General features: G+C 51.9%; 4 protein-coding genes, 2 long non-coding RNA genes and 1 pseudogene across 11 annotated transcripts; 3 read left to right on the forward strand and 4 right to left on the reverse strand.

Moving 5' to 3' along the window:
- The first annotated feature begins 33,593 nt into the window (after positions 1 to 33,593).
- Positions 33,594 to 104,247, forward strand: Mpped1 (metallophosphoesterase domain containing 1). 4 transcript variants are annotated; one of them, XM_047551295.1, is made up of 8 exons: positions 33,596 to 33,812; positions 34,109 to 34,278; positions 45,738 to 46,045; positions 53,079 to 53,260; positions 81,643 to 81,868; positions 98,040 to 98,155; positions 100,370 to 100,483; positions 101,874 to 104,247. In XM_047551295.1, the coding sequence occupies exons 3-8, from the start codon at positions 45,822 to 45,824 to the stop codon at positions 101,990 to 101,992; spliced, it is 981 nt and encodes a 326-aa protein (XP_047407251.1). In that variant the 5' UTR covers positions 33,596 to 33,812; positions 34,109 to 34,278; positions 45,738 to 45,821; the 3' UTR covers positions 101,993 to 104,247. The 4 variants fall into 4 exon arrangements, with proteins under 4 accessions (XP_047407253.1, XP_047407251.1, XP_047407250.1 ...); XM_047551297.1 differs by lacking the exon at positions 34,109 to 34,278 and having other exon boundaries at positions 33,594 to 33,812; positions 98,044 to 98,155; XM_047551294.1 differs by lacking the exon at positions 34,109 to 34,278.
- A 7,356-nt stretch (positions 104,248 to 111,603) lies between these two features.
- Positions 111,604 to 330,440, reverse strand: Efcab6 (EF-hand calcium binding domain 6). Of its 3 annotated transcripts, XM_047549258.1 has the most exons (33): positions 330,285 to 330,440; positions 328,978 to 329,168; positions 322,784 to 322,890; positions 305,873 to 306,021; positions 303,129 to 303,340; positions 295,412 to 295,500; positions 285,603 to 285,669; positions 267,770 to 267,906; positions 264,336 to 264,448; positions 258,031 to 258,155; positions 252,477 to 252,625; positions 218,085 to 218,195; positions 216,271 to 216,379; positions 212,655 to 212,819; positions 209,049 to 209,108; positions 208,804 to 208,964; positions 206,559 to 206,726; positions 205,081 to 205,249; positions 190,275 to 190,389; positions 188,089 to 188,222; positions 182,005 to 182,237; positions 174,289 to 174,385; positions 162,883 to 163,001; positions 155,211 to 155,405; positions 151,347 to 151,502; positions 146,603 to 146,798; positions 144,487 to 144,678; positions 127,856 to 128,074; positions 119,423 to 119,650; positions 117,833 to 118,001; positions 115,991 to 116,175; positions 113,467 to 113,616; positions 111,604 to 111,933 (listed from the first exon to the last, which is right to left on the reverse strand). In XM_047549258.1, the coding sequence occupies exons 3-33, from the start codon at positions 322,852 to 322,854 to the stop codon at positions 111,811 to 111,813; spliced, it is 4,566 nt and encodes a 1,521-aa protein (XP_047405214.1). In that variant the 5' UTR covers positions 322,855 to 322,890; positions 328,978 to 329,168; positions 330,285 to 330,440; the 3' UTR covers positions 111,604 to 111,810. The 3 variants fall into 3 exon arrangements, with proteins under 3 accessions (XP_047405214.1, XP_047405213.1, XP_047405215.1); XM_047549257.1 differs by lacking the exon at positions 111,604 to 111,933 and having other exon boundaries at positions 112,636 to 113,616; XM_047549259.1 differs by lacking the exons at positions 111,604 to 111,933; positions 303,129 to 303,340; positions 328,978 to 329,168; positions 330,285 to 330,440 and having other exon boundaries at positions 112,636 to 113,616; positions 322,784 to 322,888.
- Positions 246,263 to 247,355, reverse strand: LOC124982503 (la-related protein 1B-like; annotated as a pseudogene).
- Positions 330,441 to 330,537: 97 nt separating the features above from the next.
- LOC124982504 (uncharacterized) lies at positions 330,538 to 340,589 on the forward strand. The gene is made up of 3 exons (XR_007108301.1): positions 330,538 to 330,602; positions 331,136 to 331,271; positions 338,772 to 340,589. It is a non-coding gene; the product is annotated as an uncharacterized LOC124982504 (long non-coding RNA).
- A 4,148-nt stretch (positions 340,590 to 344,737) lies between these two features.
- Sult4a1 (sulfotransferase family 4A member 1) lies at positions 344,738 to 368,766 on the reverse strand. The gene is made up of 7 exons (XM_047547968.1): positions 368,540 to 368,766; positions 359,402 to 359,532; positions 357,664 to 357,744; positions 357,157 to 357,283; positions 354,337 to 354,431; positions 348,866 to 349,004; positions 344,738 to 346,099 (listed from the first exon to the last, which is right to left on the reverse strand). The coding sequence occupies exons 1-7, from the start codon at positions 368,706 to 368,708 to the stop codon at positions 345,987 to 345,989; spliced, it is 855 nt and encodes a 284-aa protein (XP_047403924.1). The 5' UTR covers positions 368,709 to 368,766; the 3' UTR covers positions 344,738 to 345,986.
- Positions 368,767 to 374,947: 6,181 nt separating this feature from the next.
- Positions 374,948 to 385,818, reverse strand: Pnpla5 (patatin like phospholipase domain containing 5). Its single transcript, XM_047550980.1, has 9 exons — positions 385,486 to 385,818; positions 384,829 to 385,061; positions 383,141 to 383,206; positions 382,692 to 382,901; positions 381,263 to 381,323; positions 380,305 to 380,466; positions 378,558 to 378,690; positions 376,408 to 376,524; positions 374,948 to 375,956 (listed from the first exon to the last, which is right to left on the reverse strand). Exons 1-9 carry the CDS (start codon positions 385,721 to 385,723, stop codon positions 375,857 to 375,859), a joined length of 1,320 nt encoding a protein of 439 aa, XP_047406936.1. The 5' UTR covers positions 385,724 to 385,818; the 3' UTR covers positions 374,948 to 375,856.
- A 6,400-nt stretch (positions 385,819 to 392,218) lies between these two features.
- LOC124983709 (uncharacterized) lies at positions 392,219 to 402,516 on the forward strand. Its single transcript, XR_007108486.1, has 3 exons — positions 392,219 to 392,303; positions 398,627 to 398,775; positions 401,898 to 402,516. It is a non-coding gene; the product is annotated as an uncharacterized LOC124983709 (long non-coding RNA).
- The last annotated feature ends 56,643 nt before the right edge of the window (positions 402,517 to 459,159 follow it).

Genomic DNA, 459,159 nt, shown 5'->3' on the forward strand with positions numbered 1-459,159 from the left:
ATTCGAAAACGGCCCGATCATGTCCCTTCCCCTCTCAGGTTCAATCCCTTCTCCATCATCACATGACCTGCTAGGGGTGCTGGGCTCATCTGTTCAGCAAAGAATTGAAGAACAGGACACAGAGATAGCAAGCAGGCGGCAGGTTCATTGCAAAAGAGAGAAACACAGAGACACTTCTCTGAAGAGAGTGGGCCCCGGAGCTGGGAATCCCGTGGGGAGTTAGGGTTTGTTCTTTTTATGGCCTCAGGAATTTCCTCCTTTCCTTATCTCCTCTGCTGTTCGTGTGCTCCTCACTGTTACAGATGGGCGCCCCCTCTGTCCGCCCGTCTGTTTTAGTTTTTGTATTGGATCCGCTGCGTAGGAGCACCAGTACGGAAGCGTCTGTCTGATGGGTCCTTGCTCGTGTCCACAAGCACTTTTGTCGAGGAAGCTGACCTCATCAGAAGACCCTCTCCATGCTCCTTTGTTCTGGTCCTGTTCACTTGCCGCCTTGCCCTGGTGGCCTAAGGTCTTATATCTACCACAATCACATCACTGCCACCACCATCTTCATCACCATCACCATTATGATCATCACCATGAGCATCACCATCACATCATCATCACCATCACCACCATCATCATCACCATCACCATCACATCATCACCATCACCACCATCAGCATCACCATCACATCATCACCATCAGCATCACCATCACATCATCACCATCATCACCACCATCATCATCACCATCATCACCACCATCATCACCATCATCACCACAATCATCATCACCATCACCACCATCAGCATCACCATCACATCATCACCATCAGCATCACATCACATCATCACCATCATCACCACCATCATCATCACCATCATCACCACCATCATCATCACCATCATCACCACCATCATCACCATCATCACCACCATCATCATCACCATCACCACCATCAGCATCACCATCACATCATCACCATCATCACCACCATCATCATCACCATCATCACCACCATCATCACCACCATCATCATCACCATCACCACCATCACCATTATCATCATCACCACCATCATCATCACCATCATCATCACCATCACCATCACCATCATCATCACCATCACCATCATCATCACCATCATCACCATCATTACCATAACCATCATCACCAGCATCTCACCACCACCATCATCACCACCACCACCCTCATTACCATAATCACCATCACCATCACCATCATCACCATCATCATCGCCATCACCATCATCATCACCATCATCACCATCATCATCATAACCATCATCACCAGCATCTCACCACCATCATCATCATGTCACGAGAGTCAACATCCCAATAAAAACGTGGCAGTGCCATGATGAGCACTCAGGGGGCTCTGGAAACCTGCTAGTCACTGTGGTGCCGCATGATCACACCTGTGCCTCTGGGTGGTTGGGCCGACCTGGGGGAGGCAGGTTTGTCGTCGTCGTCGGCCGTTTGCAGTTCAGAGAATGGAGGCCAGGTTGGGTGACTTGCCCAAACCGTTCTCAGACTCTGACCTACCTTTCTCCTCTGGGCTTTGCTGTCACCAGAGCCCCCGGGCCTGCTGACCCCAGTGTTTTGTGACTCCTCCTGTGCTCTCAAGGGGGCGTGAGGGCCTCACTGCCTGAGTCACAAGAGTCTTTCTTCTCCTTTTCAACTGATTTTGCACAAGTGCTTTTAGGTGTTTTTGTAAGTGAAAATACACTTTCCCAGGGTGGCGGCTCAGACGTAGGCTTCCAGCCACTGCTTGGCTTGGCACGGTTCCAAACGTCTCCCAGCCACGGTTGCTCTAGATTTCTTTTTGCCAGAACCAAGATCAGAAATAACTCAGCTGTGAAAAAAACTCACAAGCTCGCTGGCAGCCCTCGGGGAGGGCGAACTGCCGCTGGGTTACTCTCCCCTCTGAGACGGAAGCGCCAGGTTAGGAGGGAGAGGCACCAAGGTTTTCAAAGACCCACGACGATGTAGGGACCAGGGTTGGTTCCGTTTTAAGAAAGGTGAGGACTGGGGTGTCCATGCCCCATTCACAGTCCGGGGTTTCTCTGCCGGGCTCTGGATGTCAATTGGGTTGGTACTTCTGGTTGGGGCTGCTAAGATCCCTGGGCCCCAAATATGGTTGGTGTGATTCCAACCGAAAAGAAGTCTTTTCATTAAAATATTTTTTACAAGTCATTTTTGAAGCTTCCTGTGACCATATCCTGGTTGAATGTGGTCCCTGTGGACGGGAAGCCGTGATTAACAGCAATGAAGGGTCAACACTCCGCCCACGCCGTCTGCTCTCCCGGCTGCTGGGAGACACTGTAAGGCAGGCCTGGGGTGCTGACTGGACTTGAAGTTCTTCTTTTTTTCTTTTTCTTTTTTTGGTCCTGGGGATTAAACCGGGGTCACTCTATCACTGAGCTACACCCCTATCCTTCATTAATTTTATTTTGAGACAGGGTCTTCGCTAAGTTGTCCAGGTTGGCCCTGAACTTGTGAGCCTCCTGCCCCAGCCTCCTGATTGCTCGGACTGCAGGATTATAGGCGTGTGCTCCTGCACCCAGCTCTGTACTTAAAGTCCCCAGTGGTGCACAAGGAGAGGGCTGGGTGTGAGCGTGAGACTCACTCCGCATGCTGTTCACTGATCCCCACACCTTTCTCTTGTGCCTGCATGATTCCCGGCCACACCAGGATGGAGATCACCGAATTTCCCCTCCCCCAGCCCCTGAGAAGCCCTCCTGGAGGGAAAGACAAGAACAAGAGCCCAGAGATGAGTACGGCGTGTGTTAAAGGCAATAGGCTAAAGGCCAACACAAGTTCTGGAAAGTTCCCAGGGAGACCGGCTGTCTCCAGCACTCTGCCAGATTAGATACCTTTAACAACTCCCCTGACTATAACAAATGCTGGATAAAACTTTTTTTTTTTTTTTTTTTTTTTATACTGGGGATTGAACTCAGGGTCACTAAACCACTGAGCCACATCCTCGGTCCTTTTTTGTATTTTATTTAGAGACAGGTCTTGCCGAGCTGCTCAGGGCCTCACTAATCTGCTGAGGCTGGCTTTGAACTTGAAATCCTCCTGCCTCAGCCTCCTGAGTCACTGGGATTACAGGCGCACACCACTGAGCCTGGCCAAAAAAACATTTTTAAATCTTTTTTTTTCCCCCCCACACATTGTTGAGTTGGCCTGAAAGAAAGAAAACGACAGTGCTCTGAGGTGAAGGCAGGAAACCTGAGAGGCGGCGAGTGGCCGTTGGAGGTGTAAGGAACAGGAGGACATCAGATCTGGGTTTTGCCTAAGGGGGATGCAATAGGAAACCCCTCAAAGCTGGAGTCCGAAAGGCCTATGTGCAGAGTTGGAAAGAATAAAAAATAAATCTCACTCTGCAGAAGAGAGGAGAGAGGCAACCTGCTTGTCTCTGGGTTAAAAGAAGAAATATCTCCTCAGAGACTCTGTCACCACAAGCTGGCCCTCATGTGATTCCCCATTTGAATTCAGTCTACTCGTGTGGTTTCAAAAACTCAGGTAGAGAATTTTATTATTATTATTATTATTATTATTTTTGCAGTGCTGGGGATTGAACCCAGGACTTTGTGCTTGACAGGCAAGCACTCTACAAACTGAGCTATATCCCCAGCCCTGAGAATTTAATTTAAAGTGGCCCCTGCCTGCTAGCACCCCAGTGCTGGCAGAAGCAAACCCTAAACCTTCCCTGAGGAGCTCAGAACTACAATGTCAGCCTGGAGTCACGTTCCAAGGAAAGCCAGTGAGCAGCTCACAGTGCAGAAACTTACCTCACACAGAAGAGAAAGAGAACCAGCAGAAACAAGAGACAGTGGAAGTAGACCCTGGCAGCTTTCAGATGTGAGACGATCATTTGCAGACCAAAAACAAATTGAACAATTTTCACTTTTAAAAAGATAAAAGAGAAGTTTGGGGGAAAGGAGCACAAAAATAAGAGACCTGACAAAAGAACCTACTGAAACTTTCCATGAGGACAGGTTGAACCACACAAGACTCAGAGAGAGGGTTAGTAAACTAGAAAAGCTGACAGAATTGCCCAGAAGCAGAGAGTGAGAGGGCCTAATGTACCTCTGTTCAGCATTCTAGAAGGTGACAGAATGGGGGTACAGGTAGCATGTGAAGAGGGAGCGACTGGTGATTTTGTGGAATTGTTATAGATCCTGAACCTCACACCCAAGCAGCCTAAGCAAGGTGGAGAGAAAGAAGCTGACTTCTAGACAACATCATAGTAAAACTGTGGAATGTAAAATAAAAAGAGAATGTGTTAAAAACATCAAAGAAAAAGACTCTCCCCAAAGGACAGATAAATTAGACTTCCAGCTGATTTCGTCAACAGAGGCCGGAGCATATGGAATCATATCTCTAATGCATGGAGACCCGGTCACTGCCAACTTAGAGCTCCGTCCTTCCAGATAGAGGGCAAAGGAAAGGCAGATTCTGGCAGGTGACAACTGAGATTTTTACCAACAAAATGTCTCACTAGGCCCTGGAGTTTCAAGATGGCAGAATAGAGAAGGTCGCTTTCCTGGCTGCTCCATGGCGTGGAACCAAGAAAGCAGAGAGGCCAGGACCAGAAACCTTCAGGGACATCACAAGTCCACGGTTGAACCTCTACTGCCTCAGATCCACACTGTCAGACGGGTGGACACACAAACAACATGACAAAGCAACACACTGCCCAAACAAACCAAGACACTTTGATAACAGAGTCCATCAACATCACAGTGGAAGAAATGTCAGAGAAGGAGTTTAGAATGTTCATAGTTCAACTGATCTGCCAGGTGAAGGACGAAGGATGTAAAGCGTGTCATCGGAGAGAAAACACAGGAAGTGAAAGGATCACTTTGATAAAGAGTTAGAAATTCTGAAATGTCTTCACCAAAGGAAACTTAAACGTAACGTACATCAGGCAGAATAAAAATTATTGCAGAGAGAAGGCCAGCTATGTAAGAAGGGACAGTGGTGGGCAAAGACCTCCGCAAATATTTGGGGGAAAATAAATGTAAACCACATGACGCCTCAATAAGAAGGTCCATTTGTGGTGGCAGGAAGCAGGCCAGGTCTGAGATGTTGGTTGGTACCGTGTAATTTGGGAGAGGATGTTCAAAATTAAAGCTTTCAAATTCTTTCAATTATTTGGGAGGAAGGCAAATATATTGACTAAGTTTAGACTTGGTTAGTTGAGTGCTCCAAGTGAGAACATTTGGGGTCAGCACTAACGACGGGTCAGAGTGTACACCTCCTAAATAAGTAAAAAGCACAATCAAGATAAGAAAAATATGAAAAAAAAAAAACAAAACCCTCAAATGATTCCACTGATGCCAAGAAACCAGGCTATGGGCAAGGAAAGTAGAGTAGAACGTGGATTGTAAGATCTTAACAAATCCATCTAAGCAAGTGAGCTATCAGTACTACATTGTAAAAGGACTGAACTCTGGTTTAAAGACCACTCTCTGGCTGAATTTTACAAACATCTAGATTATGGTCTGTTTATAAGAGCTGTGTCTCAAATACGAGGACCCAGAACTGTTCAAAGTCCAAATATAGACAAATGAGAGCAGAGGAGGCCGGGAGTGTAGCTCAGTGGTAGAGTTGACGCTCAGCCTGCTCAAGGGCCTGGGTTCAATCCCAGCACCCACCCCCACACCCTCCCCCAGGAAAAGAAAAAAGAAAACATTATAGTAGGCAATTACTGTCTAAAAGAAAGTTGCTGCAGCTGTGGTAATGTTAGATAAAAGTGGGCGTAAGAGAGAAAAGCGTTTAAGGGATCCGCTGGTCCCTGGATAACAATGGGTGCTTCAATTCACCAGGAAGCTCTAGTTCTGAATTAACATACCATCTCTCTCCAAATCCACCTGAGACTGGTTCCAGGACTCCTGGTGCACACCAAATCTGCAGACACTCAGGTCCTTCAGATAAATGGCGTCGGATCTGCATATGACCCCCTTACAGCTCCATCTACTTTCAATAATCTCCAGATTATCTACAATACCTAATAAAATGCAAATGCTATGGAAATAGTTGGTGTACTGTGATGTTTAGGGGATAATGAGAAGGGAGAAAGGTTTACGTGTTCAGTACAGAAGAAAACATTTTTTCAAATACTGTCCATCTGCGGCTGATTGAAGGTACAGATACAGAACCTGCAGACATGCAGGGCCCGCAGTGCGACTATCATGGCTGAGGAAGGTAGGAAGAGCAAGGAGAACGGACAGAGCGTCTTCCTGGTGGGATATTTTTAGGCCGCCTCAGTGGCGATGCAGAAGATTTGAGGAACACGTCACATCACCCACATGGAGCATATGGGACCCTCCAGGTGGCTCCTTCCCAGCAGGCACGGGGCATTCAGAAAGCCTGCAGATACGAAGCTAACCTCACCGGTTCAACCTAGGTTGCAGGCTGGGTCTCCTGGGAGCCTGACTAGAGATGGAGATGGGGTGCAGGAATCTCCTGAGGGACACTGCTGGGGTCAGTGAGGTGGGCACAGAGGAGAGCGGAGCAGCGAAGCAGTACCAGAGGAAGAGGAGTCCCACGCTGACCAGCCATTGCACCCAGGCTACCCATTCAAGGAGTAGCCTTGCTTGGGGCCAGGCAGTTTCTTGGGCCCAGGCAAACTCCAGGAGAGCGGGCGGCGAGGGCCGGCTTCCAGCAGCTCCCCCAGCAGCTGGAGGTGCCGAGTCCTTCGTTTTAGAAGAGGAAGTCAGGCCATCCACACAGCATGCGGGGTCATTTGTACACACCTGTCTTCTCTGATCATAATGCAAACAGGTTAGTCCCCGATAGCTAAAAAAAAAAAAAAAAAAAACTGCACATATAAACAACTCACAAGCCAGAAAAGGAATCACAATCCCAATTAGAAAATACTGAGTGTTAACGAAATATTTTGTATTAAGACTTGTGAGATCCAACCAAAGTGCTATTTAGAAGAGGATTTATCATTTCAAATGCTTGTATTAGCAAATAAGAAGTGCTCTGAATGAACAAGAACAGTAGAATAAACCTCAAGATTAGAAAAAGGAATCAAATTTAAGACAGGAACAGAAATTTATGAAAGAGAAACAAACATAAAAGTCAAAAGATTGTTCTTAGAGAAAACTAAGACCATCAGACAAATCTCTCACAAGATAAAAGGGAACATGAGTGATATTAAGGAGGGAAGGACCACTAGTCTAGAGGCTATGTAGATTAAGCCAAGTTTTGCCAAGACATTAGAGGGGATTGAACCCAGGGGCTCTACCACTGAGCCACATCCCCAGTCCTTTTTACTTTTTATTTGGGGACAGGGTCTTGCTAAATTTCTGAGGCTGCTCTTGAGCTTGTGATCCTCTTGCCTCAGCCTCCTATGTAACTGGGATTACAGAATACATTGGAAGTCTTAAACAAAATCGCCAAATTTCTAAAAAAAATGTATATAATTTATCCAACTGACTCAAGAAAAAAATAGAAAACCTGAATGGCCTAAATAAATTAACTGAATGGCCCCATAATTATTAAATAAATTACCAGAATGGCCCTATAATTATTAAATAAATTCCCTGAATGGCCCCATAATTATTAAATAAATTACAGGCTTTAAGTCTTCCTGCAAATGGAACATCCTTTCCAGATGGCATTTCCGGATATGTGGCTTCTCTCAAGCACACCTACCAGCCTCTGCTATGGAGCGCAGACGTACGGTAGGCACCATCCAGCATCTTCTATCAGGTCAGGTCAGCACAGCTTGGTGGATCGAGGAAGAGAGGCAATGAAGAAACTTCAACCAATTCTACTTGTGAACATAGATTCCAAAAACCATTTTAGGTGATTAGCACCATGAATTTGGCAATAATAATAATAATTGAAAAACATAGTACATTATAGTTAAGTTGTGTTCACTTGACAAATGCAATCTTGGCTTGTTATTAGGAAGTTAATGTGACTCATCATATTAACAGGTTAAAGGAAAAACATAATCCTTTCCATAGATGAAAAAAATTATGCAATCAAATTTACCATTCGTTCATGACAAAAATTCTCTACATCCTTAACAAAGAATGGAATGAAAGTTTGTTTCCCGTTAAGTAAGGGAAGTGAAGATATGTGTGTGTGTAAACACATGTGACCAGACACAGATGATGGCTGACGGAACCATGGACTGCTGGCCATGTGTGTTTAAGGTCAGCAGCCAACTGCTGATGTCGGCAATACCCCGTGCTTCCCAGCACTGTGACCTGGGTTCTAGCCTGCGTGGGAACACAAGAAAAATAAATTCAAGGCATAAAGATCAAAAGGAAGAAATAAAACCGAATGCTGCTAACAGATGGTATGATCACTGAAACAGGAGATCCAAAAGAATTCCCCAATAAATGATCAGAATGAAGAGTCTGGTAATTTTGTGCAGCACATAAACACACACTCATAAAAGCCATTGCACGTTTACACACCATCAACATTCAGCCAGAAAGAGTAATTTAAAAAAGATGTCATTTCAGATGAAAAGAGTTCTGGAGGTGGGTGGTGACCTTGGCCGTGGGTCCTGCTAGACTTAATCCGACTGCACCGTGTGGTTTGCAATTGGTCAGGAGGTCCGTTCTGTGCTCTGTGTGTTTTACCACGTGCAAAGAACTCGGAGTTGAAAAAAAACCAGGCAAGACCATCACAAGGAGTAAATCTTTCAATAAAAGCAAAGAAATGTTTAACGTAAAACTCCCGAGACAGCAACACTCTTTCTTTCTTTTTTTAAATCTGGATCATGAGCACATTGAGGGGCATGTCCTTCTACTATTCTTTAACAGATGTGTAATATATACTCTTTTGTGTGTTTAACACAATCACAATTTTACATGTTAAAAAATAATAAACACATATGCAGGACCAGCCTCGTTTCTTTCAGGATAAAAACTCAAAGGAAGGAGTACAGAGGAGACTCCTCTATCAGGGCTGGATCAGATATGAGCTGTGAATATTAGTGATAAGGTGGGCGTGGAGCCCAGGGATTCGACCTAGTTGAATCCTCCACCTCCAAGGGTAACAAGAGAAATGGTGTTAAAGGCAATTCTGATCTTTGTGATTCTGGAAGTTTCCCTAGCAGAGGAGCGGGGAATACACATTGTTCTGTGTTGCTTTCTCTGTGCAACAAAGGGGGTGGGAGATTGGACATTGGATCCTGGGTCCAGACACTTTCTTCCTCCAGAAATGGTTTTGAGTATATGGTTTATTCCCTTTGAAACTGACACTGAAATCTAACCACCATTGTGGTGGTCTTGGGAGGCAGGGCCTTTAAAGGGTGCTGAGGTGTTTAAGAGGGACCGATGCCTTTCTCTTGGGACTGGGCTAGTTCTTGTGGTGGGAGTCCTTGCCCCTGGGGCCTAAGATCCATCACCACTAGGGCCGGTTGTTATCAAGCAAGGCCTGCACCTCATGTTTTGCCTCTTCTGCCCACACCTACTCTCCCTCCTGACTTACACCACGTTATGAGGCAGCACAACCTCCTTGCTAGATACAGCTGCCTGATCCTGAACTTCCCAGCCTTCAGAATGTGAGCCTAGATTGACTTCTTCCCTTCACAAACTATCCAGTCTCGGGTATTCTGTTATAGCAACGGAAAATGGACAAGGTGATGAGTTTAGATCAAATATGTACCCTTGTGGGGTGCTGACTTCAATGGCAGGAACAGCCAGCTGTGTTGGTGGGATGGACACCCAAACTAAGCAGACCTGGGGTTGTGTCCATAAAGAAACCTCTGCTGTCCCTGCAGGTGCTACTGGCTGTCCCAGGACCTGGGCAGTGCTAGATAGCACCGTGTGCCTGGCTGGAGCTTGGGAGGCAGCTCACGCTGATCATCTGCACTGAGGGCAGGGGACAGTGGAGGGCCTCGGCTGTGGAAAGGTGGTGGGGACGGTGGAGGGGATGCTGGAAGTGGTGATGACCATGAGCCCGATGGGGTAGCACCACGTACCCAAATGGGTGGTGCTGCACACCTGAGCGTGGCTCTTTACAACCATCTTTTCTGCCATGAAGAAAGTGGACTCCAATTGTTCCTTCCTCACTCAGGCCGTCTTCTCTGCCCACTTCCTTTCCCACACACTCGATGGGCCAAGAGGTGTTTCTGTCCACCGTCCGGGGCACGTGTGCAGCCCAGCACCAGACAGCCGCTGACGCTGGGCCCAGGGTCAGGATGCGGTCGGCCGTGGCAAGGCCCCGACCAAGGGGACACTTGGATGTGGTCCAGGGAGACTTTTATCACCTCAAAGATGGGCCTGGGAGACTCCGCAGGGCTTGGCGGTGGGTTGGATGTGGGAAGTGGGGCTGAGGGGCTGAGGGGCCTCCGGGAGGTTGAGGATGACGCTGGGTTTCCGGCTCAGGGGCCGAGTGTGCCGCACTGCTGAGGGCCAGCGGGGGAGGGGGGACAGCAGTGTGACTTTGGAAGGGCCGAGTCGTGGCTGGTTCAGGGATGTGCCAGAGGCCGTCAGTGGCAGGTCAGCCTCCAGCCAGTCCCAGTGCTGCTGGAGCTACAGACCAGACGGCCTCAGGCCTCGACCCTGAGCCTAGAGCCTCGACCCTGAGCCTAGAGCCTCGAATCACAGTGACCATGGAGTCTCTGTCGTGGAGGCAGTGATCCCAGCAGGCCTCCACTTCTTCCCCCAGAAGGAGGCTGTGGACGGCAGTGATTCAAGGACACTTTAATTGCTCTCCCCTGACCCAGCAGAATGGTCAGGCTGACGCAGAACCGGGCTGCCCCAGAACCGGGCTGCCCCACAGGGGACACAGAGACTGACTTTGAGGACCCTCCCATGTCCTACTGCTGGACTCAGAGCTCATCTTGGGGGCCATCCAGGGACCAGAGGGCTAGAAGGTCCCTGATGTCCTTGCACTCTGCTCTCGCAGAGTCTGTTTACCCAGCACCTGGTCCTGGTGGGGAGGAAGGTCCCACACATGCTCTGGTGGGGAGAGCCGCGAGTGAGGGCGCGTTTGTAAGTTATCCGTCCGGGCTGGGCCCCGTGATGGTCCACACACACACACACACACGCACACACAGCTGACGGATCTCTCGGGCTAGATCCTTTTGAGAGGAGAAAAAGTGAAGCCAGAGGGAAAACCCAGCCTGTTGCCATTGGTGCCTGAGACTGAGCCTTCCCTTCCACGGGGCACGGGCTTCCTGGTGGACTTCCTGAGGGCAGGGAGGTGAGGAGCAGGGGTAGGGGCTGGCTGGTGGCCCCGGGGGGCTGGTTTTCCAGAACTTGCTTACTGGGGGGATGCTGGCTTTGCTTTGTTCCTGGTTCCTGCTTCTGGATGCTGGCAGAGGCTGGAGGGGGAGGCTGTGTCAACCTCCTGCCTACTGGGTCACTCTGGAGGAGAGGCAGCCAGCCAGTTAAAATTTCTGAACAACCCTGGGTGGATTGGACACAAATTTCAGGCTGTCAGCTTGTAATTCTCTGACTAGAAGCAGCATCCACACTTTACAGGGGAAAGGTACAGAGAGGGGCAGGGGACTTGGCCAGATCACTCGGCACGAGACACAGAGCTGGTACCCAGTCTTCCACCAGCCCTGCCTCTTTCTTTGGTATTGGCACCGGGACAGTGTAGGCAGGACCTGGGACCTGAGAGGTCATTCTCCCTCTGCTTGTGCACAGATGGAGGAGCCGCTCTGCCCGGGCTGCCCATGGCTGGGACGCTGCTGCCCCCGTGTGGCCAAAGTGGGGAGGTGCTGGCTGTGCTGTGGCTAGGAGGCTCCGCGATTTTCCACCAGGTCCAGGGTCCAGGCTGTTTCCTGGAGGAGGGAAGCTGACCTTCCCTGGAGACCAGGCAACACCTAGTTTGAATCCAGCACTGCTCTGCTGATGTAGTGGGAACGTCCTTCTGCTTCTCTGGGCCTGATTCCCCAGTTGGAAAACAAGAATGGAAATAGGGTTTTTGTCAGGGTAACAGTGAGTGCCACCTGTTGGCAAAGTGACTGGTGCACACAGTGACCTTTACATGTCCCCTCTTCATCCACACCCAGGGAGGCCGACAGGCTGGCCTGGTGACCCCACTGGGGCTGACTGAGTGCTAGCCACACCCAGGTGCTCTGCTCCCTGCCGGGCAGGGCCCTCTCGTCTGATCCTACGCCATGTAGAGGGAGGTGCCACCATCCCCCTCTGTGGCAAATGAGTCAGGATGAGTTAGGTAACATGCCCCTGGGCACCTGGCCATAGGCACGGCAGGGTCTGGACTTGCCCGTTGTACCACCACATTTAGAGAGAAAGGCACTAGACACCCACAGGGCATCGGACTCCAGCTCAGGGTCTGCCAGAGAAGGAGGGTACACTTCCAGTCCTTGCAGCAGTCCACGTGTTGTCACTGAGAAAGGCAGGGCCTTCCTGCTGGCTGCATCCTGACCGGTCAGAGGGTTCTGTTTGCCTCTGCAGCTGCCAAACCATCTTGGCTTTGGTTTCCCAAAGCTGGGTCAGTCTGGGGACACTGAAGCTGCCCAGCACCACAGAGGAGTCTGTGCATCTCTGCATTTCTGACCAAGTGGGGGCACGGTTCAGATGAACCGTGACCTTTAGATGGTCCTGTCTGGGCTCGCATGAGGCAGGAAGGGGAGCTGAGGCCCGGGAGATGCAGTTCCTGCCTGTCCCAGGAACTGCCTCACCTCACTGCAGGCCCCCTTTCCTCATGAAGGCTGGTGGGCTTGCTTGATGGAAAGGAGGTGAGGATGCAGGGGAGACGGGTGTCCCTGGGATCTGAGGACTCAGAGTTCTGTCCCCTAGTCGCTTCAGAGGGAATCCGAGTGCAGCTCTGGTAGGCGCCTGGCCTAACCCTAGCAGTGACTGGAAGCTTCTGAAACCTGCTGAAACCAACCTTTGGAGAAATGGGAGTTGGTTAGAGAGAACCGGAGGCTGTTTGCAACCTGGTGGTGGGCCTGCCAGGGGCACTGGCAGACTTGGGGCCTGGTGGATTAGGGTCCCTGTCTGGGCCCTATCTCCCTCTTGCGGTGTGACATCAGGAGAGTTGCTCTCCTTTTCTGAGCCTCATCTGTAAAATAGCCATTGTCCTACCTTGCAGAACTGGTAAGAGATCAGTTGAAACTGTGTTCCCCTCTCCTCCATTAAGCACGATTATGGTTGTAACTGAACGCTTCCTTGTGTAAGGAGTGTTGAATCTTGGCCTCCAGCTCTTAGAACCAGAGGGACCGCGAAGACTGCTTTGTCACCATGTCAATAGTGCCTAGCAGACAGCTGGCTCTCGGTTCACATTTTGGGGAGTAAATAAAGATCTATAGAGAGTCAGATACGTAAAGGTGTCACATCTGTGAAAACACGGGAAGCAGCGGCCAGGAGGATCCCCTGGGGAGGAGGATGCTGGCCACCGTGGGGAGCCCAGGACACATCCCAGAGGGACGCCGCCAAGAACGGCACCAGCGGCACTTCTCACCTGCGCCCAGCAGGTGGCGCCCGCCCCTCCCGCGGCCCCGGGCGGTTGTCAGAGGCGCCTGGACCCAGGGCATGCGTTTGGGGCCCTGAATGCTCAGACCTCTCCGCCCGGAGCCGGGAGCGAAGACTTTTGCTCTTCCTTCGGGACGAGCTGGCGGCACCTCCAGGGGAAGTGATGTCCGCTCCTGCGAGCCCGACGGGGCAGGTGCTCAGATGCTGTGGCCAGAGGAAGCAACAAGGGAGAGAGGGGAGTCGGGGGGATCCCCGCCAAGGCAGGAGTGCGGGCTGCGCATACTTCGCCTGTTGAAAATGGACGAGTGTATAAGTGTTTGAAATCGTGCTTCCCAGTAGGTGATGGGCACGTGCCTCAGGGAAGGAGGATGGAAGGAGGGAAGGGGAGGCGATCTCAGCAGCACCAAAGGCACCAAGGAAGAACTGGGTCTCTCTGTCGCTGACCCCCCACCAGCTCTCATCCCAGAGCCCCTCCGCCCCCACCGCATGGTCTGGCTTCTGGAGCGCGCTTCTTCCAGAGCCGTCCATCCCTGTGGGTGCGGGTGTATGTGAAGGGGGACCGTGTGCACAGAGTGGGAAGAAAAAATAACCATCTTGAGAAAACCCTGAGCCAGGTTTGGGTCCCTCTAGAGAAAGACCTCCTTGAGCACTTGCACGGATAGAGGACAGGGTGGGAGCCGGGCCCTCCCCGTGCCACCACCCCTCCCAGGGGACAGCTTCCCAGCCTGCAGGGTCGGCCTTTTTAGTTTACGCTGCACACAGGGTTTTGTCCTCTCAACAGCTCAGGCTGGGGAGTTTCCCCCTTGCACAGATGGGGACCAGGACCAGCAAGGTTAAGGGACAGCCGTAGGCCACCCAGAGCACAGATCAGGACATCCTGACCGCCTCCCCACACGGGTGATCTTCCAGATGGTCAGAGAAAGGCCAGAGGACTGGGGGCCTGGGTGGGAAGTGGGTGCCGAGCAGCTGGGGTCCCTTGGTAACTTGGAGGCCAGCTTCACAACATTCTTCTGTTCTTCCTCCTCCTCCCTCTCCCTCCTCCCTCTTTCCCTTGTCAGGAATCTGTAAGAAGAGTGGAGAGCGAGTTATAATTGCCCCCCGCGGAACTCACCTGCCGTGAAAGGGTGTTAAATAACACGCAATTTACATGTCTTCCCTGTAGGAAATTATAGAATCAGAGCTTTCAAATTAGCAACAGATTTTTTCTAATTGAATCTATTTCCCGTACGGCAGGTGAACAGAGGAACGATCAGGTAGTTCAGTTTCCCCTGCAAACGGACCGCCCGACAATTGAAGGAATTAAATGCTTATTAAAAGTGCAGGTTAAATTGATATTATGTTTCTGGGAAATCTGGCTGCAGGAAGATATCACATGTACACTGTGTCCACGCGATTGCTTTTGTGACAAGACAGAGGGTGTCTGCTCTCAGAGAGGACAAAGGCATGGACAGTTTGCATTAGGGAGGAAAATGGGGACTGAGATGGCTTCCCTGGCCACCGGCCCCCCCCAGCCAGTTCTTAGCTCAGAGCCAGGCTCTGGTGCACCCCAGTGCCTTAAACGCGTCTGGGCCTCAGTTTCCCCACTGGTAAATGGTAGCCATGCGTCGGTTAGGGTTAATGTGAACAATAGATAAGACAATGCATGGGAAGCGCTTAGAATGGGGCCTTGCACAGAGTAGGTGTGCATATCTTTATATATTTATTTTATGCCAGGGATTGAACTCAAGGGCACTTAACCACTGAGTCACATCTCCAGTCCTTTTTTTAAAAATTTTATTTTTTATTTTGAGTCGGGGTCTCACAGGTTACTTACAGCCTCAGTAATTTGCTGAGGTTGGCTTTGAACCTGTGATCCTCCTGCCTCAGCCTCCCAGGCTGCTGGGATTAGAGACCTGAGCCACCATGCCTGTCTAGAAACATATCTTTATATTATTGTTATTAATTATTGTCATGTATTTGCCTGGTGGATTAGTTGTCTATACTGCAGAATAAATCAACACAATACTTAGAGGTTTAAAACATATATACTACCAGGCGTGGTGACACATGCCTGTAATCCCAGTGGCTGGGGAGGCTGAGGCAGGAGGATTGAAAGTTCAAAGCCAGCCTCAGCAATTTAGCAAGGCCCTAAGCAATTAAGTGAGACTCTGTCGGAGAATAGAAAATAAATAGGAACGGGGATGTGACTCAGTGGTTGAGCACCCCTGGATTCTATCAGAAAGAGGAGGAGGAGGAGGAGGAGGAGAAGGAGAAAAGATGAAGAAGGAGGGGAGGAGGAAGGCCACATGTTCACAGGGCCACACATGTACTATTGCACAGCCTCTGTGGTCAGGACCCTGGATGCTGTTCACCTGGGCATTTGCTTAGGGGTCCCCACTGAGGCCACACTGGGCATTGGGACAGGGTCTGCCATCACCTAAGAACTCGGCTGGGGAAGATCTGCTTCTGAGTCCTTGTGAACGCCGGCAGGATTAGCCCCTGCTGGCTCCTTCCATGTGGCCTTTCCAACTGGGCAGCTCAAACCAGGTGGCCGTGAATCTGGCAGCCCTGGAGTGAGTCTGCAGGCCAGACAGGAGTCGGAAGTCTCCCGACTCAGCGCACAGTGACTTATTCAGCGGGATTCTCCCGGCCTTATTCCCTTGGTTAGAATCAAGTCACAGCCCGGCCCACACTTGAGGGAGGGACCTGAATACCTGGGGGCTGAAGCTGCCCACAGGGTGACAGGTGGGGCAGAGGGCCTTAGCTGCTGTGGTTCCTTGCCTGTGGGGCCACCCGGGCCCTCCTTCCTAAAGGGTCTGGGCCCTCGGGATCCTCCCTGGGTTCTTAGGGTTCCTGCTGACTTTCTCCCTGTCCTGATCAAGCTGCTGAGGACACAGGCCTTGAGACTCAAGGGCACTTTGCCCCAAGGGTATCTGGACCTTCCCCTGGGTCAGCATAGACTCTCCCACCCCGGCACCTCCCGACTCAGAGGCTGCCGGGAAGACCCAGCCTTTCTGACAAGTTCAGCGCTTGTAGCAGCCGTCTGGAAAACACCGACCTGGGCAGAAAAGTCTAGCCTCCAAGAAAACCCACAGGATCAGCAAGCAGCGAGGGGGTCAAAACGGGGCCCGGGTGAACACTGATTGTGAGAGACAAAAATTTTAGTGAAAATGTACTATGGGTAAATATTGATCCCAAAGAAAATAAGTTCAGTAAGAAGAAAAGAGAAACAAAAATATTTAAACTTATTTATTGCCATGTCCAGAATCAAATCCAGGGCCTCATGCACGCTAGGCAAGCACTTTACCACTAGGCTGTACCCAGCCCGGAAATAAAAAACATAGCTAGAAATGATCACAGCACCCTTTACAGAAGAAGGGCCAAGGGACAAAATTAATGTAAGGAGCTTCATTCTGGAAAAGACTTGCTTTGAAAGTGATGTACTGCCGGCAAAATTCTGTTGGAGACGCTTGGTGTTCACATCCGGGCACTTGGAGCCGGCCAGCACGGTCCTCCCCATCATACCACCAGGTCCGGCTCTGTCTCTGCAGCCCTGGGGCTGGCTGGGTTCTGCACCAGCTGTGGCCTCTACCTATCAGCTGCCCTTCCCGAGGAGAGGGACCTGGTGGCAAAGAGTAAAGTCAGGGCTCCCCAGGTCCTGGAGGCGGACGCCCCATCCTCCGGGGCCCTCGAGGCTGGAGAATAACCAGGGCACAGAGATCTGGTGGCCTGCCCTAGGCTCTGTGGGAGGGCGCAGGGCCTCGCGGGCCCCCTGCCCTGGGCTCAGGAGCCCAGAGCCAGTGGCAGCAAGCTGGGGCTAGGCTGGGCTGGGGTGGTTGGCAGGAGGAGGTCCTGCCGAGCCCTGGGCAGTAGCATCTGGGAGGCTGAGGAGGCGAGGTCTGAGAGGAGGAGGGGAGGGAGCCAGAGTCGGCCACAGGAAAGGGCTGTCAGGAAACCCCACTGTGTGCTCCGTGCCCGCTGTCCCTGGTTTGCCACAACCCCTTGACGGTGACAGTCCCAGGTACATGTCATGAGGACACAGGTTCAGGGCAAGGCCCCGCAGGTTCTGGGTCCAGGTCCCCTGTCTGCCTCTGCTCTCCAGCGTCCCCCTCAAGCGCGTGGCCTCCGGTCCCAGACTTCCCTGGGATCCTTTCTTAAGAATTAATCCCCCTCCCCCAATTATTCCTCGAATGGAATGAAAAGCCTCTTGTCTTACCGCAGACTCTCTGGGAAGGGCTCCCCACTCAGGCCCTTTGTCCCGGGCCACAGCCTCCAGGCCTTTCCCAACCTGGGCAGGCCGTCCCCACCCTCCAGGCCCCATCCCCGTCCCCTCCTGGGCCCCATCTCAGGAGGCCCTGGTGAGGTCATCTCTGTGTCAGCTCTGTGTCAGCAGGGCCGCACAATAGGGCGGGGGCTGCCTTTCTGCTGAAGAGAGAGCTGGGGGTGGGGGAGGAAGAGGCAGGAGGCGCAATTACAGGTTGCACAATGGCCCTGCGAGGGGGCCTGGACAAGGGGGCCTCAGCCAATTAGAGCTGCTGCTGGGTGCCAGCGGGGGAGGGGCGGCCAGCTGGGCCGGGCTGGGGGGTGGGCCAGGTGGGTCCGTGTTTGTTCATTCATTCATCCATGCTAGGATTGCCTGAGCACCTATTATGTGCTGGACTCTGCTGAACACCAGGGACACAGCAGTGACCAGGAGGACAGAGCAAACACTGTGGCAGATGACAGAGGCGGTGAACAAATCAAGGAGGTGGCCTCTGAGCTGGTCTGGAAAGCAAGACATGGTAGGAGGGGGCTACAGACCAAGGCGCAGGGTCAGCGCAAAGACCTAGGCGGGGCAAATAGAAGCAAGGCCCCAGCAGGTGGAGGACGAGAGGGGCGGTGGAGGAAAGCACAGGAGGCTCAGCTGTTCCAGCACTGCCCGCCCTGGGAAGGCATTTACACCCCGGCAATGGGCAACGCGAAGGCAGCAGGGCGGGGTCTCAGGGAGGGGAGGGAGAAGGCCTGAGCATGCAAATGACCATCTTTTACCTTCTATTCATAAATTCAAGGGCTGAAGACTGGCATTAATTAGGCTCCTACTGTGTGCCCAGGCTCCTTCTTGACCTCTTTGTGAATCCTTTCCCACTTAGTCCTTGCTCAGTGGCTCAGAGCTGCTAAGTGACTTGCCAAAGTCACCTAACTCTTAGGTGACAAAGTAGCACTCAGGTTCACACATATCTAGCCTTTGTTGGGCTCTTCCCACTTTTTAAGGCCTTCGTACCCCCACATCACCTTTCCTCCTGACCCTATAACACTGCATGACTACTATACTCTCCAAAGTCTTTTTTTCTTTTCTTTTCTTTCTTTTTTTCCTTTCCTTTCTTTTCTTTTCTTTTGGTATCAGGGATCGAACCACTGAACCACATTCTCTGCCCTTTTCATTTTTATTTAGAGACAGGGTCTCACTGAGTTGCTTAGTTCCTGGCTGAGTTGCTGAGGCTGGCTTCAAACTTGCGATTCTTCTGCCTCAGCCTCCTGAGCTGCTGGGATTACAGGCGCGTGCCAGCGAATCTTCTTGGCATCAGAGCTGGGCTGTGCGGAGTGATAGAGTTAATTCTGCTGAGCACAGACCTGGTGCCTGCTGCCACCTGACATGTCTCAGGTCTTCTCATTGTCCTGAGGTCATCAGCCTGTTTTATGGATGCGGGGACGGAGGCTCAGGGATGAGAGGCACCCCCGCCTGCTCTGGGTACCTGGCTCTCAGGGCCCTGGGGGCTGGTCCAGCTGCTCCTGGGAGGCAGGGCAGACAGCCCTCCTGTGCTGCTTCCTCCTCTCTTCCTGTTCAGAAACGTCACCCTGCAGGGGCCAGGCCTCAAGGGCACTAAGCCAGAGACCACGGGAGCCAGCTCAGAGGGGAGGGTCCTTGCGGCCATGTCCGTGCTCAAGGACTCTTGAGGAGGGGAAGGCGGGCCGGCACTTGATGGCGGGAGGGATGGCTGCCTGGCCTGCCTGAGATGTGGCTACAGGACTGCCAGTCTCCTGAGGGACACAGACACTGGGGTTGGCCCAGGCAGGACCCACCTGCTGTGAAGTGTGGCACTGTGTGCAGTCCCCTCCTTCTGTCTGGTCTTCTCACCTGGGTGTGGTGGGTGGTCTCCAGGCTCATGGTCTGGTGCCTCTTCTGTGGTCTGACGACAGTCATCTCCTAGGGTTTTGTGAGGTTGGAGGTAACCCAGGTAAAGTGCTGTCCCCTTTCCAGATCCATGGTGCTCACAGCCTCCTTGGTCCCTGAGCTGGCAGGCTGGGCCGGGCATGGCGAGCACCTTGCCCAGCGTTGCTTACAGATCCTCAGGACTGTAAATGCCAGCGGGAAGTGCAGCTCACGCAGGGACCCACCCAGACCCCCGGTGTCAGTGTCCTGGGCTGCAGGCGGCTGCGGCTGTGCTCCTGGCCTCGCCTGCAGCTTGCTTTGCCTCCTTCACCTTCACCCATGGGCGCAGGGCCTGGCACCAGGGCTGCTTATCAAAGGCAAAGGGCTGGAGTCTGTGCCAGGGGCCAGGCTACACGGTCAGCAGGCACCCAGCAGGGGAAGCAGTGCCAAGTGAGCTGGTGCAGGCTGCTGCCCTAAGGACCTTAGAGTGCACAGGGCAGGCGCTGGAGACAAATGGAGCTGATGGCTGCTCAGGCTGCAGACGGAGGGCCCCTCGGGACTGGGGCCCATGCAGGGCCCGGACCTGAGCATCTGCTCCCTGGAGCTGAGTCCCCAGCCATCGCCCCCCTCCCCCTCTGTTTGCAATATAAACACCCTCTTTCCTGTGGGAGGCTGCCTGGTCCTGCCCGCCCTCCTGCGGTGCCAGGCACAAGCGGTGGGGGGTCCCCTTGGCTTCCTCAGCCTCCTGAGCCCTGGGTGGCTGGTTGTTTTGAACATGAGCTTTGGATGGGCCGACTGTGTGGCACCAGGGACTGCCGCCAAGGAGAGAAAGGCTGGGACATTGTGGCGCGTCAAGACACGTCAGCTCAGAGGACATGGAGCAGGCCAAGGGTCAAGAGCCTCCCAGGTGGATAGGATGTGGGGCCTCCAAGCAGAGGGTGCAGCATGGGCCAGGCAGGGAGGCTGGAAGAGCTGCTGCCTCCTCAGGGGAGCCACAGGTCCTGGAGGTCCCACGGGGCTGTGTCTCATGCTGTGACGGAGCGCATGTGCTCCCGTTTGTCCTCTCCTGTCACTGCATGAGGCCAGATCCTAAACTGGATTCATACTTTTAAAAATTTATTTTTGAGACAGAGTCTCACTGTGTTGTCCAGGCTGGCCTTGAGCTCCTGGCCTCCAGCAATCCTCCTGCCTCAGCCTCCCAAGAAGCTGGGACTATAGGCACCTGCCACCACGCCCAGCTTGAATTCCTCTTTGTCTCCCCGGCAGGTGCAAATTCAATACCTGAGAGTCCCCGGCTCATCCCAGGCAGCTCACTCCATGCCTGTGGCCGTTCTGGGCATGGGCATGTAGTACTTTCCACTTTACAGGTGAGGAAGTTGGTGTTTTGACATGGGTCCAAGACTTGCTGAGGTCACTCAGCAGGTGGCAGAGCCAGGATGTGAACCTGGGCCCACAAGCCTCCAAAGCCAGTGTGGACTCCAGGGAGCCGTGATATTCCTGGACTCACCCCCATCTGGGAGCAGTCTGTACACGCCTCCTTCCAGGGGTCACCAATGTGTGCAGTGACGTCTCTCCAGAGTCCAGATGCTCATGCTAACCGGAGTGGACACCCATCCAGGATGTCTCAGGCCTTACAGGGGCCGACTCCCACCTGAAACCTTCCACTGAGGGGACACCTGCTGGCCAGGGCTCTCCTGGCCCCAACAGACTGACCTAAAGCAGACATCACCGCTGAGCAGGGGGTCAGTTCAGCCTCCTGGGCGGAAGGGCCAAGGCCTGGGAGATCAAGTCTGACCAGAGTCCCTCTCCCTGCAGTCGCCATGACATCTGTGGGTAGCAACACGTGGGGTATGGTCAAGGGCTAGAGGAGAGGGTGCTGGACACCTGGGGCCCCGATCCTGGCCCCAGCTCTGCCACTGACGTGCCGTGCCCCTCATATGAGGTGTGTCCCCTCATATTCCCACCTGCAAAATGGGGATAATGTCAGTCTTGGGGGAGACACCATGTAGCTAGTTACAAGAGTTTCAGACACTGACCCTTCAAGCCAAAGGAACCTCTTCCCCAAGTGGACCTTGGGGTCACTGATCTCAGCATAATGGAGGATCACTCTGGAGGGTTGGGAAGTTGCAGGAGCAGAGAGGTAGGGGTCCCATTCTGGGGTATTTCTCTTCTCGCTTCCACCATCCCAGCCCCCTTGGGACCCCTTCCTAAAGGTCCCCAGCGACCCTGTGGTCAAGTCTCAGTTCTCCAGTTTTGTTTTTATTTATTTTTTAATAGAGGGGGTCTCACTGTTGCCTAGGCTGGCTGAACTCTTGGGCTTGGGTGATCCTCCTGCCTCAGGCTCCCGAGTGGCTTCTGTGCTCTCTCTGGGGCCCTCTTGCTCTCCATGCCTGGGCCTGTCTCACCTCTTCCATTCTCCTACTTCTTTGGCTTCTCTCCCCTCTTCTCTGTACCTTTCTCTTGAATGCTGGGTTCCCAGCGCTCAGCCCTGGACCCCCTTCTCTTCCAGGCATTTCCCAGGGGATTCTGGCTACCACTTTGGTCTCCTGGATCACCTTTGCCATGCCAGTCACCTCCAATTCCCTGATGGCAACTCAGGCTTCTCTTCCCTGTGGCCACTGCCCTCTGGCATCTCTCCATGTGCCCCGACAAACCTCACCCCGGGAATCTTTCAGTCCGAGCTCTTTGTCCTCCCGGGTGGCTTCCTTCCCTCAACCCCAAATCACTCTCAAGTGCCACAGCCTCCCCTCTGATGCCTGGGGGCCAGCTGTTTACCCTCGAGTCCCTGCCCTGCCTCCCCAAGGGGCCCTATCCCTTCTACCCCCTCCCAGTCACCAGGACACGCCCTGTGACAGCGAGGCAGGTCCCCTCCCGCAGGGCTTTGCCTGGGTTGGCAGCAAGCCGGGGCACACTACCCAGGGACACTGTCAAACTCCCACCTGTAAAATGGGAAGCCACGGGGCAGTGACTGCTCCGCCCACAGACCCTATCTTCTTCGGGATTGGCCAGACTTCTGGGCTGTGGCCCCGCCTCCTCCATAACGATTGGTCCAGACTGGACACCTGACCCAGGCATGGCCCAATGAGATTCTCTCCGGTCCTTCCTGAGGCTGGAGCCCTGGAGCCTGAGGTCAGCGTCTGCCAGGGCCCGGAGCTACGCGGGTCTTTCCCTTCCACATACTTCTTTGTCCCCAAATTCTTCAACACATTGTCCTTCCAGACAGCCACCGTTTTCCTAGGCTCGTCCCATGTGGTTCCCGCCGCTGCCGAAAGAGCTCCCAGCTCGGCGCTCCGTTCCCTGGTTGCTGGGTGAGGAGGAGGCCAGCCCTGGACCTCTCCAGCAGGTGCCGCGTGGCTGCCGTCTAGCGCTGCCGGTCCTGGAACTTCCTACCCTGGCACTGCCTGTGTTCCTCCATGGCGCCTCGGAGGGGCAGACACTGAGGGACCTTGCCAGATGCTCACGAGACTCCAGACAGGGCAGGTGGGCTGCCCGCCTCCCTCAGGGTCCTGCTTGGTGCAAGCTTTCTCAATGGACAGGAGCAGCAGGAGGCCGGGAAGAGCGCCTTTCCTCACCCTTGACCCTGTGCCAAGGCTGGTCTCTGTCTGTGTGACCCCAGGCACTCTGGTCTTCAACTCATTGCCAAGGCCATGGGGCAGAGTTTCTCGAGGCTGCTGGCAACTCCATGGGTCAAATATCCTGCCTGGCCCTCAGCTGTCTCTGGGGACTGAGAGTGGGGACACCAGGAAGCAAACACAACCATTATGAAGAGTCAGCCAGGTGTCCAAGTTCTAGAGAAGCAGCTCTGGCAACTGGGCAGTTGTGGAGCCCTGGGAAATCCCATTCCCTGCCCTGAACTTCTGTCGTAGTCAAGTGCCCATCCAGGGCTGACCATTGCCTGAGCCTTGGGTGGGTACGCAGCACCTCTGAAGAGCCTTTTTTTTTGGTACTGGGAATTGAGTCCAGGGGCACTTTACCACGGAGTCACATGCCTAACCCTTTTTTTGTTTTTATTTCGAGACAGGTCTTGCTAAGTTGCTTGGTTACTGAGTCTGACCTCGAACTTGTGATCCTCCTACCTCTGCCTCCCTAGCCACTAGGATCCCATGCCTGCGCAGTGGGGAGCCTGGCCCTGGGAGGCCAGTGCTCCTGCAGAGGGAGCTGTCTTCCCCAGACTTCTGATCAGCCCCCTGAGGGCTTGATTTTACTAAGTTAACCCATTTCCTCACCAGTCTCAGTTTCCTGATTTGTAACCGGAAGGGCTGGATCCCTGCCTGCCTCTTCCTAAGCCACGAGCCCGGGGTTGGGTGTTGCCCTGCTGACCCTGTGGTTGTGGAATGGCTAGAGGTGGGCATGTGCTAAGCCTGCTTGCTGCTCTTGCTCCTGCTGGATGCATTGGGCGATGACAGGAGCTGTCGGCTTGGCAGTGGCTTTGAGGGAGGCAGCAGTCAGGCTGGCGGCTGGGTGGTGGGGATGGAGGGAGGGGTTCCCAGGGAGGAGAACAAAGCACTGAAGCTCTTGAGCTCCCAAGGTGACTGAGAGGGTAGGGGGCAGGCAGTGGCAGAGTTCTGGAGTGGGCGCCCACAGGGAGGCCATAGAGTAAAGGGCTCTGAGCCCAGGAAGGTCACTTAGCCTGTCTCCACACCTGTACCAGCGGAACAGTGATCCCTTCTCACAGTTGGCTGCTGTATCACAGTGCTTTATGCAGTATGTGGCACACAGTAGGTGTTCAATAAATGTTTTTGGAGCCAATAAATAATCAGAGTTGCTAGAGGCTGGACTGGCTCAATCACTCAGCATGATGCTTGGCCTACTGTTCTAGCAGAGCTAGTGCCTGCTGTCATCATTGCCAAGAGTGCAGGGGACTGGACCAGCATGAAGTCCCAGAGCTCATGAGGGGAGATGTTAGCATCTCTGCCCAGAGGCTCGGTGTGGTGGGTCGTGGGATGCAGCTGGGTTCTCATGAGCATGGAGGCTTGAGCATCATGGCCAGGAGGCTGGACTCTGTTCGAGCAGAGGGAGAGGCCCTTATGGTCAGAAGAGAGCAGATGAGGTCTGACACCAAAGGTGTTGGTGACCCTGGCCTGGCCTGAGGAGGCAGCAGAAAGGGCACCTGTGCTTGACTGTTTTAAGAAACTTGGCTGAGGAGGTGGAGGAGGTGGAGGAGGTGGAAGAGAAGCTGCAGGTGATGTGTGAGGGACATGGCTTGTTTGTTAGGTGTGAACGGGTACAGATGCTGGTGAAGAGGGGCTGGTGCACAGGGTGTCCTGGAGATGTGTGCAGGGAGGTGCTGGTAGAGGCTCCTTGGGGGAGCAGAGGATGGAGGGGTAGGAAAGAGGGCTTCTGGAAGGGCTGCAGCTTTGGGTTTAGGATGGTGAGGGTTTCTGTGGCTCAGTGGATACAAAGCATAGTCATCTTCAGCAAGGAACTGGAGACCCTAGAGAGATGTGAGCAGGCTGCTGGGGAGAGAGGGCAGCAGAACCCAGCTGGACCACCATGAGGCCCTGGGCAACTCCAGATGCCTCCTGCAGGGAAGTGACAGCCTCCGTCACCTGTAGCTGAACTGAGCTGCCTGGAGAAGCTCTGCGGGCAATCAGCAGCTCATGGGTCTCTCAGGGAGATGCCAGCTTCTGTGGTGAGCTTTTAATGGCCTTCAGATAATCAAGCCCCAAGCACCTTTATGCCTGTGGACAAGTCTCTAGGGGCATGAAGTTCCTGGAGCACCTGCTGGCAGGCCTCAGAGTCCTGCTGCATTTGGGGGAGTTGTGTGGTGGGTACTAGAGTGGGATTGGGGAGTAGGAACTCCGGGCCTAGCCTAGGGACAGTTCGCTGTGCATCTGGGGCAGGTCACCTCTTTCTCCACCCGTGTGCCCAGAGGTTGTCAAAGGGTCCTTCTCGCCTAATGCTCTGAGTCTGCCCCGCTGAACAAGAGCAGAGGGCAGGCGTGGAGCCTGAAGACTGCATGAACCGGAACCAGGAGTGGCTTGTGGACCTTGTTTCTAAGGTCAGTCCTTCACAGTGGCTGCCCAGGGCCCTGTGCAAGGATTCCGATGCTGTATCCTGGTTCAAAAAGAGAGAGTGCGGGGGTTGATTGGTGCTGTCTGCTGTGGGCACCCAGGGAGGTGCAGAGCTTGCACTGTTTCTTTTTGTTTGTTCCTTCAGTGCTGGGGAGAGACGCCAAACCCGCGTGCATGCAAGGCAAGTGCACTACCACCAGGCTGCACCCAGCCCGGCTCCCTTCCCTGCCTGGGCACACTCCAACCTTACCAGGGCGAGGCCGTCCTGCAGCCCCTGCCACCTGGAGATAACGACGCTGCTTCCGTGAGGGTTACGAGGATTAAGGCTGGCACACGTGAGCAAGGCCAGCGCAGGGGGCACTCAGCAGGGTAGTGTTTCTCTCTGTGGCGGCTTCACTGGCAGGCCGTGCAGGGGAGTGTGGGATGGGGGGCAGGAGGGAGGCCAAGTGAGTGACGTCCCCTTGGGGCACTGGCCCGGGGACCACACCTGCACGTACAACCGCTTCTCCTCCTCAGACACCTGCAGTGGTATCAGGGAGGGGGCCACACATCACTCCATGGCCGGCCTCACCTTCCCCATCTGTACAGGGGGGACATCCAGATGCTAGAGCAGCAAGGGTCATCAGTGACCTCTGGGGCTGTTGGTGACTAGGCGTCGAGAATCCTGGGCAGAGAAAACATGGAAGTCTCTCGGCCCTGACCCCATGCCTTCCTGTTTAGAAAACATTTATCCTCCCTCTGATCTGGAGGCAAAGTATTCAGTCTCCTACTTTTGTTCCTCAACCTGGGCCTCGGTTTCCCTGTTTGTGCAGTGGGAGAGGCTGGGGCTGGAGGAAGAGCCCCGAGGTCCCTCCCCGCTCTAACTTTGATGATTGGACTCAACCTTGCTGTTAGGAAGGGGCTGGAAAATTTTGAACTAGGGTGTGGATGACTGCTCCAGCCCTGGCCAGATGGAGCTGTGTTCTCCTGACCCCACGGCCACCTAAGAGCTGCACGTGGTCTCAGTCGGTCTGGCTGCCACACTCAAGGAGAGAGGCACCCTGGGGCTCATCTGGAGAGAGAAGGAAGATGGGCAAGGGCATGTGGTCAGGGCAGAGGGGGACAGCTGCAGGCGGGCTGTGGCCTGGAGCTCCTCAGGGCTGTCCTGGAGGGACGCGAGGGTGCTGTGCAGCCCTGCAGGGGGGACAGGGAGCAGCTACCAGCTCAAGAGAAGGACAACCGTCGAATAGGCAGACACCCCAAGACAGAGCAGGTCTCTGGAGAAGCCAGGAGGAAGAGGGCGTGGGAAGCACGCAGGGCCTGCAGGGGTGCGGGAGGGACTCCTTTCCTAAGGAGGGACACACGGGGAGGCTGTGTGGCCTCCTTTCAGCTGCACCTTCCAGGACTCATGGTCCCTCCCCTAATTCTACCCCCAACACCACTGTCCCCCGACCTCGGACCTCGGATCCCTGCCCCAGCTCTGCCGTCCCTCCCCAGGCTGTTCTGCCTCCCCTCTCTGGATATTGGCTCTCGTCCTGGGATTATGACTTCCCAGTGGGTACTTCAGACATCCATGGACGTGGGAATTCCTGTGTCTGCCCCATCCTGGCGAGGGCCTGCAGGGGGTGGGGATGCAACCGGGGGTCCGGCAGGGACCAGCTGGCTGCCGCGGTGGCCTGGGAGGGCGAGGGGCAGGCCCTGTGGCTCTCCCGGGGACCTGGCTGCTTGGCGCTTGCTGGGAGTTCTTGAGCCACGGAGTCAGCACAGCTGTGAGCTGGGGTCTTTGTCCTCATTCTGCAGGTGAAGCCACGGCTGAGAACCTTGCTCAGGACACCTCAGGCTGTGCTGTCCCCAGCTGGCTGCCCAGGCGCGGGGTGTTGGGGTGGGTTCTGGATGGCGCAGGAGCGGGTTCCAGGAAGGACCTGAGCCCAGGAAGCTCTGGCGCACACATCGCTGGACCCCGGCCTGTCTAGCTGCCCCCTGGGCTCCAGATCCCACCCAGCATTCAGAGGCTCCGACTCCACTGCCAGCCACAGGCCAAGGTCGAGGAAAGAGTGACTCCTGTCCCCCGAGCGCCAGGAGGGGTAGGCGACCTCTGTAAGCGGTCAGTCCTTCAAACAGCATGCAGGATTGAGGGGGGATGCGGCGCGGAGGATCCCAGGCAGGGGAAGGTGCAGCTGAAAGGAGGCCATGGGGGGCGAGCAGGTGGACAGGGAGCGCAGGAGGGACTGGTTCAGAGGTGGGCTTTGCCAGGTGCAGGGACGTGGAGCCGGAGCGCGGGACCAACCCTCGCTGCTGTTGGAGGGGCCACCCTGACCGGGGCGCAGCGCCTGCGTCCTGTGCCTGGCTTCTCAGGGTCTGTGCCCACCCGCAGGTCCTGCCCTCTGCTGAGGCCCAGCCCGGGTCCTGCACTCCTCTCATCTGGCCTCTCACAAGCCTCTCCAGTATGTGGTGGGGCAGCGTCTGCACTCGGGGTCGCTGCGGGGCCTGGGCCAGGACTCTTTCTCAGCCCTTCTCCTGCACCCCAGGGGCCGCCCTGTTCCGATCCACTTTCCACACTCCACTCCGGCACCGCCCTGGCCTGGCTCTGGGCTCACACAGCTGCCTTGAACCCAGGGCTTCTGCAACAGGCACCTAGGCCTTCTGTGTGGGGGTGGGCAGTGGCAGTGGATGATCAGGAGGGGTGGTTCCTGAGACTGTCCTGAGCTGCCCCAGAGAGCTCAGAGGAGCAAAATGTCCGCGACGACAGAGGGCGTCCCGCTTGTGGCCCACGAGGCGGGAAGTGCTGCCACCTGTGTTCTGGAAGGGGACGCCGCGCTCTGGTGCAGGACTTGCTGGCAGCCTGTGGACCCTGTGGTGTCCCAGCTCCCGCCACGACTGCCCACTGTCCCCCACCGAGCCGGGGGCAGGCGAGGAGTGGACGAGCAGATACAGGGCGGGCTGCGCAGGGGGCAGGTGGGCACCTTGTCCTCACCACTCTCCTGGAAGTCACGGAGCCCTAGCCTTGCTACCTCCTGGGGCCCCATGGTGCCCGGGTGCCTCGCTTTCTCCGAATCTGTGTCTTCAGTTTGTGCTGGGCCTTCACCCCTCAGCCTCCACCACTGCCCAGGGGACCTTCCCACCCGGCCTGGCCCAGCCACCTTCCCAGGGCTCTGCTGTAGTTATGGGCTGAGCCAGGGGCGGGGGTGCTGGTACCACCCCTGCCTGCTAGTCCCTCCCCACCCAGTGTCCCCATTGGCTCTTGCCTGGAGGCCTTTGCCTTGTCCCCTCTTCCCAGAAGGCACTTCTCTGCCCTTGTCACCAAACTTTCCAACCCCCGCCCTTGCCCCCAGGGGAGATGAGAAGCCCCCTGTGCTCCCCAGCCTGGGTCCCTCTGCTCAGCAACACGTGGTCATGGTTAGTGTCCAGGCCCCACACCTTCCTGGTCCCTTACTCAAAGCCTCTGGCTTTGCCTAGTCCAGAGGAGGTGGTCCGAGACATCTAGGATGCTGGGTGACTACAAGTCACCTCTTGGATGCCCCTTGTTGTGGTCACTTTTTAGGGCAGGCAGCTGAGGCCCTAGTGCTGAAGTGTGGCATGGAGGGCGACGGGCACACGCAGCCTGGGCACAGGAGCCCTGAGTAGGCTCCCTCGCCCTGCTTCCTTTCTTTGCTATCCAGGAGGGGGTGAGATGGCAGCCAGAGAGATCAGGAAGGAGTGGGGGCAGGGCTGGGCCCGGCAGGACCCTGGACAGCTCAAGAACCCGCCCCGGAGCCTAGGGTGCAGGGAGGACACAGGTGTGTTGGGGCTTTCCTAGGTGGGAAGGAGCAGGCTGGAGCCGGGAAGGGAAGCATGGCGGGGTGGAGGATAGCAGGTGTCCTGGAGTCTGAAGATCAGCTCTGGACAGGTCCTGAAGCCTCTGGAGTGTCCATCTTGTCTCCATCCCTGGGGCCTCTGGTCTCCCTGACCCTAGCTGAGGTCCCAGCCAGGCTGCCGTAACAGGTGCATCTCTGCAAGGCACCCGGAAGTGCTCACAGGCACAGGCTGGGGGCTGGGAGCATGGGCCACCAGGTCGCGCACAGGAGGACCCGGGGAGCGGTGGCTGGAGGGCAGGGGTGGCCAGGAGCCGAGTCCTCCCGGGGAGCTGTCACTTGCAGCTCCTGCAGATGGCTAGCCCCCATTTGGCTCCTCCTGGTTCTCTAAGTGACTGGCCTGGGTCTTATGGGGCAGTGCAATGGCTTCCAGGGCTCATTTGGACACCAGCTTGACCGGAATTCAGCTCCAGGCAGGACTAGGGCCCTCCCCAGGTTTCCCTCATCTTGCCATCTCAGTGAGGAGCAGTCTGGGAACAGCTACTGCCTCCCTTCCTCCTGGAAATGAGAAACACGAGGCTCAGAGAAACATCAGAATGTCCCAAGGTCCCGAGCAAGTCAGTGACAGAACCATCTGATCCAGATGTCCAGACTTGGTATCTGTAACTGTGGTAGTGTTAACGGCCGCCACTTGCTAAATGCTGAATGCACACTCTCCACCCTAGATGCACTGCCCTTGAGGTAGAGATAATGGTATCAGCTTTATGGAAGAAGAGACTGAGGTTCAGAGTCATAAGCCTTTTGTAGCAGAGGCAGGATCTGAAGTTGTGGTTAGGACATGGTTCTGGAGTCCGGGTCGTCCTTGTAGGCCGTACGTGGCCGTACGTGAGACTGCTGGAAGTGGGAAGGCCTGGGGTCCCTGAAGTGGCATGGCTTTTCCACCTTGGGCTTCCTACTTCTAGAGGAAATTCTGGAATGAGGCTCAGGCCAGATAGCTGGGCTGAGGGTAACTTCTCTTTCCTGTGTTTGGATCCAGACTGACATGGGGGAGAGCTCCATCTCTTACAGCCCCAGTTTGGGTCGTTGTCTCCTGGGAGCCTCTCCCAAAGCCCCAGCCCATGCAGACTCCTGTCCTGACCTCCTCTGGCCTTCTCTGCCACGGTGATTCCTGGGTCTAACCCAGTGCATGCAAGTATTTGTTGAGTAATAACCCCGCTGTTACGCTGGCAGTGAGCTGGTCACCCTGGAGGACCCAAGGCATGAAAACACAGGCCCCTGTTGACAAGGCCCTGGAAGCCTCCATGCGTGGCCTGGGCCTTCCCCACACCTCCGCCTCATCCCAGCCCCTGCCCTCCCTGCACCCTCTACTCCGCTCACACCTCTCCCTTAGGGCCCCACTTTCCCCATCCTTCACGATATCCGGATTACAGAAAAGTTGGAGACAAAAAATCCCATCAATAAAGTAAAAATAATCATCGCCAGGATTGACCTTTTGCGGTACTTACTTCCTGTCTTCTTTTCTCCATTCTTCCCCGTTTTGCATTTTTCAAGACACAGAATCAGACCCACTCTTGTAAAATCTGCTTCACTTGTTCATGGGTCACATGCTGCGCATGAACGTCATTTTCTGGTCACCTTCATATCTCAGCAACATGACTTGGTTACCTGGACCCACCATAATTCAGAAAACCAATCCCTTCTGGCTGGGCATTCAGGTTGCTTCTAATTTGGGGCCATCATCAATATCCTGCAGTTACTGCCCTGTGACACCTGCCTGCACATCTCTGTGACATCTCGACCCGGGGGTCACACACGCTCCTTGGAGGCTCCCAGCCTTCGGGGGCAGGCCGGTCCCTCTGCTGGGCTGCCTGTCCTGTTTATCCTCACGGGACGTCATACTCCTCTGGAGTGCACACCCTCTGAAGCATCGGCGCTGCCTCTGCGGGCTTCTCCCTGCCCTCTGCTGTCCACTTCTCCAGGCCTCCATGAGCCTCTGCTGCCTTCCCGCCTTCCTAGGGCAGAAGGCCTGCTTCTCCTCCTTAGCCTCCAGCACATAGTAGGTGCCTGAGACATGCTTCCCAGCAGAACAAGCCTTCCCCCGGCTGGTTGAGCAGTGTGGGGCTGTGTGGTGTTTCTATCCATCTCCATGAACAAGTGCCACTGTGTTATTAAATTTTTCCGAAAGCAGAATGTCTGCTGTGTTTGCCAGATTGGTTGCTCTTTTAGGAGTGGGTCTATCCTGCCCATCCACACTCCTCATTCCCTGTCGTTTACAGCCACTCAGAGGGCACCTCCTGAGCTCCAGGCCCCAGGATCCTGAGCACTGTGCTCGGGGGGAGCCTGATCTTGGGTGCAGTCTGAACTGGGGGTGGGGTGGGGTTACACAAGACAGCGTGGGTCAAGCTGAGAGCTCTGCCTGGGACTGAGTGGCAGAGGTGACACAGGCCCTTTGATAGGGAGCTCACACTTTGCTCCAAAGGAAGTGCTGGGTGCCGAGCATACAGTAGGTGCTCAATAAGTGCATATCCAGGGTAGATAAGAGATGGTATTCTGGGAGCTGAGGGGAGTCTGGTAGAAAGGTGGGGAGAAAGCTAGCCTTGGGGGGACAAGAGGTCCAGGAACTTCTCTGCTCTTATCCCAGGGAAGAGCAAGACAGACTCTGGTCTCCCCAGACCTCCTGAGGCCATGGCCAAGTTGTGTCTTTGTCCCTGACGGGCCGCGGGTGGTCTGCTGAGATACTGTGCCCAAGCTCTGTCTCCCCGGAAGGAGGAACGGTGTTCTCGTTTTCTCCACTCACTCCTTCCCAGGCAGCATCTCGGGAAGCCTGCAGCCTCTGGAGGAAAGGGAGCCTCTGGGTTGAGCGGGGCTCAGGAAGCAGGAGGTGCCTCTGCATCCTGCCACAGTCCCGGCCTCCCCTCTCCAGGTCCCCTGCATCAGGGACGCCAGAGCAAGCTCTCAACAGATCCAGCGCCTGCTCAAAACCCATGGCTCCCCACTGCCCCAATAAAGTCCACCCCAGCAGAGCATCCAAGGCCCTGCCTGGTCGGCCTCCCCCCTTCTCCCACGGCCTCACCTTCCTGCTCCCCACCTTCCCTTTTCTCTTACCCACTGAACCCACCATCCCAAACCCACCAAGGCCTTTTCAGCCCCATCCTCTCTCACTGGAATGCCTTTCCATCCCTTCCGTCCTTGGCACACAGTAGGGGTCTGTGTCACCACCTCCAGGAAGCCATACCAGGTCTCTATCCCTCCTTCTCTCCTGCACCTGTGTCCTCCTCCACCTCCCCCACCGGACTGTGCTCTCCTCAAGGTCAGCCCAGGCCCCAAGGGCCCATCTGAGTGTCCTTGGGGACTGTATTTGATGATGATGGAGGTGGTGGTGCCTCCAGGCCTGAGTGGGCTGGGGCAGGGACGCCCTCACGCATTTGGGCTTTCATGGGCCCCTGAGGGGCACAGCCCCTTCTGACCTCCCTCTCAGTCTGGGAGGCCCAGGCCAGAGTGCCCTATTCCCTGGCCACACAAGGACAGGGTCACCTCTCCCTGTCCCGGGCAGGGGGGCCTGAGGTCCTCAAGGTCTCTCAAGCTCCCCAGAGTGGATGCACCCCAGCTCAGGCCCCCACGCGGGGAGAAGGGCAGTTGGGTCTTGCTCTTCCCTCTCCGGCCTAAGGCCAGGCCTTCCTCAAGTCAGTGCTGGGTTCTGCGAGGTCCTGACTGGCTTCCCAGCCCCGTTCTGTTCCCGTGAGGCCACCGCCGGCCACCGTCTGCTGGGGGCTTGGGAACCTGAGGCACCCGAGGGACCAGGAGGGGTGCACAGCGGGAGGACCCCGGCCTGTGCACACCAGGAGGGGATCTGCCTGTATGCGGAAGGGTGGGCATGGCAGTCCCAGGCGGGGCGCGCGGGGCGGCGGTGCCCGGGTGGCCCCGGAGGGGTCGGGGCCGCGGGGGGCGCGGCGCGCGGGAAGGCGCGGCCTGGGCTCTGCCCGCGGGGCCGCGGCGGCTCGGGAGGCGAGCGCGCCCCGCCTGCTACCCGGTCCGCGCGGCCGGCGGGGCGGGTGGCGGCGCGGGAGGGCGCGGGCCGCGGCGGGCGGCGGGCGGCCGCTTCCCTTTTCCGCAGCGCGGGCCGCGCTCCTCCTCCTCGCCCTGCGCGGCGGGATGCGGGCGGCGGGCGCGGGCGCGGCGGGCGGGGGCCGGGGCCCCGGGCGGGGGCGGCGGGGCGCGCGGGCGGGAGGGGCGCGGCGGCGGCGGCGGGGCCCGGGCGCTGGCGGCCTCGCGGCGGGCGGGCGAGGGAGGGTGCGCGGCGCCCCCCGCCCCCCGAAGGAGGAGTCTGGCTCCCACTTGCAGCCTCGGACGCGCGGCGAGGCGGCCGCCGCCGGAGGAGCCCCCGCCCCCGCGCGCCTCCCTCCCGGGAGCCGGGCCGCTGCCTCCCTCCGTGCGCGCTGCTGCTCGCGGCCGCCGCGGCCGCCGAAGAGGAGCCCGGGGCCAGGTAGGGCCGGCGGGCGGGCGGGGCGCGGGCCGGGGCGCGGCGGGCCCCGGGCGCGGGCCGGGAGGGGGCGCGGACGAGACCCCCTCCCGGCGCCGGGTGACGCCCGCGGCGCTGTGCAGGGCGCCCGCAAAGTTACTTTGGCCGCCTGTGCCGGGCGCCGGCGGCCGGGCCGAGCACCCCGCTGCCCTGCCTGCCCAGCGGGTGCGGGCGGGAGGGGCCGGGCCGGGGCGCAGGACTCCGGCTGGGGCCGCGGGGTCAGCGAAACTTTTCCCCGGCTCGCCGGTCGCCGCCGGCAGTTGGCAGAGTAGCTGGTGGAAAAAGCGGGCTGGTGGGGTGCAAGTGATGACGACGGTGACAACAATAGCAGCCCCGGGTCGCGGAGAGCCTACTGTGCGCACGGAGCCCCCGGCGCTGCTTGCGGGGAGGAGACAGGGACTGAAGCAGATCGAATGGACACTTTTACTAGGTATCACGGGAAACTTCATCCCTTTCTAGCCTTCCATCATCCATCAGCCATCCTCCCTCTCTCCCTCCATCCATCCCTCCATCCCTCCATCCCTCCATCCATCCATCCATCCATCCATCCATCTCTCCATCCCTCCATCCATCCCTTCCTCCCTCCCTCCCTCCTTCCACTCACCCATTGGACACCGTTTACTGCTGCCTGCAGTGTGCCTGGCATGGGATTCAGTGACTAACCAGACGGGTCCCAGTCCCCAAAGCAGCATTTCCTCACTGCCCATGCTGTGGAGCAGTTCAGCCTCTTGTGTGTTGATTCTGGGACTTGGTATAGGAGAGAGGATTCTTGCAGTCTCCCTGGGCCTGGGAGGGACAGAGCAGAGATGCTGTGTCTGGGAGTCTGCAGGCCAGACTGGAGTTTGGGACCCATCCTCCTCTCCATCCCCTCCCAACCTCCAGGCTCAGGCTGGGTGGCCCAGAGGCTCCACTCTGCCACCAGCCCTCCCTGCTGTCCAACTGGCCTTCTGGGATGCTCTCCCAGCACCCCTAGGAGCTTAGCTGCCTCCCTTCCCGTTTCCACGGCTCCACTGAATGGCCCAGAGGTAAAGCCTGTTAAGTGGCAATGATTATGAAATTAAACTGGGGAAGGAAAGCGGGGCCCCCTGACTGGATAGGAGTCGAACCAGGGTGGGGAGTTGTTAACAGGGGATCTGCTGCACTGGGGGTGGGACGCGAGGCCATTCGGACACTAACGCCCTCCATACCCTGACTGGCCTTGGCCAAAGTGAACAAATTAAACCAACTTCATGAGTAACCTGTCACATGGCTTAAAACGCTTTGGGGGATGCCAGAGAGGCCACTGGCTGACCGCTACATCCCAGCTGAGGCAGGGCCTTGGCTCAGGGAGACCATTCATGGAGGGGGATCGGCTTCTGCCTGGATTGAGGCAGGGGAGCATGGTGGAGCCGCTGGTGACAGGGAGGCATCTGGAGCCAGGCGCAGACTACAGGGGACCGCTGTGTGGGGGCCATGCGTAATAAACTGTGCTTCAAGACGCCGGGCTCCCAGCATATTGGCTTTCCAAGTGGCAGCCCCTCAACACTTGTAAAATCTTTTTTTCTCAAGATGGATTTCTGTGAAATGGTTACATCTATTCGAGTGCTTGCTCATTGGAGGTCCATTAATTGGCTGATGGCTAGTCAAAGGCATAATCCCGGCACGGCGGTTTAATCGTGTGTCGGAAGTGGCGCAACGTGGGCTGCTTTCTGGTTTACCCCTCACCCCAGGAATTTTGGAAGAGGTGGATTGACTTAGATCTTTACAATTCTGATGCAGTAGACTCAGGGCACCCACATGTGGGATGAAGCACCTCAGATGTAGGTACTGTGCGAGGTTGTGGAATGGCCACACCCACCCCAGCCAGGACCCCGGGGGCTGCACTTGCGGACCAATAGGCAGGTCTAGATTAGGTAACAGATGGGAATTTTGGGGCGTTTCTCCTGGTGCCCAACTGCATCAGAAATCTACAGACCAATGTATGGAGTAATCGTTCAAGAAAAGCTGCTTTTCAAAATGTCGGCGTCCAGCCGTGGGACTCTGAGATCTTGCTCCCATGAGAGTGATCGAGTTCCGTTGCTCTGCCTTGAACTTGCTACCTACCTCCGAGGCAGCTCAGCCCCTCCTGTGCCCACCTCATGCAAGACACATCTCTCTCCCCTCGTCTGAGGAATTAAGGGTGGGTGCTGGATTTCAGCAAAGGGGAGTCTTCAAGGAGAAAAATCAGCATTCTGCTTGTGGGAGCTGGACTTCTGGAAAAATAAAACCCTCCCCAAAGTGCAGTCATTTTTCAATCTATCCAAATGCCTTCGTTTTTCCAATTTCAGGCCCGGGAACTGATCAAGAATCGTGGGGCAGAGGAGATTAATCGGTCAGGCAAAGACTTTTAACAAGTAAATATTATGCACAGAAAACACGCAATTAGTGGAGGTTAGTTAACGCCTTTCAAGTCGAGGGAGCTGCAGTTTAGGGTGGAATTTCTGCCTTATCCCAGTCGTCTGTCAAAATCTTTAAAGTGACAATGTGACATGTCTCCCCATTGCCCCTCCCTTACTGGGAACAAAAAGGGTCTTTGCACAAATTCCCCTTTCCATTTTCTTCTCCTGAGATCTCTCTGTTCAGCAGTAGGTACCTTTGTCTGCCTGCACCTGTGGAGTGAAGGACTGGAGCCAGGGTTCCCCAGGACAGAGCCTGAGAATAGGACCTCGGGCTCGCTCTGCACCCGCAGGTCAAGCTGCTGCTCCTCGGACAGAGACAGGCCCGCGGGGTGTTCTTCAGTGCGAGACGTACCCTGCACTCAGGCTGGAGGAGAACTGGGAAGGGCAGTTCCCCGCACCCCTGGTTCCTGGTGTGTGTGTCCCCATAGTGACATGGCCAGCACATACCAGCTCACACCTGCTCCAGACGGTCACTGAAATTGGCTTGGATCTGAAGAGGCGACTAAAATGTGTAAAGCAGAATCAATCCCAGGGAAAGGAGAAACAGACAAGGAAATAAAAAGGGGCCCCTCTTTGGGGTTGGTGCTGGGTGGAAGGTACAGACAGTTTCTTGATTAGGGTGATTCTCCGTGGTGCTCGCTGTGGCCCCACCAGTCTGTGGCCAACACAAATATTTTACTTTATTCTCTTTTCCCCCCATAATGAGATAAGACTTAGTTATGCTCTATTTCCATTTAAACTATCTATGGCTGACAAGACAGCCCAATTTAACGAATCAAACAAAAAAATTTAGCAAGTTGAGATTGCATACATTGATTTTAAAGTCGTACAGTGATTTGAGGTGTCCCTGGGTCTTTCTATGTCTTTCTGCAAAGTATTCTTCAGGGGATTTTCTTGGACGTGAGCTTGACCAGCTTGATGTCAGAACCTGGTCATTCATCATAAATAGGAGCAGCTGCAGTTATGAAAGAAGGAAGGAAGGATGAAAGGAAGGAAGGAAGGGAAGAAGGAAAGAAGGAAGAAAGGAAGGAAGGGAGGGAGGGAGGGCAGGAAAAGAAAGGAAAGGAAAGGAAGAGGGAGAGGGAGGAGGAAAGGAGGGAGGTAGGGAGGGGGAAATCTCCCTCTGGTTGATTGTGATCTGCATCCAGTTCAGAGCCAGGCACAAACAGATTCCCTTTCACCCCCACCTACAACCGAAGGTTGATTTCTGCCATGTAACTTGTCCGTTGCTCATCTGCACATTTCGCCCCCTTCTTCTGGGGCTTTGAGGCTCAGTGTTGATGCACATGAAGCCTTTGGCGTCTCCCATGCTCATGTCATCACTTTCAGGAGAAAAGGATGCCTCCCTCCAACTTCCAGGGAGCTCCACTGTTCCCCTCCATTGCATTCTTGGGCGTTTTCTGCACATTCTGCAGCCTGCAAGACTGCAGAGCGAATTGCACTGGCTACCTGAGAAATGCCAGCCTTCCCCACACCCCCTTTCCCTCCTCACAACGAAGCACAACCACCTCCCTTCTCCCTCAGCTTCAGCCCGCCCTGGACTCTCTGCACAGTGCAGAGCCATGGGGAACCCTAGGTTGGCTGGGGGAGTTTGTCACTCAGGCATGTCAGTTAATTGATCATACTTTGGAGGCTGAATCCTCAATTGCAAATTCCCACATGACCACAAAAAATACACTTGAACTGATCATAAAAATGGCCAAGCCCCAACTGTGGACCGAAGTGTGGAATTACCGTAGGGCCGACTTGATCGTGCTTCGGTGACATCTGCTTAATAGATTTCCATGAAAACTGTAAATCCACGTTGACTTTCTTTGCAAATTGTATTTGAATACCGAGAGCCAGACCCTCTTGCCTCTCCCCATCCCTAGCAATGTGTGTCCCAGGCCCCCATTGCCATTGAGTGTGAGCGGATGGATCTGTGGGGAGGGTACGCAGGATGCCGACTTTTCCGCATGCACTTGATTCCCTTTTGTGTGCTGCATGTCTCTGTGTGTGTTTGAACTGGTTCTGAGCTGCTTCCCATTGCAACTCCACAGATACGTGAATCTCCAAGAGCTTTATTTTGAAAACTAGGACATAGCACTTTGCAGACGAAAAATCAGTCCACTCACTATTATTTATGTGATTGCTGATCTGCTAGATGGATATAGAAAGCACCAAGAATTATAATAATTTATGGAGTGGAGCCCGGGTTTTCAAGCAGATTTCTCTGCCCGAGCTTTGTGGGCTTCTTTTGCATCTCGGGCCTCATTCTGTGCACTGGGATCAGGGAATATTCAGAATCTGAAGATGAGCCCAGTGAACCGACTGCATTCATAGCTAAAATTAAGGGGATAAGTGAGCAGCTATTTGTGGCAGACAGGACATGATCCAGTAAGTAGCACTCTTCATCATTCTGAAATAAAAGTACATAATTGGGAAATGGAGACGCAGCGACGGCGGGCGGGAGGGGTGGCAAGGAATTAGAAAGTGTAATTTAAAATCATGTAGTCATAATTCAAAATGGGCCCAGCTAAAAGGTTTTTAAGTGGCAAATGCTTTAAAGTCACTTGTGGTTGATCCTTTCTCAAAGAATATGGTCTGATTCTCGGTATATTTGTGGATTCCTTCATCTACTTAGCTCATCAGCTTATTCAGCTGAGCCACGAGTCCCAGACGCTGGCCAGTATTTTCTTTTCCGTGGAAAGCCCTAGCGGAGCTGCAGGAGGAGAAACAGAAGGCTGGATCGTTTGGGGCATCGAGGGCCTGGGTCTGATTTTTTCCCCCATTAGCTCTTTGCTCCCTTTCCTTTCCTTTGAATTCATCTGTTTATTTTTTTACCCCTTATGACATTTTCAACTATCAACTGATAGTTGCATATATCCAGGCACAAGCAAAACAAGGGAAGAAAATATAATTTAAAAGTGATTTTTCATGCTTGCGGGGAAAGCTGGCTTGTGGAAAGATTCTCCGCAAACCTCCACACTTTGGTACTTCTCTATTAAATGTCGTCTCCTGCATTTTGCCGGGGGGTGGGGGACGTGTTTTTTTTTTTTTTTTTTAATGTCATTTTACCACACTGCAACAAAAGCCTCAGTCGGCAGAGCCTTCCCTGGGCTGGCTTTCTTTGGCTGAAGACAATCAACTGCGCTTGGGGCTGGCGGGCACAGCCTGGTGCTGCTGGCCGTCCCTGCTCACTGCTGAACTCCCGGAGCAAGCATCCTCAGTGCTGGGCTCTGGGAAGCCACCGCAGCGGGAGGACTCTGGTGGCTTCCGTGTTGAGTCAGACTGTCGTCCCTGCGCGGACGCGGATCTGCTTAAGTTCTGGGCTCAGGACAGCACGCTTTTGCCCTCACCTCAGTTATTGTTGGAGAGATGCCGGCAAGTGGAAGAGAAACCAGTGCCTTCTGAGGTGGTTGCTTGAATGTCTCACTTCGACTTTGGTGAGAGTGACCTTCACCTTCCAAATCAGAACACTTCTGAGAGTCAGAGAGGGTGCTGATAACTACGTGCCCGGGCGACAGACTCGGGCAGCCCCGTCCTGGACCCAGGCTGACTTCGAGGGTTGTGTGGGTGGATGGGGCTCCCCACAGCCACTCTGCAGGGCGAGTCTGTCCTTGTCCGCTGGTCAGCAACACCTGGGCGGTGCAGGGTCCCCTAGCGCAGCTCAGACAGGCTGTTGGCATGAACTAGGCATCTCCTGCAAAAATCCACTCTGAGCAGTGCCACGGGAATCAGGGCTCTTCGAAGCCCCTTCCCCTTTCTGGGCCTTTGACACACACAGCCTTGGAGTTGGGTGGGGGTCTTCTCGAGGGCCCACGCACGCTTACCCCTGTACTTCTTTACAAGGAGCCCCAGAGGCCTGTGGATCTGCTTGGTTGCTCCTCTGGGGCCTGAACCGCCGAGGGCTGGTCTCGTGTCTGGGTCACTGGGCTCCCGGAGCAGCCTCTGGTCCAGAGGAGGAGCAGTGGGTGTTGAGGGGCTAGCCGGTGCCCGAGGTGCTTGGAGAATGAGCGGAAGGCAGGTCCTGCCAGGTGTGCCCTGCCGCAACACCTGGGAGGGAGAGTGACTGGAGACTCCGGCTCGGGAAGCCGGGCGTTTTGGCCGGGGAGTGGGTGTTGCCTGATTGTCTGGAAACCTCTGCTGGATTCTCAAGAGTCTCCTGCAAGGCTCCTGGATTTCATCAGAACTTTCTAAGCAGAGTGGAAGAGACATTTAGTAAGTACCTACTGTGTGCTGGGCCCTTAGCTGTGTGCTTTTGTATCCAGGTCCCTTAATCTCCTGGCAGGGAGTCAGGGAGGAAAAATTTAGCATCTGCAAATTTGCAGATGAAAAACCCAGATAGGGAGGTTCAAGCCGCTTTTAAAATCTGAGCTGTCAGACTCACTCACTCACTCACCCACGCACTCACTCATTCATTCATTCACTCACCCACACGCTCACTCATTCATTCATTCACTCACCCACACGCTCACTCATTCATTCATTCACTTATTCACCCACGCACTCACTCATTCACTCATTCACCCACTCACTCACTCGTTCACCCACTCACTCACTCATTCATTCATTCACCCACTCACACACATGCTCATTCATTCATTCACTCACTCACTCACTCACTCACTCACTTATTCATTGACTCACCCACGCACTCACCCACATACTCACTCATTCACTCAATTCATTTACTCATTCACTCGTTCATTCTTATTTCCCTTCGTTTACTCATCCACTCACTAACTCATTCTTTCTTATTTCCCTTTGTTCTTTGGCTTCTTATTTAGCTCAGACATAAAAACAAGCCCTGTGCTGGGAGCTTTGATAAGGGAAGCCCTGGGGGGCTTCGCGGAGGCTTGGATCCCACCTGGGGAGGGCAGGGGAGATGTCTCCAAGGCCCTGGGCTGCCCTGGGTCTGAGTGGGCATGAGCTGGGAAACCAGAGGGCGACCAGAGGGGCAGGAGAGCTCTGAGGAGGAGGAACACGCCTGTGGAGGTTCTGAATAGGACAGCTGGCATGTCAGGGAGCCCCGTGTGGTCCTGCTGGGGCTGGCCACTGGCCCGAGTGCCTGGCTTTCTGCAGGCCACAGTGCTCTGAGGATTGGGGTGCCTGAGGAGTGGCCTGCTCTGAATGAGTTCCAGGACACTCCTGGAGGCTGGTGTGGGTGGCTGGGGCAATGGAGAGGGGAGAGCAGCAGAGGCCAGGGAAGGCTGGGGGAGTGTGGTCAGAGAGGAGGCCACGGCCCGGACCTCTTTCCTAGACGCCCTTCTGCACAGTCGGCGCCTGACACCTGCTTGTGCCTCAGTCTCCTGGCTAACACCCAGGCTCCTGTTTGAGTGCCCTGGCCCCGCTGGACTCCTGGCACCTCAGGACTAACAAATAGAAGCCTTTGAGAGGAAAACAACTTGCAAAAAGATAAGACTTTTGAAAATCCGGCCCTGAAGAATGAATGGAATTTTTAACAAGTGCTGGGATGGAGTGCCTGGGAGCCTCCTGATCTGGGTTCTCTGGGCCTTCATGGAGGCTCAGGTACAAGGCTCATTCTGTAACCCTGAAGCCAATGAGGACGCACACACAGAGAGGTCTAGTGGCTGGCCCAACGCACCCCAGCACATGGCTGCTGAGACTGATTTAGAGCCCAGTGTCTTCTGACCTCAGAGTCCAGGCTCTTCTCATTACCAGAGCATGCTGGGGACAGCAGGGTCCTGATAAAGCAAGACACTCACTGGTGACTGGCAGGACCTTTGCTGGTGCTGTCCCCTGCTGTGGCTCTCTCCTCAGGTCTGGCTGCCCTCTCACCATTTGTGTGTGAGGGAACGGCACCTCCTTTGGCAGGCTTTCTAGATCAGCCAGTCACGCCCTGGTCACTCAGTACCCTGTCGCCCTGCTGTCTTCTTTCAGGTGCACACTGTTACTTGCAAGTGCTTTTTATGTGTATTTATGGATTCATGTGTTTTTTTTTTTTTTTTTTTTTTGTACTGGGGATCGAACCTAGGGGCACTCAACCACTGAGCCACATCCCCAGCCCTTTTTGGTTTTATTTAGAGACAGGGTCTCACTGAGTCGCTTAGCGCCTGCTTTCGCTGAGGCTGACTTTGAACTCGCGGTCCTCCTGCCTCAGCCTCCGGAGCTGCTGGGATGACAGGTGTGCGCTTGCTTTGTTGTCCCCTTCAGATTCCTCCAGGCAGGACCCTTCCTTTTTCACACCCCATGGCAGGGCAGCAGAGCAGGGCGCTGGTGGTGATCTGTGGAACAGGAGCGCCTGGATTCTTGCTCCGATGCCCTCCGTCCTCCATCCCTCCCCACCGTGCTTAGGAGCCACCTGCCGCCCAGCAGGGCGCGTGACTTGCTCAAGGTCACTCCGCGGGGGTGCGGGGCAGGGAGGAAGCCCGGCGGGGACCCCAGCGTGTCGCGCGCGGACCAGGTGTGGCGGCGTCCCTGCGGCCGGCCGGCAGGGAGCTGCGCTCTGCACGCGGCCGGCGGCTGCGGCTCCATAAATATTCAGTGGTATTGAAGGAAGGCTCGCTCCTGTTTCCGGCCTTCTCTGAGCGGCCGGGCGCGAACCCCCTTTATGGGAAACGCAGCGTTTCACGGTGGAGCCGCCTGCGGGCTGAGGCCCCTGGGGCGGAGCCGCCACCGCGCTGTCCCCGGCCCGACCCGCCTCTCCTGAGGGCTGCGCCCAGCCTGGCCGCCGTGCCGGGGTAGGTGGGGCGCAGGGGCCCAGGGCTCCCGGGGTTTCCACGGCTCCCTGTCCGGCCTTCCATGGAGCGGGAGGCTCTGAGCCGAGGCTCCGAGCAGACACTCTTCATGCATCTGTTCCTCTTCCTCTTCCTTCATCCCTCCGTCCACCGTCCACCCTCCATCCAGACACTCACGGGTTCCACGTGCTTGATGGGCTCTGGGGCCACACTGGGTAAGAGCGACAGCTGATGTGTACTGAGCACTTACTTCACGCCAGCCTCTGTGACAGGCTGGTTACCGGCACCTCATTTAACCTTCTTGACCCTCCGAGGGTGGTGTTCTCTTCATTTTGTAGTTGAGGAAGCACTTCTGGGGGTTAAGCCACTTGCTTGGGGTCACAGAGCTGGTGACATACAGGGATGGTAAGGGAGACCCAGTCCTACCCTCCCGGGAGATCCTGGCTCTGCACAGGCCCCTGGAGTGAGGGCCCTGGTCCTGGCGGTGCCTTGCTGGGAGGTGAAGGGCATGTTGGCTTTAACCGGCTGAGAGGGGGGCGGAATGGCCCAGGTGGAAGGAGACCGGTCCCCAGCGCCAGGCAGTCCAGGCTGGGTCCTGGTCCTGCCACCTGCTGATGGGCAGTGCAGGGCCAGAGCCTTCTCATTTGTAAACCGGGGGAGACGGGGATACCCGCTAATGGGTGGCAGTCCTCACCGAGGCTCACAGAGGAATTGGGGGGCTTAGAACAAGAGCCCAGCACCCTCTGCTAAGACCTCGGGGGGCAGCAGCATGCTGGGTACTGGCCTGGGTGGCCAGGTGTGGGTGGGCCAGGCCACCGGGGCTGTGTAGTCAAGGGTCCTTACCAGAGAAGCTTGGCAAGCGTGTCGAGCAGGCATTTGAGGAGGATTCGCCCTGACAGGTGCTTTCTGTAACTGAGCTGGCCCTGGGCTCACACTCCACAGCCCTCTGCCGGGTGCCCCGGCACCTGGGCAGCACTGGCTGGCAGCAGGCCTCCAGCCCAGGGACCAAATTAAACCGAGTAGTGATTATAATAGTGCCAGCAAATATCAGCTGGGTATTGGTACTGCTGGGCTCTGTGCTCAAGATTCCTGGATGGTGGCATCAGTATTATCAAATCCATTTTCTAGAAGAGGCAGCTTAGGCTCAGAGAAGTCAGCAAGTTGACCCAAGTTCACACAGCAAACCAGCACAATGCTGGGGCTCAAATCCTCATCACATCCAGGTGGGACTGGCTCAGAGCAGGGAGAGCCCTGGATTCTGGCATTTCGGGCCTCTCCCAGGGCTTCTTGGTGCCTGGCAGCATTTCCAGACAGGACTGGCACAGGCTGTCTGTGAGCAGCATGGCCAGGAGACCAGCTCCCCTGCCTTCAGGGCCTGTCATGCAGCCTCCTCAGGGAAGCGCTTCCACTTAGGGACGATTAGCAGTGACGAAGAACAGGGGCAAGTGGGAGACGCATTCCTCCTCCTCCTGGTCTTCCTGAGTGGGAAGGGGGTGGTGTCGAGTTAGGGTGGGTCTTGAGGGCTGTGCTGGGGAGGGGAGGGCATCGTGGTTTTATTTTACCTTGTCTGGGGATGGCCGAGATTTTTAAAAAAATTAATAACCCATCTCTCTTTTGCGCATGATTAAAATGTTCTCCAGTCTCTAATTTTTGTCGTTTTCCTGATCTAATTTGTTTTCCGAGTGTGTCGATTTTTCTACTAGGCACAAAGCAAGAGGGGGATTTTTCTTTCTTCAGTGTGGTTGGGATCCGACTGTCCAGGACTAGTTTAAATTACCTTGTTTTCTCCTTGGTTAAATACAGTGTAAATGGAATTGTTGGAGGGCCTTAATGACCCAAACCTGAAAAACAACAGTGGCAAAAATCTTCAAGGCATCTCCTACTTCCACAGTTAAAAAAAAAAAAAAAAAATTAGTGATCGACGGCGTGAGGGCCCAGGAATTGGCAGGGCAGAGCGTTAGGTGCGGCCGGGAGGACGGGTCTCACCGGCTGCCTTCCCGAGGTCCACCTGCCCAGGGTGGAATCTGCCAGACGGTGTTTGAGCCCAGTACATATAAATGCAAACTGCATTTTCCAATGAGAGAAAAAAATAAAATAAAAATCCCAGCATCGCCAGTGCGATCTCTGCAGATGGCGGGATTGACGGAACCCCGGGACTCCTGAGGTCTGCCGGGCAGAGGGCGGTGAGGCCTGGGGCTGGGGAGGGAAGGATTATTTTCAAGGGATCCCCCTGGCCCCACCGCCACCGGCAGCCCCTGAGCTGAGGTGAGTGACACTAGTCCCTGGGAAAGTCCCTTGGCCGCCTGGCCTGCCGAGCTGCGCAGAGATCTCTGGGGGCAGAACTGAGTGGAGGAAGGAATTTTCTCCAGCGCCCCACCTGCCCAGGCTTGCCGGCCGCGGTGCGGGCGGGCGGGGGCTGGGCTCCTGGGGAGGGGTGTGGCTGGAGGGGACTCCTTCCTGTCCCCCATTCTGAAAAGTAGAACTTCACTTCCCTGTTTACAAAATACCAGCCATTGTCCCGCGCCCGCCCGAGGGTCCTGCTGAAGTGTGTGGGCATGTCGGCCCAGCGGCCGCCCCCGGGTGTTTGTTTTTCCTCCCTTCCCTTTGCTTTTTACCAAAGTATATTCATCAAACTGCTGAGTTGGAAAGATTTGTAATGAGTTTTCGAGCCCTACGACTGTGTTTTTTCCCACTCCCCCCGCCCTCTCCCTCTTTCTAAATCTTCATCTGACATTAAATAAAGCAAATCCCAAACAGATTAACTGTCGCACGGTTCTGCTCCGTCTCCTCAGTCTGTCTGCAGGTCTGGTGGGGGGCCGGGCGGCGGCGGCGGCGGCGGTGGCAGCGGGAGATGCCCAGGCGGCCCGCGGAGGTCCATGTGGCGCTCTAGGTGGGATGCCGGCGTCCTGAAGGCCGAGGCGCTGGCCCTCCTGCCCTGCGGCCTGGGCATGGCCTTCTCCCAGTCGCACGTGATGGCCGCCCGGCGGCACCAGCACGGCCGGCTCATCATCGAGGTGGACGAGTACAGCTCCAACCCCACCCAGGCCTTCACCTTCTACAACATCAACCAGGGCCGCTTCCAGCCGCCGCACGTGCAGATGTAAGTGGGCCGGCCGGGCGGGCGGGCGCCAGGGCTCGGTGGGTGGCTCGGGGCCAGTGCTGGTCGATTGGACCAGGACACGTTGCACAGATGTTTAAACACAAGACAGTCGATCACAGAAATCCTGACTTCCGCTTTGCCTGGCGAAAGCCCCGGCAGCTCCCGACCACAGTCCTGGGATGGCATCGGGTTGGGGGGAGAGCAGAGATGCCCTGCCCGAAGGACCAGTGGGTTCTGCCAGTCCCCTGGGGCTCAGATGGGGGACACCAGAGTCCCCAGCCCCCAGCACCAAGCACTGTCCTTGGGGCTGCCCCTCCCGTCTTCTCAGGACCTGGACGGGGTGGACGGACTCCTGGGCCTGCTCTGGACTCCTCCCCGTGTTTCTTTCTCCTGTCGCCCCTCCCATCAGCCCTGCACGCAGGCCTCCCTGGCGAGGAACCAGGGGCCCAGGTGAGAGGACACGCCCAGCCCAGCGGGTACAGGCTGCCTTGAACCAGGGCTGCCTGACTCCGGGCAGCCTCCCCGGGCTCAACCAGTAGCAGGCACCAGCGTGGTGTCTGCAGAGGCACCTCCCACCAGAGAGGCCACCCTGTGTGCTCAGCACGTGGATCCCCGTCCCTGTGCTGGGTCTGGGCCCAGCTGCCCTCGTGGAGAGCACAGGGGGCTCAGGGCTGTGGGGCCCCGTGCAAGCCCTCCTGCCCACCTCTGCATCAGATGGCCCCTGGGGACACAGGCCCCAAGTCTCCTCTAGGGGTGGGGCACCATTTCTGGGAACTGTGTTCATGTGGGGTCCCAGCTGCCGTCCCTCCAGGAGACTGGACAGCCAGCACAGGAACCTCTTGAGAGGGTCCCCCACCCGGGCCTGGTGTGGTGGGTGCTGCTGTTCCTTCCCACCTGGGTTCCCCTGGGCCCTGGCCTTGGTTAAAGGGTGGGCATGGCAGGTCGTTGACTGGGGGAGGCAGAGGTGCTGGGCCTGGGTGGCTTCCAGCACCAGGAGCACCGTCTTCCCCACGGCGCTGGCTCTGGGTGATGTCGGTTCCGTGGGGGATGTGGAGCCATGTGGTTGGAAGCCGCCTACTGTGTTTTTTGGTAGATTTGTCTTTGGGCAACTGTCTCTGATTTTCCTTTTGGGGCCAGGCTGGTGGATTTGGGCAGGATGGGACTGGGGTCTGAGGCTCACTGCTCCTGAGACCTGGCCAGGCTGCTGCCAGGTGTCCGCCCCAGGGTCCTCCAGCCAGGCTGGAGGCGACTATGCCCGAGGTCCCCTGCAGCTTTGCCCGTCGGACGTGGGAGCGGCAGGTCCGGGGACAGAGCAGGTGATGCTGGTGTGCCTGCACCTGCGTGCACCCTCTCTGAGGCCCCTGGCCCAGAGAGGTCATCGCGCAGAGATGTCAGGACAGCACCTGTCTTGGCTCGGCAGACACCCAGGAGACCCTGATCTGAGAGTGAGGCCAGGGGAACAGGAGGACAGGAGAGGAGGGCCCAGGAGGCTCCCGCCAGTCCGGGAAGGAGCCTCAACAACTCGTAGGCTGAGGCCGAGGGGAGAGGGAGGAGCGGGTCTCGAACGGGCTGGAGGAGACGGGCGGGCAGAGGAACCGCTGGGCGGAGGGGTGTCTGAGCCCTGAGGATGTCATGGAGTGAGTGACCCGAGGAGAGACGGCCGACGTCCCTCTCTTCATCAGTGTCCGGCGGAGGGTCCTTTGTCCACCCGTTGGTGGGTTCCTGCCTGCTGCCTCAGCTTCCCCGACCATAAAGCGCTGCTCACGGCAGTCGGGGGGTGGGTAGCTCTTCATAGGGTGCCCGGGTGGGCAGCAGGTGCCCAGTGAGGTTGGGACACTGCCGTGCTTGGAACGAAGGCCTGCCTGCCCTGGGCTTGCATTCTGCTGGGTGGCAGACAGCGGCAGTGTCACCGAACATGCCATCGGTGCCATGTGACACTGGTAGCCATAAGTGCTTAGTGGCTCTCTTGTGGTCCAGGTGACTTCCTCGGGGCCGTATCTCTCCCCTCCTGCCTGTGCGTGTGACATCTCCCCAGGTAGTGAGGGCCCCTGGTCTCCATTGCCCTGGGGGTCTGGGCAGGGTCCTGGGAGGGCCCTGAGCTCTGGGGTTGAAGTGCAGCCTGGCACGAGCCGGGTGAAGCCAGGGTGGGCGCGGGGACTCGGGCCACTGCCTTCAGGCTGCCCTGGGCTGGGGGAGGCACGCAGGCTGGGGAGGTGCCGAGGGGTTTCCTGGCCAGTCGGCCACTCTGTCTCGGGCGGGGCAGGGAGGATGCCCCACTTCCTGATGTGACTTATTGTCCCCTGGGCTTGTCTCCAGGGTGAGGGAGCAAGGGGGCCTTATTTAATAAATCCACAATTTATATTTAATAACAACAGTGACAGTCCAAACGCGGCCTCTGATTGAACCGTGTGATTTATGCAGTTGGCCCAGGGACCCTGCTGTATCGGGGCTGCTGAATCTTGCAGCTGGGCCTCTGGGCGAGGGTCCTGAGGCTGGAGACCCCACACCCTGGGGCTGAAAAACCCTGCGGAGCTGGGAGGCCCTTCCTGGCGCCAGGTCTCCCCTTGGGTGGGCAGGGAGGAGACGGGTGGAGGACGGGTCACTTGCAGGCATGCCACCTAGGTGCATGGGGTGGACACCAGTTCTGGTTCCGAAGGCACTGGTTCTCCTCTGGCCTTCGGAAGGAGTCAGGGAGGAGATGCGGTTATCTCCTGAAAGAGCCTCCGAGCCCCTCAGGCTGTGCTGGGTCCTGAGGAACAGGGATGGGGCCAGAGAGCCAGCTCTGCAGGGTGGGTACGGGATGCCCTGGCTACAGAGGAGCCGCAGGTCTCGGGCAGCGTGGGGAGCCGGCTGCTGCTCTCCCCTGGCTCCCCATCGGCCTGCTGAGAGGCTGAGCTTACAGCCTGAGTGGGGCTGGTAGGGCACAGCACGGGGGGACTCCAGCAGGCCCATCCTGCTTTTGGGCCTTGTCCTGCGTCCCTCCCCCCTGGGCAGCAGAGGCAGTAGCTGCTTCCCTTCCTGAACATTCCCCTCCTCCTGAGCGCTCCGCACCTGCTGTTCCCTCTGCTTCTCCAGCGCTGTGCCCTGCTGGTTCTGCAGAGCTCACTCAGGGTCACTCCCATGGGAAGCCTCCCAGGCCCCAGCTCTAGGTGCTCAGAGCCCCCTCTGGCAAGCGTCCATCTGCTTACACATTAGCTGGTGGACGGTTTCCTACGGCCCTGCCAGCAGGTCCCTGGAGTCTGGCTCAGTGAGAGGGAAGAGGTGGGACAGGGACAAGGCCAGGAGGGTGGGGATCAGGGAGGCCCCCGGGCTTGGAGGCCTAGCGGCATGTTGACGTGAGTGGAGCTGGCCATCTAGGCAGAGGGACCAGCTGGAGCAGGGACTGGAGCGGGGCAGCAGCTCAGGCCCAGGGTGCAGGAGGCAGCACTGCTGGGCCCCCGAGCCAGTGCTCTGGGGAAGAGCTCTGCAGGGGGTTGGCCAGTCATCTGCTCTCCCTGGGCCTGTGCCGCCCTGTTTGTGAGGTTCTAGAGCAATGTGGCTGATGTCCCGTGGTGGGGTGGAGGCAGGGCTGGGACCTCAGGCCTTCTCCGTGCCAGGAGTGGGTGGCACAGGGTCACAGCGCTGCTGTGGTGCCTGTGTGGGCATTCCATGCCGGAACCACGCTGCCTGGGAGCCGAGGGCTTACCGGGGAGAGTGAGAGAGCCGAGGCAGGGCAGGTGGCAGGGCTTTGGCATTGGGCTCTGCGCGGTGAGGGTCATGGGCTCCCATGGCATCCCAAGGCAAATGGCTCCCCCAAGCTCTGTCCACCCTGCAGAGCTGGACCAGCGTTTGGGAGGGCCAGGGGCATAGTGGTCCCTGGGCTGGGGCGCCTGGGTTCAGTCCTCTAGTCTGCTCTGCTCCTGCCACCCTTGTTCCCCGGGAGGACTGACTGTCAGGCAGGGGAGAGTTGGTGGTGGGCATCTGAACCACCTCAGTAGGCAGAAGCCTCAGGGCTCCTGGAAAGAAGATCATGTGCTTCTCTACCTCATGTTTGGTCCCTGTGAAATGTCTCTGGGAAATAACCATTTTGCTTGCAAGAAGGTGTTGCAGTTGGATACCCAAATTCCTGTTGCAAGACCCAGGTTCAAATTCTACTCTTTATCTTATTAGGTGGGACCTTGAGCATGGAATTTATTTTTCCTGGCCTCAGTTGCTTAGTCCATGGGGCTGTTGTGACTCAAGTGTAGCTGGGGTTTTGTCACTGCAAGTGTCAGAAACACATCTGACATGGTAAGGGTGAAATGAGTCTACTGGCTCGTGTCATTAGCTAGGAAGTTCAGGTTTGGGTTTAGCTTCAGGCATGGCTGGATCCAGGAGTCCAGTGATGCCCTCTCAGATTTTTTCCATGTCTCACCTGCCTTTTCCCTCACTTGTAAACACAATTATAGTTTCTGGGAACTCCCTGCTAGTGGCCCTTGTGGGTGTACTCTATGCAGGTGCATCAATCACACCCAGCAGGTGTCTGGCATTTAGGAGTTCCTTTGTATGATTTGCTCGTGGATTGATTGAAAGAAATGAAGCAGGTCCTGGAAGTAGTCCAGTCTGCTGTGGGTTCAGGACCAAAAACCAGCTCCGTGATGGAGGTTGTGGGTAAACCAGGTTTTCTGAGCCTCCATTTCCTCACCTGTACGGCCGGGACGGCAGAGTTTGCTGCTTAGATGGTCACGGGAGGGAGAAGAGAGCAGGGCAGGTAACAGGCTCCGTGCATAATGAGCTCTTTTCTTCCGTTTCCAGCATGAGCTCTCGATGCGTGGGAATCATTGATATCAGTACCGTTATTATTTTAAGGTTTAGCGTTTGCTACAATCCAAATAGCCGAAGGACTGAGCGGGAAATGAGGGCCTTTATTTTCTTCTCTGGGGATTGCTAGGTTTGCATCTTCGCTGTGCTCAGAAGCCTCGGGGTGTAGGGAACTAAGGCAGAGTTAATTAAAGAGCTCAGGCTCCAACGCAGGCCCAGGCCTGGCGGCTGTGGGAGCTGAGGCCCACTCGGGGCTCCTCGGCTCACAGAGACTGAAGCAGGAGGGCAGCCCCGGGCTGCTCTGCAGAGTGCGCTGCTCCCAGTCGCTCCCCTCTGGTCTCTCTTTTCCTCTTTGACTTCGTGTTTGTCACTTTGTATCCCCTCCAAAAGCAGAGAAAGAGAGAATGCAAATGATCTGATTGGCTCCTGAGTTCTGGTGACCAGCCTACAGCCCAGTTGCGATTGGCTGCCCTCCGTCCAGTTAGTGTGCCCGCATGGGCGGTGCGTGTGGCGGAGCTGCAGCCAGCTGCCTGCAGGACTGCCGTGCGGGGAGGGGTGTCGGGGTGCCGGGGAATCTCTTCCAGCTCCCTGGGTCAACTTCCAGACCATCCGCCGGAAGCTTCCAGCAGCCCCAGACCGGTTAGGGCTTTCTCTGGCCGCACCCCTGCCGCTGCTGTCCAAGTGGTGGCTGTGTGGTCAGTCTAGCCAAGTCTGTGTCTGCCACCCACTAGTGGGCCTGGTGGGTTGTGACCAAGCCTGGGTCATGCCCGTGGCTCCCCCTTGGCTCAGGCTGGCGCACAGTAGGTGTTCAGGAGGTTTTATGTTGAATAAAGGGTGAATGGATGACGGGAGCAGAGAAGCCCGCCCTGCTTGGCGGGCCATCAGTGGCTCGGGGGGACGCTTCTGTGCTCGCCAGTGTGGCCAGGGCCATCCTGCTGGGATTCTGCTTGGCTTGATGACCTGGGATAGGGGCCACAGGCGCTCCCTCCCGTGGTGACATCGTGACACTGTGGTGCAAGAGGCTGGTGTGGCGCCTTCACCTGCGGCGGATCCGCGTGCCAGGGCTGCCCGCCCATTAGCATGCTGTTCCCGCGTCTCTCCTAAGGTGTTAATTAAATTTCTTCGAATATATTGTCTGAAAAAAAGGATAATTAGAAAGATGTCTTTAAAAGTATTTATGTAACTGATATGGTACCGCTTTTGGTTTGCCGCATAATTAGATTTAAACAACTCCTGGAGCGGCTTTCTCATTTGGAGAGATCTGCTCGTTGAAATGTCATTGCGTTGTTTTTAAGTGTTGGGAACCTGGCAGAGCATCCAGCTGGGGAGGTAGTGTGCGGCAGAAGAGCCCCGGGCTGGGAGCGGGGCGTGGGACCCCCAGCCCTGTCCACGCTTATGCCCCGGGGAGCTCAGGGCCCTGCTCTGCCTGTTGGATCTGAGTCCCCACGTGTGAGACTGGAGAGCCACCAGGGCTCCCCAGGAACCCTGGGGAGGTAGCTCCGTTTTACAGAGGCACAAACCCGGCCGCGAGTTTTGCTTATGGTCAGGTCTAAGGGGCGAGCGGCAGGCGGGGCTGGAAGCCTGGTCTGTGTGAGGCAGCACCCCGAAGGCTCGCGGCCGAGTGAGCAGACTCGCCAGCTGCCTCCGAGCCCCTGTCGCAGTAGCCCCTGCGTCCCTCCCTCCTTCCCTGCACGGCTGTCCTCGGAGGCCGAGTGTGCTCTGCTCAGTGCTGGGGTCAGTCTGACGGGACCGGGGACTTGAGTCCACGCCTGCTTGGCAGGGGCAGCAGCATTCTCCAGGCGCGAAAACGGGCTTTTGGAGGGTGAAAAAGTCTGACCCCTTTCCCTCACATGTCCAGGGTGCCGACGACGCACAGGACTTAGCGACACAGCTTCTCTGTGGTTCAGAGCGTGTGGTGGGCGCCATGGACACAGGTCGGGGAGAGCTGCTGAGGTCCAGCCACTCGAGGTGTGACCACCGGCACCCACTCGGTATCTCTGCAGCCCTCTCCTCGGCCTCCGAGGTTCCCAGGGGATGGGGGAAACTGAGGCTCAGGGGACAAAAATGTCTTGTCACTAGTGAGCGAGAGTCCAGTTCTGACCTGGACCCTCGGAAGGCTGGGCTCTGTCTGCATTCGCGGGATCTGGTCTGCGCCGAGGGGAATGTGCTCGCAGCCTCGGCCGCGACCTGGCACAGCGCCGTCAGGCTCCCGGCTCTGTGGCCCCGTGACCCTTGGTGTCTCTTCTCCCCACAGGGTGGACCCGGTGCCTCATGATGCCCCCAAGCCACCTGGCTACACACGCTTCGTCTGCGTCTCTGACACCCACTCGAGGACAGACCCCATCCAGATGCCCTACGGTGACGTGCTGATCCACGCGGGGGACTTCACGGAGCTGGGGCTCCCAAGCGAGGTGAAGAAGTTCAACGAGTGGCTGGGTAGGTGTGCCCCTCCCCAGGCTGCCCCTCCACCTGGCGGCCATTCCTGCCTGCTCCGCCCAGCACCTCCACCTGCCAGAGGGCCGCCCGGACCTCGGTGAGGGCGCGTTTCTCTCCCGTCCCACCTAGGACCTCCCCTGCCAGCACCTGCCTCCGCTGTCCTTCTGTTTGTTTTTGAGGTTTGGGGCCTGGGCGACCTCCTCTCCAAGGAACTTTGCTCATGGGTGTTTGGTCCTCCCCTGTGCCCAGCCCCCGGTGCCTGGCACATGATTGACAAATGAACCCAGCGGGACTCGCTGGGAACAGTGACGCCAGGGCAGGTACCAGCTGCAGCCTCCACGGTCCCTGGTGGGGCCCAGGGGACCAGATATGGGCTCCCCCACGGGCAGCAGTTGGCATAGCAGTGGGCGAGGGTGGGCGGTGATCCACAAGCGCATCCCCAGAGTTCTGTCTTTGTCTTTGTGCTTTTTTCCTAAATAAGAAGGTTTGAAATCTGGTGTGCCCCCGGGAGAATCCACTTGCCTGGGAATCCAGGGACACCTCACAGTGAGGTTTCTGTGTCCACCCAGGGGACAGATGGATGGCCCCCGGGCGGCCTGGCCCACGGGCCTGCGGTGGAGACGGGGGTGCAGGCCTGACCACCTCCCTATGCAGCTCCTTTGGCCGCCAGACAGTCGCTTCCGCCTCCCTGGGGCGTCGCACTGCGGTTGGCTGGGCCCTGTGCGGCGGAGGCCACAGCCAGGCGGGCGGGCGGGGAGAGGCCCAGCTTTGCCAGTGGGGAGAAATATTTACAAGCAAGGCCGTCTCCCACTTGGCAGGCTCAGTGCCTTAAATATTGATTTTTCAAGCCAGAAATTCTAATCCAGGGCCCCACGTGGACTGGAACCTGGGCAGGCGGGTGGGCCAGGGCCCCCACCCGGCTCCTGCCCCAGGCCTGCTCCAGGCTGCTCAGCTGGCCACACGACCTCCAGCTCTGGGCAGCCACCCGGCAGGGGACCCTTTGCCCTGTGGCTCTGGCGAGGCTGCACTGGGCTGGGTCACAGGTCTATTTCCAGGGCAGACCTCCAGAGTCGCCCTGGCCCAGACGCCTACTCGTGCCAGGCACAGCCTGGCAGGCCCTTTCCCGCTCTGCCCGCTGCACTTGGCGACAGCTGTTCCAGGTGGTACTGTCGGCGTCCGCCTTTGGCAGGAACGTGGAGGTTCTCAAGGGTCTGCCTGGCGCCATGCGCCCTCCTCAGTGTGGCGCCCGCGGGGGAGCGGCGGTGGGGGCCCAGGGCTGTGGCACTGCCGCCCGCGGGCCGAGAGGGAAGTCGGCTGGGAGCAGGGCCTTGGCAGGGCACTGGGAGCTGGCTCCGGGAAGGAGGAGTTTCAGATGAGGGGACAAGGGGAGGGGACGAGGACACGGCTCAGGGCAGGGTGAACCCGGACACTTGCCTGGAGGACGCTATGGTGAGGAGGGGCTTGACCGAGAGGGACCAGGGCAGGGCTGCTGCCGGGAAGCCACACCCTGAGACGGCGCTCAGCGGAGGCGGGAGAGGCCGCAGGGCGTTGGGGGGCCTCCTCACATCTGTGCTTGAATTTGGTGGAGCCTTCGTTCGTCCGGGATTGTGGGGGTGGGAAGTGGGGACTTACGCGGGGTCTTGCTTCTACGAGGTCCCTCTGACTTCCGGGGTACTTTGCTCCAGCCCGGCCAGCTGGTGCCCACATTTTGCCCAGCTGCAAGCTTCCCCTGCGGGGGCCCGGGCTGGGGTGATAGCCGCCCTCTGAGCAGACTCTCCTTCTCCTTGGCTATTAGTATCCCAAATACAGTCATGAAATTGAAACACCAGCTTGATTTGTGACTGTCCCCCATAAGCAGCTGAAAAAGGGCCAAGACGTGTTCTCTAGCCAGCGTGACAGAAGCAAGGCTCGCTAAAGATGGCAGAGGACGTGCTGGGTGTCCCCGGCTCCTCCACCACGGGTGACCAGGTGCTCGATGGGCTTGGGGGAGCCCGAGGCAGCTGGGTTGGGTCAGAACCACGAGCCTCTGCAGAGGCGGCAGGGATAGTCTGTGGCTTCCTGCTGGACTTCCAGCAGGTGGAGGTGGGGTTGAGGCCTCCCCAGGACAGCCAGTGCTGGTCCCCAGAGACCCTGAACAGAGGAAAGGGTGCCAGCAAGTGTCACACCAGTGCCCAGGACATGCAGCCCTGGACCCTGCAGAGTGTCCTTGCGGCAGGGTGTGACTGCATGCCCGTGGTGGACAGCAATGGGTGGGGGTCTCCGCGGTGTGGGACTGTGAGGCAGACCCCTGTGTATCCCCGCGAGTGTGGGCTGAGCTGAGGCCTCAAGGACGCGGCTAGGCACTGAAGCCGGCGGGTGGTCTGGACCTCAGCAAGGAGGCCAGGTTCTGGGTGGATGTGTGGACTCTCCCTGGAGGCCAGGGGTGCCGAGGGCTTGAGGAGCACTCGAGGACCCTGTGGACCCACTGTGGGGGCAGTGCCTGACCCCAGGCCCAACACCATCCCTGCTTCTCCGAGGCAAGAACGCCAGCCCCAGTTCTGGGCTGTCTGAGCGACAGCCACGCCCACCGGAACTGCCGGCTCACAAGCTGGGATTTGAGAGATGCCAGGAAGCTCACCACCTGTCCGTGCCAGGCGGGTGCCAGGCTGGCCTCCCCAGCCCAGGCCAGGGGAGCCTGCAGCTGGCACAGCCCTCTTTCCTAGTCCTCAGCCTGGCATGCCCCGGAGGCCACCGGAGGCCTGGTCCTTGCCCTCCCTCTGCCTGTGCTCGGTGGCTCCTGGTGGACACTGCCCCATCTGTGTGGTTCTCCTCCCTGGCTTCCGGGCCACCCTCTGAGGGTTCTTCTTCATCTCCTCCCTTCCTGCCCCTTCCCACTGAAGGGAGCATCTCCCTGGGCCCACCCTAGGACCTGTCAATCATCTCAGATGATGACCACTCAGACCTCAAGCTCAGGTTCCTCTCGGGCCAGAGAAGTTCCACTTCTCTCAGTGGGCTATTGAGGGCTCCCATGAGCCACCTCCTCCTGGGTGTCCTCCAGGTTTCAGGCTCATTCTGTCCCAAACTGACCCCCAGACTTCTGACATGTCCGCACAGTAAGGTGCAGCTCCTCAGGGTGGCTTTTGGGACCCTCCAGTCAGAGCACCCCACCCCCCGGCCCTGGAGGCTGTTGTTATTTTGACTTGCTGTTGACCGTGCTGCTGGCCCCTCTGCTCACTGTGCCACCTGCCATGCTGCCTTGGGCACCTGCCGGTCAGCCCGCCAGCTCCCCTTCTCCTGGGGGCCTGTGAGTCCTCGAGGGCAGGGACCACACCCGGGGCAGTGCAGGTCCCCAGAGTCCAGCCCAGCCCAGCGCCAAGGGGTGTTGGCCATTGCTGGCTGAGCAGGGCAAGGTGTGCGGGGCACACGCTGGACCAGTTAATTAAGTGGCACTAGCCTCAGCAGAGTCAGGCGGGGGGAGGACGGGCCTTAATGGAGTGTTTAGAAGTTATAATTAACTTTTTCCTGGCGCCCTCGCATAAAACGATATATAAGACAATATAAAAGGGGTCCAAGGATTTAGTTAAATAGAGCTGGGTCTTTGCAAGTAAACCCTTAATTAAAATCCGTGGGGGAGGAAGGGAGAGACAGGAAATGGATTCTTTTCCAGGCAGCTTCTTTGGTTGGCCCCACTTGCCACCGTGTGGAGGGCCTGGGGGCGCAGGGGTGACTGGAGATGGGCCCCGCCGTGTTGCCTCGGCAGCTGACACCCCGGGGGGCTGCAGTGGGCAGGGCCAGGAAGGAGCAGGTGGGCCTCGCCCCAGCAGGAGGCAGCCTGCAGGCACAGAAATTAGCAGTTTATGGGGAAAAAATTTAGGACGCAGTTAGAGGTTGGCCATCCGGAGTCACTGTCCCCACCCCAGATGCGACTGTCCCTTTTGGGCTGCTTTCCTGCGCCCTCTCTCCTGAGTGGAGGCCAGGCTGGGCGTGGACGGGAGGGGCCGGCAGTTCCTGGCGCTCCGCCCCCAGCAGCTGGATCAGACGCTCTGCTTTTGTCTCCTTGCTCTATTTCATTTTGTTACTTCTTGCCTCCGTCCTCCCGCTCCTCACCTGCCAGGACGCACGCGGGTGTGTCCCCTTGTCTCCAGTGCCCCTCTCTCTGGCTGTCTGGAAGCCAAGGCAGTGACCTCTCCTCTCGCTGTGATCTCCAGGCGGTCACTCCTGCTGGCACTGTGGCTGTAGTGAGTCCCATGAGTCCTCTGACTTGCCGGGGGGCACACCCTTGGAGGGATCCCTGGGGCCAGCAGGGGTCCTCGGTGGCAGGACCCTTGCACTTTCCTGCCCCGTGCAGGGTTGGTGTGTGGGACGGAAGGTTTGCTGGGAGTGGCCACGGTGCTGGGGTATCAGCAGCTGCGGGCTGGGTGGCAGGTGCGTCTGACAGCCTTAATGGCAGCCTAGGCAGGGTCTGACCTGGATCCTGGCTGGCTGGGCTCAGCCATGCACCCGTGATGGCAAAGGAAGAAGGGAGCTTCTTCGTCTCTTCCCCAGATCTAGGCCGTTTCCCAGCTGGGCTGCTGGACCTCAGCCTCACATGACCCGTGGGATGCTTGAAGTCAGCCCCCCGATCCCTTCTGGCTCTGGCCCTCACCAGGCAGGTGCCCTCGCTCCTTGTCCTGGATCACATGAGACCCCCTGGGGACCCCGTGTCAGCTCAGCCCCTCCTGGCTTCTCTCGCTGCCTCGGAGCCTCGAGCTGGGTCAGTGGGTGGCCGCCTCTCCAGCGGGCTACAGAGACAGGGCGTGGTCTGCAGTCAGATGGGTCAACCCGTGTCTTGGGGGGATTGTTGGGCCTACTGGGGTGGTTTTGGAGGTTCAGTGACCATGGCACAGAAGTGTCCCTGGCTTCGTGGGCCCAAGGATGGAGCAGAGATAGGTGGTCAGCAGTCACCAAGCCAATCATTTAGGTGGTTCATTAGGGAATCAGATCAAGGACCAGGTGAGGTGCTAGTGACTGGGGTGGAGGTTGGGGACACCAGGGGGCTGGGAAAGGCCCCCTCTGAGAGGGCCCTGGACTGAGAGGGGCCTCACTATGAATCGCCTGGTGTGCAGAGGAGGCTGAGCCAGCAAGCTGGAGAGAGAAGGCCCAGGCCTGTGCCGGGCGGGGCCTGGGGTGCTGGGGTGGGGGCAGGGCCGCCTGACTCAGGACTCAGAATCTGAGTGCAGCGGGCAGGAGAGGCCACCGGGCCACCAGGGGAGGTGGCCACAGCTGTTGGTGAGAGGCCAGGGTGCCTGACTGATTTGGGGGTGGCCGAGGGACAGGGAGCACTGGGGTTGGCCATGATCTGGAGGTAAAAGCCACAAGGTCCACCTGGGTTGTGACCTGGTACCCCCAGGGCCCAGCAGCCTGGCACAGGCCATGCCACCAATATTTGTTAAGGTAATGAGAAGAGACAGATTTTCTCATGTGGTCACTTCAATTAAAAAACATATCCAACCAACATTGTTTTTTTTTTTTTTTTTGAGAGCTAACAGTAATTCTCACTGAATGTATGCAGGAGACTTAAAATGGATTCTGGCTCATTTACTCAGCTGTTGGATACAGTGGCCCCATTCAGACGTTTTAGGAAACTCAGTGCTGTTCTTGCAAAGACTCAAGATTGCATACTTAAATTTTCTTTTCTGACACGGGGAACTCATGTCACTTCTGGCCCCTTGGCCCAGGAGCTGGCTGGTGTGGGCAGAGTTTGGTCCCGGGTCCTCTTCATGGTCCATGTGCCTGACACCTGAGGGGCCACCTAGAGAGCTCAGAGGTCAGCTGAGAAATGGACGGACGGTTCGGCAGAGGCTTAGCATTCATCAAAAAGATGATTCTCTAGATTCTTCATAAAAAAAAAAATTCCTCACAAAGCCAAACTGTATTTTAGGGGCTAAAAGGGAGAAAATTAACTTCTAATAAAGATAAAAAATCTGGAATCCTAAGTTGTAGTCAAGTGATTTTGGCCAGCCATAATTACAGTATTTTCATGTTAATGCATCAACCCCTTGAAAGGTGTGCTTAAGTGCTAATTATCTATTTACAACAGAATGGCTTTGGAAATGAAATGAGACTCTCTGGTGTGTGTGTGTGTGTGTGTGTGTGTGTGTGTGTGTGTGTGTTTCAAACATGGTCTGCAGTGGTGGTTTTTTTTTTTTTTTTTCCTTTTACACCATCATCCACAATACATATGCCTTATATAAAAAAAAAAAAAATCCAAATGTTCAAACAAGGTAGAGAAGCTCTTTTCTGAAAGGCCCCCCTCTCTGCAAGCTCTTGCATGGGTTTGCGTATGCCATTACTCGTTTGGGTTTTTTGCTTTCTTATTTATATCCCATCTTGTGTTAAAGGTTTGAGATGGTTTATAAAACAGTAAAAAATTAAATTGGAATTTTCTTTTTTTTCTTTTGGTATCAGGGATTGAAAGGGATTGAATCTAGAGACACTGAACCACTGAACCACATCCCCAGCCCTTTTAAAATATTCTACCTAGAGACAGGGTCTCACTAAGTTGCTTGGTACCTTGCCTAGGCTGACTTTGAACTCATGATCCTCCTGCCTCAGCCTCCTGCACTGCTGGGATTACAGGTGTGCCACTGTGTCTGGCTGAAGTGGTACAGTGTTAGAGATTAACAGATTAGTGCTGTTTGGAGGCAGAGCCTAGAATGTCAACCCCCAGGGCTACATAGACTCTGTGTGGGAGACTGGGGCCTGAGTTTCCTGGGAGCCAAGGTGAAAAGGGCCCTGCACTGGGCTGGTGGCTCTGATTCCTGGGAGACGTGTCAGCCCTTCTGGTGGCCTGTCCCTGTGGTGTGACCGATGTCTACTCTGTTCAGCTGGGGGAAACCTCAAGCCTGAGCCTCTGCCCTTTCTGTGCTGGAGGACCTCGACAAAGGTTTCTGTGTTCCGGTGCCGACGACAAGCATTTGTTTCGTTTCCTGGTGTATAAAACATGTCCATTTCTGTCATTCACTTGGGCTTTCTGTCCCCCACCCTGCCGCCTTCTTTCAGATTGATGGAAGTTTCTTTTTTCCCCTCTACTGGTTTGGAAATTGTACATTCTTTTTTGATTCAGTTAGTAGTTACTCATAAATTTTTAATATGCATAACTGGCTCAACACAGTCTGAAATTAATCAGCGTGGCCTTCGCCTCCCCAGGACTGGGACATGCCCGCCCCATGGCCCTGCCTCGGGTCCTTGCCGCCTGGGTTTGGCTCCCACCTGCCTTGAGCCCTGCCCAGCATGGGCAAGCCTTTGCTTGCTTCCCACCGCACTTGCCTATGTACTTGGTGATGCTGCCGGGCACTTGGTGCGCGCTGGGCGGTCCTGGGCCCTGGCAGCCATGGTGAGCCAGACACAGCCCTGCCTTCGGGAGGCAGAGGTCAGGAGGGCTACACGGGGCTGTGATGTGACGGGGCCAGGGTGTGGGTGCCGGCCAGGGCCGGGACAGGGCCTTGGGAGGGTCAAGTCCAAGCAGAGACTTGAATGCAGGGCGCAGCAGCTGAGTGGGGGTGGCAGCGTGAGGACGTGGCGAGGTCCGTGGAGTGTCTGCAGGAGTGACTGAAGCCACGGGTGGGCTGGGGGCTGGGCCCACGTCGGGCAGGCCCGGGGTCTTCATGCAGGAAGTGGCCCTGTAGCAGCCTCGGGCCTGTGGTAGAGTTTGGATGGGCGAAGCTGGGCACTGGCCCTCCAGCTGCCCAAGACCTGCAGCTGGGCTCCTGCCGCGTTGGCTTAGGATCACTTGGGGGACATTAAGGAGTACCTGCCTGGACCTGCACTGTGCCCTAGACGGGGGGTACAGTGGGCAGCAAAACCACCCAGACTCCCACTCGCCAGACATCTAAGCAAGAAAATGCCGTGACAGCCTGGGGCTAGGTGGGACCGTGAGGGTCTGACTCGCAGCTCACCTGTCTCCCAGGTGCAAGACCGAGGGCGGGTCTTCCTGGGGCTTCCTCCTCACCCTCAGGTGCCTTTTCTCTTGCTCGTTCTCGTTCAAGGCTGCGAGGCTGTGGGGACAGATAGCTGGCTGGCTGTTCAGGAGTCGGGGGAGCGAGGTTCTCTTGCTGGTACACCTCTTTTTTTTTTATGAACATGGAGAGACGTGTTTGGATATGAAATAAGCCTGTGGGTTTTTAAAAATGTCATCTTCATGCTGGGTTTTATTCCAGAACAGGAATAATCAACAAGCCAGAAAATCCTGGCCCGCACAGAACTAACCCTCCTGTCCGCGTATGCTTGCAGTTCTGAGACGGCGGAAGAGCCTGCATGTCCCCGTCTCTCCACCTGCCCCCGCCCGCCCCCTGGGCCTGGACCCTGCAGAAACTTCCTCGGCTCTGTGATGAGTTTGCTTTGGAGAAAGTGATCATACCGCAGGAAGAGATTCCAGCCAGGCCTGTGTTCTTTTCAGAGCTGTCCCTAGTTTCTAATGCCTAAGGTGACCGTGATTATGTAGGAGTGACTGCCTGCGTCCTCAGGTACTTCAAGTCCTTCCTAGGAGCAAAGCCCCACTTTTCCGGGAGAACTTTGATATCTATGGTAAAGGATAATGCTTCATAGCAACGACACCAGCCAAGCCAGGTCACGTGTGTGAGTGGCTGGTAGGGCGCGGGGCTCTCCAGATCCTCCGCTCCCCCTTTGAAAAGTACCGCTTGTAACAGAGTCTGGTATCCAAGTCTCAGGGGGCTTCACAAGAAGGGCCTCCCTCTTATTTGCAGGTACTTTGATGTTTTTCTTATTTCTCCTTTGCAACAGACAGCTCTTCCTGAGTAAAGTTGTCCCCACTTTGCAGACGAGGAGACTGAGACTCGGTGTGGGGCTGTAGTTTCTGCAGGTCACCCAGATCTGGACTCTCCCCCCCAAAGGCCATCCCTTCAGCACCACGGACAGCGCCAGTCTGCCTAGGCCCTCTCTGTTACTGGTTACTTGAAGGAAGGTCCTTGTCCAGGGTTCCAAACGTGGACACTGTGTGTCCCCTTGCAGACACGGGAATGTTAAGCCCCTGCCTGCCTCCATCTCTGGCTGGGCTGCATCCCCTGCCCCTAACGCCTTCGCCTACCCAGGGAGCGGGGCCCTTGAGGGTCACACGTGGGAATTGAGAGCCAGTCTTTGGACTGAGACTAGAGCCGATCCTCTCCATCCTTTGTGAGTGACAAAGCCTCCCTTGACCTCAGAGTTTCCATTTTCAAAAGGGGAATATAGACATTCTTAAGCCCTTCGTGAGGGCTGAACGAGATCATGCAGGTGACGTGGAAGCTGGGGCAGGTCCCAGGTAAACCCTCCCCACTCCTGAGCCTGGTGCGTTTGGGAAGTGAGGCCATGCACGGCTGGGATGTGGGGAGGGCAGCATGGGAAGGGCCAGAGCCACGTGCAGGGGAGGCTGCCAGGGAAGGCCCAGCCGGGGGGGCAGTGCTGGTCAGAGCCTGGCCTTCCCCGGGCACCAGCAGTGGCCCTGGGAGGGGCACATGATGCAGGCCCGCCTCCCTCTCAATGGGACCAGCCATGCTCCACTCGGGTGTGTGCATTTGGCTTCTGGAAAAGGACTTGTTGGACTTCAGGGTCCCCACGTCACAGGGCTGGTGTGGGTTTCCAGGGGAAGTGGCCTTGTCTGTGGTCCTGGGATGGTTTCATTCCTGAAGTGAGGGAGAGGCCGGGAAAGGAACGTGCGGAGGCCCTCCCGGCCCTGCCAGGCCGCGGCTTCCCGAAGCCTTGAGCAGTCACCACTGTGGTGCCGCAGTGTCTGCATGCACAAGTCGGGGCGGGGCGGCTGCTGAGTAGGGCCGCGTGGGCACTGGAGGGGCAACGTGGTCGGGGTCCGGCTAAGTGCATGGGGCCATGAGCCCCTCAGGTTTGGACCCTGGCTCCCTTCTTCCCGCCATGTGGCCTTGTGCTCTGTCCCTCTCTGACCCTTGGTTTTCTCCTCTATAAAAGTGGGTGTCATTGGAGGCTCAGGGAGGCAGCGGGCAATCTGGGTTCCGCATGGGACCTGGTGCCGGGTGGACACGTCCAATGCAGAAGTCGCCATGGCCGCGTCCTGTGCTCCTGGCTCCGAGTCCGAGTCCCGCGGTGGGGACTTTAATCGCTCTCACTATCGTGCAGGGCGCCTTGTCTTTTTTTTTCAGTTGGGCATTTTAAAGTTAGGATTTTGTTGTTTGAGATTTGTTTTCAAAGGAAAGCAGACATTTTAAGTGTATAGGTTTGTTCCTTTGATTTCTCTTAAGAAGACTTTCGCACCTTCCCGGGAGGGAGCGTGATGCCTAGGATCTGAGCGGGGGGCCGCTGGAGCTAATTCTGGGCTGCTTTGACAGCAGCGACACTGGGGGGAGCATGGAGCTGACAAAGCCAGGCTTTCCTTGGTAACGTCCCAGCCTCTCAAAATAGTCACTCTCCAAACTAATATTTGTCATCTGCGCGTTTGGAAGAAGGCTTTTGCTCATGGGTCCAACCACGCGCCTTCCTGCTCCGGACCCTCCAGAGGCTCCCTGCGGGCAGCTGAGTGGCCAGAGCCCCGGCCGTGACCACTGCCCTTCCAGGCCTCACCCCACTCCTGCCCTCGCCCGCTTCTAGGCCGTTGGCACACACGCTGGCTTGGTTCCTTCTCCGCCTGTCTGTGCGCTGCCCTTCGGGTGCCCACTTCTCCACAGTAGAGCTGCTGTCCATTGTCATCCCCTCGTCCTCCTCTCAGACACCTCCCTTACTCCCTAGCAGCTCTCGGTGCCACCTGGCTGCAGATCCCCAGTGACTCGCGGGTCCTGCGCTGGCCACAGGAGAGCTGTGTGCAGGGGGACCCGGTCCCAGCCACCGTCCCAGGCTGCGTCTTAGGGTCCAGAAGACGACGGTGGAGGGCAGGGTTGGACACACCGAGGGAGAGGGATTCTGGGGTACCCTAGTGTCCAAAACGTTCACTCAGCCGTAAGCCACTCGGCTTGGCTAGGAAACAGGTCAAGATGGCAGCCTTCGGCCTTCGTGGTATCCCGTGCTAGTTTCAGTTGCTACTGCAAAGAACGTCGCTTGGGGCTGATTTCTCCCCCTTTTAAAGCGTTTTCTGTAGTCAGAAGGCACCTGCAGAACCAACCTCTGGGGAAATGTTCCGCAAGGAGGCCCTTCCCCCAGGGCCTCGGGCGCCCTGGTGAGGTCCCTGCAGGATCTTCTGCAGTGCCACAGGGACACCTTCCACTCCTGAGACGGCTCAGCTAGACCTTCCTGGAGGCCCTCCGCAGCCGCTGTGGGACTCCCCACCCCTGAGCCTCACCCACTCCTCACATCTTGGAGTTGTTCCTTGCCAAGGTCAGACTGTCAGGCCTCCCGAATCCTGCGGTTCTGGGTTCCGAGAGCTCGAAGCTCACGCAGCTCCGCCTGTGCGCGAGGCACGCTGCCTGGGATCCAGGCTTCTCCGATGTTTCAAGAGTCAAATGGTGGTTATGTATACATGGCACTCGCCACTTTAACCTTTTTAAAGCGGCCACGTCAGTGGCCTCGAGCATTTTCACATTGCTGGCAGCTGGTCCCTGTGATTCAGCTCTGATGCTTTTTTATCTGCCTAAACTGAAACCGTGTGTCCATTTGACACTGACCTTCGGTCCCTCCTCTCCCAGCCCCTGGCATCCACCCTTCTGCTTTCCATCTCTGCGCACCTCATGTAAGAGGGACGATGCTGTCTTCGTCCCTTCATGCCTGGTATGATGCCCTCTAGCTTCACCGAGGTGGTAGCATATGTCAGAATCTCTTTCCTTTTGAAGGCTAAATAATATTCCATGGTATGTGCTCCCCACCTTTTGTTATCCATGCACCTCTGTGTGAACACCTGGGCTGCATCCGCCTTTTGACTCTTGTGAATAATTCTGCCATGACCCCAGTGTACGGATAACTGTTTGAGTCACTGCTTTCAATTCTGAGATTCCTGAGTGATAGGACTTGCCTTTCAGGCCATGCGACTATACAGATAGGCACTGTGTATGACTGAGTTTGAACATATGAACGTTCAGAGACACAGATAAAATAATCAAATGTTGTTGCATACAACATTTGAGTTGGTATTATAGTCATGTATATTAAAAATCATTTGTAAAATTTTGTATGAGAAATTTTTTTCTATGCTCACGTTTTAGGAAATATTTTTATTCATATTCTTTGAGTGCGTCTTCTGCACGGTTATTGTATTAGTTTGCTTTGGCCGCTGTAACAAGGTGTCCCATACTGGACAACTTCACTTATTTCTTCATAGTTCTGGAGGCCAGAGGTCCAACACCTACCAGCAGGCTGGTTTCTGAGGCCTCTCTTGTGGACAGTGTCTTCTCGCTCTGTCCTCCCAGGGTCTCCCTCTGTGTGTCTGTGTGCTAATCTCTTCTCACAGACACCAGTCACACTGGCTCAGGGCCCATGCAGATGTCCCCAGATAGTGGATTCTGAGGTCCGGGGGCTGGGGCTCTGCATAGGGGTGTGGTGCAGTTCAGTGGATGGGAGGCGTCAGTGTGTTCTTGTGCAGGAGGCTTTTCCAGAGCACGTCACAAGCATGATGCCGCGGGCTCCCCCTTTATGGCCACGGCAGTCAGGTAGACCGATGGCTGTGTTCAGCCAGCCTTGCATCCTGGGACAGATCCCATTCGGTCACAGCTTATAATCCTTTCCAAGTGGGCCTTGCTGGACTTGTTGTGCTCCTATTTGGGGAGCACATCAAGGGGTTTGGTGTTTTCTCACGGTGCCTTTGGCAGGTTTTGGTGTCAGGGCCTCCCAGAGGGAGTTGGAAAGTGTCTCCTCCTCTTGGATATCTTGGAAGAGCTTTTCGAGGACTGGTGTTACTTCTTGCAGTGTTTGGTACAAATCGCCAGTGACGTCGTCTGGTGCACGGTTTTTATCTTTCTACCAGACCCCTCCCCTGCTCCGGTGGCAGGTCTGGTCCCACCGTCTCCCGCCGGCTGCGGCTGCAGCCCTCACTGCTCTCTCTTGGTAGCTGGTCGCCCAGTGACCCAGCCCTGTCTTTCTCTGTGCTTTTGCTTTCGGCCTCGCTGTTCCTTCGTATCTGAAGTGTGTCTCCTGTGAATAGCACGTAGTTGGATCCGACCATCCTCCAGCCTCCACCTTCCGAGGGCGGTGCTCAAGCCTTTCCTGTTTGGAGTGGTTACGGTAAGGCAGGATTCCTGTCGCCACCTTGCTCTCTGCTCTCTGTCCATCTTGTCCTCTGGTCCCCCTGTTCCTCCGTTCCTGCCCTCCCTTGTGTTCAGCGGGTGTTTCTAGTTTGCCAGCGCACAGCGGTCCCCCTCCATGGCTTTACTTTCTGTGGCTTCAGTGACCTGTGTTTCCTGGCTCCAACGTGGCTCAATGATTCTCCTGCTGTGCTGTCAGAGGCCAGCAGCAGCCAGGCGCTGACCAGGGCTGGTCATGCATCTTGCCCCATCCCATCTCGCAGCTTGGAGAGAGAGCGCGAGCGAGTGCACGTTCACAGAACTTTATTACACGCGTTGTTGTGATTGTTCTGTTTTATTGTTAGTTATTGTCCCTGATCTCTTGCTGTGCCTAGTTTATAAATTAACCTTCGTCATGGGTGAAAGGACAGCTAGTCTACAGGGCTCTGTGCTACCTGTGGTTTCCGGCCTCCGCCGGGGTCTGGAATGTATCCCGTGTATAAGGGAGAGAACCACAATAACTGCATTGCTTTAAAAACATGTTTAAAAAATTCTTAGTGGTTGCCCTGGGGATTCTAATTAGCCTTTTAACCTTAGAAAAAATCTTGTTTTGGTTAATAACAACTTAAAGACATTAACTTTTTATATAGAAATTGTGCTGTAATACAGAGTTCCATTCCCTCCCTTCTCCTTTGTGCTGTTATTGACAAGCGAATTACGTTTTTATAAACTTGCCAACACAGTTTCATAACTTCTCCTTTATGTAGTTGTCTTTTAAACTGGAAAGGAGAGCAAAAGAGTTACAACCAAAAGTAGTTGGTACTGTCTTTTATTTTATGCTCCTTTTGTGTGGTGCTGGGGCTCGAACCCAGGCCCCTGGCTGCCAGGTGATACCTTCTACTGACCTACGCCCACCCGTACTGTCTTCTGCATTTGCCTGGGATTTGAGTTACCACCTAGTGCTTTTTCCTTTTAGTCTGAAAGACTCCTCTTATTAGTATTTCTTGTCGAGAGTGTCTGCTGGCAGTAGTCTGTTGGATTTCATTTATCTGGAAATGACTTAGTTTCTTCTTCATTTTTAAAGGATAGTTTTGTTGGATATAAAATTCTTGATTGAGGTATTTTCCTCCCAGCATTTTATGTGTGACATTCCACTGCCTTGGTGTCCATGGTTTCTGATGAATTATTAGCTGTTAGTCTTCCCGGGGATTATTCATGTGTGGTGAATAATTTTTTTCATTTTCTGCTTTTTGACAGTTTGGCGATGACGTAGCTAGGTGTGGATGACTTTTTTTTTAAAATCTTGCTTGGACTTATTCGAGCTTCTTGAATGTATAGATTGTTTTTCATCAAACCTGGGAAGTTGGGGCCATTGTTTTAAGAACTCTCCTTCCTTCCCTCCTCTCCAGGTGACTGCTGTGTGCGTCTTGTGCCTGACAGTGTCCCACAGGCCGCGAGGCTCTCTTCCTGTTGATTCGTTCCTTGTCCTTTCTCTTTCTCAGGCTGGTTACTCTCAGTGGGTCTGTCTTCAAGTTCATTCACTCTTTCTTCTGGCAGCTTGAAGCTGCCTTCAAGATTGTCCAGTGAAATTCTCACTCTGGTTATTTTTTACAGTTGTATCTCCTTATTGATACCCCCTGTCTTCCAAGTCATTCTCCTAATTTCCTTGAATTCCTTAGACATAGTATCCTTATGTTCTTGGAACGTGTTTCTCGTAGCTGTTTTAAAGAGATCATTTTGTGTCTCCAACAGCTGGGTCTTCTCAGGGACAGTTGCTGTCGACTGTTCTTTTCCATAAAGACCATTATGGAAAATGGACCTTTTCTGTTTTATTGTGTATATCATTTAAAAAATAAAAATGGATATTTCCCATAATCTGATTTACCAACTCTGGAAATCAGATTCCCCCACTGCATCAAGGTTTATTGTTTTTGTCATTTGTTTAGTGACCTTCCTGAACCAATCTGTAGTTTGTATTCTCTGTCATGTGTGGTCACTCAAGTCTGCTCGGGCTAGCTCAGTTGGTAGCACGGACTGGACAGAGGTGTCCTTACGTGCCCTGAGCCCGCGGGTGCTCCGTCCCTTGCTGAGGGCCCTGCCTGCCGTCTGGGCCAGGCCTTCGGTGCTCCGGCCCCTCACAGGGGCTTTTCCTTCCTGCACAGGCAGAGTGAGCGTCAAGGTCAGCCAGAGCAGAGGGGTCGGGGCCTGCGTGGGTCTTTGCTGGGCACGTGCACACACTTGATCCTTAGGACCCCCTGTGACAGTTAACCCCCCAGATGTTTTAGGAAGGCCTTTTCTTTGCCCCAGCTGGCGTCGTGCCCTGGGGAGTTGTGGCATTGGATGGCTGCTGTGGCCGTGGCCGGGCTCTGTCACCGAGAGCTCTGTGTCTGGTCAATAGGGACAGTCCCTGGGCCTGGGACTAACCATGTCTAGGAGTGGCCATTCTTCAGTCATGGGACTTTCTGGGGCATCCCAAGCCCATTTGACCTCAGTGGTCACTCAGCCGCTGGTTCCCCAGTTCCTGTGGCCCTGAGGCTGCTGGTTTTCAGGCTACTACAGAGATGGAGGGAGGAGGCCAGGGACAGGGCAGGCCGGGAGGCCACACAGCTGTTCCTTTCCTTGACTTTCTGCTCCTTGGCCGGTTACAAGCCTGTGGTTAATTTCTAGAACTCTAATAAGGCTGATCCTGACCACTTTTGCGAGAGTCATCACCGACATTAAGGAGGAGCGTTTGCCCCAGAGTGCTCATTCCTTGCTGGCAGAGCGTCTCTGTGCGGCTGTCCGCAGCAGCGACAGGTCTTCCCCAGAGTGTCACGCCATCACAAGGTCACCGAGCGTGCCACGCCACGGGAGCCAGCAGGAGGACTCAGACCCGGGCTTGCTCTTCTCCCTTTTCTTTCTTTTTGAAGAACATTTAATGAAAAGACTCAAAACTCTACCATGACCAGGTGTTTGTGGAAGAGAGGAGGAAGCCAAGGGCTTTAGGTCTGGTTGCATCTGGGTTCGAATCCCACTTCTCTTGCTGCCAGTCGTGACTCTGTTTAGTTGGCCTCCCTGAGGCCCATTTCCTGGGATTAGGAATTGGCGTGCGGTGTGTCTCGCTCTTGGCAGGTGACAGGGTGAGTGGCAGGTGACAGGGTGAGTGGCAGGTGACAGGGTGAGTGGCCGCCTCGCCTTCCTGGCTGAGGAGCTGCTGAACAGGACTGTTTACCGCTCAACCTGGTGCTGCAGTGACCACAGCACTCGATGGCGGAGCTGCCAACCCGCTCGGCATTCCTGCTGCTCTGTCTCCTGTCCCTTTAACTGTGACGCGTCTGCTTTGGTTCTAGGTTTTGAACAACAGGTGGAGCCATCGAGGGGCACAGATGTCCCTGGACCGATTGAGAAAGTGGACGAGGAGCACCTGGCTTCCTGGGGGCCGTCCTTTTGTTTAATTAGGCATTGATTTAATGCCTTCAGGTGACACATGGGCACTAAGTCACGGAGAGCCCAAGGCAGTCCCTGGCCCGGCCGTCCCCTCAGCCCGACGTCCACCCCCGGCCCAACTCTTAATCACCAGCTCTTACACACCTGTTTCTCAGATGCTGCGGGTTTTTTTTTTTTTTTTTTAACTTTTCAGTTTTAGACATTGCTTTTAAATTCGTAAGATGAGAAATGAAGATTCAGAGCTCTCGCCTCCCCACGCCCCTGCGCGTCTCTTCTCCTATCCCTCTACTATAGTCTTATCATCGTTTTTGGTTGAATATTCATTGTAGGATTTGCTGTTAACTGTTTTGCTTGTTCATTTGCTTGTTTTCTGTGCACCGGTCAGCTCACCCGCGAGTCTCCTACGGAACTGTGAACGCCTTTGGGCGGTGTGGGGAGTCGTACCGGGCCACCCGTCAGCCCATGCTCCTGGCGGCTCGCCTGCTGGGGCCTTGAGCCCTGCTGCATCTGAGCTGTTCCTCTCCAGGCCCGCTGCAGTGGCGTCCAGGGACTTGCCTGCGCCTTCCTTTCCTTTTTTCTGTCTCAGAGCCCCTTTTTCCTGAGTCCAGCGGCTTGCTTTGCTGTGGTTTACTCTTTCACTTGGTGGAGCACATCCCGAGGTAGCTTTCTGAGGAAGAGAGCAGGGGAGATCTATGTTTGGCAACGTGTACGTCAAGAAAAGTCTCTGTTTTGTCCTCCATCTCCGTGGAGGGTGTCTCGGTGCAGAATTCTGGGCTGCAGTTCATCCCCCTGGAACTTGGAAAGCCTTGCTCTATTTGCTCTTCCTCTGTGGCTGGACCTCCATCTTCGCTATGCGACCGGTCGCGTTTCTGACAGAGTGCCTCGCGTGAGGGTCTCCATTCGTTTTTCTAGTGACTCTGGCACCCCTTTTAGTGAAATTTTGTCCTTTAATTGTAGGACGTTATTTTTTCTCAATTTCGTTCCCCATTTTCTCTACTTCTCCTTGTAGCACGTGGTACTCGATTGTCGGACCTCCATTGTTTGACTTGCCTGTTACTCACTTTATTGTCTTAGTTTGTGGGAGAGTCCTTCAACTGCCTCTTTCTCATCTTTAGCTAGATTTTTAAAAATCCCGCTGTTTTTCTTTCCTTTCTAGAAGGGCCCTGCCAGCATTTTAGGGATGTGGGCTCCTCTGTTATCTCACGAGGTGCTGGCGTGGAGGTCTGTTTCCTGTCTAGCTCTGCTTCTTCCACTTTCCTGTCTCCTATAGGGTTTGACCTTTGCCTCTGCAGATCAGGTTCCTTCTTAGGGACTTGCTGATCCCATGTTTGTGTAAGAACTGGACTTCGGAAAGTGGTCAGTGTGTGTGAGTGTGTGTGTGCACGTGCGTGTGCATAAGGATGTGCATATGTGTGAGTGTGTGTGAATGTGTGTGAGTGTGTGTATGAGTATGTGGGTGTGTAAGTATGTGAGTATATGAGTGTATGTGTGTGTGAGTGTATGTCTGTGAGTGCAAGAGTGTGTGAGTGAATGCATGTGTGAGCATATGAGTATATGTATAGGTATGTGAGTGTGTGTCTGAGTGTGAGCATATGAGTGCATATGTGTGTGAGTGTATATTTGTGTGAGTGTGTTAATGTGTGTGAGTGTGTATGAGTGTGTGAGTGGGTGTGTGAGTGTGTGTGTATGTGAGAGTGTATGAGTGTGAGTGCAAGAGTGTGTGTGTGAATGCGTGTGTGAATGTATGTGTGCATACGTGTGAGTGTGTGTGTGACAATGTGTGTGTTTGTGTGTATGAGTGTGTGAGTGTACATGTGTGTGAGTGTATGTGAGTGTGTGTGAGTATGAGTATATGTATAGGTGTGAGTATGTGTGAGTGTGCATGTGTCTGAGTGTGTGTGTGCGTGCATATGTGTGTGTGAGTGTATATTTGTGTGAGTGTGTGTGTGCGAGCGGTGTGTGCATGTGTGTGTGTGGTGGGTGGAGGGGATGCAGTAACGGGGACAGCCATGTCTTTGGGGCGCCTTGGCTGCCTGCCGGGTTTTCCTCCTGGATCTGTTTTTCCCACTTCCCAGTGTCGCCGCCCGGCTCCCGGGTTTGAGAGCTGGTGGGAGGAGCGGCCCGTGGTCACCCATCCTCCTGTGGCCCAGCCCTGGCCTCACTGCCGTCCTCCCTGGGGCCGATGACTGACGACCGGGCTCTTTGGCGTCTTGTTCCCCGACCCCGAGAGTGTGCCTCCCTTGCTGGGGACGTGACGGGGGCACGGTCGCTGGTGGGTGCCAGGAGGGAGGGCGGCCCTCGCCCTCTCCATCTGCAGGGTCCCCAGGGCTCTGGCCACAGCGCTGACTGCACTGGCAGCCCCTCCGCCCGTTTCCACCCGGGACTTAGGTCTCGGGGTCTCTGCTCGTTCCTCTCTCCCTAGCTTCCAGCCCTCTGCCCTGGGAGGGGAGGCCTTTCAGTTTTCTTCTTGTGGTTTTGTGAGAAGTCAGCACCCCGCGTGGGCGCTCGCGGTGCCCTGTCCTGTGGATGAGCACTTCTGGTCCCTCCATCTGACCCTGTCAGCACCCCCGCCCCTGCACCATGGCTGCCAGGGGACCTCAGACCCTGGGCAGGCTCCTGAGGGCCCGGTGTTCAGAGCACCTCTTGGTGGCACTGACGGGGAACAGGCCCTGTCCCGGCGCTGCCGTCCTGGGCCGTGGCTGCGTGGTGCCAGCTCTGTCACCTGGGCCTGAGTCCTGCACTCATTTGGCCTCCCAGACATCCTGTGGCCGATGGCTTGGAGACCTCCGCCGGGTCACGTGACCTCTCCAGCTCTCGTCCTCTATTGTGAGGGGGACAGAGTCGTGAGCTTCAGGGGACGTGGGTTGAGTGCCTCCGGGGTCCCCAGCCTTGTGCTGGGGGTAGGAGATGGATCGGGCAGGGGCAGAGTCCCTGAGGGGGCTCCCGCCTGGCGCAGAGACAGCGTAGCCGTCCGGGTGGTGAGACAAAGACCTGGGTGTTTGGGGGCCTGTCTCAATGCCAGGGCGGGGAGGGGTACTCGTGGGAGGCATCTTGAGGGGCGGCACTTGGGCCAGGGGACAAGGGTGACTTGAATTGGAGTTGACAAAGGAGGAGGGGCAGGAGGGATCCCAGGTCAGGAGGCACCGAGGCTGCGGACTAAGGTCAGGTGGCAGGAAGGCAGGTGCCAACAGGGGGCGCCACAGCCCCAAGCTCCGAGCACCTGCGCCCCGTGGTGACCAACTGGCCCAAGGCCACCAGGGGCCTTGCAGGGACAGCTTTGGGCACGTGTGTCCTGCCGATGTGGCCTCCAGGAACTCCTCTCGCCCCAGGCGGCCTTGCCTCTTGGAGGCGAGCAGGAAACTCAGTCTGAAGTCATCTGTGCTCCGTGGCAGCCATGGAGGCGGCAGTTGAAGATGGTGAGGGCTGAGCTCTCCTGTTTTTAAACATTTCCCAGGAAAAGCAAATGTTTGAGAGTTAAACATTTTGGCTATTAGGATGGAACAGAAGAAAAGCCGTATTTGCCTGTTGAACATGGGCACTGATGTGGCGGGCTGGATCCAGGAGCCTCCCGCAGGGGCTGGGCTGGTGGCAGGGCCGCTGCTGCCAGGCGAGGTCCACGGGGAACAGGTGCACCCTCGGGCGGCGACTGGCCTCGGGGCCTCCACTCTCTCCAGCCTCCTAGCTCCTGTCCCGAGCTTCTGTGCAGTTCACAGCATGGATTCTCCGAACCACCCCGTAACGCAAGACCCCAGCTGCTGTCCAGATGTGTTCAGTGTGCCTTTATCTTCTCAATATTCCAGAGCTTTGACACCTTGGGGTCTCGCTGACCCTGGGGGACTTGCCCCTGCCAGGATCAGCCCATTCCGAGAGGCAGAAAATCACTCACCTTTGAACATGAACCGCACAGGCAGACATGGGACTCTCAGCGAGGACCACTCTCCACCTGCCCTGATGACCCCAGGGTGCCAATCAGTGACAACCCTGTGCCCCAGAGCCCACGGGAGTGGCTCAGCCGCAGCAGCCCAAGCCTGTTGGCCCTGCCTGCCCATCTCTTCCCAAGGAAACCCCCCGGGAGGCTCTTGCCTGCATCCTGGCCCCTGCCGCTGGCCCCGGGCCTTCCTCCTGTGGCCCCAGTGCCTCCTGCCTGAGGCAGCTGTGAGCACAGGTCTGTCTTCAACCGTCTCAGCCCAAGTGCAGCCCGTCTTCCCAGCTGACCCTCACGGGATGCTGGCAGGACCCTTAAGCATTCCGTTTTACAGATGAGGACGCCAAGGCTTGGGAGGTGACATGGGACGGCCAGCGGGAGGTAGAGAGGGACCCAGGCGCCACAGCTGCACCCTGGCCACCTGGCTGTACTGCTCTTATTTGTGCAGCCAGGACAGCCACCTTTGCTTCCGAGTGTCCAGAAGCAGTGACATGGTGCTGTCATGGTGCTGGGCGCAGGGAACCCCCTTGCAGGGCAGCAGAACCCAGCGTGTGCAGGCACAGCCCAAGCCGTCCTCCCAAGCCCAGCCTGGCCACTGGTCCGGCCTCCTGCTCCAGAGCTCGCCCGCCTCTTCGGTCAGCCACAGCATTCCCTTTGTCCCTGCGTCACTGGCCCAGGCCCTCCTTGCCTGCTCGGCCGTGTGCTGGAGTCCGTGTCTGAGCTGTGCAGAGAGCCCACTGTGATCTGCAGCCGACTCGGGCGCGTCTCCACCGCGGGGCTGTCCTGGACCGTGCACCATACCAAGAGGCCAGCTCAGGCGAGGCTGGCAGACCTCGGCAAGCGTTTCAACACAGGACTGTCAAAGCCGCTCTGAAGGTGCAGTCGGCGTGGCCAGGCCGCCTCTTGATTCCCCGCCTCCCGGTTCTGCGAGATGGGAATGGCGGAGGGAGCCGGGAGTGGGCACTCCTGACTCACTGCAGTTGGAGCGCCCTGGATCCCGCTGGGCTCGGGACGCCACAGGTGCCGGAGCTGGAGCTCGCACACTTCTGCAGTGTCGCGGATGATGCAGACTGGAAGCAGCACTGCCTGCGAAGGCGCTGGGAAGTTCTTGCCTGGAGAATGGTGTCCTCTGGAGGGAGCGTCCTTTCAGGCGAAGAGGCGCAGACCTCTGTCTGCCTTCCTCTCTGATCCTTGTGCGTCCACGCTGGCTGCCGAGGAGGCGAGGCCTGCAGGCACTCCTCTTTGGACGCACCTGGCAAATGACAAGGGAAGACGGCAGGGCCGTCCTGCCCGGAGCTCCGCTGATTCATGGTCTCTTTCCCACCAGGAAACCCACAGCTGGCAAATGGCAGGGTCTCGAAGAACATGGCTGAGAAGGAAGGAGAGCTGGACAGTGGCCTCAGCCTTGTCACGGGGAACCCAGACGTACAGCCGTGTCCGCCAGTTCTGAGAAGCAAGGGGCACCGGGTTGGTTTAGAGGTCAAGGGCCTGGTGCCCCTCAGAAGTTGGGAGACCGGTGTCCTGACCCACCCGGCAAGGCCCATGTGTCCCATCGCAGGGTCTCACCTGTCCCTCCAGGCACTGCCCCAGTCCTCCTGAATGTCCTCACCTCCTTCTAGTCCCCAAACCATCCCCTCCGTGGGTCTGTCCCAGCAGAGCCTGGAGGGGCCATTGTTCAGGTGGCCCCTGTGTCCCAGGTCTCCGCGGTCTCACTGTGTGACCTTGGGCCACTCTCTGCCCCTCTCTGAGCTTCAGTTTTCTCCTCTGCCCCGTGAGTGGCATGGATTAGGTCTCTAGACTGTCCTGTTCATAGTCATGCCCCCAGGGGAGTCTTGGCCAGGGTCTGGAACATGGCTCACGTCCAGCCAGTGCTGACCTGTCAAGAGCTGACCAGGGCTGGGGGCTTTAGAGCAAGGTCCAGCTTCAGGGAGGAAGGTGAGCGTCCAGCTTGGTGGGGTTTGAGGCAGGCTGGGTGGAGTCTCAGCCCCTCTGAGTCTGTGAGGGCAGCAGGGAGAAGAGCCCTCGGACCATCTGCTCCGCCCGCCTCACCAAGGCTGGCACAGCCACCCCCTCACTTGAGCTGCTGCCCCTGACCCAGCTGGGCCCTTCAGACAGGCCGCCTCTCGTGGCTCCCTGCACTTGCCCCTGCGTGGTCCCCAGGGTGACGGGGGTTCTGGTCTCAAGGCTGATGCTGTGTGATTTCCTGTGCTGCCTGGAGAACAGCCCCTTTTGGGGGTTTAGTGCCTCCCATCTGGGCATCAGGAGGCTCCCCTGGATGTCACCCTGCTGTCTGCTGCCACAGCAATAGCTAAGCGCAGAGGGACCGCGTCAGTGTCCTCAGAGTGCAGGCAGCAGGGCCAGGTGGGGTGGGGACAGTGAGGCTGAGCAAGACGGCCTGCAGTGATGTCCCCGGGCTTCAGCCACTCTCAGGTCAGAGCTTCCGGAGTGGGAGGACTAATGCAGCCGGGCTGTGACCACAGAGGGAGAGGCCCTGGAGCAGGGAGGCACCTTCACCCCACTCCACTGCGGCCATCCCACAGCCACACCCACCCACAGGAGAGCCATCATGATGACACGGAACAATCAGGAACGTGGATGAGGGAGCTGAGCGAAGACTACGCCTTGCTGGAGATAGCTGGAAAAAACTTTGGAGGAAAGGGAAGGGTCCAGGGAGACAGAGGCCAGTTGGTATAAAGGAGATAGTGGGAGTTGACACAGGGTGGATGGATTGATAAATGTACCATCCAGCCATCTGTCCATCCATCCACCCTTGTAGGCATGTGCATCCACCCACCCACCCATCCTCCCATCCATCCACCCATCCACCCTTCCACCCATCCATCCACCCACCCATCCACCCATCCATCTCTATCCATGAATTTATGCCTTTGTCCATTCATCCATCATCCGTCTATCCATCCACCCACCCATCCACCCACTCTCCCATCCATCCACCCATGCACCCATCCATCCACTCACCCATCCACCTACTCACCCATCCACCCATCCATCTGTCCATGAATTCATGCCTTTGTCCATTCATCCATCATCCATCCATCCACCCATCCATCCACCCATCTACCCACCCATCCACCCATCCACCCATCCACCTGTCCACCCACCCATCCATCCACTCATCCATCCACCCATCTGTCCACCCATCCGTCCACCCACCCATCCACCAATCCATCCACCCATGAATTCATGCCTTTGTCCATTCATCCATCATCTATTCATCCACCCACCCATCCACCCACACTCCCATCCATCCACCCATTCATCCACCCATTCATCCACCCACCCATCCATCCACCCATTCATCCACCCACCCACCCATCCATCCATCCACCCATCCATCCACCCATCCATCCACCTACCCATCCATCCACCCACCCATCCATCCACCCATCCATCCACCTACCCATCCATCCACCCACCCATCTACCTACCCATCCATCCACCTACCCATCCACCCATTTATCCATCTACCAACTTATCTATTCATCCATCCATAATTCATCTATATATCCATGAATTCATGCCTTCGTCCATTCATTCATCATCCATCCATCCACCCACCCATCCATCCACCTTCCCATCCACTTACCCATCCACCTATCAATCTACCCATCCATCCATTTTTCCATCTACCCATCCATCTATCCATCCATCCATAATTCATCTACATATCCATGAATTCATGCCTTCGTCCATTAATTCATCATCTATCCATCCATCCACCCACCCATCCATCCACCCATCCATCCACCTGCTCATCCACTTACCCATCACCCACCCATCCATCCGTCCACCCACCTGCCCAGCCACCCATGCACCTATCCACCCACTCATCCATCCATCCATTCACTGAGAAGCAGGATGGCATGATGGTTCAGAGGGCCTCTCAGGATGCTGCCACAGGGTCTATCCAATGACCATCGCCCTTTGTGACTGTCGGTCACTTTGTTACTGATTTGTGTGACCTTAGGCAACCTTCCCCAAGGTGTAAAGGGGCTAGTAATCCTTGAGTGTCTGCAGAGGTTCCGTGCAGATGGTGAGTTGCAGATGGTGAGTTGCCAAGACCTAGTGAACCCTGACAGATGAACTTGAGGCTAGACTCAGCCCGGGGGGCTGGTGCTGGAGACGTGTGTGTTCCCAGATGGTTGTGCCCTGCCTCCAGGTCTGTGGCGTCCACCTTGTTGGCAGCAGGCGAGGTTTGATGCTGTCACCCAGGAAGTCTCAGCTCCTGCTGTCCCGGCATGGTGCTGGGAGCTGGTGTTGCCGCCCCCTCTCCTCTTGGTGGGGTGGGGAAGCCTCATTCTCCTCTGCCGAGGTGGGAGGACTGAGGAGCTGACAGCTTCCCGCACACCCCAACCCCCAGGAGCCAGGAGCTGCGGAAATGAATGGAGCTGTACAGTTGGAGTAATTTGCTAATTTGCTGAAGTGACACCCCCAGTCAGAGACATGGCATAAATACGTTAGTGTGGGCTCCGGCCCCCCCGTGGGTGCCCTTGGGGTGGGATGGGTGGGTGAAGTGAGGTGGAAACGCAGGAGGCAGCCTGCAGCTGCCAGAGGGGCTGCCCCTCCCTCCCTGCCAGGGACTCTTGCTGCCTCCCTGTCGCCGTGTGTCCCCAGGCTGACCCTGTGGTCTGGTGGCTTCCAAGGAGTCGGAGTCACTGACCCTGGGGTGTCGAGGAGCTGGACCCATGTCCAGCGTCACCACACACGACTACACGCGAGCCATGGGGCCTGGCTGGGTTTCCTGGCCTCTGAGTCCACTGTCCCCAGCTGCAGAGTGGACGCAGTCAAAAGCCCTGGGACGGTTCGTGGGAAGGAGGTCTCAGGCCTCCGGCCAAGGACAGGCCCAGGCGCCTGAGCCCAGCAGCCCGCCCCTCCCCTCCAGCTGGCCCCATAGGAGCTTCACTATGTGCTGCCGGTGGCTTCATCCACCAGACTTGTGCTGGGGACAGATGGGTGACGCAAACACGCCCATTCCCGAGTTCCTGGAGCGCTCCAGCCAGGGCTGCGGCAGCCGGCTCAGCGCCCTGGGCCAGGCCCGGGGCAGGGCCCTGACGAGGGGAAGGAGGGTGGTGGGGAGGCACCCCGGGCCGGTTCTGATCCGTTCGTGTCTCCGGGTCTGTGGCAAGACCCAGAAACCCACAGGGAGGGGACAGCACCTTGAAGTGAGCAAAGAGGACTTGGCATGGGGTAGTAGGGACGGGAGAGGACGGGGCCAGTGGACGTTCGCATCCCGCAGACACTCAGCTCTCCCTGAATGGCCAGGATCGCCCAATGTTAAATTTTATTTACTTATTTAATTCTAGAAAAACACAATGAAGTTTTATTGGGAATATCTGAAAATTTTAATGCTGGCAACAAGTTCAGTTAAAAAGTGAGCGTTGTGCCAAACGGATTACGTCCTGGGCAGGTCTGGCCGGGGGTTCTGGCCCTGTCAGTCTGGCCCAGGAAGCTGCTCTGGTGTTCTGAACATGGAAAGTCTTCCTGCATGTCCGCTTGGGGTCTTCGCCGTCACCAGAAGCACCTTGCGAGCTGGCGTGGCTCTTCCCGTTTACAGAAGGGGACCAAGCTGTGCAGAGGGGCAGGGGCAGTGCTGGGGCTGGGACCCAGGAGCCCACGGCCGGTCACATCCTCGGGGCCTCTCAGAGGTGACAAACACCAATCTGCCCAGAAGCCTGGGCAGGTGACCGGTCAGGATACCGTGGCCTCTGCCTGTTTTGCAGTCACTTGCCTCTTGTCCCCTGCCCACCAGCTGACCCACTTGGGGGCCAGGCTGGGCATCAGGACATCCTCCAGGCTTAGGGCATGTGGCTGGATGTTTGCCCGGGGCCCACCTGGGCAGGTGTGAAGTTGGTAACTGGCTTCTGGACTCTTCCATTTCACTGCGCTTAGAAAACAGCAGTGGCTGTGGCCGTGGCCGTGGTACCACGCGAGGCATCGCGTCACAGCGGGAAGCCCCCTGCCGTGCCTGGAACTCCCCTGGGCTGGGAAGGCTTAGGACGCCAGGGTGACCGAGTCTCGCTGCATGTCTTGCGAAGCAGGCCCTGTACCGTGAGTTTCCAGGAGGTCAGATGGTCCTCAGAAATTGGAGCAGAGGCGTTTCTGGAATTTGGTTCTCGAGGGAATGCTCAGGTAGCCAGAGAGCTTCCTGTTCACGGTCAAGCGCGGAAGAGTCTCTAGTGCTCCTGGACTAGGGGGTTACCCCAGGGAGACAGAGGGGGTCCCAGTCCACTGTCCGCTGCTCCTGGGAGGAGGCGGAGTGAAGGAGCCACAGGGAGGCTGGGGGCCAGAGAAGGTCCTTAGCCCCTGGGAAGGGGGTCACCAGGCATACCCACTGTGATCACAGGGGAAATCAGTGTTCAGAGTGACTTCCCAGTTGAGTCACTGGGACAGAGTCCACTGGCTCCAAAGCCAGGCACTTGGTCTTCTCTGTGATTTTGTGGAGGTCACAGTCACCCAGGAATGCACAGGATACGCCGTGAAGTGTGGGTCTTCGGCGGCCCAGCTGGCCGTTGGTGAGGGCTTGGAGGACCCCCAGCGTTGTCTGGGTTGTGCTCCCCTGGAGGGAGCCAGCCCTCGGGGCTCAGAATGAGGCTGTGCGTGCCCAGCTCTGCTGGAGTGGGGTGGCTCTCAGGTGGCATGGCAGTGCCTTGGAGTCCAGCTGGGCTGTCTCCTGGCCCTGTGCTCCACCACGCCTTGCTCCCGCCTCCGAGCCTCGCTTTCCACATCCGACCACTGCAAAGATACCAGAGCCCACCACTACCTGGCACGTAATGGGGGTTCATATTCATATTCTCCAGGAACCCCCTGGGGTGGGGCTGGCCAATCATCAAAGGGTTCGGGACAGAAGCATCTTGCTTACGGGGACGAAGCAGCAGTGAAGTTTAGTGTTCCTACAGGAGCCAGAGTGTATGTCGTTCAGATGTCCTGCCCAGTGTCCACCCACTCCTGGGTGAAGTGGTTTTGGACTCTCTGGACATCCCTCTCCTGGTGCCCTGGTCTGGCCCACCAGAGGGGCTGGAAGAGGGGCTAGAAGAGGACCTGGACCACCAAGCTCACCTCCACGTTTCACTTGGATCCAAGTCCAGGTCCCTGCGACTCTCGCCACGCCTGTGGGAGCCCAGCAGCTGAGGCTGGAGCGGGGCAGGGGGTCCGAGACGGGCAGCTGGCTCTGGGATGGGCCGGCCAGGCGGGTGTTTTCTGAGGCTATGGACAGGGGGGATCTTGGCTGGTCAGGGCCAGCCTGGTGTTGGGGTCCTGCTGGGCGACTTTCCAGAGCGAGCCCACAGCCAGGTCCCCGCCGAGGCTGTGCAACCCTGCATAGGGGTCCCGAGGAGGAAAGGAGAGGCAGGGCAGAGGGCAGAGTGCTACTGCCCGTGCCAGGTGCGGTCCTCGGACGTTTCCATTTTGATTCCGTAAATGGAGTCGAAGACCCCTGTGTCCGTGAGTTCTGCAGAGGGGCAGATGGGCACTGCGACCTTCCCGGGTGTGGGGTCTCCAGAGGCTGAACTGGGCTTGGCAGAGGACTTGCAGTTCTCGCTGGGATGTGGAGGCTGAGGACCCAAGGCCCCAGGAAGCAGGAGCCTGGGACCGCGGGGCGGGCGGCAGCTGGGCCGAGGGGACGGGGTGAGGCTCCTCCCGTGGAGGTGGAGCTGTCCCCAGGACGGGCCGGGCATCCTGCGGCTGGAGGCCTGGAAGAAGCTGGCCAGCCCTCTCCTGGTCTCCAGGACCCACAGCTAGCTGAGGCCTGGCTGAGGGCCCTGCTGATCCGGGGGCTGGGTGGGGGCTGGCGGCTGGGCCCCGCTCAGAGGCTCCGCAGCTGCCCGGCCTCTGTCCCTCTGGGCATCCAGAGGTCCAGCAGAGCCGCTGTGTGTCCGCCCCTGCAGGCAGCCTGCCCTATGAGTATAAGGTGGTGATCGCCGGCAACCACGAGCTCACCTTCGACCAGGAGTTCATGGCCGACCTCATCAAGCAGGACTTTTACTACTTCCCGTCCGTGTCCAAGCTGAAGCCCGAGAACTACGAGAACGTGCAGTCGCTGCTGACCAACTGCATCTACCTGCAAGACGCCGAGGTCACCGTACGGGGCTTCCGGATCTATGGCTCCCCATGGTGAGTGCGCCTGGGGTGGCCCTCACCCTGGCGACCCCGGCCGCCCAGGCCACAAGGTTCCAGGCCCGGAGCCAGGCTGAGAGTGGGGGCAGGGGATGGGAGCAGCAGGGAGCTCTGGGTAGTGAGACTTGGGCTGAATCTCCTCCTTTCACCCTGTGTGACCCTAGGCAGCTCCCTGCCACCCGTGGGCCTCGGCTTCCCCACATGTAGCCAGGAAGGGTGACGTCAGCTCTATCCTGTGTGCTATATGTCATCTCACAGGACAGTATTTTGCTGTTATCTCCATTTCATAACAGGGAAACTGAGGCACAGAGAGGGTGAGGGCCTTGCCAGAGGTCCCATAGCTAGGAAGGGGCAGAACTGGATGAAACCCAAGCAGTCTGTCTCCAGAGCTGCTTTCAACCACAGGCCACAGCACTGGAGTCTTTACCCTCGTTCTCCTGTGCCGAGGGAGGAAGGGAGGAAGGGTAGTCGGAATTTCCCTGGGTGGCCAGAAGCCTGGTTTACTGTTCAGGGATGGCAATTGTGTCCCAAACAAGCAATACCGAGCTCTTATTCTGACTGGGGACAGAGTGATTGGGGTTCCTCTCTGAGCTTGCCCCGCTGGATGGTGGTCATGGTGAGGCATGGTTCTGACCATTCTGTGTGATGGTTGTTATGTCCATGGACACCCTGGTGATGGGATGGTGATTGTTGTCATGGTGATGGTGGTGGTGATGGTGAAGGTGGTAACCATAGTTACTAAGGTTGTGACGCTGAGGATTCAATGATGTGTGGTGATGGTGGTGATGGTGGTGTTGGTGGTGATGGTGGTGATGATGATGGTGGTGATGGTGATGATGGTGGTGATGGTGGTGATGGTGGTGGTGATGGTGGTGATGGTGGTGGTCATGGTGATGATAGTGGTGATAGTGGTGATGGTGGTGGTGATGGTGGTCATGGTGGTCATGGTGGTGGTGATGATAGTGATACTGGTGGTGGTGGTGGTGATGGTGGTGGTGATGGTGGTGATGGTGGCGATGGTGATGATGATGATGACGATGGTAACAAATTGCTTCTGAGCAATCACTGATCTGAGTGCAGAACTGAAGGCTCCAGAATCCGTTCTCAGCCCCGTGAGGACTGACTTAGATCCTGCCCTGCAGGGAGGCGGGACAGTGAGGCAGGTGGCATACATGGGCGGAGAGACCACATGTGCTTCCCAGTGTGGCGTGACCAGGAGGGCTCCCTGGAGGACGGGGGTACCACCTCGAGCGAGAGAAGGACATTCCCAGGCAGGAGGCTGAGGGGCACCTGGGCATGTGGGCTGGGCAGGTGCAAGGGCCCCGGGAAGCTGCTGCCGACAGTGACCCAGGCAGCCCTGGATGGCCTGGTTGATGCCACATGGTGCCCACTGTGACTGGAGGCTGGTGGCCTCCCATGGCCCGTGAGGACCCGGACAGGGCCTGTGGGCTCTCAGGGGTAATGATCTCACTACCAAGGACGAGGAGAAAAGAGGAGCAGCCAGAGCCCTGAAGACGTCTGGCTGGGCAGGAAGAGCAGGAGGGTCTTCTAGGAGGGTCTCTGGAGGTGCACTGGGCGCAGTGGGAGGCCTGGGGCGTCAGGCGCATGTGGGAGGGGAGAGGCGGGTGGGCCGTGGTGAGAAGCTCTGAGTGCCAGGCGGGAATCCGGACGGGACCTCTTTGCCTGGGGTGTACAGCCCCACCTTCCCCGCAAAGCCTCTTTTCTTCTAAGTCGATTCCATGTCGGTTAACAACGTGGCTCTGGCACCAGACTGCCCGAGCTCGGAGCTTGACTTCGCCTCTTATGGGCTGTGTGACCCTGGGCGAGTCACTTCACCTCTCTGCGCTTAGCTCCTCCTCTGCAAATGGGAGTGCAGTGTGCCTCCTCCAGAGGTGGTCGTAGGGTGTCAGGGACTTGTCTGAGCCCAGCGTCTGTCCCCACCGCTGCTGCAGGAATGGAGACCTCATTCTGGTTATTTGCTGCAGGGACTGTCCTTCCCAAGTGGCCTGTCCAGGCCCGTGGGGGGCTGGAGGATCATGGAGCTGGAGGATCGTGGGGGCTGGGGCTGACGTTTGCTCAGGGTCCTGCCACATCCTCCAGGGAAGCTCTGTGCACCCAAGAACCCCTTCCACAACCAGCTCTTGGACCCATGGGTGACCTGTGGGCCTCACTGCCAGGCCACATTCTGTTGCTGAGACAGGTCCTGGCCCGAGGCTGGAGCTTGGCCTGTGTGACTTCCAGCCTGGACGTCACGGACCTGACCTCCTGGCTGCCTTGAGGGTCGGAACACAAGGCCTGTGTTCCCTCCACCCCTTCCCGTCACCAGGCCCAGCAGGAGAGGAGCCGCAGGCAGGGTGAGACCTGGGCCCGGGCAGTGGGGTGGGGTCCTAAACCTGCTCTGAGAAGGGCTTGGTGAGATCCGGGAGGGCTTCCTGACCGAGGCGGCTTTTGAGCTGGGGCTAAGGAGGCGTGGGCTTTCTGCAGGTGGGGAAGCGGCAGACCCACATTCCTGAGCCTGGGTTTTGCTCCAGGCCCCTGGTTGGACGGTGCAGTGTCCTTTCCCAACACCTCCTGAGTGCCAGGCCTCCGCCTTACCCCGAGGGACCTGAGGCCTGGGGGAAGGAAGCTCCCGCGACCTCATGACTGAGCTTGGTGATTCATTTGTCAAGTATTGACTGGGCGCCAGGTGCCCGCCTGGACCCTGGGTCCTGGACCCAAGGGCAGACCGCCCTCCTGTGGGAGACAGTGGGCACCAGTTCCCTTGTTCAGTAAGAGCCCTGAGGGGGAGGCCCGGGGGGGAGGCCCTGGGAGCTGGCCAGGGAGGCCTTGCCCCGGGGACAGCCAGAGGCTGAAGAGAGAGGAACCGCTAAGAGCCCGGGAGGATGTGGCTGGCAGAGGGAGCAGCCTGCGGGGTTCCCAGGGCCGGGCGGGCTGCAGTGAGAGCCTCACCCACCCGCCCTCCCCATCCTGCTCCTGGTCGCTTCAGGGTCCCCTCAAGGTCCCCCCAGGAGCCAGAGTGCCTGAGGACACGCTGCCCACCCGAGACGGGCAGGCCGGACCCACGGCCTCCCTGACTCCCCTACTCCACGCGACCTGCGTGTGCGTGTGTGCCAGAGACACAGGGGACCCTCTGCCGGGAGCCAGGCGGCTATGGAGAGTGTGCTGGCAGGTTCTGGGTGACCTTCTCTGTCCTCCAGGGCTGGGTGGCACCGGGGCTGTCTTCTCACCTGCCAGCGCTCCTGGGTGTGAGAGCCGAGGCCTAGGAGTCAGGCCCCAGCCCTGCCCCTGACTTTGGTGGGACCCCGGACAAGCTGGGGAGCCTCCCGAGCCCGGCTTTGTGGCCAGTAGTGGGGCAGAGGCCTGAGGTGCGGGGACAGACACTGCCCTCCTGGGCTCCTCAGTGGGGAGGGACCCTAGCTGCTGGTGCCCTGATGGAGCCAGAAGCCTCTCCGTGGAAGGGTAGCGCCCGTCCTGCGAGCGCGTTCATGGCTGAGGAGTCAGTCCTGGCCCAGCTGCGGATTTGCCTGGCGCTGGGTGGGGCAGGTGGGCACCCCCTCCAGCGCCTGTCGAGGTTCAGGTGGGTGCACTCACCTCCCTGGTGCTGGCTGCCCGCACGTAGGGCAGCTGTTCGGGAGGGAGTGGGCAGCAAAGCTGACGGTGGCCTCGGTGAGTTCAGATGCGCAGGGCCTCCCCCTTCTTTTCCCTCCTTTAACATGGGCTGACGTGCGGCGTTCAGGCGAGGTTCTCTCCAGCTTTAGAGGGGTGGTTATGCCAGCCGGGTGGGGCGGGGGAGTCGGGTGGAACGGACCTGAGCGTAGTGACCTGATAGCAGCAGCAGGAGCTCGTGGTGAGGCTGGCCGGACAGAGGGCAGACACGTGGCCCGGGAGGCAGGGCAGGGACCCAGAGGGGCCACAGGAGGCAGGTTGTCTCCCATAGGCAGGAGCCCAGAGGAGAGCTGACATGGCTTTAATGAGCAGGGAACTCCCGTCCCGAGCCGCGTGCAAGTAGAGGCTGGCTGGGGGTGCCCAGTGTCCTCCGGAGGGCCTGGGAGGGCCTGGGAGGGCCGGGGAGCGCAGCTTCTTTCAGGGCTGGCCTCCGTGTTGAGGACCGCAGAGCAAGCCAGGAAGAGCAGACCCGCGGCGCAGCAGGGTGAGCATTGCCACCAGGAGGCGCCCTGCCTGGCGGCTGCCGGGCAGATCCAAGCGGGTCCTGCTTCCTTGTCAGGCCGTGAGCCCTGAGGCCCGCGGTGGCCCAGGTGCGCCTGGTCTGTGGATCAAGTCTGGCGCTGCCATCCAGGCGAGGGGTCCCGTAGCGATGGACACCTCAGGGTGACCAAGCCTTGCATAGCCCGGCCCAGCTCGGTGCTGTCCACGTGGCCATGCCTATTCCCTGCAGGGCCCTGGGACCGGGTGCCGCACAGAGCCCAGGCCGCGGGGGCTGGTGGGAGGCAGAGGGACTGCCGTTTCCAATGAGTGTCACGTGACACGGTGGGTACGTGCTCATACCGAAGAATAATTTGGTCTTCATTTGATGTTCACCTGTATCTGCATCTGCTGTATTTCGTCCAGCAAATCCCAAGCCTGAGCTAGTTTGGTTTGTCTGTTTTCTTTTTGTTTTTTTTAAGAATGGGATTTTGTGTTTTAGATCAGTTTTTGGTTCACAGCAAAACCCCGTTGAAGGTACAGAGATTTCCCCGCTAGCCCTGCATCTGTCTGTTCCTTGTACTTTATAAAAATGAATCCACACAGTTTGAGAGAGTTGGTGTCTGCTTTTTTTTTTAGCTTATATTTTTAACATCCTTCCATATTGCAATGTGCTTTTGTAAATTGGTTCTTTCTTACTGCAGTTTAGGATTTCATTCGGTGAGTGTCTTGCGCCTCTTCACCTCGCTCTCCAGCTCTGATCACACTGGTCTGGAGTGTCTCACGCACATCTCTTGGTGCACAGTCTCAGGCTCCCGGATGCCTGAGCACCACACTCACACGCACACGCACGGGCGCACACCTAGGGGCCGAGGGGCCGCGTAGTCACAGAGCAGGCCTTCGGCTTTGATCCAACTGCTAAACTGCTCTGCCAGCTGGCCCCCTGCCCGCAGCGTCGCCCCCTGCATCCTGGCTAACACCTGGTCTCATGGGCGTTGAGTGTTCATTCCTCTGGCCGGCGTGTCTGGGTGCCTCCACGTGGCTTCTGATGGCTCCTCCCGATGGCCAGGGATGTGGAGAGTCTGTCCGCGTGTTCGCTGCCACTGGACTTCCTCTTGTGCAGCTCGCGGGCCTTTTGCCCACTTACAAGAACGCCTGGTTGTCCATCCTCTGTGTCTCCTGGACGTGAGCGTGGGCCCTTGGTCGGGAGGAATGGGGCAGAGGCTCCCCCTGGGCCCTCTGCCTGCCCCGTCCAGCCGTTGGTGCTCTGATGTTCTCCACGTGGCCTCGTGGAATGCTGCAGTGCCCCTCTCGTGGGAGGTGCTCTCTGTGTCCTGTGGGGTCCTCCCTCCTCTGAAGTTGTACTGGTTTCTAGGTTGGCTTCCGGGACCTCGTGGCTTTGCCTGTCAAGCTTGGGCGCTGGGTGCAGGTGTTGATGGCGTGAGGTCGGGTCCCCTGGTGGGCTTCTCCCTGTGACGCCGCCTGGCTGTCACCGTGTAGAGAAACCGTCCTCTGCTCTGTGTTCACCTGCGTCCACACTTGGAGTCTGCTGTGGGCTCTCTCCCAGCCTGTGAGTCCATCCAGCTCAGGACCACCCCGTCTGAGTCTCTGACAGTAGGTTTCTGTCCACCTCTTTCCCCTTCTAGATCATCTGTGGTTCCACGAGGCCAGCGCCTGGTCTCCTGTCTCCTTACTGAACCTCTCTGGACCTGACTTGAGTGCCCAGGACAGTCTCTGGCTCATCGTGATAAATATTTGTTGGATGAATGAACAGGTGGACAGGGCCAGGCTGTGGGGCCTGCATTAGGCTCTATGCCTGGCCTGTCCCTCCTGCGTCCACACCCTACTGCGGCCTCCTCCAGGCCTGTTGTCAACTCCTTGCCTGCTGGGTCCTGCCCAGCTGTGCTGACCTCTCTAAAGCAGGCCTGGCCTCTGGCTTCCCACAGCCCTGCTGAGGTCCAGAGGTCCCTTCTGCTCCCCTTGACCCGTCCAGCCCGGCTTGGCCTCTGCTCCACCCCTGGTTGTGCAGGGCGGGACACAAGTCTCCTGAGGCCGTGCTTGTGTGGCCGCCCTCCAGGGAACTGCCTGTGCAGGGCTCGGGCAGCTGGTTCTGGTGGCTGGTCCCCTCGGGCTCAGCCGCGCTATGGGCTTCACGAGGAGCCGCTGAGGGAAGGGAGCCGGAACCGGCTGCGGGGCGAGGAGGAACTCAGCTGTTACAAAACCCGAAGTGTTAAAAACACCCGTCTGCGTGCGTATTCATTTATGGACTTTGGACGCGTTTTGTTCTCATTTAACTGAAAACGGCCTTGATTTAAAAAAAAAAAAAAAAAAAGTGAAGTTGGCGGGCAGCTCGTCCGTCTGCTCCGATCGCTTCTGGCGTTTTGGAAGGAGGAGCTAAACCTGCCGAGACGCTCAACTTGGAGAAGTGGCCTCCTTCCGGCTCCGAGGCCCGGCTGCCTCCGGCGGGGCAGGACCTCCTAGGAGCCGGGCCTCAGGGACCAGGCCCTGTGCAGCCTGCTGGCCGTCCGCTTGTCCTCAGGCCTCGGGGAGGTGGGCCTGCCTCTGTTGGCGCCCGGGGACTCACATCCTGCTCGGGAACTCCCAGGGCTGGGGGTCGGCCGCGGGTGGTGCCCCTCGCCGTGTGAAATGTGTCTTTCAGAGAAGCACACAGGACAGGGGCCCGGCCCGGCCTCTTCCTGGCCTCTCACGTGCCCTCCACCTGAATGCGGTCGTGCCCTGGCTGCCGGGTGGGGCCCCACCTGGCAGCCCCCGTTGTCCTGGCTGTCATGGGCCCAGGCCGCCTGCTGATGGCAGACCAGAGGGGCCAGCTCTGCCCATCTGGCCGTCTGTCCTGGGCCACGACCACCTGACTTCAAGGCCTCCCGGTGACCTCACCTTTTCAGGAAGCCCTGTGACGTGAGCCTGGCTGGACGGCCCCTGCCACTGTGCTCCTGAGCCCTCGGCCTCCCCTGTGCCGCGTGTGGTGGGTGGACGGTGCCGGCTCCTGACCTGGAACCCTTCACTCTCAAGGAATATTTAGGATCTTTGTACGCGTTTGTGTCCGGCGACCCTCGCCGAGGCGTCTGGGGCAGTGTGGCTGAACTCCACTCTTCTGTCCCCTTGAGCCTCCGTGGGGAGGCCCCGGCGGCCCTGGGGGCAGAGCCCAGCTTGGGGTGGCCTGGGTGAGGGGCGCCCCTCGGAGACGATTTGGTCTGCCCGGGTCTGTGGGTGAACCCCGTGGGGCCCCTGCACGTGCATTGCTTGGCCTGGGGCTTCCTGACCACGGGGTCACCGGGCAGCTCTTCCGGGTCACCCTTTTCTGGGAGCCCTCTGGGGCCCAGCTTGACAGAGGGCAGGTCGCAGGGCCAACTGCCTGGGCCGGGCCTGGGCCACCTCCTCTGTCGCCTCCTGGCCTTCGCCCCACTCTGGTCGGAGGCCGTGGTCCCCAGGCCTCTGAAGCAGGGTCTGTGGTTCCAGGGTTTCGCCGGGCGGCAGCCTCCCGGTTTATGCAGGAAGCCAGTCGGAGCCTCGCCCCGCCCTTGCTCTGCCGCCCACCTCAGCTGGCGCCCCAGCCGCCCCGTCCACCTGCCCGGCCCCGGGTGAGGCCGGTCCTTCCATCCTGCTCTGCAGGCGGCTCAGTGAGGCTGGGCTGCGAGGGACCGGCCGGTGGCTCAGTCCTGGTCTCAGTGCAGGTCGCAGCTGGGTGCAGGTGGGTGGGGCGGGCTCCACAGAGGGCACTGCCCGGCCCTCCCGGGCACTGCCGAGCCGCTGCTGGCCGCCAGGCCGCAGACCCCAGGAGGGTCCCCGGATTCCTGCCCCTCCGGTGACGCTTTCCTTCTGAGCCCCTGTGCTGTGAGAGGGCGGCAGGGAGGGACCCTGTGCTGCGACTGCAGGGTGCCCCCACCGTCCCTGCCCTGCACGCAGCTCCCCTCCTGCCCCTCCGTCCCGCCCTCCTCTGGCCTGCCAGATGGCACTGACCGGCTGCCGCTTCTTCCTGGAGGCCCCTGGCCCAGAGGCGCTCGCTCTCCTACGTGAGATCCACGTTCCAAACGCGTCGCCTGCTCCTCCGGCCGCAGAGTCCCAGGGACAAGAGACGGAGGGCCCCGCGCGGGGTGGGGGTGAATCAGGAGTGACGAGGGACCTTTCCTGGGTTCCGCTCACCTTGCTGCTGCGGCCCACCACGGCGGTGTGCCCCGGCCACTGTGAGGTGACAGGCTTCGGGGACACGCCGCAGCGCCGCGGAGACCTGTCCCTTCTCAGTGCCTGGGCCCTGGGGCGGGGAGCGGGGTCCCACCTCCCGCAGCCCCGCCTCAGTACCTACCCGGGGTGGGGGTGCAGAAAGAGGAAATGACGCAAACACGGCTCCCCAGAGCCAGGCGGGTGGCAGTGGGGGCTGGGCAGCGGGATGTCCCAGGAACCCCGACGTCCTCCTGCCCCGTCTTGGTGGGGACGGGAACTTGCCTGGGGACTCGGGCCTGTGCCTGGCCTTTCTGAGCTTTGGTTCCTCAGCTGCAGAGCTGGTGGCGCCTCACCAGGATGCTGGCGGCCCCGGGAAACCTGGCTTCCTTGGGGGCGGTGCCAACTGGGACCAGCAGACGGGTGCAGGACCAGGCCGCGGGGGCCCGGCCTGGGGAGGGGCCCGGGCAGCCCTTCTGGGGGCTCAGGGAGGCTGTGCCAGCCCGCGAGGGGGCGGCCTCCTGTCCGGCTGGGCTGCATCTCACCTGCAGGATGACACCAGAGGATGGTCAGGAGGGGCAAGAGCTCACCCGGCCCCCGCAGGTCCACCTAAGAGGCCTGTGTTCTCCTCCCGCAAAGGCGCTCATGCTGGCCACCCGACAGGTGAGAGCCCAGCCCGCAGTGTCCCCAGCTCCTGTCCTGGAGAATGGGCTGCGGGGGTCCCTCGGGGAGCTGAGCTTCCTGGGGCTCTGGATGGAGCAGAGGGATGCGCGCACCCTGGGTTTACCTCTGTGATCTCCTCTGTACCATGGTCACGCAGTCCCATCTGGGCAGGCCCACAGGGGCAGGACAGAACAGGAACTCAGAATGTGGCAAGAGTGCGCATGATCCTTCTTCCTGATGGGCTCTTGGGGCTTTGCTGTCGGGGTTTCTAGGGTGGGGCTCCCACAAGGATAGCGAAGCCGGCTAGTGTGTGGTTCCTCCCACTTGCCCGACAAGTAGGGCACCTGCTTGTTCACTCCATCTTTTCCTCATCCCTCATTCATGTGTGTACACCTTGAGCAAACCCTCCCTGAAGCCCACCTGGGCCAGCCCTCTGTTGGGTATGAGGAATTCACAGGTGGATTTGACCTGGTTCTGACCTGGAGGAGTGGGTACAAGGGCAGTCAGGGTGCAGAGGGGGCATCTATGCTTATCTGAGCATTGATCAGGGGACACTCTTGAAGGGCGGGCCTTTGAGCCAGGCCTTAATGAATAAGGACAATGGTTGATGAAGAAAGGCTAGGAAGAGCATTTCAGGTCTCTGGAGCAGCACGGCCTGGAGGTGGGACAGGCCAGGCTGCTCAGGAAACAGGAAGTGGCTATGGAAGCTGTTGGGTGGTGGACTGAGCAGGGAATCTGGAAGGATCATCTGGAAGAGGGCTGGAGCAGTCTGAAGCCCTGATGTGCCAGGCCGTGAGGTCTGGGTTTGTCCTGATGGCAGTGGGGAGCCATGGAGGGCTTTTGAGTGGGGAAGGTGGTGTAAGAGATTCAGGCCTCCTCCTCCCTGTTCAGCTCAGCCCAGAGGGACCTTCGGGGGGCACTCGGAGCTGCTTAGCACAGCAGGTAGGCAGTCACTCTTGAAGAGCGGGCGTTGTGCCTGCCCTGCCAGGTCCTCTTTGCCTCAACCATCTTGGGCACAGGATGCAGGAGCCTGGAACCCTGGTCCAAGCCCCTCTTATTTCCTGTGCATCCTCAGACACACTGTTCGACTTCTCTGTGCTACGGTTTCCATATCTCCCGACAGTTTTATCCTGAGGTTAGTTGAGTAGCCAGTTGAGGCAGCGGCTGGTGAAGGGGTTTGCTGGGAAGGGTGAGGTCTCTCCTGGGGAGCACAGTCGTCATTCTGGGATGGCCTGTGCCCCACTCTGGGGCCCCTCAGCACCCTGGCTTCTTAAAGTGGGGGCAGCGATGGCAGCCGCTTCGCTGGGCCGGGTGTGAGAGCAGTCTGTGTGGGTGGCCCTCGGTGTCCGGCCGGCGGCCCTGCCCTCTCCTCTCAGGCGCTGCACCACTGGGCTCAGGCCCCTCAGGGCCGCCCAGGCCTCCCTGCCCTGGGCCCTCGTGCCCCAGGGGTGGCTGTGCCCCTCGCTGACCCTGGGCCCCGCCGGCCGTCCTGGGAGGCAGGAGCCCTGCTCTGCGGTTGGCTGGGGATGAGTGCCGCCCTGGCTGGGGATGAGTGCCGCCCCTCGCTGCGCGGGGACCGTACGCACGTGGGGGGACGCCTCAGTGACGCGAGGGGTCATTTGCATTGGCTAAGCGGGCTTAATTAGGCTGGATCGGGGTTGCCATCCGCGCCCAGAAGGGCTGCTAAGGGTTAACCTCCGAGGGATCACGTTGTATTCAGCGCTCTGTTAGAGTTTGAATTAATTTTTCCCATGGGTTTGTTCACATTCTAATTTTCAACTAAATGAGACATCTGTTTCAGAAAAGGGAAATTTGCTCTGGTTGTCATGGCAACTATCATTCTGTAAGAAAATTATTCCAATGGTTACTTTAGAACCGAAAGACAGGAATTCAGGACATGGAGCTGCCTCCCCCCGCGCAGCCAGAATTTGGATCCGCCGCCCTCCTCGGGCGGGAGGTGCCCAGGCGCAGGCTGTGCTGGAGACCAGGGGTGCAGCTCCTGGGCTCAGGCGCCCCGGGGTCGCAGGGCCTCGCACGTGGGCGGTGAGGCCAGCTGCATCCCGCGGCTCAGGTGACGAGCCCTTCTCTGTCCCCATGGCCTGTCCTGCTCAGGTGGCAAGCCGTTCTCTGTCCCCTTGGCCTGTCCTGCTCAGGTGGCAAGCCCTTCTCTGTCCCCTGCCCTGTCCTGGTTGAAACATGGGGTGTCCTGCAGGACGTGAGGCTGCGGGTCACGGTGATTGGTTCTAGATGCCAGGCCTCGAGGGAGCAGAGGGGCTTCATGTGGCCAAAGAGCACGCTGGGAGGGACTCGGTGCAGACTGCGTCTCCCGCCTGGCCCAGCCTGCGTGCAGGGACGCTGGACGGTTCGGGCATTGTCCAGGCCCGAGGGCTGCTCAGGCCTCAGTGGGCAAGCCTGGGCTCAGGCCCCCGTGGCTCCTGCCAGCCCTCAAGAAAGGCCCCTGCCTGAGCCTAGTTCAGAAGTGTCCTCTGGAAACGTCCCTGCAGACCTGCCTCCCCTGTTCCCCAGACTCTCACGGAAGTCGTGACACCGCCTCTGCGGGCGAGCCCCGGGCGCCTAGCCGTGCTCGTGGGAGTGCACACCGGCCCCTCCCGCTGCCAGGCAGTGGGGTACAGCAGTGAGCCGGGGGTCAAGCTCTGCAGACCACAGCCTCCTTATCCCGCATGACACTGGAGGAAACGGCCTGGGAGGGGTCAGCAGCCAGCACTGGGCAGAACCAGGCCATCTGACTCCAGCTTCAGGGCCCGCTCCACCTGTCAGAGGGGACGAGCACCTCCTGCTGTGGTGTCAGTGCCCACTGTCCCCCGCCAGGTCCTGCAGGACAGTCGGCTTGCCTGTGCGTTTGGGATGTTCTCATGGCCCCAGGGATGGGGGTGAGATGGGAAGAGAAAAGCAGCAGGAAGGAAACAGGAACCGATATGGACCACAGTCCTGTTGAGACCTGGTTCTCCACGCAGCCCTGTCCTGGACTGCTGTGCAATCCTGGGAAGTGGACCAACCTCTCTGGGCCTTCCACCGGGCAGAGTGGAGTTCAGCTTCCCAGAATTCCAGGTCAGGTGTTTCCAGTGCCACCCTAGAGGAAGTCACCTTAGTGCTGGCTGAGGGAAAGCTGGGACAGGCAGAGGCCCCCCAGGGTGGCTGTGGGGTCCGTGGGGGTCTCTGATGTGTTTCTGAGCATCTCTAACAAAAGCTCACCCCCTGCGGTGGCGGGGGAGAACTAGCAGCTGCCTTCTCTCCATGCTGATGAAGTCTCGTCCTGCCTTGTAAATATTTGATTAGATTTTTGAAAAATGGAGACTGTGTGAAAGTCAGTGCCAGGAACGCGCTGCTCCTTCTCCTGTTGGCTGGCGGGGCTGGGCTCCCGGAGGACCCTGCTGCGTCCTGCTGCGGCAGCCTTCACGCCCTGTGCTCCCGGCGTGGGGGCCAGAGCCGGAGCGGAGCGGCCTGGAGGCTGGGAGAGAGGCTGCGGCCTGCCTGGGACCGCGGGGCCAGGGTGCACGCCAGGCCTCGGCATGTGACCTGCTTGTTTAGGTAGCATATGTCAAGCGCCCGTCCCTTTCCTGCTCTGATGGGCTCTGTTCCTTTTCTCCTGATTCTTTTTTTTTTCCTAATGTTGTTGCCGCCCATCAAATGCAGTTTAGAAAACCCTGGCCTAGGCCCAAAGCCTTTCCCCTAAGTCCCGTGGCTGAGTCTTAGGAGGGGTTCATGTTAACCATGGTGCTGAATGTGGTGCTGGTGGAGGCAATGGTAGTGTGATGGTGATGGTGGTGGTGGTGGTGGTGCTGGTGGTGATGATGATGGTGATGGTGGTGCTGGTGGTGGTGCTGGTGGTGGTGATGGCGGTGATGGCGGTGATGGTGGTGATGGTGGTGATGGCGGTGATGGTGGTGATGGTGGTGGTGATGCTGGTGGTGGTGGTGGTGATGGTGATGGTGGTGGTGATGGTGATGATGATGCTGGTGATGATGGTAGTGGTGGTGGGATGGTGGAATTGAGGCTTAGAGTTCCCAGGTATTGAGAAGGTCTTGCACAGATGTGGTTCAACTTAATTCTCTTAATCCTCCTCCTCCTTGCCCAGGATTGCACAGGGGTAAGAGGTGGACTGTTGTCACCCAGGCCTGTCTACTCCAAGATTCCTTAGGGGTGCGGGTAGAACTGTGCCTGCGTGTCGCGGTTTTCTCTAGTGAGAGCCTGAGGAGCTGAGGAGCGTTCTGCAGGTGGACAAGGGCAGGCCCAGGCGGCGTGTCCGAGGAGGCTCCCCTGAGGGAACCAGCCCCTCTCCCTGGCGCTGACCCCAGCCCCAGCTGCCCACTCACCTCAGCTGCTGGACCCTGCCTGAGGGTGGCAATCCTGGGGTGGGGCATAGGCAGCCCTTCTGGGTCCTGCTCTCACTGCCTGGAGTGCAGACCCCAGTACAGCCCGGGACCTGGGAGCCAGTCAGCTTCCCCGGCCCTGCCTGTGCCCGGGGCTCTCAGCAGCTGGCCCAAGCCCGGTGGGGGACCAGGTGGGAGCCTCAGCCGCCTCCCAAAGCCAGGAGCCTAGCGGGCAGGGACTTGGAGGCTGGTGGCCGGTGCGTTCTACCTGCTTTTACTAAGTGTCCTCCTTGGAGGGTTCCTCAGGGACTGGGACAGGTGGGGACCAGCTTCAGCTCTGAAGAACTGGTGGCTGTCACAGGGTGAAGGGCAAAGTCCTACAACATCCTGTTAGCAGGGTGCTCCTTGACCCAGTCCTCTCTCATTACCCTTCATTCAACTCTTTTTGACCCCTCTCCTGGGTCTCTGAGTGACAAACATGGTCGGCCACCGTCCTCCGGAATCTCAGGTCCCAGGAGATGGCAACGCAGGCTCAAAGGCTGGGGAAGAGAGCATCAGGTCTGGATTTGAAAGCGATGTCTCCTCTGATACTCTGGGTGCCTTCGTTCCCCTTCCTGAACCTGACTTCTAGCCTGGAACCTGCTGAGGTAGGACTAGGTCAGGGTTCTCAAACGGTGTTCCACGGAACCCCAGGGTTCCTGGCAGGTGTATCAGGTGACTGCCAATAGGATAGAGCTGTTGGCATAGCCGACTGGGGAGTCAGCCACCCACAGAATGACACCTGGGCCAGGGGGGACTTAGGTGGCAGCTCTGGGCACCTGTGGGGTAAGGGTCTGTGAGGGCAAGGCTGGCCCCACCCCTGCAGTGTGGCCTGGCAGTGTGAGGGCCGTGGGGGACCCCTCCATACATCAGGACAGAATCCCTGAGCTCCTACACTCCCTGAGCCTCAGGCTCCTCATCTGCACACAAGAATAGTGCAAATCCTGGATTCATGGAGTCCTTATGACAGGCGAGCTCCCTGTCACCTGGCCCCCTGGGCCTGGCGAAGACCAGGTGGGCAGAAAGCTGCATGGTTTTCGTGTCTGACCCGTGTCCTTGGCTTCCTCTGAGGAGACCAGCCTGGCCACCCCGCTGCAGGCAGCGGTCCTGGGGTGAGGGTGGTGGGGGACTGTGCTGGTGCAGAGTGGTGACCATTCGTCACCCATGACAGACGCGTTTCCACAGCTGGAGCCAGAGGGCTGGTCCTCAGGAGGCTCCAAGGGAGGGCCTGCCCCAGCCTCCCAGCTCCTTGTGGCCGTGGCCACCCGTGGCCTTCCTGGCCCCGTTTCCACTCCAGTCTCCCCTCCTCCACTGTCACTGGGGTCCACGTCTGTCTCCACACGACCCTCTTTTCAGGACACTCTTTTCAGCCTCTGGATTTAGATCCACTCTGACCCAACAGGACCTCATCTCCACTTGACTGTGTATGCAGAGACCCTGCTTCCCACAGGCTCACACGTGGGTGCCTCAGGCGGCAGCAGTGGATTTGAGGGGACATAAGTCAACCCACACGGCAGTGGTGGTGGTGGCGGTGGTGACGGCTGCCTTAGTCTACTCACACTGCTGTGACAAATGCCATAGACTGGGTGGCTTACGGACAACAGCTGTTCATTTCTCACCATTCTGGAGGCTGGAGGTCCAAGATCAAGATGCAGGCAGACTCCGTGTCTGGTGAGGCCACAGATGATGGCTTCCCACATCCTCACACGCCTAAGCCCATTCATGCACTTCCTCTCTCATGCCCGATCGCCTGCGAAGCCCTGTCTCCTACTGCCATCACCTTGGGGAATTCAACAAATGGATTTTGATGGGACACAAATCATTAGCCGTGGTGTTGGTGATGGGGATGGTGTTGGTGGTTATTGCTGGTGGTGTTGGTGATGTTGGAGATGGTCTTATTGGTGGTAGTGGTTGGTGATAGTGTTGGTGGTAGTGGTGATGGTGGTGGTGATGATGGTGGTGGTGATGGTGGTGATGGTGGTAGTGATGGTGGTGATGGTGGTGATGATGGTGGTGATGGTGGTGATGATGATGGTGGTGATGATGGTGGTGGTGGTGGTGGTGGTGGTGGTGGTGGTGATGGTGGTGGTGATGGTGGTGGTGATGGTGATGGTGGTGGTGATGGTGGTGATGGTGGTGGTGATGGTGGTGATGGTGGTGATGGTGGTGGTGATGATGGTGGTGATGGTGGTGATGATGATGGTGGTGATGATGGTGGTGGTGGTGATGGTGGTGATGGTGGTGATGATGGTGGTGGTGGTGATGGTGGTGGTGGTGGTGGTGATGGTGGTGGTGATGGTGGTGATGATGGTGGTGGTGGTGATGGTGGTGATGGTGGTGGTGGTGGTGGTAGTTATGATGAAGCAGTGGCTTGATATCTGCTAACAGTTCCTAAGGCTAGAAGCTCACTGGTTTATACACAGGGATGACAGTATCTGCTTTTCTCATCACTGAAAGAAATGTCCGGGACTCCCTCCAAGAATCTGAGCCACCTGCTCACCGCTGAGCCAGCTGAGGAGATGACTTACGTTGATGGGTCTAGTCCGGGCTGGGTACAGGTCGGGGGTTTGTTAACAGCCAGGTGCCCCTGGCCCCGCCCTGGATCTGGGAATGAGCTCCAACCGTGGCTGCCAGGGGGTGGGGAGTGCAGGGAAGCAGGGAAGGGGCAGCCTCCACGTGGACTGGCCTCTCTTGGTCTGGCTCCACCCGCCCTCCAGGCTCAGTGTTCTGGTGGTCCCTTACCTGTCTCGACTGGGTCTCCAGGGCCCAGGGTGGTCCTGATGGCCCCTCTGTGACCGCCCTCGCTTCTCCTCTAGGCAGCCCTGGTTTTACGGCTGGGGCTTTAACCTCCCACGAGGCCAAGCCCTGTTGGAGAAGTGGAACCTCATTCCTGATGGTGTTGACATCCTGGTCACCCATGGACCGCCGCTGGGTAAGACCTGCTGCTCCGAGCTGGCCGGCCTGGCCCCGGACTCACCTGCTGGTCTGCGCTGCGGCTTTGGGGTGGGCCTGGGGCTGTGAACTGAGGTCACCTGGCCTGTCCAGAGAAGTCCTGGAGGGGCTCTTCTGAGTCCAACTCGCTGGAGGGGTGGGGACAAGGAAGCCCAGGGTCCCCCTTACCTCCGGAGTGCCTGCCATGTGCCGAGGCTGGACGGTGCCACCCACGGGGAGCTCAGAATCATCTGCCCACTTCACGCTGGACAAACTGGAGCTCAGGCCTCCGCCCTCGAGACCCAAGTCCTCAGAGCTGAGTGTGCCAGGCCCCGCCTGGCTCCATCCAGGCCCCTGCCCATCAGAAACCCGGGACCCTGCTCCCTCACTGCCACCCATCCCGTGTCCCTGGGCTGCGGATTCCACCCTCCATGACCCTCCTCTCTGCCCCTGCCACCACCTTGTCCAGGCCGAGGCCCCCACTCACCTGCCAACCACGTCCCGGCCCCGCTGACTTCCCACGTGGGACCCACATGCTGCCCATCGTGTGCCCCTCCCACTACCCCCCTCCTCCCCGACCTCCCCCCACTGCTGGCCTCCCCCCTCGCCCTCCCGTGGCCATCATGCCTCAGTGGTCCCCAGGCCCCACTCTTGCCGCCTCTGGTCCTCTCCTCATATCCGTACGAGAGCCTGCTCTGTATCATCAGTTACGCCTGCCGTCCCTCTAGAACCTTCTGTGACTCCCTCAGTCCTTAGAGTGAAGTTCAGATCCCCAGCATTCTGGCTCAGAGCAGCCTCCGCTCCCACAGCTGCTGCCCGGAGCCTGCGGCCACTCCCCATGCTCGGGGCTGAGCGCTGTGCCCGGCGATGCTGCACCTGGGTTGGTGTCATGCAGTGCCCCCTGGAGGGGCCCGTGGGCTGTAGCGCAGAAACTCGAGGCTTCCAGAAGAGAAAACCGAGTTGGTCTGGTCAGGGGGAGGGAGGAGTGGCCGGGAGGGCGGCTCAGTGGACGGCCCCCGCAGTGTGGCCACCCCAGCTGAGCGCCCAGCCGAACCTGCTCAGGAGGTGGCTCTACCACCTGCCGCCACCGCCTGCCAGCTCCCGGAGCCGCCCTCCCCCAGATGGTGAAAGGGGACGTCCTCATCCCATCTACCGAAGGAGGCCAGAGGCCCAGGACTTGGGCTGAGACCAGGTTCCCGTCCCCAGAACCTCCTGATCCCAGGCCAATCCCTTCCACATCCCAAGTCCTCTGTCATCTGGGCGAGGCTCTCGGCCAAGGGCCCTCCCTCCCCCTCCCTCCCTCCCTCCCTCCCTCCCCCTCCCTCCCTCTCTCCCCCTCCCTCCCTCTTTCTTCCCTGTCTCCCCTCCCCTCCCTCTTCCTGCCTCCAAAGGCAGCCTCTCTGGACCTCCTGCCCTCTGGGAGCCCCACCCTGGTCACACGTTTGCCAGAAACCTGTGTGCCAGGCCTCCTGGGAGCTGCCCGCCCTCACATCCTGGCTGCATGAATGCCAGGGTCCGAGAGGCTGGAGACCCCTCCTGGCACACGCGGGGCTGAGATGGGCCCAGCCCTAGGCAGGTGGGATCCCAGTGCCCAGTACAGCACTTACAATTGTTGGATGAAAAGGCACAGAGAGGTGAATTTGCTTGTCCAAGATCACACAGCCAGTGGGCTGCAGAGCCCAGAAGTCAGCCCCTGGGTCTGCTTTCCGCCCATATCTGACTCTTCATCTGCCTGTTTCACCTCTAGTCAGTGCCCGCCTCCGGGGGAAGCTCGCCCACCCCTGGCTGGCACTTGCAGCAGGGGGCTATTTGCCCCCTGAACAGGCCGAGAGGAACCTGCCTGTTCGCTCGGAGTCATCATTATCTTCGTTTGTGTAGCCATGTGCGGATGATCAGCAGCTGCCATATGGGTCGGCTCCGGGAGGCTGGCGGAGGCTGGCAGCGGAGAGGCACGGGCGCGGCCACGTGAGCCGCTGGGTGGCTGGGGAAGTTTGTCGACCTGATTCCGTGGCGCTGGCTGAGGGTCTGCCGTGGGAGCCTCGCTCCTGGCTCTGCCCGGCCGCCCTCGGGCCTCAGCGTCCTGCTCTCTGTAGTGGCGCCCACCCGCGAGGCCCCTGGAGCACAGAGGCCTGGGGGCTGGCCTTGCCGGGCGGGAGCTCAGCCGCCGGCCCAGCCCCAGTGGCTCCCGCCTGTCACTGCCCCCTGTCTCCCGCAGGCTTCCTGGACTGGGTCCCCAAGAAGATGCAGCGGGTGGGCTGCGTGGAGCTGCTCAACACGGTGCAGAGGCGCGTCCAGCCGCGGCTGCACGTCTTCGGTCACATCCACGAAGGTCAGCGCCGGGAGGGGCAGGACCTCAGTGCTGGGACCCTCGCTGGCCCTTCAGAGGGGCCGCCGCCCTCCCTGCAGCCCCCACTTCCTCAGCTGGGAGGGCGGGAACTGCCATCTGCTGCCGGGGACGTTTAATAACGGGAGGGGAGGGTGCCGTCCTCCGGGCCCCAGGAGGGCCAGGGCTTTCCTGAGGAGGGAACACCGGCTGTGACGGACAGGCCATGCTGAGTCCCCCAAGGCGGCGCCTGTCTTGTCCCTCACATCCCCAGGGCCTGGCATGCAGTAGGTGCTTAATGAATGTGTAGGGACAGCTGCCTGCCCGAGAGGCGCTAGGGCCTGGGGAACCCCTGACCTGTGCACACCTCCACGGGCATGGGGTTCAGGCTCTGTGCTGGGGCGCGGGGACGTCCACTTCACATGTGGGGAGCAGGAGCGTGGCTGTTGGCTAGTGGGACTTCAGCCCCGGGGCTGAGCGCCCACGCCTGGCACGGCCTGGCTTTCCCCAGGCCTCAGGCATCCTTCCGCTGCCCCTTCTGGACGTTTGTCCTGCCTGTCCCAGGCCGTCCCCGTCTGCAGGAAGCAGGTGGGGGTGGGCTTCCCACAGGCCGTGGACCTGTTGGAGCAGGACCCCTGGCCTCCGCCCCAGCCTGGTCCACGCCAGGTTTTTCCAGCTCAGAGCCAGCAAGCCTCAGACTGCCCCCCAGGGCCTCCGCGGAGTTCTCAGGAGGCGGGAGTGGACAGACCACGCCTGGCCCTGGGAGCTCTTGGACTTCGGGGCAGAGACCAGCCATCCAAGGCCGAGCTCAGAGCTCCAGTTGGCGCACGTGCCGTGGGGTGACAAGACTCTGGCGTCAGACCTGGGTCGCCTGGGACCCCAACCACGCCCTGCACCACCGTGTGGGCAAAACGGGGTCCCAGAACAGGCAGCCTGGCAGAGCCGGATGTCCCTCCTGGCTTGGTGGCCCTCTGAGCTGTAGGACGAGGGAGTTCTATGGGCAGAGCTGGGGAGGGAGGGCCGATGGGGAGGAGGGCACTGTGCCCGTGATGGCGATGGTGACGACAGGAAGTGCGGCTGGTGATGAGACGGTGGCGATGGTGGTGGCCGCGACCATAGAGGCAGGGTGTTGGTGGTGATGTGGTGAGGCTGTGGTGGTGGCAGGAGCGGGGACCGTGGCGAAGGTGCTGGGGCCCAGGCGTGCTCTCGCTCAGCTCAGCGCTGTGCCGGCACCATGGCACCACCCCTTCCCCGCGGCGGGCTTGGCAGCACCTTCCTTTTGGGGAGGAAGTGCCCGCGCCCCAGAGGCAGTGGCTTTGCCCAGCTGCTCAGCCCGGCTGGCGCCTGCCCACGCCCTCCCCGGGGCGCGGGCTGACGGGCGGTGCTTGCCTTCCAGGGTACGGTGTCATGGCGGATGGGACGACCACCTACGTGAACGCGTCCGTGTGCACTGTGAACTACCAGCCCGTGAACCCGCCCATAGTCATCGACCTCCCCACGCCCCGGAGCTCCTGACTGCGCCCCGCGCCCCCTGCCTGCCGCAGCAGCCTTGCGCGCCTGGCCAGCTCGGTCCCCAGCCGAGTGCCCTTCCGCCAGAGCAGCCTGACCACTCATCTGGCCATGGGGACCAGCCCTGCCCGGGGTCCAGGCCTTGGAATAGAGGAAATCACTGACTGTCACCTCTGCCACCTGCAGCCAGGACTGCGCGGCCACCAGCGGTGCTGGCCCCACTCCCTTCTGCCTGTACCTCCCTGGACGCCTGGTTGAGGGACCAGCTTGGGAAATGACTGGATTGTCCTTTGGCCCAGCTGACGCCCTCCTCCCGGGTTTAGGAAGCCACTGCTCTTGGAAGGTTCTGGAAGTTCTCGCACGAAGTGCTCCTCTGCCTGAGGGTCCGTGGGGCTGTGGGCCCCAGGGTGGGGTGGGCGGGAGGTTTTGTAGCCTGGGTGTGGACAGCCCTTCTTCTGCCGGGCTGGGAGTTGCCGGCTGGTGGCCGAGGCTCCGAGGAGTGCTCAGGGACCTCTCAGGAATTCGGAGCACACCTCGGGAGGCCGGCGGTGACCTTGCTTCTGCCTCTCCTCCTCTTTTTTGCTGTCTTGAACTAGAGCCTGAGTGTCCCAGGCGTTTGCTTAGAGCCTGGATTTTGGGGTTGGTGAGTGCCCAGGAGCCCGGTGGAGGGGCCCCTTGGTGGTGGGATGATGCTTGTTCCCGGGGGGACTTCCGGTCTGCGGAACACAGCAGGCCAGGCTGTGGCACCTGCCGGGCGCCTGCTCGTGCCCCTTCCAGCGCGCACGCGCCCTCTGATTCAGTGATGCGTGCTGTGTCCCTCGTCCTGCGGAGCGAGTCTCTGCAGCACCGGGGCTCTGTGTGGCTGGCCCATGGCTGAGGACCCCCAGAGTGCTCAAGTCCTCCTGAAGTCCACCAGCGGCCCATTAGGGACATGGCGCCTGGGCCGAGTGGGCCCTGGGCTCCGCAGCTGCACTGGGGCAGCCGCCCTTCTTTGATCTGGGACGGGGCGTGTAGGGACAGGCCACGGGAGAGGGGCTGCGGGGCTGGGGAGGGAGCAGGTCTGGCAGCTGGAGGGTCTTTATTTACAGCGTGACTATTTCGTTCATTACGGGGTATGTTTTACATTCTTTTTGATTTTTAAGATTACATTAAAATCTGTCCTGATTACTGATTTTTTTTCTAGTGCTGAGGATTGAACCAGGGGTGCTCCACCCTGCATCCCAGTTGTTTTTAGTTTTTATTTTGAGACAGGATCTAGCTGAGTTTCCCAGTCTGGCCTTGAACTTGATGATCTCCCGCCTCGGCCTCCTGAGTCGCTGGGATCACAGGCGTGGCCTCTGCACCAGCTCATTCCCTGGGGTTTGCTCCCCTTCACGTTCTGGGGCTAAGGGGAGGGCCTGGCTCCCCGGCCCTGGTCCCAGCCTGGGAACCAGATTCCCACGAGCCCTTTTGCAGATACAAGCTCATTTCATCCTCAGATGGTCCTGTGAGGTTTGCTTGTGGTTCCCAGTTAGAGATGAGGCAATTGAGGCCAGAGAGGCGAGGTAACTTGCCTGAAGGCACACAGCACAAAGGGGTAGAGGCAGGATCTGAACCCTGCTCTCTGGCTCCACAGCCCTCACTTCACCACCCCCAAAGCCCCCTCCCCTTCAGAGCAGTGCATGGTCCAAGGCTCTGTTTTGTTTTGGGAGGGTCCCGTTGAAAACCAGCTCTGGTTCATTTCCCACTGAGAGCCCCTCGAACTTCGAGGAATCCTGATCTCTGAGCCCAGCGTCCCTGCATCCCCACATCCTGGAGGCTGTGAGTCCTCTGACTTGTGAGTGAGCCGGGCTCACCACAGGGCAGGCTGCGTTCCCAGGAGCCTGGCAGGCCGTGTCGGCTGGTGGCCGTGCTGTGGGCCGCGGGGCTGCAGGACTCCGTGTGGCTGCGGTGTTTGCTGGTGGCCAGGGGTGTTTACAAGGTCTCTCGGTGCCTCCGTTGTGTGGCGTGTGCGGGTAGGAAAACACAAGGCCCTTTCCATGTCACCTCTGCTCAGTTTCTATGCGGACCAAGAACTATAAACTTAAAAAAATGTTTTTCCTAACGTATCTTCAGAATATGGTGTATTTTTATGTGGAAAAGAAAAGTTATGACGGCAGCTGTTCCTTTAAGAGAAAATTCATTCAACTCCTTGCAGGATGACGGTGACGTGTGCTCCTCAATCATTTTGGCATAGCTCGATTGTGGCTGTAATTTTTTTTTGTCAAGCATGTCCGACAATAAAGTCTTTGTAAAAAGAAAGCAAAATAGGCCAGGTGTGTTTCCTGTGTGTCTCTGAGTGTCGTGTGGGGCAGTTGGTGGAGGGGCCCTGGGTCTGGGGTCCTGGATGGAGTTGGAGGCCGGGGCCCTCCCATGTGTCCGTGACCACACCCCTGCCTGCTCCAGCCTCCCTGGGCTGGAGGGCCTGAGAGGGAGGGTGCTGGCAGGTTCAGAGACCTTTACTGCCTGCTCTCCGACGCAAGCGCCTGGACATGGCTGTCACCCTGGATCCTCCCTGGAAGTGACACGTGCAGCTCAACCCTTGGCAAAGGGCCCAGGCATTGTCCAAGGAAAGCACTGCAGGCAACATAGCCCCCGTCTCAGAGCCTCCCAAGCTGCAGGAGTTCTTCCATTACATCTGTCTGTCCATCCATCCATCCATCCAACTATTTACCCATCTCATCCCCAATACACCCATTGACCCATCCTTCCATATATCCATCCATTTTTGTCCACTGATCATCCATTCATCATCCATCCATCCATTCATCCATCTATGCACCCATCATCCATCAATGCATCCATCCATCCATTCATCCATCAATTCATTCATCATCCATCCATCCATTCACCCATCCATCCATCTATCATCCATCCATCTATCCATTAGTCCATTCATTCATCCATCCATCCATCCACCCATCCATCCATTATCCATCAATCTATACATTCATCATCTACCCATCATCTATCATCCATCCATCATCCATAAATCTATCCATTATCCATCATCCATCCATCCATCCATCCATCCATTCATCATCTATCCATCAATCTATTCATTCATCCATACATCATTCATCCATCCACCCATCATCCATCATCCATCCATCAACCCATCCATCATCCATCCATCCATCCATCCATCCATCATCCATCCATCCATCCATCATCTATCCATCAATCTATTCACTCATCCATCCATCATCCATCATCCATCATCCGTCCATCATCTACTCATCCATCCATGCATCATCCACCCACCCCTCCGTCCACGTCACACTTGATGAGCACTTCCTAGGGGCCTGGCTTGGACTAAGGCAGTGGTCTAGTGGTGCTGCTGATGGATGTAGGAGAAGAAACTGGTGAGGGTGGATGTGGGGTGAAGCCGTGGATCTTGGCTATTAGTCATGGAGGGGGAGCATGGAGCAGGAAGAACAGGTTTAAGGATGGACATGCAGTTTTGTTTGGACCTTGGAGCACAAGTGATAAGTATCCAGTGGCCCAATGAAAATATGGCCTGAAGGAGGAGGGGCCTCCCTGGGGACAATGTGGGTCGTAAATGAAGCCACAGGCTAGGGAGGTCTCCCAGGTAGGTACGCAGAAGACTGGAGAAGTGGGTAGCCTGTGCCAGACTCCCCATGACCCTCTTTGTCCTCAGACTGCCCCTGTACCAGGGCCTCAGGGGCACCCATGACAATGCGTCTTGGGCTTTGGCTCCCTGTCAGTAGGTCCTGCGAGCTGTTCAGTTTGAGGAAAGCCCACCTCCTGCTGCTCCTGGTCAAGGCAAGTCCCAGCCCCACTGCGGGGCAGGGGCAGGGGCAGGGACCCTCCAAGGCTGCTGACGCTGGCAGTGGTCACATGGCAGGTGCTGCTTCGTGTCCTGGGGCTCTGTAGTCTGGAATGCATTCTTTCTCTTTCTCTCTGTCGCAGTGCTGGGGTGGAACCCAGGGCCTCACGCTTGCTAGGCAGGCGCTCTGCCACTGAGCTTCACCCCAGCGCCACAACCACCTGTCACCAGCTACAGGAAGTGAGGACCCAGAGCCCACCCCAGACAGGCCAGGAGGTGGGCGGCTCAAGTCAAGGTCCCCGCCCCCGGTGAGTGCTCCACTGTCCCATGGGCTGCATTCACAAATAAGGCCAGAGGCAGAGTCAAGAATCCAGGAGGGCAGCAGCAGTGCAGGAGTCCCAGTGCCAGGCGCTTCTGTGGCCTGAGCCCCATGCAGCTGTCCTGGTGGCTCATCCCTGAAGCCAGGCCTGCCCTTCAGCCTCTTGTGCCACCAGGGTGCCCTCCTGAGGCATGGGTGGAAGGTACTGGTGGGGTCCTGCAGCTGCCTGGGGGACCCCTGCCCGCTTCCCCTTGCTCGTGACAGTGACGTCCACAGGGTCTGAGCAGGGAGCTCTGGCAGGGGAACGCTGGGCACTGGTCTGTGGAGGCACCTGCGAATCTGTGGGACTGGCCCGCATGTGGCGCTGCCTCGGAAATGTTCCCAGTGCCCTACTTTTCACAGTGACAACTGGGTGCGGTGTGGCAGTGTTGGCTGTGTACGGTCACTTGAGAAGGGACATGTGCTACGTGAGACGGGGCTGGAGGAACAGGAAGGCGCCTTTAACGCTGACGCTGACTGCGCCTGTGAGGCCTGATCTCAGGGAGACCGGCGTCAGCCCTTCTGATGGGGCGCCTCCACAGCTGGCCATCTCCGCCGGGACCACCTCCTAAGGTCGCTCCTCAACACCGGTACCCTGGGGACCGGGCTTCCAGCACACGGACCTCGGGGCAAAGCACTCCTGAACCACACCCAGGGACTCACCCGCGCTCCTGGGGCCTCCCCAGCAGCCCCACCTGGGCCTGCTCTCCTGATGGCCAAAAGGGCGTTAGGTCACGCAAGAGCTCTTCTGACCTATTTCCCTCCTGAAGGAAACTCTTAATTCGGAATGATTTTCGGTGTGTGGAAGACCCCCTCGGGCTCCTCCCATACCACCATTTACCAAAACCACGAAGCAACGTCAGAACAGTCCACGGCACCAGACTTCACGCACCGATTCTGACCAACGTCCTTTCACTATTCCAGTGTTCAGTCCACGAGGCCAGAGCGCAGGCCGCCATCATGCCTTCTCAGTGCCCAGGCGGTGACAGGGCCTCAGTGTTTCCTCGCTTTCCCTGACCTCGGGTGTGGAGGGATCTGGTTGAGTGTCTTGTAGGATGTGCTTCAACATAGGCTTGTCTGGGGTTCTCCACAGAGGAAGAGTGTCCTCAGGCCCCTCATCCAGGTAGCATGGTGGCACAGTGACTTACTCCTGGTGGTGCCATGGTGGGCCCTGGTCAAGTGGTGTCCCAGGTGTCTGGTCTGTGAAGGCACCCTTCCCCGGGTACTGCTCTGTTAGAGGGGAGTCACCCAAGGAGGGGACAGTGAAGCTCCTGGAGGGAGCGGCCTCAAGGAATTCATGGACTCGTTAACTACACATGGACACCTGCAGCATCTAGGGACATTTGGAGCTCACATGGATACCCTGCTTCTCCTTAAGTTTTCACCCAGAGACTACAGTGTCCCCTGCACATGGTGTCCTCAGCAGCCATCATGTGGCATCCCCATAGTGCTCCGTCCCTCAGGGCTTCCGTATTTATTATTTCGCTGGCTACTGAACTGCAGCTTGACAGTTTTTCCTTCAGCACTCCAAAGTAATGCTGTTCCACTGTCTTCTACCATGGTTCCCGATGAGAGGTTTGCCGTAGTTCTTCTCCTTGTTCCTCTCTACATGGTGTGTGTGTTTTTTTTTTTTTTTCCCTATTTGGCTTCAAATTTTTTTCTTCGTCTTTGTATCCATTTGAATGTGGCATGCCTGGGAGTGCATAGTGTGTGTGTGTGTGTGTGTGTGTGTGTGTGTGTGTGTGAATCCTGCCTCATTCTATAAGCTTCTTTTCTCAATAGGGCATTTTGCAAGTTTAGGATTTCAATTTCAATTTGGGAGGTTGGAAGAATAGTTGGTAGGTGCTAACAAAACCAGTCTGTACTTTTAGAAGATTCTCAGTCATTATTCAAACAGCTTTCCTCACGTTCTCCTTCCTTGTTCCCAGTTTTGTGTGTTATCCGTTCTCCTCGCTTTCTTCCCTTGCACTCTGAGCACTGCCGCGGACCTGTGCTCACACTCCTTCCCTGCTGTGCTGAGTCTGCGGGCAAGTCTGTCAATGGCACTCTTTAGCTTTGTTATGATGATTTTCACTTCAAGCATTTCCACTTGACGCCTTCCTGAGGTTTTATCCCTGCCAACATTTTCTCTCTGATCGTGTATGACCATGTGTGTTGTTTTCCTTCTCCATTATGTAACAGACCGACCTGTTATTTTAAATTGATTTTCTGACTGTTTCAAAATCAGTGTCATATCTGAATTTGATTCTTAAGAAGTTGTCTCCATAGTCTATATTTTTAAAATTGCCTTTAAGATGCCCCATTTTTTGGTTGTTGTTGGAAGTTGGGCATTTCCATAAAAGGTCAGACAGCAATATATTAGAATTTGTAGGCCATAGGGTCTGTTGTTCTTGTTTTCTTTACTTCCTTCCCCATCTTCAGTCCTTAAAAGCCATGGTCCCACAAGACTGCTGACCAGTGCCAGACTAAATGTCTCTGCCTCAGAAATCAGGAAGCTCCATGGAAGAGGGGGCTCTGAGTTTTAAGGAGTGGGTGGAAGAAACAGCAGATGCCACATGTGAGGCTGCGAGCGTCAGTTAGGGGAAGTTGAAGCCCAGTACTCAGGGTGGGGACTGGTCACACTGGCAGACCTTCTAGTGCTGAGGCACCTGGGAAAAGCAGCCCACCCACCATGACTGGGGGAATTATATTATTTTGTGAGTTTGGGAACAAACTTTCAATGGCTGGGGTCAGAAGAACAGTGGGGGGTACAAGACTTTCTTTCCAGAGCTTGCTAAAAGTGCAGGGTCGCCTGGGTCACTTTTAGAGACAACATTGCACTTCAATCCTGTTGGAGGTGTTGTGTCCCGTGTCCTGCCAGTAGTGCTGGCAGAAAAACCATGAAACAATCTGGAACTCGTTTTGCCAGATCTGGGAGATGCTGCCGACTGAAAGGGGTCTGACACCCTGGCCACCCTCTGGCACTACGAGGAGCCCAGCAACCACTTCAGTCATTGAGAGTCCCCTAGCGCCAACTGCTCCCCAACTGGCTGACACTGCCCAGAGACCGGCTTGCTTTCCTTCTGAGAGGGGGACTAGGGCCGTGCCCCGCCAGACACAGCAGGAGAGGTGGCTGGGAAGGTCAGCATCCTTACCCTGCAGTGGACTCTGGGCCCAGGGGTCCTGTAGGGGGAGGGGATGAGGCTGGACACTGCCTGCGTTGCCTCCCCGGGGGCACCGGGCAGGGAGCACTGCCTCTGCACAGAGGTCACAGGACGCTCTCCAAGCAGGTGACCTCAGAGTTGGGCCTCAGGGGGAGCGTGGGACTGTGCAGAAGTCGCAAGGTGCAGGCCAGGAGGGGTGCAGGAGCAGGGGTGCTGGGGCCGGCTCGGGAGCTGCCTGCGGGAGGGCTTGCCCTCATCCGGTGCCTCCCAGACCCGGGCCAGCCTCCTGCACTGCAGCAAGACACCCGAGACACCAGCTTAGGAAGAGGAGGCTGGGCCTTGGGGGGTGGCACTGCACGGCGGGAGGGCGGGAGGGCACAGCAGGGCACTCACTCACCTCATCCCAGGAAGCGAAAGAAAGGGAAGAGGAAGCCGCTGCTCCCTGTTCCACACTCCCCACGACCCACTGGGCCCCGCCTCTTCAAGTTCCCCGCACTTCCCAACGTGCCATGGGCTGCAGACCAGCCTGTAACACGTGGGTCTTTAGGGGACACTCACTCAGCCATGGCACACTGTCCTCCAGGACTCAAGAGGAGGCCTGCAGCCTGGAGCTCCAGACGCTGGCCTGGGCAGCCACCCACCGCGAGGGCCGGGTCCTACGCCTCCGTTTCCTCCCGTCAAGTGGGAATACCGATGGAAGCCCAGGTGGTGATGGGAAGCAGCGCCGGGCCAGAGACCCGCATACTGCTGTGCTCCCTGGACGTGGCACCACCCTGTCCCTCTGCCCAGTCCTGAGCTGGCGTCCTCCAGCCATGGCCTGGGCCAGTAGGTTGGTGCTCACAGGCCCTCCTTATCTCAGAATGAAGCCTCTCTCCGGGAATAGCACTTCCCAAGGGTCCAGGGGACAGATCATGGTCCCCATCCATGGACAAGGACTCTGAGGAACAGGGAGGGACAGAGTCCTGCACAGGCCTGAGAGGAGTAGCCAGGTTGTGAGGTCCCGACCTCATGACCCCATGCAGCTCTGGGCCCCTCTGCCTTGGGCTTTCCCTGCTTCCCCTGTAGCAGGCTCCCCCGGGGCTCCCCTACCCCAGGGCTCTCTGGATCTGAGGCCTCCCCACCCCTGCCTGGCCCAAGTCACCTCGGCCTTGGCCCAGTGCCTGAGGAGCTGGAAGCAGGGGGCTGTCTCCTCCCTAACCCAGGGCACCTGCAGCTGCCCACAGACCCACAGGGGAGACCGGGCTCCCTCCCCACCGTGGCCTCAGTGTCTCTGTCTCTGTGGTGGAGATGCAGCTGGTAGGCTAGGGTGGGCTGTAGTGGCCGGCAGGGCCTGGGGCTCAGGATACCCATAGGACAGGTTCACCCTGGCCCTGGCTTCCTGAGGACCCAAGGTGTCTGGGGTAACTGACCCTTTCCTTGAGCAGCCATGGTTATTCCTAAGGGCACAGGGGCAGCAAGGGGTATGGTGGTGGCTGTGAGGCCCTAGGACAAGGGAGGAGCTTCCAGCAGCTGCTGCCCAGGGCCCTGCGCACCTGCCCTCCTGGTGGCGGCCCCTTGGCTCTGGCCTGCCGCCTGCCCCAGGAGACACCAGCCCCGCCCAGGCAGTGTGGCAGATGGTGACTGAACTTCCATGGAGCGAGGTCCTTGACCCCACATGATTTGGTTACAGGCACATCTCCACAGTCACAAGCAGTCGGGTTGCAGTTAAGGTGGACACGGGAAAGTGAGACGGAGTGAAATGTCCCCCTCCCCACTCCCTGAGTGGGAGTCAGCAGAGTCGGCACACGGTGCTCGGGCCTGGTCTGAGGGGCAAGGCCCTCCTGAGCTGGGCCATGGGATGGGCAGCCAGCTGCTTGGCAGCCACCCTGGTGGTGGGCTACAGGCCTCTGGAGGGTGCAACCTGCCTGGGCCCCCTGGCCGCCTCCCTGTAGCAGGAGGAGAGCAGCACGTTCAGACCTCTCTGAGGTGTCACTGTCCTATCAACCATTTGGGCCAGGCTTTAGGAAGGCCGAGCCCAGGCGCAACCAGGTCTGATGTGTAAGGTCCTGCAGGTGGCAGGCTGGCCCGTGTCCCTGAGCAGGCACGGGACAGGCAGTGCCCAGGTCCCAAGAACAGGGACATGGCCATGCAGACGGTGCAGCAGGGCAAGCAGGTGGGCAGAGGTGGCGGCAGCCCTTGGGTAGCAGTGTGCAGGACCTGGACCGGAGGCGGCCTGGTGGGGACCGTGGAGAAGACCTCCAGAAATTCCAAGTTTCAAAATGCTCTATCACCACAGCTCCTGTGAAGCCTCAAGAAGACTCTTTATTTGCTCAAACCAGTGAGTGCAGGAGACGAGGCAGGCCGCCCGGCCGCCCGCGGGGCCTCTAGCCGCGGGGCCGGGCCCGTTGACGCCAGGGCTGCAGGCTGGCCGGTTCCGTTTCCAGAGAGGTTTTGGGAAGTCTGTGAGCCCTTGTGACTCCATCAAGACCAGCCCTGTGGCCAGAGCCCAGGCCGTCTGAGCTTGCGGGGCAGCGGCCTACTGCAGGAAGGCGCGGAGGAAGTCGTTGTAGGCGACTCTGGAGGACAGCGTCTTGTCATAGTACTCCAGCACGTGGAAGAACTCCTCCTCCGAGAGGTTGATGCTGTACTGCCTCAGCACCTGCGGGCACAGCAGGCCGCTCCACGTCCGCCCAGCCCCCGTGCAGCCCGTCTGGCAAGCCCTGCTCTGCCTCACTGGACGCAGCCCCAGGGCCGCCCCTTTGTGTCCGGGTGTGAAGCGGGGAGGGGCTGGAAACCCGCTCTCCCCAGGCCCCAGCCAGCCCTCCTCAGCCTTCCTGAAGGGCCAGCACGTCTACAGTGAGTGGACAGAGGGGAGAGACTTGGGCAGGGAGACCTGGCCTCAGGATGCGGCCCACCAGGGCAGGTGCTGTGTGCAGATGGCTTGACGTGACAGTAACGCAGCCCGTGGCAATGGCGCCACTTGTCCACCCCGCACTGACTGCTCCTCCTCAGCCACAGGCTGCAGCCTGCCTGGTTTCCTTCCAGGCTGTTCCGCCCCACTGTCAGGGACCGCTTCTCAGCCTCCCTTGCAGCTCGGTACAGTCTGACCAGTGAAAACTGAATGAGAATGTGCCTGGAACTCCTGCGTGCCTTCTCCAAAGCGGAGGGGCATGTCCTTTCCCTCTGCTCTCTCTCTCTCTGGAAGGTGATGCTGGGCTCCAGCAGCCATCTTGGACCAGAGTTGGCATTGGGGACGGAAGCCAGATACCCAGGATGGTAAAATAAAAATATGTCCTGGTGACTGTCCAACTACCATGCCAGCAATGGACGTCCTTCCTCTGGACTTCCTTATGTGGAGGGAAGTAAAGTTGTACCTTCAGCCACTTTTATTTTTTCCATGTTATATGCAGCTGACACAAATCCCAAGAGATAGATTCCTAGTCATAGAGCTTAGGTTACACATTTCTTACCCACATATCGTCATCGTTTGTTTCTTAGAGTAGCCCCCAGGGCGGAGGGCCACTGTGGCTGTCAGGCCCCATGGGTGACAGCAGCGAGTGTCTCGGCAGGGCCAGGCACACCGTTCAGTGCCCAGCTCCGGCTCTGCTGAGAGCAAGCCCCTGGGAAGCCATCTGAAGAGGAGGCAGGAGGACCACCCTCCTTCCCTGGTCCTTGCTACAGGAAGACCCTGGCTGCCATGTCTGCCTGGCCCTAAGGGAAGGCAGCTGTGGGCATCAGGGAGCTGGGCAGGGCCGCTGCCCAGAGGTGCAGGATGGGCCTGGTCAGTTCAGCCTGAGGCATAATGGTGCAGCCCCACTGTGTGCATGCCTCAGAGATGCTCTTCCTGGTCCTCAAGGAGGCCCAGAGGAGGGCTTGGCGGGGATGGGCCCAGGCCCAGGCCCAGCCAGGGCTCCAGGAGCAGTAGCTGCAGGCAGGTAGCTGGCCAAGGGCGGTGGTGCTGCAGGGCAGGGCGGGCACAGGCTAGGGGAGCCCTCAGGAGGAGCCCCAAGCTTGAGGGGTGGGGCAAGTGGCCTGGGGCCCAGATAAGGCTCCAGGGAGGCCAGGTATGGGACAGCAGGGTGGCCTGGGCCTTTGTGGGGAAGCACAGGGGCCCTGTTTGGAGCTCTCTGGCCACTGATACTGGGTGGCGGGTCCTGCTCAGAGGCCACCCAAGCCCAGGAGCTGAGCTCACCTTCCTGAAGTCGGCCACACTCAGCAGCCCTGTCCCACCCTCGTCGTAGCTTTTGAAGGTGCGCCGCATGGGCCGCCAGCAGTGCAGGATCTTGGGCTGGATGCGCAGCAGAGCCAGGTAGAAGGAGGACGTCTCCGCGCCTGCTTCTTTCTAAGAACAAGAGCGGAGGAGCCTGGGAACTGGCAGGGACCAGGGACCAGGAGGAGAGGTACGCGAGCTCCCTGCGGATGGCTGCCCTCGCTGGCCACGGAGTGCCTCTCTGACCCCTCCCGCCCCTCCCTGCAGCCTGCCCAGGAGGCGGGCCTCTGCCCCCATTTCACAGATGGGCAGCACATGGCGCCACATCCCCTCCTGGAGGGAGGGCATGGCAGGTGCCAGGGCAACTTCAAACTGGTTTGAGAAAAAGATTCCAGTGTGGGTATTCCTCAGCTTATAATACGGAGCTTAAAAAAAGAGACTGCACGTGGCGCCGCGGTGGTCTCACGTAGGCGCTGCTGACTGGAAACAGGATATTCTAGCAGGATTTAGCCCAACACATGTCTGGGTAGCACAGAGGTGAGCTGTAGGCAGCAGCGTGTAACACATTTGGGGAAAGTTTAATTTTAACGCGGCACTACATAAAACAAATTAGCAGAGTCAAATCGCTTTCATTTAGCACCTACGACAGAAAGTCCCCAGGTCCCAGAGCTTTGTTAGCTGCCAATCTGCCCAATCGGCAGGCGCACACCTGAGGACGGGGGCTCTGGGCTCCGTGGCTCCCCCACACCCTAGTTCCCCCCACTCCACAGCGCAGCTGCCACTGCTACATCCTCGGCCTGCGACCCGGCGGTGCCAGAGCCAGGCTTGCTGCTGGAGGCTGCGGGGACGGCGCCCAAGGAGCTACAAGGAGACTTCCCTCCCGAGCGCCTCACTCATGGAGGAGCCTTGGCCTCGGAGCCTCACATCAGAGGAGACGGGAGGCGGATGTGACAGGGCCACACTGTCCCCAGGTACGGCCGGGCTGCTCTCTCTGGGGCAGGAAAGGCAGAGCCATTCTGCAGCACTGAGTGGCGCCTGGGGTTGGGGCCAGCAGAGCAGTGGGTGCTGGGCCCTCTGCCAAGAGGCCTGTCCCGGGCTCGGCCCAGGCACTGCCAAGCCTTTAGCCACACGGAGGGCAGATGAGCCTGGAAGCTGGGCAGCCTCTGGGGAGTCTCAGGAGGGCCCAAGAGCTCTTCCCAGCAGCCGCACTGGCCACTGCCACAGGCCTCCCAGCCAGCAGACCTGCCGCAGTTGGAGCAGCTGGAGGCCAGGAGACAGATCCCGGCAGGAGGACGGCAGGGCAGGCGCGGGGCCGTTCAGGCCGCGTGGGCTCCATGGTCACCAGCTGTGTTCCTGGGCCCAGCGAGGCTCTGGGAGGACAGCCTGTTCCCTGCTCACCAGGGAGCTGAACTGGCCAAAGGACGCCTCAACTTGACGTTTCCTTCGTAAACTTGGCCCAAGCCTCTGCCACCAGCCCTGCTTGTCTAAAATGGAAACTCCATTAAGATGGTACCTGATTTGGCACAGAATCATCATGCGGCTGTGCAGAAACTTTCCGCACCAACTCCTGCGAGCCATCTGCGGACACCCTGACCTCCGCTGGCACCCGGGGTGGGTGGGCAGGCAGGTGGGGCAGGGCCCCTCCAGCCGTGTCCCGGGTGGCTGAACTGTCTGCTCCCTGAGTGGCTGACGCCAGCAGCACTGTCACTAGCCAAGGGCAGCTTCACTCAGTGCCGCTGATGACGGAGCGCAGCTGGACCCTGTCCTGGCTCCAGGTCTGGGGAGGCCTGAGCAAGGTGGGCGTCTGGGGACGCTGCGATGGCACTGGGCATGGGCGTCAGTGGGGACCACTCACAGCTGAGTGAGGCGTCGCGCCCTCTGGTGCTACCTGAGCATCTGAGGGGCCCCCTTTGAAGGAAGAGGAGGGAGGGCCGTGTGAGGGGGCGAGGGACTCCTCAGCAGGCTCAGGCAGGCTCCGGCCTGGGGGGTTGACGCCCCCCACACCGCAGGGCCTGTGCCTGGCATCACGCTGAAGCTCCTCAGCACGCTGGGAAGAGTCACCCTGAGTGCTCTGTAGGACCCGAGGACCTGAGGTCCAGGCTCAGACCTTTACGTGCTTCCAGGAGAGAAAGGAGATCTTCAATTTGCAAGGAAGTAAGTCTGACTCCTTTTCAATACCCTGAGGCCTGGCGGAGACTTGCCCTTAGCCCAGCCGGCTCCAGGTTGCGCCCTGACCCAGACGGCTGTCCTCGCTGCCGCCCCGCAGGGCCTTTGGATAAAGGAGGACATGGGCAGCACTTGGCAGTGTCGCGGGTCCAGGGAACCCCTGAGCAGGTTTGTGGCCAGTGAGGCCGGGGATATCTAGCAGTGGGTCCTGGTTGGAGGCCCCTCCAGAGGCCCTGATCCACTAAGTCACCTTCTCTGAGAAGCAAGGGGACCCGTGTGCACGAGGACCTGAGAAAAACCAGAGCCGTCCCTGCCTGCGCCCGGAGGCCGAGCTTCGTACCATTTTCTGGGCGTTCTGGATTCTCATCCTGCGCATCAGCGACGTCTCCTTGGCCTTCAGCAGCAGCACACAGCTCTGGATGAAGTCGCAGTAGGCAAATGTACCATTGTTCTTCAAGTCGTACTTGACCAAAAGCTGCTGGATCTCCTCCTTGCTTATGTTCAGGTTGAACTTCTCCACCAGAGCTGGGGACCAAAGGGCAGAGTGGTTGGAGGCTGTTCCCCCTCGCTCACCCTCCCCTCAGCATCTGTGGCTGTCCCACGCCCTCCTGCTTCACAGAGCTCACGTTGGGTGGGCTGTGGGCAAACTCAGTGGCACCAGGAGGGGCCCACTGTCCTGGTAGCCTGCTGTCCTGTAACCAGAGCTGTGGTGGCACCAGGAGCGGGTGGGGCTGTTCCTTGCAGACAGGAGCCTGTGCAGGCAGCGGGTGGCCGTGGGAGGGGTTCAATGGGGCACTGGACACGCCCCGACTTTTAGGCCCCGACCACCTACAGGTCCTGAATTTCCATTCCAGTGACATCTGCAACCTGTGAAACCTACCCTGCAGCGCGGGAGCCCCTGAGACACGGCTGCAGTGCAGTGTGGGGGGTCTGGCCTGGTGGGGCTCATGGCGATGCCATGTTGGGGGCCACCCCTCATGAGGACAACATTCGTTCAGGAGAGACAGCTTGTAAACCAAGACTGGTGTGGCACAGGATGCTAGTTAACAGACTGCAATGCCAGTCTGATGTCGCCAGGGAGCCGTGCGAGGAGGGCCCGGGAAGTGGAAGTGACTTGAGGGAAGAGGCTGCTGCTGTGCACGTGCGGACAGAAGTTCCCTGCCTTGCAGAGGGAGGTGGAGAGCCTGGGACAGCTGGGGACCAGCCCTGCAGCCCGTGGAGCCAGAGGGCTGTTCAGTCCATCTGGTGCCCGACCTGCAGAGGCGCCAGCAGGGAACGGAATACCAAAGGACGTGAGGATGCACCGGCGCAGACGTGAACGCTTGCAGTATGAATTCAGGGTGCGCTACGCAAGTCTGGCAAGCCCCTGAGAATAATGGATTGGTGGCCTACCACGGGGTTCATGGTTAAGAAGAAAAACTACAATAATAAGAACAATAGCACAAATTAAGTTGCCTCATGCTCCAAAGCAAAAGAATCAACTCAGCACATGAGTGCAACTTGAATGGGCATTAAAACCAGTTTTGCTGACTTGGTTTTAGCAAAACAGATCACATGATTAATGTCACAGCGTTTGATTAGTATTGGTCTCCTATTTTCCTATTAGATTCATAAGTATTTCTTCGGAGGTGCTGTTACATGACTTACACCCTATTTCGTCCGAGCATCTGAAGCTGTGGTTTGGCTAAAGCAGCGCGCATCAGCGCTGGAGGGTCCTAGGGGGACTTCTTCCTTTGGCAGGTTTACCAGGAAGCGCTACGTGGGCTTTTAAGCAGAGGAGTGACTGGGTCAGACTCATTTCCTGGGTGCAGAACACTGTGTGGACAGTTGCCACAACTAGTGGACGCGTGAGGCCGAGAGGTTTAGTTTAAAAGCCTATCAACTGAACGACAGCAAGAAGCGGGGGCGGATGGAGTGGAGCCCCAGGACTGTGCCGCTGCCCACTCCCTGCCTTGCTGTGAGTGCCACATTCTCCCAGTGACCACAGGTCTGGTCTCGAGTGCTGCCAGTTGCCAAGGGTGCCTTGGCAGGGTGGCAGGCTGCCCTCTCCCCCGGGAGTTCCGGTGGTCTCCGGCTGTCCCTCTCCCTTGCCTCTACCCTGGGTGCGGATTTGTGCCCAGGAAGAATGGCCTCTGGTGGAGGAGAGGCCAAGTCTCATGAGGGGGACAGAGCCAGGGCGCACCCAGGAACTCGGAGGCGGCGATGGTGCCCTGCTTGTTCACGTCCTTCTCCTTGCAGTCCTTGAGCAGCGCCCGCCAGCAGCCCTGGATCTGCTTCCTGAGCTTGCTCTCCACGGGCTCACAGTTCTGCAGGGGCTGGGTGCCTGGAGCCAGTCCTGCGCTTGCTGGCGTCTGGTGGGAAGGAAAAGAAAAGGCGGTTTAAAATGAGACAGATGGTGGAAGTAGCAGCCAGGCGCCGAGGCACACACCCGTAATCCCAGCAGCTTGGGAGGCTGAGGCAGGAGGATCGCAAGTTCAAAGTCAGCCTCAGCAACTTAGCAAGGGCCCTACGCGTCTGAAAATAAAAAATGAAACAGGCTGGGGACGTGGCTCAATGGTTATGCATCCCGTGGTTCAATCCCCAGTATAAACAAATAAAGTGAAAATGATTAAAAAACAGCAGATAGGACTCAGGGTTGGAGGTAGATAGTGACAAAAATAAAATGAAGAATAAAACAGGTAAAATCTTACAATTTAACTTTGTTTCCATCAGTGAGCTACATTTGAGTCAAACCACAATGCCAAAATAGCTTGTGAAATACACACATGCAACAGACTGGAGGTGTGTGTGTGCGCGTGTGCACAGGCAGGTGCTTGCGCGGGTGAGGCCGAGCAGGTTTGTCCCCTTGAGGAAGAATCTTATCTAATTGAGGGACTGAACTGTCACTGGCCTGAGGCATCAATCTTGCAAACACAGAATAGCTCTTATTTTGAAACGATGTGGATCACGTAAGAGGCTGTTCTTTCTTCTTGTATTTCCCATTTAAAGCAGGAAAACCAATTCAGTCTAACCCAGACCTCTCCCGAGCTCCTCAGGGCCCTCAGTGGGATCCCAGTTCTCCTCCTGCCTGGGTGGGTGTTCCCCTTGCCAAGCAGCTTCCCTGACTCTCCCTGTCCCGCCCGCCCGCCTGCAGCCCCCCATCGCCTTAAAGACTGCCCAGGGTCCTCAGCTCCTAGACCATGACACCACGGCCTCTCGCGGCCCAGCCCCGGCCACCCTCTCCTGACTCTGCAGGTCCTTCCCTGCAGGAGCCACAGTGGGCCCCAGAGCGCCTCAGGCCACGGCTCTCCTGCATAACAACCTGCCAAGGCTCGTGCCCCTCAGCGAGCGGGTGGTCCTGAGGGCCCGCAGGCCTTGGGTGTGACCTACTGCTGCTGACAGAGGACCACAGACTGGGCAGCTTGACAAACCCATTACCTGACAGCTCTGGAGGCCAGAAGACTAAGTGGGCCTTGCTGAGCTAAAACTGAGGTGTCTGGATGTCTTTCCAGCCTCCAGAAACTTCCAGCAGTCCTTGGCCTGGGGCCCCTTCCACCTTCCAGGCCAACAATGCTGGGCAGCCTTCGAATTGCCCAACACTCACCCATTCGTTTCTTTATTCTTCCCTTTCCCTCTACCCTTCCTGTGAACCCCATGACAGGCTCCCTGAGCAGTTTCTTGGTCACCTGCCCCCTGGGGAAGGAAGGAGCACTGGGGCCAACCTCACCCCCACCCTGGCCCGGGCTCTGCAGGCCTGGTGAGGGGCATGGGCCTTGGTGGTCTGAGAACTCACACAGGGGAGACTCCGAGATTTTGACCCCGATCTCAGTTCGCGAGTGGGCGAGATGGCAGATCTGGTTCTTTCTGAGACCCCGGGGACACTGCTCCCTCTCTGGGCCCTGGCAGAGTCATCTGAGATGGGTGGCGTGGCTGTCCACTCCGAACTGAACCTGCTCAGGAATTCCGGGTACTTCAGCCGCCCCTTGGCGTTGACGGGCATCTCACTCCACAGCCTGTCAAACTGGAAAGAAGCAGAAGTCATTTCCAAGTGTCAGTATGGGCCCAGCTGGAAGCCCGTGGGCCTGGTGCAGAAGTGGCATGAAGGGACGCAGGGGGCCAGGGACGTCGTTGGCGGGGGACCGGGGCCCACGTCCATAAAAAAATCAAAAAAGGAAAAAATCCATTTGGACGCCACTCGGCGGAAGCCTCTGGAAAACTGGAAAAGCCAGGACGAGAGGATTATTCATGGCTTCCGCAGGACATTTTTTAATTGAATTGGGCCCTTAGTGAGCAGTTTAAGTCCATTAAATCTTGTGATTAGTCACAGCGACTGAGCTGCAGTGTATAAAAACATTTTAGGAGAAAACGCAAATCCAAGCCTGGCCGGCCTTTGTCCCCGGAGGCCTCACTGTCCCCTCGCCCTCTTGGACACCCCTCACCAGGTGACAGCAGGCCACTGCCAGCCTGCTCGCATCCACCACTTATGTCGCCCCCTGAGCACACTGTCCTCTCGCGAGATGAAAAGGGGCCCGGAAACCCAGAGCAGCTCACGCTCCGCGCTGCTGCCATGGGCGCCACGGATGCCAGTGGAGCCACAGCGCCACGTACAGAGTGGCTCTGGGCGTCCTCAACCAGCCACTTGTGACCTGAGGGCTTTCAGGAACCAAGAGCAGCAGCGTGCTTCCGCCTGCAGTTCTGCCGTGCCCTGGAGCCTCCGGCGAGGGCCGGCTGAGAGAGCAGGGACCAGGCAGGGATGGGGACGAGAGGCTCAGCTCCTCTGGCCACCCCGCACTTCTCCATGCCGCCCGACTTCGCCAGGAGCCCCATCTGCTTCTGGTGTCCACTGGGGTGTTCCCGCGGCAAATTAAAAGTGACCGTCGCTGGCTGCATTGGAACCCAAGTTCCTGAAGCCACTGCAGTGGCCCTGACCTGTGCGGGCACAAGTGTGTGCTGCCCTGATCTGGGCCGGGCAGGCACCGGTCAGTCTGCACAGCCCCCTGTCCTGTTTGTGCATGTGCCTTACAAACAGGCTGGCACTAAGCGGCCCGCCCATTCACGGGGGAGGCGGGAGCGGCGTAGGCGGATTCTGAGCCTGCGCAGAGAGGAGGGTGCGCTCTGCACACCTTCAGAACTTGCCAAAACATGAGGAGCCTGCTGAAGTGCGGGCCCTACAGGAGGGCACGACCCAGAGGGCTGGCTCCTGGCCCCAGACGCCCGCGGTTCCCAGTGCCCTGCTGAGCGGCCTCCACCTCACCCTGGGCCTCCCAGGAGCCTGAGCCTCATCAGTACCCCAGGCGCTCTCCCTGGGAACTGAGGGATGGGGCCTCTCCTCCACTACTTAGGGCCCCTCCCAGCCCCTGCCCTTCTGGTGCCCTGAGGGAGGGTCTCGTCTGCAAGCACATCCTCATTCCTTCACATCCTCTTCTGCTCTCCCCTGAGAGGAAGGAGCCACTGGCCCTGCAGGGTCGGAGATGGTGGGGAGGGGCCCTCCTAACCTCACTGCCTCAGGCTGCTGTCCCCTTCCTCAGGACTCAGATCCTCTGTAGTTCCTGGCAGAGGCAGCATGCCTGTAAACAGGTGGTGGGTCGCTTGGAACCTGAGTCCCCGACTCCCTGGCCTGGTCTCGTACAATCACACCCCAATGTCAGCCGGACACCCTGGAGTCTCAGGCTTAAACCCCTCTGGCCACACCTGTTTCACCCCACACCAGCCTTCTGTGTGCCCAGCGACCGCTTTGGTTCACCTTACGCACTACTCAGCCGGTCCCCAGGGACTCCTCCCTGTGCTCCCTGCCTAACTGCGGCAGCAGAGTTGCTTCCCTAGCTACATAAGGGTGACTTAATGCCCCCAGGTCCCCAGGCCAACTACAAGCTCCCAGTGAAATAAAATCATCAGGCACCCGAGGAAGCAAGCCACTGTGAACATGAGGTGGCAAAAACAGCCGAGACAGATTTCGACTTCAGATAGAGAATTATTAATTAGAGAAAGTAGTGTGACTGTGTGTACAACCGTCAAGGTGAACAGCATTAACGACGAGCAGGGAGAAAGATATTATCAAACTGAAAAGGCAGGTTTGAAATAGGCAAATAGATTTTCTTGAAATGAAAAATATAATAATTGAAAAAATTTTAAACAAGCACAGATTAGATGACAAATTAGACACAGCTGAGGAGTGAACGTGTGGATCCGAAGATAGACGGGCCCAGTGGTTTCTGAACTCCAGCACACCAGAGCCGCCCAGGAGCTTGCTGGGCCCTACCCACCGAGGTCCGGTTCTTAAACGTGTCTGGCCCAAGCCACGCCAAGACGTGACAAGCACAGCATGAGAGCTACACTGCAATGGATGCTATTATTTATTATTTTTAACTGTTAAGAGGAAATTACTGTTGGTTTACAGTTTTCCACCCAGAAAAATTACTTTTGAAAAATGGCAAAAGTAGACATTTTTACATAAAAACAGAGAGTTTACTTTCAACAGACTATAACCACAGGATATACCTCACAAAGAAAGTAAATAAGCCCAGAAGGAAGGTCTAAAAAGTAAGGGTCAGAAGGTAATACTAAATAAATGCCTTGTATAAAAGCAAACCAGTCTAAGGTTTAATTTGTAAAGAAAAAAGTAAGATCTAAAATATTAAATAACAAAAGAACAAAACTCAAGGAGACAATTAGAGCTACAGCAACTTAATATCTTCATATGCGAGAGGACCAGGTAATTTTTTACACTCTGGGTTTTGATTTATAATATATGTTAAAATTTCCATGGCAAAGTTATTTGTTAAAAGAACAGAAATGAGATATATAACTTTCAAACAAACAGGTTAGAGAAATAATTTTAAAAAGATTAATCTGAAAGAAGATAAGAAAGGAGATTTTTTAAAAGTATTAAAGTATTAAACAGAAAGCACAATATCACGTAAGGGAAACAAATCTATCCTCCAGTAATCAATAAATGTAAATGAACCAACCATTCACATAAGTAAAATGAAGAAATTATAAGTCTAAGTTTTTAAAAATCTACTTATGTGCTGTTTATAATACACATGTGCAAAATGTAACAGAAGGGTCGAGATTTTTTTTTTAAAGTTAGTAATAGCTATACTGAGCAATCACTAAATAAAAGAGCTGGAGTAGTTATATAATACCAGTAGGACAGAATTTAAACCAAAAACTATTTTCCAGGTTTAAAGAAGGCAATTACTTAATGTTAAATGGTTAAATTCACCAAGAGGACATAATGGTTCATCTGTATATATTTGAATTTGTAAGAAATTTAAATATCTAACACTTTAGTTGGAAATTTCAACATTTCTCTTAATTATTGATGGACCAAGTAGACTGAAATGATAGAGATTCTCTGACGCTAGAATAACAGCGGATGTTAATCAAGAGATGTGGAGCTCTTCATCCAACAACTGGAGACTACGCACACTATCTAAACACAAATGAAACTCATGAAAATTGGCCACACATCAGATCTCAAGTATTTCCAAGAACTGATACAATTCAATTATATTCTTTAATCAATTAATTGATTTGTTAATTTCTAAGTTAATAACCTTTAAAAAATGCTTTCATTAGGAAATAAAAAAGCATATTTCTGAATGTTTTATGGATCAAAGAAGTAATCAAAATGGAAATAAAAATGATCCAGAATTGAATTATAATTTTTAAACTACATATCAGTGATGAATGAACTGAAAGAGAAATTAGAAAACTACCCCATTCACAATAGCTTCAAAAAACAAAACAAAACGAAATAAAAACCTGGGAATCTATCTAACAAAAAGAGGTGAAAGACTTCTACGATGAAAACTACAGAACACTAAAGAAAGACCTCAGAAGATGGAAAGACCTCCCATGCTCTTGGAAAGGCAGAATTAATATTGTCAAAATGCCATACTACCAAAAGTGTTATTCAAATTTAATGCAATTCCTATTAAAATCCCAATGATATTCTTCATAGAACTATAAAGAACAATCATGAAATTCATATGGAAAAATGAGACCCTGAATAGCTGAAGCAATCCTTAGCAAGAAGAGTGAAGCAGGAGGCATCCCAATACCAGACCTCAAACTACACTACAGAGCAAGAGTAACAAAATTGGCATGGTACTGGCACCAAAACAGACATGTAGGCCAATGGTCCAAAATAGAAGGCACAGAGACAAACCCACATAAATAGGGTTATCTCATACTAGACAAAGGTGCCCAAAACCTATATTGGAGAAAAGATAGCCTCTTTAACAAATGGTGCTGGGAAAACTGGAAATCTATATGTAGCAAAATGAAATCAAACTCCTATCTCTCACCCTACATAAAACTCAACTCAAAGTGGATCAATGACTTAGACACTAGAACAGAGACCCTGCTCCTAATAGGAGAAAAAGTAGGCCCAAATTTTCAACATGTCAGCTTAGGACCTGATCTCCTTAACAAAACTCCTAAAGTGCAAGAAGTAAAATCAAGAATCAATAAATGGGATGGAATCAAACTAAAAAGCTTCTTCTCAGCAAAGGAACTAATCAATAACGTTAAGAGAGAGCTTACAGAATGGGAGAAAATCTTTACTACATGCACCTCAGATAGAGCATTAATGTCCAGGATATATAAAGGGCTCGAAAAACAACACCAAAAACCCAAATAACTCAATCAATAAGTGGGCAAAGGAACAAAACAGATACTTCACAGAAGAAATATAACTGATCAACAAATATATGAAAAAATGTTCAGAATCCGTAGCGATTAGAGAAATGCAAATCAAAACTACATTGAGATTTCATCTCACTCCAGTCAGAATGGCAATTATCAAGAATACAAGCAACAATAAATGTTGGTGAGGATGTGGGGAAAAAGATATAGTCATATATTTCTGGTGGGACTGCAAATTGGTGCAACCATTATGGAAAACAGTATGGAGATTCCTCAGAAAACCTGGGATGGAGCCACCATTTGACCCAGTTATCCACCTCCTAGGTTTATACCCAAAGGATTTAAAATCAGCATATACACTCTATAGTAGAGTGAAGTGCACATTAATACCCTATGTGCATACATGATTGCACGATTGGTGTGATTCTAGATCTTGCACAACCAGAAGAAAGAGAAGTTCTACTCCATTTATGTATGATGTGTCAAACTGTCAGGTATAACTAATTAGGACAAAATTTTAAAAACTGTGTCTCTACCTTTTACAGAAGCATTTCAGGCATATCAAAAACACGAAGAGAAACTTCAAACCTTGGGAAGAGAATGGAGATTAATTTTCCTATGACCTTGGAGAGGTAAGGATTTCTTAAGCAGAGCGCAGAGTGGAAATCAGAGTGAAAAGACGGAGACGTCTGGTCACACTCCTCTGAAGTGCTGCTCTCATCTGGGGACACCCACTCCTCCAGGTTCTCCTCTGCTCTGCGGGCCGCTGCTCAGTCCCTTCTGCAGGTCCCCAGTCTCCTGACTGCAACCCCGACAGTGGTGGGCTCGGTGGGGCTCTCTGAGTGCCTGACCCCCACCGTGCTCTTCCCGCCTGACTCTGGAGGGGTCACGACCCACCATGCCCACCAGCTGCGGGCCCACGTCCCCTCCCCCGCCCGGCTCCCTCTGCCTCCATCTCCACCTGCAGTTGGTTTAAAGCCCGTGTGCTTGGGTCCCGCCCTCCCGCCCTGCTTCTGAGTTAGTGCTCAGCACCATGCCATCCTCTCGGCACTCGGGTCTCCTCTGCCGGGAGCCTCTGCTCCTGGCTCCCTCTGCCCAGGTGCCCAGGCCTCACTCCAAGGCCGCCTGCCCAGACAGCCTTCCCTACTCCCTGTCGCAAGTGCACCGGTGGCCGTCTACCCCTCTTGCAGCCGCTCCATGCTGTCTCCCTGTATCTGTCTCCACCTGACGTGCCAGGTTTACCTGAAAACCCCCAAAGAGCACTGACCCAACAAGGGCAGGGTTAGGGTTAGGGTTAGGGTTGGGTCTGTTCTGCATGCTGGCTGCGGGCAGCATTCCGAACACTTGCTGCCCCTGCGAATAAAGTGTCCCTTCGCCTGCTGCCCTCTCCTGTTCCAGGGGTCCGACACCCTGTCTGGGGTCTGGGGGAACCACCCTCACTTGGTTCGGACCCCACAGTGCCCTGGCTGCTGCTCACCCTCCTTAGCAGGCAGAACCTGTAATGTGTAAGTCCCCTCCTGACGAGCCCACCATCACCAATCTTGTGAGCTGGTCCCTGGCTGGTGGACACACACACCCCTGGACACACACCACGTCATCAGCATAGACAGCTATGTGCCCCAGAACCTGCGAGAGTGTCCAAGGACTCAGCCAGATGATACAGAGCTCAAGGTCTAGAGGTCAGAGGAGATGGAGGGGTCGAGGGGTGGGGACTGGCAGAGGCAGTAGCAGGCAGGGGCAGGGGAGGGTGCCTGGGCAGGCTGGGGCATACTGGGCCTTCCCCCTTCTTCAGGGAGGACACAGGCTTAGGGAGGTGGACACATGTCTAAGGACATGTGAACAGGTGCAGAAATGACTGAAACCCAAGGGTCCTAGATATCAAGGGCTCAGGCTGCCTCTGAATTGAGCTTTAGCCAATATGGTGCCTCCAGCCAAGAAGGTCGCTGGCAAAGTGATGCAGGCAGGAGAACATGGACCCAGAGGCTTGTGCTGCCCAGCCCATTCCAGAAGCATCCTTCCCAAACAGAAGACACTTCCCGCTCCGCATACACACTTATCACTGGCTGCTCGAGGAGCTGGGTGAGTTCAGTGAGGCTGACTATATTTGAGACTTATCAGTTTATTTTTGAAATGAGCATTTTGAAATCAATGCTTCATTTTGTTGGAGGGAGCTTTATTACCAAGGATGGTGAAGTCTTCTTAGTGGAAAATTAAAATCAAATGCTCTGTTAGGACTGTCAGGTATGTCAGCATGCTGCTAGTTTATATCAATAACTAGAGTAAAATCGTATTCCTTTAGATGAAAGGGAGTCTTCATTAGTCAAATCTTTACTGGTAAACTTCTACTAGCTGGCCCCACAGATTAACAAGCAGGACTGTGTTCCTTCCAGTGTCTACGTCTGCTCCAGGAGAGGGAAGCGCTGCAGACAGGCCCGCTCCCCTTTGGTGCTCGGGGGACAGGGCTGTTTGGAAACGGTAATCCCATGCACTCAGCAAAAATGGTCATAAGAACATGCTTAAAAAGGTGCTCGCCTTTGAGCACTTGCCCACTTAGTCTCTTTCAGGTCCACTTCGGGGTGGCGCTCAGAGCCCGAGTGGGCTGGGGTGGGTGTGCTGACGGCCCTCATCCCCCGTGAAGAATTTCAAGTCCTTACCCCAAACGCTCACAAGCAAGACTCGAGGTTTGGCTGCCCCGACTCAAGGTGAGAGGGAGACACCTGCGTCCCCACGTGCCCCCAGCCCTCCAGCCCCAGGCCTGCAGGAAGCCCCGCTGAGCCTCCGCAGGGCCAGGAGGAAGGAGGGGGCTGGCGCGGGCCGGGTTCTGGGCTGAGGGGAAGTCCTATGCTGCGGGGCTGGTGGTGCTCGGTGACATTGGGCTCGGCCACTGGGCGTGGCAGATGGGGCTGGGGAGTGTGGCTACCCTGCGGTGGAACTGCGTACCCACTCTGTGCCCAGCACTGTTCCAGGGTTGGGCACACAGGGAGGAACAAAGTGGGCGCTGCAGTTCCTGTGGCCGTCCGCCAGGGACAGTGCTCCCCCTGCAGCCCTTGGGCCGCTGTCCACTGGGAGGTGCTCTTGTCGTGGCAGGTCATCAAGGGCCAAGGAGGCCCAGGGCAGGTGGCCAGCTGGCCAGAGGTGCCCAGCTGGAGAAGAGCCAGGCTGGGTCTGCCGGGGAGGAAGCCGGCAGGAAGCCTGGGGATCTGTGATGGGAGGACCCAGGCGGCGATGGCCCGTGTCCAGCCCGTGTGCGGCAAGGCCTGCTGCAGTGGGCGTGTCCCCAGCACACTTGGAGCCCCAGGGACAGGCAGGGAGAGGGAGGTGGGCTTGGGGGGGGAACACCATGGCCAGGGCCATGCTCCCCTCTTGGGATGGTGGGAGCACTGGACGATCACAGAGGGGAAGGGGAGTGGGAGGAGGGACATGATTTGCACCCCGATTGAAATCATGTGACTCATCGCTGTCACAGACACAGAGGCCCCCGTGAGTCTTCGGTAAGACTTTAAAGCAACAAAATAAGTGAACTTCCAGTAAGTAGAGCATGCTGAATGGGCCCCCGGGCCGGACGGGCTCTCACCTGCTCGTCCGTCAGGATCTGCACATGCCGAGTGCAGATGGCCCTGAACTCGTCTCGGGAGACCGTGCTGGTCTTCATGGTGTCGAAGTTCTCCAACTCCTGGGTGATGCTGTGGTGGTGGGAGGTCACTGCTTTGTGCAGCCGCTCCAGGATGTCCCTGTCCCCGGGGGACGTGGAGGTTGGGATTTGGGGCATTTTCTCAGCCCACTCATCAGCAGTCTGCACAAACAGAGGACAGTGACTTCCTGAGTAGACAGTACATACTTTTTGGCTCTGGATCAGGGCAAGTCCCGGGGAAGCCCAGCTGGGTGGGGAAGAGAGGCCAGGACACCAACACACCACTGAGGCAGGTCTACCTCGGTTCTGGTGGCAGGTCTGTCCTAGCTGGGAGGAGGCCCGGGCAGCCCTGCTGTGTGGTTCTGGGCAGGGCAAGGCCCTGGACGCGGCTGCCCCACACTGGGCCAGCCCTCCCCTGTCCACCCCCCACCTGTCTTTCGGGTCATTTAACAGGTGCAGGGTGCAAGCTCGCTTTGTGTGGCCCAGGGGGCAATTGGATGGTCATCGCCACTTTTGTTTCGGGACATGGGTTCATTGATCGACTCACAGCAGTTGGGATTCAGAGAGCATTTCTGATGACCGTCATGATTGGTGTGGTAGCACCAACTGCTGGCCAATGCTCCCTGAAGCTGGAGACATTCGGAGACCACCAGCCATTTCCCTCTGGTGAGTGTGGAGGGTCTGCCGGAGCAGTGGGGCCCAGGCTAACAGCCTGGCTTAGGGCTCTGCCCAGTCCTGGGCCTGGAAGCCTGGGGGTGGGCAGTGTGTCCACAGGCCTCGGGGGTCTCAGAGTGAGAAGGAACTGGGCCCCAGGGAGGGAGGACAGGCAGCAGAAGCACGTTTAGGCGCATGTGCTGGCAGGAGAGCGTGGCCAGCAAGCCAGAGGGGCCTGTGGAGGACCACGCCCTTCCCGTCTGCCGCTCATCATCATGTGCACAGACGGGGACAGCCTGCAGAGGAGCCAGCGGGGAGGCCCCTCGGTGAGCATCAGCAGAGGGACCATGACAGTGGCAAGGGGACCAGTCAGGAGAGGACGCTGAGACCCTGGGGACCAAGGGATGAAACGGGGGGCAGCTGAGTCCTGAGCCTCCTGCGAGAGGCCAGGGTCCAGGAGGCGGCCCTGCCATCATCCACCTGCCGAGTCAGTAGAAGCTCGCAGAGCCAGGCTGAGGCCGCGCCCACAGGCCAACTGGCAGCGCCGCTGTGAGGGGTGGGCTTGGGCCGCAGGGAGACCGACTCAGAGAGCCGGTGGGGAGGCCGCCCCTGGACGGGGCATCTCCTGAGCTGCCTGCGTTTCCCTGTCCAGCTTGGTGTCGGTGACACCCCTCCGCATTTCACACTCGATGAAACTGCAGCGACCCCAGGAAGCCGCTGGGAACGTCCTCAGAACCGTGAGCACAGGCTTCCGCTCGCCAGAGCCCGCCCGTCCTCGGCCACCCACAGGGTGACAGAAGCTTTTCAATACGTCCATTTGGAGCCATTTTGGAAGTAAATGAATGCTTTTCTTCTCTCATTTCAGAAAAGTGATATTACTGATGCATTTCAAGCATTTTTAGAATTCAAAGTTGAAAACGCACTTCCCAGAGGTAACCCAGGCATTTCCTTGGAAAGACACTTCTTGGAAGGCTAGCTTCCAAGGCTGTCAGCACCCAGAGAGCCGAGGACGGCCACAGGGGCAGGCCTCGAGGGTGGGGTCTCACACTGTCACACCGCAGTCTGAGGAGGGGCCCCAGGGAAGAACACAGGGAAGAACAGTCAATGGCCCGGGGAGGCGCAGTTCTGGAGCAGGGTCCAGACTCCTCCCTGCCCAGTCGCGGGCCCCACGCTGAGCCACATGCCCACCTTCTACCTCAGTTTCTTCATCTATCCAGGAGGAACACAGGCTCACTTGAGACGATTATGTGGATGTTCTTTAAAAGTGTTAAAGCACAATTGAAATACCATTAAGTTAAAGCAATCTGAAAATACCATTATTCTAACAACAGATATGGAGGAATTCTAACGAAGTATCGTATGCAACCTTAGGTTAATATGCTTTAAACTCCAGAGGAAATGGAACAGATTTCTAGCAAAATATAGATTACTAAATTTAACTGAGGTATTAGAAAAGCCTGAATAGACAGGTAACCACAGAAGAAATGGAAAAAGCTGTTAAAAGAGCTCCCATCTATCATTAAGAAGGTGTCGAGCTAGATGATTCTAAAGGCAAGCTGTGTGCAACCTTCAGGGAATAGATGATTTTTACATTAGTCAAATTATTCCAGCACACAGAAAGGGGCATGTAGGTTTTAAATCATTGTATATTACCCTAATACCAAAATATGATAAGGAAAATTATAAACCAACCTAATTTATGGCCATGAATGCAAACTTCAAAAATAAAATGTTAGGAATATTCAACATCACATTTAAAAAAGATTTGCCAGTCGGGCACAGTGATACCTATAATCCCAGTGACTCAGGAGGCAGGAGGATCACAAGTTTGAGCCTAGTCTGGGCAACTTAGTAAGAGCCTGTCTCAAAAATAAAAAAGGGCTGGGGACGTGGCTTGGTGGTAAAGTACCCCTGGGTTCAATCCCTGGTGCTCAATAACACCAATTCACCAAGACCAGCTAGGGTTCACTCTAAGTCTAAGAACGCATCAAGAATTGGCAAATCTCATTAGGGAAGCCCCATGTCAACAGATGGCACACACAGAGGCACCCGACAGCATTCAGCAGCCATTCCTGGTAAAAATGGCAGAGGATAGCAGAGAACGGGCTGGGTAGGCCCTGTGAGGACCAGGCCGGCACCCTCCACGCAGGGCTAATCACAGCCTGTCAGTGACATCCCACCAAGCGGGTTCAAAGCCATGGCATTGACGCTAGAGCCTGGCAGGCACGCTCATGCCACTTCTACACACAATCATAGAAGACCCACCTGCTGAAATAATTCAAGAAAACAAAGCAGTAAAAATGCTGAAAACAACATTTATCCTTGTTTGTGGAGGTGATTTTACAACTAGAAAATATCGATAAGACAATTTGAGAAAGCGGTCAGATTCAAGCTAAGGATACAAAAAAGCAATACCATTTTTTTTTTAAACAGTAACTATGAGAGAAGTTGAATTGTGAAAAAAATCTACAGTCACATTAATGACAAAGCTATTGAATACCCTGGATGAAAGGCCCAGACCTACATAAAGAAATCTATACACATTCCATTAAAGTTATTAAAATGATAGTGGAATAATGGGTTGTGCCCACATAAAGGCTCAGTTCCAAAGGACAAAACCTTTCACCAGTTGTAAATAAGCTTCGTAAAATTCTAATAAAAACCTCCATAGATATTTGGGGGGCTCGTTAGACATGCTGATATTAATGTTGACATTAAGAAATACACAAAGTTGCCATGACATTTTCAGAAAAGGTTAGCAACAAAGTTTTGACCTGTAGGTATTAAAACTTGCCATAAACTTGATGAAATCAGAGTGGTGGAGCCAGGTGGAGATGTAGCCAGTGTGCTCTGAGCAGCCGCGCCCGAGGCTGGCGAGCGAGAAGCAAGTGTCCTGAGGCAGAGCCGTGACATCAGAAGGCCCGTTTGTTACAGCATCGTCAAGGTGCCGGACAGCAGCGTGTCCAGGGTGAGGTGCCCCATGAGGGTGGCTCACCTAAGCAGATGGAGTGACTCCTTTCCCTTCTTTCTTCTCCCCCAAGCCACTGGCTTCAGACACCATCCTCCTGTGGTCCCCAGTTGCTTGGGCCTGGGATCACCTGTGACGCCACTTCTCCATGCACACCCACACCTTCCACAGCTCCCATGGGCCCTGAAGTTGTGCTCTGTCCCCACCTGCTGGTCCCAGCCACTGGCGGCCCTGGCTGCAGCAGCTGCCCGCTTCCACTACGCCATCTTCCTCTAGAGGAGCAGCTGAGTTCACGTGGCTTCAGGTATCACTCGGAGTCACCGACCTGCCCTCTGACTCTGCCCATGGTGCTGGGGCCCCGCCCTCCTGTGCCACACTTCCTGTGGGCTTGGTGGCGATTCTGAGTGGGGCTCCCCTCCCCCTGCTTGTCACTCTTGGTGCTCTGGGATATGCCAGCTTTGTCATTTTTTCGACCTAGAGAAAATAAACTTCATGAAAGCAAGGGCTCTGGTCTTTCTTCAGCAGCTGTCCCCAAGGGCTGGGGACAGAAGTTGGCACAGTGGGGTCTTGGTACTTCGAGGGAATGAATGAAAGCACAGCGGTAAAGTGGAGGACGGGCGGGCCTCTGTTGGGCAGTGGCCCAGGTCTGCTGTGCACAGCGCCAGCCTTGTTAGGGTTTTTAAAAAGGAAATTAAAACAAGAATCCATTTTTCCTTCTAACAAAATGGCAAACTGCATGGAAATCTCAGTACCGGAGGGAGGAAGGGGCTCCGGCAGCCATCGACGGTTGCTCCTTTGACTCTGTGCTGCCTCTTTCAGGATTTTCCTTAGTAAACCAGCAAGAGCCCGTGGCATTATGATCCTCACAGAGCTATTTTAAAAAGTCACAAAACCCAAATAACTAGTAGTGACCTGGAGGTCTTCCGTTTAGGCAGTGGCTACGCAGAGTCGGGATCCAGGGGCGGCAGGCAGCTGTGCAGGTTTCAAGCAACGGGTTAACAACAGGGGCAGACACTCGTGACACGCTGAGGAGAAAGGACTCAACGGCACGTCCTGTCACCAGGTGACCCCAGGCACGGGCTCACATGATGGCCAGGGGCCGGTTGGTCCCGGAGCGCCTGCCAGCGGGACTCACGCAGTCCTGGATGTGGGTCCCAAGCCCCTGGGCTGGCCTGGGTGGCCTCATTCAGAAGCACAGCCAGAGTGAGTCCCAGGGTCCCCAGGGTGGGCAGCACACCTGCCTGAGACACGCTCACAGGAGGAGCGCACGGTCAGCACCGAGGCTGTGAAAGTCAGCCACTCCCTGACACCCAGGCACCCTGCTCCATCCTGGGGACCCCGCCTCTGCCCAGGTGGAGCTGAGGGTCCCTGGGGGAGGAGAGAGGTGGGCAATGCCCCAGGGAGTGGGGATGGGGACCACCATGCCTGCTCCAGGAGGGACTCGCCCTGCAGTGGCTGGGAGGTGTAGCCAGAGCCAGGCCACCGTGACGGCGATGCCTCCCACCCTGCCCGGGCCAGGACGGGGAGGAGAGGCAGGCAGACAGCCGCAGGCCTGTCAGCGGAGAAGCGGAGGCGGCAACTGCAAGGGAGCGTGGGAGGCACCGGGGATGACTGTCCCCAGTGCGCCAGGGGATGAGCCGCCAGTGGATGAGCGGCTCCCACTGCAGGAGCAAACCCTGCAAGTTCACGGTTGGCGACAGAAACTACAAAAAAGGCGCAAAGACAGCTCAGGAAGCACCCTCCTCAGTGGCCATGACTGTCGTCACCTCTGTGCATGAGGGACAGACCATTGCCCCACAGGTCCCTGGGCCCCACTGGGCCTGGCTGCACCACCCCCGCCCCGCACTGTCCCCAGAACCTGCTCCTGGCGCAGAGCTCCGGGGCTCCGGGGTCTTGCCCAGAGCCCGCCAGGCCCTTGCCTTCCGGGTCCCGCTCCACTCAGGAGCAAAGCTGCTCAGCCGCCAGCAGCCTCTCTCCAGCGGGAGGTGCCAGGGAAGAACAGATGGCTCCTGGTCTGGCGCTTGTGTCCCTGGCACGGCTCACGTGATCATTACATCTGAATGGGGAAATAAGGCGCTTTCTGTAACCAGAAGAAATGTCCCTTCTAATCAGAAAAGACATCGCCATCTTCAGATGCAAATGACACCTTCCAAGGTGACTGAGCTTCACAGGAAGGGGGCCGGGGAAGGAAGGAGGCAGCAGGCGGCAGCTTCCATCTTCATCCAAGGGTCACTGGGGAAAGGACCTCTGCCCACACCTCGTGCTTCCCGACAGCCTCCATCCGACACAGATAAGCACTTTGGGGACTTTAAAAACGCGAAACAAAAAAATTTTCCGCACTCCAGGTCTGACCCAATTAGAAAGTGATCTGGGTGTTGTGAAAGGATTCCCCTCTCAGGGGCGTCCACAGGACCTTGCTGTAGAAACAAGTGCCATTCTGGACGTGGCAGAGACGTACAGGCCACCATTACGGAAAGGGCAAATCTCAGCCCCTTTGTGACTACACCATAATGCTGGCAAAACAGGCAAAAGGAACCATGTCTGCCATGAGGGCCGCCCTGGCCCTTGGGGGCTCCGGGGGGAATCTGGGAAGAGCTAGGTTGCAGACTCTCACCCCGGGTGCCCACGGGGCTCAAAGCTGCCGTCACATTGGAACCTGCCTGGAAGTCCCCAGGGGTCAGGGGTGACAGAGGCCTGTGTAGTCAGAATTCAGCTGGGCCCCTCGCCTGTCCCCAGCCTGCTGTTGCTCCTCCCGCCCAGCCTGATGCCTCTCTGTTCGTGACTGGCCCCAACCAGGCCCTTCCTGGTCAGTTCAGCTGCCTGCTCACACCTGGGGCAGAGCCCTCTGCAACGTGGCCACACTGCTGTCATCCAGTGTCACCCTGTGGGTGAGGAGGCAGCAGGCCAGGCTCTGGAGAGAGCAGCGTCAGTCGCGTGGGCACATCCTCAGACGTGAGCTCAGTCAAGGGCCAGGCTGTCCAGAGGAGGGGCGTCTGGGCCTGGAGGGCCATTCCTGCTCTTTCTTGTGACCTCCAGGAGAACACACCCCAACCGACCTCCCTTTCCTCATAAAGTGGGTATAAAAGGAGCCGTCTCCAAGGCAGGCCGGCCCCGGGGCCACACCACAGGACGCCTGTGCAGTGGGTGCCCGCAGCTGCCGCAGCTGGGGCTGCTGCGGAGCGTCTTCCCGAGTCAGGAGGTTGGGCAGACCTGGGCTTGAGCCTGCGCCTGGTCGACACCACTTCTTCTCTGGAGAGCCAGGACGGAAGCATTCTGCTGTCCATCACTGCCCACAGGGCAAATGACCCAGCCAAGGAATTGTAGGCGTGTCTCCGGCAGGAACCAGGTCTGAGACTGGGTCATGCTGCAGGAGCAGGAGCTGGTCCACGGTGGCATCCCCTGGAACAATGTCCTTGGACTGGCCGCTGTGGGCCTGGGGAGCAGGGTGTCGGGGCTGGCAGTGGGCTCAGACTCCAGTCAGGGCTGCGCTCTCCATCTCCACGCTTGCCTGAGTCGGGCCGGCTCTTCTCTGCCTACGTCCTCCACCTGTAAAGTGGAGAGTCACACCGCTGGAGAGGACAGCCTGCAGGAGTCGGCATGCACAGGCCCCGTGCAGCCCAGGAGGGCGCTGAGCTCCCCAGTGTCCGAGATGACGATGGATGAACGGGCTCTGCTGCAGGGGACTTGTATCTGAGGTGGGAAAGCACCGAGGAGCTCGCCTGAGCAGCCCGAACTTGGGCAGGAGCCAGCTCCAACCCAGTCCCGCCAAGGACTGGGACCAGCGGGCTGGTCCCAGGCAGGCCGCATCTGCATCCCCTGTGCTTGTTTAACAGCTCAACGAGCCGGGTGGGTGGTTTGGGAGAAGGTTCTAGTGGAGAAGCTAGGTCCGGCCTTGCTCTTGGTTGACTTGCAAAGTCAGTGCTCCACCGGACTGTGCCCTAAAACCTCTGTGGATGGCGGCAGGTGGGGAGGATTGAATCGGCAAATCATGTGGCAGAGCTGGAGGTGGTGATGTGTGTGCGGTATGTCTGTGTCCTTGGTCTCATTTCTTCAGCTCTCCGTGTGTCTATGTGTGATGTCATGGCTTCTTCCACTACAGAGGCAAGGCGGCTTCCTTCCCCTTGGCCTTGGATTTAGCCACATGTCTTGCTTTGGTTAATGCATGCCAGGGAGTATGGGGCTCCCCAGTTGACAGTGGGGCTACATCCTGATAAAGCCCTGCAAATGACATGCTCAGTTGAAAAGGCACTTAACGAGCTTGACCTCGAGAGCACCCTCGCTTAGCCACCAGCACACTGTGGAGCTTAGTGGTTTCCTCTTGTGGTCGCAGGACTAACGGCCTGTGGTCACTGCCACTGCCCGGCATGGAGAGAGGATCAGGCCACATGCCGCCAGTCTGGGGAAGATTCAAATTCAAATTCCAAATTACAGCTTCTACTGAACGTGTGTTGCCTTTGTGCCATTTATAAAGTTGAAAAATCTTAAGTTGGGAACTGTCTATATAAAGTGACCGAAGAATTAAACAGCACGTGTGTAACTGGGAAAGGCTTGCGTGGATGTCCCCACCTGGGGATTGAGCTGGTCTGAGGAGGAGGATGAGACAGACATGGAGCAGAGATGCCCCAGCCCGGCCCCCAGATCTGGCCCACCCTGGCTCAGCCGCCCCACAGAGGTGAAGGCCCAGCACAGGTTAGATGTTCAGGCTGGGTTCACAGTTGCTGGTTCCTTGACAGTAGCTGCCTGCTGCGGCTCTGAATTGCTAATTAGCAAGCAGTGAAAGGGAGGAGCTTGGAATACGGAGAAAAGCAGCTACTTGACCAGGGGCCCATTCCAAGGGCATTTTGTGGTGCCCTTGTGGGTTTCTAAGACAGCAGTTGCCTGCCTGAGAGCCCCAGGTTAGGACAAAGTGGCTTTGCAAGGTCCATTCCAGCTGTCAGATATTATATGTGTGTGTGCATGTACATACACACACACACGCGCACACACACACAAATGTAATTATTATGGAGGTGATTAGTAGCTCATTGGGCTGCATGCTTCACATAATAAGTTTTGTTCTGAATACTTAGGGAGACAATTATATAGTTTCTTTCCATGATTTCTTACAGGCGGAAAAACAATCCTGAAACTTCATAGATAACAAGAACTCAGCAGGTAGCAAAAAATACTAATTAGAAATATTCAGTAAAGAATTCCTGAACTTCCTCTTAAAGAACAGTATAATTACTTCTAAGAATTGAAAAATTGCTTCATTTGATCAAATATTTTGATTAGCAAAGAAATTAATTGTACTGTATCTTCATTTGTATTTACAGTGAATAAACTGAATGCTAAAAATAACAGCAGCAAAACTCACTGTCAAAAGAAAAATAAGATAAAACATTTGAAAATCCAGATGGAAATACAGCAGGAGCCTGTCTGGAAGCTGACTGCCCTGGACCGGGTCTGCCAGACCCGGAAGTGGACAGCGCAGCCCAGGCCGCACACATGCACGCTGGGCGGGCCTTGTGATCCGGACACGGTCTGCGCCAGTGAGGGCCTGACACCAGAATTCCAGGTGCCACTCCAGGTTCCTGGGGACACGACGCTACCTAGACTGGGACCTCCTATACGATGACTGGTGGCACATCTGTAGATTCCGGAACTTCTTTGGAAAGACCCTAAGTCATGTCAATCCAATCAATGCTTCCTGGGCATGGATTCTTCTTTAATCCTCACATCAACCCCAAGGCAGCTGTGACTCCCCGTATTTTATAGACAATCAGTGGGACTGGGTTCCAGAAGTGCAGGTGCCTATGGTCCCCAGGACAGCCCTCCGGCTGGTGGAGCCTGGGGCATCCTGCTCCAAAGCGGAGCTCTCCTGCCTGTCTGGATGCATGAGAACCAGGAACCTGCCCAGAACAGGAGCCCAGTAACTTGGAGCCACCACAGGGCCACTGATGCCAGGTACCACCCCAGGCAGTAACAATGGCACAGTGAGTGGCAGACCAAACCCTCTGCCCTGGAGAGGACACGCTGCAATGCCCCCTGCCCAGCCAGGGGAGCCAGAGGAAGCAGACCAGCCCTCCCCTGCCCGGAAGCCACCTGACAGGACCCTGGCCACGCCCCAAGTGCTGCTTCCCAACCTCCCAGGTGCTGCCCATGCTTCTCCTCCGCCCAGGCTCCAAATACCCCCCTGGGCTGCTGTCCAGCTTGCCTTCCAGGCTCCAAAGTGCCTCAGAAAGCTGTTCCTGCGCCTCCCGCCTCCTCCTCCTCTCCCGCCCCTCCTCGGCTCACCTCAGCCTCTCTGCTGGGAGTTCACAAAGGATCTGTGCCAAGACCTTTGCAAACACCCACTTCACAAATCCTCTGGTAGCATGAAATTACCATAAAATGCAGCGAGCTAAAAGGGAAACACTGCGCCACCCCTTTGACCCTTTAATGATTCAATAAACTCGTGGGTGAAGCCATTTGTAAAACTGTTAAAATAAATTCCTCCACCCAAATAAATTCTACACCATTTAATCACATCATTACTAAGCATTAAACATGCATTCTCTGAAGCAGGGTAGGATGAAAAATAAAAAGGACTGCAAACACTCGCAGTTGGCTCCTAGGGACCCTGCAAAGCCCTCTGCACATTCGCTCACCAAATTTAAATAACACCAGGAGGTAAACACTGAGAAGCTCTGGTCCTACAGAAAGGAGGCTGAGGCCTAGGCCCAGAACTAGTGGGAATTCTGGTCCCAGCTGTGGTGTTCCTAGCAGGGCCACAGGGAGGAATGCCTGGGCCTCTCTGAACCTCGGTTTCCTCCTCTATGAAACAGGGTTAGTGATAGCAGCCTTGCCTTACAGGACCATCATGAGGACTGGCTGGGTGAGTTTGCGGAGAAAGCCTGGAACCACAGCTGCTCGCAGCACCCTCCCAAGCCTGTCAGCCATCACGGTGATGATGACATCTGATTGTGGTGACAGGAGGATGGCAGCAATTGGCTAGGTGCTGTCCTGGGGTGGCTCTGACCCACTCCTTCCTTTCAATCTCTCAGATCCAGTCATTTGCACCCAGGCTTCAAGTACAAGTCCAGAGATGGAACTTTCTGGTGAGTTCGCAGAGGGTCACGGCCATTGCTGCTGGAGCACTGGCCACCCCCCAAGAGCTGAGAGTGTGGCCACCTGTCGGGCACGCCTGGGCCCGGGGCCGGGCCTGCTGCCTGGCTCCGCTTCTCACTCCCGTTTTCTGAATGTTGAGGTTCCTCTGGCACCTAAGCAGCCGCACGTGGGACACCCCAAGCTGCAGTGACAGCAGGAGGCAGTGCCCAGTGGAGCTGGCTCTGCTCTCCAGACCACCTGGGACAGGCTCCATGGACGGGCTGCTGCTTGCTGATGGGGTCACAGCCCGGCAGAATCACTGGTGCAGCTCAATCTGCTGCTCATGGATCCAGAAGTTGCTGCTGTGGCTCTGGAGGGACCGAAACTCAGGGAATCTGCCTCTGCTGCTGGTGCCACAGTCCATTTACTCAGAACACAGTGTCCCACGGAGGCTGGGAATCGACAGTCCCAACACAGTCCCAGGTCGGGGTTGGGGGGCGGGTGACAGCGCATTGAGAGCCCAGCGACGAGTGGCTTTGTGGTGGGGACTGCAGGAATCACAGACGCCTGCCGGGGAGCCTGGCCCAGCACCTGCGGCAGGTGCGTTGCCTGCAGGGGGCCGCAGAGGTGAGTAGACCGGTCCTGCCCTCCAGGAACGCAGCTGGTTGAGAAATGGAACCATCTGAATTGACTGCCTGGCCAGAAGTCCAGGGCCGGCGTCCTCTGTGCCTCGCGGACAGGATTCCTCCAGTGCTGGCTTCTGCCTAGGACAGCTATGGTCGCAAGGCCTCTCCAGGAGGGCCAGGGACTGTGGCCAGCCTCCCCGGGGTCAAGTGTAGCGACCTGGAGTGTCCACCTTCACATTTCCACAGAGGCATCAGAAAGTAAGCCCCTCTCCCTTCAGTGGCCACCCGCCCAGCTTCTAGCAGAGCCCCCCACGGCAGCCACTGGGGCTGAGCAGGTGCCCAGTTCCTAGACTGTCCACTCTGCTGGGAACTGAGGTCAGAGGGGCAGTGCCCCTCCCCCAAAGAGGCTTCTGATCCAGGTGGGGCTCGTGCGGCAGGCACAGAGCCGCTGTGGCTACACTGACGCCGCGCGGTGCTGGGAGGTCACTTCAGCAGGCAGCCCGCCCGGCCGCTGCTTTCCAAGTTGATGTCACTGTGATCACTCAGCTGGCTCTGAGCAGGCGATCTGAGCCGGGAGGATCCCTGGGCAGCGCCAGGCCAGTGTGGATGCTGATGCCCAGAGGAAGCCCACGCCTCCGGCCGAGGTGCCCCTCCCAGCCGGGGGCTGACGGCCCGTGGTGAAGAGGAGAGGGCACGCTGTACCTCGGCTTCTGCTGGGTGGCCACGAGACGCCCAGAGGCCCCAAGCGTGGCCGAAGTGGTGCGTCTGTCACCTCTGCTTAGGTACAGTGCCAGCAGCCGCAGCCTACACCACCCCAAAGGCCACACCAGCATCCAGGCTGGCCTGAGCCAGCCCTCGCGAGCTGCCACAGCTTCGAGCGTCCGCGGGACAGCGGGCAGGGGATACTGAGCAGGGGGGAGGAGCGAAACAGCATCGCTGAAGTGACATGGAGAGCACCTCACTGCTCTTGCCCTCGGGAGCACACTCAAGTGACAGTGATGACGACACCTTTGGAATTTCCTTCCTCTATTTCCAATAATCTGAGTCCTTTCCTGAACAGGAACCTCCCCTTTCTGTCACAGTCATTAAAAATATGTGGATGCCACTGTGTTTACAAGAAAAGCAAAGATGCGTTAAAGCAATACTAACCCAACATGGCAACCGGAAGTGGTGGCATCTGGCAGGAATATGAGGTCTGCGAAAGATCACCAAGGCTTTTATGTGCTTCACAATCTCTTCAGTTGAAAACTACAATCTCAAATTCTCTTGGAAAGAAAATCATCTTGAGTTATTTAACACATAAGCGAATGACTCTAAGATCACAGATATAGTATGAACACAAAGCCAGGGAAGGTCTCATTGGCTCTCGGCCTCCTAAAATGTGACAAAATAATTACTCTGTATTGAATAAGCATGTGTTTTGTTAAAAAATTCCATTATTTCCATGGTAATAAAGTAGCAAGGTTTCATATGGGTTTCTACTATGTCTTTTAAGATTTCTATTTCTGCTCTGAGCATTATTTTTATATTCATGGAAGATACTGAAATTGCACTCTAAGGTTTAAAAGAAATGTTAAACAGGAACGATTTTCTACAAACAAGGTGATCGTCTATATTTTGCACAAAGCACTCGGGATGTAAAATGCTTTCCAGAAGCGCGGGGAGCCGCGAGTCGCTGAGCTTGCTGCGCCAGGTGCGAGCATCTCAGGACGCGGCTCCTCGCTGCCAGCGGCCTGGCCTGTTTCCTTCTGACAAGCCGCTGGGGACCGTGTCAGCCTTCACCTTTGCCCCTCTTCCTTCAGGTCGCAGGCCAGTTTTCTCATCCTGAGTCAAGGCCTGACGGGTTCCAGGTGGCGAAGGGCCCAGGGCTGGCTCCTCTCTGAAGGGACTTTGCCACCTTTGCCTTCCCATCCTCACAGGCCTGTGTCCGTGGGGCTGTCTCTGGAGTGCTGTGCACAGGAACAGCCAGGAGGCCTGGTGCATAGGGAGGCTCCTGTGCCCTAGGGTGGGCTAGTCCACGCTGGGCAGTGACCGGGGCCCCGCACTTTGAGAAGGACTGTCTGCCTCGAGTGACCTGAAGGAAGAGCAGGAGGAGCAGGCAAGGTTTGGGGCAGCCATGACCAGGGATGGGGTGCCGTGTGTCTTTGAGGACTAATTGAGAACCACGTTCAGTATTAGAAACTGACTGAGTAGGTGCAGATCTGTTCTCCCTTCTCTCCACCTGCTCTCAGTCACTCAAGGTCCCGCCCGAAGTCCTAAGTACAATTCCACTTCCTCCCTTTCCAGGAATGGAGTCGGTTTGGCTGGGGAGTGTTCCAGTGAACTCCTTTGCAAGGGGGGCAGTGGCTGCCTTAATTACATTTTGGTAATCTCTTTTTAATTACTCGCCTCCTATGTATCCCCTGGAGGGAAAGGAGACTGGTATCATATTTAATGAGCTCCGGGAAGATGCATTAATGATTCCTGTTGTTGCTTCTCTTCCCTTCGATTAAAAAGGCCCTGGGACCCTCTAAGCCTTTGTGATGGAGCACCAGCTTCTCCCAAGCCTCGCTCTGCAGCGGCGGCCTCAAGCTGGTGAGCGCGCTCCCGGCGCAGGAGCCGAACCCTTGGCCCAGAGCAAGGCGCTGACGCTGGCAGTAAGGACGCAGGCCCCTGCGGGTCCACCCCTGCCACGGCTCCTGTTCCTATGGCAGATAAACAGGACCCACACTCTGGTATTTGCTGTGACCAGGGCTGCCTGTGGCCACCCTCTGTGGGGTCTCACTGTCCAAGCCCAGGCGGCCCCTGCCCAGGTGGCCCTCTCCTGTGACTGCGCACCCTTCTGATTCTCCTGGGCCAGGTACCCACTCCCCAGCAAGGTGTCCGCACCCTCCTGGCTGGTGGACCCCGGAGTCAAGCACACCCTGCAGGACAGGCAGCAGAGGGTGGGTGGCGTGGCTCCCTCGGTGGTGCTGCAGAGCATGAGGACGAGGCCATCTCTGCAGCTGCTCTGCCTCCACCACACGTCTCATCTCCAGTTTGCAATCAGCCCGATCCCTTGGCACAGGGTGCTGGGCAAAGTGCTCCCACAGGCGAAGGTGAGGGAACTCGGTGGGACCAGCAAGTGGGCGCACTGGCCACAGGCGGGTGTAGCGATATTCACACCAGCGACTCCCGGGCCAGGGAGGTCTGACACCCCAAGGCCAGTGTGAGCAGACCTGCAGCCCCGGTCCTCACAGGTGGCCCGAGCAGGCCAAGATACGCCTGTGTGGCTTGGTTAAAGTCGAGGGCCCCAAGCTGCCCCATGGCTGGCCCACCTCTTCTGACCTCTCCTCCTTCAGCCACCCATGGCTGCCACGCCACGGACTCCACGTCTCAAACCAGCTGGTGTGCCCCAGTCTAGGCAGGGGTCCAGTCCTGCCTCTGCACGTCATCGAGAGGGTCCTGGGCCCACTCCCCACCCGCCCCGCCCCACCCTGCTTCTCAGGGCACCCGCAGAAGCTGCCCTGTGACCTACCCCTCCTGTCAGCTTCCCTGGCTAGGACAGAGGCCCCGTGAGGCAGGGGCCACCTCTGTGTGTTCACTGCTAAACCTGATGACTGCTCAGTGCCGGGACGCGCGGGCCCACGGGACACACAGGCCGACCGTCAGGGAAGGAGTGGGCAGGTGGGAGGACACGTGCCCCCACCAGCTGCTCTGGAGGAGAGAGAGGGGTGTCCTAGAGAAAAGGAGGGTGGGCGTGCACGGCAGCTTCCCCCCGCTTCCATCTCCCCTTCAGGATTACCAGCACATTCCAAATAGCGGATGACAGGCCTCGACACTTCCTCTAACGCCAGCCAAAGCCGCGGGAGTTAGTCAACGGTTAATCAATTATGAGTTTTAAAATGGTGACTTCATACGACTCAACCCAAAAGAATAAACTATTTAAAAACACATTCGAGGGGTTGCTTTCAAGATCAATAAAAACATCCCTACCCTTTGACCCCAGTTATTTTTATTTCTTGGATTCTTTCCAAGAAAAAATGGGTACAGATTTGCATATGGTGTTCACTGCAGAGGAAATGACAGCGGCGAAGCTTGGAAACAGTCAAATGCTTAAGCAAGGGAGTCGGCGAGCTGGCGTGCAGACATTTTAAAATCTTTACATGACGTGGTACAGTTCAATGTTAAGTGAAGGAAAAAAACCAAGATACCCAAGTATATCAAGTGTTATCTCCACTCTAGAAAAACAAAAAAGAAGAGGAATGTGAACTCCAAGGCCGCAAGTCACGCAGAACAGACCTCGGCTCCGCATCTGAGCCCTGCCTGCCCCTGCTGCAGAGGCCACTCGGTGGTGGCTTCTGCTCCGCCTTAGTCCTAGGACAGCAGCACCGTGGGGAACCTGAAGGCCGGCTCGGCAGCGGCTCTCCTGGGGACTGAGGTTGCTCTTGTCAGCAGGCGTCATGGCGGGCTCTGAGGCTGCTTTCTTTTTATTTCCTCAGAGTTCCACAATGAAAGTCCTCCTTTCCAATCACAACAGTGTAGTCATTAAACAGTGAGGCTTACAGACCAGGAGAAGCTGTTTGCAACTCACCCAGCAACGAAGGACTGGACACTTCCAGGTAACTTGTGGATAGTGAAACTGGGACGGCTGACATGTCCAAAAGTCCTCGACCGTGCCAACCACCAGATTGGCAGAAGTCGAAACGTCTGATAATCCCAGGGCCCAGCAGGGCTGGGGTACATCGTCAATGTTCATGCACCCCAGGAATTATTGGCAGTACCCAAGGAAGCTGAACACGGCCCACCCCCTCAGCAATGCACCCAGAGCAGCCGCATGTGCACAGGGGACAGGCATCCTAGAGGACAACCTCACTGGCCTCCCCAGGCCTCTCCTCCTGCTGCCTCTGTCAGAGCTACTGCTTGCACATTCACCTCTGCCTCTGTGCTCACCACTACACAGCCCAGGGCCTGGAACATGGCAGGCCTACTTCTCTGGACATGGGATCATCTTCTAGGATCTAAGATTCCTTAGAATCTTAAAACAACCTGACAGAAGCAAGCCCCAAGCTTCTCTGAAAATAAAACAAATAAATAAAAACTTTGCAAGAAAGTGGAAGATACATATTCACCTTCTAATACGCTATGTAGAATTCACACCAGTTCTTCATTTAGAAAGAGCTAATTACATGAGGTGATTGCTAATTTATCTGATGTGGTTTTAATCAATTACCCATTTTGTAAAAACTAATTTCAGTTCATTTTCATAAAAAGATGCTTATGTGCTGCAGACACCTTACCTCCTCTAGGAAAGAGCTGAAATTCTCTAGAAAATATTTCCAGTTTATGTAGGGTGTTAGATGAATTCTTAGTTTCCTCAAAAAATAATGGTACTGATTGTCCGATAGCTGGTAACAGACTTCCTTAAGGACCTGCCCAAATTCTGTTGCCTTTACAAACCCTGTGTCCTCTTTATCCAGTGCAGAAAACGCCTAAAAAAGAGCAGAGAAGAAACTGATGACAAATGCTACCGTGAGGGGAATATTTCGGGAGTATCATGAGGCCTTAAGCCTCCTTTCTGCTGAATGCAGATGATTCCGGGGCATGAAAGCCCCTCATAAATTCCAAGTTGTGAAACGAGTGCAGCTTGGAGGGACGGGTGACCAGGGTGAGAGCGGAGGGAGGGCTTCTGAGCCCCAGATGAGAGTCGCCTTGTTTGCCCTATTGGCATCTCGGAGGAAGAATGGGCAGGGGGTCCTGTCCCAGGTCCCCGTAACCTGATGGAACTGCTCCTCAGCCCCCATGAACCTCACTCTGCAGAGGACAGGAGTATCTTGCTCAGGGTCCCTCGACCATTAAGTCCCAGTCCTTTAAGCATATGTCGCAGGGGGAGGACCAGGGCATCAGGGCGGGGCCTTGGGCAGACGTCTGACTTGGGACACCTCGGGGGAGGGGACGGGCCCTCCCTCCACACCTGTCCCAGCCAGTTTTCACACTGAGACTGCTGTCCTGGCCTGACCCTGGGCCAGAGCCTGAGAGGCCTCGAACACAGGAGGACCGTGTTGTCCCAAGCCTGAGCCGAGGGGCTGGGGACACTGCACACCAGCAGTGCAGCAGCCACACCGAGAAGGTGCAGAATATGCTATAAAAAGAAAGCACATTTTTTCCATCTGTCGAAACAAGTCATTCATTTTTATTGCACTAGGAAGTCTGTATCGAGTGGCAGATTAAGATTTTTTTAAGTAAGGATTTAATGTGCCTGTAGACCTCAAACCAAATTCTCTCCTGGTGGATTTTCTGGGCTAATGAGGCACCCGTGATATGGTACAGGTGTGGCCAGAGCAACTGAAAGTACTACTTAGAGCCTCAACAGTCTCTAGCCCACAGTGACATGCAGCAGGAACCCTGGCCCTGGGTCAGGAATTGGTCTTTGAACCCGGGCTGTGCTGCCCAGCTCACATGCTTGGCCTCTCTGAGCTTCACCTTCTTCCCTATGAAAGTGGCCTTCGCTCAGGGGTCGTGCCTCACGAGCCTCACTGGAAGGCGTGCCTACCCGGGCCGCCGACGTGGTGACCCCAGCACACACTGAGGATAACGATCATAAAAATGACACCACCAATGAAGCACTTGGCACCGCAAGGACCTCAGAGGACAGCCCGGGGCCCGCGGTCTCAGCCTCCCTGGCCTTGCTGTAAGCCCTGCCTCCAAGTCGGAGGGCGAGTACACATCTTGTGAGGGAAGGCCGTGGCAGCTATGAAGCAGCTCCAGAGAGACGCGCGTGAGGCACCCGCACAACATGCCAGCGTCCTCTCTGAGGGCGTCCGGAACCGGGGTCACCCTCTCTCCCAACACACCTCCCGCGCTCTGGGCCAGAGCATCCGGCTCTTGCTGGGCGCCTCCCGCAGGAGCGTTTCTCACAAATGAGAACCCTGGTTCCTCCCGAGCTTCCGCGGCCCTCAGCGCCAGAAGCCCTGACTGAGGTCAAGGGGCCCCACTTTAGACGAGAAGGTGCTGAGCCATCCTGAACGTGGGGGTATTTGATCTGCACATTACGTTGGGAGAACCTGAAAGATGTGTGACACTCAGGCCTCAGGAGACTTCACAGCCTCTCAGGAGAACATCCGGACCTGGCTGGCATGTGGGCCGCCCTGAGAACACACAGGAGGAGCCGGCCTGCTCTGCCCAAAGGTCCTCTCCTGGTCTCACCCCCAACCCAGCACGTGCCGAGCAGGGAGCACGGGCACCTCCAAGAACACTCCCGGGCAGAATCGGGCAGCAGTTTAGAGAGCAAGGAGGGACTGGGCATTTGCTCAAATAAACAAGCCAATCCTGATGAAGTGGATGCCCAGGAGGAGGAGGGGCGGCTGGGGGTCTGCGTGAATGAGCCGGGTTCCACGCGCACTGGAGTCTGCCTACCTTGACCAGCGCTGGCTGGGCAGAGTCCACCACCTCCTGGATGTTCCTCACAATCTCCTCCGGGTTCAGCGTGGAGAAATTGACTGGCAAGCTTTCTTCTTTTTCTCTGGACTCTGGTCTGCTCGACTTGCTCTTCTCCAGTTCTCTCAAGAAGTCAAGGTAATTGACGGAATTGTCCTGCCAGCTGATCCCCCAACTTGACCCCCCAGAAAGAAAAGAATATATTGACTTTTTCCAAGACTATCACTTGCTCATTCAACAAACAGTTGCTGAACACCATGCTGTGGAGGAAAGGAAGGATGTCGAGACGCTGTCCCTGCCCGTGGTACGTGCCAAGGAGCTCTGTTATTAGGCAGGCACAGACACTGCAGAGGAGGCTGGTGGCGAGGCTGGGCACTCCGGTGGTGGGGCCAGAGGCCGCCCTCCCCTGAAGACCTGACACTCGACCGGGGCAGGAAGGAGAGGCCTGATCAAGGAGCTGGGCCCACAGCCGGGCCTGACGCAGGCAACTGGGAGGGACGTGGCAATTGCAGGACAATCCCATGATGGGGTTGGGTGTGGGGACACCGGGAGTGGGAGGGCGGGTGCAGACGCAGAGGCGCCCTGGTCACCAAGGCCATAACTGACGGGGCCGCGACTCAGACATGGCAGGGGGACTAGAGAGGAGTGGAATCTGCCAGAGAGTGAAAAGCACAAGAGGAAGTGAGAGAAACAGACATTAAATTATTTTCTAAGAAATGAAGTTGTCAGGTCGAAAGCTTTCCAAAGATATTTCTGCAAAGCCTAGTTCACTTAACATTTTCTCAAATAAAATCGTATCCATGTCAGCCTCCGCTAGGCCTTCTAGGTGGAAACAGAGGTTCCTTTGTGCCTTCAACTCTGACACTGAGGAAATTACCTTAAAATTATGAAGGAGTAGATGGTGGGTAGAACCCAAAGGGTCCCTAAGAATATACAGCATGATTATTAAAGATGTAAAATAATTCAAAATAGTGTTGTTGTGCTCAGAACTCACATTTCTGTAGAATAAGTTCTGGGGGCACTGCTGGCACATAAGTACCAAACCGGGACCAGGGACACTGGTAAGTCGGAGAGAGAAGTTTCCAGCCATCTGAGATCTGCTTCCAGAGAAGACCAGCCAAGAGCCGAGATCTGCCAGCTCACAGCTGCACAGCAGCCTTCCGCGGCCCACACGGGTCGCTCGTGTGACGGAGACACGAAGGCAGAGGACAATCAACGCCATTTCATCAGCAGGATGAATTGCCAGCATGGTATTAAAATGTAGTCATAAAACCAAATGCATATGCTAATCTCCTCCGTAGTATTTAGAAAAGTCTATTTCGGATCTAGAAAAGAATAATCTCCATGTAATTGCCAATAGCCAAGATGTTTATCATCAAGGGTCTTTGAGAAAGAACAAGCAACCAAGCAGTGGATCCTTATTAAGGTTTCAAGGCGTGAAGAAGTTGATCACCCCATTGAAGGGTGGACTACTGAAATCCCACAGTTCTTTTGTTGTGGTTTATAAAAGTATCAAGCCTAACTATGTCTTAATAAGTCTCTCTTAAAATCATTTAGATAATTATTTATCTGCTGTGATTTCCTCATGGCTTATGCATTGAATGCATATGAATTCTTATTCAGCTGGAAATAGATTCAGTGAGAAGAGACCCTGTTTGAGGAAGAAGAGAACACAGAGCATTTGAGGATAAAATGCCCTACCTTTCTCCACACACACATACACACACACACTGGTGTGTGTTTTTATACCTTATACATCTTGGACGACAACTTTAAAATTTACAGGGAAAGTGATTTTCTCCTTAGGATTCTAGGTAGGCTTTGACAAGCTAAGAAGCTGTGTGAGCAAGCATTTAAGAAGTTTTAAACTATAAGAACTCAGAAAATTCACTTCCTGTCCAACCTTCCTTTGAAAACCACTTCAGGAAGTACTCCAGCAAAAGAAGAACGTAAAGCAAGCAAGAAGTAAAACAAGGTGGGTTGGAGGAGTAGCGGACACACTAGAACTCAGAAGTCTCTCTCACTCTAGCAACAAGGAAAAGCACACGGAACACCGAGAGCTTTTCTTGGGTCCAGGAAAAGCAGAGGGAGGTCACGGGGCAAACCATCACCCTGATTTCTGTAGAGAAGGCACATCCAGAGGATCAGAGCAGGGATCTGCTCGGTAGGAGCAAAAGCTGTTGGTGCTGTAAGCTGGTGGAACTGTGAAGGGTGATCCTAAAGAGCTGGGAGCAGCTGAGTGTCGCCAGACTCCCAGGCGGGTCATGAACCACCACTGAGAAGACTGAGGAAGAGCCCGCTATTCTGGCGAGGGAGGGAAAGAGTAAGTGCCCCGAGCCGTCTGTGTAACACTCTCCTAGGGAGAGATTTGATCAGAGCTTCTCCCCACCGAGGAAGGGGACTCCAGCAGCTTCAAGCTTTCAGTCTCCCCTAAAGAAAGTTAAAAGACCTTTCTGAAGGCTGCGGCCCAGGGACTCAGGCCGCTAAAGCCTGGGCTCCAAGCAGAAGGCCACAGAAAACCAGCCCAGCTCCGGCACTGCCCCGTGGGCTACAGAGGAGGGCGCTCCGCGGCACACGCCTCGTCAGAAGGCGTTCCGGGCTGGGCTGCGGAGGGAACTGGAGAGGACAAAGCCTCCCAGCTGAAATGCAAACGGAAAAAGAATGGGAAGGAAACCCACGGCAAGAGAGAACGTTACACTGGCAGGACCTCGAAGGCATCTGCCTCACGGAAATGCCAGGAGGCAGAAGAGAAGAGGACGCGCACGTGGCGTGACAATGGCCAAGGCTCTTCCAGGTCAACGACAGACCCACGTCGCGGGTCCGGGAAGCTCAAGAACACCCAGCAGGACGACACTCCGAAGCACCTGCACCTAGGCACTCCATGCCCAAGCCGCAGAGAAAGCCCTTGAAAGAAGCCCGAAGGCAGAAGACAAAACAAAACAAAAACAAAAGCAGAACGCGAGGACGACAGAGGAAGAGGCGAGTTAGGCTGGAGTTTCCATCAGAAATCAAGTGGGAAAGAAAGTGGGCAAGGTATTTAAAGTTTTGAAAGAAAAACAAAAAATCACCAACCTAGAATTCTATATCCAGTGACTTGGAAGTGAATCCAGGCACCTGCAGCTGGGTTCTTGGGGGGCATTATTCAGTCCCCCGCATCCGCCACCAAACCTCCACATGGCTCTCCAGGCAGCTCCGAGGGCTGGCAGCAAGGGTCCCAAGGTCCTCTTGCCAGATTTAGCAAGCAAGCAACAACAACAAACTAAAGGGGAATGTCCAGGAATAGAATCACAAACAAATGACAAAATTTTTTAGTGTAAGTATATCCCAAGTACTGCATGGGACGTACTTATACTCTAATCGATTGTTTACTTGAAGTTCAAATTTAACTGTGCATCCTGTGCTTTATCTGGCAACTTTGTTCTCTGGTAAGTCTGGTCAACTTCAAAGAAAAACTTTAAAGGCCCTGACATTGGGTGTCCCCCATAGACACGACATGCCAGGGTACCCTATGGTTCAGACCAAAGTCAGCACCTTCCACCAGCTGTGCACTTTCTAATCTGAGTTTTAGTAGCCCAGTCTTCAAATGAGCGCATTTCAGGAAAGCATCTAATATGAAGGACTGTTTCAAAGTCACACTGAGGAGACACCTTTCAGGTAAAGGAGACTTTTGAAAGTCTATGCTGATTTCAGAGTGACAAGATAGTGAACCCCTGAATCAACAGCGGGGTGCTATAAGACAGGGACTTTGCAAAGCCAATGCTGGGACCAGTCACGCATGACTAGGAGCAGAGACCATCTCCACAGAAGAGCTGGGAGCTCAACATGAATCTCCCAGAAGGTGGAGTGAAGAGAAAAAGATGCAAAATGGAGAGAGAGAGAGAGAGAGAAACTTCAAACCGTAAGGGAAGAGCATGGGGACTCTGTGTTCGCTAATCAGGAGCGTCTTGGAAAGAACAAAGGAGCGGAGCTCATTAACGGAACACATCAAGAAAGTCCCTGGAACTGAAGACCGTGAAAAAGGACGGTTCAAGAAGCAAGCTGGCAGCGAGCGGGTGCTGAACACGCCAGGAGAGAGTCCACACCCTGGCCAGCTGGGGACCTAATTAGGCACAGCGAGTACACGCAAACTAAGTGAGCAGAAAAGTGCAATCATCACATCGGGGCAAGAGCGGAGGAGACGGGAGAAGTGGTCAGCGGGCTGCAGCAGTGGACCCTCCATACCATCTCCCAACCTGGGCGCCACAACACAGGAGCGTGGGAGGGTCCTCTGTGTTCCCATGGGGCGGAGGAGCCCCGGGGCCTGGGTGGTTGGTGGCGGGTGATGCGGGAAAAGGTTAAACCCACATCTTCCAGTAGGACACCAACTGCCGACAGGTACAGAGTCAGGAAGTGGCAATAGGGTGTCCCTTAGAAATGAGGACGGTCAGTCCAGGAGCCACCTCAGTTGAAAGCCCTGGAGTTGGGGACTCTGGGGATGTGGAGGAGGGCAGTGGCAGGGCAAATGGGCTGCAGCTTTTAACAAGCCTGTAGAACCTCGAGACTCGTCCTGAAGTGCACAGCCACGTGAATAAAATAAAAACCATCATCAGAGAAGATGGTCATGCTGCTGTGGCTCTGGAGGACACGGGCCTGTGCGTCCCCTGCGTCTCTCCTGGCCCTCGGCCCACTGTGCACACCCAGCCACCAGGGGCACAACCACCACCACAAGTTCAAGGGCAGGCACCTGTTTAGCAGGCTGGTCAGCCCCGCCTCCTTGAGGGGACAGCCACACTCTCGCAGCACTCGCCGCAGCTTGCAGAGGGAGACCAAGCCGGTCTTGGCTTTATCCAGTGTGGTGAGGGCCTTGCTGATGTCTTCATAATGGTCCACGAGTTTATCCCTGAAAGAGAATACGCTTCAGACACCTCGAAAGCCAGGGAGACCATTTCTTTAAAGCACGCGTTTTGGGATCACCCTCACGCGATGGCTTGATCTTAAGAACTAATTTGGAAGGTGTTTTGCAGGCTCGGTCTAACATTTATGTTAAAAGGTAACCCAGAAAAAATTATGTGTGTCCCATTATCATTAGCAAGCCTACACTGGAGAAATTACAACCTGTCTTTTCACTGAAATTGGTTGGTACTTAGAAAATAGAACCAAGAATTTGAAGTGCAGGATGGATGTGAGGCACACCAGGGCTCAACACAGGCTTGGTGAGCACCTACTACGCACCATGTCTGCCCCTGGTGAGCACCTACCACGCCGCGTGTCTGCCCCAGGGGTGGGGCACATCTGAGCTCAAACAGGCGTCCCTGGGCCTTTATATTCCATGGGACCCAAGGGACAAAGACAGAGCCCTGAGGGCACTGTGGGCACAGTTGGTGGGCAAGAGAAAGCACCATGGGGGACTGTGGCAGTGGGCGGTGATGCTACGCAGGAATGCAGGCAGGCCTCACTGGGACAGGACACCCGAGCAAAGGCCAGGAGCTGGGTCGGCGGCAGGAAGGGCTTTCCCAGGGGCCCAGGGAAGAGCTAGCCAAGGCCCGGTGGCGGGAGTGGGAGAGGGCAGGGGTGGAGCATGTGGACAGGCCGGGGTTCCAGTGGTGTTGGGGACAAGGCAGTGTCCATGGACACCTGTGTTTGGACCTGGTCTTTTACTGTTCAGAAGCACAGCCACCAAGTGTGCGGCTACTGACCACACGGGAGCCATGAGTCTTCTCAACAACCCCACAAGGGCTTATCAAGCCCACCTGACAGATGAGGGACAGGACAGCGCCAGACCCCAGGCAGGGTGGGGACAAGACTGGGCCTCTCCCTGAGGCCAAGGACACGGCATCCTGTTCGGCTCCCAGCTGGGGCCACTTTTCCCACGGAACACATTTGAGTCTATGAGTCAGCTGGCCAGTCCAGGAGCAGTCTTCCCTGACCTGGAGGCATCACTGTTACTGAGAAAAAGTGTGGCAGTCTTCAAGACTGAACAGCCTCGCCCCTGACCCACGGGGGGCTGGGCCTAAACTCTGCAGCTCAGCCCAGCCACGAGTCTGAGCGGCCCCTGCTCACCAGCTGAGAAGCTGGTCGCCTGAAGGGCTCAGGGCCATCGTGGCCTGGGGCCACTACTCAGGAAGAAGGGTGTGTGAGCCGTGCTAAGCCTTGTTGTCCATGGTGGTTGTCCAGGACTCAGATAAGCACAGGTGGGAGAGGACAGGTCCTTGGGTCTGAAAAAAAGGACCCACAGGGGCACAAAAGTCACCCCTGGGAGAGGTGGGCTTCATGGGGCCTGTTCAGGGGGCGGGGCAGTGGTGCTCACACCGATGCTACCCCGATGGCCGGTGGCTGTCCTTGCTGCTGGCCTTCAGTGCAGTCTCAGCCTGCATAACACGGGAACCCTTGATGCAGAGGGGCTGCATTAAGTGCCGCGAATGTCCAGCGACAGCACAGGGTTTGGATTCCCCACAGGGGTCCACTGAACTCAGGCCCAGGCTTCGGGACGGCTGCTCGCCATCCTGATGTTATATCCCACTTAATCCTCCAAAATGAAAGCAAACGAAGTAGATAAAAAACCAAAACATTATTTTGGAGATACATATTTTTAGAAAATTGAAGCATTCAGCATTTCTTGGACCGGCTTCTCAGCAGTAATTATTTCCCTTTCAGAGTAAATATGTGCACAGAGGAAATAGGGTTTGGAGTCCAGATCAGACAGAAGCGCTGAGGGCCCATGCACAGCAGCAGAGCGTCCGGGCCGCACCGGTTCCCGATCTGGACCGTGAACCTGCAGAGGGTGCGGCCACCAGCCCCTCTTGCAAGCCACCCACCAGCCCCTGCCGGCTCTGCTGGGTTCACACCCACCCTCTCCATGTTTGCTCTAGAACGGCCCGTGTCGTGTGGCCAGTTCACTAGTGCGGCTGCTTCTCAGGCTGAATGAAGAGCAAGTCCTGGAAAGTGAACAGAAGCCTAAAAGGGGTTTTCTTACTCCAGTGTGTTCAGTACACGGCGAACAAAATGATTCCCTTGGATTCAGGAGACAGAGAGATCATGTGGGTCCCTTCAGCCAATAGGACTCCCGTGTACCAACCCCGCCTGAGTCTCAGAGGGAGCCAGGAGGTCAGGATCGCCTGCAAGGCCCGACAGTGCGGTGCACCGACAGCCCTCCTGAGGGCGAGGTCACTGGAGCGTCTGAGCGGCCGAAACCTCTGAGAGCACAGAAGCTGGCTGTGCTCGTGGGGTAGGGAAGCCAGCTGCAGCTCCAGCAGGAGCCACGCTCACCAGAACAGGGAAGAGCGCCGGCCCGGAGAGCCGGGAAGCTTCCTCCTCCAGCCTCGTTACACACAGGAGAGACAGAAGGCCCAGGCGTACAAGGCCAGCCTTCTGGTGAGGGCACAGTCCACGTCTCCCAGTCTGATGGCGGGTGTGATTCACAGCGACCTTGCACATGTTTACCTTGAGTTTCACAAACTCAACTCTGCCTCTGGGCTCTGTGACTCGGCACCTCAGGCCCAATGCAGGGACGTCCCAGCTGCTCTGCTCAAGGTCACCCAGTCACAGGCTCCCTCCCTGGTCCTGGCATCCTTGCGTCCTCTGGGGAGTCTTCAACAGAAACTCGTTCCTTGCCTTGGGTGCTAAGCCAGGTGCTAGGGACGGAGAACTGAGCCCTGCCATATGAGAAGTCGGAGGGCACAGACTGCGAGCAGAGCCAGGTGCAGCTGTGGCAGAGCCACAGGCAGAGGGCATGAGCGGCAGACAGGAGAATGGGCTGAGGCCCCTCAGAGGAGGACCTGTCCCTCTGCTGACCAGTCATGCACACACAGCTCAAGTCTGTCCCACGTCATCAATGCTAAAAACTGGACACAGCAGCTAGTTTTAAACTGAAAACCGTCCTGTGCACTGCCTCCACCCAAACCCAGCGGGCTGCCCTTGGCCCTTGGGCACGTGCTTGTGCCCCACACCACTCCTGTCGTGGCCCTGGGCCATTCAGCCTCACTGCCAGCTGGCCACAGCTGCTTCTCCTGCTGCCTGACTTCCTCAGGCTACGCCTTCCAGGTCCTCTGGGGCCAGACTTCGCTGCTCGGCACTGGAGTGTTCCTTTGTTGTTGCTACAGACACCCTGCAAGCACCCCTTGTGACCACTGAGCTGTTCTCAACTACTTCTTTGGGACCAAGTCCTCACAGAAGTGGTGGGTTTCAGAAGTGGTGGGTTTCTCATCACTCACTCATTCATCCATTCGCTTAATAGTATTTTGGGGTGCCTATTGGGGTCAGGTGCTACAGGACACTGATGGACATCCCAAGGCGCCTGCATCCTAGCTGGATCAAGGGAGGGGCTGGGCCCTGTGCAGCACATGGCTGGAAAGGGAGGTTCCGGGGGCTGTTCAGAGAACACAAAAGAATGCCGGGGATCGTGCCGGGGAGAGCGGGGCAGCTCACCGCTGTCCAACGCTTTCTAGCTCTTTGATTGGGCACAGTCTCTAGAATCTAAGCAGTGAGCCCATAACAAGTCCAGGACAGCTCTGCCAGTGCAGTTGGAAAGCCCCACTTTGAGCCACTTTGGCGCCAGGGCAAACACATGGCAGAGCAGCCAGCCACGGCCCCCCAGCACTTGGGAACCCACCTGACTGGCACCGCCCTCTCGATGTTCTGCTGCAGCTCCTGGATCTCTTCCTGGACCTGCTGGGGCTTCGTGAAGTGACCCAGGAAGTTGAAGTAATCTTCTGCATAGGGCCGGTGGACGGAGGGTGAGTAGCGAAGACCCAGCTTCTGTAAAAACTCCTGGTAGGTGATGTGCCCCCTTCCCTCGGTGTCGTAGCTTTAAAAAGGAAAAGAAAAGCTGTCATCAGCTGCCCCAGAGGTGTGCTGGTGCTCAGGGCTGGACAGCGCTGGGCGGCCTGGGCGGAGTCCCCTCTGCCGCTCACCACCATAGCAGGCCCAGGGACAGGCCCCGACCTGCTCTGCAGCAGCACCTGCCAGGCCCCCAGGTGGCCTGAGGGCACACCAGAGTAAAAGGCCCTGCTCGAGTTCAGCGGAAGGATGGCCAGTTGTCACCCACCCCAAGAGAAGTCAGGCCCTGTCACACTGGGGGGCACAGCAGTGGTCACAGAACACTAACGCTGACCCCTTCCGTACCGTCGACAGTCTTAAAACTCTTCATGGAGCACCTACATGTGAAAGGAACCACGCTGAGGGTTAGAGACGGTCCTTCAAAAACATGCTCCATCCTAAAACTTGAGCAAACAAATGCCACTTGATTTCAGGATGGGAAGTCCCGTCTTCTTGAGGAGATGCCGATCACCTGCACCCAACAAGGGAGACTGCGGGAAGGCCAGGTGCGATGGGTGCCGGCGCGTTTTATGTCATTTTCTATTATTGAGAATTTTCTGAATTATAATTTATTGAAGAGGCTTCACCCCCCAATGTTACTCACATACTATAGAATTACTTCAATAAAAATTTTAAGGCAAATTACCAATTTTCCTTAAAGAAAAAAAAAAGCATTTATTTTTATAGAAAGACCCTCATCTAATTGATAAAATGGTGCTTGCAGATGTGACTTTCCTGACAAACTCAGAGCTACGAGGAACAAGACCTGCAGCTCATGGATCCCGTGAGCTGGTTCTTCGTGGGGATTCTGCTTGGGACTGCCTGAGCCTCCCCAGGCAGCCTCTCTCCCCGCACTAACTGCCGGCTCCTGTGGGACAGTCCCCACAGTCACCTGGACACACCGAGCCCTGGATGAAGAGAATGCAGGCATTTTCCCGAGTTCTTGTCCTCGGCGGTGGCATGGCGGGAGAAGAGGGTAAGCGGCCTTGTGCCTGCTGCGCGCTCGGTGCGCGAAGGTGCAGCGGAGACCAGGGGCTGGAAGGCTGCCTACGACCCTGGGGATGCCTTCCCCTGGGTGGAGGCCGTGCGGGGCGGCCGGCCTGGGGCCGCTGGCGAGGCGGACGGGCTCTGGCTCAGTCCTCAGGGAGCACCGAGGGCACGCCTGGTCCCTCAAGACCTCTCCAGGGTCTGTGCTTGCATGAGCCCCTCCCTGCAACCCACAGGAGGACCATTCTGCCTTTATTCCGGGTTCTGCTTCTGAAACAAAGGGAGCCGGCAGAGCCCACTTCTGAGGCATCTGCTGGGCACACGGTGGCAACGTCCCAGGCAGGGCCATCAAGGGCAGTGGCTCCAGTCAGAGGTGTCCCACCTGCTGGTGGCAAGTCAGCTGCTGAAAGGGCACCTCTCCTAATTGCGTCAGGACCATTGCTGGTCTGGTGCCACCAGGATGAGGTAACAGGGTGACCTGGTAGGACCGCTCTCATTAGCTCCCCATTCCTCCAGGGGGTTCTGACAGTGGCCCAGGGCCACCCCTGATGGGCAGCCCCCAGCTGGCCGGGGGAGGCCTCTCTCTCCTCCTAGTTGAGGCTAGACACCACGCACTGATCGAGTCTCAACACCTAGTAGAGTCTGGACTCCCTGGGCTCCTCCAGCTGGAGAGGAGGGCTGGGTAGCACACTGGCGCTGGGCCAGGGTCCGAGACACCATGAGCACAGGGGCTCCGCCACTGGCCTGCTCCTCTTCCAGGGCAGGTCCCACCTCCCTGGGACTGCAAGCTTCCTGAGGAGCCACCTGTCCTACTGTCTTCACCACTCACGGGGCCCAGTGATTTAGCTCTGCGTAAGCTGAGCTACCGTCCTGCCACGGAGCCACAGGGGAGGCGGTGTCCTCCCAGGGGACCCACTCTCCTGCGGTGGCGCTCCCGAGAGTGCCAGCTCCCTGCTGTAAATCATGACACTTGAACTGAATGAAAAGGCACTTCTTAATTACTTCATTAATAAAGATCATAAACATTCTCTTCTCATCACAAGGAAACAGAAGACCAGATTGCACAATTGCAACTAAAATATTGTTATGAATGTGAATAATAAGAGAGTTAATTCAGCTTACATAACCTCACCCTTCATTATATAATCCTTTGTGTAACATTAAAAAAATCAACTTGCCTATAAAGGTTGCATTATAAAATGGTTCAGCAACAGATGTGCCAGGGAAAGCGTGCGCATGAACAGAGGCCCCCGAACACTCCGTGTGCACACAGCAGCGGCCACCCCTTCGTGGTCCAATCGGGCTACTCTGCCCATGCATTGTGCGCATGGCAGTTCCCTTGTCCACGCGATCTGGACACGTCCGCGCTGTGCCTTGCTTGGCTGAGGAAGCCTCAGTCCTAAAGCTCAGTTGCAGATGGTTGATTCTCACGTGCACTTCAGAAGGACCTTTGAACACCACTGCCACAGAGGTAACCGGCACGATCAGGGGCACGGACAGGCCCGCTGCTGACCCAGTCACGCTGCAGAGGTGGACGTGGCACCCGGTGCAGCTGGGACATGAAGGAGATCTCATGGGTCAAACAGCCGTTCTTCAGAAAGGGAAGTGACTAACACCCAGGGTGGCCCATGGGCACATTCAACAAGTCCTGGTCCATCACAGAAGGGTGGACGGAGTCTGCTCCAGTCTCCACCTAGGGCCAAAATCTTTCCTTTCTTCTCCCAACAAGTGGTGGTCTAGCCTTAGACAAAGCCAGACCAGAGACTGGTCTAGCCTAGACGGAGCAATGCCAGAGATGAGAAACTCACTCCCTCAGAGACGGCCCATTAGCATTCTAGACAACTGGACCCCTGGCCAGCATATCTGCAAGGACAGCCTCCTGCAGACACGGGGCCTACAGCTCGGCCGAGGTCACAGCACGTGCAATCTTCCCTTTGCCACACTAAGGAGCTCGCTCACTCGACCTCCCCCAACTTTACATCGCCAGATGTGCCTTTCCAGTGACCGCCAGCTAGTTGCCGCATGTTGCTCTGGACGTGGCCTTGCTTCCTATTAACCAAAAGCCGGAAGTCCTCTCCTCACAGAGCTGCGTCTGGGCTCCTCTCCGTACCTGCGGGTGCTGACACACGGCAGCTTGCTGTGGACCGCAAGGGTGGACCTGACCCACACGCCCAGACACATGGGGACTAGTGGCTCCCCGTGGGCTGTGTGGCTGGCTGATTTGCAGGCCGGGTGACCTGCGCTGTGACTCTGGGTCACTGCCTTGTTGTGGGCTTCTCCTTGGTGCGTTTTTATAGCACACCCTCTTCGGGCCACCAGATACCCCAGGGAGCCACCTGCACTGCTGTGTCGGGCCCAGCCTGGCTCTCTGTTGTTAGGGCGACCGGAGGAGGCTCCTGCTGCCTTGACAACCCACTGTGGCCAGCAGGCCCTGCCCGAGGCTCAGCCCGCAGCCCCGCCTGCTATGGAGGTAGAGGCCGTCATTACCAGCAAGTGCGGGGAACAAACCAGGGGAAGAGGAAGACGAGCATCTGATGTCATGTCAACGTGCAGAACAAGGGAGACCAGAACACACCACGCAGCTCCCTTTCCCACCTCCACGGAGCGAAGCGGGGCTGACAGCCTGCTGCAGATATTCTCTTCCTTTACGCTTTTCTCTATTTTTTTTTTTTTTGTCTTCAAAAATGAGTACGCAGTCGCAGTCACGTTACAACCAGGGTCAAATTTGTATTTTCATTTTGCTACAGGTCTTTATGCTTCCAGATGCCAGGCGATCCAGAACCAACCCACGGGACGGACAGCCAAAGCTCAGGGCCCTGTGGTCATTCTGGGACAAGGTGCAGGGGCCTGCTCCCAGCACAGCCCTGCAGCGTGGGCCTCTTGGCCGCTTGGGCAGTCTGTCTGCATGTCTGCACCCCAAGAACACCTGCTGTCCTCATGCAACCTCTTCTCTGGGCCACTAAAGGCTGATTCTCACCTGAACCCCTGGCCAGCCCCGCTCCTTCCAGTTCCCCTGGCACGAGCCAGCACAGCTGCAGCCTCCTCCTGCTTGGACCCTGACCGCTGCTCACTCCCCTCTGGTCCTCAGAATTGTCGCCTGCCACCCACTCGCTCCCTGCAGCCAGGTGGTCTTCTAGAGTGTTTTTCTGTCAAGCCCCTGGCCCTCAGGACCCGGTCCCCTCTGCCCTGGCTTCATGATGGGCTCAGCTCCTCTGACGGTGCTCTGCCGTCTGCTGGTGGCGCCCCTCCCTGGCTCTAGCGGGTGTTCGCCGGGAGGTTCCTGGCCTGTGCTTGTCCTTCCACACCCTCTGAGCCACCACCCAGCTGCTCCACGGAGCTCTGCCTGGTGGCATGACCAGATGAAAGCAGAGCTGCGTGGTTCCCAGTGCCACCCCCAGTCGGGGCAGTGGCCATGGTTCCTGTGTGGCACTGGGTTGAGATTCTATCATCTGCCATGGCAGCACTGGTGGCATCTGGCTGGGCTCTGGCCAGGGAGCAGCAGCTTCGTGATCCAGGAGACACCCTGCCGCCCCACGGGCTCGTGGCCCCGTGGGCACCTCCCTCCTCCGCTGCGCCAGCGCCACACAGCGGCTCCTGGTCCCTGAGCAAGGCCCCAGTCTCCTCCACCTCCAGATCTTCACCCTCGTTCACTGCAGGAAGCCCCACGTCCGCCTCCCCACTGGACACTGAGGAATCCGCTCCTGGGCCTTCCTCTGCCTCGAACGCTCGTCTTCACGTGGCAGATGCCACTCTGAGGCCCCGTCTCTGTCACTTTTTCCTCTTGGCCGCACAGGCAGACCGCTCCTCCCCGCCTTCCCTGCAGACGGTGCAGCCGCCAACAGCACAGGGCAAAGTGATGACCGCCTCCCAGGCCCAGCCCCACACGCTGGCCACGTTCTCCGCTAGCTCCGCCCCTCTTGGCAGTTTAAAAGCCATGTTACAAATTTCAGTTTTATAAGATGGAAAAAGCGACGGAGTGACTTGGCGGGTGGTTGGTTGCACAATGTTGTGAAAGCACTGAAGGCCACAGAACCGCACGCTTTCACACGCCTAAGATGGGCCAGGCAAGGTAGAGCAGGCCTGCGACCCAGCCACTTGGGAGGCTTAGGCAGGAGGATTGCAAGTGTGAGGCCAGCCTCAGCAACTAAGCAAGGACCTAAGCACTTAGTGAGACCCTCTCTCAAAATAAATAAATAAATAAATAAATAAAAATAAAAATATAAAGGGCCAGGGATGTGGTTCAGTGGTAAAGCACCTCTGGGTTCAATTCCCAGTGTCCTAATAATAATAATAATAATAATAATAATAAAAATGCTTAAGATGGTGAATTTTACACACACACACACACATACACACACACACACACATACACATACACCCAAAAAAGGTGGGGTGATTTACAAAACCCCAAATCAATACAAATTTAATTTGATTCTTGAAATGCAGACATAGCGTGATGTCCTTTTTAGGAAGTAGTCCATTTAAAATTAAAATAATAGATGCGATAATTTACAAATCACCCTGGTAAGTGCCTTATTGAACTAGGGGGCTGAGAAACAAGAGCAGGGGCAGGACTGTGGGGCAGACCTTGGGCCGCGGGAGCCGCTCCGGGCAGCAGCCAGGGTTCCCGCGGGAGGGCGGGAGAAGGGCCGAGTCGCTGCTGTTCTCATCCTCTCTCTGCTCAACTAATTGATTTTGTTATATGAAAAAATCATGAAGAACGTAGAGACCCAGCACTCATCCCTGAGGCTGCGACCGTCCCGAGGACACGGCACACGATCTCCAAGTGACTCTTCTTAAGACCAGGCGACACTATTAAGAGGATTCTCTGCTCTTTATTCACCTTGGTCTTCCCCACGGAGCCACATGGTGAGGGGACATTGGGTTACGGTGTGCCAGCACTGTGCTGCCCTGGCCACCTACTACCCAGCCCAGCCTGGTGGCATCCCCAGGGGTAGGGAGGAGAGTGAGGCCCAGAGGAGTCAAGTAATTGGACAGGGGCCACACAGCTAGAAGTGGGGTCAGGCCCACACGCTGGCTGCAGAACGGTCGCTCTGAACCGCTCAGCATCTGCGGCGTAAGGCCACGACCATGACAGTTTTCAACACGGGTAAAATCTACATTTCACGGTGATGTCCACAGAGTGTAAGAAACCACAGCCGAACGCAACGCTGTCCACTACCAAGGAACGGCCACAGGTCCCGTCCCCTCTGGAGAGGCCCACGGTTACGTTCTGCGAGGGAACCTGGTGGGGGACAGTGACTCCCTCACCTCTTGCTCCCAAGGCTGGCGCCTGTCAGCCCTCCAGTTCCTGACAGAGGCGGCAGCTCCGAGGCTCGCGCCCCAATCAATGCGGCTGGACAGGCGCCTGACGCACGGCCTGGGCCACGGCTCTGCGCCCGCCGTGGCCTCGCTTGAGTTTCATGGTTCCTGTACTCGGCCAGTGATGCCTGGAACCATGACAGCGAGGGGACTGGCCTTCCTTTCCCTTCTGCCCCCAGGCCTGGGCCACTGCCAGGTCAGGCAGTCCTCTACTCAAAATGCCCTCTGCCTCCATCTTGGTCCCTGAATTCTGCCTCCAGGTCGCCTCTGTCACCACTGCTGACCCTCCCGGGCTTCCAGTGTCCCCCGCCTGACTTGCCCTCTGCTAGGGCTGGTCTTTAAAAACAAAGGATTTGGTGAGAACTTCAGCGGCTCTTCCAAATCAGACACAAAGCAGCCCCCAGTTCTGAACCCGGCCGGCACTCAGCCTTCACCGTGAACAGAGGAAAGCGGACGAGGCTTGACCCCTCTGTGCACTTGGCTCCTGCGCGGACGTGGGGCACTGCCACACCCGGGGGACGCAGGCGGAAACTCACACATAACGAGGGAGGAAGCGAGTCAAAGGTGGCTCCGAAACACCCACATTGTCGGGGCGCTGGGAACTGAGCTGTCTACACAGGGAACACCGAGATTGGAGCCTGACCCCCAACGGCTCCGTCTGAAATGCATCTGAGAAGCAGCACCACATTGCGTGCCACTTCCAGCCCAGGCGGCCTTTGGGAAGCCACCCCAAGTTTTCAAAAGTTTGGTTATTTCTTCCAACAAATCACCTGTCCACAAAACAGCTACGCGCCCCATGGTTCCCATCTTCAGGCTCTGGGGGAGCGGCTTTCCCCCTCCATCGCCTCGCTGCAAGGGAGTGGTGGCAGGGTCAGTCTGCAGGGTCACCTCGCTGGCCAGGGAGAGCCGGGGCTGCACCCCTGGGCCCTGGGCCTGCAGACCTCGGGAGTCCGGCATTACTGTCAGGGTACCCCGCTCTCTGCATTCCCAAAGGCTGGCCTGGCCCCCCAGCTGCCTTCCATGGGAAATGAGGACAAGGCCATGGGACACAGGACGCAGGAACCATAGCAAACCCACCTTCCTTTGTATGGACTTCGTGGTAGCAAGTGACCCCAGACCATCGGAACGGAACCGGCCAGCCTTCAGGAGCCACTTACCTTTGCCAAAGCTTCTCAAATTCTCTTGGTGTGAGGGGAATGTCAAACCCATAGAGCGCATTCTTTATGTCCCTGCGTCGAAGAATGCCATTGCCCTCGTTGTCCGTTTCTATGAAATTCTGCAAACACGAGAAGGTGGCCTTTAGAAATGGAAGTTGTCCATGGTGACGTAAGGATTTTCAAGGATCAAGTTCTGCCACAAGCTGAGGTATTTCTCTTCTCGTCCACCTACTTCCCTTTTAATCTAAGTTTCAGATATCCTCATAGATCCCATAAAAAAAGGGGAAGAGTGAACAGGAACAAGGCTGATTGCGGAAGAGGGCTGTTTCTGAGTAAATGGGTGATCTCTGTCACAAGACCTGGAATTTGTTCTGAACAACCACTTGGGTCCACAGAGTATGGGAATAAGGATCAACCAGGTCCTGGGAAGGGAGGCTGAGGGTCGTGACCTCAACAATGCAGCCCTGGGACTAAATCTGTAAATGACACCTAAGACCTCCATGTAGAGGGGCTAAAACTTTACTGAAAGACATTAAAGGTGGTCAAAAAAGTGAAGATGCACTATGTTTATGAATCAGAAGATTCTGGAATAGGAAAGATGCCATTTTCTCCAAACATCCCAATAGATTTTTTTTTTAATGGAATGTCGCAAACTGATTAAAACATTCTTGAAGAACAAGGTAGAGGGAATTGCCACCAGTTAATGAAGATGCACCAGCAAGTTACAGCGGCCTTGGTGCTGGGACAGACAAACTGACTAATGGAACAGAACAAGGCACCAGAGAACCAGTGAGTTGGGGGCAAGACAGTGGGAGGACAGGCTACAGGGATATGGGAGGACACCAGAAAGGCCATTCTAAAGACAGGAAATGGTGTTCTAGTCTCACAGCACACACGAGTGTCCAGTCTAGACCCCAGGCGCTCGGTGTGAAAGCCAAATGGGCGAGTGCCTAGAAGAGACTGAGAGCACATCCTAGGCCTTCATGGGGGACAGGATTTCTTAATCAAGGCCTACAGGGAAAGGTTAATCACTGTAACCACATACCAAAGGTCACCAGATAAAAAGCACAAAAACAGGGTACAAGCTGGAAGAGGACATTTGTATCAGAGATCACACAGGGAAGAGGAGTACCCAGGGCTGGGTGAGGCCAGCACATGCGGAGCCCTGGGTTCCACCTCCCCCTGCACACACACACACACACAGTATCCAGATCACCAGTGGGCTTGGGCTGAGACAGTGGGGGAGGACAAGCCACTGCCCAGTAAGAAAAAGACAGCTTAGTGTGAGGACTATAAACGGTCTTGAACAAGCACTCTGCAAAAAAGAAAACCTGACTAATGAATAAACAAATGAAAAGATGCTTAACCTCACTGATAACCAATAAAATGCTAATGAAAACTGCAATTAGATCCCATCACACATCCACTAGAGTGGAAAATATTAAGTCTGAAGGGCCCCAGTGCTACAGGGAAGGGCGGAGTCTGGGTGAGAGAGCCTTAGGGTCCAGAAGGCCAAACCTGCTTACTGTCGGATCCCTCACAGAAAAGGGGCTGACTCCCAGACAAAGATGCTGACAGTATTCTTTTCCTACGTCTGGATAGTGGTTCAATGGTGACCACCTTACATTTATTTCTATTACACACATGCATTTTATATATTCCACAATAGAGTCACAATTCAAAAACAAACTTTAAAAAATTAATTCAAGAGGATTCCAAAGTCCCTTTAAAAACACATAGTGGGGGCTGGGGCTACAGCTCACATGTGTGAGGCACTGGGTTCCATCCTCAGCACCACATAAAAATCGAATAAATAAAATAAAGGTACTGTGTCCATCTACAACTAAAAATATTTTTAAAAAAGCAGGTCTGGAATATAAAAATCTTAGAAATCACCACTCTGTCTTAACAACTTGTAAACATCTGAGCAAATTGAAAAATCAACAGCTCTTCTTCGATTCATGAGGGAAGTGAGGTCACAGGTCAAATACAGCTTCTAACTGCAGAGACAATTGGGAGTACAGAAAATCACAACTCGCTGCAGCAGATGACTGTGAGCATGGACCTCCACAGAACCAGGGAGACGGAGCAGAAAGAAGACCTCCGCTCACTCCAGACCAGCGTCGTACTAACACCACACCAGACAAAGCACTACGAGGAAAGAGAGCTACACACCAACGTCACTCCACACAGGTGTAAATATCTTCAACAAAATGTTAGCAGACTGCATCCAACAACGTACAAAGTGACATACCTTGACCCAGGTGTAAGACTGGTTCAACATTTCAAAATCCATTAACGTAATCCCTCACAATAATAGAGAAAAGAAGACAAATCACATGGTCCTGCCTATAAAACACCTGCAGCTAACACCACACCCACCAACAAGAAGCCAGAAGCTTTCCCACCAAGATCAGGAATGAGACGAGAATCCCTGTCACCCCTGCTTTTCAACACTGTCCTGCAAATCCTAGCTAAGACGGTAAGATAAGGGAAATTAAAGGTATGCAGATTGGGAAGGAAGAAATAGAGCTGTCATTGTTCACAGATGACATGATAGTCTATGAAGAAAATACAGAAGAAATGGCAAAAGAAAACTCCTGTAACTAATAAGCAATTAACCAATGTTGCAGGATACAAGGTTAATATACAAAAGTCAATCACTTTCCTATACAGGCGCAATGAACAACTGGAATTTGAGATTAAAGCACAAAACCCTTTACATTAGAACCCCCCAGGAAGAAATGCTTAGGTAAAAATTTAACAAAATATGTACAATATCTGTATGAAAGAAACCAGAGAACTAAATAAATGGAGAGATGCTCCTATGGATAGGAAGTCTCAATGTCACCACGATGTCAGTTCTTCCCAACTTAAAGTATAGTTTCAACACAGTCCCAATTAAAACCCCAGCAAGTTATTTTATGGATCAACCAATTGACTTTAAAGTTATATGGACAGGCAAAGGACCCAGAATAGCCAATGCAATGCTGAAGCAGAAGACCAGAGCTGGAGCGTGAACATTGTGCAACTTTGAGATGCACTACAAAGCTACAACCATCAGGACAGTGTGGTATCAGCAAAAAAACAAGCTGGTCATGCAATCGAATGGAGAGCCCAGGGTCAGACCCTTGGTCCTTGACAAAGCGGCAAAAGCACAACAATGGAGAAAAGAATCTTCTAAGCAAGTGGTGCTGGAACCACGGGACACCACGACCTTACACCCCCTATGAAAAATGACTCAAGGGGTCATGGGCCTAACTGTAAAGCACAAAATCATAAAACACCTAAGAAATAACAGATGAAAAATATCAGTGAAAACCTAGGTCATACTAAGTTTGGCAATAACTTTGAAAAAGATATAATACATGAAGAAGAATTGATAAGTTAGACTTTATTAAAATTAAAAGCTTCTGCCCTGTGAAAGCCACTGTCAAGAAATGAAAATCAAACCACAGACTAGGAGGAAATATTTGCAACAGACCTTATCTAATACAGGACTACTATCCAAACTATACAAAGAACTCTTAAAACTCAGTAATGAGAAAACAATCCAACTTAAAAAATGGGCTAAGAACTTAACAAATGCCTCACTGAAAAGATATAAAGATGATAGGTCAGCACATGAAAAGAAGCTCACTTCATTTGTCATCAGGGAAATGGAAACTAAAACAAGAATGGGGGGCCACCATGCACCTATCAGAATGGCCAAATCCACAACACTGCCGACGCAGGTTGCTGGCAGTGATGCGAGCAACAGGAAGCCTCCATCAGGGCCAGAGACAAGGACTGCCAGCCACTGGCCACTCTCCAGCAGCCTGCTCATCATGCCAACTTTTTCATTGCATTGATCTCTGCTGAGAATAATCGGCTTTATTGCTCATGGACTGTCCCCTCCACCGGTCTGTGAGGACCATGGGGCAAGGATCAGACTGATCTTGGTTAGCACTGAGTCCAGGTGCAAAGTCAGTATGTACTGAATGAATCAAGTGGAAGGGTGAGGCTGGGTAGGTCCCTGGGGCTGGTTCTCAGAGTCCCTGGGTTCTACAGGATAGCAGCAGCAGCATATGGGGCAAGAGGCTTGTCTGTCCTGCATTACAGGGACAGGAAGAGAGGAACAGCTGTGTGTGATGGGGCGGGGTGCATACTACTCTGAGAAGAAAGGCTGACTTCACAGAAAGGGGGCTCAGAATGAATGAGCCAGCAGAGAGGTGGGGAAGGTGGGGTCTGATAGCATGTCTCTCTCTCTTCCCAGCTGGTGTGCCCTGAAGTTTCTAGCCTAGATCCTGCCCCATGCTCCTTGGTCTACAGGGCAGCTCTGAAAAGCTGGCTCTGCCTCCGTGGGCCATGCAGAGCTTTGTTCAGCCAGTTCACACCCTGAGGACAGGGCTTAGGAGAGGCAGGACTGGGCGTGTGAGGGGACCTAGTAGACAGAAGGTCATGCTGGGCACAGGTCTAGACAGAGCAAACAAAGACCAGCAAATGAAGCAAAGTGGAAACATTCGTCAGGATAATGAAAATACTTTCATCATGCAGTTTAAAAATACCTTTGGAGTGAAGTGATTGTGTCCTTGTGCAATACAAGATGGCGACTCCACATCCCCTATTCAGGATGAACCCAGTTTTGTCCATTCAGTTCTAGAATCCTACAGGTATAGCTGTCATTGTCACTGTCCGATTACACATCCTCAGCTCCAAACCATAACCACAATTTGTATGATTGCACATGGAGGGTATTTGCCCTATAAAAGTGCTTCCTATAATTTTGGCAAGATAGGAAGAAATAACTCTTTAAAATGCAAGTTTATAATTGTGCAAAATTAGGTATGACAGCTTCTCACATTTTTCATTTAAATTTTTAATTCTTATCAAGCCTGAAATAACACCATGGATTTCCCCCATGTAACTCCTACAATTACTCATCTATCTAAATATCAGTTGACCTTGAAAGTCAGAATTTAGTTTAGAAAAGTCTTAAAGACTTCAAGATGGCACGCATCGCTCACCTGCTTCTCCATGAGGCGCAGCCAAAACAATGGTGCCGAGGACTGAGCCCAGGACTTCCTCACGCCGGGCCAAGGAATCGCGCCTGCCTCCAGCTGCAACCTAGTCCTGCTCAAACTTTGGCAGATACTTCAACTTAAAGAATGGGGGACAAAAGCCCCCAGCCAGTGACCTGTCCCCAGGTAGACAGGGCTAGGAGTGTCAGACATCCTGCTCCTGGACAGTCACCCTCACGGTAACAGCAGAGAGCAACAACACAACCCTTGTGGACACCACATAACGTTGAGGATCCTCAATATCAGTCACTCCCACAGCCTGCCGAACTGCACATCACTGTCAGGATGGATATGAGTGCCACAGAGGGGAGTGGTGACCCCAGCCCTACCTCTCCACACAAAACACCAGGAACTATACCCGTGTCTAAACAGAAGCCAAGAGCTTCCAGTTCTTTATCACGATTGGAGAAACCAGTATCAGAATCTCTTTTGAGTAACACAGCCAATATCAACAGTGTCCTTGAAAACCCCCACCACCTGACAGGGGCCTCCACACTTATCACAGGAGAAGCCACAGAGGGAGCACCCCAAACACTCTTCTGTTTTACACCTCCCTGCGTTACCAGAGGGACCCCACTCCTGTGGTACTCTAATATGGTACACATTGTGTCGAAACCCACTAATCACAGTCACAGGAGCCAGAGGAAGATTACACATAACTGGAATCAATTCAACCCCATACAACAAACTGATACCCCAGGACACATGGTCAAAAGAAAGCCACTTCCTAAGAAGGCCCTTGCATAAGAATGAAGAGAGATCCATCCTAAAAGATGCATAAATACCAACACAGAAATACAAGAAATATGAGAAAGCAAGGTGATATAACTCCTCAAGTTCACATTCCTAGAGTAACAGATTCCAAAGATACAGAAGAGAGTGAAATGTTGGAAAAAGAATTCAAAAGAGTGGGTTTAAACAGATTAATGAATTCCAAGAGGATAAAGGTAAACACTTGACTGAATTAAGGAAGATAATGCAGGACATGAATGAGAAATTCAGTAAAAGATGAGAAATTTTGAAAAAGAACCAAACAGAAATCTTGGAAACAAAAAGTTCAATAAGCCAAGTGAAAAACTCAGTTGAAAGTCTCACAACAGACAGGTCAAGCAGAAGAAAGAATATCAGAACTCAAAGACAATTGTGACAAAACATCACATTCATAACAAATAAAGAAAAAAAGAAACAGGGAACAGAACCATTTTTTATGCAGCACCATAAAAGACCAAATATTCACGTAACTGGCATACAGGCTGAAGGCACAGAAAACCTATTCAATGAATAATAGAAGAAAATTACCCAAATCTTGGGAAAGTCATGGACATCGAGGTACAGGAGGCATTCAAAACTCCAAAAAGACATGACCAGAAAAGAACCTATCCACAGCATATAAATTGATAGGACAAAGAATATTAAAATCTGCAAGAGAGCATCAAGTCACGTTCAAAGGCAAACCCATGAGATTAACAGAAGATTTCTCAACAGAAACCCCAAAGGCCAGGAGGGCAAGGAACAATGTATTTCAGGTCCTAAAAGAAAATGACTATCAACCAAGATTGCTATACTCAGAATTTAAAGAGAAATAAAGCCATTCCAAGATAAGCATAAACTAAGGGAATTCATGACGACTTGAGACCACCATTAGGGAAGATGCTTCGGGGAGTGCCACACCCAGGAGAGGAAGAACGATACACACAATCGTGACAGCGTGTGAAACAACACATCTCACAAGAAGAGTAGGCATGCAAATGAAAAACAGGAAAGTATCAAAGGTTAACAATATAGTGAACCACCAAACCTCTAAGGTGAATAAGAGAGGAAGAAGCAAACCAAGAATATTCAAAATGACCAGAAGAAAAACAAGAAAATGACCTGAACAAGAGCATGCCTTTCAATAATAACCAAATGTGAACTCTCATTCTGAAGTTCAAAGACACAGACTAGCCGAATGGATTAAAAACACAAGGCACAACAAAATGCTTTGTATAGGAAACTCACCTTGCTGCAAAGACACACACAGACTTACAGTGAAAGGATAGAAAATAAAACTCCACGCAAATAAAATCCAAAAGCAAGCAGGAATAGCTAGATTTATCTCTGTCAAAACGGACTTTAAGACAAAATTGAAAGAGATAAAAAGGTCCACAAACATCAATCAAGGAAAAAATTCATCATAAAACAAACACTACCAGACATAAAGGGAGAGTTAGGTCCAAATATAATAATAGTGGGTGGATTCTATATTTCACTCCCATCAATAGACAAAAATCAGCAAAGAAACATCAGTTTAAATTAAACTGTAGGTCAAAGAACTTAACAGACATGTACATGGACTTAACAGAGCTTTTCATTTAACAGCTGCAGAATACATACTTTTAATCGGCACATGGAACTTTTTCCAAAATAGACCATATTTCAGACTACAAAGCAAGTCCAATAATTTCAAAAATTGAAATAATTGATTTTATCTGATCACAACAGAATTAAAATAGAAATCATCAGCAAGAGAAATTTCAGAAATTATACATGGAGACTGGACAACACACTACTGACTGAATGAATAGTGGGGTCACTGAAGAAGTGAGGGGAAATTTCAAAATTCCTTCAAAAAATTAAAATGTACTCACAACATATCAGAACTTCTAGGATACAGAGAAGTAGTACTAAGATGGAAGTTTAGAGAAATGAGTGCCTATAACAAAATAAAATAGATCTCAAATAAATAATCTAACAATGAATCTCAAGGTCTCAGAAAAGCAAGAACAAACCAAACCCAAAATCAGTAGAAGGAAAGAAATAATAAAGATTAGAAATAAGTGAAATAGAGACTAAAAGAATAATACAAAGGATCAACAAAACAAAGAGTTGGTTCTTTGAAAAGATAAACAAATTGACAAACCTTTAGTGAAACAAATCAAAAGGAAGCAAGAGAAGACTTGAATAAATAAAATTAGAACCTAAAGGGGCTGGGGGTGTAGCCCAGTGGCAGAGCACTTGCCTAGTGCGTATGAGGCACTGGGTTCTATCCTTAGCACTGCACAAAGGCATGATGTCCAACTACAACTACAAAAAAATTTTTAAAAGTTAGAACTGAAAAAGGGGACATTGCAACTGATAGCACTGAAAGTATTACTAGGGAATATTTTGAAAAACTATATGCCAATAAATTGAAAAATTCCTGGATCCATATGACCTAACAAAATTGAACACAGAGGATATAATAAACCCAAATAGACCATAACAAGTAATGAGAATGAAACAATAACCAAAAAGACTCCCAAAAAAGAAAAGGCCAGCACTGAATTTATTCATGGCTGAATTTTACCAGAGTTTTAAAGAAGAATTAACACCAGTGCTCTTCAAACTATTCCATAAAAAGAAAAGGAAGGAACAATTCCAAACTCATTCTAAGTCAGTATTACCCAGCTACCAAACCCTGATAAGGACACAACAAAAGAAGAAAACTATAGCTTGATATCCCTGATAGCATGGATGCCAAAATTCCCAATAAAATACTTGCAAATCAAACTCATTAGCACATTAATCATGATCACACACCATGATTAAGTTGCTTCATTTCAGGGATGCAAGGATGGTTCCACATGTGCAAGTTGATAAACATAATACAGCACATAAAAAGAATATAAAGAATCACATGATCATCTCAATAGATGCAGGAGAAGCCTTGATAAAATTCAACATCCCTTCATGATAAAACTCCTGAATAAATTAGGTGTAAGAGATCATACCTCAACATAACAAAAGGCTATTTATGAAAGACCCATAGCCAACATCATACTGAATGAGCCTTTCAAACTGAAAGCATTTCCTCTAAGGTCAGAAATGAGACAAGTGTCCATCTCATCACTCTTATTCAATATGGTACTAGAAATTTTAGCCTAAGCAATTAAGCAAGAGAAAGAAATAAAAGGGATACAAGCAGGAAAGGCCGAGTCAAATTATCCCTGTTTTCTGATATGATTCTTTGTATGGCAAAATTCCAAAGACTATACCAAGAGAGTTTTAGAAGTGATAAGTAAATTCAGTAAAGTAGTAGAATACAAAATCAGCATATAAAAATCAGAAGTTTTCTATATAACCAATAATGAATTTGCTGAGAAAGAAATCAAGAATGTAATTTTGTTCACAAAGAGCCCCAGAACACTCACACACTCACACACACACACACACACACACACACACACACACACACACCCTAAGGAATAAACCTAACAAAAGATGTGAAAGAACTGTAGAGTGAAAATTACAAAACCAAGAAGAAAGAATCTGAAGAACACTAGAAGGTAGAATGACCGCCCACGTTCATGGATTGGGAGAACTGATGTTAAGATCGCCACACTACAGATTCCGTGCAGTCTCCCAGTTAAATACCAAAGACATGAACTAGAAAAATTATGGGTGGAAACACAAAAGACCCCAAATAACCACAGGAATCCTGAGCAAAAAGAGCAAAGCTAAAGGTCTCACACACTGGTTTCAAAACATACTACAGAAAGCACACTTATAACAAAAACAGCCCCCAAATAGGTGTGCAGACCAATGGAACAAAACAGAGGACCATATAGAAATCACTGCATCTTCAGTCAAATGATTCTTGACAAAGGTGTCAAAAACATACATTGGATAAGGAATGGCATCTTCAGGAAATGGTGCTGGCACAACAGACATCCGTGGGGGAGACTGAAGCTTACCCCTCTCACCCTCTGCAAATCAACGCAATATGGATCAAACACCTTCACGTAAGACGTGAAACTTGGAAACTACTAGAAGTAAACACAGGGGACACTTCAAGATCTTGGCATAGGCAGTGATTTCCTGGATAGGACTTCAATAGCTCAGGAAAAAACACAGGGATTGAGAAATGAGATGACATCCAATTTAAAAACTTCTGCACAGCAAAGGAAACAGTTGACAGAGAAGAGAGAGCCTACAGAATAGGGAAAATCTTTGCCCGCTATTCATCTGACAGAGAATTAATATCCAGACTATATAAAGAACTCAAAAAACTAGCCAGGTGAGGTGGCACACACCTGTAATCCCAGCAGCTCAGGAGGCTGAGGCAGGAGGATCATGAGTTCAAAACCAGCCTTAGCAACTTAGCAAGGTCCTAAGTAACTCTGTGAGACCCTGTCTCCAAATAAATATAAAAGGGGATGGGGATGTGGCTCAGTAGTTAAGCATCCCTGGGTTCAATCCTCAATACCAAAAAAAAAACCCCAAAACTAAAACCAAAAAACAAAATATAAAATCTCAAAAACTTAACAAAAATAAAAAAATCCAGTAAAAAAAAAAAATAGGAAAATGACCTGAGATTCTTCTCAAAAGAAGCACAAGTAGACAATAAATACATAAAAACTTCTCAGTAGCTTTACCATCAGGAAAATGCAAATTGAAATTATGCTGAGAGTCCATCTCACACACTTAGAATGGCCATTACAGACAGACAGACAAACTAGCAGACGCTGGAGAGCGTGTGGAGAGGGAATCCTTTCACACAGTTGGTGGAAATGTGAATTAGTGCAACCACTATGGAAAACTGATGAGGTGCCTCAAAACACCAAGACCCAACCCCCAAATGATCCGGCTAGACTCTCCAGGGCCCACAGCCAGAGGAAATGAAGTCAGCATGCAAAAGAGGCGCCCGCGTCCACATCTATTGCAGCCCAGTTCACATGAGCCAAGACAGGGATCGGCCAAGGTGCCATCAACTGATAGTGGATTAAAAAGCATGGCATGGGGCTGGGGAGATAGCTTAGTTGGTAGAGTGCTTGCCTTGTAAGCACAAGGCCCTGGGTTCGATCCCCAGCACTCAAAAAAAAAAAAAAAAAAAAAAGCATGGCATATGTACACAGAGGAGTATTACTCAGCCATAAAGAAGAATTATTCATGTGCAAGAGGAGGAAAAGCCATGGAACCAGAGGATATCAGGCTAAGCGAAATCACCACAGAAAGACAAGTGCTGCGTGTTTTCACTCCTATGTGAGAATAAAGTAAATAAAAATGAAACTCCAATGCGCGAAACACAAAGATGACCTCAAAGTCAAAGAGGGACTACTTGGGACTGTGAATGGGGCTGACGGGAGGGTGGAGACAGGCGGGCCAGGGGAGGATGGCATGACCAAGGCACCGCGCGTGCGAGTGTGGAGATGGCCCGGTGAGACCGTGACTGGCAGGATGGATGCACGCTGATAAGGATGAAGAAGGAGGCCACAAACGGGCAGAGGCCTTCTCCCAACTCAGTGGCCGACTCCAAACAGCCTGATCACCCCAGCAGCCCTGAACGCTGGGACCGATTTTCTTCCTTTTAAGGGAGCGTTCATCTTACCTTAGACAAATCTGCCCATCTGTTTTTCGCTTTGATAACAAGATACTGATGAGCCTGTTCACAGGCTAGTTCAGAATCCGCAACTTTCTGTTTGGTTCTTAAAAGAAGAAATAAATAAATAAATAACTGTGTTTAAATTTAATGGGCTCGTGAATCTCCCGAGGGGTTCCCCTAACCCTCTATTTGTTTCAAGATACCATTAAAGTCTGCTATTTCACATCTGGTCTAACTTAATTCTTAAAATACAGTCTTATTTCCCCAGCTGCATGGTAGGGAAGTCTTCTTAAATTTTGTAAGTCCTTATTTATTTTCAGATAAATGCTATTCAACCTTTTTTTTTCTTCCCAGCATGCAAAACAAACAGGGCTCATTTCTTCTCAGAGAAGGAGAAAGCATCACACAACATTAAGAGTCTTAGGAGGAAAATAACCAAAACTTTTTTGGTTTTTTGTTTTGTCGTTTGTTCATTTGTTTGTTTGTTTGGTTTTGTTTTTTAGAATTTGCGAGTTGGAGCGAGACTGCTGTCTAAAGCCAACAGTGGGGCACAGCCGAGAGCAGAGCTACAGCCTCCTGGTCGCAGCTAATTTTCACAGGTGAGGCTTGTAGGCTTCAAAGACCAACAAAAATCCCCTTCCCTGTACTCATACAATGATGTTCGTTGCAGTCACTTAGACCCAGGGTCTGGCCCTGAATAGATCACAGTGACACCGTGGAGACCATGGCTGAGGAACTGGGTCTGCAGCCAGGGCTCCAACTGGCTCCCACCCTGCCTGGCTTCCCCCTGCTCTCTCCTCAGGGCCCGACCACCGGCCACCCTGGGCTGCTCCCCCCAGAGCCGGACCTCACCTGCTTTTCTGCGCCATCTCTCTCCAACTGCCTACCGGACTCCAGAGTCACGGAATCTCAAGGGTGGGAAAGGCCCCAAGCTCCACCTCAGCCCCCGCACTGCTTTCCCCGGGAGGAGGTGGAGGCTGTGGGCTGTGTCCCACTGTGCTCATGAGGACCTGAATCCCGGTGACGCCCTGGCTCCCCCACTCCTCCCAGTGCCTGCCTGCACCCAGGTGGCTCGCCTGGGCCTCCCCAGAAGAGTTGTCACAGAGCCCCGGGGGCACGGACTGCGTGGCAAGGTCGGGGTGTCCCACTGCTCTCTGGACAAGCCCGCAGCTTCTAGGCCACAGGCTCCACGGTGTCCCTGGTTACCTGAGCTCAAGCCGGGAGCCCTCCTGAGCTTTCCACCATTTCTCCTGGTTCCCACTTGGCGCCCTGGCCCCTCCAGAGGGACCGGTCGTGGGGCCTCTTCAGCAGCGGCTTACTTCTTTACTGCCCAGCCCGTTAGGTCTGACGATCACCAGCCCTCCAGCCACAGTTCGCTCAGGCCTGACCAGCGACACAGACAGTCCCGAGCTTGAGGAGCTCCTGCTGTGACAGCACTGAGGACAGGCAGACACCAAGTGTCTCAGGAGGGCACGGGGCGCTTCAGTGGGAGGGCGGGGAGCGGCCCTCTGAGATGCGCTGCTCCAGGGAACACCAGTGGGTACACTCGGCCCTTCCTCTCCCCTCTCACTACTGCAGAAAACCCCGCACAGGACACAAAAAGTGACTTGAAGGCTGACCGAGAAGGAAATCTAAACTGACAAACGACAGACATGAGTTCCTGGAGTTCAACTCCCATGTTCCCGGTTCGGGTACAAGAGTAGTTGAGACTCTGGAACCATGGTAGATGTGCAGGGAAAAGATGCAAAAGGAAGTCTGACTTTGTGACCAGAGAGCCAGGCAGGGGGCCCGCAGCACAAAAGCTGGGTGGACCCATCTTGTCTCTTTTCAAAGGAAGCCCAGTCTCAACGCTGCACTTCCTGGTGGGTCAGCAGCCACGCTGGCTCTGAAGGTTCCGAAAACTCTGGGTTCTTCTGTGTAACCAGAGGACTGGGAATCAAGGAATGTCGGGGAGACCTCTGCTGTTTTTTACCTCGCTTTCTCTCTCACCATGTTACCCTGAGGCTGGACCCAGTCATGGGAAGTGTAAACAGCCAGACAGGCTGAAACCTCAGACTTGCAGCCAGAGGAAAAGTAGCCCCTGGGGGCTGGAGGGTGTGGGGAAGCAGAGAGGAGAGGCTCCCCCAACCTCTGACACGCTCCCGACCCAGCGCAGCGCAGCAGTGCTTAGGGGTTGGTCGCTGTGTGGGGCGCACGCACAGCTTCCCTGGACAGTGCTGACGATGTCACAGCCATGCTGTCACAGAGGCCACCGAGGGCAGATGGGGACGCACAGCCTAAAGTGAACTGGCTGTCGGCCCTCTGCAGCCAACTAGAAGACAGTCAATCAGCACGCGCAGAGGACTTCAACAGGACCAGAGTACCACAAAATACACATGTCCAGGACACAATCCGAACTTGGACTAGAAAGCAGGAAAATGCGAACAGCCAGGTAAGGAACAAAAGATCAACCCCAAGACGAACCAAATGTTGAGATTATCAGATTTTAATTTGTATCAGCTGTTACAACCACAAAGTAGGAGACTCAAAGTGACTAGAAGAACTGAAGTTCCCAGCAAAGGAAAGGAGGGGGGTGGGAGGGAGGAAAGTAAGAACCAGGCAGAAACTTCAGAACCGAAAAAATACAGTAACTGAAGTAAAGTCGCCACTGATTGGCCCAATGGCAGAATGAAAATGACAGAAGCGACAGAGGTGGACCTGAAGAGAGGTGACAAGCCAAAATCCAACCTGAACAACAGGGAGACAGCAACTCAGAAGCCAGAACCACAGAAGTAAGAGAGCTTAGCTTTCTGTTCAGGTACTGGAGGGAGAACAGAAAGAGACCGGTACAAAAAATTATATATATATTAGGAAATGGTAGCTAAATACTCTCCAAATTTGCCAAAAACATAAATATGCATGTTTGATAATATGTACATTTATCTGAGCACACTCCTGCTTAGCCACAGCATGCTAAAGGGCTAAAACCCTAAAAATTTTGAAGACGACCTGAGAAAAACAACACTAGCAGTGCTCAGACGCCTCGCCACCAACCTGGAGGCCTGGGGACAGTGGACAACATTGTTAAAGTGCCAGAACTAAAGAACGGTCAACCCCAAACTGTATATCTAGCAAAATTACCCTTTAGGAATAAAAGAGAATAGAGATGTTCTCAGTGAAGGAGAACTGAGCCGACCGTCTCCAGTGGACGGTTCTAACAGACCACCGAGGGAAGCTCCTCGGGGAGGGAGGAGGACAGCGAGAGGGACCTGGGACTTCAGGAATCAGGAAGAGCAGAGAGGTGCTACGTGTCTGCTACTACAACACGCTCTCTTTTCTCAGAGTTTCAAAACATACTGGACGAGAAGAAGCAGCAGAAAACTCCAGGCACTGCTGGAGAGTTTAACCCTCCTCTTTCAGTAACTGACTGATCAGGTAGACAGAAAGCCAGCAGGAATTCAGAGGACCCAGACAATCCTAGCAGCCAGCTTGACTGAACTGAGGTTTGCAGAACACTCCGCCCGCCCAGCGCAAGCAGAACACACTGTATTCAGGCCCCGGGGAGTGTTCTCCAAGCAGAGCATGTCAGGTCATGAAACAGAACCTAAAAAATGTAAAAGAATGAGAGTCACACAGTCTGTCCTTTGTCAATAATTGAATTAAACTAGAAATCAGTGACAGAAAAAGAAATTGGAAACTGCTAATATTTTTAAATTAAACAACATACTTCTAAATAATCCAAAAGGATGTCTCGAGGGAAATGAGAAAATATTTTGAAATGAATGGAGGTAACAACTATGGCATATCCAAATTTGTGAAATGCAGCTAAATCAGTGCCCATGAGGAGACTTATAGCATTAAGAGCTTATATGAGAAAAGAATGGACTAAAAAATCTGAGTTTTTGACTCACGAAAATACAAAAGAAGATAAAACTATATTCAAAACAAGCAGAAAGGAGGAACTGATCAAAATCAGAAATCAATGAAACAAAGCAGAAGAAACAATGGAGGAAACTCAGTGAAATTAGTAAGTAGGTCTTTTAACAGATCAATAAAATTGATGAATCTTAGCTGAACTGATAGGAAAGAATAAGAGAAGGTGTCACCTACCAGTATCAGTAATGAAAGAAGGACTATTCCTGAACACGCCACAGATTTTAAAGCAATAATGAGGAATTACTATGCAGAATTTATTTCCCATTCATTTGTCAACTTGGATGAAATGGGCCAACATCTTGAAAGACTAATCACCAAGACTCACTCAAAAAGAAATAGAAGCCCTGAGTGATTCTATGGCTACTAAATAAATTGAATTTATAGTTAAAAACCTCCCAAAAAAGGACACTTCAGGACTTGATGACTTTATTAGTGAATTCTATAAAATATTTAGGGAAAAATAATACTAATTCTATACAATCCAGAAAATAGATGAGAAAGGAATTTTTCCTAACTCATTTCATGAGGCCAGTAGTACCATGATACCAAAGCCAGAATGATCCCACTCACGCCTTCTCTCTTTCTTGGAGGTCTTTCAAAGAATGAAAATGTTTGAGATTATTTTCTTTATAAAATGAAGCTCAATTTCTCTTGCAATTACCACGTGGGTCCATGGACCCTCTTCCACGTTTATTGTACATCATAGAGTCTTAGCAATGCTGGTTTTAATTTTACTTACATCATTACTCAATTGTTCCCAACTATGCTAAGAAAAAGAGATCATGGTAAGAAGAAACAAAAGTGATGGAACTGCCCGGCAGGTGAGAGGATACCAAAGTGGGCCACCACTAGCCTGTGACCCTGAGGTTCTCTGGTTTATAGTGCCCAAGGTTTTACAGTCTGTCTCCAGAAAGCAGTAATACCACCTTCACAGTGTTTTAGTACTGAACACCGTTGAAAATGCAGAGTCCTCACTTTGTTCCTAAATGGCTAGGGATGGAAGTGAGATAGCATGAGATGAATCGGAAGACAACTGTGAGATGGAGAACAGCTCTCCAGGCTGCAAGGGAGCTGCACCGCCATGCACGCGAATCCAGCTCGAGACGGCAAATGATACATTCCCAAGGACAAAAAAGGAGATGTGATATCTCATCAGTTTATCATTCAACAGGAAGCACTGGCTCATGCCAATAGTTTGTGATAGGAGTCTGCACCATCTAATTTTGTGAGACAGACATGAGACAGTATGCTTTCAACTTCTATGACGTTGTTGTACCTGACTGTACTTCATGTGGGTTGTAAGTGGACCGGCCTCCAAGGCCAATGTGTTTTTAACAGGCGATGGAAGGCAATGGATGGTGTAGAAATGAAGCAAACATCAGAATGGTCATTCTAATTGGTGTTTATGTATCTACAAACAAAAATGCTTTGCGGTTATGAAGTAAGCAAGATAGTGGCCCCTCTTCGACAAAGTTATGAACGCTCAATGTTTCCAAAGCACTGTATGTTGATGACACAGATGGCAAGGGAAGGCCAGGGGCCAGAGAGGCCCAGGGGAGAGGCTGGAAGGCTTCCTCCTCCGCCCACCACCTGGACCTGTAAAGATGCGTCTTCTCTCACCCCAATTCCTGCACTGTCGAGTCAGGTGGAAGGCCTCCTCGTAGGCCTTTGGGTACTAAGGGCGGGACATGAAGCACAGCACAGCACCGACTGGGTGCACAGCTGGGGCTCTCCCCGAGGCAGCACCTTGATTTGGATTTCAGAACTGTGACTCCCCAGACCCTTGGAGGCCAAGTCAGGTCCCACTGGGCTCCAGCTTCTCCTGCCGTGTGTCTGTCCTCCACTCTGGATCTTTCTAGAGCACAGTCGACTGCTTCATCCCACAGCACATAAACCTCCCTGCCTAGTGATAGAGAACTCTGCCTGGCACCACTCCTGCCCTCTGCCACTGGCCTCCCGCCCTCTGACCCTGCACGCCCACCACGCTCCTCCACAAGCATCTTCACCCCGCATCCCCAATGAGCTCAAAACCCACCTCTGATTTTCCAATTGCTGCTCCCTGGCCTTGAGTGGCCTTTCCTCTGGCCTGCACCTGGGAAACTCCCACTCCCTCCTTGAGATCAGCGAGTGTCCTCACTTCTGAGCACCTCAAAAGGATTCCTGTCCCCCTGTTCCTGTGGCCCTCCAGTAACCCTTCAGTTCACTGTGGCTCTTTATTTCCGTTCCCTTCTCACATTTGACCATGAGCCCCCTACATGGGAGCTGCCAAATCCTATTCAACACCTTTGTGCCACTCGGTCCTGGGACAACATCCCTGACTCCACTCTTAGTAAACATCTAATTAAGGAACAAATAAATACAAATAAGGGGGTTAAGAAGGAAGGAGGCTAAGGGGAAGATCACATTGTGTGGTGGAATTTCTGTTCTTTCTGCACACATCCTCCAGAAAATTCTTGGGAGGATGTGTTTGTTCTTGTTAATGTTGTGCAATCAAGCCTCAGATCAGAGCTCCTGCAAACCCGAGCGGTGGGGTGCAGGTGTTCAACTCAGGTGTCACGTGACTGTTTCACTTAGAAAGAGACTTTAGTCATTTCCTAGCTTTTTTTCTTTCTTTTTTTTTTTAAGTATCATTTAAAATAAAACCTATGCATTCAAGGGGGGAAATTCAATGAAGTATAAGGTCAGAGAGCCTTCTGCAGCCTCAGCAAGTGTCACAGCAGGATGGCACAGTTGCCGTGGCTTATGAGGGCTCCCTTTGCTGGGCAGAAGGGGTGCTCTCCTGAAGCCCCTGAGGCCATGAGCATGTCACTATTTACACCTTGTCATCTTGCCAGTAAGTGCACCTCACAGTTATCGTATTTCAAAATAAGAATATTATAACTGGTCAAGGAGGGGCTGCTCAGTTTCGCCTGTCAGCAGTTGACAGGCATCAGCAAGAGCTGTCTGGGACCGGTGCCCGTTAGCGGGCAGCCCTACTATGCCCCGAGAACTGAGCATGGTGCAAAGAGAAGGTTGAGTGTGCAGGGCACTGGGGCTTGGCTGGGCACTGAGACAGTCCTGCTGGCCAGGGGCCGGCTCTGTGGGGAGGGCAAGGGCCCCGGGGACAGCACTGCTCTGAGGGGCTGAAGGCACCCTGCATCTCCTGGGGCAGTCCCCATCAAGGCCTATGGCCATGGATCAGCATCTGGAGGGGAGGAGGAGACGCGAGCAGGAGAAGAAGGTGCCCAGACCCAGTCCGTGCGCAGCCCTGCCTGGCCTGCTCAGGCCTTGTGGAGGGCTAAGCCTTGGGCAGCATGCAGGTGCACAGAGGTCTCCAAAGTCTCATCCATAAAAGGCGTACACATCTGACCCCAGATTAATGGGCAGAAAAATGAGTGTAGGTATACACTGAAATGCATAAAAAAAATAAAATGAAAAACCAAAAATAACACTGGAGCTGGGTGCAGGGGCACATGCCTACAGTCCCAGAGGCTTGGGAGGCTGAGGCAGGAGGATTTCAAGTTCAAAGCCAACCTCAGCAACTTAGCAAGTCCCTGTCACTAAATAAAATATAAAAAGGGCTGGGGATGTGGCTCAGTGGTTAAGCACCTCTGGGTTCAATTCCCAGTACCCCCCCCAAAAAAAATTACCAGAAAGATGCCCAGTGAAACATAAATGACGCTCCCTGGCAGTGGGGCAGCAGTTGTGTGTCCTGGTCACTGTATGCTGAACGCACACGCCTCGTGTGATCGGCCACCACGGCGCAGCTGCTGGGCTGCCTGCTGGCAAGGGGGGCACATGTGATGCAGAAGGGCACTGCCCGCTTACCTAATGAGTCTCTGAGGCGCTTCGTCTGTTCTGAGGGGTCTCTTCTCACACAGATTTTGAAATTCCCGGAAATTTAAAGTGACACTAGGTCTCAAGCCAAGAAGCTCAAGGAAACGCTCAAACTCCCCCTTTTTCAGGTTGAGCAGGAGCTGCAGCAGCAATTTGTGAAAATCGTGCATGTTGATTATGCCGTCCAAGTTGGTGTCGATCTTGAAGAAGGCAGCGTAGGGGTCCTAGGAACAAAACGCACGCGTCCAAGCCCTCTGCACAGCCACCACACGCTTACGACACTGCTGCGCAGGCAGCGCGGCGGGCGGCCAGCTGCCACACTGCTCTGGGCGATTCCACCCGCCCACTCTCCCTGTGAGTTCTGCTTCCCTCGGGAATCACACATCGCTCTCCAGCTCTCCCTGTGTCAGGCAAGGAGCTGGAGAGGGACAGAGTGCCTCTTCTCTCCCTTCCACTCCACGTGGCACCTGTACTTCCTGTACCCAGTGATGGGAGTGTGCTGGGACTTCCTAGGACGTTTAGACAACTTGCTCAAGAAAGTTCTTGATTTCATAATGTCTGACCACTTCTGTCTCTGGGCAAATACTGTGCTGTACATCGCACAGAGGAGACACGCAAAGGCCAGGGCTCTCCCCGGAGGACTCTGCCCAGGTACCTCTGCTCTGTCTGTGACACTGCTGAGAGCACAGAGATTACCATTTTGCAGATGAGGAAACAGAGGCTCCAGTTGGCAGGGAGCTTGGAATTGGAATGCAGATACACCCTGGAGGCAGGGTGCTGAGCTACAAATCCCAGCTCTGCCGCCTACTAGCCGCGGGACTTGGGACCCCGTCAATCAACCTTGTCACGTTTTCATTTGCTTACCTACAAGGTGGGGATGGGAGCTGAAGTCCCCCAGCTTCCGTGGCTGCTGTGGGGGTGAACACAGTACTGCACACAAAGCACCGAGAGTGCTGCCTGGCATGACCAGTGCGCTGAAGTGCCGTTGGACACCATTTCTATTGCCAAATGTCACACGGAAGTGCGGGGCTGTCTGTCTGAGCCAATGCCTGTTTCTCCCTGAAGTGCTGCCTGCGACCTGGGCTTCAAAAATTGCAGCTGTGGCCCCAAGCCCCTCGTTTCCATCAGCACCTGATTCTGGGCCTCACCCAGGGTCTCATCTGTCCAACTGGGGGCACTGCCCCTGTCCTTCCTGGTGCAGTTCCCCCACAGGGCCATTGAGGAGACAGAGGAGGCCCTGCGTCTAGGTAAGTGTCCTGGGATTTCAGGGGCAGGTCTCTCCGCATTCACTCCTTTATTCATTCACCAAACACTTCGCCGCACCTAATTGAGCAACCGCTGTGCTACATACGGTGGAAATTAGTTTGAAAGGTTCTGCCCTGCTTCTCAGAGCTGCGGCCAGGCAGCAGGAGGAAGAGGTCTAACCGGCTGGCAGCCCCTGCCTGAGGGGCTCCCCAGGACCGCTGCCATTCTGCCTGACCACCAGCGGCAAGTCCCGCACACCCTCCAGCCACATCTCCGACCGTTTGAGGGCACGTCCTCCTGGAGGTGGAAGCAGGGTGGGACCTGCTCGGAGCCGCTCCATGCTGCAGAGAACAGGGGCTTTCAGGCCGCACCTGCCCTGAGCTACTACATTTTGAGTGCAAAGTGCTAAGGGCTAGGGTTAGAACGACTTGGTGACTTGTCCCACCCGGCAAGGAGGTCACCGCCAGATGTTGGACATGAAGGACTTGTCAAAAAGAATGGCCCCAGTGTACAGCACAATCACAAGGCACAGACTGATAAATAACCTTGCTAATAAAACACTACCTCCTTCAAAACTTGTTGAGTTACATCAGAGGCACAGAGATGCATGGGTGTCCTGAACCCAGAGCAGGAACGAGGCCCATGAGCTGAGCAAACACTGCAGGCCGCTGAGTGCTGCCCCTCACTGAGCGCACTCTACGAGCAGACCTAGGATGTGGCACGGTGGCACACGCCCATCCGTCACCCCGTCAGGCCAGCCAGTGAACGAGGCCTGAGACGGGCAATGAACTCCCGACTCTTCCAGTGGCTTTAGCTCAGCTAGATCTCCCTGTGACGCAGGTTACTTCAAAATCGCCTGCGTCCAGTCCTGTGCTACAGTAAGTCCCGTGCTTTGAGTGAGTTCTGTGCCCTGAGCAGCCACAAGCCTTGAACAGATTCCCAGCGTCCAGCACGTGCTGCGGGCTGCCCGGCAGGGTTCTGAACCATGTGGCCTCCCTGCAGTGACCTTTTTGCATCTGGATTAGCTCTCTGCCTGTGCTTTCAGTTCTGCCTTTTTAAACCTGAGGCCACTGTGAACCTCATGTGATCTAACATCATTGTGCAGAGTGTTCTGTGCGACTGGAGTACTGGAGATATTAGCAATAAGGCAGGGGTGTGTGTGTGTGTGTGCTGGGGATGGAGTGTCTACCACTGAGCTACATCCCCAGCCTCCGTGGTTACGGCTGTGGTGTATAAAAGAACTTGTGACTGACCTGCTCGTGGCTACCAAGTGAACCATGAATACTTGGTGCTTAAAGTCAATGAACTTGATGTAGCTAGTGAATTTACTATTATTCAATAAATCCTGACATTGTGGAAAGACACGATGTGTTTGGTCTCTGTTAATGGCATGGCTCACTCCAGACAGATGTCAAACTGAACAAAGCCAAAGTCAAACCCAGGCACCAACCCCGCTCCCACATTCCTTCCCAGGCCTCTTGGCAAGGGGTCGCTCATTTCTTCAGGAGCTCAGACCCTCCCGCCCCCCGCCGAGTCCTGCTGATTCCTCTTTCCCTCAGGCCCCAACGCATCCACTGGTGTGTGTGCACCCAGCACCAGCCCTTCTCCCTGTTCCCCTGCCTCTACCCATCCCAGGACCCTGGAATCCCCAAGGGCCTGCCCAGGCTCCTGGCTCCCATCCTGTCCCCGTCGTCCACTCCCGTGTGGCTCCAATCATCTCACACTGCTCCTGTGCAGCCCCTGGGCTCTGGGTCTTACCTGGTGCCCAATCCTCTCCCTGCCCTGGTCTCCCTCCCAGGCCCTTGCTGCTCTCAGCGTGGTGGCGCAGCTGCAGTGTGGGCTCCGAGTCCCTCCTACCTCAGCTGCTGCACTAGCGTTGCACCCTGGGGCTGGGTGTGGGGACCTGAGCCACAGTCCTACCAGCTTACAAACTTCACTCATCCCTAGGTCTCAGTCTTCACTGTCCAGAGTGGAGACTCCTGGTTTGACTGCAATAAAACAGGCCTCGTCATCGGACAGATGGTCAGTTCTCACCATGACATCTACTCAGTGTGTGACTTTGGGGACATCTCTCCCCACTTCTGGCCCCCAATTTCTCCAGCTATAATACAGGGACACTAGTTCCTACTCCACAGGGCTGAGTGGGGCTTAAGGAGACGTCAAACTGACACTGTGTGCAGACCTTCCGGGTCACTGCCTGGCGTGTGGTGCTGGTCTCACTCATTCCAGACTGTGACTTGCCCTGCTGCGTGCGGGCATGGCGGCAGCCACAGGGTTGCTGTCCTAAACGTGCAGGGGAGACTCAGGCTTCACGTTCCATCTGCTTACAGTGGACGCAGGCTCAGTGCCCTAGGGACACTCCAGGGCGAGGGGAACAGATGACAACGGAGCTCCCCTGGCTGATCTGAAGGGGGGCATCAGCAGCCAAAGGGGAAGGAGAAGCCCTTGGGGAAGGAATGCAGAGAGCACGGGCCAGCAGTGTGGCGGAGCAGAGGTGTGCAGGCAGCTGAGGGAGCGCCACGCGGGGCAGGCTGGGCCTGTTGGCCAGCTGGCAGGAGCAGAGCACAGCCTAAGAGCTAGGGAGGCACAGATCAGAGCCACACGTCGACAAGACCGCCTGCAAGGCCAGAGCCCAGCACGGGCTGGGAAGCGGAAGAGGAAGTGCAGAGGAGTGACTGAGCCTGGTCCTGCCGCAGCCTTGCTGTCTCATCCTGCCTGGTTTTGAAAGGCACAGAGTACAGGGCACCTGCCTGGACCTGAGGAGACGCTGGCCAAGGGAAGCTGGTGCTGCCACGTCCTTTCTAGCCACACGTCCAGGTAAGCCCCAGGTCAAGTCAGCCCATGGGGGCCACGGAGGGTCTGGATGTGGCTCTATGCCGTCCAGGCCACCCAGGGGTCTGTCCCTGCCTCCTCACCACTTCTGTGGCTCACGTCCTTGGCCTGGGCTGTCGGGTGTGACGAGCCCTCTCAGCCTGGCTGTGGGCTGCAGACCTAGCCCAGGTGGCCACTGTGTCGACGTGACTGGGAATGACGCCAACGGTGCCAGCAGCAACTCTGTGAGCTAATCCAACAGTTTACAAACACAGAGCATCGTGGGCTTTTCTTTTCATCTTGATAAGGCAAAATGTCCCAGGGTAGGAACCCACTAGGTCAAGTACTGAGACCACACCTTCCTCAGACACATGCTCAGTCCACCTGGGGATCTCTGTGAGGACACGAGAAGCCCCGGGGAGCCCCAAGGCAATCTGCCCCCGGCCTGTCTTCTCCCCAAACTGGTGAAGAGGGGTCACATCTTTGTTTTACCCACTAGATTTAAAATTCCTTGGCAGGACAGAGTGGGTGTTGGTGAACGTCTGTTTAATCAACTCATTGTTTAACTATTTAAAATGAAGATCCTCTTAGAACACGCAGGACACACGTTCCCTGTAGCTGAGCTTTGTAGCTTAGTGATAACAGGAGAAGGGTGCCGTGGAGCGGGTCGCCTCCGCCTGGGAGAGGTGAGTGGCTGACAAAGGTTGGGGAGGCAGGAGGGCCTGAGCTGGGACGCGCAGGGCATGAGCCGCAGCGGCCTGGCCTCTGCCCACTGGCAAGCCTGCCTCCAGCAGGGCAGGAAGGAGATGCCGGTCAGGGGCCAGCACCTTGGGGACAGCCCCTCCAGTCCTTTCTCGTTCCCTCCAGCAGCCACAGCTTTCCACGCAGCTGGTTTCCTTCTTCAAAGAACCCGGCTCTCCCCACCCAAAAACCTGCTTCCTTCACGCTGGGCAGGCACCCTAAGGATTCCCAGGATGCAGTGCTTGGCTGGGCGTTAGGCTGAACCCACCGCGAAGACTAAGACTTCTCTGTGTGTGCGTAAGGTGACCATATTTTTTCAAAGCAAAAATTAGGATTCATGGCCTGACAAGAGTACAGAACATTCTAAGTCAAACCCCTGCAGGAAAATACCAGCTAGGCAGTCATCCCAAAGAGGCTTATTTAAAAATGGAAGCTTGGTGGCCAACGGATCTCCAGGCAGCGATCAGAACGGGGAAGATGGTTCAGAGCACACCCCCGACCCCTTGCTTGGAGCATGCTACCTCCTATTGTCCCTCCCCACTGGGTCAGGGTGCCCTCTACCGGCTGGCACCCCCACCCTCCCCTGAAGCTCACAGGCTGCAGTGTATTGAGCTTCCTTTCCATTCCAACCACCCTCTTTGGCTTCTCAGCAGAGTCCAGTTATGCTCTTCCTGCCTCTGCACTGGAAAGACTGCTGCCCCTTCCATTTTATCTGTTCTGACGCCCACCTGCACCTGCACCTCTGTGCCAGGAGTCTCGCCCTCTCCCAGAGCTGACCCGTCCACCCCGGCTGGCTTGGGTGGCCCATCTGTGCCTTGCTCCCTCTTTTCTTGGCCTGCACATGGTTAGGACTTCCGAGTCAGTGCTGCTCCTCTGGAAGTCCACCCTGAATGGTCTTTCTGGTGCCCACAGCACGCCTGTCCCTCCCCAGCAGTCGACTGCAGTGCACGTGGACTGACTGACCCTCCACCCTGGTGTCTCGGGGGCTCCTGCCCTCTGTCCCAGCACCCGGCGAGTGTGACGCTTTGGGTGAGTAAAAGAGTGGAATGGAACCGGTATTCACTGTGCCACAGGTGGCCATGTCCCACATGCCAGGTGGGTCCCCTCACGTCCAGCAGTGTCAACAGGGATGGGGGAGGGGCCTCAAAGTTAGGCCCCACCCCTTCCCGAGCCTACCGAGTGCCGGGAGACCCGTGTGCGGGGGTGGGGGTGGGGACCTGGTGTGACTGGGCACTGGGACCCTCACTGGTGTGGCTGCGTGGTGGGGTCCTAGGTTACCTGGAAGGACTCCTTCAGTCTCCTGGGGAAAAGCTTCAGGCACTCCTCAGCAGTTATGAAGTTGCCGGTCAAGTGACTCTTGGAAGCAGCTGGCGTCTGAGGGGGCGTGGCCTCCTGCCCACTCACACTGCACTCTGAACAGAGAGGGCAGACGGTGAGCGCTCTTCCTCCTGCGTCCCGCTTCCTCCCCTCCCGAGCCCTGCCCCGCGAGGCCCTGCAGTCCCGCATCCCCTGTCTGGCTCCTGCTCCTTCCATGAATCAGGAAAGCTCCCCTTATTACAAGATGAGCTGTCCCTGATGGTGGGAGGGTCCCTCCAGGCGCCCTGGCACGCTGTGTCTCTCTCTGTCCTTCCTCAGGGGCAGGGCCCACGTTCATTCATCTCCTGATGCCCAAAGGCACAGGGCGAGAACCTGCCTCTTCTTTGGTCCCTAGAACCATGTTGTAACGACAGGAATGTGTCATTTATCCCCTGCCAAACTGACGGTCATTTCTTGACCACGAATCTGTTAGATGTCCTGCAGGGGCTGTCACTTACTTCTTGATCCTTCTAACCACCCAAATTAGTAGACTCTGGTGCCTTGTTAAGCACAAGGATCTTTACCACACCTATTCACGGAGGATGGCATGGGCTCAAGGGCCTGCAGCCTCCCCAGGTAGCGTTCTTACAGCACGGCTGTCCAGGTCTACGGGCTTCCAGGGCCTAGCTGGCTGGTGGCTGTGTGGTGCCCTGTCTCTTCCCTAAACTGAGAAAGACAGTGCAACCTCTACTCAAAACCCAGCCATTCCACCAGGCTGGATCATCTGAACATGGCCTTGTCCACAGCCAGGCCACCACCTGGGACGTAGATGTGGCTCCCTGCATGTTGCAGCCAAGCTGCCCCCACCCCCAGGGGTGGGATTTGCAGGCAATGGCCAGGGACAGGGCACCCAGAGCTCATGGGAACCCTCTGGTCTACTCTTCAGCCTGGATTCTGCCCCACCTCCACCTGGCAGCAGGGAGTGGGGACTGGTTTCCACAGAGGGATACCCTGACCCCTCCACAGGGGCCCACCACTGACCCCAGCATGGAGATGCCAGAGCCTGGCTCTCCTGCCCCACAGCACCTGGTCCTGGGGGGGACTGGTGGAGGATGGCCAGGCTGCTCAAAGGAGCAAGGGGGACAGGTCATGGGGAGGAAGAGCAGGAGAGTGGAGGCAGAGGACAGGGACAGAAGCTGAGTCTGGTCTGCTCCATGGTGGTCTTGCATCCCACTCACCTGCCCTGGGCCCATTTCTCCCTGAAGGAGGAACGCACGAGCGTGGCAGAGCAGTCACCAGAGCAGCAGGGTCCTCTCCCTGTCTTTCATTTTCCTTCAAGGTGTCACTCATACCCAGAGAAAGTGTCAGAATTCTAGAAGGCCTTGCTGCTCACGTCGCCTTTCTCCTCAGGAGCAGGACCTCTCTCTGAGGTTGGCAAACGTGAGTCTGGTAGGGCTGGGAGGCCTGTGAGCTGACACAGCCGGGTTCTCCAGAGGAGAGCAGCCATCTCCCGGAGCCCACGCCAGGAAGGGCCACGCACGGAGGGCTGCCTTGGCCCGGCCAGCCTGGCCAGCATGTGCAGAGAGGGAGAGAAGGGAAATCCACTGACCGTGTACCCGACCCCTGCAGCTGTGCACCAGGCTGCGAGCAGAGAGGGCTGGAGGCCCCATCCCTGCCCTCTGGCAGGACCCTCCTGTCTGCCTGAGACTGCTGGACAGTAGGAGGAGGTGCGTACAGCTGGGGGAGGACCCAGCCCACCTGACCTCCCACACCAGGTGGGTTTCCTACTTTCCTCACAACTATTGGGGCTGGAGGTAGGAGCCATGGCTGAGGGATCTTGAGCACAGCAGCGAATCTTCTAGAATCTCTGCATCCCCATCTGTCAGCAGGGAAGAATAAGAGCTGCCCTGCCTGTGGGTAGCCTTAAATACAGGTGACCAGAATCACTTCAGGCAGAAAAATAAAGGACATGAAGTCTGACTGGTGTCTGACCAAAGAAACAGGCTCGGGAGTAAATTTTAGGAACCATTTGTGGTCTGGGTTTGCAGAAGACCCAGGCTAACTTCCACCCTCACGCTTCTGTTTAGCTTAGAAAAAGGAAGGGCTGAAACCATAAAACTAAGCAAAGCACCCCAGCAGGCTGGGCTGCACAGGACTCGGCTCAGTACCTTCAAACCCTGCAGCGAAGTCGAGGTAGCTCATGCCTTCCTTCTTAAAGCCAATCTTTGTAGTCAGCAGGGAGTACTGGGTGTCGTCCATGGGCATCCCACTGTCTTCCAGCACCTGGCAAAGGAGGCCCGGGTGGGGAGGCCTTGGTCATCCGGGAGTCACTGCTCAGCACAGCCGCTCCCGCCCTGATGGCTGCTCTACCCATCCCAGCAGCTGAGGGCGGGGCCCACGCTGTGTCCCTGCCCCACAAGGCTTGTGTTTGTTGAGCGCGAGGTGAACAAAGGACCTGGCAGCACCCTGGCTGGGCCAGTGAGGCCCCAGGCCAGGGCAGCTCAGCGGGTCTCTGCAAAGGCCCTGCCACCTATGTTCCCACGATCGCCACTGCAGGGGCTTTGGAGGCCCTTTTAAGTTAGTTTACTTCACCTGCGCTCAGGGAAATCCAAAGCCAAGCAAGGCAGTGTGAGGAGGGAAGACAAACTTACACGACAATTCTAAGGTGACCCACAGGCCAATCGGCAAGCTGTGAGGCAGGCGACGGGAGGGTATCCATGGCCGCCCTTGCTGCCCTCCCTGTCCTAGCCTACCACTGAAGGTTGTCCTAGCCTACCGCTGAAGGTTGTTCTTGACCCCTTCGTCCTGAATCACAAATTCCTGTCTCCCTTGTGCACGAGAGGGCAGGGAGCACCTGGGAAAGCACCGTCCCTTCAGGGCAAACATCACATGGAACTGTCCCCACACCACCTTCCCAGAGAGGCAGGTGGGCCAGGCTACTCCTGGGCAGATGACGACCTTCGACCACAGTCAGAGGTTCAGCAGTCCAGATTGAGCTGCTGCCTGGAGAGACCACACCCAGCAGAGATGCGGGGGTCCAGGTGGACGGAAAACACCGCCGGCTGCTCCCGTGGTCACAAAAGGACTGAGGAAGCCTGCTCTCCTCCCCGCAAAGGACACAACCACAGCTCAAAATGCCTGTGCGTCCAGGGCCGAAGCCAGCCAGGATGACTGACCGCCCCATGGGACAGAGGACAGAGGATTTTTGGAGGGCTGAGTGTGCAGAGCGTCGTGGAGAAGATGGTGAAGCAGACATGGGACTGAACACATGCCAGATGGTTCTGGAGCCACAGGAAGCCCAAATTTCCCAGTGGAAGGCTGGCGAGCAAAGCCCTTTCTGCAGACACTAGACTGGCGCAGGGACACAGGATCGGGTAGGACTGCAGCCGAGTCACATGGGCAGTATCAGTATGGTCACCGTGGAGCGGAGTTTACTGCCACTCTGGGTCAGGCACTAACAAAGCTCACCCGATCCTAATCCGGAGCCCTGAGAAAGACGCTTCCAAACCCCACTCTGGACACATGGGGACGGAGGCTTGGGAAGTACACGCGACTTGCCCTGGTGACCTGACTAGGGAGTGGCAGGCTCAGGGCTCAAACCCTGATTCATAACCACTGTGATGAGCCCCACTGTGGGATGGGTGGCTGTGCTGGACAAAGAAGGGGAGGTGGAGAGGACAGGAAGCCAGTCAGCAGAAAGTAGGGGAGCAGCCCCGCCATGGACCCCAGCATCCCGCCCCTAGGCATCCAGACTGGCCACACAGGAAAGGCTAAGCAGAGTCCCGGCGGCAGGAGGGCAGGAGGGCAGGAGGCCTCGAGCACGCACAGACCAGTGAGCTCCCAGCTGCAGTCCAGATCTGGCTCTCGGCAGGGACCCGCACCGATGGTGGTGCCGACACCAGCTCCTTTTGTCTTGTGTCACCGCTGTACCGATGGTGGTGCCGACACCAGCTCCTTTTGTCTTGTGTCACCGCTGTACCGATGGTGGTGCCGACGCCAGCTCCTTTTGTCTTGTGTCACCGCTGTACCGATGGTGGTGCCGACACCAGCTCCTTTGTCTTGTGTCACCGCTGTACTGATGGTGGTGCCTATGCTGGCTCCTTTTCTCTTGGAGTCACCGCTGTGGTGTGTAGGAAGAGGCCTGGGGACCTGTGGCTTGTTCTTTATTTCCCATCTACCCAGTGACGACACATCTGAATGTGGAAGTCACTGCCTCTTTCCTGGCCCCATCGGTCAGGCCTGGTCCTCACGGGGCTGCCAACAGTGACCCAGCCGTGATGTGCTGGGAGCGTCCGTCTCCCTGGGGAGGCTGTGCTGGGAGAGAGTGAACAGCAGGGCTGCTTGTTCACAGGTAGTGACACGGGGTGCAAGGGGAGCAGCTGGATTCCAAGGCCAATCCCCAGGCACCTGCGGCCCTGGGCAGGCAGTGTGCCCCTGGGCATTCGCGCCATCTGCGTGGGTGCCCCAGCCCTGCCCTGTGGAGCAGCTGGTCCCAGCCTGGATGGCAGCAGCGTGCAGAGAGAAGGCCGCAGCCATCCACCAGTACCCAGAGGCGATGGCCTCTGCAGCAAAGGCTTGCTTTGAAAAATAACTTCATATTTTGAAAACAATTACACATGAATTATTCATGGTGAATTCCTCCTGCTTAGTCCTTTCACAAAAAACATATGTAATGGATGGGAAGGAAATGTCTGTAGGCAAATGTTTCCCAGCCTGGAGGGCTGTGAAGCCTGGGGTGTGGCAGGCCGCTGGCAGCCTGTTGGGGCTCCTATGCCATCCCCAGCGGGCACGCAGCACCATGCAGTGCACAATCCCAGGAAGCTGCTGCCCAGAGGGTGCAGAGCCTTCCACCAACACCAGTGCCTTCCATGCCGCCTCCAAGTCCCGCGCCTACGCTCATCTCTAAGATGAACACAGTCACAGATCAACTGGATTTGTCACAACCCTCAGAGGTGATTTACAACACAACATAGGGCTGAACTACAACATTTATAAAACAGATTTAAAAACATTTATCCATGCAAGTCATTTTCTTGGGTCTTTTCTAGAAGAATTTCTGAGTAAGTTCCTCAGAGTGACAAAGGATGATCTGGCACTTTCTGATTCACCAAATTGTTACTCCTTGTCACCACTGGGATGTATCGTTTCAGAGTCGTAACTGGGCTCTCGTGTTGGCGGGTGGGCGTGGGTGGCAGCTGCGTGAGGACCCAGACTCATCCACGTCCGTGGCTCCAGAGCAGCCTCTGTGAAAGCAGCCACTCCACAGGTCAGGGGAGACCCTGCGACCATGGGCTGTGCCTTTCTTATGCCACGGCTGATGCTGCTTTACGTCCACTACGTTACAACCCAAAGGCAAGGCTACCATTTTTGCTTTGAACATCCCTATGCATTTTTTTAAATTCAGAAAAAGTAGCCCTTTATAGTTGATCAGATATTTACCATTTCTAAAGTTCTTCTTCTTCCTTTCATGAACCTCTGGGTCCCTTGGTTTCAAATTCCTTGAGCCCAAGAACTTCCTGTAGTATTGCTGGGAGGCGAGATGTGCTTGCAGTGAATCATACTTATTTTTGTTCCTGCTTTATTCTGCTTAATCTGAAAACAACACCTTCATCCTTAAAAGGAAACTGGCAGGTCATGAATTCTGCGTTGAGTGGGCTTAATTTGCTCCTGGTTTGGGCTCTGCCCCTTGGCACGGTACTGCCACGGTCCCAATGTTTCCTGGACTCCACTGTCTCTGACGAGAGGTCAGTAGTCACTCAAATCATGTCCCCTTGGCTGTAATGCATCATTTTTCTCATGTTTCTTTTGAGAGTTCTCTCTTTGATTCTTGTTTTCAGCAGTTTTTCTATGATTTTCTTTGGATTTATCTTACTTGGGATTTTCTGAGTTTCTTAAATCTATAAATGTAGGCCTTTCGTCAAAATTCGGAAGTTATAATCATTTCTTCACATGAGCCTTTTCGGTCTCTCTCTTGCTTCCTCCTTGGATTTTAATTATGCCAATGTTAGACCTTTTCATATTGTTTCACATGACCTTGAGGCACTATTATTGTTTATTTGTTGATCTTTTTCTCTCTCTTCTTCAGTTTGTATAACTGATTCTTCCTTTTTTTATCTTCATTCTGTGGTTAAGCCATTGGATAAGATTTTTATTAGATCTGGATTTTCCACTGTTTCTTCTTATAATTTTTATTTCTCTGCTGAGAGGCCCTACATTTTAAATAATTCTGAATGTATTCTCCTTTACATCACAGAGCACTTTTATAACTGTTGAAGTTTTTTAGAGTTGATTCTAACATCTGGTCACATTTTCTGTGTCTCCATGTGTTGAGTACTTCGGGATTACATCCTAGACATTGTGAATGTTACAGTGTCATGACTTTGGATTTTGTTCTAAACAGAAATTTGTTGCTATTCCTTTGTTTATTTGAGGAGGCAACAGACTCAGTTGGACTGAATCTGAGAAGGGCTATCTTTTCAGACTTTCAGGATGCAGTTTAAACTTCAGTTCACTTCTTTGATCCTTAGGTAGGCTGCTTGCAATCTGCCGAGCTCATGGATGGTTCAGGGTCAGTCAGGATTCAGGGAGAATTTCTACACCAAATTTGAAGCACCTACTATCTGGTTGTCTCCTCAGGACTTGCCCCCTAACCCCCGCCACCCCCCACACACTCATTTATTTTCCAGTGACATTAGATGCTCAGACCTCTTCCCCCTGGACAGAAACAAGACTGGTATTCTATTAGGGTTTCATCAGCCCCGTGTGGCACCAATACCCTCCACTCAGGTGAAAAGCTACAGGCCATGGGAACTTCAACTCTTGCTCTTCCCACCTCAGTAGCTGACTTCTCTCCAGGATCCTCTAGCTTAGCTTCAGCCTCCAGGGTCTTTATCCACCTATCTAACCTGGTCCAGCATTTATATGTGGTATTTCTGAGAAGGTTGGCCCAATAGAAATTTAACTGGTTGTACTCGAAACAGAACTTCCAGTAACCCTGCTGAGGAGTTATGTACACATGCCCTTAAAATGTGGGTGTCACCATTCAGGCAAAGGTAACCCAGTCCTCTCCAGCCTGGACCCCACTCTGCCACACAATTGACCTTCCATATCCCTCTGCCGACTTGTGTCACAGACAGTCCCTCAAATGGAGCTTGACACATGGCAGGTACCAAAATAAATCCTGTAGGATAGAGAAATCACCTGTATATCCCAAGAGCACAAAGTAGATGCTCAGTGACAAATGAAAAGAAGAGGAGGGGCTGTCAAAGCAAGGGACACCTCACCAGACATTGACTAGGGGTCCGGATGAGCCTTGAGCCTGAGAAAGCCCTGCCTGCACGGACAAGAGTGCGAGGCCACCTTCAGCCCTGCCAGGGAGCGGCAGAAAGCCAAGACGAGTGAGACCGGACACGAGTGCACCGTGCTGGCAAGACAGGCAGGAGGGGGAAGGGCGGGCTGGGGACTGTGAAGCTGCATTGGCTCCTGGACGGGCCATGCAGACACTTCTGACTCCATGGTACACCGCTTCTACGCTGTGCCAGCCATGACAGCGCCATTGTGTTCACCCTGATGCTGCATCTCGTAGGCTCTCTTCTGCACACGTCAGGCAGTCCAGGAAAAGGCTCACGGGTATGCTTAGGCAGGTGACTCCGGACACAACCCGAGGAGACAGGGGGATTTAGGGACACAAAATCCAGACACTGCTTTTCCAGCCATCCTTCCTTGCCTGGAAATTCTCTGGACAAAATTCCTTTGTGGTAAAATTAGAGAGTTGTGTTTTTTCAAAAGTACTAGTATTTCTAGTTCTTTTTGCATCCATTCACAGAAAAAACAAAACTGGCACTCAAATAGAAAAGAACTATCTTCCCTCAAATTTCAGAGACACTGTCTCCACACCTCCCATCCCCCACCCAATCACACCTGATCTCCCAGCTCCTCCTGCTGCCACTTAACTGCCCAGGACCACAGAGCTGCATCCCCAGGATGCAGGCACGGCTCAGGGATTCTGTCATCAAGATGCTCTGATCAGGGGAAGGGCCAAGAGGACCATGGCTGGGAAGGAACATGGAACTTTCCACATAGATCCAATTTGCACTTGGAGAGAAAATTCAAATGCTTTTGGCAAACGCTTCCTAGGATATTCAGATGCAGAAGTCTTGCCTGAGAATAGCCAAGAACACAAAAAGAAAGAGGACTGAGAGAAAGACCTGTTTTACTAAATTAAAAGTCCATGTTGCACTGAGGTAGACAGAGAGGTGCAGGCCAGCAGAATGGAAACTTCAGACGTGGTACCCAGTTGGGGTAACACGAGTCAGGGCCTGGGACAGCTTCTCGCTCTGAGCAGTGGGATAAGGAACCTGCTAAAGAATCTGAGGAAGCAAACAGAGAGGGAGCTGCCACCGCCCTGGTCTGCAAGGTTAAGGCGAGGGTCGAAGCCACCTGTCAAGTAAAAGAATGCGCTCGTACACGACTGCAGAGGTCTGCCTGCGTGCTGGGCCTGTAGCCTGTCCACCGAGCCCCCTGTCATCAGCACAGCACGGCCCTCACCATATCCGGACCTGCAGCCACCCAGGCCCACGTGAGTCGAGAAATGCTTAAACCCTCTCCGTGGGGTCTCTGAGCTCTTTTCTGGGGATCAGTAACAGCATGCCTGGGGCGTCTGCAGCCCTGCAGTTGAACACGAGTGCAAAAATAATGGTTCAACCCAGCAGGAAAATACAGAAAAGCCCCATCTCTTACCATATAAAAGTGATTCCATATGTATTAAACATTTACATCCAAAAATAAAACAAAAATCCTTGCAAAAACCAATAGGAAAGACAAGCTCAGGCTCAATAAAGCAAAGAAATGCAAGTTAACACAATGAACATGATTTTGACTAGCACAGTAGCATATATTAAACTCTTACTATACTCAGTCAGTCAACAGTTGGAAGTTAGCAATTCCCCAACACTGCCGACGGACGAATTTGATAGGATCTTTGGAAATGTAGATGGTGATATGCTCTTAACACTTAAATGTGAATGTTCTTTTGACCTGAAAATTTTACTTCTTCTATCAGCAGAAAATTGCAACCTCTTCACTGTAAGTTCACGAACTGCTCCAAATGTACCACTCTGGCGCAGGATGCCACGTGAGGGGCTGTGTACCTGGGACGGGAGCCTATGAGAATTCTCTGGGGATTCTGCTCAATTTCACCGTCCACTTCAATTGCTTTGAAAAATAAAGTCGGGTTGGGGTTGTGGGGTTGTGGCAGAGCACCCGCCTAGCATGTGTGAGGCCCTGGGTTTGGTCCTTAGCACCACATAAAAATAAAAATCAAATAAAGGTATTGTGTCCATCCACAACTAAAAAAATAGTCTATTAAAATAAACACAGAAGAAAGTCTCAGAGGCTAAAGGGTAGGAGAACAACACCTTGTTCACCAAGACAGCTAACCTGGAATTTATTTTCAAATAAAAAAAGAAAAGAAGGAAGATAGATATATTTGGTTGTCTAAAACGCCAAGCATTTTAATGGCAAAGATATAGTATGATAGAGTTAAAAGACAACTGAGAGATTTGGAAAGGGCAGTGCAGAAGACCAAAGGCTGACTGACTATTATCCAACTGCACAGTCCCTTTCTAAGCACCTACATGGCAGGTGCCAGGTCAGGCCCTGGGAACACACGGTGAACGTGGCCCCAGAGTGGAGGAACCCTCACTGTGCTAGGATCCACATCTGAAAGTCTCCATTCTGCTGGCTTATCCATCTATTTCTGTCTCAATGCAACATGGTTTTCTAATTTAGTAAAATAGGTCTTTTCCTCCTTTTTGTATGTTCTTGGCTATTCTCAGATCAGGTTTCTGTTTTGCATATAAAATTCAAAGTCATTATCCAATTTCTACCCCCCAAGCATTATCGGGACTGTAACTTGGCTCACATTAAATTTCCACATTACAAGTCTATCTGTGAGAAGAGAACACAGAGGAGAGCAGAGCCAGGGTGGAGAGAGCCTGGGACTGCGGGGGAGTGCCCACCCACTGCCCATCTCCCCTGCCTGAGCCTTGGGCCTCAGAGCCTGTTTCCACCATGGCCCTCGGAACACAGGTCTGACGTCCAAAACTTGAGGACACTTCTCCGAGGGAGGGATGGCCCGTCTGCCTGGATCTTCAGTGGTTAGTTAGTCACCAAAGCATGGACTTCACTTGTCCACAAACACTCTGTGGTCTTATGTTCACACAAAAGAGTGAACGAAACTGCAAAATAAGGTTGAAGGCAAGTAGCTGTCCTCAGGAAAAAGACAGTCACATCATAATGATAAAACAGACAACTCACAGGAAGTTTCAGCAATTCTGAATCTGTCTATGCCCAACAGTTTAGCTGTAAAGTGAATAATGCAACAATCAACCAGGGGAAAAAGGATCTCACTAAACAAGCCCACCAAGAGATGGAGACTTCAGCACAGTGGCTGATGGAATGAGCAGGAAGGAATTTGGTAAGAATGAAGTAGCTCTAAAACCCAACCTAACAGGCATGCTCAGAGAGCCAAGCCTCCCGGGGCGGGGCACGTACTCTGCAATATTTGTGGAACAGCTACCAAAACTGCCTGTACATGCTGGGTCATACAACAAGCGTCAACATATCTCAAAAGACTGATGGATGCCATTTAGACTTTAGAATCTATCAGGTGATCACAATAAAATCACCTTTAAAATCAATAACAAAAGGTAAACTAAAAATCCCAAATGTTTGGGGCCTAAATATGCTTTAAAAAATAAACCATAAGAAAAAGAAGAAAGGTAAATGTAAAGTATTTTGAACTGAATGACAATGAAAAAACAATACAAAAAAATTTGTATGGTGTAGCTAACCCTGTACTTTGAGGGAAAATGTATGGCTATGAATTCATACATTAGAGAAGTAAAGGCTGAAAATCTAAAAATTCTATCTCAAGAAATTAGAGAAGTATAAACATGTTAAATCCAATCAAGTATAAGGAAGGAAATAAGGTAAGAGCAGAAATAAATGAAATGTGAAGCATATACGATAGAGGAAATAACACCACACACGCAATGTTACCGCTTCCAGACAGCATGGACTAACTTTCAGCCAGCAGATACCACCAACAACCAAGACAACGAGCGGAGGCCAGTCACAGAGAGGGTCCTTCCAAACGCATCAGAGTGCAGGGAAGCCAGGAGGCAGAGGGACAGCAACCCAAGGAGGGAAGCCCTTCAGACCTGCACTTGGGACGTGCAGCTGCATGTGCCTGAGAGAAGCTGGTGACTGGGAGTGGACGTTGGCCAGGCAGAGGGCCACTCTAGCAAAGCTTGGGTTAATTATGTGGCAGTGGGTGGCAAGGGAAGGGCTTGTGGCTGGGCACAGTGATACAAGCCTGTAATCCCAGCCACTCGGAGGGGGGGTGGTTTGAGGCACGATGGCAAGTTCAAGGCCAGCCTCAGCAACTTAGCGAGACCCTGTCTCAAAATAAAAAATAAGAAGGGCTGGGGATGTGGCTCAGTGGTAGAACATCCCTGGGTTCAAACTCCAGCACCAAAATAAATAAGCAAATAAAAGGGCTCACACCAGAAGTGGTCTCCCTCCCAGATGTGGCCTGCACTCTGGACGAAAGCCCCCACACTGCTATGGCACTAGGGGATCCAGCCCCCCAGGGAGAAAGGCCCTGGACACCGAAGGCAAACACTGAGAAGGCCCTAGGATGGGTCGGCTGACACCAAGGTGCAGTCCCTGGAGCCCCCGAGGACTTGCCAATTCCACTGTGCGCCTAGAGATCGGGCTGTGGCCTCCGCAGAGGAAGATGGAGAAGACGTGCAGACTTCTGAGGGTGTGAGGGACTTGGACCACCAAAAATGAGACATGGGAGACCTCAAACACAAAGCAGGTCACTTCCTTAAAACGTCCACACACTGAGGAAGCCATGCAGAACAGGAAGCTCCAGAACCAAACCAAGCCCATCCACCCCCATCACAATACAGATGCTCCCGTTATGAGACACCCCAACCATTCCTAGGCATCTCCTGAACCCATGGACCCAGGCAGGCCTGAGGACACACCTGGGATTCCTTCCGATGACTGTCACCGGAGTGCAGCCTGAGATTCAAAGCCACAGCTGCAAGGCCCTAAGTGGGCGCAGTGGGCAAAGACATCAAAAATAAAGATCTCTCCTCTTTGTCCTTGTTGCCACATGGACACATCTGTGTCTCCTACTAGGAAAGCACTGTTTGTCCCTCTTACTGTGACCTTGATTTTACATTCTTCCTTTTATTTAACTGACCATGATACATAAAAAGAGTTTTTAAAGTATCTGTTTTATTCAATGATCAGGGTTGAATGCTCCCAACAGAAGATTGAAAACCAGATGAATGAGAATATTTAATACTCAACTTTTAGAAGCTCAGTCATAATCGTCCCATTACCTGTCCCACCCAAGGGCAATGGGATGTCTGGGTCCGGGGGCAGTTGCATGCTGGGGTCCTTGTTCCCTACGTCATCAGGAACTGCAGGCAGTGGGGAGGGTGCTGATTCCTGGCCTGGGACTCTGGTCACGCAGAGGGATGGGGAGCTCTGCTAGAAGGAAGGAGGAGGCTCACATGGTGCTGAGCAGCAGGTGAGGAGAGAGGGGTGGAGGCCTGAGGAATCGGGATACTGGTCGACCATTCCTGAGTCCTGCTTCCTGATGCGCAGCTCGGGCACGCAGGGAGCTTGCGGATGAGCTGCGCAGCTCTGCGTAGGCCTCCGAGGGCCTCTGCTGGGCCTCCACAGGTGGATGAAGGACGAGCCTCAGTGTGTCGCTGCGAGCGGAGGACGTAGGAACAGCCCATTACAGGGAATTTAAATCAGAGCTGTCCTCCATTCCGACAGACTGCGCAGCTCAATTAGTCTGATTACGCCTTCAGATCTGTCTTCTGGCATCGTTAGGCATTTTGTCATTTTATGTTCTCCATGGGTCGCTGGCCCCAGGAAATGTAACGGGCTCCTGTGGTGAGTCGCAGGTCGGAGACCTCAACCCCGCTTTACCTACCCAGGGCCCCACGTGGCTAGGTGCCAACGTGCTGAGTGGCAGGCACTCTCGGCATGCTTCCTGAGCGCACAGGCCACATGGGCAGTGCCAGGCAAGGGCCTCCCGGGAGCAGCGCCACAACACAACCAGCCACCAAAAGCACCTGGCTCCTACCACCCCAGGGCTCTGCCCAGGCTGCAGACCCCAACTCAGATTCGTCAGAAGATCAGCTGGGTCTCACACTCAACAGACAAGAGGGAGAAGGCAAACCGTTAGCTAAGAAGCGTGATCTGTAGAGTGGACATCTTCCCAACCACAGTGGAGAAAGTGTTCCCAGTGTCCACGTGGGTGACATCACCCAGTTCTTGCCACCTGTATAGGCAGCCACTCTGCCTGGCACAAGGAAGGAGGTGGCAGTAAGAATAAGCCGCCAGAATTAGGTATGAGGCATCCAGCATGACCAAGAGTCCCTGGGTAGGATAATCAACAACTCTTCACAAGCACAAGCAGGTGGAACGATGTTTGTGACTTAGAGTCTCCCCCACATCCCTGGGAGGAAATCACTGCTCTGCAGACTTGGAAAAAGAGAAGGGTACGGACATTGTCTGCTCATGCCCAAATGACAGGGAGAAGCTAAGGCACCATTACTGAAGTTGACGTCCTTCCAGGAACTCTGAGGCCAGAAGACAGCCTTGAAGCACGCTGTCATCGCTGCTTGGTAAGCCTGCATTGTGCCTAGCTCACAGGATGACACGCACCAAGACCAGTTGGCTTGAAAGACACCAGCTGGTGTGTACTGCCCTCACTGAGCCTACGTCACAGCTAAGAAGGACAGCGCCACAGCCAGCCAGCGTCGATACGCCTGCTTCCTACAGCCAAGCCCATGATTCTTCTAGCTCTGATTTCACTGGTAGAAGAAAAAGCTGTTCACTCTGAATAATAAGCAATCTCTTCAATTAACAAAGGTAATTTCCAAATATTTACATGTTTTACAGCTTATGAAGTCCAAACCCAGGTCTGGGTAGATGTTAATCACCTCGTGGTTGCTGATCTTCCAGGAGAGGCATGAGAGGATTTCCCCTAGCCCTGAAAATCACGAGGCGGGAGCCAGGGCACGATTGGCCTAATCCTGTCCACAGCGACCTGGTTAATCATGTTAAAACAACTCACTTTCTTCCCTGCAGATAGGTCTGCTAAGACTAAATGTGTCCCCCAGTTTTACATGTTGAAATCCTAACCCCTAGTGAGAACAGGAGTAGCGCTCTCTTATCCTCTTTCCACCACGTGAGGGTACCCCAGGAAGCCAGCAGTCTGCAACCAGGAAGAGGGCCCTTACCAGAACCCAGCCATGCTGGCACCTGATCCCTGACCTCCAGCTCACAGAACTGCCAGGAAGCTGTGTCTGTTGCTCACAAGGCACCCAGGCTCTGGTGCTTTGTTACAGCAGCCCCAGGCATGGTTCTTTCTTGGTTTCTACCTGTCCTCTTTCCCTTCTGTGGGCCACCTTCAGGCAGCAGAGATGTCTCTGAAAAGCCAGGAGCAAGGGAGAAGGAGCAAAGAAGCCTGCTGGTGACCGCAAGGGGCAAGCAGCAGCACCACAGTGCAATTAGCTGTCCCCCAAGAATCCACATAAAAGCTTGGGACAGAGGCGTGTCAGGGGGACGAGGGAGGCACCACCCCAGGGTGGAAACCAGTCTCCTGGGAATCCCCACGGGCTTCTGGAACACCCACTCCCAGCAGCCCTCAGGTGGCGCACACCCAGGGCTCCTGGGAATTCCAGCTTCCCTCGAGCGCGTTCCTTCAGCAAATGCTCACTGTGCCCTTCTGTGTGCCAAGCACTTGGAAAGCCTCGCTGCACAAAGAGAAAAACGTCACACGCTTTGATGCAGGAAGACAAGCAAACGCACGGACCCGCGGGGTGGAGGGAAGGCGTGATAAGAACAGCGTGCACAGGTACAAGCGCCTGGGGCGAGGATCCAGGCCGCGGGGCAGGCCGTGCCTGCACTGAGAACGCCAGGGCCGCTCAGGGAACAGGAGCAGTGGAACAGCCGCGGGAGGTGAGGAGTGCTGTGCGCACAGCACGGAGGCCTGTGCTGGCGGCAGGACGGCCCTGGGGTGGAGCAGGGAGGTGGCCTGCTGTGGCTGCAGTGTGGTCAGCCAGGACCAGGGAGGGAAAGGCTGGGTCAGGCAGGTCTGGCCCAGCCACGGAGGGCGCTGGGTTTGCTGAGTGAGATGGAGCCCCTGGGGAGCCTGAGCAGGAGGCGTCTTGTCCAGAGTTCCTCTGGCTGTTGTGCTGAGAACAAACCGTGCTGGGGCCACTGTCACACAGCGAGAGACCTGCGTAGAGGCGCAGGTGCTGAGGTGTCCTGGAAGCTCTGTGCAGGGACGAGCTGTCTTGCTGAATGGCATGCGTATCAGAGGAAGAGGAGACCATAGGCCCCATGAGATTTCAGCCCCAGTGGCTGCGGAGAATAGGCTGGTCTGACTGAGGAGGGAAAGAAGGCTGGCCGAGCAGCCACAGCACCTCTCTGAGCTGGCAGGGGACACGGGGACTGAAGGTCGGGAGCGGTCATGCCGGGTCCCACAGGAGAGCAACAGCTTACCCCGCACGAAGAGCCCGGGATGGAAGGGCCTCCGCTGAGCCAATGGCCAGGTGCCCCAGGTGAGCATCGGCCCTGGGAGCCCCAGCCCTGGGCTGCCTCCTGCCACTGCTCCGAGGCTGTCACCTGCCCTCCCGGAAAGCCCAGAGGCAGACCAGCAGGTCCCCAGGGCCTGTGGGTGGCTCAGCGTGTGATGCTGCCCCCGAGAGCCCTGCAGGCACGTGCGTTAGGGCCAGGCGGGGCCCTGCAGGGGAGGAGAAGGGAGGCGAGGTGACAGGCACCCAGTTACTTCAGACGCCCTGCGGTTCACCCCCATTTCCCACGCACCCCTGGTATCTGCTGTGGCCCGCGTCAAGTCGGGGTTCTCCAGCCCTGGATTCCGGGAGCCACCCTGACTTCCCCACCCCTTACTTCTAGCACCTCTTGGGTCGGCTCCCCTGATCTCCCCTGTGCTCACGAAATCACACAATCTGTTTTGGGAGGAGTGTGGGGACCATCTCTGCAGCTCCTGGGCGCCCCAAGACCAGCTCCACCCACCCATCCAGGATGCTGCTGAAATGAGCTCCTCGGGGCTCAGAAACGAGACCCATGAAGAGCCTGTTACCACGCCTGGCATGGGGCAGTGCTGAGGAGGAAGGCAGCAGCCACAGTGGAGTTACCCTCTTCCCGGAAATACACTCTGCCCACATGCACGCGGCGACATGTTGACCAAAATGCTTTCCTTAAAAACAGCTGAGGGGCCGGGGCTGTGCTCAGGGCTGAGCACTTCGATCCTCAGCACCTCATGAAAATAAATAAGATAAAGGTATTGTGTCCAACTACAACTGGAGAGTTTTAAAAGCAGCTGAGAGCCGAGCCGCTGGAGGGTGAAGCAGGAGTCTGAGGCAGTGCTCGCATCAACTCCCGGGAGTGTGCACAAAGCCCGTGGGCCCAGCCGGTGGCAGAGACTCACGGGTTCCGTGAGCACACGCAGTCCGCACTCGCTTCCACATTCACTGCCAGGCGGGGTTATTTGTTTTGTTTTCTTTTGTTTTTTTCAACTTTCTAGAGGAACAAACCCCAGCTCCGTTATCACAGCATTGCTTGGACGCTTCCCCGGCGGGGTCCTGGGTGGCCTTCTGTGCCCACCCCACCCCGCCCATGATGCCCGGTGCCAGGTCTGCAGGAGGTAGCAAATGGTCTCGTTTTAAGTCTATCAAAGCCTGGCCACATCTACAATGGAAGTATTCTAGGAAGAGTTTGCCAAAAGAATCCTTGGGAACCGTCCAGGGGTGACTGCAAGGCTCTGCTCTGCCCAGAACAAACACCACTGGGAACCCACTCTGCCCTCAGCCAGCGGCTGTGCCGAGAGCTGCGCGGCCCTTCTCCTACCTTCCTGAAGTCCTCTAGGTCGATCTTCCCGTCGGGCTCCTGGCTGACCTCCAGGAACCGCTGCCTGAACACGGGGTCCTGCTGCTGAATACAGGCTTTGAGTTTTTCAATGACTTCCTCTTTGGTCATGTTCCTGGTCGCAGCAGTGGTACCCTCTGTGGGCTTGGTTCTGAAAGCACAAGCAGACATTCGGAGCGGCGTCAGCTGACACAGGCACAGTGCGCCCCATGGGTCTGGCCCGTCCTCCCTGTGCCCCACGACAGCGAGGAGGGCCACCATCCCGCTTCCATGTGAGGACGCAGATGCTCAGCAAGGTGGGGCCGCTCAGGACTCCTGGGCTCTAGAACATGCTGCTGGAGGGCGGGGCTGGGTAGGAGCTGTGGTCCTCGCACCGACTCAGATGGGCTTTAAGAGGGATGAACATGGGGCGGTCCTGGGGCACAGGTTGAAGAGGGGCGTTTTCATGAACTGGGCCGTTATAAACTTCAAGTGGAAGAAGTGGGTCATTTTGTGGTAACTAGAACAAGGAGATCACCAAGGCCCTTGGAAGGAAAGGGAGCCACGTGATTTGCCAAATTGGCTTGATCTGTGAAGTGCAACGTTACGTGTGAGCTGCGAGTGCACGTGTGTGTGTGGAAGGTAACTGGTGCCTCGGCCCTGCCGGGAGAGCTCTCCAGGATGGTCGTGATTTACACAGCCTTCAGGGCCACCACTCGGCTGGCGGCTTCGCTGACCTTTCTCTTAAAATGCCATCTCTCTGCTCGTTTATAAAGCTACTATTGAAAAGTCAGATATTCAAATTTCATTATCATATCATTAAAACATTCGCATCGCTCTACACTTAAGAACTTTTTAAAAGGGATGTGAGCCAGTGAAGTCTGCGGAGTTTTACTTTCCCAGGGATTTAGGACAAGCTATGAACAAGCAAGCTAAAATAATATCTTTTCATCAGCCTAAGCCTGATTTTTCAAAATGAAGGACTAGAATATTCATCAGTCCAGCTTTTTATAGATTTACTAAGTGTGTCTTATTGTTACAATTCAATTTGGCAATCATTTAAATAATTCCATCTTCCATATTAGAAAATGTTAGCTGGCTTAATAGTGTGTTTTGCAATAAATATGAACAGGGGTGAGGAATAGGTCTCTGGAGAAGAGCGGACGGGCGTGTGGGGAGGAAAGAGCAGAGTCTCCACAGGCACTCTGGGAGGTGATCCCGGGGCCTGACCCGGTGTGGCCACCAGGTGCAGGAAAACTGAGGCATGTCCCCAAACCGCAGACTGCGGTGCCTGCATTCCTAAAATTCACAGGTGGGTTCAATCATTATCCTAAAATTTGCTGACTCATCTCTGTATATACAGGGCAGCGTCTTTCTTATTTAAATAATAAACTATTAAGTTTATTAAAATACTCGTTTAGCCACAAATACCTCCTAAATGCCTATTCCATGCAACGTCCTGTGGTTTCATTTTCTTTTACCTTTCTGAAGGATCCAGCTGCTGCTGCTCTTTCTGAAAATGTTCACTTGACTGAGCCTTTGAAACAGAAATGGGAGAGACAGTGGGTGGGTCCTTAATTCCAACACATGCCAGAAGTTTCTTGTAAAGGATTCTTCCTGAAGCCGTATCCTGAAATTTACTGCAGAGTCTGAATTTGAAAATCAGAGAACATTACCCATTAGAATGGCTAAAATCAAAGTGCCTGACCCTGCCACACGAGATGCGGACATGGATAACTACAGCCTTCACCCCCTGCCCATGGGCATGTGCAACAGCACAGCCATTTTGGAAGACAGTTTGCCAACTGAACATACAGTTATCAGAGGAACTAGTCATTCTGCTCCTAGGTAGTTATCAAAGAGAAACAAAAATGTATGTCTACACAAAGAGTTGTACAATACATACGGCTTATTTGTAATAGCCCCAAACTGGAAACCAAACATGTCCATCAACAGATAAATGGATACACAAAATGGTGAGGCCATGCCAGTATAATGGAATACTACTCAACGATGAAAAAGACTGAACTGTTGATAATATGTACAACATGAATGAATCTGAACCTCATTATACTTAGTGAATAAATTCAGACTAAAAAATGTAATATCTTGTATTCTTCCACTTACATAAAGTTCTAAAGAATGCAAAATAATCACAGTAACAGTGGGTCAGTGTTTGGGAGCAGGGATGGGGAATAATGAATTGCACAAAGGCACAAGGAAGATTTCAGGGGGTGAAAGAAAGCATTTGATGTCTTGATTAATATCCTGTGGTGGCTTCATGGATGTGGACACATGATGAACTTCATCAAAATCATATTGTTTAAATATGTGGAGCTTATTGTACATGAAGTGTGTTCCACAATAAAGACAATAAATTTAAAGAGGTTTTTAATTAGAAATTTTTGTATGGAATTATTTAAGTACTTATATTGGAATTTTAGCATATGCAAATATCTTAGGAAATGTAGGAGACCACTAATAGAGTGGGATCGACTTCTCTTTCCTTTCTGTCTTTCTCTTTCCTTTTCCTTCCGTGGTGCAGGGGAGGCAAGTGCTCTACCACGCAGTGACACCACCCCTCGCCCAGTTCCAGGACTGATTTCTGTTCCAACATTCTGCTAAATATTTTTCTATTTTTCGCAGTCATACATCACTGCGAACTTGATAAAGCCTAAGGACCAAAATAAACTTGCAGGGATTCACTGAGGCCCACAAGGCAGAGGCGGTGGGTCCTGGTCCTAGGACTAGCACCCCGGGCAGGCTCTGAGCCCTGTGATGCAGAACCGTTCACAGGAAGATAGGAGCTGGTGAGGCGCTGGCTGAGGACACTTCTGGGCAGCAGCAAGGCCAAGACATTCTCCTGCCGACCCCAAGGCATCGACTGCTCCTCTCATGCCTCCTGTGGAGCTCTGCGGAGCCCATGGCTGTGTGGTCACGCCCTGGCTTGACCCTAAGGAATGTTCCTGAGCGGCCTGTTTTCCTGCATCCCCAAGGCTGTGGGTGGAGAGTCTAAATGGGAGCTAGGAATAGGTTTTCAGAGATTGACTCAGTTTCCCGACAGCACTTCTAACTGGGCTCTTCCGTTACACTGCCATGACGTCGGTCACTGCATGGATATAGGACACATCCTTACTTTGACCCTGTGCCTACACGGAAACACAGCAAGCATGTTTGTTTCCCACCATGACTCTTTTGAAATATCTCAGCCTTAATTCTAGACAGCAAAGAATGGCAGACACATTCCACGTAGCGAATTCCTCTGAGGAATTTTTAAGACCGTGTGCAATGCTCTGACCCGCAGAACTCAACCCGTTCGACAGAAGCTACTGCAACACAGGAGCCTGCATCCAACAGGAGTTCAGATGAAATCCTGCATCTCACAAGATGCTACAGAAACTCAAGGATAATACTGCTTGGCAAAGACAACAAAAAGAGTCGGGGGTCCTAGAGAACCAGATGCGGCCCAGGCTCACAGCTCAGCAGGGCCTGGGTGGACCTTAACCTCCGGGCCAGGCCTCTTCATCCACGAGAGGGTGGGTCTGGCCTCCCTCCATGAGTGTGGTCAGGTCTGAATCCTTAGCCAATGGCCAGTGCTTAGCAAGGACTCAATAATAACTGTTATTAATTCAACCTATTTGCATTGCAAAACTACATTCAAATAGTTAGAATTATAAAACAAATGAAACCATGAAATGAAATGAGTTTGTAAACAAAAAAACTTACTTTATTAAATGTTCGTTTGTTAAAAATGGGCAGAACACGTGCATGATTTTCTTGAAATTACTTCGACTGATGGACCCTGTGTCTCCAAGGTCATATGACTGCAGCGCGTCATAAAAAGGTTGCAGATGCCTAGTGATGGCATCATGAACCATTTCTTCCACCTGACATAGGAAACAAGCACGTTCACCAGGTGATGCCTCGTGCCCTGACCGCTCAGGAGGGGAGCCTCAGGACGCGCTGCTTACCGAATTCCAGGCCAGGTGGAGCGGCACCCTGGGCTCTACACAGGGCCACGTTTTTCTCATCTGGGTGGAAAGAGAAAGCATGTAAGTAAAGGTCACACGTGAAAGGCAGCAGGGGCTTTGCAGGCAGACAGACTTGGACTTGGACTTGAACTTCAGCTCTGCCTCAATTGGTCCATAGTTCTGAGACCTGACGCTAGTCAGTGCTCCCTCCAGTTGCCATCTGAAAATGGGGATAGTGTTTAATTTGCACTTGTTTACTTATGTGTACGATAACCACGAAAGTCCGTCACCTAGAAGTCAAACAAATGCAAAGCAACAGAATAACAAGATGGTGTCCTCCAGTGTCAAGATGGTGAAAACGAGGAAGGAAACCGAGGGCCAGCACCGTCTAGGGGTCAGAAGGCTGGGCGCGAGGCTGACAGGAGGAGTCTGGAAGGGAGCCTGTTCATGGCACACGGGGACCAGCTGGGACCATCGGGTGACTTGCAGCCTCAAGGTTGACCACGCTTCCGCAGGCTGGGCACAGGGACGGGGAGGCCGAGTCCTCGGGCGGTGCCCTTCACACGCCTTGCGTTTTGTGCTTTCTACATACATTCCTCTTTTAAAAGTCACTAGAGCAGTGAATAAACGAGACACATTCCCCTGCAGCTCCTTCCTCAACACTCTACCTCCAGCATCTTAGACTCAAGCACCAACCTCAGGGATGCAAAGGCACAGACACCAAGATGTTGCAGGAAAACTGACCAAAGGGAAAAGCAAAAAAAAGAACAGCGAGGCATAACAGAAAACTTGTCTTAAAACCATATAGCAGAATTTTTCTTGATGTTAAATATTAACAATGTATTAATAAAAAACAACACAGGCTGAAACATCATGAATCAGATGATCCTGTCTTTAAATAGAAGTAAGTATAACATGAAAATCTATAACTCATCAAAATGTATATATTAAACATGTGTGGTTTTAAAATATCAACTACACCTCAATAAGCTATTTTTTTTTTAAATGAAAGTGTGCATGTGCACGTGCGTGTACCCAGGACTGCAGGAAGGGCGAGTAGGACGGAGCGTCCTGGGTTGGGGTCAGTGAGGTGTCGTGTCTCCCTGCTGCTTGCCTATGCTTTCTGGCTTCTCTCATTCATTCATCCAGCCAACGACCACCAGGCCACGCCCCGTGGTACCTGGGCAGAGGTGGCTGGAAGACCACAAGGTGCCTCAGTGGCCATGACTGGAGCAGGGGCTGCCCGAGGCCTGTCACTGGAGGATGGAACTTAGCCAGAGGCTTCAGGGAGGGTCCTGAGCAGGTGCTGGGCACACTGGGCCCTGGAGGTGGCACCGCCAGGCAGGAGGAGTAGGAAGGAGCCGCAGTGCTGAGGCCTGGGAGGGCAGCTGGGGGAGCCGAGGGCAGACAGGGGGCACACAGGCTCCTCGCCAGCCACTTCTGGAAGTTCTGCTTTATTCCTAGAGCCCCTGAAAGCCAAAAGAGGGGTGTGAGCATGGCTGACGTGGTCTAGTTTCTACTGAGCAAAGGCCACCACCCCTCCTGCAGGGAGCATCCAGCCCACGTGTGCAGGGTTGCTGTGATGTCCCGATGTGACAATTCCCAAGAGCTGTTCCTCCGCAGGCTTCAGGAGAAGCTGCAGCCCTTCATTTCCACATGTGGAAGGGACTTTGAGTTGGGATTCAGGAAGGACCAAATGGCCTGGGTTTAGGACATGTGCGTGGCCTTACTGAAGGGGGACACTCAGGAAATCATACTACTAAGATGACTGAACTTAATGTCCACTAGATTCTAATGTCCACAGTTCGTGGTGTTACCCTTCTAACTGTCCATAATAGCCCAACGAGGGGACTGTCACCAGGCTGGCTTCAGAGGAGGAGTCTTCGGGAGGGGAGCCCTCCTGCCCTCGCAGCCCCAGAGTGGGGAGGCGGCGTTGCACACAGGCCCGAGCTCCTCCCGGGCCCCAGGGCTGCAGCCGCTCGGATCTGCTCTGAAGCACCAGCAGCAGACGGGTCGAGGCTCCCACAGGCGGCCCGCTCCACAGGACAGCACCCGGGACAACTCTTCCCTGTCTGCCCTGTCAGCCTCTCCCACTCATTTTCTAGAAAATATGTCAAGAGGTCTTTCATGTTTAAACATACATGTACGCACACCCTCATGAGCAGCCTCAATGCTGGGGGGCTGGGAAGGCTCACCACGTGAAGTGACGTTGAAAAAATGGGCTAGGGAGTCACATAACTCACGGGTTCAAGTCTGGGGAATACGTGTGCACACAGAGGAAGGCATGTGTTGGGACCCGGGGCTCCATCTTGACTTTCATCTTGGTAGTTTGAATATTTCCTAATATTCCACAGTGGATGTCTGTCACTCGCACAACCACAGAACGCTTAAGTGAGTCACACAGTGTGGTCCGCCAACACTGCCTCCAAGAGGTGCCGAGAGAAGGTGATGAACACGACACTTTCAGTCCAATGGATCAACAGGTGTGCACCCAACTCTGCAAGACCACGGTGTAAACCCACAACGGGGGAAGGACTTACTCAGGAGGGTAACTGCATTTTACCCAGAAGTCATTAGAATAGGATACACGTGGCATTGGTCAAATGTTTTCAACCCTGTCCCCAAAGCCAGGCACCCCAGTGGGATCCATTCAATAGACATGTCACATCTGAGGCAAAGGTATAACCCTAGATGTGACTGGTTTTGAGACAGAGATTTAGGATAAAGAGAGAGATTGAGTCTTAAGGGAAACGCCCACAAACCGCTAAGGTGCAGAAGCAGAGCTGTAAACCTGAGCAACATGCCCTCGGTCAAGTTCAGGGAAGATGGTGCAGGACTGTGCAGCTCCACCCTGGCTCTGCCTCCAATCTGACCCCAACTACAGCCCATCTATAAATGGGGTAGCCCCAACCCTGGGTGAGGCGTTTCACTCTCAATAGCCCATATTCTCCCTTCAGTATGTATCTACCTCCTAAATAAACCTCTGTCTATGACTTTGCAGAGCACATGCTGAAATTCTTTTCTGTCACGTGTGCCAAGAACCCCTCTAGTCCTGAGTCAAATTCCCCCACCCCTCTGGGAACTCCTAGGACCTTCTCTGGAGACAGCTCTTCTCCTATGACAGTTTGATGTAGCTCTATAGCCAGGCAGCTTCTTAAATCTAAAATCAGAAGCTAATTTGTACCTGTTAACGGACATCTTCAACGAACACTGCAGCAAGAGTCTGCTGAAGCCTCTTTGCATTATCTAAAATTAATCTGTCGTTTTAAAGTCTCAAAATGTTAAATGCTAATAGCTATCAAAGTTACAGATGCATTTATAATAATAAAATGTCAACTCTCCATGCAAAAGAAACAGGTACTAAAAGCAAGTGTCAGTCACTAGAAGCAGTAAGCAGCACCTTCTTAAAAGGTGAGCCTCACAGTGAGCAGTCGTCACCGACACCTGCTAAGGTCCAGTCACAAGCACAGGGTTGTCCACAGAGGGATTTTCAGAAGTGTCAGATATCATCCTTCCATAAGATCTGGAAACTAAAAGTTAAATCAAACAACTCCATCACTGAACTCTTAAGTAAGAAGAGCAGAGTGAAGCCGCTGGGAAACTCACCTTGGGGTTCTCCAGCAGGTCAAGGAAGGAGCCCACGCTGACCACTCCAGCGCCCCCAGGGTCAAGTATTTGCATCAGTTCTTTGAATTCTGAATCACTTAATTTTACAATCATGCAATTTAGGATGCGTCGCAGTTCTTCCCCTGTCATCTTTACATTAGGTTTCTGAGCACGAGAGGGTATATGAGGGAATTTAAAAAAGAAAGAAAGAAAAGGAAGGAAAAGCATTATACATATTTAGCATCATTTGGTACAGAGTGAGCTTTGACCAAACAGCATTGTGATCTGAGACAAGAATACCTCCGTTGAGGACCAGTATGCCACATGTGCAAGAGCAGGGGCCTGGGGGTGCTAGAACCTTCCAGATGTACTTCCCATGGTGTTCCCAACCCGGTGGGCAGGAGATGGCCATGTGAGGAATGAGGCACAGGCTGACCCTCTTCCCCAGGGGCATCTACCATGTGAAGAGTCCTCCCCACACCCACCTGGGTGGCTCAGAATTTCCCGGCAGTTCAATTATAATTTGCCAATTTACTAAGAATATTAATTACACTTGTTCTCAGTACGTCCAACCTCATCAATTACATAAGTGGACAATTACTTGGCGAGATCGCTTCCAGCCAGGACACATGAAGCAAACGTTATGAGCGAGATGCTCTGAGGCACATTTCCTCCCCCAGAATTGAAAGTTGTCAATAAGTAAATTAAATATGAAAATTGAGAGGTCCTGTTTACTGGAAAGAGGGGAAATAAAGAATCCCTCCCTCACAGAGAGACGTTGTGAATATCAATGCAACAAAATGGTTTACTAAGTGAGACCCAACATCTGAAAAGGAAATAATTTTGTCTGGGTAAATTAAATTAGGGGATATATAATATATGCTTATTTTTTGGCTTGGGATCGATAATCAATTTTAATGTCCAAATAGGGATCACAGTAACTTTTAATGATTTCTGTGTAATCGTCACCACTAATGCTGGACACTGTCACCATCCCAGAAGAGGTGCATAGTTACTCCACTCCCCTCTTCCAGTGCAGGGGCAAGTCCCACGTGTTCACAGCACTGAATCCTTGCTACGTTACTGGATCTGACTAATATTTTGTTGAGAATGCAGTCAACTCATGAAGGATGCTGGTCTGCATTTTTTCTTGTGATGCCCTTGTGCAAATTCAGTATCCAAGTAACACTGGCCTCGAAATCAGGTAGGAAGTGTTCCTTCCTATGTTTTCTGAAGGTTTATGAAGGACATGTATTATTTCTAAAAGCAACCTTTGTGTTCTTCAATGTAGACAATTTGCACTTTTATTGTTAAGATATTTCCAGGTATTTGATTTTTAAAATCATTTTAGCAATGCTTTAAAATTTTTTCTCTATTTATTGTAGTTTGTAGAAATATTACTGGTCTTTGCATACTGATCTTGATTCCAGTGACCTTCAAAATTCTAATATTAATTGTAACATTTGGGGGAAGAGTCTTTTGGGTTTTCTAATAATGAATCGTATCACTGGTAAATAATAACAGGAAGAGGAAGCGCAGGTGAGGAGGCAGGACGCACACCACATCTGGTCATAGGAGGTGAGCCACAGCTGGTTGAAAGGTGAGTGATGGTCATGCCCAAGACTACTCGGAGCAAGGGCAGCAGAGTCTGGAGGGAGCACGCACAGCAAATGGGGTGCCTGACTTGGGGCAGATCTGAAGCAGTCGTTCTTCCAGACACCCTGCAGGCCTCTCTGCAGTGGGAACGCCCAGCCCTGCCTTCTCCTGGCTCCCTCCCTGGCTCTCCTTATCCAGTATTTCCATTGCCAAGACCAAGAAAAACGGAAGTAGGAACCGCTGGTTAGAAGCTCCACATGATGTAACTTCAAGGGGTATGACCATCGCTGCCGCCATGTGAGACTTCAGAGGGTGAGCAACCTTGCTCCTAGTCAGGTAGCTCAGGCTGGTTCCCAGCCCCAGGCTCCCTTTCCTCGCCTGTCAAATGGAGATGACAGCCAGGCACAGTGGTGCACGCCTGTAATCCCAGTGGCTCGGGAGGCTGAGGCAGGAGGATTTTGAGCTCAAAGCCAGCCTCAGCAAAAGCAAGGTACTAAGCAACTCAGTGAGACCCTGTCTCCAAATAAAATACAAAATAGGGATGGGGTATGGCTCAGTGGTCAAGTGCCCCTGAGTTCAATCCCTGATACCAAAAAAAGAAAAAAATGGAGATGATGATTGTCTACCTCACAGGGGTATTGAGAAGACCAAGTGTGCACCTGCCAATCACTTTAGGCAGGTGGGCACACAGTTGGTGCTCAATGTCATTCACTCAGAGAAGCCAGTCACACAGGCCAGAGGACTGTAGTCATCTTCCTCTACCTGGTTTCACTTTTATCCTTGGTCAGCTGTGGTCAGTACTATAAAGTATTGAGAGAGAGAAGAGAGAGAGCATTCACATAACGTTTATTACAGCACATTAATTATATTTTTATTACTAGTTAGTCACCTTTTACTGCACCTAATTTGTAAGTTCAACTTCATCACAGGGATTAGGCGCAGGGAAAATGGTCCAGCTAGTCATGTGCTGCCTGCCATCGGTTTGGCCAATGACGGGCACAGAGAGGTGTGCAGTGGGCTCTGCCACAGGTCTGCGGAGGACACTCCACTGTGCCCACAACATGACGGAATCGCTCGCGACGCGCTGTTCAGATGGTGACCATCAGGGAGCAGCACCTGACTGTAAGGAGCTCGTCCCACCTGGCCCTCAGGCATCTGAGGGGAGGGCGCCTTGGAGCATGTCCCCCATGGATAAAGGGGGCAGACTGTGTTTAAAAGAGGTACGAGCCCCCAGGAGCACAGAGCCCACGCCTCTGAATCCACGCTGTGTGGGGAACCCCAAGTGACTGCAGCCTAGGCTGGCAGCAGGCACACTGCCAGCCCGAGGCAGCCAGGCAGGGTGGCTCCCCCAGTGCCAGCCCTGAGCTTGGTCTTCCCCTTGGGCAGCACCTGGGAAGGTGAAGCTGAGGCTACGTGACGCTCTGCAGTATGGGATCTTTTGTACCCGGTCCCAGTAGAATCTAAGGACAAGTAACTCACCCTACTCATTATTAACTAGAGCCTCAATTACCAAAAGTGCTTGACAAATAGCAAACTAGGGAGACAGTGCTTTCTAACACACACGTTCACGTGGACGGACTACTGTTTACAGCAAGAGAGAGCGAGCTGCAAATCCTGGGAGCGGCCTCCTCTGCAGCACAGTCAGAAAGTCAAGCAGGGACCGTAGCCTTGTGGGGAGGTACCTGGTGTGGGTCTCAAGCTGGCTGTGAACCAGTGGCCTTTAGGTCAGGGTGGGCGGTCTGCAGGTGGTGGGACATGCTAGCTGCATGGTGACCGTGGGTCTCACTGGCAGCCTCACCACCCACCTCTCCCTGCTGCTGGCACTTGCTGGCTGCTCTGCAGTTTGTTCAGCACCGAGCTGAGTCCTGCATCCCTAAGCCTTCAGAGCCATTCCCAGCATGCAACAGGCGCTCCGACAAAGTTTGTCGCATGGATAAACAGGTGACTATAGAGTCTTGCTCTGAGTGTTAGCTTCCTTAGAAACAATGAGTGTTTCAACCAAAGGATTTCAAAATCTTACCGTGTTGATGATCAGTAATGCTTTCCTCAATGCCTCACAGCTGTCTTCAGCATGTCTAAATAACTTGGTGATAATATTTTCCTTGAAAGGTTGGTTTCCTGAGTCAAAGCTACAAAAGCATTAGGAGAAAAACAGGAGTAAGATTACAGTCTTGAACTTTGTTCTTTCTTAACGCAAAAAACAAGCATGTTACAACTATAATAATGCTTTCTTTGTGGGTGACTCTCCTGAAAGTGGAAGGTACTTGTGTGGTCCTACTGTCACTCAGCTGCTGTGATATTTAATAGGGAAATCGCCATGGGGGCAATTCCCTCGGCGTCCATCCATCCTATCACACCCTCTGCCTCTGTCTCTCATCCTGAGCTCAGGCTCCACCATCCACATGTGCCCATGATCATCCACTTGGTGGGCAAACTGACCTCGACATGGACTGACAGAGCAGGAAACGCCAGGATCTTTAAAAACAGAGTGCTTGTCGGCCCCCCTTTTTGAGAGTGTTCAATGAGTGACAGTGAATCGGGTTTGTGGCTGCAGCCATGGAGCCAGTTCAGCCCCCTCCAGTTGTGCAAGAACGCAGAAGCACACACCCACCACTCTTCAGAAACACGACTGGCTTCCTGAGTCCAAGTTCCTTGTGTGACTCACGAGCCTAGTTTTTCTAAGGATCGCCAGCGCTGGTGGGAACAAATGCTCTTTCCCTGAGTTTCCATCCACCCAGGACCACTGATACTGGCAGCTCTCGCTGCAGGGGACTCACGGTGGGATGCCAAGAAACATCCCTGGCCTCCACCCACCAGCTGTCAGTAGGTAGCTCCACCCCAGTGCAATGATCAAAAGTGTCTCATGATATTGCCAAGTGCCTTTTGGCAGGTGAGACTGTCCTCAGTTGAGAATCATGGCCTTAAAGTAAATAAAACTTTAAGTTTAATTCTGACAATGCTAGGCAAGGTGTTATCAGACAAGAAAATCAGAAAACAAACAAAAACAGAAGTCACTTCACTTAAGACATGGATTTGCAGAGTTGCATCCCAGAGCAGGAGCAGAGACTCCCAGTTAATGGAAGGCTGGTGACCAGGGCAGTCATTAAATACTCAGAGATCCCCAGACACGGAGGGGACCCAGTGAAACGGGACTTGCCTCTGTGGAACTTTTTACTTTACAAGGGAACACACTGATCTCTATGCACACGTGACATCGTGAAGCCTGGCTTTTCTCTTTAAGATTCACGTGGGGCAATCACTACAGAATGCAGTCCACAGAAGCAAGACTCCTGTGAGGAATGTCTGAATTCCAAACGCAACAGTAGGTCCTCTTGCACTTCTCTGGCCCCACAATGGCCTGCATGGTAGAATGAGCTGGAGTTACAACAGGCGCCAGGACGCAGGCTCACGGACGCCCAAGGCAAACAACCTCCAGGACCCAGGACAGCTGCACCTCGTGGTGACGGAGACCAGTCAGCACGGCAGTCCCTTCCCGTGGGACTCGAGGGCACCACGGGAGGTGGCCTGCGCTACTAGGAGCCCTCCAGCTCCCTCACCACCTCCAGGGCCTGAGCACATGACTCCCTCACCATCTCTTCTGGTCTTACTTTCCTCATCTAGAAATTGGAATTTTAATTATACTAACCTTATAGTTTGAAGCTATTTTACATAAGAAAAATGTATGAAAAATAATCGGTATGTAAAAGTTGACGATTACTCAAAAGAGACTAATTGGTCATCCAATAAATGGGAAAAAAAAAAACCTCAGATATTCTCCAGTCTTTTATACATTATGATTTGTGTAACCAAATTTAAAGTTTTCTTTTTACATACCTATTTCTTTTTTTTGAGGGAAACATATAACTGACTTCCAACTCCTGAGGCTCATTAAATGAGGTTAAAAATTGTTTCCAATTGATTTTACTGGTGGTTTTAAGTCCAAATCTAGATTAAAAGAAAGCAAAAGTATTAAACATTTTTTTATAATACCACATGGATTAGGTGCTTAATACTGAATTGAAAATGGCAGCAATGAATTTATATGAAGTTTCAAACCCAAGGTAAACAAAATCATTTAGTAAAATAGTTCTACAAATTGATTTTTTAAAAGTAAGGAAAAATCAAAGAGATCATGTCTCCATATTCTGTTAATGGTGGTACAGGCTGAATGAAAAGATGAAGGGAGTTGGTTAAAATTCTAAAGTCCATGAGATACTTTGTTTCAGGTTTGTTATCTGGAGAGTTGACCCTCGGGATCTGCAGACACTTCACCTTACCTCATAAGCAAAGGGGACTTCAGCCAAGTGACAAGGGTAGACCTCAGGACAGAAGAGTACCCTGAGTTATGGGGGTGCAAGCTAATCACATGAGTTCTTAAAAGTGGAGAAAGCTGCAGCCAGGGAAGATTATGACATTGGTGGCTCTGGAGACGAAGGAAGGGGCCAAGGAGCAGATGACCTGTAGAAGCCACAAAATGAGAAATTGTTTCCCCAAGAGCTCTTGGGGGCCCTGCTGGCTCCTGAATTCCAGCCCAGTGAGTTTGGATTGAGCTTCTCACCAACCAAACATTAAGATAATAAATTCATATGGCTTAAGCCAGGAGGCAGCAGCAGAAAAGCAGTACAGATAAAGTCTCAGCAAGAATAAATAATAGGGCTCTTTGATTCCATGCTGTTTACCCCATTCGTCTACCACCATCACCTGCCATCTGCCAGCATATTGCCTACTTTTTGAGTGCAGATCAGTGACTGACTTGCCATCTATCATCTGCCATTTTCCCATTTACCTGCCTCTTGCCTGCCTATCACCTGCCTTTCACCTACCTATCACCCACTGCCCAAGGTCCACCTGCTGATTATCCACTGTTAGCCTGCAGACCACCAGAAGACCACCAGAAGATCACCTGCTGCCCACTGTTGCCTGGAAGTCCATTGTCCCAGTACCCACAGGTTTGGTTACATGTGGCTGCCACCATTTTGGGACAACATCCAGGACCTGCAGGACCCCCTGCCCACCTGTGCCCCACTCAAACTCAGCTCCCACGCTGTGGCTCCCCATTTACCAACACATGTGGAAGCCAATGCAGCCATCTTGGATTATCCTGGAAGTGGAAGCTGCCATCTTTAGGTGGGGTAACTCCCATCCTGAGATGCCTGCTGGAGACTGTAGGCTCATGTCAGGTACCTCTCAAGTAACAGGCTACTGAAGACTGGGAGGTTTGAATAGTATATGATTGTTATTATGTAGATTTTTTTCCTCCTTTTTGAAATTTTTAAGCTTTTATTTCTTTATTTTTCTCACTTTCTCTATTTTCCTTTTGTTCACCTTTTTCCTTGAGTCTCCTGCTCCCTTTTCTCATGCTAACAACCAACTTCTTTTGATTCTGCTCTCCTTTTCCTATGATCTAGTACCTCTATATACTCTTTTTTTTATCCCATTAACAGTTATATCCTAAACCCCTCCCCATCCTCTTTGTTTACCATTAGAAACTGCAGACCTCATTGCAAATCTATTGATTATACTGTAGATAAAAATTGAACTCATCCTCTCTGTTTACTATGACAATATTGTTAACATCTCCATAGGGGTTATTTGGTTTAGGGCTGCATATTGTCTGTACTGGGTGCTGCTAATATTGATCTCTCCCTTAAATGAGAGGTTTTGAAAACCTGCAGGATCACTATTAGCCTATAGGGGGGAAACTGCAACACCCAAGATCTGCACTGCTAGACGGGGAAGATACGTGAATGGCATGAAAAAACAAGGGAAGAAAGTGTTCCAAACAAACTAAGATTCTATATTAATAGAATCCAATGACGGTATGGTAGAAGAAATGTCAGAAAAAGAGTTCAGATTATACATAATTAAAATGATCTATGAAGCAAAGGATGAGATAAGAGGGCAGATGCAGGCAATGAATTATCACTCCAATAAGCAGTTGAAAGAGCAACTGCAGGAAGCAAAAGATCATTTCAATAAAGAGAGATTCTGGAAAAAACAAACAAAAATCCTTGAAATGAAGGAAACAATAAACCAAATTAAAAAAACTCAATAGAAAGCATCACCAACAGATTAGATCACTTGGAAGACAGAACTTCAGACAATGAAGACAAAATATTTAATCTTTTAAAAATAAAGTTGACTAGAGAAGATGGTAAGAAATCATGAACGGAACCTCCAAGAACTATGGGACATCAAGAAAAGACCAAATTTAAGAATTATTGGGATTGAGGAAGGTACAGAGATACAAACCAAAGGAATGAACAACCTAATCAATGAAATAATATCAGAAAATTTCCCAAACCTGAAAAATGAAAATGGAAAATCAAATACAAGAGGCTTACAGAACACCAAATGTACAAAATCACAACAGATCCACACCAAGGCACATTATAATGAAAATGCCTAACATTAAAAATAAAAATAGAATTTTAAAGACTGAGAGAGAAAAGCATCAGATTACCTGTAGGGGAAAACCAATACGGACAGCAGCAGATTTCTTAGCCCAGACCCTAAAAGCTAAGAAGGGCCTGGAACAACATATTTCAAACTCTGAAAGAACATGGTTGCCAACCGAGAATCCCATACCCAGCAAAACTAATATTCAGATTTGAGGGTGAAATAAAATTCTTCCATGATAAACAAAAGTTAAAAGAATTTACAAATAGAAACCCTGCACTACAGAACATTCTCAGTAAAATATTCCATGAGGAGGAAATGAAAAACAACAATGTAAGTTAGCAGAGGTAGGAACTACCTTAAAGGTAAAACCAATCAAAGGAGAAACCAAGTCAAGTTAAAAACCAAAAATAAGCCCAAATGACCGGGAATACAAATCATATCTCAATAATAACCCTGAATGTTAATGGCCTAAACTCATCAATTAAAAGATATAGACTGGCAGATTGGATTAAAAAGAAAGATCTGACAATATGCTGTCTTCAAGAGATTCATCTCATAGAAAAAGACATCCACGGACTAAAGGTGAAAGGATGGGGAAAAACCTACCATGCACACAGACTCAGTAAAAATGCAGAGGTTTCCATCCTTATATCAGATAAAGTGGACTTCAAGCTAAAGTTACTCAGAAGGGATAAAGAAGGACATTTCATACTGCTTAAGGGAAGCATAAATCAGGAAGACATAATGATCGTAAATATTTATGCCCCAAACATCAGTGTACATCAAATAAATCCTTCTCAATTCCGGGAATCAAATAGACCACAACATAATAATTCTGGTGACTTTAACACAAAAACTAAACAATGAAACCACAGATTTCAATAACACAATCGATAACTTGGACTTAACAGACATATATAGAATATTTCATCCATCAACGAGCGAATTCACTTTCTTCTCAGCAGCACATGGATCCTTCTCTAAAATATATCAAGTTATGCCACAAAGCAGCCCTTAGTAAATGCAAAAAAAATAGGGATACTGCCTTGTGTTCTATCAGATCATAATGGAATGAAATTAGAAATGAATGACAAAATAAAAAACAGAGATTATTCCAACACCTGGAGAATAAATAATATGCTATTGAATGAAGCATGGATAACAGTAAACATCAGGGAGGAGATAAAAAATATTCTTAGAGGTAAATGAGAATGACGATACAACATATCAAAATCTCTGGGACACCATGAAAGCAGTACTAAGAGGAAAGTTCATTGCATGGAGCACATTCAAGAAAAGAATAAAAAATCAACAACTAAATGACCTAACATTATATCTCAAAGCCCTAGAAAAAGAAGAACAGAACAACGCCAAAAGTAGTATAAGACAGGAAATAATTAAAATCAGAAATGAAATCAATGAAATTGAAACAAAAGAAACTATTCAAAAATTTGACATAACAAAAAGTTGGTTCTTTGAAAAAGTAAACAAAATAGATAAGCTCTTAGCCACACTAACAAAGAGAAGGAGAGAGAAAACTCAAATAACTAAAATTCATGATGAAAAAGGAAATATCACAACAGACACCACTGAAATACATAATTAGAAATTACTTTGAAAATCTATACTCCAACAAAGTAGAAAATCTCGAAGACATTGACAAATTTTTAGAGACATATGATCCTTCCAAACTGAATCAGGAAGACATACACAATTTAAACAGATCAATTTCAAGCAATGAAATAGAAGAAGTCTTCAAAAGTCTACCAAGAAAAGTCTAGACCAGATGGATTCTCAACTGAGTTCTACAAGACCTTCAAAGAAGAGCTAACACCAATACTCCTCAAAGTATTCCAGGAAACAGAAAAGGAGGGAACCCTTCCAAACTTACTCTATGAAGCTAGTATCATTCTGATACCCAAACCAGACAAAGATACAAGGAAAGAAAACCTTAGACCCATATCTCTGATGAACATAGACACAAAAATCCATAACAAAATTCTGGCAAATTGCATACAAAAACATATTAAGATGATAGTACACCATGACCAAGTGGGGTTTACCAGGGGATACAAGGTTGGTTCAACATCTGGAAATCAATAAACAAAATTCATCACATCAATACACTTAAGGTTAAGAATCAAATGATTATTTCAATACATGCAGAAAAAGCGTTTGATAAAATACAGCACCCCTTCATGCTCAAAACACTAGAAAAAATAGTGACAGTAGGAACATACCTGAACATTGTAAAGGCTGTCTATGCTGAGCCCACGGCCAACATCATTCTAAACGGAGAAAAACTAAAACCATTCCCGCTAAAAACTGGAACGAGACAGGGATGCCCTCTTTCACAATTTCTGTTCAACATCGTACTTGAAACACTAGCCAGAGCAATTAAATAGACCAAAGATATTAAAGGGATACAAATAGGAAAAAGAAAAACTCAAGCCGTCACTATTTGCTGACAACATGATTCTATATTTAGAGGATCCAAAAAACTCCACCAGAAAACTTCTAGAACTAATAAAAGAATTCAGCAAAGTACCAGGATATAAAATCAACACACATAAATCTAATGCATTTCTATTCATAAGTGATGAATTCTCTGAAAGAGAAATTAGGAAAACTACTCCATTCACAATAGCCTCAAAAAAAAAAAAAAAAAAACTTGGGAATCAATCTAACAAAAGAGGTAAAAGACCTCTACAATGAAAACTACAGAAAAAAATTAAAGAAATTAAAGAAAACCTTAGAATATGGAAAGATCTCCCATGTTCTTGAATATGCAGAATTAATATTGTCAAAATGGCCATACTACCAAAAGCGCTATACAAATTCAGTGCAATTCCAATTAAAATCCCAATGACGTATCTCATAGAAATAGAGAAATCAATCATGAACTTCATCTGGAAGAACAAAAGACCCAAAATAGCCAAAGCAATCTGGGCAGGAAGATGATGCAGGAGGTAGCACAATACCAGACCTTAAACTCTACTACAGAGCAATAGAAACAAAAACAGCATGGTATTGACACCAAAATAGACAGGCAGACCAATGGTACAGGATAGAAGACACGGAGACATACCCACGTAAGTACAGTAACCTCATAATGGACAAGGGTGCCAAAAACTTACAATGGAGAAAAGATAGCCTCTTCAACAAAAGGTGCTGGAAAAACTGGAAATTCATATACAATAAAATGAAATTAAACTCCTATCTCTCACCCTGCACAAAACTCAACTCAAAATGGATCAAGGACCTAGGAATTAGACCTGAATTCCTTTACCAAATAGAAGAAAAAGTAGGCCAGAAACTCCATCATGTTGGCTTAGGACCAGACTTCCTTAACAAGACCCCCAGAGCACAAGAAATAAAAGCAAGAACCAATAAATGGAATGGATTCAAACTAAAAAGCTTTTTCTCAGCAAAGGAAACAATCAATAATGTGAAAAGAGAGCCTACAGAGTGGGAGAAAATCTTTTCCACGCACACTTCAGATAGAGCATTAATCTCCAAAATTTATAAAGAACTTTAAAAACTTTACACCAAAAATACAAAGAAACCAATCAGTAAATGGGTCAAGGAACTGGGTAGACACTTCACAGAAGAAGAAATACAGGCGATCAATAAATATATGAAAAAGTGCTCAGCATCTCTAGTAATTAGAGAAAGGCAAATCAAAACCACCCTAAGATTTCATCTTACCCCAATTAGAATGGCTATTATCAAGAACACAAGCAACAATAGGTGTTGGCGTGGATGTGGGGGAAAAGGCACACTCACACATTTCTGGTGGGACTGCAAAATTGGTGCAGCCACTCTGGAAAACAGTATGGAGATTCCTCATAAAACTTAGAATGGACCCACCATTTGACCCAGCTATCCCACTCCTCGGTTTATACCCAAAGGACCTGAAATCAGCATACTACAGTGATGCTTATAGCTGCTCGATTCACAAGAGTTAGATTGTGGAACCAGCCTACATGCCCTTCAATTGATGAGTGGATAAAGAAACTGTGGTATATAAACACAATGGAATACTATTCAGTCAAAAAGAAGAATAAAATTATGGCATTTGCTGGCAAATGGATGGAGTTGGAGAATATCATGCTAAGTGAAATAAGCCAATCCCAAAAAACCAAAGGCAGAATGTTTTCTCTGATAAGTGGATGATGATACATAATGGGAAGGGGGAGTGGCAGGGGGTAAGAGAAGAATGGAGGAAATTTGAATTGTGTAGAGGGAAATGGGGTGGGAGGGGGTGGGGGAAGGAAAGATAGTGGACTGAGACAGACATCATTACCCCATGTATGTGTATGATTACACAAATGGTATGAATCTACATTGCGAACAACCATAGAAATGAAAAGTTGTACCCATTTGTGTACAATGAATCAAAATGCAGTCTGTAAAAATTTTTTAAAAAGGAAAAAAAGAATAAATAATAGGAAAATTGCTCAAAACCAAATTTCCAAAATCAATATACTCCTATGACTCAGGGCCCAATCATTTTGGAGTCACGTGATGTTAGCAGGAGAACCAGTGTGAACACACGTGTGGGGCTCAGAAAGGCCAGAGTGCAGATCCTGCTCCCTCCCTTCCTGCTGGCTGACTCAGGCAAAGTCTTCCTTCCCTGGGTCTCTGTACTCACCTGTAAGAGCTGAAGAGTTAAGACCTGGGAGGAGAAGGATAAGGGATAAAGAAAAAGCAGCAGGCTTCTCCGCCACGCAGGCTGGACAACCCACTGATGTGATCACACACCCTGACCTGCATATGTCACCCACACGCTAGTGTCGCCCATCCATCCACAACAGGAGGCTGAGACCCTTGGATTACAGATATGAGGCTGCCTGAGTGGGAGCTGGGCAGACAGCCTTAACCCCTTACCCACACGTAGTAGTAACACACCCAGGGAAGAGCGCTAGAGAAGTTTCTGGAGAAAATCTTGTGGTGCTCTATGAGCACCCACCCAGACCTGAGGGCAGGCCAGAGGATGCCTACGCTCACCGGAAGCCTTGTGAAAGGAACTGGCTCCCTCTGGGGGGCTGGGGTTCCGAAGCCCAGCATGGAGACCGGGTCTGGGCCTGACTCCCTGTTTAACGTCACTTGAGTCCTGCCGTCCATGATAATCGTGTGAAGCACGTTTCCTTTTATTACCCTGGGTTCGCTGGTCAGCAGGCAGCCACCGCTCTAGCCTGTCCACTGTGCCACGTGACTGGAGTTGCCCCTGGGCAAGCTAATCAGCGACAAGAATGGCCCGAGGAGAGGTGCAGAGCTGGAAAACCTCCTGGTGTGCCATTTGGCCACAACCCGCACCTGCAGGAGGTGCCCACCAGCCTGTGACTGCCCATCTCCTACAGAAGCCACCCCTAAGGCAGCTCCTGGCAAGATGGCCCTTTGGGGGAGGTGTCCATTAGCTAGCTCATCCTAATCAAGTGCCACTGCCTCACCTCTGGATCAAGTGACTTCCCTTGTGCAGGGAACAGAGTGGGCTGTTGCATAGGAACAGTTCCACTCAAGGAGCTTGACAGGTGTCCCCTACAATTAGGGTAGTGGTGCGAGTCCACCCAGAATCTTCCAAGTGGAAGGTGAGCTGGCCAGCGCTGGGGAGTGTGGGGCACTTGCTGGCTTGCCGAGCAGAGTCATCAGGACAGGACCTGGCCTGGGCCTATGACAGCAAGCACAGGTCACCCACAGATCCGGGGGCGTCGCAGCTCACCCAAGAGGGCCACTGGGAGGAACCAACAGACCTGGGGGGACAGGCGGGGAAGGAAATGCGCTCGCTTTTGTCAAATGTGAAATCCAAAGCCAGCCATGGCCTGGTTGGAAGGGAAGGCTTTAAACGCACTGAGCCCAAGAAAGCAGCTACAGACCTTCGGTGGTGCCTTCTAAGAACTTCGCGCCCCCTTCTTCCTCTCCCTGCTGTGTGCATGACCATCCCCGGGGGAGTCAGAAAGTGAGTGTGCAAAGAGGGGGCAGGGGAAGCTGCCACCGTGCCCCTTCGCTCTCACCTGCAAGGCCCTCAGGGGTGACAGGAGCACAGTCCACAAGTGCCGGTGACTCATCCTGCTGTATTTCTAAACGGAGGCTCTTCATACAACCAAGACACCCGACAAGGCCAGGTCTGCCCACGCTTTTGTCAGGGCAAAAGAACTAATCTGCTGGCAAATGCCAAGGGTCGATGGGAAACAAACGTAAGGAGCTCGAGACTCGGTCTGGTCTGTTCAACTGGGTTCTGTGTGCGGTCAGTCAGCTGTCCATCTGTCACACAGCCAAGTGGTCATCTTCTCTGACAGGGTTTTGCAATAACCTAATGAGTTTCCCTGTACCTATCTTGCTTCTCTCCATTACACTTGCCTTACTCCATATTGCCAGAACTTTTTAAATGAAAATCTGATCAGATGACCCCCTTGCTTACAATCACCCATTGCTCCTAGGATGACGCTGTCCTGTAACTGTCCAGCCTGCGAGGCTTGGCCCTGCTTGCCTCTCCAGCCTCCCATGGCATCTCCCCTGCTGTCTGCACCAGCACGTTGCCCTTGCAGTTCTTCAAAAGGGGTCTGCTCTTCTCTCTTCTGGACCCTTCCACGTGCTTCCCTCCTGACACGTCCCCCTTTTCTGCCCCTGTGTAGTGCGTAGCCGAGTCTCCTGCAGTGAGCCTCAGTCGTTCCTCCCTGGCTGCCACGAGCAGTGCTTTAGACTTGCTGCACTACCTCCTTCCTCGATATCACCCACAGGATTCAGAATGAGCACCTAACCCTTCCAAAGCACTTCTGCTGAGTGTGATCAGAGCGGTTAATGGTTATTATATCTACTTCTAGCATGTGTTCATGGTGATGAGCGAGAAAGGCTGATAGTTTGATCTGCAGGCACCTGCAGCAACATTAAACAAGTGGACTGTGTCCTTGGCTAGGTGTGCTACCATTCACGCACAAAAAATGTTTCCTCCTTGCACAGTCCTTCTTTCCCAAACTTTGATGTAGTTTGACAATATTAATTTCCATCCTAAATTTCAGTAAGTTGGAAATTAATTTTCTATTATAGGAACATTATGACTACTATTAAAAATAGAATCAGTTTAAATATATTGCATTTAGGAAATTGTCTTGCTCTTTGGGAAAAATAACAAAAGAGATCTTCACTTGGTACCAGATACTAAAGTAAATTAAAAGTAGATTAAAAGTTAAATTTAAAACTATGACACACACACACAAAAGAAAACCTCAAAGAAAATCTAGGTATATACTTATTTGATACTTGAATAAGAATGAATTTTTAAATAAAACTTAAGAAATCTCAAACTATTTAATTACATAAGAATTTTTATAAAACAGAAATACAAATAGCCAAGCAACATTATCTATTGTAAATATGTATAATAAATCACTAATATCTTCAACATGCTTATTTTGCAAGTTAATATGAAAAAACTAAAACCTGACTTCTTCCAGTAACGATGGAGTAAGACTCCATTGGACCAACTCTCCTGCGGGAAATCACAGCACACTCAGGGTGATACCAAAAGCAGCTACCTGAAGCACATGAACGGAAGCAAGAAAAGTCTGCTGGGACGCCAGGCGGAGAGAAGGGGAGGCGGGGAGTGCGCTTAACTCTTCCAGTCTCGGGCGAGGTACCCCAGCATGAGGTAGGGCAGGGGTACCAGTTAAAAAAGCAAACTAAAAAGAAGCCTTTCTGGCCTGGAAAACTAGAAGACCAATTCCTGGTTACCTGTAGTCACTAGAAAGAAAGAAAGTCCTAGAAGGGAAAGAGCCAGACAGGAATCCCTACATTCTGTCTCATCACATTTCTGCCTGGCTCCTGAAGCTCACCTGCTCAGAAAATACTCTGAATACCTTAGATAAGCACAAAGGAGCAGACTAAGATCAGGACTGCCACCAAAGAAACAGTGTGAGTTTGAGTCCAACCAATACAACTGCGTACTAAAACAAAAGCAACAGAAAAAATACCCAAATTTAGGATCTCCCGAATTTAACATTCCCAATTTCTAAGATACATTCCAAATATGAACAAGAAAAATGGAATAAGAAAAGAAACTCAACTAGGATAGCCCAATATTAACATTAATAGACAAGGATTTTAAAAGCAATGATAATAACTATCCTCAATGAAATCATTGAAAATATGCTCAAAATAAATCAAAAGATAGGAAATCTCATCTGAGAACTAGATAATAAAGAGAACTAAATGGAAATTCTAAGACCAAAAATTATACTACCTGAAATGAAAAATTCACTGGATGAACTTAAAAGAATGGAAAGCACAGAAAAAGGGAGAGAACTTAAATACAAATCAATGGAAACCACCCAGTATGAAGAACATAGAATACACATATATTTACAAAGTGAATAGAGACTCAAAAACATGTTCTACAATACCAAAGGGTCTAACATACATGCAATTGGAATCACAGAAGGGAAGAGAAAAACAATGGGGAAGAAAAAAATATTTAAAAAATAAAAAATTTCCCCAAATTGGATTAAAAATATTTATTTACAGATTTAGGATACTACAACAATAAACAACAAGCAGAGGATACACATGACAAAGCCATGCAAAGGCACATCATCATTACTAAGTTGTAAGTCAAATTCAGAGGTGAATCTTGAATCCTACAAGAGAAAAATGGCTCATTACATACTGGAGAACAGTGATTGAAGAGATGACTGCTCATCCAAAACAATGGAAGGTCAAAGATGTGCACAATGTCAGGAAGTGCTGAAAGTAACCCAAGAACTTCCTATCTAAGAAAACACCCTTCAAAAATGAAAAAGAAATAAAGGCATTTGTAAATAAAAAGAAAACAAGGTAACCCATCACTAGCACACCAAGAGCTCAGTAAAGTAAGTAACAGCAGATGGAGGCCCTGGCTCCTCAGAAAGAATGGAAAAAGGACTGGAAATGATAAAAGTCTGAGAACATTTTTCTATCTCTTAATGTCTCTGTAAATCTAAAAATAACATTATCTTGTGGGGTTTATAACACAGGTAATATGATATATTTAATATCCATGGTATGAAGGACACGAGGGGGCAGGATATAGAACTATATATTTGCATTGGTTCTATGTTTTATGTGAAGTGGGTACAATATTAGCTGTATGTAAACTGGAAAAAGTTAGGAGTGTATATTATAATCCCCAGAGCAACCACTGAAAATTGAGCAAAGAAATATATTTAAAAGAAAATAAGAAAATTAGCCAGGTGAGTTGGTGCATGCCTGAAATCCCAGCAGCTCAGGAGGCTGAGGCAGGAGGATCACGAGTTCAAAGCCAGCCTCAGCAAAAGCGAGGTGCTAAGCAACTCAGTGAGACCCTGTCTCTAAATAAAATACAAAATAGGGCTGGGGATGTGGCTCAGTGGTCAAGTGCCCTAAATTTAATCCTCCTACTCTCCCGCACACAAAAAATAAGATAATTTAAATGGAATATTTAATATATTCAAATCATATGAAAAGAAGGCAAGAGAAAAAGAATAAGGAAACAAACAAAACAGAAGAAAGTTTAAAAATGAGGGGGCAAAGAAAAAATGGAGACTCAAACTAAACATATGAATAATTACTTTAAATGTTAATCAACAAAATTCTTCAATTTAAAAATAGAGGACTGGGGATATAGCTCAGTTGGTAGAGTGCTTGCCTCACAAGCACAAGGCCCTGGGTTCAATCCCCAGCACTGAAAAGAAAAAAAAAAAAAAATAGAGATTACCAGGATGGATTTTTTAAAGATTTAAATTTATGCTTTCATAAAAGAGACACATTTATAATATAATAAACCTAAGTTGGAAAGGACATGACCTTAAGCTGTGTGATCAAGGTCAATACCACTAGTGAAAAGTCCTAAGGATTTCCTGTACCCTTGATGTGATGTGATACCCATGGCACTTTACCTCCCCTAAAACACAAACACGACCGCAGACTAAGCAGGCAAATCCCAAGTGAAGGACATTCTTTAACATTTTTGACCAGTAATCCTCAAAACTTACAAGATCACTAAAAAATGAGATCCTGATTAACTGTCATAATCAAGAGAAGACTAAAAGCACGTGACTTCTAAATGTAATTGGGCATCCCAAAATAATATCCTGTAACAAAAAAAAAAAAAAAGGATTTTGGAGAAAAACTGAGGAAATGTGAATAAAGTATGGGCCTTAGTTAACATAATGTATTACTACTAATTCATCAGTTGTGGAAGCATAGTAATGAAAGATGTTAATAATAGGGGACTCAGTTGAGAACACTCCATGTTATCTTCACAGTCATTCTTTAATGGAAAGCTGCTCTAAAATAAGTTGATTATTTTTTAAAAGAATGTTGAGAGAATGTTATGAATAGCATTATGCTGATACATCTGGCAATAATATGATATGTATTTTTTTGAAAAATACAAATTACCAAAAATAAACCAGGAAGAAGGAGAAAATCTGAATAGATTCACGTTAGTTTTTTTGAAATTTAACTTGTGATTTTAAATATTCCCCAAAAGAAAATTCCAGGTATACATAACTTCTCAGATGAATTCAATTGAATATTTAAGGAATTAATGCCTATCTAATAGCAGAGTTCAAGAAGGAAAAGAAGGGTTATGGGAAATAATATTCCTACAAGACAGTTCCCCAAGAAAAATGGAGGGACAGTGTGGTTCAGGAGGAGGAAGGGGGGAATAGCAAACATTAAATCTCCCAGTGCGCCCTTTCCCAATAACAATGGCCCTGAAGGGAAAAGGCAAGCTTCCATCCCTTCCTGGGTTCATCCCAGCATCTCCACCAAAAGCAAACCCCTTCCCCACCCCAGTGGGTCCTGAAGGGAGGAGGGGGCCCTGGACTGTCACCCTTCCCCATTCAGGTGGGTCCTGGAAGGAGAGAAGCAAATAGTGAAGCTCTAGGTAACAGTGGGCCCCAGAGGAAGAAGATAAGCAGGGAGCACCGAGCTGTGAGCTTTTCCCAGTGACTGTGAGATTCAGACTTTTTACAACGGCCTTCCTGAGTTAAGTACTAACCTGCACAACTAGGTCCCAAACTGTCGGAACGGCACGTCCCAGTCTCCAATGAAACTATAAAACCCAGACTCCTTTGGTAACCTGGGGGCCATCTCCATACCCAGAAAATGGGCCCTCCCATGCCTGATCGATTGACTTCACTGCAGAATAAAGGAAAGTTTGCTTCCTGTCTCTTGCCTCCATCATTTGTGGGTCATGGGCTTACAGAAAACACTTCCTAATGTATTTTTTGAAACTAGTGTTACTCTGATGCCAAAACCAGAGATTTTATAAGAACAGGTACTACTAGGCAAGTATCACTACTGGGAAAAGATGCAAAAATATTCTCCACAAAACTTAGCAAATAACCCAAACAACATTTACAAAGGATAATGTGCTACCAAGTGAAACTTAATTCCAAGATGCAAGGTTAGTTTAACATTTGAAAATCAATCATTGTAATTCACCATATTAGGATAATGGAAGAAAAACTATATGATCATCAAAATTTATGTAGAAAAGTATTTTTAAAAATTCAACTTACATTATAAAAACTTTCAGCATATATGAATTGAAAGAAAATTCCTTAAATTAATGAAAGTCAGCAATCAAAATCCATCCCAACAGAAGCACAAACCCAACACAGGAATATAAGAAATATGAAAAAACATGACAACATGACACCTCCTGAAACTCCTAAGTCACCTGGAACTGACTCCAAGGATACTGAAGTAGATGAACTACCAGATTAAGAATTCAAAAGAAGGATCAGAAAAATGATCAATGAAGTTTGGGAGAGCACAGAAAAACAAATGAATGAACTTAGGAAGTGCACAGGATGTTAATGAAAATTTAATAAAGAGATGGAGATCTTGGAAATGGAAAGCACAATAAATCAAATAAAATGTTCAGCTGAAATTCTCTCTAACAGAGTAAACCACGCAGAAGGCAGAATCTCAGAGCTGGAAGACAAAGTGGCCAGCCTTGAACATTCAGAATATTCAGAATGAAAATTACAGAACACAAAAGAAAGAAATTGAAGAAGATACTAGAAGATATAACCATCATCTGTGTTCATGGATAGGCAGAATTAGTACTGTTAAAATGGTCTTATTATCCAAAGCAATACACAGCTTCAATGCAAACCCCATCAAAATACCAATGACATTCTTCACAGAACTAGAAAAAAAAAAAAAAAGTCCTAAAATTCATTCGGAAGAATAAAAGACCCAGAAGAGCCAAAGCAATTCTAGGCCAAAAAAGCAATGCCGGAGGCATCACAATATCTGACTTCAAATTATACTACAGAGCTATAGTAACAAAAAAGGCATGGTACTGGCATAAAAACAGACACATAGACCTATTAAACACCTATTGTGTTTAATTAAACACAATAGAAGACACAGAGACAAACCCACAGACACAGTCATCTGATCCTTGACAAAGACACCCAAAATATACACTGGAGAAAAGATAGTCTTTTAAACAAATGGTGCTGGGAAACTGGTTATCCATGTGTAGAAGAATGAGACTAGATCCCAGTCTCTCACACTGCAAAAAAGCCTATTCAAAATGGATCAAAGACCTAGGAATTAGATCAGAGACTTTGCAACTCACAGAAGAAAATGTAGAGTCGACACCACAACGTGCGTGCTGGCAACGACTTTAGACCCCTAAAGCTCAGGAAATACCCCGATTTGAAAATTGGGATGACAAAATTAAAAAGCCCCTGCACACAAAGGAAACAATTAAGAATGTGAAGAGAGAACCTGCAGATGGGAGAAAAATCTCTGCAAGCTACTCTTCTGACAGAGGACTAATATTCAGAATATATAAAGAACTCAAAAAACTTAACACCAAAAGCCAAATAACCTGATTAATAAATGGAAAAATGAACTCAACATTCACTTATCAAAAGAAGAAATATAAATGGCCCACAAATACATGAAGAAACGTTCAACATCTTCAGTAATTAGAGAAATGCAAATCAAAACTACCTTGAGATTTCATCTCACTCCAGTTAGAACGGGAGCCATCAAAAATACAAACAATAATAAACATTGGTGGGGATGTGGAGGAAAGGACACTTTCACACCATTGGTGTGACTGTGACTCAGTACAACCACATGGAAATCAGTATGTGGGCTCCTCAAAAGCCTAGGGATGGAACCCCACGTGACCCGACTATAACACTCCTCAGTGTTTATCCAGAATGAAAGCCAGAATACTACAGCAGTACATGCATACCCGAGTTTCTAGCAGCACAGTTCATGGTAGCTGAGCTACGGAACCAGCTCAGGTGTCCATCGATGGATAAAGAAAATGTGGTACATATACATGATGGACAAGCAGCAGCCATAAAGAAGAATGAAATCATGTCATTTGCAAGAAAAATGGATGGAACCAGAGAACATTACGTTAAGTGAAATAAGTCAAACTCAGAAAGCCAGGAGAGTGTTTTTTCTCTCATATGTGGAAGACAGAGAAGAAAACAAAAGGCATGTATGTGGGGAATGTCAGGAAAGGCAGAGAGATCAGTAGAGCAGAGGAAAGCAACTGGGGAGGAGGAGGGGCGGGAACGGGAGGCCGCTGGCCGAGCTATCTGTGTGCACGTGAGGATGCAGCAGCGAGGCCCACCGCGTGTGCAGCCACAGCGCCCAGTAAAAGGAATACATGCCCAGCCAGCAAGTGCAAGGAAAGAGAATCAGTGCCACTGAATCATCAGGAAAAGACAATAAAACCAGAAGGAGACCCTAGGGCACGTCACGAGAAGGGCAAGACCGAGAAGCCTGCGTGCACGTGGAGCATCTGGGGCCTCACCCGCTGCTGGTGGAGCTGCAGCCAACGCGGCGCTTTGGCACGCAGGCTGGTCGTGCCACAAGTTTACATGAGCACTCGCCACACCACCTGGTGATGGTCCTCCTAGGCATTTGCCCGTGCGCCGTGAAAAGGCATCCATAGACCTGTCCACCGGGGCACAGAAGAGCATCTCCCTTGCGGCCCCACACTGAAGCCACCCACGTCCACCAGCCGGCAGCGATGGACACGCTGCCGCCCACCAAGGCGTGGACCGCGCCTCAACAGCAGGACCACAGGAAGGGAGAGACACGTGACACGGGGAGGCTTGAAAGGATGGCACCCGAAGGAGGAAACCCAACAGCGCAGCCACGCGAATCCACTCAGAAGCCCTGTGAGAGCCTGACGGTCGTGACGGTGCTGGGGCAGGTAGGCGGTGACCAGAGGCCAGTTCCCCCAGCACAGCAGACACACACACATACGCTTGCCCGACTACCAACGCCTGTCAAGCTACGCGCGAAGAATGAGTTTCATTTGATACCAGACATACTTCAATAAAGCTAGCGTAGTAAAGTGTGAAAGCAGAAGATGCCAAAGGACATGAGCAAAGAATTTAGAGAAGGACATTTAACTTTTAAACAAGAAAACCACACGACCCCAACAGCAGTGGAGGACACACAAATCTAAATGACAATAAAAAACTGTCCTTTGCTTATGAAATTAGCAAAGGGTGTTTTAAATGGCCATGTTGAACACTGGCATGAAGCACTCTCACGAACCCTCTCTTGTAAGAATAAATTGAACACCATTCTGAAGTGTGGTTTAGTAATAAGTGATATAAACCTTAAAAATGCTGAAACCCTTTCACTCAACAGTTGACAACGCATCGTGCAGTCACTAACAATTAATTTCAAACGTTTTTTAGTGACATGAAAATGCTCCTGATATAATAATCTGTGAGAAAACAATGTAATTTGTACCTCCTACAGTTTCAACTATGTTAAGATGTATGTGAATGTGTATGCATTCACACACACAAGAAAATCTGAAGGCAGTGTAAGTATGGAGACCTTAACAGTAGCCATCTCCAGCTACTACGGTTATGGGCAGATTGTTTTTTCTTTATGGTTTCCACTATGTTCCATTTTGAGCACACGTGGCTTTTATAATCAACATAAACAAACACAATTTACAAAAACAGTGCCTATTTTTACTAGCAAGCCCACAAGTAACCATAATTAACCCACATCACAAAGAGGCCACTGATACTTTAACTGTGCTCTGTGGGCTGTGCTGTCTCCTGCGGTCCTTGGATTTGGACAAGCATCGTTCCCCAGCCCAGGCATCAGGTGCAGACTCGCAGGGGCAAGTGAGCCCCTCAGCCGAGAGGGGCGAAGCAGCATGCACATGGCACGTGGTTCCCAAGGTCTTGTCCACTCAACAGATGCCACCATCTGAGAAGGCAGCAAGGAGAGGGAGGGCAGAGATGGATCACATGGGTCTCTGGCACCTGAGGAGGCTGGCGAGGAAGGAGGCAGGGCTCTGGGGGAGGACGGCAAGCGAGGCACAGGGGGAGGGAGAGGCGGAGGCCCTGGGGCTGACTCTCCTCAGCCCAGTCCCTGGAGCCTGGAGCCCTCAGCCCTGGGCACGCGCCTCTCCACCCACTCTCACTCTCGCCAACCTTGTCGGGCTTCTGGCTCTGAAGGCCATCTGGACTGGTCTGGTAACAGATACCCTGGGGGCCCCAGAAAGAAACGCGTGGGCCACGGTGGAGGAGATAGGCCCCGTGAGGGTGCAAGGGCCTGCGAGCTGTACAGGTCCTCGGGACCCGGCGGTCTGCAGCACGTTGGGTGAACAGGCCCCCTCAGGTGAAAGGTGCCACTGATCACAGAGGCAGAAGGCACAGGCTGGAAGGGTGCCCTGGACGGGGGACAATTGGCCCCTGCTGCTCTGATCCATTTGCAAGTAACTCACAATGTGACTGAGGCATAGGTGGTGAAATCAGTTACAGATGGTCCAGCCTGGAGCTCTAACCATTGTCCCACAGGGGCCTTCTGACCCAGATGCCCAATGCTACCACAGGTGCCTGTGGCAGACGGAGGCACGGGGACCCTTCTCCAAGCCTCACAAGGCCGTCCACTAGAGCTGGGACTCAGGGCACTGCCCTCAGCCTGCTACGGAGGCTGGGACAGGCTGAATGCCTGACCACGAGACAAAGGAGACCATGAGACTCATGCCACCTGGGTCAGACGGGTGAGTCCCAGAAATGGATGTGGCACTCCTTTAAGTAGAAATGGCGCACAAGAAGCCAGGTCCAAGCGGGTCTGGATGAGACAGAGTACACCTGAACGGGTTTGAGACGTCCATGGCACCTGCTCCTGCCCCATGGCTCCCTCCACCAGCACCTGTGCCTCGGGAAGCTCCTGGTGCTTGAGTAACAGGAAAGATCAGGGCCCGGCTGGCAGACAGGCCACACGATGCAACACGGTGTCCACAGCCTGCAGAGAAAGCTGGCCCTGTCCTGAAGGCCCTCCTGGTGGCTGAGACGGGCCTGCGCTACGTGCGGAGGACATGAAGCAGTGTGTGGGTCCCTGGGCAGCGATGGCTGGCCGGTTGACTGATCAGGGACTCAGAGAGAATGAGATTAGGAGACTGGTGACAGAGAGGCCTGGAAGGTGCCCCCGATGGACCTCAAGCACAGCTCCGAAAGAAATGTGTGTCCGTGCAAATGCCCTTGTGTAGCGGCTCCTGATAATGAGGAAAGTGACTTGTCACTCATCGTCCCAGGTAACCAGGGCTGACGCGCGGCCCCTTAAACACAAGCGAGCACGGTCACAGGAATGGTGGTGGCGGGGCAGCCTGGAAGTACAGACTTCTCACCTTGAGTGCCGAGCTGGTTCTGCCCTGCTGAGAACCCAGCCTGCAGCGGTGGAGGCCGGGTGGAGGCCTCGACCTGCCCCTTCCTCTGGGTGGACTTTGCAGACTCCTGGCCAAGGTTACACGGGCATCCATACCCATCATCTGGGGACCTCCAGGATGCTGTGCCCATCACCATGACATCAGCCAAGGGGCTCCCCTGCCGTGAAGGTGTGGCAATGGGCTCCATGCCCAGGGACCAGCAGTCCTACCCGACCCGGAGCTGCTGCCTTGACAGATGGCCGCACTTCCCCATGACTCCAGTACAGTCAGCGGAGCAAGAACCTCTCACAGGGAGGGTGCTGTGCCACAGGAGGCACACCGCCTTGGTCCCGACGCCGTGGCCCAACGGTGCTGCACACCAGGACTTGGGAGCTGTGAAAAGGGAGGCTGGGCACCTCACCAGGGACACTGCTGTCCAGAAAAGACGCTGGCAGGGAAGGGGAGGGCCACAGAATGGACGTGAGAGGAGGACACTGCCCCGTCAACTGGGACCCCCTGCCTGTTGGAACATGAACTTGGGCAGCTCTGTGCAGGCCGCCTCTGTTCCGCTCCCATGCTGCCGCGTGCGGGAAGCACTGATTCCACAGCAGTTCAGATTCCTGGCGGAGGCATAACTGATCCCTGCAGGACTGAGGGCACGAGGTCTTCACTGAGAGGACGCCGAGGCGCTGGCTGGAGTCTTCGTGCACAGGTCACTTTCTGCTCTCTGCTCTGCACCGTGCCCGGAGGTGGCTTCATGGGACTCTCACACTCCTGGCTTTCAGCTGGGTTTGGCCACACAGGGCACACGCGGAGGGGGACGTGAGAGGAGGTGAGCTCTTACTTCCCAGCTCCCTCTCTGCCAGGCTGCAGCTGGGCCGGGGTGGCGTTCTCCCCGCTGCCTGTCACAGGCAGGGGACCCTCTCCTCCAGCCAGCCTTTGTTCCCTTCAGGAACTGCCTTCTCTCTGACGCCTGATGGTGAAGTTCTCCTGGCTTCCCTTCACCTGGCCCCAGCTGCTACCTCTCCTACTGATTTCACTGCCTCCTGCCTTCACGGGGGTCAAGGATCCTTCCAAAAACCCAATATGAGTCAGGCAAAAGTGGCACACACAACTCAGGAGGTGAGGCAGGAGGATTGTAAATTCAAGCCTAGCCTGGACAATTAGTGAGGCTCGCTCTCAACTTAAAAAATAAGAAAGGATGGCCATCTGTTTTCTGCCCGGACTCTGACCAATGTGTGGCCATGTGGAGCAGACCAGCACCCACAGGCACCCTCCTGCTTCTCCTCTGGAGCCATGCCCTCCCTGCTCCAGCCCTGTCAACCAAGACCTGTTCTCCACCCGCTGTGCTGCCCTTCCCAGGATGCCTTTTAAATAGGACAGGTACTAGACCCACGGTCAAAGAGGCTTAGCAGCGACTGGAAATATCTCCCAGCGTACCACTTCTACCCCTCACGCCTCTGGGTAAGTGGCTTATTTCTCCCGATTGCCCAACTTCAGCCAGGCTACTGGTGTTGCCATTGGAGTGGGAAAACGATCAGCAGGGGACGTTCTGCCCGAAGACCAGCCTGCAGGACGGGTGGACAGACATGATCTCCACAGTGTGCCCATTCACTCCATCCTCTCAGCTCTTCCTTAAACTCACTCTTCACATCTGAACACTGGTTTGTTTTTAACAGGTCTATTTTATGGAAAAGTCCAGGCAACACAGCATGTTATAATAAAGAGCAATCCAGTTGCTCAATTAAAGTCTAACATATCATTAAAATGTACGCGTACAGGGAAATAGCTTTTAAAGTCTCCATAAGATTATTTAGATCAAGACTTTATGCTTCATTACCAAGTTGTTAGGTTTTTAATTTAAGATGTAGATATTGAGTATTAAAAGAGTAACAAACTCAAATACACACCTATTTGGTTTTCTAGAAATAATTTCTCAAATCATTTTGCTGGAAGGTAGATTTTAGGTTTTATTTTCTTTCCTTCTTTATTCTTCCCCATATTGTCTGCCTTTAGAAAAAGAGAATAGCATGTGTTTTCACTTTACTTCTTAAATTCAAATGCCGTTCCTTTGACTTTTCCGCATGGTAGTTTCATGAGCCCTGACGTGTCCAGATTCACGTGGATTCCTGTGCTCACAGCGACAGTCCCACCTCCAGCAGACCCTCAGCTGCCTGGTGGAGCCGCCTGCCCCTCAGTGCTGACCCTGGCGAGTCACCCGTCTCTTCTCTACCCGTGTTGCTTTGCCTTTCCCAGCACTGACAGCCAGCGTCCTATGGTAGCAACCCCAGGTGGACTCCGTGGTGCAGCACGTGCCTCCGAGATGCGTGGCTTGCGTCGATGGTCCACGCCTCTCGTGCTGAGCAGCGTTCCGCTGGGTACTGTACAGTGACGCGCTCACCTGCAGAGCTACATGTGGGCTGCTTCCAGCTTGGGGTAATTATGAATAGGCTGCTATGAATATATCTTAGATTGTTTTAGTGAACTCTTACATTACTAAAAGTCATACAAAATGTGCCCAATTATAAATGAGGACTCATCCTGGCAAATACATAAACTATTAACAGAAATGTTAAGCCTAAATTTCGATGAGTTCTGGTTTCTCATGATGCTCTGAGTAAAGATTGAAAGAAGTTAAGGATGCGTGCTCTGGGAGCCCAGAGTCTCCCCCCACCTGCAGGTCAGTGCGCCCACCCAGTCAGGTGACCCCAGTCCCCACTGTTTCCACCTCCTGCTCACATTTCCTGCCTGTGCTTTCCTGGTAGAATCCAGCAAGGCCTCCCTTCTTAGGAGATGACATATCAGTCCTAAGACCTTAACCATCACCGTCTAAATCCAAGAAGTAGGTTAAAAATAAGTAACTGTGACAGTATGGGAACCTTAATGTATGTATTCTCTAAAGTATAACAGAAAATAAAAAGGGCTTTAGTACAGTGGATGGACCAGTAAAGACAGAACCTTACATAGAAATGTCACGAATGAAAGAAATCTAGATTGATTGGATAGAATAGGAAATGCATATTGGACCAAATTTTAAATAAGAATTTAAGATATGGCAAAGCAGACCTTCCAGAGGATGGGGAGGCAGTTCCTGTGGCTGATGGGGCAGCTCAAGAGAGTCCCTTGGACAGGTTGGGGACAGAGAAATGTCGAAAATCCAGACAGCCTGTTGGATCCCATGCACCAGATGGCACTCGTGGCTATGGTGACTCAAGATGACCATCTTAACAAAACGCAGAAGCCATGAAGCAGATAACCCAGCTCCTACCCGTGGACCTCAGAAAGGCGCGTGGTGAACTTTGGGATGAGCAGGTGACCCAATGTCCTGTAGGAGCTGAATTTGTGAAGGAGTGGGCCAGGGTGAGGTGACCTCAGGCATCTGAATGCGAAGACCTCAAGAGAAATCCTGGGAGGCTGTGAGACGCCCGCGATGCTGCAGCAGGAGGACCTGGCTCCCTGAGATGCTGCAGCTCCTTCTGAACTTGAGGCAGAAGGAAAGGCCAACAGAGCTGAGGTGGCCGGAGCCCCTCCCGAGCTCCCGTCCCATGGCTGCTCCAACCACGTTTGACTTCTCTGCCTCACGTCCTGCCACTGTCGGTCTGGTCGTTTCCCCAGAAGTGAGTCTGCCTCCTCTCAATTATCTGGACTTGAGCAAGAAATGTGATATAATGTGGGCACAATTAGAAGAAGCCACAGAATAGCTGTCATGAAAATGCAAAGAATGAAGGCTGCAGAGGGAAGTCTCTTTCTAATGAGCTCAATCAATGTTAAATTCCTTTAAAATAAAACAATGGAGAAAGAAAGGATTATTTAATAAATGGCGATGGGAAAACAGATTATCTATTCAGAAGAGAAGTTTTAATTTAGATACCAAATTTATATTACAATAGACTATGGATTTTTTTTTAAAGAATAAGAAAAGCAAGCAGGGTAGAATGGAGTTTACAATCAAGCCTGGGCAAGAATGATGAGTTAACAGATTCTAAGCAAGAGAAGACATTAAAAAAAAAAAAAAAGATTGATGTATCTGATTATATTATAATATACACTTCAAAATGACGAGGCGCCACGTTGAGAAGGGGACCAGAAAGCCGGGAGAGACGGGGACGGCACTTAGGCTGCGAAGAGCCGTTGTACAACAATTGTCTCATTGTAAAAAAATCAACCAAAGAGGTGATAGAATTTACTCAGAAACGATCAGTTTGGGCCACTGCCAATTAGGGCATGAAAAGAATTCACACTGGGGAGACACAGTGCAGGGGCACGGAAATGTCCAGCCTCCGTGTCACCCCAAAACTTAAATTAAAAGAAGACACTGCTGATACCTCTTGTCAAATTGTTAAAGCAGTGTTGCTGTTCGATGCTGGGAACAGCGTGACGCCAGGACATTCACCCGATCTCCATAGCAGTCCTCACAGACAGCACAGGTGACAGGCACGTCAACAGGAGGGCAGAACAGGAGGGCGGGGCCCAAGCCCTCCCATCCCCGCGAGTTCTGGTGTGTCCTGTTCTGTTTTTATTTATCTCAAGATATTTTTAAATTTCCCTTTTAATTTTTTCATTGGCCCCTTGGTTGTCCAAGAACATGAAACTTAATTTTCATGTATTTGAATCTTCTCACGCGCCTCCTGCTATTTGAGTGAAACAGCTGGAGAGGGTGGCAGGAGGGGCCCATAGAAAGTTTAGCTGTCACCTTAATGAAAACCCCCAAAATCAAAAACAAGTCACCTGTGTGGTCCACCAGATGGAGTAAAACCACAGGGGCTGCCGTCGCAGCTCCCCTCCCCCAAGCCAACGCCCTGCCACACAAGGACTCCCCAGTGACAGGGTTTCTACAGAGAGAGAAGAGAACCAGAGATGGACATCCTGCTTCCCTGCCCAGATTCTTCCAGAAAGTCCTCTCCCCTCCTCACAGCAACACGGGAGTGAGGCTGTCGGGGGCCAGCAGAGACCAGCAAGGAGGTGGAGCCCACGGCGACCAGCACTCAGAAGCTGGCAGCAGCTGTAGGAATACATCATAGGTCCCACTGTCACCCACCAAAAAAGTTCAGCTGGTCACTCCCAGAAACTCTACTTGACTTAAATCTCTAGATGACCAGCCTCCCAGACCAGCCTTAGAAACTGTCCTGGGACAGAAACAACCACAGTGGTGAATTAGGGCAAGGAGCGGGGCTAGTGGCACCACACCCGAGTTCAGCAGCACCTGGGGGCCTTAGAGCCCACTCCACGACCCTGTGCACCCCAGGCATGTTTGGCAATGAGCAGAACTAGACCTGCAGCAGGAGTGCCAGCAGTCCTCAGCCCGGTTGCAAAGCCCACCCCATGGCACTGCGTGGGCAGGGAGGTGGGCCTCACCTGTGCGTCCTACCGAGCAAAGCAGCAGCTCCTGTCCACTTCAACAAGAGGCTCCGCCCAACCGCAGGGCCCTGCTGCCACCCTGTCCAGCTGCTTCACTCAAATAGCAGGAGGAACTTGAGAAAATTCACAAGTACATAAAAGTAAGTTCTTGAACAACCCAGGGATCAATGAAAAAATTAAAAGGGAATTTTAAAAATATCTTGGGGCAAATGAAAATGGAAACACAACATACCAGAACTTTCAGCCACAAGAAGAGCAATTCTAGGAGGAAAACATACAGAACAAAGGCTTACATTTACAAGAAGAAAGAGTTCAAATAAATAACTTAATCTCACAACCCAGGGAAATAGAAAAAGAACAAACTGAGCCTAATGTCAACAGAAAGAAAGAATTAACAAAGACCAAAAAAGAAATAAATGAAATAGAGACTCTCTAGTCTTTTAAAAACCATTTTAAAAGATCGATGAAACTAAGAGTTGATTTCTTGAAAATATAAACAAGATAGACACACTTCAGCTAGACTAAGAAAAAAGAGAGGACTCAGTAAGCTCAGAAATGAACGAGGAGAAATTGCCATTTATATTACAGTTGCAGAGAAATTCAAAGGATCATGAGACTACTATGAACTAAAGAAATTGATGACCTAAAGAAACAGATAAATTCCTAGACACATATAACCTATCAAGACTGAAATGAATAAATAGAAAATTTGAACAGACTAATAATGAATAAGAAGATTGAATTAATAATAAAATTCTTTCATCAAAAAAAGTCCAAGACCTGATGACTTCACTTCTAAATTCTATCAAACATTGTAAGAACTAAGTCCTTCTCAAACTCTTCCAAAAAATTGAGGGGGGAATACTTCCAATCTCCTCTTACAATGCCAGTAATACACTGATACCAAAGTCAGACAAGTACATCACAAGAAAAGAAAACTACAGGCAAGTTTCCCTGTTGAATATAAATGCAAAAGTTCTCAAACAAAAACCCTAGCAAACTGAATTCAATAACACATGGAAAGGATCATTCACTGTGATTAAGAGGGGTTTATCCCCAAGATTCAAGGGTTATTCAACATATACTAATAAAAATGTGATATATGGTATTGACAGAATAAAGAATAAAAACTATATGATCATTTCTATGGATGTAGAAAAATGTTTGACAAAATTCAACATCCCTTCATAATTTATAAAAAAATAAAACAACACTCAACCAATTAGGTATAAGAAATTTACCTGACCACAATAAAGGCCATATACTCAATGATGAAAAATCAAAACACTTTCAGATTCAGAACAAGACAAGAATGCTCACTCCACCAGCTCTATTCAACATAGTACTGGAAGTTCGTACCAGAACAATCAGGCAAGAGAAAGAAATAAAAAGCATCCAAGTAGGAAGGGGAGAAGTGAAATTGTCACTGTTGGTTGATGAAATGATCTTATATACGTAAAATCCTACAGATCGCACATACACAAACTGTTAGAAGTAATAAATGAATGCAGCAAAATTGCAGGATACAAAGTTAACACACGAAAATCATTATTGTTTCTATATACTAACAATGAACTATCCAAAAAGAGAAATCAAGAAAATAATATCATTTATTAGCTACCAAAAAATATTTCAGAATAAATTTAACCAAGGAGGTGAAAACTGTAAAATGTATATATGAAAAAAATTGAAGAAGACACGAATAAATGGAAAGATATTCCATGTTCATGGTTTAGATTAATTAATATTGTTAAAATATCTGTACCACCCAAAGCAATCTACAGATTCAATTCAATCTCTAACAAACTGTCACTTTTCATTGAAATACAAAAATAACCCTAACATTCATCAGGAACCACAAAAATCTTCAAATAACCAAGAAAATTATAAAGAACAAAACTGGCAGCATTACATTACCTGATTTCAAAGCAATAATAATAAAAAATGCATGGTTTTAGCATAAAAATAGACTCATCAACCAATGAAACAGAACAGAGAACCCACTAAAGAAGTCATGTATATATGGTCAATTTATTTTTGACAGAAGTGCCAAGTGTACAAACTGGGGAAAGAACATTATCTTCCTGGAAAACTGAATATCCATATGTAGAACAAAACTGTACCCTTATGTCGTACCACAAACAAAAACCAACTCTAAATGGATTAAAGATTCAAACATAATGTCTGAAACTATAAAACTTCTGAAGAAAACATAGGGAAGAACTACCAACAGTGGTCTGGGGAAAGACTTTTTCTTTTACTTTCTTTTTTTTTTTTTTTTGTAGATTTGACCCCAGATGTGCAAGCAACAAATGCAAAAGTAGGCAAATGGGATTACTTTGAAATAAAATGTCTCTGTACAGCAAAGAAAACAACCAACAGTGTGCAGAGACAACCTACAGATTGGGAGAAGATATTTGCACGCCTTTATTGTTGAGGGACTAATATCCGACATACACAGGGAACTCAACTCTGTAGAAAGAAAATAATCTGATTAAAGATGGCAAGGGACTGGGACTGAATAGACTTTTCTCAAAAGACAAACAAATAGCTAAGACACGCTTTTAAAATGTGCAATACCACCAGTCGTTGGGGAAAAGCCAACTGACCACGATGACCCTCCCCACCCGTCTCACCGCGGCTCCTGTGAATGGTCAGCCATGAGTGTGTGATGCAGACCTCTTCAGCCTTCTGTTTTCAGCGTGGTGCGCGCATGAAGAAAAGGCGGCAAGGTCAGCAAGGTGGCCATGGTGGAAACTATACAGCGGGCTCCTCGATCATTGCAGGTAGAATCGCCATATGATCCAGCCATCTTTTTTTTTATTCTTGTAATTTTATTAATAATGCATAAATGGCTAATGGACAGGCATCACCAATGACTGACCTAAATAACTACCCTGTGGAAAAAGTATTTTCTATATTATCCAACTTACCAATGAGTGTTCATAAGCTGGTTAAAAATGTCTTCTTGGACCCAAGTTTACATAATTAATAAATCTAACTTCATCTTTAAAAAACAAGCAAACAAACAATGTCACATTTCTTCAACTTTTAAAACATTTTCTCAAGTTGCTTGCTGGGATTAGAACACAGGGCTGACAAAGAAATATGAGATAAAAATTTTTGTGAAACTGTCCATCATTAATGCTTTTCTGACAGGCAGGACTTATACTGATGTATCAAAAATACATTTTGAAGAATAATGGAAAAAATACCCTTGTTTATTTCTTCGACTCCCACTGAAATGTCCACATTAATGAATCTCACAGTCCATGGGAAACATCGTCACACACGAGTTAGGCAGTGTTCACCGGGGCAAAGGGCAGATCAAGAGCCACGGGCCCAGCAAGCTGGGAAGCACCACACGGTCCTCTCCTTCTGCTTTACTGACCTCAGCCTGGACACAAGTACGTATGCCTGAAAACAAAAGACACACCTTGCAGCATTTCCACGATGATAATAGTAAGCCTCTCGCGCAAGTAAAGGTAGCCACGCAGCCTAAGTCCAGTCACACAGAAAGCGGGGGGCAGCTCCTGGAATGCTAGCAACGCACCCTGGCTCTGCCTCCCGTCATGACAGAGGTGGCTGTCTCCACTGTCCTGCTGCCCGGGGTCAGCAGCGGACACTCTCACACAGAAGGCAGGCTGGTGGCTTCCATCTCTGCAGCACGGTTTGTTCCAGGTTCACAGTGCACCTCAGTGAGTCACCTGTTCCTCTGCACATCCCATAGCTGACCTCCAGGGCTCAGTAGATCATCACCTGACTGTATGGGAGCAAAAGGCACCAACTCCGGAAGGTGGATCAGCGGAGAGAAGTCTGTCCGTGGCACACTCCTGGGAGGAGGGCCCAGGGTTGGCCATTTTTCTGGTTCTATCCTTTTTCTCATTTCCTCATCCCCACTTTCCGCTTCTGTGCTGTCCTTCAGGGCCTTGAACGTGGGATTAAGGTTCGTGGTGACAGCCTGAACTTGGTACTATCCAGCAATCAGGGACCTAGGCAGGAAACCTTGCTTGTCCGTCTTCCTCGAAGAAAGAAGTCAGGTCCCAGGCTCTCTGCACGTAAGTGATCCTCGGTCTGACGTTAACGCGCCCTCCAGCGGTGCTCCTTCCCCGGGCACACCCACCCCGGGCGCCATCACGGCAGGCGCCGCACCGGTGCTCGCTTCTGTTTGAAATGAGTGATCCATCGCTTTACCGCGTTCTTGGTATCCGTATGAATGATCAAAGGTCCCTCGAGGGTTCCTCTGCCTCCTCTTCTTCCTTGGCCTCTGAAGGAACCCCGGATGTTACCCCCTCGCTCCTCGTGCTGGACAGTTCGTCCTGATCATCCCTTTTTCTCCATCTGGACGCCGAGAGCTGTGCCGGGATCCAGGTCTCTCCTGACCCTGGTCTTCTGTCACCGAGGGCAGTGCTGCCCACTTGGTTTCCTAGCTCCTTTGCTGACGGCTGGCCGGGTCTCAGCCTCACTGACATTTTCAATGGGACCGTCTAATTTTGTTTCCGGTCTTCTTTGCTCTCACTGTTACTTCTCTTTTCAACCTTCTCTTCTTTTTCTTTTCTAATTTGTGGCTTATTTCCTTGGCTGATGACACTCTGAGACTGCAGAAAGTTTCTTCCAGTGCTTACTAACTCTCCTGGTGTTGGCCAGTTTGCCATGTCGCCGAACTCACTGGCCTTACTGGGCTTCCTTGTCTTGAGTTTTCCTGCTCTTGTAATCTTGGGGAAGCTGAGCTCAGCCACCACCTGCCTGGGCCGTGAGGGGCAACACTGATCCAGCAATCTTGCCTCTGGGTATTTACCCCGCAAAATGTGAGGTCAGTTTATTGAAGATATTTATCTACATCAAGTGTTTATTTTGATGTTTATCTACATCGAATTTCAGTGCAGCACTGTTCACAGTAGCTGGGTTATGGAATCATGGTATCCATGGAGAGAGGATGGATGAAGAAATCATGGAACACTACTGAGCCCTTAAAAGGAAGGAAATTCTGTCATCTGTGACAACATGGATGGGACTGGAGAACATTAGGCTGGAGAAATAAGTCAGGCATAGGAAGACAAGTCCCACGGTTCTCCTCACGCAGGAGGCTAAAACAGTCAACTCAACGGAGCCGAGAGGCAAATGATGGTTACCAGAGGCCGCATGGGGAGATGATGGTATAAAACCTCAATTAGCAGAAATAATAAGTAAATTTGAGCTTTGACATATATTGCACAGCATGCCAAATACAGTAAATACTATAGGACAGTATTGCACATTCCAAAATCACTGGGAGTAAATCTCAAGTATTCCCACTACAAAAATGTTAAGTATTTTGGAGATGGATATGTTAATTACCTTGATTTAATTATTCCACATTGTATTCACAAATCATAACATTGCTTTGTACTCCATAAATACATACAACTATAGCTTGTCAACTTGTTAACTTTACAATGAAAAATAAAATTTGAAAAATGGAAAAATATTCAGGAAGGTATGCATACTCTGACCTTGTAATCTTACTTTTGGAAATATATTCTGAAGAAAGAGTACCCCTCCAAAGGAACAAGTCAGTGCCTGCGATGCCTCTAACGGCAGTGACGATGTGGCTCCCAGCTCCCAGCCCGCCTGGGCCTCCCCCACGGCAAGTGCAGGGAGCCCGGAGCTCCTCACCAGGGTCCCGCCAGCCTCTGCACCTGAACCTTGTGCCTTTTGGAGCCGAACCCCAGAAGGCCAGTGTGGGCTTGTCCTTAGAGCCAGTGGCTCACTGCTGGGGCACAGAGCTCCCTGTCGCTACTTCTCCTGACCACCCACTTTTCCTAGAGGCCTCTTCAGCCCACACCATCTGCAGCACTTCCTGTGGCTGTCCATTGCGGACCCTGTGGATGCTCCCCAGAGCTCTGTCACCCGCATTTCCTGCCATTATTTATATGCCTATTTACAGCAGATCTCCCCACCCGCAAGTAAAGCTCTTTACAAGTACGTTTTTCTTATTCTTCAATGAGCTTGTAGAGTCCAGCACACTACCTGGTGTATAGTGAGAACTTAAGAATTGTGTTGATTGACCAAAAAAGTATGTGCAAAACTACAAACCACCTAAAGACCCTAACAATGACATGGTTCCAGATACATGCATCAAGAGGCGGGTAAATGGTACAGGTTGAGGACTGTGTGTCTGCAACACTTGAATCCAGAATGATTTTGAAGTCATAATTGGGGACAGGCAGTTAGTGTAGAAGTAGGGGATCAGGTCAAATTGAGGAAATGGAGGCCATGAAAGCCATCTGCCTCTGGAAATTGGAGACTGCCCCTGGGAGAAAGGAATGTCAAGGATCTCCGGAGCCCACTAATTACCAAACTTCCCTGCCCTTATCAAGGACTGCAGGCAGGGAGCTGCTAATTAATGCCCCCTGGGCCCTTGCCTGGCTGAATCACTTTGGCCCTCCCCCTGCCCCATCCACTTTTCACTTTTTAATCTCACCTGCAAAACCAGGCCTAGTCACATAGGTAGGAAAGAGATAAGGGGGTGGGGGAGAACTGGAGACAAAAAGAGACCTCAACCTATAAAAGATGTAGGGTGCACTCACTTCCTGGGGATTCTAGAACATCAGTCATGGCCCCCTTCTCCTCCCGGGAGAAGTCTATAATATTACTACTTTTTAATAAAACCTGCTTAATATGCTTGCCTTGGCGAGCTTCCCTAGTGTCCAAACTTCAACATTAGAGGAAGCAGAACTCATCACTGGTCAATGGCGGTATCAATTTTAGATTATAGGGTTTTGCATACATGCACGAGGAGAGAACATCTGCATACATGCACGAGGAGAGAACATCTGCATACATGCACAATGAGCTCTAGGGCGGCCCCCAGGTCTACACAGCGCCTGCACACATCCTGTGTGCCTTCCATGCAGAGGCTGAAGGTGGTCTCATACAATGTCCTCCATGGGTCTGTGTTTGACTGTGACTCGTTGTCATGTCAGCACTCAACAAGTTTTGGCTTTTGGAGCATTTCAGAATCTGGATTTTGGATCGGAGATGCTTGACCTGTATGTCATTTACACTGACACTTGGGTGTTTACTCTGTAGTCGTTTCTTGTGCCCAGTTCCATTGGGAATTCTGGATGGATGCAAAAAAGGGACTCAGGGGCCATAGGCAATAGCACAGACTGGCCACCATGAGCCCCATACACTCGTTCTACGTGCCCATCATATCTGTCACTCTGGTAAGCCACTCTGGCGCAGAACTGTTTGTCATCTGTTTCTGCGTTTTTTGCACCTACCTCAAATATACTCAATAAATGACAGCTGAATGACATTTTATGCATCCACTAAAATTATAACTTTAAAGACTATGAAGCCAATATGAAAAATATCTGTTGTATATTCCTACTTTTAAAAGCAAAATGTAAAAACTATCAGTGTATCTTGATCACAAATATGCGAAAATTGTTTATGTATGTGGTCAAAAAAATGGACAACAGCAGGGCGCAGTGGCACATGCCTGTAATCCCAGTGGCTTGGGAGGCTGAGGCAGGAGGACCACAAATTCAAAGCCAGCCTCAGCAACTCAGTGAGGCACTAAGTAACTCAGCAAGACCCTGTCTCTAAATAAAATATTCAGAAGTGCTGGGGATGTGGCTTGGTGGTTAAGCCCCCCGGGTTCAATCCCTGGTACCCAAAAGCCAAAAAACAAAAAAGTAAGAAAATGAGTAATAACCAAATTAGTTTGTTGCTAAAGTGAATGGTGAGTTTTGTTTTTATTTTTTATTATTACTATTAATTATTATTTGTATAACTTGAAAATGAAATAAGAAGTAATGGCTTTATAACTTTAAGCTATCCAAGAAAGTAATTCTTAAAAATCTAAACCTGTGCCAACATGACATGGAAATGCTTGCTCCTAGGACTGAATTGTGCTTTTCGCTCTAGAAGTCACAGGGTTGGACATGCAAGGTGCCATCCAGGAAGGCACAGTGTTCTCAGTGTTCCCTAGCTTAATGCTGTTTTCCTCCTCTGCCCTCAGGCCTCTCTTTCCTAGGTAACCCCAAGGCATCCACCAGTTTCCCAGAGCTATACAGGGCAATCTTTCCATTAGCTTTTATTCTACTTCCCCTGAGAAAAGGTTCCCCGTTACCTGGACAGACAACCAGATAAATTATTCCTTACTTGGGTTTTGGTCTATATACACCATATTTCCAACAGAAAGGAGCCATTAGAAAATGACTGATTCCAGGTCTATGACAAGAGATGTACAAGATGAACCTGGAGCATTTCTGTCTTACCAGAAAGCAAGAAAGCTATTAGGGTCACATCAATAGGACTCAGGAGCAAACATGAAAAGGCCCCCACTGGCCAAGATGGGACAACTGAGTATCAGTAAGAGTAATAACTGTAATGAATTGAAACCCATCAAAGATGCTCAACTTCATGAACTCATGATGATTATTATGAATCAGCGCCACTGCTCACTTCCAGAGGATGCTGGGAGCCAGCTTGTTGATGTTGAAAAGCAGCAAGTGAAGGGATCAGGGCAGGATCAAGGACAGCCTGCCTTCTCATGACAAGTGTGCTTGGCGGTTGTCACATGGTTGGAGAAGGGACGATTTCATCACAGAAATGTTCCAACTAATGACATAAGAAGAAATGACAGACACAGAACAATCCTGCTTTACAGTTGCCATGTACAAATGTTATGGTTCCAGGTAAGACGTACCTTCAACTATGATGGCTGTTTTAGTCAGTTTTTTCATCGCTATGACCAAAAGACCTGACAAAAACAACATAGAGGAGGAAAAGTTTATTTGGCTCACAGTTTCAGAGGTCTCAGTCCACGGATGGACAACTCCATTGCTCCGGGCCCAGGGTGAGGCAGAACATCATGGCAGAAGAAAAACAGCTCAGGACATGGCAACAGGGAGCAGAGAGAGCCCCACTCACCAGAGACAAAATATAAACCCCAAAGGTATAGCCTCAGTGACCCACCTCCACTGATTAGGTTAAGGCTCACATGACCAAATCATTCCATCTGTGAAAACTGGCACTGCCTTACACGTGAGCTTTCGGAGGACACCTCACACCTAAACCATATAGTTGCTAGCATACAGAAAGAGACAAGCAGCCAACACCAGCTTGCCATCAACTCCGAAGTCTTCCTGCCCAAAGGAGAAAGCACAAACAGGGACATGAGACTGGAGATCTGCAGACCCGGGGCAGGCGTTGGGGCAGGAGTGTATGAAATGTCGCCGTGGGCCGCAGTAGTCAAACCCAGACTATAAGGAGCTCCACACCGTGAACAATCCAGATTACTTCTAAAATGGACAGAGAGGAGGCCTATAGGTTAAGAGAGAATTGTGGCTGCTTGATTTGGATCCTGATTCACATGAACCACAGGAGAGAGCACAGGACAGGCTGTCCGCTGAACCCTGGGTGTTTATTACAGTAGTGCTAATTCTACTGGATATGAAAGTAGTATTTTTGCCTTGGTTTTACAAAGAGCTCATATCTTTCAGAGACATATAGAAATATGATGCCTGACGTTTGCTTCAGAAACATCTGAGGTTGAGGACAATAAGCAGGGACACAGTAAAGTGACAGGCCAGGACCCGGTAACTATAGAAGCTGGGGATGGGTATGCAAGTAGATTCGTCACATTATTCTCTTTACTTGTGTATGTTTGAAATTCTCAATAATAAAAAGACTAAAACACTAATAAAAAATAAATGAAGCTCTTCCTTATTATCACAGTTGACGTTTGGGGGAAAAAACTGTCAAGGAAACAATGGGACTCTTACCTTTTCATTAGCTGGAGGAAAGTTTTTCTTGGTAACCAGTACACAAAGTTGTCAAGGACGACCTTTAGGTAATTCAAAGAGACGTAGCCACCTTTGGAGGGGTCCCCGGCACTGAGGGCTTTTTCAACCTTTTCATAGGACTTGGAAAGCTGCAATGAATTAAAATCAGAGAGTGGCATTCATAAAAATCAGATTCAGGGAGCTATTCAGCCATTTTATTTTTACCAAAACCTCTTTACATTTTCCTTTCCAAAAAAAAGAAGAAGAAAAAGAAAACTGATCAAAAAGGTTACTGTGGCAAGCACTGAACTTCAAATGTTTAATTGATGAGCTCACTACAAAACAGATTCCAGTCGCAGCTGCTCAACTGACAAGGCAGACAAGTTTCTCAGGGAAAAACAGCAGATACAATGCATCTACCTCAGCTAAAAATACTTGGTGGATCTGCCAATTTGATACATCTCTGTTAATATACTCCAAGCCGTTCCCCACTGTGAGCCCACGCGAAGCTTCTCCTAAGTCAGGCCAATCAAACACACAAGCTCAACATTTGATTAAAAATAGCAGTTGCTTTTACAGTAAGGAAAGTTATTAACATAAGGACTGCACAGACATAGTGTACACTGGACATTTCTTAAATTGTGTTTTTGAACAGGAATCACAAAGCACCTGGGCACTTTGCTTTCAGATTCTTAACACAGAAAAGTAGGTTGACCAGTGGTTTCTGACTCATAAAGTAGTGAAGACTGGTTTTTATTTCCAAAGGTTTTCCTGCTGTTTATTATTGAGTAATAACAATATGCTACAATATTTTCAACGCTCCCCTTTGTTTGTACTCAATTTTTCCTAACTGGGATAAGAAGATTAAAAAAATAACATAACCACCAACATAGCGTAAAAGGTGGCTTTCTTCAGCAGCTGCGGGGCAAGGACCTGCGTGCAGGTTTTGCCCACTGAAGGAGCAGAGGCAGCGTTGCGTGTGTCCTTCCTGTGCCCAGGAATACTGAGAACCTTCCAAAATATTTAGAGACCTCAGTTTCTCAAGATGGACCCAAGTTTCTTGGACAGTTGGACAAGCAGTTAACCTTGCCCCTTTCTCTCAGGTGGTGGGCTGCATGTGCAGCTGCCTGGGGAAGGTTCTCTAAGAGAAGAGAGCCGGGATGGAGCAGGGCCCGTGTGTTTGCTGGATTCGTGAACTCCATTTTTAATGTCTTAATGACATCTGGCTTCCAATGAGGCTTTCTTCAGGAGTATGCTTCTGACATGACTAAGAGCTTTTAGAAGAGCAGGGAGGAAAATTGAAATAGTATCTTGGTGACACATGTAACCTCTAGGAATTTTCATTGTGATTTTATGCATACACACACACACACACACACACACACACACACACACACACACATATGTAAAGGGTGAACCTTAGTATAGGAAAAATCCAAGCAATTCAGCAAAATATAAAAAGGAAATAAAGATACCAGAAGTCTCACCATCTGAAGCTTTGTACAGAATATTCCAAAAGCTCCCAACAAGATCATGATCATGTCTATAATTTTATAAAAATGGAATCACATGGAGCTGGGGTTGTGGCTCAGGGATGGTGCGACTGCCTGGCATGTGTGAAGCACTGGGTTCGATTTTCCACACCACATATAAATAAATAAAATAAAGGTTCATCAACAACTAAAAAAAACTAAAAAAAAAAAAAAAAAAAAAGAACCACACTACCCTTTCAGGTTGACAAATGCTTTCTTCATTTAACACTATGGCTTGAAAATATTTCTATAAGAACCAGCACTTATCTACATGATTCTTTCAGATGCTACATGGTATGCCACCATAGTGATGGACTGGTACCCATCACACATTGAGTTTTATAAATGGTTCCCTGATTCCCAATCTAAACGAGATCCCTGTTGTTAGTCTCTCTCATCATACCCTGTCTTCTTCTGTCATAACATTAAAAACTCATATGGATGACAGTGTGTGTTTCCTGTGCCGCCCCTTGGTGTGGGGTCACGTGGCTCTGTGAAAGCAGAGCTGTGACTACTTTGTTCACTAGCAATGACCCAGAACACAGCATACTCCCGGCATGTGGTGAGCACTCAAAGATATTTTTTAAAGCAGATATATTTTTATCAAAAATGTCCTAAACAAATGTTGCAAAATATAAAAAGTTGTACAATGCATCAGTAAATAGGGAAATCATAGCTGAGGAACCATCTGCACTGGGCTGGCTGAAGTGAGACCGTCCACCCTGTCAAGTGTCAGGGAACATGTGTGACAAGAGGAAGATCACGTGCATCTAAATGGACAGTGGGAAAACAAAACTGCCAATCAAAGAGGAGGGCTGTGCATGCCACAATCCAGCAGCCAGTCCCACTCCTGGGTGTGGAAGTCCCAGAAAAACTGGGAATCCTATACACAGGAGCCATGTGTGCGGTCACTTACAGGGCCCTGTCCGGATCAGCACGGAACAAGCAGGAGTCCAAACACCACCGGCAGGGGGACACACGACTTGTGTGGTTTTACATAACAGAAAACTGTGCAGCAGAGAAAAGAACACAGCTGCATCCATAATACAGATGAATATCGTCCCCAGGATGAAAAGAAATGGCTTTGCAACTCCACAATGGTGCAAAAGGGAGAAAGAAAGAGGGAAGGAGAGAAAGAAAGAAAGAAACCGACAAACACCAGGCAAAAGATAAAGAATCCAGTCTGTACAGAAACAGAACAACAAACATCACCTGCAAATATTTTGTGCCATAAAAATGGACTAAATAAGAAATATGAATTCATCAAAAGGAAATCTTGAAAATTATAAAACAATGAAAGAGATGAGAAAGGATATTTCAGAGCTAAGAAAATGAAGATGACATCTTTACAGAACTAATAAAATTATAAACAACAAGAATAAGACATCAGGATGGAAATTAATATTGAAGGAATGACTCAAAAGAATCTCAGCCGCGGCGCTGGAGCAGTGGCTCAATGGTGAGCACTTGTCCAGCACGTGTGAGGCACTGGGTTCCATCCTCAGTGCCACATAAAAATAAATAAATGAATAAAATAAAGGTTTAAAAATAAAAAGAATCTCCACAATGGCAGAGAAATGGGATAGAAGGATTTAAGAGGTGAGAACTTCCAAGGACAAAGGCGATCCAATACAAGGAGAACTGGGCAGGGCACTGAGGGGAAGCCAGGAGGGTGCACGGAGGGAGGGAGGGACCGGGGAAGGTCTTCCCACCATAGGACGCGTGCCTGGCATGAAGGAAGAGTGAACCTGCACATCAAAGGACACAGTGGATTCCTGAAAACTCCTTCCAAATGCTCCATTCTAGGACATTCCTAAGTTTGGCCGTTTTAATTTCAAGGATGGCAGGAAGTGCTGTAAGTACCCAGGTAGACAAAGGAAATCAGCAGCATGGGGAAGGAAATCAGGGCGACCCAGGCTCCTCGGAGCTCTGTCCCAGGCTAGAGGCAGCAGGTAAAACATCCACTACATCATCAACAAAGGAGGGTAGGATGGGAACCACACCCAGCCGAGTCGTTGTTTGAGGACAAAAGCGAAAGGCACACAGCCTGAGATGTGGCTACAACAAAGGGAGAGGAGCCCCCACGAGCCCACCCAAACAATCAAGCCAGACGAAGGTCTCTGAGAGGGCCACACGGTGGGGAGCCCCAAACCAGAGGGACGCGCAGAGACTCACTCAGGGGGGGAACAGGAGAATGGCGGGATGGGGAACATGAATATCATAAACTCTGGGCGCTGCGAGGGGGGCGGGGCAGGGAAGGCTGGGGCCAGTCGCTGAGCTCCCTGCTGACAGCTAGCCTGGTGCCTGCCCTGGGGACCACCTCCAGAGGCACCTCCTCCAGCTCTCAGCGGCTTCCTCCATCTGTTTCCTGGTGGCAACAGCCTTCTGGGGAACAACTCTGTCTCCTGGGAAAGAAATCATCCGGAGTCCAGAAATGGCCTGGGTTCCACCCAAGGACAGCCTGGTGGGGTCAGGCACAAGGACCTTGTGCTCCATCACTTCAGCTTTCTCACACGGGGCTCGGGACTCACTGGCAAGTCTTCTCACCTCTTCCTGCCTCCGTTTCCTGACCTTAAGGTGGAGAGGACAGCAGCGCCTAACTCGCGGACTGTGGGAGGCCAACTCTGCAGGGCCCTGAGAATGCCTGGCCGGCGCGGCCCGGGAGGAGAGGCTGATCACCATGGCCATGGCCGTGCCTGCTTCTCTTCAGGGGAACCCAAGGACATTTTTAAAAAGTGTTTTGTTTTTAAAAAAGATCCTCTTCTTATTTGATCATTTCCATCTGTGTATCTACTCACCCAGTGCCCACTGATGCAGCACCGTTCTCTACATGAATAGAGAGTTCTAGAACAATGCTCACCCAATGCTGTCCTCAGTGTTTCAGAATTGCTTAATTCCTGGCAATGGTCGTGATTCTGTGATGGTCACATTTTATGAACACAATGAAGTTGTTAACAAAAGCAACTTGGGAAAACAGGTTTTACCAAATCACCAACAGATACTAACGTGTCCACTTCTCTAAGACCCTTAGCAACACTGGCTTTGTTAGGGTTTTCTTCATTGAAGTTTTTCTATTGGAAATTTTGTTTTAACAATTTGGGGAAGTTTTATGTATGTTAGGAACAGTGACATTTTGTCATTTATGTTACATGGATTTTGCCACATTTATCTTAGGTCTACAAGAAGTTTTGCTGTGTAAAATCATTCTCATTTTTATACAGATTGTGCCTTTTTCTTTATGATTTTTGGGCTTTACTCCATGCTTAGAAGATGTTTTGAATTAAAAATGTTTTCACCCAGGCTTGGAGTATAGTGCGGCGTTACAGTGTTTCCCTAGTGTGGTATGATCTCCAGCACAATAAAAATTAAAAACTGAACTTCATTTTACCCACATCTAACATTTTAGATTTAAATGGTTGATGCATATAAAATTTATTGTTTATGAATTATCTCAATTAAATTTATTGAATAATCCATGCCCTGCCCCCACTATCTGCATTGAAATGCCGCAGGCCATGCAGTAAGTTCACATACGCAGGTGGACCCTGCATCCAGCTCTTCTCTTAAATCAATCTGAATGTCCATTGCTGCACGCAGACCACACAGTCTTAATTATTAAGCCTTTATAAAACATTCTGTATGTGGTTAAAACAAGTCCTCTATTGTAATTATTCCAAAGAAGTAAATATTCAGGCATTACTATTAAATCTCCCATTCCAAGAATTAGGAAGGACCTCTGCATTAATTCAGATTTTCTTCTGCTACTCAACCAACCTGCATCTGCTCTTCGTGTGAGTGTTACATAGTTCTTACTATAGGTGGGGAGAGTGACATGTACTTAAAAATCCACTGTGGTCAGTGCACTGTCATTATCAGGAGTTGGTGGAGGTCTCTGACCGCAGGAGATGTAGGTGGGATCAGAACAAACCTCGGAATAATGTCTAGCACTAGCAATCTTCCGTGGTTGTCTACCTACAGAGTTCACCCGTCACATGCATTTGCAGCTGTTGGAAAACACTCACCTCTCTGCAAAAGGTCCTTTCAATGTCCTCCAGGGAGCAGGTATCCCAGATGCTGTTAGCGGGCACAGAACCCGGCAAGTGCTCCCTCCTGGAGGTCTTAGCTTGTTGATTTTCACGCGAGATCTCTGGTTTAAAAAAGAAATGAAAAGCTTCAGCTTATTCACATTGTCAAAGGTACATTTAAATATTATTTCCTTTTAATCATTGCCTGTTTGATAAAAGTAAGATTTGAATAAACCCAGAAATTCTGTGCCATCTAATAAACTGTATTGAAATACCTGGATGAACAGAGTAGAAAAAATAAAGCCAGTCTTCCATATGCCACTGTAGCACCGACTCTAGACAGTGAAGTGGACACTGAGAGTAATAAAACCATGAACGTAGTAGAAGAAAATTATGATGACAGTTACATGATACATAACCCTGTGTGAGGCTCTTCCAAGGAAATCACTAAAGCCAGAGATGATTTAAATAATGGATAGGCCTGACAACATAAATATTTAATTTTTGTTTGGTTAAAAATTTACACAAATAACAGTGAAAGAAAATTGAGTGAGGAAAAGCTATTGTTAATATACATGAGAAATATGTTAATTTTCATAATATATGTCACTCTTATGAATCAATAAGATAAATATGAATATTCAATAGACTACTTAGGTTAGAGACAGATAACTCACATAAAAAGAACTTAAAAAAAAAAAACCCAATAACTCTATGAAAACTGCCCAAACTCACTGATAATTTTTAAAGTCTAATTAAAACAAGTTAGCATTTTTTTCTGCTTGTCAAATAGGCAGAGATGAAGGAATGATAAGAACCAGTTCTGGTCTGTGTGCACTTGACCATTCTCGAACCTCCTCTAGCACCAGCTCCTAGTGGAACATCAGGACCAAGTGCCCAATGTGCTGTAAGCTTGCCCCACGCTGCTTATATGGGGAACGTGGGAACACTCCAGATGCCAGGCAAGGGGACAAGTTGTGTGAAGGGCGGCTCGCGGAGCCTGTGGAAGGGTACAAACCTGACACCCGGATGCAGGCCTAAGTGATGAACGCAGACCTTCTTGCTATCTGTTGTGTCATGATTGATGATTTTCCATCCCCACATCTACGGATGGATCAGGACACGAGAAGCAGGGCACACGTGCCAGAAGGATACACAAGTGGGATTCAGGAGGTAGGATTACAGGGGATCGTATTTTGTGTTTTTGTATTTTCTGCTCTTGTCAAACAAGCACGTATTACTTTTATAATAAAAAAGAATAAAATAAATCTAAAATACAGCCATTTTCTTTCTCAAAGTTGACTGCAAAGAACTCCAAATGGTTTCCCAGATTTATTTTCTAAAATGTCTGCATTCAGCCCGTTCCATCCAGCTGCCACTAGGACCTTCCAGTCACTGGGATTCCAGTACCCAGCTCCGAAAAGATCTGAAAACCCAGAAAGCAAGCCTTCTGCAGCGGGGCCCTCCAGGCGGCCTTTTGTCAGGGCTGCTCTTCCCAAGCTGCTCTGGAACTAGAGGCGGCGGGCAGAGTCCTCCCAAGGGGGCTCCCAGAACCGGGCGGCAGGAGGCCTCGCTGGAGGATGAGGAAGTCTCCTCACAAACCAGGACCCCAGAAAGCTCACCCTGCTGCCTGCTTTCTGGTCCTGCCTCCTGTTCTCACTCCACTTCGTAATTCACAGGGACAGACGCGCATGCACACCCAGGGAAGCCGCCAGGGCGCTGTTTAAACAACCCGGCAGGCTCTGGAGGTGGGGTGGCTGGTGAGGTGGCAGGAGAGGCCTGACGGGCCAAGCCTGTTGTCCAGGAACTCGCCCTGGCCGGCAGGACTCAGGGCGTCTTCGGTTACGCCAGGCCCTGTTCCCCAAGGACTGGGTGCAGTCCAGTCCTTCCTGCCACCTTCAGTTCCCACGCTTCTGAGGGATGTTTTTCCCATTGCTGGGGATGGAAGCCAGGAGGCTCCATGTGCCAGGCCAGCGCTCTACCACTAGGTCACAGCCCCAGCCCCTTGCTGAAGCATCCCTGTCTACTTGGATGGTATGAAGGAGACTTGGAGTGGTTTAGGTCTGTTCTACCTATGGCAGAGGAAAGCGCTCCTGTATCACCTCCTCATGTGCCCTTGCTAAAATGTGCTCTTGCTAAGCAGGATAATGGTGGCCTGTCAAGAACCTAAGCATCTCCAAGACAGAAATAAGCAAAGTTAGTAGAAAACGCTGTTCCATATTTAGAAGAGTCAAAGATAAGGACTTGCTGCAACCAGGGACTACCTCACAGAGGTAAGAACAGCGCCGAATCCATACACAGCTCTGGGCAGTTAGACCTTACATAACGTTTCCCCCAAAATGAACACACAATAGCAAATTTCATCGTATCATTGACCATTCATAGCAGGAGATCATATTTGAGCCAGGAATGGATACAAAAGATGACGTGGAGCTGGACCATAATGACAAAAGTGAACAATTTCAAGAAATGCAAGTAAGTCAGCATGCTTTTTAATTCTTGCTCTCTTGAGAGTAGGTTCCAGAAATGTTGAAACCATCATACAGAAAACAAGTCTTATGAAGACACAGGCAGGCTAGAACACTCTAGAAGAATCAGAGGTGACGTAAAGCCCACTTCTCTGTCCATGTGTCCCAAGTCTGGGGTCGTGGGAAACATTTCCAGCAAGACTCCAAGTCAGTATCCAGCAGAACCTGTGACACAGGCCACAGGGGACAGCAGGGCTCTGGAAACCGTTGCCTGGATTTGACACTGGCTCTTCCAGTCTCTAGCTAACCAACCACATCTGTGTCCTCAACTGCAAAAGGAGAGGGAAGAGAGTGTCTACGCCACGGAGCTGGCTCCTGGTGGACACTAGGCAGACACCAGCCGCAGTTCGCTGAGCCTGAGCGGGGAGGAGGGGGAGGGAGGGAGGGGTGGGGAAGGAGGGAAGCGGGGAGGGAGGGAGGCTCAAGACACAAGCCACAGGAATCATGCACGGGGCAATCAGACTATAGGAGGGAACAAATACTAAAATTTACAATTCGAAAATCTTTCCTGAATTAGAGAGCTGCAAGTCTCACGCTGAAACAGTGCACAGCGTATTTGCGCGATCAGTCAGACTGCTGGTATCGTGGCATAATCTGGCAAACAAAAATACCCCAAAACCAGAAACCCTACACTTAATAGGAGCAGCCAGAAAGTTCTGCTCGCAGTTGCACTGGGCTAACTTGAGTTAAACCAACGCTCGCTCGGGGCAGACAACAATGATAAACTCTCGGTAAGGTGTAAACAAAACTGCCCTCGGGCCCTGGGATGGACACCAGCTGAGGTCACATTGGGAAGATGGAATCAAGGGCAGCAAGTGTCACTTGGTTTGGCTCCTGAGGGCAGCCCCAGCTGGAAACAGAATGGGATTTAAACCCTGAGGTCTGCAGGCTTTAGGAATCAGAAAACAGCTCAGGCCACCAGGCCACCGGGGGAGGGAAGGAAACCCCCCATCAAAGAGAGACCAGCAGGCCTCCAACGTCTGTGGACAAACAGGCCTCTGCCACCTCTGAAGATGGATGGGCAGGCAGACACTGAGCTCCCAGCTGTGGGAAGTCAGCAACACCCTGTAGGCGTCGACCCCCGGGGACACTGTCAGGCACAGGAGCCCTGGAGAATCCATGTCTCTGCAAGGCGATCGTGGCACATTCAGGGGAACTCCAGGGCTCAGGACAGGAGACTGCGACCTACAGTTAAGAAAACTATCGATACACCGAGCCCTCAGGTGACGCACGTGCTGTCATTAGCAGATGAAAATTTTAAAGCATCGTAATGTTCTTAGAATTTCAAAGTAATGATGTTTGAGAATATACACCCCTGACGAATGCAGGCAGAAGGCCTCTGGGGAAGCAGGAAGCCACGCTGTGCACTGTTGTGGCTGTGTGAGAGCGCGGCCCAGGGTGGCAGCAAGCGAGGAACCAGAGGGCAGGACGGGGAAGGGGCTGTGGGAAGTCCTTGCGCCCCAGATCCCCACAGCACAGTGGATTCTGGTTAATTGAAGATGCATTCTGTAAACCCAGAACAATCCCGAAAAGACATTTAATATGAAGGAAGGCAGTCAACAGAAGTAATGCAGACAGAAAATGCGTCATTCACCCAAACTCTTTGAAATTAATTCAAACTCATTAGGAAAAAAAGGCAGGGGGCTGGATAGAGAAAGAAGTGGAGGGACATCATGCACAGAAGGAGAGACCCCACCGTGGAGGAAACGTAAGTAAAGATGGAAATACGAGCCAGGCACAATGCTGCATGCCTGTAATCCCAGTGGCTCAGGAGGCTGAGGCAGGAGGATCGTGGGCTCAAAGCCAGCCTCAGCAACTCAGCAAGACACTAAGCAACTCAGCGAGACCCTGTCTCAAAATCAAAACAAAGAAAAGGCTGGGGATGTGGCTCAGTGATAGAGTAGCACCCTTGGGTTAAATCCCTAGTACTCCCCCCACCAAAAAAAAAAAATAGATAAAAATACAGAACATCTTACTATGATCACAAATTCAGTAAAATAAGAGTTCAAAGGAGGTGGGGAGCACTGTGGTGACCCAAGGAAACACCACAGAACTGACAAGGGCACCAGAAATAGCAAGGGACAGGAGAGACGCCAGTGGACATCCATCACAGGCAGAGATGAAGACCTAAGTAACCACAGTGGCTGCAGGAGAGGAGGCACTGGGAGACACGAGCAGCAGACGGTCCAGCACAGGGACAGCCTGTTGCCCTGAAGGCCAAAGTCTGAAAAATGAAGATTCACCCAAAGACATATTGCTAAAAAAAAAAAGTTAAAAAAAACTCAAAATGAAGGAAAAAATTAACTTTACAAACTGAACACATCCTCTGTTCTAGAAAGGTCACGCAGAGGGCAGGCACTAAGACACTCCCTGGCCATGCTGCTGAGGTTTGGGGACAAGAAATTGTTTGGGCAGCCGGCAGAGACAGCCAGTCATCAGCTAGGGGGAGCACAGGCCTCGGACTTCTTCTCAGCCACTCAGTCCCAGCAGGCCACAGACCAGTCCCTGCCTGGCATTCTAAACCAGAAAAGTGTAACCTGTGTGTGTGTGTGTGTGTGTGTGTGTGTGTGTGTGTCAAGGCACTGGGGGTGGAATCAGGGCCTCACATGTTAGGCAAGTGCTCAACCCCTGAGCCACATCCCAGCCCTTACTATTTTATTTTAAGGCAGGGTCTAAGTTGCTGAGGCTGGCCTTGACTTGCGATCCTCCTGCCTCAGCCTCCCGAGGAGATAAGATTACGGCATGTGCCACCATGTGAATACTGTTCACCATCTCCTTGAGTTTCATTGCAATTTCCAACTCCTCTGATCCCCTAAAGTGAGAGATAAATTCTTACGTAAAATAGCACCTACCCGACCCCATATCTGCATATGGAGCTCTTTCTCCCATCCTCCCACCCACCGACACACAGGCCTGGGAGATGCTAGGAGAAGGTTGATGGGGGCATTATGGGGCAGCAGATGGGTTTGGTGGCAATTTCAACCTGTCTGCACTGGTCCCGGCCTCACAGGGCCGCAGGAATATGAAAAGAGATGACACGAGACCATGTGGGCGCCAAGCACGCTGGGCTAGCACACAGGCTGACACAGGAGGTGCTCCTTCCTGCCCGCTGGTGAGACAGATCTGAGGGTCACAAGAGGCGCTCAGGGAGCATCTGCTGAAAGGAACTAGGCTGAAGGCAGACAGGGATGACCAACAAGCTGTCACAGGTGACAAGTTCCTGAGGCAAGAAATCAGTGGGATGAAACCAGAAGTCCAGCAAAATGCCCAGCAGCCAGGGAGGGAAGTGTCGTATCCTCAAAGGCTCTGCAGCAATGGGCTAGGAAGCAGGCCCTCGAGGCCTGCGGGGACGGGACCCCACCTGGCTCCGCGACTGGCTGTAACTAAGTTGCTCAACTCTGCCCTTCTGTACTGAGACTTTCCCAGTAAAGGAATATGTGTTTGCAATAGAAAAAAAAACTTTTGAAAATACAAAGGCAGCAGAAAGAAGAGCTGATACCACTCAGAGGCACACTGCTTAAAGGCCATCTGTGAGCGTGGGGACGTTTTCCAACCCGTGTGGAGGCCACGTACATTCCACGTCATCGTAACTCTTCGCTGCACCTTCCTACAGTTAGGCCCTCGTGCTATTCTCGTAAACACGACAGCACAGCTATCTTTACAGATTACGCATTTTCCATATTTGAAAATATTTCCTCAGGAGAGAGCCACAGGAAAGTAACTACCACGTCAAAGCACACTGAAATTCTAGCTGTAGACTCTCAAAATCCTTACCTTGATGCCCCATAAAATGTCGAAGGTTCAAGTCATTATTTAGGCCAAGGTTCTTCAAAAAAACATTGTAATCCACGGCAGTATCTTTATTAATGTTGTAGTGCTTTGAAAACCTGAAATACACACGTTCTTTAGAAATCAGACATTCTGACAGCAAATCTGAAATGAAGGAAGTTTGTTCCTAAGGGTTCCTTTACACTGGGTGGGCAGTAATTTTAATGTCTGTTTCTAGCTACAGCTGGAATTAAAAAGAAGGCCTGGGAGGTGCCACTGTCAGATCTTTGACCACCGCTTCCTCAGGCAGGGCCTGGATGCACAGAGATTCGAGAGGGACAGGATGTCCTGGGCCACCTACGGCTGGGCGGGGCGCAGGAGCGGATCACGTCAACGACAGAAACTGAGGCCCACGGGTGACAGGAGGTTTCAGAGCGGAGTGGCAGAGGGAGGCCAGCTTTTCCTGAAGCATTCTATGGTGTTTACACGTGGCAAGAGAATTTTAAAACATATAAATCAGTGTCTACCCCTGAAATGCAGAGAGAAGAGGCATGTTTGGATTTTTAAAAATGGACTTTCTATTCAAATCTGATATTTTTCTAGATAATTTCTGAGTTATTACATTTCTAAAAAATTGACAGTTTTGAAATGTTTGATTATATTATCTCCATGTGTTAGTTTCCATAATTATCTAATTTCATGCTGATTTCTAAAAATTTAGTAATCATTACTTAAAATATCTGTCACTTTTCCGTTTCCCCGACTTCAGAGTAGCACGGTGCGCTCCTTCGGCGCCAGCCTCTCTCCCACCGAGGGAGCTTGCTGTTGTTCTAATAAGGAAACCTATCTTGAGGGAGGGCGGCTGCCAGAGTTAACACAGGAACTCCCTCAACGGCCCGTCTTTCCTTCTCAGCCTCCCTCTTTCGGAAACAGGCTATGAGCTCTCGGATCAGGAGGTGGCACCCGGCGGGCTCCTTCGAGTCCCGCCCTGTGCTGGTCCAGGAAACATGGCCCTGGGCGAGAAGCTTGCGGCCCGCCTGCCAGGCTGTGAAAGCAGCGCGCTGCTGGGAACTGGTCTTTGCTCCAGGAGGAACCTGACCTGGCTAACCACGGGCCTGCGCACTCCCGGTATCTGCCTGAGTCACGGAGGACACGGAACCCGGGTAACGGGCCCTGCACACAAGTCCTCCCCGTGGAGCCTCAGCCCCCTCAAGAAGCAGCATCCCCAAAGCTCTTCACAAAAAGAAAGCATGGAAGACGGAACCACTCCTGAGACCCATGGGCCAGGGCACTGGCCAGACGGAGCGGCAGGTTGAGGAGGACAGCCCCGATCAGCCCATAAGCTCTCCAGCTGGGTGCGAAGTGCCGAGAGCTCACGGTCTCCAGCAGCGCTGACCTTCAGTGATCGTTCCTCTCTTTACACAGACTCAGATGCTCTGGCCTGGAAGGACAGCGTGGAGCGAGAAAGGGCAAGGAAAACCAAAGCCTGGTGGGTTCTGAGAGAGTCCTGGTAGGTGCAAAGCTGGGTGGGTGGTTCATCTCTGGTCTCTTGCTTCCCACAAGCTGGACAGGATTCTGCAGCTAAAAGGAGCCGTCCGTCAAGTCTGTACACTTATGGCACGGTCCCCGCGAGGCAAGCACCTGCTGTGTGCAGGCGGATCCTGCACTCCACGCACGCTGCAAAGCACCTTCGTCCCCACCCTGGCAGATGGGCTTCTCAGCACCCACTTTGGTAAGAGGAAACTGAGTTCCAGGGGCCCAGGAGCATCCCAGGGTCCTTGAACAAGGGAACAGAAAGCACAGGCTGACCACACGTGTCAGACTTCAAAGCCATGGCTGTCCCTACCACGCGAGTGCCCGACGCAGATCTTCAAAAGAAAGCAGTTAGATAAAAGGATTCAAGAATGTGTTGTTTCCTGCTCCAAAATTAAAAAGGCAAAGTTAATACGGAAGCAGTGTCTCGAGGAAGCGCGTCTTGAGGAAGAAGTACATTGTTGAGCTTCAATAAGGCGAGCATTAAAGCAATTGAAGAATGGGCTCCTTTTAGTCTCCATGTGTCTTGGGCTATTATGTGAAGTTTCTCAAGCCTTATCGTGAAAACAGCATTGTTTTTGAGGCTTAAAAAAATCTCAAATAAAAATTTGTAGAGTTCTTTATTATTCAATACTTAAGAGATGGGGAAACAGACAGTAACATTTTTTATAGATTTACTAGGTTGGAGACTGCAGTGCCAAACACAAGGTTTATTGTCAAATAAAACACTGCTTTGTTTTTTGATTGCCTGTTTTAGAAGAGCGCTGTTCTGTTCTATAATTGCACGCACAAAATTATTTAATTTGTTTTGTTTGGATCTTATTCTGGGCACTTTCCCAGTCGGAAAGGATGTAAAAATTAAAACATCTATTATGTCTTTTATAATATGAGGTGGGTTAGAAAGAGGAAAAAAGAAAAAAAGCATTCACAGGGTGAGAAAGACCCATTTTTCTAAAGCCTCCTTGCATCTGTGCCCAGGGCAATGCCCTTGCTCTGCCCAGCGCTGGGGCGGATTCCTGCAGTCCGGCAGCAGCCCTGTGCTTGTGAGGCTCCTCTAGAGAGGCAGTGGCCCCTTTAATCGCAGCTTGCCTCTCAGTCTCCGGGAGAGACAATATGCTCCATCCTTTCGCAAATGGCCTGGAGGGTCAGGCACCTGAGACCTCGTGTCTCTCCTCTGTCAATGACTTATGATAAAGCCTAAGGTCCAGGTACCATAAGGGATCACCAACAACTGATGACGAAACAGGACACATGAAGTGGCAATATTTCAAATGTAGGAATTATTTCTGGAATTTTCCACTTGTCACTTTTGGACTGTGGGAACCACAGGGAACAGAGGCTAAGGGCAACTCCCAGGGGCTCTCTCAGAGAAGCCAGGCCAGGCCGACCTCCACCAGCACAGTGGCCCTGGCTTCCTCTGAAGGACCTAGGATCCACCGGAGGCTCAAGCGCGCGCACACACACACGTGCTGCGCAGCCAGGAGTTAGCCCCACTTCCTGCCTCAGCACACCGCCCCGCCCCGCCCCGCCGCGCCGCGCCGCCATCCTGGAAGGACAGCGATGGTCCTGCCGTGACCTGGGGAGGAGAGCCATCTGGAGCAGCTGCTGGTTCTCCTCCTGACCCGGGACTTGGAGTGGGACCTAACCGTGCTGCGCAGTGTGTGGGAGGGTGTGGCGCCCCCTGGGGACAGGAGGAAGGAGGCGGCTGGGGAAGGAGTGGCCCATGGCGCATCCCACCCCGCAGGCCCCGCCCCGGGGGGCTGGAGGAATGAGAACAGGCAGGTCTCCTCTTGAGCATCAGCGGGCATCTGCGGGGAGCTCCGGGAAGCCGCAAGAAAAACCCAAAGAGAAGGGGCAGCGTGAAGCTGCTGCGAGTTTTGCGGTCACCTCCGCTGCCCGGCCCTCACCTTTTGTATTCCTCGTCTGTCATTTTCAAGCAGAAGGTCTCCAGAACCCGCTTCAGCTCCTGTGGCTGAACCAGCCCGGTCTTGTTAACATCAATGAGCTCAAAGGCTTTGATAATGGTTTTCATGTTCCTAAAAACCTATGTACGAAAAGTGATTTGAGAAAAGTCAAAAGAGCCAGTGTTAAAAACCAAAATGGCAATAAAAAATGTGAACGATTTTTAATACTTCTTGTAAAATAAAATGTTTTCAAAGATTCACAGTGGTAGGCACTGCAAAATGACATGTCTATGGAAAAAAAGAACACTTTGCATTTATTGAATGTTTTCAAGGCAATTTTCTCAGTAAATGGTCTTAGTTTAAAAAAAAACTTTCTGATGTAAAGCAGTAAGTCTCATACACAATTCATTCTCTTTTAAGGCCGCAGGAAAAATCTTTTTTGTTAATTGATGCTTCCAAACTATGTTCTGGCATAGCTGGACTCGTAGGATTTTTAATTTTTCCCAGCCATATGCAAACTATTTTTACTAGGACCTAGAAAATAAAACTGTATAGTTCAACGCCTCTGAAATTTTTAAAGATATTACAGAAAAGTTTTATGGAGCCCTTCCCCCAATCCGGCACATGGTAAGCACTGGGCATGTGACCGGCCCAGGCATCTGGCCGCAGAGCAGGAGCCACCTCTATTCAAAGAGGAGCCTCCACCCGAGCACCCGAGCCAGCTAGAGCTCTCTGGCCAACCCTGCCAGCGCATGTAGGGAACCACCACATTCCTGTTTTTTAAACTTGACCTATTTTGCTTATTTATCTTTGGCAATGCTGGGGTCCAAACCTAGGCCTGCGCTCTACCACTGAACCAGGCCCCCTGCATTACGGCCCATTTGTAAATAGGGAAACTGAGGTTCAGGGAGCTTTCATGAAGTACCCACCACACAGGTGGGCCAGCATGATTCTGGCTTCAAATTCAAGTTTATCCTTTTACCACACTGTCCTGCCAGGGAAATGGACATGGGAACACACAGTCACCAAAAGAGGACAGTGGGAAGAAGGGCCAAATAGCAAAAGCCAGCGAGGGGCTGTGGGCCTTCAGAGAACACACTCCCAGCCGGCGTGCCTGGAGCCTTCCTGTGGGAGGGGTGGCCGGGGGCAGTCCATGCCGGCACCTAGGGACCCCCTGCAGGGGCGGGTGGGTGTGGGGTGCCCTGTAGGGCAGGTCGTAGTGAGGAGAGGTAGTCAGATTCCACACCCCCCAGGTCCAACCTGTGGCCCTCAAGGAGGAGTTTGGGGACGCCATCAGACCAGCGGGTTTGCTCCCTTCTCGCTGGCAGCCCGTCCCTCCCCAGGCTTCCTCTGAATGCTCCCTGCTATCAGACTCACTGAACCTGCCGGCGAGGGAGCCCCTCTTGCAGCCCCTCCAGGAATGGCGCCATCCCCTTCAAACGCGAGGAACCACAAGCCAGCGGGGACAGAGGAAGCCTGGTCTGCAGGCCTGACGGCGCCCCTCCTTGCTCTACTCCCTTGGGGACCTTGGGTCCCCCTGTGCCCAGGCAGTGTTGGCCCTGGCACTGTCGCTCTGCACCCCCACACTTTCTGCATTCATGAGGAGGAACCGCTGACAGGCGTCTCTCAGCCCCTCATCTCCTCGCCTGCCTCCTCCATTCTGCAAGATGGCACCCAGGCCTGGCCGCCGCCCTCTCCTCTCCAGCTTGCCCTGGGTGTCCCCAGCCCATCCACCTGGCCCCGCCAGGCCCTGTACCCGCCACTCCGCCTCCCCTCAGCCACCCAACCCTGCCCTCAGCATGCTCACCCCTCCTACCCCCATCCCACCCTCTCAGGACCTTAACCTCGAGTGAACCCAGCCACTGCCCTTCTGAGCCCTGTCCAGATGACCATGTGGCTGGAGGGAGAGACGTGCCACCCACCAAGCACTTCCCTGGCTCCCTAGATGCAGACCACAGACCCTGCCAGGTCAGGGTGCGGTGACAACCCTCCACCACCGCAGTCCACACACTGTCTACGCAGCTGGTCCGAGGCAGGGCCCACACTGAGCACCCCCACACACCTTCCTCTCTTGTTGTCCTAACACCCCACCTTCTCATCCTGCCTCGCCTCTTCCTCTCCACTGACTGGCCTGTTTCTTGCTTTATGGAGAAAACGGACGCCACGAAAAGACCAGGTCCTACCATGTCTGTGACTGCCTGCTCCACGCCACATGCTGAGCCCCTTGTCCTGGTCCCAGAGACAACAGGATACACACGTCCCTGTGCCTGTGGCCCCGAGAGAAAGTCTCCTGCACCCCCGCCCCCACCTCAGGTCACCCCAGCATCCACACAGTCCCAGAATACAGCCTCCCTCCCTGCCAGCCCCACACCCCTGGAGAATCCTGACAGGAGTTGCCTGGATGAGTCCCCTGTCTCTTAAAATCACTCGGATCGCTCCTATCCCTCCATCCACAGAAACGTCTTGTGGGGTAGAAAGATGCCCAGACCAGCGGCCACTCTCAGACTGCCTCCCGCTGGCCCCGCCACCAGTTGTGACACAGCTGCTTGCTCCTCTGGAAGCACTTTTCCAACTTAGCTCCTGGCCCCTGGATCCTCCTTGTCCCCTCCCTGGCCCCCTCCTCCCACCCCCAGTCCTGGAGCCCCGGCTCCATCCTCTCAGATCTCTGCTTCTCTGACCACACCCACTTCCCGTGATCCCTCCTGTGGCTTCGTCACCAACTGGTGACACCCACATGTCTGCCTCCAGCCCTGGCCTCCTGCCTGAGCCCAGGTCAGAACAGACCTGCCTTGAGACCCACCTCAGGTTTGCCAGACGCAGGCAGCTCCCCGCGCGTCTGCTCCAACAAGCGGCCACTCCACTCCTCTTTGCTCCTTTTTGCCCACGTCCACCCAGGCTCTCCGGAGAGCCCGCCAGCACTTCCTTCAGAACATTCCAGAGTCCTACCCCATCCCACCCCCAAGCCCAAGGTGACCCTGCACAGCCCCAGGGCCGTCCTGTCTGCACGTCAGCCTGCCTCTGCCCTCCTGGGCTCCCACCTGCTCACAGGCGGGTGTCCACGACCGGCAGGCCCCACACGCTGGCTCCAGAGACTCTCCCTGGCCTCAGCCCCCACCACACCAGACTCTGCTGCTCCTCCTGAGTGCTGGCTCCGCCCGCCGCGCTCTCCCCAGAGGTGTTCTTGTCCCTTCTTCCTGGAGCACCTCCCTCATGGCCACTGGCTCCTGCCCTCCCTTCATTCAGGCCCTGGCCTAAATGTCACCTTACCAGAAAAGCCTCCCCTGACCACCCAGAGAGGACCCCTCTCCAGTGGATGTGACACCTGTCTGTCTGCAGTGTTCATCTCCCCCCTGCCAACGTTGGTTCCGGAAGAGCAAAGTTTGTCCCTCCTTGGAGCCCGGGGTCCAGGGCAGGGTCAACACGGTGAACGCTCCGGAAATGACTGCTGGGCTGAGTGGACGAATCTGCCTCCTTCCCACCTGCTTGGAAGAAAAGCCACATGCTGAGGATGCCTCCCCAGAACGGGGGTCTGCACACATGACCAACCCATGGGAAAGAATGCCCACGGTCAGTGTGGTGTGACAATGACGGCAGTCATGCTATCACCAAGGGACCGTCCATCATGCAGAAGGTCCCATCGGAATTCTGCGCACATCACTCTGCCCCTTCCCACAACCCAAGCACCGCGGCTGGCACGGCCTGTATATCAAGCTGGGCTGCCAAGGGCAGACGAGAGGGAGAGGCCCCAGCTGGACGAGGGCCACCCTGGCGTGGCCCCTTCACCCCGCTGCTTGGCCTAAGAGATGCCCCTGCCACAGGGAGCACTTGCCCCCACTGCCAAAGAAACATCTGAGCTCGCAGTCCACTGCCAACCCCCTGTGCCTTTCCTGGGAGAACGGAGGAGGACAGGAGGCGATACATTTATTTAAAGCCCCAAAGCAGCCCAGATGGTCTCCAGCGTGGAGCGCCGAGCAGCAGACCTGGCGCTGCCGCAGCCCACCAGCGGTACGTCTCCAATTCCTTATCATTCGTCAGACTGATGGTTGGCACGACAGGAAGAGCGGGCTGCAGATGGCGAAGCTCACCAGAGGCGGGAGAGCCAGGGCCAAGACGGGCAGGGCGGCCCACACCCGGGGGCAGGGGAAGTGGCCTTGGCCCGCCCCATCCCTGGGCTCCAGCCATGCCAACTCCTCGGAACTCTGGCTGCACGGGGGCTCTTCCCGGGTGCTGAGAACAGCCTGGGTGATCTGAGCCTCACTCTCTCCTCACCTGCGCCTGCTAGGTTCTCAAATTCGTCCCCTTGTACACCAAGCATGCTCCACCTCACTCTGCGCTGCTGATCTCCTCCCTGCCCAGCCCTACTGCCCCACCCAGGTCTCAGTCACAGGCCACCTGCTCACAGAGGCCAAAGCACACCTTCACCCCTTTTGGCCAGGTCTTCACTCTCCTTCTCAGCACGCATCTGCACACGTTTCTTATCCATTGTTTTTCTTCCTACACTGAGACACACTCTGTGGCAGGACCTTGGGCCTGGTCGCTGCTCTACCCTTAGGCTTAGAATTACCTGGACAGAGCAGCTACCATAGGGACTTCCGGGTGGATGGACACCCTCTATCTGCTGCCTTGACTGCCCTTCCCTGGTGCTGCCACTGGTCACTGTGGGACAGGACTTGGTACCTTCTCTTCTGGCTTTCCTAATTACCCTTCCATTTGGCCATTGGTTCCCTGCTTGACCTTGACATCTTGGCAACCAGTCCCCTCCCCGGGGCAGGGCTGGGGGGCTGCCCACTCCCTGCCTGCTGCTCCTCCAGTCTTTCCCCTCTCAACCTTCCATCTGCCGACTCTGGGGAGGAGTGCCCACAGGACAAACCCACCTGGACAGGGGACTGGGTTCGTTTTTCATGGCTGAACAGAAAAACTTAGAAAGGAAAAGTTCATTTTGTGTTCATGATTTCAGTGGTTCAGCCCATGGGGCCAACTCCTTCCCTTGGGTCCAGGTGAGGCAGAACACCGTGGGGAAGGGTGTGGCAGAGGAGTGCCGCTCAGCTCACGGGAGCCAGAAGCAGAGGGAGAAAGGGAGCTAGGAGCCGCAGGCCAGAGAACCATTTCAGAGCTCCTGCGAGGGCCAGGCAGCAGACGGTGAGACCCCAGGAATCAGAAGATGCCAGTAACATGAGCATCCACCTAGACAAGCTGCGGCTGCGGACAGCCAGCCTGAGAAGTCTGAGAGAGGCCTCCTGCGGCAGCCCTCAAAGCCCAGGGTCAGGGCTGCCCAAGACCTCTGGAGAGAGCATCTCGCAGCCGCGTGTCCTAGAAGCTGCACACAGATTACGGGACCTGCTTGTCCTGCTGGGTCTCAGTCTCGTTCCGGCGCCACCTTCTTCCTATGCCCCTATTCCTCCCTTCTGGAATGGCGTGTTTACGCGGGGCCTGCACCTTGGATATACCTAACTTGCTTTTGATATTTACACCGCCTGCCCCCAGGGACCCACCTCCTCCAGCCCCATGTCCCCTGCCCACAGCAACCACCCAGTCAGTGCATTCCAAGTAGAGTGGGCCGGTCAGGCTGCCGTTCTCACCACCCCAGGGCTCCACCTCTGAACATTCCTGCACAACAGGCTCTCAGGGACACCTCACATCCGAACCATCCCAGGGACACTGCGGGGCCGACAAAGAGAAGGGCTGCTGTTTCTCCTTTCTTCCAAGCATGTGTCTCAGAGAAGAAAATTCGGTCTCGCCCCTGTGACTGCCCAGAGGGCAGCCTGAGAGGCCGATGCCAGCGCCTGGCGCAGCACTGGGCAACCTAGGCGTCCTCACCCAGTGCAGTCGACCACTGCCCACGCCTGATTTCATGCGCCTGCACACCAAGAACGGTTAACGTTTTTAAATGGTTGGAAGAAACCAAAGGGATAGCATTTCATGACATGAAAGTTGTGAGAATTTCAGGTTTCGGTATCAGTAAATAGATTTTATTGGCACACAGCCACGCCCACTCACTTAAATATTGTCTGGCCACTTTCCCCTACAAGGGCAGAGCAGGATGGCTGGACATACCCTCCTGGCCCTTGAGGGCAGGTTTACTACCAGATCGTCCCCCGTCCCTGGTATCTGCGGGGGTAAAGACATTTCAGGGAGATCTCTGTGCACAAACACAAGGAAAAATGCTAAGGATCCAAAAAGAACCCTCAAGCAATAACTAGTTATGACATTAAATTAAATGTGCAGCAGCCAGGAAACAGGCCCGAGGCTCTCTGAAGAAGCCGCTGCAGTGTCCCACCAGCTGCCTTTCCATCCCCACCCCGTCCAGCAGTCCTACCCTCTGGATCCCGTAAGCTCTGGGCCTGGAGTGTGTGCTGCCTGGCCCTGTCCCCCACTGCACACTGTCCTCCCTGCTTCCCCCGCTGTGCCACCTGATCTGCCCATAACCTGACCCCACGTTCCCCACCAGGCCCTCACCACAGCCCCGGGAGCCCTGCAGCATCTGACCCTCTCCAGTCTCAGAACCATGATCGGAGAAGAGGCTCTGGGGCTGGGGATGAGGGATGAGGCAGCAGTGTAGAGAAGGGGCCAGACCCAGGACAGAGCTGAACCACCAGGTTCTTCAGTCAGGAGAGCCAGGCCCAGCACAGCGGAGAGAGGCTTCAAGGGTCTGAGGTTTAAGAGTTAGCTGACTCTCAAAGCAAGGAAGCAAAGGCCTGTTTCACACAGACGTGAAGTAAACCAAGCAAACGACTACTAAAAATACAGATGATCCCTTTAAAAGGCGATAGGAGCCAGATCTAAAATGTTCTGAAAAGACTCAGATGAAGACAGATTCACAACTGCTACCACAGGAAGCGCTGACCGCCTGCCCTTGAAGACTGAAGTGGGCATGGGACACAGATCCCCGCCCCCAGGTTCAGGTCTTCCCTGTAAAGCACACGAAAACGCACAGGCTGGGGCCTCCCTCGGGCGACTCCTGTGCCAATCCCTGCTCCCCCTCCTTGCTCTCCACCAGTCACACCGGGCAGTGACTGGCTGAAAGCTCTAAATGAGCCTCTTGAAGCCCAGCTCCATCCTATTATGCAGGTAAGCTTGGGAAAGCAACATGAGTCTGCGAAATGACAGTCTCCTCATCTGTGAAATGGGAATGAAAACTGGGTCAACAGCTGCACAGTTCCAAATAACCACACGCCTATGTCGGGGAACAGTAAGTGGCTTAACCGGCACCACTGGACCCAACCCCATTTCTCCTGCCCCCACTGCCCCTCTGCCCAGCCTGAAGTAACAGAAGCCAGACAGGGAGGAAGGTCTTGAATTAGGCAGGTGTCAGGGCCAAGAATAGGGCCTTTTGTTGAGGAGAAGAAGGATGAATGATTGAAAGGATGGAGGGATAGATTGATAGAGGATGGATGGATGAATGGATGGTGGATGATGGATGAACAGATGGATGAAGGATGGATGGTTGAATGGATGGAGGGATAGATTGATAGAGGATGGATGGATGAATGGATGGTGGATGATGGATGAACAGATGGATGAAGGATTGATAGAGGATGGATGGATGGATGGATGGATGAATGGATGGTGGATGGATGGATAGATGAATGGATGATGGGCAGATGAATGGGCAGGTAGATAGGTGAACACCAAGGGAGATTTAGAACTGCACAGGCAGTCAGGGCAAGATGACAAAGGAGGAAGTTAGGGGCAGGTCCAGAGAGAGAACAAAGAGGGTCCCCCAATAAAGTACTCATGGACATGAGCAGGGGACCCAATCAGGTACACTTCCATAACAAACCAATCAATGGCTATTTGGAGGGATGGGTGTGTAGGCAGGTGGATGGATGGGTGGGTGGGTGGATGACAGATGGGGTGACTGTAGCACTCAGAGGGAAGAAGCTGAGGTAAACCAAGAAAGTCCTTGTACAGGCAGGATAGGTACCTGCAGGAAAGTCAGGTAGGTCTCTCATTTCCCAGTGAACTCAGTGACCCACTCTGCACCTTGCTGGGGGAGGAGCAGGAATCTGACAGACAGCAGAGCAAGTGGGCCAACAGAGCAGTTCTAACCCCTGCTGCTGGCAAGGGCAAGACGCGAGAACCTTCCATGAGTTACAAAGACACCAAGAGAGGTAGAAACCTGAGTTTTCCTGATCCCAAGGGTTGCAAGAGGATCCTGGCAGCAAGGACGAGAGGCAGGCCAGCTGCTGTGGGAGCTGAGAAGACCCAGAGAGGGCTAAGTTGGAGCCCACCCTTCATCAGGAAACCAGGGTTCAGAGCAGTCCCCACAATGCTCTGTGTGTCCTGGAGACAGCGACCTCCACGTGCTGCCACCAGCCGTGGGAGGGAGGGCAAGGTCTCTACCCACCTCCTCACAGGCCCCAGATCTGGGGACAAAGAGGCAGCAGAGGAGATAAGGCACAGCCAAGCCCTAGCACGTGGGCTCCAGAGCCTAGGACGCAGAGCTCGCTGAGATCCAGGTTTCGAGCTGGCTTGCTTGCACCAGGCTAGCCTCCACCCACACGCCACCAGCAAGCCCTAGACCTGAGCCATCATCCTTAAGGGACGCGAGGAGTGAGCAGTGTGGGGAGGAAGATCACGCTGCTTCATACCGGTCCCCACTGGGCTCAGATGGTCAATAAACTGCCTACGGTGCATATTATTACTCTAGGTTCTTTGTCTAAAATTCTGTTTATAGCACTTGGAGCGACAGGAAGGAAAGCTGTGAGCCCGGAGAAACGGGCCCACCCAGACTTCAAAGGGGGAAGAAGGGGCCCAGTGCTTCTTCCCAGTGAGCCTGATTCTCGCCCACCAGCAGAACCCCCTCTGGAGACCTGGCCCTGCCCGAGCGCCGCCCGAGGCGGGAGAGCACAACCCACAGCATGCCCGCCACGTGCCCTCTTGCCCTCCCTGGCGCCGCCCAGCGGCTGTCGGCTCACTTCCTCTCCTGGACCCTTCCCCGGATGGGTTTCTAACAGAAGCGCGGGAGCAGCACCCCACCCTCGGCCTGCAGACTGTGCCCTGGGGGAGGGGCCCCAGGAGAGGAAGAGGGGCGCAGCCACGGCTGTCAGTCTGGCACCTTTCTGTCACCACCACAAAATTCATTTTAAATTTAAGAAGTAAAAATTTTAAATGAAAACATGAAAAAGGATTTCTCTTACAATAAACACATCAATGCTCATTTTCCTTATTATTCTACTTTTGGCTATTTTGTATAAAATCTTTAATTAAAGTTTTTCTTTGAAATTGTCATTATCAACCCAGAAGAAAGAAAGGGGGAATAAAAGAACAACACAGCTGTGCAGATATGAAGCACTATTCAGGACTAAATGAACTGGAACGAAATAAGTAGCTCGACTGCTATGTTCTTAGCGTTGGCTCGGTATTCTCAATAGCACAGTCTAACTTGTCACTTTATATCGATTCCATCTGTTTACACTCTGCAGAGTATTGGCTTCCTACCGTGAACATTTCCTATTTACCAGCTGGTAGAGATGAGCCAAACCAGATAGGAAAAAATTAGACCACATTCAGAACCTCATAAACACAGACTTTCAATGCGGCGACATGCGGAAGTGTGGTGGCCGGGCATTGCTCACCTTTAACAAAGGCTTCGCTCCCTGGCACACGCCTCCCTGCTCTGGTGCTCACCCGACAGGCCAAGGGCTGTGCATTTATTCACTGAACATACGCAAACCCTGTCTCCACCAGAAACTGAACAAGCTTACATGAAAAGACACCCAAATGAGGTCTGTGGAAATGGAGAAAAGGGAGCAGGAAAGAAAACAACGGAAGAAGCCCAGAAGTCATCGTTGCCATGACGGGGCAACGAGGGACAGCTGCTGCTACGCACTCCACAGGCCCTGCAAACCTTCCCCACGTTGATTTTCATTTTTAAAACACCAACTTGCAACATATAGCTTCAAGGACTACCACTGAACTTGTAACAGCTGTAAAGAAGCCCCAGTCTACATACCAAGGACTCGAAAAGGCGGCCAGGTGTGAAAGAAACCTTCCTGCCTCCCTGCTTTCTCAGCCAGCCCACATTCCCAGGCACAGGTGAGGAGTGCTGGAGCCCCAAGACCCAGCCCCAGCTCACCTGGGGAGAGCCCCCGACCAGGAGGTGCACATTGAGAAGGTCAAGGGCACCCAGCTCTTTGTTTGAACGTCATGGGAGAAGGTCCTGCTTTGAGAAAGACAAGGTCAGAAGGACTGCCCCAGGGAAGGGGAGTGTCTCTAAGACTGGGCCAATGGGAGTGCCGCCATGTTACTATGGCGCGTCACCAAGATCCGAGTAGGTCACAGGCCACCTAACATGAGAACTAGATCAGAATCATATTAAAAATAGAGAGGGACAGGGCCTGTCATCTACCTCCTCCAGCACGTCCCAGAGTGGCTTTCTTCCAAGTGTGAGTTACTCTGGATGTTGATAAGCACTAAACAAATGTATGGAAAGGCTCTGGAATGTTCCACTTCTCCACAGTGGCTTCCCCTGAGTCCTCATGGTGCCGCATTCACTGAGAGCCTCAGAGAGTAGAACAGCATTGGGAAGATGAGCAAATCCCTGGGGATTAACTGGACGTGGAGGGAGAGGAGTCAAAGCGGAGTCCCCTTTCTAGTGTGGGGACTTGAATGGCTGGGACCAGGAAGGCAGAATATGGCACAGGTTTGGGGAGGAAGATTCCAAGTTCCTTCAGGCACTCCGAGCCGAGGTGCCTCCGTCCTCTCCTTCAGCCCACAGATACTTTTCCCACGGAAAGCAGGAGCTGCTGATGCCCTGCACCTGCCCGTGCCTCCTTGCCTTCTGGCTTGTGTACTCGATGAGCCCCTAGGAGCCCTAGTAAGTGCAAATCCCGTGAACCTAACCTTCACCCAGGCCAGGCTGGAACCCACCATCCCTCACAGCGCCCCCTAGGGGCCCTCCTCTTGTGCCCTGCATTTACTATCCATGTCACTCAACTGACCAGCCCCAGAGCTACACGCTGACCAAGGTGATATGCCAACCAATAAGCCAAATTTTAACCCACTGTAATACACTGCACGCGCCTGTGTCCCACACTGACTTCAAGTTTCTGGAGGACAGGGGTCAGCCTCCCTGTGTCGCCCACACTAGCAGTGCTCAGCTAAAGCAGGCTGATGATGAGAGTAGGAGGGTGACCAGCCACTTCAGAGGCCCAAAAGCAGGTGCCCCAACTCTGGTGATGCCTCATTACGCCACTCATGGCAATCTCCAAATACCTCCTTGCTCAGCGGGTGGCATATGCAGACCTTCTATGTGTCCTCCCTGCCCTGGCCACGGGATTAAGTGAAGCCTCCCAACACCTTCATCTCCTTTACATGCGATCTGTCCTAATCGTCCCTGAAAAACATCAAGTCTCTTCAGAATAGTTCAGAATAGTTGTGGGACTTGCCTCTTCCCCGTGCCCCGCCACCTTCCAAGGCTCCACCTGCACGGCCCTCTCTCGTGCCACGTTGTAACCCTATGAGCGACCCTGCATCTCTTCCCCTACGCCATTCTCAATAGATGGAAACCCCAGCCACAGTCCAGATATAAGCTCCCATCCACCCTTCTCATCAAGCTGTTCCTGCCTGTTCCGAGTGAGAGGAACTGTCCTACCAGACTATTCATCTAACACGTTTGTGTACAAGGCACAAAAGTGACAGCACTGAGTGAGACAGAGAAGGCACCCCCTTCCAGGAAAAATATCCCACTCGTAAACAAGTAAACAAGTCTCACAATGTTCAAAGTATTAAGGAATATATGCAGTGACAGAAGGGAAGTCAAAAATCGTCGGTCTGAGAGCTGTCCCAGGCAGGGCCCCGAGGGCCTGAGGACAGCTGTCCTGTTGTGAACAGACAACCCTGCTCTCACGTGGAATACGGGATGTAAGGGGCACGAGAGGGGACAGGAGACCCAGGTGAGGAGGGACTGAAGAAGCACCCCCAGAGAGGGCAGTGGCTTAGGCTGTCACGGTGGCAGTGTGGGTAGAGAGAAATGGCGGGGTTCCGGGTCCTGTTTAGGATGCAGAGACAGGACATGCAGATGGACATGGCGAGTGGACAAGGAGGGGGTGGTTGGTCTCTGGGTTCTGCTTGAGCCATGGTGCGTGCGAGGCAGCCAGGGCAGCCTTCATCCCCTGGGAGACTCCGGGGTGGGGCAGGAGGACGAGCAGCAGCTACGCCTCGCCCCGGGACACTGGCCTGCCTGGGGCTCCCTCTGCATGCAGCCCACTCGTCCTTCCCCTCTGGAGTTTGCACTACAGGCTGTCATTTAACTCTCCACGTGAGGACGCACGCCCTGTCGCCAAGTCAAACTCCTCCTCATCTCAGGTCACTTCTGTGGCCCGCCACCGTGATGAACTCATTTTCTCTTTATTCTCGCACAGGTCCCAGTGGTTCTGGGGAACCTGCGATGCTGCTTCCCAATTTCACAGAGAAGCAGGCGTCTCAGGGGACACCCACTTCCCGGGGTCACGCAGTGCTGGTCTCAGACGCATGCGCAGGCTGCACCCTGACGCTGCTGTTTCAGACATTTACCACAGTCTTGTGACTGTGCTATTAATCTGCCATATGCAGGGATACGTTATTTAAAAAGAAAAAAGATAAACTTAGTCTGAAATAACTACAAACTCTATAACAGGATCTCTGCTGCAGTTTCCTCATGAAGGCTTTAGTAAATTAATAATAGAGCAACCAAAAATATGTTCTAAGATAGAACTATTTTCAACAAAATTTTTTTTGTAAAATAGCAACTGATTGTTTTGTGATGTGAGATTCTCTAGATCAAAATGTAAGCGCTACTCTTCATTTAGCTGCACAGAGATGCACGGAGAAAAGCTGTGACATTATTAATCACCATCCTGGGTATGATTGATGGGCTTTTGTGCGGGGAGGAAGAAGTGCCTCAGATCCAATCTGTCCCAACAGCTCTGTGATACGCTAACATTTCCTTCAGCTGAGAGGGAGATGTGTCCAAATACCTGCTGCAACAGGTAAGTCATACCGAGTGCACCCATGCAGAGCTGACGAAACTCCAGTTAACCAAGTCTGGAGGCGGCTGAGTCTGGCGGCCTTGTTACCCGGCAGATGGCGCATTCCAGAATCCCTTATGAATGCAGCCCTGCGATGCTGAGATATGCTTAAGAAAGGGTGTGAGTCTAACAGCCATGTCTCTGTTCCCTGATCAGTAATTTTTTAGATTTCTTTTTTGAAAGGAAAGCCACCTCTCCAGGACAATGAATCCACACGTCACTTCTGTCTCTTCGCCATAAGACTATTACAGACCAAGCTAGCGGCTTAGCACCTATAATGATTTACTAACTGCTTCTGACATGACTAAGGCTGCATCTATGGGACTCCAAGGCACCAGGGCAATCCCACGAAGCCTGTGTGGGAGCACTCAGTGCCCGGCAGACTTGCTAGTCACAGCTGGCTGGGTGGACCAGAAGTTCCCCACCCGGACACCCAAGCCTTCCAGCCTCCTTCCTTTTGAGTTCCCAGACCTGGATAGTGACACAGTGTAAGAGCCAATGGCCTGGGGGACTGATATTTTTTATACTTCTTTAACTAATTGTGCATTCCTGAAGTCCAGTCTTCAGTTGAGAACATATGTTCTGTGTTCGGCAGGGGGACGGGACCTTCGTAAATGCAGTGTCCTCGTGAGTGGCACGCTCCCTTTCTTGGCAGTCCCTGCGCAAGGCCTGCCATCAGCACCCCCAGGCAGGATGGACTCCCTTCCTTCACCTCCACCTTCCCCACGTGTTGGAGCTGTCGGATGACAGAACGCCGTCAGCCTGGCAACACGCTGGAGCTTGGTCCCTTTGTTCCCTGGCAGATTCCTCACCTCGGGGATGTGAACAAGCAAAGTCTGAGAAGCTACACTGGCCACCACCCCAGGATGGAGCTGGGGCCCCGCAGAGCGGACAGGTGCGTAGGAGACAAGGAGGGAGCAGGGCAGGGCAGGACGCCAGTGAAAGACAGAAGCTCCCAGGCACCCACTGAAGCCGAGGCTCCCTGGACACAGACATGACCCTGCAGCTGGAACAAATAACTCCTCCCGCTCACGGGCGATAGCGAGGGGATGGCCTGCTCTCTGAGATGGGGAGGGTCTGCCTGTGGGCATGACAAGCTGACACACATGCTGGGTGCACAGTCGGCCTCAAAGTCTTCCCTAAACAGGCCTGGTGGCCCGGCGTCTCAGGCAAGGAGGCGGGAGCCAGGCTGCCAGGCTGGATGCAGCTTCTCCACCTGCCAGTTGTGTGCCTTGGCCACACTCTTGCCTCTTCTCAGTACCCCTGTGCCAACGTGGGATGCTATGGCACCAGCCTTGTGGGCTTCCTTTGGGAATTCAGTGATTTAATACAGCAAAGCCCTTTGAAGAACCAGCAAGTGTTCAATCCATGCTGGCTGCCATTATTACTAGAGTTGGCAGAGTCCAAAGACTTCCATGGTGTCCAAAGGATGAAGTTTCAGTGGCCTAGCAGGCACTGGCTGGCTGACTCAGATGCTGCTGGTGGCTGTCCCAACCCTTTCACCCTCACCCTCTTCTCCTTTCCAACAAAACCCTCCATTTTCCATTTGTTCAGACATCCATCTTCCTTGGTGGCCATGTGCTTCCCACGAGGGAACCCAGCACCACACCAGAGGACAACCAGGGTGGGTCCAGGCTGCTTGCAGCAACCAGTTCCATTGACAGTGACCGGCGTAGCATGGGGCACATCCGGCTGTGAGACACGAGGAGAAGCTTCCCTTGGTTTGTTGTTGTTATTTAATTTAATTTTTTTTAGTTGTCAATGGACCTCTATTTATATGTAGTGCTGAGAATCAAACCCAGTGCCTCACACGTGCCAGGCGAGAGTTCTACCACTGAGCTATAACCCCAGTCCTCCTTATTTTTAAAGAAGGAAAAAATAACACATTGGGGAAAAAATTGACACTGAAGTATCTGCATGTCTCAGTTGGAATGGTGGCAGTCCCTGGGTGACAGGTTAGTCACCCCTGAACCCACACTCCCTCCTGACCCCTTCTCAGGTGAGATGAGAAGTTCATATTGTCAAAGGCAATTCAGCTGAAGCCTCCTGGTTCTCATGGGGAAGGACCTCATGTGACTGCAGCCAGGGCCCTGATGGCAGGTACAGCCTGCACAGGATGGTTTGGCAGAAAGAACTAGCCACACTAATCACAGTGGGTGGAACAAACATTTATGGAGCACCTCCTGTATGCCAGGGGCTCCACTTACATTCTTCTCATTCATTCTTAGAATAACCTGATTGGCAGTTTTTTTTTTTTTAATTCCACCGGAAAGATGAGGAAACTGAGGACTGCAAAGAGCAAGTCCAGAAAGCCACCAGGGTGCCTGACTCTCCCTAGCTCCCTCTTACCCCAGGGCCCTGGGAGCAGATGGAGCAGAGAGCTTCAGAATCAGTCCAGAAGATGCTGGGATGAGGAGCCACCAGGAAGCACAGGGCCAAATTTGTGACCAAAATGAAAAGCAAGGCACAGAGCGAGGGCTAGTGAGGCATGGGCAGCCTGGGGTGACAGCCAGCTGAGTGGAACCAAGGTGCGGAAACCAGAACCAGGACCAGGCAGAGCCTGAAGAGGATGCCCAAGGGCCCAGGCCAGCCCCACGGGAGCAGACTGGTCACAGATGCCGCTCGGCACAGGCCTGAAGACTGACGGGAAGGGGAGGCCATCGACCCTGGCCTGCTCCTCCAACTGAGGACGAGGGGGAGGTGCGGGAAGCCAAGGGTTCGACTGGACCAGGGGCAGTAGTGTGAACTCGCACAGGAGGCTGAGCACCTGAGGGGAGTAGGCACGAAGCTGGCCGCCTGACCTCACGTGCCACACAAGAGCCCCCAGGAACCATGAGCACTGGGGCGTCAATCTGGGGTTCCAACCTCTAGTCACCTATTGGCTCAAGGTCAGTCCACACGTGCTTCAGCAGGTCTGATGCCCCAGATGCAGTAAGCTATGGGCATCTTGCTTCAGTGAGCCCCGCGGACGACCAGCTGAAGTGTCCTTTGGCCTCCAAACCAACCATCAGCCAGCCCTGACAGCAGAGGTGCGAAGAGCACGGCACTTCTGTCTTCCGAGGTCTTCCCGGCTCCACCATGAGTGTGCAGCCGCTGATGCCGACTCTCAGCTGCACACGCAGGCTGCACACGCAGGCCCCCAGGCACACGTGTGGTTGCTGCGTGCGTTGCAGCTGTTCTGTTTGGGGCGTGAGGGTCCTTGCGTTTGTCTCCACTGCCCAGGAACCTGGGCCAAGAAGCATGACAATCACAGGCAGCCTCTCTTCAGGGGCCCAGGTGCTCATCACTGGATGTTTTAAGCCATAACAGCCCTTCAGGGTGGGCACTACTACCTCCACTGACATTAGAGAAACCCACTGACAAGGACTTGCTTAAGACCACCTGGCCAAAAGATGGCAGAGCCCAAGATGGAAACCCAGGTCTGACTATGTCCTGAGCTCAATCTGGTCTGACCCCACCGGCCTGCCCAGAGCCAGCCATAGGTAGAATCAGGGCTGCTGTCTATGCCAGCTAGAACTCCTGGCGGAGGACCCTGGTTGCCCCAGGCTGGGCATTCTCTCTAGTTCCCTCCACGGCCCTCCCCTCACGGGAAGTTGCATGGACACCACATTGGTTTACTCACTCTTCCTCTCGGGAAGGGCTTCAGTGGGGTGGAGGCTAGACTAGAAACGGAATTAAATGAAGGAATGGAGGGCAACGCTGTCCATTGTAGACTTGGTCAGCACAGCCCTATTCTCAGTAACTGACACTCCTGGCCCTGTCCATCCACTCCACCCTGTGCCACCGCATTGCTGACCCACAACAGCATCTGTGCTGCTCTGGTGATGGTCACCACAGTGGACTTTCCCAGGAGTATTTCACGATCAACACGGTTGATGCAGAGACAAAGACAAGACATGTACCAGAAATAATACCAATCATATTACATGTTCCTTACAGAATAATCAACGGGCCTCAGAGGAGGAGGATAGTTATGCCAGGGTTCCTATGACCAACTGTATACCAACCATAATGAAACAGGTTTTTAGGAACACATAATGCTATAAAATTATCATATTAAGATGAATTGTCTGGTGTTACTGGTCCCAGCCAGGGAACTTGAGGCAAACATTTTGTGGATCTCTGGTTATTTTTGATTTTGAAATGTATGAAAGTCTCAGAAGAGTTCAAAAAAGAAAGAAAATTTGTCACATTTCAAACCAACATATTGCATCAAGTAAATTAAACCACGATTCTCAAACTGCTCGTCTAACTGACAGCTCAAATGCATTTTAAAAAGGCGTCTGATTCCAAGCCCCGCTGACATTACCATCTCCTCCCCTCTCTCTGGGCTTGGTGAGACCAAGCCACAATCAGCAAATAGGAGGGAAGCCACATGCTCTCCCTCGACACCCGCCACAGCTCTCGTGGCTAAATTACCCGATACCTAAATACAAGCACTTGGAGTTTGACTGGTTATTTTTACCCTGCTGCTCTTGATTGGCATCTACTGCCAAAAAGCAGTCGTTTTCTCTGTCTAAAGAAAAACCTGCTCAGTTTTATACAAAAACAGAAAAGGCAGCCCTACTCATAAAAATCCAAAGTTAATACAAAAGTAATTAATATTCCAGGACTTCTGCCGGTGTCACTCACGGAAGGAGATGCCATCCGAGGCAGTCAGAGTCGCAGAACGCAAGCTTTCACATCGCTCTTCTAAGATCTAGTCAGTCAGGCAGCTTTGATGTGTGAACTCAGATGACAAGCTGCAGCTCACTCTATCACCTACCGTGGCTAACAGCTGCTGCTGACTAGGGCCGGGGGAAAGCCTTCCAAAAGATCTCTGTTACCTTTTCTCCAACTTGCACTTCAAGTTCTTTAAATGTCCGGCAGCAATTTGTTTCACTCACGCCTCCCCTTAAAAATAGAAACAAAACAAAAAAAATCTTTGTTAAAACATTTTAACCAAATAAATGTTTACATAGGACCTGCAGAGATCAAAACTATAGAGATTTCTAGATCATCTGTTTTAAAGCACTAGGTATTTCTTACGTGTTGCCATCTGCCAGAAGTATGAACTTGGGCAAATTACTCAGCTTCTCTATGCCTCAGTTTCCTTATCTGTAAAATGAAACAGGACCCGTGCTGCTCAGGGGTGTACGAATGAAGCCATTAGGACCGATGAGCACTTACATGCACCAAGCCTCCTCTCATTTTACCCTCACGACAGCTCTTTGGGTTGGGGACCTTCAGCATCCTGACTTGACAGGCCAGGACATTGGGGGTCTCTGTGGACGAGGAGTTATCAAGGTCACATATGGGCAAGCAGAGGCCCCCCTCTTCAGACCCTGCTCCTGCCCCTCTGCTGTTGCACTTGGTCCTGACACACAGGCTTCCCACCCATCCTGGGCACCACTGGCCACTCAGTCACGTGTGCCTGACCCCCCACTCCAACTCCTTCTGCTCCTTATTAACCCTGCACATGTGCATGTCCCATGTATCCACAGCCATTCCAGGGCCTGGAACAGGCTGTGAGGGCTGGGGACAGTGTGAAGGGGACCCAGGCTGTTGCTCTTCCGTTACTTACCCAGTGCCTCCCACACACTGGGCCCTGCAGAGCCCTCCCTACGGGTGACAGCAACAGATGGGAAACAACCAATACCAAATAAAGAGGGAGAGGATAGCAGTATCATTAAGAAAATAAAGGTGGGAGGGGATAAAGTGGAGATGTGGGAAGATGGGCTGACTCTTGGATGGGTGGGCAGCAGAAGGCCTCTCACCGAGTGTCACTTGAATACAAACCCACAAGCTGAGTGGCAATGCTGCTGCCCAGGCAAAGCAAAGGGGTTTGGATGGAGCCCTGGAGCAGGTACCTGGCCAACCAGCTCAGCAATGAGGCCAAGGCGACCAGAGCTGATAAGTAGGGAAGAGGGGCAGAAACCAGCCAGAAAGGGTGGGGGTCCGCTAAGGAATCTGGACTTCAAACTACGGGTAAAGAGAAGCCATGGGAGCATTTTAAGCAGAAATTAACTTCATTAACAGAGGAGGACATCCAAGGCTGGAGGTTAGGCTCTGTGCCCAAGTTACAGAAGGAATGGTCAGTAATCCAAGTCTGATGACACTGTTAAAGGCAATATGTGAATAATATTTTAATAATTCAATAGACATGAAACACTGAAACATACATGTAAGAGCTGAAGAATAAACAAATGCCTGTGCACCTGCCATGCAGCTGAGGGGATGGCTGGCACCAGTACAAGGAACCCCAGCAGGCCTGCACCCCAGCACAGCCGGCGGCCTCCACCACTGGGCAAGGCTGGCTGAGCCCCAGGGCAGTCAACTTCTCCTTCCCTACCACTGTGCCAGCTCCTCCCTACCTAGGCCCACCCTAACCTCTATCCCGGGGTGACTTCAGGAAAAGCCAACCAGCGACTGCCCACGCGGTAGAATGTTGGCTTCCAGATGCTAGTTTTCTCTAGATGGGTACCGAACCACATGTCTTTTTAATACTTTCACTTTTAACCTTTCTATGTGCTTATGTGTGGGTTTTTCTCCTACTGAATCTTTCTGTTTGCTACTGAGTCAGACAATACTCGTCTATTAAGCAGAGCATTTATGATAATTAAATCTTTACGTATTCAAACCTATTTTGCCCAAAATTAATTACACCTATCTTTTGTTCTGTTTTTATAGTATCATTTTTTCCATCTTTTTTTCTTTCAACTTCTTTTACCCTTTTATTAAGTGTATATTTCTGGGGAAAAGCCAATAGTTGAAATTTTAGTAATAGTCTCTGTCTTTTAATTGAATTATTTAACACTTTTACATTTAATGAAATTGTATAATGTACATATGGGTATATATCTGTAAATTTTCTTTGTGTGCTTTATTTATACTACCTGTTCTAGATTGTTCTTTCCTTTCTTACCTTCTTTTAGATTGAGTATTTTCTTTTTTTTTTTCTTTTACAACTAAAACAAAATATATATTTTTTTAAATTTAAAGTTGGTCTAAAAAAGTATCATTTAATTCCACATTTAAAATAAAACACTTGGGGGTTTTCAAGGTGGCAGACTAGAGGGCAGCTGCATTTCATGTTGCTCCAGGACGCAGGATTCAAGAGGAGATAGTGAGAGACTTGGGACCAACTCAAAGCCACCAGGTGAGTCTCTCCCGTTGGGGAGGCGTCCCGGATGGGGTGGTAGCCCCAGAACGCAGGGAACTTTGTGAAGTAGAGTTGCTCGGCAAGACGCCCCTCCCCCCACTGGAGTGGTAAACACGGACCACTGGGATCATCATAGAGGAGGCAGCTCAGCACAGCGCTTGGACTCGGAGCAACCACTGGGGCTCCGGGCAGCTGCCTGATGAGGAGCTGCGTGGCAAGCTGTTTGGACTCAGAGCGATCGCTTCTGAACACTGGGGGGTTGTCCGGAGGAAGAGGAGAAGCGCAGCGGGTCGCTTGGTCTAGGAGTGACTGCATCAGAGCTACAGGCAGTTGCCAGAGGAGGAGCTGCGTGGCGAGCTGTTTGGACTCAGAACGACCGCTTCTGAACACCAGGGGGTTGCCTGGAGGATGAGGAAAAGCTCGGCGGGTTGCTTGGTCTAGGAGTAGCTGCATCAGAGCCACAGGTGGTTGCCAGAGGAGGAGGCAAGTGGTGAGTTGTTTGGACTCAAAGCGACCGCTCCTGAACACCGGTAGCCTGCGTGGAGGAGGAGCGCAGTGGGTCGCTTGGTCTCCGAGCGACCGCTCCTGAACACCCGGGGGGCTACCCCGAGGAGGAGGAGGAACAGGGCGGGTCACTTGGACTCGGAGTGACTGCCTAGGGCTACAGGCGGTTGGCGGGAGGAGGAGATGCGAAGTGAGTTGCTTGGACTCCTAGTGACTGCGTCAGAAACTGGGCAGCTGTCCGGAGGAAGAGGTGTGTGGCGGGTCTCTGGGTCTCGGAGCTATTGTACGGGGCTCCAGGTGGCGGCTCAGAGGAGGGGCCCCATAGCCAGGAGATTAGGTGCAGAGCAGGGTCCCAGGACTGGCTTCTTGGTGGAAGAGCTGCAGAGAGACATGCCTTGCAAGAACAAGGTCCTGGGTTCGATCCCCAGCAATCAAATGGAGCAGAACTTGACTGGGCATTCTGATGACATGGTTCCCTCAAGCAGTCACTAAAAGGAAGTAGAAGATTCATGGCAATGATCCCTGAGCAAAATTTCTCTGCTTCTTCTGGAGGCCCATTCTCCTGCTGACTAAACAGCTTCTCCAACAGAGTTCGCCCTTCCAACTTTAAAATTCTCTGTACTTATTCAGATCTTCTTCTTTCCTCCAAAGTAATTCATCGAGCTAAACTGCTTTTCCTGGTCGCTAAGTTGAGAAACGCCATGGCGGTCGCCTCAGCGCCCACTCCAACCTCCGCCCAACGCACTGCTCCGGCCCCAGTAGCTTCCGCCGCTGCCCGATGCCCTAGATTGAGTATTTTCTAACCATTTCATTTGTTCCCTCCAACTGTTGGGAAGTTATGCATTTTGTTTCTATTTTTTGGAAGTTATCCTAAAAATCACAATGTGTGTATGTAACATTTCAATGTATAATCAGTATTTCAATCTTCCTGCCAGCTAATAAAATGACGATTTTAACTCAGTTTGTCCACTCTGAGCTTACTCTTGTCAGGTATTTTCATTCTAGACATTTTAACACATAAAAATTGTATACCACTTTATACAGCCAATGTGGGCCCACAGTTCGGGCTCTTCACCCCTAAAATCTCAGACCTTCCATCTGGGATCATTTTCCTTTCACCTCAACATATCTCTTAGTCAAAATTTGCAGGAAATTAACTTTCTCAGTTTTTGTCTTCAAATGTATTTAACTCTTAGTCTTTATTTTTAAAAATAGTTCTCAGGCTGGGGATATAGCTCAGTTGGTACAGTGCTTGCCTTGCAAGCACAAGGCCCTGGGTTCAATAACCAGCACCAAAAAAACAAAAACAAAAACAAAAACAAACTTCTTGCCAACTTTTATCATGTCTCTAATCTCCAAAAACTCTAAATAAGTCAAAATAAGTCATCCATATTGAGTTGACTCTGAGAGGCAAAGAAATCCAAGATGCTACAGGGCAGGTTTCTTTCTTCTACTGGATTCCTTTTCTGGTAGTTTCTTCAGCATCTTGATTCTTTGTAGCAAATAGCCTTTTCCTCTGCAAATCCTGCTTCTCTTGATAAAAGGCCTCTCTGCCACCAGCTACCTGTCTAGACTCAGTTTCACATATGCTCTTTTAATCCAGCTCTGCTGCTGCTATTCCCTTTGACGATTTGAAACTTGGGTGGCTGGCCTAGCAAAGGAATGTTGCCCAACATGGTCTTTGTGGGTGAATTCACAATTATCAGGTTCTTTAGCAAGTTCTTTAGAACTCTGTGGTGAATCTTCTCATGCAGTGCTCAGAAAGCCTCTTTAAGACTTTTAAGCTCTGTATTGATTGTGTTACACAGGGAAGACTTAAGTTATTCTTCATGGAATTATCATTGTGCCAAGTGTCCCATGGATGACTAACATGCAGAGGTCACCTTCTTCATCCCAAGTGTAAAAATGTTCTACATGTCCATCAGAAGCAAATCTCAAAGATTAAACCTCGAAGGATAAATTTGCTCATTTGTCCTTTGATAATTTCTTGGGTGTTTCTGAGGGCAGGAATGATAACCCTAACCATTATCACAGATAGCACGAGGTCCTGTGTGCTGGATACAATGATAGTCCCACATTTGCACTTATCAGCTCTCATACACTCAGAGGCATAGACTGTTTGAAAAATATTACTTCTAGAAGCAAAATGCCTTTAATCTTCATCTTGCTTCTAACTCAGTCCACTGCCATCTACTCAGGAGTTTCTTCAATATGGTGACTTTCACGCATGGCCAGTTCTGGAAAGGCTGAGGTGGCCAGAGTGGAAGGGATGGCATACCACTTCCGGGTGGTGTTCATTCTTTGTTGCCGACCACATCAAGTTTTGGCCAGTATAAAATGTGACCTCACCAGCTGTGTTTCCAGAAGGGAAGTGCTATGATCAGAATAAGTCCCACCACCATAAATTCAGGAAATTTGAGCTGCAACTCTGTCAATTGTCCCAGAATTCAGGCCCTGTGTAGTGACTTCATAATTCAGTGACTAAAGAGGTTGCTCCTCATTTTTAGAGTTGGTATAACAAAATTACACAAGATCTGGTTGAAAAGCTCTGGTTTGAACACAGTAGGCAAAGATGTCAGATGCCTCTATCTTTCCCAAGCACAGATGCTTCTCAACTTACAATGAGGTTATGTCCCATTAAATCCCACTGTAGGTTAAAATAGCACGAGTCAGAAACACATTTAATACAGTGCACCTGACTTGCCCGACACCACGATCGGAGAGTACAGAACACTGCAGAGTATAAACTTTACCCTTGCGATCTCTGACTGACTGCAGCTGAGGTTCCCTATTGCCCAGCATCGTGAGAGAGGATAATACTGCATATGTCTGGCCCAGGAAAAGGTCAGGATTCCAAACGTGAAGTGTGATTTCTACTGAAAACATGGTTTTCATACCAGCACAAAGCTGAAAAATTGTAAGTCAAAGCATCCTAAGTCAGGAACTGTCTGCACTCTGATCTCAGTAGATGAGCATACACTGTGGCAAGAAAAGGAGAGGGTCCCAGGGGATCCCACAAGAAAAACTTGCTTTTATTCTTGCAAATATAGTATTATTCCAGCATGTCAAAGAAATTCTCCCACCGTCCACAGCTTTCACTGTCCCCACTGAAGAGTCAGTGTCAGACCGCCACTCCTACCAAGTCACTCCAGTCTTTCTTCTCACCGACTTTAATGTTCTCTCTTTATGTTCTGCAGTTTCACCATGATGTATCTAAAGGGACATTTTTTTTTTTTTTTTTACTTATGTGACTCGAGATTCTCAGTCATTATCTTTTCAAATATAATTCCTGCCTTATTTGTTTCTCTTTTATTGCTATGATTTGAATGTGCCCCTCCAAATTCAGGTGCTGCCAGTGTGGCAGTGTTAAGAAGCAGGGCCTTTAAGAGGCGACTGGGCCAGGAGGGCTCCTCCCTCGTGAATGGGATTAGGTGCCTGATCCAGGAAGCTGGTCCTCTCTTTCCCTTCTGCCTTCCTCCATGTGAAGATGGAACTGGTGCCTTTATCTTGGACTTTCTGGCCTCCAGAATTGTGAGAAACAAATTTCTGTTCTTCTAAATTACCTGATCTTAGTATTCTGTTAGAGAAGAACAAATTAAACTAAGATAGATATCTTTCTGGAAATCCAATTAGAAGTATATTAGGGGGCTGGGGCTGTAGCTCAGTGGTAGAGTGATTCTCAGTACCACATAAAAAATAAATAAAGATATGGTGTCCATCTCAACGAAGAATACTTTTTAAAAAAGAAGTATATAAGGACTCTTCCTATCTTCCATGTCCCTCATACCTGAAGGTCCTTGGAGTCACATTTTGTATCTCCTTTTCTCTGTGATACTCTCTGGGTAACTTCTTCAGATTATTGTCCACTCCACAAATGCTCTTTTCAGCTGTGTTTAGACCACTATTTTCACTCCACTCATCCACTGAATTTTATATCTATAATTATACTTTCATTGTCAAAAGTCCCATTTTATACCTCTTTGAATCTTTGTTTTATTGCTTATTCACATTTCGAATTCATTCTTTTATTTCTTTAAACACATTAAAATTGTAGTTCTAGATTTTATATCTAATAGTTCTAATATTTCAAGAATCTGGAGATCTTATTCTACTGATTATTTTATCTGTTGGTCAGCAGTCCTCATTCTTTGTCTCTCCATGTTTTTCAGATATTTTGTGTGATCTATTGTTACTTGACACTTTTCAGAAACTCTTTAGGAGCTGAGGTGAAGATGTATTCTTCTGCAGAAGGGCACACCCAGTGTATGATCACTTTTAAATGAACTTCTGGTCTTGAACTTTCCAAACTACACATTAATTGAAACACAAATGTGCATGAACCTAACAATTAAATTAAACTTCTTTCCTATTCACTCAATACCAGTATTGAAACATGTAGGTTTGGCTGTGTACCCTTGTTTCCTTGTTATGATTTATCTGTACACAGTGTGCAGATGTCCCAACTTCAGGTGCAATGTCCTACATTCAGTTCCTCCACCTGGGGCAACCCCATAGGCTAGGTCTCCTGTCTTCTTCCCTTCAAGTGACCCACAAAATGAAGCATGTGAATTCAACATGATTTGGATAATACCCTCTGGAAAAGCTAGCTATATAGGGTGCTTCCTTCTCTGGATTCCAAATTTCACTTCATTTTGGTCTCTGAGGAGTATTTGCTTTCTTTTTTTGGCTCAGTCATTCATTAAAATGTATGTATTTGTCTCTTAATTGTTTTCAGTGGAAATGTTATTCCTGCTAGAAGCCATCATGTTACTAGAAAAAGAAGTCGCCAGCACACTACAGTAATGTAGCCACATCAATGTTTACAGCAGCTCAGTTCACAATAACTAGATGTGGAACCAACATAGATGCCCTTCAATAGATGAATGAATAAAGAAACTGTGGTATATATACCCAATGGACTATTTTTCAACCATAAAGAAGAATAAAATTATGGCATTTGCAGGTAAATGGATGGAGTTGGAGAATACTGTGCTGAGTGAAATAAGTCAATTCCAAAAAACCAAAGACTGAATGTTTTCTCTGATAAGTGGATGATGATATGTAACGGGGAAGAAGAATGGAGGAAATTTGGATGGTGTAGAGGGAAATGAGGGGGGGAGGGGGTGGGGGAAGGAAAGATAGTGGAATGAGACAGACATCATTACCCTATGTATGTGTATGATTACACGAATGGTATGAATCTACATCATGTACAACCATGGAAATGAAAATTTGTACCCCATTTGTGTACAATGAATCAAAATACTATCTATAAAAATAAAAATAAATAAAATTTTAAAAAGAGAAGTCTGTTCACTGTGTTGTATCACTTCCAACATTTAGAGAATTAAACTCCATAAATTTCAGAAATCTTCAAACTTAGTTTAAATATTTAGCCTTTGATGTTTAAATAAGTAACTTATGATTTCTATTCATCTCAAATCAATTACTCCACTAAGGTTCCACAATAAAAGACAAAAAGTAATAAACAGCAAAACAACTGCTTTCTGTTTTTCTAGATGTTTAGCTTTTCCAACAAAGGCTACTCAGATTAGATTACAGGTCAAGGGCAAGAATATGTAGTCTATAAAATAAGCAGCCTTCTTTTGGACAAGATTGGAAGTTATCCTAGTTCCCCACTTACTGAGCATTAGCTAAACATTCTAGGTTATGGGGTATGCCTTAGTAAATTTTCTGTCGCTATAACAGAGTACTGGAGATTGAAATATTTATAAAGATAAGAGGTTTATTTTGGCTCCCTGTTCTAAGAGCAGGAAAGTCCAAGGGGGCCTTTCAATTTGGCCCTCTAGTGAAGGCTTCGTGCTGCTTCAACTCATGGCAGAAAGCGGAAGAGCAGGAGGTGCATGCGGAGGAGAGAGCCCAGGGGTGCCCTTGCTTGTAACAGCCGCTCTTGGTGGTAACTAATCTAGTCCCATGTGAGCAAGAGTAAGAACTCGCTCACCTGCCAACACGTTGTCCTTTCCTGGGGCTCTGCCCCGTGCCCCAGACACCTTCCAGCAGGCCCGCATAGAGGAGAGCACACAGAGCTCCTGCACACCAACCGTGGGGGACAACCTGGAACCTCGGCAGAGAGGACGACGCCCAATCATCCCAACTAGAGCGGCTGCACTCACTTTTTTAAAAATTGTGATTTTAAAAAACACATAACGAAATTTACCATCTTAACCATTTTTAGTGCACAAATCAGTAGGATTAAGTACGTTCACATTGTTGAGCAAGAGACCTCTGGGAGCTTTCATCTGCTAAATTAAAGCCCCTGCTGCACAAACCCTCTGCACTGTGACAGGTTCAACCACGAAAGCTACGCAGGCAACATGCAAGTCTGCCAACATTTCAGGGTCAAACTCCATCTTATAATTGTTCATGCAACTCCTGTGAAAAAGTGAGACTTATTGGTTCAGAAGATGGTTAGCGACTGCTTTCACTAAAACAGTATTTCCTGAAGTACACACAAGGTGCAGAGAAATCTACAGCTGATGGGGGGGGTTAAAGTGCATATTCCAGCCCCTCACTCTGCAAATAAAGCAAGAGTCCCCACTTCCGTGGAAGCAGTTCATACAAGGATCTTTCTTTTAATATCCCTTTTCTAGCCACCAAAACACGACTGCTTTTAGTGACCAGCATCAAAAATGTACAGAGTCCAGCAAATTTTAAATTTGACATCCTAATATTAAAATTAAAATCATTATTTTCAAATCTAAAATACACCATATGCAAAATATTACCTGATTTTAATTTTGTTTACATTTTATTATAGTATCATGGCTCTAAGTTTGAAATATACCCTGCAGAGCTGGAATCTTCTCTAAATGAACCCTCCGTGTGGATTTGTCCCGAGCTTCTCTATGGATGAGCGCCACCCACCCATCTTCTGCGTGGGCGTGGGCATCTGGGAGAGGACCTGCTCCCCGTCTGTGCCTGGCTCTTACTCACCACTGCGGATTTCACGTGAGGGAGCGCAGCACTCACCTCCTTATGATGTTTATGTTCAGGTCAATCCCGCCAAACCTGGAGAGGAATTCAAGGTATGGCACAGTGCCAGAGCTCGTGAGCGGGATCTAGGTGCAGAAAGGACAATGACAGCAGTGAGGGGGGCGGCCCAGGGGAGGATGGCAGCAGTGTCTAAACACGGCTTTCCTGCCGCCAGTTGGTGCCGCTGACTACAAGTCAGCAAGTTATCCACAAAGTTATACAAACTTTAAATCTAGCTAAACCAAAAATTTAGCCTAAAATAAAAAATAAAATATTTGTGGAATTTTTTTTCCATGCTTGTAGGATTATGTCAAGATGAACCCCAACACTATGTATACATAACCATAATGCACTAATACAAAAGAAAAAAAAATAAAATCAGCAGAACTATATCTTGAGATATATATTAGAAGCTGAGGTGAGAGCACCATTTTATACTCCGAGGGTCATGTGAATGTTCTGTAAACTCATGGCATGTGAAGGCACAAAACGTCAGTTTTTAAGTTAAGAATTCCATCAAGAACACTGTTGGGCCAAAGAGGTAAAAGATCTCTATAGTGAAAACTTCAAAACATTGAAGAAAGAAATTGCAGAATTAATATTGTCAAAATGGTCATACTACCCAAAGTGCTATACAGATTCAATGAAATTCCAATTAAAATCCCAATGATGTACCTTATAGAAATAGAGCAAGAAATCATGAAATTCATCTGGAAGAATAAGAAACCCAGAATAGCTAAAGCAATCCTTAGCAGGAAGAATGGAACAGGGGGTATCGCAATACCAGAACTTCAACTATACTACAAAGCAATAGTAACAAAACGGCATGGTATTGGCACCAAAACAGACAGGTAGATCAATGGTACAGAATAGAGGACATGGACACAAACCCAAATAAATACAATTTTCTCATACCAGACAAAGGGACCAAAAATATGCAATGGAGAAAAGATAGCCTCTTCAACAAATGGTGCTAGGAAAACTGGAAATCCATATGCAACAGAATGAAACTAAAACCCTATCTCTCACCCTGCACAAAAACCAACTCACAATGGATCAACGACCTTGAAATCAGATCAGAGACCCTGCATCTTACAGAAGAAAAGTAGGTCCAAATCTTCACCTTGTTGGCTTAGGATCAGACTTCCTTAACAGGACTCCCATAGCACAAGAAATAAAAGCAAGAATCAATAACTGGGATAGATTCAAACTAAATAGCTTTCTCTCAGCAAAAGAAACTATCAGCAATGCGAAGAGAGAGCCTACAGAGTGGGAGAATATCTTTGCCACTCATACTTCAGATAGAGCACTAATTTCCAGAATATAAAAAGAACTCAAAAAACTCCACACCGAGAATACAAATAACCCAGTCAACAAATGGGCTAAGGATATAAACAGACGCTTTACAGAAGAAGATCTACAAGCAATCAACAAATATATGAAAAAATGTTCACCATCTTTAGTAATAAGAGAAATGCAAATCAAAACTACACTAAGATTCCATCTCACCCCAATTAGAATGGTGATTATCAAGAATACAAGCAACAATAGGTGTTGGAGAGGATGTGGGGAAAAAGGTACACTCAAACATTTCTGGTGGGGCTGCAAATTAGTGCAGCCACTCTGGAAAGCAGTGTGGAGATTCCTTAGAAAACTTGGAATGAACCCACCATTTGACCCAGCTATCCCACTCCTCGGCCTATACCCAAAGGACTTAAAATCAGCATACTACAGAGATACAGCCACATCAATGTTCATAACTGCTCAATTCACAATAGCCAGACTGTGGAACCAACCTAGATGTCCTTCAATTGATGAATGGATAAAGAAACTGTGGTATATATATATACAATGGAATATTACTCAGCTATAAAGAATAATAAAATTATGGCATTTGCAGGCAAATGGATGAAATTGGAGAATATCATGCTAAGTGAGATAAGCCAATCTCAAAAAAACCAAAGGACAAATGATCTTGCTGATAAGTGGATGATGACACATAATGGGGGCTGGGAGGGGGGCAAGAATGGCAGAAGGAGGGACTGTATAGAGGGAAAAGAGGGGTGGGAGGGGCGGGGGGAAGGAAAAAAATAACAGAATGAATCAAATATCATTACTCTATGTAAATGTACGATTACACAAATGGTATGCCGTTACTCCATGTACAAACAGAAACGACATGTATCCCATTTGTTTATAATAAAATAAATTTAAAAAAAAAAGAACACTGTTGGGTCATGTGGGTCAATATGAACTATACAGATTAAATAAAGGTTTGATCTCAATGTTTAATTTACTGAAGTTGATAACTACTGTGATTATGTAAGAAAATAGTTATTTTTAGGAAACAGACTGAAGGATTCGGGAGTGAAGAGCTGGGATAAGCATCTTCCTTTCAAATATTTGGTTTTTTAGAAAAGGTGTCACTCATAGCTCGTGTGTGCTGAGCCTGCAGTTTGCGTACACCACTTGCACGCACAGAGCTAATGAGCACCCATAGGAGACACCATGGGGTTAGGCAGCCACGACAGGGAAGCCCAAGTGAAGGGGACGTGTGTATTGGTGACTGGTGTCACGTGGGTGCTATTGTACTTCGCTGGAAGTTCAAAATTATTTCTAAATAAAAAATTAATTTATAAATGAGAACAATTCAAAAAGCACTGGGTCTCAAATTTAAGCAAAGTGTATAATCAACATAAATATATTGTATTACACTCCACACAGATGCGCAAAGCACAGTGTCCCACAGAGCTGGATGGGTCCCAAGCTTGCACCTTTCAGTCAGGGGCTTGCCTGGCCTCTCAGTGCCAGCCTTGAGGCCTGGTGTGATCATCTCAGGTCCCCCAGTGGATAAATTCCTCTTTATTATTTGAAACTGGGAAATGAGAACAGAGGGGCACTGGCTCACAGGTGACTTCTGTAGAAGGCATTTCCTAGAAAGGACGTCCAAGACGCCTATTTCGGAGAGTGCATTTTTTGGTAGATATTGTTTTGAGTAAACACATTGAAGTTTCCCTAATAGTACAGAAGAAGGGCAGAAATGCACGGAACGCGTAGTTCAAGGTCGGACGTTCTTGTGGTAAAGCCATGAGTGCATGAGGGAGGGAAGACACTCACATTACTGGGCTCACAGTCCAAACTCAGGCGGGATTTTCAACAGCCCTAAAACCAGCTTCAAAGGTGGTGTCACTCTCTACGTTTCGAGACATCCCTATGTGGCACCACCATTAAAAGCCAGAGATCTGTGAATCCAGAGACTGAGTGACCCACTACACTCACCATCATCCTGCAGTGAACAACCACCAAAGGAGTCCAGCTTTCCTCACATTTTGCAGCAATCCTAACATGGCAGATACATTTTTGCCTTGATTGATCTCCAAAGCTCAGTCCCTTGGACAACCAAAGAATCCAGTCCAAAAGGGAAGGCTCTGCCCTCCGCTCATCTTTTCAGTATTTATGGATCTGTTACAAATGTTCAATAACCAAAACTATCCCAAGGTGAACTGCTGCAGACAAACTCCTAGACTGGGGCTGGGGCCAGGGTGGGGAAATCTACACCCACCATATTGCTAAGTATCCTCAGAGACAACTTCTTCTGACCTGACAAAACCCCTGGGCCCAGAAGAGAACTTGGTTTTGCCTCTCTGGAATCCATTTGCCAATTCAACTTGGTTAAAAATAGTCCATGTTAATACTCAGCTGAAGGCCACGTTTTTGTACTACTCTTAATGGAAACTAAAGTTCCAGGCAGACTGCTGGCAGAGCCTCCTCAATCGTCTCACTGACAAGAAAACATTCCTGACATGGGTCATGAAATACAATCAGAGCCAAAGTAAATCAGACTATAACCGGAAAACTGCTTTTTAATTTTAAGGGTAAATTCCCATGAAATCTTTTATTATTTTGCAAGTTTCCAGTTGGGCTTCCATTAACCTCTGAGGAAATCAGATTGTGTCACCATAGGGTTAGTCATAAACAGAGCTGGAGAAGTGACCGGGCAGCCAGGGGCAGAGCAGCCGCCAGCACACCACACTCCACGCTGGGCCTCCTCCCGCCCCACAGGCCCAGGGGCCCAGCTCTAGCAGAGCATGTCGAGCACTGGGGAGGGACTACCAAGATCTGCTCTTTAGAAAGTCGTTCAAGTCTTCCGTTCTCAGTGACTTCTTTTAGAAACAGATGTAGCTTTTGAAAACAGATTCGCATTTCATATTTTCTGTACTTTTTCTCTTCCTGCATAGCTGATTAGCTTGGGAAGATTGTCAAAAATTTAAATTCCCATTAGATCATGACTATAAGAACACATAGCAGGAAAGCGTATTTTAACTCTTCATTTGGTATAAAGTGGCAGTTAAACCAAACTTCTGAGGAAAACTGGCACTACGTTTACAAGGACAAACAGTCCTTGAGGTAAGAGAACCTTAGCCCAGGACACAGGGATTCCACTCCAGGTACATGCTGTGAAAACACGTGCACACTGCACAGCAGCTCTGCCCACAAAATCCAAAACGTGGAAACAATTCCAACATCCACTAAATAATGAGAGGGTCATAGGAATGGGCTCTGTCCCCACACGGGCCACCACTGGGCCATAAAAATGGATGGAGCACTGACCTGAGTTACAGCATGGTGACCTCAAAAGCCCACTGAATGGAAGAGCCAGACACAAAAGACCTCATGCTGTGTGTGTCCAGCTGTGCGAGCCTGCGGTCCTAACCAGTTCAAAAAGTAACCAGATGAAAAGTCATGTAGCTGTCCCCAGCAGCAGGTAGGAGAAACTGGGAGGAACTTCAACGAGCTCAGGGCTTCTTTTTAAATTAGGTGGGGTGACAGTTGCACAAGTGTGGACGGAGTAAAAGCCCTGATTTATACGTGTAAAAAGATGACTTTTGTGATATGTAAATTACATCTTAACAAAGCCTGACTGGAATGTAGAGGGCAGTAACAGGAGCCAAGAAAACGGTCCACGTGGGCCCTTTGTGAAACCCTAGGCGGGAACAGAGGTGGAGCATTCACACAGGGGAAAAGAAAAGCTCGGACATCCTTCTCCCTCCCTATGTTCCTGAGTTACTCAGTCCTAAAGTCGTCAGACGGGGCAGAGAGAAGTGGTGTCTGCCCTGCTGGGGAGCCACGGTCCAGAGGAGGACATGGGGCGAGGGGCACAGCACCGTGAGAGAAGGGCAGCGGCCATGGGGAGCGCTTGGGAGTGAGGGATGAGCCACCCCAGGGAGGGTGATGTACTCAGGATGACAAAAGCCAAGTGTCTGCTCTGTGAGAAGGCAGGACTGCCGTGGAAGGGAGAACGCAGAGGGTCCCGGGGTGTCGGGTGGAAGCTGGCGTTGGTGGCGTGAACTCTGGGTTTTCAACATACAGAGAAAGACCGACCCAGACCAAACGCGGACGTGAGCGCATGTATGTACTTGGAGACGAATGCACCCCAGCACTCTGCCACTGAGCGGCCAGCGACAGCAGCATCCCTGGGGCACGGGGGGCCCAGGGCCCAGATCCTGGCTCCACAGGCTCCACACTGTCCCCCTGCACTCAGAGGAGCCAGAGCCCCATGGAGAAGATGAGCGATTCTAGGACCCAAGTGAGGGGAGCAGAGAGGAGCCCAGAACGTCTCAGAAAACAGAAGCACTCAAGGAACAATGGGGTCAAGAGTTCACAGAAACCAGAAAGAAGGGTCCTCTGGACAAATTAAGTATGATCTAAACATGAAAATAATCACAGTAATGCACCCATAACTCCTGCACTAAGAAATCTTGAATTCCTGCAAATATATAAACAACAAATACATAAGCTGATGTCAGACGAGCAACGGAATACTTACTTATTCCAAAGTTACTCTCTCAAAATATTAAGCCCCCAGTGCATGCCTTGGAGAAGCCTGGCCAACTGCCACCTTCACCCGGTGGTCAAGGTGAACTTGAGCAGGGATGGGCGGAACCGCACCACAGGCAGCCGGGCCATGCCCTGGGAAGAACACAGCCCAAGACCCAGACTGCGTCCCATCCTGGGAAACACCCATGAACTCAGGCTGAGGGGTTCTGCGTAACGGTGCTCTGCAGTCCTCAAAACTCGACTCCCAGACAAGGACTTGAAAGCAGCTATTTCAATTATGTTCAATCAGTTAAGAGAAATATGCTCACAATGGAAGGAAAATAGGAAATTAAGCAAGTACAGAGAGATTATAAAAAGGAACAAAAAGGAAATTCTAGAATGTCTAAAGTTAACACACAATGTCTAAAATTAAAAATTCACAGACTGGGCTTAATAAGCAGAATGGAAGGGATAAGAAAGTGTCTGTGGATCGAGGACAGATCAATAGACATTATCCAATCTGAAAAACAGAAGGAAATACTTTAGAAAATAAAGAAAGCCTCAGGAGACAGTGAGACAATATCAAACGCCCATGAGAGGGAAGTGGGGCATAAAACACACATGAGGAAATACAGCTGAACAATCTCCCAGTTCAGAGGAAGACAAAACTAAAGGGAAGAGAAAAGCCTGGAACAACAACATGGTGTACACAGAAGAGACAACAGACCTGTCCGTGTTTAAAAGGAAAAAGTCAGTCCCTGAGGTGAGGCTTCACGCCATCCCCGGGTGCTCAGGAACGAACCGGCCCTGGGGAGGGTGCACGGGGAGTCCAAATGAGACAGGCCTGTCAGTACTGTGAAAGGGCACGCAACCAGATGGACCAGGAATGAAAGAAAGGAGGAGAAAAATGCACAGCTCTGTGTGTGTGTGTGTGTGCGCGCACATGCCTGGGGGCTTGGGGGTGCAAAGTCAGCTGCCAAGTTGGAAGGAAGCTGCCACTGTTCCAGCCCAAGTCTTCCACTCTTAGAATGGCGATACTGAGCCTTCCATGCTTATCTTGAGCGTGTTTGATTCCTACTGCATTTCAAGTTCCTTTTTTAGGGGCCCCGAGGGCATGGATCACTGAATTTTACTCTTTCCAAACCTGGTAGGGTGGGCTATTGGTGGACCCAAGGGCCCTGGTCCTCTACATCCTGCCCAAGTCCGCCCTGCTGCCAACCCTTCACTGGCTCCCTATAGCCTCCAGGACACACGTCCAGCTCTCACAAAGCTCTTCTCCAGGCTGGCCCTTGAGCCACACGGATCCATACCCTTGACTTCTGCTATTAACAACTCCACCCAGTTCCCTGAATGAACAAGCAGGCTGACGCAGGCACCCACACCTTCCCACAGCCCCTCAGGTAGAGACAGCTCTCCTCCCTCCAGCTCCCAAATGCCCTGGACGGGCCCCTGCCCAGCCTTGCCAACACTCTCCAGGTCTCACTGGCCAAGAGCAGCTCAAAGGTAGGGCGCGTGTGTAACTGCCAGCACCCTCGTGTCTGGCATTGGCTACAGTATTTATTAGATGCTCCATGACTTGTGGTGCAAGAACAAATGCCAAAACACTCAGTTCCAAAATGTAGGTTGGCCAAAGACTTTTTTGTAGAAGCTTTTACATAAGAAAGAAAGAAAGTGGCTGACACACTGCTACATCCAAAATGTGACCAAGCAAATGTTGGTCATGGCCATCCAACTGGTCTCAGCTTAATTAAGTGAACTGTGAAAAATTAACACAATTTCAAGTGCTCATGGGACAGTGGGGGGGGAAATGTCAGAACAGGCCGTGCGTCCCCCCACCCCTGATCTGCAGCAGCTTCTCTAGAAGCCGCTCGCTCTACGTAGCCACGTCGCACCATACCTGGGCCAGCACGTTTTGAAACTGCTCCCTGGTGAGCGGCAGCAGGAAGGCCGCGATGGTTCTCCTCAGCTCACTCTTGGACACAGTCAGGTTCTGACCAGTGTCAAGCAGCTGAAAGGCTTTTTTCAATTCATCTCTCTTATCGGTAATTTTTTGAAATAAAATCCGTTTAACATCTAAGAAGGACAGTATTGGATTTGCAACAGTTGTGGCTACAAAAGAGATACAGCTATTTGTTAAACGTTTTTAAAGCTAACATTCTAAATAAAAACTACTGCACTATTCAAACAACACCCAACAGTAGTTCTACTATATTTAGGTTTACAAGTCTAACCATTTGATGGCTCGTAATGAAAAATCTCGTCATTTTTCACCTCTGAAGTCAGTCAATAAAGAATAACAGTAATGATGTTAGTAAGACAAAAAAAGAAAGGCAAAGATACTCCACAAAGGACAGAAGGTGTTGGGGGATCGGTGTCAAAGAAACAAAGAGAAGTCAGGGATGACTCCTTAGCACTGGCTTGAGGTCCCACAGCAACTGGCTGGATGGGAAGGCAGGGGGCTGGCTGCCGTGGGCAAGGCGCAAGCAGAAAGTCATCCAAGCAACCGGACACGTGACCGGGGGCTTGGTGGGGATGGAGCCAGGTGACCACTTCAGGAGAGGACAGACTGGAGAAAAGGAGTAAGCACCAAGCCAGAGGGGCAAGGAGCTGAAGTCCCCCACGAGACTCCCAGGATGTGCAGGAACGCAGGAGGGACCACGCTTCCCTTTCCACTCGGAACATCACTTCTGCTCTCCAAGCAGCTGGTTCACACAGAGCAGCGCACAGTGTGACATACCATTCCCCTACACCCAGCAGTGATGCTGGGGGAACCCTCCTATTAATGTACCCCTCCATCCTGAAATCTTTCTTTAGATTTTGCATGTATATTCTTAGCTGCTTTCCAAGAAGCCCAACTTTGCACTTAATAATTATAATTTTAAAGTAGCAGAAAATATTTACTTGAAACTTTGAAATTATGTGAAGGAAAACTTGTTATTTCATATGTCTAATGCATGAAAATGAAAGCAGTAACCAAACCCGCATAACATGCTAGTGGGAGTGTAAATTGATGTCATCTTTCTGGAGGGCAATTTGACAAAATTTCTACATCCGTTTAGGATCTAGAAAGTCACAACAGACTGTCATTCTCACCCTAACAATGAGAGCAAGCAGAATAAGCTAAAAATATATATGGTTCAAAAACCCATCAGAGATTTCAGAATGCAAAGAAGCTATATTCCAGAAAGAATAAGCCACCCCTCAGTTACCCAGCGGATAACATCTTCTAACCCTGCAGGGCAGACAAGGGAAGAAAACAACCCAGTGTTGAGTGGTCACATGTGAACTGGTTGGTGGATTAGAATTGCAGGGCTGGGGTCAAGTGCACACCTGAGGCTGGCATGTGGCAGGAGAGCTGCAATATATACCTCAAGGCCCACAGGGATGTGTACAAGGCAGCTGTAAACCAGAGGCCAAGTAGAGGAAAAAGCTGAATCTCTGAAGCACACGGGACCTTCACTGAGTGAACATCAGTAGCCTGCTACCTGCGAAGGCAGGACCACAGGGTGGACAGAAATCTCCTGACATGTGAAAGCAAGGTCATGGCTGGTGAGCAAAGAGAACTCCCAAGAACCCATTCCTCCCCATGCCCCAAAATAGTAGGTAGGCTGAGAAGTAGGAGATTTTCCCCAACACATCAAGCTGGCAGATGGGCTGTAAAACACAGCAATCTCTGGAGTCTCACCAGTGTTCAGATCTCAGGCTTGTTAAATGGAAGAAGGTGAAACCAGGCATGACCTAAATCCAAATAAAACTGCAACAGAAGTGAGACAGTTGAGCATAGGGATCATACTGAGCCTGCCCCCTCACTGAAGGCCTGAGAGGAGAAAAGTCATTTCTTTCTATCTCTACTGCATTTACACAAATGTCTGGCATTGTCTTTCAGACAAATGAACAAGAAAACATAAACTAGTCAAGAGCAAAAACAGTCACCAGAAAAAGACCCACAGACAAAACAAACACAGAAAGGATCAGTTATTTATGGATAAGCAATATGTTAAGGAGATTAAAGGAAAAAGTTGAAAATATGTGATCTTATGGGAGGTTTCAGTATAGAAATGGAAACTCTTTTTAAAGATTGTGTGAAAATATTAGAAATTAGGAAGTCAGGATCAGATGTGCAGGAATCACACATGCTTTGCTTAGTAGTAAACTGCACATGGTAGAAGAAAGAATTGATGGATGTAAAACCAAGTTCACTTAAATAATTCCAAATGAATTACAAAGATAGCAACATTTTAAAAAGAAACAGGTATTAACATTAATTTAACTAACACAGCATGTTATACAAGTTATGCAGGTACACATCTACAAATCTGTGGACACGTGTGCAGAAAGAGCAGCCCGACTGACTGCGGACAGTGCCTCGGAAGAGTGGTGTGGGGAGAGATTCGCTTCCATCTGTCTAGCACCGCACTGTCTGGGCTCAGATCCTGATCCATCCACTTAAGTGCTATTTAACTTTTAGGAAAGCGGCTTAATCAATCCATGTGTCAGTTTCCCCACAAAGGAAATCATCACAGATACACCTTAATTTGTGGAGTTACTATGGTAATTAAACAGCATGCAAAACCCTTGACCCCATCTGGTATGCAGAGGTGATTTTAACTGCTTGGGTTTCTATTTGCCTATGATACTCACTTGAAGAAGAAGGTCTGAACATATTTTGGAAACCATTCTTTGAATATACTCTGCCAGGTGAAGAATGGGGTCTTGAGTATGTGCATTTTCTGGGGTGAGGATACAAAGTTTGCCAATTTGGTATAACCGCCATTTTGTTCATTAAATCCCTGTGACATAAAAGAGAACAAGTTACATTGTCTTAAAGCATGAATTATAAATGTGACCACTTCCTATCTATGCCCTTTCTGAAAGGTCAGCTGGAGAGTATAAAAATGCTGCTGGTCATGATCTGCTTGCTGCCATTTCAAAGGCTATTCTTAAGGTGAACACAAAATCGTGATTTTTAACTCCTTGTTTTTAGCAGATTCAATAAGCTTCAAAAATGGAAATATACTTTTTGAGAGCGACGCAGTTAAGGGTGCAGTGGAGCCCTGTGCCACCCACTTCTGCTCCTGACTCACCGCTGTTCTCTCTAGCCAAGGAACAAGTCGGTCAGGAGGCCACACCACAGCCATGGCATTTAAAGACACTGGAAAGACACCCGTGGAAACAGAGGTGGCGATTCATCGAATTAGAATCACCCTCACCAGCCGCAACATGAACTTGCTCGAGAAAGTGTGTGCTGACTTGATCAGAGGTGCAAAGGAGAAGAATCTCAAAGTGAAAGGACCTGTTCGCATGCCTACTAAGACTTTGAGAATCACTACAAGAAAAACACCTGTGATGAAGGTTCCAAGACATGGGATCATTTCCAGATGAGAATCCACAAGCGACTCATCAATTTGCACAGTCCTTCTGAGATTGTTAAACAGATTACTTCCATCAGTATTGAGGCAGGAGTGGAGGTTGAAGTCACCATTACAGATGCCTAAGTCAACTGTTTTAATAAATTGATTATCAGTTGTTAAAAAAAATGGAAATATATATAGGACAACCGCTGACTGACTTCCTCAGCAGTCACGGACAACTCTCGGGTTCTCTGAGTTCTCATGAAGCGTTCGCTGCAAGTGAAGACACAGTCAGAGGCACAGCTGGGATAACAGCAGCAGAACAGGTGAAGTAAGGACTCTGAAAGCCCTCTGCCTCATAGATAAATGAGAACTCGCAAACGCTGTCAGAAGCCATTTTTTTCAGAATGTTGGAAATGAACCAAAAGCTCAGAGCAATCTGGGAGCATGTATTCATGAAAAATAATGGCTATGTCTCAGTGTGAAGAGCAGGTGTGGTATTTAACTACTTCCGTTCTCCCATTTCCCACCCACCCCTAACACTGAGGCTCTTCCTTGAAAACACAGCCCGCAATCAAGTGACGACTCATCTGCCTCTCGGTCACTGATGGGGACTAGAACTTCTTCATGGCCCCATTACCAGAAAATTACCATTATCTGGCCTGATAGTTCCCCAAAAGACCACACTCACAAGGCTGTCTTTATTTAACCTGATTCACATCTTGCCCAGTGAAAACACCTTATTGCAAAGAGGCAGTTGATAGAAAAACAGGAAGCAGCTGTTATTTTAAATCACAGCTGCCTGAATGGGTGTCCAATGGAGAAAATAATCAGCTAATCAAAAGGTTTAAATGGAAAAACTGGGGAATGAGATGTCTATTAAGGACTTTGAAAAACTCCCTGGTATCTTGGAATTCTAGGTGGCCACCCACATGCACAGGTCTGTGAGCATTCCTAGGGACACTAGACCATTACGCTCAGGAAAGATCTAAGAAAGCCCTAACTCTCACCTCTGGCAAAAGCAGGAAGTGAAGGCTAAGGCAGAGTTGTAAATTGTCTGACTGGGTTGGAAAAAATGCTCCAATGCACACAAAGAGCCCCTTGGCAAAAATTGGGATATATTATTCCTAGGGACTTATGGAAATTTCTCTCCAACCATGAGCTGACTACTAAGCTAATCAGAGACTTCGATAGCCATACATAAATGAATACAAACTTCAAAGAGTAAGTTGAGAAAGTTACTAAACAAATGAACAACAAACAATAATAACAGTAAAACATGGAAAGTGGTGAGGATATAATTTCCATAAATGCCACATTATATTATTTAAAATTTCAAAGTTTTGGTTTGTTTTGTTTTTGTGGTGCTGGGGATGGAAAGGGCCTCAAGCATGCTAGGCAAACACCGTTAGCACTGTTAGCATTAAGCCTTCTAACTGCATCCCCAGTCCTAAAATGTCAAGTTTTCAACAGAAATTTATGCAATATGCAAAGAAACAAGAAAATATGGTCCAGATACAGTTGTCAAAAGTGTCGAAGGTGCCAAAAACATACATTAAAGAAAAGACAGTCTTTTTAACAAATGGTGCTGGGAAAACTGATGATTATCCATATGCAGAAGAATGAGACTACACCCTTATCTCTCACCCTATGCAACAGACAACTCAAAATGGATCAAAGACCTCAGAATTAAACCAGAAACTATACAATTCCTAGAAGAAAACACAGGGTTAACACTCTAGCATAGAGGCACAGGCAATGACTTTCTCAATAGACCCCTAAAGCTCAGTAAATAATGCCAAGAGTTAATAAATGGGATGGAAAAAGCTTCTGCACAGAAAAGAAAACAATTAGGAATGTGAAGAGAGAACCTACAGAATGGGAGAAAATCTTTGATAGCTGCTCTTCTGACAGAGGAATAACGTCCAAAATATATAAACTCAAAAAACTTAACACCAAGGAAACAAGTAACCCAATTAACAAATAGGCAAATGAACTAAACAGACACTTCTCAAAAGGAGAAATAGATGATCAATAAACATACGAAAAAAAGTTAACAACATTAACCATTACAGAAATGCAAACCAAAATCACCCTGACATTCCATCTCACTCCAGTCAGAATGGCAGTCATCGAGAATACAAACAATAATAAATGCTGGAGAGGATGTGGGGAACAAGGAACACTTCCACACTGTTGGGATCGTAAATTAGTGAGATCACTATGGAAACCAGTGTGGAGGTTCCTCAAAAAGGCTAGGAATGGAACCACCATTTGACCCACTATCTCACTCCTTGATCCTAAAGAATCAAAGTCAGCATACTCTAATGATACATGCACACCCATGTTACAGCAGCACAATTCACAATAGCCAAACTGTGGAACCAGCCTATCCATGAACAGATGAATGAATAAAGAAAATGTGGTCTACAAAACAGACATGTAGACCAATAATACAGACTAGAAGACAGAGACAAATCCACATAAATAAAGTTATCTCATAATAGACAAAGGCACCAAAAACACATATTGGAGAAAACATAGCCCCTTCAACAAATGGTGCTGAGAAAACTGGAAATCCATATGTAGTAAAATGAAATTAAACCCCTATCTCTCACGGTGCACAAAACACAACTCAAAGTGGATCAAGGATCTGGGCATTAGACCAGAGATCCTGCACCTACTAGAAGAAAAAGTAGGCCCAAATCTACATAACGTTGGCTTAGGGAACTGAATTCCTTAATAAGATTCCTAAAGCACAAGAAGTAAAATCAAGAATCAACAAATGGGACAGTAATCAAACTAAAAAGCTTCTTCACAGCAAAAGAAACAATCAAGAATATGAAGACAGAGCCTTTGGAGTAGGAGAAAATCTTTGCCATCTGCACCTCAGATAGAGCATTAATCTACAAGATGTGTAAAAAAACTCAAAAAACTTAACACACACACAAAAAACAAATAACCTAATCAATAAATGGGCAAAAGCACTTCAGAGAAGAAACACGATCAGTCAATAAACATGAAAAAATGGTCAACATTTCTAGCAGTTAGAGAAATACAAATTAAAACTACACTGAGATTTCATCTCACTTCAGTCAGAATAGCAATTTTCAAGAATATGGCAACAATAAATGTTGGCAAGGATGTGGGGGGAAAGGTACATTCATACATTGCTGGTGGAACTGCAAACTGGTGCAACCACTCTGAAAACCAGTATGGTGACTCCTATAAAACTTGGAATGGAACCACCATTTGACCTAGTTATGTATCTCCTTGGTCAGTATAGACCCAAAGGACTTAAAATCAGCATACTATGGTGATGCTGCCACATCAATATTTATAGCAACCCAATTCACAATAGCCAAACTATGGAACCAAATTAGATGCCCTTCAACAGATGATAGATAAAGAAAATGTGGTATATATACACAATGAAATATTAGTCAGTCATAAAGAGAAATGAAATCATGGTATTTGCCAGTAAATGAATGGAACTGGAGACTATTATGCTAAGTGAAATAAGTCAATCCCCAAAAAACAAAGCCTGAATGTTCTCTCTGACATGTGGATGCTAACTCACAATAAGTGGGGTAGGGGTTAGAAAAGGATAGAAGTACTTTGGCTTAGACAAAGGAGAATGAAGGGAGGGGAGAGGGAATAAAAATAGGAAAGACAGTAGAATGCATCAGACATAACTTTCCTATGTTCAAATATGAAAACATGACCAATGTAATTCCACATCATGTACAGCCAGAGGAAAGAGAAGTTGTGCTCCATGTATACCATTATGTTAAGCCAAATTCAAAGGTCAAGGGTCATATTTTGTTTCTCACATGTGGAAGTTAGAGAGGAAAAAGGAAAAGGAAGATGTGAGGGAGTCTCATGAATATTGAAGGGAGATCAGTAGAATAGAGGAAAAGGGCCAGGGGGAGGGAGGTGAGGGAGAAGGGAAATTTGGGGAAATAATGTTGGTCAAAGCATAGTTACATTGTATGTGTGTATGAGTATATAACAGTAAATCCCACCATTATGTATGAATATAATTACCAATAAAATATGGGAAAAAGTAAGTATGGACCATACAGAAATCATAAAAATAAGAAAAGAGTACAGGAAAATATTTTTAAAGTGTTGAAAGAAAAATAACCAACCTAGAATTCTGTATCCAGAAAAAATATTCTTCTGGGTGAGATATGAGGTTAGTTCTCAATAACCAGTAATGTCTGTGATACTTTGTTCTGGAAAACTTTAAGGAAGATTGAAGACAGAAACAACCTTGGTGATTTTAATTTCCTTATGAACTAGATGCCATTGTAAGCTATTCAAGAAATAACAAGAATTGCTGTCCTGAACATCTCTGGCCCATAACCGTTTAAGAGTCCCTCAAGTCAATATTTGCAATCTAGTCCTCAATACTTACTAATAGGTGACATTGGCTGAGACTTTCCTCATCTACAAAAATGGAAGAAAGGCATTTACCTTATTAAAAAAAATCCTTCCAAAGTGAATAATAATAATACTAACTTCTCAGTTAAATAAAAATTCAGAAAATTTGTCACCAGCAGACATGCTTACAAAATATGTTAAAAGAAATTCTTCAGAAAGAAGGAAAAATGATATAGATCAGAAAGTCAAATCTGTAGAAAGAAAGGAAAAGCATTAGAGAAAGAATAAATGAAGGTAAAACATATATGCACCCAAGGACATAGTCCCAATATCCATGAAACAAAACTAACAAAATTGAAAGGAGAAATAGACACTTTACAATAATAGTTGGAGACTTCAATACCTTCTTTTAATAATGTGTGGAATAATTAGAAGATGATGGAGAAAATAGAGTATTCATTTGAACAACCCTAAAAATCAACTGGACCTAACAGACATCTAAAGAACATATCCACCCACCAAAAGAAAACACATTCTTCTCAAATACACATGGAACATTCTCCAGGATAGACCATATGCTAGAACATAAAACAAGCCCAAATTTAAAAGGATTGAAATCATCAAATATGTTCTCAAACCGCACTGGAATGAAATCAGAAATCAATAACAGAAGGAAATTACATAATTCACAAATATGTGGAAGTGAGGCAACATGCTCCTAAATAACCAATGGGTCAAAGAAAAAAATGACAAAAGAAATAAGAAAATACTTTCAGATAGGTGAAAATGAAGACAGCATGTCAAAATTTATGGGATGCTGCTAAAGCAAAGCTGAGAAGGAAATTTATAGATGTAAATGCCTATATTCAAAAAAGAAAATTTCAAATAAATAAATGAAGCTTCTTCCTTAAGAAACTAGAAAATAACAATAAACTAAACCCAAAGTAAGAAGAATGAAAAAATAACAAAGATTAGAGCAGAAATATATGAAACTAAGAACAGAAAAGCAATAGAGAAAGTCAACAAAACAAAAAGTAGTTATTTGAGAGTAATGGCAAAATTGACAACTTTTTAGCTAGACTGGCCAAGAAAAAATATTTTAAAAATCCAAACTATTAAAATCAGAGATGAAAGGGGGATGTAACTACTGACCTCAAAGACGTAAGGATTATAAAGGGATACTATCAATAATCGTATGCCAACCAATTAAGTAACCTAGATGAATTGGGAAAATTCTCTGAAAGACACAAGTTCGTGAAACTGACTAAAAGAAGAAACAGAAAATCTGAATAGATTTGAGAAAAAGAGAGTGAATTAATAACCAAAACACTTCCTGCAAAAAAAAAAAAAAATGTCCAGGATCAGATGGGTTCACTAGTATATTCTATCAAATATTTAAAGAATAATTAAAATCAACTTGTCACAAACTTCTTAAAAGAGGAATAGGAGGAGGAAGGCTGGAGGCGCAGCACTTGCCTAGCATGTGAGAAGCCCTGGGCTGAATCTTCAGTGTGCAGGAGGAGGAATGGGAGGAGAGGCAGAGGGAGAGGAAGGAGAGGAGGAGGAGGAGCAGGAACCCATCCTAGCACATTCCATAAGGCCAGGATTGTCCCAACACCAAAAACAGACAATGCCACCAGAAGAAATGAAAGCCAAAGACTCATATCCTGTATGACTGTGTGTAAAATTCTCAACAAAAGTCTACAATCTGGATTCAGCAACATATAAAGTGGGATTTATCTCAGTAAGGAAAAAGTGGTGGAACATACAAGAATCAATCAATGTAATATACCATATTAACAGAAACAGAAGATACAAGCACAACCATCTCAACCAATACAGAAAGGGAATTTCACAAAATGCCATACCCTTTTATGGTTCTAAGAAGCAGCAGAGTCAGGCAGCAAGGTGCACACCTGTAATCCCAGCAACTGGAGAGGCTGAGGCAGGAGGATCCCAAGCTCAAGATCAGCCTCAAACTTAGAGAGAACCTGTCTCAGAATTTAAAAAAAAAAAAAAAAATCTTTAAATGACTCAGGATGTCTGTAACACAGTGGTAGAGAGCCCCTTGGTTCCATCCCCAGGACCATAAACAAATAAATAAATAACTCTACAAACGAGGGATGGAAGAGAACTTCTTCACCTAATAAGTGACATCCAGTAAAATTCACAGATAATATCAGACTTAATGATGAAGGACTAAAAATTTATCCTAAGATGAGAAATAGGACAAGGTATCTACTCTCACCATTTGTATTTGACATTGCATCCTAGACAGGGAAATAGGCAAGATAAAGAACTACAAAGCATCCATATTAGAGTCAAAGAAATAAAACCATTTCTGTTTTCAAGTGACATGATTGTATATGTAAGAAATCCAAAGCACAACAGACACACACACACATGCACAGGTGTGCACGTATACACTGTTAGAACTAATAAACCCAGTAATGTTGCAGGATAAAAGATTAATATGCAAAATAAATTGTATTTCTATACACCAACAATGAAAATCTGAACTCCAATTTCAGTATTATCAAAAGCTGTGCTTGTGGCTAGTGGTAAAGTGCCTGCCTAGCATACGCAAAAGACTCAGGGCTCAATTCCACAATTTTATCAAGAAGAATAAAAACACTTAGGAACAAATTTAACAAACAAGTGTAAGATACATGCACAGAAAACTAAGAAATATTGTGGGAAGAACTAACAAGACCTGAATAAACGGAAAGACATCTCATGTTCATGGTAAGATGATGATACTGCTCAAATTGACCTACAGAGTCAACTCAACACTTCTATTCTCAAAATCTCAACTGCCTTTTGTGTAGAAATTGACAAGTTGATCCTAAAATTCATATAAAGATTCAAGCGATTCAGAATAGCCAAAAACAATCTTGAGAAATGAAGTGAAGTCTGAGTACTTAAACTTCCTGATTTCAAAACTTAATGCAAAGAACAGTAATTAAGACAGTGCAGTGCTGGCATAAGGATCGACACAGATGAACAGAACAGAATTGAGTCTAGAAATAAACCCTTACATTTATCTATTAACTGATTTGACAAGGATGCCAAGACCACTCAATGGAAAAATAATGGTCTTTTCAACAAATGGTGTTGGGATAATGGATCTCCACATGCAAAAGGATGACAGTGTACCCCTACCTCACACCATATGTAAAAATTAACTCAAAATAGATCAAAGATCTAAATTTAAGAACTAAAACTACAAAATTCTTCAAAAGACAACAGGCATAAATCTTTGTGACTTCAGATTAGACAATGATATCTTCAAGATGACATCCAAACATAAGCAACTAAAAAAGAAATAGATGATTTGGCCATCATCAACATTAGAAAGTTCTGTGTTTTAAAGGAGACTATCAAGAAAATGAAAAGACAACCCACAGAATGGAAGAAATTTTTTGCTAACCGTATGTCTCATATGGATTTAATATCTAAGAATATACTAAGAACTCTTAATATATTAAGTAATAGCAAGAATGTAAAGCTGTTGGAATCCTCATACATTACTGGTAGAATGTAAAATGGTACAGCTGTTTTGGAATATCATTTGAAAGTAGCTCAAAAAGTTAAATATAGAGTTACCATATGGTCAAGCAAGTCCACTCCCAGGTATATATGCAAGGGAATTGAAAACATATGTCCACACAAAAACGTGTACATCAATATTCATAGCAGCATTGTTTACAATAGCCAAGAAGTGCAAACAACTCATCAACTGATGAGTGGACAAGTGGTATATCTTTCAATGAATTGCTATTCAGCAGTTAAAAGGAATGAAGTACTTATTCACACTGCAGGGCTGGTAATCCTAAAAACACTGTGCTAAGGCAAACCCAGAAGGCCATACTGTATCATCCCATTTATATGAAATGTCCATACTGGGCAAACCAACAGGACAGGAAGCAGAGCAGTGGGTGGGGGTGAGACTGCTAATAGGTACAGGGTTTCCTTCTGAGATGGACTAGGTAGTGGTAATGGTTATATAACCATGTGAAATACTAAAAATTACTAGATTGTACACTTCAAAAGAACGTATTTTATGGTATATAAATTACATTGTAACTAGGAAAGAGGAGGAAGAGGAGGGAAAAGGAGAAGGGAGAGAAATAGCAGAGCAGCACTGGGTGGGCCAAAGAAAAGCTGCCCTTGGGGCACCTATGGCCAGCAATGCCCTTTTGATAACTTTTGAAGTCACATGTTGACCTGGCAGTTATGCAGATTCTGATTAAAAGACCTGCAAGAACCCAGGGCCAAAGCACCACCTTCTTTAGAAGGCTGCCGGGGGCCACAGGGAACTCTCTTTACTGTCCACCTTCTGGGTCCCACCTGGGCTCAAAAGAGCTAATGCAGCAATGCCCTACCCAGAGCAGGTCGATGCTCAGTGGTCATCATATTGTCACGTGCACTTGGGATGTTTTAACTCACTCTGCCAGACTGGTACACAACAAGTTGGCTTATTAGTGTTTCAGAAAATCAGGAGAAATTTAGCCTGACTCATTCCTTTCTGAACACTGATAGCCAATGAGCAAGAAGCAAAATTCCCCCTTAGTTCATGTGAATCAAGAAGCTCTAGTTTAATACAGAAGTCTTACAGCATAATTGTCTGATGCTCACTTGGCTAACCTACTCGGCAAAACAAAACAAAAAAACAAGACAAGATTTCCCTGCTGTGCTTAACATGTCAATACAAGTAGGTGACTAACATTCAAAAACAGATGTGTGGCAATATATGAGTATACAGAATAAGATTAGATAATACCTCTAAAAGTCAGCAATTTAAAGACTCTCAAAGTTTGCCGGGTTGAACAAAAAAATAAGAATATTTATAAGAAATTCATATTAGCTAGTACTTTGCTTTACCTGACTCTGGGCAGGCACTGACTGCCTTGCATTGGATGATTTGGAGACCTATGTGCTTTAGTGCGTTGGCAGGTTCCTATAGGTAAGGACTGCAACATAGTGTAAAGGTCTGTTTTCTGTTGCTATAACAAAACACACAAGGCTGAGTACTTTATACAGAAAAGAGTTTAATTTAGCTGTCAGTTTTGGAGTCTGAAGTCCAAGATCAGGAAGCCCCATCTATTGGCCTCTAGTGAGGATCCCCTTGGCTGCATCACAAGATAGTAAGTAGATGGCATAATGGGAAGAGCATGTTCAAGAGGGAAAGATCACAAGGCAAGATTGGAAGCCAGAGTGGGATTCAGGGTCCAATCTCATTTTCTTTTAACAACAAGTTTTCTTGGAAACTAACCAGGGCCCATGAGCATGAACCCATTCCAAAGGCAGTGCTCCCAATTACCCAATTACCTTGCACCAAGCCCCACCTCTTGAAGATTCCACAACCTCTTACTACTGCCACACTCAGGACCAAGCCTCAGACATCCAATCCTTACACTCAGCCACATCCAAACTATCAACAAGGCTTACACCGTGTGAGCCTCCAAACCTCGCAGGGTTCCACACACAAGCTTCTAGGGCTGGACTAATTTAACTGAATCAAAACCAGAGAATCACAGCACAGGTAATTTCCAGAATTCTATTGAAGAATGTGGGTGGGTATGTGTTCGCACTGTCAGTACACATTTATAAACTCCCTTCTAGGAGTCTGGGGGTCAGTGAATAAAACAGGCAAAATTCTGGACTTCATGGATCAAACATTGTAGTGATGGAAGGCAGACAATTAAGAAAATAAGTAAACTATACCAGTGACTAAGCAGCATGGAGGTCACTGAGCGGCACTGAGCGAAGGTTTGCAGGAGACAGGAAGGGGTCAACACAACGAGGGGGATGAAGACGCGCTAGGAGAACCCTGGAGGAGCCTTGCTGTGACAAGTGACGGGTATGTGGAGCCACTGGAGGGTCCTGAGCAAGGAGGCCATGACCTGCTGAGTATGTAGAGGCGGCTTACAGGTGCAGGACAAAACCAGGTGTCAACGAAGAGCCTGCTGCAATCATCCAGGCCAGAGATGGTGGCCTGGGCCGGTGTTGAGAAGTTCTCGATTCCAGACCTGGAGGGGGGTCGGCCCTGTCTCCTCTAGCTTTGATTTGGCAGGCAAGAGAGGCTGGACGAGTGGCCGTTAGCTGAGGTGGGAAAGACCTCAGGCTGAACGGTGTGGAGGACACGACTCCATCCTGGACACGTGGACCTCGGGATGCCCACAGATACCCAAGTAGAGATGCTGAGGAGGCACTTGGATATCTGCACCCAAATTCAGGGGACAGATTGGGGCGGCAGAAAGAAGTCTGGGAATTGGCAGAATATAATATATAAAAAGGCAGGATATCACCAAAATGCTGAATTAGTAATAAAATAAAAAGGTACAAGAGCTGAGCCTGGGGATGTTCCAACACTGAATCTGGGAAGAAGAGCAGGAAGCCGAAGAGACTGAGGAGCAGCCAGTCAGATAGGAGCAAAAACAGGGGACTTCGGCGTCCTGGAAATCCTGTGAAGAAAATGTCTCGAGGAAGCTGGGGTAGGGGGTGCAAGAGCATAGGCCAAACGCTACAGTAATAATCACGTGAGAGGACCACGAACTGCCCTGGGAACACGGACAGCCAGGTGAGCAACAGTGTTGTGGGAATGTGGCAGAAGAGCCTGCCGAGGTAGTTCCAGAACACGCCAGAGAAGGTTAAGCAAAGCACGGCCAAGAAGTCCGCTCCCCGGGGAGAACGGAAACACAGGTGGTGCGAGCCCAGGCAGAGGAGTGGGTCCGGCAGCTTCCTTAAGGCGGGACCTCCCTGGCAGGGCTGGATGGTGGCAGAGCAGCGTGCAGGGGGAAGGAGTGGACTGCTGCTCCAGTGGGTTTGCCAGTGGAGAGGGGCCACAAGCCCGCGTCACAGTGGGGACAAGCCCTTCCTAGGCCAGGGACAGTTCATTCATTCAAAAACGAGGAGCCGGAGAACGCGGGCCCCGACCCAGGGGCTTGCGGCAGTTGCCTTCTGATTCTATTTTTCTTGTTGAAACAGAAGTCAGGTCACCAGCAGTGAGTGAGGCTGGGGAAAAGGACCTTGAGGTGACAGGCCAGGGAATGAAAGATCCCTAGAAGAGGCGGAGGGCTGGGAGTGGGAGCAGTGACTGCCGGGAGTGGCGAGTCCACCTGGGGTTCGTGGCCCTGCCTGCACTCAGGACACAGGCCTCGGGGAGGAGGGCAGCGCGTTTCCCCGGTGAGGTCTCCACAGCCAGTGTGAGCCGGCAAGTGGCGGGTGGATGCGAGGGACGTCCACATGGAACACCAGCAACAGTGGAAAGGCCCCTGTACCTGAAACAAGGGGACGGCACTGAGGAATTCAGGGAAATAAAACATCGACCTCGGTTGGCATTCACTGGGATCTGCCTCTGCCAGGAAATGACCTTGGGTTTCTAGAACCCTCCCTGAGGCCCTCCCACGCCCAGTCACTGCCCTTCCCACTTGGGAGGTGAGCGGACTGCCCTTGTGGAGGCAGGCAACTGGCCTGGGCCACACAGTGCTGAGCCCAGAGCTGGGACTGAGCCTCGCTTCTGGGCAGGAGAAGGGCTGTTCCCGGGCATCGAGTTGCCAAGGTCCTCAAAGACTGAGGCGCTCCTGCTTCCTTTTACAAAACTGGTGGGTTCCTCAGAGACAGCGGGAAGTCACTGGCTGCCTGGGGTCGGGGGTGCCTGGCCTCTACCGCTGGGCCTTCGCCTCCGCCGCTCTGAGCACGCACAGCATACCTGCCAGGACTGCAGTCCGTGCTTACTGCTGCCACACAGAACCGTGCGCCTTATTTTGCCCATAAATTCCCCCCTAATAGCAATAAGGCATGCCAGGGCTTTGGCCTCGTGCCTTGCTGCACCACCTGAGGAGAGAGATAATCACCCCGAAACGCACTGCCTGGTGTGCGCTTTATTACTTGAATACAAAGCAAGTCAATTCAAGAAACACTTAGTTGAAGACAGCGTGAAAAAAAATCATAATCATATGAAAAGTAATTCCTCCTAATGCCACTAAGTACACTGCAGGGAATAATCCTCTTCCAGCGGGAGAATGGTCTGGGTGACCTGTTGGGTCTTTTCCAGGGCTGATTTCTACCAATGGTGGGATCATAAAAGCCAGCTAGACTTCAGTCACGGTACGGTACTCTAAGGAGCCGATCTGGACAGCAGGATGGAGCTCTTTGGGCTTGGCCCCAACCCTCTGGGTGCAGGTGCTTTTCAAGCAGTGAATCTCTACAATGAATGCCCTCTCCAGCAAACCCCACGGGCCTCGCAAGGACAGGTCCAAGGCCAGAGGGGGAAACGCCACCTACCAGACCCTGCACCGCTCACCAGCTGGTATAAAAGATCACAGCAACAAAACACCCCACTTCTCAAACTGCACTGACTCAGGACCAGGGTCCTGATGTGCGGGAGCTAACAAGTTGGTCTCACTGAGGAGAGTGGAATGGGGAGGGGCAGGAGAGAAGGTGGTGAGCAGGCGCGGGTGCAGTCGGACAGCAGGAGTGGCTTCCAACGTCCTGCAGGGGAGCTGGATAGCCGTGGCTGGCAACAGCTGCCCGCATGTGTAACAGCTAGCAGAGACGCCCTGGAGAGCTCTGGACACGAAGAGGCCATGGATCGTGTGCCCACTGCCCCGACGCGATCCTCACCATTGAATATGAATTAAAAGGCCATAATGGACCCTGTGAACACATGCAATTCCTTTATGTCTGTTAAAATAAGAGTTCTACTGTAGAGGTTAAGCCAGGACTTCAGCACTGCTTTACAGGACCCCTGACTTGATGAGTGTGGCCTACCTCATTCTGTCTCAAGAGTCAAAGGTTTCCCATGAGCTACCCTAGTGGCCTGGTTGGAGAAAGGACAGAGCTATTCACTGGTAGGCTTCTCACCATCAATATCTTTTAAATGCTGTTACTTTCCACTTTATATTTTAAAAATGTTGTTGACGCAGGCATGTAGGTTTTAGAATAGCAGTTCTCAAAGTGGGGCCCCTGAGCCAGCACTGTCAGCTTCCCCGGGCCCTTCTGGAAATGCACTCTCAGGTTCCACCCAGACAACCAGATCAGAACCTCTGGGGCAGGTGCAGCCGCTGAGTTAGCAAGACTGAAACCACTGCTTTAGAAGCACCTGAGGTTGAGGGACACTGCATCTCTGGACTTTGTGTGGAGAGGCTCAGGCACACCGTTCACTGCTTCATAGCAAAGGGAAGCGAGAAGCCAGCGTGAGATTCGACTCACAAGCAAGCATCTTTTTTTATTATCTCATTTCCTCACTGACCTGTGACAGCCTAGTGAGTTAGACACCATCATCCATATTTTCAGAGGTGAGGGACTTAAACAAGGAAAAGCCAAATTTACTCAGAATAGTGAGGCCAGGACCCAAACTCTCCTAAATTCAATCCTGGGCTTTCTACCTAATTGTGCCAGGGTGTTTGTGTGTGTGGGTGCGCACGTTTTCCATCCACGTGCATGAGCAGTCTGTGCATTCTATTATGAAGAGATAAGAACAATGATGTCTGCATATGTTTGATAGGGAAACAAGACGATCCCTGTACCAATCCACAGGAAGAGCACCCTGAGGTTGCACAATCATCTAATAACTCTTCAACCCACTCGAAAGAACACTTAGGAAATTAAAAACAAGTCATTCACATAAATTTCTTGTCAAAAATTAGGGTCCCAAGGCTCTTGGCACCAACAGCTAAAGTCTAACATGGCCTCCTGTATCCAGAGGCACGTGGCCTAAGATCTCAGCCAGGCTGCACGGGCAGCCCTGTCTCCTGTTTCACACGTTAGGAATTGCAAGAATGCAAGTTGATTTGCAAATAGATTCCAAATGATAGGGTATCATAAAAAACAATCTAGTCAGTCATCTGAGTTCAATTTTGCAGAAACAACCATGGTTGCAAATGGACCTGCCTCCGCACTGGCAGCCCCACAAGCCTGAGCCACAGCCTCCTCCACCAGGGTCTCCCCAGCCCCGGTGCACAGCCTCCCTCCTTCCCCCAGCCTCATCTTAACAGAGGCCTCTGGCAGGGTGGCTCTTGAGTCTAGCCACACACACTATGAAATGCACCCCCACAAACTCACAATCAATGTCACGACGTTTCCTGGATAGTAAATGGTGATCATAGAGCATATGTAGAAACAGGACGTGTTTAGAACAATGGACGAGAAAAAGCCCAGTGGGGTCGCCCCCCACCATTGCCATGGTGGAAATGCGGGCTTTCACGGGTGGCCAGCAGGGAGGAGGAACCGCAAAAACAGCTACTCTGAACAGTGGGGACGCTGCTCTTTTTTGTTTGAAATGGTCATTAATAAGCACATCACAACAGGTTGCACCTGGCTCCTGCCACCTCTCTCCTCAGGCTTCCCGCAGCCTCATGGGTGCCACAGCCCTGCCCCCACCAGGGACTCCCTTCAGGACTCCCTTCAGGCCTCCGGGGACCGGCAGGCACCAGCTTCCCCTGCACTGTACCTGCCACCATCTGCGGTGACACTTTTATGTGGGAAACTGTAAACCAGACTCTGAGCTCCATGACACGGAACAGCTGCTCTGCCCCAGCCCGGGGCACACAGCAGAAGGACAAGCCCCAGAGCACTGGCAACTTCACGCCCCTGTCACTCAGCCAGCACTTTCCTCCAACACACACCCACACCCGTGCACACTCATACACTCCCCACACACACCAACCAAGCACACCCCACACCCTCAACATACGTATCACACTCACGTGTGATGCACACGCTGCACACACTCCCAGCCTCCCTAAGCACACGCACACGCCCTCCCACACCGTGTCTCACGTAAGATCACCCCTCTCTTCCCAATCAAGGCAGTGGTGTGCACACCATGCATGAATCCTCACGCTCTCCCCTCAAGGAGAACTAGGGACCGTGTCCGTAAGTCTCCTTAACGGACACCTGTGACTTTAGGACTGCTCTGTGTCCGTCTTCCCTGTTAGTCCCTGAACGTCATAAGAGCAGGGACCAGAGCTGCATATGTGTGCAGCACTTAACCAGTCCCCCAAAGAACAGCCAGCGCTGCACCGAGCTGAGCGACTGTGCTTTGGGGATGATTCACATTAGCATGCATGCCTTGTGGCCCAGAATGCAGATCCTAAAGAAGCAGCTTGTATTGTTTGGTTCGTGATACTCTTTCTCCATTGTGGGTGGGCATAAAAATCTCATTTGGGGACCTGCCTCAGAAGCCCACTATTACCAAACGGCTGTCTCCAGTCTCCCCGCCACATTTACAATGCCAACAGACCCAGATATGGCAACGGGAAAGAAACCAAATGGTCAGGAGCACCAACCACAGGTCAGCCTCAAACAGCCGCTCCCAGCTCACAACGCCGCACCCATATGCAGACCTTTGAAAGGGAAGAAGAGCGAGCAGCTGCACTCTCCCAGCAGACGGGGTGCTCAGCACACCTATTTATAGTCCAGCCAAGTCCCAGCAAGTCCTCAGATCCAGCAGAGGAAAGTTTCCAGGGCTTCCCCGCTACCAGCCTGAGGAACTAAAAGCTTTGCTGCTGCTGCCACCTATAGTGGGAAGTAGGAATTTGGTGACAAGAAAACCCACTGTCAGCCGGGTTTTGGGTCCCCCACCCCACCTGCCCCCCATGAGGCAGGACACCTCTACTTTCCAACTTCTTGTGGTCGTCTCACCCTGTGGTCACTGAGCACCACGGTAAGGCCATTCAGTGTCAAAATACGCAAGACAGTGCTGGCTCAGATGCCAGATAATCGTGGCACAGAAGTCCATGTTTCATGAAGGCTTTGACTGATGCCGACCAGAGGAAAGGCACCTTGCTCTCAAGCCCTCGACGCTCACCTGGCTTTGGTGCTGCACGATTTGGTGCTGTTGGCTTTGATGGCATTGGTATGGTCGCCATTTCTTTTCATGTCCTTCAAGTTAAAATATTTCTGAATTTGAGAGTTCTGAAAAATAAGACAGCAATGGGGTTAGCACAGACTGGCAGACAGACAGACTTCCTTGGTTAGCCGACCAAGTCACCAGGATGGGGTCTTTGGGTTTGCAAAATCATCAAAGGCTTTGCAGGCTACTGGAGAACTACCTGGAAACCTTAGGCAAATCTTCATGAAAGTCAAGCTCAACTTAAGACTCCCATGTGGAGGAGTTTCAGCACCTCCGAGCCTCAGCACCTGACTCAATCAGCAGCAAACACAGGCACACACACCTACTGCTGACCCTCTTCTTCAGAACAGCCAGAAAAAAAGCATTTCTAAATGCCAATCACCTCTTCCCGTTATTTTGTCGCTTAGAATATTCCAGTTGCTTCCCCTCACTCCTGCATGGGAGCTGAGCACCTTGACGTAGCCACAGATGCAGCTTGAGCCCAGCTACTCCTCCAGCTGCCTTGGGTCCCCAGGCCCTGCCACAGTGGTCTTCAGGAGCCCCTTCTGCTTCCCAATCAGATGCACGCAGAAGTGTTCAGGAATGGGAAGCTCCTCTAGGCCACTCATCCCGCTCTGTGTTAGACATGGAAAATGACAAACCCCCAAATAGTGTGGCCTGGGAAGAGGGAGTGAATTGGACAGCGGCACCTGATGGCACTGGGCCGTCCCCACTGCACTCTTCCCCAGGGACAGAACAATCCCTAGAAGGGAAGCCAAGCACTGATCCTTTCCCAAGTAAATCCTTTCCCGGTGACAGTACCATGGGACCCTGAAGGGAAGGAGATTAGCACTGAACGCTGACCCCAGACCTTCCATTCTTCTCCAAGTAAAAACACTCCCAGTACAAACATCTTCAAATTCTCACAAACCTGCTTCCTGAGTGCCCCAAACTGACCCCTGACCCTAGACCCCTCCCCATCTCTCCCGGTAAGACAGATTCCAAATTCCTAAGTGCCCAAACTGACAAGCTCATTAATTAAGTCACCTCTCAGTATAACCTATATATGCCTAGTCCCCTCTGTTGTACAGTGGCTCATTTTCTACCAGGAAAGTGGGTCCACTGGAGGCATAATCCTATTCCTGAATAAAAGGCTGAGATGATCCGTGATGTGTGCAGCCGGCCCAGTCCTTTTGTGCTAAGGGCCCTCCTACCAAACTCTTCCCTGTCCTAAGATCAGTGGTGCTCAATGTGAGGGGTCTCAGAAGCACCAGAAGCACCTGAGCTCTGATGGGAAACACACTGCTGGGCCCCATCTGCACTCTGACTCTGGCTGAGGTTGGGGTGCAGCTAAGAATCTGCAGGGCATACACATTCCCGGGGACATACTGCTGACAGCCCCAACACCACTAAGAACTGCTGCCAGGGTCACTTCCTTGAGGAGCCTTCCTGGATACGCCCCCAGGGCCAGCCTCTTGCACACCATTGCAGTGCTCAGTCCCTTGTAGCCCTTAGTCTAGCTTGCAAAAGTGCACCTGTGGCATGAGTCCTTGATCAAAGCTTGGCTCCCGCTAGACTTTAAATTCTTGAAGAATTCTAGAGCCAAGTTGATTTATGCTATCACTACATCCCAGATCCTAGGGTGGTGACGAATTCAGAGTGCCAAAAGACACAGTGAAGCTTCCCCTCCTGAAGCCTGGCAGCCCAAGACAGAAATGCCCTCCTGCAGCCAACCACCTCTGCCCCCTTTCCAATCAGCCAATGGGCATTCTCCCTTTGACCTGGCCCCTGCTCTCCGTGTCCCTGATGCCACTGTCCACCTGGATTACAGAAAGAGCCTGTTGGGGCACTTCCAAGTCTCCTCTTCCTCCACCCCATCCACCTCTTCTCAGGGCTCATCTTCCTCAAGCACAGATACACTATTCCCCTGCTTAAAAATGCAGGGTGCCAAATTAAACACGTGTAAAAGCATCCGGGACTACACCAGGAAAAAGGATTCATGTGTAAAACCTGGTAAAATCCGAACAAAGCCTTCAGTTTAATTAGCACTGGCTCTAGTTAAATTGGTGACTACAGTGTCAATTTTATGGTTTTGACCACTATGCCACAGTTATTCTGCAGGATGGGATCCTGGGGGCAACCTGGGTATGCGTGGCAACTCCCTGCACTGATTTGCAACTTTTAGGTGAACCTAAAATTGTTTAAAAAATAAAGATTTTTAAAACTGCAATAATTCCCCAGAAACTGCAGGCTGCAACTCAAAGCTTACTTGTGGGTGGGCCACTGACACCACTACCAACCTGGCCACTCCCCCACAGGCTGCTTTCACAGCGCTCCCAGTGCCCGTCGAGTTCCTCCCTCCCAAGTTTCAGGTCATGCTTTTGCTAGAATGATCTTCATCTTCGTCTACCTGGCACATTTCAATTGATCTTTCAAGATTGAGGGTATAGCCCCTTCCTTCATGAGGCCTCCCTATCCTCCTCCAACAAAATCGAGCATGCCTCTGCAGAGCACTGAGGCCCTCGGTATGTTGGCTGCTTTACTTAATAAGGGGAAAATTCCGGAGTGCCTGCAGTTTCATCCCTTAGATATAAAGCATGCAGCGTAAGCACTGCTACCCACCCCCATCTTTCTCATGCTACCTGGACTTCCACTGTGACTCTCTGCCCCAGACTTTTCTATTGGCCCTGCTTATCAGGGAGCCTGTCTTGTGGAGGGAGTTCTTTCTAGACTGGCACGGCCTGGAATGCCGTGGGCACTCCATTCATCTGCTCTTGATGGACCACGGTTATTTATCAACACCTCACACCGAGAGGGCAAGAACCTGGCCTAATTTTACACTCCACTGGGAAAGCTAGACAATGTTCTGAATGCGACCAAGACACTGTGATGAGTTCTACTGTAGCTACCATCCTCAGATTAGGTCTTCAAAGCAATGAGAATTCTGAGACGTTAAAGAATGTGATCCCTTTAGAACTTGGTGAGGCAGAGATCAGCAATGCTTATAAAACCAGTACGTGATTTGGCATGGTGGTGCATGCCTATAATCCCAGCAGCTTGGGAGGTGGAAGCAGGATTGCAGGTTCAAAGCCAGCCTCAGCAACTTAGCAAGGGCCTAAGTAACCTAGTGAGATCCTTTCTCAAAATAAAAAATTAATTAATTAATTAAAAGGTCTGGGGTGGTTCAGTGATTAACCACCCTGCATTCAATCCCAGGTACTACCAAACAACAACAACAACAGTACCCTCCAAATAAGCACAAAGTCACAGATTTTCAGATACACTTCATCACAGGCCAAAACACAATTAGAAGGCTCTTCCTCTGATGTATTTGTTTATTTGCCAGAGAAGTATTGATGTCCAGCTTTTAACAGATGCTATTTATATCAGAATCATAACAAAAGTGCCATCCATCTGCCTTGGCATCCAGAGAAAACACAATTCAACACAAGAGTAAAAAATGTGCGCAGCCAAACAGAAATGGCACCAAAAGCAAAAATTGTTGGAACTGGTAGCGTGGGGTGGGGGTGGGGGATTAGCACTTGACTACGTTAAAAAAAATCACAAGCAACACAAAAGATCTTGGCAGTTAAACCCAAATACTTGAGAAAAACCTTCTCCTTGTCTATTCCACTAGCAAGTGGATGGTCTATTATATCTGGGGACACACACAGTATGAAGTTCCCTCTAGGCCTCCCATTTGCTTCCATGCATCCCTCAGTCATTTAAGGAGCATCTAGACTTCTGGACAGTGGGAAAAAACAAAGGATTTGGAGTCGAGCAGACATGGGGTCAAATTGGCTCTGCTATCTCCTGTGCAAACTTGAAAGTTAATCAAGTTCTTCCTGACCCACTTTCCTCATTTGCAAAATGGAAATAACATCTCTCTTTAAAACAAGTACTCTTGACCCAGAGTCTAGGGACTACCTGTACACACAGGTGTGTCTGCAGATCTATGAACTCTGAGTCTGAATGCAAACTTAAATGTGATTTGACTATCTTCACTTCTCACAGAGCAAGTGACAAAAAAATAAAAAGTCCACTAAAGGCCAGGAAAGGACCCCAGCTCCCAATCCTAAAGTACCTGGCATGCAGTTAGCTTTCACTGTTCAGTTAGCTGTTCCTCTTTTCAGGTTCTGGGAATGTACAGAAAGGTAAATGAGAGCACAGGGTAGAAGACAGGTAGACTGTTGCTGTGTAAGATATTAAGCATTTAATGCCTATAATCCCAGTGGCTTGGGAGGCTGAGAGGCAACTAAGCTAGCCCCTGACTCAAAATTAAAAAATAAAAAGGGCTAGGGATATGGTTCATGGTTAAGTGTTGCTAGGTTCAATCCCTGGTAGCAAAACAAAAAATACATGCTAAGTGTCATCTCAGGGTATTAAAGGATAATCATGGAGGACAAAGCAGTCCAGAAAACCCCTGCCGGAGGTGCGGACAGGCAGGAGTACTGACAGGCCAGAGGCACCCAGAGTCCCAAGAGAGGGAGGTGACCACTGCTGCAGCACTCTCAATGCCTAGACAGGGCTTGGCACTGGGCAGGTGCTCAATGAATCAATGCTAAGGCAACGGACAAGCAAAGGGCTGAGGCCCACCAAGGGGACAGGACACCACCATTCACAAAGTTCGACAGTAGAGCAGTCAGAGGGTGTTACTGGAAACTAATATTCAGAAATCTTTAATTTCAAATATTCTTTCAAATGCAGTATCCCACACTCTCCCTGAACAATGAGGACATTGAGACTCGACTTCCATCATTCACGAGTAACCCAGGCCTTCCCAGCATCTGAGATGAGCCCCATGAGACCCATGAGAAAATTCTCTTTGATCCAGGTATTAGAGAACTTTTATCTTCACAGAGGAATTAAAAGGTCTTGTTTGCTTGTACAAAATGATGCAACTTCCTTCTGTGCTTTTTATTTGATTTTTCCTTGGGTTGACAAATAGTACAGGTAAATCTGCAGGTAAATCTGTAGTCCAACTTTAATCCTCATCACAGATGATCTGCGTACTCTCTTCTCTCCTGATATTATTTTCCTACTCTGTGCATTTTTCATGATCCTGATTTACATGTTTCTATTTTACCATATTGCAGGTATTCTTCGGGAGTATATAAACACTGGAGAGTGGTAGAGTACTAGTCTATCATCAGGCAGCTCTGGAATAGCCATGTTCCAGCATTTATCAGCTTTGTAAAGTCCTTTAACCTGTGTCCCTGAAAAAGGGAACAGCAACTACTTTTACACAGGCAGGTGAGGGTTAAGTGGAAAAAAAAAATGTGAGCCCCAACCTGGGCCACCAACATAGTAAATGCCCAACCTTACCCAGCAGACAAGGAAAAGTAATGACAAATAGATGGAGAGAAACACAACAGATGGCACCAGAAACAAATAAATAAAATAAACATCAGAGATCAAAAATAAGAAAAAGAGAAACTGAAAATGAAGTCCTTTGCCCAGCACAGTGGCACATGCCTGTAATCCCAGTGGCTTGAGAGACTGAGGCAGGAGAATTGCGAGTTCAAAGTCAGCCTCAGCAACTTGGCGAGGCCCTAAGTAACTTAGTGAGACCCTGCCTCAAAATACAATATAAAAAGGGCTGGGGATGTGTGAGGTGCGGTTGCACACATACCTGTAATCCCAGCAGCTCTAGTGCAACTCAGCAAGACCCTGTCTCTAAATTAAAATATTAAAAAGGACTGGGAATGTTGCTCAGTGGTTAAGCACCCCTGAGTTCAATCCCCTGTACCCAAAAAAAAAAAAATGAAGCCCTTCAGTACCCAAAGTATATTATATTCATACATTTCTTTAGTCACTCTTTAGTCCCAGTTTTCCCAAACACACCCCTTCCCTTTATACCCCTCTTTCAAATGGTGAGGGCATCGTGGCTAATACTGTATTGAAAGTGAATTAATATCTAAATAGAATATTACAATAATCTAATTGATAAAATTGCACAGGCCTAGATATGATGTATTTTTTGATAGATAAACTTCACAAAAAGATGATTTATAGCATGTAAAGGAAGAATGGATGGTTGGTTTCTTTTCTCACTGTTTCTCATCTACATTATGCAACTTATTTTTCAATCCTGGCAGGGGAAGAAGACATCCAGGAAACCCTTGTTACTCTAAGCATGTATTAATTGTATACAGTTACTCAATACACACCTGTAAAGAAGCTTCACTAAAGCAATGGCCTTGTAAGTGACCACTGGCCTCCAACCACAGTTCTGGGCTGGACAGGAACCATACTACTGAACATCCTCATGGAGCTGGCTCTGTCTCTAGGTGCCGGTCAGCTGCAGGGGTCACAGCATGGGTGCTGTAGAAATCTCTGTACACAGGGAAGCAGTGAATGGCTGGAAAAGGGCAGGATTAAGGCAGATAAAATTGGAGAACAAATTTAAAGTCTCAGGTAAACATTTCTTGACATACTACCTGTATGCACCTATCACAAACCAGCATTAAATGAATGTGGAGGGGAAAGGAAAAGCATGTATAACAGAATCCTTGTCTTCAAAGAAGCTTGCAGTAAGTTTGGGTGGAGGCAAATATATTCACAGATGACCGGAGCAGCCATGCCTGGTTGACTTTCCAATCCTCAGACCTTCACTGAATAAACGTTTGCTGAACTGAAGGTAATGGATAAAAGAAAGAGCTAAAGGAACCATAGAGAGTACAAGTAGAATTTATGACATTTCGGTAAGCTCGCCCCTTAAGAATTACTAATACAACCTAAAAAACACTATTAAGTGTCTCGAAAGTGATGTAAGAGCCTGCTTAATGGGGCAAGACGTCCTAGAAGGTTAAGATTTTCAGGAGAGGAGGAAAAGTGAGTGCAGGGATGAATTGGACAACTGTCTTAACTAAGCCCATAACCACAGTACATTTCACAGAGTGCTTCCAGACACAATTTCTGAGGGGGATTGGGCAGAGATCACTATGTGTGGTTCAAGTGGGAAGAGTGGGAAAGACCAGATCTGCCACGAGACAGAAACGAGTTGAAATTCTGGCTTTGCAGCTTTCTAGTTGTGTGATTTTGGACAAGCCCCATAGACTTCAAGTGCTCATCTCTAAGATGGAGTGAATAATGGTATTCAAAAGAGTGCTGTGGGCGAGAATAAACACGGGCAGAAACGCTTTGTGAACTGGAGATCTAAGGCATTTCCCCACACAACTCCCATCTGATCCTCGCGATCCCGGGAAGATGTCACCACCTCCAACGCGGGCCATTGTCTCTTTCCTAAGTATCTCGGGGCTCTAGGGAGCAGAGAGCGCTCTGAGGACCGCAGCCGAGAGCCTACGACGCGCCAGGCACGCGAACCACTGCCTGCGTCCCGGGGGGCAGCGGTGCCGGGCGGTCTCAGGGCCGGGAGACGCTCGGCCGCCCGCCCGGCTCCTCCTCGGCCCCCGGGCTCGCGCGTCGCCGCCCGAACGCGCGCGGGGAGCGTGCGCCGAGGCCCGCGCCGCCTTACCCCGGCCCTGCTCGCGCCTCCGCCTCGCCGGGCACACACCGGTGCGCGGACCCCGGGCAGCAGAGGCCCGGCCCACCCCGCGTCTCCGCGACGCTGTTGCCCAGCGACGAGGACTCGCCGATTGGACAGTGGGTCTCCGCCCCGGTAAGAAACAGAGACGCGATTGGTCAAATGGAGGACAGCGGGCGCAAAGGGGGCGGGGCCAGGATGGTGGCTCCGCTCCCGGAAGAACTTCCGCCGGAAGTTCCGTTCCCGGGAGAGCGGGAACCGGGCGACGGGCGATGAGGCCGAGGTTTCTATTACGTGGACCCTCGTCAGGTGAGCCCGGTCACAGCGAACTGCGTAGACCCGTGTGGCCTGGAAAAGCGAATTCCCGTCTCTGAGCAGCGAGTCTTTAGCTGCTAAGAATGAAACCACGCCTCGTGGACCACAGGCGAGGCTCCCAGTGCCTGGTTCCTGCTGGTGGTCACGCGTGTCCCCTCCCTCGCACCGTTTCTCGCGGCCGGCCGAAGGCCGCACCCTCCTAACCGAGCTCCCCTGGCTCCTGACACCGCGCTGCCTGCCCTGAGCCCTCTGCGCATCCCCGCACTCCCCGCTCCGCCTCCGGCCTTCGCCAGCCTGGCTCCTCGCTGGCTTGCACTGCCCAGCACGCGACCTAGCCGAGTCCCCCGCTCTGCCCCGCCATTGCGAATGGCACCGCCCAGAACAGAAGGCCCGGCAGCCGCCCCGCGGCAGTCCCCAGCCCGCATGGAGATCTTTTCCTCCTGACAGTAGCAAACATCCTTAAAACCTGCACATACAGCCACCTGGGACTTCTTAATAACCTCACTCTCCTCTCTCGTGGGGCGCAGCTTGAGAACAGACCCATCACCACTGGGAAGTCCAAATTTGAGAGTCTTCATTAGCCAGCCGACTGTCTCACACAAGACCCCAAGAATGGCTATTGGGAGAACAGCCCCGAACATAAGGCTGCAGGGGTTTTATACCGTAAGTCAGTACATCAATCATAAGTGTCTGTTGCTATGATTCAAAATTATAAACTAACATCATGAGATCTGAAATCAGCAGAGGGGGAAGTGGGTCAAAACAACCTTACTTAGGTACACACTGAAGAATGGTTACTGACATCTGGACAATCACTGTTGACATCATGATTAATACGATACATTGTTTAGAAAACAGGAATCAAAAAACAATTTTTCATCATATAAGAATTGTCATTTTGTATTGCTAAATGTGTCATGCTAAGCAACTGTTGACAGGTACAGAGGCGGCTGTCCTGTGGGAGAAGCATTTCCTACATAACATGGAGCCTCAGAGCAAAATGGAGTCTGTTTAGTCATTGCCCATATAGGCTGGCCTATAACATTTCCATGGAGCCAAATCTGTCAGCTGGTCATATCTTCCCCTGATCATGGTCACAAAGCACAGGAGCCAGCTTGAAGAGGCTCCAGCTGGCCAAATCTGGTTGGTTTCTTCCCAGGCCTCTCTGGTTGGCTTGTCCGCAGCTCTGTGTCTTCACCTAGTTCCTGGTGCCCCTGTGTGTTATAATCTGTTCTTCTGACACCAGTCATAGTGCATTAGAGCTGGCCCTAATGACCTCTTCTTAATTTCCTCCTTCAAGGCTTTGTCTCTAAATATAGCCACATGTGAAGGGGTTAGGGCTCCAACATAGGAATGGGAGCTGGAGGACAGAGTTCAGCCATTGATGGGCACACAGTGTTCTTTATACTAATCACACTCTTAGAACTTTTTTGAAAGTTTGAAATTATTTCTGAATTTTAAAAAAATGAAAAAAAACCCTGTGAGTTTTCCTCATAGCACTTGTTTGCAACCATTTATTCTGTTCACAAAATTACTTTCAAGGTGCCACTATCATATTGTCTTAATTACTATTCTCTTAAACAGGAATTCTGTACCTGTAAGTGCTAAAAGGATGTTGTTCTTTAATCTCACCTTGGGTCTTCTTTGCATTTCTCTACATATTTTAAAATCATTTGAGATGACTGATAGGAAGAAAGGGATTTATATTTACATGTCCCCAGAAACAGGAGACCTGGCATGCTACACAGGGCCACCTGGGGAAGCACCAGAGCGAGTCAGGAGACAGAATGGGGAGATGTGGAGAGGAGTCTTTCTTGTGGTTTCCATAGGAAAGGAAGCTGGCAGGCTTCCCATTGGCTAGTTTGAATAATTAAAGAGGGCTCTGGGTCCAGGGCTGGAAGCTGGCCCCAGAGAGTGGCAGCCCTGAGTGTAAGAGTTGGAGAAGGGAGGTAGTCAGGGTGTGCACCGCGATGGGTGGTCTTCATACAAACACTGGACTTGGCAGTGAGTCCTTTACTCTTCCTAGGAATTGGCCAACCCCAGGAGAGGCAGCTGCTCATTTGTTAGCAAGGCCCCAGATGTCAGAGCACCAGAAAATACAGACAGTTAAAACCGTGGGGAGCAGACACATGCTGTTTTTTCATTCATCTCTTGATAGATGGTTGGGATGTTTCCACCTTTGGCAACAGTCAGTAATGCCACTGTGAGCACCAGTGGCAGTGTCTGAGTTCTTTGCAGTTCTTTTGTGTATGTTTCTAAGAGTGGAATCACTGGGTCCTGTAATCCTAAATGTTCCTCTTTGAGGCGCTGCTAGACTTCTCAGCAGCTGATTCCCACCAGCAATGGATGAGGGTTCCAATTTCTCCACTTTCAGTTGTTTGGGCTTTGAGGTTTGGTTAGTGTGAAGTGGTATTTCACTGTGGTTTTGATTTGCATTTCCCCAGTGACTAAGAATGTTGAACATCTATCTTTTCATTTGCTTGATGGCCATTTGTACATTTTCTGTGGAGAAATGTCTATTCAAGTCCTTAAATTAGGCTGTTTGTCCTTTTGCTGAGTTGCAGGTGTTCTTTATATAATCTGGATATTAAACCTTATCAGCTATATAATTTGCAAACATTTCCTCCCATATGGGGACTGTCTTTTCGCTCTCTTAGTTTTATGGGATTTTGTTTTGTTTTGTTTTTGTTTTTGTTTTGGTACCAGGGATTGAACTCAGGGGCACTCAACCATTGAGCCACATCCCCAGCCCTTTTAAAAATATTTTATTACAGAGAGGGTCTCACTGAGTTGCTAAGTGCCTTGCTAAGTTGTTGAGGCTGGCTTTGAACTCGATCCTCCTTCCTCTTTCTCCGAGCCGCTGGGTTACAGGCATGCACCATTGTGCCCAGCTCATTCTCCTACCAGTTTTTAATGTTCATGAAATGTATTGATTTTTTTAAATTCCTATTCCAATTATGCATTGCTAGCAAATGCATTGCTAGCGTACTATGTGATTGACTTTGTGTGCTGATTTTATATCCCATGATTGATAAATTCATTTATTAATTCTAATTAATAATAAGCTTTGTATTTTCTACTTACCCAAGCTTGTCATCTGTAAATAATGACTTTTATTTTTTATTTTGTAATCCTTATATTTTTAAAAAACCTTGCCTTCTTGCGCTGAGATCGCCAGCACAGTGAGTGGTGATGAGGCCGGCGCCCTTCTTTCCCCAGCTGCTTCAAATACTTCACCACATGAAGTGCTGCTTCCTTTGGGGTTTAGGAGTTCTGTTTGTTTTTGTAGCTATCTCTCATTAAATTCAGAAAGTTCCCTTCCAGTCTAGTTCACTTAGAAGTTTTATTTGTAGCCAGGCGCGGTGGTGCATGTCTGTAATCCCAGCTACTTGGGAGCCTGAGGCAGGAGTATCGCAAGTTAAAGACCAGCCTCAGCAACTTAGAGAAACTCTGTCAAAATGAAAAATAGGGATGTGGCTCAGTGGTAAAGTGCCCAGGGATTGATCCCCAGAACCAAAAAAAGAATTTTTATTTGTAAAAAGTGTTTGAATTTTACCAATTTTTCTACATTTACTGAAATGACCCAGTGTTTTTTTTCTTCATTCTGTTAATGTGATAATTTTTTATCATTGAAACGACTTTGAATTCCTAGAATAACCATTTTTTTTTTTTTTTTTTTTTTTTTTTTTTTTTTTTTTTTTTTTTTTTTTTGCCACTGGATTGAATTAGCTAGTATTGTTGGGCTGCTGTCCGTTTACGGGTGGCAGTCTGTTAGACGCTGGCCCTGCTCGTGCATTCGTGCTGTGCCCGTGGCTGCTTCTGCACCACAGTGGCGGAGCTGAGTTGTCGGAGACTGTATGACCTACAAAGGACAAAATCTTTACTCTCAGGTTCTCTTCTCTGTAGAAAAGGTTTGAGTCCTAGGTCTATTTCTTGGGAGAGGCTGACCGGCACTTTCCCTTTTTGTAACAACCTGACAGGTTTTAGTCCTGAGGTCACCCCGGCCTCACAGTACACACTGAGGACTGCTTTCACTTCTTTTGTTCTCAGAGTTTTTGTAATACTTGTGTTAATTTGTTTTCTTTAAATGTTTAGAAAATTTGACTGGCAAGGGCATTTGGTCCTAGGGTCTTCTTTGTGGGGAGTGTTTAATAATTGGTTCAGTTCTGTTTCTGTTTCTTCTTGTGTCTATTTGGGCAACTTGTGCTTTCCAAAGACTTTGTCCACTTCATCTCAGTTCTCAAGCATGTCAGCCTAACATTGTTTTCAACACCCTCTTAGCACCAGGTATGGTGGATCTGGGTGACAACCTTTCGTGTTTGCCAGGAAATGAAGGATTTCCTAGGAAGTGAGTCTTTCAGTGCCAAATCCAGGACAGTTCCAGGCAAACCAGGACTGGCAGTCACCCTAGACCTGCAGTGACATCTCTTTCCTTCCTGTTAATGGTTTGTCTGTTTTATTAGTCTTCGAAAATGTTAAATTTTTCAAATAGATTGCCTACTCGTTTTCCTATCATTGATGTCTACTCTCTTCCTTACTTCTTTCTTTTGGGCATAATCTACTCTCCTTTTCCTGGCATTATGATATGAATGTTGAAATCACTGACTTTCGGCCTTTCTTCTTTTCTAAGGCATGTATTCAAAGCTATAAACTCCCCCCACCCTAAGCATGGTCTTGGGTGCATTGTCTAAGCTCTAATGATCGTAGACTGTTTTGGAGCATTCAGTTAAAAATCTTTTTAATTTCCATTGTAAAGTCTTTTTGGCCTATGGCTATATAGAACTGTCTTAATTTATACGCATTTGGGGGGATTCTTAGTAGTTTTGTTGTTGATTTTTTAGCTCAAGTCCAATATGGTCAGAGAACTTATAAATAAGATTTTAATCTGCTGAAATTTGTTGAGACTCATTTATGGCTCACCATATGGTCAGTTCTGGAAACTATTCTCAGTGCATTTGAAAATGCTGTGCATTTTGGAGTTGTGTGTCAAGTTGTTGAATTTTTAAGTTAGGTCAGGTTTGTAAGACTTGAAATTCTCCATCTCTACTGGCTTTCTGTTGTTGCTTCTGTTTGTTCTTCATTTTACCAGAGAAAGAACACAATAAATTGTTTAGTTGTGAATATGCTGGCAAGGAATCCAGTTTTTATTCATCTGAAAATGTGTTTATTTATCATCCTTGTTAAAAGATGTTTTTGCTCAGTATAGATTCTAGGTTGGCTGTTATTTTCATCCAGCATTTTAATGATGCTGTTTAGTTATATTCTAGCTTTCATCCTTGCATTTGCGAAGTCTTTCCTTTGGAAGGAATGTGTCTTTCTCTTCTCTGAAATTTTAAAAAGATGTGCCTAGGTGTAGTTTCATCTTCATCTTGCTTGGGTTTGAATATGTGGCTTCATGTCTTTCATCAGTTTTAGAAAATTCTTGACCAATATCTCTTCAAATATTGCTGTGTTCCATGTTCTCTTCTGTGACTACGAGTCATAAGCACTAGTCACATAACATTGGAACAAGTTGTTTTTAAAAAGAAAATCCTGTGGCTATTTATTTATAAACTCCAGGATTATCTCACTGTATTGTTTTTTTTAATTCACTTTAGAAGAGCTATTTAAAATAATATCTAATACATCCAACATAAAAAAATAATGGTGTAGCCCTCCCTAGGAATTCACTCCATCTGTGTTAAATTAGTCCCTTTCTCCCCCTCTGCCCTTCCTCTGTCTCTCCCCCAAGGTGTCCTCCAGTTCAAACCCAGATAGTCAAAACAAACAAACAAACAAACAAAAACAGGGCTATTTGTTGTTCAGAATAAAGTAAGCATGAGAACAGGCCTTTATGTGGGAGTCTTGGAAAGGATTCTAGTTTTAGTAGCGTTCTTCTGAGGGAGAATTTTAGATGAAAACTCTGATAATCTGGCTATATTCTAGTAGGGAATTAATGTCTTTTGAACTGAACTGAAATCAACAGGGAAGCATAGCAGTGTACAACTGAGCCAGTGTAGCTAAGAGTTGGGAAACTCGAAATCCTTCCTTATTTCCTTGAATCCATGTACAGTAGTTCTCCCTTGCTTGCAGTTCTGCTTTCTCTGGTTTCAGTTACCCAGGGTCAACCATGGTCCAAAAATAACACATGGAAAATTCCAGAAATAAACAATTCATAAGTTTTAAACTGCAGCTCAGGGGTAGAGTGCTTTCCTAGCATACTTAAGACCCTGGGTTCAATTCCCAGTACCATTAAAAAAAAAAAGATATTTTGAGACTGAGACCATATTTAGATAACTCTTATTATGGTATATTGTTATAATTATTCCATTTTATTATTAGTGATTGTTGTTAATTTCTTTAACAACAAATTTAACAAATTTAAGTTAAACTTTTCCCGTGGGTGCATATGTATAGTGGAAAAAACTGGCATATATAGGGTTCAGTTCAATCCTCCGCTTTCAGCATCACTGGGAGTTTCAGGGTGTAACCCCAGTGAAAAGCAGGTGGCTGTATTTAATGACTGACTAGACCAAGCTGTCATGAGGGTTACCATGTGATGCTTTCGTTGGTTGGTTTTAAGAGCATCTCCACTCTGAAGGATTTTCCCTGAGCCTGGGAATTTCTCGTCCATGTGAAGTTGTTTTATTTATTTATTTTTTTACAAGAACCTTAATCCATCTCACTTATTATCTTTTATTTTATTTATTTACTTTTATGTGGTGCTGAGAATCGAACCCAGTGCCTCACACTTGCTAGGCAAGTGCTCTACCACTGAGCCACAACCCCAGCCCTTGCTTACTATCTTGATGGAACCATAATCTCTATTAGAGTAGGGTTGATCTTTGTTCAAACAGCCCACAGTTCTGTAATGTGACAGTGGCCCCAAGAACAATCTTCAGGGATTGTCTTGCTGGAAAAGCTTTCCCAGCTTGTGGTGGTGCCCTTGGGTGCCCTGGAGTGGGTCTGCTTTCCCGGGGAGGCCTGGATCTTGGGGTGTGCTTCCTGTCCTCTCCATGATTACCCTTCAGCATCATTTAAACCAGCAAAGTAAGTCACTTCCTCCCGAGACACTGTCTCCACTCCTTCTACCTACTGCATGGATCTGCAGCCCGAGACCTTTGATGATCTTGAAAAGCAACTGCGAGGAACTAGAAAAATATATTTACACTTAGGATTGCCAACAGATGGCTCATTCCCTCGGGGATCGAAACTAAGCTGGCATCTTGGAAAACTACATGGCAGCAACCCTCTGTCCACCTGCAGGGTTGAGTTCCATAGTCTGTGGACCGGGGAGAAGGGGCTGTAAGTGGAAGCTGTAACTATCAGCTGTCGATGCCAGTGCTTCCATGTGAACGAGCAGCAGGTTCTGACTGACCGTGAGACGTGCGGGACCAGCTGCCCCACACCTATTAAGAAGAGCAAGCACGTGACCAGGCACATGCTGCCCAGAATACCTGTGGGAATTCTGACTCCTGTCCCTTCTGCAGCCTCATAAAATAGTCAAGACTCTGCCTAACTATCCTCAGGGGAAGAGGAATTAAATAAAAATAAATGAGGTAAAAGTAGCTGTCTTGGAAAAGCTCTCTACTAAAATAGATGCTTCCTCCCCTGGATACGTACCTTGACAGAAGAGGCAGCTGCTCGCTTTCAGCCAGCCAGAAACTAACTGCATATTTCAAACACTGTCACTACAAATAATTGATTACCATTTGTAAACAGGGGGCTATTTCAGGATTCCATGTTGAGAGAGACTTGACACAGGCTCAGCGTAGTCCCATAGAAACTTCTGTCCCCTTTAATGTACTAATATACTATTAAGCTCTTAATTTCCCTTAATAGCTGCTAGTTGTCTCCTTTCATGGAAACAGAATCAAAATCCACTTATCTTGCTCCTGAACAAGATTCCATAGTGCAGTGCTGGCATTTAGAGTTTTAATGAGTCCTGCCCTCCCAACATTGTATTGCAGCAATCTTAGAAGAATGGCCCTCCCTCTGGAACAGAGAAGCAGTTAGAAAAGAACAATTTCATGTTTCATACACCTGGGCAACAAGCAACCCCCTGGCAATCACAAGTAATTCTCTTTGCTGAGAGCCAGGATCTTGCAACAGCTTGCAATTAGTGCTGTTTAGCATTTAATTTGCCTTTAGTTAGGTAACAAGCGTTTATTGATTACCTGATAGGAAGGGAGTGCTGTACTGAGCGCAGTGTGGGGAGAGTGACAAATGAGGCACCATCTCTGCTTACGGTCTACCTGGGGCTGAAACATCGACTCTGGAAAGAAATGGGAGAATGGCTGACAATGCGAAGCCATAGCCCATCGTGGGGATTCTTGCTTTCGGAATTCCAGGCTCAGTCCTGGCACGCTGCACGGAGAAAGACACGAGCTGCTGCCTCTCATCTCGCGGCAAGGGGTGTGCCAGTCACCCTCTCTCTGGGCTAAGGAAGCCTCCAGCCTTCCTGTCCTCTGGAGAGTCCCAAGTGTGGCGAGACCCCAGGGCAGAGGTGGTCACCAGCCACTGGGAATCGGCCATCTGCCACATCTGGTGACCTCCGAACGTCTTAGGTAAAAACTGAAGCCTCAATGTGAACAGGGTGGTGGGTCAGTGAGCCAAGAGTCACTCACAGTGGCCTGCTGGAGACTGCGCTTTACAGTGAACAGGAGGCAGGGGGAGCAGGGACGGGCAGCATTTGGAAATGGAGGGGCTGGGGAATAGCTCAGTGGCAGAGAGCGTGCTTAGCATTCATGAAGCCCTGGTTTCGATGCCCAGTACCAAAAACAAACAAAAAAGCAGCAGCAGGGAAGATTCCAAGACAGGGTATGAGTCACCAAGTTAGGGAGGCTGAGCTGGCAGTGCAGGGCAGGCCACGGAGCAGGCGGTGCTGGGGACCACAGAGGGCCCTCCTGGCAAGTAACGGACGAAGTGATTTCAGGGTCAGGACACTGGCAGCAGAGTGCTACCTATACGACCCCACCAAGCTGGATCCAGCAGGCAGCGGGAAGGTCCTACCACGACTCCACTGACCAAGACCTCTGTGCTAACTTCTTGACCCAGGGAAAGCCAAAGGCATGTTCATGGCCCTGGCTTCCTGACGCTCTTGGGCAGAGGGTCACCGGGTCCTAGCTACATGATGGGAAGTGCAGTATTGACCAAAAGCGGAGCTTGCAGCACCCTCACCTTGTACCTGGCTCAAAGCCTGAATCAGTGGAAGCCAGGTTAAGTCAGGGAACAGCATCCCAGGCAGAGGGAACAGCACAGGTGGGGCATGGAGGGCAGAACAGCAGAGATGGGCTCTGAGCTGCCAGCTGCATCTGAGGGAGATTTCCTCCCCTCTGGAAACTGAATGCAGCACAGATTGTAAAGGGGAGAACTGAGAGGATGTGATGAGACAAGGGAATAATAGGAATTACTATAGCTGTGTTATGTAGTAATAATAAGCTGTATTTGGTATTTGCCTGGACTTGTAAAACTAAAATCATAAAAGGCACCTGGTGTGTGGCAGATGACACTCCTGAACAATGCGATGTGAACCCTTATCTATGATTTGAGTGGGGGCTCCTGGTCTAGTCGTGTTCTGGTCTTTATCAATGAAGACCAGAGCGTGGCTGGGCTGAAGATCACTACTTAGACCCCTGGACTTCTGTCAGCAGCACTGTGACCAGAGGACTCCACGTCGCTGTCTCTGACTGCCCCGGCTGCTGTCCACTCCATCACTGATTGCTGATCGACCATTGTCACCGAGGCCAGATGACTGCCACCCAGCCTCCAGCTTATCGGACACCCAAGGACATCCAGAGACACATCCAGAGACATCCAAGGAGCTGAGAGAGGCTACGGCTGAGAAGAATCCCCTCGGTCTTGCTGACTGACTTCTTGGCTGAGACATTGCACTGAGTAAGTCCATAGGGACTGGACTCGAGGTGAACAAGGGAGTGAATCTTCGATGTATTGGTGCCTAGGAATGTTAAGTCAAGTGTGCACCGCATGAATAAAATCCACTTGCTGGAACCAAACTTGATTCCGCTCTTACTGCTCGCGATACGGGAGCATCGGGGAAAGGCGATTTGGGCATTCACTGAAGCTTTCTGAGGATGCACAGACTGCAGCCGAGTCCCTCATGCCTCAGAGGGAGTTGTCTTTCTGCAGAGATGGCCTTGCTCACGATATTTTCAGACTTCCGTTCCCAGCTGGTGCCCAACACCATGGATATATGTAAAAATGACAACTTCAAAAAAGATAAAATGCATTTTCTGGTTGATTTTTATTTTTTAGACACACTTAGCATTCTCTGGTTTTAAAAAACTGCTTTTAATAAGCACAGGCTCCTCTCTCCTCGTGGCAGGAGACAGATTTAAGGACTGCAGCTCAGATGCTCCATGCCAACCAGCACGTAGGGATCCAAGTGTGCGAATCAGATTGTCATTTGATGTGCAGATTTGGCAAGAGCTTAGCATGCCTTGGAGATGGGGACTGCGGGCCAAGCTGTGTGTGTGGCAGGTGCTTCTGCAACTGATTCTCTCTCTTGCTGGCCTGTCCCTCCTCGGCTACAAAGTCACTGGCTTCATTAGCTCCTCTGTGGAGCAATGCTGGCAGACAATCTGACCACACGAAGGAGTCACCCAAAGCCCTGGGCTCAGACCTCTTCACCCTGGTTTCTTTTTTTTTTTTTTTTCTTGGGTGCTGGGGATCGAACCCAGGGCCTTGTGCTTACAAGGCAAGCACTCTACTAACTGAGCTATCTCCCCAGCCCCCTGAACTATCTCCCCAGCCCCAGACCTCTTCACCCTGGGATGAAGACCCTCCTCGTGGTCATAGGAGCAGGCAGGGCTGACCTGGAACCTGCAGGGTGACTCTGGGTGTCCTCACCCCTGCATATACACCCTCTGCCTCCTGCCCTGGCTTCAGACCCGCTCCCACCAGGTTTCTCACAAAAGCAGCTTCCCTGCCTCCCTGAGGTCATCTGCTCCCAAGCTCTGCAGAGATCGCTATCTGCCACTCCTGTTGCAAAGGTGGGGACAGTCCCTCAGCCACAAATAGGAGACTACAACTAGAGACCTGAGACACTGCCCATTACAAACCTTCACTAGACAGACCTGAGACCCAGGCTGGGAGGGCAGGTGCCTTGCCCAAGTCCAGCACCTGGACCGCAGCACATCTTTCCATATAGATGTGGTGAGGATGCAGAGCAGAGCCCCACGGAATGGATGGCACATCCCCAGACTCGGAATCGCGCCTCACGGAGCAGGTGCTCAATAAATGCCGAGATGAGGACGAGGGAGACAGGTGTGGCCAGGGAGGGTCCTGGCAGCCTCACAGGCATCATGTGCCTCAGCTTGAGGACAGAGGCAGGGAAAGGACATCAGGAACAGCCACTCCGCAACCCTGCCTAGATTCACAAAGCCAGTGACTTTCAGGCTGCACCTTAGGAACAAGCAGGTCCACAGCATGAACAGTAAAGGAACAGACATTCAGAAATGGGGGCAAGGGCCAGGGCACTGGGTCATTGGTGATGGGTACCCAGCCTGGACTTGGTTTAGAAGATGCAGCCTCCACCAGCCAACCCAGAGCAGTGGTCAGAAGACACAGGGCAGAGAGCTTCCAGCAATTAAAGATGCTATTCAATGACCAGGTGCTGATCGTGTGCCACCTGACCCAGGGAAAGCACTGCTGGTGCTCAGAGCATCACTGTTCACCAAAGGACACAGCCTCAGGACAGTGAGGTAGGTACGAGGAGGAAAGCAGGGCGCACAGGCATCACAGTCCAGGGAAGGGGAGGGATGCTCCCCAAGGGAGGCGGCAGGGCGGGGGGGCCCAGGGTGAGGAAGTGAACACCCCAAGGTTCTGAGACACAGTTGGCTGGGGCAGTGACTGTGAGGTGGCTAGAGGCTGCAGTGTCTGGGGGCGGCAAGTTCCTCAGGGACTGGGCGTCCAGCCACCAGGGGTGTCAGAGGCCATTCCATGCTGAGCAAGGCTGGCTGGACTCTCCAAGGTGCATCCTCCCCCCGAGATGCATGCTATGCACTGAGGAGCTGAAAGACGCTGAGGGGGATGGGGCCAAACTGCAGGAGAACAGGGCCTGCAGCTGAGTGGCATTCCTCTGCAGTGCCGTGGCCACCATCACGCAGGCCCACCTAAGCCACACCCTCCCTCCTCAACCAGACTCAGGCGTGCTGACAGTGCTCGGCCACCAGGTGGAACTGGCTGGCTGGCAGGGGCTTGTGGACCCTGTTTAAGGGTCGTGGTGGTGTCATGACCACTCTGCAAGTGCTGCCACCCTGCATGTGATGACCCAGTCAGAGGAGCTCCCGGGGGAGGCCAGGAAGCCCACGCTGGTCCCTGTTCAGGTCAGTAATGGCACCAGGAGGGAAAACAGGATGAGCTTCAAACACCTGGTGTCACAGCAGGGCCCAGCCTGGGGAGGCTGTGGCCACATGCTACTGCCAGGGGCTGCAGCTCCACTCAGCAAACACACACATACTTATATCCATACTCTGCTGTTCCCAGACGCTTTCTAGAACCCTACTGTATGTGAAATCAAGGGCAACCACTGGCCGCCGGCAGCATGGGGTGGCCTGTCCTGCACAGTAGCCATCTGGGCGCCCTTTCCCCTCTCCCTGTCCATCAGGCCCTGCTGGACCCCAGCTGCATTCAGGACACAACTTCCCCAGCCCACCCACGCCACCCTCCAGACCTGCTTCTGCTTGATCGTCACAGTTCCTGTGGCCTGGCTGACGCTCCCTCATCACAGCTGGGAGGCAGCAGGGCAGGAACTGCAAGTAATACCCAGGACCCACGACTGCCCGTGAGGAGGAGCCTGGGAAACGCAAAGCCGGTGGTCTCCTGGAGAAACCCGGCATGACTTCCTTTTCGGTACTCGCACAACGTAGAAGGCGTGAGCTGGCTCCCAGCCCCGCTTCAAAGCAAGCTTCTACCACAGCAGCGCCTGGAGCCGGCGGGCACGCTGCCCCCCAGGGCTCCCCAGTGGCCCCATGTGGGTGCCTCCCACTCCTCCACACCCGCTCGCCAGCTCCCACGGCACTCTTGACCCTGACCTTGTCTCAGGTCTGGTTGACTTCTCTCCCACTGGGTCACAAGTGCCAGGAGGCTGGGCTCAGCCTCACGGCTGCTGCTCCACACCCGCCTGGTACAGAGCAGGTGGACAAGGGATGCCATGAAATGAGGGGACATCAGCAGAGTAGGCGTGGGCTGGAGCGAGCGCACGGTCCTGGCTGCCTTTGAACTCCCCGAGGTCCACAATGCCTGGTCAGGTGGGGTGAGTGCCCCAGGACAGTCCGCAGGGCAATGCAGGAGGGACATGTGATGAACCACCCAGACAGCTGAGGGTTTTTGCAGCCTGGAGGAAGTCACTCACTTGAAAGTAAACAAGGTGTTCCAGGAAGCTCTTGATGTCTCAGGAAAAACTCAGATTCTCTTCCGCAAGGATCCTGGAGGGGCCTTGGACTTTGTGGGGAGAAGTGCAACCCTAGCTGCTTAGAGATGTCCCTGCCGTGCCCCATGGTGCTGACTGGCAGACTGCGGAGGTAGAGGCCTGCCCCACAGGCACATCACTCACCTGTTAATAAAAGGTGACTGGGATCCCAGTTAGAGTAAGTTATACTCCATGTATACATAAAAATATGCCAAAATACATTCTACTGTCACACCTAACTAAAAAGACAAATTTTTAAAGAGAGAGAGGAGCTGGGACTGGTAGTGTACACCTGTAATCCCAGTGGTTCAGGAGGCTGAGGCAGGAGGATGGTGAGTTCAAAGCCAGTCTCAGCAAAAGCAAGGTGGTAAGCAACTCAGTGAGACCCCATTTCTAAATAAAATACAAAATAGGGCTGGGGATGTGGCTCAGTGGTGGAGTGGCCCTGAGTTCAATGCCTGGTACCCCGCCACCACCACAAAAAATAAAATAAATAAAATAAAAATTAGGGAAAAAAAGTGCCTGGGGAAGAGGGCGGAGTCACCCTGGAAACGAGTTAAACAGCCAAACTCTGGTCTCGCGGAAGCCAGCGGCCTGTTTCCCTCTGCAGTCTACTCAGGGAATGGGGCATCCACAGGGCTCACACTCCTGTTGTCCCCAAGTGCTGAAAGGACCCGCAGGGAGCGTCCTCCACCCACCAGCACACGCACGACAGAAGGCAGGGCAAGCGTCTTTATTCGAGATGCAGCAAGCACAGAAGTACCATGTGGTGCTCAGTGACATCATCAGTACTAAAAATAGAAAAATAGTAACGAAATTTCTCAGAAAGCAGCCTCCCTCCAGACACGCGGGAAAGGTGCTGCCACCTCCGTGCAGGCCAGGTGCCCCGGCAGGACAGAACCCGAGCCTCGGCGGCACCTGCTTCAGGGAGCCTGCGCCACAGGGCCCCCTCGTAGTGGCAGTCTGCACACCAGCTGCAGCTGGCCACGACCCGCCTGGCCATCTCCATCACCTCGGCTGAGCTGGGCCAAAAAAATCAGAAGGTCGTGGGGCCATGAAGACACCACCCGTGCTCCCTCAGATATCCTGAGGCGTGGGTGGACAGACGGGCAGCCTGCCAACCCCCCTGGGTGAGGGCGCTCGGCTCCAGCACAGCTCAGGGCCGACAGCCCAGGTACAGCCAGAACAAACGGAATGGCGAGACCCTGGATTTTGGGAAACGTGCTACTGAGTGTCTGACTCTCGGCACCGTGCCACTGCCTCAGGGACAAAAGGTCAGGCTGCAGGTGGAACCCAACTCCAGAGCATCGTGCTCTTTCTGGCTGACTCTCCACTCACTGCTTAAGTGTGCTACTGACCACACTGGCCAGGTGTCCCTGCAGAAGCTTCCCTGATCCTCTGCTCTGACCTGAGAACAGGGGCTCCCCAGGGTCAGGAAGGGTGAAGAACCCACCGCCACCTGAACCAGGCAGTTCCCGCCCCCAACGCACACGCTCTCACCATCGCAGGCCAGGAAGAACGGAATGGAACGGCTGTGGCTTAGGTGACCAGACTACAGAAACAGGCGACCCTGAGATCTTCCTGCGGTTCGGGCGTGGCTTGCTCTTGCTTCCCCCCAAAAGTGAACTTCTATTTGGTTTACTGACATTTATTCAGACTTCCAGTGAAAAGCTCTATAAAACACAGTAAGTGGCACGGGGTGGTGCAGGTGCCACACTTACAGTGGCCCAGCCACCAGGACTGCACTCCATGAGGTCTGTCCACACGCAGAGACTGCCAATGCTGAGGGTGAGACGGCCACCTCGGGTGGGGATCCTCACCCTTTTCTGGGTTCTCCGCTGGGTTCTTCCTGTTGTTTACACGCTGCTTCCAGAGTGTGTCCAGCAAGGAATAAATGAACGCATACGGGACTTTGAGCTAGCAGAGCGTCTGGGTACTGTGAGCATGCAAGTTTGCTGTTTCTGTTACTATAAATAAAAGTCAAAGGCCAGGTCGCACTTCCCCATCTTCTGTTTATACACCAGATCAAACTTCTCATTCATGGAGACGGTGAAGATGTCCTTCCACAGCCCGACTCGCCCTGCAAGCAAACCAGAGCGCTGTGTGTGCCACCCGCTGCCAGGCCAGCTCACAAACCAAAGGAAGCCTTGGAAATGGACCTGGGAGGTTCCAGATCTATTCCTGGACCCCTTTAAGCTTGGCCCGTAGGGACAGGATGGGCCATCTGAGCTACAGCCCAGCTGGGTCCCCTGTATTTTTGAAACTACTGTGTGTGGCAGGACATAAATGGAACCAATGTCCTCTGGGTCTGGGAGCAAAGTGGGCCCCAGCCAGCTCCGCCACTTACTCTGCTGGAGAGCCTCACGGACCTGAGGCCCGCCAGGAGGGACACTACCTCGTCCTCGGTTGACTCCCCAGCACAGTACCAGCACCTGGCACATAGTGGGAGCTTAGTACACACCCCAGAGAGCAATGCCATCTGTGGGATGCATGCGCTCTGGCGTCATGTGGAGTTGGGGTCCTCAGGACACCATGACTCACTCACAGTTCAACAGCTCCACCAAGACGTCACTTGCCTCTGGAGAATTTGAAAAAGAAGACAAAATCATCCAAAAGGCAGGAAATATTATGGCAAGGAGGAAGCCCTCCTGACGGGGTCCAGGGAAATTGCCGGAAGCACACTCGAAAACCCTGGGAGAACTTACGGTGAACGAGACACTCATGGGCATAAAGTGGACTCTGAGACAAGATGGGAAACTTCTACTGCAGGGAGGAGTCCTAGCTTAAGCCAGAGTCTCACTCCACCAGCGGTGCCATCACAGGCCTGGCGGGAGCCAGACCTCTGCTGGGCAGCTGGGCGAGGCTGGGGCAGGTGCTGGGCACTGTGGCCGATGAAGGCTGGGGGGAGAGTCTGCTAAAAACAGCAGCAGCAGCCGTGGACCCGAACCCTCAGCTAGTCAGGTCCAGACAGCAGTGGGGGCGCTGGGGCCCAGGGTGAGCATCCTGAGGGGCCACAGGGGGAGCACGGCTCTGGCCGAGCAGCCGTGAGCACAGGCTGCTCCTTCAGACCCTTCCGCTCTCAGCACCTGACCGTGAGCTCTGCCACGATTGGTCACCTCACCCTGGCAGGACCTCAGGTGGGAAGCTGCAGCCCCGCAGGTGCTGAGCTAAAAGCCCTGCACAGCAGTGTTTTCTTCAGGAATAAAAAATTATCAGCGTTGGAGAGAAAAAAATAAAAGAAAAATTGTTCCTGCTCCCCTCTATTGGCACCAAAAGGACAAAATTAGAAGCTTCTAGACCAACCACTCTACAGTTAGATTTTTTGGTGATTATTTTCTCAGCCGAGGCAGCTGAGAGCTGGTTGAAGGAGTCACCCACCTGGTTTAGGATTTGGAATCAAGACAATTTATGCTGTGATATGAACCAAATTTAAGCAATGCGGCTGGCTACCCGAGCCCTGCGCTCTCACCAGCTCAAGGAGGTCTTCTGAGCAAAGAGGCAATGTGCTAAAAGGAAACAAAACCACAGAACTGAAACAAAGCGAAACCAAGGCGGACGATGAGAAGCACAGTCAGGAGGCACACGTGGCACGCACACGTCCTCCACGCGCTCACCACACACACGAACCAAAGGGCCAAGGAAACAAAACAGCAAACGCAAACTAAAAACAGCAAACAAAGTTCAAATAATAAATACTTGTGAAGATGCAGCCAGGAAATATCACGGTGCCTTTTGGTTTGGTTGGCTTCTACCTGACAGGGCTGGGAGTGGCCGGAGGCAGGGGCTCAGCCAGCATGTGCCAGGCCTGGGTCCCCAGCACCGCACACGCACACAGCCTCCCTCCTGCTGCCGACTCAGCCTCCCCAGGAGGCCCTCTGTGCTCAACTCTCTGGCCTCCCTTGGCCACATGAGACCCTCTTAGAGGAAGGACAGGAAGCTGCGGAGGCTCAAGGGCTGACTAAAGTCACACCCCAGAGGCAGGCACGCTTCGACCCGTGCCAGCTCTGGTCTTCCCACCAGCACCTCCCACGCCATTTTGCACGTGTGGCATGTGTGAGCCACTGATGGTGGCTCTGGGCCCCCTGGAGCTTTCTCGCCCCTCAAGTTCCCGTTCACACTGCTGCCAGCTTCAGGTCTACACCACCCACACACTTGAGAGTCGTACTTACCAGCAAGGGGCTTATGCGGCCATGGCCACCACCCTGGGATTCACCCTGGGGATTTTCATGCCCAAACTCCCTATTGCGGAGCAGCATCAGATGCCCGTGCCCCAGGGCAGGGAGGGCAACCCGGCAGCCTGGGGAGGCCTCCTGCCTGCAAGGTCTTCCCACCTCCTCCTGCTGCCAAGGGCACACACCTGCCTCCCTCTGGGCCACCTACCAGGACACCACCATGAGCATTCGCCCTGCCAAAAACACACTGGCCCACCCCAAGGCTGGGTCCCTCTTCGCCTGCGCCATCTGTACCCAGCAGGCATTGGGTCAGTGCGTCCACCCTTGGGAATTGCCTCCTGTGTGCCTCAGGTCTCCTCCTCAAGCCAGGTGAAGGCTGAGAGGTCCGCCCACAGCCTCGCACTCTGACGTTTCACGTCACCAAAGCCGTCCTGGGGGATGCCCACAGGGCACTGGACGCCAGCCCTCTGGAAGCTCCCTGTCTGAAAGCACCTTGCCTCCACCTCCCGGGCTGCCCTCCCACACGGCAACGCAAGCGCCAGCAGGCATAGCGCCCCCAGGGGGCACTGGCTGGCAGGGACCAGAGAGCACAGGTCAGTGGAGCACTGTTAGTGGTCCAGAGCCCGAGGGCACTGATGGGGAGGAGGACCCGAACGGGACGCGGGGACACGCACCCCGGCCCACAGGCAGGGCCTCTGCGTTGCAGCACTGGTCCACCAGCTGGTGGCAGTGCTCTCCCAGGGACTCCAGCTGGGCCTTGTCACAGGACACACCCAGGAATCTGGCCAGCTGCTCCACCATGGTCACCAGGTCCTGGAAGACAGAACAGAGCAGCCATCAGGGCAGCGCCTTCTACTGCAGATGCCCTGGACTGGGGGACACTCGGGACTGGGCCCATGGCTTCCTCAGTGTCCAGGTCCGCTTCTTCTGGAAAGAAAAAGGAGATGAGGAAGCCACCGGGACACCCAGCAATCCCCCGGCAGGTCTGGACCCAAACCCATGGCCCGTGGGGAACTGGGAAGCACGAGGGAGCCCTTCAGGTTGCTCGGGGCCAAGCAGTCGTGGCCTTCAGAAGCAAGAAGGAGCTGGTCCCTACTGCCCCCAGCAGCTGGCTTCCAGACTGGCCCCAGGGAGGACCAGAGGCCCCTCAGGCCCAGAGGAAGGGGACTGGCAGGAGGCAGGATCCACTGTGCTGCCCCACACCTGGGGACACTGGACATGGCACCCTGAGGGGCACGCCTGTCCTCCTCTCCACAGCCACTTGCTTCTGGAAACACAGAGGCGCCTCATGGCCAGTCACTGGGTGAGAGCCTCACTGGGCCTTCACTGGGTGGTGGAGCCTTGGCTGTGGCGTGGGGAACGCTGCGGGCAGTGTCCTCTCTCAAAGGCTCATAAAGCAAAGGGCAGGGAAGCTTCTGAGCAGTCCCGCTGTAAGGACACGGTGTGACTTCAACACGGCCTTTCCCAAGCCTGGAAGGACAAAGTTCCAGGAGCGACGCAGGAACAACTGCTCCTCTGGAGTCCCGCAGCACCGGCTGTGCCAGAGCCATCCTGTCACTGCCTAGAGGCCTCCAGGGTGCGGCAGGCGGCAGGTTGGAGCAGGAGTGCAAAGGGTGCCCTGCCCTGCCCTGCCCCACGCTCTGGTTAAAAGGGAGACTGAGGACTGAGCAGTGGCTCGGAGTAAGCACCTGCCGGCACGAGTGGGCCCTGGTCCCTCCCCGGACGCCACACCCCCAGCTTCTCTGCGAAAGGAACAAAGCATAAGACAGTGAAAGAAGGGACGCCACAAGGAAGGGCTGCGTCAGCAGGCTCCTCGGGCAGCTAGGCACTAGTGTGGACGCCTCTGCAAGCCGCGTCCAGCCAAGGCCAGTGGCGGCTCCAGTGAGTGGAGAGCAGGGACAGGCAGCCTCCCGCTGCGGCGGCCCTGCCGCTCACTCCACCTGGGACAGGGACGGGAGCACACACTGCGGTGGGCTGCAACGAGAGGCTGGCACACGTCACAGGGCCCTGTGTTGGGGTCAGCCACAGCGCTGCTGGCACCAGCTGACCACCTGATCACCGTCCAGAGTGTCTGGCCACGCCTGGCAAGAACACCCTGCAGGGTGACTGCATGTGTATGGTGGGGTGACACCCTGGACACATTGTCCCACACTCACAGCCTAATCATGAGGTGGTGGCAGCAGGCAGTGGGGACGTGGGGCCAAGGGGACCTGGGCACACAGGCAGTGAGTGCTCTGGCACAGCCTTACCACCGAGCACAGATGAGAACAGGCCAGCCCCCACCCTGGAAAGGACATCGCTCGCTCTGAAGTAAGAAGTGAGCCACGTCAACCCCTGACATGTGATCCCAGACGCCCAGGCCTCAATTCGCTCTGGGAGGAGAACCACCACATGCCAACCAGAGGCTGCAACTACCACCTGCTGTGGCTTCAGGGTGTCCCCAGGGGGCCCATGTGGGGAACGAGGGGCTCAGTGAGTGCCAGGGGCTAAGAGGTGAGCTCAGAAGGAAGTAACTAGGTCATGAGGGTGCTGTCCCCAGAAGGAGCTGCCCACAGAACCCCGGGCAGTCCTAGCAAGAGGATGGTTACCTAAGAGCAGGCCAGACTCCTACCTCTCTCGTCTCCTGTCCTGCCACACACTCTCCCTCTCTCCTCTGCCGCGAGGCCCTCACCAGAGCCACGCCAATGCAGGTGCCATGCCCTCAAACTGCCAAAACCAAGCTGAGCCGGGTGCAGTGGCGCACACCTACAATCCCAGCTAGCCCGGGCTGAGGCAGGACTGAATTCAAAGCCAGCCTCGACAACTTAGCGAGATCCTATCTCAAAGAAGGAGACAAAACAAGTAAATACACTGTGAGCTAAATAAACTTTTTTTTAAACAAAATACCCAGCCTCGGGTATTTCATCACAGTAACTGAAAGCAAACAGAGTGACTACCAAGAACACCACAAAGTCACTCAGGCTGAGCTATAGCACCAAGTCCCATGCTGGCCCAGGGCCTGGCAATAGCAGGCGGGAAGTCTCAAGTCTGATGGGCTGAAAGTGGTGTCAAGAGGCGCAGGAAAGGGGCACTGAAGCAGCATGGGACAGAGGTCTGTGGCTTGACCTTAAGCTCACGCAAAGCCTGCACTCTCCTCCCTGGGGGTCCATGGCCAAGGTGCTCTCAGTCGTCATCCAGTGCCGGCAGGCGCCCCACCAGTGAGGGCCCGGCTGGCCACCAGGAGGGAGTCCTTGCCGGCCTGGGTGGCGGCTGCTCCCACTACATGTCCCGATGGCACGGGGAGAAGCAGCTGGCAGACCCAGGCCCGGCACGCCAGGGACTCCACCCTGGGAGCAAGCCCCATGAACCAGAGCACGGGAGCGCCCAGCCACACCGCAGCTCTGTTCCAGCCCCAGAAAGGAAACGCTGGAGCGCCCAGCAAGGCTGAATGGGCGAACCGAGAGCATCCACACCGACATGGACACTGCCGAGGTGGACAAGGACAATGCTGCCACAAACAGAGCCTGATGAGTCAGACGCTGCAGGGGGTTCAGGAGCACGCAGCAGGAAGCTAGGGTGAGAAAGGTCAGACGGCTGTTTCCTCTGGGAAAGTCTAGACTGTTCCGGATCTGGGCGGTTGCTAAGGTCAGGCGTAGAAGCTGGCTAGTGTGCGCTAAGATTCCCATATTTACGTATGTAAGTTATACCTCAGAAAAGGTACCCGGAGGAGTAGATGCTGCCTGAGTGTTGTGGCTGCCGGGCAGGCCCTGTGCCACCCTGCATGGAGATGAGGCCCCAAGCAATGCCGCAGGTGGGAAAGCCCACCACCTGGGCCTGAGCAGTCCACGCCCCATGTCCAGGCCAGCGGCGGGGTTGGGCTTGGTCTTCGCCCAGAGGGAGGGCACTTCAGACTACTCGGCTCATCACTGTGACATGGGAGGTGTGCAGGACTCGATGTGGCTGCAGACCCGCAGACTGGCTCCTCCCTGCAGAGGGTGGCCTGCCGTCTTGACCACAGGCCTCAGTGTCCAGGCAAGCGCCCAAGCAAGTGCACAGAGGACCCGGGTGCCCTGAACGTGTGCGCAGTGCTCCCCACCCACGCCCACAGCGCGCTCCTGCCCTCTTCTCCAGCTAGCTTCCAGTCCTGGTCTTCCCATGGTGCGGTGCAGCCGCGGGCTGGCCCCATCACCCTGGGATTCCTGACCCCGGCCCTCCTCACCTACCGTCCCCTGGCGCTGGCTCAGCCCTGAGTCTTAGCTCTCTTCTCTGGGCTCCTGCCCCTGGCCCCAGCCCACTGACACTCACCCGAACCTGTCCGGGTCCTGTCAGCGGCCAACACAAGTAGGCCCTACAGCCTGCCCTGTCTGTCCACTGTGCGCAACGTGGCACCCGGCCCTGACACAGGCCATGAACACACCTGCACCCCATCCCTCTGCTGGTTTCCCAAGCCCAGGTGACAGTGTCTCCTGCCTGCCCTGCCCCAGACAAGGGACATCCCCCTATACAGCACCCAAGCCCTCCTGCCCCTTCGTGGATGACACCTGTCCCCATTGTCACTCTCCATCCCCTCCTCTCCTGCCTCTCCCGACGCCTGCCTCGTGTACACCCTAGGACAGACGCCCCTGACCTGGGCTTCACACGGGCCACCAGCAGCCCCCCTCCACGCCGTTCACCACCACAGCTGCCAAGCCACACCCTCTGCACACCAGTCCCCGACTGCACAGCTAACCTTGCTCTCCCCTGGGCTTCACGAGGCTGCTCCTTTGCAACTGTCCAGCTCAGGACCACACCTTGCTGGCCTCCTCAGGTTCCTCCTCACAAGGAGACCAGGACCCAGCGATCAGGGCCAGCTCGACCGCAGCCTGCGCTGTGCACCTGGGTCGGGTGAGCATTTCCACATGGCTCAGAGCCTTCCACTCGCTCACGACTGCAGCGTGGGGCCTCTGTGGGCCTCTGCACAGCCCCCAGGGGATATGGGGGTGGGGCAGGGCGTGAGGACCACCAGCCTGGCGCTGTGCTGGGGCTTCCCCAGGACAGGCTGGGTGTTCCACAACTGGTGGCAGCCCTCTGCAGGGGTGAGTCCCAGGGCACAGGCACAAACCTCACTTCTGCTGCAGCATGGTTTCTGATGCCCAGCAACCCCAAATTCATAGGGCCCAGCCCAAAGTCAGCAGGGGGAGAGACAGAGAGGGCAGGGACTCTGGGAGGCAGACGGACACCACACCACCAGGGCCCCACTTCTCAACCTCACCAGCCTCTTCTCAAGCCAAGGAGCCACCTGCTGTCCATCTGCTGGGGTCCCACAGCCCCCCAAACTCAACACAGCCAAATGTGGCCTCCTCACCTTCACCCAGGGCCCCTCCTCCTCCCTCGCGCTTCCTGCCAGGGTCAGGGCCATTCCACACAGGCCTCTCTCTAGGCCAGCCCTCCTGCTCCAGTCCCCACCGCTGACCACCAGCACTTTCCTGAGCACGGCAGGTGACGCACCCCTCGCTCAGCTCGGTTCGCCTAGCCCTGCACACCTGCCTAATTCTCGGCCAGCCCAGGCGGCAGCTGCGTCCAGCAGGACACGCTCTGCCGCGAGCAGTCAGGAGCTCCAGCTGGGGCCCCAGCAGCACAGGCTGCGCAGCACCTCACCCAGAGCCCCAGGTTCACTTGGAGAAAGGATGTGGGCCTCTACCACGGAGAGTCACTTGCTGCAGTGTCAGATGGACACCTGCACAGCCTAGAGTGCTGATGAACACGCCGGAAAGACTGAGGCAGAAAAGGGAGGTGCTGGGGAGGGAGAGGGTCGGGAGGTCCCCCAACAGGGGGCAGAGGAGCAGGGCCTGGAAGAGGGGAGAGGGTGGCACGTGGGCATCTGAAGGGCATTCTGGGGGGGACAAACGTAAAGACTGCGGATGGAAGCTGGTGGACAGGACAGAGGGACAGCCAGGAGTCGTGCGAGTCAGAGTGAGGGCAGGGGTCTGGCGGCTGCCCAAGGGGCGCAGCTGAGGAGGGACACAACCTGACTCTAGTTGAGCCCCTCTGGGTGCCAGGCTGGGAGGACTGGAAGAGGCCATCACCCAGGCCAGAGAGCATGCTGGCAGAACCCAGAGAAACGGCCACGAGAGGCGGCGCTGGAGGCAGAGCCCACGGTGCCGAGGCCCCGCGCAGCGACACTCACCCGGTGCATGTCTTCGTACTTCAGGAAGAGCACGTTGGCGTCCGCGCGATGCTCCCAGAACTCCTGCACATGCTCGAACCAGGAGCCATAGCCCACTGCGGAGACAGGACAGTGGGCACCACAGGGCTCGCACGGGGCAGAGCAAGCTCCAGGCTCGGCGACCGCCACAGACGAGCCCCCAGAGGCCCCGAGCCCCGTGCCCTAAGCAGGCTTCCGCCCACACCTGCGCCCGTGCTGCCTCTGGATGCCCTGAAGACCCCACCGGGGTGAGGGCTCAGGACGCAACCCGCAGGACTAGGAAGACCCACGGTGGCCAGTGGGAGCACGACACCCAGGGCAGTGACTGGCCGGGTGGAGTCGCTGGTGGGGTGGGGTGGGGCGGCGGCCCTGCACAGGCTGCGTCCTGTGTGAATCCAGCAATGCCCGAGGAAACCCTGGAGGACCAGAGGCAGGGAGCCCCGCTGGCCGACGCCACAGTGCTGCCCAAGCTGCCTGACGTCTCTGGCTGGGCAGGCACAGCAGGGGTGAGGGACGCACGTGGTGCGGGAGCTGCAGCACGCTGCCCTGTGCAGTGCCCTGGGGCCGTCCTGCCAGGCACCTCCGAGGACACTCCGTCAAGAGCCCAGCCTCAACGGAAGACGCAGGCCGTGGGGAAACCTACAGAGATCCCTCCTGCGGAGCCCCAGCCTCCAGGCTGCCTGCAGGCCCCAGGCAGTCAGGAGCTGACCCGGTACCCAGCACACTCCCGTGGACACACGGAGACCTGATCGGGAACCTCGTCACCTGACTCAGGCCAGCAGCAGAACTGAGTCTGGGCTGAGCGGGCCTTGGGCGGAAGGAAGGGCCAAATGACCACAAAAAGGCAGGTAGAAGAGACCTCATCCAGGGGAGAAGGCACGGACTCCGAAGAGCCTGCAGCCAGCGTGGGGACACGCAGCTGCACAGAAGTCTGCAGGGCCCAGAGAGGCCAGCGCAGCTGACTGGGTCGGGCAGCGAGGGAGGCCAAGAGCACATCTGCTCTTCCAGGCCCGCCAGGTGTGGGGCTCTGCAGTGTAGACGGCGAAGACGCATCAGGGCTGGCACTGGTCCACCCGGGAATGTCCCCACACTGCCCCTCAGTGTACCTCACACTGCACCTCACAGTGACCCATCCACAGAGCATCCTCTACCCTGCATGCATCATGGTGACCCTGTCCAGTGTCCCTAAGATGTATCACAGTGACCCTTACCAGTGTGCTCCACGGCATGTGTCACAGTGACCCCATCCAGTGTTTCCCAGAACGTGTCACAGCAACCACAACCACAGAGCTCCCTTGTGAAACAGGGAGCCCGTCAACAGAGCCCCCGTGCTGCACACCGCCTGGCCTGGGCGTCCCTGGACCCTCGTCTCTGGAATCCAGGCCACAAATCCCTCCTGTGGGGTCTTTCTCAGGGAATATCTTACTCCCACGCCATGCTCTGACCTCTGCCATCCGTCTACTAGGGAATGGTGGCGTTTTAGTGCTCTGCACGAGAGTTTCCCACTTCTTTAGAACCTGAAGCAGGCAGGGAAAACCCTATGTTCCCTTGTCTGTGCACCAGCTGGGTAGAGTGGGGCATCGACAGGCTTTCGATGGGACCCAGGCGGTGTGGCCGTGAGCTGGGTGGGTGGGTGGGTGGGGTGACACCTGATGGGGGAGGACTGCACGGGGACTGCCTTTGCCTGCTCTGCTGAGGACCAGCCTGAACTTGCAGACTCTGCCACTGTGGCATTGTCCCCAGGCTTCCGCAGGACAGGGGTACCTGCCGGGACCACAGCAGGGGTGCTGGGTGGTCACTCCGTGAGCAGCTACTCAGGGCCGGGCAGGCTGGGCTAAGGAGGCCCCGCGGCAGGCTCGTGGCCCAGGGTGCAGTGCCTCCCACCCTGCCGGCAGGCGCCCTGCTGCAGGGGCAGATTTGCAGCAAAGATCCAACGAGAAGAAAGGAAAGCACTCAGAACCCCTAGGCTCCTGTGGGTCTTCGAGTGCGAGCAGCCGCGGCGAGTGAGGGGCACGGTCGGGGGCTCACCCTCACCCAGGCCTGAAGACGGCTCCGGGCTGCTGCCCCGGGCGCCAGGCACACTGGCTTCACGCTCCTGGATCCTGCCACGTGCTCCATCCTGACCCTGTCAAAACCCCATAAGTGGCTCAAAGCAACTTCTGCTGGAAATGAACAGGTCAACGCAGTCCTGTGTGGATCAAGGACCATGGGTCCGGCCGCTTCAGACCTCCAGGGCACACTCCAGAGTGCCCACCTGCTGGCTCAAAAACACCCCAAGCAGCCACACGTGCTGCGGAGGCCCTGGCAGGTGGGGCCACATCTGCCCTAGGACTGCTGCTACACTCAAGGGGACAGTGGCCTGACGGTGAGAGAAGCAAGGTCGGGGAGAGCCAGGCTGCTTCCTCCCCGTCCGAGCAGCGTGCTGGGGTCACAGTCCCACCACAGGGCCCCACCCCATCACCTGCCTGTCCCTGAGGTCCAGTGGAAGGCCACCTACGCTCACACCGTAGAGCCCATCACTAGCAGCAGCGACACCATGGCCTCTGAGTTTGCTGTGCTTGTTCCACCTTGTCTGGCTCCCAGGCAGGAAGGAGGGGTTTTTAACTGTGGAGCTCCCAGAAATGCCAGCGGGTGGTGGGGACCAGGGCTCAAGAGTCCCAGACCTCCTGCCAGGTTCCACCCTTGGAGCGCCACCTGCCCTCAGGACGCAGGCCACCTGATGTTACCGTGGGAGCTGTGAGCATGCGGCGCCCTCCCGGAATGAGTGACCCACAACTGCAACACCCCAACAGAGACGCTTACGCTTGTCGTTCATAAATCTCCGGCAGAACTCCTGGAAAGTGCCCCGGTAGCTCATGGTCCGCAGGGAGCGGTGGAACTGATAGTAGGACACCACCAGGTCCTTGGGGTTCCGAGCCATGTAGATGACCTGTGGGCAGCAGGAAGGTTGTGAATGGACACCACTTCCCACACCAGGGTGGGACCCAGGACTCTGCATCCAAAGTGTGTGCCAGGTAAGGACTGAGCACCGCTGCCTTTCTGTCCCCTAGATCCACTTCAAAAGAGAAGGCGGGAAAGTTACAGTGTGGTGCTGGGGACAGAACCACAGGCCTCAGGAACGCAGCTCGCCAAAGGCACTCAACACCAGGAAGGGTGCAGGCAGCTGCCGCCTCTGCGAAGGCAAACCCAGCTGAGGCGGGTGGAAGGCTGCAGGCCCGTATGCAGGGTGGCTGAGGTTCAGAGAGGGGGCCCAGGCCAGTGGGTGGCGTGGTTATGGGCTGACCACGGGAGGAGGGCGTGGCAGGTTACCTTGGAGTCACCGTTGTGGAGGTCGGAGGGCAGGAAGCGGTAGGGGAGGTGGCTCTTGATGAGGCGGGGAGACGTCAGCTCCTGTGGGCGGGAGAGGAGGCTTTGAGAGGAGGCTCGGCCAACGCGTATCTTTTTGAAGGGGCTTCTAAGGGACCAGAAGGAAAGGGTCCCAGATAGAGCAGGACCCAGCACGTCACCTGACCACATGACCCTCACCAGGCTGGACCCTGGGGGTAGAGATGAGGGTCCCATCCTCAGCCTGACCAGCTGACCTCTCACAGCCACGAAGGTCACTCAAGAGACCTAGGAGCTGCTGACCTGGTCTGGAGAGGCCACCAAGGAAGGGCCTAGAACGGGCCTCAGGGCAGCCAAGGAAGCACCAGCACGGGCAGAGGCAGCACCCGAGGCAGGGCGACACCCGTCCGAGCGCCTCCTGCTCCCACCTGCCGCAGCCCTGCTCATCTGTGACGCACCTCCAGCTCCCGTGCCCTTGCAGAGACCCTCCGTCACCCCAGACACCGCCCCCCATGGCTCTCACACCCTGGCACCTGGTGCCCACAGCTTCCCCAGCTGCCACACCACAGCCCCCAGGCCTGGTCTCCGCTCGGGTCCAGGCCCCTGGGACCAGGGGTCTCTGTGCCCACTGGTCCCTCTGCTCTGGCCCTCTCCTCTCTGGACTGTTCTGGGCAGCCCCCAGGCCGAGGCCAGGCCTGTCTCTTCCTGACCCACTGCCCTCTAGGGCTGATGACTCCTGTCCCATGACACCATGAGCTGACACGGCCAGTTGACTGCTGCACCCCAGTGCCCGGCAGTGCCAGCACCCAGCACAGCCACAGTGCCCGCTTCCTGGGCGTTTCACAGGGAGAAGCAGCCGTGGCCAGGCCTGGAGCACGGGCAGACCGGCCCACACCACAGGGTCACAGAGGGACCTGCGTGAGGTGGGGCTTCTCTCAGAGCTGCATTCAGAAAGTCCATCTAGCAGGGCAGCAGGCAGGTGCGACAAGGCTGCGGCTGCAGTGCTCACAGAACGACGCCTGAACTCAGAAGGTGGCCGCAGAGAGAGACCCAGAACGCGGGAGGACATGGCACAGGGATTGGAAGTGGAAATATACACATTCGCACCTGTATGAGTGTGTGCGTGTGTGTGTGTGTGTGTGTGTGTGTGCGCGCACATGTACAAACACATACACACACATAGAAGTACTGGGCATGAACCCAGGGGCACTCTACCACCAATTTATATACCCAGCCCTTTTTTTCTTTTTAATTTTGAGACAGGGTCTCACTAAGTTGCCGAGGCTGGCCTCCAACTTGTGATCCTTTTGCCTCAGCCTCCCAAGTCAGTGGGATTACAGGATGGTCACCACCATGCCTGGCTTATTTCGTTCTTGATACCAACCCATCCTCCCAGCTCCCTGGACAGGTGGGGAGGGGCTGGGGAAGGCCAGGGCCTGCACTCCACTGGTGGCCCCACATCCACACCCTCCCGCCCCTGGGCATCTACTGCCTTCCCACTCCCGGGCTCTCTGACCCTGATGGGGACTGACAAGCTGATCAGGTGCCAGGTCACATCATGGGCTCAGGCCTAGGGGTCTGTCTCCCGGCTGTCTGGGGCCACCTGGACTCTCTCCTCTCCTCCGCCCATAGAGCCTTCACCCCCTTCAGCACCCACTGTCACTAACCGGACTGCAAAGCACTGGGCGGGGTGGCCAGGGGCTGGGCTGCCTGCCCGGGGTACCTTGATGATGTCCAGGCCCGGCTGGGGGTACTCCAGCACCGGGAGCTGCTCGTCGATGTTCATCAGGCCGATCTCGTCGGGGTCAGCCCCTTGGCTCACCAGGTAGACCACCTCCTGCAGCAGGCTCGTGCCTGGGGAGAGAGACCAGAGAGGGGCACTCGGGTTAGTCCCCTGGTCCCCGTGGCCCCCAGCCCCGTGGTCAGGCAGCACCTCTGCCCAGGAAGGGGCTGAAGGGCCAAAAGGAACAAGCCGAGTCTGACGAGAAAGCACTCCAGCCTGAACCCACTTCTGCTGGGTGACCTCGGAGCCCAGAGGGGCAGGATGTCGTGGCTCCGGGCCCTGGACCTTCCGGGGCTGACTTTCTCAGCTGATGCAGAGTGACCAGGGCCGCGGAGAACCTGGCAGCCAGTGGTTTCCACGTCTGCCGGTGTTCAAGACTAAACACGTGCAACCGTGATCCCGAGTGCACGCCAGGAAGCGAGCCAGTGCTTCTGCCCAGGGACCTGTCTGGAGCAACCCTGGCCCGTCCCTCAGGAAACAGGCCTCGGAGACACAGGCGTCCAGCAACGATTTCTAGGACTCACTGACCATCACACAGCACCACGCAGCAAGAGGTACTGCGGTCACACACGGCACGTGGCTCCGAGCACCCAGGGCAGGTGCTGTGTGCAGTCCCTTTCCATGAGCGAGAAGGTGAGGCAAGCACAGCGGGAACTAGGTGGCTACTCACTTGAAGACACCGAGGGGACTCTGGGGTCCTGGATCGTGACCTCGGTCTGGCTGGAGTTCCGGAAGCATGTTCGGTCACAGAGAGAAACCCTGCCCGTCTGCCAGCGGCCTAAGGTGTGGGGCCACGCAAGGCAGGGCTGCCAGGCAGCACGGCTCCCGCCTGCGCTGGGCCACAGCTGCCCACAGGGCCACAGGCCGCTGACGAACTCCCCTCACAAGGCAGCGACCTGGCACGGATATGGGGACCAGCCCTCTGGGATTAACAGCCCATCTCAGACTCAGGGTCTGTATCCCCAGCCTAGAACCCGCTACGGCTTCCCGGTGTTCACAGACCAAGGCCCAGGCCCCACTTTGTCGAGGTCCTGGAGCTCCACACCGGAGACCCAGGTTCCCCCTTCCTGAGGCCCCCAAGCTCCCCACCCAGGGGTCCAGGCTCCGCCACCCTGAAGGCCCTGGCCTCTGGCTGCTCCCCTCTCCTGCCTCCCGTGCCTTCAGAAGTCCCCGGCTACAAGGACCCTCTGCATGGCAGCACCTGCAGACTCCGCCTGCGCTCCCTGAGCCACAGGCAGCCCGAGCAGCTCAGAGCTGAGCGGAGGCGGGAGCAGGCGGAGCCCAGCCTGCACACCTGCTGGACAATCACGGGGCACAGTCCTGTTCTGGCCCTCCAGGGCCAGGGGCGACGCCACCTGGGAGCCAGTAGGGAGCAGGGGGCACTGCCAGGGAGGGGCCCATGTGCTATGTCCAGCCTGGCGTTCACGCTCCTGCGACCCTGGTCCTGAGGCCAAGCCACCCGCTGCCACCCCGGGATCCACAGAACAGACGGGCCCAGCTCGGCACTCTGTCCCTTCACTCTGTAGGCCCCGGCGCTGTCACTAGGGTCTCCCATCCTGGGCCCAGATGCGGCCCTCGGCACCCTCCTCAGCTGCCCCCACCCAGCCCGCTCCTACAGGCAGGCTCGGGCGGGCACCTGCCTCCCGGAGCCTCACCAGGACCAGCAGCTCCGGGTGCCTGGCCACCACCCACCTGCCTCCTGCCTCAGCAGAGCCCACTGGCCCAGCCCCACCCGGTCAGGCTGACCCTCCCCACATCTGACCCATCCTGCACCCCCTCACAACACCCCACATGCCAGCAGCCTGGAACACACGAGGCAGGGCCTCTATCCCGCTCCTGGCTGCAGCGGGAGGGCGGAGACGTGGCTCATGGACCAACGCGCCCTGGGTGCTGCTCGGATGCCCGGTAGCCAGGGCGGCCAGGAGGCCAACTTGGAGCAGAGGTATGAGAGGAAGGGGTTGTGCTGGCGGGAAGGAGGTGGCAGCTCTTCACAGCCAAGGGTTCCCAGACCAGGAGCTGCAGACCCACCACAACCTGGGGGCTGGGCACCACGTCCCCACACACAGATGAGCAGGATGTGACTGCCCTGCTCTCCTGGCCAGCTCAGCAATGTCCTCCCTAACTGGGGCACTCCCACCCGCGCCCCATGCTGCCTGCAGCCCCTGCAGGACAATGACCAGGGCAGACGCTCTGCGTGGAAACCTCCATCAGCGCCGACCACTCGGATCCCGTGCCCCCACCTCCGTCACTTACTGCTGCCCACGAGAACCTCGGGCAGCACTTCACCAGCCAGGCCACGGGCCCCGGGCCTTCCCCTGGTCCCACCTTTGCTGCTCGAGCACCCCCGGCCTCAGCCTCTCCCTGTCTAAGCCAACGGAGGTCACGAGGGCCACCCTGCGCCTGCCCGGCACCAGGCAGAGGGGACACGCAGGTCAGGTGCAGGGTACAAGCCCTGGCCTCCTGAGGGACCAAGCCTCTGACTGATCGGAAGGAAGCACAACCAGGGCCAGTGATGACCACCGACTCATCACCTGGCCAGCTCCAGACCTGCACCTAAGCACCTGGACCCAGGGCCAGGCGCAGGCTTCGGAGCACGGGCCCCTGCAGGCCCTGCGCCACGCCACAATCCCCCAGTGCTCGCTCCGCCCAAAGCCACCACCCTCAGGCCTTCACCCAGATGTGGCTCTGGAGGCTGCACAAGCCTGCCAACCCAACCACCCACCCACGGTCCCTCCAGCGCCCCTGGTGGTCACCTGTGCCCAGGACTCTGTGGTCCCAGCGAGGCAGCTTGGCCGGCCTCAGCTTCCTCCGTCCAGCTGCCTCTGACCTCCAGCAGACCTCCCACCTCCTCAGGGCGAGCAGCCCAAGGTCTCGGCAGGCTGCCCTTCTGCCTGGCCAACAGGACCTGACCGGTGGGTCACTGTCCCCAAGAAGCCTTCCCAAGTCTTACCATGGGTCTGCCCTGCTCCAGGGACCTGGCGCTTCCTGTCCTACCCGTCACACGGGCCTGACTGAGGACACCTCCAGAAGACAGGGAGCTGGTCTCACCTGAGTCTACTCTACAGCTCTGGAGGTCCTCAAGAAGGCCACAGGTTGCTTCAGGACCAGGCAGACGGGGCGGGAGCACGGTGGGGCAGCCATGGGGAACAGCTGAGGCGGATGCAGAGGAGGGGAGAACGCAAGGGAGTGGGAGAGCGGGCAGGAGGCCAGCCGGACGCCCAGGGAGGTCTGGTCTGCAGGAGAGAAGAGCTGACAGGGCAGGGTCACTGCGCTAGTCAGTGACGAAGCCACGCGCTCTCCTCGGGTTCAGGGTGCAAGTGCATGGCCAGGATTTGCTGGCGAGGCTGAAATCACTCTGAGGGTGACCAGGAAATACTCCCTGTGTGGCAGGCAGCTCTGACCCTGGGATCTGGCAGACCACCAGGAGCCCCTGGGGTTCAGGGGCAGAACCGCCAGGCACTGGTTGGGCAGCCTGTCAGCACCACCCTGGAGCCCAGCAGAATTCCCAGGAAGGACACGTGGTCCTGGGGTCAGAACCATCAGGGCAGGGCCCAGAAGCACCAGGGCCTGGGCCTGAAGCCTGACCCGCACCCGCCTGTTTCCCAGGTGACAGGTGAGGCTGTGAGCAGCCCTCTGTGGGCTCTGTGTCTGAGAGCAGCCTCCCTGCTGTCTCTGAGGGAGGGACATCCTTCCACGCCACGGGTCCACTGAGGCCCAGGCGAGCCTCCTCCTGGAGTCACCTTCTCCAGGGAGGCTGCCTTCAACCTCCAGTGTGGAGGCTGGAGCAGGGGCCGGGTGCCTGGGAACAGGAGGGGAGGGCCGGGCACCTCCTCCTGCGGTGTTCACTGTGCCCTCGCATCCCGCCCTCACCTGCGCTCCATGTCCCCACGCCCACGGCCTCTGCATCTGGGGCCCTAGAGAAGAAACCTCCTCTCTGCAGTCACCCCGCCCAGCTGCGACCCCCCACTCCAGAGCCCTGCAGTCGACCCGGTCTCTGCCTGTCCTCCCCTCCACAGCCACTGAGGCTCTCTGCTCAGGACGCTCGGCACCTGCATTTGGCCTCTGAGCTTCCTGTCCCCTCCTGTGGGGTCAGGGAGGCTTCCAAGGCAAGCTGAGACCAGCGTGAGCTCCACCTGCCCCTGGAACCACGCACACCCCGCGGGGACTCTGGAGAACCCGATCCGCCAGGTGCAGCCAGAGTCCTCCAGCTCCCTGGACGGCAGCAGCAGCCGGGCCTGACAGCAGGGCGCCTGTGCCGCTGACCACCAGCACTCTGTCCCCAGGAGCCTGCTCTCCCAACTGTCGCCGACAGCCCCACTCCCTGGAGGAGGAGAAGGCACTCTGCCTGCTGGTCCCTGTCCTGGTGCTTCCACTCGCTGGCCCCACACTCTAGAGTCCCCCGTGCAGAGGAGGATGGGGAGCCAGGAGGAACAGAGAGCCCCTGGTCGCCCCACCGGCTCCGGCCAGGGAAGTCCCCACCAGAGCCCAGGTCACAGGCCCACCCCAGCCAGTGCACCACACGCGGCCGATGACCACAACAACCCCAAGGTGCCACCCTGGGACCCACTAATGGTGCCCTAAGTGCCATGGCTCAGGGGGACAGTCTCCCACACACAGGCTCCTGACCCACAGCACCTGCTTCTCACTTGGAGGAGCGGCTGGAATGCAGACAGCTGGCACCTGGGCAGCCCAGGCACCCAGGGCAGAGCAGGACACCTGGCCCCTGCCCCTCGAGGGAAGGCTGCAGGGTCACCTCGCACAGTCCCTCTTCCCAGCCCTCCCCCTGCTCGCCTGCTGAGGGCACCGCCTGCCTCTCTGGGGGCCCGTTCTCCAGGACCCAAGCCCCCTCCCAGGTCTGGGTGCTCAGGCCTCTGCAGGACGCCGGGCTTGAGAGGCACACTTGGAAACCAGTCCGGCCACTGCCTGGAGAGTGGTGCCAGCAAGGCCCAGCCCCTCGTCCGTGAGGGGAGGACAGCCCTGAGGAGGCCTCGCGGTTACAAAACACCCAGCAGAGCACCTGGACCACGACCCAGGGCTGGCACCACCCAAGGCCAGGCCCCCGAAGGACATGCAGGGCATGCAACTGGAGCCAGGCCAGTTACACCGGTGTCCTCGCAGGGCCCCAGTTCCTGTGGCAAGGACAGGCAGACTGACAGAGAAGTGAACCCCGCACCTCGCCAGCCTGCCGAGGCTGGAGGTGGGCAATGCCCGCCACCCTGTCCACGGTCCCTGCCAATAGCGAGTCCAGGGGAGCCCCAGAGGCTCTGTCTCGGTGCATTTGAGGGAGCTGTAGGAGAAGAACCCACACAGCGGGGAGCACACGGGAGTCACGGGGGTCTCTGGATCACTAGGCCCCTCAAAGTGACCACTGAGCCTTCAGAAAACCCCAACGAGTCCACAAAATGCGTCTCGGGAGGTGTCTACCTGCCCATGGTGACCCTGGCTGCTCCCCGTCTGCAACGGAGAAGCTGGCCAACCACCGGGCGACAACGGGCAGCATGCCAGCCACACTCTGAGGGCTGGCGCCTTGTCTGGTGGTCGGGGCGCCAGCAGGGACCACCAGGGACCCTTACTGCAGGGCGGAGAAGGCTGGGGGACCTGCTCCCTGGGAACAAGGAGAGCCAGGCGGGCCACAGACGCCGGCGTCACTCAGCCAGGAGGACCCTCGAAGGGCCACCCTCCAGAGAGGCAGGGTGGCCGAAGGCAGGACACGGGAGCGGACCCTGCGGGGAGGGAAGGACTGTGCGAGCGGCTGCCCAGCCCGGGCACAGCCTGAGCCCGCGGTGCTGCAGAGCTGGCCCTGCAGGTGCGGAGCCACCGGGAGCTGGGGGCCGGCAGAGCACACTCCTGGGCCGCAGGGGGGGAGCCCGCACCTGCACCCACCTCTACGGACAGGCTTCGCGCCTGGCGGGGCAGCAAGCCCACTGCCCCAGGGCACAGGGGGGCAGGGGGAGGAACAACCCGAGTCCCCCACCTAAGCCGAGCCTGGCGGTGCGGGCAGGACTGCTGGGGAGGTCCCCACGAGGGCCATGTGCAGCTTCCCTCCCCGCTAGTGCGCCCAGTAACGAGGGCCAGGAACAGCTCGGCCCGGGGCAAGAGCGGGGGCAACCAGGACTCAGTCTTGGGCCAACAAAGCAGCCAGAGGACCCAACGGAACCCGCCCTGCGCCCATGGCACAGCCTTCTCCACAGAAGGCCCAGCCGGGACGCCACCGCTCCCCCAGCGAGGGCTCGGGTGGGCGAGGGCCTCTGCAGGGCCAGGGCCTGACTGTGGGACCTGCGGCCTCCTGGCTTGGGCGCTGGGAACCCGAGGGCCCGCCCCCTGGGAAGGGGTGGCTGGTCCCAGCCACTCGCCCCATCCCGACTCCCCCGCGGTGTGCGCCCAAGGCAGTCGCCAGGTGCAGCCTGGAGGAGCTGCTGCCTGGCGGCACAGAGGGCAGCGAGTGGGCACCCGGCCACACCTCTCCTGCACTCCCACGTCTGCCCCGTGCAGGGCTGCCCTCCCGGCCACCTGCCGAAGCTCCTGGCATGGCATGGGCTGAGCAGCGAGGCTGTGCTAACCCAGGACGCCGCGGGCAAGGCCTCAGTGCTCCACCGTAAGAAGGGGGACGAGGGCAGGCAGGGGAGAAAATGGCATGTGAATGGGCACCAGAGTCCACCTGAGAAGACACGCTGACGAGAACCTCAAGCCCCCTCCGTGACCCAAGACGCCCAGGATTAAAACACACCTGAAGGAAGGCTGTGCCCCGACTCTCCCAGGGCCAGGGCCCGGGCCTCCATGACCTTCCCAAGGCAGCAGACTGGGGCAGGGAGATGCTGGCCAGGGTTTGCCTCTGTCCCTTGGCAGCTGTGTGACTCTGAGGTTCTGAAATCAAGGTAAAGGACCCCGGCAGACTGGCCTGACAGCCCACCCGGCACGGGGCACTCAGCGGATGGCTGAGAAGTCGGCGCCTTACCCATTCCCAAGAGTTCCAGGCCCAGCAGGAAAATCAGCATGTGTTCAGGATGATGGCCTGAGGATCCCAGAGCGGGCACAGTGGGCAACCGTGCAGGGACGGTGACTTCAGGCGCAGAGAGGGCCGCAGACCCACCCAAGGGCACAGCCTCCTCACTAGAACCCAGACATGGCCCCACTAGCCTCTGGGGAAGGCGTCCAGGGTCCTCCTGCCTGGTGCAGAGGTCTGAGGGTGGAGTCTAGGGACCCCTTGCTCATCCCACGTCCCAAGCTGGAGGCACAGCGGGCAGGGAGTGTGACACTTCACTGGACGTGAAGCTGGTGTGACCACCTCTCCTGAGAGCTTCTCCCTGACGCCACCCGACCATGAGAGCGGGTGCAAAGGAGCCAGTGGGACAGCACAGGCAGGAGGACAGGCCAGAGGACACCAGGCCACGCCGCCCACGCACGCAGCTCTTCCTCCGGAGGTCCCGGCCGGCCGCAGGAGCAGTCACTGCCTCCCGGAGCCCCTGATGCACCTGTGAAACGGGGCCTTGCCTGGCCGCTCCACTCTGGGAGGGCTCCCTGGGACGATGGCCCCCCGGGCTTCGAAGCTACAGGCCCCTGGCTCCCCACAGGCTGCCCTGCCCACAGGGTAAAGGTACAGGGGGCATAGGGGGCACAGGGGGCGCAGGGAGACCAGGCGGTGAGAGGCCTGGGCTGACAGAAAACTGCTCCCCTGAGGTTTTAAGCGCAAGGCTCTTCGGGGTGAAGGACGCCCCCCAGTCCTCAGGCCATCGCTGGCTCTCCTTAGCAGGGGAAGGGGAGCTAAGGCCGCCTCCTGCAGAAGCCTAGGATGTGCTTCTGCTTGTCCGTGAGAGCCGCAAAGTGCGACCCCTGGTTTGCCCTCCTCAAGGAACCCAGGAGGCTCCCAGCGGAACCCCCAGCCCCAGCACGCGGCCCTCTGAGTGCAGAGCAGGGCCACCACGGTCCCCACCAGCAGCTCCAGAGCCCTGGATACCACGAGTCCGCCCAGGCAAATCCTGTCCCGAACCACCGCCTTACACAACCTCACGTGGACACTGACACAGGCGACAGCGGAAACATCACACTGTGTGTCGCCCCAGCCTGGGCCTCACCCACTGTCCGCCCTGCACACCCTGCCTCTCCTATGCCCCACAGGGGACCCAGAGTCGGAGTGGAAGCACTGGGTGAGCGGTGGTGGCCTGTTCCTGGCCAAGAAAGCATCCTGTGCCCATCTCTGTCCATTGTCCCTTCCCAAGAAAGGCCCAGGAGGACCTCCAGGCTTGGTCAGCCCACCTGGACGGATTCGTTCTGTAGCCAGACTGCCCCAGGGCCCTCAGGGCCCTTCCACCACCTCTGGATGAAAGCCCCCACCCAGCCTTCCTCAAGGGACACCTGGGACTCTACAGTGTGACAGGCAAGCCCACAGCTCCTCAGCCACCTGCTCCACTGCTGTCCAGCACGACCCCCTCTAGGCCGGCCACTGTCTAAACCACACATGGCTCCAGACTCAGATATCTGTCTCCCTCCAATTCAGTGATGGCAAGGGAAACCCGGGGCTCCGGGTCTTCCCCGCCAACCTCAGCAGAGGCCCTACGCAATCACCTCCTCCGTGGGGCCTGGACACAGCCCGGCCTGGCTCCACAGCCCAGGTCTGCCACCCACCAGCTGTGTGACCTTGCACAGCCACCTCCCCTCTCTGGGCCTTGGTGCCCAGACTGTAAAAGTGGGAAGGGCCAACTCTACCTTACAGGATTGCTGCCGGGCGCCGAGAACGCCCGGGTCCCGGGTAGGCGACGGAGGCAGCCCTGGACCGAGCGAGCGCGCGGGGCGCACACTCTGGTCAAGGCTGCCCCATCCCCCACCGGCCCACGCTGGAAAAGAGCCCGTTTTACCCCCTTCCCCGGATGATCACGGAGACTCTGCGCTCATCACAGGCCGGCCGGACGCGGGACCAGAGAGGTTAGGTGACCCGCCCAAGGTCACACAGCCGAGCAGGTACCGGGCGGAGAAGCGGGATGGGTGGCGGCCCTGGCCCGGCCCCCGGCGGCGCGGCCCAGGGCTGGGTCCCCGGGCCGGCGCGCCGCGGTCCCCGCCCGCCCGGCCCCGCGCGGCCCTCACCCGACTTGGGGTAGGTGACGATCCACACGTCGCTGGGCCGCACCGGGAAGTTGGCGATCTCCTCCATCTTCCCGCGGCAGAAGGGCGGCAGCCGCACGCCGTGGAACTCGAAGTACTTGCTCTCGAACTCCCCCGGGGTGCTGGGGGTCTCGGCCTCGCTCTCCGCCATGCCGCCGCCGCCCGCGCCCCGCACGCGCCCGCGCGCCCGCCGCCGCCCGCGCCGCAGCGTGACGTCACGGCGCCGCCGCGCGGCCCGCTCCGCGGGCATGACGTCATGGCCGCGCCCGACGCACGGCGCCGCTCGCCGGGCATGACGTCACGGCGCCGCCCGCGCGCCCCCGCCCCCGGCGCCCCGCACGCACGCCGGCCGGCGGAGCGTGGAGCGGCGGCCGCGCGCACCTGCCCGGGGCTCCCGGATCCCGCGTCCGCTGGCCACCGCGAGAAGGCCCGGTGGTGACCGCGGCGACGTTGCTGCGCCGGTGCCAGGGCCAAGCAGAGCCCGGGAAAGGCGCTCTGGGGGACCCGCTGCCCGCGAGCTGCCGCGAGGACAGCCCGACTCCCGAGCTCGGTAGAAGCCCCGGTCCGAGCCTTCGCACACGTGTGCAGCGCTCCTGCTGGACGCCGGGACGGGGCACTCGAAGCTGGAACAGCACTGTCGAGGTCTCCGAGGCGCAGCATCCTCCGGGGACAGCACAGGAGAGGAGTGGCCGTCTCTAGGTGCTGCCGCCAGCAGCGCGGAAAGGGCGCACACCGGGAATCTGGAGCAGCCCTGCGCCCTCCCGCAGCCCTGCCACGTGTACACTCGGACCGAGAGAGAAAACAGCCGTTAACCCTGAGCCCCGGGCTTGCGGGGGTGTGTTGGAAAGGAAGCGGACATTAAGAGCAACTGGCATCATGGCGAGGGCATCACGTTCAAGGCGCTGCTTCTCACTGAGAGGAGGACGATGGAAGCAGGAAGAACCCTAGGATGTTGGGTTGGAACTAGAGGTGTCCACATAAAATCATTATTTTTTTTTTAAACAAATCTGTTTCCTATCTTTGCTGGAAAGACCATTAGGTAAGGAGATTACGAGAGTGTGAGGGACACCCCGTGCATGAATCATTCCTGGACACTCCCCCACCCAGAGGAGCCGGGGTTTCTTGGAGAAAGGCAAATACCAGGGCCGGGCGAGGAAAGTACAAGATGAACCTATGACATCTTGCTGACCTAAAGGAGAAGTCAGTGTTCAAAAATGATAGGAGTAGGTCAGAAGGACACAGGACATAGTTAAAAGGATCGCCACAGGCCTATTCTGGAACAGTTTAAGCACATTGGACAAAAATTGAGCAACTTGTGGTACAGTGTAGTCATACAGTGGTGACTTGCAACATGGCAACAAAAAAGAATCACTTAGTATATGAAACAATTTAGGGAGTCTCACTGTCAAAATGACAAACACAAAAGATGATATATTGTAGAATTTGATTTGTATGCGGTTCAAGGACAAGCAAAACCATGTATAGTGATAGAGGTCAGAATAGTGCTAACTTGGCGCAGCAGGGATGGATGGGGCATAGACACAAGGGTATCCTCCAGAGTGGAGTAGACACCCTGTGTGCTTCTGTGGGCAGAAGAACAGGCATGGCCACAGGTGCAGGCCCGCTTCATTGATGTGAACCGTGCTCAGAAGGGCTCCACACTTGGGCAAGTTCCTGATGTCCACTCTTCTGTCCTCTAGAGTTCCACCCTCGCTCAGCCTCTGTCCCCAGCCCCTGACTATCAGGATCTGGGCACAGCTATGAAGAGGGTCAGTTTGGACACTCATGTCATGAAAGACCCCACCCCCAAAAAAAAAGGCTGAAAGAACTGTTCTTCTAGATAAAGGAGACAAGAGATTTGACAACTAAATACAACATGTGACTCTGAATTGAACTATGCATCATTAAAGAACAGCCAGAAAGGACTTTGCTGAAACAATCTGCAGGATCTGAATATAGACTATATTGGATAATAATATGGTAGTGATTTTAAATTTCCTGAATTTGAAAACCATACTGTGGTATGTAAAAGAATCAGTTTTTGCTCAGATGACTCACCCTGAAGCATTTGAGGGTGAAGAACTGTGTCTGCAACTCATTTTCAAATGATTTCACCAAACACGCTGCACAAGCATGATACTACTGCAAAGGCACATGTATACACACACCAGAGAGAGAATGTGGCAGAAGCCACAATTGGTGGGTGGTATGGAGATGATGGTACCTGCGCAGATGTATTCGTTTCCATTGCTGCTGTGACAGGTGACCACAGACTCAGGCAGATAGGTCAGGAGTCTAGGTGTCACTAGACTCAAATGAGGGAGGAGACAATGTTGTACTCCTTTCCAGAGCCTCCAGGAGGGAATTGATGCTCCATCTGCAGATGCAGCATGGCTAGGGAAGGCTTTCTCACAACATATCACTCTGACATGGACTTTTCTGCCTCCTTCTTCCACTTTTATGGGTCCTTTGATTACATCCGACCCTCCTGAAAATCACAGTAATCCCCATGTTCCAAGGTCAGCTGATTAGTAACCTTAATTCCCCTTTGACCTATAACATAATCGCAGGTTCTGGGGATTAGAACATGGACATCTTGCTAGGCACAGTGGTACACACCTGTGAGCCCAGCCACTGAGGAGGCTGCAGTAAGAGGGTCACAAGTTTGAGGCCAGCCTGGGCAACTTACGGAGACCCTATCTCAGATTAAAAGGGCTGGGGATGTAGCTTGGTGGTAGAGTACCCCAGGGGTTCAAGCCCCAAAACAAAAAGTGAACATCTTTGGAGAACTAATTCTGCCTCCACAGTTGTTTTAATAGGTTCATATTTTTTTAGAAGAGAAACCTAAAGAATCACTTGTATTAACATAGAAAATCCCTAGAAATCTGTGAAAAGGCTACTAAAGCCAGTGAGTTTAGCAAGATCATGGAATATATAAAGGCCAAAAAATGAAAAGCAAGAGACAATTGGAAGTTAAACTTTTCAATGGCATCAAAAAAAAAAAGTTAGTACTTGGAATAAATCTAAGAAAATCTAAGCAAGGTTTTTATACCACAAGCTACAAACATTGATGAGAGAAATTAAAGAAATGGAGAGGTGTGCCAGGTTTATGGAATGGAAACCCCAACATTATTAGGAAGCCCCTCCCCTGAAACTGCCATCCAGACAGTGGGATCCAGTGCAGAATCTCACTGGACTCAGAAATCGAGATGCAAAGAACCTTAGAAGAGTCAAAAGAAATCTGAGAAAGAACAAAAGTTGGAGGGTCATGCCTTCTGATTTTAAGGCTCACTCAAAAGCTTCCTAGCTTAAAGCTGTAAACAGGGGCAGTGTGGAACTGCGGAGGCACGGAAATGCAAACAGACGGACTCCATTAGAGATCCCAGAAATAGAAACAAACACGTAGTCAATTGCTCTTTACAAAGAAACCCTTAAGGAGTCCACCAGCACCTGGGCTTCCCTTTGAGTCGTGAACACCCTGTCCCCAGAGGTGCGCGAGCAGAGTCTACAAAGTCTCTGGCTCTCCGCAGACGTCGGGATTCGCCGCCTGAGCGCGCCCAGCTGCTGAGAGGCTGGACCGTGGGTCGCTGTCCGTGGTGCTGAGCGCTCGGCGCGGCTGATCCTCTAGCCCTCCCCATCTGCGCTCGTGGTAACCCCACTCCGGGGCCCCGGGTTTGCTTTGCGTTCTGTCTTGAGGCATATTCTCCTACTTGTGTGTACTATTAAGTGTCTTAGTGTTAATTACTCGTTGGATATGAAAATGTCAACCGTACACAAAATCAGAATCGTGTCATGAACTTAACCATGTCATCCAGTATCAAGCCCTGATACATCAGCCCGTCCACCCCAAACACATGCAGATTATTTTGAAGCAAACCGTGTGTTTTATCGCTTAACTCATAAATGCCTGAATTATGGGCCACTAACAGATAAAAACTGTTTGAAAATACGTTCCCAATACATTAAGGACTAAGAGGCAATGATGGTTTCTTAACCTCACCAAACCTCCAGCTCTTGTCATGATCAGGTCCGTGGTTGGGACACAAGTCCTGGGAGCTGATGCATCTGCTGGGGGTGCCTAATCTAGCCATGGTAGTGCTAGGGCAGAGGTCACCCGCACAGACTCGGTGTTCCAGCCCAACCCCTCGCCTCACCAAACTTGGTTTTCCTCCCCCGGAGAGAAGCAGTGCCTACCTCCCAGGCTTGCTATGAGAGTCAGCTGAGATGCTGGGCTGAATACGCTCTGTGAGGTGTCAACTCAGGGTGGGATTCCCTGTGGCTCCTTGGGGCAGGCATCTCGGGTGTCAGGAGACATCCACCAGATGGCCCTCATCTTCAGCACTCAGCCTGGCTGGAACGGAAGCCACAGCTGCCTTGGGCAAAGGTCCATGGTGGGACAGTGGGAGAGAGGAAGACCCATGACCTCAGCACACCTGGCAGGCAGCCACAGCGTGGGGACCATGGGGGCTCCGACATCCACAGACTGGGGCTCCTTCACCACTCCCTGTATCTCTTCCAGCTAGCCCCACCCAGAGGCTGCTGTAGGCTCAGGCGCAGCCCAGTGGTGATGCCCCCAACCTGGTGACCAGCACACAGCAGAACATACTTAATGTACCTTCACACCCCCACCAGCCTCCAGCCCTTTCTGAGCACCGACCCTATCATTTGACATGGACTGTGAGGAGCATTCAATTTTCTCAAGTAAACATCCCAAGAAACATGTGTGGTATTGGCTCCATTTGTGCAGGGGAGAGGTGAGAGCCATCCTTGGTCACATCCATGCTGAGTTGCAGAGATGGGACTCAAAGCAGAGTCAGCCTGAATTCAGAGCCTGGGATGAGTCCTCCACTCTGGAACATCTCAGTGCCCTGTGTCAGGCATGCATAGGTAACACAGGTGCACAGGTAGGGCACCTTGACCCAGATCAGTTCTGGGGCTATCAACTGGGCCAGCCCAGGCCAAGGAAGGACACAGCCACGTTGATGCCACCAACCACAGGGGTGGCTTGAGTCAAGCTCATTCTTTCTGAGGCTACATTAAGAGAGACCATGCACAGAAGGTGGGAGGTGAGAGATGACTTAGGTCCAGTGCTGTCCTATCATCCTGAGGTGCTGCTGGACCCCTTGCTCCTGGAGGGACATGGACAAACCAGGAGCAAGGGATTGGAGCTGAGTGAGCAGAATCCTAGCTTGGGGTTGTCCCTGAAGAGTGGTCACAAGGTACAGCTGTTTGCCATGCAGAGCAGCCTCAGAGGGACCAGGGGACTACTCTCTATCCCTGCCAGACTGTCCCCAGCAGAGGGAGCAGGCAGGGTGTGTGAGCCAGTGTTCAGAATTGGGGTCCATGGGGAAAGCCAGGGGCAGGGGGACTTTATCACCACAGGAGAAAATCCCAACACAGGACAGGAACCGGGAAAGTGCTTACAGGCTGTGGAGAACTGGGGTGTGCAGTGCTGGGAAATGGTGCCTGAGCCTCAGGTACAGACTCAAAGGGAAGCTTTGAGAGCAGAGTGACTGACACAGCAATGGAAGTGTTCCCGTCTGACAGCTTGCTGCTGGGCAGAGGAGCGTGGCCTCCTGTCCCATGGCAGGCACAGCAATGGGGACAGAGATGGCACTGAGTAATGAAATGATGGTGGTGGGCTGAGTGTCCGTGGGCATGACACCTGGGTCCTGACCAGGACAAAGGACCAGGGGCAAGAATTCCTCCAAGGCGTCCTGAGATCTAGACCCTTAGCCTGGAGCCCCAGATGGCCAGACCTCCCCTTGCCCTGGAAGAGGAGACCCCACACCCAGCATCTGGGCAGGCCGAGGGCCAGGGAGCTGGGGACCACCCACCCCAAGTGGGACAGCCCCTTCCGCTGCAGGGAGCTGCCTGTGCCTGTCCCACCCAGGAGACAGCAAGAGGCACGGCAGCTCAGCCCGGTGGCGCTGCAGTGGGGGCGAGCAGAGCGTCCTGCAGGTCTCACTGCCCACCCCTCACCCTTCTCAGTCCCGCGCATCCAGGCTCCCCTGCCCAAAGCCCCGCTCCTCGGTGACCAGCCCCAGCATCGGGCCTCACGTGGCTCCAGCCCTGAGGAACACACCATCCTCTGTTCCTGTTCCCAACTCTTGGCTGTCCCAGCGCGGCCCAGGGGCCCCCTGCCCTCCTTGCAGCTCTCCGCCGCTGGGAGCAGCACGGGATGTTTCCCGTTCGCTGCTCAGTGCGGCTCCCGCGCACCCGGGGTGGAAGCTCTGTTCAGAGCTGTGTCCCAGGAGCCGAATGCTCACGGGGTATAGGCTGACCCAGTGAGGGAGGGACTCTTTCTCTCCTTTGATCTCGTTTATTCCTAGGTCCCTTCTCACTGCCGCCTCCATCTCCCCTCCCTCCCCATCCCCACCAGGGCTTCCTGGAAGGGCAGAGGAGGCCGGGGGCGGAGGCCCACGTCCTCTCTGCCCGACATGACTGGGAGTGATGGAGGCCCTGCTCTGTCAGGAACCTGCTGTAGGATCGGCCGCGGTGGTGGCAGAGCCTGGGGGCCCCAGCAGAAGCGCCTGCACTGGGGTCCTGAGACTTTGGCCCTGGCCCTCCCTCCTTCCGTCTCCCACGGGGCCTCCCACGGGGTGCACCAGGGGCCCCCAGAGATCAAGGCTTCCTGGGCGAGGGAGCCCCAGGGGTCCCGCCCACACACGTGCACACAGGGGCACCCGGGCCACCTCAGGTCAGAAAAGGGCGGACGGAGCCCCGGGCCATGTCAGTGTGCTCCCTGGGGTGGCGTTGGCAGGGCACCACCCGCTCTGCTCCGCGCGAGCTCCCGGGACTCCGGAGCTGGGCCTTGTGCCGGCCCCTGCCATCCTCTCTCCCCCGATGAAGCGGGAGGCAAGGAGGACAGTGTGACCAACAGGCACAGCCTCTTCGGAAAAGGAAGTACCGGGGACCAGGCTCCGAGGAGCAGGGCTGCCGAGTGGCAGGGGCCCTTCCCGCGCCAGGGAGTTCACTGCCCACGCGGCCTGAGACCAGACCCGAGGACCGCGCGCTTCCTCTCCCCACGGAGGGAAAAGCGAGGTGGGGGCGGCGCATCTCCTGAAAACGGAGTGTCGGGGCGGGAAGTAGGGGGAGAGGGGAGCGCCAGGGCCGCGCTGGCCCGATCCCTGCGGCCTGCGCGCGTTGTGACACATCCCGCCGCTGTGTACGACGATGATGCACCAACACGAAAATATGCAAACACAGGAGGCTGTCACCACCGGACCAACAGCCCCAGCGTCCTCCCCGGGCCAGGGGCGGATGAGGCCAGGACACCATCTGGGGAGGCCCAGCGCCCTACAGGCCTGAGGGAGGACCCCAGCTCTGTGGACCCGGCAATAGAGGGAGCTTCCCTGGGCTCGAGGGGGCTGCGTCCTCCACGTTGGTGACTGGCAGGCTGCGGAGAGAGCCAGTGGTGAGCACGGCAGGGCCACGTGGGGCAGCCCTGGGCACTGAGCCCAGGCCAGCCTCCTGCCTGTCCTGCCCAAGGCCCTCAGGGTGGCTGAGCCGGGAGTGGCAGAGAGGATCCTGCCTGGTGCTCCCAGCTGGTCCCAGGCCAAGGAAATGACTGTGGGATGGGGGACGGCAGGGCTCTCCTCCAGCAGGGAGGGCAGGCAGAGGGCTCATGGGGACATCTGGAACGACACAGTACTGGCAGAGATCGCAAAGTATGGGGGGCATAGTGGGTGTCCCTGCAGGTCACATGGACTGACCAGGACACTGGCCACAGAGAAGTCAACACAGGCCCACCCCAGAGCATGACCAAGGGCATGTGACAGTGGTGTGGACTGCCTGCCAGGGTCCTAGGAAACAGCTGCTCCCCGCGCCCCGGGCCCCTGCCCACTCACCTGGCCAGCCTGTGCAGCCAGGCCTTGGAGGTAGAGTGGACCTCCAGAGCCACACTCTTCAACAGCCCCCACATCCACCACAAGTCTGTGGGCGCGTCAGGAAGCCACATCACCAGCCTGGAGGGAGGTCAGCGTCACCCTGGCCCAGCCACCAGCCCAGAAGCCACCTCCCCCAGGGCCCTAGGGGAGTCGCCAGCCCACAGGAAGGGATGGGGGCTGCAGGGTTGGGTAAGAAATGCCCAGAGGTGCTGGCCACCATTGAGAGCAGATCAGAACCCGGGGCACCCACGTGACAGGATGACCCCGGGTGGGCTTTGAACACATGGGGGCGGCAGGCCTTAGGTCGCCAGCCAGAGCACAGGGAGGAAGCCAGGGGTGGGAGAGGCAGGGTTTTGGGTCAGGCTGGCTTGGGTGCCGCCCACCTCTCCTGCCCACTAGCTGTGTGAACTGGGAAGGTTGGGGAACCTCTCTGGACTTGTTTCCTCCCTTCGAATGAGGACAGCCCGCCTGCCTGCCATTCCTAGCCTCCTCCACATCTCCCCCGCCCCTCCTCGACTCCCCTCCGTCCACTGTGACTCAAAAGCCAGCGAAGTTCCTAAAACATCATCTGACCAAAGTCTCTCCTGCTCAAAATGCTCCCGTGGTTCCCTGCTGCTGTCCTGACGCAGCCGGCACCAGATCCAGGTCCTCAGTCACTTCTGGTCCCACCACAGAAGAAAGCTGGAGCCTGTCTACAGAGCCACCACCCCACAGGACCAGCAGAGGGCCAGGCCCCCTACCCGTCACTGAAGAAGCACTGGCTGGACACCTCCTCAGACTCACTGGATGCTGCAGGTCCTCACCCCATTAGCACGTTGCCCTGGGAGAGGCCTCAACCAGGGGCTCAAGCTGGGCAGACAGTCCAGAGGATGTAATGTAGCAAGCAAAACAGAAGCTGGGCCATCACCTCCCTTATTCTGGGCCTTCTGCCCCTATTAACGCAATCTACATGCTGAGCATGTGGATTATGGAAAAAACTAAAGTGAATGTCCCTGTATTCTGGGAAGACTCTCCATCAGTGCTCACATAATGTTTTTTTTTTTAACTGAAAAGGTTAGAGTTCACTTTTCTTTTATTTCAACTTGCAGTTTCAGTAAATAGCTCAGCATGAGGAGACTCTAGGTAGAACGTTCTCTCCTGGCTTTGGACCACTGGTCATTTAAACAGCAGGCTGACCCAGTCATCAGCTCAGTATGGAAGAGGACAGAGGCCTGTGACTTGCTGTCACAGACTTCACATGGAACACTGGATTTTTAAAATGCAGAGCTCCCTGTGAGACTCCACTTGAACCCTCCGCATCTTGCACTAGGGTAGAGAGCACACCCAACTCACTGCAGAGCCCCACATGTGGGCCCTTGTCAGCCTCCTGCCCCCCTGGACGGCGTGCCAGCTTCTCACTCCAGCTGGCCTCCCTTTCTGCTCCTTGAATGTGCCTTACTCCCTTCTGCCCCAGGACCTTTGCAGATGCCTTCCCATATGCCTCAAATGCTTTCCCCTTCCCCTGTGTCTAGTGAACCTTCAGATTGTAGTTCACAAGTCATCTCCTCTGGGCAGCTTCCTGGCCAAATAGCTACTAGTGTGAGCTGCGCCAGCTCAGAGCCCGTGCAGACCTCTCCCAGGTCTCTCCAGGAGGACCCAAAGTTGCACAGCAGTGGTTGGCGGGTGGTGAGCTCCACAGACCAGGAGCTGAGTCTAGGTCAGTGCTGCCCCCTTGCCCAGTCCCTCAAGGGCAAGTGGTGGAGTGAAGGGAGGAAGGACTGATGAGTGGCAAGTCACAGCCAGCATGCCCTGGAAGGGTCCTGCCTTAGAGAAGAGGCACTGAGGCCCGGCACAGTCAGGAGCGCTGGCCCGGCCACACGGCTACCGAGCTGACCCGCTCCGAGGGATGCAGGAACAGCACATCATCTCCGAGGCTCTGACAAGCGGAGCAGGGGCCAACAGTCCTGGGTGCAGGGCCCGGGCTCCCAGTCACAGCTGCCACCCACCTCCCACCCGTCCTCCCCTGCAGAGGAGCCCACCAAGGCCCTGGGCTAACACCAGCCAGCCCTGCCCAACCCGTGTGCCAGCACCCAGCCCACCACAGGCCCTGGCCTCCCTGCCACAGGCCTCACCTTCTGCTGCGGAAGTAGACGTACTCCAAGGGCAGCGTGCAGGGCAGGAGCAGGTACGTCAGCACCTGGCCTGGCCCTGACCGGCGGAAGCGGGCCCAGGAGCTGGGGTCCCTCGTGACAGCTTTCCTCAGTGCTGTGGAGAAATCACCCTGTGGCCTGTCCATGGTGCCAGCCCACCTCCAGCCACCCCTCCAAGTCACTCCCTGAGAGCTGACAGCCTGAGCCCCTCTCTATCTCAGGAGGGTCACAGATTGCACCGCACCCCGCCCCTTTCTTCAGAGGAGGACACAACAGTGACTGAGCCCAACCATGTGCCAGGAGGGTGCCAAACCCTCTGCACGTGTACTCTCATCAGTGTCCTGGAGAGGAGCAGGGTGCGCCCCTTTCATAGACGAGGAGACCAGGGTTCAGAGTGGACATATGACTTGATCATCACCAGGCAGTGCTCCTAAGCACCCCCACTCCCCCTGCCCCTCCGGGAAGTCTGTCATGGCCCCCTTGGATGGGACCAGTATCCCCACCGTACCTCCCTCCAGAACAGTAGCATTCAGCATATTAACCACAGCAGCAGCTGTGACCACAGCGACCATTTCCTGAGTCCCCTTTTCACTGACCAAAACCAGAGCCAAAATCCCAGCCTCAGCACATCCCAGCAGCCTCCAGGCCAGCGAGGGCCAGTGTTTGAGAGCTCACAGACCCAAGTCCCGGCCCACCTGGGATGAGTCCTTCCCTTCCCTGAGCCTAGATAAAACAAGGACTCAGGGACAGTCTTCCTCCCTGGACAGGTGGATGAGGGTTGAGGGATGTGGACAGGAGCCAGCACTGTCGATTCCTTCCCAGTCAGCTGCCCTGTGTGGCTGTAGGGACACTGCCAGGGCTCCAGATCCAAGGCTTGGACCTCAGGGGCCAGCACAGATCCAGGACCATCGAGAACCAGGAAGAGGCAGCTCCTCCCAGGCATCCTGTCACCCGCCCCCACTGTCCCTGCCCAGGCCTGAACCACAACTGCCCCTGCCCCCAGCTGGGTGCACTACACCTCACAGGGCTCCCACCCACTCCTCCGCCGCTCCCAAGGCTGTCCACCGGGCCCATCTGGCCCCCTTAACCTCTGTGCTGGAGCCCAGTGAGCCTCCCAGCTCTCCCTGACCCTCGGGGACCTTCCCAGGTGTCTGCTGGGTGTCCTTGGCCTCCTTTGAAGTCTCAAACTCACCCCACCACCTGGCATGTGCCTATGGGGCTTTGTCCTTTACTGTTGCTGAGATGGTAACGCTTGGTTAAACCAAACAGGGGAGCGCAGACAAAAAGGTTCAGAGGAGAGCTGTGCCCTGCCAGCGGCAGGCTGTGTGGGCTCCACAGGTCCCTCCCTGCCCGCCACCCCACCCCAGTGTTGCCAGAAGACCCACACAAGCCTGGCTCCCTCAAGGGGGTCCAGTGTCTCTCCTACCGCATGCCTTGCACTTTCTCAAGCACAGGCCTAGATTCGGTCCCTGCTGCAGGCTCTGGGACCTCACAGAGTCCTTGTCCCTCTCTGAGCTCCAGTTTCTTCATCAGGGAAATGAGATAAGAATGATGCAGAAGTCCGGGGCGGGATGGGGGTGTGGAGGAATGAGTGTTGTAGCACGGAAGAGGCCCTTTGCACCCTTGGTACTTAGCAGGTGCTCATTAAATGAGTCCTAACCGCTGCAGATCTCCGGCACCTCAGGGCAGGGTCCCTTAATCCAATCCCCAGCGCAGGAAGGGGCAGTACCAGCCTCCAGCTCTGGCGAGAGCTGCTCCAAGCTGGGCACATCCTTGACCAGCAGATTGGGCACATCGCAGTTGAAAGACGGTGTGGCATCCGGGGTCCTAGCAGCTGGGGCTGGGGGATCCTTAGACACCAACGTCCACAGCACAGGCTCCTTAGTGAGTCCTGGCCAGAGAAAGAAAGAGGACCCACAAGTCGGTGCAGCTGGAGCCTCGCTGGCTAAAGGCCCCGCCCCGCGCGAGAAAGGCCCCGCCCCCTGACTAAAGCCCCGCCCCGCGCCTGCGCACACTCTGCAGGCGAGCATTCCTGCCTCCCCGCGGCGCTTTGGGTTGCGGTGACTCTCCAGTGTCTCCAGTGGTTCGCCAGAGCCCAGACCCTGAAGTCACAACCCGGTGCCCGCATTCTGGCTCCACCGCCTGCAGGCTGTGTGACCCAACCCCTCTGTGCCTCAGTTTCCCTCTCCGTGAACAGGCAAGTGAAGGCCGCCTGACAGTGCGGTTCTGAGAATGAAGCGCAATCAGGGCAGACACAGGCTGTGCTTGGCCAGCGCCCCCTATTCCGTGTGCGGTGCAGCAGGGACTCGAGGACCTGCCCCGCGGTGACGGTGACGCCCAAGCGCTCTAGTCCAGGAGACCTGTCCCTGCCTCTGCTGCCCCAGGAGCGCACTCACCTCCCGCGTCCTGAGCTCCCCCCCAGGCCGAGCCAACATCTCCCCTGGGTTCCCACAGCCTGAGCGTCCCTCTGTCACTGCACCCCGCTCCCTGCGATGTCTCTCTCTGCACCAGGGACCTGTGTGTGATTCCTCTCTGGTCCCCAGGTGTCCCGTAAATGCCGAGCAGAAGCATGTGTGGGAGTATGATGCTGAGCAGGGAATGAGTGAGCCCAGGTCCCCGGTGACTCAGGTGCCTAAAAGACAGAGTCCACCTGGTACCCCTGTGAGACACGATGCCCTGACACTCACCACGTGTCTCCAGGAACCTCAGGGCATCCAGGTAGCCTTGTCGGCAGTTGTCAGCCACCACCTGCCAACACACAGAGCAGGGGGCTGGGCCAGGCCAGAGTTCACCCCAGGCCACCAGTCACGGGCTAGAAGCTGGAACTCAGCTGGATGCAGTCTCAGCCCTGCCTACCCTCCCTGGGCCACCCCTAGGCTGGGCATGGGGACCCCAGGGAACCCTGGCACCAGGTAGGGATACCTATAGGGCCTACTGATCTGCTTGGTGTCTCCTCCAGCCAGTGGCCCCACATCTTGCTCTCCTTGGGGACACCTGGCTGCCAGTTCTTGCCCCAACCCTCCCTTGAGCCTCAGGGACGTCCCCTAGAAGATGGGGTAACAGGTCTGGCCCAGGACGACGGGCTTCGCCTGGCTCTTGTAGGCCCTTCCCTTTGTCCCTTTGATGTTCATTTCCAGGACCAGTCTGAGGTGGGCAGAGGAACCAGGGTCCACACTGGCCTGATTGGAGTGCCGTGGGTAGGGAAGACCTGCAGGAGGAGAAGGAGGCCAGCCCCTCCCCTGCTTGCTGTGTGACTTCAGGCTGCAGTGTCACTTCTCTGAGAGCCTCTACTTCCTTGTCTATCACACGAGGCTGGGTTTCTGCCCACGCAGTGGTGAGGAAAGGGTCTCACAAATGAGTTTTGTTTTTATCTGTTTGCTTTTGCTTTGTCTTTATTTTTTAGTTCTGGGGTCAGAACCCAGGGGTGCTTTATCACAGCTACCTCCCCAGATGTTTTTTATTTTTTTTATTTTGAGACTAAGTTGTCCAAGCTGAACTTGAACTGTGATCCTTCTGCCTCAACCTCCCCAGGTGCTGAGAGTACAGACATGTGCCATGGCACCCAGCAAGAGGACACAGCAAATGAACGTGACCTTACTGCACAGATCACACAGCACCAGGGCAGCAGGAGAGATGGGAGGGGCCAGGGAACTGGAGTGGCTGAGGGAGGGGTGTGTCGCAACATGGACTGATTGGCCATCCACAGTCCAGGGCAATGGTGGAGACCAAAGATCGGAACTGGCTGAGAGTCTAAATCTTAGCTGTGTGACTTTGAGCAAGATGCTTAAGGTCTCTGAGCCTTTATGTCCTCTGAGAAATGGAAATGATGACACTACCTGCTCATAGCACCTGGCCCAGGGGAACATGGCCAAGGCCTCGCTGCAAACCAGCTCAATACCACCAACGTCCATGTACTCACCCAACTTGGGGCCTGTCCTAACTCTACACCCCCTTAATGAGGGAAGGAAGAGCGAGAACCCATGCTTTGAATGGGAGGCTTGGTGTGAGGCTGGGCTGCATCTGCCCTGAGGTGGTGCGGAGGGGAACGGGCACAGGGTCTGAGCATGGGCCCTTGACCATGGCCCAGCCTCTGCAACTCGGAGGAGCCAGACTTACCTCAGGTTTGGGGGGTATGAGCGATATGAACCCCAGGAAGAAGTTCTTGGTGGAGATTTGGAAGCTGGCATTGAAAGCGTTCAGCTCGTGCAGGCTGGCCGAGGTGCTCCGGGGACAGATGTCCACTGTCCCATGGAAGGGGGACACAGTGATGGTGGACGGGGAGTCCGCGAAGGGCAGGTTGTTGCTCAGAGCCCCATCAATGTAGCGCTACAGTTCAGGTGGCCAGGTGGCTGTGCTGCCCTCTCAGGATGTCCACCCTCCTCCCACACCCCGAGAACTGGCTGCAGCCGGTGACCCTCCCTGCTGGGTCTCGAGGCCACACCAGCCCAGGAGCTGAGACCCCAGCAGCACAGAGGGCCAGGTATGCAGTAGGTGCTTTAGGACAAAGGAGGGATGTGTACCCAGCCGCCCAGAGGCGTGGACGCTGCACCTCGAGAGCCACTCACCTGCCCTCTGAACTCAGGGGGGATCGTCCCGCAGTAGACGGGGAAGTACAGGGTGCAGACCAAGGCCTGGAAGACAAGAGCCCCGGAATGCAGTCCTTCTCGCTCCTGGCAGGAACCCTCCTCCCAGCACAGTCCTCACGCCGGCAGAGCCCTCAGTGGAGAAGGGGTTTGAACTCCCCCTCCTTTCTGCCAGGGGAACCTCTGATCACCCAGGCTGTGCTGGGATCCCACCAAGGCCTCGTCTCCTTCACCCGTCCAGCAGGAATTTGCCTCCGGGAATGCAGGTATTTCTCCCAAAGACTATTCCCTGGGTGTTGGTCGACAGATGCACCTCCCCAGGGAATCCTGTCCACTCTAGCCACCAGGAAAACACCATCACTCTCTTGCGTAAAGATGCTGACGAGTCCTACAGAAAGCAAACCCACTAACATAGATGGATAGGTGGCCACTCGGGCTGGCCGTTTCCGTACTGGTGGCCTGCTTTCCTGCATGCGGCAGGATGTGTGGCAATGTCCATGTGCTGTGGGGGCAAACCTGCTACTGGTTAGGAACCGCTGACTGCATGCTCACCATGCTCATGGGACACAGACCCTTTGCCCAACAGGACACCAGGAAACACGCCTCCCACCCTCTCTGGGAGACGCAGACCCTGCCCTGGCCCCGAGCAGTTGTAAAGGCAGGCGAGAGCCTCCTCTCATAGATGAATCACAGGGACAACAGCCAGGTCTTCTGAGCACCCACCATCCGGGAGAGGAGGCTGGCACGCACTCCAGGTTCCCCAGCTGGATTTCTCAGGAGCCCGGTCCTCAGCCTGCAGGAAGTGACTGGACCCCTCTCTGTACGCTAATAATCAGACACCTATGACTTGGCCATCTCCGAACTGAGACAGTCCCATGCTGGGGGCAGGGAGCACCAGGGTGAAGCTCCCTGGGTGGGGGCCCAGGGTGGCTGGCAGACGAAGCCCATGATGGGAAGGGTGGGCACGGCTGCAGTGGGGACCCAGGACTCCCCACCCAGCCACTGCCTCACGGGAGGCCTGTCCGCTACCTGTGTGAGCTCTCCCAGGGTCTGGCCCACTCAACCCTCCTGGCCACTCCTGGCCTGCCCCGCTGTGTCCTTGCCTGTGTTTTCCTCCGGTCTGTTTCAATACTGGCTGGTTTCCTAACTTGTCCATCCACATTAGAGGTAAGTCTCGGGGAGGCAAGGAGTTTTGTCCATTCCGTTCCCTTATAATCACAATGCCAAGAGCCGGGCCCAGCACAGAGTAGATGCTCAATAAAGGCTTGCTCAAGGACTCAAAAAGTGCCTGGAGGACTGGGCTCCAGTTCCGTGGCATGACACCTGCCTGTGTGCGGGATCCCTGGTTGGATCCCCAGCACTGAGGCAGGGGGACCCGGAGGATGGGGTGGGTGGGGCTGGGCAGAAAGAGTAGCCCTGTGGGTCTTGACTCGGCCCCCTCCCCAGCCTGGTCCTCTGAGGACAGCCAAGGGAGCCTCCCTGGCAAGCACACGCCCCTGCCACCGTGCACACCTGTCTCATTTATAAACAGACTCCGGAGACTCAGTTTCCTCTCTGCTCACACCTGCCAGACTCCCACACGCATCTGCCCTGGGAAGCACTCCGTCACTCTCCTTCCGGCCGCCTACCTGCCCCCGAGCCCTGGGTCCCAGTATCCAGTACCTGCTCACCTGAATGAGCTCATCTCTAGTGGCGAAGTCAGTGACTATGGAGTTGCGGCCATCGGGCCAGTGGGTCAGCGAGATGCCCAGCCGCTGGGAGGCCAGGATGTGACAGTTCTCTGGCAGTGTGTCCTGCAGCTGTTGCTTAATGTGCTCGATGGGCGCATAGGCGGGGTGGAAGATGCCCAGGCTCAGCCCCTCCACTTGCTTCACCATCTCCAGGAGGTGTGAGCAGCAGAAGTCTGCGGGTAGAGGGGGAGGAGTCCTGAGCCCCGCCGGGGAGGCGACAGCACTCTCCCACTGCCGTTCCTGGCTGGGGCAACTCTGCAGAATTTCTATGCCAAGCCCTGGATTCAAACGCTGCATCTGCCTACTGCCACCAAGTGACCTAGGGAACAGTCTTTCTGTCTCTGAGCCCAGTATTCCTTCTCTGCAAACAGCGGCAAGTGTTTAATCCCCATTAATCCAAATGTTTAATCCCCAGATTAAATGGGAACTTGGGGACTGGGGACTGTTGGGTGTAGTGACTTCAGTGCACAGAGACAAGTAGGAGCCCTCTGGACTCCCCCGCCCCCGTCAAGAACCAGCCTGCCTTGGGATGGGAACAGGGCTGCCCCTTCCTCCGCGCCCTGGGCAGCCCGGTACCGGGACCAGGACCGCACGCACCGACCGACTTGCCGCAGACCACGCTGAGGGCGTTGAGCGCGCCGGACGAGGAGCCGTAGAAGCGGCGGGCGCCCTGGAGGAGGCGCGGGGCGCGCTGGCTCAGGCAGTGGGTCACGCCCACGTGGTAGAGACCCAGGAAGCCGGCTCCCGCGAAGGACAGGCTCCAGCTGCCCTCCTCCAAGAAGTCCATAGCTGGCGGGGCCCGGGACGCGGCCGAAGTCGCGCCAGGAGGAGGCATCCGTTGCGAATGGGGCCTGGATGCGGCGTCTGGCTCCGAAGGATCTCTTGCTGGTCGGGATGCGCGGGGACCAGGCCGGGATGGGCGCTGGCCAGGGATGGTGCCCACATGTGGCGCTCTGGCGGGAGCCCGCCCTCGGCGTGGATGTCCCCTGCCCCGCCCCGCCCCAGACTGAGTCAGCCGCAGTCGCAGCCAATGAGGTTCCGGGGCCGCGATCACCCCTGCTAGATGTGCCCAGGTGTGCCCCAGAAGGCCTGCAGGCTCTGCGCGGGGGTTCCGCCCCCAGTCGCCCACTCTGGGTCCAGATCTCAGCCACAGATACCAGGATGACACGGCCGGGAAGTGGTACCCAATCTTCGCCTGGTGTCAAACTTAGCAGGCGTGTTATCCAGACCTCTTCCCAAATGGGAGGAAACGGGGTGTGGTCAGAGAAAGTGACAGCCAGGAAGCCGCAGAGGAGGATCCGCAACCCCTGGCGGTTGGGGTCAAACCGGACTCAATTCCTCAGCTGTGCTGCTTCAGGGACCCGGGAGAGGTGGGAGTCGGGAGGTGGGGGTCCAGGCTGAGGCCCCACCAGCTCCTGGCCTTTCCTGGACTCCTGTCCACCTCAAGGCATTTTTCCACACAAGGTGTGGGTTTCGCTGTGAGATCCTACGGAGCCCTTTCTGCTGAGCCCTACTCTCAAACTCAGACCCACCACAAACTGCCAGCACTGGGGCGAAGGCTGACAGCAGGGGCCACCTGACTCCGGGTGGCCACGAAGCAGGTCCCCCCATCAGCATGCTAGGTGCTTTCTTTCCAGTCACCCTTATAAGCTGTGTGTTGGGGACAGCGGTGCCACAGTGAGAGGGAAGGCTGAGCCCTGGAGAGGCGAGGGACTCACAGCCAGTCACACCTCCTCTGGCGATCGGGGCGGTGAGATCCTTGGATGAGGCCACAGGCTGCTCAGAGGAGGAGGAGGGCAGCGCTGAGGGATTGCTGAGGTACCCACCACAAGGGGATGGGCAAGTCAGTCATCAGGGGGCTTGAAAGTGACAGGTATCAGCAGCATGGGGTTTACTGCATGCTGCTGTTCATGCACACGGTTTAAAAGACTCTAAACACGACTGCGTTTTCAAACTGCTATGTTATGGGGCGCAAATTAAGAACAGACCGATCACCACTGAGAAGTCCAAATTTGAGAGTCTTTATTAAGCTGGCCAGCTGACTGTCTCACACAATGTCCCCAAAAAACGGCTATTGGGAGAACAGCCCCGACCACAGGGTTGTAGGGGTTTTTATACCAAAAATCACATAAATCATAAGTGTCTATTGCTATGATTTAAAATTACAAACTAACATCATGAGATCATCAACAGAGGGGGAAGTGGGTCAAAACGACCCTTACCTAGGTACAAACTAAAGAATGGTTGCTAATATCCACACAATAACCGTTTACATGGTACATTGGTTACTACATAGGAGTTACCATTGTATATTATTAAACATGTCACACTAAGTAACTGATGATGGGTAAGAGGCAGGGTGTTCCCATGGGAGAAGCTTATCTCCTACATAACATGGAGTCTCAGAGCAAAATGGAGTCTGTTTAGTCATTTCCCTTAGAGTCTGGCCTATAACATTCTCATGGAGTCAGATCTGTCAGCCCATCACACTATTGGTAACTGGAACGTCACTGAGGGCCAAGGACGCTGAGAAGGGGAGTGGGGAGCAGGGAATAAAGTAATAAAATGAAACAGATGAAGTGCAGGTACGGGACTAACAGAAGGGGACCGAGACACTGCTAGAGGCAGCAGAGCTAGGCGTGGACCAGGCCAGCTGGATGTGAATGGGATCCCACCCATGGGTGGACCCTCATGGACCCACACGAGGTTAAGATTGTGAAAGACAAAGAAATGCAAAATGAAGAAGGCAAAGGAGACAAGACTACTCAACACCACACAGGTGCTCCTAGACACATGATGATGACTCGTGACCTCCCCAAAGGACTCATCAACGTGGGAAGCATCCTAAGTCAAAATGTGGTTGACACACATAACCTACTGAATGTCACAGCCTAGCAATAACAGCAAACCCCGGAGTATCAGATCCTTGGAGAGTGGGGTGCTGGCAATGAACTAGCCATGGGGCTGGGGGTATAGCTCAGTTGGTAGAGTGCTTGCCTCGCATACACAAGGCCCTGGGTTCAATCCCCAGCACCGCAAAAAAAAAAAAAAAAAAAACTAACCATAAAGGACATTACCTGGACAACTGGCAAAATTTAAATATGAACTTTGAATTAAATAACAGTGCCCTGTCAATGTGTCTTTTACCAATTATATATAAGAAAAAGTCATTGCCCTTAGGAAACTGGATGTAGGAATAGATACATAATTATCTACAGACCAATCTCAAAAAACTCAGAAAAAGAACTGTTTTTCTAAGTGTCTATATCTCTCTGTCTGTGGAGAGAGAGGGACAGATGGAGATATGCAAGGAAAGGAAAAGCAGGGTGTGGTCTTGGGCAGTGGCTGGGGTGTCAGAGGAAATCTGCGAGAGCAGGGACAAGAAGAGGAACTGTAACGGAGCAGGCTGGCCCTTTAAGAACCCAGCAGGCCAGGGGCCTTGGCCATCAGCAGGTAGGGGGGCGGGGCAGTAATCAGGAAATCTTCCTATCCAGGGAAAGAATGTGGTCTGAACACATGAGGTCAGAGGTTAGTAAGCCACATGGCCCAGGCCATTGGCAGAATGGAGGAGGAAGGAGGAGGCTGTGCTTAGCCAGACCTTGGGAGGAGGTGGGATCCACTTCCTGCTGACTCACACTTCCTGTCTATCCTGGCTGCTGCACCTGGCTCCTGACTGGCAGGATTTCCCAAAAGCATTTCTGCCCTGGACCCAAGATCTAGGGATTTGAGAACTAGATCCCAGGGCACTTGGTCCTAATCTTGGCCACTGAGTCCTGGGCAAAACTGCTGCCTCTCTCTGGCCCCAGTCCTCTCCCCACTGCAAGTTGAGGAATTGAACTATATCAGCAGATCCCAACCTTTACAAAGATGGGGGTTCTGCTTAACACACACAAAATGCCCCCAGGGTGCCAAGGGACAACAGTCGTCATCTTAGCAGCCTTCGGCTGAGAAAATATTGGAAGACCAACAGCAGCTGTGACTTTGGGACACTTTGGGAAAAGTGAGCAGTTTTCCTCACAACAATCACTACCAAGATATTTGTGCATAAAGCATTCTCTTGACCTGCGGCAGGGACTCTGTCGGTGTGGACACAGACGCCAGGGCTGCTCTGGCCCCTCTGCAGTCTGGTGCCCGACACAGAACCTGGGCACTGCTGGTGTGAGCTGAGGGACGTTGTCCAGATGAACACTAGGGGAAGCAGACAGGCCCTGGGCCCAGGGGGCACGTCCACCCACTGGTTCAACCCATGGGAGCTGGACTGGGGAAGCAGAGGGCAGGCCCAAAGCCTAGGAGTCGGTGGGGAATGCAAATGAGCCCTGCCGTCATGGAACACCGCGTGGAGAGTCCTCAGAAAACTGAAAAGGGAACTGCCAAGGACCAGAGACCTCACTACGGGGCTTCTACCCCACAGACCTGGGATCAGAGGCTGAAGAGACACCGGCAGTCCCGTGTTCAACGCCACACTAGCTCGACAGCCAGGGACCAACCAACCTTAGTGACCCCCAGAGATGAGTGGATAAAGAAGATGTGGTACAAAGAAGACACAGCGCAACACTATTCACCACGTCACTCATGACAGCATGGACGCGACTCCAAGACATCACGCTGCACGAAAAGAGCCAGGCACAGGAAGACGAGTTGTTCTCCCTATTTTTTTAATTTTTATTTTATTTTATTTATTTTATTTGTGCTGGGGATGGAACCCAGGGGTGCTCTACCACTGAGCTGCATCTCCAGCCCTTTTAATTTTTTTATTTTGAGATATGTTCTTAAAGTTGCTGGGACTGGCCTTGAACTTGAGATCCTTCTGCCTCAGCCTTCCCAGTCACTGGGAGCATGTTCTCACTTATACGTGAGGCTAAAACAATCGGACTCAAATGAGCAGAGTGGAACGGTGGTTACCAGAGGCCACAGGAGGGAGAGCGACGGCCCAAGGCCACGCGGCTCAGTTAGACAGGGGGACGTGGGGGCTTTCTTTCCGTCCTTTCTTTCATTCATTTTTTTGGTACTGGGGATTGAATCCGGGAGCACTTAACCTCTGAGCCACATCCCCAGCCCTTTTTATATTTTATTTTGAGACGGGATCTTGCTAAGTTGCTGAGGCTGGCCTCAGCCTCCTGCCTCAGCCTCCCAAGCCGCTGGGATTACAGGGGTGTGCCCCAGCGCCCAGCCAGGTTTTCCTCTGAGATAATATTGCAGAGTGTGGTAGGTTGACTATAGTAAATAATCATGTATGGTATTACACATTTCAAAATTGCTAAGAAAGCAAATTACAAATGCTTTCACATTAAAAAAAAAAAAAAAGTATCCAAGGTGCCGGATATTAACTAAATGTGTTAGCTAACTTGATCAAATCATCCCACACTGTCACCATAAACCACAACATCTCCTCGTACCCATAAATACAAACAACTGGAATATATCAATTTGCAATTAAAATTCAAAATATAAAATTGGCCAAGGAGAACAATTTCCCATGAGCCCTTAGAGAAAGCTCCAGGGCCAGCAGCTCAGAAGCTCTGCCTCACCAGCTGGCCGGCCGCTGGCAGCTCTGGGCTGCAGCCTCCTCCTGCAAGGGGTAACAGTCCTGCCCACAGGACAGGAGAGTCACAGGAGAGCGCCCTCCGCTCAGCCCCTGCGGCAGCCTGGACTCTGCTGGAACACAGGTTCAGTCCCCCAGGGCAGGGAGGGTCCCTCCAAAGTCACCAAGACTCAGCGCCTCCCAGGTGTCCCTGTTCACACTGCACCGAGGCTTGTAGCCGTGGCTTAGTGAGCACCCTGGGGACCTGGGGTGGGTAGTGCAGGTGGTAGGGCAACACCAGCCTGAGGGAGGGAGGCCTCTGATCATGGCTACTCGGGCACCGTCTCGACTCCTCTGCCCAGCCAGCTTGCCCCGCTGCACACCCAGCGACCACAGAGGGGACTGTGGTCCTGGAACCTGCCACTCCAGATCCAGGTCACTGGGAGGTCAGAAACCTGTCCATTTCATAGATGAAAACACCAAGGCCAAACCTTTCCTGCCTTCCTTTGTCTGTGAGACCCACCTTGATCCGAAATCCATCCTTCATATATTTTGTTTTGTACTTTTTTCAGTATGAGAAGAAGTGGGGGAGCAGGGGAAGTACCAGTAGAAAAATGAGATTGAGCTGGGCGTAGTGGTGCACACCTGTGATCTCGGTCATCTTGGAGGCTAAATCTGGAGTGTCATAAGTTAGAGGCCAGCCTCAGCAACTTTTCTGTTTGTCCCAGGGATTGACCCAGAGGGTCTTTACCACTGAGCAACGTCCCCAGCCCTTTTTATTTTTAATTTTGATAAGTCGCTTAGGGCCTCACTCAAATGCTGAGGCTGGCCCTTAACCTACGATCCTCCTGCCTCGGCCTCCTGAGTCACTGGGATTACACATGTGTGCCACCATGCCCACCCAGGCTCAGCAATTTAGGCAGGCCCTGTCCCAAAATTTAGAAACACTAAAGGCCTGGGCTTGTAGCTGTAAGGTAGAGTGCCCCTGGGTTTGATTCCCAGTGCAAAGGAAGAAAGGAAAAAGAAAAAAGAGGAAAGAAAAGAAAAATGAGATGACTACATAGTGGTAGTGACTCTGGGCACCTGGCCACGGGCTCCAGGGGAGGTGTGGCCCACAGGGCGCCCCAACTTGGTCTGGGTCCGAGGGAAGGAGGCGGTCTTGGTAGACTCAGTCGTAAACACTGAGCTATGGTTAGGGATCTGCCAGTCTCTACGGGAAGCCCAGGCTGACCCCAGAGCCCGCGACCCTTCCCCACATCCCTCCCTCGGATGTGGAGTTCTGAGGCGGGGCCTCCTGGGCAGATGGCCTGGAGGTGGAGCTGGGGCACCGCCCTGAAGAAAGGGAGGAACCCGGGGGCGGAGACTGAGGCTCCAGAGCCCAGGCACAGAGCTGGAAGCACCGGGCAAGTTGGGGACTTGCCAGGAAGCCGCGGGGTTAGAGGAAGGACAGAGGGGAGGAGCTCCAGAGGAAGCTCTGTTGAGTTGGCCACCACCAGGCAAGTGTGAGCAGGTGCACAGGATGGGCAGCTGACCTGGGGCCACATGCGGCGGGACCCGGGGCTCCCAGTCTGTCGGTCCTGCCTGGTCTGGCCCTCTGGAGTGCGGGCCAAAGCTTCAAGAAGGAGGCAGGAGTCCTGTCCCCGCGGGGCGAGGCCAGCCTTCTGCATCCCCAACCTCATCCCCACCAGGAGGGGCTCACGTGCCCCACAGCCAGCCTGTTTCTGTGGCTTTGAAAAGGGATCGGGACGCGGCCTCCAGCCGCAGGGGCTGTGGGAACGTGGGCGTCACCGCGGCTGAGCGGCGACCAATCGCCACGCCCCTCCTCAGGGCGGAAGTGCCTGGTGGGAAGCCCGGCTTGGGAGGGTCCTGGATAGCGAACTCAGCCGGCGTCAAGGTCAGTGTCACAGGGGGATGAGGGCAGGGGCGCAAGCCTTCCCGGAAAGCCCCGCCGCAGAGTGGGAGAGCTCCTCCACCGAGCGATGCCCTGGGCCGACTGGCTCCAGGCAGGCAGTGCCCACCAGGTTCCCTTGAAGGAGCTACAGGAGTGAGTGGCAGGTCTGGGTCCTGGGGCCACCGTGGGACCTGGGGGCACGACCTCACCCCAGCCCAGCTCTCTCAACGCTGTGTCCCTGCAGGAAGCTGCCTCCCCCAGCCACCCCCAGCTCCCGACAGGGGAGCCCTGGCCCTCTCACCCCTGAGCACCAGCCTGGAACCTTCCAGCACCTCCATCAGCATGGGCCCCTCTTAGCTCCCCAGCAGCAGGACAGAATCCCAGCCCCCTGCCCTCCCAGGCCCGGCGGAGCTCACTCGCCATGCCAGCCCTCCAGCTCCCACAGCTCAGCTCTGCCCTGCTCCAGGCACAAGAAGCCTGGTCACCTTTCCCCACATCAGCTGGGGCCACCCCACATGCCACACGGTGGCTGTCATCCCTGTCACCCCCACTTGTCATTACTGCTCTGCCCACCTCACTGACACCAACAAAACAGAACAGGGCCAGCCCTGGTCTCAGTAGTCCATCAGACAGGCTGGCTGTGGACAGAGGGACATCCATACGTGCTAACAAGGGCCACTCCAAAGGAGGGGGCCCCAAGGAAGACACTGTGCGTGAGCTTCGCCCGCCCCCCCCCCCCCCCCCCCCCCCCCCCGGTGGGTTTTGCTTTCTCTTTTGAGGATCACACAGAGTACACACACCTCGGCATTCCGGACCCAGGACCCCCAGGAGATCCAGATCCACTGAGGGGGAGACGCCCACTGACCCAGAAGTGCTTCATGAACTGTGAAGCCCCTGTGTCCTGGGATTCCTGCCTGGGTTCTGATCTGGTTCCAGCATGTCCTGCAGGTGACCCTGGGGACGTTGATGCCGGGTGCTCACCCAAGCAGTGGGAATGACAGTGCCCCTCCTCCTCTTGCTGCTAGGTGCAGCGAGGGGACAGAGCGTCCCTACCGCCGGGTGTTGGGCCTTGCTGGCACCTGACAAGCAGACTCCACGGTTACTACCGCTTACTGCGCTAAGGACTGGGCACTGCGCATGCCTTCTCACCCGAGCCCCCTGGGTAGGGTGCCGCTGGCTCTGTGCCTGCAAGAAGCGGGCTTCACGAGCCGCCTGGACGGAGGGGTGGAAGGTTCTGCTCGTCTGCGTGCACGCTCACCCTTCACCCGCCCAGAAGCCAGGTCAGCTTGCACACGTGGGCACAGGAAGCCACAGGCCCCAGCCAGACCGGCTGACCCGGTCTCCCTCCCACAGAGTGGGCGGCACCAGCTTCCCTGGTCCCCCTGGAGCAGGTGCCTGCCTCGGAGACTCGAGCCCACTGACTCGCCCGGCCGTGGGAACCCTGGCGCTGGGCCAGCTCCTCTGAGTCTCAGTGCTTCCCTCCGGGTACGAGCGGCTGGGGGGCTGGGGGGCTTTCTGGCCGTGGGACAGGCTCCCCAGCTGGATCTGAGGGCACTGGTGTGAAGCCCCCCTGTGTCCTGGGATCCTGCCTGGGTCCTGCCAGAGTCTGATCCAGCTGAGGTCTTGACCAGTGTATGTTGAAACAGTTTTGAAAAACTTAAAAGTTAGGCTGGGGAGATAGCTCAGTCGCTAGAGTGCTTGCCTTGTAAGCACAAGGCCCTGGGTCTGATCCCCAGCACCCCAAAAAACAAAACAAAAAAAACTTAAAAGTTAACCTCTCAAGTCAGGCATACCTGGAGTCCCAGCTCTCTGGAGGCTGAGGTGGGAGGGTCACTTGAGCCCAGGGGATCAGGACCAGCCTGGGCAACATAGTGGGACCTCACCTCAAAACCAACATTAAAATCCCCTCAAAGAAAACCCATATATAAATATAACATTATGCTTTGTTTTTACTTGTGAAGATATAAATACACGTATGAAGAAAAAGAAGGAATCCTCTCCCTCCAGTCACATGTCCCTAAGCCCCTGGGACCCCCTTATCACCTCTGTGCCCCGTCACTTGCCTCTTACCCACTCAGCAGGACCCAGTCTGCTCCAGGGACGTCATCTGCACACAGTGACTCGACCTGGCCTCACATCCCGGCTCCATGGACTGCTCTGGCCGCCCTGGCTGGACCCTGCACATCAAATGCCTCCGTTTCTCCCACCTATAACTGGGGACATGATGGGACGTCCCTCATAGGCTTATGGCTGGGATTGGAGAGAATGACATTTGTAAAGCACTTACTAGGGGCATTTATCCTTTGATCTTCTGAGAATTCCTGCCTCAGCGTGGAGAGGTCTAGGCACCTGCTCCGGCCCGTCTGGGGATCTGTGGGCGAACAGGATTCAGTCCCAGCCCTGGAGTGGCTTCCTCATCTCCAATCTGGAAGACAGGTGATTGCCAACAACTGGTTGGAACACTGCTCAGAATCAGCCAAGGCAGCCCTGCTGCAGCCCCAGAGAGGGAAGGGGAGGTAGGGAGGTCTGAACTGGCCTCTGTTGGTGGAGGGACATCACGGCACAGGCCCCTGGCCAAGCACCAGGGAGCTGGAGGCCTCAGCCCCAACTCCCGTCAGCTGGTTCCTGAGAGCAGGTCTGGGCAGGTGGGAGCTGGAGCAGGAAGCCAGGCATCCGTGACTCGGGGAGGCTGAGGGGCCTTGTGAGGCAGGGCGGGTTCAGGACAGCAGAGGTCGAGGCTGGGGGGCTGAGGCTGGGGTGGGGAAGGACGGCACCCAGGACTCTGTGGCTGGGGTGGGGGGGACACTGGGAAGGCTGAGCAAGAAGAGTCCCGGGAAGCAGTGGTGACTTGGGAGGGCCGAAGGGGCATGGCCATCAGCCGTCAATTTCATAAGATGAGGTAAGGAGAGAAGGACGGGGCCTGAGTTCCCCAGAAGACCATCAGCTGACAGATGGGGAAACCAAAGCAACAGGGGCGCCGCTCGCCAAGGCCACACCTCAGCTCCCATCTATCCTTCCAGTTCTCATGGCCCCCACCCCGATAGAGCCAAGACCACTTCCTCAGTGCCCAGATTTGCCCGAGGCCCATGGCCAGAGGGCTGGGTTGGTGCTGGAGCAAACTCGCTGACTCAGTGCAGGTTCCGTGACATCGAAGGCAGAGGCAGCTGACGTCCCAGGGCAGCTGATGCTCTCCTTGGCAGGTGGGTGGGTTTGGCAGGTACTGATCTTAGCAAGCTGGCATGGCCCTCACAGACCTGTCCCTGATGGCACTGGGACCTGGGCGCCATATCCCTGCCCCCACATCTGAGTCCACAGTGTCTCCTGATCCCTTTGAGCCTGCAGCAGTCTCCTCCTCTGACCAGTCTGGCTCTGCAGGTGTCCAGCTAGCTCCAGGATGCTGCCCAGTCTGATGACAGCTCCTCTGGGCCAGGGCACCTCCGCTGCCAGCCGTGGGCCAGAGGGCCATGAAGCCCAGAGCAGCTGCTTGTCAGGTCATGCCTGCCCAGCAGGCTCAGGATTGACCTTTGCTCAGCCCTTCCTTTGCAGGTGCCCTCAACTTCCTCCCACAGCGATCTGGAATGATCTGGAACTGGCTGGTGCCCTTGTGGAACCTGCACCCAGAAAAGAGCATGCAGGGTCCTCCTTGTGGGGAGAAGAAAAGCTTCCTGGCTCCAAAAATGGGGGTGGGCAATGGCGGCTGAGTCCTCTGCAGGCCCACGCCCAGGGGATGGGTGGCCAACCCCACGCGACTGGAGGGAGAGGTCACTTTGGAGTTTCGTCCCTCTGGGTGTGCGCTGTGGGTGAGGACAGGCTGGGCTCCTGCTGACCTGCCCAGGGCTCTGCCAATAGTCCTCCCTGGGACCTGGGCTGCCAAGGGGCATGGTGCCCAGGCAGAGAGGTCAGCACTCACACTAACCAGGTTGCTGGCCAAACCCGATGTGACCTGGTGGCCCAGAGAGCAGGCAGAGAAGGCCATGTATGGACAGCTGAGGAGTGTGGGCAGGGACCAGGCCCTCTTCACTTCTGAGGCTACAAGGGCCTGCCACCTGCCAGGTCAGGCACCTGAGAGAGGCCCTCAGTGCAGAGCCTTCGCCCTGCACCTTGCCCAGCTGGCCGCGGGCCCCACCTGTTCTCTCTTCTCGGTCTCCGTCTCCCCTCCCCTCACCCATATCTGTGGGTGCTGTGGCCTCCCAGCTGCCTTTCCCTCCTTCTCCCCGATTTTCCCAATGCATTATGGGGGGCCAGCCTCCCCAAGGAGAATCCTCTGCTGCCATGTTCTTCCACGGTCGTGGCGGAGGCAGGAGGGACTCATGCTGCCTCTGAACGTGTCTTACTCGTGTTAAGAGATAAGCCCTTCTCAAGCAAGGGTCCCGGGCTCTGAAGTCATGAGAAGGCGGCTGCCAGTCCTGGCCTGGCTACTGATGTTCCCAAGCTTTAGGGATCCCTGCCCCAGCTCCCAGCAGGCTGGCCGCCCCTGAAGCTCCCCTCCTGCCTGCCTCTCTGGGTGACAAGGCACAGCCACCCCACCTCAGGGCTATTTCTAGAGGCAGAGGCCAACGGGAACATCCAAGTCAGCAAGCTGGTATTACCTGTTGCTCCTTATTTGAGGACAGCTATTTGTGTCCTGGCACTTGGGATGGCCCAGTAACTCACATCTGCACCCACCCCCTAGGTCAGCCCAAATGTTCGGCCAGAAGATGGGCCAGCCATTCCTCTTCCACCTGCCTGGGAAGCGGGACCGAGCCGTTCCCCATTTGACTGTCTGGAGGCTGCAGGGGTCCTTCCTCCCTTCTTTCTTTCCTTCCTTCCTTCTTCTTTGGGGAGAAGTATTGGGGAGCCCAGGGGTGTCTACCACTAAGCTACATCCCCAGCCCTTTGTATTTTGAGACAGGGTCCAAGTTACCCAGGCTGGCCTCAAACTTGCCACCCCCTGCCCCATTCTCCCAAGTCACTGGGATCACAGGCCACGGCGCCCACGCCCGGCTCACTTTGTTTGTCTTGTAAGAATGGAAACCATTCTCCTGCTGGTTTACCTCCACCTGCCCTGCTTCTTCCAATTTCTTCAAAGTGTTTCCTTCCTCACAATGAGTCCAGGACACTTCATATAAGACTGTTTAAAAAAGATGAATAATGTGTTTCACAGTGTGGAAATGCAGAGTCCAGGTTTTTCAGTTCACCTTGAACTGTTCCAAACACTGGATTTGGGAGGGAAAGGTGGCATCAGAATCACCTTCCTCCCAATCAAATGGTCCCTGTGCTGCACTCCAACACACACACACCGATCCTGATAAATCCCCGACCTGGGTCGTGGCCCTGTGGTCTGTCAGGGCTGCTGACCACCATGAAGGTGAGGCGGTGGCAGCTCACAGGACCTGCTTGCCCCCAGTGGCACCATGGTGACAGATTCTCAGAGGAGGGGGAGCGTGAGCCAGGCTGTGGGTGGCAGAACAGACAGTGGGAGAAATGGGGCTGTTCCGGGGACTCCTGGTGTCTGGGGTGACAGGCTGATATGGACACTGATGTCAAGAGCAGTCAGGTTTTTGGACTGGACTCCTGTCCTGACTGGCCTGCCTGCTGCCCCAGAGAGGTGCATGTCCAGGCAAAGTCACAGGAGGCACTTTCTGGTCAAGTGCATCCTGTCAGCTCTGGCTGCCAGGTTCAGCCCTGCCACGGGGCTTGTGCTGGGAAAGGGGACCTTGTGGCATCTGGTGCTAGAGCCACCAGGGCACCGAGGGCAGTGGATTGCCCTGGTGAGCAAGACAGGGCTGGCAATGGGCATGCGCTGGGCAGTACCAGATGATGGTGTGGATGAGGTGGGACAGGTATCAATGCCCCAGACTGGATGTGTGGCATGTGCCTGGAGTCCCAGGTATTTGGGAGGCTGAGACAGGAGGACCACTTGAGCCCAGTCTGAGCCTTTTGTGAAACCCTGGATCCTAAACAGAATGAAACAAAAGAACAGGTGCTGCTCCCACACACGCATTTCCTCATCAGCAGTGGCAGGCGGGAATGGGGACACAGATGAGCCCACTCACTGCCCCAGAGGGAGATACAGGTCCATGTCACGTCCCCTCCCCCGAGAAGGCCTCCCTGCCGCATCCCCCTCCCACTGAGGTGGCTGTTCCGTGGAGGTCCTTGGCCCACTAAAGGACACCCCGGGGCAACTTGGCTGGAAAAAACAGGAAACTGCTGATCCCCAAGGGAATGTTCTGGAAATGGATGTTCTGCCAAGGCTGCCCAAGGGCACCTCAGGAGGGACAGGAAGCACAGACTGCTCCCTGGGCTGTTTAAAACTGCTGTTTGTGCCTTTCCAATCTTGCCTGCAGCTCCTGCTTGCTGATGTGATGGGATGCAGCAGCTCAGCGCTCAGTTACTTTAAACTTGTCTGTGGTCCCGTGTTCCTGAGGATGCACACCGTGTTCACCCTTCTAACAAAAGAAGGAGCCGGTCAGCCTGGGACTTCACTTCATCTTGGGTGAGGTCCCCCGGTCCCCGGCTCCAAATGATGTTGTCTCTGTCATTCATTCACTGCAACCAGGGCCCGGCTGGTCTGGGGAAGAGGGAATCAGACTGGCCAGGTTCTAGCCCTAGTTCCACCTCTGGGCCAGCGGGGTCCTGGGTGAGTCCCTCAGCTTCTTCACCTGTAGAAGAAGGGTAAAAACACCTCACAGAGTTGTTGTGAGGTTAAACAAGAGTCAGGTAGGGGTGAGTGGAACTCAGTGCCGCAGTCCTTACCTGGCACCACAAGGCCCTGGGTTCTGTCCCAGCACCACGCACGCATGCACACACACATGCATGCACACGCGTGTAACAGGCACACTTCCTGCTGTTCCCTGGTCGCACTAGCTATTGTGACTATTGCTGTTAAAATTAACAGTACTGGTCACACACCTCTAATCTCAGCCACTCAGGCAGAGGCAGGAGGACTGCAAGTTCAAGGCCAGCCTCAGCAACTTAGCAAGACCATTAGCAACTTAGCAAAACCCTGTTTCAAAATAAAAAATTAAAGACTGGAGATGTAGCTCAGTTGGTAACATACTCCTGGGTTCAAAACATTTAAAATTAAAAATTTTTAAAAATCAAAAATTCTGAAAAAAAAAAAGTGAACCTGTATTTCTGTTAGAGCTCCCATCTAGGGTTATAAATTCATGCGTCTCAACCACCAGCCTATAGGCTTCTGGGACACTGAGGCAGGGACCGGGAACGGTTCATCTCTGTGAGCCCAGCACACTGTCTGGCAAACAATGTTAATAGTAGCAGCAGCAATAATCATGGCAACGCCATCGGTTACACTGCTTGGAACTCTGCTCTCTGCCAGCCGCTGCCCGTGGGGTGTGTGGAGACATTCAGTTGATCGCCATGGTGGCCTCCCAGGGAAGACCTCATCTGCATTGCTCTGCCCTGCCTGAGGACACGGAGCCTGTCTGACCCTGAGGCCGGTACCCATGACCGCCAAGCCATGTGCCCTCCACTTGCCTGCAGGGGCAGTAGGTGTGAGGGAAAGGACCGCTGGGAGCCCGTGACTCAGGCCACAGGCGAGGGAGATGAGTTCAGGATGCGGGGTCCCAGACAGCAGGGAGGTGCTGCACTCTTCCCTTCCAGCTCTGGGGTCCGTGGCAGGGCTTGGATGCTGGAGGTTCCCTCGTTCTAACCCCTTAATTCTAGGAAGCCACAGTTTGAGAATAAAACTTGCCTTATTTATGAGTAAGACCCTCAAAACCAGGAGGACAGGGCTGGGGCTGTAGCTCAGTGGTAGAGAGCATGCCTTGAATGCAGAGCCAATTGAAGCTAAGTGTGCACGAGGCGGCCAGCTCGGGGCTGGGAGGGACTTGCAGGCAGGTGCTGGTCTCTTGGCCCCTGTGCAGGGCTCAGCTGTGACATCGGAGGTGGAACCTTATTCTCAGCTTTCAGGCAGGAAACGTGTATTGTGCCCAAGGTCACAGGGAAGGTCTGGTCCAGATCAGAGGCCTCCGATGAGGCAGGTGGGCTCTGGTTTGTGCACCTTTCCCCCAAGTGTGATGGGTCCCCACTGTAGCCAGTGCCAAGCCTCTGGGTGTCCAGACAGGGTTGGGGGTGGAGCTGGTGTCGGCCCTGCTGACCCCCGTCCTCCCACGGGCTTGCACTCTTTGTGCTCTGGGCCCCCATTTCCAGATGAGACCCGGACCCTGTGGCGGACTGTGGACTCTGCTTAGTTTTTCCCCTAGTGTAACAGTGTTCCCTTTATGCTTTGAGTATCACTTGTTGCTCTGCCACTGCAACTTATTTTTAAACCAGACATGTTTCTTTCTCTTCCTCCCTGTCACTAATCTCTCCCCTCCCTAATCTTGGGGCAAATAGGATCACCCTTCTTCCCCATCCGAGGCAGAGTTATCTGTCCTTGAGCACACACCCACCACAGGAACAAAGTAATTCAGACTTTGGGGATGGCACCAGAAGATCTCAGAAATGACCGACTCCCAAATGAACAAGTGAATTACAGCTCCAGACAGAACACATGGAATGTAGCCTTTGAATCATCTCTTTAAAAGCCCCCTGCTCCCCTTGATGGGCAGGATTCTGGGACAGGAGTCCCCTGTGCTTCTCCTTTGCTAGCAAAGCAATAAAACATCTTTTTTCCTTTCCCTCAAAACTGCATCCTTCTTATTGGATTGGCTTCAGGGACAAGCACCAAGCTTTCAATAATGAATTTGGCAACCCCTTTGGGACCTGGGAGCAGCCCCTGCTCCAGCTCTCTTGGGCAGGCCTGACTTTCCAAGGAACCCCACTTCTGTGCTACGGACTCAATGTGGCCAGCGAAATTGTTAAGAGTCAACTGCAGGAGAGTTAGGGGAAGGGTGAGTTTGCCTCGGGTCGAACCAGAGGTTCTGTGAGTAAGGAGAGGGACTGAGGGGCCGTCCTGGCAGTTGCCAGCTCCTTTCACTTCAGGGAACCCCCAGCTTCCCTCCCTGGACAGTCCAGGTTGCTCCACCATGGTACACTCTGAGAAAAAGGAAACTGAACCCGGTTATGTCGTGACACCCTTGACCATCTGGTAAGTTCCCAGCGTGTATGCCGAGACTCTGGTTCCTCTTCATGGGAACATCTGGTTGCACGATTAGGGGTCTGAACAGTCAGGAATAAGTTGAAGGTGCCAAAAGGCACTGCCTGTGGTGTGCGAGGTAGAAAGGTTAAGATTTCTCAGCCTGGTCCCAGGCAGTTGCAGGTCATCTTGCTGTGACCCTGGGCTCCAAAAAAAAAAAAAAAAAAAAATCCCAGGGAGGCCACCTGGCCGTAGCAAACTGGCTGAAGAGAACCTGGCCTCCGCCCTGGCTTCTAGGCTCTTTTGCCCATGGTGGGGAGGGCGTGGACGCTGTTGGCCACAAAGAATGTGGCAGTAGGTTCCAGCACTGTCAGGTTATGGCCTGGGGACAGGAATAGTCTCACTTTCAGGATCTGACAGGACACCCCATTTGGCGGGGGGATATCCATCCCTGGGGCAGAGCAGTTCTGGTTACGACATTATCCCATCAAACTAAATGCCTGGGGGCATGGGCGGGATAAATAACTGCACCCGGAAAGGAAAACCAGAACGAAGACCAACCCCTGTTTTGTTGGCAGCCTCTGCAAAGGGATCTCAAGGAAACCTGAAGAGAAGGATGGAGAGGGCTTCCTCCACTGCATCGCAACGTGCCTGTGATAAGGAAGGGCCCAGAAGGAGGCTCGGGTACAATTCACCGTCGGGAACTCACTTAAAGTTGATGGCATTGTGATAGCGATAGGGCAGACAGGTCAGGTTCAAAAATATCCTGACTCCAACCCCTTGAAAGTCACCTGGGAGAAAATGATTAAGGCATAGCTTTTGCCTATAGCAGGTTGCAAGACCCTCTCCTGGCATAAAATTTGTTGTGTAAGTTAAATACACAGATAAATTCAGAAGAATTGTTTCAGAATATGAATTTAAGAAAGGATCTCAAACTAGAAAAGAGATATAAGAAAGTCGTAGGTATGGAAATATATTTTAGTATGGAAAATTAGTAGGTAAAACAAATGTTTCTACATGAGAAAGTATTTTATATGGTAAATTAATATTCTTGTGCTAAAGTCCAAGAAGAAAGAGGGCAAAACTAAGAAAATAAACAAGTTGTGAACGTCTAAGTAAGTTGAAGAAGTTTTGTGGAAAGCAAATCTCAAAAAGTCTGGGTATGTGATTAAATTGGCTGTACTTAGCACAGTCAGTTATTCAAATTTTAATGTAGCGATGTGAAATAAATCTGCACAATCATGTGCTCTGAGCTATCAAGATAATTTTCTTGTATCTGTTAGGTTTTATTACATAGGGAAACTAATCTTAAAGGAATTAGGGTTTGTACCAGTTTTAAAGTCTTTTAAATGATTGCTTTGTAACTAGTTAAATTAACAGTTCTTATTTTAGGTTATCAAAATATAGTTGACACCCTGAATTTATGTAACAAGGCATATGTATGCATCTGAGAACTACATCTGTCTAAGCCTCAACTAAATGTTGTGTAAGTTTATAAAATGAATGTTTGTGTTAGTTTACCGGCAAGATAACCAATAAGTGCTCTCTTTGATACATTGTATCTGACGTAGAAGGGCCACACTGCCATTTGAAGACCTGTCTTATATCTTTTTGCTTGAGTAAATCTATTTCTGATTCTTAACACTGTTTCCTAAATGAATAAGAGATTTAGGACTATCCTTTGATTTTTGCTGGTACTGCCTGTAAACTCAGGGTCACGGTCAGTGGCCAAATAACTTCGGACAGAAAGCGGCCAAAGCAAATAGGGGAGTAAGGATAGGGGTCAGCCAGGTGACAAGAGTGGAGTTCAGCTATCCTGGCCAGGGGTCATTTGATTGATGTTGCTTCAGCCTTTCACTCAGATGTTTGAGTTTCGACGTTCTTTTCGACCAGTCCAGTTTCATTACTGTAATAGCAGCATTCTTCCCTTAAGAATAGACATGCCCCCTTTGTCTGCTGTCAGAAGATCTAGCGCTCGATGGTTCTGTAAGGAAACTTGAGCAATAAATGTTATTTGTCTTTGTAAAGATGCCAGGGAAGCAGCAGATGCCTCTACTGCCTCTTGGAGTTGCTGTTGTAGTTTTTGAGTGGCGCTGACTGCATAACTGAGTCCTCCTGCTCCCAACCCAGAGGCCACAAATGAGACGGCTAGGGAGAGTCCAACCACCACCGGTAGAAAAATGGCCCATCTTACCCTAGGGATGGGATTTTGAGAAAGCCAGATTAATTCAGCTTCACTAAATAGTGTCAATAGAGGGCAGGCAGAAAGCAAAGGGTATATTGGAACCTAATTCTTTGGTCAGAGCGCCATTACACCAGAAAAAGAATCCTGGAGGGGCAAATATTGGAGAAGAGACTTGTATGGTTCGGTTACAGGGCACTGAGTTAGAGGAAGCATAACAGTAAGCAAAGTTTCCTGAGGAACTGTGATAAAGGGGAACTCACTCCAAAGATGAAAAGGGGGGTTTCCTTGAGGTTTCGAGGAAGTGTTAAGGAGAGTACTCATAGGAACAGCTGTTAGGGGGGTCCGGTCCAAACCTGCAGAGAAAGCAATCTGAAATGTTATTGACTCTGGAGAGATTGAGAAGTTGAAGACCTAGAAGTAACAGAGTAAGCCATGAGGAAGGGTTAGCCTGAGGCTGTGTAACTGCACTGAGCTGGTGTTGTATCTCCTTTTCCTGTTCCTGAATGGTTAGGTGAACCTGAGGAATTACCTGAGTATAAACACTCCAGATTTTAAGTGAAGCCACAGGTCGGCTGGCTATGGGCCCTGTGTAAACTTTACCATCAACCCCTGAGGCCCGTCTTTGATGTTGCTTCTTATTGCATTCCCCCACGGGGCTCTGGGAAATGTCTTTTACAGGCATTGTAGGGGCTCCCTCCATATATGGCAGGCTCAGTCTGGCAGTATGGCTGGTATTGGTCAAATAGGAAGCAAACCATACAGGCATAGCAAGAAGAGACAGATATAGTGTTTTTTTTTTAATGTTTGATTCATTCTGTTATTTTTTCCTTCCCCCACACCCCTCCCACCCCTCTTTTCCCTCTATACAGTTCTTCCTTCCTCCATTCTTGGCCCCCCACTCCCCATTATGTGTCATCATCTGCTTATCAGTGAGATCATTCGTCCTTTGGTTTTTTTGAGATTGGCTTATCTCACTTAGTATGATATTCTCCAATTTCATCCATTTGCCTGCAAATGCCATAATTTTATTATTCTTTATAGCTGAGTAATATGCCATTGTATATATACCACAGTTTCTTTATCCATTCATCAATTGAAGGACATCTAGGTTGGTTCCAGTCTGGCCATTGTGAATTGAGCAGCTATGAACATTGATGTGGCTGTATCTCTGTAGTATGCTGATTTTAAGTCCTTTGGGTATAGGCCAAGGAGTGGGATAGCTGGGTCAAATGGTGGGTCCATTCCAAGTTTTCTAAGGAATTTCCACACTGCTTTCCAGAGTGGCTGCACTAATTTGCAGCCCCATCAGCAATGTATGAGTGTACCTTTTTCCCCACATCCTCGCCAACACCTATTGTTGCTTGTATTCTTGATAATCGCCATTCTAATTGGGGTGAGATGGAATCTTAGTGTAGTTTTGATTTGCATTTTTCTTATTACTAAAGATGGTGAACATTTTTTCATATGTTTGTTGATTGCTTGTAGATCTTCTTCTGTGAAGCATCTGTTCATTACCTTAGCCCATTTGTTGATTGGGTTATTCGTATTCGTGTAGAGTTTTTTGAGTTCTTTATATATTCTGGAAATTAGTGCTCTATCTGAAGTATGAGTGGCAAAGATATTCTCCCACTCTGTAGGCTCTCTCTTCACATTGCTGATAGTTTCCTTTGCTGAGAGAAAGCCATTTAGTTTGAATCTGTCCCAGTTATTGATTCTTGCTTTTATTTCTTGTGCTATGGGAGTCCTGTTAAGGAAGTCTGATCCTAAGCCAACAAGGTGAAGATTTGGACCTACTTTTTCTTCTATAAGATGCAGGGTCTCTGGTCTGATTTCAAGGTCCTTGATCTGGTTCTGTTTTTTTTTTTTTTTTTTTTTTTTTTCCTTCTTTTTTTGTTTGGGTGCTGGGGATCGAACTCAGGGCCTTGTGCTTACAAGGCAAGCACTCTACCGACTGAGCTATCTCCCCAGCCCCTTGATCCATTGTGAGTTGATTTTTGTGCAGGGTGAGAGAGAGGGATTTAGTTTCATTCTGTTGCATATGGATTTCCAGTTTTCCCAGCACCATTTGTTGAACGGGCTGTCTTTCTCCATTGCATATTTTTGGCACCTTTGTCTGGTATGAGAAAATCGTAGTTATTTGGGTTTGTGTCCGTGTCCTCTATTCTGTACCATTGATCTACCTGTCTATTTTGGTGCCAATACCATGCCGTTTTTGTTACTATTGCTTTGTAATATAGTTGAAGTTCTGGTATTGCAATACCCCCTGCTTCATTCTTCCTGCTAAGGATTGTTTTAGCTATTCTGGGTTTCTTATTCTTCCAGATGAATTTCATGATTGCTTGCTCTATTTCTGTAAGGTACATCATTGGGATTTTAATTGGAATTGCATTGAATCTGTATAGCACTTTTGGTAGTATGGCCATTTTGACAATATTAATTCTGTCTATCCAAGAACATGGGAGATCTTTCCATCTTCTAAGGTCTTCCTCAATTTCTTTCTTCAATGTTTGTAGTTTTCATTGTAGAGATCTTTTACCTCTTTGGTTAGATTGATTCCCAAGTATTTTATTTTTTTTGAGGCTATTGCAAATGCAGTTGTTTTCCTCATTTCCCTTTCAGCTGTTTCGTCGCTTGCATATAAAAATGCTTTAGATATGCGTGTTGATTTTATAGCCTGCTATTTTGCTGAATTCATTGATGATGTCTAGAAGTTTTCTGGAGGAGTTTTTTGGATCCTCTAAATATAGAATCATGTCATCTGCAAATAGTGACAGCATAAGTTCCTCTTTTCCTATTTGTATTCCTTTAATTTCTTTAGTCTGCCTAATTGCTGTGGCTAGAGTTTCGAGGACAATGTTGAATAGAAGTGGTGAAAGAGGACATCCCTGTCTTGTTCCTGTTTTTAAAGGGAATGGCTTCAGTTTTTCTCCATTAAGAATGATGTTGGCCATGGGCTTAGCATTAATAGCCTTTACAATGTTCAGGTATGTTCCTACTATCCCTATTTTTTCTAGTGTTTTGAGCATGAAGGGGTGTTGTATTTTGTCGAAAGCTTTTTCTGCGTCAATTGAAATAACCATATGATTCTTATCCTTAAGTCTATTGACATGATGGATTACGTTTATTGATTTACAAATGTTAAACCATCCTTGCATTCCAGGGATGAACCCCACTTGATCATGGTGCATGATTTCTTAATATGTTTTTGGATACAGTTTGCCAATATTTTGTTAAGGATCTTTGCATCTATGTTCATCAAGGATAATGGTCTAAAATTTTTCTTTCCTTGATGTGTCTTTTCCTGGTTTGGGTATGAGGGTGATATTAGCTTCATAGAATGAGTTTGGAAGGGTACCCTCCTTTTGTATTTCCTGAAATACTTTGAGAAGTATTGGAATGAGTTCTTCTTTGAAGGTCTTGTAGAACTCAGCTGAGAATCCATCTGGTCCTGGACTTTTCTTGGATGGTAGATTTTAATGGCTTCTTCTATTTCATTGCTTGATATTGATCTGTTTAAATTGTGTATGTCCTCATGGTTCAGTTTGGGAGGAGAATATGTCTCTAGAAATTTTTCAATGTCTTCGGTAGTTTCTCTTTTGTTGGAATACAGATTTTCAAAGTAGCTTCTCATTATGTTCTGTATCTCAGTGGTGTCTGTCGTGATATTTCCTTTTGCATCATGTATTTTAGTAATTTGAGTCTTCTCTCTCCTTCTCTTTGTTAGTGTGGCTAAGGGTTTGTCTATTTTGTTTACTTTTTCAAAGAACCAACTTTTTGTTTTGTCAATTTTTTGAATAGTTTCTTTTGTTTCAATTCCATTGATTTCAGCTCTGATTTTAATTATTTCCTGTCTTCTACTACTTTTACTGTTATTCTGTTCTTCTTTTTCTAGGGCTTTGAGCTGTAATGTTAGGTCATTTAGTTGTTGACTTTTCATTCTTTTCTGAAATGCGCTCCATGCAATGAATTTTCCTCTTAGTACCTCTTTCATAGTGTCCCAGACATTTTGATATGTTGTATCATCATTCTCATTGACCTCTAAGAATTTTTTTTGTCTCCTCCCTGATGTTTTCTGTTATCCATGTTTCATTTAGATATAGTTTTAAAACCCTTGAGATCGAGGGTAATTTCCCGGTTACACCCTGTGGGGGGAACAGTCCTTTTCTCCTAGAATCTTGGAGAAGGAGTCTCCACCCATCTACCACATTTCCTGGGCATGGAAATGCCACCTGTAGGCTGGGACAGAGACTAGAGATAAATTAATGAGTAGTAACAGTAGTAGGAGGCTGGCGAGAGATTTTAAGTTTTAAGTTCCAGCACAGTGGAAGCCCAGGACTTGGTGTCCTAGAAGGGCAGTCTCTTTTTTTTTTTTTTTTTTTTTTTTGTGGTGCTGGGAATTGAACCCATGGCCTTGTGCTTGTAACGCAAGCACTTTACGGACTGAGCTATCTCCCCAGCACCAGGAAGGGCACTCTTTTAAGGCGGGAGTCATGGTACCACGGGGAGTGGGCCCAGAAGTTTGGCCGCTGTTGGGGTGGTAAGTATAAGTGTGTGAGGTCCAGTCCAGCGAGGTTGTAGTGATTGAGGATGTAATTCTCAATGCAAAACTGCATCTCCCGGTTAGAGAGGAACGATGGCTGATTGGGTTTGCAGTCCAGCTGGAGACGAGGCTGTGGACGGCGCTGGAAGGTAGTGATCTGTGTGTTCCCCGAGGATTGGGGTTGGTAGGGAGTGTGGAGTCTCCAGGTGATGGTGAGGTTTTTGGAGACTAGTTGAACAAGCTGAGAGGTGAAGGCTGGACCGTGGTCTGACCGGATGGGTGCAGGAAGTCCGAATCTGGGAATAATCTGCTCAATGAGGATGGAGGCAACAGTGTCTGCAGTTTCCTTGGGGGTGGGGAAGGCTTCTATCCAGCCTGAAAAAGTATCAACCAGGGTAAGGAAATGACGGAGCTTTTTGTGTCTGGACATGTGGGTGAAGTCGCTTTGCCAGTCTTCGCCTGGCTGATGACCTCTCAACTGATGTGTTGGGAGTCTGGGTTTGATACCCCCTTGTGAGGATACTGTGGAGCAGCCTGGGCAGGTGGAGTGGATCTGCTCCAGAATGACTCTCTTTCCTGGAAGGTAAAAGAGGGGTTGGAGAAACCACAGGAGAGGCTTGGGGCCAATATGCAGAGAGTTATGAATGTCCACCAATAAGCTGTAAGCTTGCTGCTTGGGAAGGGCGATCTGGTCCCCCAGGAAAATCCAGCCATCCTCCCCGAGATGGCTGCCCCGGGTCATTAGGTCCTCCTGTTCCTGGGGAGAATATTTAGGTTTAGTTGTAGTGGATAGGGATAAAATGGGGGCTGTTGAGGATTTTGTTGCTAGCTCCCGTGCTATAGAGTCTGCCTGGTTATTACCCATGGTTACAGGGTCTGAAGATCTTTGGTGCCCTCTGCAGTGTATGATGGCAACCTGTCTGGGCAGCTGTAGTGCCTCCAAGAGTTTAGAAATCAGGGAGGCGTTGACCACTGGTGACCCCTTTCTAGTGAGAAATCCGCGCTCCTTCCAAATAGCCGAGTGTGAGTGAGCAATCAGGAAGGCGTATTTGGAGTCTGTGTAGATGCTGACCTGTTAACCTTTGGATAAAACTAGAGCCCTGATCAGAGCAAAGAGTTCCGGCTTTGGGGAAGTGGTCCCTTCTGGAAGGCAATTGGCTTCCAGAACTGAGGCGGTGGTGACAACTCTGTAAGCGGCTCTACCGTGTCCATCTGTACCCAGCACAGGACTGCCATCTACAAAAATGGCTACGTCAGGTGAGGGGAGTGGGTAATCGAAGAGGTCTTCACAAGGTGAATGTAGGGCTTCCAGCACCCATGGACAAGAATGACTGACGGTCAAGGGAGGAGGGGACAGTGGGAGAAGGGTAGCTGGGTTGAGGGAAGAAGAACAGAGAGTAATGGTGGGGTTTTTTATAAAAAGGAGATGAAATTCTTGAATCTGTGTTAGGCTCGGGAGTGGAAGGGATTTATGGTTTAAGAGGTCCTGCAGTCGATGGGTGGAATACACAGTTATTGGTTGAAGTAGGGTGAGTTTTAGAGCTTCCTTAGTTAATTCAGCTGCTGCCTCCAGTGCTCGGAGACATGGTAGCCACCCACGAACTGTGGAATCGAGCTGCTTGGAGAGATGCCACCGCTCTGTGAGAAGGTCCAGTTGGTTGCACCAAGGAGGCCAGTGGCAACACCCTGTTTTTCATCCGTGAAGAGGTGGAAAGGACGGTTAGGGTTGGGGAGAGAGAGATCAGGGGAGGATGTGAGAGCATCCCTGAGCTTGTAAAAAGAGTTAGCTATCATCTTTGGGGAGGTAAGGGGCCCATCTGGAGTCTCCTTTGCTGCCTGATATAGGGGTTTGGCAAGGAGTGAAAAATTAGGGACCCAGTGTCTGAAAAAAACAGCCAAACCCAGGAAGGAGAGAATGTAATCTGCTGTTTCTGGCGGCTGTAAGTCACGCAGGTCTTGGATTCTGTCTGTTGTGAGACTCTTAGAGGTAGAAGTGAGGAGTATGCCCAAATATGTGACTGAAGGGGTGGTGAGCTGGGCTTTGGCTGGGGAGACTTGATAGCCTCGAGACCCCAGGAAGTTAAGGAGCTGGGCAGTCTGGGAGGCCTTGAGGGTAGGCTGCATAGGAGGAGGTCACCCACATATTGTAGGAGTGTGCTCTCTCCCAAGTCACAAGTAGCCAAATCCTGAGCTAAGGCTTGCCCCAAAAGGTGAGGACTGTCCTGGAAGTCTTGGGGTAAAACTGTTGAGACCTAAAGGATGTAGGATCCTCCCATGTGAAGGCAAAGAGGTAATAGGAGTCAGGGTGGAGGGGAACTGTAAAGAACTCATCTTTGAGATCCAGGACTGTGAAGTGGGTGGTAAAAGGGGGGATGTGGGAAAGAAGGGTGTAAGGATTAGGAACCACGGGGTGGATGGGAATAACTGCCTCATTAATTAGACAGAGATCCTGGACCAAGCGATAGGTTCCTGAGGGTTTGCATACTGGCAATATGGGGGTGTTAAAGGGGAGACAGTAGGGATGAGGAGTCCTTGAGTAAGCAACTGGTCAATAATGGGTTTAAGTCCTTCCCTGTGAGTATGGGAAATTGGAAACTGGGGACGTGAGAGAAACTTAGCTTGAGGTCTCAGTTGGATAAGGACTGGCTTGTGGTGGGAGGCTGTGACTGGCTTGGAGGTGTCCCAGACTTGGGGGTTGACCAGGTCTGGGGCAATGGTAGGGTAGGTGGTGTGGGGGTGCTAGAGAGTGTGAGAACCAGAGGTAGGAGAAGGTGAGCACTAGCAGTGTGCCTGGGAAGGAGCTGTAGGGTGGATCCTAGGAGTTGGAGATCATCTCTTCCTAGGAGGGGGACCGGACAGGAGGGAATGACTAGGAACGAGTGTGTAAAAGGATGTCCCTCCAGGGCACAGGCTAATCTAGCTGTTCTGCTTGGGAAGGAGAGTGTTCCGTCAATTCCCATAACTGAAACTTGGGAAGGAAATAAAGGCCCAGAGTGGGCAGGCAAGACAGGACAGGTAGCCCCGTGTCCACAAGGAAAGTTATGGACTTACCCACTACCCGGAGCGTTACCCTGGGCTTGGCGAGGGTGATGGGTGTCCTCGAGTCCGGGCTCCTTCAGTCTTCTGCGAATCCCAAGTTCATGGGAAGGGACCGTCTGGCTGGCCACACCCCTGCATAAAGGCACTAGGGAGGGACCAGCCATAGGGCAGTCACTCTTCCAGTGTCCTGCTTGTTTGCAGGTGGGACATGGCTTGGTGGGGGGCCGTGGGTTTGGACATTGAAGAGCCCAGTGACCTTCGCGTTTGCACTTGAAGCAGGCCCCTGGCGGAGGGGGTTGCTGGCCCCCCTTTGAAGCTCTTGCTGGAGCTGCAGGCCACAGGGCATCTACTGAGGCTTGGGATTGGAGTGTCACCTTTTTCTGTAAATGAACTTGCCTGGCCAATTTGGCTGATTCCTCTCCGGCATTATAGACTTTAAAGGCCATTTCCACCAGATCTCGGAGAGGGGTTTGAGGGCCCTCCTCAGCTCATTTGAGCTTTTTTCTTATATCAGGGGCTGATTGAGAAATGAAGTGGGTTGCTAGCACTGTAGCCCCAGAGGGAGACTCAGGGTCCAGTTTAGTATACCTGGTAAGGGCCTCTGTACGGCTGTTAAGAAACAGCTGGATTCTCATCTGGATTCTGGTAATTGCCCTCAGTGTATCAAAGTTTACCACCTTATTGAAGACTGCTTGCATGCCTGCTATGAGGTATTGGACCATGTGAGCACCGTAACGGTGGCCTTGCTGGCCTTCCTGATAGCTCCAGTTTGGTTCAGTTATTGGAACTGCTGCTGCTCCTGTGGGTAGAGTTATGTCCGTTAAATGGGCTTGGTCAGCGTGGTCCTGTGTGCCTGTTGGATAAGGGCTCGTTCGTCTGGAGTGAGTGGAAGAAAGAATAACAGAACATCAGGCCAGGTGAGACTATAAGTTTGGGAAAGATATTTAAATTCCGTAATATGAGTAGAGGAATCAGCAGAGAAAGACCCTAAGCGTTTCTCAATCTGGGAAAGATCCTGGAGTGAGACTGGAACAGGGACTCGCACGACGCCCTCTGCACCAGCCACTTCCCGGAGAGGACAAAGAAGCTTTGGGTTAGGCGATAGGAGGGTCTGATGAGACCGTGTGTGAGCGCTAACAGGGGAGGAGGGAACAGAGTGGGTGGAGGAACACTCTGGAGGAGGAGGAGGAGGAGGGGAGTTGGGAGGGCTCTGAGGAGTAAGAGGAGCTGCATCCGCAGGAGGAAGGGGTGGGCTTTTGGTCAGAGGAAGAGGAGAGGAGGGGGAGGAAGGAGTTCAGTCAGAGTATGGAGAAGGAGGACAAGTGGGTGGAGCTGAAAGTATTTCAGGTGGATCTGAAAATGTGGACACAGAATCAGGAGAACAATGAGGGGGAGACTTAGGACCCTCCCTGGCGAGAAGGACTTGGGTGGTAGAAGAGGAACAAAGGACGGGGCGAGCACGCAAAGCCCAATAAGCTTGCAAATAAATAAGATCTTGCCACTTTTCTGCCTTACGTCAATGGTTACTCAAGTCGATGAGAATTTGAAAGTCAAAAGTGCCCTCTGGTGGCCATTTTGAGCCATTATCTAGAATATACTGAGGCCAGGCCAAGGTCAAATAAAAAACTAGCCGTTTACGAATTAAGTCTTGGGGGGAGGGTCCCAGTTTAGTAAAATTATAGTAGGGACATCCCAAAGGAGTTTTGCGGTCCAATGAGTTACCAGTATTTCCCATTAGCTGTCCAACTTTACCCAGATAGATGTACAGAAGCAAAAAAGGCATCCCAATTTTAGCTCGTGCACACTGGAAAAATGGCGGACAGGCCAAAAGCCAAAACGTCTTTCTATTTTCAGGGGTCCGGAACAGAATAAACGGGCAGTTAACTGGAGGCCGAGACCAGAGCCCAAACAGAATGAGTGGGGGGGGTCTGTGATGCGCACAACAGACAGACCCCTTGTAAAACGGAGGGTAAAGATTGGAAAGGCAAATGGGAAAAACCCCAAGGAACTTACCCCGTTTGATGCCGGATAAAGGGAAACGGGATGGAGTGGAACGGAGCAGAGCTGAGCGGAACAAATGGAATCTCCTGGTTCTTCTGAGGGAGGGTGTGGACCTCAACCCTGATGGGGGAAACCCAAAAACCCTCCCGGGTTTCGGCACCAAATGTAAGCTCGGGGGCATGGCTAGTGGCCGAATAAAATCAGACAGAAAGTGGCCGAAGCAAGCTTTATTGGAATTTGGCTCTAGGGAGAAATTCCCAGCCCCCCAGGGTACTGGCCAGGGTAGGGAGCCGGAGAAAATCGCACATGGCCCCAGCTGCCCAGGGTCTTTATAGGCCAGAATGGGCAGGGATCCTGCTGAGTGACAGGTGGAGGTAAGGGTCAGTGGAGTTTTCCTGTCCGTTTGATTGGTCGCTGTGTGTCGTGTTGCCCTTTGCCTCAGTTGCTCTGCCCTCCCTCCTATAGTCATCCAAATTCTGACCTAACACTGCCAACTCATGCAGACCTGTGATCATTGTTAACAGACACTATGGATTCTAAATTGCACTTTAAAAGTTAAACTTGGTTAAATGTAAGTCTTAGGGAAGAGAACTTTACCAAGTTGGTGTTCTCCAAACTAAAATTGTCTGTAGCAATAGTCTTCTTCAGATTTATATAGAAATAACAAATTTGGTTGATATTTATTTCATTTAATATTTTATAACTGGATAAAGGTAACCTGTTGTCAATAAGTTATATATACAATTTTATGTTACTCTTTATACTGGAATAGGAATTTAAATACATTTCTGGAAGGTAATGAGGAGAACCTGATTTGTTCAAAGGTTAATAATTTGAAACATGAAAATATTCCCTTTTCCACAAAAGGGAAGTTAAGAGCTCTCTTAGCCTATTTGATTACGTAATGTTATATTATATAAACTGATATTTAGAGACTCTATAAATACATACATGAGCACTTTGTAGAAAAATATTTTTAAAGGGAGTAAGATCGGATTCAGAAATAAAACACTTTTTAAGATTTGTCAAGAAGTTAGCCTCACTTGAGTAAAGGTCTGCCTCTCATCTGTCTCCATGTTAGGATGGCTTTGAAGTAGGCAAGAATTAAACTCATTTAAAGTTGTGTTCAAAAGATAGGTTGTTTTGGTTATAAGGATTACTGTGATCTCAAAATAAACAGGGGACACAATACAAAAATAAGGGTTTGGATAAATTGTAAAAGGTATTTAGATTTGTAAAAGAGCTTTTAAAAAGTAAAACTTGTATGTAATTGAGTTGATAAATATATGGGTCTTTGTAGAAGCTAAATAGACATCCAAGATACATTAGTGCTATACTTTGTGTTTTTCTTGTAAAACTATATAACTGTTGCCCACTAGTGTTTTGCAGAGTACCAATAGAACAACCTGAATTAATTTGAGACAATAAGCCATCCCCTGTAGGACAGCTAGGATACAGTGCTGACTTCCAGTACTAATACTGACCTCAATTAGATGAAAGGGGTAACTGTAAATTATAGATATTGAAGTTATTACCCATTACTCCCACTTTTAAGACCGGGAAACTGGCCTGCTGAATGTTTACAACCAAAAACTTGGAGACCAAAGGCAAGGAAGTAATAGGACCAAGGAAAAAGCAGTCAGCATTTTAGCCCTTGCTCTCTAAGGTCAACCAGGAACCCTCTCTGAGCTCTGCAACTCTGGTGAGTCCCCTGATCTGCAGATCAGGGAGATTGAGAGGACCCTAGAGAACAGGAAGCCAACCAGTGCACATTTTGCAAAGAGGAGGGTCATTGGAGAGGGCAATGTCCCTCATGCTTCCAAGAGAAGCCACATAGGGTCAGCAGGACCCTGACCCATCCTGGCAGATGGCACCACTGGTAAAGGAAAGTGAAAGGAGCCAAGAGGTTTTGCACATGTCCCCAAGAGTGATCTCTGAGGAATCTCAGTAGATTAAAAAAAAATTTTTTTTTGTAGTTGTACATGGACAGAATGCCTTTATTTGTCTATTGTTATGTGGTACTTAGGATCGAACTCAGTGCCTCACACATGCTAGGCAGGTGCTCTGCCACTGAGCAACAGCCCTAGACCTCAGTTGACTCTTAATACTAGATAGGAACAATGTTGGTTTTGACCAACTTGGTCTTAAACACCTGGCAGGAGAGTATAGCCAAAGCACAGTCCTACACAGACATTTAAAAGGAAAAACAATGCTTTAACTTAAGATGGACTTGTGTCAGCCCTATCAAAAGTAGGCAAAGCTGGAGGCTACAGAGGAAGGGTTCTTGTGTGGGAGTGCCTAGTAATAATGATCACAAAGGACTCTAGTCAGGCTTGTCCTGAGTCAATTTGAACCTGATCTCAAAGACTCACAAATCTTCCTAAACTACTACATAGATAAACTTGATCTGTTATTCACTGAGATGACTATGAGTTACTGTCTTCATGGTTTTCAGAGACTGGCTAGAATGCTAATTGCTTTTGTGCTAATTATTTACAAGAAAAATAATGCTTTGCTGCCTTATGTATTGTTGTCTTAGCATGATCCTTGCCCTATGTTTGCCTTGTCCAGTCACCTGCCAACTGCCACCGTGGATTCTGGACTGCCCCGAGAAGGACTTTGGGTTGCTTCTCCCAACTTCACCCTCTCAACAGGAAGCTTCTTGGAGATGTTGTCATTCATTTTTCCATAGAAATGGAAAGTAGAAATGGACGGTGGGGAAAAGTAACAGTGTTGACTTTATGTTTTGAACATAGCCCCTCCTGCTCTGCCACTGTGACTTATTTTTATTTTATTTTATTTCTTTGCGGTGCTGGGGATCAAACCCAGGGCCTCATGCTTACAAGGCAAGCACTCTACCAACTGAGCTGTATCCCCAGCCAACGACTTGTCTTTAAAAGAACATGTTTCTCCTCCTCTCTCCCTGCTCTTCCCTCATATCTCCCTCTCCCTAATATCAGGGGAAACAGGATTGCTCTTCTTCCCACCCTAGGCAGTCATCTCTCCTTGAGCACACACCCACCACAGGAAGGAAGTAATTCAGACATTGGGGATGGCACCAGCAAACTCAGAAATGACTGTCTCCCAAATTCACAGATGAATTTACAATTCCAGACAGAACATCTGAACTGTAACCTTGAATCACCTCTTTAAAAGCCTCCTGATTCCTCTAATGGGGGAGTCACAGCCTCTGGAACAGGAGTCCCCTGTGCTTCTCCTTTGCTAGCAAAGCAATGAAACTTCTTTTTCCTTTTTTTTTTTTTTTTTCTTTTATTCATTTTGGGGATTGAAATCAGGGGTTCTTAATCATGGAGCCACATCCATAACCCTTTTTAATATTTTATTTAGAGACAGGGTCTCACTGAGTTGCTTAGGGCCTTGCCAAGCTGCTGAGGCTGGGTTTGAACTCTTGATCCTCCTGCCTCAGCCTCCTGAGCTACGGGCATTACAAGTATGTGGCACTGCACCCAGATCATTTTCCTTTTTCTCAAAACCATGTCCTCGTTGTTGGATTGGCACTGGGGACAAGGACTGAGCTTTCAGTAACAGTACTGAGGGGATTGAGCCCAGCGTACTCTACTGCTAAGCTACATTCCCAGTCTTTTTTTTTATTTTAATTTTTATTGTAAACAAATGGGATACATGTCGTTTCTGTTTGTACATGGAGTAACAGCATACCATCTGTGTAATCACACATTTACATAGGGTAATAATGTTTGATTCATTCTGTTATTTTTTCCTCCCCCTCCACCTCTCCCACCCCTCTTTTCCCTCTATACAGTCACGCCTTCCTCCATTCTTGCCCCCCTCCCACCCCCCATTATGTGTCATCATCTGCTTATCAGTGAGATCATTTGTCTTTTGGATTTTTGAGATTGGCTTATCTCACTTAGCATGATATTCTCCAATTTCATCCATTTGCCTGCAAATGCCTTAATTTTATTATTTTTTATAGCTCAGTAATATGCCATTGTATATATACCACAGTTTCTTTATCCATTCATCAATTGAAGGACATCTAGGTTGGTTCCACAGTCTGGCTATGGTGAATTGAGCAGCTATGAACATTGATGTGGCTGTATCTCTGTAGTATGCTGATTTTAAGTCCTTTGGGAATAGGCCGAGGAGTGGGATAGCTGGGTCAAATGGTGGGTTCATTCCAAGTTTTCTAAGGAATCTCCACACTGCTTTCCAGAGTGGCTGCACTAATTTGCAGCCCCACCAGCAATGTATGAGTGTACCTTTTTCCCCACATCCTCTCCAACACCTATTATTGCTTGTATTCTTGATAATCGCCATTCTAATTGGGGTGAGATGGAATCTAGTGTAGTTTTGATTTGCATTTTTCTTATTACTAAAGATGGTGAACATTTTTTCATATGTTTGTTGATTGCTTGTAGATCTTCTTGTGTGAAGTGTCTGTTCATATGCTTAGCCCATTTGTTGAGTGGGTTATTTGTATTCTTGGTGTAGAGTTTTTTGAGTTCTTTATATATTCTGGAAATTAGTGCTCTATCTGAAGTATGAGTGGCAAAGATATTCTCCCACTCCGTAGGCTCTCTCTTCGCATTGCTGATAGTTTCCTTTGCTGAGAGAAAGCTATTTAGTTTGAATCTATCCCAGTTATTGATTCTTGCTTTTATTTCTTGTGCTATGGGAGTCCTGTTAAGGAAGTCTGATCCTAAGCCAACAAGGTGAAGATTTGGACCTACTTTTTCTTCTATAAGATGCAGGGTCTCTGGTCTGATTTCAAGGTCCTTGATCCATTGTGAGTTGATTTTTGTGCAGGGTGAGAGATAGGGGTTTAGTTTCATTCTGTTGCATATGGATTTCCAGTTTTCCCAGCACCATTTGTTGAAGAGGCTATCTTTTCTCCATTGCATATTTTTGGTCCCTTCGTCTGGTATGAGAAAATTGTATTTATTTGGGTTTGTGTCCGTGTCCTCTATTCTGTACCATGGATCTACCTGTCTATTTTGGTGCCAATACCATGCCGTTTTTGTTACTATTGCTTTGTAGTATAGTTGAAGTTCTGGTATTGCGATACCCTCTGTTCCATTCTTCCTGCTACGGATTGTTTTAGCTATTCTGGGTTTCTTATGCTTCCAGATGAATTTCATGATTGCTTGCTCTATTTCAAGAAGTAAGGTACAGGGCTGGGGTTGTGGCTCAGTGGTAGAGCGCTTGCCTAGCATGTGTGAGGCCCTGAGTTTGATCCTCGGCACCACATAAAAATAAAATAAAGGTATTGTGTGTCCACCTACAACTAAAAAAGTATTTTAAAAAAAAGAAGTAAGGTACATCATTGGGATTTTAATTGGAATTGCATTGAATCTGTATAGCATTTTTGGTAGTATGACCATTTTGACAATATTAATTCTGCCTATCCAAGAACATGGGAGATCTTTCCATCTTCTAAGGTCTTCCTCAATTTCTTTCTTCAATGTTTTGTAGTTGTCATTGTAGAGATCTTTTACCTCTTTGGTTAGATTGATGCCCAAGTATTTTATTTATTTTTTTTTTTTGAGGCTATTGCAAATGGAGTTGTTTTCCTCATTTCCCTTTCAGCTGTTTTGTCGCTTGCGTATTAAAATGCTTTAGATTTATGCGTGTTGATTTCATAGCCTGCTATTTTGCTGACTTCATTGATGAGGTCTAGAAGTTTTCTGGAGAAGTTTTTTGGATCCTCTAATCATGTCATCCACAAATAGTGACAGCTTAAGTTCCTCTTTTCCTATTCATATTCCTTTAATTTCTTTAGTCTGCCTAATTGCTGTGGCTAGAGTTTCGAGGACAATGTTGAATAGAAGTGGTGAAAGAGGACATCCCTGTCTTGTTCCCATTTTTAAAGGGAATGGTTTCAGTTTTTCTCCATTAAGAATGGTGTTGGCCATGGGCTTAGTATAAATAGCCTTTACAATGTTCAGGTATGTTCCTACTATCCCTATTTTTTCTAGTGTTTTGAGCATGAAGGGGTGTTGTATTTTGTCGAACGCTTTTTCTGTGTCAATTGAAATAACCATATGATTCTTATCCTTAAGTCTATTGACATGATGGATTACGTTTATTGATTTACTGATGTTAAACCATCCTTGCATTCCAGGGATGAACCCCACTTGATCATGGTGCACGATTTTCTTAATATGTTTTTGGATACAGTTTGCCAATATTTTGTTAAGGATCTTTGCATCTATATTCATCAAGAATATTGGTCTAAAATTTTCTTTCCTTGATGTGTCTTTTCCTGGTTTGAGTATGAGGGTGATATTAGCTTCATAGAATGAGTTTGGAAGGGTACCCTTCTTTTCTATTTCCTGGAATACGTTGAGAAGTATTGGAATGAGATCTTCTTTGAAGGTCTTGTAGAACTTGGCTGAGAATCCGTCTGGTCCTGGGTTTTTCTTGGATGGTAGGTTTTTAATAGCTTCTTCTATTTCATTGCTTGATATTGATCTGTTTAAATTGTGTATGACCTCCTGGTTCAGTTTGGGAGGAGAATATGTCTCTAGAAATTTGTCATTGTCTTCGGTAATTTCTCTTTTGTTGGAATACAGATTTTCAAAGTAGCTTCTCATTATGTTCTGTATCTCAGTGGTGTCTGTCGTGATATTTCCTTTTTCATCATGAATTTTAGTAATTTGAGTTTTCTCTCTCCTTCTCTTTGTTAGTGTGGCTAAGGGTTTGTCTATTTTGTTTACTTTCTCAAAGAACCGACTTTTTATTTTGTCAATCTTTTGAATTCTTTTGTTTCAATTCCATTGATTTCAGCTCTGATTTTAATTATTTCCTGTCTTCTACTACTTTTACTGTTATTCTGTTCTTCTTTTTCTAGGACTTTGAGCTGTAATATTAGGTCATTTAGTTGTTGACTTTTCATTTTTTTCTGGAATGTGCTCCATGCAATGAATTTTCCTCTTAGTACCACTTTCATAGTGTCCCAGAGATTTTGATATGTTGTATCATCATTCTCATTGACCTCTAAGAATTTTTTTTTATCTCCTCCCTGATGTTTTCTGTTATCCATGTTTCATTCAATAGCATATTATTTAGTCTCCAGGTGTTAGAATAATTTCTGTTTTTTATTTTGTCATTGATTTCTACTCTCAGTCCATTATGATCTGATAGAACACAAGGCAGTATCTCTATTTTTTTGCATTTCCTAAGGGCTGCTTTGTGGCATAACATATGGTCTATTTTCAAGAAGGTTCCATGTGCTGCTGAGAACAAAGTGAATCCGCTCATTGATGGATGGAATATTCTATATATGTCTATTAAGTCTAGGTTATTGATTGTGTTATTGAGTTCTATGGTTTCTTTGTTTGGTTTTTGTTTGGAAGATCTATTTTGTGGTGAGAGCGGTGCATTAAAGTCACCCAGAATTATGGTGTTGTGGTCTATGTGATTCCTGAAATTGAGAAGGATTTGTTTGATGTACAGGGATGCACCATTGTTTGGGGCATAAATATTTACTATCATTATGTCTTCCTGATTTATGGTTCCCTTAAGCAGTATGTAATGTCCTTCTTTATCCCTTCTGACTAACTTTGGCTTGAAGTCCTCTTTATCTGATATAAGGATGGAAACCTCTGCTTTTTTACTGAGTCCATGTGCGAGGTAGGTTTTTTTCCATCCTATCACCTTTAGTCTGCGGATGTCTTTTTCTATGAGATGAGTCTCTTGCAGGCAGCATATTGTTGGGTCTTTCTTTTTAATCCATTCTGCCAGTCTATGTCTTTTGATTGATGAGTTTAGGCCATTAACATTCAGGGTTATTATTGAGATATGATTTGTATTCCCAGTCATTTGGTTTATTTTTGGTTTTTAAGTGGCTTGGTTTCTCCTTTGAGTGGTTTTTCTTTAAGGTAGTTCTTCCCTTTGCTTACTTACATTGTTGTTTTTCATTTCCTCCTCATGGAATATTTTGTTGAGACTATTCTGTAGCGCAGGCTTTCTATTTGTAAATTCTTTTAACTTTTGTTTATCATGGAAGGATTTTATTTCATCTTCAATCTGAAGGTTAGTTTTGCTGGGTATAGGATTCTTGGTTGACAACCATGTTCTTTCAGAGCTTGAAATATGTTGTTCCAGCCCCTTCTAGCTCTTAGGGTCTGGGTTGAGAAGTTGGCTGCTATCCGTATTGTTTTCCCCCTATATGTAATCTGATGCTTTTCTCTCATGGCCTTCAAAATATTCAAAATATTCAAAATCCTATCTTTATTTTGAATGTTAGGCATTTTCATTATAATGTGTCTTGGTGTGGATCTGTTGTGATTTTGTGCATTTGGTGTTCTGTAAGCCTCTTGTATTTGATTTTCCATTTCATTCTTCAGGTTTGGGAAATTTTCTGATATTATTTCATTGAATAGGTTGTTCATTCCTTTCCTTTGTATCTCTGTGCCTTCCTCAATCCTGATAATTCTTAAATTTGGTCTTTTCATGGTGTCCCATAGTTCTTGGAGATTCTGTTCATGATTTCTTACCATCTTCTCTGTTTGGGCAACTTTATTTTCAAGATTAAATATTTTGTCTTCATTGTCTGAGGTTCTGTCTTCCAAGTGGTCTAGTCTTTGGTGATGCTTTCCATTGAGTTTTTTATTTGGTTGATTGTTTCCTTCATTTCAAGGATTTTCGTTTTTTTTTTTTTTTTTTTTTTTTTTTTTTCGAATCTCTATCTCTTTGTTGAAATGATCTTTTGCTTCCTGCAGGTGCTCTTTCAGCTTATTGGTATTATCATTCATTGCCTGCATTTGCTCTCTTATCTCATCCTTTGCTTTGAGAATCATCTTAATCATGTATAATCTGAAGTCCTTTTCTGACATTTCTTCTACCATACTGTCATTGGATTCTATTAATATAGAATCTAGATTTGTTTGGATCATTTTCTTCCCTTGTTTTTTCATGTTGTTCATGTATCTTCCCCTCTAGCAGTGCAGATCTGGGCTATTGCAGATTTCCCCGTATAGGTTTATAGTGGCCCTATAGGTTTCCTAAACCCTATCTTTAAGAGGAGATCAATATTAGCAGTGCCCAATTCAGACACTATGCAATCCTAGACCAAATAGCCCCAATGAGGACAATAACAAAATTGTCATAATAAACAGAATGAGTTCAAATATTATCTTCGGTAAAACAAACAGGTTTGCAATAAGGTCTGCAGTTTCTAATGGAGGACAAAGAGGATGCAGAGGGATGTAGAATGTGGCTGTTAATGGGATAAGAAAAGAATATACAGAAGTTCTAGATAATAGAAAGGGTGAGAGTGTAATCAAAAGAAATTGGGTATTAGCATGCAGAAAAGGGAGAAAGAGACTCTTAGGGAACAGATAAACAAAAGGAAAAGAGAGCAAGAAAAGTAAAGAATTAAAAACTTAAATTTTTTCAATAAGGAGAAAAAAGAAAATTTACAGTATAACAGTCATATAGTAATGAAACCTCCCAGTGTTCAGTAGCCTGATGCATGAGAGGTACCTGACAGTGAGCTTCAAGCCTCCAGCAGGCGTCTCAGGATGGGATTTGCCCCACCTAAAGATGAGAACTATGGCTTCCAGGATTATCCAAGATGGCCTCTCTGACTTCAAAATGTGTTGGCAAATGGGGAGCTGCAGCTCAGGGTGAGGACGTGGTCAGCTGGAAGTCCTGGAGGCGGGATGCGGTTGGTCAGGCAGGGGTCCTGGAGGTCTGGTGTGTTTGGTGTGGTTGTGGGATCCTGGAGGCCGGGTGCAATCAGTCGGTCTGGGGTCCCAGTGATAGGGCGCAGTCAGTTGGTCTGGGGGTCCTGGCGGAAGGGAGCAGTCAGTCAATGTGATGGTCCCAGAGGCAGTGAGTGATCGGTCGGGCTGAGGGATCCTGGAGACGGGCCTCAGTCAGTCCAGCCAGGGGTCCTATGGGGCCTTGCAGTTGTCTCAAAATGGTGGCAGCCACGTGTAATCAAACCTGCAGGTACTGTGACAGAGAATTTCCAGGCAACAGCAGGCAGCTGGTGCTCCACTGGCGGTTGGTGATCAGTTTGCTGACTGTTGTCGGACGATCAGGAGGTGAACCTCGTGCGTTGGGTGATGGATAGGTGTAAGGCAGGCGATGGACAGGCAAGAGTCAGGCAAATGGTGGATGATAGGCGCCTGACAGTGAGCAATCTGCACTCAAAAAAGGTGTCGATATGCTGGCAGACTGCAGGTGGTCACAGCAGACAAATGGGGTAAACAGCAGGGGATCGATAAGCAGCAAAAACTGCCTTGCCAAGAAACAGATATCCTCTGCTTGAAACCGGAGTTATGGAGCAACAAGGAACACAGCCTCCCTCTAGTCCGCCATCTTGCCCAGTCTTTTTTTTTAAGACAAGTTTCCCAGGCTGGTGCTTGTGGTCCTCCTGCCTCAGTCTCCCAGGAACTTGGATTGCAGGTGTGCACCGTGTGTCCCCAGCAGGAGTCAGGATCGGGTTGGTGTTCTGCAGAGTCGAAGACTGAACACTGTGAACACCAAGGAGGTAAGAAGCAGACGGGGGGCAGGCCCGCGTCTCCTCCAGCGCCTCTGGGGCCTGTCCACCTGCTGCAGCTAGTTGCCAAGGAAGGACGTTGGGAAGGCTTCTGGTTCTGCCGGTCTGAAGAAAGCGGCAGCCGCTAACTTCTGGGGGCTTCCCTTCAGCCAAGGTTGAGGGGTTGGCGGGGAGGGGAGCGCAGGACATCTCAGAGGAGCCTGCTGCAGTTACCCCTTCCTTTCTGCCTCCCCCCATCTTGAGGGATTTGGAAGACCACCAATCTGAGATCTGGGTTAGAGGAATGAAACTGTTGAGCGCCCATTTGGTCCCGGCTAGGTGGTAAACCAGCGGCCAGATGCTCAAACCTAAAAGTAGAGGAACCATTTTAAACTGGAGATTTTCTATTTTATTTTTTATTTTGTCTATCTAAACGGAGGGCATTGGTCAGAGCTCTGAGCGCTGCCTTCTGTGTGGAGGTGGCTGGGGGCAGGCGTCTGCTCCAGCTCCGGGCAGTCAGGCCTAAGAAGCTGTCCTCACACCACCTGGCTTGATTTCCTTTTGGTAGGGCTGACGTAATGAGTCCATTTGAATTCTGACAACCCGCCCCTCAAGACATTGCTAATCAACCACATGTGGTTGGTTTCTGATTGTCCCTCACTGCTGGGATGGACCTGTCCCAAATGTTGGTCTGACTGGGTCCCCTGTGGAAGGGGAAGTGACAGAAGACTAGGAACCAGTGTCAAAGACCTTTTAGCCACACTGAGTGACAGAGTTTAGAAGGAGTGGGTCTCAGCCAGAGCTTACCTGGAGTCCATTGCTGGTTTAGTCCTCTCTGTTCTGAAGTGATGTCTAGCATCTCAAAATCATTGGGCCAAGTTATTCTGTTAGAAGTTGTACTTCTGCAGAATGTTAACAGGCAGGAGCTACATAATTTTACAAGGAAAGAGAAAGCAAAGCCCACAAGTGCAGAGCAAATTTGCTTTGTGTAATAGATTCAAATGGAGAAACACTACTTCCTTACAATAACACAATGTACCTTTAATATCTGTTCAGCCTTGGCAAACACCCATAATTTTTATCAACTTGATTACGAATAAAATCCTTTACATCTTCCATTTCTTTCCACCTCCCCCTTTACAACTTTTAAAATATATTCTGCACTCCTTGTACAAAAACTATCTTGGCTCTGTGCTCTGTTTCCTATTTGGAATCACAGTCATTTTGAGGACACAAGTTTACCTTCTTGGACGGAATTTCGAATGGGTTTAATTTTAGCCCACGAGGGGAGCCGCTTTGTTCCTGGAGATACAGCTGCATTCTTAGCACTTGCGTTCTGCTAAGAGAAATTTTCAAGCAGTACACGAGGCCTGTAGTAAAGGCACAGCGAAGTTCTTAAGAAGAGAAAGAAGGGGCAGCACCCTCCAGGGAGAGAGTGGGTCGCATCAGAGAGAAGACGGATAACTTCCTTTTTTTTTTTTTTTTTTCTTTAAATAAAGGTATTTTTAAAAAATTAGATGTTTTACCTTTGTTTTACTTATTTATTTTTATGTGGTGCTGAGGATCAAACCCAGAGCCTCTCACATGCTAGGCAAGCGCTCTACTACTAGGCCACAGCCCCAGCCCAACAGCTTCCTTCTTTGCATCCCAGATTTTCCTGGGTTTAAGGGGCACTTTTTGGAGAATCCCGCCTAAGCACCACTCCTCGCTCTTTTTTTTTTTTTTTTGCGGTACTGGGGATCGAACTCAGGGCCTTGTGCTTGCAAGGCGAGCACTCGACCAGCTGAGCTATCTCCCCAGCCCCACTCCTGGCTCTTGATTGACAGTCAGATGGTCATATTTCTAAATCTCTACTCTGCATGTTTCTACCCATGAGTATCTAAGTGAGACCCATGGGTTGGGGGCGCGTAGTAACAAGATCAAAATGACACTCGAGAACCTGAAGGTAGCATTTGGTCCTCTTGGCCTGCGTGGCTGATTTTATCTGGAACTTGCTCACAGACCAGTCAGGGTCGTCTATCTTCCTCTTAGTTAAGGAGGAGCCTTGGGCAAACATTCCTTGGCCCTGAGAATAATACTCCGCTTGTTCCAGTCTATTATCTTAAGTCACAGCAGGGCCCGGAGGCCTGGTGGAAGTTGTTTCTTTAAAAACATGTTGGGACTCAGCACAGTCAGTAGGATTGACCCCTTGTTTTCCATTTTCCCACAGCTCACGCCTACCCATGGGTCCTAACAGGCAGTGCAAGAGCTGGCTTTTGAACCAATCCTAGCTGACGTTTCTGTATTTGAAGCTGCTGCCGCCCCTTCTCTGAACACGGATGGAGAAGAGCAGGCCGTGCCCAGCCCTGACTTCCTCTGCATTGTAAAGCTACGCGTTGGCCATCCGTGACTCCAGTTTGACAAGTGCCGAGGTGAAATGACTCTCCCCTTGTTTGTACAAGTCAATAACCACCATCTGCCTGGCACAACCACCAGGGACAAACTGGTCAGTACATGGATGGTGCTAACAACAATGGCCACCCATGTGGACCTGTTGAATCTCTCAAAGCACATGGCTGCATGGGTAAATCAAACTCCTGGGTAAAACCAGGACCACCAAAGGAAGCAACCCCCTCACTCGAGGTCCATTAAAAGGAGCACCCCAAGACTGGACATGGTGGCACACTGACCATGTCACCTGGTCACTCATCGTGAGCCTTGCCCAGGCAAATCGCCAGTGATGAACCTCTGCATCTCTGTCCTCTGGCTTCCCCTGCCCATGACGAGCCCTCTAAGCTCACACTCGGAGACTGCCACCCATCTGGACGCTGGCCTAGTCAAGCACTCTTCTCTGACAGCGCGTTGGCTTGCAGGGACTTTGAATTTCTGTCTGCCCTCTGCCTTGCTCTTAGTTCAGCTTCCTGAGCTCCTGGGGTCACTGATGAAGGACAGATGAGGCTGAGCACCTGAGGAATTTTCAGGAAGCAGGTTTACTTAAGCTGCAGCTGTTCAGAGGGGCTAATGCCTATCAATCTCTGGACCCCAGATCTGGAAATCCTTTGAAATTTATACCCAGTGTGTGTGTTTGGGGGGGGGGGGGTTGCATAATAGTGAGTAGGTACATGGCAGGCACTCTTTATCCCATACTCTTAGGCTGGGCCAGGGACACAGAAACAGTAACATTTGTAGGGCAAGCTCTCTTGAGACACAGTCTATCACACCCTTTGTCTGCAAACTGGCATTTTCAAGGAAGAGGAAGCTTCGAACCACATTGAGCTCTCTGCAGAATCCTGTGAAATCCTGTTGACACCATTTGTGAAATCTTGATGACAAGAAGCTTAATTACAGTGGGGGTCCCTGGAGAAGTTTATTTATTACAATTATGGTGAGGTTCTCCTTGGTGGCTGCATCACCACCATGACCCTTTTTAGTCTTTCTGAAATACCAACAGATACACGCAATCGTGTGAAGTGTGACGTGTGACATGAGTGTTATAGGTATCAACAGTTAAGACTGGAATAAAGAACTCGTGATCGCCCAGCTTATGACGACCGGATGACCCTGAACTGCCGCTGCCAGAGCAGCGTGGCCTGTGCACTCATTGTCCCTCAATACATTCCAACTTGTAGAAAGACACAGACATGCAGGTCCCTGTGAATGGCAGCTCACTCACAACACCAGTCCGCTTAGGAGTGTGAAAGACAAAGTGCTCACGGGGTTTCCTGAATCCATGTGAAGATCAGTGCTGGGAAGTCACATTGGAAACAAATCCAACAGAAAGGCTAAAAGAACTCTTGGTTTCCTTTCTCTGTGGAAAAAGAGACAAAATGCTTCCCTGTTTTTAAGTTCTCAATCCAGTTCTCATTGCCTCTCCAAAAATACATTTAAATTCTCATAACATAATCCTCCATACATAACTTATACAAAATGTAAAATGACATAATAACCCAGCATGCATGCCTGATTACCCTGCGACTCTGGAGGCCAGGCAGGAGGATCGCCAGTTGGAGGCCAACCTATTGGTTACTCAATCCCCAGTTGGTGGAGATGCAAAATTCACAGTATGCACCCTGTAAGATCAGACTGGGTAACCTGATCAGATGATGGTAACCAGAGAATAGATAGGCCAGTTGTGAATCAAAAAGAAACTTCACTGTGGAACAGCTCTCCAGAGAGGTCCACCAGTCCACAGGGCGCTGGGCAGGAACAGTCCCACGCACCCCTATGGGTTTTTTTCTAACCCGGGGTGGGGGAAGGGAAGCTTGAGGATTCCGTGTCCTCCTGGGATGGCTGGGGTGGTTTGTCGGCGCCTGACTGGTTTCTCCTTCCAGCATGCGCAGGGTACATTGTTTCTTTGCGCATGCGCAGGCTGCTTGATGCCCTGCCCCCCTCCAGTCGCCCTGAGCTGCCCTAACATTCCAGCCTATTTGATGACATAGGGTGATGAAGTTCATCTGGCTACTTCCTGCTTATTAGGGGGCGTTGTGGGGAAAGGACTCAGAAGTAGGGTCACTGGGGAGGCGGCTGTAGGAGTGTAGGAGCATCTGATTGACAGTGACCCAGGCAACTTCGCTGATTCAGTTGAGGGCAAACCAGAGGAGACATAGAGGGATCATTAATAGAAGTCCTACCGCTAATCTAGGAGTGAGGATGGAGGCTAACCAGGTGGCAAGAGTGGAGCTTAGCCATCCTGGCCAGGGACCACCCAACTGCTGCTATTGGAGTCTTTCACTCAGCTGTCTGAGGGTTTCAACATTCTTTTCCACCAAACCGGTTCCATTGATGTAGTAACAACATTCTTCTCTTAGAAGAAGGCTCCCCCTTTGTCTGTCATCAGGAGTTCTAGTGCTCCACGGTTCTGAAGGCAACGTGGGCAACAGAAGTTATTTGTCTTTGTAAGATGGCCAGGGAGGCAGCGGATGCCTCTACTGCCTCTTGGAGTTGCTGTTCTAGCTTCTGGGTGGCAGTGACCACATAACCAAGTCCTACTGTCCACAACCCAGAAACGGTGAGGGAGGAGGCTAGGGAGAGTCCCACCACCACTGGATGGATGGGAATGACCACCTCGTTAATTAGGCGGAGGTCTTGGACCAAGCGGCAGGCCGCTGAGGGCTTACATACTGGCAAGGTGGAGGTACTGCAGGGGGACTCAGTAGGAATTAGGAGTCTCTGGTTAAGCAACTGCTCTATGATGGGTTTAAGCCCTTCTCTGTGAGCACGGGAAATAGGAAACTGAGGATGAGAAGGAGATTTAGTCTGAGGTTTCAGTTGGACAAGGACTGGCTTATGGTGGGAAGTTGCAGTCGGCTTGGAGGTGTCCCAGGCTTGGGGGTCGACTAGGTCTGGGGGCAGTGGTAGAGTAGGTGGTGTAGGAGTGCTAGAGAGTGGAAGGATCAGAGGTAGGAGGAGGTGTGTAGCAGGCTCCCTGGGGAGAAGTCGTAGGGTAGCCCAAGGAGTTGGAGGATGTCCCTGGCCAGGAGGGGAACTGGGCAGGAGGGGATGACCAGGAAAGAGCGTGTGAAAGGGTGTCCCTCTAGGGTCCAGGCTAATTTTGCTGTCCTTTTTAGGAAGGAGGGTGTCCCGTCAATACCCATAATGGAGACCTGGGAAAGAAACAAAGGTTCCAAGTGGGCAGGCAAGACAGAATAGGTAGCCCCCGTGTCAACAAGGAAAGTCATGGACTTACCTGATACCTGGAATGTTACTCGGGGCTCAGCGAGGGTGGTGGGGTCCTCAACTCTGGGCTCCTTCTGTCTTCTGCCAATCCCAACAGCTCGAGGGAAGGAAGTACCTGACTGGCCACACCCCCGCGTGGAGGCGCTGGGGAGGGGCCAACCATGAGGCAGTTGCTCTTCCAGCATCCTAGTTGTTTGTAGATGGGACACAACCTGGAGAGGTACTGTGGGCTTGGGCACCAAGGGGTCCAGTGGCCTTCACAACCGCACTTGAAGCAAGACCCTGGGGAAGAGGATTGCTGGTTCCCCTTTGAAATTCTCACTGGAGCCGCAGGCTGCAGGGCAGCTACCAAGGCTTGGGATTGGAGTGTTGCCTTTGTCTGTAAGTGAGCCTGCCTGGCCAATTTGGCCAATTCCCCTCAGGCATCATAGACCTAAAAGGCCATTTTTACCAGGTCTCGGATTGGGGCTTGAGGGCTCTCCTCAGCTCATTTGAACTTTTTGCTGATGTTAGGAGCCGATTGAGAAATAAAGTAGGTTGCTAGCACTGTTGCCCCAGAGGGAGGCTCAGGGTCCAGTTTAGTATACCTGGTAAGGGCCTCTGTGAGACGACTAAGGAATAAGGCCAGATTTTCATCTGGATCCTGGGTAATTTCCCTCAACCTATCAAAGTCGCCCACTGTGTTGGACACGGCCTGCATGCCCGCTAAGATCACACAGGCACAGTGGCAGCGACCCTGCTGGTATTCTGGGTATTCCCAACCTGGTTGGGTTGTTGGGACTGCTGCTGCCCCTGTGGGTAGGGTTATGTCCCTTAGGTGGACTTGGTCGGCATGACCTTGTGCTGCCTGCTGGATGCAGGTCTGTTCCTCTGGGGTGAGAGTGGAGGAAAGAATGACATAAACATCATGCCAGGTGAGACCATAAGCCTGAGAAAGTTCTCTGTATTCCCTCATGTGAGTAGAGGAGTCAGCAGAGAAAGGCCCTCGGCGCTTTTGGATCTGGGAAAGGTCCTGAAGTGAGAACAGGAGGTGAACTCGCACAACGTCCTGCACCCTCTACAACCCGCAGAGGACAAAGGAGTTCCGAAGTGGATGGGGGTGGAGGAGCAGAAGCAGGTGTGCCCCTGCAGGAGGACCTGGAGGAGAAGGGGAGGAGCTGTAGCTGCAGGAGGAGAAGAGGAGGAAGTTCGCCTGAGTAAGGAGCAGGAGGACGGGTGGGTGGGGCTGCGAGCAGCTCCCTTGGAAGAGCAGTCGGGAGGGTTGGGGACCGTCTCTGGCTGGGAGAACTTGGGCAGTGGAGCAGGTAGAACAAAGGGAGGGGCGAGAGCGCAGATCCCAAAAGGCCTGGACATGAGGCACCTGTGACCATTTGTCGGGGAACAGTAATTGTCCAAATCAGTGAGGGTTTGAAAATCAAAGGTTCCCTTTGGTGGTCATTTTGAGCCATTGTCTAAAACATATGGGGGCTAGGCCACAGTCCAGTAAAAGATCACTTACGGTTTAAGTCTTAGGCGAGACCTAATTTATCGAAATTAAGGTACAGACAGCCCAAAGGAGTCTTGGGGTCTAGGGAGGACCCGGCATTTCCCATGGCCTTTCAGTATTCCCCGCGGGACGGGGGAACAGGAGCAGGAAGAGGGTCCCAGGTTCTGGTCGTGATCACCGGAGGAACGGAAAGTGGGCCAGCCGGAGGCCAGGACGACTCCTCGGCCTACCGGGGCACATTACAGAAAAAAGGGGGCTAGCCGGAGGCTGGGACGTCTCCACAGTCTACCGTGGCCCAAATGGGACGGGCGGGGTCTGTGGTGCGCGCAGGACTTATGGACAGACCTCGGTAACAGAGAGTGCGACCGGAAGGCCAAGGGAACCAAGGGAACTTAACCCACTCCTGTCGGCACAGATGAGGAGGAACAGCGCTGCAGGAATCTCCTGGTTCGTTTGCGGAAGAGGCTGGACCTCGATCCCGAAGGGGCAGGCCCGAGGACCCTCCTGGGTTCCCGCACTAAATGTAAGATCAGACTGGGGTAAGCTGGTCAGACGACGTAACAGAGAACAGACAGGCCAGATGTGAATCAAAAAGAAACTTTATTGCAGAACGGCTCTCCAGCGAGGTTCACCAGGGTGCTGGGCAGAGGTCGCTTGGTCCCTGTGGGGCTGAGTTTTTTTAACCTAGGGTGGGGAGGGGAAGTTGGGGACTCTGCGTCCTCCTGGGATTGGCCGGGATCGTTTGTCAGCGCCTGATTGGTTGCTCCTTCGGGGATGCGCAGGCTGCATTATGCCCTGCCCCCATCCAGTCGCCCTAACCCCAACACACCCCAATCTGATGGAGCCAGTAGGTCACCCAAATACCTCCCACCAGCGAAGGACTGATAGGCTGAGGCCGTGAGTGGCAGTCCAGTCTGGAGGTGGGCTCACCTTGAGCGGCTCCTTCCCGCTTCCCGGTGATAGGGCTCGTCCAGGTAGCGTTCCTGGAGTCCACCCCGGAGTGGTCCCCGGTCCTGGGGTGCGCCGCCTAAGAACAAGGCCATGACCCGGCTCAGGACGCAAGCACAGCCAGGCGGGGGTGGTCTTAGTGGAAGAGGAAGGAAGGGCAAAGAAAAGTGAGATATACCCCAGAGAGAGGCGGCAGGCCAGGTAGGGACCGCAGGCGCCAAAACGATGGGCTTTGGGCTTTCCTCAGGCTGTGGGGTGGGACTCTGGAGCGGCAGGTAGCCACGCCCCTTGGGCAGCAGGGCGCCTGCACTCTGCACATGAACCAGTGAAGTACTGGGTGGCTTTGCGCCTTCTGGTCTGGTGCCACTGGTAGGAGGTCACATAACTGTCAGCTGACCCTTGGAGTAGCTTGTGGGTGCAGGTGTGTCCTCGGGAACATGCTGGGGGCCGGGAGTGGATGGAGCAGAGCCCCCTGGGTGGATGCCAGATGCTGGTGTTGTCCCAGGGGGTGCTGAGTCGTCTGCCCACCTTCCTAGATGGATTTCTTCCAAAGCCCACCCACAGGAGGAGGAGTGGGTTATGTTCTTCTGGTGTCCATTTGGGTATTGAGTCCTCTGGGGCAATTGCCAGTCAGGGGTCTTTTTTACAGAGCCCCTCCCCCCTCTCGCATTTCTGCACATCTGGAGCTAAATTCCTGTGCCAACAGTAGGAACCCAGAGGCACACCTGGGGTCCCCTTTCTCCTGGATAGGTTTGCCAGAATTATTACTGGACTCAAATATACAGCCTGCTGCCCCCCAGCTATGGCCCGTGCTCGGAGGTGAGTGTTGGGAGGAACCAGTCAGGGTTACTAAGAAGGTGGAGGGCTGTTCTTCCGAGCGCTAGGGGCAGAGGGTTTCTATGGGGCGGGGAGGGGGCGGGGCCTGTGTCTCCTCCAGAGCCTCTGGGGCTTGTCCGCCTGCTGCAGCTACTTGCAGAGATAGGGCCGGCCAAGGCCTCTGGGCTCTGGGGGTCTGAAGAAAGTGGCAGCAGCTAACATCTGGGGGCTTCCATTCAGCCGAGGGTTAGGGGGGCGGGAAGCGGGAGGGAGCGCAGGACAATCTCAAGGGAGAGAATAGCCAAATTTTCCCACCAGGCCAGTTTCAGTTGACATGAGGATGAACTTCCTCCTGCCCTAAACTTTACACACCGGATGTCAAACAGCAGTGGCTTTACTATTGTTCTGCCCCCTCCCACCCCTCAACAGGTAGCTTGGATATGACCAGTCCCGCTGCCCTTTGTGTGTGGGGTACTGGTGCTGGAGCCCAGGGCTCCCCAGCAGGGAAGGACACCCAAGCCCGCCTCTGGTTTTTGTTTGACTTTCCTCAACCACTTTTCTGTCTGTAAAACCAGCCTCTTCAGCTTGCTTCATAGTACACTGAATTCTCCCTTCTAGACCTGAAAATAAAGCCAATGAAAATTGCCAAACTAGGTTGTTGTACCTCTGTCCCTTTGATAGTAGCATAGACACGTCAGTGACTCCCGTTAGTAACAAAGTCACAGGCTCTTCCATCAGCTGTAAAGCGCTCCCTGTACTATTTGGAGGGTAATGGGGAGTAAACCCCAGGCACTCTACCACTCTGTCCTTCTCTTTGTTAGTGTGGCTAAGGGTTTATCTATTTTGTTTACTTTTTCAAACAACCAATTTTTGTTATGTCAAATTTTTTAAAATTTATTGTTATTGTAAACAAATGTGATACATGTTGTTTCTGTTTGTACATGGAATAACAGCATACCATCTGCGTAATCATACATTTACATAGGGTAATGATGTTTGATTCATTCTGTTATTTTTTCCTTCCCCCCCACCCCTCCCACCCCTCTTTTCCCTCTATACAGTCCCTCCTTCCTCCATTCTTGCCCCCCTCCCACCCCCCAATATGTGTCATCATCCACTTATCAGTGAGATCATTCACATTTTGGATTTTTGAGATTGGCTTATCTCACTTAGCATGATATTCTCCAATTTCATCCATTTGCCTGCAAAGGCCATAATTTTATTATTCTTTATAGCTGAGTAATATGCCATTGTATATATACCACAGTTTCTTTATCCATTCATCAATTGAAGGACATCTAGGTTAGTTCCACAGTCTGGCTATTGTGAATTGAGCAGCTATGAACATTGATGTGGCTGTATCTCTGTAGTATGCTGATTTTAAGTCCTTTGGGTATAGGCCAAGGAGTGGGATAGCTGGGTCAAATGGTGGGTCCATTCCGAGTTTTCTAAGGAATCTCCACACTGCTTTCCAGAGTGGCTGCACTAATTTGCAGCCCCATCAGCAATGTATGAGTGTACCTTTTCCCCCACATCCTCTCCAACACCTATTGTTGCTTGTATTCTTGATAATCACCATTCTAATTGGAGTGAGATGGAATCTTAGTGTAGTTTTGATTTGCATTTCTCTTATTACTAAAGATGTTGAACATTTTTTCATATATTTGTTGATTGCTTGTAGATCTTCTTCTGTGAAGTGTCTGTTCATATGCTTAGCCCATTTGTTGAGTGGGTTATTTGTATTCTTGGTGTAGAGTTTTTTGAGTTCTTTATAGATTCTGGAAATTAGTGCTCTATCTGAAGTATGAGTGGCAAAGATATTCTCCCACTCTGTAGGCTCTTTTTTCTCATTGCTGAGAGAAAGCTATTTCGTTTGAATCTATCCCAGTTATTGATTCTTGCTTTTATTTCTTGTGCTATGGGAGTCCTGTTAAGGAAGTCTGATCCTAAGCCAACAAGGTGAAGATTTGGACCTACTTTTTCTTCTATAAGATGCAGGGTCTCTGGTCTGATTTCAAGGTCCTTGATCCATTGTGAGTTGATTTTTGTGCAGGGTGAGAGAGAGGGGTTTAGTTTCATTCTGTTGCATATGGATTTCCAGTTTTCCCAGCACCATTTCTTGAAGAGGCTATCTTTTCTCCATTGCATATTTTTGGCACTTTTTTCTGGTATGAGAAAATTGTATTTATTTGGGTTTGTGTCTGTGTCCTCTATTCTGTACCATGGATCTACCTGTCTATTTTGGTGCCAATACCTTGCCGTTTTATTACTATTGCTTTGTAGTATAGTTGAAGTTCTGGTATTGCGATACCCCCTGTTCCATTCTTCCTGCTAAGGATTGTTTTAGCTATTCTGGGTTTCTTATTCTTCCAGATGAATTTCTTGATTGCTTGCTCTATTTCTGTAAGGTACATCATTGGGATTTTAATTGGAATTGCAAGAATCTGTATAGCACTTTTGGTAGTATGGCCATTTTGACAATATTAATTCTGCCTATTCAAGAACATGGGAGATCTTTCCATCTTCTAAGGTCTTCCTCAATTTCTTTCTTCAATGTTTTGTAGTTTTCATTGTAGAGATCTTTTACCTCTTTGGTTAGATTGATGCCCAAGTATTTTATTTTTTGTGAGGCTATTGCAAATGGAGTTGTTTTCCTAATTTCCCTTTCAGCTGTTTTGTCGCTTGCGTAAAAAATGCTTTAGATTCACGCATGTTGATTTTATAGCCCGCTATTTTGCTGAATTCATTGATGAGGTCTAGAAGTTTTCTGGAGGAGTTTTTTGGATCCTCTAAATATAGAATCATGTCATCAGCAAATAGTGACAGCTTAAGTTCCTCTTTTCCTATTCCTATCCTTTTAATTTCTTTGGTCTGCCTAATTGCTGTGGCTAGAGTTTCGAGGACAATGTTGAATAGAAGTGGTGAAAGAGGACATCCCTGTCTTGTTCCTGTTTTTAAAGGGAATGGTTTCAGTTTTTCTCCATTAAGAATGATGTTGGCCATGGGCTTAGCATAAATAGCCTTTACAATGTTGAGGTATGTTCCTACTATCCCTATTTTTTCTAGTGTTTTGAGCATGAAGGGGTGTTGTATTTTGTCGAACGCTTTTTCTGCATCAATTGAAATAACCATATGATTCTTATCCTTAAGTCTATTGACATGATGGATTACGTTTATTGGTTTACAGATGTTAAACCATCCTTGCATTCCAGGGATGAACCCCACTTGATCGTGGTGCACGATTTTCTTAATATGCTTTTGGATACAGTTTGCCAATATTTTGTTAAGGATCTTTGCATCTATATTCATCAAGGATATTGGTCTAAAATTTTCTTTCCTTGATGTGTCTTTTCCTGGTTTGGGTATGAGGGTGATATTAGCTTCATAGAATGAGTTTGGAAGGGTACCCTTCTTTTCTATTTCCTGGAATACGTTGAGAAGTATTGGAATGAGATCTTCTTTGAAGGTCTTGTAGAACTTGGCTGAGAATCCGTCTGGTCCTGGGCTTTTCTTGGATGGTAGGTTTTAATGGCTTCTTCTATTTCATTGCTTGATATTGATCTGTTTAAATTGTGTATGACCTCCTGGTTCAGTTTGGGAGGAGCATATGTCTCTAGAAATTTTTCAATGTCTTCGGTAGATTCTCTTTTGTTGGAATACAGATTTTCAAAGTAGCTTCTCATTATGTTCTGTATCTCAGTGATTTCTGTTGTGATATTTCCTTTTTCATCATGAATTTTAGTAATTTGAGTTTTCTCTCTCCTTCTCTTTGTTAGTGTGGCTAAGGGTTTGTCTATTTTGTTTACTTTCTCAAAGAACCGACTTTTTGTTTTGTCAATCTTTTGAATTCTTTTGTTTCAATTCCATTGATTTCAGCTCTGATTTTAATTATTTCCTGTCTTCTACTACTCTTGCTGTTATTCTGTTCTTCTTTTTCTAGGGCTTTGAGCTATAATGTTAGGTCATTTAATTGTTGACTTTTCATTCTTTTCTGGAATGTGCTCCATGCAATGAATTTTCCTCTTAGTACCACTTTCATAGTGTCCCAGATGTTTTGATATGTTGTATGGTCGTTCTCATTGACCTCTAAGAATTTTTTTTATCTCCTCCCTGATGTTTTCTGTTATCCATGTTTCATTCAATAGCATATTATTTAGTCTCCAGGTGTTGGAGTAATTTCTGTTTTTTATTTTGTCATTGATTTCTACTCTCAGTCCATTATGATCTGATAGAACACAAGGCAGTATCTCTATTTTTTTTGCATTTCCTAAGGGCTGCTTTGTGGCATAACATATGGTCCATTTTCGAGAAGGTTCCATGTGCTGCTGAGAACAAAGTGAATCCACTCGTTGATGGATGGAATATTGTATATATGTCTATTAAGTCTAGGTTATTGATTGTGTTATTGAGTTCTATGGTTTCTTTGTTTGGTTTTTGTTTGGAAGATCTATCTAGTGGTGACAGCGGTGCGTTAAAGTCACCCAGAATTATTGTGTTGTGGTCTATGTGATTCCTGAAATTGAGAAGGATTTGTTTGATGTACAGAGATGCACCATTGTTTGGGGCATAAATATTTACTATCGTTATGTCTTCCTGATTTATGGTTCCCTTAAGCAGTATGTAATGTCCTTCTTTATCCCTTCTGACTAACTTTGGCTTGAAGTCCACTTTATCTGTTATAAGGATGGAAACCCCCGCTTTTTTACTGAGTCCATGTGCGAGGTAGGTTTTTTCCCATCCTATCACCTTTAGTCTGTGGATGTCTTTTTGTATGAGATGAGTCTCTTGCAGGCAGCATATTGTTGGGTCTTTCTTTTTAATCCATTCTGCCAGCCTATGTCTTTTGATTGATGAGTTTAGGCCATTAATGTTCAGGGTTATTATTGAGATATGATTTGTATTCCCAGTTATTTGGTTTATTTTTGGTTTTTAAGTGGCTTGGTTTCTCCTTTGAGTGGTTTTTCTCTAAGGTAGTTCCTCCCTTTGCTGACTTACTTGTTGTTTTTCATTTCCTCCTCTTGGAATATTTTGTTGAGAACATTCTATAGTGCAGGCTTTCTATTTGTAAATTCTTTTAACTTTTGTTTATCATGGAAGGATTTTATTTCATCATAAATCTGAAGATTAGTTTTGCTGGGTATGGGAATCTTGGTTGGCAACCATGTTCTTTCAGAGCTTGAAATATGTTGTTCCAGGCCCTTCTTGTTTTTAGGGACTGGGCTGATATCCATATTGGTTTCCCTCTATATGTAGTCTGATGCTTTTCTCTCTCAGTCTTTAATATCCTATCTTTTATTTTGTATGTTAGGCATTTTCTTTATAATGTGCCTTGGTGTGGGTCTGTTGTAATTTTGTGCATTTGGTGTTCTGTAAGCCTATTGTATTTGATTTTCCATTTCATTCTTCAGGTTTGGGAAATTTTCTGATATTATTTTCTTGAATAAGTTGTTCATTCATTTGGTTTATATCTCTGTGCCTTCCTCAATTCTGATAATTCTTAAATTTGGTCTTTTCGTGATGTTCCATAGTTCTTGGAGTTTTGTTCATGATTTCTTACCATCTTCTCTGTTTGGGCAACTTTATTTTCAAGATTAAATATTTTGTCTTCATTGCCTGAGGTTCTGTCTTCCAAGTGATCTAGTCTGTTGGTGATGCTTTCCTTTGAGTTTTTAATTTGGTTTATTGTTTCCCGTTTTACAGATTTTTGTTTGTTTGTTTTTTCTTTAAGAATCTCTATCTTTTGGTTGAAATGATTTTTTGCTTCCTGCAGTTGCTCTTTCAACTGCTTATTGGAGCAATCATTCATTGCCTGCATTTGCTCTCTCATCCTTTGTTTCATGAATCATTTTAATTACGTATATTCTGAACTCCTTTTCTGACATTTCTTCTACCAAACTGTCAGTGGATTCTATTAATATATAATCTAGGTTTGTTTGGAACTTTTTCTTCCCTTGTTTTTTCATGTTGTTCATGTATTTTCCCTTCTAGCAGTGCAGATATGGGGTATTGCAGTTTCCCTCTATAGACTTATACTGACCCTATAGATATCTAAAACCTCTTCTTTAAGGGGGAAATCAATATTAGCAGCACCCAGTACAGACAATATGCAGCCCTAAACCAAATAACCTCTATGAAGATGTTAACAATATTGTCATAATAAACAGAGAGAATGAGTTCAATTATTATCTACAGTATAACAAATAGATTTGCAATGAGGTCTTCAGTTTCTGATGGAGGACAAAGAGGATGGGGAGGGGTGTAGGATGTAACTTTTAATGGGATAAGAAAAGAGTATAGAGAAGTTCTAGATTGTAGAAAGAGTGAAAGTGTAATCAAAAGAAGTTGGTTGTTAGCATGAAAAAAGGAAGAAAGAGACTCTGAAGAAACAGGTAAGCAAAAGAAAAATAGAGCAAGAAAAGTAAAGAAATAAAAACTTAAAACTTTTAAAAAGGAGGAAAAAAAAAAGAAAAAAATCTCCACTATAACAGTCATATAGTATTCAAACCTCCCAGTCTTCAGTAGCCTGATGCATGATAGTTACCTGACAATGAACTTCCAGTCACCAGCAGGCGTCTCAGAATGGGATTTGCCCCACCTAAAGATGGGAGCTTCCGCTTCCAGGATAATCCAAGATGGCCGCTGTGCCTTCCCAATGTGTTGGCAAATGAGAGCTGTAGCTCAGGGGTGTGGGCGTGGTCAGCCAGAGGAACTGGAGGTGGGTGTGGTCGGTCTCGTTGAGGGGTCCTGAAGGTCAGGCATGGTCAGTCAGTCTGGGGGACCTGCAGGTCCTGGCTGTTGTCTCAAAATGGCGGCAGCCACGTGTAATTGGATACTGTGACAATGGGCTTCCAGACAACAGCAGGCAGCTGGCAATCCGCTGGTGGTCTACGGTCAGTCTGCAGGCTACTGGTGGACCTTGGGCGATGGGTGATAGGCAGGTGAAAGGAAGGCGATGGACAGGCAAGATTCAGGCAAATGGTGGATGATAGGTGCCAGTCAATGAGCAATCTGGACTCAAAAAGTAGTTGATATGCTGGCAGACTGCAGACGATTGCAGTGGACTAATGGGGTAAACAGCAGGGGATCAATAAGCAGCAAAGACTGCCTCACCGAGAAACAGATATCCTCTGCTTGAAACCTGAGTTACGGAGCAACGAGGAACGCAACCTCCCTCTATTTCATCATCTTGGATCCTCTACCACTTTTCATTTTGAGACAAGGTCTACCTGAGTTACTGAGGCTGGCTTTGAAATTGCGATCCTCCTGCCTCAGCCTTCTGGGTCTCTGGGACTGTAGGTATATGCCTGTGTCTGACTTTTCCCCTACACTCGAGTTTGAAGGAGATATTAGGTTGTAATTAGAAAAAGAGTTTCTTACAGAACGTGAGAGGCACACTGCATGTTAAGTTGGAATTTGGGCAACTACAGGAGGGAGAGCAGAGCAACTGAGGCAAAGGGCAGTGCACCACATGGTGACCAATGAAATGGGCAGAAAAACTCCACTGACCCTTACCTCCATCTGTCACTCAGCAGGACCCCACCCACGCCGGCCTATAAAGACCCTGGGCAGCTGGGGCTGAAAGGCCCCAGCTCTTTGTCTTAAACCCATGACCTAGGACACTCTATCAAACCCCCCCCTGGGAAGGTTGCACGGCCTACCTGGAGGTCATTAAACTGATAACTAGGTTAAGAAAGAATAGGGCGGTTGGGAAAGCATAGATCATCGGGTCCCAGGGAGTGCCTGAACAATCAGGAACTGATAAGCGGGAACCAGGAACCATAAAAATACCAAGAATACCAAGTGATAATTGTGGATTTTTTTGGGATATAATAACCTTACCCTTCAAGTAACCTAGGTGCTGTGTACGTGCTGGATTCAAAATAACCAATAGGAAATCTGTTGCTTACCGTGCGCGCGAAACCTGCCCCTTTACCCTATAAAAAACCTGTACCCCAAAGCCCGGGGTGCCAGTTCACCGAAGCTCCGGCTGAGGTTTTACTGAGCACCCGCAGGCGCCTGTGTAACCAATAAACTGCCTCTTGCTTTTGCAGCCAGGGATCACGTGAGTTCTTCCTTGGACAGGGGGTCTGAGGGTCTTTCATTTGGAGGTCCCACCGAGACTTCCCCTCGACACCCCGAACCCCTGCCCGAGGAACGGCCAAATACTCTGGGAGGTGAGTTAAGCTGGCCAGCAGGGGTTATTGTCTGTCTTTGTCTGTCTTGTGTAGTTGCTTTGTCTTGTTCGTTCTGAAGCGCAGCGATTGTACTTTGTAGGGCACGCGTGTTCCATTTGTAGTTTGGGCAGTCTGAGAAGGAGTTGACGAACTCTGACTTCTCTCCTGCTACCCTGGGAGACGTCCTAGGGGTTTTGGTGCCCGATCCGTCGGGACTTGTTTGGTGCTCGATCCGTCGGGACTTGTTTGGTGCTCGATTCGTCGGGACTTGTTTTTGGCCGGAGGGGCTTGCACTCTCCGACCAAGACGCGCAGCGCTTGTAATCTGTTGTCTGGTCTATGTTTTCTTGTGTGCCTGTTTCTTAAATTCCTTTTTTTACCAGCAAGACTGAAATGGGGCAATCCATGGTGACCCCTCTGAGTCTCACCCTCGATCCTACAGACCTAGGTTAATGATTTTTGATCAGTTCTTTTTATCCAACTCGAGTTATTTTTAAACATCTGCTACATTGCAATGGAGATGAATATTACAAGGCCTTTAGTTTTGTGTTAAATATAAGCGCGCATAAAAATTAAATTTTTTAAAATGGAGCCAAATACTTTTAATTCACGTAATTTAAAGGTTCAATTCAAATTGGGTAAACTAATGAAAGTAAAATGTCTTTGAAAATAACTCACAAGTCCCTAGGTGGTCAAGCAAATAAAATATTGATGTTAATAAAATGTCTAGTATCAATTGTTCCTAGGACTTTTCTTCAACAGGAAAGAGACAGCAAATACTGTTCAGGACACTTGCCTGCTTTCTTGGTTTTTACAGAATAAGTGAATTAGAGTTAACATGTATGGGACTACTCAAATGTGTTTGTTGGTGACATCTGATTAATTTGCAAAATTAAAATGCTCATTGTTAAATAACATCAGGTACTCTTAACTCCTCAAATTCCATGGGGTATCATACTTAAACCTTATTGGTGTTTTCATAGGTTGGTAAATAAAAGGGTTTAAACTTGCTTTGTGTCATCACTAAACTAAAAACAAAGTTACTAAGAGTTATGTCCTAACAAGTGGAATTCTATATACAAAGGGTCCCAAAAGTTTCAACTGTGTTTCAATTAGAGTACTATAAACAACAAACTATTTAATCTTATTAAAATAGAGCAATTTATCTAAATTCAGAAATTTCATAAGAGTTGTTTCAGAATGTGAACAAAAAGGGGTCAACAAATAGGAAAAAGAAAATAAAAGGTTCTGGGTATGGAAATATATTTAGTAAAAGGAAAAAGGAAATGTTTCTGGGTAAGAAAGTGCTTGTATGATGAAATACATGAGGGTCTAAGTAAGTGCTAAGAAAGTCTGTGTATGTAAAGGGCAAGTTTCAACAAGTTTGCGTGTAACTAAGTTGGTTGTATGTATGTGAGACAGCTAAAGCTATTTAAGGTTTTTCCTAAGGTGAAATACTAATGTTCTGATATAAACCAAAGTTTAATCTATATGGTAAAATAACAAGGATTTCTTAGAAACACTAATTTACTCTTAACTTTGTGTCTATTAAGTTTTATTCTTTAGAACAATTAGTCTTAAAAATTGGGGTGTATACAATTATGGTTAAACAACTGTTAAAGTATTGTACTGTGTTACAGAGTCTAAATTTTTCTTTAAAAAAAACTAAATTTGGTAAGAAAAAAAGTGTCAAGGTAATTGTAAAATGGTTTCTAGTTGTATATTAAATGTGTTCATATTTTTCAGGTATACAAGTTTTTAAAGCAGGAAATTTATCGAGCTGCTATTCTCCAGATAAACTTGTCTGTAATGGTAATTTTAAGCTTATAAAGAGTAAATTTTATTGGGGATCAATTTCTATCATTTAATGTTCTATTATAGGACCTGCTATCAATGGGGTACGTGTAAAATTTGTTACTTTTTACACTGAGATAAAGAACTTCAAATTTAAATGTAAATGTATATCTAAGAGTTACTGACAGCCTGATTTGTTTAAAGGTTCATATTATAGAAGGTAAAAGCATTTTGCTACACAAAAGAAAAGTTAAAAGCTCTCTCAGCCTTTCTTTGATTGATTCCTGTTTTGGATATAATGTTAGACTGTGTTAACTAATGTTCATATGGACTCAGAAATCAATATATATAAACTTCTTAAATGACAATTTAAGAAAGAATATAATGCATTATAGCAAAAATGGGACAACAATGACTGAGATTGGGGTCCCTGACTTCATGACTGTAGCATGCCTGGTGCCTGGAAGTGTTCCTGTGTAGGAGCACAAGATGCCTAACTGCTGTGGCAGTAACCTCCCTGGGGAGGCTCTGTACAGGAGTCCTATCAGCTCTTACATTGATATCAGGCACACAGCTCTTGGGCAGAAAGAAATTGTTTTGCTAGATAACCAGTGTTTCATCAGTTCCCTTCTCTAGTTCCTGCCCACCTTACAGTAACTTTGGACAGTGGACTTATTTGAGAGCTACACAGAGTTCCTAACATTGCACTTTGCAGTTGTGGGAAAAAGTTGCATAGATGGTCTAGTCTCTGTAACTCTCCTAAAAACAAAGAATAATGCTTACATAGTCTTTAACTTAATAATAAGACATGTATAAAGATTGCTAACATAACTCTTTAGATCTACATTTCCATCAGAGAATAGAGCTCCATCTGATCTCAGCTTAATCTTCAAAATCTGTGTTTATAAACCTTTATTTTCTAATACTCCTTTGACCCTCACTGAACTTGAAAATTTGGTCATGCTGGTCATGGCAAAAGGGGCAAAAATTAGTTGTAGGATTAGAACACTTAAGGTCTGTAAAGAGCCATGCCTTACCTGAGATAAGGCTCTGCCTCCCACCTTACTGCATGTTAGAGTGACTCCAGCTTATTTATTTGTAAGTCAGACTTCAGCTTATTTAAAGTTATAATCAAAAGATTGGTTTTTTTTTGTAAAATTACCATGATCTCAAATAGGAAATATAATGTGGTTCTCAGTCAAAATTCAAGATAGCTATTATACAAGCAGAATATATTTTTACTCTTGCTAATTTCATTTTGTAAAACTGTTACCTATTAATGTTTTGCAGAAGTAGCTGCTTCAAGAACACGCAACCTAGGTAACTTATGATAATAAGCCATCACCTAACAGATAGTGGTAACAGATATCAGAACAGATAGTGGTAACTTCCAGAACTAATGCAGACTCCAGTTAGATAAAAGGGTAAATAACTGTAAAGTTATGGACATTAAAGTTAAAGCCCAGTACTCTTACATTATGACTGGTGATACTGGCTTGCTGGATGATTAAGATCAAACTTAGAGATTGGAATTAAATACAGAAGGCAAGATAGACCAGTATTTGGATCTTTTGCCCTCAGTCAGCCTGAACCCAGGGAATAAGAGAACTTCTCTAAGGAGCTTTGCAACTCTGGGTCACACAACCTCCTGATCAAGGAGATTGTTGAGACTAGAGGATGAGAATCACTCAGTGCATCTGCTGCAGAGGAGGGTCATGGAAAAAGGGAGACATCCCTTAATGCTTCCAAAGGAAGTCACCTCATCAAGGAGACCCTACCTAACCAATGGCACTGGTGGAGCTAAGAAGCTGCCCTTAAGTTCTCTACAAGTGGCCCCTGTGGGAACTCAGCTGACTCTTTAACAAGACAGGAACCAGGTCAATTTGACCAACTTGATGTTAGACACCCAGCAAAACAGTTAAAACCAAAATATAACCATTCTTGGGCATTTAAAAGAAATAACAGTTAAATGTAACTTAAGATGTACACTTGTGTTAGTCCACTAGAATAAAAACTGGAAGCTACAAATGAAAGAAAGATTCTTCAGCAAATGTGCCTGATAACTATCAAGAGAAACTGCCAGAGTCAGAAGTTTTTAGTCAGTTTAAGGCCTGCAGACCTTCCTAAGCTATACAGGTAGACTTGATCTATGTTTGCTTGTATGATTACCTAGCCCTAAGTAACAGAAGTATAGAGCTCTCTACTAAACACAGGTTATACCAATAAAGGGATATTTTACAAAATCAGATGACTTAAGTAGCTTAACTATATTTTTTAGGATATCTATGACATTAAGAGTTAAATGTTGTGTTTACATTCCCGATAACCTGGACAATGTTAAAGTTCCCAAATAAAGGCCTTGTCCTTTCCAGCCTTTGCTAGGTCTAGTTATGGGAACAATTTCTCAGTTCTTCCACCTCCTGGTGAGAGATTGACTTCTGTCATTTTCATGATACTCAGTGGCATGTTCCAGATGCTGCAACATTTACTTTGTACTAATTGCATTTCAGTACTCATGTCTTTTTGTTCTTCTGTCATAGAAGCACCCACCCCCAGATGACTTTACAACCTGCTCTTCCCCAACCAGACTTCTACCTTGGACCCCTCGATTGACCTGATTTTTAAAAGAAACTCCAAACTGCTTGCCCCTCACTGCCCCCTTTCAGCTTCGAAGCAGCCAGAACGACCGACGCCCCCTTTTCCTTAAAGCAGTTGGGAGTTCCTATAGCTAAAGGGGGGAATGAAGCCAGAATTAAGGATAGGTAGTTAGTGTAGAAATAGGGAATCGGGTCAATTCGAGGAAATGGAGGCCATAAAGCCATCTGCCTTTGGAAGTTGGAGACTGCCCCTGGAAGAATGGAATGTCAAGGATCTCCGGAGCCCATTGATTACCAAATTTACCTGCCTTTATCAAGGACTGCAAGCAAGGAGATGCTAATTAATGCCTCCTGGGCCCTTACCTGCCTGAATCACCTTGGCCCTCCCCCTGCCCTTGGCTTCTCACTTATGTAAAACCGGGCCTAGTCACGAAGGCAGGAAGGAGAGAGAGGTAAGGGGGGAGAGAGAACAAAAGAGACTTTAACCTATAAAAGATGTAGGGTGCGCTCACTTCTTGGGACTTTTAGAACATCAGCATAACCGAGGCAGGATGGACAAATGGATATAAGATTCTATCCATGATAAAGAAAAAGGGGGGAAATGAAAGGCCCCAGCTCTTTGTCTTAAACCCATGACCTAGGACACTCTATCAAACCCCCCCCTGGGAAGGTTGCACGGCCTACCTGGAGGTCATTAAACTGATAACTAGGTTAAGAAAGAATAGGGCGGTTGGGAAAGCATAGATCATCGGGTCCCAGGGAGTGCCTGAACAATCAGGAACTGATAAGCGGGAACCAGGAACCATAAAAATACCAAGAATACCAAGTAATAATTGTGGATTTTTTTGGGATATAATAACCTTACCCTTCAAGTAACCTAGGTGCTGTGTACGTGCTGGATTCAAAATAACCAATAGGAAATCTGTTGCTTACCGTGCGCGCGAAACCTGCCCCTTTACCCTATAAAAAACCTGTACCCCAAAGCCCGGGGTGCCAGTTCACCGAAGCTCCGGCTGAGGTTTTACTGAGCACCCGCAGGCGCCTGTGTAATCAATAAACTGCCTCTTGCTTTTGCAGCCAGTGATTACGTGAGTTCTTCCTTGGACAGGGGGTCTGAGGGTCTTTCAGGGGCCACGTGGGATTTTCTCCGGCTCCCTACCCTGACCTGTAACCTGGGGGGCTGGGAATTTCACCTGGGAGCCAAATTCCAATAAAACTTGCTTCGGCCACTTTCTGTCCGATTTTATTTGGCCACTAGTCATGCCCCTGAGCTTGCATTTGGTGCCTAAACCCGGGAGGGTTTTTCCGGCTTCCCCCATTGGGGTTGAGGTCCACAACCTCCCTCAGAAGAACCAGGAGATTCCGTTCCGTTCCGCTCAGTTCAGCTCTGTTCCGCTCCATCCCATTTCCCTTTATCCGGCATTGGAGGGGGTAAGTTCCCTGGGGTTTTTCCCACTTGCCTTTCCAATCTTTACCCTCCGATCTGCACAGGGTCTGTCCATTGCATGTGCCAAGATGTCCCAGCCTCCAGTTAGCCCCCCGTTTCCGTTCTGACCCCCAAAAGTCAAAAGTCGTTTTGGCTTTTGGCCTGTCTGCCACTTTTCTGGTATACACAAGCTAAAATTGGGACGCCTTTTTCTGCTCCTGTACATCCATCTGGGTAAAGTTGGACGGCTAATGGGAAATACTGGTAGCTCATTGGTCCCCAAAACTCCTTTGGGCTGTCTCTACTGTAATTTCACTAAACTGGGACCCCCCCTTATTCGACCGTTGCCTGGCCTCAGTATGTTTTAGATCGCAAGATGGCCACCAAAGGGCGCTCACGGCCATTTGCAAGCTTTTCTTTTTGGAAGTTGGTGCTCACCCTGCCCCTTTAACCTGTTCCACCACCCAAGTTCTCCTCGCAGGGCGGGTCCCAAACCCCGCCCCCTCCATGCTCTGGCCAGAATCCCCTCCTCTTCCTGTCCTCCTCCTGCACACCCACCCCCTCCTCCTGCGGAGGCAGCTCCTCCTCCTCTTCCTCCTCAGACCCTCCCATCTCCCTGCCTCCTCCTCCTCCAGAACGTCCCTCCACCCACTCTGTTCCCTCCTCCCCTGTTAGTGCTCACACACGATCTCATCAGACCCTCCCACCGCCTAACCCAGAGCTCTTTCTCCTCCAGAAGTGGCTGGTTCAGAGGGCATTGTGCGAATCCAAGTTCCAGTCTCACTCCAAGATCTTTCCCAGATTGGGAAACGCTTAGGGTCTTTCTCTGCTGACTCCTCTACTTATATTAAGGAATTTAGATTATCTTTCCCAGACTTATGATCTCATTTAGCATGTCTTTCTTCTGCTCTCACCCCAGACTAAGACCTGCATCCAACAGGCACCACAAGATCTGGCTGACCAAGTCCACCTAACAGACATGACTCTCCCCACAGGTTCAAAAAAAAAAAAAGCCTTTTACCAGAACTCCAACAAAGTAATGATTAATGGCCCTGTCATTTTTCCAGGACTCTTATTTTTTTTTTTTTTTTGTTCTTAAATTCTATATTTTTTGAGTTCATAACATTGATTTTTGATCAGTCCTATTTTTATTGAACTAGAGTTTTTAAGTATCTGTTACATGGCAATGGAAATCTCACCTATGAAAAATACAAGTCATTTGTTTTTGTGTTATGTCTATATTGTGTTGTCTATTTTGTGTCCAAAAATTGTGTACATGTCATGACTTACCTCACATGTCTCCAGGTGGTCAAGTTTAAAAATGTTAATTGATCTTAATCATTTGTTTCTAGAACTTGTCTCCAACAGAAAAGAGACCACAAATACTGTTCAATATACCTGTCTGATATCTTGGTTTTTACAGTAAAATAAGGATTTCACATGTGTGGGATTACTCAAATGTGTTTCTTGGAAACATCTAATTAATTTACAGGGTGTTGCCACTGGCCTCCTTGTGCAACCAACCAGACCTTCCTACAGAGTGGTGGCATCTCTCCAAGTAGCTTGATTCTGCCAATCATGGGTGGCTACCATGTCTCTGAGCACTGGAGGCAGCAGCTGAATTAACTAAGGAAGGTCTAAAACTCACCCTACTCCAACCGATAACTGTGTTTTCCACCCATTACTACAGGACCTCGTAAGCCATAAATCCCTTCCACTCTCACAGGTGCTTGAGGCCCTACGTTCACCTAGTGAAGACCTCTTCGATTACCCACTCCCCTCACCTGATCTAACCATTTTTGTAGATGGCAGTTCCATGCTTGGTCCTGATGGATGCCGTAGAACCGCTTATGCAGTAGTCACCACCGCCTCAGTTCTGGAAGCCAATTGCCTTCGAGAAGGGACCACTTCTCCAAAAGCTGAACTCTTTGCTCTGATTAGGGCTCTAATTCCATCCAAAGGTAAACAGGTCAGCATCTACACAGACTCCAAATACGCCTTCTTGATTGCTCACTCACACTCGGCTATTTGGAAGGAGTGCGGATTTTTCACCACAAAGTCGTCACCAGATAGGAAAGAAAAATGGAAGTTTCTAAGTAGGGAATATATTCAGAAGAAGGGAAAAGAAAATGTTTCTGGGTAAAAAGTCTTTGTGTGATAAAATACATGAGGGTTTAAGTAAGTGCTAAGAAAGTCTGTGTGTAAGAAAAGGGCAAATGTCAACAAGTTTGCATAAAACTAAGTTGGTTATATGTACATGAAACAATCAGTTAAAGCTATTTAAGGATTTTCCTAAGGTCATACTAATGTACTGATATAAAGCAAAGTTTAATCTATATGTTAAAAGGACAAGGATTCCTTCAAAAACACTAATTTACCCTTGACATTGTGTCTATTAAGTTTTATTCTTTATAAACTTCTTAAAATGACATTTAAGAAAGAGTGTGATATGAGATAGCAAAAAAATGGGACAACAGTGACTGAAATTGGGTCTCTGATGACCTCATGGCTGTGGCATGCCTGGTGCCTGGGAGTGTTCCTTTGCAGGGGCACAAGATGCCTGGCTGCTGTGGCAGTACCTTCCCTGGGGAGGCTCTGTGCAACAGTCCTATCAGCTCTGACATTGATCTCAGGCACACAGCCTTGGGCAGGAAGGAATTCTTTTGCTAGATAACCAGTGTTTCCTTAGCTCCCTTCTCTGGTTCCTGCCCACCTTACAGTAACTTTGGACAGTGGACTTCCTTGAGAGCTACATAGAGCTCCTAACATTGCACTTTGCAGCTGTGAAAAAGTTACATAGATGTCCTAGTCTCTGTAAATTTCCTGAAAACAAAGAATAATGCTTACATAGTCTTTAACCTGAAAATTAAGGCATAAATAAATAAAGATTGCTGGTGTAACTCTTTAGATCTGCATTTCCATCAGAGAACAGAGCTCCATCTGATCTCAGCTTAATCTACAAAATCTTTATTTTCTAATCCTCTTTTGCCCCTCACTGAGCTTGAGAATTTGGTCATGCTAATCATAGCAAAAGAGGCAAACATTAACTTCAGAATTAGAACATTTTACCTAAGATTTGTGAAGAGCCCTGCCTTACCTGAGATAGGGGTCTGCCTCACCCTGCTGCATGTTAGAATGGCTCCAAAGTAAGCCAGACTTTAACTCATTTAAAGTTATGTTCAAAGTTTGATGTTTGTTGTAAAGATTACTGTGATCTCAAACAGGGGATATAACGAATAACTCAGCCAAAATTCAAGATAGCTATTGCACAAACTGAATGTTTTACTGTTGGTGATTCCATTTTGTATTTTTCTTATAAACTCTAACTGTTGTCTGATTAATTTTTTGCAAAAGTACTGCTTCAAGAGCAAACACCGTAACTTAACTTGAAAAAGTAAGGCATCACTGATAAGACAGATAACGTAGACCCCAATTAGACAAAAGGGGGGGTGAATATCTGTAAAGTCATAGACATTGAAATTAAAGCCCAGTAGTCTTACTTTATGACCGGTGAGACTGACTTGCTGGATGGTTAAGATCAAATTTAGAAATTGAGATTAAATACGGAGGCCAAGAAAAGTCTGTATTTGGCTCTTGCCCTGAGTCAGCCTGAATCCAGGGAACAAGAACTTCTCTAAGGAGCTTTGCAACTCTGGGCCACACAACCTCCTGATCAGGGAGATTGATGAGACCACTGGAGGATGAAAAGCCAATCAGTGCACCTGCTGCAAAGGAGGGTCATTGGAAAAGGGAGACATCCCTGATGCTTCCAAGGGAAGCCACCTTATCAAGGAGACCATGCCTAACGGAAAGGAAGCTGTCTGTTAAGAAGCTGCTCTTAAGTTCTCTACAAGTGACCCCTGTTAAGTTCTCTACAAGTGTAGAGACTTGTAGAGTCTCAGCTGACTCTTAACAGATAGGAACAGGTCAATTTGACCAGCTTGGTCTTAAACACCTACCAAAACAGTTAAAACTGAAATATAGCCATCCTTGGGCATTTAAAAGAAACAATAGTTAAATGCAATCTAGATCTACACTTGTGTTGACCCCCTAGAATAAATAAAGACTGGAAGCTACAAGAGAGAGATTCTTAGCAGATGTACCTGCTAACTATCAATAGAAACTGCCAGAATCAGGAGTTTTTGGTCAGTTTAAGGGCTACAGATCCTCCTAAGCTACATAGGTAGGCTTAATCTATGCTTGCTAGTATGATTATCTAAGTTACAGAAATATAGAGATCTCTACTAAACACAGGTTATACCAAGAGGACTTGGCTATGCAGTCACTGCCTCCCAAAAGTTAGAACAGCAACTCCAGAAGGCAGGAGAGGTATCTGCTGCCCCCCCCCCGACATCCCTGCAAAGATGAATAACATTTATTGCTCAAGTTTCCTTGCAGAACCGTGGAGCACTAGATCTGATAGCAGACAAAGGGGGAACATGCCTCTTCCTAAGAGAAGAATATTGTTGCTGCATCAGTGAAACCGGTCTAATGGGAAAAAATGTTGAAACTCTCAGACATCTAAATAAAAGGCTGAAGCAAGAAGAATCAAATGACCCCCGGCCAGGATGGCTGAACTCCACTCTTGTCATCTGGCTGACCCCTACCCTTACTCCCCTGTTTGTGATAGGATTTCTGCTAATGATTGCTCCCTGTCTTCTTGGGTTTGCCCAGCTCTGCATGAGTGAGGCTGCCAGGGTGACCTACAACCAGATGCTCCTATACTCTCATAGCCGCCTCCCCACCAACATAGAACCCGAAACTTTTTCTCCCCGCGATGCCCCCTAACATGCAGGAAGTAGCCAGATGGACTCCGGCACCCCGTATCACAAAAAAAGTCGGAATGTTAGGTTGGAATTTGGGCGACTATAGGAGGGAGAGCGGAGCAACTGAGGCAAAGGGCAACGCAACACACGGCGACCAATCAAATGGGCAGGAAAACTCCACTGACCCTTACCTCCACCTGTCACTCAGCAGGACCCCGCCCATTCTGGCCTATAAAGACCCCAGGCAGCCAGAGCCATGTGCGATTTTCTCTGGCTCCCTACCCTGACCCGTACCCCAGGGGGCTGAGAATTTCGCCCGAGAGCCAAATTCCAATAAAGCTTGCTTCAGCCACTTTCTGTCTGACTTTATTTGGTCACTAGCCATGTCCCCAAGCTTACACTGCAAACTGTTCACAAATCAGAGCCTCCCAGCAGGGACAACAGGGCTTCTAGTGGGGAAACTGCACATTCACATGCCCCATCCTGCAGAGCTGGTGCATTAGGGAACATGCTCAGTTCGAGGTCACACATCACACGTTCGGAAAAATGGTGGACTGGTTCGCTTCTATGGGGAATGTCCTACTGTGATGAGCACTGTTTACTGAGGTCACCTGAAAAGATCAGTCAGTGACTCAATGATTCCTTGACTGGTTCCTTGCAAGTTTCTACGGCGGGCCTAATGGGAAGCAGAACACCTTAGGAAGACCTGGAGTCCAAAAGCCAGTGCATGGCACTCAGCAAGTCCGTAACCTTGGGTGGGAACGAATCACACCCTCATCTCTCACCCTCGGGTCTTACTGGACTCTGCTGACTGGGTAACAAATCCCTCTGCCACCCAAGGGACTTCCAAGTCTTTTGCTTCCACAAAACTGAGTGAGTACCAAAATGATTTTGCAGCTGATACATCAAGAAACAAATTAGTTTTTTTGACTGATTACTGTGTGATTTTTACATAATTGAGTGACCCTGCAGTGACAAACTCCCCACTCTAACCCCCTTGTTTGAGTTTTTTCTCACCATTTTTGCCACATAAAAATAAAATATGAAAGGAATTGATGTTGAACTCATATAATATAAAGCTGCTCCCCACCCTTTACACTGCAGTCATTTCCCCGCCTCCCAACTTACCACCTAACTTGTCAGTCTGTGGACATCCTAGCCAGCCACTGGTTCATCAGTCAGCCTGCGCGACGCCTTCTCCGTTATGGTCCCGCGAGTGGAATTAGCTCGCGGAATTCCACTGCTTAAGAATGGCTCCCCACCATTTTCACTCTCTCCTCCTCACTTTCATGCTCTCTCCTGGCTTTTCACTCTCTTTTGCACACGCTCTCTCTCTCACACTTTTCTCTCATTTTCTCTCTTAACCTCCAGGGAGACGCTCTGCCTGTTTGCTTAATAAACTCTCTTATGTGAGTTCCTGCGTCCGGAGGGGTTTCTGGGTTCTTACATGAACCCCGCCTTATTCTAGTAATAAGGGATGTTTGTAGATGGAGAATATTCGTGATGATAACTTGGTCCTGAAGGAAAAAATGGTTTAGCACTTAGGGTCTTAAGATCACAAAAAAAAATTTAAAATTTCTATTTCTGTGCCAAATAAAGATGGAATGGATAAAAGATTTTTAAGAACAAAACCTATATTTATGTGGACATAAATTACACAATAGAAGTGGAACGGGGAGATGAACTCAAGGGCAGGGCTGGGTGTGGCTCGGGGGAAAGCACTTGTCTAGTGCACACCCAGCATCATGCATTTAAAAACACAAATAGTGCAGGCATGGTGGCCACACCTGTAACCCCAGCAGCTCAGGAGGCTGAGGCAGGAGGATCTCAAGTTCAAAGCCAGCTTCAGCAACTTAGTGAGACCCTGTTTCAAAATAGTAAAGAGGTACTGGAGATGTGGTTCAATAGTAAAGCACCCGAGTACCAAACACACACACACCAGCTCATCTTTAATAGCAAAAAATGTTTCTTTCTTTTTTTTTTTTTTTTTTTTGTCCTTGCACTCTTTTAAAAACCTGAAGTGCTAGGTTTCAAATCACTGGGGAATTAGATTCTATGTTAGCTTTTTTTGTCACTGTGATCAAAACACCTGACAAGAACAACTCGGAGGAGGAAACGTTTATTTGGGGCTCACAGTTTCATAGGTCTCAGTCCCTAGATGGCGGACGCCATTGCTTTGGGCCTGAGGTGAGGCAGAACATCATGGGGGAAGGGCCCAGTGGAAGGAAGTTGCTCCCCTTGTGGCATCAAGGAAGCGGTGTGTGTGTGTGTGTGTGTGTGTGTGGTGTGTGTGTGCATCAAAGGGAAGATGCACCCTTCCAGGGCATGTCCCGGTCACCCACCTCCTCCAGCCTCGCCCCACCTGCCTACAGCTCTCACCCAGTCATAGACCCTGGCTGGGTTGGCCCTCCCTGTGTCTGAGAGAGAGCCTGTCCCTGTCTCTCACAGAAGAAGAATGAAGGGAATCTGAACCGCTGGCATTGCTAAACTCCCCAGGGCTCTGTCCTTAGTTTATTTCCCTTTGTCCCATCAAGTTTTCCAAGATTTTCCACTTTTTGCAAAGCCTCATAGAAAAACCCTCAGCTCAGTCATGTTCAGTCTCCATTTCCTTATGAAGGCTCTCACATCACATTAAAAACTTACTGACATACACCCGTGTCTGTTATTCTCTCCGCCTAATTCACAGAGTCTCAGCCACCAGCCTAAGACACTGCTCTAGTCTGAATTCTTGCATCTGCCCCCAAACTCATGCTGAGACTTGTGAACTGAAGTTCTCTGAAGAAGCCTCCTCTGTATTAAGAGCAGCAGACTGACCCTCACTGGCTAAAACACCATGATTTTGGAGAGAGGGAGCCTGAGCGGTCAAGAGCCAAAGTTATCTGGAACCATCTTTAGTTCCTTTTAATAGCCATTTACTGTCAACCTTCATATCTGACCCGAAACCCCCATGGCTACTAGTGACCCCCTTGGAATGTTTCGCTAAGATCCACACATCTGTAGCCTCCCTCAACCAAAAGGCTAAGAGTGCAGGGAGATAACATCCGAGTCCTAGAGAAGAGACTCCCTCGCCTGCTGCAGCCCACCATGAAGCCCACCATCAACCTGTCTGGCAAATACACTGAGGATTCGTGATTTTCTTTTGTTCTGTGGCTTTAGAAGTTCATGTAACCTCTTCCATGGTGGAACCTGTCATGGGCCATTCCTGGGCCATGGTCACTCATAGTTAGCTCAGAATAAACAATAAACTATTACCCCATTTACTTTAAAGCAGAGGTGTTATTTTACATCGGCAAGATTAATCCCATGAAGGGTTGGGAGGTGAGGGCTAAGGGGGAGTGTCAAGGTCACCAAGGTGCCCCTCCACCCTCGTGAATGATTAAGGCTGCTGTAAAGGGCTTGGGAGTGTGTTTGCTCTTCTCTTCTGACACATCAGGACAGGCTGTTCCTCTCGCTTGCCCTTCTGCAGGTTGCCATGTGAGGATACAGCAGGAAGGCCCTGCCCAGGTACCAGAATCTGGTGCCTCGCTCTTGAACTCTCAGTCTCCAGAACTGCGAGAGATAAATCCCAGTTCTCTACAAATGACCCAGTCTCAGGTGTTCTGTTATAGCACCCCCAAAACAGACGAAGACGGGGGAAGAAGAAACTTCATCACTTATCCTACAATATTGACAAACAGGTGGAAGGGATCACACTGTCTTTTAAGAGTCTTTTGAGCAGGTGCAGTGCTGCACACCTGTGATTCCAGCTGTTAGGGAGGCTGAGGCAGAAGAATCATGAGTTTGAAGGCTACCTCCGCAACTCAGCAAGACCTTGTCTCAGAATTAAAAAAAAGTGCTGGGGAGGTAGCTCAGTGGCGGAGCACCTGCCTGGCATGAGCCAGGTCATGGTTTGATACCCAGTATTATATTATCAAAAAAAAAAAAAAAAGTCTGGACGAGCCTGGGAGTGTCCCTCAGTGGTAGAGCGTTTGCCTAGCGCGTGTGAGGCCCAGAGTGATCACAGGCACTGCAATCAGTCAATGTTTAAAAATAGTAATGAAAAAAAAAAATAAAAGGCTTTTGAAAGCCAGGAACAAAAATGTTGGAGGATGCATGCAGATGAGGGAGGAGGAAGAGGTACATACTTGGAGAGATCTTAAGAAGGAGAATCCCTGGCCTGATGGCAGCTTGGATATGGCGGTGGCAGGTGAGACGCACAAGGGAGGCCCCCGAGGCTTCTGGGTCAGGACACGGAGGCGCTGGGATTGGCTGGGACTGGGAAGATGGGAGAGCCCACAGGCCGGAGGAGCAGACCCATGGCCGCGCACGCTCTTCTCTTCCATCCGTGTGCCCAGCACTACAGCTCCGGAGCATCAGCGTGACTTCTAGGCTTCCTGCCATGTTCGGGCCTGTGACCAGCTGGCCCCTGGGAGCCTCTGGGTTTCCTTCACACTAGGACTCCCTCCTCAGGAGTCAGCCAGCAGGCCTTGCTGCCCTGCTGATTCCTGGAGGCCCTTCCCTTCTCCACTTCTCCCACATGACCACCTGCTGCTCCCTGGCAGACCATCTCCACAGCACCCTTGTCCCCGTCCCCAGCTTCTTCACCTGGTGTATCCAAGACCCAAGACTTTTAGACAAGGCTGCCAGAGTGGGCTAGGGAGCGTCTTAGCCAGCGTTTGCATCGCTGTGACCAAAATATCTCACAAGAACAAGGTAGAGGAGGAAAAATTTATTTGGGGCTCACGGTTTCTAGGTCTGGGTCCACGGATGGTCGACTCCATTGCTCTGGACCGAGGTGAGCAGCACATCATGGCGGGAGGGCTCAGTGGAAGGAAGCTGCTCAGCTCATGCTGGGGTCAGGGAGTGGTGGGGAGGGGACCCACAGGGAAGATGTACCCTTCCAGGGCATGCCCCCTGGTGCCCACCTCCTCCAGTCACGTCCCCCCTGTCTGCAGCTCACACCCAGTCAGTCCATTCAAACTAGGATGGACTGATGAGGCTACAGCTCTTGCAGTCCAATCGTTTTACCTCTGAACCTTTCTGCATTCACAGGAGTCTGGGGGGGACACCTCAAATGCACATCATAACAGGAAGGTTCCAGATATTTCATAAAAAGCAGAGGAAATGTTATTGGTCCAGAGGGTTGCACAAGGCTGAGCTCAGTCCTGGATGTGCTAGCCTGGAGGTGCCCCAGCACATCTGGAGGAAACAGCAGGGGCTGTAGTTCTATCAGAGGAGATACGCCGTGCAGGACGCCGAGCGGAGGGACCCCCGCGAGCATCACTCTGTGGTGGGAAACCCCACGAGCCCTGGACCTACAGATGGCTCTTGTCACACAGTAGGCAGGGGCTTGGAATCTAGATCTTGGCCAGCAGTGGCCAGCTCCTGGGTTGTCCAAAGAGCAGTGTCTTCATGGAGTATCCTGAGGGGCTGAAAGAGGCAGGGCCTCCTGGGAGGGAGGAGCACCCACCAGCTCTGGCTACAGGAGGGTGTTGTCCATGGCAATGTGGCCTCTGGGACGGAGCAGGACTCGTCCCCCTGACCTCTCTGTGACTCAGTGGGCAGCCGCCAGGTTCCCGTCCATCTCCAGCACTCACCCTGCACTCTCCCGGCTCGGAACCAGGGGACTTGGGGCTGGGCACATGTACAGGACAGGGGGACATCCTGGGTCTTGTTGGGGATAAGGGAAACCTGGGAGGATCTCATCCCTGAGGACCAGCCCTGGGTTGGAGGCCCGGGCAGAGCAGTGCTGAGGGCTGAACTGAGGCCCTTGTGCCTGCTGGGCAAGGGCGCCACCCCTGAGCTGCGCCCAGCCCTTTTTATTTTAATTTCATTTTGAGACAGGGTGCTGCTCAGTTGCCCCAACTGGCCTCAGACTTGAGATCCTCCTGCCCCAGCCTCCCTAGTGACTGGGATTACAGGTGGGCTCCAAGGTGCTCAGTTTACCACAAGTTTTAAAAGAAAAAATTTGTGAACGGACTTGGAAGCTGGGACACTAGAAGGCTGAGGGGGTGGGGCCAGGCTGAGACGGGGTGAGCCGAGTTCCCCACCTGAGGCCCACAGTGAGGGCTGGGAAAAGCTGGGCAAGCTGCATGGAGGTGACGGTCCAGCTTCAGCCTGGGTGCCATGAGGTCAGCAGTGGGCAGGGGCGATTCTCCCGCCCACCCTAAATCTCACGCCTACTCCCTTCCTGTCCACGATCAAAATTCTCCAGTTCTCCCACTCACCAAAAAGTCTCCCTGTGGAGGAACCAGACATCTGGCAGATTGGTTGGGAATCTACGGGCCCCTGAGCGGCAGCCAGGGCCCTGGGTGCTGGGCTCTGCCACTGGGTGAAGGCTGCTGGCACTTGCGTGTCCAGCAGCACAGGGAAGAGGCCTCTTGCCAGTGTCTGGACCCAGTGTGGTCACAGCTGGGAGCTCTCGGTAGTTCTAGTCCAGACAAAACAAACCCTGGGGGCAGCTGTGTTCTATAAAGTTATCACATACCATGAAAATCAATACCAAATCATCGCTCCTAGGGAAGGTACGTTCAGGTTTCTGCAAGCCTCTGGTCCCAACGTGACCTTGTTTGAAGTAGTTTTTGTTTGTTTGTTTTGTTTTGCTCCCTGTGGAGGGACCCCAGGGCTTGGTAAATGCTAAGCAAGTCATCTACCACTGAGCCTCACCCCCAACAGCTCCTATTTTAAATGTGTGTTTTCTGCTTAAACACACCGTACTTGACATGTGCTGATTTATTAGCATTGAACTCAAGGTGAGGAGCACTCTCTCATGCCTGAATGAAGCTTATTTATCCACAGATTTTCTCAGTGAGGCACATCACAGCCTTCTTGCACTTGGTAACATTAGGTGGCACTTCTGTACTATACTTGGGGGCTATTTTATTTTATTTGCGGGGTGGGGTACCAGGGATTGAACTCAGGGGCACTCAACCACTTAGCCATATCTCCAGCCCGATTTTGTATTTTATTTAGAGACAGGGTCTCACTGAGTTGCTTAATTGTCTGGCCATTGCTGAGGCTGGCTTTGAACGTGTGATTCTCCCATCTCAACCCGCTGAGTTGCTGGGATTACAGGTGCGCACCACCTTGCCTGGCTTGGGGGCTATTTTAAACAGCAAAGTCGCCCTTGATGTGAAAAACATGGCACCAAATAAAACATGAGACGGACATGCATTTGTAGTAGAGAACCCGAACAAGAAGGCTCAGCGTTTAACCTGGGAATGGCAAAATCGGACCAAATGTTTATGCTGCTCTGTGCATGTCCACTGATGTTTACAAAGGAGCCACAAGTATTGATTTTGGAGTTACAATTAAATTTCAGCCAAGAGGCAAATTTGTAAACACAGAACCCACTGATCGTAAGGGCCAACCAGGGCATTTGCTTCCATCCTGAGTTGGCCTCTCCTTCTCTGTGTCTTCTTGTCACTGTGTCAGTGGCATGACCATCTCCTGCCCAATGGATTAACAGTAGCAAGGATTTATGAGGCATATGATGAGTCAGGTAGATCCACCTCTGACATTTGCAGAGCTGAGAACAAGAGACTTAGGGTTGACCAACTGTCCAGCTTATCCAGGACTGAAAAATTTTCCTGGCTGCAGGAACTTTCAGTGCTAGAACCAGGAAAGCCCCAGACAAATCAGGATGAGTTGATCACCCTCCAAATAATGTGAGAAATACTGAAAAGTTTTAAACATAAATCATTTAATGTAATTGGAAGTTAAAGACTTGTTAGATGTTTTTATCCAAACAAAACAGTTTGCCAAAAGTCAAGAAAATGTATCACATGTACCAGACCTGCAACTTTACAAATTCAAGAGCAGTATGAAGTGCTTTATATGAAAAATGTTCCCTAACCTTTGCATACAGCTGTTTCCAATCAATGCCACAGTGTATCACGAGGATCATGAATTAGAGCAAGAATCAGAAGGAAATGGGTGATTTTCCCCTGGGAGAGGGCACTTCA

Source organism: Sciurus carolinensis, chromosome 4, assembly GCF_902686445.1.
Source record: "Sciurus carolinensis chromosome 4, mSciCar1.2, whole genome shotgun sequence".
Taxonomy (NCBI): domain Eukaryota; kingdom Metazoa; phylum Chordata; class Mammalia; order Rodentia; family Sciuridae; genus Sciurus; species Sciurus carolinensis.

Coding starts and splice junctions, on each gene's coding strand:
- Mpped1 (XM_047551295.1), top strand. CDS start 45,822: ATGTGGCGCTCTAGGTGGGATGCCGGCGTCCTGAAGGCCGAGGCGCTG. Junction 53,261..81,642: donor GAAGTTCAACGAGTGGCTGG/GTAGGTGTGCCC, acceptor CCGCCCCTGCAG/GCAGCCTGCCCTATGAGTAT. Junction 98,156..100,369: donor CACCCATGGACCGCCGCTGG/GTAAGACCTGCT, acceptor TGTCTCCCGCAG/GCTTCCTGGACTGGGTCCCC.
- Efcab6 (XM_047549257.1), bottom strand. CDS start 322,854: ATGAAAAGAAATGGCGACCATACCAATGCCATCAAAGCCAACAGCACC. Junction 182,238..188,088: donor GACTGAAGGAGTCCTTCCAG/GTAACCTAGGAC, acceptor TTTTGTTCCTAG/GACCCCTACGCTGCCTTCTT. Junction 174,386..182,004: donor GCGCCTCAGAGACTCATTAG/GTAAGCGGGCAG, acceptor TCTTCTTTTAAG/AACCAAACAGAAAGTTGCGG.
- Sult4a1 (XM_047547968.1), bottom strand. CDS start 368,708: ATGGCGGAGAGCGAGGCCGAGACCCCCAGCACCCCGGGGGAGTTCGAG. Junction 357,745..359,401: donor CGGGCCTGGACATCATCAAG/GTACCCCGGGCA, acceptor TCCCGCCCACAG/GAGCTGACGTCTCCCCGCCT. Junction 349,005..354,336: donor AGTACGAAGACATGCACCGG/GTGAGTGTCGCT, acceptor TCTGTCTTCCAG/GACCTGGTGACCATGGTGGA.
- Pnpla5 (XM_047550980.1), bottom strand. CDS start 385,723: ATGCCTCCTCCTGGCGCGACTTCGGCCGCGTCCCGGGCCCCGCCAGCT. Junction 385,062..385,485: donor GGTCTGCGGCAAGTCGGTCG/GTGCGTGCGGTC, acceptor CTCTACCCGCAG/ACTTCTGCTGCTCACACCTC. Junction 378,691..380,304: donor CTCGCCAGAGCTGGAGGCTG/GTACTGCCCCTT, acceptor ATTTCTCCACAG/CACTGAGGAAAGCTGTCACG.